General features: G+C 35.2%; 1 pseudogene; it reads right to left on the bottom strand.

The window, feature by feature from the left end:
* Window positions 1-400,283: 400,283 nt before the first annotated feature.
* LOC100012057 (ubiquitin-conjugating enzyme E2 C-like) lies at window positions 400,284-400,859 on the bottom strand (annotated as a pseudogene).
* Window positions 400,860-576,716: the final 175,857 nt, after the last annotated feature.

Here is a 576,716-nt window from a genome sequence, read left to right as displayed (position 1 = left end):
AAAAAGCCCTTTCCAACAGTCTTCAACTTATAAAAACCACACTCAGCCACACACTTCTAACTGTCCAACTACCAAGTGGCACAGCAGGAGATTTCCAACTCCATCCCCTCACCAGCATAGCAGGAGGTCTCCTACTGAAAAAACATATTACTCCCTTTCCTCTTAAATATAAAAAGTAGAAATTAATAAAAAAAAAACTCTCTTACCAAAAGTACATATTGAGCAGTGTAATTACAGAATCAAAGGGTAAGAACACTTTAGTGAGGATAATTCCAAATCAGCTTCCAGAGTGGTTTAATTTTTCACAAAACTCTAAGAGATATTACTTTGGTAGCTAGATTTTCATGACACTGAATAAGTAGATTAATTTAGGTATATTAAATTTTATTAAAATCTCATAAGTAACTAATATTTTTCTGATTATTTTTATCTCTAGGTACACAGAGAATAGGTTGTAATTATAGACAAATGATTCCTATGTCTATGTTGGCAAGTTAATTCTCAACTTTTTACACATTTTGTATTATTTTAAATTTAATTTTATATTTCTACATCTTCAAGCTATGTTTTTGGTAATATAAAATTTTAATGATTCCAGTAAAATAATTTCATATCTTGCTCTTTTCTTTAGTTTCTAATTATTTTAAGAAGAAACATTTATTTGATTTTCTAAGTAAATGCTATGTATAAAAAGTGATAACTTAGTTTCTTTTAAACCATGTTTATAATACATTTATTTTTTCTTGCCTTTTTTCTGTATCTAGAACTTAAAATATTATATCAAATAGATATAATGATGATGGGCATCATTTATCCCTTTGCTGACAAGTGAGGAGAGAGCCCCATTCCTTCAAGTTTACTGCCTTATTTCCCATACTGGGAAAAGGAAGTATTACTACTCCTTCTGCTCTAAGCTCTTGCCCTCTTCTCTTAACTGTCCAAGACTCTGAAAAGACTACTCTTATGTTGTAATATTATAAACTTTGGAAATCTATAATTAAGTTTTTCACTTAATGATAAAGATGCTCCCAATTGATCACATCCCACTGAATCTGAATGCCTTCAGATCATCATTTATAATCAATTCCCAATCTTTCACTAACTTTTTCTTTATTTCTATTCCTCTGAAACTACCCACTTTCAAAATCATATCCAAATGCCTTCTTCTCTACCCTATGAAACAACTGGTCCATGGGCAAAAAGCAAATTAGATACAAAACTCATAAATTTTCTTTCACCTTAAATATTTTCCTTTCTCACACCTTCTATATTCATATTCTCATTGCCAATGATATACACTTTTATTCCTCTCAGTTTACTGGTAAAGTTGGGATAGTTGGATTATCTCCTGCTGCTACTCATTGCTACTCCTGGATTCATCTTCTATTACCATCATTCTATAAACTCTCACATATATACATATTCATGCAATACATATCACTCTCAATTAAAATGCTGGTAGCTATTGTCTACAGACTTCCAGGACTCTCCCCTTTCTTCCTCAATGCATTCAGTACCTGACTCACAAACTTTTTCTTGTCTCCATCTCCTGACCTACCCTTGATATTGCTTCAACTAAAAGAAACTCATAAATGTCCCATCTCCACATTCATGAAATCTGAAATTTCTTATCTGATAAGAACCTGTTGACTGTGACCTCCAATCCCTCCACCCTTCAGTTCTCTTCTAAGCCATAACACTTCCACTGGCCATATTTTCCTTCTTTTCCTATTTTGAGTAGTAAACCAGTTCAACTCTTCAATATCTTCTCTTCAATTCCTCTCTTACCATCCCATTCTTTTGGACCTAACAAACTTTAGCCTTGGCTCACTTGCATCATCCATTTCCTTCACTGCTCCATGGGTCCTGCTGAACAAAGGTAGAGAAAACTATAACGTAACTTTTCCATCTGGGTCCACCAAAAATTTGTGTTATATTTCATCAACTACTTCCTAACTACTGTTAAATAATCTGCGTATATATCCCTAATTAACTCATTTTCCCACTAAAAACTAGAGAAGTCATCTGAGAACATTTTCTCTACAGAAAAATTTAAAAACCATCAGACACATATGAAATAATGTTCTAAATCAATAAAAATAAAACCAAAAGAAACCAAAAGAAAAAAAAACCCTGAGCCAGCAGGTTTTTCTCAAAGCCAGCAAAGTGAAAAATATTACCCAGGAATCTTATTATTAATCATAAACCCCAAGGAGGTCATTAAAAAGGGGAAAAATTCACCTTGTTCACCAAAATATTGATATCTACCCTGTTTTTCCCCCATAGCAAAAAAAACAGTAAATAAATTAGATGCACATCATTGGGGAATGAATAAAGAAAATGTGGTACATAAATATAATAGAATATTATTGTACTTTATAAAATGAGGAATCTCATAAATGTAGAGAAACAGAAAGATTTACTTGAATTGATACAGAATAAATTAAGATGAGTCAAGAAAATAAGATATACAAATAATCACCAGTGAATACTGATAATTTCAAAGACTAAACATGGTCCTCAAAAATATGACAAAATACCTTGATCCACTCCTTTTCCAAATGAGAGGCCCCTTGGTATTTAACATTCCATATCTTTTCAGAATTCTTGATGCATTGATCAGTTTTGTTAGTTTTTTCTCTATAATTCTTTTTTTTTCCCAGAACCAAAAAAAGACAGAGACAGATCATGTTTTCTTTCTATAGTGATAAGTTAATTATCAGGCAAACAAGGCTAGGATTCTTTCTGTACCACAAAACTATTGTCTTGCTAATAATTGAGACAGAACAATTCTATGGAATGGTTTCCTTTGGAGAAGAAATAGCCTAAATAGGACCAGTTGACCCTGGAACTTGAGCCTGGAGGAGCTCCCTCAGACAGCTTCCTTGAAACAGTCATGTGGTGAGTGATAAGACTGACTCCTCTTTCCCTTGGGTTTCTGGGGAAGCCCCCTTGGCCAAGGCCTTTGAACCCCTGCCTGGCTCAGCCAGAGCTAGAGCAGTTTAAATTAACTTTTTTTCCTCTTTCTCTCTCTCATTCTTAATTTCTTCCTACTATTGTAAATAAATCACCATAAAATTCCATTCCAACTTGAATGCTTCATTGGGATTTAGAAATTAAAGTCCTGGCGACCAACTAAATTCATATTCAGGCTCAACCCTAAATTTAACCTTTATAGTAAATTTGACTTAGTTCCTTATATATTTTGTGAAATTAAACCTTTTTCAGAGAGTTTAGTTATAAAATTTTTCCCCAGTTTAAAGCTTTTTTTCTAATTTTGTTTGCATTGGTTTTCTTTGTACAAAACTTTTTAATTTAATGTAATTATAATCATTCACTTTACATTTTGTAATGTTCTCTATCTCTTACTTGGTCTTAAATTCCTTACTTTCCCACACATCTGAAAAGTATACTCTTCTATGTTCTCTTAATTTATTTCTGATTTCATTCTTTATATTTGTTATTTACCCTTTTTAAATTTATCTTGGTATAGGGTGTGAGGTATTGATCTAAACCTGATTTTTCCCATACAGTTTTCCACTTTTCCTTGCAGTTTTAGTTAATTAATGAGTTTTTGTCCCCAAATCTTGGATCTTTGGGTTTATCAAACACTAGTTTTCTGATGTCATTTACCACTAGTCTATTGATTCCATTGATCAACACTTCTGTCTCTTAGCTATGTTAAGGGTAAATTTTTAGGGTTAAGACTGAATATAATGTTAATTGGTTGCCAGGGATTTAAATTCTAAATCCTAATGAAATACTCAAGTCAGAATGGAATTTATTGTGGTTTATTTACAATAGAAGGAAGAAATTAAGAATGAGAGAGAGAGAGAGGGAAAAGGGAATTGAATTGCTCTGGTCTGGACTGAATCCAGGTAGGAGTTCAGAGGCCAAGGGGCCTCTCCAGAAGCCAAGGGAAAAGGGAGCCAACCTTATCACTCACCACATGACTGTCTAAAAGGAAAGCAGTCTGAGGTCTCATGCTGAGCTCCTGCAGGGTTGAGTTCCAAGGCCAAATTCACCAAGGGTCCCTCTCACAGGAAGTGATGCAAAATATAAAGGCAGTTCTTTACATCACTTTCTGTGTCTCATATGTACCAATGGTGGCTTAAGCTTGGTTTAGGACAGCCCAGGGGTTCAGTCAGTTGTTTCTGTTTTGTCACTTGCTAGCACATGCTGGTGATAGACCTTACCCCCCCCCCCTTAATCCTTAAGTAGGGGTATATACATTCCTGGTTGCTAGAATTCTAAAGACTAAGAAGGGTGGAGTAAATCTCATTCACAGCTAGTACCATATTGTTTTGATGACTGCTATTTTATATTACAGTTTAAGATTTGGTACTTCTAGGCACCAATCATTCACATTTTTTCCCATTATTTCCCTTGATATTTTTGATCTTTTGTTCTTCCAAATGAACATTGTTATAGTTTTCTCTAATTCTATAAAAAAGTTTTTTGGTATTTTGATAAGTATGGCACTAAATAAGTAGATTAATTTGGGTAGGATTGTCTTTTTTATTTTTTTAGCTCATGCTACCCAGAAGCAATTAATGTTTTTTCTAATTATTTAAATCTAATTTTGTGTTAAAAGTGTTTTGTGGTTGTGTTCATGTAATTCCTGTGTTTGTCTTGGCAGATAGATTCCTAAATATTTTATATTGTCTAGAGTGATTTTAAATAGGGTTTCTCTTTCTAACTCGTGCTGCTGAGTTTTGTTGGAAATATATAAAAATGCTGATGATTTGTGTCTGTTTTTTTTTATACTCTGAAACTTTACTAAAGTTGTTAATTATTCCCACTAATCTTTAAGTATACCATCATATCATCTGCAAAAAGTGATAGTTAAGTTTCCTTGTTGCACTGTTTAATACTTTCAATTTTTTCTCCTCTAATTGCTACACCTAGAATTTCTATTACAATATTGAATAATAAATGTGATTATGACTATCCTTGCTTCACTCCTGATCCTATTGAAGACTTCTAACTTTTTCAAATTTCAGATGATATCTGCTGATGGTTTTATTGCTGTTTATTTTTTGGAGAATGGACCTTATTCCAACAATGTATTTTCTATTATTTTTAATAGGAATGGATGTATTTTTTCAAAGGCTTTTTCTGCATCTATTGATATAATCATGTGATTTCTGTGGGTTTGTTTATTGTGTGATATGGAAATAACTTTAAAAGACTGATATATATTAATTTAAGGTTGCCAAGGAATTCAGCTATGTAATTCCTAAATGAAAACTTAAGTCAGCAGTCAAACTTTTATGGAGTTTTTAATTACAAACAGGAGGAAGAAAGGTATGAGAAAGAGAGAGAGAGAGAGAGAGAGAGAGAGAGAGAGAGAGAGAGAGAGAGACAGAGACAGAGACAGAGACAGAGACAGAGACAGAGACAGAGACAGAGACAGAGACAGAGACAGAGAGAAAGGGGAGAGAAGGGAATAGGGCTTCAATACCTCCTCTGCTTAGGCTGGGCCAAAGGCCCAAGCCCTTAGATAGCTGAGGCAAAGAAAAGAGATGAGTCCCTATCACTCACATGACCAAAATGGAGAAACAGTCTCAGGGGCCTCCACCTCCAGCCTCCTCTCAGACCTCTCCAGGAGCTCTCCCTCCAGGACCTCTCTCCTCTCAGACTCCTCCAGAGCAAAACCTCTCAGAGCCAAACCTCCTCCTCTTAGTTCTCACATCTACCAATCACTGCCGATGTCTCCCCTGTGCCAATGGTGGCTCTAGCTTAACCCAGGACAGCCCAGAGGTCTGTTTCCTTTGAACATGTCTGTTGAAGGTCATATTTTCAAATAATTAAATCTTGATCTTTGCTGCAGCCCTTCCTAAATCCTGTTAGGCTGAGTAGGGTGGAGATTGTAAGTTCCAAGACCTGGTTCTGTCATTCCAAGTATCTCTATTGTATCAATTCTAAAATCAATCATGACTCAAAGAACTTCCTGTTCTATGCTTAAGCATAGGTCAAAGCCCTTTCCATTGTTTAGCAAAAGGTTTCTGTTCTAAAGTAGTCTTAAGTAGGGAGGAGAAGGATCCTCCCATGCCAAGGTGTTTCACATTCCAATAGAGTTCTTACTATTAGTAGGAAATTTTTCAAGTATGAAATTTCCCAATGGGGAAATTTCCAACATTCATAAGTCTAAGAAATTTTAAGGTTTATAATTGATATGGTTAATTATATAGATGGCTTTCCTAATATTGAACCATCCTTGCATTCCTGGAATAAATACTATCTGTTCATAGTAGTAATCTTTGTGAGAGCTTGCTCTAGTCTTTTTGCTAGTATTTTATTTAAGATTTTGATATCTATGTTCTTTAAGAAGATTGGTCTATAGTTTTCTTTCTCTGTTTTTGGTCTGCCTGGCTTTGGAATCTATGCCATATTTGTGTCATAAAAAGACTCCTTCTTTGCTTATTTTGTCAAATAATTTCTATAATAATGGGATTAGTTGTTCTTTAAATGTTTGATAGGATTCACTTGTGAATTCATCTGGCCCTGAGGATTTTTTCTTAGGGAGTTCCTTGATGGTTTATTCAATTTTTTTCTGAGATGGAATTAGTTTCAATGATTTTCATATATGTTAGTCTAATGGTATGTAGGTTAATCACCTCGTGTTCCATTCTTTCTTTAGCTAGAATGTAGCTCTACTATTTAATGGCCAATAGGTCAAGAATGGGGAAAGGAATGTAACAAGTTTTTTGGCTTTATATTTTAAATTTTCCAATAGTATTCAGGAAATCTTTTCACTGAGTACCATCTGAAAATTTAAAAGGAACTCTGTATATCAGCTAGTTTTCTAGCATCACACCTTAATTATTATCCCAGATTTCAGTTGATAAATAATTTTTCATCCTCTGAAATCTGAAAACTGACCACTTTTAATCCAGAACTGTGCCTGTACCAAGCTACAAAACACTGTGAATGCTGGGTAGCCATGCCAGTTAAAGCACCATTAGGTCTTCTAAAGACAGTGGACACAGGCTAAAACCCACCCATTCTTGGCAGCTGAATTTATAACCTATTCTCCTCTATGTATCATAAATCCAGCCTTACTTTTTGCAATGTATATTAAAACCTCAATATCTTCTATATATTGTATGTATTATTCCAGATATCTGGAAGGTTATCCCTCCTGAACACACTTAGAGTCTCTCTGACTTCCTTCAAAATTCAGTTAAATCTCTACTTTATTCATGAAGTCTTCTTCCTGTTAGCCTAAGTGTGACTGTCTCCCACACTAAAATGATCTTCTATATACATAGGCATTTATGTATGTATGTGTGTAAATGATGTATATATATATGTACATATATATATATATACACATATATATACACACACATATATATATACATAATATAATTTATTTTTAACAGACTTTTAAAAATGAGTTTCAACTACTCTTTCTCCCTCTAACCCCTCCATCTCTCACTGAGAAGAGAAGCAATATATAAATTATATATGAAAATAACACAAAACATTTCCATATTAGCTATACTGAAAAAAGCAAGAAAAATAAAGTAAGAAAAGTATACTTCAGTTAGCATTCAGAGTTCTTCAGTTCTCTCTCTGGTGGTATAATATATAATAATATGTATTATTGATAGTATGATCAGATAATTTCTTTAAAATAAGTCATTTGGAATTGTTTTGGATCATTTTTCTTGTTGCTCAGAGTAATTAAGTCTTTCAGATTTGATAATTACTACAATATGACTTTATCATGTTGAATGATCTGGTGGTTTTACTCACTTCATTTTATCTCAATTCATATAAATTTTCTCAATTTTTTTTTCTGAAACCATCCCCTTCATTATTTCCTTGAGGCCATAAACTCAAAATGGGGCAGGGGGCAAGATGGAGTGTCTTGGCTGCTACCAGGCTGCCCTCTCTGAACTTATTCTCGAACTGCCTCCTTGCTGTCTGTGTTCAACAACCTGAGCCATTGCCTGCCCAGAGATTCCAGAAACCACTGGAGACTCAGAATATTAGGTGAGGGAGAGGTCCTGGGACTTTCCTTCTTCCTTTCCCTTGAACCTGAGAGTTTAAGAATTCAGGCTTTTTTGGCATATCTATTAAGTTGAATGCAGCAGGAGGGTCCAGGTCTGTCCTGTTGTTAGATTTGGTTTTCTGTCCCCTCAAAGCACTTTGTTTTTGATTAATGTAGCAGGGTTTTCAGAGAGGTCTGGACTTTTTCTACATCTAAGTGACCATCTTGACTCCCCATTCAACATTTCTTATAACATAATAGTATTGCATCAGAATGATATACCACAGCCAAACTGGAGGTGGAGTCAAGATGGCGGCCTAGAAGGAGCAGAAGTTTAGACCTCTGAATACCCTTCCTTACTGATCACAAATTGAATACTCCTAGGGGACTGAAAATCAAACCTAACAACAAGACAGAGACAAGGAACCCTCCTGCTGGACTTAATTCAAAAGGTACCCCCCCCAAAAAAACTAGAATAAGAAAACACTTGGGTTAAGGAGAAGGCAGAAGGAAGGTCCCAGGACCCCTCCTCCCTGCCCACCTACAGCGCTGATACTCTAGCAGCAGCGAGAACTTCTGGGCAGGCAAAGATGCTAGTCTGGATGGTGTACCTTGCAGGCAGGGCTGTACCAAGCTCAGAATGTTGAACACAGATGGCAGGGAATGAGCTAGAGAGGGATCATATAGCTGGCAGCCTGTCCAGAGCTGTGGAGATTCTCCATATTTGCTCCAGCCTTGCTGGAAGTGTTGTCCTGTCCTCAGAGCAAAACCAGTCCAACAAAACTGAACTTAATCCCATTAAAAGTCTTCAGAACTCAGGGAAGTCCAGGCTCCACACTCCTGCCTCATTGACTGCTGGAATTTAATCTAATCAAAAGCCTCCAGAGGAGAGGGAAGCTCAAACCCACAACAACCTTCCACCAAAGACTGCACCAAGAGATCTTCTTTCAAAGCTCCAAGAGGGGAGACTAACAGAAGCCCCCAAAACCAAAAAAAATGAGAGGAGCAAGAGAACAAATATGGGGAACAAAGAAGGGGTGAATATGAGCAAACAAAAGAAAGAGAAGAAAGAAATTACAATAAATAGCTTTTATATAGCAAATGGAACAAAGGTGGAGGGATCAGCAAAAGATAAATCAGAAATCCCAGCAAATTAGGTACAGACTTTGGAAGAACTCAAAATGCAATTCAAAACACAATTAAGAGAGGCTGAAGACAACTTTAGCTGCAAGATAAGTCATCTGGAAACAGAAAAGAGTGTCTTGAAAACCAAAATTAATCAGTTGGAAAATGAGGTAAAGGAGATGAAAGATGAGGCAAAGGAGAAGAAAGATGAGGTAAAGAGAATGAAAGATGATCTCCATAGAAAAATCAGACCAGAAAGAGAAGGATGACCAAAAAGCCAGGGATGAAATCCAGTTTTTAAGAACAGAATACAAGTAGAATTAAGTGACCTCACAAGGCAGAAGGACACTATAAAACAAAACCAAAGAATGAAAAAATTGAGAAAAATATGAAGCATCTGATTCACAAAACAGAAGATTTAGAAAACTGTTAGAGGAGAAACAATTTAAGAATCATTGGTCTACCAGAAGACCATGACAAAAGAAAAAGCCTGGACACAATACTACAGGAAATTATTCAAGAAAACTGCCCCAATATTCTAGAACAAGAGGGAAAACTGGAGATTGAAAGAATCCACAGATCACCTCATGTACTTAATCCCCAACTGACAACACCCAGGAATATAATAGCCAAATTCAAGAACTATCAGACCAAAGAAAACATATTACAAGCTGCCAAGAAGAAGTCATTCAGATACCATGGAACCACAGTGAGGATAATGCAGGATATGGCTACATCCACACTGAAGGACCAAAAGATATGGAAAATGATATTCCAGAAAGCAAGGGAAATAGGCCTACAACGATGAATCAATTACACAGCAAACCAGACTATATTCTTACAGGGGAAGGTATGGTCATTAAACAAAACAGAAGAATTTCAAGAATTTTCAAAAAAGAAAAGACTAGACATGAACAGAAAACTTGACGTGCAAGCACAGAACTCAAGAGAATCATCAAAAGGTAATTAAAAAAGAGGGAGAGGGAAAAAAGAAAAACAAAACAAAACAAGCAAAAAATTTAAGAGACTCAATAAATTAAAATGATATGTATCCCTATAAGGAAAGAGGTCATTGGTAACTTAAAAACTATTGTTATCACCTGGGCAGCTGGAAGAATTACACTTAGAGGGAACAATGACAAACTGTATAGGATGAAAGGACAAGACATAAATAGATATATAGATATATGCAGGCATAAATACATATACATGTATATATATATACATATTTATATATATAACTAGAACTTAAAAAGAGAGATTAATACTAAAAAAATGGGAAAAGAAACAAATGGGGTTAAATTCAGAAATTTCAGAATTTCAGAAAGAATTTCTAAATTTCAGAAAGAAGCTCATGGAGGGAGTGGGGAGAACATCAATACACTGGAAGGGTAAAGAGGTTGGAAATAGGAAATACTTAACTCTTATGTGCTTTGAAATTGACCCAAAGAAGGTAGAACAATTGAATCCATTGGGGCAGAGAATATATTTTCACCGTATAGGGGAGTAGAAGGGTAATAAATGGACTGGTGTGGAGGGAAGAAGTACAAGGGAGGGAGGGGGTGTGGGGGTAAATTCAGAAAGGCTACAGGAAAAATAAGGGGGGAATAAGAAGAAAGTAGTGTAGAAAGGGAAGTAAATTAAGGTGGGAAATAGGGGGACTGATTATAAACAAACATTGGTGTAGAAGGAAATAGTGAAAGAAGAAAAGGCAGGACCAGGAGTAGAAATCAAAATGCTGGGAAATACACAGCTAGTAATCATAACTCTGAATGTGAATGGAATGAACTCACGCATAAAATGCAAGCAAATAGCACAGTGGATTAGAATCCCAAACCCTAACATATGCTGTCTACAAGAAACACACATGAGGAAGGTAGATAGGCATAGGGTAAAAGTAAGAGGATGGAGCCAAATCTATTGGGCATCAACTGATAAAAAGAAGGCAGGAGTCACAATCATCCTATCTGACAAAGCCAAAGTAAAAATAAATCTAGTTAAAAGAGATTGGGAAGGTAATTATATCCTGATAAAAGTCAGTATAGACAATGAGGAAATATCCATACTCAACATGTATGCACCAAATGGTATGTAGGATCCAAATTTCTAAAGTAGAAACGAGTGGAGCTCAAGGATGAAATAGATAGAAAAACTATACTAGTGGGAGACCTGAACCTTCCTCTCTCTGAACTAGATAAATCAAAACAAAAAATAAATGAGAAAGAGGTAAGAGAAGTGAATGAAATCTTTGAAAAAATAGAGTTAGTAAACGTCGAGTAATATAAATAGGGAGAAAAAGGAATATATCTTCTTTTCAGAAGCACATGGTACATTCACAAAAATTGACCATGTATTAGGGCATAAAAACACTGCAAAAAAGTGCAAAATAGCAGAAATGATGAATGCAACCTTCTCAGATCACAATGTAATGAAAATAATAATTGGTAATGGTACAAGGAGAGGTAAATTAAATATTAATTGGAAATTATACATTATGATTCTCCAAAACTGGTTAAAGAACAAATCATAGAAACAATTAATAACTTCATTGAAGAAATTGACAATGATGAGACATCCTTTCAAAACCTATGGGATGAAGCCAAAGCAGTACTCTGGGGGGAAATTTATATGCTTGAGTTCATATATTAACAAATTAATAAGAGCAGAGTTCTATGAATTGGGCTTGCAAGTTAAAAAAACTAGAAAGTGAACAAATTAAAAATCCTCAGATGAAGTCTAAATTAGAGATCCAAAAAAAAGGAGAAATTAATAAAATTGATGATCAAATAACTTAATAAATAAGACTAGATGCTGGTACTATGAAAAAACAAATAAAATAGATAAAGTACTGGTCAGTTTAATTAAAAAAAGAAAAGAAGAAAACCAAATTGACAGCATCCATGAGTAAAAGGGAGGCCTCACCTCTAATGAAGAGGAACTTAAGGCAATCATTAAAAACTACTATGCCCAATTATATGGCAACAAATATGGCAATCTAGGTGATATGGATAAATACTTACAAAAATATAAATTGCCTAGACTAATGGAGTAAGAAATAAATTACCTAACCAACCCCATATCACAAAAAAGATATTGAACAAGCCATCAAAGATCTCCTTAAGAAAAAATCCCCAGGTCCAGATGGATTCACAAAAGAATTCTATCAAACATTCAAAGAACAATGAATCCCAATATTATACAAGCTATTTGACAGAATAAGCAAAGAACGAGTTCTACCAAATTCATTTTATAACATAAATGTGGTACTGATCCCAAAGCCAGGCAGGTCAAAAACAGAGAAAGAAAATTATAGACCAATCTCCTTAATGAATATAGATGCGAAAATCTTAAATAGGATACTAGCAAAAAGAGTCCAACAAGTGATCACAAGGATTATCCACTATGACCAGGTAGGATTCATACCAGGAATGCAAGGATGGTTCAATATTAGGAAAACCATCCACATAATTGAGCATATTAACAAACAAACTGACAAAAATCACATGATTTTCTCAATAGATGCAGAAAAAGCCTTTGATAAAACACAACATAGATTCCTATTGAAAACACTAGAAAGGATAGGAATAGAAGGGTCTTTCCTAAAAATAACAAACAGTATATATCTAAAACCATCAGCAAACATCATCTGCAATGGGTATAAACCAGAAGCCTTCCCAATAAGATCAGGAGTGAAACAAGGATGCCTATTTTCAGCGCTATTATTTAACATGGTACTAGTAACACTAGCAGTAGCAATTAGAGAAGAAAAAGAAATTGAAGGTATTAGAATTGCCAATGAGGAGACCAAGCTATCACGTTTTGTGGATGATATGATGGTTTACTTAAAGAATCCTAGAGAATCAATGAAAAAGCTAGTCGAACTAATCAACAATTTTAGCAAAGTTGCAGGATACAAAATAAACACACATAAGTCATCAACATTTCTATATATCTCCAACTCATTTCAGCAGCAAGAATTAGAAAGCGAAATTCCATTTAAAATCACCCTAGACAAAATAACATACTTAGGAATCTATCTGCAGAGACAATCACAGGAACTATATGAACACAACTACAAAACACTCTCCACACAATTAAAACTAGATCTAAACAATTGGAAAAACACTGATTGCTCATGGGTGGGACGTGCTAACATAATAAAAATGACAATCCTACCAGAATGAATCTACTTGTTTAGTGTCATAGTGTGAAATTGAAATCACTTTTAAAGACTGATAGATATTAATTTAAGGTTGCCAAGCAATTCACTTATGAAATTCCTAAATGAAACACTCAAGTCAGAATGGAGTTTTATGGCAGTTTAATCACAACAGGAGTAAGAAAGAAGGAGAGAGAGAGAGAGAAGGAAAGAAGGGGACAAGGAAAGAGGTTAACTCAACCTTCTGGCAGAGCCAGAGAGAGTTTCAGGCCTTAGAAGGCCAAGGCAGAGAAGGGAACCAGTCCTTTGAGTCACATGACTGATCTGAAGGAAAGCTGCCTATGGTTCTCCTCCCTGCTTGAGCGCCTAGAATGAACTGGTGCCTAGCCCTGTCCCCAGGAAGTGAGAGAACTCCAGAGGCTTTTCTCTACCTCACTTCCTGTGCCTCACACATGCCAATGGTGGCTAAAGCTTGGCTTAGGACAGCCCAGGTGGGCAGTTAGTTATTTCAGATTTGCCATTGATTAGCACATGCCTGTGTACTGTGGGTGTGCACAATTTTGGGTGCTAGACCAAGGAAGATGGAGGAGATTTAAAAATCGCAATCCACCCTGATTATGATTGGGGGACTTGTCTCCCCAATTGTTCACTAAATATAAGCATCCTGCACCCCAAAAAATTCTAACTGCAAGTGTATACAAAATTTTACCCTCTAAGAGGAAAACTACAATAGTTGTAGATAAGGGGAAATAGAGGAGAGAGAGAGAGAGAGACAGCAAAACCAATGTTTTGCTTGGTGCATTTTCAAAAGCCAATTAGGGGGCAGTCACCTTTGGCATAAGAGTGTACATTCAAAATAAATGTTTAATCAACTGCACCCCAAGGTTCATTCTGGATCTTCCTGTAGTGAAAGGGTTTAGGTATCTTTCTGCTAACAGTTCATTCTCTGGATTAAGTTACTTAGCAAGCTTCTTCTCTGAATATCTAACTCAAAAAAAAATTTAAATCTTGGATTTTATGAAAATACAATCCCCCCTGAAGAAAGTGTTGTAAAAACACTCAGTCCAGCTGAGGATGCAAGGTTTAGTTATGGAAGTGTGTGAGTTAATTCAAAATAAAAACAAAAATTAAAATGAAAATAAAATAAACAAAAAACAAAAAAAAAACAAAAGTAAAAGGGAAAAAATTAAGGGAAAAAAATTTAAAACCTTTATATATATATATATATATATATATATATATATATATATATATGTGTGTGTGTGTGTGTGTGTGTGTGTGTGTGTGTGTGTGTGTATGTATGTATGTATGTATGTATGTATTCCTATTTATTTTAAAGAAGAATTTAAAATCAGTATCAAAATATGTATAAAAATTTTTGAGAAAGCAAGAACAAATTTCTCACAGGCCCCTGTATTAGGGTCCAGTTATGTAATTTCTAATCCCACAAGTCTGTAGGACAGAATGCAGTAAGTTTCACTTACCCATTTGCAGCCAAGGCTACAGGAAGTTGCCATTCTATTGGAGAGAAAAAAGGACCATATTTTTATTTTAATAGGGAAATATCATTCCCTGGTCTGATTTTACCTTCATTCTCAGGGATAGAGGGAGCCAGGATGATAGCCAACCTTTTGTACTTGTCTGTAAGTATTTTCACTAAGAGTGTGGATACATGGAAGACCTACATCTTAACATATGTCAAGCATCACAACCTCGAGTCTCACGCTTGGTTCAAGTCCTTAATATTGGCTTAGAAGTGCATTAATCCTACCTGGACTGATTTTTGATTCGTTTACCTGTGAGCTCTTTTGACATTATTTAGGTTATCTCTGTGCTCCTTTTTGATCCTGTTTCTTAGAATCAGACACAAACACTAATCACAGTCCCATAATCATTATCAATAAATGGCAGGTCCCCACAGTCTAAAGCTGTTTGGGTATGTATTAATAATATAGCAAATATATATATATATATATATATATATATATATATATATATATTTAAACTAATATTATTGTAGAATAAAAATTAATATTGATTGTATGTATCTAGAGTACATAGAAATGAGAAAAGGGAAAAATAAAATATTGTAAAAAGAAAAAAATAATTAAGTAAAGGAAAAAGAGAAAAGTGAAAAAAAATAATTTAAGGAATTCAATGTGTCAAAAAAAAAAAAAAAAACAGTTCCACTTGTCAATGGGTACTTATCTCCAGTGCATATATAGGATACAGTCAATCAGTCTCAATAGAAGATGCTCTCTTTACAGGTGAGCAATGAATCCAAAAGTCCTTTTCTCCAAACTTTATAGATATTGTAGTAGTCAACAATATTTGGAATGGTCCTTCCCAGGAAGATTGAGTTGCTCCCATGCTCTGGAAGTTCTTTATATATACGTTGTCTCCTGGGTTCAGGTTGTGAAGTGAGAAGTCTAGTGGTTCAGCTTGTACTGCAGCTCTGGATTCATGTAGTTCATGCAGTTTGTGCTGTAATTCCTGTATATAGGAAGCAATAGTAGTATCTCCCCCTAATAGAGATGTATATGCTGGGGAGAAAGGCTTAGCCTGTATAGGCGGATATCCAAAAAGCATCTCAAATGGTGACATGTGTAGGTCTCTTCTAGGCCTGCTTCTAAGATAAAATAGGGCCAGAGGAAGAATTTCAGGCCATTTTAAATGGGTCTCAGTGCATAATTTGCCAATCATAGTTTTATGTTCTTTATTCACTCTTTCAACTTGGCCTGAACTCTGGGGATGATAAGGAACATGGAATTTGGGAGTTATACCCAAGCAATAATATATCTGATTTAGAACAAAATCAGTAAAATGACTTCCCCTATCGGAATCAATACATGCTGGCAGACCAAAGTGAGGAATCATTTCTTTTAAAAGAACCCTAGCAACAAAAGCCACTATGGCTCAGGTTGCAGGAAATGCTTCTGGCCATATGGTCAGTTGGTCTACTATGACCAGATAAAATTTATATTGTGCAGCCTTTGGCATTGTTATAAAATCTATCTGCAGGTCCTCAAAAGGTATGTAAGCCAGAGGACATCCACCAAAGGCTTTTTCACAAAAGGCATGTTGGTTATATGCCTGGCAGGTAGATCAGGCTGAACACACTTTAGAGACTATGGTAATTATACCAGGGTCTATCTACACTCTCTAAACAAAGTCCACAATGCCCTGGGTACCAAAGTGGCCATTATTATGAGCAGATTGCCAAATTTGGTGATTGAAACTTCTAGGGAGTGGGGGTTTTCCTTCAGATGACACCCAAACTTCATTGATCTGTTTTGCTTTGAATTTTTGTTTTCATTCTCCCACTTCCTTTTCACTATAGGAAAGTGATAAATTTAAGTCATCAGTGTTTGTTAATGTTAAAAGTAATTCAGGCCTTTCTAAGGCTGCTAGGTTTGCAGCAGCATCTGCTCGGTCATTTCCCTTAGAGACAGGGTCAGTGCCACCTGTATGGGCAGAACAATGAACTACAGATAGGGCTTCAGGCAGTTGGAGAGCAGAAAGAACTTCATTAATAATTTCTCCATTAGCTATGGATTTTCCAGCTGAGGTTAAAAATCCTCTCTGGAGCCATAGCATCCCGACTGAGTGGCAAATGCCAAAAGCATATCTAGAATTCATATAAATTGTTGCCTTTTTACCCTTGGCAATTATATAGGCATGTTTTAGAGCTATGAGTTCTGCCCCTTGTTCATTTGGAAGAACAAAAGATCAAGGATATCCAGGGAAATCATGAAAAATATGCAAAGGAAGGAGGGCTTGCAGTCCTAGATCTCAAACTATACTATAAAGCAGTGGTTATCAAAGCAAATTGGTACTGGCTAAGAGAGAAAAGAGGATCAGTGGAATTGACTTGGCATAAATGACCTCAGCAAGACAGTCTATGTTCAACCCAAAGATCCCAGTTTTGGGGACCAAAACCCACTTTTGGATAAAAGCGGGGAAAATTGGAAGACAGAAAGGGAGAAATTAAGTTTGGATCAACATCTCACACCCTACAGCAAGATAAACTCAGAATGGGTGAATGACCTGCAAATAAAGAAGAAAGCCATAAGCAAATTAGGTGAACACAGAATAGTATACTTATCAGATCTTTGGGAAAGGAAAGACTTTAAAACCAAGCAAGAGCTAGAAAAAATCACAAAATATAAAATCAGTAATTTTGATTACATCAAATTAAAAAGTTTTTATATAAGCAAAACTAATGTATCCAAAATTAGAAGGGAAGCAACAAATTGGGAAACAATCTTCATTATAAAAACCTCTGACAAAGGTCTAATTACTCAAATTTATAAAGAGCTAAACCAGTTGTACAAAAAAATCAAGCCATTCTCCAATTGAAAAATGGGCAAGGGACATGAATAGGCAATTTTCATTTAAAGAAATCAAAACTATTAATAAGCACATGAAAAAGTGTTCTAAATCTCTTATAATCAGAGCAATGCAAATCAAAACAACTCTGAGGTATCACCTCACACCTAGCAGAGTAATGTGGAGGGAATGTGGCAAAGTTGGGGCATTAATTCATTGCTAGTGGAGTTGTGAATTGATCCAACCATTCTGGAGGGCAATTTGGAACTATGCCCAAAAGGTGATAAAAGACTGTCTGCCCTGTGATCCAGCCATAGCACTGCTTGATTTGTACCCCAAAGAGATAATAAGGAAAAAGACATGTTCAAAAATATTCATAGCTGCGCTCTTTGTGGTGGCAAAAAGTTGGAAAATGAGTGAATGCCCATCAATTGGGGAATGGCTGAAGAAATTGTGGTATATGTTGGTGATGGAATACTATTGTGCTCAAAGGAATAATAAAGTGGACTAATTCCACGGGTACTGGAACAACCTCCAGGAATTATTGCAGAGTGAGAGGAGCAAAGCCAAAAAAACATTATACATAGAGACTGATACACTGTGGTACAACCAAATGTAACAGACTTCTCCATTAGTGGCAATGCAATGACCCTGAACAATTCAGAGGAACCTAAGAGAAAAACCACTATCCATATCCAGAGGAAACATGGTGGGCGTAAAAACACCAAAGAAAAACAACTGCTTGAATACATGGGTCAAAGGGATATGGTTGGGGATATAGATCCTAATGAATATCCTAGAGTAAACCACAACATGGAAATAGGTTCTGATCAAGGACACAAGTAATACCCAATGAAATTGCACATTGGCTGTGGGAAGAATGGTGGAGGGGAGAGAGGGAAATAATGTGATTATTGTAACCAAGGAATAGTGTTCTAAATTGACTAAATAAATTTATTCAAATGGGAAAAAAAGAATGATATACCACAACTTCTTCAACCATTCTATAATGGATGGAATTCTCCTCAATTTCTTTGATTCAAAAATACTTTCCTATCACAAAAAGAGCAGCTATAAATATTTTTGTATAGTTTCTGTTTCCTTTTCTTGGATTTCTGTGGGATACAGACTTAATGGTTGCATTATAGGGTCAAAAGGTATGGACAATTCCAAAGCCCTTAGGGTTGTGTTTTCAAAGGTGTGGCAAGCTTGTCCTGGTGTGCTGGAGGGGACTCTTTGTTCCCCCTCTCCACTGTGCATGAGGCCATTTTCTGCATTCACTGTCCCTCTGTCCAGCAGCCCAATGTGAGCACTTCCTCACTCCACTCTCTGGGGTAATATGGGGGGCTCACAAGTATCTTGAAGGTACAGATTGAGCACATGCTCTCTAAAAGGTTCACCAATGCTGCCTTAGGGCATATTTTCAAATTGTACTGCAGAATGGCTAGACAAGTTCACAACTCTAGCAGAGGATCATTAATGTATTTATTTTCCCCAGGTCTTCACCAGCATTTGTCATTTATGAGAGATGTGAGGTTGTATCTCAGATTTGTTTTAATTTGCATTTCTCTAATCAACTATAATTTACAGTAACTTTCTCTATAAGGCCTCATTTCTCAAATGTATACACAATTCATTCAAATTAATAAAAATGGGAAGTATTCTTCAATTGCCAAATAATCAAAGGATATGTACTGGCATTTATCAAAAGAAGAAATTAAAGTTGTCTTTAGTCATGTGATCCATGGAAATTTCAATTCTGTTTTGTCCTTCAGATCTAAGATATCAAGGCAATTTCCCTTAAAATTTATGGGAATATAATGTATTTGAGCTACCTTGATAGTGAGAAGCTTGAAGATGGATTAACTCTCCCCTGCCCATTTTTAAGATTTAATCACCAGAAGCCTATACATCCATCCCACTTTAGACTTGAGTGGGGGAGGTCTATAACTTTTATGTGCTAAAAGTGAGTGACAAATCAGAAACAACTGACTGTCCCATGGGCAGTCCTAAGAAAATAATTGGTCCAAATAAAGTGGAGAAAGGCACAAGAATTGACACAAAGAAATTTCTTTAAAAGCAGTTGTAACTTCCTCTGTGGGAGTTCTTTGGAGTTCAAGTTCTAGTTGGAGTTCCAGTTGGATGCTGGTGAAGGATTTGCTTCATGGACCTGAGACTCTTACATTGATGAGGCAGGTCTTGGACCTTCCTTTAGGACTACCAGGTGGGTGAGTGACAAGACTAACTCGTTTCCTGGATTTCTGGAGGGACTAGACTCTGGAGAAGCACCTGTCTTGGAAGAGCTTTTGTGGCTAGGCTGAGGGCCCTGTGGTTGAGGACTAATTAGTCCTGTCTGGGTTGAGCCAGGGGCCAGAGCAAAATACTTAATGCGTTAGGTTAGATATCTCACTCTATCCTCTTTCATATTTCCCTTACTCTCACTCTCCTTTTGTAAATAAACTACCATAAAAAGTCATTCTGAATTGAGTAATTAACTTCAGTGACCACATTTCTCATAAATTTATTCCATCCTTTAATTTTTAACCCTTAAAAAATGTGGGGGACTTCCGGTCAAGATGGCAGCTTAGAGAAAGCTAAAGTTCAGATCTCTGGAAAAGCCTTCCCGACTGATCTCAAACTATAAGCTCCTAAGGAGCCGAAATTCAAAATGATCAACAGTATAGACCCTGGGAATCCTCCTCCTGGACCTGGACCTGGATCAAAAGGTATGGCCCCCCTCAAAAGCCAGAACCCGAGATCACTCGGACCTAAGGGGTAGGAACACAGAGTCCAAGGCTCCAGGAAGCTGCGGCCCCACCACACTCAGAGAGCAGGGTCGTCTGAAACAACAGCAACCCTCAGGGCGGGCAAGACAGCCTCACGGGCTGGATCCTGCTATCCAAGTCTCAGTGAAAGTCACTGCCATCTGAGCTCCGGGAAGCCACGACTCCTTCCCCGCAGAGAGCAGGGTCTTCTGAAACAACAGCAACCCTCAGGGCCAACAAAACAGCCTCACGGCCAGCTATTCTGAAGGCAACTTCCAGAAAGCAACCCAACCCAGTCCAGTCGAGGGGGCACCTTAGCAGCAGGGAAGCAGATAGAGCCGGGGGAGAGTGTGGCCCCCTGGTCCGACCCTTCCATTCCAGTTCCAGTGAAAGTCACTGCCTTAAGGCATACTCAGTTTAACCCAGGGAAAGCTCATAGAACCGACAATCTGCCCAGGACTAAAGCCTCTGAACAAAAGACAGAGATAAGAAAAGCTAATCCTCCCCATTCAGAGATGGCAAACTCCCCAGAAGCACAGAAGCCCCAAAATAACAAGAAAAATAAGAAGAAAGGGGCGACTTTGGACACATTCTAAGGAGCCAAACTACAAAATACAGAGTAGATAGAAGACGATGCACAAGAAAATGCCCCTGAAACCTTCCAAAAAAAATGGAAACTCTCCACAAACACATGAAGAATTTGAATCAGAAATGACCAAAAAGATGGAAGCCTTCTGGGAGGAAAAGTGGGAAATAATGGAAAAGAAATTCACGCATCTACAAAACCAGTTTGACCAAAGTGAAAAGGAAAACCAAGCTTTAAAGGCCAGAATCAGGCAGCTGTAAGACAACGATCCTGTAAAAGAGCAAGAATTAATAAAGCAAAGCCAAAATACCAATAAATTAGAAGAGAACATAAAATATCTCACCAACAAGGTGACAGATCAGGAAAATAGAGGGAGAAGAGATAATTTAAGAATAATTAGACTTCCAGAAAAGCCAGAAATAAACACCAAACTGGACATGGTGATACAAGATATAATCAAAGAAAATTGCCCAGAGTTTCTAGAACAAGGGGGTAATACAGCCACTGACAGAGCTCACAGAACACCTTCTACACTAAACCCCCAAAAGACGGCTCCCAGGAATGTAATTGCCAAATTCCAAAGCTATCAAACAAAAGAAAAAATCCTACAGGAAGCCAGAAGAAGACAATTTAGATATAAAGGAATGCCAATCAGGGTCACACAAGACCTTGCAAGATCTACTCTGAATGATCGTAAGGCATGGAACATGATCTTCAGAAAGGCAAGAGAGCTGGGTCTTCAACCAAGAATCAACTACCCAGCAAAACTGACTATATACTTCCAAGGGAAAGTATGGGCATTCAACAAAATAGAAGACTTCCAACTTTTTGCAAAGAAAAGACCAGAGCTCTGTGGAAAGTTTGATACCGAAAAACAAAGAGCAAGGAATACCTGAGAAGGTAAATATTAAGGAAAGGGGAAAAATGTTATCTTCTTCTTCTACTCAAACACTCTTCTATAAGGACTACATCTCTATCAATCTATGTATACTAACATGTGGGGAAAATGTAATGTATAAATAGGGGGTAAAGAAAGACCAAATAGAATAATCTTTCTCACACAAAGATTCACATGGGAAGGGGAGGAAAAGAAAACTCCTATAAGAAGGAGAGGAAGAGAGGGTTTTTTACTTAAACCTTAATCTCAGGGAAATCAACTCTGAGAGGGAAAAACCTCCAGATCCATTGGGATCTTGAATTCTATCTTACCCAACAAGGGTAGGGAGATGAGAAAACCAAGGGGGGGTAGGGGAGAGGGAAAACGAAAAGGGAGGGAAAGAGAGGGGGGAGGGGGAGGGAACAAAAAGGGAGGGACTAAAAAGGGAAACATCAAGGGAGGGGACAAGGGGGACTGATTCAAAGTAAATCACTGGACTAAAAGGTAGAGCCGAAGAAGAAAAGTTTAGAATTAGGGAAGGATATCAAAATGCCAGGGAATCCACAAATGACAATCATAACTTTGAATGTAAATGGGATGAACTCATCCATAAAATGTAGACAAATAGCAGAATGGATTAGAATCGAAAACACTACCATATGTTGTCTTTAAGAAACACACATGAGGTGGGTTGACACCCAGAAGGTCAGAATTAAAGGATGGAGTAAGAACTTCTGGGCCTCGAATGACAGAGAGAAGGCAGGAGTGGTAATCATGATATCTGATAAAGCCAAAGCAAAAATGGACCTGATCAAAAGGGATAGGGAAGGTAATTATATTTTGTTAAAAGGGACTTTAGCCAATGAGGAAATATCATTAATAAACATGTATGCACCAAATAATATAGCACCCAAATTCCTAATGGAGGATTGAAGGAAGAAATAGACAGTAAAACCATATTAGTGGGAGACTTAAACCAACCATTATCAAATTTAGATAAATCAAATCAAAAAATAAATAAGAAAGAGGTAAAAGAAGTGAATGAAATCTTAGAAAAATTAGAATTAATAGACATATGGAGAAAAATAAGTAAGGCTAAAAAGGAATACACCTTCTTCTCAGCACCACATGGCACATTCACAAAAATTGACCATACATTAGGTCACAGAAACATAGCACACAAATGCAGAAAAGCAGAAATAATGAATGCAGCCTTCTCAGATCACAAGGCAATAAAAATAATGATTAGTAATGGTACATGGAAAACCAAATCTAAAACCAATTGGAAATTAAACAATATGATACTCCAAAACCTTTTAGTTAAAGAAGAAATCATAGAAACAATTAATAATTTCATCAAGGAAAATGACAATGGTGAGACATCCTTTCAAACCTTTTGGGATGCAGCCAAAGAGGTAATCAGAGGTAAATTCATATCCCTGAATGCTTATATTAACAAACTAAGGAGAGCAGAGATCAATTAATTGGAAATGCAAATGAAAAAACTTGAAAGCAATCAAATTAAAACCCTCCAGCAGAAAACCAAACTAGAAATCCTAAAAATTAAGAGAGAAATTAATAAAATCGAAAGTGATAGAACTACTGATTTAATAAATAACACAACAGGCTGCTACTTTGAAAAAACAAACAAAATAGACAAAGTACTGGTCAATCTAATTAAAAAAAGGAAGGAAGAAAAGCAAATTAACAGCATCAAAGATGAAAAGGGGGACAGCAGATCCAATGAAGAGGAAATTAAGGCAATCATTAGAAATTACTTTGCCCAATTATATGGCAATAAATACACCAATTTAGGAGAAATGGATGAATATATACAAAAATACAAACCACCTAGTCTAACAGAAGAGGAAATAGAATTCTTAAATAATCCCATATCAGAAAATGAAATCCAACAAGCCATCAAAGAACTTCCTAAGAAAAAATCCCCAGGGCCTGATGGATTCACCAGTGAATTCTATCAAACATTCAGAGAACAGTTAATACCAATACTATACAAACTATTTGACATAATAAGCAAAGAGGGAGTTCTACCAAACTCCTTTTACGACACAAACATGGTACTGATTCCAAAACCAGGCAGGTCAAAAACAGAGAAAGAAAACTATAGACCAATCTCCCTAATGAATATAGATGCAAAAATCTTAATTGGATACTAGCAAAAAGACTCCAGCATGTGATCAGAAGGATCATTCACCATGATCAAGTAGGATTTATACGAGGGATGCAGGGCTGGTTCAACATTAGGAAAACCATCCACATAATTGACCACATCAACAAGCAAACCAGCAAGAACCACATGATTATCTCAATAGACACAGAAAAAGCCTTTGATAAAATACAACACCCATTCCTATTAAAAACACTAGAAAGCATAGGAATAGAAGGGTCATTCCTAAAAATAATAAACAGTATATATCTAAAACCATCAGCTAATATCATCTGCAATGGGGATAAACTAGATGCATTCCCAATAAGATCAGGAGTGAAACAAGGATGCCCATTATCACCTCTACTATTTGACATTGTTCTAGAAACACTAGCAGTAGCAATTAGAGAAGAAAAAGAAATTGAAGGCATCAAAATAGGCAAGGAGGAGACCAAGTTATCACTCTTTGCAGATGACATGATCATGGTCTACTTAAAGAATCCTAGAGATTCAACCAAAAAGCTAATTGAAATAATCAACAACTTTAGCAAAGTTGCAGGATACAAAATAAACCCACGTAAATCATCAGCTTTTCTATATATCTGCAACACAGCTCAGCAGCAAATACTAGAAAGAGAAATCCCATTCAAAATCACCTTAGACAAAATAAAATACCTAGGAATCTACCTCCTGAGACAAACACAGGAACTATATGAATACAACTACAAAACACTCTCCACACAACTAAAACTACGCTTGAGCAATTGGAAAAACATTAACTGCTCATGGATAGGACGAGCAAATATAATAAAAATGACCATCCTACCCAAACTTAATTATCTATTTAGTGCCATACCCATTGAACTACCAAAATACTTCTTCACTGATTTAGAAAAACATTTGGAAGAACAAAAGATCAAGGATATCCAGGGAAATAATGAGAAAAAAAAGCACATATGATGGGGGCCTTGCAGTCCCTGACCTAAAACTATATTACAAAGCAGCAGTCATCAAAACAATTTGGTACTGGCTAAGAAACAGAAAGGAAGATCAGTGGAATAGACTGGGGGAAAGAGACCTCAGCAAGACAGTATACGATAAACCCAAAGATCCCAGCTTTGGGGACAAAAATCCACTATTCGATAAAAACTGCTGGGAAAATTGGAAGACAGTATGGGAGAGACTAGGAATAGATCAACACCTCACACCCTACACCAAGATAAATTCAAAATGGGTTAGTGACTTAAACATAAAGAAGGAAACCATAAGTAAATTGGGTAAACACAGAATAGTATACATGTCAGACCTTTGGGAGGGGAAAGGCTTTAAAACCAAGCAAGACATAGAAAGAATCACAAAATGTAAAATAAATAATTTTGACTATATCAAACTAAAAAGCTTTTGTACAAGCAAAACCAATGTAACCAAAATCAGAAGGAAAGCAACAAATTAGGAAGCAATCTTCATAAAAACCTCTGACAAAGGTTTAATTACTCATATTTATAAAGAGCTAAATCAATTGTACAAAAAATCAAGCCATTCTCCAATTGATAAATGGGCAAGGGACATGAATAGGCAGTTCTCAGATAAAGAAATCAAAACTATTAACAAGCACATGAAGAAGTGTTCTAAATCTCTTATAATCAGAGAGATGCAAATCAAAACAACTCTGAGGTATCACCTCACACCAAGCAGATTGCCTAACATGATAGCAAAGGAAAGTAATTAATGCTGGAGGGGATGTGGCAAAGTAGGGACATTAATTCATTGCTGGTGGAGTTGTGAACTGATTCAACCATTCTGGAGGGCAATTTGGAACTATGCCCAAAGGGTGACAAAAGAATATCTACCCTTTGATCCAGCCATAGCACTGCTGGGTCTGTACCCCAAAGAGATAATGGACAAAATGACTTGTACAAAAATATTCATAGCTGCTCTCTTTGTGGTGGCCAAAAACTGGAAAATGAGGGGATGCCCATCAATTGGGGAATTGCTGAGCAAATTGTGGTATATGTTGGTGATGGAATACTATTGTGCTAAAAGAAATAATAAAGTGGAGGAGTTCCATGGAGACTGGAACAACCTCCAGGAAGTGATGCAGAGCGAGAGGGGCAGAACCAGGAGAACATTGTACACAGAGACTAATACACTGTTGTATAATCGAAGATAATAGACTTCTCCATTAGTGGCGGTGTAATGTCCCTGAACAATTTGCAGGTATCTTGGAGAAAAAAACACTATTCATAAGCAAAGGATAAACTATGGGAGTGGAAACACCGAGGAAAAGCAACTGCCTGAATACAGTGGTTGAGGGGACATGACAGAGGAGAGACTCTAAATGAACACTCTAATGCAAATATTATCAACATAGCAATGGGTTCAAATCAAGAAAACTTGTAATGCCCAGTGGATTTACGCGTCGGCTATGGGGGGTGGGGGGGAGGAAAAGAAAATGATCTATGTCTTTAATGAATAATGCTTGGAAATGATCAAATAAAATATAATTTTTAAAAAAATGTGGGGATTCTATAGGAATGGGTATTGGAAAATCCATAGGCAATGAGATCAACTATTATAAATAAAAATTAAACTTGAGGCTTTTTAATAGATTCCTAGGCATTTTTAATAAAGAGAAAAAATAGGTTCTGGCCTTTCTAAATTTAGGTAAAAATCTGATCTTCCATTTTAGCTAGCACTCTGAACCTCCACTTGTCAGAGTTCAGCAGATAAAACTTCAGATTAGAGGACTCAGGGAGAGAGAACTAGCCCAGAGAGAGTTAGTTCAGACATAGGTCCAAAGAGAGAGAAAGTACAATTCAGCTTCCTTCATTGCCTTTTCAAAACCTCTGTTCCTCCCAGCCTCATATCATAGACCAATGGCTCTCAGAGGTCATGTGACATTACATCTGACTTGAGAGGCTGACCTTGACACTTAGGGATGCTGCTGCTGGCTGCAATGGGTCACAGAATCAGGGAGTCAGACATGTGACTTTGATTCCTATGTTGAATTCCTGGGATGTGTGGTATCAGAGCTGGAATGGAGATCTCCTAGATAATTTACTTCACACACAACTCAGATAGCATCCACCTATTAGGACTTTTTAAAGTCAGCTGGGACAAGTTTTGAGACCTGTAGTTGTTCTGTTGTTTGTAGTAGGGGAAGGAAGTCTTACATTTTTGTGCAAAAACATACCTTGGCATTAGACTCGCTCCTGAACAAAACCAGCCTAAGCTCCAGTGACTGATCTAATAAGGAAGGGATTGGGTGATACCTTCATTTGAACTAGAAGTAGGGAAAGCAAGAAGTACAAGATACCACAAACCAAAAGGAGTAAAGAGGGAGAATGGAGCAGACCAGTGTTAAATAACTCAGGAGGAAACTCATTTTACCCTGGAGGAAGGGCAATGCCTAACCCTGGGCTGCTGTTGCCACCAAATTGCAGCCCATCATCAGAGGAACTCAGGCATGTACACCCCTGGTAAGACCTGGCCAAAGCACTACTAAAGCATATAGCTGAAAAGGACATCCCATTCCCTTCTTTGCCTAATACTTTCAGGGAGATAACCTGCATTTCCAGTCACATCAGGTAAACTTCAGAGAGCCTGAATATGCTGACCTAGACCAATGGACAATTTGGACAATTGTCCTTGAGAACTGGATGATCTTTGATTTCCTGCTAGATGATTAAGGAGGAATCTGTCAAATGTTCAGCTTAATCTGCTGCATGCACAAGGACCAAACTGACCAGGTCATCAAGGTCACAGATGTGATAACAGAATTTTCCCATTCTGTCGGTGAGGTTACACGAGCAATCACAGTCATCTTGTCCATTTGATATAGCTGACATTGGGTCTTGGATGGCATTATGGAACCAGAGAAAGTGGATGCATGCCTTCTTAGAAGGATTTTTGGCTATACTTGTATCTGCTATGTATAATAGACTGCATGGAAACAATTTTGAGATTGGAACTTCTAAAGGATCCCACTGGTGAGAATTCAAGCATAATTTGAAAAGTCTCCCAGCAGGAGCCCCTAGACTACTTATTTTCCCAATAAGCCTTGTAAGAGTATGAAAAACACAGGCACTAACAGAACCTTGACATTCTTCACCCTGATGCCTGATACTTTCAGTGCATGATAAAAAGACTTTTTGTTATTCAGGATGGAGTATTCTCAATTCTCCTAAGTGTAAAATTTAAAATTATATCTCTAATAATAAAAATGTTATATTTATGAGGTTTATTAAGGATTATTAGAAATCAAGGATACCAAATAAAAACCATGTACCTATGGCTGATTAGCCCACTCAAAATCCCCACACTTAGCTTACCACTATACTTGCTAAATCATTGCAAGGAAGTAAGAGAAGAGCCGCCTGGGAGGCATTATTGCCAGTTAAATACCAATTGTGATCTCGCGAATGTGGGGACTCAGGTAAAATTATAGGGAATTCTGGGAAATACCAAGGACTTCTGGGGATTGAAGTCTAGGGTTCAAAATCTCCATTTTTATAATATCCCCCTGAGGCCCTAGGAAGACTAGTCTCTTCAATGGGTCTTGTGAACATAGCAAATTTGAAATTACAATAATTTGAGGATAAGAGGAAAAGAGAACAAAACCAATAATTGCTAGGTGCATTGACAAAAATCCAGTTAGGGAGCAGTCCCCTTTGGCATAAGAGTATATATACAAAACAAATGCATTCCAACCCACACAGTTCAAATCACCACATCCCAAAATTCACTCTGGATCTTCTAGTGCAGCTGTGTGGTCTGTGGAGGCATCTTCATGGTGCCTTCTCTGAACAGTTCACTTTCTGGATTCTGAGAGGTAGCATGGTTCTTAACCTAAAATTACTCTCAAAAGGAATTTCAACTTTGCAATTTAAAATAATGATAATTATACATTAAGCCAAGGGAAAAGGGAGTCACTCACCACATGACTGTCTCAAGGAAGCTGTCTGAGGGAGCTCCTCCAGGCTCCAGTTCCAGGATCAAACTCCTGTCTGGCTCAGCCTGAGCTGGAGCAGTTTAAATTAACTCTTTTTCCTCTTTCCCTCTCTCTCTCTCTTTCTTAATGTCTTCCTCCTATTGTAATTAAATCACCACAAAATTCCATTCTGACTTGAGTGCTTCATTTGGGATTTAAGAAATTAAATCCCTGGCAGTCAATAATTTTTACATTCAGTCTCAACCTTTAATTTATCCTTTACAGGATGTAGACTCCTCTAAATGATCATCCTAGTGCAAACAACAACAACATAGAAATATGTTCTGATCAAGGACACATGTAATACCTAGTGTAATTGTGTGTTGGCTATGGGTAAGGTGGGGGAAGGGAAGGTAGGGAAAGAATATGATTCTTGTAACCAAAGAATGCTGTTCTAAATTGACAAAATAAAATTAAAATAAAAAATAAATAAATAAATAAATTTATGTGGCTGTTAACAAGAGAATTTCTGAAACGTATCCAACATAACTTTAGTTCCTATGCCTCCACCTACAATTTAGACTGATTGTCTCCTAAAATTCCATAATGCAAATGTAGTCAGAATATAATTAGATACTGAATTCTTCTCCTTGAAGTAGTTAGGGGGATATAATTGGGGAAAAAATTGAATTTTAACTTGAACTGTGTTTTTCTGCCAGGTAAGTGTGTGGGAGATAATGGAAAGTGGAGGGAATGATTTTTTACTCTGTGATACAAGTACCTATCATGTTCTAATTCCATGTGGGTTTTAGCTAATTTGATTAGAATTTTGCTTAATCCTGACCTTGAATGATTGAAGTAATAATCTAGATCTAGAAGGAATAGGAAGACTCAGGAGACAGGACTTTAGAATATGAATGACACCCTCTGATGTACAAATAATTTGTGACAGAAGACTGAGGGAAAATCCATATAACTGAAATAAATGATAATGATGATTTTATATACATACAGATAGATAGATAGATAGATAGATAGATAGATAGATAGATAGATAGATAGATATAATCATTCACTATTTGACTCAAAGATCAGTTTTCTTGGTGTCTGAAAGAAGGGAATATTCCAAAGAATCATTTATAGATAGTACATTTGCATACCTTAAAAGCAGTGGTTAGAACATCTCCTTTCTTGTTATATCATCTCCAGTATCTTGTCTGGTATATTTTCAGTCTTTTTCTTATCATTTCCAACTCTTCATGAGCCCATTTGGAGTTTTCTTGACAAAAATACTTGTGCAGATGCCATTTCCCTCTCCATCTCATTTTACAAATGAAAAGCTGAGGTAAACAGGATTAAGTGATTTGCTCAAGATCACACAATAAATATCTGAAGCCATATTTGAACTCAGGAAGATGAGTCTTCCCGACTCCAGGCCTGTCACTCTACCTACTGCACTTCCTAGATACTTATTTAGCCTATCGTAAACACTTCCTAATTCTTTTTAATTCATTCACTAAGAAATCCATTTTTAAGATATTCAAAAGAAGGGAATATTCCAAAAGAATAGAGATAACAAGTAGTATTTTCTCCCTAAGAAACTAAATTATTAAGTACTACTCTTTTAAAATTAGGCTTAGGGTCTTCGAAGCATTCATGTGATTATATAAAATACTTCATCCTAGTTACAAATTGCACATCTGAGAAACCCAATTACAGATGAAGAGAAGATTATTACCTAGATTGTTTCTAGGGTTCAAGTACATTCCAATATAATACTAAAATATCATTCCCTACTTGCTGACTAAAACCTAAAATTCAACTCACAGAGTGGGTAATGCAAATGTACTATCTATAAATGATTCCCTTCTTGCAGACGCAAAGTAGGTAAATACTTTGAGTAAAGCAGTCACATATACTTCAAAATTGAATTTAGGTTCTGAGAACAGGTTTTGACAATAGATATGACAATGGATAAGAGAGAAACCATGAACAAACGTAGATGTAAAAATATATCACTGAGGGAGTAATTTCCTCATAAATTTCTTAGGACCTTAACTCTTACCTGTGAGGTAGTCTAGGAGTCAAACCATCATAGATGTTCTTTTCCCCCATTTTCCTTTTTTTTTCCCTAGCAAAAACCATGTATTCATTCAAAGAATATTATTTATGTCCCCACACAGACTACATATCTAAAGGCCTGGATGTATTCTGTATATAATAACTTTTACTTGTCCTGTTGGTATTGCTTGTGAAATAGTCAATAATTCATTCTTCCTTTATCTTAGTTGGCCTCTGCTAGAGAGACTGAGTAATTTCCTTATTTGTTCATTGGCATTCTATTTCCAGTTATCTTATAATTAACAAAGTTAATTCTTGGGAACCTAGCCAACTGAAGAAATGGCCAAATGATCTTATGTTTATCCCTTAGTCACAATGTACTATTTTTCTATTCTTTCTCAAAGGTCTATTTTGTATAATGAATCCAAAGAAAGGTTAGGCGGTTATGCATATAAAACTGAGAACTGTGCTTAGTGGCAAGGCTTTTTCATTGTTACTTGGAAACCATTAAAATATTGAAATGTCTACAAAAGCAATAAAATGATCACAGGAGTATGTGGTGATATTTAATTTTTGTACAAGTTAAATATCACTGATAATTAACTGTTAGAAGTTTATTTTGAAATGACATTTTGCTGGAATACCAGACCTTTACAATATAATTAAAGGTTTTCTCATTGTAATGGTGCCCTATTGCTGATGTGAAAGCTCTTTAAAATTGTGTCTGCTTTATAAATTACATAGATATAGATATATAGATACATACATACTTTGTCTTTCAAACCGTTTTTGTTGTTCTGTTATAAAATAGAAACTCAAAGACTTGTAGGAGTTACATTTCCCTCTTTCTGAGAGCATAATTTCCAAGTCTAAAAAAAAATAAAAGAATTTATACAGCATTTGAAACAATGTTTGGTGGCTTTAAGCTCAAGCAGATAAATGAACATTTCATTCATTCCTAGGGAGCCTAATTAAGTGTTCTCAATGGTAGCATTTATAAGAAGATAATGCTTTGTCTTATGTACTCAAGTAGGGCTTCCCATTAGGTGAACTTGACTGACACATGAGTAGGTTAGTAGAAGGGGAGAGATTTTCTACCTTTCCAAAATCTTCCCTTACAATGATCTGGTGGCAGAAATTCCTTGAGAAGAGAGAGAAATCCCACACTTTTCATTACACAATTTAATATAAAGCTTATAAAGCAAATATCCTTATTAAAAAGGAGGGTTCATATGAGGATAGTAGGAAACTGAAGTGGGAAAGGCTAGCATACTGAGGAATGTGACAAAAAAAAGAAGTGGGGATCGAGAAAGAAAAATTCCCTTACTTCATGAAAATGTCCATGACCAATCATATGATCAAGATGTTTCTTTTTTCATATCTTTGAGTAAAATTAACATGATAAAATTAATTAAAATTAAATTAAATTAAAATTAAAAAATAAAAATTAAATTAAATCTTCCCTCTAGAAGATTCACCAGGAACCCATATAGTGACTGAGTACATGTTTGGAGCTGTTGGGTAAAAGCAAAAAGAATTACTTTCCAAAGTAGAAGTAATAAACAATTGCTAATATGAAGCAAAGGAGTTATAAAAATGATTATCATAGTCAAATCACTATTTTTTTTATAATTTTAGTGATATTTTTCATGTTTTCATGTATTTTAATTGAGTCCAGATAGAAATCTAGTATGTCTTTATATTATTATTAATTTCTTAAATTTGATTTTCTATTCAATATCATGCAAATTGATGAAATAAGTAGTTTCAATTGAATAAAAATGACATGATGTAAACTAATTTCTTATAATCTGACAAAAACATCTTTAGAACAATCATTGAAGTACATAGGAAGGCTGAAATGATAAGAATGTAATCTTATTTCAACATGATTTTGAACTGTTATTCTCTTTATTTTAAAGCCTTTTTCTTTTTTTTCCTCAAATAGCTTGGAGGTGATATTTAGTATATATGTTTAAAGTGGTAGTGAAGAAAATGTGTAAGGGATTTCCATGGCCTTGGCAAGACAATTAAAAAACTGTAGAGAGGGCCAGAAAGGTCACTCTGCCACAGGCAAATGACTACCAAATAGAGGTTAATTCTAGGTCAGGCTGGTCAGACTGCTTTGTTTTGTGACTTTTCTCAGGATGTGCTATCTATATTACCAATCTGTTATCTCTGGTTGATCTATTAATACTCTGGGATCACTCTTCAATAGACAACTGTAGAGTTTTCCTCCTTAAGTCACTGTTTGGCCTAAGAACTACTAAGTTCTCTTTATCTTGGATGTTACCCTACTCCTTTTAGCTTCAGTGGTACAAAGTTCTTTTTATTTAAGGCACCAAGTCTTCATTTATGATTGATAGAAACTCCTTCAATTTGGATTTCTTTGAGCTTTAGTTTGGGACTGGCTTAGTCATCTGTGGACAGGAGGTAGGAGAACAATAAGCTCACTTATTATGAACAAATTTTTCTGACTCAAAACCCCTTTTCTTTCATAGATAATGCCATGTTCTTTTAGGATGATCAGTATTTTTCACCTCTTGCTCTCTTAATGTAAAATAACACTGAAGAGAGGCTAGCTGACAGTTATGTGAATCTAGTCTTTACAAAGCATGCAGGCTTATTTTCTAAGTTGTCTGTTCATATACAATTAAGATATTTAAGCCCTTTACTGTATATTAACAGTTTGCCATTTCCTTCTCCAGATCATTTCACACATGAAAAAATTAAGGCAAATAGGGTTAAGTTACTTCCTCAGGGTGACACAGCTAGTAAGTATCTAAGGCCAGATTTGAACTCAGGAAGAGAAATCTTCCTGTTTTTCTTAAGAAGACTTTTTCCCTTTACCTTTCAGTCTTATTTTCTAGACTTCATATTTTACTGAAATTTCACTTGTACTACTGTCTTGCATTAGTAGTAATAGTGGTAGTAGAGATAGTGGTGGTGGTGGTAATGGTAGTGGTAGTAGCAAATGTAGTAGTAGTAGACATAGTAATAGTAGAGGTAGTAATAGTGGTAGTAACCATAGCTGATATTTTAAAAGTTCTTTAATGGTTTTAAAAGATTATGTATCTATATATCTCTCTATATCTATCTATCTAATTATTAGAACTTCACAACAACTTGATTAGGTAGGTACAATTAGCCGCATTTTACATATGAAAAAACATGATGAATAGGATTAAATGACTTTCCAAAAGTCACACCACAGATACAATTCTGAGTTGGGTTTTATATTCAGATTTTCAAGACTCCAAATCCAAAGTTCTATCTACTATACCACTGGTCACTGACTTTGGGTTTTTTAAAAGTTAACCCATCTGTAATTTCTGGTAATAATGACCTTAATTAAAATTGTAAAATCCTCTATTTTGATTTTTAATTGCCTTAATTTACCACTTAGTTTGTTCTTCTTGGTTGATATATTTTTACTTTTATTCATTTGCATGCTGCCCATAAAAGGCCTTTTGATTATAATATTGGATATTAGCTATGTCATTGCTATTTTGCAGAGGCAAATAACATGAAATTATATTAAAGAAAGCCAATTGTGAATGCCTATTATTAGGTTGTTTGACTTTTTTTGGCTTGGGGACTTGATGTCTACATGTTCCAAAAGTTTTTTTCTATAAAATTAGAATCTGTATTTCATATGATCTGAGAAAATCTACCATTTGAATGAAAAAATTTTCTGGCCTAAGAAAACTCAAGATTTTGGAGAACTCTGTGACACTGGAATTGAAATCTATTTAGAGCCTACAAAAGCAGCAGGGGCCATAGCTGCCAAAGAAGCAGCAGCAATTTCAGGAGCTCCCAGTACAGAGATTGAAAAGGGTTTAGACACTTGATTTGAAAGACATTATAGGGGACTCTTGGCTATCAATGTATAGAGATGGTGCTGATTGTCAATTCTATTGGTCTGATAGTGTAATGGATCATAGTTCCAGTACTGAGAAAAATGTTGGTCATGAGGGAGTAAGAACCCGGTTTCAGTTTCAAAACAGAACACTAGTGCTTCTGGCTTCAGGTGTTATATTTAAAATAGTTGACTGCCATAAACTGTGGCAGTTAAAAGAGTTAATGCTATAAACTGTAGTGAGTAAAATAGTGGAAGATATAAATTATAGTAGATATAAGAGTGGGTGAGTAAATTGTGACCACAGTAAATATGTTTTCACCACAGTGTCTTGGGGCTTCTCCTGAGTAAAGAGCAATGTGAAAACTAGAAAAGTCATGGCCATACATCTCCCAGAATCACATCACTATGGAAGCAACAGAGCCTTCAAATACACAGAACTAGCTCTGAAAACTGCAAGATATAAAGTTCTGAAACTTGCAGTGCCTCCCCACCCTCAGGTGAAAAGGACCCATCCTTAACATAAAGATGAAAGTCAAGGAATATGATAGAAAAGTAAGCAAATAATAACAAAAGAACTTGACCACAAAAAAGTTCCAATGGTTGTAGAGACCAGTTTTTAAAATTGTTTGTGGGTCACAGAACAGAATAAGAGGAATGAAATTGGGATCACAGACAGACTTACAGACAAACTTAAAGGTCTCTTGATGATCAGTGACAAAGTTTATTGATTTCAGGTTGATGCTTACAGAAGGTTGAATCAAGCAGAGGCATTAGGTCACTCAAAATGGAAGTCAATGATTCACAGGATGGGTATAATAAATTTGCATTAACTCAGTGGCTCCAAATAGAGTTTTCTATAGGTGATAATTCAATATGTCAGTGAGTAAGCATCTAACCAAGCTTCTCACAAAATTCCTGCATCAGTAATTTCTTGGAAGAACATACAGTTTTGGAGGAGGGGAGGGGTTGAATTCTCATGTGAGAAGCAAGCTATGTGTCTAGCTGTTTCAAAGTTATGGCTGTGATTTTGCTGGGGTCCACTCTCACTACTGAGGGCTACATCTGCTCATTTTTATATAAATTTAACAAATGAAAGCAAGCTATGTGGGTGTATGATTTGTATGAATTGTGTATGACTAGAAAACTAAATTCCAATTCCCTTTGCTTAGAAATGGAGCTTTTAAAATTTCATGTTTTACTAGGGCTTTTTTAGAGTGTGTCTCAGGACATGCTATTCATGCTGACCATAGTGATTTTTCCTAGGCAGATGAAGAAAGGTTGTTTTGCAAGTCTCAGAGGCTTCAGTTTGAGAGCTGAAAATGTTTTTAGCTTTTCCCAGGGTATCTAGCCTTAAATCAGGAGTTCCAATCTTAGGGGTACTAAGTTCACCATCCCAATAGGGTCTCTTTCACTGAGCTTTTCAATAGCCTTAGTTGGTCTCTACAAGTGGTGGCAGGGAAAATCAAGATGTAAACAAAGAAGACAATACTATGAAAATAGATACCAAAAAAAATCTCAAACAAAAATACTCATTGGATCAAAACCCAACAATACTTTTTGAAAGAGTTAACAAATGAGATGAGTGATAAGAGAGGAAAAATTGAGAAAATAAATTAGAGTAATAAAAGAAAATTGTGAAAATTAAATTAATAGCTAGACACAACAAACACACACGTACACATACATGCATACACACATACACACACCATGAAAATAACATTTTGAAAAATAGGATTGCCTTAATAATAAAGGGACTCCAAAAACCCACAGAACTAAAATAAAATCAGAATTGGCCAGATGGAAAAGGAAAACAAAATTCACTAATGAAAATAAGTATTTAAAAAGAAGAATTAGACAAATGGGAAACATGATATAGAATCTAATTGAAGATAATTTCTTAAATATTAGAATTGAGCATAGAGAAGGCAATGATACAATAATGCATTAAGAAGGAATAAAACACAGAAACAGCTAGGTGGCTCAATGGATTCAGCACTAGATCTAGAGATAGAAGGTCCAGGGTTCAAATTTGACCTCAGATATTCTAGCTGTATGACCCTGTACAATTCATTTGATCCCTATTGCCTAGATTACTGCTCTTCTGCTTTGCAATTAATACAAAGTATTGACTCTAAGCAGGAAGTTAATGATTTTTTTTAAATAAAAATCAAAAGAAAGCTGAAAGAATGAAAAAAAATAGGAAAAATGTGAACCATCTCATCAATTAAAAAAAAATACTGACTTGGGAAAGAATTTGAGAGGAATTATTGGTCTCCTGGAGGGCCAAGATTAAAAAGCCTAGATATAATATTTCATGAAATTACCAGGAAAAATGCTCTTAATAGTTTAAATCCAGAGTCAAACAGAAAATGAAAGAATCTACCAATCACTAACTATAAGAGCCAAATTCGAGAACTTCCAAGTCAAAGCTAAAAAACTAGTCCAAGTAACCAGTGTGGAGCCAGTCAAAATCACACAAGACTTAGTAGCTTCCACCTTAAAGGAGAAGAGACTTGGAATATGATATTCCCAAAGGCAAAGGAGTGAGTATTATGACCAATAGTAATCTATTCAGCAAAACTAAGGAAAAATGAATATTTAATCAAATAGAGGACTTTTTTAAGGATTTCTGATGAAGAAATAAAAGGGGAATAGAAAATTTGACATTCAAACAGAAGTCACAAGAGAAACATATAAAGGTAAACAAAGAAGGTTAATCATTATTATTATCAGAGGACATGGGCTTGAGTCTATTATATTGGAAAGATGACCACAAAAAAAGGAGTGAAAAAGAGGGATACACTAGAAGAAAAGTTAAGAAAGGAAGAATAGGGAAAGTTTTCTAACATAAAAGAGAAACTCAAGAAAGATCTTTTAAAATGGAGGGGGAAATGATGAGGGGTGGCAGTCAATGCTTGAAGTTTAATCTCATTAGAATTAGTTCAAAGAGGAAATAATATAAATTCTGTTGAATGAAGAAATATAACTTATTCAATAGGAAAATAGAAGGGGAAGGGAATGATAAAAGGGAAAGCAGATTAAGGGAGGCATTGGTTAGAAGCAAGATAAACTTTTGAGAAGGGAGAGGATAAAGAGAAAGAGGAAGAAACAGAGGGAAATGCGTTTTGGGGAAATAAATAGTAATCATTACTCTAAATGTGAGTGGGATGAGCTCAGTCATAAAATGGAAGCAGATATCTACCAGATTCTAACAATGTGTTGCTTAAATGAGACTATGAACACATATGCACACATTAATTTATACTCAGTATAGAACAGGGTCAAATTTATAAAAATAGGAACTATTCCCCAATTGAAAAATAGTCAAAAATAAAAACAGAGAGGAAATTATATTGAGGAGAGATAATTTAAGAAATATTGAGTTAGCTGAATGCCACGACAAAAAATAAAAAAGGTCCTAGCCTGGACTTTCTATATTAGCCAATGCATTTAAATTCTGCAGGGAAGGAAAGACTCCTGGAAAGCTGATTGATTACCTTAAATGTTTATCAGCTTTGCAGGGGAAATTACAGGATTGGGCATGATGGGGCAGGAAACACTTATACCAACAGTAATAGAGGGGAGGGAACTAGATAATAGTCCACTAATGTAAAAATGGAGATTTTGAACCCTAGATTTCAATCCCCAGAAGTCCTTGGCATTTCCCAGAATTCCCTATAATCTCACATGAGTCCCTACGTTTGGGAAATCAAATTGGTATTTAACAGGCAGTAACGCCTCCCAGGAGGGTCTTCTCTTCCTTCCTTACAATGATGTAGTAAGTCTAGTGGTAAGCTAAGTGTGGGGATTTTGAATGGGCTCATCAGCAATGGGCACATGCTTTTTATTTGGTATCCTTGATTTCTAATAATCCTTAATAAACTTCATAAATATGTTTTTATTAATCACATATAATTTTAAATTTTACAATCCCAATCATATCCCCTTCAGCCTATGTAATCAAACAGTTGTTTTTATTCTGTGTTTCTACTACCACAGTTTTTCCTTTGAATGTGGATAGTGTTCTTTCTTATAAATCTCTCAGAGTTGTTCAGGATCACTGCATTGCCACTAATGGAGAAGTCCATTACATTCGATTGTACCACAGTATATAAGTCTCTGTGTATAATGTTCTCCTGGTTCTGATCCTTTCACTCTGGATCAATTCCTGGAGGTAGTTCCATGTCACATGAAATTCCTACAGTTCATTATTCCTTTGAGGACAATAGTATTCCATCACCAACATATACCACAATTTGTTCAGCCATTCTGCAATTGAAGGGCATCCCTTTATTTTCCAATTTTTTTGCCACCACAAAGAGCATAGCTATGAATATTCTTGTACATGTCTTTTTCCTTATTATCTCTTTGGGGTACAAACCCAGCAATGCTATGTGACAGGCACATTAAGCCAAAGAAATAAAGTTTTTCCAGTATCCCCTCCATCTTACACAAGTCTGACTTCTTTATCAATTCATCATTGAATCCTACCCTACCAACTGCAAAATCAGAAAAAAATAAATAAATTTTAATAATTTGCAAAAATTCATATGGCTAGCACTCTTAATAATTACAAGTCTTTTATTTTCAAAAAGCCACTAGACTGATATAGATGCCTTTCACAATGTGGACCCATTTGTATCTCCTTTTCATCTCTTATAACTCTTCATTTGTCTGACATCGGATGCTATGTTCCCAATCCAAACAATCTGGGCCATGGTCAGAATAAAGTCAAAAGAAAATTGACATCACCATGAAATCACTGTGGAAACATTAGCCCCATTAGATGTTCCTGTCAGTTGTTAAAAGTGAGCAAAAGAAAGTTAAGTGCTTCCTATGAATTATACCTGTAGGGATGTATGCATCATTTTGGCATTTATCATTTTTCAGACCTCAATGAAACTGATAAATTCTCCTATTGGAAAATAAGTTTCAACTATCTTGAAAAATGTGTTTTTTTTTTTAAGAGGGTATAAAATATAGCAAATGTTATTTTAGAGATAGTACATTGCATGGACAGAATGTAAAACATGTCTTAAAAATAAAAAAAAAAGGAGAAGGGAATATACCCCCAAAGGAGGTCTGGGCCTTTCGATATGGAGAGAGAGGGGGAGAGAGAGGAGAACCCCCCTTCCACAAAGCGGGGTGCGGTGGAGACAGAAGATGCAACAGGTTGGCTCAGAGAGAGGAGAGGGGGTTTGAAGATTTTCCCCCTTCTGCCTTCCCTCCTTAGCTAAAGCTGCTCTTCCCAATTTGCTCTTGAACCTTTTGTCCCCCCTCCACTACTCGAGACAAAAAGGTCTCCCCTTGATCCACTCACTCAGACTCAGCTTGGGGAACAGATAACTTTTTAATGTTAACTCAAACAGGTAATACAAATGGAATAATGGACAGGGAAGGATGGGAAAAGGAAAGTGTGGAAAGGGAGTCCCTGTCTCTATCTAAGCCCTTTTCCTCCCTCCTCGATTTTGGAGGGAACTCAGGCATTGGCAGCCTGAGCCCCCCTGAGAGAAAGTCAGATTGACTCTCCCCTGGGCAACAGGAGCTGAGGTAAAGTCTGTTCAGGTTTCTCTTCAGAAAGTCCCTTCAATTTGGAAGTGTTGGGGGGAAGAATTTCCAGTCACCAGCAGGAAAAGTGGGTAACCCTCAGGAGAAAGTCTTTATCCACCTTCTCTCTTTGACATCTGAAGACAGAGAGACCCTCACCAGAGTCTTCTTTCCTCAGGAAATTCACTCCTGGGGCCCCTCCCCCACTGAGGTGATCAATTTCATATACTCTTCAGTCTGGCACCTTTTCTCTAGTGCCATCCTCTATCACATACAATATATAATAACATAATATATATTTCAAATAAATACATATACTAAATGCAGTACATTTTAAAATAATCCTCTCTTTACAAAATTAATATAAATTGAATTACTGTACTGAAACTCTTAAATAATCCATTATATTCTTATCTACTTAGAAGTTCCCTCAGACTTGCAACCCATTGCAACTGATTCATTCATGGAGTATTCTGTATATTGATTTGTAAGGTCCTTGAAGACAGGAACTATTTCACTATTTTGTCTTCACATGGCTAATTCTTATAATGGTAGAGACACTTAATAGACATTTATTAATTGATTAGTTGACTGAGTTGTTGTGAAGGAGACTCATGTTGGGTGTGCCAGCTAGAATAGGTAGAAAGTCCCTAACAACACTCTTTTTCTTTCTTTCTTCTACATAGAACAGATCAGGAAGTACTAGGTCAAGAATAATCTCTCCTCATTGCCCACCCCCTACCCTGTCACCTAGGCTAAATATACTCTATGCTTTGGCTTGAAGTATGTACAAGTTTGATTGGATTTTGATGGGCATGAATGAGCACCAAAGAGGGTCCAGATTGGATTTAGAAAAATGTGCATGAGCAAAGAGATGGACAGGATTGGGTGTTAGACTGTGAACCCCTCAGATGCTCAAGGAAACCCCTCCTTGACACTATATTTCAACTTCTGCCTCAATTGCAGCAGATGTCTCCCAACTGATTTACATCTCTGATGCTGACACCCTCTACTTGTAAGAGTAATAAATTGGATGCCTGCTTTGTGATCACAAAGTTTTATTTTATTTCATTTGGAATCAGTGGGACCACATCCCATACACTTGTACTCAACATGACTGTCATGTCTTCTTTCCCAATTATACATTCCCTTGTTGACACATTTTGCTTATATTATTTTTGTATTTATTCATTGGTTCTATATTGCAACCAGTTCAGTCACTATGCACCTTTCTGTAATTGATATTACAATGTAATTTTTTTTCTTTTTGAAAATAGCAGCATTCCAGTTTCCTCTGAAATATAACACTAGTAAAACATGGTATTAAAAAGATGACCCTTTATGGAAAATTGTATCATCAAAGAAGTTTTGCAATTTCCTTAACGCAATCCAGTCCATTCTCTTTTTTATTCAATTATACAATTGATTCATCTTTCAGTCATTTTGTTTGTTCAAAATATAAAACAAGTGAATGGAATATGGTTTTTTCATCCATGTGCTTGACATAAACTTTGGAATAAATATTTTTTTGTCAACCACTTATTCTTATATGGCTGCATGGCTTTCTTTTTTTTTTAAAGGAAATGTTCTAAGCTTTGTTGCCATCAGCACAACTAGTTCATCAAATGACAGCTTCTATTCGACCTCAGTATTCACAAGGAAATACTACTAATGTATAATTATTCTAAAATGCAAAATTTAAATTCTTTTGAGAGTAATTTTAGGTTAAGAAACATGATACCTCTCTGAATTCAGAAAGTGAACTGTTTGGAGAAAGCACCATGAAGAAGCCTTCACATACCACACACTGCACCAGAAGATCCAGAGTGAACTTTGGGATGTGGTGATTTGAACTTTGTGAGGTTGAATGCATTTGTTTTGTATGCATACTCTTATGTTGAAGAGGACTGCCCCCTAACTGGATTTTTGTGAATGTGCCTAGCAGTCATGGGTTTGTTCTTTTCCCTTCTATCCCCAAATTACTTTAATTTAAAAGTTGATTATGTTAAATGATCAAATTGGGGAGACTTAACCCCCCCAATGGATTGTCAGGGGGATTATATAATTGAAAATCTGTTACCCTAAAAGAGAACTACATTTCCCCAGAGCCCACTGACTTCCTGTTTTTCCATACTTCCTGTAGACAGGGGATATTAGGTGGCGATGTGGAGGGTCCTGTCTCTGGGGCTTGAAGGCAAGGATGGTAAGCACTGGGCTTTTCAACTGACTGATCAGCCATGGGCATGTGGTCTTTTTATTTTGCTACTTTGTTATTCCTTTATTTCTAATGACCATTAGTAAATCTAAAATATAATACTTTTATAATTGAGATGTGGGTCCTGGGCACAGCTGTGTGCTACAGCCTCAGCTCCAGAGACCCTGAAAGTCACAAGAAGTGAACAACTCTGAGACAGTAGGAACCAGGCCCTATGTAGAGGAATTTAAGCCTCATTGCTAAAAAATGAAGGACTTTGGGGGCCTAAAAAATAAAATCAGTACATCAACTCTGTGCAGGACTCATGTGGTAGGAGAGGAGGAGTGAGAAAGCAGTATACATCTGTGAGTGTTTTTTTGAGAGACTGGGGTCCACCTGCTGTGGTCACTCCTAGGAATTTGAAGTACCTGGTTGTTACCACAGTAGGAGGCATAATGGATGCTTACAGTTGCAGTAGTAGAAATGCCTGTGAGATCAGCTTGGAGTGCCTGAGAGTCAATCACTTACTAAGGCTTGAGCAAGGACCTGGAGTACATCCAAATCTGGTCTATAAAAATGAATAACTAAAAAGGACCCAGGAAAACACACACACACACACACACACACACACACACACACACACACACACACACACACACTCAAAACCTGAGATAACATACATCAAAAAATAGGAACCTTTGAACTAAAAAAAAGTGCCTATAATTAATGATATTGGTTGGGTCACTAAAATAAGAAACAAATAAATGAATAAGTAGAAATAAGCAAAGGAGAAAGAATTCAACTCCTGACAGGTATTATTGGATCTGAGAGGATCTCAGCTCAAACTCAGAGGACAGTAAAGTAAAAATATATACTTAAAAAATAATAAAGATATTCAATAAATAATCATAAGCTCAAAAAGAGATTTCAGAAGGGCTTTAAAAAAGAACTCAAAACCTAATTGAGGGAAGTGAAGAAAAAACTTAGAAAAAAATAAGATCAATGAAAGAAAATTATGAAAGACCACCCAAATAGAAAAAGAGATCCTGAAATTTACAAAAGAAGATAATGTATTAAGAACTATAATTGGATAAAGAGAAGTTAATAATTTCATAAGTCAATAAGAAATATTAAAACAAAATCAAAAGAAAGAAATAATGGAAAAGAAAATAAAGCACCTCATCATACCCCTCACACACACACACACACACACACACACACACACACACACACACACACACACCTGACCTGGAAATACATCAATGAGAGACAATATAAGAATAGTTGAACTCCTTGTGAGCTTACAACCAAGAATAACATATCCATCAAAGATGAGCATAATTATAAAAAGAAAAAAAGGAATATTTAATGAACTTAAAAAATTTCAATTATTCCTGGAAAAAGACCCAGAACTGAGCTAAACAGTTGCTCTATATGAAACATATAAAGGTAATAAAAGACTGATCATAAGCAACCCAAAAGGTCAAATTGTTTTATTATAGTATGGGAAAATGTCATCTCTGGCCCCTGGGAGTGGCAGTATTGCCTGAGTGTTTGTAAAGGATGGGTATGAATGGACTACTCAAGTTTAGGGCAATGGAATGGAATGAGTTGAAATGGTAGTGAAATAGACCAGGAGGAGGCAGGGTTGAATGGCTATTTCATATGGAAGTGTAATTAATGAAGGAATCGCTATTGAGAAGGAGATAAGGAGTAGAGGGCTGTGAGTACTGAAATAAATTCTCATTAGACATGAGATAAAGATAGGACAATATATGGAATTAGAAAGTTGAACTTTTTCTTAACAAGGATACAGGAGGGAGGGGTAAATGGGTTAAGTGAGGGACCAGGAAGAGAAGGAAGAGAAATGTATTAAAAAAGGTAATATTTATAAGAAACACATTAAAAATGAGACACAAATATAGAGGGAAGAAACTGGAGCAGTATATACTATTCCTCAGATGATCCAGAGAAGGCAGGAATAGCAGTCATGATCTCTGACAGAGTTGGGGCTAAAATGAACAAAACTGAAAGGGATGAATAGGGTAATTATATAAGCTGGCGGTGGGATAGTTACTATGGATCCTGAAGCATGAGATATTGATATGCCAAATGTTATAGCATCCAAAATTTTAAAAGTAAAACTAAATGAAACATAATTTGTTATATTGCTAGATCAGCTGTGTGTTGTTGTTTTAGAAAACAAGATGGAATTATACATTAAGAGCTGTAAAACTATTCAACTCATTGTCCCTGAGATACCATTACTGGGGTTGGCCCTAAGGGCATTACTGAGAGTCAAAAAGCTGTGTTTGTATGAAAATTTTCATGGAATCTTTATTAAGACAAAATTACTGGAAAAAACACAAATGCAATGAATAGTAGAAATTGATGAAAAGACTGTGATATTTTAATATAATGGATTATATTACTTTATTGATATGACAAATTTTAGAATATAAAGAAAATAAGGGAAATTTACAAATAGATGAAAAGAGAAGAAAAAGAATAAGAACAATATAGACTATGATTTACATTTTTAAAAATAGCCACAAAATCAAGAGAAAAAAGTATTCAAGTAAAACAAATCCAAAGGGAACCCAAAAGCAGATGTTTATATTTGCACACATATATAATTTATATACTTTATTTGTTTATTTATTTATAAACCCTTACTTCCTGCCTTAGAATTCAATCTATGTATTGGTTCCAAGGCAGAAGACTGTTAAGGAATGGGCAATGGGAGTTAAGTGAATTTCCCAGGGTGACACAGCTAGGAAGTGTTTGAGGACAGATTTGAACCTAGGACTTCCCATCTCTAGGCATGGCTCTCAATCCACTGAACTACCCAGCCACCCTCTAATTTACATACTTTAAACAAATTGGAAACAACATGGAGTTTGTAGTCTTGCAAGGAAAGAAATAAAATGGAAGATGAAGCACTTTTAGCTGCAACAAGACTCCAACAGTTCCTTTTTAGAGTATGGATAGCATTTTTCATCATGGGTCTCTTATGGTTTAGTCCTTCTAAGCTGATCATAGGATGATGCTTCTGTTACTTTTTTGTATATTGTCCTACTGGTTCTGCTCATTTCACTTTACATCAGTTCATATAACCATTCCAAGTTTTTTGAACTTACACTCTTCATCATTTCTTATGGTGAAATAGTATTCCATTACAAACATATACCATAATTTGTTCATCTATTCCCCAAGTGATGGACAATTCCACAGTATCCAGTTCTTTTCCACTATAAAAATAATTGCTCAAAATGTCTACAGATAGGACCTTTTCCCTTATCTCTTATCTCTTTGGGAAATAGGCTCAGTAATGGTATTGCTGAATCAAAGGATATGCATAATTTTATGGTCCTTTAAGAGTGGTTATAAATGAAGGTCACTCATATAACTCAAGGTTACTCATAAAGCAAAAATGACAGCCAAAATCTAAATCCAAGTCTCCTGATTTATTGTTGTATTGCTTTAACTATAACAGACTGTCTATCAGTTCCTTCTCTGATGAAAATTTTTAAAATACAGGTAGGGTAGATCACATTCCAGGAAGTACAATATAAGTCATTTGTAAAATAACAAACTGGGATACAGAAAACATCAGGATTGGACAGAACAGGACATTAGAATTTTCAGTTTTGAGGGGTTTTCTGCTCCCTACTCAAATATATCCTTTAATAATTAGATTTCCTTGATTTGATATTCCTTCAACATCTTTGGACTCAAACAGGTTCTTGAAACTCTTGTGTGGAGCACAGGAAATGAAGACCAGTCAATAGCAACCATACTCACATCTAGTCCAAGGAAGAGAATGAAGAATCAGAATAGATAAAAAAATGAGCTAGACCAGTACACAAAATGAGGGCAATTTTTTTTTTTATGTTGAAAGCCAATATCCATTTGCTTAGTTAAGTTTTTCTCATATAAGTCAGTCTGAACATTATCATACTTCTCCTCAATAATGAAAAAAATATCTTTCTATAATATGAAACCACTTTAGAACACATTGCAATTTTAATACAAAATTAAAGGCTACTATAATGTACAACCTTGAATAAAAATGTTTCATCTTTATCATATTAGTTATATGAGTTGGTTTCCCTCAGAGCCTGTAATGCAAAATTATTTTTAAATGATTGACTAAAATTTACCCAATCTCTAATATTTTGTTCAAGGTGCAGGTTGATAATGATGATGATGATGATAACTAGCATTAATAATGTTTACAAAAAAACCTTACATATATTATCTCATTAGATTCTAACCTCCCACTCCTAAAGTATGTACTATTACTGTTATCATTTTAAAATAAAACGGAGGCCAAGTGAGCAAGTGATTTGGGTCACACAGGGTTACACAGCTGGTGTCTGAACTAGGACTGAAAATCTAGCTGTTATTTGTTGGTAAGCTTCAGAAGGGAAAGAAGATGACCTTTTGAATTACTAAGTATATGTTTGTGTGATGATACATTTTTCTCTACCAAAGCGGTTAAAGTGAATAAAAATGTGAATATTATTATTGTAGTAAATAATAATACTGGACTATATTGATCATTGATTGATAACTAAAGATCACGCAGTTATCTTCTTTCTTTTGTCTGTTCCCTCCTCCCTCTATACCTCCCTTCCTCCTTCTTCTTCCCTTCAGCTTCCCTTCCCCCATTTCTTCTTCTTCTTCCTAAATCACTCAGGGGTGAGTTTATATTTCACATGAAATGCTCTTTCTCTTCTTTATCTTAAGTCAGGGGTTTACTTGGGGAAGACAGGAAAAGATAGAGAATGGAGGTAAGAGGGTTGGAGATTTCCCTAATACTACAGTGAGCCTTAGGTTGGAGGATATTGGGATGGAGTTCAAATTGAGAGGAATGATTGATAGGTCTGGAAATTCAATCACTATCATCAACAGAGCAAGTCAGAGAGATATCTGGGCTATTGCCCTTCTTTTCTTCTTCCTTCAAATCACCAGAGATAAGAGCCTTCTACCTTCCTTCAAGGCAACAAGGAAATCAGGGTACAGCCAGCAGTTGGCTTTGCCTTCAATTGTTTCTCCCAGTAACATTCCAAATAGAACCTTCCTTTGACTTACAGGTCACCCTCAGTCACTGCTTCTGCTTCTTTGCATGCTTCCCAATTCCTCTCTTCACATTATGTAGACTATAGCAAAATAATGATAGAGAAAAAAGGGAAACTAGAAGGAAATAATTATTCTCTAGTTCCTCAGTTCAGTGCTTAGATCACCCATCTCTCAGATCTTTGAAAGTTATATAACTAACTCAACTCCTTTACTAGTGATATCATTACTTGGTAAAACATTTTTGACATTTTTTTCAATGTCACAGTTTGCATATATAAATATATATATATACATATATATAAATTATGACTATTTTATTTGGCTTACCTTTAAGATTGCTCCTGTAATATTTAAAAGAGATGGTTACCGATTTATTAATAATTAAAACCAAAATCACAAGGCTGCCAGTGGCTTTATCATTTTAATGTAATAAAAATAGAGAGATAATAAAAAGAGGAAAATTCAGAAAGGAAGTAAAGAATTACCTCACCTAATACCCTAAAGTCGGTTTTAAATTAAATCACTAACACCAGAGTCTATCACTGAATCTCAGCCTCTGTCAGCACACATCAGTCTCTCCTTCAGTCTACATCAGATTCCTCAACTTCCTGCTAGGTCTCACATTGTAAGCAGTTTTCTTCACCTACTAGCTCTCCCACATCACCTCCCAGGAACCAATCATAGTCCCTCAATTTATCTGGCACCACCAAGAGAAGAAGTGCCTGTGGGATCAATTTCCTGTCTTTCAAGGTGTGGCTGGTTGATTTAAAAATTAAAAACAAAAAGAGGTGAAATCCAAGTCCCTAATTGATTAAATCAAAAACTAATTCCCTTCTCACACTCCCTAATAGCTTGCAAAGCCACACAATGTCACCAAATGAATGTGGTTGTTGAAAAGATTGTTTTTTTGGTTAGAATTATTGAAGTTGATAATTTCTCAAATGAACTCTTAACAATTCTGGGCGCTGCTCTGTCCTACTTCAGAACCTGGGAGTATATAAAGGAATCATATGTGTATATTATGATTTAAATTAAGGTACTGGCCTTTATTTGAAAAGATTATATTTATTCCTACCCAGATGAAGGCAAAAATAATTATTTTTCAGATGTTCCTGGTTATGACTTCATTAGTTTGGGACTTGTTTCATCTTTGTTTTTGTACACGAGTAAATGGGGCTTATGCATGTATGCATGCCTGTGACATATGCAGAGTTATGTGCATATGTGTTTTGATGAGGATTCAAGTATACCTGGTATCACAGAAAACTATTGATACTAACGATAGATATCAGAAAATTAACACAGTGAGAACAGAAAAACTGGAAAAGAAATGTTAAAAATGAATCTTAGAGATATACAGTCCAATTTCCCACTCAATATAGCAATCTCCTATGTTGTGTCTGTTTGATGTTTTCTAATGCCCACTAATTTTGGGGAAATTTTCCATTAGAAAATTCTTGAAATATTGAGGCGAATTTCATACTTTGTAAATTTCTTGGAATCTACATTAAATACGTATGTGTTTAATGTCTCTTATTATAGGATAATCAAGGCACTGTAGATGTAGAGTTGAAAGAGACATTAAAGACTATGGAGTCCATTTTTCTAATTTTTTAGAAGACCAAAGAGCTTGAGTTCAAATCTTGCCTCTGTTATCTACTTTTGTCAATATTATTTAAAGTGTTATTGGAGAAATAATATCAAATAAAGAATAGAGTACTGAACTTGGATCCTGAAAACCTGCATCTAAGTACCTCCTATTACACCTCCTGGCTGCTTCACTCTGAACAAGTGTCTTTATCTCATTGCCTTCCCTAAGAAACTCCATCAGACTGTTAAATTCCTTATATTCCTTTTTAAGAAAGGATTATCTCACTGAATTTTCCTAGACCAATGAAATAAACAAGTAGGACAGCCAAAAGGTTAAATGATTATTTTTTTGGCAATCAAGTCACATTTTTGGTGCATCTTAAATACACAGTAAATTGAAATAACACACACACACACACACACACACACACACACACACACACACACGCACGCACGCACAGAATTTTCATTATTGAGCTCTATATATTTTAGACCCGTCCACCCTCTTCAAGACCTGCGGTGATGGGGGAGTGACAACGCAACAGGTGGAGGTGACCACTGGCAGTTGTAGTCACAATCCTGCACGTAGGTGGCCCATGGACCAGTGGTCGCTCGACCCTGTGGGCAGCAGGGACATTTGGCAGCATCCTGGGAGACTGAGCAGTCCTCTCTACGACAGCACTACTCACCCTAATTAAGGGAGGGGACTAGAAAAGGTGTCCCAATCATTGCCTGACCTACAAACACCCGGTCAGCACACCGCGGCTGGCGGGTCATCCCCTTTAAGTGGTCGAAATCAAAGAAAAAATACAAAGAAACTCCTACTAGGAGCATGGAACATCAGGACATTACTTGATAGAGAGAATACCCCAAGACCTGAGAGAAGAACAGCTCTAATCGGTAAAGAACTGGCATGATATAACATCGACATTGCAGCCTTAAGTGAAACACGCTTACCAGAAGAGGGATCACTCAGTGAAACCACCACTGGATACACCTTCTGGAAAGGTAGAGCCTCAAATGAAGACAGAATCCATGGTGTTGGCCTGGCCATCAAGACCAGTTTGCTCAAACAGCTGCCAGACTTGCCTGTGGGCATCAGCGAGAGGCTCATGAAGATCCGTTTCCCTCTCAGCAAAGACCTGGTATGCCACAATCATCAGAGCATATGCCCCACCACTGACCAGCACAGAGGAGACCATTGGGCAGTTCTACTCTGACCTGAGTGCCATCCTGCACTAAGTGCCCACAAATGACAAGCTGATACTACTGGGAAACTTCAACGCCCACGTTGGCCAGGACCATGAAAGATAGAAAGGAGTGCTCGGCAAACACAACGTGGGCAAAATGAACAACAACGGCCTACTGCTACTCAGCAAATGCTCAGAGTTCAAACTCACCATCACGAACACTGTGTTCAGAATGGCAAACAAATATAAAACAACGTGGATGCACCCAAGATCAAAACAGTGCCATCTCATTGACTATATCATTGTAAGCCGGCTAGACATCCAAGATGTACAGATCACCAGAGACATGAGAGGAGCTGAATGCTGGACAGACCACCGATTACTTAGAGAGACTCTTCAAATGTGCATTGAGCCTCGCCATCCAAAACGAGCCCAGAGAGTTCGCACATTTTACAATGTGAGTTGTCTTAGAGATCCATCTTATTTGCAAACATTCCAGTCCTGCCTGGACAACAAGCTGTCTTCCAAGGGACCACTAACTGGAAGCTCAACTGAAAAATGGAACCAGTTCAGAGACTCAGTGAAGGAAACATCAAAGGCAGTCCTAGCCCCAAAACAACGCAACCACCAGGACTGGTTCGACGAGAACAACACTGCTATTGAAGACCTATTGAGCAAGAAGGACAAAGCCTTTATGGAATGGCAAAATAACCCAAACTCTGCTCCTATAAAGGACAGATTCAAGTCTCTCCAAGCCATGGCGCAGCATGAGATCAGGAAGATGTAAAACCAATAGTGGGAGAAAAAGGCAGAAGAAATCCAGCGGTTTGCTGACATGAAAAACTACAAACAATTTTTCAGTGCCCTCAAGACTGTCTATGGGCCATCAAAACCCACCACCACTCCCTTGCTATCCTCTGACGGTGACACTCTCATAAAAGATAAAAAAGGCATCAGCAACAGGTGGAAAGAAAACTTCAGTCAGCTTCTCAACCAACCCTCTTCAGTTGACCAAAGCGCCCTTGACCAGATCCCCCAAAACCACACCATTGAACAACTTGACATCCCTCCTTCAATAGAGGAAGTCCAAAAAGCCATTAAACAAATGAGTGCAGGCAAGGCACCCTGTAAAGATGGGATCCCAACCGAGGTGTACAAGGCCTTAAAGGGAAAGGCATTTCAGGCATTCCACATAGTACTGACCAGCATATGGGAAGAGGAAGACATGCCCCCAGAACTCAGAGATGCCTCCATCGTAGCCCTATACAAGAACAAAGGCTCACGAGCAGCCTGTGACAACTACAGAGGCATCTCACTACTGTCCACTGCCGGAAAGATCCTCGCCCGTGTTATACTCAACAGACTCCTGTCATCTGTTTCAGAGCAGAACCTGCCTGAATCACAATGTGGCTTATGACCATCTACATGGTCTTCGTGGTGAGGCAAATGCAGGAAAAATGCCTTGAGCAAAACCTGAGTCTCTAAATTGTCTTCATAGGCCTGAGAAAGGGGTTTGACACAGTGAACAGGGACGCATTGTGGGTGATCCTCAGCAAACTCGGTTGCCCAGAAAATTCATCAAACTGATCCAGCTCTTTCATGTCAACATGACAGGGGAAGTCCTATCTGGTGGAGAGACTTCCAATCGCTTCCACATCTCCAATGGCATGAAACAAGGCTGTGTCCTCAGGCCGGTACTATTCAACCTATTTTTCACCCAAGTATTACGACATGCTGTGATGGATCTAGACCTGGGCGTCTACATCAAATACCAACTGGATGGCTCACTATTTTATCTTTGCTGCCTGACTGCAAAAACAAAGACAACAGAGAGACTGATCCTGGAAGCTCTCTTTGCAGATGACTGCTCTCATGGCCCACTAAGAAAATCATCTCCAAACCATTGTGGACAGGTTCTCCACCGCAACAAAACTGTTTGGCATGACTATCAGCCTCAGCAAAACAGAGGTGCTGTTCCAATCTGCACCAGGAGGCCAACTAACCAGCCGTGCATTACAATCAACAGCATGCAGCTTTCTAACGTCAACACTTTCAAGTACCTGGGCAGCACCATCGCCAACGACGGGTCCCTACACCACGAGATTAATGCCAGGATCCAAAAGGGCAGCCAGGCACTTTTGTGGCTGTGCTGCAAAGTCCTCCAACACAGAGGTGTAAGCACTGGGACGAAGCTCAAAGTGTATAACGCAGTGGTCCTCAGCTCGCTCCTGTATTGTTGAGAGACATGGACGCTGTACCAGAAGCACATGAAACAGCTGGAGCAATTCCACCAATGCTCCCTCTGGTCAATCATGAGGATCCGATGGCAGGTCCGAATCACCAATCAGGAAGTCCTCGACAGAGCCAACTCCACCAGCATTGAAGTAATGATCCTCAAAACCCAGCTACGATGGTCTGGACACATCATCCGCATCGACCCAAAGCGAATACCAAGACAGGTATTCTACAGTGAACTGTCAGCTGGACTCAGGAAACAAGGCCAACCAAAGAAAATATTCAAAGATCAGCTAAAGTCAAACTTGAGGTGGGCTGGCATTACACTAAAGCAACTAGAACTCGCTGCCTCTGACAAAAGCAGCTGGCGAACGCACATTAACCATGCCGCCACCACCTTTGAAGATGCGTGAGGTCGATGTCTTGCTGCTGCGCGTGAACGCCGACACCGGGCCACAACCTCACCTCCCGTAACAACTGGCGTCCCATGCCCCGAGTGCCACAAAATTTGGGCCTCAGCCTTTGGACTCCAAAGCCACATGAGGGTACACCGTAGATGAAACTGCACAAAGATAATAGTCATTCTCGATCACTGAGAGACTACTATATATATATATTTTTTTACTATATATACTATATATATATATATATATATATATATATATATACATATATATATATATATTTTAGAACTTAGTATATTTTCTCTATTGAAATTTCATCTTCTTAGTTTCATCTCATAGTTACCTATTCCTTCAAATTATAAGTTTCCCAGAGAGAAATTCTCAGAAAGGAGAGTTCAATTGGTATTGGTTAGGTGTAATTACTGGAAGTGATCATTCATGAGGGTAGTTTTGTTGTCAGAAGTTGGTTTATTTACCAATTTTTAAGCTGATTGTACTAATTTCATAATTCTTTATTTTTTTCATTGTAAGTTATTTAGTCAATTTAGAACATTATTCCTTGGTTACAAGAAAGATATTCTTTTCCTCCCTTCCCTTTTCCCACCCTTCCTGAAGCTGATACACAGTTCCACTGGGTATTACATGTGACCTTGATCAAAATCTATTTCCATGCTATTGGTGATTGCATTAGGATATTCATTTAGAGTCTACATCCACAATCATTTCCCCTTGATTCATGTATTCAAGCAGTTGTTTTTCCTCAGTGTTTCTACTCCCACAGTTTTTCCTCTAAAAGTCGATAGTGTTCATTCTCTTAGATCCTTCCAAGTTGTTCAGGATCACGGCATTGCCACTAATGGAGAAGTCCATTACCTTCAACTGTAACAGTGTATCACTCTATTTGTACAATGTTCTCCTGGTTCTGCTCCCCTCACTTTGCATCAATTCCTGGAGTTCATTCCAGTTCACATGAAATTCCTCCAGTTTATTATTCCTTTGAATACAGTAGTATTCCATCACCAACATATACCACAATTTGTTCAGCCATTCCCCAATTGAAGAGCTTCCCTTCATTTTCCAATTTTTGGCCACCACAAAGAGTGCAGCTATGAATATTCTTGTACAAGTCTTTTTCCTTATTATCTCTTTGGGCTACAAACCCATCAGTACTATGGCTAGATCATATAGCAGACAGTCTTTAGTGCCCTTTGGGCATAGTTCCAAATTGCCCTCCAGAATGATTGGATCAATTCACAACTCCATCAGCAATGCATTAATGTTCCGACTTTGCCACATTTCCTCCAGCATTCATTACTTTTCATTACTATCACGTTAGCCAATCTGCTAGGTGTGAGGTGATACCTTAGAGTTGTTTATTTATTGAGGGTTTGTTTATTAAATCAATAGTTCTTTGACTTTCAATTTTATTAATTTCTCCTTTGATTTTTAGGATCTCGAATTTAGTCTTCATCTGAGGATTTTTAATTTGTTCACTTTCTAGTTTTTTAATTCGCATACCCAATTCATTGATGTTCTCCCCCCTCATTCCATGTGCTTCTTTATGACATATAATATACCATTTTGTTTATTTTCCTATTTCTTTTAGTATTAACCTCTTTTTTGTCTCTATTTGTATATATATCTATATACATATATATGTCTTGGCATTTCATTCTATATAGTTTGTCACTGTTCCCTCTAAGTATAATTCTCCTATCTACCCAGGTGATAATAATTTTTAAGAGTTACCAATGACCTCTTTTCTTATAGGGATACATATCATTTTAAATTATTGGGACACTTTAAAAAGATTCTTTTTATTTTGTCTTTCTTTTTTCCCTCTTTCTTAGTTACCTTTTGATGATTCTTTTGAGTTCTGTGTTTGGGCCTCAAATTTTCTGTTCAGGTCTGGTCTTTCCTTTACAAATGATTGTAATTCTTCTATTTTGTTAAATGACCATACTTTCCCCTGTAAGAATATAGTCAGTTTTGATGGTAGTTGATTCTTGGTTGTAGACCTAGTTTCCTTGCTTTCCAGAATATCACATTCCATGCCTTTTGGTCCTTCAATGTAGATTCAGGCAGATCCTGTGTTATCCTCACTGTGGTTCCATGGTATCTGAATGGTTTCTTCTTAACAACTTATAATGTTTTTCCTTGGTTTGATAGTTCTTGAATTTGACTATAACATACCTGGGTGTTGTCAGTTGGGTATTAAGTATAGGAGGTGATCTGTGGATTCTTTCTATCTCCAGTTTTCCCTCTTGTTCTAGAATATTGGGGCAGTATCTTGTATAACTTCCTATAATGTTATGTCCAGGCTTTTTCTTTTTTCGTGATCTTCTGGTTGACCCCTGTTTCTTAAGTTGTCTCTCCTAGAACAATTTTCTAAATCTTCTGTTTTGTGAATGAGCTGCTTTATATTTTCCTCAATTTTTTAATTCTTTTGATTTTATTTTAGAGTGTCCTGCTGCCTTGTGAAGTCGCTTTCTTCTAATTGTTGTATTCTGGTTTTAAAAGACTGGATTTCATCTTGGCTTTTTGGTCATCCTTCTCCTTCTGATCTGATTTTCTTAAGAGGTCAACGTTCATCTTCTTTGCCTCATCTTTCATCTCCTTTGCCACATTTTCAAGCTGATTGATTTTGGTTTTCAAGGCCCTGTTTTTTGTTTCCAGATGACTTATCTTGCTTTTAAAGTTCTTTTTGATGAGATTAAGTCAAGCTGTGTTGCAGAGCTGGATGTACCCTGAGGCCAAAACCTCAAGAAAGGGAGGGGCAATATGGAGTGTCTCCATTGCTGCAACTAGGCTCCCCTCTCTGCGCTTCTTCTGCAACTGCTTCCTCACTGTTTTTGTTCAATGTTCTGAGCCTGGCACAGCTTTGCCCACAAGGTACTCCCTCCAGACCAGCACCCTTGCCCACCCAGAGGTTCCAGATCCTGCTGGAGACCCAGGGCTCTAGGTGGGGGAGGGGTCCTTGGACTCCTTCTTTCTTCCCCTTAAACCTGAGTGTTCTATAATTTAGGCTTTTGGGGTGTGTACCTTTTAAGTCAATTCCAGCAGGAGTTTTCCTTGGCTCAGTCCTGTTGTTAGGTTTTCAGTTGCCTAGGAAATTTAGTTTCTAATTGGTAAGAAAAGGTTTTCAGAGGTCTGAACTTTTGCTGCCTCTATGCTGTCATCTTGACTCCACCTCCTCTCATAATTCTTTATTGCTTAGCATTCCAGTTTCTATGTGTAGTAATAAAATGATCTACTTCATGACAAATTCATAATTTTATTCTGGGAATTATAAAATATTCTTTTCCTTCCCTCCCTTTACTAGGAAGAACCCTATAGACTAGAGTCCAAAATTAAAATTTTCCTTAAGAATGAGATGAGCTTTGAGTTTAAGCACTGATAAGCCTGGGGAAAAATTTAAAGGAATGGACAACCCAAAAGAAATCAACTCATGGCAAAACAGGAGAACAGTAAAAAGTCAAGAATTGGTAAAGTTCATTTAGCTCCTTTGGCTTCATCCTAGTGGTACTGGCATAACTTTAGTGTTGGAGAGGAAGGGGAAAATGAGTTTTTGAGATACACCCAAAGAGAGGATTGTGAGAAGATGACAGAATAGAGATTTCCCTAACTTTCCAAATTCCCTCACAATAAAAAAAAATAAAGCCTCAGCATCAACTCTTAAGTTTAGAAATAGTTATGAATTGGGATTGAAATAGTACCACCAGGAACAATTTAGGGAAAAGGTCTCTGACCTCCAAGGTGATAGTCTTACCTGATTTTAAAAAAATATATATTTTAACAATTACATGTAATAATTTTCCACATAAATTTTCTGCAGGTATATGATCCATATTGTCTCCCTCCCTCAATTTCCTCCTCCCTTCCTGAGGTTGGTAAGTAATTTTGATCTGGGTTATACATGTATTGACATGCAAAACATTTCTATATTGTTCAGTTTTATAAGAGAATACCCATATAAAACCAAAATCCCAAAATAAAAACTCAAACTAAAGTGGAAAATTATATGCTTCAGTTCTTTCTCTGCACGGGATCTTATTTTTTGTCACATATTTCCAAATTGTCATAGATCATTGTATTGCTGACAGTAACTAAATTGTACACAGCTGATTATTTCACAATATTGCTGTTACTATATACAATGTTTTCCTGGTTCTGCTTATTTCACTCTCCATCAATTCATGTAGGTCTTTCTAGCTCTTTCTGAAATCATTCTGTTTATCATTTCTTAGAGCACAAGAGTATTTCATCACCATCATATGCCACAATTTTTTCAGCCATTCCCCAATTGATGGACATACACTCAATTTCCAATTCTTTGCTACTACAAAAGGCAGCTGTAAATATTTTTGTAGAAGCAGAATAGGTCCTTTCCCCAATTTTTTCTCCTTCTGATACAGAGCTCATAGTGGTATTACTGAATCAAAGTGTATACCTTGTTTTATGTTCTTTTGTTCCAAATGTCCCCCAGAATGGTTGGATGATTTCACAAGTCCACCAGTAATGCATTAGTGTCCCAGTTTATCCATATCCCTCCCAACATTTATTATTTTCCCTTACTGTTAAATTGGCCAATCTGATAGGTGTGAGGTAGTACCTCAGAGTTGTTTTAATTTTCATTTCTCTTCTCAAGAGTGATTTAGTACCATTTCCCATAAGACTGTTGATAGTTTTTATTTCATCTGAAAACTCCTCATTTATATTTTTTTCACCATTTATCAATTGAGAAAAGTTTTGTATTCTTACAAATATTGAATTAGTTCTCTATATATTTGAGAAATGTTGTTTCACCTGTTTTAAGCATAAATGTTCCCAGGAAATACCATAGAATCAGCCAATAACAAAACTTAAGTAATGTTGTTCAGGTGACAGCCTGAGCTACCTAACATTCCAACCAAACTCTGTGGAGGGTTGGGTAGTTCACCAGAAGAAGACTTCATCAGATACCATTCTGTCCCAAGCTATGCCCTGGCTATGCTCAGAGACAAGGCCTTATTGTCTGTGGTCACTTCCTAGAGAGTGTAGTCCCGGCTTTTAGTCCCAAGAAAGAGACAAGCTAATGCTTTCAACCATGGGGGAACCAAAAGGCATAAAACACCATTTGTTAACAATGACAGTACTGCTGGGGTTGGGTCAGGGAACCAGAAGACACTCACAGACTGGAGAAAAATCAAGTAGAACTCAAGAAATAACAAAGTAAAAAATCCTTAAAATTTGAGAAATCTTCTCTCATACCATGGGAACAGTCTGACCCCAAAAAAGCTAGTAAATAAGCCAATTGGTCACTATTTGTTTTTAATGAATAAGCAAAAAAGAAATAAACTAATTATTTAACACTCCTATGGGGATAGAGGAAATCAAGGCTGAAACTCAGAAGAAAATGAAGTTAAAACACGGATTTCTAAAATATTAAAGAACAATATAAAATATTTACAAGTCCATTAAAATCTTTTGGAAGAAGTCAAAAAAGAAATTAAAAGCTGAAGGAAATAAGTTGAGGAAAAATAGAATAGAAATAAGAACAGTGGAAGAAAATCTTGAAAGAAAGGTCAAAGTGAATTAAAAACCAAAATCTTCTCATATGTTGTTTCTAAGAGACAGCAGAAAGCAGAGTAAAACTAAAGACCTGGAACAGAATCTTTATGCTTCAGATGAAGTATAAAAAAAGAAAGAAAGAAAGAAAGCAGGGGTAGCAATCAATCTCAGACAAAGCAAAAATAGAACTAATTAAGAATGTAACAAAGGAAAATATATACATTTGATAAAAGGCACAATAAATGACGTATTAACAATATTAGACATATAGGCACAAAGTAGTATAACATATAAATTCATAAATTAAGAGTTAAATTAGTTATAGGAGGAAGTTGACAGTAAAATTAAAGTGATATGGCATTCAACTTTTACCTCTCAGAACCAGAAAAATCTGATCAAAATGTTAATATGAAAGAAGTTAAGGATATGAATAGAATTTTGATAGTTAGATATGATATATCTCTGCAGAAAAATGACTGGCAATAGAAAAGCATGTATCTTTTTTGTGGTAGATGGCACTTACACAAAACCTGGCATAAAACCCTCATAATCATATGCAGAAAAGGAAGAATATTAAATGCATTCTTTTCAGACTATGATGCAATTAAAAATAGCATTTACTAAAAGTCCACATAAATATAGATTAAATTAATAAGAAACAAAATTATTTAATCCTAAAATGAGTAGATAAAAGAACAAATCATAAAAACTATAAATAATTTTATTAAATAGGATGACAACAATGAGACAATGTACAAAAATTTTTGAAATGAAGACAAATAAAGTATCTAGAGGGAAAATTATATCTCTAAATGTGTCCATAAAAAAGAGGGAAAGAGGACATCAGTGAATAAAAAGTCTAGAAAAATAACAAATTAAAAATCTCCATTAAATACCAAATTGGAAACTCTGAAAATCAAAGGAGAGATTAATAAAACTTAAAGTAAGAAAACCAATGAAATAATAAATAAAACTAGGTGCTAGTTTAATTAAAATAGTTTAAAATGGCTACTTGGGTATTAAAAAGAAAGAAAAAAATTACTAATATCAAAAATGAAAAAGGCAAATTTGCCACTAATTTAAAGTAAATTAAATCAAGTATTAAGAAGCTATTTAGACCAATTATATTCCAACAAAAATGAGAAACTAAGTGAAATATTTGAATGTTTTAAAAATATATAAATTCCCCAGATTAACAGAAGAGGAAATTGAATATTTAAATAGCCCTATCTTAGAAAAAGAAATTGAAAATGCTAAAAACTAAATCCTAAGGAAAATATATTGTCCAGTACCAGATGTATTTACAAGTGAATTTTAATATTAATTTAAAGAACAATTAACTCCCATACTATATATATATATATATATATACATATATATGTATATATATATATATATATGTAGTATTAGGGGGAAAACAGGCAAAGAAGGAGTCAATTTTGATGAAACAAAAATGGTGTTGATACCTCAGACAAGAAGAACAATAAAAAAGAAAAAGACCAATTTCCCTAATGAATATGACACACAAAAACTTAAAATAGTGCCATTGTATCTGTGTGTGTGTTTTTTTTTCCATTAGAATGTGAATCAATTGAGGACAGAGACTGAGTTTTTTTCTACTTAAAAAAACCCCAACAATATTAGTGCCTACCACAGCACAATATTTTATATTTTGGTATACAAACATTCAAACAATATCTGTTTTCAATATGTTTATATTCTAATAGAGGGAGTCATCAATAAACATCAATACTGTGCTTAATAAGTATATTTAAAAATACTATGGAATCTCGTGCTCAAGGGAAGACAAAGGTTTACATGTGCAATAATAGAATGAAGAGCATCAAGAAAATAAAATAAAGAAGAAAAATGAAGAAATGTCAAAAAAAACCCATATTAGCTGAACTGATAGAAAATCAGTTTTGGAAAGTATGTTCAATAGAATTACATGAATTGTATGAAGCTAGGCTGAGCAGTATCAAGAGAAGCAGTATGTTTATTGAGCAGTTGTACTTGGGATTAGAATTTGGCACTTTGTTTTAACTGTGCACTGATCCCTCCATTAAACTCACTCTCAAAGGTTCATGTGAGCTGTCCTTCAGCACAGTCTAAAAGTGATAAAGTGGTTCAGTGAAGGTAAAAATGTGGAGAGGACATTAAAGCCTTCATAAAGAATGTAGAGCTTAATAAAGCTCTGTGAGTGGGAGCATATATGCTAGAAAGGAATGGAAAAGTTTCATTTAGAATGTAAACTCCCTCAGAGAAGGTATTTTTTTCATTCTCTGTCTTTGTATCCTCAATGATAGCCAGTGTTTGGCACATAATAGATACTTAAATGCTTATCAACTAATTAATCTTAGGTAGAGCGTGAAAGATGATTGAGGTCATGGATAAGAAAATGAATGGTATATATTCATAGGATAATGACTAGAGGATAATCCTTAGGTTCTGGAGTAATAATTCAAAGGGGAAATGGGAAAAGGGACTCTAGAAAATAGAGCTATGGAGCAAGTATATCCCAGGTATATATAGACACTTAAAAGGCAGTATAATGAGAATTGGAGTGTTATTTGTCAAGAATAGAGACAAATCCATTTTTGTATGATTAGTCTAGAAAGAGTTGTGGCCAGGAGAGTGAAAAGAATAAAAAATAATTGAATGGGGCAAAATATTTCCTCTGTATCCTGGGTTTTTCCTCTATAAAAATTTTTGATGGTCAATGCCTTCTTTTTTTTTTTTGGGTGGAGGGAGGTTGTAGCTCCTAGGGACAGTTTGCCATCACTTTGGAGGTTTTTCCTTCCATTTTTAGTCAGAAATCTGAGTGAAATGGGCAGGCTTTCTGTGTATGGAGTTAAGGAGCAAGGATTTTGCCTAAGGCAAGCTCTCAAATCTCTGTAGCTTCTGCTTTTCACTGCCCTTCTCCCCGCCTGCTTCCTGAGAGTGCCCACAGTCTGTCCTCTCCAGCCCACTGGGGTTTTAAGTGTAGCTGCTCTCAGAGGTAGGACATTATTGGTCTTAGTCAGCTCCCAAGGACCTAGAGGTTCCCCTTGCTCATTCCAGAGGTGCCCCTTGCCCTCTCACTGATTCTGCTGCACAGTGACTCTCGCTCTGGCTCTGTAAGTGGGGTGGGGGAGTATAAATCAGCTCACTTTTGCCTTGGAGCTTTTAAACCCCTTTATAGTGTGGAAATGCCTAAATTCCATGTACCTTCAATTCTGTGCCCTACTATAGAGTCCCTTTAGTCTCATGAATTTTTTTCTTTTTTTCCTTTTTTTTTTGGTCTTTTGAAGTAGTCTCTATCAGTGGGTGCTGAGGAGAGGAAGAGTCCCGCGTCTAGACTGCCACCATGCTTCCCCAAAAGTCCTGTCTATTATTTTTAGGAAAGTCCCTTCCAGCCTATACTTTCTACTGTTTTCAATATTAATGAGTGCTGGATTGTGTCAAAGGTTTTTTTTCTGCATCTATTGAGATAATTATAAGGATTTTGTTCATATAGTTATTGATATGGTCAATTACGTGTGTGGTTTTCCTAATATTTAACCATCCTTGCATTCCTGGGATCGATTACACCTGACAATAATGAATAACACTCATGAGCACTTGCTGGAGTCTTTTTCTAGTGTTCGATTTAAAATTTATGCATCTATTTTCATTAAGGAGATTGGTCTGTAGTTATATTTCTCTGTTTTTGGTCTGTCTGGCTTTGGAATGAGTACCATATTTGTGTCATAAAAGGGATTTGGTAGAACATCTTTTCTTATTTTGTCAAATAATTTGTATAATATTGTGATTAATTGTTATCTGAATGTTTAATAGAATTTACTTGTGAATCCATGAGGTCCTGAGGACTTTTTCTTAGGAAGTTCTGTGAGGACCTGTTCAATTTCTTTTTCTGATATGCGATCATTTAAGTTTCTTAATTATTACCTTAATTTCCACTTCATTAGAGGTGAGGCATCACTTTTCATTTTGATACTGTTGATTTTCTTTTCTTTTTTCTTTTTTTATTAGAATAACCAGTACTTTATCTATTTATCTGTTTTTTTTTCAATGTACCACCTTCTAATCTTGTTTATTAATTGAATTATTCTTTCATTTTCAATTTTATTAATTTTTCCTTATTTTTTAGGATTCCTAATTTAGTTTTTATCTTGGGATTTTTATTTTTTTCTCTTTCTAGTTTGTTTGTATTTTTAATTTTTATGTCCAATTCATTGACCTCTTCCCTCCCTAATCTGTTAATATATGCACTCAAGTATATATATATTTCACCCTGAATACTGCTTTGGTTGCATTCCATAAACTTTGATATGATGTCTCCTCATTGTTATTCTCTTCAATGAAATTATTAATTGTTTCTATAATTTGCCCTTTACCTAACTATTTTTGGAGAATCATATTATTTCATTTCCAATTAATTTTTGGTTTGCCTCTCCATGTACATTTGATAATTATGATTTTAATTGCATTATGATCTGAAAATGTTGCACTTATTATTTCTGCTTTTTTGCATTTGTTTGCCATGCTTTTTTGCCCTAGTACATGTTCATTCTGTGAATGTACCATGTGCTACTGAAAAGAAGGTGTATTCCTTTGTGTCTCCATTTATTTTTCTCCATATATTTTTAACTCCAATTTTTCTAAGATTTCATTTATGTCTTTTGATTTATCTACATCTGATAGAGAAATGTTGAGGTTTCCCACTAGTATAGTTTTACTATCTATTTCTTCCTTAAGCTCCTTTAAAATTTTAGATGCCATATCTCTTGGTGCATACATATTGGGTGCTTATATTTCTTCATTGTCTATATTGTCTTTTATCAGGATGTAATTACCTTCCTTATCTCTTTTAATCATATCTATTTTTACTTTGGCTTTGTCAGATAGCATGATTGCAACCCCTGCCTTCTTTTTCTCAGTTGATACCCAATAGATTTCACTCCATCCTTTTACCTTTACCCTGTGTGTCTACCTGCCTCTTGTGTAATTCTTGAAGACAACATATGGTAGGATTTTGGTATCTAATACACTCTGATATTTTTTCCCTTTTTTGGTTGACTTCATCCCATTCACATTCAGAATTATGATTACCACTTGTGTATTCCCCATCATTTTGATTTCCTCTTCTAGTCTTGCCCTTTTTTCTTTCACTAATGTCTTCTTCATCAGTGTTTTGCTTTTAATCAGTTTCATAATCCCTACCCTTGATTTAGTCCTCTTTCCACCTCCTCTTTTCTTTTCCCCCCTTATTATTCTTTAGGACCTATTAAATTCCCTCCTCCATCTCTTTCCTTCCCTTTCTGTACTCCCCACTCCACTCCTCCCCTTGGTTTTTCCTTCCTCACTTTCCCTGTAGGGTAAGATAGATCTTGATACCCTAATGGATCTTGATGCTCTTGCCTCTCAGAATTGATTTCACAGAGAGTAAGGTTTAAATATTATATATTAGCACTCTCTTTTTCTCCTTCTTATAATAGTATTCTTCCCCTCACCCTCCCATGTGCTTCTTTATGTGATATAGATTATCCTATTTTTCTTATTCCTTCAAGTTTCTCTTGGTGTCATCTTCTATTCCCTCGTCCTTTTCTTTTTTTTGAATATTATCTCAAACCACTTAGTACCCCAAACTCTACCTATGAATAATTCTTCTAACTACTCTAATAGTGAATACAGTTTTTGAGAGTTGCAACTAATGTTTTTTTTTTTACCATATAGGAATATAAACAATATGACCTTATTGAAGAACTTTCCCCTCTCTTTTTTATTTGCCTTTTCATGTTTTTCTTGAATTTTTAAATATTTGGACATCAGATTTTCTATTGATTTCTGTTTTTTTTTTTCTTTATAAATACTTGGTACTCTTCTATTTTGTTCAGTGCCCATACTTTACCCTGGAAGTAGATAGTCAATTTTGATGGGTAAGTGATCCTTGGTTGTAGGCCCAATTCTCTTGCCTTTCTGAATATCATAATCCAAGTCTTGTGATCCTTTATTGTGGAAGATTCCAGACCTGTGTAATCTTTATTGGTTCTCTTTAATATCTTTATCATCTCTTTCTGGCTTCTTATAATATTTTCTCCTTACCTTGGAAGATCTTGAATTTGGTGATTATATTCCTGGGGTTTGTCTTTTGAGGATTTAATGTAGAGGGTGTCCTATGGATTCTTTCAATGTCTTTTTTGCCCCTTTGTTGAAGAACATCAGGACAGTTTTCTTGGATAATTTCTTATAGTATGATGTCAAGGTTTCTGCTTACTTCAATGTTTTCAGGTAGACCTATGATTTTCAAATTCTCTCTTCTAGAATGTTTTCTAGGGTTGTGATCTACTCAGTGAGATATTTCATGTTTCCCTCTACTTTTTTCCTTCTTTTAACTTTGCTTTATTAATTCTTGCTGTCTTGTGAGATCATTAGCTTTTACTTTCCCAATTCTAGAGAAAATATGCTGTAAGGGTAAGTGGTACTTCATAGAGGGATACTTAAGGAAGAACAAAAGAAATACCTATTGAAGGAGCTCAGAGGGTGAGTGGTGATGACATAAAGGGATTGAGTACTAATTATAGCTTTTACCAGGTTAAGACTGAAAGGGAGGAGAGATATACATAGGACAATGGCTTAAAGAATAGAAAGATCAAGTTGAAATGTTTTATTTTAATTTGTTTCTTTGAGAATAGAGATTATATCTTCATATTTGGAGCCTATGGGAAAGGGACAATTAAATGAACCAACCAAACAAGTAAATATTACTTTAACACCTAAGTAAATTATTAGGAATGAAGACTAGAAATACAAAAGTAAAACAGTTCCTGTTCTCTAGTAGTTTAAATTCTAATGAGGGAGACACAATGTAGATATATACTGTGAATTTTAAAACTAATCCGCCCTACTCAGACCGTAATTTAGAAGAACTGATTTAGCTATCTTCTGATTAGTAACAATGGAGATACTTGGTTTAACAGAATCAAGTCTTGGGAACTCTACATTTCTCCACCCTACTTAGTTTAACAAGGTCAGGAATGTCTGTACCATACGCAAGGATTAAGCAATTGTGAAAATGGCCTTCAACAGACATTTGCAGAAACAGTAGACAGATCCCTGGACTGTCCTAAGTCAAGCTAAGCTAACATTGGTACAGATGAATGCAGGAAAGTGATGTAAAACATCTATATAGGGCAAGTAACTTGCTCTCTTAGGTCTCTTTTCCCAGAGAGGCATCTCTGGCTGGCAGTGTGCTAAGTGTTCTGACATCTTGGCATGGTGACAGCTACTTGTCTGGGTTTTGGCGGTGATTTTTCCCTTGAGCTAATTCAGGTTCAGACATCTTGACTGAGCCCTCTTGGAGTTCAGGCTGATTCCTTCCTCTTTCACACTCCAAACCCTTACTTTCTAGATCCCCTAATCTTCCCGCCTGTTACAAGCCATGTGGGAGAAAATCCTACACCCTTTCCTTCTCCCTTCTTCTTAATTTCTTTCCATTATATTAGTTAAATCACAATAAAATTTCAGACTGACTTGAGTATTTTTATTTTATTATTTGGGATATCCATGGCTACCATTAATTAATATAATTTAGGTCACAATGCTAAAATTATCCTTTACAATACTTAAATTATATATATATATGTATATATATATATATTTCTTTAAAAGTTACAAGATAATATAGAAAAAGACAGGGCGGCATTAGTAGAAGGGGCATTAGAGAATTTGGGGAGAAAACTCCTGCTTAACATGATGTTTGAGCTCTGTCTTGAAGGAAGTCCAGGATTCTAGGAAGCAGAGATGAGGAGAGAGAATATTCTTGCCTTGAGAGATAGCCAATGAAAAAGTACAGAAATGAATAGACTTTTATTTGTGAGAAACAGGTAGGTAAGTATGAATGGATCATATTCTGGGTGGGAGGGTAATATGTGAAAAGTCTGGAAAGGAAGGTTATGAAGAGATTTTAATGACAAACAAATTTGTATATTATCATAGGAATAATTGTAAGGAAGTAAATTATGTGCAGAAAGTAGAGGATAAAGAGGTTCTATCAGAAGGATGAAGGGCCACTGCAATTATTAAAGGAAAATTAATAAGGGCCTGAGGTAGGGTAGTAACTTTATGAGTGGAAAGGTAGGTATATATGATAGATATTTTAGAGATAGATGTTGTAGAGGCAAAAAATAATTTGCCTACTTATTTTATTTTATTTTAATATTTATTTTAAATTCTACATAGTAATAATTTTTAACATTTGTTTTCTATAATCCTGTTTCAAGTTCTGTCTTTCCTTTTTTCCCCTTTCCTCTCTCCCCCTGGAAAGTAAGCAATTTAATTTATATTATATGTGTGTGATCATGCAAAATAGATTTCCATGTTGGTCATGTGGTGAAAGAACACTTGGAAAACAAAAACTAAAAAATAGTAAAAAAATAAAGTAAAATCTAATATGTTTTTATATGTATCCAGACTCCAACAGTTCTTTTTTTTTTTTTTTTGGAGATGTATAGAATTTTTATTTTTGTCAAAAAAAAGAAAATGTTTTAGCAGTAACTTTGTATAAGAATTTGATCCTTACATTGATACATGAAAGAGGTCATGGGACTTTCAGTCAAGATGGCAGCTTAGAGAAAGCTAAAGTTCAGATCTCCGGAAACCCTTCCCTACCGATCTCAAACTATATGCTCCTAGGGCGCCGAAATTCAAAACAATCAACAGCATAGACCCTGGGAATCCTCCTCCTGGACCTGGACCTGGATCAAAAGGTACGGCCCCCCTCAAAAGCCAGAACTCGAGATCACTCAGACCTAAGGGGTAGGCAGAAGGAAGGTCCTAGGACCCATCCCCCCCAACCCGGAGTGCCAAGTCCAAGGCTACAGAGGTAAATTTAGAGCCGAGATTGTAACCCCCTGGCCGGATCCTTCCATCCTAGTCCCAGTGAAAGTCAGTGCCCTCGGAGCTCCGGGAAGCCGCAGCCCCTCACCCCTCAGAGAGCAGGGTCGTCTGAAACAACAGTAACCCTCAGGGCCGACAAGACAGCCTCAAGGCCAGCTATTCTGAAGGCAACTTCCAGAAAGCAACCTGACCCAGTCGAGGGGGCACCCAGACAGCAGGGAAACAGAGAGAGCCAGGGGAGAGTATAACCCCGGGGGAGATTATTTAATTCTTAAATAATCCCATATGAGAAAATGACATCCAACAAGCCATCAAAGAACTTCCTAAGAAAAAATACCCAGGGCCTGATGGATTCACCAGTGAATTCTATCAAACATTCAGAGAACAGTTAATCCCAATACTATACAAACTATTTGACATAATAAGCCAAGAGGGAGTTCTACCAAACTCCTTTTACGACACAAACATGGTACTGATTCCAAAACCAGGCAGGCCAAAAACAGAGAAAGAAAACTATAGACCAATCTCCCTAATGAATATAGATGCAAAAATCTTAAATAGGATACTAGCAAAAAGACTCCAGCAAGTGATCAAAAGGATCATCCACCATGATCAAGTAGGATTTATACCAGGGATGCAGGGCTTGTTCAATATTAGGAAAACCATCCACATAATTGACCACATCAACAAGCAAACCAACAAGAACCACATGAATATCTCAATAGACACAGAAAAAGCATTTGATGAAATACAACACCCATTCCTATTAAAAACACTAGAAAGCATAGGAATAGAAGGGTTGTTCCTAAAAATAATAAACAGTATATATTTAAAACCATCAGTTAATATCATCTGCAATGGGGATAAACTAGATGCATTCCCAATAAGATCAGGAGTGAAACAAGGATGCCCATTATCACCTCTACTATTTGACATTGTTCTAGAAACACTAGCAGTAGCAATTAGAGAAGAAAAAGAAATTGAAGGCATCAAAATAGGCAAGGAGGAGACCAAGTTATCATTCTTTGCAGATGACATGATCATGGTCTACTTAAAGAATCCTAGAGATTCAACCAAAAAGCTAATTGAAATAATCAACAACTTTAGCAAAGTTGCAGGATACAAAATAAACCCACATAAATCATCAGCTTTTCTATATATCTCCAACACAGCTCAACAGCAAAAACTAGAAAGAGAAATCCCATTCAAAATCATCTTAGACAAAATAAAATACCTAGGAATCTACCTCCTGAGACAAACACAGGAAATATATGAACACAACTACAAAACACTCTCCACACAACTAAAACTAGACTTGAGCAATTGGAAAAACATTAACTGCTCATGGATAGGATGAGCCAATATAATAAAAATGACCATCCTACCCAAACTTATTTATCTATTTAGTGCCATACCCATTGAACTACCAAATACTTCTTCACTGATTTAGAAATAGCCATAACAAAATTCATTTGGAACAACAAAAGATCAAGGATATCCAGGGAAATAATGAAAAAATAACACATATGATGGGGGCCTTGCAGTCCCAGACCTTAAACTATATTACAAAGCAGCAGTCATCAAAACAATTTGTTACTGGCTAAGAAACAGAAAGGAAGATCAGTGGAATAGACTGTGGGAAAGTGACCTCAGCAAGACAGTATACGATAAAACCAACGATCCCAGCTTTTGCAACAAAAATCCACTATTCAATAAAAACTGCTGGGAAAATTGGAAGACAGTATGGGAGAGACTAGGAATAGATCAACACCTCACACCCTACACCAAGATAAATTCAAAATGGGTGAGTGACTTAAACATAAAGAAGGAAACCATAAGTAAATTGGGTAAACACAGAATAGTATACCTGTCAGACCTTTGGGAGGGGAAAGACTTTAAAACCAAGCAAGACATGGAATCACAAAATGTAAAATAAATAATTTTGACTACATCAAATTAAAAAGCTTTTGCACAAACAAAACCAATGTAACTAAAATCAGAAGGAAAACAACAAACTGGGGAAAAATCTTCATAGAAACCTCTGACAAAGGTTTAATTACTCAAATTTATAAAGAGCTAAATCAACTGTACAAAAAATCAAGCCATTCTCCAATTGATAAATGGGCAAGGGACATGTATAGGCAGTTCTCAGATAAAGAAATCAAAACTATTAACAAGCACATGAAGAAGTGTTCTAAATCTCTTATAATCAGAGAGATGCAAATCAAAACAACTCTGAGGTATCACCTCACACCTAGCAGATTGGCTAACATAACAGCAAAGGAAAGTAATGAATGCTGGAGGGGATGTGGCAAAGTAGGGACATTAATTCATTGCTGGTGGAGTTGTAAACTGATCCAACCATTCTGGAGGGCAATTTGGAACTATGCCCAAAGGGCGACAAAAGAATATCTACCCTTTGATCTAGCCATAGCACTGCTGGGTCTGTACTCTAAAGAGATAATGGACAAAAAGACTTGTACAAAAATATTCATAGCTGCGCTCTTTGTGGTGGCCCAAAACTGGAAAACGAGGGGATGCCCATCAATTGGGGAATGGCTGAGCAAATTGTGGTATATGTTGGTGATGGAATACTATTGTGCTAAAAGGAATAATAAAGTGGAGGAGTTCCATGGAGACTGGAACAACCTCCAAGAAGTGATGCAGAGCGAGAGGATCAGAACCAGAAGAACATTGTACACAGAGACTAATACACTGTGGTATAGTCAAACGTGATGGACTTCTCCATTAGTGGCGGTGTAATGTCCCTGAACAATCTGCAGGGATCTAGGAGAAAAGAACACCATTCATAAGCAGAGGATAAACTGTGGGAGTGGAAACACCGAGGAAAAGCAACTTCCTGAATACAGTGGTTGAGGGGACATGACAGAGGAGAGACTCTGAATGAACACTCTAATGCAAATATTATCAACATAGGAATGGGTTCAAATCAGGAAAACCTGTAATGCCCAGTGGATTTACGTGTCGGCTATGGGGTGTGGGGGGAGGAGAGGAGAATGATCTATGTCTTTAATGAATAATGCTTGGAAATGATGAAATAAAATATTAAAAAAAGAAAGAGTTCATAATTTATCTATAACCCTCCAAATAGTATTTGATTTGGTCCTCATAACAACCCTGTATAATTTCATTGAACAGATAAGGAAACAGGATCATTGAGATCATCATGATCTTGTAATCCTCAAGGTTACAAAAGTATAGTCACATGACAATTTCTTCAGAACTTCAATATTGATATAACAGTTTTAGATATGTGTAGGAAGAGTCTTAAATTAATCTTGTGATGATCTAGAGGTTGTCAAGTTCTTCCTGAAATTCAGAGTTCTTTTATTACTTTTTACCTGTCTTCACAAAACATACTAGACTTAGAGACTGTCCTTAACTATTATATCTCATTCATTTGACCTATAAAACTATTATGAGTGATTCTAAGCCTTCTCCTTGAACTGTGAAATCCTTATTATTTATTCCAATGATCCCTCATGGTGATGATATCAGCCTTTTATAAATATCAAGTCTTGTTCTTTTCTTCCTTTTTTTTAAGAACCCTTCCTTACCATCTTCAAATCAATACAATGTATTGGTGCCAAGGTAAAAAAGTGGTAAGGGCCAGGCAATCGGGATTAAGTGACTTGCCCAGAGTCACATAGCTAGGAAGTATCTAAGGTCAAATTTGAACCCAGGAGCTTCCATTTCTAGACTTGACTCTCAATTCCCTGAGCCACCTAACTGCCCCTGTCCCATTCTTTTCAACCTATTTCCTATTATCACAGTTTCTGATCCTCTGCCTTTCCATATTTCAGAAAGGGAAATTTTGGTATCCCTATTGCAAATGTTGATGTGAGTGCTATTTCTTTCTTTCTTTTGTTCTAAACCTCTACCTTCTGTCTTAGAATCAAAACTGTATATTGAGTCCTAGGTAGAAGATTGGTAAGGGCTAGGCAATGGAGGTTGTGACTGTCCCAGGGTCACACATCTAAGAAGTGTCTGAGGCCAAATTTGAACCTATGACCTCCCTTCCTTAGGTATGGCCCTCAATCCATTGGCCACCCAGCTGCCCCCTGAGTGTTATTTCTTGATGATGGAAAGAATGCTAATGAACTAGTAGACAAAACAAAGCTAGCACACATGTTAAGTTACAAAATGAGGTAATATAATAAATCTAAAGGGGGCAGGTGGGAAATTTTACAACTTACAATATAAGAATCTTGATTTTTAAATGATTTCTCTAATATAGGGAAAAATTAGGATTTTCTAAGTAACCATAAACCCACATTTTTGTACTTGAATAAAATGTTAACAGTGGGAAAGTATTCAGTGAAGCCTCTTAATTGACAAAAAACTAACTTGCCATTATTTGGGAGAAAGTGACAACTAAAGTAAAAGTGAAATTATAATGATTTCAACATAGGGAAACCTCAAAATCTTAAAAGACTTTTCTAGCAAATTCAAAAGACCAGTAATAAGGTTATATAGCAGATTTCTAGATATCCCTGGATATAAACCCATGGATTAATTTATTTGGGTATATTGGATTCATTTGAATTGTCACAAATGATATTGAATTCTAAAGTGAATAGAAGGATGTAAACATATCAGTAATCTTTCTGTGGCAGAACTTCCCTTTAATAAACTTAAAAGCTCAGGATCCTCATCCAGGAATTAAGCAGGGAACCACATAGATAATATAGACCTAAATGAGAGAGGCAGAGATAGAGTGAGATAAAAGAGAGACAAACAGAGAAAGAAACGAAGGCAGAAAAGAGGAATGGAGAAAGGGAAATAGATACAGAGAGAAGGAGATGAATAGAACTAGAAAGAAAGAAACAGAATTAGTGGAAGATAGGTTTCTGACTGAGATACAGATCTCAGTAACTAGAAAATATTGCTCAAATATTTTAATACATTCTGAAGCCACTAACAGACTGAGAGGGATTCTATTCTCTATTTCAAAGTATATGTCATCTGACATGAAGAATCTCTTCATAGAAATTACACAATTCAATTAAATTCAATACGCATTTGCTAAGTGTCTATTTTATGATTGGGGCTATATGGCATACTAGTTATACAAAGACAAACATTAAACTATTCTTGCCTTCCAGGAGATTTCATTTCTTTTGGGGAAAAAACAATATATCTACATATTGACATATAAAATATATACACAGAGTGCATTCATAGTCATTTCTTGGGAGCAGCACACAGTTGGAAGTGACATGAGTTAAACTTTACTGAATCTAGGGATTTTATGATATAGAGTTGAGGAAGAAGTAAATTCCAGGCTTTTGGGCATAGCCTGTGAAAAACCTTGGTCACTAAAGATAATAATACCACATAACGGGGACAGGGCAGTAAGCATAGTTTTCTTGGAAAATAGAGGGTGTAAAGGAAAATCACATATAAAATGTTCAGAAAGCTAGGCAGGAAGCAGGCTATGAAGGGCTTTTAAAATAAAAAGAGGAATTTATATTTTATCCTAGAAGCAAGAGTGAGCATTGTGAAAGAATTTATGTGGTCAGACCTATGCTTTGGGAACACTGATTTTGTCAGGTGTATGGAGGATTAATTACAGAGGGGAGAAAGAGGAGCATGGTACAACAATTATTCAAGGTGAGAAGTGAGGAGGGAAGGAAAGTGTGGTACTTGCTTGATAAGTATAAAGTGATGAATGTGAAATGCATATTCATATTGTACAGAGAGAATTGATAAGAATTCAAATCTGATTGGGCAAGAGATGTGAAAAATTAAGAACATTCAAGGAAGATTCTAATTTGCAAATCTTGGGGAGCTGTAATGATGCTGGTGTTCTTAATAGAATAGAGAAGTTAGGGAGGATTCTGGGAGGGGGATGAGTGAGATGATGAGCTCTGTTTTGACTGATTGTGAAAGGAGATATACCACTATATTATGTAGCAGGAAGAGTTCTGGAGTTTGAATCAGAAACCCAAGGTTTTAATCTTAGATAATAGACAAATTAATTAACCTTCTTTGCTCTCCATCCCCTCATCTGCAAATGAGAGAGGTGTTTTAGGAAATCTCTTAGATCAAGCTAATACTAAGCATATTATCTTATGACTTTATTGAGAAAACCTAGGAAGGTCCCTCCCCATCCTTCAAGAAGATTTTTCCCCCATTTAGTGCAAGGATTCTTAACGTCGTGTGCATATTGGATCCCTTTGGCAGTCATGTGAAGTCTATGGATCTCATGTTAGAATAATGGTTTCAAATTATACAGTGTATATGTTACAAAGAAAATAATTATATCAAAATAGTATTAAGAATAACATTTGTCAAAACCAAGTGTATGTTAGGAACTCTTATTCTACTCCATTTTATGTCTGTGTTGTCTTCATCTTCTATAAAGAAGAAAAAAATATCTTTGAGACTTTGAACAGAAAAGACATGGCAAATAACACTTTTCCTTACATGAAGAAGAGAAGATCACAAACTAGAAATTAACTAGCTAGATGAGAATGAAAAGAAAAAGCTAGAAGCAATGATATCCATTTATCACATGACCAATGAAGTCATACATATTATAAACCAGTAGCAACCAGAGAGTCAAAAGAGCAAAATTGAGAATTTGCTATGTGACATTAGTGATAAGCAAAGCTTATAAGATAATAGATACCCAGCAAAGAATATTGATTACAGAAGATGAACTTGGAGCAAATCTCAGGAGAGCCACATGATAACATAACCACATTAGAACTGCTATATTTGAGGTATGAGCTATGCTATCCATACCTGGGTTCTGGCCACATATTTTGGATTTTTAGCCTCTATTCATTTTCACTATGTATATTTATTCTTCTCACTTATGGTGTTTGTATTTATAGGAATTTGGAGGCATCTGGGTGGTAACTATGTACTTTCCTAAGCTCTGGGGAAAGAAGGGTAAAATTGTGGTTCCTGCTCTCAAAAAGCTCACATTCTTGACTCCTCAATTTGGCATTTAAATCTTTATAATCTTGCCCCTTCCTCTATTTTCAGTATTTTTACACAAGTATGTAACACTGTATGTAAAATAGTTAGATGGCTAGCACTTGTGCTTTTCTCCTCCTTCTTCTCATCTTTAAAAAGAATGGAGACAAATCTTACTAGATCACATCCATCTCTTCTCCAGCCAAAGGGAAAAGTTCTGGGTATGATTATCCTTATTTCATTCCTAGATTCTTCCCTTATGTGAAGTATAAAAATCTTGTCTGACACCACTGTAGCTTTCCTTCTCAGTCCTTCCTAATCCCTACTATGTTGAAACACCTCATACCAGCTGGAGAAATCAGTCACATGTTATTTCATGTTAGCTCACTAAAACTAACAAATACACTTCAGGTGCATTTTAAATTCTTCCTGTTCTATCAATGTCTTTGGAATACAACTGATTCTGAAGAATTGAAAATTCACACCACTAAGTGGGCATTCGTACTAGTGGAAATGTATAGGGTATAAAATATAACCAAAAATAACTAAAATAAGAACTGGGATAAAGGATATTATTAAAATATTATTAAAGTAATGCCTTGATGATATTGCAAGAGCAAAGATTAGCCAACATACAACTTGCATTCTCCATTAGTATCAAGATGTGAAAAGCCTGAAGAAGATCTCTGTTATGATGGATGGACTATTTTCTCCCAACCTCCATTACACAAAATTTATGGAAACATAAACAAGAGTTGCACAGGCTATGTAGGTATGGTGGGATGCAAGTTACATAACTGGAAATAATGTCCATATTGATAAGATCACATATACATCTATGTATTTGAGAAGAATCAGGCTGACACTCAAATCACTCTAGATTAGAACATGCCAGAGTTTGTGTTTTGTTGACAGAGCCTCAAGAACCTAAGGTTACCTCTATACCTCTTATCTATTATGAATCATTAAAGGAGAAAATTAGAATATACAAAAAAGATGTGAAATTTTCTATAAGTAATACATAGCAACAATGTCTGTTTCTTCTCACCACCTGGAAAACTTGTAAACAGTATGTTTATAAGCAGCCAAAATACCATCAACATCCTAAAGAGAGGGATATAGCTCTTTGTTTTCCCTTTTGGTCTATAACCCAGATGGGAGGATGAAAACTTCCATGTTGGCATGCCAAACAGTTCTCATTGGTGTTGTATTAGAGTTTCTCCATATTTTCTCTAAGCCATTTCAATATATCCTGGAATTCCACAGCTGTATACACAACAGTCAAAAGCAAAGTTTGGGAGGTGAAACCTCTGGCATTCACTTTCCAAATCCTGGTAATGAGTTTTTCCAATAGGAATTAATTCTAACAAACACAGCTGCAAAACCTTTGCACTTGTACCACATGAACTTGGAAAAATTATACTCATTCCTCCTATTAATTTAAAATCATCGATTCTTTGAATCAAAGATAGATGAAATCTAGTGCTCTCTAGGAAGAAGTATGCATTAAAAATCAAAGCAAAAAATAATAAACCCTTCAAAAGTAATCACTTTTACTTCTCTTCCATCCTTCTAATAGAAGTTTAACTTCCAAATGCTACTGTTAGGTATGTTTTTAAATACTTCTTTATTTAGGACACATTTAAACTGTATCAAAATATACTTTGTCATATAGTGCACTGATAGCAAACCTATTAGAGATGGAGTGCCAGGCCCCTCCCCATCCAGCCCCCAGACCAAGTGCCATGCCCCTGCCCACCATATGCTGGTATACCTCAGCACCTCCCCCTTTACCCCACACAGGGTAGGGAGAAAGCACTCCCTTTGGGCTGTTGAGCAGAGGGGAGAAGGAAATGAGGAATGTCCTCAATGAGTGTAGAGAGGGGGAAGGGAGTGGTGTGGACACTCTGCTCCCCTCTAGTTCTGCCACCTGTAAGTCACCCACCTTACTCCCTATATTCTTTCACTGGGCTACTGGGTAGAGAGGTGGGTGATGTGAAAAAATGTCATCAGGACAAATCCCTCTGCCTTTATAGTAACATGTTGAGGGGGTGAGGGGTGGGGAGGGAGGGTGACCCAAGTGCCCATAGAAAGAGTCCTGTGTGCCACCTTTGGCACCATGCCATAGGTGTGCTACCACTGATATAGTGGATAGAGACTGGATTTATGATTTCATTGATATAGATAACTCCCAGTTATTGAAATGTCTCTTACCAATTCAGGCCAAGTATTTCTCAGTAAATTATTATCTAAAAATATTGTGCCATTAACAGAATTTCTCAGAGTCCCTTAGTAGTTATACAGTCAGAGTGCATTAGAACTCAGGTCACATTGGTTTACTGTTCATTTTGCAAATATTATTACTTCTTATATAATGATAAATTACATGTGAAATTGCATATGTACAGATCATATATCTTTCAGAGCTCTGGATATGCGATGTATTCTTAACTAAACAAAAATGGAGAGAATTTCGAAATGTAAAGTAGATAGCTTCAATTATTTAATACTTAAAAACTTCTACATAGAAAACATTAATGCATCTATGTATTCTAGGAAGGATAAAATGAAGGTAAAAATGAACACATTTGCCAACAATTTTTTCTGATAAGTTTTTCTTTTTTATCCAAGTTATATAAACAATAATGTACATGTGTATATTTGTGTGTGTATATGCATATTATAGTCACTTCAGTCATGCATGCCTCTTTATGACCCTGTGGACCTCTGTACTTGGAGTTTCCTTCTCTAGTAGCAAGCAGAGTATAAATGACTTGCCCATGTTCAGACAGGTAGGGAATTTTTGAATCTGGATTTGAACTCAGGTATTCCTGACTCCAAAGCTGGTGCTAACCACTGATACCTATCTGATATAGAGATATAAATATAAATATGTGCATGTATACATATACACATATGTATTATTAATACATATTTTATAGATTAGGATAAAGATCTGTATAAATATATAATATGTATGTATGTATTTGTATATATATTATATATATATATATATATATACTTAATAGTCATTATCAAATAGCTAAATGGTCAATGGATGTAAATAGTTCTCAAAAGAAAAATCTCCAAATTACTAATGAGAGGAACACATGTCAATCACTTCATACCCTATAAATTGTTTTTAAAAAGACAAAAACAATGTAAACCAAATATTGGACAAGCTATGGACATGCAAGCATATTAATATATTTTTGGTAGAACCATGGAATAGTAAAATTATTTTGTTAAGCAGTTTGGAATTATTCAAATAAAGTAATTTAAAAATTCATATTATTTTTACTGGAGATTCCATTACTAGGCTTTATACAGTAAGGAAATCATCAATAAGCAGCATGTTTCAGATTCTTCAAAATATGTGTAACAGCAATTATTTTGATAACTGAGAAATGGAAAGTAAGTAGATACCTATCAATTAGGTACTGTGGTACATTCATATAAGGGGATATTAATGGATTGTTAGAAATGATGTGTGTCACTAAAATGTTACACAAATAAAAGAAAAAAGAAGAAATTGATGTATTTGGAATGAATGAAAAAGCTATTACTTTTTTGCAGATGATATGATGGTATGCCTAGAGAATCCTAGAGAATTGACTAAAAAAAGAAATTGAAACATTTAACTATAACAAGGTTGCAGAATATAAAATAAGTATCAGTATTTCTGATAATACTGTAAGTGTCCAACAGCAAAAAATAGAAAGAGAACTTCAATTTAAAATAATTTAGTCAATAAAAATGATCTGGGATTCTATTTGCCAAGACAAATCCAGGAACCATTTTATCAAAACTACAAAACTCTATTCATACAAATAAAGGCAGATCTAAAGAATTGTAAAAATATTAATTGCTCATGGGTAGGCCAAGCCAACATAATAAAAATGAGAGTTCTTCCTAAAACACTTTACTTATTCATTGAAATACTAATTATATGACCTGAAAACTATTTTGAGCAAGCTAGAAAAAAATAATAAAGTTAATCTGGAAGAAAAAAAATCTACAATATCAAGTGAATTAAAGGAAAACATGAAGGAAGGTGGCTTGACTGTACTAGATCTCTAATTATATTGTAAAACAACAGCCATCAAATTATACAGTATTGACTAAGAAACAGAGTGAATAACCAGTGAAATAGATGAGGCACTCAATATGCAATGGTAAATGACCATAATAAGCTAATATTTGACAAAACCAAACATTTACAATTTTGGAAGAACTCACTATTTGAAAAAAAAATGCTGAGACAACTGGGGAAAAAACATTATGGCAGAAATTATGCAAAGACTGACACCTCATGCCATATACCAGATAAAAAAATCAAGATGGATATGTGATTTAGAAATAAAGGGTGTCTGATGCTGTTTTAATTGCCTTGCTAGTAGAATAATATATGAAAGCACTGGTATTACTTATATCAGATTATTTCCTGCCACAGAAAGGGGGGAAGGGTGGGAGGGAGAGAGAGAAAATTTGAATTCTAAAATTTCATAAAACAATTGTTGAAAATTGTTTCTACATTTAACTAAAAAAATTAAAAAAAAATAAAGGGTGATACCATAAATAAATTAGCTGAACGCAAAATAGTTTATCTGTTAGACCTAAGGATAAGAGAAGAATGTAGATCAAAGCAAGAAGTAGAGAACATTATTAGATGTAAGATGCATATCATTGACTATATTAAATTTAAAATGTTTTTGCATAAAATTAATGCAACCAGGATTAAAAGACAAACAAACTGGCGTAATATCTTTGTAGGAAGGCTCTCTGATAAAAGCTTCATTTCTCAAATATATAGGGAACTAAACCAAATTTATAAAAATACAAATAATTCCCCAGTTGAAAAATAATAAAATGGTATTGTCAGGCAATTCTCAGATGAATAAATGAAAACTATCTTTAGTCTTATAAAAATGCTCCAAATTACTATTAATTAGTGAAATGTAAATTAATACAATTCTAAGGAACCACCTCACATCCACTGGACTGGTTAACATAAAATAAAATAAGAAGGAAGATGAAAATCCTGGAGAAGGTATAGAAAAATTGGGACATGGATATACTGTTGGTGCAGCTGTTAACCAATGTAACCATCCTGGAGAACAATCTAGAACCATGCCTATCAAACTATCAATACCCTTTGACCCAACAATACCACTAAGAATCCTGTATCCCAATGAGACCAAAGATAGGGGGAAAGAACCTACCGTACAAGCATACTTATAGCAACCCTTTTTTGTGGTGGCAAAGAATTGAAAACTAAAGCAACATCAGTAGAGGAATGAATGAATAACAAACTGGAATATGCTTATAATGAAATATTACTGTGTCCTAAGAAATGACAAACAAAATGATTAACACCCTCCCCCAGAAAGATTTTAAATAAAGTGATGCAAAGTGAAGTAAGCAGAACCAGGGAAATATTGTACATAGGAACAACAGTAGTGCATTATAATAAACTGAATAAATTATCAACTCTATTGACAAGGCAAGGATCTAGGGCAACTTCAAGGGAATCATCAGAATGAAGCATATCTATAACCATAGAAGAAACAGAGGAGTTTGAATGCAGATGAAAACACACCATTCTTCACTTTATTTTTTCCATTTTTTCTCTAGTATGAGTAATAGATATCTTGTTTTACAATATGACAAAAGTGAAAATATGAATTATATGATAAATATGTACAATCTATTTTGTCTCCTTTCTTGAGGAAAGCAGGATGGGTGGGAGACAGGAAGAAAATATGAATTACAGAATGTCAAAAATGAATAGTAAAAATCATATGAACCTATGATCTTAAAAAAAATGTTAAAAAAAAGAAAATTGATTTTACTGATTCACTACTGTGAATTGTCTTTAGTGTTTGTGTGCCTATGTTCCTACAACTCTTTTAACACCAATTCCAGTTATTTATTGATAACCAATCAACCAAGGGGTTGTATGGGGTGCTCAGGGAGGGGTAGTATCTCTGGTATGGAGGGCTTGTCGCGCCCTCCTAGGGCAGCCTCTGACCCTCACCTGAAACCCAGCTCTCACTTGTGGCCCCCAGTAACTGCTAACATGCGGCAGCAGCCACACCCCGGGCAACCGCTTTGACAGGCCGGCTAAACCTTGTGAGGGTAGCCATCGGGTCATCGACCCCTGGTGAACCAGGGCTTTGCTCACCCAGCATGTGAAGCCTGCTTCAGCTGAACAGACGATAGGAACCAATAAGAAGGTTCAATGGCTGAGAGGGCGACACAGCAAAGCACTGTGGAGTGCTTAGGGCGTGTTGGAGTACAAAGGACAACACGGCCATCCAATGCAGCTGAGGAAGTCTCCAGGTGTAACGACTTTTCATGCCAATGGACCCAGGCTTCCAACGCCGAGAGAGTGGGACTATCTCTGTGCATCAGCTTTTCCACTTAAATCTACTTCACACACAAGTATCTTTGTGCACACTCATCTATCCTAACCCCGTCCACCCTCTTCAAGACCTGCAGCGATGGGGGAGTGACGCAACAGGTGGAGGTGACCACTGGCAATTGTAATCATGATCCTGCACGTAGGCGGCCCATGGACCAGTGGTTGCTCGGTCCTGTAGGGCAGCAGGGATGTTCGGCAGCATCCTGGGTGACTGAGCAGCCCTCTCTAGGACAGCACTGCTCACCCTAATCAAGGGAGGGACTAGAAAAGGTGTACCAAACATTGCCTGCCCTACAAACACCTGGTCAGCACACCGCGGCTGGCGGGTCATTCCTTTAAGTGGTCGAAATCAAAGAAAACAAAATACAAAGAAACTCCTACTAGGATCATGGAACATCAGGACATTACTTGACAGAGAGAATACCCCAAGACCTGAGAGAAGAACAGCTCTAATCGGTAAAGAACTGGCGCGATATAACATCGGCATCGCAGCCCTAAGCGAAACATGCTTACCAGAAGAGGGATCACTCAGCGAACCCACCACTGGATACACCTTCTTCTGGAAAGGTAGAGCCTCAAATGAAGACAGAATCCAGGGTGTTGGCCTGGCCATCAAGACCAGTTTGCTCAAACAGCTGCCAGACTTGCCTGTGGGCATCAGCGAGAGGCTCATGAAGATCCTGCATCTCAGCAAAGACCTGGTATGCCACAATCATCAGCTCATATGCCCCACCACTGACCAGCACAGAGGAGACCATCGAGCAGTTCTACTCTGACCTAAGTACCGTCCTGCACTCAGTTCCCACAAAAGCTGATACTACTGGGAGACTTCAATGCCCATGTTGGCCAGGACCATGAAAGATAGAAAAGAGTGCTTGGCAAACACGGCATAGTCAAAATGAACAACAATGGCCTACTGCTACTCAGCAAATGCTCAGAGTTCAAACTCACCATCACAAACACTGTGTTCAGAATGGCGAACAAATATAAAACAACGTGGATGCACCCAAGATCAAAACAGTGGCATCTCATTGACTATATCATTGTAAGCCGGCGAGACATCCAGGACGTACAGATCACCAGAGCCATGAGAGGAGCTGAATGCTGAACAGACCACCGATTGTTTAGAGGGACTCTCCAAATGCTCATTGCACCTCGCCATCCGAAACGAGCCCAGACAGTTCACTCATTTTACAACATGAGTCGTCTTAGAGATCCATCTTATTTGCAAACATTCCAGTCCTGCCTGAACGACAAGCTGTCTGCCAAGGGATCACTCACTGGAAGCTCAACTGAGAAATGGAACCAGTTCAGAGACTCAATGAAGGAAACATCAAATGCAGTCTTAGGCCCCAAACAACGCAACCACCAGGACTGGTTCCAGGAGCACAATACTGCTATTGACGACCTATTGACCAAGAAGAACAAAGCCTTTATGGAGTGGCAAAATAACCCAAAATCTGCTCCTAAAAAGGACAGATTCAAGTCTCTCCAAGCCACGGCGCAGCATGAGATCAGGAAGATGCAAGACCTTTGGTGGGAAAAAAAAGGCAGAAGAAATCCAGCGCTTTGTTGATACAAAAATCTACAAACAATTTTTCAGTGCCTGCAAGACTGTCTATGGGCCATTAAAATACACCACCACTCCCTTGCTATCCTCTGACAGTGAAACTCTCATAAAAGATAAAAAAGGCATCAGCAACAGGTGGAAAGAACTCTTCAGTCAGCTTCTCAACTGACCCTCTGCAGTCGACCAAAGCACCCTTGACCAGATCCCCCAAAACCCCACCATTGAACAACTTGACATCCCTCCTTCAATAGAGGAAGTCCAAAAAGCATTAAACAAATGAGTGCAGGCAAGGCACCCGGTAAAGATGGGATCCCAACTGAGGTGTACAAGGCCTTAAATGGAAAGGCGCTTCAGGCATTCCACATAGTGCTGACCAGCATATGGGAAGAGGAAGACATGCCCCCAGAACTCAGAGATGCCTCCATCATAGCCCTATACAAGAACAAAGGCACATGAGCAGCCTGTGACAACTACAGAGGCATCTCACTATTCTCCACTGCCAGAAAGATCCTCTCCCGTGTTATACTCAACAGACTCCTGTCATTTGTTTCAGAGCAGAACCTGCCTGAATCACAATGTGGCTTATGACCAGATTGCAGCACCATCGACATGGTCTTCATGGTGAGGCAAATGCAGGAAAAATGCCTTGAGGAAAACCTGAGTCTCTACATTGTCTTCATAGGCTTGACAAAGGCATTTGACACAGTGAACAGGGACACATTGTGGGTGATCCTCAGCAAGCTCGATTGCCCAGCAAAATTCATCAAACTGATCCAGCTCTTTCATGTCAACATGACAGGGGAAGTCCTATCTGGTGGAGAGACTTCTGATCGCTTCCACATCTCCAATGTCATGAAACAAGGTTGCATCCTTGCTCCGGTGCTATTCAACCTATCCTTCACCCAGGTATTATGACATGCTGTGATGGATCTAGACCTGGGCATCTACATCAAATACCAACTGGATGGCTCACTATTCAACCTTCGCCACCTGACTACAAAAACAAAGACAACAGAGAGACTGATCCTGGAAGCTCTCTTTGCAGATGACTGTGCTCTCATGGCCCACCAAGAAAATCATCTCCAAACCATTGTGGACAGGTTCTCCACCGCAACAAAACTGTTTGGCCTGACTATCAGCCTCAGCAAAACAGGTGCTGTTCCAATCTGCACCAGGGAGGCCAACTAACCAGCCATGCATTACAATCAATGGCACACAGCTTTCTAATGTCAACACTTTCAAGTACCTGGGCAGCACCATCACCAATGACGGGTCCCTAGATCACAAGATTAATGCCAGGATCCCAAAGGCCAGCCAGGCACTTGTGTGGCTGTGCTGCAAAGTCCTCCAACACAGAGGTGTAAGCACTGCGACAAAGCTCAATGTATATAACACAGTGGTCCTCCTGTATGGTTGTGAGACATGGACACTGTACCAGAAGCACATGAAACAGTTGGAGCAATTCCACCAACGCTGTCTCCGGTCAATCATGAGGATCCGATGGCAGGACCGAATCACCAATCAGGAAGTCCTTGACAGAGCCAACTCCACCAGCATCGAAGTCATGGTCCTCAAAACCCAGCTACGATGGTCTGGACACATCATCCGCATCGACCCACAGCGAATACCAAGACAGGTATTCTATGGTGAACTGTCAGCTGGACTCAGGAAACAAGGCCGACCAAAGAAAAGATTCAAGGATCAGCTAAAGTCAAACTTGAAGTGGGCTGGCATTACACCAAAGTAACTAGAACTTGCTGCCTCTGTCAGAAGCAGGTGGTGAACCCACATTCACCACGCCGCCACCACCTTTGAAGATGAGCGATGTCGACATCTTGCTGCTGCACATGAACGCCGACACCAGGCCACAACCTCACCTCCTGTAACAACAGGCGTCCCATGCCCCATGTGCCAAAAACTCTGAGCCTCAGCCTTTGAACTCCAAAGCCACATGAGGGTACACCGTAGATGAAACTGCACAAAGACAATAGTCATTCTCGGTCACCGAAGACTACCACTAATCAACCAACCAACCAACCTATTTTTATAGTTACGTTTCTAATTTGCTTCCTATGAAGTGAAACCTTATTGTTGTTTAGATTTGCATTTCTCATACAATTAGTAATTTGCACATTCTTTCACATGTATACCAAAAATGAGAAATTATTCTTTTGAAGTCTTCTTGTTTATATCCATTTGCCATGTATCTATTAGAGAATGCTTTTTGGGTATCATACACAATGATAGATGGGTATGTACATGGTGTATACACACATGTATATAAACATGCATGCATATGTTTATATATAAGTAAAAGTTTGTGTGTTATATATGTTATATATTTGTATATGTTATATGTATATGTCATGTGTGCATATTTGTACAGTGAAAACTGTTCAGTCCTTATGCCCAAAATGTAGAGGTTTCTTTGATGTCTTCCCCTCTAAAACATGTTCTCTGTACCTTGGTGTATTGCCCTTATTTGTCTTTCCTCAGTATTGAAAATCTTAGTCAGCTAAACCAGATTTGCAAACCCATCTTCTCCCTCAACCCTAAAAGATATCAATATTAAACATTATATATATGCATTGATTCTCTCTAGATTCCTGAAACATGACTCAATATTGTTTCCTAAACTATCAAAGACTTCCCCTCTATCTACGAAGTCATATTTATCTTTATTCATCAGAAACTGTCTTTTGACCTTTAACCTTAACTAAAATGTTTACCATTTCTCTGGCTCCATAAGTTTTCTCATTTAACAGAATCACTGAAAACAGTTTCAACCTTTTTTTTCCTGACCCAGTGTTATCAATTGCTTTTCCTGAGAAACCTTGGGCACACCTGGAGGTGACAAGGAGAAGAGAAGACCTCTGCAAAATGTTCCCCAAATCTGGAAACTATTACTTACTATAACTCTCAAATATTTTTAAAAGGAATGAATTATACCCATTTCTGACAAAATAGACTAAAAAATAAGAACAGGAAAATTCTGATGCTGAAATCAGTAGAAGAAAACATTCAAAACTTTGATTTGGGTCCTATTGATTTTAAACTCCATGAAGCTAAGGATTCTTATTTTGCTTCATTTTGTATTCTTCCTCCCCTCCCCCCCCAATACATAGCATAGTGTAAACCTTAAAATTTCTAAGACTTATGAATGTTGGAAATTTCACCATTGGGAAATTTCATACTTGAAAAATTTTCTACTGATAGTAAGAACTCTATTGGAATGTGAAACTCCTTGACATAGGAGGATCCTTCTCCTCCCTACTTAAGACTACTTTAGGACAGAAACCTTTTGCTAAACAATGAAAAGGGCTTTGACCTATGCTTAAGCATAGAACAGGAAGTTCTTTGATTCATGATTGCTTTTAGAATTGATACAATAGAGATACTTGGAATGACAGAACCAGGTCTTGGAAAATAAAATCTCCACCCTACTTAGAGTAACAGAATTTAGGAAGGGCTGCAGCAAAGGTCAAGATTTAATTATTTGAGAATATGACCTTCAACAGACATGTGCAAAGCCACAGACCTCTGGGCAGTTCTGGGTTAAACTAGAGCCACCATTGGCACAGGGGAGACATCAACAGTGATTGGTAGATGTGAGAACTGAGGGGAGGGAACTTAGATGGTTTCCTTAAAGATAGCGGGGTCTGAGGAGAGAGGAAAGGGAGTTTTTTGCTCTGGGAGGGTTTTGCTCTGAGCGAGGTGGCTCTGAAGGAGGACTGAGGAGGTTGCTCTGTTGGAGGACCAGGAGAGAAGGCTGGCTCTGAAGGAGGAGAATTCTCTGGAAACATTTCTTGAAAGGAGGCTCTCTTGAAGTTGGAGCCTGAGGTTGGCCTGAGAAGCCTTACCTAGAGAGATCTTGGGTGAGTGATAAAACCAACTGACTGATTTATTCATTCTTATTCCTTTCTTACTTTCTCTCTTTTTCTATTGATTAATCAGTGTATTATAAATTAAATTTCTCTATAAAACCCAGTTGGCTTCGGCATATTCGTAAATTGGGAATATATTCCCTGGCGACCATCTTATATTTATATAAAACCAAGACACAGTAGAAAACATATTTCAGTGGTCATAATTGATATATATATTTCCCTTGCTCCCAAACATTTTAATTATCACAGTTTATGGCTCCCACTCTCTTATCTACAACTATTTAACACTCAAAACTATTTTAAATCTAACAATAGTGCCTGGCACATAGTAAGTGCTTAATAAGTGTTCATGATGAATTGATTAATCAAATCATGATTGAGTTGGTAAATGCAACTATAAGTTATGCTCTTAGGGCAAAGTTTATAGAAGGCCAGCCTCAAAATCATACTATTTTAGTCTTTATGCCCCTGATATTCATGAGCTATAAAATTCAATTAATCTCTAAACATTTCTGAAACTACAAACTTGAAATCAGTTACAGATGTGCATCTGTAAAGGAAGTTTCATGTATAGTTGAAATTACAGGTCCAAAATGATTGTAATAACAACAGGTCTTTACAATACCACCAAAATTTAGAGGTCAGTTTTAACTTCTGATAATATTTCCTGTTTAAATCTTACCTGAAAAGATCACATTGTTCTCTGGTATGTTAGCAGATAGAGAGCTTTCATTTTTCCCATCAATACCTGCTTTCAGAAATCATATGTTTTCTTCAGCACCAGAGTAATTATTATGATTAGCTTATCTCCAAGTACTTTGGAAGCCCCAGGGAAATGTACAGTAGTTGATAGAACATTAGATATAAAAGAACAATAGTAATATAGTGACTTGTCTCCAGACTACTTCTCCATGAACTCAATTGAATAAAAGATAAAAAAAAAGGAAATGGTAATGATGATGATAATGATGACAGTGGAAATTTTGTAACATTTTAAAGCATATCAAGGTGCTTTACAAATATATTCAAAGGTATGTATAATAAATTTGAATAGAATGTGGACTTATTGTTTTTTTATTTATTTTTAAAGCAAAGATTTGCTGAAATTCAAATACTAAAGGATAGTTTTAAAGTCATCCAACCAAAGAAATTAGAATTTGGGAAGATTTGAAAAATATAACTTTATTTTAATAATGAGAAGTCATATACCAATTTGAAATGAAGATGTTACCCAGTATACCTTGACTCATGCCTAAATTTATATCATCTCATTTGATGCTAGAGTACTATACCTCCAGAGTTTAATGTGGGAACATCAATATCTACTCTAATCCAACTACAGAAGCTTTGAAACCCATCTTTCTAATCTCTGGGATGATTCATAAAAATAATTGTGACTTTTTTTTTAAATCTGAGATTTACCTGAAAATAAATCTTTTAAAAATATCCCTGAATGCAAGGGGATGAACTCACATTGACAAAAGGTAATAGGATAGTGAACATTTTAAAAACCAAGATAGCCTATACCCCTTTCCTAGGGTTGTTGTGAGGATCAAATGACAGAATTTCTAAAGTATTTAGCACAGTGTTTGCCACATAGTAGGTACATAAAAAATGTTTGTTAATTTCCCCTTACCTGTAAGGGAAAGAACTAGCTAGTTTTGGCATTATTTGTAAAATTGATTTGTAGAAATGTTGACTAGGCAATGCCATGTTTAATCTCATATTTTTGCCTATTCTTCTGAGTGAAAGCAATGGGCATAGGACCACTAGATTTTTTGGTCTTTTGGGTTCAGTTATTTTTATCCTCATATTTCCTGTGCCCACCATATAATAGGCACCTAACAAATGCCCACTAAACTAAATATTGAATTGTGTAAGAGTTTAAATTCAGGGTTTTTAACTAAAATGAGAATTCCAAAGTAATATTGTGGTTGCTGGTTTTAAAATATTATAGCTTAAATCAAAATGACTTTTCCCAGCTTTATTTGCAAAGAGGTGGAAAGAATGAAAATGAAAATATGTAGATAAAGAGATTCATTATAATAAGACTACCAGCCCTTCTCCTGAGAAGTCAGGTTCACCCCCTGCTGGGGCTTCCCTAAATCCCTTGTCTCCATGTAGGTTTCCCAGTAATCCTCAACCAGAGGTCCCAGTGGTGTCTTCAGCCAGAGTTCCACCAATGCAGGCTTCTCTAAGCCAAGGCAGGAATCTCAGCCACTCAGGCCAAATGCCAGGAAGGAATGAATCTCTGGAACCAATTTCTTTAGAAGTCAGGAAAGGAATGAATCTAGATGATGATGGTCTCTTCTTTTTATTCTCCTTTTTTCCATGTCACTTCCTGTCACTTCCTGTCATTCCCCCTTCTCCATAGAATACAATGGCAATCTTTCAATTTGCTTAGCACTACTAAGGTGTGTGTGTGGGGTAAGTAGCCTTTGGAGGTGTGAGCTTACTCTATTAAGTGACTCTATTAAGTGACTCATGAAGTCTCTTACTTAGTGTTAAGTAGGGGTACTTTATTTTAAGTTCTTGATTTGGTTAGCTAAAAAATAGACAAGGGGGGAGTTAATCCTATCTTTACAATTGAAATATATTCCTCATAAATTCTTGTATTAATGAAACTGATAGAAAAGAAACATTGTTTACTACTGTCCTTTGTTTTGTTTCCAAACTGCCAGCAACCTACTTGGTAAAATTTCTACAGCAGATACTGTATTTATTAAGGAGAGTAAATGCAGCATGGCAACTGCCAAAACTCTGACAGTATAGAAAAAGAATCCACCTCTCTTTGTTGAGGATATTGGACATAATACAGTTTGCTGTCAACACTCTATCAGTGTTCATGCCAACTAAGTCTGACATTGCTGAAGGAAATAAATATAGTGAAAGAGAGAGACAGTATTTTGAAACTTTTGTATACTCATCAAATGGGGTAGAAATGCCCCCTGATAATAAAATTGAGTGAATTGTAAGTAGGCATGAAGTCAATTTCTATCTTTATGATAAAGTGCTAGACAATGGAAAGAAAGAAGGAAGAAAGAAAGAAAAAGGCAAGGGAAAGCAGATCCTTGCAATAATACAGGAAAAGAGATATAATTATTTGCTTTTTATAGTTGAGGAAACTGAGGGAGATAGAGGTTATGACTTACTAGCATCACAAAACTAGTGAATATGTGAGGCATTATTTGATCTTGGATCTTCTTGATTCCAGTCATAGAACTCCACAATGTCCACCTAACTGTCACCAGGAAAAGGTAAGTCTTTAGGAAAAGAAAATTCTGGATTGAGAGAAAGTTACTTAATTGTGTATATGTATACATTACATACATACCTACACATATATGCATATATAATAAACATGTACACAGATCCTAATTCCAATAAAATAGTAGGTTTCCCTCTCAGATTCATATTCATCTGCAAAATCAATAAGTTTACCCTTAAGCATATTTAATGATATAAAAATTTGCCTAAATTTACAGACTTAAGGGGAGATTCTTGGGTTATTCCATTAACAATTTCCTTCAAAACTCACATATTTCCTTTAATAATTGTCTTTTATGTCCAGGGAATGAAACAGTTATTAATTAACCTGATTATGCTATCATTTAAGCCATACTTTTCCTTTTTTCCATATGAGAGTTTATCAAATGCCAACCTGAAATTTGGGTATACTGCATTTATGATATTCTCCTGGCCTACAAGTCTACTAACAATTTTTTTTAAATGGTTAGAAGGGCAGCTCAGTGGCCCAGTGGATTGAGAATCAGGCCTAGAGATTAGAGGTTCTGGTTCAAATCTCACCTCAGACACTTTTTAACTGTTTGACCTTGGGCACATCACATATCCCCCATTGTGTAGATCTTACCACTCATGCCTTGGAATTGACATACAGTTATAATTCTAAGATGGAAGGTTGGAAGGTAAGGTGTTTTTGTTTTTTTTAATGGTCAGCCTAGAATTTCCTGTTCTAGTTTGTGTCAAGTTAATTCTTTGCAATCATTTCCAAATAATTATTTATGATCATTTTAATACATTTATAGAGTCTTGGGAGGAACTAAAATAAAATACCCACATTCCTAGGAAATAATCCCCAATGAGAGTCCCTAGAAATTGAGATGTAATGATTCTCACTGGCTAAGGGAAACAAGGCAATAGAAAAATGTGTAGTAATTGAATATAGCAGCTAGGAAGATCAGTGGACTGAACTTTAGTCTTGTAGTCAAGTGCTGTTACTAAGAATTAATTCAGTGCCTACTATGTTTAAGTACTATACTAAATGCTAGGAGACTTGAATTCAAATGCTGCCTCAGATAAATGTGACTATGAAGAAGTCACTTAATCACTCTTAGTCTCATTTTTTCCCAATTTGTAAATAAGGATAATAATATCTACATAGCATAGTAGAGTCACAGGTCCAAAGTCAGGAAGACCCAAGTTCAAATCTAGCCTGTAGCTCACTAGCTATATGACTCTGTTCACTTAACCCTGTTTGCCTCAGTTCCTCATCTTTATAATGGAATAGAGAAGGAAATGGCAAACTATGGCAGGTTTTTTGACCCAAAAAACCCAATGGAGTCATGAAGAGTGAGGCATGACTGAAAGAAATTAACAACTATAATAGGTTCTGTCTTAAAGGATTGATTTGAGAATCAAGTGGATTAATATATGTAATGTGCCTTATAAAATTTTAAACACTCTGTAAATGCTAGCCATCAACATCATCATCATCATCATCATCATCATCATCATCATCATCATCATCATCATCATCATTACCAGTATAGTCATTTCAGACTCTAAAGTGAAAGTTAAAAAGGACTAAGACTGAAACAAGTGGAATATATGATTGGAATGTCACTAGTAACATTGGAGAGACTTTTCACTGGAATCAGAAACAGATACAGAATCAAGATTATAAAGGATTGTAGTGAAAATAAATAGCTGGGAAATTGAGAAGCAGTGAGTATAAATATTTCCTTTTTATCAAAATTTCAAAAATATCATGCTAATTATAATGACATATTCAACTTAGTTTTATTCAACAAATATTTATTAAGTGCCTTCTAAATGTCAAATGTAATTTAAAGATTAAAAAAAAGTTCTAGACCATGAAAATCTTATGTATATCAAGCTGGTCCAGCCAATAAGTAGAGGTAGTGAGATTGTGAGAACCAGAGATATAGTGATGATGCTTCATGCTGGTGAGAAGAGTGGTGTTGAGAAAGGCTGAGACTGGATGAAATGATATTCAAACTTCCCACAAGAAAGAAAGGAATTTTCAGGCATCCTTGGTGGTCTTATCCTGAAATGGTGTTTTGAAGGTTTTGAATTTGCTTGGGGCTTCATCATTTAGTGGGGTGGAGAAGCTATTGAGGTTTCCTTCTCAACACCATGCCTAATCTATAATGGGGTTAGGGGTGTGGAAGGAGGAGGCATGGGTCTATTCTATGTGGGAGGAAAACCTTAATAGATACTAGTCTTATCAACAACATTCAGTTTGTCCAAAGCCTAGAAGGGGTTATAAGAAATAATGTAAAATCAATATGGAAAGATAGGATCATAGCATCCTTAATTAATAGCTAGATGGGATCTTAGAGGTCATCCTTTCTAATTCCTTAGTTTTACAGATGAGGAAACAATCTCAGAGAGGTGAGAGGAATTTGGTAACTCATAGGAATTAGTAGTAATGGAGTAAGTTGAAGTCATATTTAAGAGTACATTAAATGTCAAAACCAATATCTTATCTTACAAGAAACAGAGCAATTATTAATGTTTGAGTAGAATGATAAGGTCAGATATGTTTTAATAAAATCACTTTGGCAGCTATGTGTTGTATAGAGTAGAGATGGGAGAGAATAAAGGTAAGGAAGATAAGTTACAAGGTTCTTGCTGCAGGCCAGAGTGGTGATAATGGCCTGAATTATGATATGGAGAGAAGTTGATAGATGTAGTGGGATATTGTGAAAATAGAACTGATAATGAAAACATATTGATAATGAAGCAAATTGATAATGAAAAATAAGTTTTACTTATTAAGATCTTAAGTTGATAACTCTATTATCTCTGTCTGGGTCAAGCTGGAAGGTCAAACTTCATGGAATGCCTCAGATCTGACCCTAAGATAAATCAAAATCTGACTGCTTTTTCCTTATGAACAAAAGGGTTTATTTTAAAAGACTGAAGCAGGGAAAGGCAAGGAAGGCAGGGGAAATTTCCCTAACTTTAATTCACCAGATCTCCTCCCCCAAATACTAGGAATCCCTCATGGGACTCCCTTCTGTTCTTGAAGCTGCCTATCTCTACTCTCTATGTCTCTGAACCCAATATTCCTATATAGCTTTCCTGACTACGGCCTCTCCAAACTGGTATTGGAAATATAGTTCAATGTTGCTTGGATAGGTTGGTGATAGAATAGCAAAGTCATCCTCAGGGCTTCCAGCCCAGAGGCTGAAGATCTCCCTTGATACCAGATAGTTCATAACTTCTCAGTTTGACTTTTTCTCAGTACTTCAGTTATAAATTTGTAACTGGAATCAGGAACACAAAAGTTAGGAATCACATATAATCCAGTGAACAAATCTTCATCAGTAGACCAAATAGATAAGTTGAGAGGAACCTCAGAGGCAGGGTTCAATGGCTTCCACAGAAATTTAGTCCCCTGACAGGAAGTAATCTCTCAGCTCCAGAAAGACAGGAAATAAAGAGAGCCTTCCAGTAAACTGGTCTTCCTTTTATAATATTTCCTGACATTGCTTTGGAACATTCTCCTTGTTCCATTGCATGAGCCAACCTGGATTTGCAAAAGCAAGCTTTTTCACTTTGCAAACTTCTCCATTCTTCTCTATATTTTAATAATAAGACTTAATGTCTGATTGGATATATGGGAGTCATAAGAAATAGTTAAGAGGCAATGATGAGAACAGCTGAGTAGAGCCCAGACTCAATACCTTACTGTAGCCTAGTAAACTAGGTTTTAGCAATAATCAGATGACCCTCACAGGGCTCTACCTGGTGAGAAGCAGTTGATCAAAGCTACTACCTCACAGCCCAGAATTCCAGATTGGTGAGAAGGAGGTAAGTATTAAGGGAGGTTAACAAGTTTAGCTTTTAGTTCCCTTTTTTTCCACAAAAAAAGAATGAGTTTTGAAAATTTAGTTCTAATTTCCTGATTCCAAAATCAGGTGTAACCCAAATCTCCAGTTTCTCCCCCTTCAAAGGAGAATATCTTGCTCCTAAGTGTCCATTTTTTCTTTTTCTTTCTTTCTTTCTTTTTTTTTTTGGCCCTTTCTGAGCTCCCATGTGCCTCCAGCATTAGCTTAAGTGGGAGGCAGGGCACTGGAGAGAGCAGCTGGGGAGAGCAGCAGAATGATTTCTTAAAGCTGCTATCTTGACCTGCAAAGCTTTTCAGGGCCTACTAAGGGCAAAATCCCAGCAGGGGACCCTGGCCTCAGCCTGTGCTCTCCACCTAAGCCTTTTGCTCTCCCAGACCAGCTCAGTGAAGCAGATCCCTGACCACTTGGAAGCATGTGGCTTTTGATTTTTTACCCCTGTGGAGAGAGGGGAAGAGAGCAAACTCTTCCCAACCCCTTAACTAAAATTCAGGCTGTACCCTGAGGGTGGTTTTACCTACAAGGAAGCTTATTTTATTTTACCTTAAGCTTACCTTATTTTACCTTTGCTTTTTCTTGTTGTTTTTAGTTCCCTCTTAAACCTTCCTTATCTCTTTGCCTCAGGCTAAGGCTTTTGCTGTCCTTTATAAGGCTAATAAATTGAGGTGTGTCTACACCCACACCATTTTTTTCTTCCTAAGTCTATATTTTTTTTAGTGAATATTTTATGTTATTTATTTTATTTAAAGTTGCATATGGTCAATTTCAAACATTATTACTTGGTTACAAGAATCATATTATATCTCTCCCTCCCCTCCCCCACCCTTCCCATAGCCTTCTCAAAATTCCAATGGGTATTACATGTGACCTTGATTAGAACCTATTTCCATGTTGTTCATGTTTGCATTAGGATGTTCATGTAGAATCTACATCCCCAGCCATATCCTCGACCCATGTAATCAAGCAGTTGTTTTTCTTCTGTTTCTACTCTCACAGTTTTTCCTCTGAATATGGATAGTGTTCTTTCTCTTAGATCCCTCCAAATTGTTTATGATCACAATCCATTGTACCACAGTGTATCAGTCTCTGTGTACATTGTTCTGCTGCTTCTGCCCATTTCATTTTGCATCAATTCTGGGAAGTTATTCCAGTGCCCATAGAATTCCTCCATTTTATTATTTCTTTATGCAAAATAATATTCCATCACCAACATATACCACAATTTGTTCAGCCATTTCCAAATTGAAGGGTATCCCCTTATTTCCCAATTTTTTGCCACCACAGAGTACAGTGAATGAATATTCTTGTATAAGTCTTATTCTTTATTATCTCTTTGGGGAACAAACCCAGCAGTGCTATGGCTGGATCAAAGGGCAGACAGTCTTTTTCCCTTTGGGCATAGTTCCAAATTGCCTTCCACAATGGTTGGATCAACTCACAACTCCATCCAATGCAGTAATGTCCCAACCTTACCACATCCCCTCCAGCATTCATTACTTTCCTTTGCTGTCATGTTAGCCAATCTTCTGGGTGTGAGGTGATACCTCAGAGTTGTTTTGATTTGCATCTCTCTGATTATAAGAGATTTAGAACACTTTTTCATGAGCTTATTAATAGTTTTGATTTCGTTGATGGAAAATTGCCTGTTCATGTTCCTTGCCCATTAATCAATTGGAGAACAGCTTGTTTTTTTGGACAATTGATTTAGCTCTTTGTAAAGTTGAGTGATTAGATTTTTGCCAGAGGTTTTTGTTATGAAGATTGTTTCCCAATTTGTTACTTCCCTTCTAATGTTGGTTACATTGGTTTTATTTGTACAAAAACTTTTTAATTTGATGTAATCAAAATTATTTATTTTACATTTTGTGACTCTTTCTAAGTCTTGCTTGGTTTTAAAATCTTTCCCTTTCCAAAGATCTGACATGTATACTATTCTGTGTTCACCTAATTTCCTTTGAGTTTCCTTCTTTGTGTACAAGTCATTCAACCATTCTGATTTAATCTTGGTGTAGGGTTTAAGATGTTGATTCAAACATAATCTGTCCCATGCTGTCTTCCAATTTTCCCAGCAATTTTTAGCAAATAGTGGATTTTTGTCCCAAAAGATGGGATCTTTGGGCTTATCATAGACTGTCTTGCTGAGGTCATTTACCCCAAGTCTATTCCATCGATCCTCCTTTCTGTCTCTTAGGCAGTACCATATTGTTTTGAGGACCACTGATTTATAGTATAGTTTGAGATCTGGTACTGCAAGGACACATTCCTTCGCATTTTTTTTTTCATTATTTCCCTGGATATCCTTGATCTTTCATTCTTCTTCCATAACTTTGTTATGTTTTTTTCTAATTCAGTTAAAAAGTTTTTTTGGTAGTTTGATGGGTATATCACTAAATAAATAAATAAGTTTGGGAAGGATGGCCATTTTTATTATGTTAGCTTGTCCTATCTATGAGCAATACATGTTTTTCCAGTTGTTTAGATCTAGTTTTAATTGTGTGGAAAGTGAATTGTGTTCATATAGTTCCTTTGTTGGTTTCGGCAGATAGATTCCTAAGTATTTTATATTGTCTAGGGTGATTTTAAATGGAATTTCTCTTTCTAATTCTTGCTGCTGAGATGTATTGGAGAAATATAGAAATGCTGATGACTTATGTGGGTTTATTTTGTACTCTGCTACTTTGCTAAAGTTGTTAATTGTTTCCTCTTCCTTTTTATTTGATTCTATAGGATTCTTTAAGTAGACCATCATATCATCTTCAAAGACTGATACCTTGCTCCTCATTGGCTATTTTAATAACTTCAATTTCTTTTTCTTCTCTAATTGCTACTGCTAGTGTTTCTAGTACAATGTTAGATGATAGAGGTGATAATGGGCATCTTTTTCCACTCCTGATCTTACTCAGAATGAATCTAATTTATTCCCATTGCAGATGATGTTTGCTGATGGTTTTATATAAATACTGTTTATTATTTTTAGGTAAGTCCCTTCTATTCCTATACTTCCTAGTATTTTCAATAGGAATGAGTGTTGTATTTTCTCAAATGCTTTTTTTGCATCTATTGAAATAATCATGTGATTTTTCTTGGTTTGCTTATTGATATGGTCAATTATGTGGATGGCTTTCCTAATATTGAACCATCCTTGCATTCCTGGTATGAATTCACACTGATCATAATGAATAGCACTCATGATGACTTGTTGGAGTCTTTTTGCTAGTATCCTATTTAAGAGTTTTGCATCTATACTCATTAAGGAGATTGTTCTATAGTTTTCTTGCTCTGTTTTTAACCTTCCTGGCTTTGAAATTAGTACCATATTTGTGTCATAAAAGGAATTTGGTAGAAATCCCTCTTTGCTTATTATGCCAAATAGTTTGTATAATATTGGGATTAGTTGTTCTTTGAATGTTTGATAGAATTCACTTGTGAATTCATCAGGCCCTGGGGATTTTTTCTTAGGAAGTTCTTTGATGGCTTGTTCAATTTCTTCTCCTGATATGGGATTTTTAAAGAATTTTATTTCTTCTTCTGTTAATCTAGGCAATTTATATTTTTTTTGTAAATTTCCATCCATATCATCTAGATTGGCCTATTTATTGCCATATAATTTGGCAAAATAGTTTTTAATGATTGCCTTAATTTCCTCTTCTTTGGTGGTAAGATCTCCCTTTTTATCTATGATACTGTTAATTTGGTTTTATTCTTTCCTTTTTTTATTAGATTGACCAGTACTTTGTCTATTTTGTTTATTTTTCTTTCAAAATACCAGTTTCTAGTCTTATTTATTAGTTCAATAGTTCTTTCACTCTTGATTTTATTAATTTCTCCCTTAATTTTTAGGATCTCTAATTTACTTTTGTGAATTTTTAATTTGTTTGCTTTCAAGATTTTTTTTTTTATGTCCAATTTTTTGACCTCTGCACTCCCTAAATTGTTAATATATGAACTCAAGGATATAAATTTCCCCTGAGTACCTTTGGCTGCATCCCATAGGTTTTGAAAGGATGTCTCATCATCATCATTTTCTTCAGTGAAATTATTCATTGTTTCTTTGATTTGTTCTCTAACAGACTAATTTTGGAGAATCATATTATTTAATTTCAAATTAATTTTTGATTTGGCTCTTCATGTACCCTTACTGATTATTATATTAATTGTATTATGATCTGATAAAGTTACATTTATTATTTCTGCTTTTCTGCTTTTGTTTGCCATGTTTTTATGACCTAGTACATGGTCAATCTTTGAGAATGTATCATGTATTGCTGAAAAGGTATATTCATTTTTGTCCATATTTATTTTTCTCCACATATCTATTAACTCTAATTTTTCTAAGATTTTACACATTTTCTTACCTCTTCCTTTATTTATTTATTCATTTTTTTTTGTTTGATTTATCTAGTTTTGATAGAGGAAGTTACAGGTCTCCCACTAGTATAGTTTTTCTATTTCACCCTTGAGCTCCACTAGTTTCTCCTTTAGAAATTTTAATTCTATGTAATATGGTGCATACATGTTGAGTACTTATATTTCTTCATTGTGTATACTGACTTTTATCAGAATGTAATTACCTTCCATATTTCTTTTTAACCAGATCTATTTTTACTCTCACTTTGTCATATATTATGATTGCAACTGATGCCTTTTTTTATCAGTTGAGGCCCAATATGTTTTGCTCCAACCTTTAATTCTAACCTTGTGAGTGTCTAACCTCCTCATGTGTCTTTCTTATAGTCAAAAAAAATGGTAGGATTTTGGTTTCTAATAGACTCTGCTATTTTTGTTTTATGGATGAGTTCATTCCATTCATGTTCAAAGTTATGATTGCCACTTGTGTAGGTCCCAGCATTTTTATATCCACTCCTAGTTCTGTCCTTTCTCCTTTTGCTATATCCTTTTAAACCAGTGGTTTGCTTTTAATCAATCACCCTAATCCCCCCCCCCTTAATATGATTCCCTTTCTGCCCACTCCTTTTTTATTCCCTTCTTATTTTTTAGGGTTTGTTGAGTTCTCTCTCCCCTATCTTTCCCTCCCTTTTTGTACTACCTGACTCTCTGCCCCTCTCCCCCCCCCTTAGTTTTTCCTTCTTATTATCCCTGTAGGGTAAGATAGAATTCAATACCCCAATGGATCTAGATGCTCTTCCCTCTCAGAATGGATTTCATTCTGAGTAACTTTTAAGTATTAACTATTAGCACTCTTTTCCTCTCCTTCTTATAAGAATATTCTTATCCTCCCCTTCCCATGCATATCTTTGTGTTATAAAGATTATCCTATTTATTTTATTTCTTCAAGAATCTCTTGGTGCCATCTTTGATTATCCCCCTCCCTTTTTCTTTTTTTTTTTTGCATATTATCTTATACCACTTATTACAATAAACTCATCTTTTCCTGTGAATGCTTCTTCTAATGATTATAATAGTGAATATAAATTTTGAGAGTTACAAATAACCTTTCCCCCATATATTAATATAAATAGTTTCATCTTATTGAAGCTCTTAAAGAAAGTTTTAATGAAAAAACATTTTCCCCCTTTCCCTCTCTTTCTTATTTACCTTTTCATGTTTCTCTTGTTCTTTGTGTTTGGATATCAAACTTTCCACTTAGTTCTGGTCTTTTCTTTACAAATACTTGTAAATCTTCTATTTTGTTGAATGCCCATACTTTCCCCTGGAAGTATATAGTCAGTTTTGATGGATAGGTGATCCTTGGTTGAAGATCTAATTTTCTTGCCTTTCTGAATATCATGTTCCAAGCCTTGTGGTCCTTCAGCGTGGATGCTGCCAGATCTTGTGTAATCCTGATTGGTGCTCCTTGGTATCTGAATTGTCTCTTTGTGGGTTATTGTAGAAATTTCTTCTTAGATTGGAAGGTCCTGAATTTGACAATTACATTCATAGGAGTTGTCTTTTGAGGATTTAGTGTAGAGGGTGTTCTATGAACTCTTTCAATGTCTATTTTTCCCCCTTGTTCAAGAACATCAGGGTAGTTTTCTTGGATAATTTCTTGTAGTATGATATCAAGATTTTTATTCATTTCTGGTTTTTCAGGTAGACCAATGATTCTCAAATTTTCTCTCTGTGATCTATTATCCTGATCTGTCACCTTGTCAGTGAGATATTTTATGTTTTCTTCTATTTTGTTAGTCTTTTGACTTTACTTTTTTAACTCTTTCTGTTTTGCAAGATCATTGTCTTCCAATTGTCTAACTGTAATCTTTAAAGCCTGGTTTCCCTTTTCAATTTGGTCTATCCTGTTTTCGTGGCTTCCAGATGTTTCTCCAGTTGGGAGTTCCTATCCTTTAAATTGTTTTTTTTTTCCTCTTTGAACTATTTCCCACTTTTCTTGCTAGATGGCTTCCATCTTTTTAATAAGCTCCAATTTAAATTCTTCAAAAACTTATGGGCAATTTCCAATTTTTTGGAAGGTTTTGGAGCATTTATTTGAATTTCCTCTTCTATTTCCTCTGTAGCATGGACTTTTCCTCCATAATAATTATCCAGGGTCAATGCCTTCTTCCTTTTCTTGGTGTTGGGAAGTTGTTTTTCCTGGGCACTATTTTTATCACTGTGGTGGTTTTCCTTCCTTTATCAGTAATAAATCTGGGTGAGATGGGCAGGCTCTCTGTGTATGGAGCTAAGGAGCAAGGATTTTGCCTTAGGCAAGCTCTCAAATTTCTGCAGCTTCTTCTGTTTGCTGCCCTTCTCTGTGCTATTTTCCTTGGTGAGTGCCCAGGTTCTGTGCTCTTCCGCTTGTTGGGGTTTCAGGTGTATCTTCTCTCAGTGATAGGTCTTTGATGGTCTTTTTCTCAACTGTCAAGTACCTAGAGGTGCCCCTCACTTGCTCTAGAGTTGCCCCTACTCACTCACTGGTCTAGCGTGCTCTGGCTCTGACTCTGGCTCTGTAGGTGAGATGGGGGATGGTAGATCAGCTCACATTTTGGTGTGAGCTTTTTCACCCCCCCTATAGTGTGGAAATGCCTAAATCCCACATTCCTTCAATGCTGAGCCCTACTCTAGAATCCCTTTGTTCATATGAATTCGGGGGTTTTTTTGGTCATTTTTTGTAGTCTATATCGGTAGGTGCTGAGGAGAAGAAGAGACCTGCGTCTAGACTGCCACCATGTTTACCCAGAAGTCCTCTTCCTAAGTCTTTAGAACACCTCGCCCTCTAGCCCCCTGAGACACTACTCCTAACCAGTGAACAGGAAAGTAGTACCATCTACAATTGGCAAGTAGAACTGCATGCAATTTAATAATTAAATTCAAAAATAAATAAGTAACCAAGGGTATTGCTGTAAGCATCACCCACTTTGTGAAAGTGCAACTTCCCGCGTATCTCAAATAGCTCCCATTCCCAGCAACCATTCCCAGATTCGCATGGCTCATGGTTTCAGAATGGTTTTCTTTAGTACCATTCCTGGGTGTACTTGTACTGATAGGATATGTTGCAATTTATCCATTCCTTCCAAAGAAAAAACAACAGAAAGGTAGTTTGATTAATCTTAAGATTCAGATGGAATATCCATTTCACTATCCCCTTACCATCTAAACCTATCCAGTTTCTGCCTCACCCTGTTCATTCTTCCTCTTGCCCTGCTCGTGTGTAATTTCCTGTTAATCATTCCAACAGCTATCAAAATTTGAGAAAAGGACTCGAGTTCATTGCTCATATGTAAAACAAGTGCCTTCTATTGACACTGATTCTTTATATATATGTATATATATACATATATATATATATATATATAATTTGCTGATTATTGTATTTGCTGATTATTTGTTTTATGATTCAATCTTGTTTTTAAGTTTACATATCAATTTAATCTAAAATATTCTGTTATACTATGTCACTTTAAATTAATGTACTTTGGCTATTAGCTGTATTTTCTGTTACATTGTCTTTATTTGTATCTTCTTATGACTGGTCTAGAGATAATACCATTATAAAAGTCCATAGACAAGTTGGACAAACTCTATCTTGTCCTGGGCAACAGTTCCAGTCCACAGTAATGAGACGTTACCATGCTTGCAACACAAGTAGGTCACATGTTGCCTAAATGGCCTTTTGCTCCTTTTGCCTTTGTTAATTGTCATATAGATGATGATGGATGGACTCAAACAAAATGGTTACAACCTCTATCAGTAACCTTTGGAGAATTTAATGACCTGAAAATTTAATTATTTTTGATGGGTCTTCAGAAGTGATATTCAAATATCTACGAGTACCAATACCTTTGACTCCTCATTTGCTAACCTTTCACTTGTCGTAACAAGAGGTAATTCCACTTAGTAGTAAATACATGGTTGACAAAGTGAAATGCAAAAGCACTATTGCATTCCCCACCTCCACATGGACATCAGAAGTGATTTTCACTATTGTATTCCCAACCTCCACATGGCAATGAATGGGACATATAAATACATGCCTTTTAAGGCTGTTACGGTCTCATCCTGGAGGAGGGAGGATTTCCCATGGGGCTTGATGATCCCTGCATGGTTTTATATTTGTAACTTTTCAGCTTACTCAATCCTTCCACCAGAATTGTTTTTAGACCCAAAAGGTCTTCATCAGCAGTACAGAGGTTTTTCTGGGCTCTCCTGCCATATTTTGGAATGATGGCAGTAAAAGACTGTTAGAAAAATCTCAACTGAGGTTGAAAGATTGGCTCAATCCAGAGAACTTGTCACAAATATCCATGAGCTCCAAAGATTTTAAATGACACACAACAAGTGGCTATAGATATATGTGTGTGTGTTTTTTTGACAATTGATTTATATGCCCCATAACTCAGCCAGGGTGATCTCGGTATTGGTCAACACCCTCATTAGGAGAGATTGTATAATTATCCTAAAATCTGAGGTTAAAAATCTTTTGGAGAAAGTTCAGGAAAAGAAACTAGCTAACACCCTGAATCAAGAAAACAGATCTTTTGGAGAAGGTACCATAAGGATGCCTGGGGAAACCACACACTGCATCAAAAGATCCAGACTGAACTTTGGGATATAATGCACTGAACTGAAGGGGGTTGAACATATTTATTCTGAATGTAAATTCTTATGCCAAAGGGGAATACCCCATAATTGACTTGTTGTCAATGTGTCTATCAATCATTGTTTTTGCTTTCTTTCACTTTTATTTCCCTCTTATCCCCAAGCTGTTGAAATTTCCTCTTAGAATATGCATTCTATTCACCTCTAGTAAGAGAATTTTTAGAATTATAAGCTGGCTTTTTGAAATGATTCATTAAGGAGATTAGGCATGTTAGGCTAGGCTGCTCTCTAGTTCTTTTCTACATTTCCATCTCATTACTATTCCTACTTTGATATAATAAAGCTAATAAAGCTACTAACAGCCTCATAATTTAATTTTAACTATTATAGACTCAAATTTTGAAAAAAAATATTAAAAATAGTAATTGGAGTAAAATAAAATGCAAAAACAAAAAATGAAGGTGAAGTAACTGAAAAATGGGGCAAATGGGCAATACAATTTTCATTGATAGGAATGAAGGGGGAGGTTGAGAATTTTTGGAAAAAGATGAGTCTGTTTTGAACATGAATTACCTGTAAATGATCATCTTAGATAAAATGTATTTAATAATTGCACTGACAATCTCCATACTTAATTTAGCTATTTATTCATATCAATCACATTTCCTGCCAAATCTTTATCATCATGACTAATATATACTAGTAATCAACTGAACTATTGTTGACTTTTCTTTCCTTTGCATGTAACTCAAAGGCAATCATACTAAGAAAGAAATTTCAGAGCACTGATGAAGAAAAATGAAGAACAGAGGAAAGGTAGATATATCTAAACAAACAAACAAAAAAAGAATATTCTTCAGTAACTAACATGTGTCCAACTCTCTTAGAACTCTAATTTTCAGGTTTGGACTTCAGGTAGGGAGGATAAGGTGAATGGAATGGACAAATCCTTTATTCCTCATAAAATGACCCTGAAGTGTTTGTTGCTCTTGTGGTAAGGAAGTGGTAAAAAGAAGATATGACTTCAGTTATACTCAGTGTATTTCAAAGTACTTGAACTCAATACATTGTCTCTTTTTTCTTGTATCTTTTATGACCTCATATAATCATAGTTCTAGAACTGGAAAGGAATTTAGAGATTATGTTCCCCAAACTTGTCATTTTATAGATACCAAGAAAGATCTAGAGAAATATGAGGGATCTTATCTGTTCCTAAGACTCAGAGCATGCATCAAAATTTCTAATGCAAATACTTTGAAAATCCTTCCCATATATGATTTCAGACAACTCATTTTTTTCTGTTATTTATTTTGTTTTACTACTAGTAAAAGAAGGACTCTGGCACTTGCTTGCCTTATGAGAGAATATAATGTAAGGAGAGGGAAAGGGAAATAATTTCTGATTAACTAAGAAATACATAATACTACACAAATTTTCAGTAATAAGTCTAAACCTTTATCTTCTAAGTGTTAGAAGAAAATGAGAAACCCATCCAAGTGTATGGTTCAGGGAAATAAGGTCTTCATGCCACACCATTTTGCCCAAAGACATAGAATAGTAAGCTTGTATTTTAACACAGAAAACTACACCCATTGGGATTGCTCCTTAATGAATTAGCCTTTTAAAAATATTCAGCTCCAGTATGTGACTCAAAGTTGACTATGAATTGGAAGCAGAGGTAGCCTTGGTAATTTTCTCTAAATTTAACAACCACTAATTGCATTGAAATACCTCCCTTCTTTGTTGATTTCATTTAAGCCCTCCATAAGATAAGGTGCTAATGAGATTAAACACACACACACACACACAGAGAGATCACCTTTATTAATATTGCTGTATTATACAAGATTTACTCCACTAAATCTAGCCCCATTGATATTTCTTTTCAAATGTAGAAGGTGCTTCTGTTTTTTACAGATGAAGGAATAATCCTCAAGAGAAGATGCTTTACTTCTATCATTAATGAATAAATTGCTTTTCCACAAGGACTCCAAAGAGAGTTTGTTTGTTCCTTCTTGTTTTTTTAGGAGGTCCTCTAGTCTTTCATTGGGTATCTCATTACTTTCCTCAGAGTTTCAAAAAGATGGGTGGGGAAATCATGAAACATAAATATAAGGCCAAATGTATTATTCTTCTAAGGAAGTAGTACTAGGAAGGACAAAATTACAGTTATTTCAGTGGAAGGTGAAATTATAAAATATTTTATCTATGTGAAGTCAATGGAATGTTTAAGAATAATATTTTATCTTTTTCCAATTACATGAAAAATTAATTTTAACATTAAAAAATTGAGTCCAAAATTCATTCACTCCCTGACTCCCTTGATATAGATTTTAAAGGTTCAATCTTGTAATTTTGTTTCTATATAAGTCCTTTTGTGCAAGGGGAACAAAAAGAAAAAACAACCACAAAAAGAAATAAAGTATAGTATTCATTGGTTTGGATTCAGAGTCCCCTCAGCTTTCTCTGAAGGCAGATCGTTATTTCTGATCATGAGTCCTTTGGGATTTTCTTGGATCATTGTATTGTTAAGAATAGCTAAGTGCTTCACAATTATTCACTTTACAATAGTCCTATCACTGTGTACAATGTCCTCCTGGTTCTGCTTGCATGCTCTTCATCAGTTAAATAAGGCCATCCAGGTTTTTTTCTAAAATCAGTCAGATCATCCCTTCTTATAGAACAATCATATTTAACTAAAATCATATACCATACTCAGTTATTCCCCAGGGAATAACCCTTTGATGTCTAGTTCTTTGCCAACACAAAAGGAGTTGCTATTAATATTTTTGTCTAAACAGGTTCTTTTTCATTTTTTTGTCTCTTAGAGATGCAAAAGTTGTCCATGGTTATATACCCCTTTGGACATTGATCCAAATTATTCTTGAGAATGACTTAATCAGTTTACAACTCATCCAATAGTTTATTAGTTTCTCAATGTCCCCATATCCTTCCCAACACTTGTCATTTTCCCTTTCTATTATTAATAGCCAATCTGATAGGTGTGAAGTGATATTTCTGAGTTGTTTTGGTTTACATATCTTAAATAAATAATGATTTAATAAGTTTTTCACATGACTATTAATAACTTTGATTACTTTATCTGGAAATTTCATATCCTTTGACCATTTACCAATTGGGAAATGACTGGTTTTCAAGTACATTTGATTAATTTCTCTGTGTAATTGTGAAATGAGACCTTTATTAGAGAAATACACATTTTTTTCATAGTTATTACTGAATATTACCCTTATTCCTCTCTCTCTCTCTCTCTCTCGGTCTCTCTCTGTCTCTGTCTCTCTGTCTCTGTCTCTGTCTCTCTTTGTCTCTGTCTCTGTCTCTGTCTCTCTCTCTCTCTCTGTCTCTCTCTCTCTCCTTCCACCCTGTTTTTTCCTTAAAATTGTTTTGTTTCACTTCTGATTATCACCCCTCCCAAGCACTACTTCTTTCTTTCACTTCCCACCTTCCATCCCGTTTCCCTCCTACTTTTTTGTAGGGTAAGAGAAATTTTTATATCCAACTGAGTGTGCATGTTATCCCCTTTTTGAGCTAGCTCCAAATAAAGAAAAGATCAAACACTCCCCTTCAAACTTTCCCCATCTCCCCCATTATAAATGCTCATTTGCACCACTTTTAAGTGATATTATTTACATCATACTTCCCCCTTGCCCTTCTCCCACCACATTGCTCTTTCTCACTTGTTCATTTATTTTATATTTTAAGCATCATTCATCATATTCAGCTCTCAACCGTTTATTCTATATATAATACTAACTGCCCTATTAATGATAAATTTCTTAGAAATTACAATTATCATCTTTCGATCCAGGAATATAAAAGATTAAATTTATTAAATCATTTTTTTCTTCTCTTTCTTATTTACTTTTTTATCCTTCTCTCGAGTCTTAAATTTGAGAGCTAAATTTTCTATTCAGCACTGGAATTTTCATCAAGAATGCCTTAAATTCTCTATTTCATTCAATATCGTTTTTTCCCCTGAAAGTTTTAAACTCAGATTTTCTGGGTACTTGATTCTTGTTTATGATCTTGAATCCTTTGCCCCTTGGAATATTATATTTTATATCCTCTGACTCTTTAAAGTAAATTACTTTAAAGTAATTTAGAGCAATTCTGCTAAATTTTTTGTCATCCCAATAGTGGTTCGATGGTGTATGAATTCTTTCTTGTTAGCTGATTACAGTATTTTTCCTTCACTTGGGATCTCTTGAAATTGACTAAAATATTCCTAGGGTTTTCATTTTGGCATCTCTTTGTAAAAGTGATGAATAGATTCTTCCAAATTTCATTTTACTTTCTTATTCTAGAATATCAGAGTAGTTTTACTTGATAATTTATTGAATGAATGTATCTATGCTCTTTTAAAAATCATGATGATGAAGTAAAACATGAAGCCCACAATCACCCTCCAAATGACCACAGAAGAATAAAAATAAAGGAGTAATGGAAAGGCAGAATCAATAGAAGAAAGGCTAAAGTAGCATTTAAGTCCAGAACAAGGCTGAGGGAGAGGAAGGAGGATGTATTTGAGCATGAGGATGAAGTGTTGAACAAGTATCAACAGAATTCAAATGCAATATAGCACAAGCAACAGGAGAAAGGGAATTGCTGACTTGGTCCAGCCTCAGAAGGGTCAGAAAGAAAACCAATGCAGTTTAAAACAAGAATCAATGGGAGGAATGTGGACCTATGTAATCCAGTCTGTACAGAGACTGTGTATGACCCAGGACAGTCAGCAGTAGGAGAAACTCAGCCCAATAAAGTCTAGCCTCTATATAATTAGACAGACCCCAACTACAATAAGTTGAACTGCTGTAGACCTCCATATAGTAGGCCAACCAGGCTGTCTCTGCAGAATACTTAATCTGAGACTCAGACAGATGAACCATCAAAAGAAACAGTACAAATGCAAGACCATACTAGCTCCTCCCTAGGAACAGAGGTAAGTTTCAATAAATAGGCAAAATTAATGGAAAAATAAATCCAAAATAAGCAAAAAGAGAAAAAAACATGATGCTAGAAAACTATCCTAACAAAGGAGATGATCAAAATAGAAGCTCAGAAGACAATAGAATACAAAAATTAAAAAGTATGAAGTCCCAGAGGAAAATGTGGAAAGATGTCAAGACCAAAATTAATCCTTGGAAGTGTTTCAGAAAAGAACATTAAAACAAATAATAAGAAACTTAGAGAAAAATTAGAAGAAAATGATACAGCTTAGAATGAAAATTTACTGAAGAAAACAATTTCCTAAAAAAGGAAATACAATATCTGAAATAGAAAAATAACTCTAGGGACTTCCAAATAAACATGGCTGCAATCTAGACATGAATCGCTTCTTCTCCCCGGCACCGAGCGAAATACACTACCTCAAAAGAGCATAAAAATCACCTTTGGAAGAAAGGAGGGACTCTCTAGTACCCCACAGAAATGACGGTACATGGGGTTTGAGCATTTCTACACTATAAGAAGGAGGAAAAGCTTGCACAAAAATGTGAACTGTGCTGCCCTCCCCACCCCCCCCCCCTTCCCCACCAAACCAGAGTAGGGTATCAGAGAGCTCACCAGGACAGCGAAGGAGTGAGGAACCTCTCTGTCAGGGGCGGCACACCAGGGTCCTTTGGATTTAAGGCTGCTAGGAAATGACCTCTCAGGGCGATTTCATGGGAAAACCCTTGGAACTGGAGAGCACACAGACGGCAGGTCCCCTGCATATGGGGAACATTAAGGAGTCTCGAGAGTCTATAAAAACTGCCTAAGGCCAAAGTGTTTCCCCTTACTGTAGTGAGGTAGGGGGGCAAGCCAGGCTCCCTGGAAACTGACAGGGAATACCAGACTTCCACCCCTCAGAGTGGTTTTACAGGAGATTCCTGCACATGGGTGAGACGAGATCACAAAGCACGGGGGTGGGTGCGCTGAACACAGGGGCAGGCTTACTGAGCAAAGGGGTGGGCTCACTAAGAAACCTCAGAGGCTGGGAAGAACTAGTCTGAGGCAACCTAAATTCACAGAAAACCCACTTATATCACCCAGACCTCAGACCAAAAAGGAAAGGGGAATAAAACCACCAAAGAAATGACTCACACAGCCCAAAATCAAGCCTCCAAGAAGAAAGGGAAAAAAGTGACTATTGAAAACTTTTATGGTGGGAGTACCCAAGGAAAAGGAGAGAAAGAGGATGAAATCCAAACAAAATCAAAATATGCCTCCCAAAAGGGAAATTATCCACAAAATATGGAAGAACTCAAATTGGAGCTTATCCAAAAGATAAGCTGGAAAGAAAAATGGGAGAAAGAGATCAGCAGTCTGATAAACAAGACATCACAATGGGAGAAAGAGCTGGAAGCATCTAACAGAAGGGCAGACCAAGCTGAAAAGCAAAACCAATCCCTAAAGATCAGGAATAAGCAACAGGAAGACAGTGAGCTTGCAAAACAGCAAGAATTAATAAAGCAAAGCCAAAAAATTAATGAATTAGAAGAAAACATAAAATATCTCACTGACAAAGTCACAGACCAGGAAAACAGAGGAAGAAGAGACAACTTGAAAATTATTGGTTTGCCCGAAAAACCAGAGATAAACAAAAACCTAGTTGCTATACTACAGGAGATTATAGAAGAACATTGCCCACATGTTCTGGAGAAAGGGGGCAAAATAGAAATAGAAAGGGTTCATAGAACACCCTCTATACTAAATCCCCAAAAGACAACCCCCAGGAATGTAATCACCAAATTCAAGAGCTTCCAAGCAAAGAAGAAAATCCTTCAAGAAGCCAAGAAGAGGAGCTTCAGATATAGAGGGGCCCCAATAAGGATCACACAAAACTTAGCAGCTAACATGCTAAGAGATCACAAAGCATGGAAAAGATATTTAGAAAGGCAAGAGAGCTGGGTCTCCAACCAAGAATCAACTACCCATCAAAACTGACTATGTACTTCCAGGGGAAAGTATGGACATTCAACAAAATAGAAGATTTCCAAGTATTTGCTAAGAAAAGACAAGATCATAGTGGAAAATTTGATATCCAATCACAGAAAGCAAGAGAAACATGAAAAGGTAAATATGAAATAAAGGGAAAAGGAGAAAAATCTTATCTTTTTCTTTAAGTCAAACTCTCTTCTATAAGGACTACATTTACATCAAATTATATATATATATATATATATATATATATATATATATATATATACATATTTATATATATTAATATGTGGGGAAAATGTATTGTGTAACTCTCAAAAATTGTATGCATCATAAGAGTAGTTAGAAAAATCATGCATAGGGAAAGATTGGGGCATCAAGAAGATTTGGTGAAAGGGGGGTCAAAGAAAGAAAAAGGGGGGATCATCAATGATACTAAGATTTATTTCAAGAAATACGGGGGGAAATAAATAGAATAATCTTTCCCATACAAAGATACACATGGGAAGGGGAGGGGAACAACTCTCATATGAGAATGAGAGGAAGAGTGTGCGAAGTGGTATTACTTAAACCTTACTCTCAGTGAAATCAACTCTGAGAGGGAAGAAAATCTAGATCCAGTGGGATCCTGAATTCTATCTTATCCAACAGGGTTAGAGAGAAAGGAAAATTAAGGAGGGGGAGGGGAGAAGGAGCATGAAAAAGGAGGGAAGGAGGGGGGAGGGGAAGGGAGCATTTAAAGGGCGGGGCTAGAAAGGGAAACATATCAAGGGAGGGGACTAGGGGGACTGACCTAAAGTAAATCACTGGTTCAAAAGGATATAGCTAAAGAAGAAAAGTCAGAACTAGGGGAAGATATCAAAATGCCAGGGAACCCACAAGTGACAATCATAACTTTGAAAGTGAATGGGATGAACTCACCCATAAAATGTGGACAAATAGCAGATTGGATTAGAACCCAAATGTTCTCTTCAAGAAACACATATGAGGCTGGTTGATACTCACAAGGTTAGAATTAAAGGATGGATTAAGATATTTTGGGACTCAACTGATAGAAAGAAGGCAGGAGTTGCAATCATGATATCTGACAAAGCCAAAGCAAAAATAGACCTGATCAAAAGGGATTGGGAAGGTAAATATATTCTCTTAAAATGGAGTATAGACAATGAGGAAATATCACTAATCAACATGTATGCACCAAGTGCTATAGCATCCAAATTTTTAATGAAGAAACTATGAGAATTGGAGGAGGAAATAGAGAGTAAAACCATATTAGTGGGAGACTTGAACCAACCATTATCAAATTTAGATAAATCAAACCAAGAAATAAATAAAAAAGAGGTAAAAGAGGTGAATGAAATCTTAGAAAAATTAGAGTTAATAGACATATAAGAAAAATAAATAGGGACAAAAAGGAATACACCATCTTCTCAGCACCACATGGCACATTCACAAAAATAGATCATACACTAGGTCACAGATACATGGCACTCAAATGCAGAAAAGCAGAAATAATAAATGCAACCTTTTCAGATCATAAAGCAATAAAAATATTGATCAGTAAGGGTACATGGAGAGCCAAATGAAAATTAATAGGAAATTAAATAATATGATACTCCAAAATCGGTTAGTTAGAGAAGAAATCATAGAAAGAATTAATAATTTCATTGAGGAAAATGACAATGGTGAGACATCCTTTAGAACCTCATGGAATTCAGCCAAAGCATTACTTAGAGGAAAATTCATATCCTTGACTGCATATATTAACAAATTAGGGAGGGCAGAGATCAAGGAATTCGAAATACAAATCAAAAAACTGGAGAATGAACAAATTAAAAATCCCCAGAAGAAAACCAAATTAGAGATCCTAAAAATTAAGGGAGAAATAAATATATCAACCTAGGTGATATGGATGAATATTTACAAAAATATAAATTGTGTAGACTAACAGAAAAAGAAATAGATTTCTTAAATAATCCCATATCAGAAACAGAAATCCAACAGGCCATCAAAGAATTTCCTAAGAAAATATCCCCAGGGCCTGATGGATTCACAAGTGTATTCTATCAAATATTCAAAGAATAGCTAATCGCAATATTATACAAACTATTTGATATAATAAGCAAAGAGGGAGTTCAACCAAATTCCTTTTACGACACAAAAATGGTACTGATTCCCAAGCCAGGCAGGTCAAAAACAGAGAAAGAAAATTATAGACCAATCTCCCTAATGAATATAGATGCAAAAATCTTAAATAGGATACTAGCAAAAAGACTCCAGCAAGTGATCAGAAGAGTCATTCACCATAATCAAATAGGATTTATACCAGGGATGCAGGGATGGTTCAATATTAGGAAAACCATCCACATAATTGACCATATCAACAAGCAAACCAACAAAAATCACATGAATATTTCAATAGACGCAGAAAAAGCATTTGATAAAATACAACACCCATTCCTATTAAAAACACTAGAAAGCATAGGAATAGAAGGGTCATTTCTAAAAATAATAAATATTATATATCTAAAACCATCAGTTAATATCATCTGCAATGGGGATAAACTAGATGCATTCCCAATAAGATCAGGAGTGAAACAAGGATGCCCATTATCACCTCTACTATTTGACATTATACTAGAAACACTAGCAGTAGCAATTAGAGAAGAAAAAGAAATTAAAGGCATTAAAATAGGCAAGGAGGAGACCAAGTTATCACTCTATGCGGATGACATGATGGTCTACTTAAAGAATCCTGGAGATTCAAACAAAAAGCTAATCGAAATAATCAACAACTTTAGCAGAGTAACAGGACACAAAATAAACCCGCATAAGTCATCAGCATTTCTATATATTTTCAACACAGCTCAGCAGCAAGAACTAGAAAGAGAAATCCCATTCAAAATCATCTTAGGCACAATAAAATACTTAGGAATCTACCTCCCAAGACAAACACAGGAACTTTATGAAAACAACTACAAAACACTCTCCACACAACTAAAACTAGACTTAAACAATTGGAAAAACATTAACTGCTCATGGATAGGACGAGCCAATATAATAAATATAGCCATCCTCCCCAAACTAATTTATCTATTTAGTGCCATATCCATTGAACTTCCAAAAAAATGTTTTTTTACTGATTTAGAAAAATCCATAATAAAGTTCATTTGGAAGAACAAAGGATCAAGGATATCCAGGGAAATAATGAAAAAAAAAAATACAAAGGAATGGGGCCTTGCAGTCCCAGACCTCAGACTATATTATAAAGCAGAGGTCATCAAAACAATTTGGTACTGGCTAAGAGACAGAAAGGTGGATCAGTGGAATAGACTCAGGGTAAGTGACCTCAGTAAGAAAGTCAATGACAAACCCAAAGATACCAGCTTTTGGGACAAAAATCCACTATTTCATAAAAAGTGCTGGGAAAATTGGAGGACAGTGTGAGAAATATTAGGTTTAGATCAACACCTCACAACCTACATCAAGATAAATTTAAAATGGGTGAATGACTTGAACATAAAGAAGGAAACTATAAGAAAATTAGGCGAACACAGAATAGTATACATGTCAGACCTTTGGGAAGGGAAATATTTTAAAACCAAGCAATACTTAGAAAGAGTCACAAAATGCAAAATAAATAATTTGGCCTACATCAAATTAAAAAGCTTTTGTACAAACAAAACCAATGTAACCAAAATCAGAAGGAAAGCAACAAATTAGGAAGCAATCTTCATAAAAACCTCTGACAAAGGTTTAATTACTCAAATTTACAAAGAACTAAGTCAATTGTACAAAAAATCAAACCATTCTCCAATTTATAATTGGGCAAGGGACATGAACAGGCTGTTCTCAGCCAAAGAAATAAAAACTATTAATAAGCACATAAAAAAGTGCTTTACATATCTTATAATCAGAGAGATGCAAATCAAAACAACTCTGAGGTATCACCTCACACCTAGCAGATTGGCTAACATGACAGCAAAGGAAAGTAATGAATGCTGGAGGGGATGTGGCAAAGTAGGGACACTAATTCACTGCTGGTGGGGTTGTGAACTGATCCAACCATTCTGGAGGACAATTTGGCACTATTCCCAAAGGGAGATAAAAGACTGCCTGCCCTATGATCCAGCCATAGAACTTCTGGTTTTGTAACCCAAAGAGTAAATAAGGAAAAAGACGTACAAGAATATTTATAGCAGCCCTCTTTGTGGTGGCCAAAAATTGGAAAATGAGGGGATGCCCTTCAATTGGGGAATGGCTAAACAAATTGTGGTATATGTTGGTGATGGAATACTATTGTGCTAAAAGGAATAATAAAGTGGAGGAATTCCATGGAGACTGGTACAACCTCCAGGGAGTGATGCAGAGTGAAAGGAGCAGAACCAGGAAAACATTGTACACAGAAACTGACACACTGTGGTACAATCGAACATAATGGACTTCTCCATTAGTGTCAATGCAATGTCCCTGAATAATCTGCAGTGATCTAGGAGAAAAAACACCATCCACAATCAGAGGACAAACTGTGGAAGTAGAAACACCGAGGAAAACCAAATGCTAGACTACAGGGGTTGAGGGGATATGACTGAGGAGAGACTCTAAATGAACACTCTGGTGCAAACACCAACAACATGGAAATAGGTTCGAATCAAGAACACTTGTGATATCCAGTGGAATTGCGTGTGGGCTATGGGATAAGTGGGGTTTGGGGGAGGGGGAGAAAATGATCTTTGTCTCCAATGAATAATGCTCTGAAATCACCAAATAAAATAATGTTTAAAATACAAAAAAAAAAAAACAACAGTAAAAAAAGAAAGAAAAAAAGAAAAATAACTCTATAAGAAAGGAAGTAATAAGGGAACAGCTAAGTGGCTCCGTGGATTGAGAGCTAGGCTTAGAAGTGGGGTGTCCTGGGTTCAAACATGGCCTCAGAAACTTCCTAACTGTTTGACCCTGGGCAAGTCTCTTAATCCCCATTGCCTACTGATTCTAAGATGGATGGCAAGGGTTTAAAAGAAAGAAAGAAAAGAAATGAAGTACAATGCCTCAAAGAATAAAATGACTCCCTAAAAATTACAATTAGATAAATGGAAGCTAATGACTTCATGAGAAGCAGAAACAATAAAACAAAATAAAATAATGAAAAAAATTGAATACCTACAACCAAAAATCACTTACCCAGTGAATGTGAAAATAATACTCCACAGAAGAAATGGATATTTAATGAAATAGAGGAATTGTAAGCATTCCTGATGGAATGACCAGATCTAAAAATAAAATTCAATGATCAAATTCAGCACTCTAAAGAAACATAAAAGAGAACTGAATCAAATCTTTACAAATACAAAGCATTTCTTAATCAACAAAGGATATGAACAGGCAGTTCTCTAATGAAGAAGTTAAAAACTATATTTAATCACATGAAAAAATACTCCAAATAACTATTGTTTATAAAAACACCAATTAAAAGAATCTAAGCTATGTTATCATACCTATCAGACTGGATAACATGACAAAAAAATGTAAATGCTTGAGGAGACATAGAAAAATTGAAACACTAATACACTGTTGGTGGAGCTACAAATTAATATAGTCATTCTGGAGAGTGTTAGGAATAAAATATTCTCTGGCCAGAGTAGTTAATGTTCATTAATAAAATGAGATAGTGAGAGATGAGAGAAAAAAATATATATACACACATATATATGCATATGTATATTTCTCTTAAGGAAAGATTAACCTCATCAGGATCAATTCTCCAATTGGTTGACTAGGGCCTATATATTCCTACAACAGCAACAATATGGCTATCTTTATCTCTACTGCAGAAGAGTGAGTGAGAGCACCTAGTATGTTCCCACCTGGGTTTTTCAAACCTTCATCCTAATCCCTTTTACATGCCAACTGCTGGCCTTTCTTCCTTAGATAGGGCTGCCCAGGGGATATTTACTCTGCATGATTGTCCCTCACCTTCATTGCTGTCTTTCCTGCTGACCCCAGGTGACAGCAAACCTTAGATTCTATCTTTGTGATCAAGTTCCCCTAAATAACTTCCTTCACACAATCCCAATCTGAAAGCATATACCAAGGGTCATAGAACTGTGTATAACATTTGACCCTGCAATACCATTGCCAGGTCTATAATTCAAAAAAGACTATAGATAGGGGGAAAGAACTTATCTCTACAAAAGTATTTATAGCAGTTCTTTTTGTGGTGTCAAAGAATTGGAAATAGAAGAAACATTCATCAGTTGGGAAATGGATGACCAGGTTGTGATATATGCTTATAATGGAATATTAATGTAACATAAGAAATGTCAAACAAGACGACCACAAATAACCAAACCTGGAACAGCTATATGAATTGATGCAAAATGAAATGAGAAAAGAATCAGGAAAATGTTGTACACAGTAACAACAATAATGTATAATGATCAACTGTGAATGACTATGTTATCATCAAGGCAAGGATCTAGAAGAAGTCCAAGAGACTCATGACAAAATAAAAATAATTCATAGAAGGAATGGATGGAGTGCAAATGCAAATTGAAACATAGCATTCTTTACTAAATTGGCTTCATGAATTTTTTGTCTAGTTTAAACATCTGTCTTCTTTCAAACCATAATGAATGTGGCGATTTCTATCATATAATAATGTATGCACCACCTATATCCTATTACCTTCCTTCTTGGGGAGGGAGGTGGGATGGGAGAGAAAGAGAAAGAACATTGTTTTCAGAATATCAGAAGCGAATATTAAGAAATTATATTGATGTATAATCTGGAAAAAATAAATTTATTTTCAAAAGGCTGTATCAAGCATTATACTCAGTGCTTTATAATTATTAATTCCTTTCATTTTTCAAATAAGTCTGCAGGGCAGGTACTCTTATTATAATTTGACAAATAAAGAAATTGAGGAAGATAAAATAAAGTGGCCTTCTCAGGGTCACATAGCTAATAAGTGTCAGAAGTCAGTTGGAAGTCAGATCTTCCTGTCTTCAGGACCATTATGGTAGCCACTCTGCCACTTTCACAAGATTATGGAACATAATACTGAAGTTGTTAATGAAAGATCCCTTGGTCATAAATATGGAACTGTGAGTGATCTTAGAAGTCACCTAATCCAAACTCATTTTCCAGGTGAGGAAATGGAAGTCCAGAGAGTTTAAGTTGCTTTTACATGATCTCACAGATGATCTTAAGGGGCAGGATGTGGATTCAAACATATTTCCTATGATTTCAGTTTAACTTTCTTCCTATGAGAGTGACAGAGACACAGGGAGAAAGAAAGACAGGCTGACAGTGAGAACATTAAGTATTTTTGTTTTATAAGTAATACTATAAGTATTTGAAATTATAAACACCATGAAGAAATTCTAGAAAAAGAACTTTAGTCAGATTTAAGGGTCTCATTTTCCATTGGACTGAGTCTTTTTAGGTTGGTCTTTCATCATTCTAATACTATCTCCTTAATTACAAGACCACTTAATCCGGTTTCTCTGAGTATAACTTCTCTTTGAAATGAGGTGAAATAATGAACCAATTTAATAACATATAAGATCATTGACTGATGGAACTGGATGGAGCCACAGAGATTATGTAGTGCAAACACTTCCTGATGCCTATAACTTGATTGAAGGAAAACTAAGTCAAATTCATTTAATGATCTTATGGGTTAAGAATCAACTCATTTAAAATTGATCAAGAAACATTATATTTATTTGAACTTGTAAGGAAAACTAGCTAGTTGGTGCGATGAACAGGTTATTGGACCTGGTGTCAGAAAGACCTGAGTTCAAAGATTGCCTCACACACTTACTAACTGTGTGACCCTGGACAATTCTCTTAAATCTGCTTCAGCTTCCTTATCTGAAAAATGAATGGGAGAAGGATATAGAAAACTACTCCAGCATCTTTAGCACGATAATCCCAAATGGGATCACAAAGAATGGGACACCTGAATAAGAGCAAAATGTTGTAAGCTTCTTGGGGATGGAAAAGTTAGCAAGCTTTTTAGATACCATAGTGCCTTCGTTTCTATGAAAGCTCAATGAGTATTTGTGTAATTTATGAAGTAATAACAAAATTTTATAAAGTTCAGGTCAAAATCAAATATCAGTCTTTTAGGAGAATATAGAATGAATCTGATATATGCACTTCCCACATTTTTCAATGAGTACAGCCATTGTATAAGTTAGAGTAATGTCCATATCTTATCTAAATCACATATTCATGTATTTTAGTAGTCCAATATGATAGATAATTTATAGAAGGATTTGAATCCAATCGGCCTCATTATTAATGCAAGTCTCAGCATCAGATACCACATCCATATTATTAACAAAAGTATCCATCTGGTAAAGTAATTTGGTTCTCTGTGGAGTTTGCTCTAAGTTAAAAGTTAATGAAATATATAGACACTGCAAAGAAATTCTGCTTTTGGTTTATATAAAAATAGAACTTATTTTCTCTAAAAGGTACATTCAGGTTAGCCTTTTAATTTGTAAATTACTTCTAAGCAAATTGAAATAAAGCCAATTTTGTACCATCTGCTTTTTTTAAGGCCTGAAATCCATTATATATATATATATATATATATATATATATATATATATATATATATATATATATATATATCCCCCAAAATGGGTATTTCTGGCAGATGCTTCAGTAATAGACCTCTCACAAACAAGTACACACAAACAAAGACACATTATATCCTAGAGTCATTTCCATGTGATCATCTATCCCAGGGGCAAACCACAGCTTGTAGGCCAAATTGCTACATGGTTTTCACTTAGGCCATTGGCTCCGGTATTTAATGAATGAAAAGTGGCTTCTGAGTAAACGTATAAAAGAACAACTACCCTTGTGTTTCACAGAACAGGGAAAATTCCTAAAGCCATCAATTCCTATCACAACATGCAAATTGGCAAAGCTTGCAACATTACTATTTGTATTGGATCACTTATATGATAGTTCCTTTGCCAAAAACAAATACCCCAAAAGCAAAGAACACTATATTCCAAGTAATGACAGTGTTGAGGGGGAAAAAAAGCAAACAGTTTTGTTGTAAGTATAAAATGGCACTATATGAGTAAAATGCTTTTCAAACTTCAAAGAGTTATATAAATGTTAGCTATTATTAGAAGATTCATAATATCTTGTGTGTTTGAATGTGTGTTTATGTCTGTGTGAGTGTGTATGCACCCATTCTGAATATTTTCAGAAATTGATGTTCACAAATTTGGAGTTATTATTGAATCCTCTCCCCCACAAACACCACCACCTTCAACCTTCATTTTGAATTGGTTGCCATGTCTTAATCCTATTTCTCCAATGTTTCTCATGTTTACTTGTTTTTTTTTTCCTTAGACAAGATCTACCTTGGTTCCATTTCTCATTTATTCTCACCTAAGCTATTTCAGGGCCCTTCAGTGAAACAATGGAGAGGGTGTCAGGCTTGGAGTCAGGAGGAGTAATCTTTCTGTGTTCAAATATGACTCACTATGAAAATAAATATAATAAAAACTCCTATATCTCTTCTACAGTCTCTCTGACTTTATTTTTCTTTCTGCTTTTCTAATTATTTTCCACATAATTGATACATTGATATTCTTAAAAAGCTCTTTTATGCCACCCACTCCCTGTCACAGCTCAAAAATTTTCAATGGTACCCTATTCTCTCTAAGATAAAAAATTATCAATTTGACTCATTCATCCTTTATCTCTCATTTTCCATACCATTCTTATTTCATATGTTTCCCTTTAATTTTATTTGACACATTCCAGCTGGCCTACCAGTTCTTATCTATACATATGATTCCATCTTCATCCTTTGACCCCATGCTGGCAAACCTATGGAATCCATGCCAAAGATGGCAGAGATCATAGAGACTTTATTCATTGACCATAAACAGGCAAACCACTAAATTATTTATAAATTAATATATTCTGATTAAGCCAGAAATCTAACTCATCTCCGTATCAAGTCATTAATTTTTGTATATTAAATCAAGCTTTAGAAAACTAAATACATAAGCATTGGCATTGTATATGTGAGTTTGGAATAGATATAGAGAGGCATATGCCATTAATTCATTCACTGATTATTGAGTATGAACACACTATATACAAGGCACTATAGGAGATAATAATGATACAAAAAAAAAAACAGTCTTTGACTTCAAAGGACTTGTATTTTATCGTGAGCTACATTATGCCCCCAAATAAGTAAATATAAAGTAATGTCAAATAGATAGTGTTAACTTGAAGACATTAGGAAATCACCTGTAGAAAAAGGAAACAGAGGTTGAAGGCAAATCAGAACTATAAGATCTAGAGATTCAATTCTCAGATTCATTGAAGAAATCACATTTTATTACTTTATTTTTTCTGGTGTAAAATACCATTGATACTAGAAAAGTTGATAGTTTCCTTCCTTGACTTCCCCCCTGTGCAAGACTAGTTGGCAGATAACATGTGACAAATGATAAAGGTAAAAAAATAGTATGTGTGTGTGTGTCTGTATGTTTACTCTATTCAAAGTCTATCTTCTGGATTCTCCATCACTGATTATCTTTAATATAACCTCAGTCATGACCAGTCCAAACAATTCCTTCTGTCTCCCTAATCCAGCTCTCAACAAGTCACAGATTCATCATTTGTCATATCACAGATATATCATCACAGATATATCATTTCAGTGGAAGGTATCCCATTATAACAAATGAAAGCAACTTGTGTAAGTTCACAAGTTGCCTCACCTTTATAGGTACTAGCACCCCTTTGTGTTAGTTCTAAAAATAGGCACAGCTTAAGAACTTTTTGCCTTATTGTAAGTATGGGTTTAAGTACTTTACTTACTGTAAACTTAAAGTTTACAACTTTATCTTCCCCTAAGGCATGCTTAAGTATGGTGAAGTAGAGTACTCAAATTCCTGATCTAAGTAGAGTTCTCACATTCCTGATCTAAGTTACTTTCACTGCCCAAATGGAAAATGGTCACAATGGGGAATTTTTAAGGTTTACAATCCTAACCCTATGAAGTAGGGTCTGAGAATTCTTAAGGTTCACAATCCCCTTGAATGATCATTGGGAGATTAGTCTCCCCATTGATAATTTAACATAATCATCTTGTACTTCTAAATGCACTTCTAACTACAGATATATACAATATTCAATTTTCTAAGAGGAAATTAGAATAGTGAGGGAGGAAATGGAAAAGAAAGAAAGCAAGACCAATGTTTTGCTAGGCACATTGACAGAAAGCCAAATTAAGGGCAGTCCCTTTTGGCATAAATGTATACATTTACAATAAATGTTCAATCAAAGTTCAGTTCAATCAACCATATCCAAAGTTCATTCTTTTTTTTTTTTATATTTTTTTTGATCATTTCCAAGCATTATTCATTAAAGACATAGATCATTTTCTTTTCCTCCCCCCCACCCCCCATAGCCGATGCGTAAATCCACTGGGCATTACATGTTTTCTGGATTTGAACCCATTGCTATGTTGATAATATTTGCATTAGAGTGTTCATTTAGAGTCTCTCCTCTGTCAGGTCCCCTCAACCACTGTATTCAGGCAGTTGCTTTTCCTCGGTGTTTCCACTTCCATAGTTTATCCTTTGCTTATGAATAGTGTTTTTTTCTCCTAGATCCCTGCAAATTGTTCAGGGACATTACACCACCAATAATGGAGAAGTCCATTACGTTTGATTATACCACAGTGTATTAGTCTCTGTGTACAATGTTCTCCTGCTTCTGCTCCTCTCACTCTGCATCACTTCCTGGAGGTTGTTCCAGTCTCCATGGAATTCCTCCATTTTATTATTCCTTTTAGCAAAATAGTATTCCATCATCAACATATACCACAATTTGCTCAGCCATTCCCCAATTGATGGGCATCCCCTCGTTTTCCAGTTTTTGGCGACCACAAAGAGAGCAGCTATGAATATTTTTGTACAAGTATTTTTGTCCATTATCTCTTTGGGGTACAGACCCAGCAGTGCTATGGCTGGATCAAAGGGTAGATATTCTTTTGTCGCCCTTTGGGCATAGTTCCAAATTATCCTCCAGAATGGTTGGATTAGTTCACAACTCTACCAGCAATGAATTAATGTCCCTATTTTGCGACATCCCCTCCAGCATTCATTACTTTCCTTTGCTGTTATGTTAGCCAATCTGCTAGGTGTGAGGTGATACCTCAGAGTTGTTTTGATTTGCATCTCTCTGATTATAAGTTAGAACACTTCTTCATGTGCTTATTAATAGTTTTGATTTCTTTATCTGAGAACTGCCTATCCATGTCCCTTGCCCACTTATCAATTGGAGAATGACTTGATTTTTTGTACAGTTGATTTAGCTCTTTATAAATTTGAGTAATTAAACCTTTGTCAGAGGTTTCTATGAAGATTTTTTCCCAGTGTGTTGTTTTCCTTCTGATTTTAGTTACATTGGTTTTATTTGTGCAAAAGCTTTTTAATTTGATGTAGTCAAAATTATTTATTTTACATTTTGTGATTCTTTCTATGTCTTGCTTGGTTTTAAAGTCTTTCCCCTCCCAAAGGTCTGACATGTATACTATTCTGTGTTTACCAAATTAACTTATGGTTTCCTTCTTTATGTTTAAGTCATTCACCCATTTTGAATTTATCTTAGTGTAGGGTGTGAGGCGTTGATCTATTCCTAGTCTCTCCCACACTGTCTTCCAATTTTCCCAGCAGTTTTTATCGAATACTGGATTTTTGTCCCAAAAGCTGGGATCTATGGGTTTATCATATACTGTCTTGCTGAGGTCACTTTCCCCCAGTCTATTCCACTGATCTTCATTTCTGTTTCTTAGTCAGTACCAAATTGTTTTGATAACTGCTGCTTTGTAATATAGTTTAATGTCAGGGACTGCAAGGCCCCCATCATATGTGTTTTTTTTTTCATTATTTCCCTGGATATCCTTGATCTTTTGTTCTTCCAAATGAATTTTGTTATGTTTTTTTCTAAATCAGTGAAGAAATATTTTGGGAGTTCAATGGGTATGGCACTAAATAGATAAATAAGTTTGGGTAGGATGGTCATTTTTATTATATTGGCTCGTCCTATCCATGAGCAGTAAATGTTTTTCCAATTGCTCAAGTCTAGTTTTAGTTGTGTGGAGAGTGTTTTGTAGTTGTGTTCATATAGTTCCTGTGTTTGTCTTGAGAAGTAGATTCCTAGGTATTTTATTTTGTCTAAGGTGATTTTGAATGGGATTTCTCTTTCTAGTTCTTGCTGCTGAGCTGTGTTGGAGATATATAGAAAAGCTGATGATTTATGTGGGTTTATTTTGTATCCTGCAACTTTGCTAAAGTTGTTGATTATTTCAATTAGCTTTTTGGTTGAATCTCTAGGATTCTTTAAGTAGACCATCATATCATCTGCAAAGAGTGATAACTTGGTCTCCTCCTGGCCTATTTTGATGCCTTCAATTTATTTTCTTCTCTAATTGCTACTGCTAGTGTTTCTAGTACAATGTCAAATAGTCAAATAGTAGAGGTGATAATGGGCATCCTTGTTTCATTCCTGATCTTATTGGGAATGCATCTAGTTTATCCCCATTGAAGATGATATTAGCTGATGGGTTTAGATATATACTTTAGGAACAACCCTTCTATTCCTATGCTTTCTAGTGTTTTTAATAGGAATGGGTGTTGTATTTCATCAAATGCTTTTTCTGTGTCTATTGAGATAATCATGTGGTTCTTGCTGGTTTGCTTGTTGCTGTGGTCAATTATGTGGATGGTTTTCCTAATGTTGAACTAGCCCTGCATCCCTGGAATAAATCCTACTTGATTATGGTGAATGATCCTTCTGATCACTTGCTGGAGTCTTTCTGCTAGTATCCTATTTAAGATTTTTGCATCTATATTCATTAGGGAGATTGGTCTATAGTTTTCTTTCTCTGTTTTTGACCTGCCTGGTTTTGGAATCAGTACCATGTTTGTGTCGTAAAAGGAGTTTGGTAGAACTCCCTCTTTGCTTATTATGTCAAATAGTTTGTATAGTATTGGGATTAACTATTCTCTGAATGTTTGATAGAATTCACTGTTGAATCCATCAGGCCCTGGGAATTTTTTCTTAGGAAGTTCTTTGATGGCTTGTTGGATTTCATTTTCTGATATGGGATTATTTAAGAATTCTATTTCCTCTTCTGTTAGTCTAGGCAGTTTGTATTTTTGTATATATTCATCCATATCCCCTAAATTGGTGTATTTATTGCCATATAATTGGGCAAAGTAATTTCTAATGATTGCCTTAATTTCCTTTTCATTGGAGGTGTTGTCCCCCTTTTCATCTTTAATGCTGTGAATTTGCTTTTCTTCCTTCCTTTTTTTAATTAGATTGACCAGTACTTTGTCTATTTTGTTTGTTTTTTCAAAGTACCAGCTTCTTGTCTTATTTATTAAATCAATAGTTCTATCACTTTCGATTTTATTAATTTCTCCCTTAATTTTTAGGATTTCTAGTTTGGTTTTCTGCTGGGCAGTTTTAATTTGAACGCTGTCGAGTTTTTTCATTTGCATTTCCAATTGATTGATCTCTTCTCTACCTAGTTTGTTAATATAAGCATTCAGGGATATGAATTTACCTCTGATTACAGCTTTGGCCACATCCCAAAAGGTTTGAAAAGATGTCTCGCCATTGTCATTTTCCTCGATGAAATTGTTAATTGTTTCTATGATTTCTTCTTTAACTAAACAATTTTGGAGTATCATATTGTTTAATTTCCAATTGGTTTTAGATTTGGTTTTCCATGTACCATTACTAATCATTATTTTTATTGCCTTGTGATCTGAGAAGGCTGTATTCATTATTTCTGCTTTTCTGCATTTGTGTGCTATGTTTCTGTTACCTAATGTATGGTCAATTTTTGTGAATGTGCCATGTGGTGCTGAGAAGAAGGTGTATTCCTTTTCATCCCTATTTATTTTTCTCCATATGTCTATTAATTCCAATTTTTCTAAGATTTCATTCACTTCTTTTACCTCTTTCTTATTTATTTTTTGATTTGATTTATCTAAATTTGATAATGGTTGGTTTAAGTCTCCCACTAATATGGTTTTACTGTCTATTTCTTCCTTCAATTCTCCTAGTTTCTCCATTAGAAATTTGGGTGCTATTTGGTGCATACATGTTGATTAATGATATTTCCTCATTGTCTAGAGTCCCTTTTAGCAAAATATCAATTCCTTCCCTATCCCTTTTGATCAGGTCTATTTTTGGTTTGGCTTTATCAGATATCATGATTACCACTCCTGCCTTCTTTCTATCAGTTGAGGCCCAGAAGGTCTTACTCCATCCTTTAATTCTGACCTTGTGGGTGTCAACCCACCTCATGTGTGTTTCTTGAAGACAACAAATGGTAGGGTTTTGGATTCTAATCCATTCTGCTATTCATCTATGTTTTATGGGTGAGTTCATCCCATTCACATTCAAAGTTATGATTGTCACTTGTGGACTCCCTGGCATTTTGATATCCTTCCCTAATTCTAACCTTTTCTTCTTTGGCTCTACCTTTTAGTCCAGTGATTTAATTTGAATCAGTCCCCCTTGTCCCCTCCCTTGATGTTTCCCTTTTTAGACCCTCCCTTTTTTTCCCTCCACTCCCCCTCTCTTTCCCTCCCTTTTTGTTTTCCCTCTCCCCTTCCCCCCCTTGGTTTTCCTTTCTTCCTACCCTTTGTTGGGTAAGATAGACTTCAAGATCCCAATGGATCAGGATGTTTTTCCCTCTCAGAGTTGATTTCCCTGAGATTAAAGTTTAAGTAAAAAACCCTCTCTTCCTCTCCTTCTTATAGGAGTTTTCTTCCCCTCCCCTTCCCATGTGAATCTTTGTGTGAGAAAGATTATTTATTTGGTCTTTCTTTACCCCCTATTTATACATTACATTTTCCCCACATGTTAGTATACATAGATTGATATAAATGGAGTCCTTATAGAAGAGAGTTTGAGTAAAAGAAGAAGATAACATTTTCCCCCTTTCCTTAATATTTACCTTTTCAGGTATTCCTTGCTCTTTGTTTTTTGGTATCAAACTTTCCACAGAGCTCTGGTCTTTTCTTTCCAAAAAGTTGGAAGTCTTCTATTTTGTTGAATGCCCATACTTTCCCTTGGAAGTATATAGTCAATTTTGCTGGGTAGCTGATTCTTGGTTGAAGACCCAGCTCTCTTGCCTTTCTGAAGATCATGTTCCATGCCTTACGATCATTCAGAGTAGAACTTGCAAGGTCTTGTGTGACCCTGATTGGCATTCCTTTATATCTAAATTGTCTTTTTCTGGCTTCCTGTAGGATTTTTTCTTTTGTTTGATAGCTTTGGAATTTGGCAATTACATTCCTGGGAGTTGTCTTTTGGGGGTTTAGTGTAGAAGGTGTTCTGTGAGCTCTGTCAGTGGCTGTATTGCCCCCTTGTTCTAGAATCTCTGGGCAATTTTCTTTGATTATGTCTTGTATCACGATGTGGAGTTTGGTGTTTATTTCTGGCTTTTCTGGAAGTCCAATTATTCTTTAATTATCTCTTCTCCCTCTATTTTCCAGATCTGTCACCTTGTCGGTGAGATATTTTATGTTCTCTTCTAATTTCTTGGTATTTTGGCTTTGCTTTATTCATTCTTGCTCTTTTACACAATTGTTGTCTTCCAGTTGCCTGATTCTGGCCTTTAAACCTCATTTTCCTTTTCAGTTTGTTCACACCGGTTTTGTAGATGTGTGAATTTCTTTTGCATTATTTCCCAGTTTTCCTCCCAGAAGGCTTCCATCTTTTTGGTCATTTCTGATTCAAATTCTTCATGGGTTTGTGGAGAGTTTCCATTTCCTTTGGAAGGTTTCGGAACATTTTCTTGTGCATCGTCTTCTATCTCCTCTGTATTTTGTATTTTGGCTCTGTAGAATGTGTCCAAAGTTGCCCCTTTCTTCTTATTTTTCTTGGGATTTTGGGGCTTCTGTGATTCTGTGGAGTTTGCCATCTCTGAATGTGGAGGATTATCTTTTCTTATCTCTGTCTGTTGTTCAGAGGCTTTAGTCCTGGGCAGATTGTCGGTTCTATGAGATTTCCCTGGGTCAAACTGAGTATGCCTTAAGGCAATGACATTCACTGGAACTGGAATGGAAGGGTCGGACCACGGGGCCACACTCTCCCCCAGTTCTCTCTGGTTCCCTGCTGCTAAGGTGCCCCCTCGACTGGGTCGGGTTGCTTTCCAGAAGTTGCCTTCAGAATAGCTGGCCGTGAGGCTGATTTGTCGGCCCTGAGGTTTGCTGTTGTTTCAGATGACCCTGCTCTCTGGGGGGGAAGGGGCTGAGGCTTCCCAGAACCTTGGACTCTGAGCTCCTACCCCTTAGTTCCGAGTGGTCTCGTGTTCTGGCTTTTCAGGGGGGCCGTACCTTTTGATCCAGGTCCAGGTCCAGGAGGAGGATTCCCAGGGTCTATGCTGTTGATCGTTTTGAATTTCGGCACCTTAGGAGCTTATAGTTTGAGATCAGTTGGGAAGGGTTTTCCGGAGATCTGAACTTTAGCTTTCTCTAAGCTGCCATCTTGACTGGAAGTCCCAAAGTTCATTCTTGATCTTCTTGATGTAGTGTAGGTTTTTTTGCACCTTTTCTGCAACAATTCATTCTCTGGATTTAGGAGTTTCAAGCTTCTTTTTTGAAGATCTTTTCTTGAACAAAAATCAAAATCTTGGATTTTTATAAAAGTACAATCTTAAACAAAAAATCAAAATTCTTAGATTTTAAATTAAAATATAATTCCCCCCTGAATTAGGTGTTAAAAAAATTCATCTATTTCAGTTCAGAATGCAATGTTAAGTTATGGGGTTGTATGAGTCAATTATTAAAAGAGAAGAAAAATAATCAAAAACATAAGGGAAAAAAATTCAAAATAGGCCCTTGTATAGGTCCAATTTAAAGTAGTTTCTAACAAGTCTGTAGGACAGAATGCAGTAATATTTCATTTAGCCATTTGCAGCCAAGCCTACAGGAAGTTGCCATAATATTAGAAGGAAAAGAATTAGAATTCTTTTTTGATAGGGAAATGTCATTCCCTCGTCTGATTTTTGACATTCTCTGGGATATAGAGAGCCAGCATAATAGTCAAATTTTGTACTTGTATGAGTACTTCACAAAGTGTGTAGATACGAGGAAGTCCTACAACTTAACATATATCAAATGTCGCAACCTCGAATCTCACATTGTTATTTCCTGTGTGCTCTTTTTGGCACTATTCAGGTTTAAGTCTGTGCTCCTTGTTTTTATCACATTTTCTGGAATCAGATACAAACATTAATCACAGTCCTTTAATATTTTATCAATAAATGGCAGGTTCCCATAGTTTAAAGCTTTTGGGTATGCATTGATATTATAGCAAGAATATATATATATATACATATATATATGTGTATATATATATGTATATATATATTAACTTGTATTACTGAAGAAAAATTATTAATATTAATTATGTGTGCCTTTAGTATAAGAAATGAAAAAAAATCTAATATTCTAATCAAAATAAAAGAAAAGCAATAATAAAAATTAAGGAAAAAATAGTAATTCAATGTGTTCTCAAAAAACAGCATCCATTTGTCTATGGATTATTATCTCCAATTCATGTGATAAGATACAGTCAATCAGTCTCAACAGAAGATGCTTTCTTCACATGTGAGCAATGAATCCAAGAGTCCTTTTCTCCAATCTTTATAGATGTTGGAGTAGTTAACAATATTTGGAATGGTCCTTCCCATGAAGGCTGAGTTGCTCCTTATGAAGTAGGGTCTGGGAAATTTTAAGGTTCACACTTGTAATCACATCAAGTTTGGGAAGGGACTCAGTAGGCTCTATATGTAATTTCTTGATGACTCCTGCTATAGATGCATTACTCTTTATATAAAATGTATTTTTTGTTATAGCTATTTTTGTCTTTATGTTAGTTTGAGTATTTTGTTTTTCTTGCCCATTTTGGAGAAGAGTTGTTCCCTTGTGTCAGGATATTCTAGCTAATTTCAGAGAAAGTCCTCTCCAGCTTGAGTATTCATTGATTATATTTTTAGCCATATCAATATTTGAACATTCTCTATTGAATTGTTAATGGGTTATAATTTGTATCAATGCAAGGAATATCAACAGAAATGAAACAAAATCCTGGAATTTTTGAAGCACTGTGGGAGAGAACCTTAACTGATGTAGAAATGTGTTTCAGCATCAGGTCAAAACAAATCATTGCTAAAAATAAGATTCTAAAATTTTGCTGCAGAAAGAAAGAGAAAGATAAAGGATTGTAAAGAAATCAGAAAATATTCAATATCAAATCCATTTTACTAATAATATTCCAATAGACTATTTTAGAAAGGTATAATAGTGATTTATAATGCTTGATTAAGAAAACCTCTTGGCATCCTATGGAGAAAAGTACATAGTTTGAGATTTGTTTCATGTACCAATGATCCAAAGCATTGAGAACTTAAATATCTGGTCCAAATTTGCTTTGGGAATTACATGAAGTTAGTTCCAAATCTCAGCCTTGTGATCTAATCTGAAACCTTCAGTACTCATTAATATCAAAATTCTCTCATGAAATTTGAGTGTGTGGATGCCTCACACTTCATTTTATTCAATTTAGGTAAGCAAGTATTTATTACATGCTGTGAAGATTGGATTTCGCTCTTCCCTGATTGTAACAATGAAGGTACTTAGCTCTTCCCTGATTGTGAAGATTTAAATTGTAATTGGTGTCTCTTTTTAGATTTTAATCCCCATAAGTGTAAACATCTTACTTAAAAGTTAAGTATGGAGACCTGCCTATTTTTAGATTCAATCACCAAAAGTACAAATATCCCACTTAATCATGAAGTGGAAGGTCTGTGACTCACATGTGCAATAGTGGGTAATGAATCAGAATCGGCTAACTGCCTTCTGGGCAGTCCTATAGCACAGTGTCAGCTATGATTGGTAGGCGTGTAATTAGAGAAAGTGATGCAAGAGAAAATGCCTTTTAAAAGAGAGAGTGTGACACAGAGTGGGGATTCTTGGAACAGAATTCAACTTGAACTTCTACTTCTTTTGGATGTGAATTCTTCATGCTTTCGAGTTGAGACTGGTGAAGAGGGGCAGAAGAATCTGCTGACTGGACTGATGCATGGTGAGTGAAAAGGCTGACTCCTTTTCTCTTGGCCTTTCTGGAGGCACCAGCCTCCTTTCCTTGGCAGGGACCTCTGAACTCCTGCCTGACTCAAGAGGATCTCTCTCTTTTCCCTCTCTTTCTCTCTTCTTTAATATCTTACCTCTTTTTTTATAAAATAAACTGCCATAAGATCCATTCTGATTTTAGTAATTCATTTGGAATTTATTAAATTCCTGGTGACTAAGCTCTTAAATAATCAAGTCCAACCCTTTAAAAATTAAACTCCTTTCCCTCCTTAAAATGCCTACTATGCATCAGGTGACCTGCCAGGCATTGGTGATTCAAAGATAAAAAATTAGCCTCTGTCCTCAACATGTTTATACTCATTGTCCTGGGAAGAAAATATCTACATTGATAAGTGAGAGAATCAGGAAAACTTTCTTAGAAGAGGTGTCATGAGTCAGGAAGACCTGAGTTCAAATCCAGTCTCAGACACTTACTAGTTGTGTGACCCTGGAGAAGTTACTGAACTCCTGTTTACATTAAGCCACTGGAGAAACAAATGACAAACCATTCCAGTATCTTTGCAAAGAAAACTCCATTGAAAATAGTTGCTTACTATCGTCCATGTAGTAATGAAGTGTATCAGACATGACTAAATGACTACAATAATTTGATAATGGCATTGGAGACATTGGGGGGAGAGATAGAGAGAGAATTAGGAATGAGGGACAGCCTATAAAATATACAAATATACTCCATGAACATTATTTGAATGCTTACTATGTATGAGACATTGGGGATATAAAAAAGAAGTTAAATATATTTGTTTCCTTCAAGGAGCTCACAATCTAATTAATGAATGAGTCTATAACAAAGGGCATATACTAATAAGCTAAGTACAGAATGAAAAGGAAATACTGAAAAGAAGTAAGTCACTAGAATTAAGAGGGGTTGAGGCATTAGGAGAAGAAAAGTATGAGATGGAATGCCATATTACAAGAACAGCAAGAAGGACAATTTTAGTGCAATATATATTAGGAGGAAATAATGTGAAATTAGCCTGGCAAGTAGTGTAGAATGAGATTTAAAATATAAACATTTTAATTTTTATCAGAGAAATAATACCAACACTGAAATTTCTTGAAATGGGGAGTAACATGCAGTGATTCTGCTATCACAAAATTGATTTGACAGCTGTGTGGAAGATATATTGGAGAGGAGAGAACATGGATAGAGAAGAACAAACAGAAAACTATTATAATAATCCAGAAAAGAATCAATGAATGACAAATATCATTTATTAACTGCTTACTATGTACCAAACACTGAACTGAGTGCTGTTGATAGAAATTGAATTAAGTTTATGGACACATCAGTAGAAAGAGGTGGAAAGGTGATATAAATGGCATAAACATATAATCAAAATTTTGTAATCCATTGGATAAAAATGGGTAATAGTGAAAAATCATAAATGACTCAAAGGTTACATATCTAGGTGACTAGAAAAATGGTAGGGTCCTCAATAAAAAAAGTAAAGTTAGATTTGTTTTAGGGAAATGATTTTCTTTCATTCAAAACAACTCATAAAATAGAATCTACTATAATTTTGATAGCTGCTAGAGAAGGAAATATCTGCCCTGATGGACCATGAACCCTGAAATTTAGAAGCATAGTTATTTTACTGTTCTGCGTAAGGATACTTGGATCCCTTCTCCTGCTACATTTAAATTTCAGGAGAAAATTTTGATTGATTGTGATTGATGAGTGAATAAATAAATTGGTGGATAAAGTCATGTATTACAAGCATTTTTTCATCTGATGTCTCCTCTTTTTTTAACATATTCCAACTGTGCCAAAATTGGATAACATTTGGCTTTGTTATTATTGAAACAGTTAAAAGTACGATGTAACTCCATTGCCTTGTATGTTGGCTATAGAAATGCACTGTCTGTATTGGCCTCTGTGTTTGTTATTGTTGCTGTTCAAAACACACACATACACACATGACACAATACAATTCTATATTCTCTGAGTTTTCCCTTTCTTGCAATTATTATTATGAATTGTTTAGGTAGAATGTGAGACTTTATTTTTGGTTTACCTTTTAAGATCTCTCATGCCAAGAACCAGAACTAAAGAATTTGAAAAAATACTGCAAGATATTACAAGATTACAAATTGAAACATCTTGACTAAATTCATGCCTATAACATGTACTAATTTTTGAAGTGCCATACTATAGCAAAAATTTCCCTATTAAACATTGTTTCTAGAGATCTCTTAGGTCTCAGTTATCCTTGAATATAGTCATCACCAAAAAGGATTCATGTTTCAACTAGTTTTCTGTCCCATAATGCATTCCAAAGATAGCTTTGTTTGCAATTAGATAGCGATAGGAGGTGAAACATACTACAGATGCAAAGGAAAGCAAAATCATTATAGTTCCTCCCTGCCAGAAATATGACCTTCTCTTTGAAAGAGAAAAAGATAAGCATTCTAATTGTATCTTTTAATCACAAACTGTTGAAAAATACATTTCCAAGGATAAAAGGCAATTAAATGTTCCCACTGAACCTGGTGTTTAGATTACAGACTATTTCTTTTAGATTTGGTTTGTTAAGAATAGTATCATTATGGGAAATGAAGATTGAAAAGAAATACTAGGTTATCTAGTCTATCCCTCATATAGAAAAAGACTGCTCCATTCCTTTTCTCTTTCTTACCTTTCTCTGACATTTTTTTTAAACTGAACTTTGGGAAATTTCTATTAGAAACTTTTCCATAATTAAAAATTAATCCACAAGCATTTTTGTGCACATTCTTATGCTAGGCTCTGAGAATACAAATTGAATTCAAAATAGTCCCTGCTCTCAAGAAGCTTATATTCTAAGGAGAAGACATGTCTATAAGTGGGGATATGTAAGATGCATACATAGCAAATGGAAGGTAACATTGATTTGGAAGACACTCATAGATAGGCCAAAAAATGTGTCTTGCAGAAGATGTCAATTTAGATAAAACTTGAAGGAAGTCAGGGCTTATAAAAGGTAAAAGGAAAAAGAGAGTTTTGCAGGAATTGGGTTGTAGACAGCCAATTCAAGGTGTTAGAGATAAGAGAGGAGATGTAATAGGAGAAGAATAAATTTAGGTCAACACAACTGAACTATTGAATGCATGGAGAGTCATCTATAAGACTGGAAATGTAGGAAGGAGCCAGTTTGAGAAGAACTTCTAATACTAGATAAAGGAATTTATATTTGATCAGAGTGGTGATGTGCAGACACTACAACTTTTTTTCTTGTGTGTATGTTTGTGGTTGTTGTGATGAAAACTGTACTTTAGGAAAATCAATTTAGTTAAGTGCAATTTGGAGTGGGGAGATACATGAGGTCAATTAATAAAGTTGGTTACGAGATTTTGATGTAAGGGTCTACATAAAAGGAAAATCTGATGTCTACAATGATTTGAGAATAACTTTTTAGTTGCTAGTTCAGTGGAAACTCCCATGAAAACTACCTTCATTTAATGATTCTTTTCATTTTTTTCATCATGACTCACTGATCTATATGAAGCAACATTTCCAACTATGTGGAGAACAGGAATAACCAAGGCCATCCACAGACTAAACCTTCTGATAAAAAAGTGAAGAAAGCAATATGACATTTTAATAATTGTGTTGAAACAGAGGCCTGTATTTTGTTCACTTTGTAAATATAGCCCTGCTTCCAATATAACAGTCCTTTGAATTATGAATGGCAGATTTAGACATGTACTTTACATACAAATTACATGTAGCCCAATCCTTTCCAGGATTCCAATACAATGTAATGTTACTTCCTTCTCCTTTCCCTTTCTCTACCTCTCCTATTTTACTTCCTTTCCTTCCATTTCACTTTATTATAACTCCAAAAGGGTCAAACTGGAAAATGTTTTACTTAATATTTCTGACTCATCATTCTTTCTTTCTTTATTTTTAAAGACTAGTATGCATTGACCACATCAGTTTCTTCCTTCTATGATGAGTAAGAGCCTTTTAAAAACATTTTTTAAAATTTGTTTTAATTTTTCCCCATGCTTACATGATTCTTGTTGTTTCCTTCCTCTCTTCCCTCCCTGCCTCCTAGAGTTGACAAACAATTTAATTGGGTTATTCATACACAATTACTCAAATTCTATTTCCATATTGTTCATTTTTGTAATAGAGTAATCTTTTAAAATCAAAACCCCAAATCATATACCTATATGAACAAGTGATAAATCATGTGTTTTTTTTTTTCTTTATTTCTACTCTCACAGTTCTTTCTCTAGATGTGGATAGCATTCTTTCTCATAAGTCCTTCAGAGTTGTCCTGGATCATTGCATTGCTTTTAGTAGCAAAGTCAATCACATTTGATCATCCCAGGTACTGTGTATAATGTTCTCCTGGTTCTGCTTATTTCACTGTGCATTAGTTCTTACAGGTCTTTCCAATTCTATAGAAATCAATCAGTTCATCATTCCTTATAGCACAATAGTATTCCATAACCATCATATACCATATTTTCTTGAGTCATTCTCCAATTGCAGAACACCCCATCATTTGTTCATTATTTTTTTTTGCCACCACAAAAAGCATAGCTATAAATATTTTTGTACAAATAGAACCTTTCCCATTTTTTTTCTCTTTGGGATATCAACCCTGTAGGGTTATTGCTGGATCAAAGGACATGCATTTTTTAAAAGCCTTTTGGGCATAATTTCAAATTATCTTCCAGAATGGTTGGATCAATTCCCAACTCCACCAGCAATACATTAGTGTCCCAATTTTGTCACATCCCCTCCAACATTTATTATTTTTCTTTACTGTCATATTGGGCACTCTCCTATTTGTAAAGTAAAATATCAGAGTTGTTTTGATTTGAATTTCTCTAATCAGGAGGAATTTAGAACATTTTTTCATGTGATTATTGATAGTTTTGATTTCTTCATCTGAAAACTTCCTATTCATATCCCTTGACCATTTGTCAATTGGGAAATGATTTAATTTCTTATACATTTGACTTATTTCTTTGTAAATTTGAGAAATTAGACCTTTTTCAGAGAATTTTCTTATAATTTTCCCCCAGTTTGTTGCTTCCCTTCTAATTTGGTTGTATTGGTTTTGTTTGTATAGAAACCTTTTTAATTTAATATAATCCAAATTATTAATTTTGCATTTTGTAATATTCTTTATCTCTTGATTTGTCTTAAATTCTTTCCTTCCCTGTATATCTGATAGGTAAACTACTTCATATCACTCTTGATGTTTAAATAATATACCCATTTTGAACTTGGCATAGAGTCTGAGGTATTGATCTAAATCTAATTTTTGTAATAATATTTTCCAATTTTCCTAGCTGTATTTTGTCAAATAGTGGGTTCTTATTCCCAAAGCTTGGGTCTTTGGATTTATCAAACTTAAGACTCCTAAGGTTATTTACCCCTTAGCCAGTACCAGATTGTTTTGATGATCATTGCTTTATAGTACATTTAAGATCTGGTATTCCTAGGCCACCATCCTTCACATTTCTTTTCATTACTTCCCTTGATATTCTTGATCTTTTGTTCTTTCAGATAAATTTTGTTATCTTTTTTTTAATTTACTAAAATAGTTTTAGGTAGTTTGATGGGTATGGAACTGAATAAGTAAATTAATTTAGGTAGGAATATCATTTTATTATATTTGCTCCTCCTACCCATGAGCAATTAATGTTTTTTCCAGTAGTTTAGATCTGGTTTTATTTTTGTAGAAAGTGTTTTGTAATCATTTTTATATAATTTCTGTTCATCTGGGCAGATAGACTACCAAATATTTTATATTGTCTAGAGTCATTTTTAAATGGATTTTCTCTTTCTAACTCTTGCTGCTGAGATGTGTTAGAAATATATTGAAATGCTGATGATTTATATGGGTTTATTTTGTATCTTGTAACTTTGCTAATGTTATTGATTTTTCTACTAGCTTTTTAATTGATTTTCTAGGATTCTCTAAGTATACCATCATATCATCTGCAAAGAGTGACAGTTTAGTTTCCTCATTCCTTAAGCTAATTCTTTGAATTTCTTTTTCTTCTCTAATTGCTACATCAAGCATTTCTAGTACAATATTAAATAATAGTGGTGACAATGGGCCTCCTTACTTCATTCCTGATCTAATTGGGAAGGCTTCTAATTTATTCCCATTGCAGATGATTCTTGCTGATGGTTTTAAATAAAGACTTAATATTTTAAGGAAAGACTCTTCTATCACCATACTTTCTAGTGTTTTCAATAGGAATGGGTGTTGCATTTTTGTCAAAGGCTTTTTCTGCATCTATTGAGCTAACTATGTAATATCTGTTAGTTTCATGTTGATATGGTCAATTATGTGGACGTTAAACCTAATGTTAAACCAACCTTGCATTCCTCGTATAAATCCCCCCTGATCATAGTGAATAATCCTTGTGATAATTTGCTCTTGTCTCTTTGCTAGTATTTCATTTAAGATTTTTGCATTTATGTTCATTAAGGAGATTGTCTTCAGTTTCCTTTCTCTGTTTTTGGTCTTCCTGGCTTAGTTATCAGTACCAAATTTGTCATAAAAATAATTTGGTAAGACTCCTTCTTTGCTTATTTTGTCAAATATTTTGTATAGTATTGAAATTAGTTTTCTCTAAATGTTTGATAGAATTCACTAGTGAATCTATCTGAACTTTGGGAATTTTTCCTGAGGAGTTAATTGATCACTTGTTCAATTTCTTTTTCTGAGATGGGATTATTTAAGTATTCTATTTCTTCTTTTGTTAATTTAGGCAATTATTATTTCTGCAAATATTTATTCATTTCACCTAGATCAGTAATGATGAACCTATGGCACGGATGCCAAAGATGGCATGCAGAGTGCTCTCTGGGAGTATGGGGATATCCTTTCTCCCAAACCCCCAACCCCTAGAGTTCATTACTAGAAAAGCAGAGGGACTCAGGTAGAGCTGTTCCCTTCCCCCTCTTCACTGTGCCATAAAACATGTTTTTCACATGACATGCCCCTCTGCACAGAAGCGCAATGGGAGAACACAGGGTAGCTCACACACAGCAGAGCTGGAGGGGAGCAAAGTACTTGGGACACTCCCTTTCCCTCTCTAAGATTGTTGAGTTCATTTCTTACTTCATCTGCTCCTCCACCCAGCAGTCCAATGGAAGTGCTTCTTCTCTCCTCCTGGGGACTATATGTACTTGGCATTTGATGAATCCCATGAATTTCTATCTTTCAATAATAGAATAGCTTTAAAATATCAGTTAATAGTTAATAGAGAGAAAATAGAATATGGAAATTTCAAGCTTCTATTTTCATTTACTCTCATGTTGTTTTATGTGCACATCTCTTATCCATCACCTCTGCTCTAGTTAACTACTTCTTTCTAGGCCATCTCAAAATTTTGACGAACCATCTAACTTACTTTGTCATTAACCTACCATTTTCTCACTTGCTTGTCCTGTTGCAGCTTATAATTTGCCATGCCCCAATCCTGAATTACTCCTACTATCTGCCTCCTTTTCTCTTCTACCCTTGTAGAAGAACTGACCTGGAGGAAGTCTCAGAGCTATATTGACCCTGTAATTGACATAGGCTACATTTGAAAGGGTAATGAGCTCTTAGCTACTTTGATACAGATGACCCTATCCCATATAGGTTAAGAAACACTGAATGTACAAGAGGTATCATGAACTTTTCTGTATCCCTGATTATCCTGGTGCTGCTCTACCTCATGATACCCTCTCTATATTGGAAGATCCACTGAATTTCACATATATTGCACATCAGTTTCATATCTCATACATTATTTGGTTTCAGTACTTCAGAAGAGGTGACAAAGCTTGAAATGTCTCATCTTGTATCTCTTATATTTGGTCACTCTTTTGTATGCCATTAATTTTACTTACTATTCTTTTAAATTTAATTTTATTATTTTAAAAATTTAATAAATTTCCACGCAAGTTTTTCAAAGTTGTATGATCCACATTTTCTCCATTCCTTCTTCCCATCTCCCTCCAGACCTGGCAGGCAATTTAATTTGGGTTATACATATATTATCATACAAAATATGTCCATATTATTCATTTTTGTAAGTGAATAAATTTATAAAGCAAAAATCCACAATATATACTTGAATGAACAAGTGATAAATCATATGATTTTTATCTGCTTCCTTACTCCAACAGTTCCTTTTCTGGAAGTAGATAATTTTTTTTTATATAAATCCCTCAGAATTGTTCTGGGTCATTGTATTGCTTTTAGTAGCAAAGTCTATCACATTTGATCATTCCACAATATTGTTGTTACTATGTCCAATGTTGTACTGGTTCTGCTTGTTTCACTCTGTACCACTTCATGTAGGTCTTTCTAGCTCTTTCTGTAATTATCCCACTCATCATTCCTTATAGCATAATAGTATCCCATCACTGGCCATATGCCACAATTTGTTCAGCCCTTGCCCAACTGAGGGACAACACTTTAGTTTCTAATTCTTTGCAACCACAAAATAGGCTGTTATAAATGGTTTTGTACAAGCAGGTACTTTCCCTTTTTTTAACTCTTTGGGACAGATTAGATCAAAGGATGAGGATTCTTTTATAGCCTCTTGGGTGAAATTCTAAATTGCCCTGCAGAATGATTAGATCAATTCACAACTCCACCAGTTACACATTTTATTTTTTGTTGTCACTTGTTTTAACTCCTCTTGTACTACTAATATCACATTCTTTTATAGTCTAGGTCAGTATTTTAAATAGCTTGTTTGTACAGAAAATAAAATGATGGGTCAAGAATGAAGGGTATCTGAGTTCAAATGCAAACTTTCACACTATCTAGTTATATGACCCTTGGTAAAGCACTTAAATTCTGCTTGCTTTACTTTCCTAATCTGTAAAAGGGTATAATAATAACATTTATCTCCTCCAGTTTTAAGGATCAAATGATATAACATTGGTAAAATGCTAAGCACAGTGGCTGGCACATAGTAGTTGCTATTAAATGCTAGTTGTTTTTAGGATTGTCCAGTAACATTCCTAAAATTCTTTAAGTGGTAGATAATCCCCTAGCTGACCATCAATATGCTGCTATTCAGATTGTACTATGGTGATAACAATAACCATAAGGCCACTCTTTCCCTTCTCATGCAAGTTAGGTTAATGTTTTCTTTAAAAGTTTGGAAGATGTCCTCAAGATTTAAGTGATCCAGTAGTCTAAAGCTCATAATTTTGATGTGGCTTTGTCACTTGGATACAAAAAGCTGTGAGGAACTATAGCTTTCCCCTGATGCATGACTGGTAAATCAAGATAGGCAATATGAAAGTAAGAGGGCAATGGTCAGCTGTATGGACATAATATCCTTACTGAATATCCTTTTTAAATACAAGTTTCTTCTTAAACTTTCTTTTGTTAAGATTATTTTATTTTGTTCTGATGAGAGGTAGCACTTTAAACTGGTTGGCAGTGACCCGTTTCAATGTGAATTATATAAGCACTTCCCTCACAACGTCATTTTAAGAATAAAATTATGTATTGCATTTGTAAATCACTTTGCAAACCATTATACTATATATCAGTATGTCAATTATTAAAGTAGAATTAATTATTTTATTCAGAAGGAAATAACTTATTTCCATTTTTCTATAGATATATTATTTTTCTCAGTCTAATATATTGTCTCTTTCCTCTTTTGAGAGTGTTGAATGTATCAACAAGTTTTCATTTATTTTATAGACTTGACGCTAATAACCATTCTTGTGTTCATGTCTGTAATTTCTGCTTTCATGTCCAAAATTCGAGTTTATCTTATATTCATCACAGCCAGATTTATGCCTCCCTGATATAATTTCAGAAGATACTCTCAGATCATCAAGACCACAATGAAAAATCATCTCTTACTGTTTCTTTTATTGTTTTGTAAGATTGACATAAGTGGATAAAGTTATAGTTTTGTTTGACTCTTGGTATTACTTTAAAGGATAACATTTTCTGACCTTGTCCTTAAACACTCATGCTTTTGTATTTCAGTTTCCATATTCTCTCTCTCTCTCTCTCTCTCTCTCTCTCTCTCTCTCTCTCTCTCTCTCTCTCTCTCTCTCTCTCTCTCTCTCTTTCCTTTTCTCCCACTTCCTCTCCCTCTCCTCTCTCAAAGTAATAGGTTTAATTTACATTTGACAAACAGAATTCTTTAGACTTGGAATAAAGACCATTTTTAGGTCCTCTTTGAAAAAAGATGATTAACTTCATTGATGCATGTGAGACATTTATTTATAATAAAACCTTTAAAAAGTTGCCTTAATCAGTGAGCAGTGCAGTAACTTATTTATGGACATATAACTTGTAAGTATCAGAATCAGGATTTGAACTCAAGTCTTCCTGTCTCCAAGGCCATTTCATTTTGAGTTATGTCATAATGTCAATCAACTACTTGTAAAGTAGAGACTTTGTGTGTTTATCTGTGTGCATCAGTTTATCTTCTCTAAAATGTCTAAAATGTTTTTTTTTAAGTAGCCTATAACTCTGTTGATCAAAATCAATGACTGTTCATTAGACTGTTCATTCAGTATATGTATATCTGTTTTATTTTACTTAAGTATTCCATTTGTGCTTTCTTGGGATGCTACCTTCACAGTTATATAATACCACTATCTGTAAGAAGTATTTCTTGATCCTCCTTAATTATAGTTCCTTCTCTCTGAAATTATTTTTGATTTCACATACATCTACCACATATATCATATAGTATATATACAATATGTGTATGTGTGTTATCTTATTGTTGCATAGATATTTAGTATTTTCTGCCCCATTAGACTATGACCTCACTGTGAACAGAAATAGTGGGTTTTTTTTTTTTTTCATTTCTTAATGTCTCCAGCATTTAGCGCAATGCCTAGTATATAGTAGGCTTTTGAAAATGCTTGGTTATTTTATTTAAGTAGAAGGAGAAAACCCATACTTCTTCTTTTACTAAGGCTCCAGAACAGATGATGTACTTATTTACAGATTGTTCCATTATATACACATTCCACCTTCACTAGGTTCTGATTTCTGTCATAGTTGCTGTTGAGATCATCTGTTCAAATGCTAAGACAAGATGAAAAACAACTCACACGCTATTAATATTGTTGTACTAAAAATATTCTTTTTCAACCAAAAGTTTAGTCTCAGAAAGCACTTATTGTATTAGTTAGTCATAATTTTCAACTGTGGGGAGTGGCATGTAGCTTCTGTGGTCCCTGGTTGACAAAACAGATTGAAGGGGGAGAAGAAAAAAAAGTACCCAGATGAGTATATTTTTGTTCTCCTTGGAAACTAAAGCAGACTTGCCAAGAAATACTTGTTTGGCACAGACATTAATCAAAATGCCCAAAGAAACTTTTAAATGTTACCATTTTAATGTTTACAGCTAATCTGCCAGTTTCATGAGGACATTGTGAAAGATGAGAAATTTCTCCTTAGTTTATTAATAATTCTTGATAATATATAAGGACTCAAGTTTACAAAGAAAAGTTGGATGAAGAAGATCATTAATATTTGAATTTTCTAAGTTGCAGGCACAGTAACTGATTCTAAATAGTTTATCCTGGGAAACATACATATATCTTCTCTGTTATCATCATTTTCATTGTTGCTAATATTGGTAGCAATAGTAAAAATAATGATGAAGACAATTCAGCATTCTTTGCCTATAGTATCAATGGAATAATGAATTTTAAAGACTCCATGAGCTTCTTGTGGAATTTGAGCTCTTAATAGCCCTACATTTTTCTCTCTGAAATCTATTTTTCATACCCTCTTCTGATTCTCCTATTCCCTGCTTTAAGGAATATTATTAGGTAAAGCATATTATTTTCAATGCCCTTAATCCCTTACCTCCCATTCATAGTACACAAACCTTCAAACGATTATTTCTTAGTCATCACTCTTACCTGACTTTCAGTGTTCCTAGATGTAGCATAGCAAATTTGGAAGTAAAAATGCCAGGAGTCTAAAAGAAAGGGGAGATGGTAAGAAAATATTATAGTAAATTTACACTTCAAGATTATATGATAGTTTTCCTTTGATACAGAACAACTTTGAACAAGTTTTGCTACCTTCCCTACCTTGCTGTATCTACCATCTCCATTTACCAAAGGTGCATAAATGAACTGATAATTGCAAGATGAATTTATCACAAAAAGGATTTAGCTGTAGAAATTTATCTTTTTTTTAATCACTTTGAGCTACGTGATATCCATGCTCTCCAAAATTTCTATCATTCAGGAAAACTATGCAATTTGAAACTCTCTACATTTAGAATTTAATATAGAATACAGTATGTGCCAAAAATTAGTCATTTGAAGTAAAAAATATTTTGGTATTATTAAGGCTTAAAACTGCACTAAGACTTATGTTGCACCTATAATGCTACATTATAGAAGACATCAATGTTATCCCCATCCTCAATTATTTATCATTATAATAGTAGATGGATGAGGAGACAAGAGTTTGTGACTGCTAATTACCTGATCACTGGGCTAAATAACCTTGATATAGACTTTATAATATCTTGCCAAGAATGGATTCCGTGCACTAAAAGACAGACACACCAATTAGGTACTGTTTCTTTTCCCTTTGATTAAGTGCAATTTTTCATCCAGAGACTTTGAATTAGAGAACATGAAAGAAGCTTGAAAATATTGTTTGGACTTGGATATAGCACAGGAAAAAAAGTGCAAATTTATAAGCGGACTGTGCATTGCCAAAAAAAAAAATTAAACTGAGACTGACTTGTGATCTCTAGAAAGATGAAATAGTCTCTTTTTTTTTCTAAGCTGTTTATTTTCTGTACCTTTTTTTAAAAAAAAAAATCAATCAACAACCCTGTTCCTCACTTTTTAGCCCTGGTTTTTTTTCCCCCCATATTTCTGTGGTTTTTCAGTCATTTCAGTCATGTCTAACTCTTCAACACTCCATTTAGAGTTTTCTTGGCAAAGATCCTGGAATGGTGTGTCATTTGCTTCTCCAGCTTTTACAGATAAGGAACTGAGAGGAACTGAGGTAAAGTGAATTAAGTGACTTACCCAGGGTTATACAGCCAGCAAGTTCTTGAGGCCAGATTTCAAGATAAGTCTTTCTGTTTTTAAGCCTAATCCTCTATTCCTTTTACCACCTCAGTGCCTCTTTCTTATTTCTATTATTATTCAAATTAAATACTGAGATCCTTTTCATATTATTCAAGTTAGTTCTTGGCCTAAACCCACACCCAGCTCTTGGCACACACCTATACCTATTTGGCAACATTTATACTTAAGAAAGTATGCCTTGAAGAGAGAAAGATTGTGAGCCAGTACTGAACTTACTAAGGAAAGAAGGGACATGCTCTAAATTTTGATTGGATGGTAAATATGGATTAAGGGAACCTCAAAGGAAGAGGGGTTACTGAGTGATGACAACAGAGGGGGTAAACTTAGAAGAGTCAAAAAGAATTTAAGGTGTTCTTATTCCCCACTTCATGTGCTTTCTACATTTGTTTATTGTTTTATGACTGCTACATTTTTTAGTGAGTTCTAGGTGTCTCTTGCATGTATGTTTGTTTACACATATAAGTATTGTGGAGTTCTTCAAGAAGTTTATCTTCTCAAACACATAATATACTAGGATATTGAATTTAACAGTTGCAATTATTTTCCTTTATCTGGACTATTCTACTGATATTATGTTCTCTTTTTTGACCAGTTACAAATAGTTTGTGTGAATAACCTTTTATAGTATTATGGGATATTATGGGATAGCCAGTAGTATTATTCTCCCTCATTTCTATTTTTTTTTAAATCCCTTGAAATTCTAGACTTTATTTCTCCAAGTGAATTTTGGTATTTTGGTATTTTTATTAATGCCATACTAAATCAGTAAATTAATTTCAGTAGTGCTGACTTTTATCATATTAGTATGGACCAAACTTCTTTATTATCTACACAAATGTTAAAGAATGTGAAGCTATAGCCTTCATCTTTACTTCCCAGCCATTTTTTCATCAGTCGCTTTGTAGCAAACTCTTTCCCTTCTTGAACGTGGGTGGGGCTATTTCTACTTTCAGTCCACCTCTATCTTTATTGGTAAATGCCTCAAATTGTCACCTGAATTCAATCTACTACTTTTTCATATTTCACTTTAATTGCCCATCATCTTCTTACCAGCTGTACACTTGTGTTCTTACCTCTTCTTTCTCCTTTGCTTTCAAACTTTCCTGAAACCAATCAATACTGTAAGTTCTAACAGAAAAGGTTTGTAAGGCTTCTCTGCACTTACCATGTCAGTTACTTTTGAAACAAAACAACCTACATAGCCAGCATTCTTCTATATGTATTATCTTCAGGGTAATAAAAGAGCAAACGTGTGTGCTATGTAAGCATGTATACCTTGAAAACTGGCAAATCCTAACAATAAGGAATTATTTTATTGTTTTATTGATTGTTTAAACTTAGAAAAATTGTGGAGAACATGCTTATAAAACTTTAAAATTAAAACTTAAAAGTGAGCCATGTGCACATTTTTCAGAGATCTGGCTGTTGTATATTTACCAGAACATTGATGGTTATCTTCCTATTTTAGAATATAAGCACCTTGAAGAAATGGACTATCTTAGCTTTTATATTATATTTACTGTGTTAGCAGAATGCTTGGAACATAATCAATATTTAAAAGATGTCTTTTCATTCATTCATAGTAGTCTATTTGCTATTCTTCATCAAGAGCTCTCCAGAGCAAAATGATCAAGTTTGTGAAAAAGTATTTTTACTGCTTTCCTTGGACATATGAAAGCAAATCTTTTAATCATACTGTTTATAGAGGTCCTGTAATTCATTCTTTGTTTAACTATAATTTTTCCTTTTTAATTTCCTTTTCCCCCTTTTCTTAATATTTTTATTATCATCTATACTAAGAAGGTCAGTAAATATATGCTTCTAGTAGTATCTTAACTTATTCGTATTTAGATAAATATCATCAATCCAGAACTCAAATAGTAGAATATTGTTTATATATCTGTGCTTCCTCATTTATTCATTCTCAGTCCTCTTCTATACCTTACTATCTCTCATTTGCAAGGTAACTGAAAAGTATAAAGGAACCATCAGAACCAGGGGCATTTGGGATTTTTGCCTGTTTCATTTATCAATATAGGGAAAAACAAATATTGATTGCCAGTCAAATTTCTGTTAACAAATCTTTCTCAACTAAGTTAAGCTAGTCCTTCATGATTAGATGCCACTTATCAATGGCAAAAATATGAATCTTTTATCATTTTTCAGAACCTGGGAGATCTTTCCTCTTCTGGCATTGCCTTCAAGAATCCCAAGTTATCTCTCTGTCCTGATAAGGAATCAAACCGTGATTTCTGGGGAAGAGCCTCAATGTTTATGAAATTGAATTATTTCTCCCCCTTCCAACTTTCCTTCTTTCTCTCAAGGTCACTTCTAATCCTCATTTCCCATATTTGTAACCTCAATATAGTTCTCATCTTCTCTATCTTCTATTCATATATAATCATTTGGAAGTATTGACGTTTTTATTTTCATAAAATCTCTCATTGCTAGTCCTTCTCTCTACTCATATAGCTACTAGCATGTTGGTTCAGGTTCTCATTACCATTGCTGAGATTAATGCTGTGCTTTTCTACCAAGTGTTCCTGCATCAAGTCTCTTCTATACTATGTCTTCCACATTGCTGTCAAAGGGATTTTCTTTAAAGTTAATCTGACTATGTCACTCTCTTCTTTAAGCAATTCTGGTGAATCTTTATTGCCTCTAGGATGAAATATAATTTTTTTTTTTGTTTAGCTCTTAAAGATCTCAACTACCTGCTTTTTTTTTTCCAGCCAGGATGTACATTATCCTTTTCCCATGTTCTGTGACCTTGTAAAATTGTCTTTTTTTCTATTCTTCACATATGACACTCCTCCCATTTTAGTCTTTGTCTTTACTGTCTGCCAGGCCTGAAATGTACTCTCTCCTTCCCTCAGCCACATAGAATTCCTTCAAATTGCTTCTTATGAAGTCTCACTTCAGTCCCCTAATTGCTAGTACCCTTTCTTTTGTACTAACTTATTTATACATTTTATACCTGTATATATTTATAAATATACTTGCCTCACCCATTTAAATATCCTTATTCCTGGGTTTTTTTTTTTCATTCTTTATATTTGTATTCCAGACCAAGAACACTAATCAAAACATAGAAATAATTAAACAATTGTTTATTGAATGATAAAGGAATACAACTTGAGTAAGACTTCTTTGGGTAAGCCAGACTTGCCTGTGGGCATCAGTGAGAGGCTCATGAAGATCTGTTTACCTCTCAGTAAAGACCGGTACAACACAATCTTTAGCGCATATTCGCCTACATTGACCAGCACAGAGGAGACCATTGAGCAGTTCTACTCTGATCTGAGTGCAGTTCTGCACTCAGTGCCCACCAATGACAAGCTGATACTACTGGGAGACTTCAACGCCCGCTTTGGCCAGGACCATGAAAGATGGAAAGGAGTGCTTGGCAAACATGGCATGGGCAAAATGAACAACAACGGCCTACTGCTACTCAGCAAATGCTCAGAGTTCAAACTCACAATCACGAACACTGTGTTCAGAATGGTGAACAAATATAAAACAATGTGGATGCACCCACGATCAAAACAGTGGCATCTCATTGACTACATCATTGTATGCCGGCGAGACATCCAGGACGTACAGATCATCAGAGCCATGAGAGGAGCTGAATGCTGGACAGACCACCGATTGTTTAGAGGGACTCTCCAAATGCTCATTGTGCCTCACCATCCAAAACACGCCCAGACAGTTCGCGCATTTTACAACATGAGTCGTCTTAGAGATCCATCTTATTTGCAAACATTCCAGTCCTGCCTGGACAACAAGCTGTCTGCCAAGGGATCACTCACTGGAAGCTCAACTGAGAAATGGAACCAGTTCAGAGACTCAATGAAGGAAACATCAAATGCAGTCTTAGGCCCCAAACAACGCAACCACCAGGACTGGTTCCAGAAGCACAATACTGCTATTGACGACCTATTGACCAAGAAGAACAAAGCCTTTATGGAGTGGCAAAATAACTCAAACTCTGCTCCTAAAAAGGACAGATTCAAGTCTCTCCAAGCCATGGCGCAGTGTGAGATCAGGAAGATGCAGGACCGATGGTGGGGAAAAAAGGCAGAAGAAATCCAGAGCTTTGCTGATACGAAAAACTACAAACAATTTTTCAGTGCCCGCAAGACTGTCTATGGGCCATTAAAACCCACCACCACTCCCTTGCTATCCTCTGATGGTGACACTCTCATAAAAGATAAAAAAGGCATCAGCAACAGGTGGAAAGTACACTTCAGTCAGCTTCTCAACTGACCCTCTTCAGTAGACCAAAGCGCCCTTGACCAGATCCCCCAAAACCACACAACTGAACAACTTTACATCCCTCCTTCAATAGAGGAAGTCCAAAAAGTCATTAAACAAATGAGTGAAGGCAAGGCACCTGGTAAAGATGGGATCTCAACTGAAGTGTACAAGGCCTTAAATGGAAAGGCGCTCCAGGCATTCCACATAGTGCTGACCAGCATATGGGAAGAGGAAGACATGCCCCCAGAACTCAGAGATGCCTCCATTGTAGCTCTATATAAGAACAAAGGCGCATGAGCAGCCTGTGACAACTACAGAGGCATCTCACTACTCTCCACTGCTGGAAAGATCCTTGCCCATGTTATACTCAACAGACTCCTGTCATCTATTTCAGAGCAGAACCTGCCTGAATTACAATGTGGCTTCCGACCAGATCGCAGCACCATCGACCAAAGAAAAGATTCAAGGATAAGCTAAAGTCCAACTTGAAGTGGGCAGGCATTACACCAAAGTAACTAGAACTTGCTGCCTCTGTCAGAAGCAGCTGGCGGACCCACATTAACCATGCCGCCACCACCTTTGAAGATGAACAACGTCAATGTCTTGCCTCTGTGCGTGAACGCCGACACCAGGCCACAACCACACCTCCCATAACAACTGGTGTCCCATGCCCCATATGCCACAAACTCTGCGCCTCAGCCTTTGGACTTCAAAGCCATATGAGGGTACATCAATAGATGATAATGCACAAAGACAATAGTCATTCTCGGTCACCAAGAGACTTCTACTATTTAATGCAGATTTGATATTCTCTTTCTCAATTTTCTTTTTATCTTTCATAAGAATTATTTATCCTATATTGTTTAGCATCTTTATATTCTCTAATAAAAAATCTCTACCTCAATCAGTGAGATCAGCTAATCTTTACAAAACAAAGAAACATAAGAATGACTTAAAAAGGAAAGAAACTATAAATGCCACAGTAAAGGACAAATCAAGGTGATGTGACTCCAAAGAAAAGGAGAGCACATTTTAGGGAAGATCAAATTTTACTGAGGATATTACATTAATATTTTCTTCTTTCCTTTTAATAGATTGAGTTGACAGAAAGCTTCCTAGGGAGAGTGAATATGTGAAACGATGAAGAGCTCAAAAAAGCACAATGAATTTTGGGAGTAAGATATAATATACTCTGGCTTTAGAAGAGTACTAATAGGAAAGCAATGGATATAAGAAATGGTGGTTTATACCAGACCAAAAGATTTTATTTCCAGGATAGGATGTTGGTACTGGGTAAAACCTTTAATATTTGAAGGATTGACACACAAAATAAAAGCATTTTTAATTCATTGAAGAGGGAGCAAGAAAAGGAGTGAGGGATGGATGAAGGGAAAGAGTGAGGAAACAAGTATTTTTAAAGTATCTTTGTGTCAGACATTGCTTTATAAATATTCCCTCATTTTAATCTCACAACAAATGTGGGAGGTAAGTGCTATTATTATCCGCTTTTTGTTGTTGAGAAAACTAAGGCATTTAGAAATTAATTGACTTGTCCAGATTCACACAAATAAGGCAGCAAAGTGGTACAATGGATAGAGTTCAGTACCTGGAGTTATGAAGACTACTTCTTGAGTCCAAATTTGGCCTCAGGCATTTACTAACTCTGTGACAGTGAGCAAGAAACTCAATCATGATTGTCTCAGTTTCCTGATGGGTAAAATGAGCTCAAGAAAAAAAATTAGTAAACCATTCCAGTATCTGCCAAGAAAACCACCTAGGATCACAAAGAGTCAGACAACTGAAACCACTGAACAACAGCAAAAGAATTACAGTGTCTGAGGCCAGATTTGAATTCAGATATTCGTGACAATTCAAAAGGTGTCTTTTAATTCCATTAACTATCTCCCCCTAGCAGTACCAATAACCAACCCCAACCATGGGGGATTATGACCATAAATACTCAGGATAAGTTAGAAAGAAGCATTTTTCTTAATATAAGGAATAAATTATAATAATTACCATTGTTTGAAAATGCAACAAATTACTTTGTGAGGTAGTGAATTCAATTTACTTTTAGATATTCTCAGTCTGAATTTCCATTTGTTTTGGGGGAATTCTTGAATTAGATATAAGATTGAACTAAATCATTGCTAAAATATCTTTCAGTTACAAGAAATCCCTGACAATTTTGAATATGTCACTGATGAAGTTGGAGTGGAATGGTTTGGGTAGATAAAATTGGCAGTGGTACTCAATGGTCTAAGCAAAGATAGTGGAAATTCAAGGGAATAGGAAGACATATATGGGGGGAAAGATTATGTTCATGAAGAATAGTGGAACTTATCCATTAATTGAATGTGAGGATTTTAGAGATAGAGGGAAAAAGTATAATTAAAATAATTAACAATGCTGTTAGATTTTCTTAATCTTTTCATAAAATTTAGAGGGGAAATCATTTGTGATTAGGTTAAGACTTGAGTATAAAGCTAAGTTTTTTACATTGGGAATGAAATTTGAAGTTGACAAAAGTCAAATAAAATGATATCTGTGTGGTAGTGGGGAAACAAGTTCAAGTTGGGGCAAAAAGTCATGAGTTATTATAATAGAAAAAATTATCATGGACTCATTACTTCTACAAGAATATTTGGCAACTATATCTTATGATACATAAAAAAAAATTATGCAGGAGACCCATGCTTGGAAGTAGGAATGGCAGAAAAAGGAGATTATAAGGGAAAGAAAATTCCAGGATACCTATCATAGGTATCATGAAATCCCTGTCCATGGGTACTATTTAGGAAAACACCTTGAATAAAATAAGGAGATTGGTTAGTAAACAGGAAGAAGTAGAGAAACCATATCTCAAGGCCAAAGACTTCTGATTCCTATTCCAAATGTACAATTTTAGAGAATTTTCATTAGATAAAAGGAGTTGTATGATAAAAATGTAATAATCAAACAAGGAAAGAATTGTGTGGTTATGAAAACATGGACTACCCACATTAATTTGGAATACTATTTATAGTGACCTTATTTCTTATTCCAACCCAAAATGCCAAATTAAATTTCCTGAGATGTTTCAACAGTTCAGTTCTCTAAGTTGAATGTATGAATACTATATTACTGGCAATCTTAGAAATTTCAGTAAGGAATAAGCTCAATTGTTTTGCCCTTCAGAAAATAGTTAAGCTTTAGGAAAATAACAAATTAGATATTTATAATTTTTATATTGGAATATTATATCCCTGACTCCCCAGAAGTCTTTATTTCTACCTTTTGGTTGAGTCCTGCTCAAGATTCTATAGCATATCCAGGATTGATAATATACTCCTTGGTACCAAATGTAATATTTATTGGGAAAGGAATGGGGAGAATATGAAAAACCAGGAGATAATGGGAGGTTTGTAGCTAGGTATGGAGTAGTGGAGGGAAGAGAGGCAATATTGCTTGGTGAGTCAAAGAAGAGAGATGCCTCCTGCCGAAAGGAAGCAGCAGGGGTCCAATAAGGACTGTTTGTCTTTGAATGATTAAACTGTTGTTCAGCTACCTCTCTATGCACAGAAAAGATAGTCCACTTATCTGACTGTGAATTCAAATAATATAAAGTTTAATAACCAGTTGGGATTGTAGAGATATCAGGAAAGAGGGAAGTCCCTAAAATAGATTGGAGTCTGTCTCAGCTTTTGGAGCTGAGGCCAGGCCTCACAGGCTGGCAGAGGTTTTCTCCCACTCCTGTCTTCTGTGCCAGTTTTGTCAATTTCAGAATCTTGTCAGAAAACAGAAAGCAAACAAGAACAGTTCTAACTTTCAGAAGCCTGTCTCTTCGGACTGAACCAAGAAGAGGCACACCACACCATACTGGGCTAAATGAGCTCCTCACTCCTCCCACACTAGGAAGGAAGTCCAGCCCAGAAGGAAGGAAGTGCTAGTCACAAGACCCAACTGCCACTCCCAGCAGGAAGAAAGTGCTAGTCATAAGACCCAACTGCCACTCCCAGTTGCCCCTTACCCCACCAACTGTCAGTCTAATTTCCTTTCTACACAAGGGAAATAAAAGCAGGGAAACTGGGGCTATTGAATAATTTAACTTTGAAGTTCTGATCTGCAGGAACAAATTGACTAGCTAAAGCCAGTCTGGTTTCCCCACCAAAAGCATGAGAAGTAAGGGCTACTTGAGCTGTCCAAAAAGGGGTGACCTGGCCTAGTTGGAAACAGAACAAGTCAAAGCAGTGTTGATCAGCATAGTGTTCCAGTAAGATTGAGTTAGGGAGAACAAGTCTAAATAAATAAATATGCATATATGTAAACAAATAAAGGAATGAATAGATAAATGATATACCTTTCCTTCTTTCTTTCTCTCTCTGCCTCTTATTTTGTGAATTTTAAAAGATTTAACTGGCATTTCCATGCAGATGAATGAGACTTTCATATCTAATTCAGGATTTCCCCTGTCATCAACTAACTGTTAGATATTTTAAATACATGTCCAAAAAGTAACTTGTCATCTTTTCCCCAAACTCATTCTCCTTTGAACCTTCTTATTCTTACAACGGGCAGCTTATCCTTCTGGATTTCCAACTGATTCTATACATCAAGTGAGAGAGAGTGAAGAGTGAAGGATATAACTGATTTTTGCTTTGGGGGAATGGGAAGGCACTCACCTTTGTTCAGACCTTTATTACTTTTCACCTAGATTATTGCAAAACCCTCTTAATTGTCCTCTCTTCCTAATGTTTCAGGACTCCAATGATTCTTATATACTATCTCTGACTGATTTTCCTTAAGCACAGTTCCAATCATATCACTACCCTGGTCCGTCAACTTCAGTGTCTCCTTATTGCCTTCAGGTTTAAATGTAGACTTCTATGTTGAACTTTAAAGGTTCTCATAATCTGACCATCTATCTATCTATCTAGTTAAATAATGTATTGCTACCTTCCTACACTCGGATTCCAGCTAAACTGGCCTTTCTTTGTCCATGGTGTTCAATGTCTAAGGCCAGTGCCATTGCATTATATGTATTACCAGGCCCAAAATGCACTGCCTTCTCACTTTAACCGTAAAGATTTTCTTTCTCACTTGAAGACTTATTTTAATGTCCCTCTTCTCTATAAAGCTTTTCCAGAAAACCTCAACTGCTAGTGCCCTACCCCCCATTTAATTTTTTAAAATCAATTTCTTTGTTTATTTGCTTTTACTTCTTTAGTTTGATTCTATATATACCTATCAATGTACTTAACCTTCTCAATTAGAATGTAAGCTCTTTTAGAGCAGGGGTTGATTCATTTTTTAACCTTTTCCTTATACCTTTGAATCAGTAGTGCATATTGGGTCCAAGACAGAGCAGTGGGGATTGAATGAATTGCCCAGGGTCCCACAACTAGGAAGTATCTAAGGCCAGATTTGAACCAAGGACCTCCTGGTCCCTGGACCTGGCTTTCAATCCACTGAGTCACCTACTTATCCCCACAAATATTGTTTTAATCCAGGTATTTGTGTTTCTGTCAGTTAGCATGATGTCTGGCATATATTCTATGCTTAATAAATGTTTTCTGGTTGATTTATTCTTTCTCTTGTAACAAAGGTCTTTTTTTTTTTTACTTGTCTCTTATCTTTTCCTCTAATTTCCTTGAGGATTTGTTTTTCTGCTCATGAACCATATCTATTGTTGCTATAATTTATATATATATACATATATATATTATATATGCTATACTTTTTTACTTTAATTCTACTTGGGCTGACTGCTTGTTCACCTGGGCCTCTAACGATTTTCTAACTCACCCCAGGTTCACTTGGAACTAGGTCTGAGATTTAATGTCTGTAAGAAGGTACAAATATCTTGCCTCTTCCTAAATCAGTTTTGTACTTCCCTCATTGACCTAGGGAGAAACCTACTCATTTTCAAAAGGCATATCTTACTGAAGCTGATTGGATTGCCTTATCCAAATGTTTAAAACTCCAAACATTTTTACTATTAGTTAAATACTGAAAAAAAAAAATGAGACTAAATAACACCTTGAAATATAGCTATTACCTTTCAATGCTATCAAATAACCTTTCACAAAACATAAATGTTCCACAAGTATATTCTAATTATTTTTTATGCTTCCTGGAATATTAAAGGAAAATCTGTCTTTAAAATAAAAATATTCTTCCCTCGATATATATAGATGTATCTGTTGATTTTGAATAAACTGAAATTTGAGGAGAATTCTTTTTTCCCAAAAATGGACCATATTACTAGACCACCCATAGCACCTAATTCTAAGTTTTCTTATCTTTAAAATTGAGAAATTGGAGTAATTGTGTTTTAAATTCCCTTCCAATTCTGGAATTTCTGATCCTTGAGAAAAGCATATCAGTGTTTGACACTGTGAAGAATACATGACTATGAATCTCATGGATTTTATTCTGGTCTCCTACCCATGTACTGAATTCATTTGTATTTCTTCAAGAGAAAGCAACTTATTAGGCATCCAACTTAATCTATAGATCTATTTAAAAATCCACAAAGTATAATAGTATATTAGAAGCAATTTTGTATTATAACAAGGGAAACAAGTTAACAGAGCACAAAGGACCATATAGTAATGAAGCAAAAAGATGGTTTGTCATTTTATTTTTTGATTTAGCACCTTCTAAGGAGTGAAAGAATTTCTTATTTGATAGTGCATTTCTTTAGAGTGATGAACAGGAAAGATTGGCAGTTTTAAATTAGGGGTTAAGTAAAGGGTAGCTAAGAAGAACAAGAATCCAATACTTTTGTTTAAAAATAGAATTAGAATGAAGCTGGCAACCTGAGGGAATTGATATAAGGCCGATTATAAGGAAATTGGTTTTTTTTTTTTTATTAGTTAAAACAAGAGAAGAAATGAAAAAGTACCTGCATTAGAAGATTCAAACTTTGCATGTAGTGAAACTGGAAAGCTCAAAGGTATCAAACCTATTAAAATTAAAATAAAACTGGAAGGCAAAAAGAGATGGTATATATATATATATATATATTTGGTGATCAGATTATCCCCTTAGAATGATCCAAATAATCAACATTTTATTTTAGTCATTGTGCAATTCTTCATTCCAACCTCTCCTAGTCCAACCTTTTAGAGATAATCATGCTACTTGCATTTCACAAAACCCTTTGATGACTCTCATTTGCCTTGGGAAGGTAGAGTACACACACACACACACACACACACACACACACACACACACACACACACACACACTGAAGCCACACTTGACTAGTTTTATTTTTATTCAAAAATAATCCATATTTCCTACCTATTCCTATTATTCTATTCCCAAGGAAAATTGAAGTAATTGTTAAGTCTCTGAATGTTTCCTTGATCCACAAATTAGTAAATATACTCTTAAGAACTATTTCCTCATCTTCAGCTGTGAGAATCTCTGCTCAGGTACTACATTTTCTTCGAAGATTTCTCTGATAACCCTACTTGTTACCTCTCCAATTTTATTCTATATATTTATAGGTCTTGACCAGGGCTACTTTGCCAACTCCCATTTAATTTGGTGGATCATTTCTTCAGGGAAAATTTTTTAACTTCAGGATTTTAGGGCTAATGTAAAAATAAGGACCTGGGAGACTCTTCTGGGCAAAAATCTGCCTTTATTGTGAGCAGATAAATTATAAGGCCAAAGATCTGTAGATTCTCCAATTGAATCTGGGACTATACTATAAACATTACAATTATGATTATAAATATTATAAAATAAATGTTATGAACATAATTTATAATATTTTTATATCTACACTAAACATTAAATTCCTCAAAGGATAAGAACATTCTTATTTATTTTTGTGTTCAATTCAGCCATTAATATAGTAAATTACATGTAAGGATGTGTAGGGTGTTCAGGGAAGACTAGTACTTCTGAGGCTTGTGAGCTTTTTCTAGGGCCATTTTCCTCCTTTAGTGTCCACCTGCTACCCAGCTCTCATCTGTTGCTCAATTAGGCTGAGGGTATCTGATAGTCCTGAGATTCATCAGTGAGGCATCCCACAATGAAATGGGTGGATGAAAATCTGTTTCAATGGCAATGAAGGCAGTAGAAACAGGCATTTTGGAGCACTTAGAGCTTGGTCAGACATGAAAGAAACAAAGATCATCCAATACACCCCAAGTCATCATCAATAGTCCTGGCTTCTGTCTTGTCACTGAATTTCAATAACTTTGGAAGAGTTATACTTGCTTCCTTTACCAGTTTCATGTTGAACAATTCAATTAGATTCTTTAGTTTCATATCAACACAAAATTTTGGAGCTTAAGGAGATGTCAAAGAAAATCTAGCCCAACTTGAATATTTTCCATAATAATCATGCCAACATTTATAAATGAAAAACATGTTTATATATATAAAAATATATATACATACATCCATACATATAAGCAACATAGTGAACAATGAAATGTGCATTCAAGTCCTGACTTTGTCACATATAGGCTGTATGAACTTGTACAAGTCACTTAACTTCTAAGTGATTTAGAAAATTATCTAAAGGAGTTAGCTATGTGGTTCAGTGGATTGAGACCAAGGCCTGGAGACAGGAGGTACTGTGTTTAAATCTGGTCTCAGACATTTCCCTAGCTGTGTTATCCTGGACAAGATACTTAACCCCCATTACCTAACTATTACCACTCTCCTGCCTTGGAATTAATACACTGTGTTGATTCTAAGATGGAAGGTAAGGTTTTAAATAAAAAAAAGAAAATTATCTAAAATTTAAGGTGTAGGGAAGGAACTACCCTGCAATGGTATAGAAAGTTTTCTCACTTGGGCATCCCCAAACTAAGTAAAATCAGAGATCTAATCATTGTTCTATTGAGAACTCTAAGATTTACAAAGTACTTGACATGTATAATTTTATTTGAGCTCCATAAAAATCCTGTGAGGTGGGTGCTATTATTATACTCATTTCACAGATGAGGAAAGTGAAGTTCAAGAGAGGTGAAATAATTTTAGGATTTTAGCTCATCTTCTCTTCTTTAAGGCTTAACCCTCTATTAACTATGCTACCTAGATTCTTCCAAAGAGAACAATGAAAATGTACAGGTGAAATGTCTTGCCCATGTCACAGATGTGATAAACAGCAGAGACAAGTTTCAAATTATTTTCTTCTGACTCCAAATCCAGTGATTATTGCACTATACCATGTTTCCTCATCTATTAAGGGGGCGAATAATTATTCAACTTCTCAAGTTTTTACCGAGAATAAGATAAGATATTTGTAAATAATAAAGTGTTTTGTAATTACATTGTTATCATTATAATCCTGAATTTAAAAAAGATATTAAATAAGTTATTTAGTATAATTAAGGGTCTGGTGATTATACAGCTGAATTTTCTAAGGACCTAACTTTAGTCTCAGGACATGATGCTGAGAATGAAACAAAGGAAAGGATTAGTATTTTAAACAATTTTAAAATATTTTATTGTAATTTGACATGCTTATTCCTGGTAACATCTCCTTCACAATATTCCTTGAATTGCACTTATTTGGATACTTGCTCTAGGTGTTCCAGTCTACTAATTCGATGCTTAAAAATATAAATTTATGAAAGATAGGGACATTTTTTTTTGCCTTTGCCTTCCCATAAGCTAGTAGAGAACAATTCATAAATTAAGTAGCCATTATTGTAAACTGGTGCCAAGTTGTTAGGCATCCATCAGAGTGCTAAGCTAAATTGATTCTGAATTAACTAGTTCATATTTCATGTTTGTCTCAATGTGACCCCATTTGGGGATTTGTTGCCAAAGATATTTTAGTTGTTTGTCATTTCCTTCTCCATATCATTTTGCAGATGAAGAACTGAGACAAATAGAGTTAAGTGACTTGCCCATGGTGATACAGCTATTAAGTCTCTCCGGCCAGATTTAAGTTAGGAAAACAGGTTTTCCTGATTCCAGACCCAGCACTCTATTCACTGTGTCACCTACCTGCCAGCTCATAATTCAAACCTTTTAATTTGAAAGTTGAACCATTCAGTCTTCAGTAATCCTTCACATGCCTTTTACAAAAAGGAGACAAGGAAAAAGGAGAAGAATTGAGAAAATAAGTCTAAAAAGACTGTAGAATTATTCAATTCAATTTAATAAATATTTATTTAATATAAGCATGGGTAATAAGACAGCTCCCATGGAAAATGACATATAATTGTTCATCCCAAGGGATCAAAAGAATACATTTTAAAAAATCAGCTTGAACTCTGACAAATGTCTAATTACTCAAATTTATAAAGAGCTAAATTAATTGTACAAAAAAATAAAGTCATTTTCCAATTGATAAATGGGAAAGGGACATGAATAGCCAATTTTCAGATAAAGAAATCAAAACTATCAATAAACACATGAAAAATGTTCTAAATATCTTATAATCAGAGAGATGCAAATCAAAACAACTCTGAGGTATCACCTCACACCTCGCAGATTGGCTAACATGACAGCTATGGAAAATAATGAATGCTGGAGGAGATGTGGCAAAGTTGGGACATTAATGCATTGCTGGTGGATTTGTGAATGGATCCAACCATTGTGGAAGGCAATTTGGAACTATGTCCAAAGGGCGCTAAAAGACTGTCTGCCCTTTGATCCAGCCATAGCTCTGCTGTGTTTGTACCCCAAAGAGATAATAAGGAAAAAGACTTGTACAAGAATTTTCGTAGCTGCACTCTTTATGGTGGCCAAAAATTGGAAAATGAGGGGATGCCCTTCAATTGGAGAATGGCTGTCAAATTGTGGTATATGTTGGTGATGGAATATTATTGAGCTCAAAGGAATAACGAACTGGAGGACAATCTCCAGGAAGTGATGCAGAGCGAAAGGAACAGAACCAGAACATTGTACACAGAGACTGATACACTGTGGTACAATCGAATGCAATGGACTTCTCTACTAGTAGCAATGCAGTGATCCTGAACAATCCAGAGGGACTTATGAGAAAGAATGCTATCTATATTTAGAAGGAGAACTGTGGGAATAGAAACACATTAGAAAAACAACTGCTTGATCACACAGGTCAATTGGGATATGATTGGGGTTATAAACCCTAAATGATCACCATAGTGCAAATATCAATAATATGCAAATAGGTCTTGACCAATGACACATGTAAAACCCAGTGGAATTGTGTGTTGGCTATGGGAGGGGTGAAGGGAATAAAAGAACATGATTTTTGTAATCCTGGAAAAATAGTCTAAATCAATTAAATAAAATTAAAAAAATAAATTTAAAAAATCAGCTTGATACAAGATAGAGTAAGATACAATGTATAGATCCAAACAATTATTTTAGGAAAGTTACAAGATAATTTTGAACTTAAAAAAAAAGAAAAAAATTACTTCCAATCTATTGAGGTTGCTTTAACTTTTATATAATGGTAACTTCACTTAGCTGCTAAAGCCGGCTCTGTGTTCTCTTCCTCTGAAAGCTACATTATGAACTTCTCCTCCAAAATTATGTGAAGATGCTAGTGTTTCTTGTTCTCTTCACTTAGAGTTGAATGACAGAAAAAATATATATATTTAGTGAAATGAATCCCAGGAAAAGTAATGTCCTGATTGAAAACATAATTACCAGTTGGGGGGGAATAAAAAAAAATCCAGCAAATTAAGTAATATATTTTTATCATTCATATTATCCTGTCTCAATTTATGCCATGGGTTCAAAGTATTAAGGTAAAAAAGACAAAGGAATACTTATATTTTGTTGCCAAATTATAATAATAATGGTGATAGGAGTGTTTATTTTAACTCCATATCTGACTCACCATTGTCCTCCTTGAAAGAGTTAGCCTCGAAATTAGGAAGAAACATGTTCAAGTTTCACATCTAACTCCCTAGAATCTCTGTGCAAACTTTTAAATCTCTCTAGGCGTCAGGCTACTATCTGAGATTCTAACCCCCAAAGAAAGTACATTGGTGAAGGGAATTTTCTCAAATAGCAGTTCCATAGTTAATGTAATAAAATATTCAGTCCTTAACTATTAACTCTGACTCTTTTCTCTAGGTTCAGTGGAAGTGCAGTTTTAGTGTACAGTCCCTAACGTTGTAGTATAGAAGTTGAATATTAATGTAAATATTATAGTCAACATTTTACAAATGAAGACACTGAAGCAGGGTGAATTTCTGAGACATTCCCAGAGTCACTTGGTTATAAATGGTAGCAATTGTTTTTCATCTCTGTTCTAAAATCTTAGCAAATTTACTGGGAAATTAAAAAAAATCACCTTCATTTTGCTGTACTCACCAGTGCATTTTACAGAAGTAAACAAATATCCTGAGTGCTATAAACCTCACTATTTTGGGTTTTCTCCTTCTCATTCCTTAAAAGACAATCAAAAACAAAAGGTTTCTGTGGCTTTTAGTCAGTATCTTATGACATAAAGTGGGAAAAAAATCCTCATTCAATGGCTTTTCTAAAAAATCTAGGGAATATAAAAGGAAGGGATTAGAGCCATTTAATTTGTTTACATAAATAAGCAGTTAGTATATAGTGTATTAAGGACTCTAACCATGTAATCTCATTTTCACCCCACTCATCTATGCTTCTCAAGTAACATTTTTTTTCTGAGAAACCTAGATTTAATTCTCACCTTTCTGCTCAATCTTCCTTATTGCTAATTCCTATTATCTAATTATATTCAATTTACTTATTTGTGGCCAATCTAGCTCCACCTCTACCAAAAAGAATATAAACTCTCAGAAGGCAGCTGCAGCTTTGTTTTTTATTTTATTTCTCCAGGGTCAAGCACTGTGTCTGTTACCAAGTAGCCACAAATACTTCTATGGAACTGACTTTAAAATCACCTTGGATGACATTTAAAGTTTCTTTTCATTGCTGTTTTCATATTTAATTCCATGTAAGAAATAATGATGATACCAAACAACGGAAAGAAGCCTGGAATTCAAAAGAAATTGGTTTTAATTCTAAGGAAATATTGTAAATGTTCTAGACCTTAGTTTCCTCATATGTGTAATAATTAAAATAGTGGAAGACATAAACTGTAGCAATTAAAAGAGTGTTTTGTCTTGAATTGTGACTGCAGAAAATATGGTTTCAAGACAGTGTCTTGTTTTAAATAAAATATAAGGAGGTCGCCAGGGAAAAATTCCCAATTATTAAATATACCCAAGTCAGCTGGGTTTTATAGAGATTTTAATTCATACAAATGAGGAATTAAAGAAAGGGAGAGAGAAAAAAAAGGAAATAATGAGAAAAGAGCTATATCAGCCTAGGACAGCATGAGTCAGCCTAAGCTGAAAACCTTAAGAGAGGGATCAGTCAGTCTTTTATCAACTCTCCACAAGATCTCTGAGACAGTTCACAAGAGTCCCGAGTGAGAGAGAGTCCAGAGGGACAAAGTCTCCTCAGAGGGAGCTCCAGCGAGACAGTCCTTTGCTCTCAGTTTTTCCTCTCCTTTTAAAGGGAATTTTTTCCTATGATACCTCCCCTAAATTCTCACATCTACCAATCACAGTAGACATTTTTCAAAGGACAGACCATTCTTAATTCGCACCCAAGAAGGCTTAAATTTTTGATTAAATTCATACCAGAAAACCTCTGAGTAAGTTTCTCACCTCTTTGCTCCTTGTAAATTCACAAGTTGCCTTACCTTTATAGGTACTTAGCACCCTTTTGTATTAGATCTAAAAATAGGCACAGCTTAAGAACTTTTGCCTTACTATAAGTATGGGTTTAAGTATTTTTCATTGCTCAGCAAGGAATTTCTTCCCCTAAAGCAGACTTAAGTAGGGGTGGAGTAGAGATCTCACATTCCTGATCTAAGTAGAGGTCTCACATTCCTGATCTAAGTTCCTTCATTGTTTAAAATGGGGAATGGTGTTAACCAAACCTTATGAAGTAGGGTCTGAGAACTTTTAAGGTTCACATATGTAAAATTAGGTCATTAGATGAGATCAAGGACTCTTAAATTTCTAGTTGATCATGGACACCTTTGGCAATGCAGTGAACCACTCTGAACCCTTAAATGGAACATTGAAGTAAAGAAACCTACACCAAAGGGCCTCTTAGATTTCTGCCACAATGGACCAGCAGAATCTTCTAACTGGCCATTAATGATAGATCTCAGCAATAGTTTATCCACATATAGTTATTGCTTATACCCGAAAAACCCATGTCCGGAGTTTTAAAAGTTCAGACCAAGTAGGTAATAATCAATCTTTGCCTAAAATTGAACTATTTTGTAAGCATTGAAAGCTTGCATATCCCTAGCCTAGACTGTCAGTGAAAGCCTGAAACAATACTCAATAACTCAAGAAGGCAGCCACAGGACCATCTCAGACCTTCCTTAAGGAATTTTGCAGAATCTGGCTCTACTACCAAGTCTGAATTTAGTAACTGGAAGAATGAGCAAACAAACAAAAAGAACCCCGCCATAAAAAAATAATATTGGGATAATAACACTCAAAACAAATTCAGAAATAGAAAATGCATGTAACATCTAAAAGCAAAGACTTAAAGAAAAAAACTTTGGGCACACATCTAAATACATATTCCAAAAGTGTTTAAGTGAAAGGGTATTTTTATGAAGGTTAAAATTTTATATCAACAAAATAGGGGCTCTAGAAAAAAATACATAGAAAAGAAACTTTGGTTATGGGGAAAAATTTGAAAAGCAATTAAAAGCCTAGCGTAAGAAGTGCAAAATGTTATGCAAAGAAATAGCAAACTTCCTGATAATTAAAATGCATTAAATAGAAGCAAATAATTCAACAAAACAAAAAACTGAAGAAAAGAAGAAAACGTAAATTATCTTATATCAAATTCATCTGATTTTGAAATTAAGAGGGGAAAGAAATTAGATTGAATGGACTTACTGAATGCTATTACCAAAGGAAAAAGATCCAAGAATCATATTGCAAGAAATCTTTTAAAAGAAACCTGCATAGACCTCTTAGAATCATAGGTCATAATGGAAATAGAATCCACCAGTTACCATTGAAAAAAAGTAAAATTCCAGGAATCAAACAATAACTGAAATAAAGAAATTTTTCATAAAAGAAAAAACACTGCAGGAAGCCAGAGAAAAAGGAAATATTGAGAAATCATAATAAGTTTGATATATAACTTAGTGGCTGCTTTTCTGGAAAAAGAGACCTTAAAATTTGATACTCCAGAAGGCAAAATTTGTAGACTTACAGGCAAGAATATTTTACTCTGAAAAACCAAGTGTAATAATGTAGGGAGGAGAAAAAGAATAGTTGAACTTGTAATGGAATAGAAGGCTTTGAAATATTCTTAATGGAAAAAAAAAACAGGTGCATAGAAACTCTGAAGTGGAAAATCAAGGGTAAATGAAGCATAAAAAGCTAAACATTATCAAACAATAATACAGGACAAAATAAGGACAAATTACTTACGTTCCTATATGAGGAGATTATACCTATGCCTCCTTTAAACATAGTCATCATTTTTGTCACAGAGAGAGTTTAATTACCCAAGATTTGGGAGTCATTCAGACATACCTTGATCATTCTAAAAGAATAGAAGTGAAATGGAAGACACTAAGAGAGAAAGGGAAAGAAAGGTTGGAGAAATTATGTTACATAATCAGGGTACACAGACACCTATCTAATCAGTGGAAGAGGTTGGAGGGAGTGACCATCATGCAAGTCTCACTCCCCTCTGAACTGTTCAGTGTAAAAGTTATTGGGAAAGGGAATGGGAGATAAAAGGAGGTTGTATGGGTATGGAGTAGTTGAGGGGAAAGAGGGAACACTGCTTGGTGAGGCAAGGGAGGGAGATGCCCCCTGCTGAGAGGAAACAGTCAGTCTTGTTTCCTTTCCACATCAGTAATATACAAGCATATGTACATTCATCAACATATATATATATATACATATGGAAGGATATAAAAATGCATTTCACTCACCATTGAAATAGAAGGAAAAGTGGTGAGAATAATGGGAGAAAGCAAAGGGGAAAATTGGTTCAATGATGAACAAATCCTAATTAAGGATGTACAAAAATATTTTTACTTCTATTTGAGGTGGCAAACAATGGAAATCTGAGGAGGTGCTCAACAACTGGGGAATGGCTTAACAAATTATGACATTTAAATGTGATGGAATACTATTGTATTGTACGAAATTAAGAAATAGATAATTGAAGAGCCACATAAAAATACTTTCATAAATTGATGCAGACTGAATAGAATCAGGAGAATAATTTCTTTTTTAAGATGTTTAATTTTCTCTTCACTAAATGTAAAAATAATTTTTAACATTTAAAAATTGAGTTCCAAATTTGCTGCCTTCTTCTAACTCTCCTTTCTTGACTCCTTCCCTGCCCTTCCCCCTCACTGAGATGTTAAGTAATCCTATAGATTTTACATGAACAGTCATGTAAACATGATTTTTCCATACTAGTCAATATGTGGAAGTGATCTCAAGTGACAAATAAAAGAAGAAAAAAAATGAAGCATAGTGTTTAAGTCTGATTCAGATTTTATCACTTATTTTACAGAAGGCAGACGACATTTTTCATCATGAGTCTCTGGGATTGTCTTGGATCATTGCATTGCTGAGAATAACTAAGTCATTCACAGTTGTTCATTGAAAAATATTGCTGTCACTATACAATATTTTTCTGGTTCTGCTCTCTTCACCATATATTAGTTCATGTAAGTCTTTCCAGATTTTTCTGAAGTAAGCAGGAGCTTGTCATTTCTTATAGTTCAGTAGTATGACATAATTATCATATATCACAACTTGTTCAACCATTCCCCATTTGAAGGACACTTTCTCAATTTCCAATTTTCTACTACCACAAAAAGAGCTACAATACACATTTTCATAAAATAGGGCATTTTAATTTTTAAAAATCTTTTTAGGATATAGAACTAGTAGGGGTATTGATAGATCAAAGGATATGTACATTTTCAGATTTCAATGAACATAGTTTTCAATTGCTATTCAGAATGACTGTATCAAATCACAATTCTACAACAGTATATGTGTTCTACTTTTCCTGAATCCTGTCCAATATTTATCATTTTCCATTTCTATATTATTAGCCAATCTGAGATGGTACTTCAGAATTGTTTTAATTTGTATTTTCTCCTTAAGAGTGATTTAGGCCATTTCCAATATGACTAGAGATGGCTTTAATTTCTTTACCTGAAACTTCCTGTTTATATATACTTGGACCATTTATCAATTAGAGAATTACTTAAATTTTTATAAATTTGCATAGTTCTCTATAATTTGATGAATTTATTTTTTTTAAGAGTGATACTTGCTACAGAAACATTTCCCAACTTTCTGCTTTCTTTTTAATCTTAGTAGTATTGGTTTTGATTGTATGAAAACTTTCAAACTTAATATTATCAAAACTATTCATTTTATATTTTATCATGCTCTATATATATTGTTTGGTCCTAAATTATTCCTTATCAATAGATCTGATAGGTAGATTATCCTATGCTCCTCTAATGTGTTTACTGTATCACCCTTTATGTTTAGATTGTAGCCAGGTTGATCTTATCTTTTTTTTTTAAACCCTTACCTTCTGTCTTGGAGTCAATACTATGTATTGGCTCCAAGTTAAAGACTAGGCAATGGGGGTCAAGTGACTTGCCCAGGGTCACATGGCTGGGAAGTGTCTGAGGCCAGATTTGAACCTAGGACCTCCCGTCTCTAGGCCTGACTCTCAATCCACTGTGCTACCCAGCTTCCCCCTCAGGTTGATCTTATCTTGATATATAATGTGAAATACTTTTTTGTTCCCAGCTTCGGCCATGCCATTTTACAGTTTTCCAAAAGTTACTGTCAAACAGTAAACTCTTATCCCAAATGGTTGAATCTTTTGATTTATCATACATTAAATTATTATGATCATTTATTATTATTTGTGTACCTATTCTACTGATTGACCACTATATTTCTTGACTAGTATCAGATTGTTTTTTTTTTATGATTAATGCTTTGTAATACAGTTGGAGATCTATCAGTACTCAACCATCTTCCTTCAAAATTCTTTTCATTGATTCTCTTGATATTCTTGATTTTTTCTTCCAGGTGAATGTTGTTATTATTTTTCTAGATCTATCAAATAATTTTTGGGCAGTTTAATTTCTATGACACTTAGTAAGTAAATTAATTTAGGAAAATTGTCTTTTTATGATACGTGCTTGACCTACAGATGAGCAATTGATATTTTCCCAAATAGTTATATCTGCCTTTTTTTTTGTGTGAAAAGTCTTTTGTAATTAAGCTCATACAATTCCTGGGTTTGTTTTGGTTGCCCAGCTCCTATGTTAAAGGGATTTTCTTAATCTCTTCCTCTTTCTCTTAAAGAGGCAGGAGAGAGGGATTTCTAGGTGGAGCAGAGTTGATAGGAGTCTGTGTGCCAGAGCTGAAGATTCCCTTAACAAGGAGATGAGGGAAGAGTTAAGGAAGGAATCAGTTAGCAGTTAGGTCTTTTGTCTCTGGATCTCTTGAGAGCCAGAGGTCTTTCTCTGTCTCTGCAATGAGTAGAGTGGCAGTTGAGGTCTTTTGCCTTTGGATCCAAGAGAGGAGGAGGTCTGTCTCTGAGGCAAGGGGTTACTGGCAAGTTTGACTACTGACAGTTAGAGGACAAAACAGATTTAAGATGGTCATGGGTGGTGACTATTGATTTATTAGAGTAAGATAGGTACTTTGTGAATCAATTTTAGGTAGTATAAGTTAAATAGTCCTGTTCTGGCCAGGTAAGAAGAACCTGTCCCCAGAAAACTGTTAAAAGTAAGATTTTAGAAATTTTAGTTAGTATCGGCAATGTAGGTATAGTCATAGGGTATTAGAATAATAGTCTCTCTTTGTCTTTTCTATTTCTATCCGTACTTCACAAATTAAACTGTTTTATTAAACAGTTCTCCTCACTTTTGTCAAACTCCTAACATTTAATCCTTATACCTAAGTATTTTAAATTTTGTATCTTTAACTTAAATATAATTTCTTTTTCTTTCTCTTGATGTTGGACTTTATTAGAAATATATAGAAATGCTGATGAATTATGTAGATTTATTTTATATCCTGCAATTTAGCTAAAGTTGTAAATTATTTCACTTAATTTTGTAGTTGATTCTCTAGGATTGTCCAAGTTTACCATCATATCATCTGAAAAGAGTGATAATTTTGTTTCTGAATTGCCCATTTTATTTTTTTTTCATCTCTTATTAATATAGCTAGCATTTCTAATACAATACAGTGGCATCTTGATACACAAGCACCTTAAGTTGTGAGCAATTTGAGATAGGAGCAGTCACAATTGGGATTTTTTGCTTTAAGTCATGAGTGGATATTTGAATGGCAAGCTTCCACCACCCTTTGCTATATAGCCTGCCAAACATTCTATTTCACATATTACATGAGGATATCTTATTTAGTTCAGTGTTTATCTGACCATATGAACATCTGTATTAAATTGATTTTGCTTTCCTGTTTACTTTTATCTTTATTATCAGTGTTTTTTTTTAAACTTCTTAACTTATAAACATGGATCCTAACAGAGGAATTTGTAAAAAATAGACTCAAATACAGGACTACAATCCCCACAAGCCTTTGCTCCACTTCCCCAAAATGCTTTGTAATCTCACGGGAATTCTGAGGTGGGCCGAGATCAAGGAAGGATTTAAGCTGGTGGCAAAGGTTTTTGGGGCTCTTTTCTCTCTTTTGGACTTCTGTTTTGGAGCAGATGCGTCTCTTTGGGTTATCTTGCCTAGGCCTCTGGCCTAGGCACATGTTTTTTCTTATTCTGTATTTTCTTTAATCTTTAACCTTTAATAAACCTCTAAAAAATACAATATTCCTTGCAGAGAGAAACTAATTTCTACCTGCCCCAATCTTCCCATATTCCTAAATTTTAACTGTTACAGATGGCGACCACTAGATTGGATGAGAACTTCTCAAATTTTTTAGCCTAGAGAATTTTTTTAAGCCAATTTCTCCAAGATGCCTCTTTAGAAAACCATCTTGATCAGCTCCTGCCTGCTGCCTTCTCCAGCTCCTGCTTCTGCTCCTGGCCTCTCACCTGGTGCCCGAGCGCCTGGCCCTACACACCCCATCGGTCTGTCTCTCACCCATCTGGCCTCTGACCCTAGTCGGCTCATCACCCAGATCCTTAGAGCAGATCGCTCAGGACTCATTGTGACCAGCTGGTAACAGTATTGGCCACGTGGATGGAGGGGAGAGACAAGAGGGAAAGGAGAACAGGTAATTTTCCCTTAGGCTAAGCCTCCACGTGAATGGGTGTATTGACCACAGGGGGTTCAGAGAAAGGGAGAGGAGAAGAAACAGATTTTCCAAACAGAAATTAAAAAGTAATGGGCTGTTTAAAAGGATACCTTTTGACTCTTCTGGTAATTTTATTGACTTCACCTGCCTGTCAGGGAGCAGACTCAGTCCAAAGATTCAACTTTGGAGGGGCAGCTGGGTAGCTCAACAGACTGAGAGCCAGACATAAAGACATGCGGTCCTGCATTAAAATCTGGCCTCAGATACTCCCCAGCTGTGGGACCCCGAGCAGATTGAGCAGATCGCTCAGACCCCATTGCTTAGCCCTTACCACTCTGCCTTCGGACAATAGGTATTTAAATGTATAATTAATAATTAAAAAAAAAAACCCAAGGAACTTTGAAGAGACTAAAGGCTATATTCTAAGGCATTTCAGACTACAATGGTTTATAAAAAATCTCTGTATCTCTATTGCATTTTTCCTGATTGTTTTAAGATATAACTTTGTGATTTTAAGTTCATATATTAGTGGATTGAATGTTATTATGTTACACTGAAGGTTGATTGAATTTATTTTGAATGTACTGAGTTTTGAAATTCTGTTGTTTTTCCCCTATAACTGTGCTGAAAAAATATTAGTGATTAAGCCCATATATGAAAAAAACAGCTTTTCTATTTTTGCCTTTGTAAAATTGTCATAGAGATAGATGGACTTCATCAGAACTGGTTACAATTGTATAACAGCCTTTGGAAAAATTAATGTGCTAAATATCTCAAATGATTTTAAGGGTTTTTTAAATATGATTTTTGTAATTTTTTTTTAACAATCTCTGGTTATTTTGCCTGCTCCTACCACGAGGTAAGGCCCATTCTAGTAGCTGAAATGAAATACATTTTATAACCCCCAACCTTCCCGCATTTCTAAATATGTGAATGGAAGTTGGGCAGTTAATCTCAGGGTATTTGTATCCCTATAAGCCTCCAAGAAAAAGGAGCATCCCTTTATTTATACTCTTCAGCTCACTATTTTACTTGCACCAGAATGATATATAGATTTCTTGATTATGTTCTTAACCCAAGATGAGTTTTACCTTGTTTAAAAAAAAAAAAAAATATATATATATATATATATATATATATATATATATATGCTTATTACCAAGGTTGAAAGATTTGCTACATTTGTAAAAATTGTGACAAATATCCATCAATTCATAGGCTTTTAAATGTCATACAACTTATGTGAAATATGATAGTGTGTTTGTTTGTTTGTAATTAATTGGGCTATTGAGAATTTTGGGGATTTCGATACCTACATATTTGTACTACTGTTCAATTCATTTGCCTTCTACTCACAGTGATCATGGCCAGATATTAAGAGGAAATGGATCTCATTTTTGGTGAGAAAGACTTGTATTTTATATTTTCTTAGCTGACACAGAGTGTCAATGATTATAAACTACATTTTTGAATTTTTAAAGCTCTTTTATTATTATATTTTTCTTGAATGTGCAATATACTATTTCAGTATTTTCTCTCCTTTTTATATTTGAAGCACATGTCACCAGCATTAAGATTTTCTTTAACTTTTTGATTTTTCAGTAATATAAGTTTAAAATACATGTCAGAGCATGCCCAACAAGCTTGTGACTATAAAAACGATGCCACTAATTATTTAAATAAATTATGGGACTTTGCTTAATGATTCTGTCTGATTCCAGGACAAGATATACACACAAGAGCCATTTCACAGAGCCAAAGAAAGGCCAATCCAGGATGGATTGATGCACTTCTAGGCCAATACAAAGGTCTTGAACCTAGTGTGAAGACTCGAGGTTACTATGTTTAACATGTTGTTATGACATAGGCTTTCCTTGTGTCCACACTCCCTCTGAAAATACTCACAGATGAGTATCCCCGAAAACTTGGCTCCTATAATCTGGTCCCTTTCTTTTCTGCCTCTCATAGTGTGGCAACTTTCTGTAGTCCTGGCTACTGACTGGGTAAATGCATCATTGCTTAGATCATTTTGATTGGGCCCTGATTCAAGGACCTGTTATAGATTTATTTTTCTTTTACTTGGAATTTTTACATATAAGACTTTGATAGTCTATATTTTCACTCAGAAATTTTTCTTTTCTTTTGGATTTTTCTGATGTTTTTGTTCATTTCTCTTACCAATTGATTCATATACCTCATAACTCAGCCATGCATCCTTAAGTGATCCTGTATTTGTCAATCACCCTCTTAAAGGGGGGAATGTAAAAAATATCATTATTTAAATTGCAAAGTTTGAATTCCTTTTGAGAAGAATTTTAGGTAAAGAAGATGCTACCTCTCTGAATCCAGAGAACTGTTGGAGAAGCCATCATGAAGAAGCCTCCACACCACAAGTTGCACAAAATTGAACTTTGGGTGTGGTTGATTGAACATTTTATTTGTATGTAAACTTTTATGCCAAAGGGGACTGCCCCCTAACTGGCTTTCTGGCAATGGGTCCAGTAATTATTTTTTTTTTCTTATCCTCAAATTATTGTAATCTTTAAATTGATTATGTTTTTATGATCCTTTGGGGAAGGACTTCTTCCCAGAGGATCAAAAGGGGATTGTAAAAAATAGACTCGAATACAGGACTACAATCCCCACAAGTCTTTGCTCCACTTCCCCAAAATGCTTTGTAATCTCACGGGAATTCTGAGGTGGGCCGAGATCGAGGGAGGATTTAAGCTGGTGGCAAAGGTTTTTGGGGTTCTTTTCTCTCTTTTGGACTTCCGTTTTGGAGCAGATGCGTCTCTTCTGTGATGTGAGGTTATCTTGCCTAGGCCTCTGGCCTAGGCACATGGTTTTCTTATTCTGTATTTTCTTTAATCATTAACCTTTAATAAACCTCTAAAAAATACAATATTCCTTGCAGAGAAAAACTAATTTCTACCTGCCTCAGTCTCCCCATATTCCTAAATTTTAACTGTTACAAATTGAAGGAGTTACAGCAGCAATGGCATATAGCAGCAGCAGCAGCAGCAGCAGCAGCTGAGGTTCTGCAGGAAATTAGTGGGAAGGTGGATGAGGTAAATAGTACAAGTGAGATTAAGGAAATGTGTAGGATTTGCTAAAAAAATTAAACAGTTTGTTGAAAAGCCACACCAAGAAAAAGTTACAAAAGATCATGTGTAGGAACTGTGTAATGACACTTGTTTTATGCATTATCAAAATGTTCTGAAAAGGAGGCAGAGTCAAGAGGGCAGCATAAAGGAAGCAAAAGTTCAGTCCTCTGAAAACCCTTCCTAATCAATTAAAAAGCAAATGCTAGGGGTCTAAAAACCAAACCTAACAACAGGACAGAGCTAAGGAACACTCCAGATGGACTCAACTTACAAGATACACCCCCCAAAAAAAGCCTGAATTTGAGAACACTCAGGTTTAAGGGAAAGGAAGAAGGAAGGTCCCAGGACCCCTCTACCACATACAGTACTGATCCTCCAGCAGTGTCTGGAATCTCTGGGCAAGCAAGGACACTAGTCTGGAGGGAGTACCTTGTGGGCAAAGCTGTGCCAAGCTCAGGGCTTTGAACACAGGTGGTGGGGAGGTAACTGGAGGAGAACCTCAAAGAAGCCAGCCCAATCACAGCTGAGACATTCCATATTGGCTCATCTTTCCCAAAGTTTTAACCTCATGGCACATCCAACAATACAAACTCATCTCCACTGGGCTTAATCTTATCAAGCCTTCAGAGGGCAGGGAAGATCGAGCTCCAACACCCCTCCCTCACAGACTGCTCTGAGAGTCTTGCTAAGATCCAAAGGTGAAGACTGACAGAAAAGCCCAAACTCACAGAAGTAGCACATAATGAGATGAGCAAGAGTGCAGGCAACTATAGAGGAAAAAAGAAGGGCAAATATGAGCAAACAACAGAAAAAGAAAAAAAGAAATTACAATTGACAGCTTCTATCCATGCAATGAACAAGGAGCAAATTATAAATTTATAAATAAAAATTATAAATAAATATAAATTTTCAAGGAGCAAAAATAACAGAGGAAGATCAAGGAACACCCAGCAAATATACAGAAACTCCAGTGAATTGGACACAGGCTTTGGAAGAATTCAAAATACAATTAAAAATACAATTAAGAGAGGCTGAAGACAACTGGGAAAAGAACTTAAAAAGCAAGATAAGTCATCTGGAAACAGAGGCACTTGAACTAAAACAAGAAAATAGTGTCTTGAAGCCAAAATTAATCAGCTTGAAAATGAGGCAAAGGAGATGAAATATGAGGCAAAGAAGATGAAAGATGAGGAAAAGGAGATGAAAAATGAGGAAAAGAAAATAAAAGATGACTTCCAAAGAAAATCAGACCAGAAGGAGAAGGATGACCAAAAAGCCAGGAATGAAATTCAGTCTTTAAAAACCAGAATGCAACAATTAGAAGTGTGAAGATTGGATTTGGCTCTCTCCTGATAAAAGCTCTTCCATTATTGTGAAGATTAAATTGAAATCCCCTGATTGTAACAATGAAGGTACTTAACTCTTAATCTATTGTGAAGATTAAATTGTAATCCAGTCTATTTTTAGATTTTAATATACAAAAAGGTGGTAACTTAGTATTTTAATTATAGCTACCCATTTTAACTACAAAAATGGGTTAACTACAAAAGGTGAACTAACCAAAAAAGGTGTTAAGAAACCAAAAAAGGTATAATCTAACCAAAGTAAACTAAAGTCCTGGAGAGGAGCATTTTCTGTGACTGGTAGACATGAAATTTAGGGGAGGTGACACAAGCGAAAAAGATCTTTCAAAAGAGGACCACAGGTCAAAAGAAGGGATATATTATATTTGATTCAAGTTAGGTCAAAGAATTCACTCGGAGGAGAGACTGGAAGATGGACATTTGGACTTGGCTGTGGTACTGGACCCCTGGAAGAGCTCGTGCAGGAGACCTCAGACTGCTTAATTTTTAGATGGTCACCCTTGGTGAGTTAAAAGCTGACTTAGTAACCCTGCCTTTCTCGGAGAAGTACCTCTGAAAAAGGCCCATCATCTTGAGACTTTTTCCTTGAATAGGGCCTTAGAATTTCTATCTGGTTCAGAGGAAGCCAGAGTTGTCCCTCTCTCACATTCCTCATTATCTTCCCTCTATTGTAAATAAAACTATCAGAAATTACATTTTACTTTAATAATTCATTTTGGGATGTGTTAGTTAAATCCCTGGTGACCACCTATTAAATATCAGTCTCAACCATTAATAAATTTAACGAATTTTTGGATGACCATATCAGTTTTGACAAAATACCCTCAATCTTCTTAACATTCCTAAACTTTTCCTTTAATGTGACTATCCCTAAGTCAGCTTTTAATAGCTTATTTTGTAAGTTTGCTGTTTCTAAATCTCCCTTGCCTTAGGGAACAAAACAACCCAATTAGCTGATCCTCACTAGCAATAATAACTGACTTGAGTGTTACCTACCTGTGAGAAAAACCTGGAAAGTAGCCCTACTAAGTTTTAGCCTTGTCTATGTAAACCTTAAAATTTCTTAGACTTATGAATGTTGGAAATTTCACCATTGGGAAATTTCATACTTTAAAAAAATTTCCTATTGATAGTAAGAACTCTATTGGAATGTGAAAACCCTTGGCATGGGAGGGTCCTTCTCCTCCCTACTTAAGACTACTTTAGGACAGAAACCTTTTGCTAAACAATGGAAAGGGCTTTGAATTATACTTAAGCATAGAACAGGAAGTTCATTGAGTCATGATTGATTTTAGAATTGATACAATAGAGATACTTGGAATGACAGAACCAGGTCTTGGAACTTACAATCTCCACCCTACTCAGTCTAACAGGATTTAGGAAGGGCTGTAGAATAGATCAAGATTTAATTATTTGAGAATATGACCTACAACAGACATGTTCAAAGGAAACAGACTTCTGGGCAGTCCTGGGTTAAGCTAGAGCCACCATTGGCACAGGGGAGACATCGACAGTGATTGGTAGATGTGAGAATTGAGGGGAGGGAATTTAGATGGTTTCCTTAAAGATAGCGGGGTCTGAGGAGACAAGGAGGAGGTTTTGCTCTGAGCGAGGTGGCTCTGAAGAAGGACTGAGGAGGTTGCTCTGTTGTAGGACCAGGAGAGAAGGCAGGCTCTGAAGGAGGAGAATTCTCTGGAAACATTTCTTGAAAGGAGGCTCTCTTGAAGGTGAAGCCTGAGGTTGGCCTGAGAAGCCTTAACTAGAGAGATCTTGGGTGAGTGATAAAACCAACTGACTGATTTATTCATTCTTATTCCTTTCTTCCTTTCTCTCTTTTTCTATTGATTAATCAGTGTATTATAAATTAAATTTCTCTATAAAACCCAGTTGACTTGGGCATATTCATAAATTGGGAATATATTCCCTGGCGACCATCTTATATTTATATAAAACCAAGATACAGTAGAAAACATATTTCACCGGTCATAATTGATATATATATATATTTCCCTTGCTCCCAAACATTTTAATTATCACAGTTTATGGCTCCCACTCTCTTATCTACAGCTATTTAACACTCAAAACTATTTTAAATCTAACATCTCACTGTGATCTTTCACCTAGAAGAATTAATTGGATTGAAACTTTAAAAAAAACCACACCCAAACACTTTTAAAAATGGGGTTACAGCCAGCACACAACTTAATTAACAACTGGCTTTTCAGCAAAATGACCAAAATTGGGCAAACATTGTTCTTTGTCTATTTCATAATATCAGAGAATCTTTGGAAATGGCTATATTACACACTGCTTCTGGTTCAAATTTCAATTTTTGTAGCTATAATATTGTATCTATTTTTCTCTAAGAGAAAATTGGAAAATACCATACATAAGCTAGGGAATCAGATAGGAGAATTATGTCAGTCTCCCCTTTAAAACCTATTTCCCAGTCAAACTGACCAATTGCTCCTTCTACTACTCAACAAAATTTGGTTGTAATGTGATTCAGAGTAAGCTGGAGTTGTCTCTTTCTCTCTCGCATTCCTTAATATCTTCCCTCTATTGTAAATAAAACTACCAGAAATTACGTTTTACTTTAATAATTCATTTTGGGATTTATAAATTAGATCCCTGGCAAACATCAATTAAATATTAGTCTCAACCACATATAAATTTAATAGAAACAAGTGCCTTAACGAGGCAGTAGGAAACTATAAAACAAAACCAAAAGAATGAAAAAATTGAGGAAAATTGGAAAAACCTGATTCACAAAACAGAATATTTAGAAAATTGGTCCAGGAGAGACAACTTAAGAATCATTGGTCAACCAGAAGACCATGACAAAAGAAAAAGCCTGGACATCATTCTACAGGAAATTATCCAAGAAAACTGCCCCAACATTCTAGAACAAGAGGGAAAAGGGGAGATTGAAAGAATCTCCTCCTCTATTTAATTCCCAAGTACAACACCCAGGAATATTATAGCCAAATTCAAGAACTACCAGACCAAGTAAAAAAATATTATAAGCTGCTAAGAAGAAGTTATTCAGATACCATGGAACTATAGTGAAGATAACACAGGATCTCACTGCATCTACACTGAAGGACCAAAAGGCATGGAAAATGATATTCTGGAAAGTAAGGGAACTAGGTCTGCAACCAAGAATCAACTACCCATCAATGCTGTCTACATTCTTACAGGGGAAAGTATGATCATTTAATAAAATAGAAGAATTCCAAGCATTTATGAAGAAAAGATCAGACCTGAACAAAAAATCCGATACCCAAATATTTTCTCCCTAGGTACTTATTCCCCTCTTATTTTCCTTACAGTCTTTTTAAACTACCCCCTACCTTTGCCCTCCCTTTTATTGCTTCCCTCGCCACCAGTCTGTTTGTTATTCTTCTATATCCCTATCGGGCACAAATCAATTCTCTGCCCCAATGTATTTGATTGTGTTTCCCTCTTTGAGTCAATTTCAATGCTCATAAGAATTGAGTATTTCCTATCTCCAACCTCTTTACCTATCCAGTGTATTGATCTTCTCTCCCCCTCCCACCATTTGTTTCTTTGTGACACGTAAATTTACCCCATTTTGTTTCTTTTCCCATTTATTAGTACTAAACACTTTTTTAACTGTAGTTGTATATATATATACCCAAGGGAGGGTAGAAAGGGAAGTAAAATAATGGTGGGAATTAGGAGGACTGATTAAAAAAATTGGTATAGAAGGAAATAGTGAAATAAGAAAGGGCTGCACTAGGAGTGGAAAGCAAAATGCTGGGAAATGCACAGCTGGTAATCATAACTCTGGATGTTAATGGAGTGAACTCAACCATAAAACACAAGCGAATAGCAGAGTGGATTAGAAACCAAAACCCTACCACTTGCTGTCTACAAGAAATACACATGAGGAAGGTAGACACACATAGAGTAACAGTAAGAGGATGAAGCCAAATCTATTAAACATCAACTAATAAAAAGAAGGCAGGAGTCACAATCATGATATCTGTCAAAGCCAAAGTATAATAGATCTAAACAAAAGAAATAAGGAAGGTAATTACATCCTGATTAAAGGCAGTATAGACAATGAGGAAATATCAGTACTCAACATGTATGCACCAAATGGCATATCATCCAATTTTCTAAAGGAGAAACTAGTGGAGCTCAAGGATGCAATAGATAGAAAAAACTATACTAGTAAGAGGCCTGAACCTTCCTCTATCAGAACTAAGGAAAAAAAAAACAAAATAAGAAATAAGAAGGAGATGAGTGAAATGAATGAAATCTTAGAAAAATTAGAGTTAGTAGATATGTGGAGAAAAAGAAAGAACAACAAACAGGAATACACCTTCTTTTCAGAAGCATATGGTACATTCATAAGGACTGACAATGTACTAGGGCAAAAATCCTTTTAAACAGCCCATTGCTATTAAGTTTCTGTTTGAAAAGATCAAAATAACCTCACATCATGGAAGAGACGCCTCTGCTCCAAACGGAAGTCCAAAAAAGCCCTAGCCCTTCAAAAGCCTTTGCTTAAATATCTTCTCGATCTCGGCCCAGGTGAGATTACAAGGCATTCTGGGGAAGTGGAGCAAAGGCTCATGGGGATTGTAGTCCTGTATTCGAGTCTATTTTTTACACAACATATCTCAGCAGCAAGTGTTAGAAAGATAAATTCCATTTCAAATGACCCTAATAAATATAAAATACTTGAGAATCTACCTGCCCAGACAAATACAGGAAATATATGAGCACAACTACAAAACAGTTTCCACACAATTAAAACAAGATCTAAATAATTTGAAAAACATTAATTGCTCATGGATAGGATGAGCTAACATAATACGCAAACTTATTTACTTATTTAGGTCCATGACCATTAAATTTCTAAGAAAGTTTTTTACTGAATTAGAAAAAAAATAAAGTTTATTTGGAAGAACAAAAAATTAAGAATATCGAGGGAAATAATGAAAAAAAAATGTGAAGTAAGGTGGCCGAGAAGTACAAGATCTCAAAATATACTATAAAGCAGTGTTCATCAAAACAATATGGTACTTGCTAAGAGACAGAAAGGAGGATCAGTGGAATAGACTTTGGGTAAGTGACCTCAGCAAGATAGTCTATGATAAACACAAAGATCCCAGCTTTTGGGACAAAAATCCACTATTTGACAAAAACTGCTGGGAAAATTGGAAAACAGTATGGAAGAGATTAGGTTTAGATCAACATCTCACACTCTATACCAATATAAACTCAGAATGGGTAAATGACTTGATTATAAGGAAGAAAAGTATATGTAATTTAGGTGAACGCAAAATAGTATATTTGTCAGATCTCTGGGAAAAGAAAGATTTTAAGACCAATCAAGAGTTAGAAAAAATTAAAAAATATAAAATAAATAATTTTGATTATATTAAGTTAAAAAGTTTTTGTACAAACAAAACTAATGCCACCAAAATTAGAAGGGAAGCAACAAATTGTGGGAAATCTTTATAATAAAAACCTCTGACAAAGGTCTATTTATTCAAATTCATAAGGAGCTAAATCAATTGTACAAAAAAGTCAAGTCATTCCCCAATTGATAAATGGGCAAGGGATATGAATAGGCAATTTTTAGTCAAAGAAATTAAAAAATGTAATAAACACATGAAAAAGTGATCTAAACCTCATATCATCAGAGAAATGAAAATCAAAACAACTCTGAGGTATCACCTCACACCCAGCAGATTGGCTCACATGATAGCAAAGGAAAGTAATGAATGCTAAATGGCATTTGGCAAAGTTGGACATTAATGCACTGCTGGTGGAGTTGTAAATTAATCCAACCATTCTGGAGGACACTTTGGAACTCTGCTCAAAGGGAGCTAAAATACTATCTGCCTTTTGATCTAGCCATAGCACTGCTGGGTTTATACCCCAAAGAGATAATAAGGAATAAGATATGTACACGAATATTCATAGCTACACTCTTTGTTGTGGGGCAAAAAATTGGAAATGAGTGGATGTCCTTCAATTGGGGAATGGCTAAAAAAATTGTTGTATCTGTTGGTGATGGAATACTATTGTGCTCAATGGAATAACAAACTGGAGGGATATCATGTGAATTTTAATGACCTCCAGGAACTGATGCAGAGTGAGAGGAGCAGAACCAGGAGAAAATTATACACAGAGTCTGATACATTGTGGTATAATCGTATGTAAAGGACCTCTCCATTAGTGACAATGCATTGATCCTGAACAACTTGGAGGGATTTAGGACAAAGAACACTATCCATATTCAGTGGAAAATCTGTGGGAGCAGAAACACAGGAGAAAAACTATTGCTTGATTACATGGGTCGAGGGGAATAAGATTGTGGATGTCGACTGAATGATCATCCTAGTGCAAACATCAACAACATGGAAATACATTCTGATCAGGGACATATGTAAAAGACAGTAGAATTGGGTATCAGCTATGGGAGGGGGAGTGAAAGAATATGACTCTTCTAACCAAGGAATAAAATTCTACATTGACTAAATAAAAATTTTCAAAATAAATATTCTGAAAGGGAGGAAGAAACAAGCTTTCATAAGAAGGTTTTTATTGTAATGGCCTCTAAGTGAAATCAAGGAAAGTGTGGCAAAATAGGCAAAATTCAATGAAGAAATGATGATAATTAAGTAAAATTAAAAAACATAAAAATTATGTTACATATGATAAGTAATGTGTAATGTCAATTTTGTATTTAAATGTAGTGTAAAGTATGTAGAGACTATGTTATGTTAAACAATAATCCACATAATGAAATCCTTCTCTGCCATTATCTTCACCTGACCTTGAATATAAATAATATTTCACATGCATTTATTTCTTTACATTCTTTCTCACTATCTCTAAATGTATTTATTTTTAAAGTATATTTTTGTATTTAAAACCATATAAAAGAAAAAAATCAGTCATGTCTTTTTTTGGGGGGCCAGAACAGATTAATTGCAATTCCATTAATTTAAATGGGGGAATTTTATGACACACAAGCAATTTGAGTTAGGAACTTGACCATGGAACAAATTAAGCTCATGTGTCACAGTACCACTGTATATAATAATTATGGTGAAAATGGGCATCCTTGCTTCTCTCCTGATATTATTGGGAAGATTGTCACCTTTTTCCATTATGAATAATGCTTGATTCTAGTTTTAGACAGATAATGTTATCATTTTAAGGAAGCTCTATTTGTTCCTATAAATTTTAATATCTTAAACAGGAGTGAGCATTGTATTTTGTCAAAAGAATTTCAGCATCTATTGAAATAGTCATATGATATATTATTTATATGAGCAGTTATACTCAACCAGCCCTAAATGCCTGGCATAAAATCCACCTGGTCTTGATGAAATATCCTGATGGAACTGTCTTTCCATGACTTTTTATTGAATGTGATTTTAGTTGCATTATGATCTAAAAAATCTAAAAAATTGTAATTTGTTTTATTTAAAATTTCTGCATCAGTATTCATTGAGGAAGACTAGTCTATAGTTTTCTTTCTCTGTTTTTTTCTTTCTGGTTTAAGTATCAGCACAATATTTGAGTCTTAAAAGGAATTCGCCAGGACTTGTTTGCCCATTTTTCCTAATAATTTATATAATATTTGTTTATATTTTATATAATATTGAGAATTTTAAAAATAGCTTGTTTGATTCATTTTTCTGAGCTGGGGATGTTTAATGTTCTATTTCCTTTTCTCCCAACCTGGGAAGTTTACATATTTGTAAATATTCATCCATTTTACTTATATTGTCAAATTTATTTGCACAGAATTGGGTAAAATATTTCCAAATAATTGCTTTAATTTCCTTTTCATTTGTAGTGAATTCACACATTTCATTGCTGATACTGATGATTTGATTTTCTTCTTCCCTTTTTGAAATCAAATTAAACATTGTTTTATCAATTTTATTGAATTTTTCATAAAATCAGCTTTTAACTTTATTATTTCAATGGGTTTTTTTTTTGCTTGCAATTGCTTGCAATAAATTTTCAAGATTTCTGTTTTAATGTTTAAATCAAGGTTTTTAATTTGTTCTTTTTCTAAATTTTCAGTTTAATGACCAATCCATTGATTGATTATTTCTCTAATTTTATTGATGTGAGTGTTTAGGGATACATGTTTTCCTTTAAATACTAATTTGACTGTATCCCATAAATTTTGGTATGTTGTCTCATTGTTATCAATCTCTTCAATGAAATAATTGTTCTTGTGATTTGTTCTCTAACTCACTTAGTCTTTAGAATTAGATTATTTAATTTGCAATTAATTTTTAATCTGTCTTTCCATGGCTTTTTATTGAATGTGATTGTAGTTGCATTATGATCTAATACATTTACTTAATATTTCTGTTTTTTCTGTATTTGTGAGGATTTAGTGCCTTAATAAATGTTCAACTTTTATATAGGTTCTATATCCTGCTGAGAAAAATGTATATTATTTTATTTTATTTTACATTTTTCTCAAAGTATTTTTCATATCTAATTTTTCTAAAACTCTATTCATCTCTTTGATATCTTTGGTTAGTTTTATCTAATTCTGAAAGTGGAAAGTTAAATTACACCACCATTATAGTTTTATTAGCTATTTCCAATAGTAAGCCAATTTGCTCTTTAAAAATTTAAATGATATTCTATCTTGTCTCTATACATTTGGTATTTATATTAATACATTTTCTATGGTATCTCTAGCAAGATACAATTTTATGCTTCATGTCTTGTAACTAAATCTCTTTTTTGTTTTGGTTTTGTCTGAGATAATGACTGTTACTCTAGCATATTTAAAAAATTTCTGTTGAAGCATAATGAATTCTGCTCTAGTCCTTTACCTTTACTCTATGTATATCTCACTGCTTCAAATGTTTTATTTTGTTTTATTTTTGTATAGAACATATTCTGGTTTTTCATCCATTTTCCTGTCTGCTTCTGTTTTGTGGATGAGTTTATCCCATTCACATTTACTACTTTGAAAATTAACTCTATATATCCCTCCATCTTAAATTTATCCTGTTTATTCTTTTCATCTCTTTTTTTCACTCTGTTCCTCCTAACAAATTGATTGCTTTTGAATGTCTTTTCCCCAAATTCATTTTCCCATCTACTTGGTCATATCTCCCTTCTCTTAACATTTTACCTTTTTACTTCACGATGTAATAATTAAAATAGTGGAAGACATAAACTGTGGCAGATAACAGAGTGGTTGGCTTAGTTTATGACCTCAGAAAATATGTCTTCAAGACAATGTCTTGTTTTTAAATCAAATATAAGGTGGTTGCCAGGGAAAAATTCCCAATTATAAAATATACCCAAGTCAGCTGGGTTTTATAGAGATTTTAATGAATCCAAATGAGGAACTAAAGAAAGGGAGAGAGAGAGAAAAGGAAATAATGAGAAAAGATAGGTCGGCCCAGGCCAGTCCAGGCCAGCCCAGGCCCAAGCCCTAAGAGAGAGATCAGTAAGTCCTTTATCCACTCACCACAAGATTTGTCCAAGCAAGGATTCTAGTGTTCAGAGAGACACCAGTTGCCTGCTCTAATTCAGCTTTCCTAGCTGACTCTCCCAAGAGAGACCCGAGAGAGATAGAGTCTCCTCAGAGGGAGTTCTAGCGAGAGACCTCTGAGACCTCAGTTTCTCATCTCCATTTAAAGGGAATTTTCTCCTATGTCACCTCCCCTAAGTTCTCACATCTACCAATCACAGTAGATGTTTTCCAAAGGACAGACCATTCTTAATTCACACCTAAGAAGGCTAAAGTTTTTGAGTAATTCACACCTGAGTAAGTTCTCACCTCTTTGCCTTTTGCAAGTTCACAAGTTGCCTGACCTTTATAGGTTCTTAGAACCCTTTTGTATTAGATCTAAATATAGGCACAGCTTAAGAACTTTTGCCTTACTATAAGTATGGGTTTAAGTATTTTTCATTGTTTATCAAGGAGTTTCTTCCCATAAAGCAGGCTTATGTAGGGATGGAGTAGAGATCTCACATTCCTGATCTAAGTTCCTTCATTGTTTAAAATGGGGAATGGTCTTAACCAAATCTTATGAAGTAGGGTCTGAGAATTTTTAAGATTCACAATGATAGGGTAGGATAGAATTCTTTACCCAACTGAATGCATATATAATTCCCTTTCGGAACCAAATCTAATGAGAGTAAGGTTCAAGCATTGCTATCACCCTTCCCATCCCCTTTCTATTATAATAGTTCTTTGGCACCTATTTTATTGAGTTAATTTATCCCAGAAAATGTCTTCCATGTTCTCACAGTGTTGTTTCTCATCTCTTAATTTTTTCTTGGATAATATTCCATTGTAATTAATTCATATCTCTATCTTCTCTCTGTGTGTATATGCCTTCCAATTGTCCTAATACTGATAATATTCAAAATAATTACAAGTATTATTTTCCCATTCTTATATGTTTTTACTGTTCTGTATTATTGAATATCTTATAATTTCTCTTTTCTGTTTGCCTTCTCATGATTCTCTTGAATCTTCTGTTTGAATATCAAATTTTCTATACAGTTTTGGTCTCAGTAGTATAGTTTGAAGGTTTTCAGTGTCATTAAGTACTTGTTTCCCTGTGAAGAATTATATTCACTTTTGCTGGGCATGTGGTTCTTGGATGAAATCCTATCACTTTTCCCCTCCAGAATACTATATCCTAGCCCTCTGATGCTTTGTAGTAAAAACAACGTGTTCTTGATAATTCTGACTAATACTCCTTGATATTTGAATTGTTTATTTTTTCTGGCAGTTTGTAGTATTTTCTCCTTAATCTGGGATCTCTGGAATTTAGCTATGACATTCTTGGAATTTTCATTTAGGGGTCTCATTATAGAGGTGATCAAAGGATTTTTAAAATTTGTGTTTTATATTTTGATTCTTGGACATTGGGGCAATTTTCCTTTATAATTTCTTAAAATATAATGCCCTGTTTGTTTGTTGTTTTTTTTTTTTTTGATCATGGCTTTAATATAGACCAATAATAATCTTTACTCAATCTATTGTCCAGGACAGTTGATTTGGTTGGTTGGTTGGTAGTAGTCTCTCGGTAACCAAGGATGACGATTGTCTTTGTGCGTTTTCATCTATGGTGTATAGATGAGTGTGCACAAAGACACTTGTGCATGAAGGAGATTTAAGTGGAAAAGTCGATGCACAGAGACAGTCCCACTCTCTGTCTTCCACTCCAACTCCTAGTGACTGAATGATGATCTCTCTTCTGAGTGACTCTTCTTCACTCCAAGCTTGAGTGACTAATTGAACCTAGTCCAACTCTGAGTGACTGAATGTTGAATCTATCAATTGATTTTGTGTGTCCGTGTTTCCTCTTTAAATACCTTTTTCTCTTGTGTCACCTCCCCTGAATTTTACATCTACCAATCACAGCAGACACTCCTTTCCAGGATTGCTCACTCAGTGTATGAAAGGGGTGTTCATACCTTTTGTAATTAATTAACACCTTTTTGTAGTTAGTTAATACCTTTTTGGTTAGTTAACACCTTTTTGTAGTTAAAATTGGTAGATCTACTTTAAATACTGTGTTAACACTTTGGGGATTAAAATCTAAAAATAGACCAGTGATTACAATTTAATCTTTCTAATAAAGAAAGAGCTAAATATCTTCATTGTTACAATCAGGAAGAGCTAAATCCAATCTTCGCAAAGGCCTTAATGGTAGTTTGTGCAGTTTTCATGCTCTTCAGCTGTGAGTGTGGCATCTCATTCCCAATTTGCCCTGGAAGTAAAGCCTGACTGCTAGCTTTCCCTTGGACTGGGTCCTTGTTGCTGGCCTGCACAATGGAAGGCTTTGCTGATGGCTTGTCCTGGGAAGTGGAGTCCTTCTATAGGCCATTACTGATGTTTTCCTACTAACCTCTAATCTTCCCAGCCTGCTTTTGGATTGCTTTGGTTTGAGACTTCCCTGTTGTGAGGGTGAGGTCTTGACTTTTTTCTTATTTGGCTTCTTCCTGTCTTGACTCAGTCTGTTTATTCATGACTGAGCTTCCTTTTCACCCCAGGTAGACAAATTTCCTCCTGCTGATTCTCTGAGCTCTTCTGGGTCAGAGAACTTCACTGCTCAAAAATTCAGTAAGAAAATTTGTTTTAAAGTGGTTTGATGAGACAATTCTCTTCAGGAAAACATCATGTAAAGTTGTACCATGCTTTGATAAATGTGTGGCCATTATTATTATTTCTAATAGTACATATTTAATACACAATTTAAAAAATAATATTATACATCATTTGACCATTGATTATAGTAGATGTGCACATGTTGAAATCCCACTCTGCATTGAGAGTTAGTAGATATAAAACTGACCTGGAAGTCAGAAAAAATTTCTGGGTCCATGTGCTGCCTTAAACTCAAGCTTTTTATTTGAAAAAGGATGACTCACTCAAATTCTTAGTTAGCCAATAGATTTAAAAATTAAGAGTTATAGAACATCTGTTAAACTGCATGGGTACAAGATGTTTCATGATCAGAAATTTCCAAGTACCAATGAAATAAACACATAGCAATGAAGAATGTAGTTATAATGATTGTATTTTTCCTACTGATATTAGAATTCATATATATTTACTGAGCACAGACCATGTTGACAGATATATCTTCTTAATTGTAGATTTCCAAGAAAATAATGCTATGATTGAGAAAGAATGGTACAGAGAGAGCTCACAAAAGAAGTGAAAAGGAGGTACTGCTTTCACCTATTCAGTCAATGGGGAATATTTAATTTTTTTAACTTTTAAAAATGAGCTTTTATAAGAGGAGGAGGGAAAAGGGAAGAGGAAGAATGAGGAAATGGGCTTTAAAAAGGGAGAAGGGATTCAGAAAGTGAGAGGGTGATATGTAAAATTGTATAAAATGAGAATATATTAAGGCAGATGAATTCTTTTTTTGTAAATCATATTGTTTTAAATGTGTAGAAGAAGACTTTTATAAAAGGATCACTTGGTTAATACTTTAATAAAGTAGTGATGCTTATTTCCCCAAAATCAATACCATTCTCTAAAAAAATCTGAGTTATAAATTGAGGTTTTCATATAGAATCACAGAATTTGATAATCAATTTTTGAAGTCTACTGGAAAGAAGAGAACCACTATCTTCATAGGAAACCTTTTCTATGTTTTAAGATTTCTAATTTATAGAAAGTATTTCCTTCCATTGAGCTTACATTTAATACTTTATGACTTCCACCCACCATTCCCACTTTTGCCTTTTTGAGCAGATTATTTATGACCCATTTTTCCATAAGATTGGTTTTTACTGTCTTGAGGAAAATAATGAAGTCCTACTTTGTACTATCAATTGTTACATAGTATGTACTTGAGTTCCTTAATCATTCTTCTTGTCTTCATTTGAAATCTTTTCTGACTACCAATGTCTTCATAAAAGATGATCACTGAAATTGAATTCAGTCCTCTATATGTGGTCTGCCCAAAGGTAGAGGCCAAAAGATGAAACAAAATAGTTTCTTCTTCCTGGGGAATATTATTCTTATAACCCCAAACTCTATTCTTTTTAACTGTTTTATTACTATTAATATGAGTGGAGCTAGCGGAGACCACTAGACTCCACCCTTTTTTTTTTTTTAAGACAAACTATTATATTCCTTCATCTTGATTCATGAAAATCCTTTTCTTGGTAGCCAAGTGAAAGACTTAATTTTTTTCCTAAATTGAATGTCATATGGATATCAGTTTTTCTGAAGAATGATTCATCCTGCTCATTCTCCTTTCTAGACAGTATTAAAACAATTATAGAGGAAGCATTTATAACAGTTTCTGTTATAGGTTCTGACTGGGATGGAGTTATTATCCATTCTTTCTGCCTTCTGGTTACTGGCCATAAAGAAGGAACAAAGAAACATAATCAACTGCTGTGACTGTAACAATAGATTGAATGAGAAGACATCTTAATACTTGTCAGATATAGGAGGTCAATAGGTATGGCATATTGAACACATTTTGATATTTTTTCAATATATCCATCAATCTTACTGATTTTTCCCTCTTCATTTATTTTCCTTTTCCTTAAAAGAACTTTCTTCTAAGGGATGGCTCTCCAGCTGTTAAGGAGAAAAGGACACAGAAATTTAAATATATAAGAAGGTATCCATAAATATTTAAGAAAAAAAGAACTGATCAACTGATGAAAATTCAAAAATGAGATTAGAGATTCTGTATGTTTAAATATTCTTTATCCCTTCAATCAGAGTAAGAAAAAATTTATCCTAGATATGTATTTCAAGGGCTTTCCCCATTTTCAACTCAGGGTAGAGAACTACATGATTTGAGTGTGGATATAGAATGTAGTTACTATGCTCCATTGCTAATTATTTTAAGCCTGATTAGATATCTTCTTCACCTGTCTGAAACATATGATGTTTGCTAATCAGTTAAAAACAGATTCCAAATGATTTATAAAGGATTTATTTGGAATAGAGAATTAGATGAGCAATGTCTATTTCTTAATCTACACAATGATATCAGTCATTCATAGTTACTCTAGAATGGAGTTAAAAGAAACTTATATTTGTGGATGCAAATCTGGAAAGTTTCTGTCATTTCTGTATGCTTATGACTTACACCGGATTGAGATACACATAAAGACACACAAAACAAACATTAATCACAGACTAAGGGAAGCATGGTTTTAAAAATTAAGGTATTTTTCTCAAGATCTTGAGGAAGAAAAAAAGGAAGAAGAAGGAATGAAAAAAAAATCCATCTTGATTTCTCCAAGGTACTGTCTCTTTAAAGCTGTGAGAAGTGAAGAAAAGTTTTTGTTTTCATGAGCCTTAAGTGTAAACATTTGAAGAAGCAAGTGATAAGGAATGAAAGATGTGCTCCTCTCTGCTAGAACCAAGGAGCTGGGGATCATGAAGGTGGAGGAGGAGGAGGGAGATCATATGGAGGAGCCTTCATTCCTGTCCATTTATTCCTCCCTTCTTAGGTAAAGGAAAATTCTTAGGAGGAGGAGGGGTTGTTGGTGACTGCCTAACCCTAATGCGAAAGCCCTAATCAGGGTTATTAAAAGATTTTAAATCAAGGCCAATTCAGTCCCATGTTTCTAAATCTACTGTGCCTTCACCAGGGAACCACAGACTACAGATTTGAATAAAATCCAAGAACTTAGCCAACTGTGGCTTGCTTACTTTTACTCTTTTCTGAAAAGCGTGTTTAATTATTCCAGTAAATAGCTTTCTTTCAAGTCGCTATGTCCCACAGCATCCATTTTAACATATAAGTTCTGATTTACCCACCTCTTGTAACTACACTACTGGCATGGGGGGGCTGAAGCATCTTAGGTGGGATCCTTAGCCACCTGAGTTTGGAGAGAGCTTTCTTATTTCAAGAAGTGGGGGGGGGGGGGCTTACTTAGCCAAGAGTCTACAGCTTCAGGGGTCCTCCACTAGGTGTGGCAGTGAAGGTATAAATGAGTGATGGGAGACAGTCAGGAGTGTCAGCCCAGAGCCAGGCTTTGCAGGGTACTGTTCCATCTGGCCCAGAGCTGCATTTCTTTTTATACCGCTCAATGGTTACATACTTTCTTGGCACACAGCTACATTATTCAACATACATCTTCAAATGCAGATAATTGGATAAGTAATACATTAACTTTTAACAAATCATTTGATTAACATTCTGTGATCATTTTATATACTTATATTGTTACTATTGATTCTGACAACCTACACAAAACTTTTGCAAAAGATAAATGATTTCATCCCAGGAGGCATAGCTAGAGGTCAGTTTTTCATTAAACTGTGAGGTGCTTTGGGCTTGTGAACTTTAAAAGAAAATCCTTTGTTACTGTTGGGAAAAAAAGACCCCTAACCCCTTATACTTGATTGGATTTTAGTGATAGTGATAGGTTTAAGATAATCAGTATAGTGAATTTAAAGTGATTAGTATAAATTCTATTAAAATCTTAATATAATCAGTAGAATTCATGATTTTACAAGAATTCTAACTAAAGCAGAAAAACTGCTTCCAAAGGGATGTCCAACCCCTCCCTAAGTTTGTACTTCCCTTCATCATAAGATACTGAGCATCTGAATCTCATATCCCAATATGGCACAAACATCATGTACCCTTCCCTATTTGAAAATAGCCATCCTTTCTACCAGATCAGATGAGTCTGAGGTAATTGTCATTTCCTGCCCCAATAAGGGTATTGTCTTGTGACTTGACCTTTAGACTAATATGGGCTTTCCAAAATGAACTAACCAACCAGCTTTGTAGTTAGGTAATTGTTTCTAAATAAAGTCTATATGATGTTATGTCTTGCGATATGTCATCAATCTTGTATGGAAATATTCATTTTGTTATATAAACCAGGTCTTGGCCTCTGGGTGTTGTCTCTTGCTGGGGTCCAACAATGTAATACATGCAAGAGAACACTTTTATTGGAGGCCTTGGCCCTCTTCCAATAAAATCTAACTTTCTACCTTGACTTGGAGAAATTTGCCTTTTTTACTTTATTTACCTAAATTGTCTATATTGAGTTGGTGGGTTTCTATTTAACAACATTACTTTTAATAAAATAGATAATGAATCAGTTCTTAGAAAAACAATCAACAAACACTGTAGCCAAGTTTTTAAAAATGAAGTTAATCATTCTTTCTTGTGTTTCATGGGGAGTTTCCATAAAACAAGTCACTGAGGCATGGTGTACCAACCTCTTCCTGAAGGGTAATTAATAAACTTGCTCAGGAGAGCTTGTTCCTGGGCTGTACATTGGGTGGGGAATTTTGAGTATAACTCTGTTAGAAGTTATTCCATAAGAGTCTTTTAGTTTGATTTCATAAGTGTGATCTTTTGGGGATATTCCAGGGGGATGATCTGGGACATTAGTATTAATCCTGCAAGTATTTTGCTCTCATAATATTTTTCCTGGAGCTATAGAGAGAACAATGATCATGGCAATTCAAATAGTAAGGGATGTGAGTGAGAGAAGTCACACAGAGGAGGGCTGAGTGGATGTCTCCATCCTCCCTAGGAGCTACTATATGACCTCCTGATTTCCACGACTGACCATGTCAAAACATCTTGATTTGATGACCTCCAGCAAGAAAAAATTCACAGGGCCAGATGGATACACAAATGAATTCTATCAAAAATTTAAAGAACAACTAATCCCAATACTATAGAAACTAACAAATGACCAATAAGCAATGAACAAGTTCTACAAAATTCCTTTTATGGCACAAATATGGTAATGATTCTAAAGCCAGGCAGATCAAAAACAGAGAAAGGAAACTACAGACCAATTTCCTTAATGAACATAAATGCAAAAATCTTAAATAGAATATTAGCAAAAGGAATACAGCAAGTTATCATGAGAATTATTCACTACAAGTGGGATTTATAGCAGGAATACTAGGATGGTTCAATATTAGGAAAACCATTCACAAATTAATGGACCATATCACTGACCAAACCAACCAAAATCACATGATTATATCAATAGATGCATAAAAAGCCTCTGAAAAAACACAGTATCCATTGATTTTGAAAACACTAGAAAATATAGAAATAGATAGGCCTTTCCTAAAAAGAATAAAGAGTATATATTTAAAACCATTAGCAAGCATCATCTGTAATAGGCATACGTTAGAAGTCTTGTCAATAAGAATAGGAGTGAAGGAAGGCTGTCCATTATCACTTCTATTATTTAAACTTGTACTAGAAACATTAGTGGTAGGGATTAATGAAGAAAAAAAGAAATTGAAGGGATTAAAGAAGGCATTAAGGAGACTAAATTATTACTCCTTGCAGATGATATGATGATCTACTTAAAGAATCCTGGAGCATGAACTAAAAAGTAGTAGAAATAATTAACAATTTTAGTAGTTACAGGATTCAAAATAAACCCACATAAATCAGTATTTCTATATATTTCTGGCACAACTTAGCAGCAAGAATTAGAAAGAGAATCTCCATTTTAAAATCACCATAAACAATATAAAATGTTTAGAAATCTATTTACCAAGACAAATGCAGGAATTATATGAATACAAATAAAAACACTTTCAGCACAATTAAAACTAGATTTAAATAATTGGTAAAACATTAATCACTCATGGATAAGATGAACTAATATAATAAAAATGACACTCCTACCCAAATCAATCTATTTATTCAGTGCCATACCTATCACATTACAAAGAAACTTTTTTATAGAATTAGAAAAAATATAAGAATGTTCATCTGGAAGAATAAAAGATCAAGAATATGAAGGGAACAAATGAAAAATAAATGAAGAATTGGGGCCTAGAAGTACCAGATCTTAAACTATACTATAAAGCAGTGAACATTAAAACATTATGCTACTGGTTAAGAGACAGAAGAGAAGATCACTGGAATAGACTTGGGGTAAATGACCACAGCAAGATAGTATACCATATCCCTAAAGATCTTAGCCTTTGGGATAAGAATCCAATATTTGAAAAAAAAACTGCTGGGAAAATTGGAAAACAATATGGGAGAGATTAGGTTTAGATCAGCATCTCACACCCTTTACCAAGATAAATTCAGGAAGAGGGAAATTATAAATAAATTAGGTGAACATAGAGTAGTATACCTCTCTGATTTATGAAAAATGAAATAACTTAAGTCCAAGCCATAGAAAGAGAATATTACAAATTATAATATAAATAATTTTTATTCCAATAAATTGGAAAGTTTATGTATAAACAAAACTAATGCATCCAAAATTAGAAGGGAATCAACCAATTGGGGAAAAATCTTTATAACTAAAACCTCTAACAAAGCTTTAATTTCTCAAATTTATGAGGAGCTAAGTCAATTGTACAAAAAATTAAGTCATTCCCAAATTGATAAATAAGCAAGGGACATGAATAGTTAATTTTTAGATAAAGAAATCAATTAATTTAGCTACAGGAAAAAAGATACCTAAAATACTTAAGGAAATCAAGAGAAATGATAGGACTAAAATGATTATTCTGTAATGAGAAAGTGATAACTAGGATACTTAAAATATCTATAATAGAAGAAATATTCAGGTTAGATTGATTGCATTACTACACAATAAATGATTAAATAATATGCTTAGGATATCTATGATATCTGAAGTACCTAAGATGTCTAAAATACTTAGGGCACTTAGGATACTTTAGATACTAAAGATAATTAAGAACTTCATCACTGGGCAATGAATAAGAGTATACAAAGACAGAGAACCAAAAATAAATGAAATATGATTGGAGGAAATCCCAAAAAATCTAGAGCTAAAAAAGAATACCTTGGGGGGAAAATGGGAGAAATCACATACACTCACACACGAAATCTCAATGCAAAGGAAAGCAAGGGGATGAGGGGAATATGTCTAACTGGAGTGAGAAGGAAGACTAGCCCAGGAAGTTCAGCATCCATGGGAACTGGCAGGATGAGGAATTGTCCTACATACTGATATGCAGCCAAAGGCAATGAGGCAACATAGTGGATGACCAGACTGGCTAAACCAAGTGACCTAGAGCAACAAAGTAGCAAAGTGAGGAAAAGTACAGCCTACCTTGTTTTGGTCTGAGACAATGAAGCAGCAAAGTGGGGAGCAGCCCAGCTGACAATATAATAGAACCAGCAGCAGGGACAGTAGAATCTACCTGAACAAAAAAAAAAATGATCAACTGTGAGGAACTATATTATCATTAAAGTAAGGTTCCAAGACAACCTCAAGGGATTCATGTAGAAGATGATATCTATAAGCCAAAGAAGGAACTGTTGAGGTCATATTGCATATTAAGGAATGCAATCTTCAACTCCATTTCATTCATGAGTTTTGTGTGTGTGTGTGTGTGTGTGTGTGTTTTATATGTGCTTTTTCTCATATCTTGAGCAATATGGAAACATATATTACACAAAACTACTTTTAAAACCTATATTAGATTATTTACTACCACAAGGAGGCAGGGATGGTACATAAATAGAAAATATGAATTCTAAAATGTCAGAATGTCTATATTGTAAAAAAAAATCTATATATAATTGAAAAAAGTACTGGGCTAAAAAAATAAAGGACAAATAACAATAATAAAAATAAATGCATTTTTGGACCATGATGTAGTGAAAATTACTTTCAATAAAAATCAACAGTAAGAAAGACTGAAATTAATTGAAAACTAAAGTATATAATGTTATGGATGATGAGATGGCATACATAGAAAAGCCAGAGAATTAATCAAAAAAATTACTGAAACAATTTTAGCAATACTGAAATAAAATAAGCTCATAGAAATCATCACAATTTCTAATTATCACCCACAAATTCCAACAAGAAATAGAAAAATTCCATTTAAAAAATATAGGTGTTATAATTACATATATGTACACACTATAAAATAACTAGTTCTACCTACCAAAACAAACTTGGAAATTATATGAACACTATTATAAAACACTTCACACACAAAGCTGGACCTAAACAATTGGGAATAAAAATATATATTTATTGCTCATGAGTAGGTTGAGCCAATGTATCAAAAATAACAGTTCTATCTAAATTAATTTGTTATAATTGTTAATTAATTTGTTCTGTACCACACAATTTTAGAGCTAGAAAAAAATAACAAAATTCATCTGAAAGGAAAAAAAGAGATCAGTAACATGAACTGAATTTTGAGGGAATTAGGTCTAGCAGTAAGAGATTTCAAACTGTATTAGAAAGCAATAATCGTCAAACAATCTGTTACTGGTTAAGAAATAGAGTAGTGGATCAATGGAATAGGTTAGGTAATCAACAGATTGTGTTAAATGACCATAGTTATGCCATTATTCACTAAACCCAAAGATCCAAGCTTTTGGGAGACCTCAGTATTTGACAAAAACTGCTGGGAAAACTAACGAATGAAATGGCAGAAACTAGGTATATACCAACATCTCACACAGTATACCAAGAAAAAAATCAAAATGGAAACTTGATTTGGAAAAAAGGGTGATACCATTAAAAAAAACAAACAAACAAATAAAAAACTAGAGAAACATGAAAAGTTTATCTATCAGACATTAGGATGAAGGAAAACTTTTGACTAAAGAACACATAGAGATTACCAGAACAATTGAAATTAATAATATTGATTACATTAAATTAAGTTTTTATACAAACAAAACCAATATCAAGATTAAAATGGAAACAAAAAACTGGGAAAAAATTTTATCTTATCTCTGACAAATGTGACAAGGAAATCACTTTAAAAGACTGATATATATTAATTTAAGGTCGCCAAGGAATTCAGCTCTGTAATTCCTTAATGAAAACTCAAGTCAGCAGTCAACCTTTTATGGAGTTTAATTACAAACCGGAGGAAGAAAAGTATTAGAGAGAGAGAGAGAGAAGAGAGAGAGAGAGAGAGAGAGAGAGAGAGAGAGAAAGAGAGAGAGAGAGAGAGAGAGAGAGAGAGAGAGAGAGAGAGAGAGAGAGAGAGAGAAGGGAATAGGGCTTAAATACCCCCTCTGTTTAGGCTGGGCCAAAAGGCCCAAGCCCTTAGATAGCTGAGGCAAAGGAAAGAGATCAGTCCCTATCACTCACGTGACCAAAATGGAGAAACAGTCTCAGGGGCCTCCACCTCCAGCTTCCTTCAGAGCAAGCTTCTCAGAGCACAACCTCTCAGAGCAAAAACTCTCCAACCACCCCCCAGTCCTCAGACCCTGCTATCTTTAAGGAAAACATCCAAGTTCCCTCCCCTCAGTTCTCACATCTACCAATCACTGTCCATGTCTTCCCTGTGCCAATGGTGGCTCTAGCTTAACCCAGGACTGCCCAGAGGTCTGTGGCTTTGCACAGGTCTGTTGAAGGTCATATTCTCAAATAATTAAATCTTGATCCTTTGCTACAGCCCTTCCTAAATTCTGTTACCCTGAGTAGGGTGGAGATTGGAATAATTAAATTTTGATCTATGCTGCAGCCCTTTCCATTGTTCAGCAAAAGGTTTCTGTCCTAAAGTAATCTTAAGAAGGGAGAAGGAACCTCCCATGCCAATGGGGTTCACATTCTCATAGACTACCAGTAAGAAATTTTTCAAGTATGAAATTTCCCAATGGTGAAATTCCCAACATTTATAAGTCTAAGAAATTTTAAGGTTTACACAAAGTCCTCATTTCTCTAATACATAGATAAGTGTGTCAAATTTATAATACAGAATTCCACAATTGTTAAATGATCAGAGCATATTGTAAGCATTAAATGTAAGAGTTTGACAAAGAGAGGAGATCAGTTTAATAAAAACTTTGTTTAATTTAGAAAGAAGTACAGATAGAAATATAGAAAAAAGAAAGAGAGATTATTCTTATACCCTATAAATCTATCTAAACTAAGTCTGATTAATAAATAATTCCTAATAACTACCTAAAATTTCCTAATACTACCTTTAACTGTCTTCTCAGGACAGGTTCTTCTGCCTGCTACACCAGGCCTAATCTACTCTATTCTATTTGTAAAATATTCTCTAACTAACTCCCTAAAACAGGGGTCCCCAAACTATGGCCAGGGGGGGGCCACATGTGGCCCACTGAGGCCATTTATCCAGCCCCCTCTACACTTTTGGAAGGGACACCTCTTTTATTGAACATCAGTGAGAGGAGTACTGTATGTGGTGGTGCTACAGAGCACAATGTCTCTCATATATAGTATTTCTTCCAGTGACATAATCCTTTGCATGGTGCCTTGTTCTGAGAGTAAATGAATGTGCAAGGTGTGACAGGCCCATCACAGACAGTGCTGCAGCCTCCGCTATCCCATAGAGTAGTATACAGATTTGTTTATAGTATTTTTTAGAGTCCAGCCCTCTCACAGTCTGAGGGATGTTGAAATGGCCCCCTGTGTAAAAAGTTTTGGGACCCCTGCCCTAAAACAATAGACAGCCAACTGTCACCAGCCAACTGCCAGTATCCCCTTTCTGGAGGCAAAAAGAGGCAAAAAGAACTCTTCTCTTAGTATCTGCTTCCTTTATCATAAGATCCTCAACTATGAAGAAGTAAATTATTATCAGTAATGAAAGATTATAAGATAACCTGTAGTCGACTACTCATGATAAAAAATGTTAATCACACTCAAAGAATTATTGGTATCTGATATCACATTAAAGAATCCCTTTTTTTTTTTCAATGTAATTCCTTCGTGATTTTTTCATTTTATGTTATATGTCTTTTCTCATGGCATAAGAAATATAGAAATATGTATTGCATGGCACCACTGATATAAACCTACATTAAACTATTTACTGATTCAGGCAATGGGAAGGGAAGGAAGGAGAGAGAAAATATGAACTGCAAAATATCAGAAAACAATAATAAAAGGTTCCACCATTTAATTAAGGGATTAAAAAAAATAAAACATATATACGTTCACCAAATGACATAGCAACTGAATTTGTAAAAAAGAAATTTACATCAGTTATAGGAGGAAATAGACAACAAAAATACATTACCAGGGCACTGATCTTTCATATTCAGAATTAGACAAATAAAATGAAACAAAAAAGGTGAATAAAATTTTAGAAAATTAGAATTTGATCAGACATTTCACGAAAACTGAATGAGCATATATAGGACTATACTATTTTCTCAGGAATACATAATGCCTTCATAAAATTTGCTAACAAAATAGGACTCAAAAGCCTCATGACAGAATGAAAGACAGGAATTTTAAATGCATCCTTTTCAGACCATGGAGCTATAAAATTATAATCAGCAAAGGCCTGGAGAAAAAAAAAAGATAAGAATTAATTAGAAAATAAATAGGCTTATCCTAAATGATTAGGAGATCAAAGAATGAAATATGGAAACAATCAACAATTTCATTAAGAAAATGATAAAAATGAAAAAAAATTCAACATTTTTTATATGCAGTCAAAGCAGTACTTTGGGGAATTTTTATAGCTCTAAATACTTTTTATTAATAAAGTAGAGAAAAAACAGATCAATGAATCTTGTATGCAACTAAAAAAACTAGAAAAAGAATAAATATAAAATCAATTAAGAAAAAAATTAGCAATATTTAAAATCAAAGGAGAGATTAATAAAACAGAAAGTAGGAGAAACATTTAACTAATATATAAGAAAAGGAGATGATTTTATTTAAAAATACAATAAAATAGATTGGTTAATTTGATTAAAAAAAAGAAATAAAACCAAACTGCTAGTATCATAAATGAAATGGATGAAATCATAACCAAAGAAGAGAAAATTAAAACAATTATAACTGGAGCTATTTTGTCCTATTATATGCCAACAAATCTGAGAATTTAAGCAAAATACATGATTAAAAAAATAAAATACTAAACCCAAACTCAGAAAAGAAATTGAACCAGCTGTTAGAAAATCTCTAGGGCTGAATGGATTCACAAATGATTTCTACCAGACTTTAAAAACAAAAACAAAAAACATTATTTGCTCATTAGTGTAAGTCAATATAATAAAAATGAAAATTCAATGTAAATCATCTTAACTACTCAGTGTCTTACTAATCACCCAAAAACATTTCACAAATATTAATAATAATAAAATTGATTTGGGAAAACCTTGGCTAAGAACATCAAGGGAAATAATGAAAAAAAACATATGAAGGATGATAGCTTACCTCTCCTATATTTCAAATTGTAGCATAAAATAGCAACTATCAAACAATCTGGTACTGTATAAGAAATCAGTGGAATAGATAAAACACCCAGCATGCAGTATTAAATGACCATAATAACAGCCTTTATCAGAGCCAAAGGTCCAAACTTTTGGGGGAAAAAATCATTATTCAACAATAACTGCTAGGAAAACTGAAAAACAGTATGTTAGAAATTGGGCATGTACCTACATCTCATGTCTTATGCCAAAATAAAGTAAAAATGGAGACATGATTTAAAAATAAAGTGATATCATAAATAAATTGAACACCATAGAATGGTTTACCTCTCAGACCAAGGGTTAAAGAAATAATTAATGTCTAAAGAAGACACGGAGAACCTTATAATATGAAAAACATAAATTACTTTGAATATATTAAATTAATTTTTTCTCTCAAGCCAAACCAATGAAACCAAGATTAAAAGGGAAACAACAAACTGGGGGAAACCATTTTTATAGAAAGTGTCTCTGACAAGGGTGGTATTTCTCAAATGTATGGAGAGCTGAGTCAAACTTACAAAAACCTAAAGGATTTAGGGTTGACAAAGGGTTGACTGGCAATTCTCAAATGAAGAAATTAAAGCTATATTTAATCACATGAAAAAAATCTTCCAAATCACAATTAATTAGAGAAATGCACACAAAGATAATCATAGCCTTGATATTGCCATTACCCATAAATATACCATCTCCATGTTCAAGAATTCTGAAATGCTCTCATGCAGGCATATAATATTGGAATTTTACCTCTCCTATTTCTTTCCTATATATATAACCCTCTTCATTTGCACCATAACCCTTAAGCCTGTGTCTCAATTTGTTCAGATTATCTTCCCTGAACTAGCAACTCTCCTTTCTTCCTCATCTTGACTCCTTGGTGAACCATTTCAATCATATACTGTCCTATTCTCTGGAATTCCTAATTCCCTTGTGTAAGGATGATATTAGAAAATAAGTATTGCTTTATTAGTTTAGAGATAAGAGGTAAAGTGGCTGGCTTGAGAAAGAACTTGAGTTTGAAGTTGAGCTGAGAGCATGTTGATTTCATATATGACAGTTATAACCATCTTTCTATGTCAATTATGGTCTCCGGCAGTTGGGAGTTGGGCTCTGGCAGTTGGCAGAGACACACACTCTCAGAGATTCTCTCTCAGGGTTGGAGGAGATAACATCTTTGCCTCTCTCTCTGTCTGATAGAAAGACCTGAAGGAACTCAGTGTTTTCCTTTCCTAACTTAGGAAACATTATTGAATATCTTTTACAGTTTATATAGATTGATTAAATTCTGAGAAGATCAAAGAAAGATTTAGTCTTTGGTTTGGACTCTGAATCTGTTAAGGCTCAGTGTCCTTTTTGATTCTTGTTGAGACTCAACCAGCTAGTCTTTGCTATTTTATAATTTGAAGGTGGAGTTAAGATTTACAAGGATAATAGAGGTAGTTTTTATTTAGATAGTATAAATTTGGGTTAGTCAGATCAGGGAGGATTAGTGTAGCCTGTGAAATACAGGAGAATCAGTTCCTTGTGGAACCAGCAAGTTTATTTGGGTGGATAGAATCCCTTAGAATTAGAAATCCTTCTTTATCCTTATATATTTCAATAAATATTTTATTTTTATAATGAGAGTCTCTTTAACATCCTTGTGCCTGGCTCTGAAAGGAAGTTCACATTTGAGCTTCACTTCATCACTGAGGATCAAAAGAATCCGAACAGTTTTGAATCTATTTGATCCTCACAACAACCTTATGAGGTAAGTGCTATTATTATTCTCATTCTATTTATGAGGAAAGTGAAGCAAATAGAGGTTAAGTTGACTTTCACAGGGTCACCAGCTAGTCATTGTCTGAGATCAGCTTTGTATTCAGTCATTTCTGACTCTAAGCCTAGGGCATTATTGACTGCACTATCTAGCTAGGTCACTGGGGTCTTTTCATGTGGTGTTCCAGAATAGAAGAAAGAAAGACCATTAGACCTATAATGCTTTTTGTAAGCAAAAGTAAGATGCTAAACATATCAACTATCTCAACTTAGGGATTTGGAATTATGTAGCAATTGCTGACATGAATCATTACAATGAATATCCACATTAATAAAATTATACTTATGGATTGAAGAAAAAGTCTACTGGCAACATTTCTATTTTTCTTTTGGCAGTTTTGTGGAATATTGGGCAAATGTAGAATCAGTCAGAGAAAAATAGTTAGCCATCTACAAATAGCTTGATACCAGAAAGAGTACATTCCACCACAATCATTGTGATGAGATCATTGTGATGTGGTAAACTCTTAGACACAGAGTCAAATTTCCAGCTGGAGAAATTAATTAGGCAAATAATCAGTACAAAACATTCAAAGAGCAATTTGGAATAGTCAACAATTCATTTCCTGTGCATCATGAAATTCAGAGAAATCATCTTTTATCGGGTGATTTTAGAAATAATTTAAACATTGAAAATGTGTTCCCTCACTTTCTTATTTGATAGGGGTAGCCATAATTAGTCATTTATTTTGTTAGACAATTATATGATTGGTTTCTCATGATCATTACCCTTTTAGCCCATCTCCAAAAAAAGGTGAGAATTTCATCAGTTTAATAGTAAATTATATACTTAAAATGAAATACAAAAGCAGACAAAATGACAAAAGTTTGATATATTCCACAGATTCACATTTCTTAATTGCTCCCAGGTATGTATTGTGATGAAATAATAAGTGTTGTTCTGCTTGAAAACTACCATTGCTGTCTATATCTCAGTCAGTTGCTAGAAATCATGGATGAATTTGGATCTATTTGGGAATATATGAGATTTTTTTTTAAAAATAGTCAAAATATTGATGTTCTTAAGGAAAATAAGTTGTGGGTATATAATTTTTCATGCCTTTTTTGTTAGATCAAGATTTTATTTTATTTTTAAAGTTTTATCTTTATTTTAATCCAATAAGAAATTTACACAAGTTTTCCAAAGTTACATAATTCATGTTTTCTCTCTTCCCTATTCCCTCCCTGCTCTCAGAGGTGAAAAGCAATTTAACTGGGTTATACATGTATTATTACTCAAAACATATTTTCATATTATTCATCATAAAATCAATCCCCCAAATAAACAAGTGATAATATGTTTTCATCTGCATTTCTACTCCTACAGTTCCTTCTCTAGAAGAGGATAGCAATCTTTTTCATGAGTTGCTCAATTATCTTGGCTCACTGTATTGTTGTTAGTAGCAAAGCCATCATTTTATGGTTCCCACAATATTGCTGTCCCTTGATATATCACAGTCCACTTATCATAGCTTCACTGTGTCATGGGTTTTTAAAAATATATATCTAAGTTATATTCTTGGTTCAAGAAAATGTGCATAACTGTTCTGGCCAAGGATCAGGAATAAAGGGATATTCAAGTTGATTAGTGAGCTCTAGGTAGTGTGGAAGAGAGGAATTGAGAAGGATTTTGTAGCAGCTGAGTTTGGAGCAGCTGTCAGTCAAATGAGAGGTTCTATTTGGAATGTTACTGGGAATAGCCATTGGAAGGAAAAGAACAGACCAACTGAAGGGTTAAGTCTTTTAACTTTGAAGACAGAAAGGAGGTGGTCTGGTGACTTTGAAGGCAGAAGAAAAGGATTATAGTCCAGATATCTCTCTGACTAGTTCTGTTGATGATATTGACTGAACTTCCAGACCTATCAGAAATTTCTCTCAATTTGAACTATATTCCAAAATCCTCCAATCAAAGGATCACTGTAGTATTAGGGAAATCCCCAACCCTCTTAACTCCATTCTCTATCTTTTCCTGTCTTCCCCAAATAAACCCCTTACTTAAGATAAAGAAGAGAAAGAGTATTTAATTGGAAACATCATAAACTCACCCCTGAGTGATTTAGAAAGAAGAAGAAGGAAGGGGGAGGGGAAGCTGAAGGGAAGAAGAGGGAGAATGGAAGGTATATAGGAAGGAGGGAATAGACAAAAGAAAGAAGATAACTGCCTTATCTTTAGTTATCAATAACCAATCAATATAGTCCCTTATTATTTATTACAGTAGCTAGGAGGAAGATGTGACACCAGCCATGTGGCCATGTGCCTTTTCTTTCTTTCTCTGACCCACTTTTCACTATTTAAATTAATTATAAATTAATATATACTCTTGTAAAGATTAAAATTAATATACAATAATTAAATGTTATATTTTATAAAGTTTTATTAATAATAACTAAAGCAAAAGAACTGCCTGAATTCAGCCTGGTCTCAAGTAAAAAAAATATGGGAGGATCATACATCCACTTAAATACCAATAATGCTATCTTGCCAACATGGAGATGCAGAAGAGATTATAGGGAATTTTGGGAAATATTAAGGAATGAAATCAAAGGTTCAAAATCTCCATTTATTTGCTCTGCAGAGAATTTTAATCTTAACGAAATTTTATGGAGAATAAGGTATAAAAAACCCCAGTGGCAGGAGTGATCAAGTTATTAAGAACCTTGAATGAGAAATAAGATTTTGTATTTTATAATAAAGGTGACAGGGAAAAAGTTGGAATTTTTTGATTGGACTGGGGTGATATCAGGCATGTATTCTAGGAAGACAAAAAAAGAAAGACAAATTATATTTCCTGCCCTTAAGGAGTCCACAGTCAAATGGGGAAAACAAAATGAAAATCATTGTGTACAAATAAGAAACAGAGAGAATAAATTTGAGCGAAGAAATAGAGGGAAGGTCTTAGCCTTAAGGTAGATTGGGAAAGGCTCCTGGCAAAAGTCTGAGTTTTATTTAGTAACTGAAGGAAGCTAAAGAAACCAAGAGGTGGAGGTAAGGAAGGAGAGAACTGTAAGCATAGAGAGAGTATCAAATAAATACTAATATTCATTTAACATCTATCTCAAAAAATCTAGCCTTACATTTGCCAAGAGCATGTATAAAGACAAGTGCAGATAAGAGTCAATGAGAGAGAGAACAGATAACATTCCAAATCATTAATCATTTAGATTTTGATTTAGAGAAGAAAGTCTTCAATAGTCTTCAATCTTGAATCTTTCAATGAAGATTTTATTGTGGTTTTCCACTCATGTTTCAATCATATCTGCCTCTTTATGACCTTTTATTGAGTTTTCTTTTCAAAGATATTGGAATGGTTTACTATTTCCTAATCTAATTCCTCTGACCAGTGAGAAAACTGAGGCAAAGACAGTTTAGAGGCCCTACCTGAGTCACATAACTAGTAAGTATTTGAGGTCAGATTTGAACTAAGAAAGATGAATCTTCCTGACTCCAAGGTCAGCAGTCTATCCAGTGTGCCACCTAACTTCCTTTTAATACAGAGGGTTTCCTCAATTAATCCAATTTCTTTGAAGTATCAAATATGAATTCTTTGTAGAAGAAGTCAGGTATTAGAGAAATTATTTACAGTAACCAGCATGGCATTTATATTTCTGCTGCTGAAAAGTGATATTGAGTTAAAGAATCATCTGATGTATTAAGACTGTTTAGATTTCTAATCTGAGAATTAAATGCCATTAATTTCTCTTTTCCTTCAATGGCAGATATGGTTGCTGTGAGTGATCTAGGGAGCCCTCGATGAACAGATTTCAATATGAGACATGAAGCATATAATGCCATAAAGGAATTATTTTGTGTTCTTTAATTTCTTAGTAATTAACTGTAAGATCATAGGATCATAGATACAGAACTAGAAAGAAACCCTGAGGTCATATGATTAGTGCACCAGCCCCTACTGTTTACAGAAGGAAAAGGAAGCATATGGAGGTCAAGTGATTTCCTTTAGATTATACAATACTTCATTTCAGAGTCAGCATTTATTTAATAATTTTGATGGTGATATTCTCTTGAAAAATAACAACAGAACAAAGATTGAGATTCAGCTGACATTTGTTTTAGCCCTTCATATTTTCTATTTAAATGGACACTTTCTGGTTTATCTCTCTTGAGTTTTAACAGTAAATTTGAAAAAAAAAGTGTGTCTTATTAATTAAAAAAATAAAACAAGATACTTTAAAAAATGTTAGCTTTAAAAATGCAGACTGAACTGAAAGCAATGGAAGCCCATGAGCTTCTGTTTTTTTTGCAAAATGAAGGGGAGAAGGGGGTATAAAATGCATCTAATTTTGAGCAGCTTGTGGTTGTGTTGCTATAGTTACAGAAGGATTGAAATTTTTTTTTCTGTTCTGGCAAAGAAATGAACAGTTTAGAATAGTTGGGCTATTCAATGGTAACATTGCTGGTATTGAACCTTGGGCTTTCAGTTCCTCTGCAGAACTAACACTTGAATGAGAAATTTAAAGGGTAAATTCATTCATAAGTATTAGATTCCTTGTCCAGTGAAAAAAGTAAAGGAAGATGGATTGGGCAGTCCTCAAACATTCTGAAACTACTTCTAGTTGACTGATTTGTTGCCATAAGGGAAAGATCTGAACACTTGGAACAATTGATGTATGAACTCAGGTTTAAATTCTTATTCTGCTGTTACTTAGATTTATGTCCCCGAGTACATTCTCTGGCTCTCAGTTTCTTCATCTATAAACTTTTGTATCTCTATCTTTGCCAGGATGCAAATAAGGCACCAACTGCTTAAAGAGTTGATTCCACTGATAATAATGAAAAGGCCCAGGATATTTTATATGCTCCAAAATTTTTTGACTTAGATCAGTTTTCCACTCCATATCAATACTCATGTTCAGAATATCTGCCAATCTCAACTTTCCATATCCTTGGGATTACAAGTATATACTAATCTGTTTCTCAGCAAAGAGGCTTTTTGGGAAAAGAACAGGATAAAGGAGACAGTTATATCAATGTAGTTAACAGAAAAAGGATTTTCTTTTTTCCAGTTCCAATATGCCATAATGGATATTGTGTGATTGATAGGGGAAAATCACTTCAGCAAGTCTCATTTTTTCACATCTGAAATGGAGTAACTCATAGGTAATGAGTTGCACCTAAGTATAGAAAAAATAGTTTTATATAGAAATATATGGAATATCAGTGCCATGAAATTACTTATTTTCTTCCATTTTGCTAGAGATTCCATTTTCCTTGAATCTAACATCAATACATAATCATTATTATTTTTAGTTCAAGTATTAAAACCTTTAGGTCTCAACCAACACAGTACTTTGATCTAGTTTTACAAACAATAGAATATAGTCAACTGATACAAGGGCTCATAGTTTTTCAAGGTGTTTTTTTTTGTTTGTTTGTTTCAAAATATGCCTAGCTTGAACCACATTTCTTTTTAAAAGATAGCAATACAACCTATACACATAAATATCTTTCTGTTGTCTTAAAATGTACATATATCTATAACAATTCTTTACACATATTATATCTGATATTAACTTATAGAAAACTTAAAGAAAAAATATCACAACTAATTTGGGGTTGTATGAAGTACATTTCTTCATTAGACATGTTCTTATTGCTCTGCTGGGCTGTAATTTCTCATATACAGATTTCTTGCTTCACCAACCTGATAGTTAGTTAAACTATATTATCAGAAAACTTAGATTACTCTGAAATTGCAATGTGAAGAAAATAGGGGAATAAAGAAGCAGAGTATCAATTTGAGTTCTTAAACAATGGATAAGGACATCACAGTACAAAATATTCCATTTTTTTCCTCCAAACCATCAATTAGGAGGGGGAAAAGAATATTTCAGTTAAGGTGAATAAATGAAGAAAGAAATGACACTTCTAGTGTTCTCCCCATTTTAATTTTTGTTTCTACTCAGTGCTGGAATTTACAGTAGGTTAAAAGCATTGAATATGCAAGTTCTTTCTTTCAGAACAATTTGTTCTGTGAGTATTTTTCAATTTCCAGCCTGAAAAGAGAACTTCTCAAAGTTTAGGATTAGACTTGTTTGGGGAAAAAAGCCATAGCTTTTCTGTGTGTTACTTCTTATACCAGCTGACTAGTATGATTTCAATATGGAGGCAGTCAGGGGAGGTGGAGTCAAGATGGCTGCTTAACAAGCTGCAAAAGTTCAGACCTTGAAAAAGACCCTTCCTTACCGATACAGACTGAATGCTCCTAGGGGACCGAAATTCAAACTGAGCAACAGGACAGAGGTGAGGAACCCTCCTTCTGGACTCAAATCAAAAGGTAAGCCCCCCCCCCAAAAAGCCGGAACCCAAGAATACTCAGGTCTAAGGAGAAGGCAGAGGGAAGGTCCCAGGACCCCTCCCCCCAACCCAGAGGGCTGAGCCCCCAGCAGCAGGGGGAACCTCTGAGCGGGCAAAGGTGCTGGTTTGGAGGGTCTAAGCTGTGAGCAGCAGGGCACCGGGCACCGGGCGTCCAGTGTGGACAGTGGGGAGGAAGCCAGAGAGAGACCAGGGAGGTGGCTGGGTCCCTCCAACAGGCTCCAGTCTCATCATTGCCTCGGGGCACATCCAGACCAATCCAGTTGAACATAACCCCATCAGGACTCCTCAGAGCTCAGGGAGGCGAGCAAAGGCACTGGGGAACCTTGCGGACAGTGGAGGAACAGCTGGAGAGAACTGGAGAGAGCCTGGGAGGCCCAGCCTTCCAGGAATCTTTGGCCTCAGAGCACATACAGTCCAACCCAGTTGAACTTAATCTGATCAAAAGCCTCCAGAGGACAGAGAAGCTAACATTCCTCCCCTAGAGACTGTACCAAGAGATCTGACAAAGCTCCAAGAGGGGAGACTGACAGCCCCAAAACAAAAAAAAAAATGAGGAGCAAGAGCACAGACAAATACAGGGAGTAAAGAAGGGGTAAACCCGAGTAAACAACAGAAAAATAAGAAAGAAATTACAATAGACAGTTTCTGCAAAGGTAATGAGCAAAGAGTGAACAAAACAGAGGGGGAGGGATCAGCAAAGAAAAAAATCAGAAATCCCAGCAAATTGGATACAGGCTTTGGAAGAACTCAAAATGCAATTCAAAACACAATTAAGAGAGGCTGAAGACAATTGGGAAAAGAATTTAAAAACTAAGAAAAGTCATCTGGAAACAGAGGCACTTGAACTAAAACAAGAAAATAGTGTCTTGAAAGCCAAAATCAACCAGCTGGAAAATGAGGCAAAGGAGATGAAAGATGAGGTGAAAAAGATGAAAGATGAGGTGAAGAAGATGAAAGATGAGAAAAAGGAGATGAAAGACTAGGTAAAGAGGATGAAAGATAACCTCCAAAGAAAATCAGACCAAAAGGAAAAGGACGACCAAAAAACTAAGGATGAAATCCAGTCTTTAAGAACCAGAATACAACAACTAGAATCAAGTGACCTCACAAGGCAGCAGAACACTATAAAACAAAACCAAAAGAATGAAAAAATTGAGGAAAATATGAAGCATCTCATTCACAAAACAGAGGACTTAGAAAATCGTTCAAGGAGAGACAATTTAAGAATCATTGACCTACCAGAAGACCATGACAAAAGAAAAATCCTGGACATTATTTTACAGGAAATTATTCATGAAAACTGCCCCAATATCCTAGAACAAGAGGGAAAAGTGGAGATTGAAAGAATCCATAAACGACCTCCTGTATTTAATCCCCAACTGACAACACTCAGGAATGTTATAGCCAAATTCAAGAACTATCAGACCAAAGAAAAGATATTACAAGCTGCCAAGAAGAAGTCATTCAGATACCAAGGAACCACAGTGAGGATAACTCAGGATCTGGCTGCATCCACACTGAAAAAAAGAAAGGCATGGAATACAATATTCTGGAAAGCAAGGGAACTAGGTCTACAACCAAGAATCAACTACCCAGCAAAACTGACTATATTCTTACAGGGGAAAGTATGATCATTCAACAATATAGAAGAAGTTCAAGAATTCGTAAAGAAAAGACCAGACCTAAACAGAAAATTTGATGTCCAAGCACAGAACTCAAGAGAATCATCAAAAGGTAATTAAAAAAGAGGGGAAAAAAGAAAACAAAACCAAAAAAAATGTTTAAAAGACTCAATAAGTTAAAATGATATGTATCCCTATAAGAAAAGAGGTCATTGGTAACTCTTAAAAACTGTTGTTATTAGCTGGGCAGCAAAAAGAAGTACACTTAGTGGGAACAGTGACAAACTGTATAGGATGAAAGGACAAGACATAAATAGGTATATAGATATATGCATGCAAAAATACATACACATGAGTATGCATATATATACATATATATATATAACTAGAGCTTAAAAAGAGGTTAATATTAAAAGAAATGGGAAACGAAATAAATGGGGGTAAATGTATATGTCACAAACAAGCTTATGGTGGGAAGGGGGAGAACATCAATATACTGGAAGGGTAAAGAGGTCGGAGACAGGAAACACTCAACTTTTATGTACTTTGAAATTGATTCAAAGAGGGAAAAACAATCCAATCCATTGGGGGCAGAGAATAGATTTGCTCTCAATAGGGGAGTAGAAGGGTAACAAACAGTCTGGTGGGGAGGGAAATAGTACAAGAGAGGGAGGGGTGGGGAAGTTAATTTTAGAAAGACTACAGGGAAAATAAGGGTGGTGTATAAGAATGGAGGGGGGTAGAAAGGATAGTAAAATAAGGGTGGGAACAAGGGCGACTGTTTAAAAGCAAACATTAGTGTAGAAGGAAATAGTGAAAGAAGAAAAGACAGGAACAGGAGCAGAAATCAATATGCTGGGAAATACAGAGCTAGTAATCATAACTCTGAATGTTAATAGAATGAACTCACCCATAAAACCCAAGCGAATAGCAGAGTGGGTTAGAATACAAAACCCTACCATATGCTGTCTACAAGAAATACACATGAGGAAGGTAGATACACATAGGGTGAAAGTAAGAGGATGGAGCCAAATCTATTGGGCACCAACTGACAAAAAGAAGGCAGGAGTTGCAATCATGATATCCAAAAAAGCCAAAGTAAAAATAAATCTAGTTAAAAGAGATAGAGAAGGTAATTACATCCTGATAAAAGGCAGTATAGACAATGAGGAAATATCTGTACTCAACATGTATGCACCAAACTGCATAGCATCCAAATTTCTAAAGGAGAAACTAGAGGAACTCAAGGATGAAATAGATAGAAAAACTATACTAGTGGGAGACCTGAACCTTCTTCTATCTGAACTAGATAAATCAAACCAAAAAATAAATAAGAAAGAGGTAAGAGAAGTGAATGAAATCTTAGAAAAATTAGAGTTAGTAGACATGTGGAGAAAAATAAATAGGGACAAAAAGGAATATGCATTCTTTTCTGCAGCACATGGTACATTCACAAAAATTGACCATGTATTAGGGCATAAAAACATTGCAAACAAGTGCAAAGAAGCAGAAATAATAAATGCAACATTCTCAGATCACAATGCAATGAAAATAATAATTAGTAAGGGAACATGGAGAGGTAAATAAAAAATTAATTGGAAATTAAATGATACAATTCTCCAAAACAAGTTAGTTAAAGAACAAATCATAGAAACAATTAATAACTTCATTGAAGAAAATGACAATGATGAGACATCCTTTCAAAACCTATGGGATGCAGCCAAAGCAGATTCAGGGGGAAATTTATATGCTTGAGTTCATATATTAACAAACTAAAAAGGGAAGAGGTCAATGAATTGGGCATGCAAATGAAAAAATTAGAAAGCAAACAAATTAAAAATCCTCAGATGAAGACTAAATTAGAGATGCTAAAAATCAAAGGAGAAATTAATAAAATTGAAAGTCAAAGAACTATTAATTTAATAAATAAGACTAGAAGGTGGTACTTTGAAAAAACAAATAAAATAGACAAAGTACTAGTAAGTCTAATTAAAAAAAGGAAAGAAATAAACCAAATTGACAATATCCAAGATGAAAAAGGAGACCTCACCTCTAATGAAGAGGAAATTAAGGCAATCATTAAAAACTACTATGCCCAACTATATGGCAACAAATATGGCAATCTAGGTGATATGGATGAATACTTACAAAAATATAAATTGCCTAGACTAACAGAGGAAGAAATAAATTACCTTAACAACCCTATATCAGAAAAAAAAATTAACAAGCCATCAAAGAACTCCTTAAGAAAAAAATCCCCAGGTCCAAATGGATTCACAAATGAATTCTATCAAACATTCAAAGAACAACTAATCCCAATATTATAAAAAAAACTTTTTGACAGAATAAGCCAAGAAGAAGTTCTAGCAAATTCATTTTATGAAACAAATATGGTACTGATCCCAAATCCAGGCAGGTCAAAAACAGAGAAAGAAAATTATAGACCAATCGGCCTAATGAATATAGATGCAAAAATCTTAAATAGGATACTAGCAAAAAGACTCCAGCAAGTCATCACAAGGGTCATCCTCTATGACAAGGCAGGATTCATACCAGGAATGCAAGGATGGTTCAATATTAGCAAAACCATCCACATAATTGACAATTGACATATTAACAAGCAAACTGACAAAAATCACATGATTATCTCAATAGATGCAGAAAAAGCCTTTGATAAAATACAATACCCATTCCTATTGAAAACACTAGAAAGCATAGGAATAGAAGGGCCTTTCCTAAAAATAGTAAACAGTACATATCTAAAACCATCAGCAAACATCATCTGCAATGGTGATAAACTAGAAGCCTTCCCGATAAGATCCAGAGTAAAACAATGATGCCCATTATCACCTCTATTATTTAACATTGTACCAGAAACACTAGCAGTAGCAATTAGAGAAGAAAAAGAATTTGAAGGTATTAAAATTGGCAATGAGGAGACCAAACTATCACTTTTTGCAGATGATATGTTGGTTTACTTAAGGAATCCTGGAGAATCAACCAAAAAGTTACTTGAAATAATCAACAACTTTAGCAAGCTTGCGGGATACAAAATAAACTTGCATAAGTCATCAGCATTTCTATATATCTCTAACCCATTTCAGCAGTAAGAATTAGAAATAGAAATACCATTTAAAATCACCCTAGACAATATAAAATATCTAGGAATCTATCTGCCGAGACAAACACAGGAACTATATGAACACAACTACAAAACACTTACCACACAGTTAAAACTAGGTATAAACAATTGGAAAAACATTGATGGTTCATGGGTGGAATGAGCTAATATAATATAAATGACAATCCTATCCAAATTCATTTACTTATTTAGTGCCATACCCATTGAACTACCAAAAAAACTTCTTTACTGAATTAGAAACAACCATAACTAAGTTCATTTGGAAGAACAAAAGATCAAGGATATCCAGGGAAATCATGAAAAAAATGCAAAGGAAGTAGGACTTGCAGTCCCAGATCTCAAACTATACTATAAAGCAGTGCTTATCAAAATGATTTGGTACTGGCTAAGAGACAGAAAGGAGGATCAGTGGAATAGACTTTGGGTAAATGATCTCAGCAAGACAATTTATGACAAACCCTAAGACCACAGCTTTTGGGACAATAATCCATTATTTGATAAAAACTGCTGGGAAACTTGGAAGACAGTGTGGGAGAGATTAGGTTTGGATCAACACCTCACAACCTACACCAAGATAAATTCAGAATGGGTGAATGCCTTGAACATAAAGAAGGAAACTGTAAGTAAATTAGGTGAACACAGAATAGTATACATGTCAGACCTTTGGGAAGGGAAAGATTTTAAAACCAAGCAAGACTTAGAAAGAGTCACAAAATATAAAATAACTAATTTTGACTACATCAAATTAAAAAGTTTTTGTACAAACAAAACCAATGTAACTAAAATCAGAAGGAAAGCAACAAATTTTGAAATGATCTTCATAAAAACCTCTAACCAAGGTTTAATTACTCAAATTTACAAAGAGCTAAATCAATTGTACCAAAAATCAAGCCATTCTCCAATTGATAAATGGGCAAGGGACATGAACAGGCAATTCTCAGCCAAAGAAATCAAAACTATTAATAAGCACATGAAAAAGTGTTCTACATCTCTTATAATCAGAGAGATCTAAATCAAAAGAACCCTGAGGTATCACCTCACACCAAGCAGATTGGCTAACATGACAGCAAAGGAAAGTAACGAATGTTGGAGGGGATGTGGCAAAGTAGGAACATTAATTCATTGCTGGTGGAGTTGTGATTTGATCCAACCATTCCGGAGGACAATTTGGAACTATGCCCAAAGGGCGATAAAAGAATGTCTGCCCTTTGATCCAGCTATAGCACTGCTGTGGTTGTACCCCAAAGAGATAATAAGGAAAAAGACTTGTACAAGAATATTCATAGCTTCACTCTTTGTGGTGGCCAAAAATTGGAAAAATGAGGGGATGCCCTTCAATCAGAGAATGGCTGAAAAAATTGTTGGTGATGGAATACTATCGCACTAAAAGGAATAACAAAGTAGAGGAATTCCATGGAGACTGGAACAACCTCCAAGAAGTGATGCAGAGTGAAAGGAGCAGAACCAGGAAAGCATTGTACACAGAGACTGATAGATTGTGGTACAATCGGAGGTAATGGACTTCTCCATTGCTGTCAATGCAATGTCCCTGAACAATCTGCAGGGATCTAAAAAACACTATCCACAAGCAGAGGATAAACTGTGGGAGTAAAAACATCGATAAAAAGCAACTGCTTGACTGCAGGGGTGGAGGAGATATGACTGAGGATATGACTGAGGAGAGACTCTAAACGAACACTCTAATGCAGATACCAACAACATGGAAATGAGTTAGAATCAAGAACACATGTGAACCCAGTGAAATTGCAAGTCGGCTATGGGAGAGGTGGGGGGGGGGAGGGAAGAAAAGAAAATGATCTTTGTTTCCAATGAATAATGTTTGGAAATGACCAAATAAAATAATGTTTATTTAAAAGAATATGAATGCAGTCAAAGTTAACTCAAAATCCTGATTATTTAGCAGACTCAAATGCACTAGAAATTAATTAACTTGATATATATATGTAATTGTTTTGTTGGTATAACTTATTCTTTCAGTAGTAATTCCCTTCTCCCACCTCCTAAAGTAACTTTCTATGAGAGTGGGCATCTTCCTTGAAGTACATTAAACAATACGTATTAAATGCCTGTTCTATGTAAAATATTGAATGATGAAAAGGATACAATGATGATTTAGAGTGGTAAAGAGGACCACATTTTATACTTATAGTTAAGTATTGGGATCGGATCTCATTTTTAAAACTACTTAGCTGTATGGCCTAAACACTTGAGAGTCTCTTGACTCAATTTCATTTTCTCTAAAATGGGGATAAAGTAATGGCACCTTCTAGATAGCTTGTTCTGAGAATTAAATGAGGTAATATAGGTAAAGTGCTACCTAACAATTAATAATTTTATTATATAATTTCTGACATTGAGGAGGTTGTAATTTTTACACATTCTATAATTTACTTCTCTTTTCATAATTAATAATCTCTGATTCATCTCTACATTTTTTCTTCTGTAAAATGAGAAGGATAATGAGCCCAAAGGTACTTTTAAAGATCAAAATCCTACAAAATCCAGATACACTATCTATAGGATTTCCTGGATTAGTTTAGTTACTCTATCAAAGAAGGAAAGGAGTTTAGGCTGGCATTATTTTCCATGCAACCACATGTGGTCTTAATGATTCTTTTTCAAAATCCTCACAAATAGTACCTTCCATGAAATTCTCTGAATTTTTTCCTAGAAATCACATTTGAGGTCATACATCTTGTTTTTGGTATACTGTGATTGCATTATCTGTATTCTGAATAAAATAAAATTATAAAATGACCCCTTTTTTTTCAATTGACTCAGAGTTTATGGAGATTGTAAGATGTAATAAAGATAAGTAAACCCAAGATAATTTAAAGAGGGAGAAAATAATAACAACTAACATAATTGGCAAAGATTTCACAGGTAGTAGCTGGTACTTGGTTCATGAAGGAATCCCGTACTGCTAAAAGTGGATATGAAGGAGTATATTCCAAACATGGAGGTGTGTATAAAATAAGGAGAAAAGAGATTTAGTTCTGAGTAGAAAGTCTGAAGTGAGATACTATGAAATAAATCATGAAGGTAAGGTAAAGCCAGATAATAGAAGGTAATCACAACTCAGAAATTAGGGTAATATCTTCTTTTTGAAATTCCATCATTTCTATTTTATCAACCAGTTTCTCTTTGTTGGACAGATACTGTTTAAAATGTGATTTTTGTCACTGTATTTTTAGGAACTAAGTTATGATTAAAAAAAGTTAAAAATCCATAAGAAACTTTTTTTAGAGACATTTATTTTATTTTATTTTTTATTTTTTTAATTTTTATTTGGTCATAGTATTAGTAAACTTCCAGATAGTTGAAGTTTCCCTAAAATAACATATTGTTCCTCCATTAATAGTCCCAATTTTCCAGGGTTTTTGTGAGGATTAAATGAGATTATATTTGTAAAACTCTCAATTCAGTGCCATACACATAGGAGGAATATAAGAAGTCCTTTCTTCCTTCCTTTGATTCATGTTTTATGACCCATTAGCCAAACTCCTTTTCTAATTCTCTTTCATGCTAATCAATAATATAGTATTGTGACAATACCTATTCTCTTCACTAGTTTTATCTTTATCCAAATGTTCTCTCCATCAAGTTTCTGGTTTACTGTGTTCAAGGATATCATTATACATAAGTATATCTTAATTACAATGCATCTTACAATGCATCTCTACAATTCCCATTATCTTTTTGCTTGTTTTTGAAAAAGCTATGCTCCACAATCATATTACAATTATGAGTCTCATCCCACAAAGTCTTAGTGATACTTACATGTTTGGCTTTGTTTCTTGTGTTATTGTCATATTCCTCCATAAACCTTCCAGAACTGTTTGAGATTGCATTGTCCCCTCCCTTTGGTGAACTCCTATATATTTAATTATTTCAACTACACAATTTAACAGCATTAAATATTATCTAGTTCTATAATAATTTTAGACATATGTATCTATCTTGTCTAGCCTATAAAGAAGGTAAACTCCTTAAGGAGATTAACCTGTCATATTCTTCAATTGTCTCTCAGACCTCTGCAGATTTCTAGGACAATAACAATCATGTGGAAGTAAATGAATAAATAATGACCTAAATTATTTCTGTTACTGAGTCTATGGACCTAATCCAACTCTTAGCATCATTACTGGGTAAAATCGAACACAAAATTCATGGATGCACCACATATACAATCACTCACACACACAGACACCACCACCACCACCACCACCACCGCCACCACCACCACCACCAGAGTAAAGATTTTTATTTTCATATATCCTTGGTCCTGTATAACAGTTCTTATTCTTCGATATATGCTTGCTCAAAGGGGATTTTGTTTTAACATTTTAGATGCTAAAAAAGAGAAATTATAATGAGGTTTAAAGGAGAGATATGATCAAACCAAAACAATAAGAGAAATCCAATCTAGGCACAATTGGTAAATTAGAATGCAGTCAAAATGAAGGAATAGAGATTAAAAACTCCTGCTTCAAGTTTTAAGAAAAATAAGTGAATGAAATGGTGCGAGAGTAATCAAAATTTTACCAAGGAAGAAATTTGAAGTCCCTAGAACATAACAGAATTTAGTCTGTGTTAACTAAATGTTGGGAGAAGGGGGTAAAAGCAGTCTCCAAACTGAACATATGGCATCCTCAGCTGGTAGAGATGTAAAAATTTTAATTTAGAAATACAAAGAGTTGGTAACTGTTGAAAAGCGTGACTAAAAGAGTACAGGACTGAGAACAGCCTGGATCCTGTTTGTGAAGCTCACACAGCCTTAGCACACTCAGCTGCTGTGTGATTCCTTCCCTGAACACTTCAGTGAGAAACAAGAAATCCCCTTGATTAAAAAGCAAAATACCAAAGACAATGTGTTTTCCACACCTCTGATGTACCCTAAGGAAATAAGGTTTAAAATATCATCTGGAAAGCTCTTGTCTGCTTTTAAAACCAATGAGAATACCCTGAAAAGGATAGAGTTCCAATCTCAATGCACACTATTTGCCATTCTGACTTTTCCATTTTCTTCTGTCTTTTGAACAATGTCATGGGGAGTATTTGGTTTTATGGACTAAAATGATGCTATTATTACAGCATCATAGATTTAATGCTGGAAGAGACTTCTGGTCCAACTGCCTTAATTTCTGATATGAAAATTAAAACCTAGAGAATTTAGATAACTTGCTCAAGGTCTTACAGGTATTGAATAAAAAAGTGAGGATATGAACTGGTTTTTAATCCACTCCCCAAATATACCTAAATAGCTACCCACGTTGTCCCTTTTTTTCATTTTGTACTCAGTTTTTCAAGATCAAGAGATAATAATCTATTATATATTGTCTTGGGGTTAGTAAAAATAATGAAAGCTAAATCTTTTCACTATTATTGATTTATAACATGCCTCTGTAAAGCACTTTAAAGTTTTCAAAGATCTTTCTGCACAACAACCCTGTTAGTAGGAAGGGCAAACATTGATTTCCCCATTTTATATGATACTGGGGACACTGAACCACCAAAAGGTTAAAAGACTTATCCATCATCGTATAACTATTATGGTCCTGAGTTGACTTCCAACTGAGGTCTCCTGATTCCTCAGTCCAATTTTCCATCCACTATGCAAAGCTGTCTCTGTCTGTAGAGAGTATATAACTTCCTCCTCATTGCTGATCAATAATCCTTCTATTTCACTCCTATTGATTCCTCCTTTCCTTCACAAGCTCCTTTCTCTCTGATGCCACCAATTGTCTCCCTACCTGCACTAGTTTCATTTCACTAAACAGTTTGAGGTCCATTCAATGGAAACTGTTATTCTTCTTTGTACTCCTATTCCTCCAAATCATTCTGTACATCTTTCTTTTATCTTGTCCCAGATGTGTACCTTCTCCTTAATTAAGGCAAACTTTTTTCTACATGATATATATATTCTGTTCCATTTATACCACTTCCCCACTCCCTCCCTCCCTCCCTCCATCCATCCCTCCCTCCCTCCCTTTTCCCTCCATCTCTGGCTCTCTCTCTCTCTCTCTCTCTCTCTCTCTCTCTCTCTCTCTCTCTCTCTCTCTCTCTCTCTCTCTCATCCTCTCCTTCCCATCAGCTTATCTCATCACCAGAATTCTGTTTTTTTTTAATCCTTCTATTTCCTTTTTAACCCAACCAACCACCAATCTGCTTCTTTTCCCCATAACCTAAAAAAAAAGGCTTTGTAGCTTCTATTTCTTCACTATTTACTTTCTTTAAAAACTAGTCATCTGGCTTTCATCCTTACCATTCCAGTAAAACCATTCACTCAAAGAACACCTATGATGTCCTTATGTCTAAAACCATTATGCTTTTTTTCTTTCCTCTTCCTCTATGATATAATAGTCACATGTGACAGCGTTTAACACCTCATCCTAAAAAACACTTTATGCATTTTTGGCTTCAAAGAAGTCACATGTTTCTAATTTTCTTGCTAGATCTCTCCCACCTTAGAAATTCCATGCCATTTTTTCTTCTTCACCAAATTGTAAGAACTGGCTCACAATCTAATATCTTGTGCAAAAAGAAGTTTTGAAATGCAATTGTTCTGTTGCCAATGAATGTTACATAGTTTTCTCTTAGGATGAAAAACACATGCATATATGAGCAACACATATCTTTATTTTTAATATATACATTAAAATATGTGAATATGTTTTTTTTTCTTAGCCTTTTATTCCACAAAAAAGGAACCATAAAGGGATAAAATTGGATAACTTTGGTGTCATTTCCAGGCCACTAACACCTTTGAATTCTATAACAGCACTACTGCCAGAATCAGAATTAGAAGAAACAGTCTTCTGCCTAATTAAATTCTATTACTACATGATATAATGTATGCTCTGTAGGGTCTAACTGTCTAACCTTCCTACCCTTTTTAATTTAATTTAATTTAATTTAATTTAATTTAATTTTAAACCCTTACCTTCCATCTTAGAATCAATACTGCATATTGGTTCTAAGACAGAAGAGCAGTAAGGGCCACTCTATTATTTTTATTTAAATAATCAGATATAATCAATTATGTGATTCAAGTTTTCTAGTAGCATTCAATTTAATTCAATTCAATAAATATTTATTAAGTACCTATTGGGTCTAAGACACTGTTCTTGATATTGCTGGTGTAATATTTAAAGGGATGTAGAGGACAGAAGAGGGACAGAGGGAGAAAGGAATGTTTGCTCCACAGGGAATGGAGGAGTTGAAGGGAGAGAGGGAATATGGCTGCTGGTGAGATAAAAGGAGAGAGATGCCCCCCGCTGAGAGGTTATTTTTGAAAATTGGGGGTCCTGAGAAATGGGCCACTTATGATAACCTGAGGGGATGTCTTCTCTATGGATTGATGTTGAAGATACCCCAGAGCAGGTAAGCACAGACCCTCCTGAGGGACAAGCTTTCCCCCAGATCAAGGTCACCCAGAAGGGGTCCAATAAGGACCATCTATGGTTGAATGACTGTCCTTAGGTTCTGCACCCTCTCTGTCCCTCTGAAATAATAGTCCTATTATCCAAATGAAGGTTATTTAACTGAAGATGATTTTATTAACAAGTTTGGATTGTGGAGGTATCAGGGAAGAAGGAATCAAGATTTCCCAATATTGGGTTTGAGTCTCTCTCAGCTTTCGAGCTTAGGCCTGGCCTCCACCTCACAGGCTGGTGGAGGGTTTCTTTCATTCCTGCCTAAGCTAATCTGTGCTAGTTTTCTTAAATTTAAAGTCTTTAGCAGTAGACAGCATGGGGAAGAAAAGTTCTGACTTTCAGGGGTGGTTTGGCCTGTCTTTTCCGGCTACACCCCTAAAGCCAGCCTTACAGTTCAAATTGCTTCCCTTAATTCCTTTTGTTTGATGACACAATCACATGAATCCAGGTAGGGCACACAGTTGGGAAATTCAGGAATAGAGCCACTTCTATCCAGAGACAGTGAGAGGTTCCTTCTAGTCTGAGGGCCTGGGGGGAGAGAGAGAGAGAGAGAGAGAGAGAGAGAGAGAGAGAGAGAGAGAGAGAGAGAGAGAGAGAGAGAGAGAGAGACCCTCAGCAGACCAACTGTCACTCTCCAAGTTGCCCCTCCCCTCACCAACTGTCATTGCTGTCCATCAGTTTTACTCTAACCTTCCAACTGCTGTTTGTTCCAACTCAGTGGCCAAAAGTTCAGAACTTACTTCAGTTTTCCTTTCCACACTGGGGATACAAAGAAAAATATTAACAAATGACAATTGCAAAGTAGTTCCAGTCCTTAATGAGCTTCAATTTTACTGAGATCTAGAACATGTGAATTAGTAATATAATTATGTTTACTCAGTTACTGAACAAAGGGAAAGCATTAGATAGCCATATTTCTTTTATTGGTAAATGACCAAGGATGTCATGTTATTATATCAATTTTAAATTAATGTAGGTGAATATGGATATATATGAAAAAATGCTGCTATTCATAACACCTTCTGCCCCATTTCTATCTCTAGAGGATTGGAGGGTGATTTACATCTTTTCATTATTTCAAGACTGTCCTAAATTGCCTCCTTCAAAAAAAAGTCACCACTTATTGGCCAATCAACTGGTGTTAAGTTTTTCTGTTCTTAGGCTGGTGCTTGGAAGAAAGATATGGTCAATATCTCCAGCATTATAAAAATACAAAACAAAAACCAAAAACAAAACAAAAAACTAGACTTTGGCTGATTATTTGGATGTTTTCCCCTAAAACAATAACAAATGGGAAGGCTATAATTTCCCTCCACACTATTGAAATCTTAAACTGTGAGTAGCTTTGAAAATTAGGTAAGCCTATTGTTTAAGTACAACCAGAAGGAACTGCTCAGAAAATACACAATAGTTAATAGCCTCACCCAAAAGCTCAGTTCTTTTAGTAACTTCCACACTTGGTGATAGAAGACTTTTTTTCCACCAAAAATTCATTTACATCCTTGTATAAGATTTAAATTTCCTTTTTTTTTCAGAAAGAAAGTTTCCCTTTCTTTAGATAGTTGTCTAAGTGTAAATGTCAAAATGATGTTTAAGATATTCACGGAGATCTAGCACCTCTGGTGTGAAGGCTTAATGAACCCTTTTTAGGGTTGCTCATCTACCTTTAATGGCTATATTTCACCCAACTCTAACTTGTGCATTCAAGAAGCTGTAGCATAGAGAGATAGAGTCAAGATGGCAGCCTAGAAGGAGCAGAAGTTCAGACCTCTGAATACCCTTCCTTAACGATCACAAACTGAATGCTCCTAGGGGACTGAAAAATAAAATTAACAACAAGACAAAGCCAAGGAACCCTCCTGCTGGACTTAATTCAAAAGGTACTCCCCCCCCCCAAAAGCCAGAACCCGAGAACACTCTGGTTTAAGGAGAAGACAGAAGGAAGGTCTCAGGACCCCCCCCCCCCAGAGCACTGAGACTCCAGCAGCAGTGGGAACTTCTAGGCAGGCAAAGGTGTTGGTCTGGAGCGTATACCTTGCAGACAGAGCTGGCTGTGCCAAGTTCAGAGCATCCAACAAAGACAGCGGGAAGAATCTAGACAGGGAGCATAGACCTGGCAGCCTGGTCATAGCTGTGAAGATCCTCTATATTTGCTCCAGCCTTCCAGGTGGTTTTGGACTCAGAGCAAAACCAGCCCAGCTAAGCTAAACTTAATCCCACCAAACGTCTCCAGAACTCAGGGAAGCCCAGGCTCCACACCCATCCTCATTGACTGCTGGACTTTAATCCAATCAAAAGCTTCCAGAAAAAAGGGAAGCTCAAACCCCCAACAACCTTCCCCCAGAGACTACATTGAGAGATCATCTGTTAAAGCACCAAGAGGGAAGACTGACAGAAGCCCCCCAAACCAAAAAAAAATGAGAGGAGCAAAAGCACAGACAAATACAGGGAATAAGGAAGGGGTGAATATTAGAACACAACAGAAAAAGAAGAAGGAAATTACAATAGACAGCTGCTATTCAGCAAATGGAACAGAGGGGGAGAGATCAGCAAACAATAAATCAGAAATCCTAGCTAATTGGATTTAGGCTTTGGAAGAACTCAAAACACAATTAAAAGAGGCTGAAGACAATTGGGAAAAGAACTTAAAAATTAAGATAAGCCATCTGGAAACAGAGGCACTTGAACTAAAATGAGAAAACAGTGTCTTGAAAGCCAAAATCAACCAGCTGGAAAATGAGGCAAAGGAGATGAAAGATGAGGCAAAGAAGATGAAAGATGAGACAAAGGAGATGAAAGATGAGGTAAAGAAGATGAAAGATGACCTTCAAAGAAAATTGGACCAGAAGGAAAAGGATGACCAAAAAGTCAGGGATGAAATCCAGTCATTAAGAACCAGAATACAACAACTGGAATTAAGTGACCTCGCAAGGCATCAGGACACTATAAAACAAAATTAAAAGAATGAAAAAATTGAGGAAAATATGAAGCATCTCATTCACAAAACAGAGGATTTGGAAAATTGTTTGAGAAGAGACAATTTAAGAATCAATGGTTTACCAGAACACTATGACAAAAGAAAAAGCCTGGACATAATACTACAGGAAATTATTCATGAAAACTGCCCCAATATCCTAGAACAAGAGGGAACAGTGGAGATTGAAAGAATCCATAAATCACCTCCTGTATTTAATCCCCAACTGACAACACCCAGGAATGTTATAGCCAAATTCAAGTACTATCAGACCAAAGAAAAGATATTACAAGCTGCCAAGAAGAAGTCATTCAGATATCATGGAACCACAGTAAGGATAATGCAGGATCTGGCTGCATCCACACTGAAGGACCGAAAGGCATGGAAAATTATATTACAGAAAGTAAGGGAACTAGGTTTACAACCAATATTCAACTACACATCAAAACTGACTATATACTTACAGGGGAAAAGTATGGTCATTCAACACAATAGAAGAATTTGTAAAGAGAAGAACAGACCTGAACAGAAAATTTGACGTCCAAGCACAGAACTCAAGAGAATCATCAAAAGGCAATTAAAAAGGGGGAAAAAAGAAAAACAAAACAAAACAACAAAAAAAATTTCAAGAGACTCAATAAGTTAAAATGATATGTATCCCTATAAGAAAAGAGGTCATTGGTAACTCTTAAAAACTGTTGTTATTAGCTGGGCAGCAAAAAGAAGTACACTTAGTGGGAACAGTGACAAACTATATAGGATGAAAGGACAAACATAAATAGTTATATAGATATATGCATGCAAAAAAAATATATATATATGTGTGTGTGGGTGTGTGTGTGTATATATATATATATATATATATTTATGTAGCTAGAGCTAAAAAAAGATTAATGCTAAAAGAAATGGGAAAAGAAACAAATGGGGGTAAATGTATATGTCACAAACAAGCTCATGGTGGGAAGGGAGATAACATCAATACTCTGGAAGCATAAAGAAGTTGGAGATAGGAAATACTCAACTCATGGGCTTTGAAAATGACCCAAAGAGGGAAGAACAATACAATCCATTGGGGGCAGAGAATAGATTTGCTCCCTATAGGGGAGAAGAAGGGTAACAAATGGCCTGGTAGGGAGGGAATCAGTACAAGGGAGGGAGAAGGTGGGGCAATTTTAGAAAGAATACAGGGAAAGTAAGGGGGGAATGAGCAGGGAGGGAGGTAGAAAGGGAAGTAAAATAAGGGTGGGAAATAGGGGGGCTGCTTATAAACAAACATTGGTGTAGAAGGAAATAGTGAAATAAGAAAAAGCAAGGCCAGGAATAGAAATCAAAATGCTGGGAAATTCACAGCTAGTAATCATAACTCTGAATGTGAATGGAATGAACTCACCCAAAAATTGCAAGATAATAACAGAGTGGATTAGAATCCAAAATCCTATCATATGCTGTTTACAAGAAACACACATGAGGAATATAGATATGCATAGGGTGAAAATAAGAGGAGGAAGGAAAATCTACTGGACATCAACTGAAAAAAGAAGGCAGGAATTGTAATCATGATATCTGACAAAGCCAAAGTAAAAATAAATCTAGTTAAAAGAGATAAGGAAGGTAATTACATTCTGATAAAAGGCAGTATAGACAATGAGGAAATATCTGTACTTAACATATATGCACCAAATGGCATGGCATCCAAATTTCAAAAGGAGAAACTAGAGGAACTCAAGGATGAAATAGATAGAAAAACTATACTAGTGGGAGACCTGAATGTTCCTCTATCTGAACTAGATAAATCAAACCAAAAAATAAATAAGGAAGAAGTAAGAGAAGTGAATGAAAGCTTAGAAAAATTAGTTAGGAGACATGTGGAGTAAAATATATAGGGACAAATAGAATTTGCCTTCTTTTCAGCAGCACATGGCACATTCACAAGAATTGACAATGTATTAGGGAATAAAAGCATTGCAAATGAGAGCAAAAGGGCAAAAATAATAAATATAACCTCATGTCATAATGCAATGAAAATAATAATTAGTGAGGGTACAAAGAGAGGTAAATAAAAATTTAATTGGAAATTAAACAATACGATTCTCCAAAACCAGTTAGTTAAAGAACAAATAGTAGAAATAATTTATAACATCATTGAAGAAAATGACAATGATGAGACATCCCTTCAAAACCTATGGGATGCAGCCAAAGCAGTACTCAGGCTTAAATTTATATTCTTGAGTTCATATATTAACAAATTATAAAGGGAAGAGGTCAATTAATTGGGCATGCAAATTAAAAACAAATTGAAAGCAAACAAATTAAAAATTCTCAGATGAAGACTAAATTAGAGATACTAAAAATCAAAGAAGAAATTAATAAAATTTAAAGTTAAAGAACTATTGATTTAATAAAAAAGACTAGAAGCTGCTACTTTGAAAAAAAACAAATAAAATAGACAAAGTACTAGTCAGTTTAATTTAAAAAAGGAAAGAAAAAAACCAAATTGACAGTATCCAAGATGAAAAGGGAGACCTCAGCTCTAATGAAATCCATCTCAGCAGCAAAAATTATTAAGAGAAATTCCATTTAAAGTCCCCCTAGACAATATAAAATACTTAGGAATCTATCTGCCAAGAAACAAGAAAACACAGGAACTATATGAACACAACTACGAAACACTCTCCACACAATTAAAACTAGATCTAAACAAGTGGAAAAACATTGATGGCTCATGGGTGGGATGAGCTAATATAATAAAAATGATAATCCTACCCAAATTAATTTACTTATTTAGTGCCATACCCATTGTACAACCAAAAAACTTCTTTACAGATTTAGAAAAAAACAAAAACATAAAGTTCATTTGGAAGAACAAAGGAGCAAGGATATCCAGGGAAATCATGAAAAAACAATGCAAAGGAAGTAGGACTTGCAGTCCCAGATCTCAAACTATACTATAAAGAAGTGGTTATTAAAACAATTTGGTACTGGATAAGAGAGAGAAAGGAGGATCAGTGGAATAGACTTTGGGTAAATGACTTAAGCAGGACAGTATATGATAAATCCAAAGATCCCAGTTTTGGGGACCAAAACCCACTTTTTGATAAAAAAAAAACTGCTGAGATAATTGAAAGACAGTATGGGAGAGATTAGGTTTGGATGAACATCTCACACGCTACACCAAGATAAACTCAGAATGGGTGAATGACCTGAATATAAAGAAGGATACTATAAGCAAATAAGGTGAACGCAGAATAGTATACTTGTCAGATCTTTGGGAAGGGAAAGACTTTAAAACCAAGGAAGAGCTAGAAAAAAATCACAAAATGTAAAATCAATAATTTTGATTACATCAAATTAAAAAGGTTTTGTACAAACAAAACTAATGCATCCAAAATTAGAAGGGAAGCAACAAATTGGGTAACAATCTTCATTACAGAAACCTCTGACAAAGGTCTAATTATTCATATTTATAAAGAGTTAAACCAGTTGTACAAAAAAGTCTAGCCATTCTCCAATTGAAAAATGGGCAAGGGACATGAATAGGCAATTTTCAGTTAAAGAAATCAAAACTATTAATAAGCACATGAAAAAGTGCTCTAAAGCTCTTATAATCAGAGAAATGCAAATCAAAGCAACTCTGAGGTATCACCTCACACCTAGCAGATTTGTTAACATGACAGCAAAGGAAAGTAACGAATGTTGGAGGGGATGTGGCAAAGTTGGGACATTAATGCATTGTTGGTGGAGTTGGGAATTGATCCAACCATTCTGGAGGGCAATTTGGAACTATGCCCAAAGTGCACTAAAAGACTGTCTGCCCTTTGATCAAGCCATAGTACTGCTGAGTTTGTAACCCAAAGAGATTATTAAGAAAAAGACATGTACAAGAATCTTTATAGCTGTGGTCTTTGTGGTGGCAAAAAATTGGAAAATGAAGAGATGCCCTTCAATTGGGGAATTGCTGAATAAATTGTGGCATATGTTGGTGACAGAATACTATTGTGCTCAAAGGAATAATAAAGTGGAGGAATTTCATGGGGACTGGAACGACCTCCAGGAAGTGATGCAGAGTGAGAGGAGCAGAACCAGGAGAACATTATACACAGAGACTAATATACTGTGGTATAATCGAACATAATGGACTTCTCCATGGTACAGCTTCGTCTTCTTCTTTTTTCCATTTGAATAAGTTTAGTCAATTTAGAATATTATCCCTTGGTTACAATAATTACATTATTTCCCTCCCTCCCTTCCACCCACTCTTCCCGCAGCCAACATGCACTTTCATTGGGTATTACTTGTGTCCTTGATCACAACCCATTTCCATGTTGTTGTTTACACTAGGATGTTCATTTAGAGCAGTGGTTCTCAACCTCTCAATTTGTAGGAATGAGAATACATAATGCATATTAGGTATTTACATTCCTAATCATAACTGTAGCAAAATTACAGTTTTGAAGTAGCCACCAAAATAATTTTTTGTTTTGGGGTCACTGCATCATAAGGAACTGTATTGTGGGGTCACTGCATTAGAAAGGTTGAGAACCACTGATTTATAGTCTACATCCCCAACAATATGCCTTCAACTCATTCATTCAAGCAGTTATTTTTCTTCGGTGTTTTTATTCCCACAGTGTTTCCTCTGGATGTTTGATAGTGGTTTTTCTCGTAGGTTCCTCCTAGTTGTTCAGGGTCATTGCATTGCCAATAATGGAGAAGGCCATTATATTCAATTGTACCACAGTGTATCAGTTTCTGTGTATGTTTTCCTGGTTCTGCTCTTCTTGCTCTTCATCCATTCCTTTGAGCACAATAGTATTCCATCAAAAATACAAACTGCCTAGACTAACAGAAGAAGAAATAGAATTCTTAAATAATCCCATATCAGAAAATGAAATCCAAAAGGCCATCAAAGAACTTCCTAAGAAAAAATCCCCAGGGCCTGATGGATTCACCAGTGAATTCTATCAAACATTCAGAGAACAGTTAATCCCAATACTATACAAACTATTTGACATAATAAGCAAAGAGGGAGTTCTACCAAACTCCTTTTATGACTCAAACATGGTACTGATTCCAAAACCAGGCAGGGCAAAAACAGAGAAAGAAAACTATAGACCAATCTCCCTAATGAATATAGATGCAAAAATCTTAAATAGGATACTAGCAAAAAGACTCCAGCAAGTGATCAGAAGAGTCATTCACCATGATCAAGTAGGATTTATACCAGGGATGCAGGGCTGGTTCAATATTACAAAACCATCCACATAATTGACCACATCAACAAACAAACCAACAAGAATCACATGATTATCTCAATAGACGCAGAAAAAGCATTTGATAAAATACAACACCCATTCCTATTAAAAACACTAGAAAGCATAGGAATAGGAGGGTTGTTCCTAAAAATAATAAACAGTATATATCTAAAACCATCAGCTAATATCATCTGCAATGGGGATAAACTAGAAGCCTTCCCAATAAGATCAGGAGTGAAACGGGGATGCCGATTATCACCTCTATTATTTATTATTGTACTAGAAACACTAGCAGTAGCAATTAGAGAAGAAAAAGAAATGGTCTACTTAAGGAATCCTAGTGATTCAACCAAAAAGCTAATTGAAATAATCAACAACTTTAGCAAAGTTGCAGGATACAAAAAAAAAAACCCACATAAGTCATCAGCATTCCTATAAATCTCCAACACAGTTCAGCAGCAAAAACTAGAAAGAGAAATCCCATTCAAAATCACCTTAGACAAAATAAAATACCTAGGAATCTATCTCCTGAGACAAACACAGGAATTATATGAAAACAACTACAAAACACTCTCCACACAACTAAAACTAGACTTAAGCAATTGGAAAAACATTAACTGCTCATGGATAGGACGAGGCAATATAATAAAAATGACCATCCTACCCAAACTTATTTATCTATTTAATGCTATACCCATGGAACTCCCAAAATATTTCTTTACTGATTTAGAAAAAAACCATAACAAAGTTCATTTGGAAGAACAAAAGATCAAGGATATCCAGGGAAATAATGAAAAAAAAAATACAAAGGAAGGGGGCCTTGCAGTCCCAGACCTTAAACTATATTACAAAGCAGCAGTCATCAAAACAATTTGGTATTGGATAAGAGACAGAAAGGAGGATCAGTGGAATAGACTGGGGGCAAGAGACCTCAGCAAGACAATATATGATAAACCCAAAGATCCCAGCTTTTGGGACAAAAATCCACTATTCCATAAAAACTGCTGGGAGAATTGGAAGACAGTGTGGGAGAGATTAGGAATTGATCAACACCTCACACCCTACACCAAGATAAATTCAAAATGGGTGAATGACTTAAACATAAAAAAGGAAACCATAAGTAAATTGGGTAAACACAGAATAGGATACATGTCAGACCTTTGGGAGGGGAAAGGCTTTAAAACCAAGCAAGACATAGAAAGAGTCACAAAATATAAAATAACTAATTTTGACTACATCAAATTAAAAAGCTTTTGTACAAACAAAACCAATGTAACTAAAATAAGAAGGGAAACAACAAATTGGGAAAAAATCTTCATAAAAACCTCTGACAAAGGTTTAATTACTCAAATTTATAAAGAGCTAAATCTATTGTACAAAAATCCAAGCCATTCTCCAATTGATAAATGGGCAAGGGGCATGGATAGGCAGTTTTCAGATAAAGAAATCAAAACTATTAATAAGCACATGAAGAAGTTTTCTAAATCTCTTATAATCAGAGAGATGCAAATCAAAACAACTCTGAGGTATCATCTCATACCTAGCAGATTGGCTAACATGATAGCAAAGGAAAGTAATGAGGGGATGCCCTTCGATTGGGGAATGGCTGAACAAATTGTGGTATATGTTGGTGATGGAATACTATTGTGCAAAAAGGAATAATAAAATGGAGGAATTCCATGGAGACTGGAACGACCTCTAGGAAGTCATGCAGAGCAAGAGGAGCAGAACCAGGAGAACATTGTACACAGAGACTAATACACTGTGGTATAATTGAACGTAATGGACTTCTCCATTAGTAGCGGTGTAATGTCCCTGAACAATCTGCAGGGATCTAGGAGAAAAAACACTATTCATAAGCAGAGGACAAACTGTGGGAGTAGAAACACTGAGGAAAAGCAACTGCCCAACTATAGCGGTTGAGGGGACATGACAGAGGAGAGACTCTAAACAAACACTCTAATGCAAATACTAACAACATGACAATAGGTTCGAATCAAGAACACATGTGATACCCAGTGGAATCATGTGTCAGCTATGGGGGTTGGGGGGAGGAAAAGAAAATGATCTTTGTCTTTAATGAATAATGCTTGGAAATGATCAAATAAAATATTATTAAAATATATATATGTCAAAGAATCACAGATTTTGAACTAGGGGGAAATGGGATAAATTTATTCAGTTAGTACCTCTAAGCTTTTCTGTATGCTCAACCTATTTATAGTTCAATTGATGGCGCAACATTTAATATTTTCTTAAAAAAAGAATGGACTTCTTTGAGGCACTTCTGTGACTTCCTTCACTTTTCCAATAGTCATAAAATTATAGATTTAGAAACATCCTTTATGACTGAGGAAACCAAGTCTTGCAGAGGATTAGGGACTTACCCAAAGGTCAAAATAATAGCAAATACCAAAGGCAGAATTTGAACTCAAGTCTTCTAACATGTGCTATCAACTGATCCATGGAGTTATTACTTCCATTCTGTCCTACCCCATACTCTGTTTCTCCATCTGCTTAATAAAATGCTTGTTGACAGATGGATTGAAATTGCAAGTGAGGTTCTAAGATTTTCACAACAAAATGTCTAATTTTGATTAAAATGCCTGGTATTTAAAGTATTTGGATTCTTCTTTAATCCACCACAGAAAAGGTAGTTACTGATCAAACAATTCAATCATTAAGTGACTGTGATGCAGTATGTGGCAAATGTAGTTTCAGCTATCTGATGTTTGAAAGAGACAGCCTAATGAACATCTTAAGTTCCAGAAAATTTATCCAGGTTCTTTTTGCCCTATTTTTGTCTTAAGTTAATGGACCAGAAAGCAGTATCCCCAAAGAAATGCCTTAACTGAATTATGATTTATTGCAATGCCTTTTCTTTTAAAGGAAAGTTGAGAATAGAAATGGGCACTTGAAGAATATTTCTGAATACCTTACAAAAATGCAGTTAAAATCATTGTCCAGTTATATTACCTTCTATAAGAATTTTCTTTTTAGAATTCAATGATGGAAAAACATTTAGCAGTCCTCTCACTCAACAAAATTGAAATTAAACAAACATTTATTAAACACCTCATGTGCAAAATGAGACATAACATTTAAATTAGATGCAAACTTCAGATAAGTTAGAAAATATAATATTTGTCAGGGAAAGAAGAAACAATGTTCCCAGGACATGTAGTGCCTTTAATACCAGGGTAAAAATCTTAAAACTAACTCAGTAGATGAAAAAGAGCCATTAAAAGGAGTTTGAGAAAAGGGTGACATTACTATATGCATACCTTGGGTGGGATTATAATTGCTTGCTTTGAAGTGGGATAAGAGTAGAGGTGAGGAGACTAATTAATATATTATTATAATTTTCCATATATTAAATTAACCTCTTTCATGTTCATCAGGGAAATAGAGGGGATTTTAGGGTTTTAGACTTGGATTTGGGTAGGTCCATAGAATTCATCTTGTCCAAATCCCTCATTTTTGAGATGAGTAAACTGAAGCCCAGGAGTGACTATATTGTCTGTCTCAACTCACAGAAGGTCAGGATTTGAATCCAGGCATTCTAACACCAAATTTAGTTCTCTATTGTTTCCAGATAAAACAGCGATCTTTTTTTTTTAATTAGAAAATAAGAACAGTGTAATCCAATGTATTTCCCACTGATTTCATTAACAATGGACTTAGTGCAACACAGAACACGTATTTAAAGTAGAGCCCAGTAACATTTATTTCTCTGCTCTTTTAAAATTGGTTTGAGTATTTTAATTTTTAATTGTTCTGTTCCATATGTGCCTAAACAATAGCACTTAATAAGTATTTGAATTTGTGGATAAAAGGTATTTAAGTACTTATGTCTCCTCAAATCCTTTCTGGAAATAAATGAGGCTATAAATCCTGAATTAATAAGTGATAATATTTTGTTAAATATTTTCATTTAAATACACTAATATTTTTGGTTTGAATGTTTTAGTTTTCATGTATTTGACTTTTTAAAAAGCAAAATCCTCTGAATATTCACTAGATTATCAAGGGCTGGGGGATCACAATAAAATCACCAAACAGAGCAAACATTAATAGCCATAGTTGCATAGCTTGTGTTACACTGCCCTTGTGGCCATGCTGGATTAAATGTCTCTTATTTAATGAATCTTTTTGGAATCTACTTTTTTTCTCATTTTGTCTTCTTCAAAAATAAAATATGGGGAGTCACTATTTCTCACTTTTCTTGCAAAATTATTACAAATAACAGTGTTATAATTTTGTACATATTGAGAAACATTAGTGACATTAAAACCAAAGTTACCAATAAAAATTAAAAAGAAAAAAGAAAAAGAAAAGAACAGTATCTATGCTACCTTAATTACAATAAGACTTAAAATGGAGTTTCTGCATATAGCCTAAGATAACCATCATATGACATGAAACATTTATGAATATTAATGTTATAAGTTGTAATAATTCTATATATACTTGACTGAATTAGCAACACAGATTGATGCTTGTTTTTATTTTAAACATGACATTATTGTACCTTAACCACGATGTTATTTATCCAATAATTATTTCATCACCCATATAAAAGTTTCCTCCAGAATTTTTTTCATGTAAGCCAAATTTTTATATTAACCAGGTTGCAAAAATAAATAAATAAAAAGCAAGAAACATAAAGAAACTGAAAAATTATGCTTCAATGTGCACTCTCTCTCTGGAGGTGGCTGACACCTTTCATAATCTTATATACTTACCATTTTCTTGATCAGAGATTTAAGTCCTTCACTGTCAATCATTGTTATAATATTGATGTTATTGTGAACAATATTCTCCTGGTTCTTCTCATTTATCTCTAAATAGGTTCATGTAAACCTTCCCAGGTTATAATGAAATCCTTCTAAAATCATAATTGTTCCACATAACACAGTAGTATTCTAATACAATCAGATATCACAACTTAAGTCATTCTCCAAATGATTTGTATCTCCTCAATTTCAAATTCTTTCACAACATAAAAAGAAAACTCTCTCTCTTTCTCTTTCACACACACACACACACACACGCACGCACACACATACATACACATACACATTTCTATAGAGTACCTTTCTTTTATTTTCAATCTCTTTAAGATATAAACCTAGTAGTGATGGTGCTGGGTCAAAGGGTATATTCACTTTAATAGCCCTTAAACATATTTACAAATTGTTCTACAAAAAGGTTGGATCATTTCAAAATTCCAACAGCACACTATTTTCCCTATTTTTATCACATTCCCTCCAGCATTTCTCCCTTTCATTTTCTGCTATGTTATCCAAGCTGAAAGGATTGAAGTGCTAGCAGAGAATTTGTTTTAATTTATGTTTCTCTAATCAACAATAAATCTAATAATTTAGAGCATTTTATGTGATTATTAGTAGCTTTCCTTTCTTCTGAAAAACTCTCTATTAATGTCCTTTGAACTTTTACCAATGGGAAGTGGTTCTCATTGTAAGAGAATTTGGCTAACTTCATGAAAGGGAGGGAAGGAAAAGAGGGAGACAATTTGGGTCACGCAATTTTAGAAAACTTATGTGGAAATTTATTATTACATGACATTGGTAAAATAAAATATATCTTTATAAATAAAAATACATTTGGCTTAGTTACTTGTATATTTGAAAAAGGATACTTTTATTTGAGAAATGTATGGTATTTTCCCAGTTTGCTCATTTACTTTGTGATTTGGAAATCACTTTAAAAGACTGATATATATTAATTTAAGGTCGCCAAGGAATTCAGCTATGTAATTCCTAAATGAAAACTCAAGTCCACAGTCAACCTTTTATGGAGTTTTAATTACAAACAGGAAGAAGAAAAGTATTAGAGGGAAAGAGAGAGAGAGGGGGGAAAAGGGGGAGAAGGGAATAGGGCTTAAATGCTCACTCTGCTTAGGCTGGGCCAAAGGCCCAAGGCCTTGGATAGCCGGGGCATAGAAAAGAGATCAGTCCCTATCACTCATGTGACCAAAATGGAGAAACAGTCTGAGGGCCTCCACTCCAAGCACCAGGCTCCAACAACCTCCTCTCCTCCACACAGGAAAAAGGAAGCCCTCCTCAGCTGTCCTCTACCTCACTTCCTGTGTCTCCCCTGTGCCAATGGTTGCTCTAGCTTAACCCAGGACTGCCCAGAGGTCTGTCCCCTTTACACATGTCTGTTGAAGGCCATATTCTCAAATAATTAAATCTTGAGCTTTGTTGCAGCCCTTCCTAAATCTTGTTACCCTGAGTAGGGTGGAGATTGTAGTTTCTAAGACCTGATTCTGTCATTCCAAGTATCTCTATTGTTATTGATCAGGAAATAGCTAAATCCTATCTTCTAAAGAATGGTTTGAACAGGGTTGAGTAGTTTTGAAATTCACACCTTCTAAATTTGACTTATTTTTAAAATTTCCTCTACTCATATTTATTCCTTTAATTTCTCATAATCATCTCCAACTCTTATTTGGTCATAAACTCTTCCCTTTTCCAAGTATTTGATAGGTAAAGTTCTCCATGTTCCCCTAATTTGTTTATATTACCCTTTATACCTAAATCTTCTACCCATTTTGACCTAATTTTCACATACAGTGTGAACTATTGGCCTATTATGAACTTCTTCCAAACTACTTTCCAACTTTCTCAGCAATAATATCACAAGGCAAGATCTTGCCCCCAAAGTCTGGATTTTTTAATTCATCAAAAATTAAATTACTATAGCCATTTACTACATGTATTGTGAATCCTTTCACTAGTTTACTGCTTTATTTCTTAATGAAAGACACAAAGGCCATTTTCTGTCATTTTTTATTGTTTCTATTCATGTCCTTGACCTTGTTCTTCCAGGTGAACTTTGTTATTTTTTCTAGCTCTATAAAATACTTTGATATGGCATTGAATAAGTAAATTAATTCAGGTAGAATGTCATTTTTATTATACTGATTTGGTTTAGACATGAGCAATAAATATTTCTCCAAATATTTACTTGTTTGTTTTTTTTTAATGAAAACTGTTTTGTAATTTTTTTCACACAATCCCTGGGTTTGTCTAGATAGGTATAATCATTAAAATTCCTTGGAGATTCAATATGAACTTAAATTATTTATTAGTAAAAGTTGGAGAAATATAGTGAGAAAGATAACCAGACTCCCCTATCTAAAAACAAACAAACAATACTCTTCCACTCTTCTAGTTTCGAATCAAGGCTCAAGTAGAGTGTCAAACAATCCAGAGAAGAGAACAAGTTTCATTCCCAGTCAAAGAAACTGTCCAGAAGTGAAAGAGAGCCTCTCCTGCTCTGTACCCTTTCTTATTAGGTCGATGACATAACACATTCTGGTTCTCTGATTGGCCAGGCTTAACTTCAGGCTAGATCCTAAGTCCTGACTTCTGAATGTGTCACCTATCATATGGGGACTTCCATCAGCTTCTTCCAAAAGTCAGGACTCCAGATACCCATGTGGTATTTTAGTCACATGACACAGGTAGGGTTCCAAATATTTTATAGTGTCTGTAGTTATCTTAAATTGAATGTATTTTTCTATTTATTCCTACTTAGCATTGTTGTTTATATGTATATAGAAATTATGATGATTTCTCTTTTTTATATCCTGCAAATTTGTCTAAACTTGTTAATTGTTTCAACTATTTTTAGTTGATTTTATAGACTTCTCTGAATATACTTTCACATCATCAATGAAGTGTAATGGTTTTGCTTCCTCATTGCCAATTTTATTCCTAAAATTTAATTTTCTTATCATTAATATAACTATTATTTCTAATGTAATATTGAAAATTAGTGGTAAAATAGGATGTATTTTCTTCACCACTGATATTATTGGGGACATTTCCAGCTTATTTCCATTACAGATAGTAATTTTAGACACACACAAATTGTATCATAAACTCATAGGAACAATCCATGATTCTTTTTGGTTCTCCCTTCCTAAAAGGAAAATACACCCTCACTTTCCACTCCAGAATTTTTAATAGAAATCCAGTCTTATGGCACCACCTTGAGGAATTGGGTTCCTTTAGATAGGAAACATGCTTGGGAGAGATGGAAAGTAATTGCCATCTCTCTAGCCAAGGGGTTATTCCATTGCCTCTCTAAGACTGTGTTTAGGAACTTTCTTTTCAACAACTCCTGATGCTCTAACAACCATTTGGACCAAAAGTCTGTCATTATGATGTGGATAAGGCACTTATCTATTTAGAACACAAGCTAAAAGTGTTCTTAATTATTAACTTAATGATGGACTATACCCATGCTACATAAAGAACCAACCTGTCTAATTTCAGAGAGCCTCATTCAGAAGGTATCAACAGGGGGATGCATTTTCCCACCACAGTGATTTCTGAAGATCTTTTTCTAAGTCTCAAGTGAATTTCTATCAATGTTGGTTAATTAAGCAATGCTATTAATGAAATCATAGACACGAAGTATTTTCTGAGACATACTTTTATGCACAAGGATAAAACTGGGTCAGCTCTTTCATTGGAATTCAAGGAATTCTGGAGTAAGGAGTTTCAATTCTGCAAATGAAAGTTGGTAATATATTTGTGGATAATAATCTTAGAAAGTTAACTTGAGGATTGATAAGTTAAATATCTTGCCTGATGTCAAATTCTTGGTATGTGCCAAGGGTAGAATTTGAACTCAATTCTCCCTGATTTTGAGGTTCTCTCCCTATTTATTTTGTCAAGCAACTGCTTAGGATTTCTACTTATAATAAACATGTAATATTCCAGTTAAATGAATGTTATCAGTCTAAATGACTTCTTTGAGACAGGCTGACATCAAGCAAAAGATCCTAACAAGTTGATAAAGAGCTGAGTATGACGTGAACTTGGGTAAGTCACTTAAGTTCCTTAACTTTTATTTTTCTTATTTGTAGAAAGCAAACAAGTATTTTTTTAAGTAGCTATTATGTGATAAGCTCTATGATAAACTCTGGAAAAAAAGGAAGATAAAAGAGAATAAGTCCCTGCCATCAGAGCCAGTGGAAAGATAGCATGAAAGCAACTATATACAATCAACTATATGTAGAAAAAAGTGGCATAATCCTCAGAGGAAGGACAATAGAGTTCAGTAGAACTGGGAAATGGTTTCTATAAGATAAGATTTTAACTGCAACTTTAAAGAAGCCAAGGAAGGTAGGAGACAGAGAAGAGGATGGAAATGATTCTAGAGTAGAAAGTAAGAGTGTCTTTTTGAGGAATATCCAGGTTTTTTAGACTCATAGAATGTGTGTGTATGCATAAGATATAAGATTAGAAACAGTGTGTGGGAGTGAAGGGTATAAAAGGTTTTGAATATCAAACAAAATTTCCTGTTTAATCACTAGAATCAGACCTTTGCTTAAGGAAGATCATTGTTTTTTGTTTTGTTTTTTTTTTAACAGAGTATAGAGAGATAGAATGGGATAAACTATATAACATAACGAGGCATGAAAAATCATTATAGAGAGTGAAGCTAAATACTGATTAGGATGAATAGAGTGAAACAGAATATTGCAGGACCTAAAGGGGATAATATGATGGAGCGCAATACACAGTTAGTAATAATAATTCTGACTGTGAATGGAATGAACTAATGAATAATATGGAAATAGGTATAAGTGATAACATTTGTATAACCCAGTGGAAGTGTTTATTGGATCCAGGAAGGGAAGTTGGGAGGAAAATAAAATAAAATATATAAATATGGAAAAATATTTTAAAAATTAAAAAAAAAAAACTGCGTATAGGAAGAACTGGAGTGGGCATAGATTAGTATTAGGGAGATCAATCAGCAGGCTATTGTAATAGTCCAAGTAGAAGGTGATAAGGCCTTGTATTAGGGTGATGGCAGTATAAGAGGGGTGTGTAATTAGAATCTGTTACCCTAAAAACTACAATCCCCAGCAAAACTACAATTCTTAGAAAAACTAAGACCCCTAGCAAAACTACAATTCTTAGAACCTCACTCATTTCCTGCCATTACATGCTGATGTAGACAGGATATAAATTGGGTGGAGCTCTGTCTCTGTTTCTTTCCTTCCTGTCTCGGCTTTGGTGGAGTGGCTTTTTGAGCAGGTAGAAAAACTTAGTCACATAGTTCTATTTTATCAGATAATAAACTTTCTAAGTATAATACTTGAAATATTCAACATGAATTTTAAATCCTACATTTATAGTGACCAGAAGTGGGGTTCAGAACCCTTAATTCCCTCTGAGTAGATTAGTTTGGGGAAAAAAAAACCTGTATTTCTCTTGCCATGGCTTTTCATGCCACCCCCTCCAGGGAACTCTATTTGGAGCTGCCTCCTGCTGCTGACTCTCTTGGTGTTCCTTGCAGAGCCATTGTTTCTGCTGCTCCTGCTCCTTCTGCTGCTGTTACTATTGCTGTTGCTGTTGCTGTTGCTGTTGCTGTTGCTGTTGCTGTTGCTGTTGCTGTTGCTGTTGCTGTTGCTGTTGCTGTTGCTGCTGCTGCTGCTGCTGCTGCTGCTGCTGCTGCTGCTGCTGCTGCTGCTGTTGCTGTTGCTGTTGCTGTTGCTGCTGCTGCTGCTGATTGGAACCACTTTTCAGAAGCTTAGAAAGTATAAATCCCTCTTTCCCTTACATTGCCAACAGTTGAATGCTTGCCTTGGAAGCCTGGGTGTGTTTTTAGGCAATAATTAGCCAGTACAGGGTTTTTACCTGAGGAGAGCTTCTACTGAATTAACTCCCTGTCCTTGTGGCAGGGGAAGCAAGCTTCTCACTGGTGTTTTTACCCCTAGGGAGGAGGAGAGGGAAAGTTACTCTTCCAAATTAAAAACAGGAAGTAAAATTGCAAGCTTGGTTTGCTCTATGAAAGGCAGTACCTTACCTATCTCAAACAGCTCCCAGTTTTAGGATATCTTTTCTTCCTATTGTTCCTGGGTGTGCTGATGTTTGTGATTTTGAGGAGAGATTCATCTCCCTATACCTCCTTGCCACCTGCCCAGTCTCTATAACACATCCAATATAGGATTCTCCCTCACTATGGGAGATCCTAGAAGTGTGACCAAGAGGAGCCTGGATGGATGATGGGTAAGGAAATGAACCTTAAAGAGTCTGGAGATGGATTTTTAAACTTTTTCAGACTCTATTGTTTTATGGAATTCTTTGTATTGGAATTGGAAAAAAGGACATGAATTCAGTTCCTGTATCCTGTCACATATATTATATTTGCTGATTGCTCATTTTAACACTTTATTTTGCTTGTTAAGTTCTGTTAAACTATGTCACTTTAAGTTGCTGTTCTGACAATTCGAAACATGTTCTGCTACATTGTTTTTATATATACCTCCAGATATGACTGGACTGGAGAGGATGCCATTGTAAAAGTACCTTTAAGTTGTTTGTAACAAGAGATAAGGGTCTATTTAGTAGTTGAATTGAAGTGTTATAGCACTAATCTCCACCTCCACATTTATAAAAATGTAATAGATAAGACATAAAGACATGCCTTTTACTGCTATTAGAGTGTCATACTAGAGAAGCTGGGAAGGTTTTCCTATAGGGTGTGATACACCTGCATGGCTCCCAAGAGGGAGCATATCCCATGAAGTCTAAGTAGTTTCTGATTGATTTTTAACTCTTCAACTTAATCTACCTCCACCAGAATGATCTAGATTTTTGTTGACATTTTAGACCCAAAAGGTTTTCTTGAATTAGCTGCTATACTACTGTTTTTTATAAAGCAGTTTTTAATTTTAATAAAGCAGTAATTAATACAAATTAATGTATCCTGAGTTGATCTGTGTGTTTGTCAACACCCTCTTCTGGGGGAATTGTATAATAGTCATAAAATTCTAGTTTTATCAAAGTTAAGAAACTTGCTATCTCCCAAAATACAGAAAGTGAACTGCTTGGAGAAGGTGCCATGAAGATGCCTGCAAAAACCTCACACTGCACTGAAAGATCCAGAATAAACTTTGGGTTGTAGTGAAATTGAACTGTGGGGGATTTTATGTATACTCTGATGCTGAAGGGAACTTCATTTTTTTTCAATTTGCCTAGCAATCATTGGTTTTGTTCTCTTTCCCTTTTATCCCCAAATTATTTTAATTTTTAAGTTGATTATGTTTACAAGATCCATCAGGGAGACTAGTCGTCAAAAGAATCTCGGGGGAAATTATGTAATTAGAATCTATTACCCTAAAAACTACAATCCCCAGCAAAACTATGATTCTCATAAAAACTAAGATTCTCAGCAAAACTGATTCCCAGAACCTCACTCACTTCCTGTCACTATGTGCTGACATAGACAGGATATAAATTGGGTGGTGGTCCATCTCTCTGCCTCTTCCTTCCTGTCTTGGCATTAGTGGAGAGGGGTTTTTGGGAAGGTTGAAAAACTTAGTCAAATGGTCGTATTGTGTTAGATAATAAACTTTATAAATATAATACTTCAAGTATTACACATTAATTTAAACCTTACAGGGGAGAATTAGGCATTACAAGATAAATTTGATGGTACTTGGCAAGGGACTGGGAAAGAATGGGAGGAAGATGATGCCTATATTGTAAGCTTGGGTAATAGGGACTTTAATAGTAAAAGGGAAGGTAGGAAGAGAGGAAAGATTATGAGTTTAGTTTTAGAAATGAGGTTAGAATAGATGTTATCCAATGTTTCCATGTTTCACTGTAGATCAATGTTCTACACTTTTATCACTAAAATTTAGAGTTGAATGTAAATGTCAAGATCACATGATTGAAAAAATTATTTTCTAAAGAGAAAACTGAAAAACAATGAAGTAAGGTAATTTCATTAAAATGATACAGGTATTTGGTGACAGAACCCAAGAACCAAAGTTTGTCTTCCTGATTCGCAGAACAGGAAATGTTCCTCTGAATATTTTGCCTCCTTAAAATTCTCCTCATATATTTACAAGATGGGCATGAAATACATGTGACTCGCCTCTCCTCCCAATTTACTCAAGTAACCTCTCCAGGATTTGGCTCAGCAGGAAAATAGGTAGACTATTTAACCCTTGGGAAGGAAACTTTCAGAACATCTCCCTCATTCCATTCTGATTTCAAGATTTGGGAGAAATAAAAAAAATAATTTTTCTCTATAGATGTTTGGGTCTACTATTCGGAAATTATCTTAAACAAAATCCTCCATTTGAAAAAACGAAGCAGGATTGTTATATTAACAATAAACTGTAAACTCCATAGGACACAGGAAGAAACCTACATGAAAATTTTACTTTTAGGTTCCATAGTACCTAACATTTTCTAAACCTTGGTGTGTGTATATATATATATATATATTTTTTTTTACATTGAAATTAATTAGGATTATACTGTTGAGTGAAAAGGGGCTTCAATCTATGGGAAAGGAAAGAATTTAAGACCAAGCAATAAATAGAGAATATTGCAAAATATAAAATGAGTAATTTTGATTACATTCAATTAAAAAGGTTTTGTACAAACAAAACTTCAATGCAACCAAAACTGGAAGGGAATGAACCAATTTGGAAAAAAAAAATCTTCATAACAAAATCCTCTGACAAAGATCTAAAATCTCAAATTTATAAGGAACTAAATCAATTGTACAAAAATTCAAGTCAATACCCCAATTGATATTGGGGACAATGACATGAATAGGCAATTTTCATATAAAGAAATAAAAACTATCGTTAAGCACATGAAGAAGTATTCTAAATCACTTATAATTAGACAAATGCAAATCAACACAACTCTGAGGTACCACCTCATACCTAGCAAATTGGCTAATATGACAGCAAAGAAAAATAATAAATGCTGGAGGGGATGTGGCAAAATTGGGACACTAATGCATTGCTGGTGGATTTGTGAATTGATTCAACCATTCTGGAAGGTAATTTGGAATTATGCCTAAAGGGTCCAGCCCTACCACTGCTGGGTTTGTATCACAAACAGATAATACAGAAAAGACATGCACGAGAATACTCATAGCTGTGCTCTTTGTGGTGGCAAAAAAAAAAAATGAAAAATGAGGTGATGTCTGATTGGGGAATGGCTGAACAGGAATTGATGCAGAGCTAAAGGAGCAGAACCAGGAGAACTTTGTACTCAGAAACTGATACACTGTGGCACAATCAAATGTAATGGATTTCTCTATTAGCAGCAATGCAATGATCTAGGACATATGAGAAAGAACCCCATCCACATCCATAGAAATAACTATTTAATACTTACAAAAACCTTATGAGATATTTCCTATTATTATCATCATGAAGATTTGGAAACAGGCATACAGTGGTTTCGTGATTTCCCCAGGTCTCAGAGCTAAAATGACAGAAATAGGAACAAATCAGCCCCTTTCTTCAAGGAAGGGGCTTACATTTTTGAAGGGTAAATAAAAAGGTTATCTAAAGGTAAATCATAAAATTGAAAACTAGAGAGATTAGGTGAGTTATCTAAGGTCATGTAGATAGTGTGTAACACAGTTTAGATTCCACACCAGATATTTGGTATTCAAATCTACCTCTCCTTCTAATTTTTCAGAAAAGAAACTGAATCCCAGAAAAGCAGAAGACCTTGTTTAGAATTAAAAACAAATTAGGTAAACCTTCTTCTGACTCAGTATATACTATTCTTTCCACATAGTAATGCAGACATGGCCTCAGGTTAGTTTGGAAATGCCTGCCCAGAGTTTTATATTTTCTTTTTTGATTTGAAAATAAATGAAATGCTTTTGAACTAATTCCCTTTTAAAATTTCTCTTACATGTTATTTATTGAATAATGTGTATATTTCCTTCATTGACCTAAGTGCTCTTGCTAATACAAAAGAAATTTCCTGTTCCCAAGTTTATGATTTGAATAAAATCTAGGGGCCAAGTATTTATAAAAATATATCTTTAGTTACAAATGAGAATGTTAACAAAAATAATGAACTATCTTTTGACATTCATAAAATTATTTTAGAGCATATTTTTCCCTATTGATAAAGGCCTAGTACATATCTCTAGTTATGTGATATAAGAAAGCATTTCATAAGTTTAACAAAATGTCCCCTTCTCCCCATTGACTTTGAGGCACATAATTGATTTGTATTATATTGATTAATAAATTTGCATCTTTACCTTCATTGCTTGTTGATTTTATTTTTATAAGAATCTCATTATTGTTGCTCTAAATCTTGAAGAAAAGAAAATCAGGGAAAGAAGAACTAGAATGACAGGTTTCAATCCAATGTGGTCCTTGAAGCATTAGAGAATGAGTCTGAATTCTTAGCAAATGAGTGGTCAAGATGGGTATTTACTTAATATTATCCTTTAAAATCTATTATAAAGGAGTTGACTGATGGTACTGCAAGAAGAAAGTGTACTTTCCAGGCTTATTTCGTTTAGGGAAACTACAGTTTGAGTTACAGATTGATTGACACTAAAATGTTATTGAAATTCAGAAAAATGCATGCTGTTTATGCTCCTATTGATCTTTTGATTATTTTCTCATAACTTAAAGGATGAGTCTTGTCAAACTGCCAGGAAGAGCCATTGTTTTCAAGGCATAGAAAGACTCTCCATAATGAGCTAGGCTGACACTTATCATATCCCTTCCTTGCTGACATGACTGATAATGGTTCTCAATACTCACTGGCACTACAGTGATAAGAAAATCATGCCAGACTATTGATATCAATAAACAGCATGAGACTTTCAGAAGGTCTTCATGCAGTTTGATAATTTAGGCAAAGAACACAGAAGAATTACAGATTATCTTTTTAGGGCCAGTGGGGATAACATAGAAGCTGTCAAATCTGATGGAGTAGCATGTAGAGATGTTTTATTTTTTTAAAGCTCCAAGTACTGAGTTAAAGATAGACCAAATTTCAAGTTATCATAACTACTTAACCAGCCACAATGTAATTTCCCTCTCAAGTCTTCTACATTCACATTGTTATGAATTATCTTAAACTATATGAATTGATTTCAGATAATAACAAAAGCAAATTCATCTCCAACATTAATTCTTATATGAGAAATTAGCTTCTTAATTTTTCCTCATATCATACTAATTGTTAATACCCAAATTATCCATTAACATTTGTTGACTATAAAAGTAGTTTTTACCATTTCAACTATATGAAGTACATTTACCCATAGATATTCCTATTCATACCCATACACATAAATATATACAAAATGCATATATACACATATCTAGGCATATTTAATACACCCATTCATCATTTGTGCTTTATATGTGAAGGGAGAAATGACTTCTAATTGAGAGAATGCAAAGAATAATTCTACATACTTGCTTAAGGAACTTATTTCATTTTGTAGCATAGTCTCTGGAGATAGACTTCAAAGGAAGATTTCATAAACATATCTGAAGAGAGGAAGCTTCAGAAAGATAGGAGAGAATGATTATTTCATGAATGACTAGAACTCTCAAAGTCAAAAAAATGTGTGAAAGCCCCATCATCTTCCTTGTATTAAAGGCTTGTAGTTTTTGCTGGGAAGCTATTAAGGTAGCAAGAATAAAGAATACTTCCTCCTTAAAAGGAATAAGGAAAATCAGGAAAAGTGATCAAGAAACTCACTCCTCTTTGATTCCAGACTCATACTTCTAGACTAGAGATATCTAATGGCTGATTTTTAGATGTCTTTCCCAATATATTTGTAGATACTAGAGGAAAGATAATTCAGTCATAATGGTTCTGTGGTCCTTATCTTTACTTGCCTGTTACAAAAGCTTGTGTGCAGGTGGTCCTTACAAAGGCAGCACCATCCTTCGACCAAAGGTGGGACAAATTTAATATCATATCTCATCATGTAAACAGTAATGCACCTATAAATATTTGTTGTTCCATATCTCTATACATTATATATATACATATATAAACATTATATATTTATGTATTCATTCATGTTGGTGTATAAGTACATATATACAAAACAAATTTATATATTTATATGCCACATATGTAGTGCTTCCAGGTAGCACAGTGAATAGGATACTGGTCCCAGCACTAGAAAGACTCATTCTCTTGAGTTCAAATCTAGTCTTTAATACTTACTTGCTATTTGACTATGATCAAGTCATTTAATTCCATTTCTCCTTGTTCCTTATCTATAAAATGAGCTGGAAAAAGAAATGTCAAATAGTTGGAGGGTCTTTGCTAAGAAACCTGAAATGGAGTCATGAAGAGTCTCCTATGACCCAAAACAATTACAACAATAACAAAAAAGCCACACATACAAATATGTGTACATATATATATATGCATATATAGTAACACATATATTCACTCATTTCATAAATACACAATATATACTATAGAATAATTTTAAATTCCAAGGCTTAGCTAGAGATAAATTTTTGAAATAGAAAATCTTCATCTTTAATATTTCTTTCCCCTTGGGTCTATATACTCACTTGACAAATGCCTCAATTACTCAATCAACAATAATTTTTAAGAAACTTCCAGGTAAACATGGCTGCAATCTAGAAGCAACTCGCTTCCCCTCCCCGGCACTGAACGAAATAGACTACCTCAAAAAAGCATAAAAATAACCTTTGGAAGAATGGAGGGACTCTCCAGTACCCTACAGAAATGAAGGTACATGGTGGTTTGAACATTTCCATACTATAAGGAGGAGGAAAAGCTCACACAAAAACATGAACTGAGCCCCCCTCCTCTCCCACCCCCCACCAAACCAGAATAAGATATCAGAGAGCTCACTGGGACAGCGAGTGAGTGAGGAGAGTCTCTGTCGGGGGGGGGGGGGGCAACCAGGGTCCTTGGGATTTAAAGACTGCAAGGAAATGACCTCTCAGGGCGGTTTCACAGGAGAATCCTGCGCTGATCACAGGGGGCTGCAGAGCTGAACTCTGGGGCGGTTGCGCTGAGCACCTGGGTGGACCTGAATACCTGGGCAAAGCTGAACACCTTGGCGGGTCGCACAGATCCCCTGGGCTGTTGGGCTGAACACAGGGGACCATGATATAAGAAACCTCGGAGGCTGGGAAGAACTAGTCTGAGGCAACCTAAATTCACAGAAAACCCACCCATATCAGCAAGACCCCAGACTAAAAAAGAAAGTGGAATAAAACCACCAAAGGGATGGCTCACACGCCCCAAACTCAAGCCTCCAAAAAGAAAGGGGGGGGGGAGTGACTATTGAAAACTTTTATGGTGGGAGTACCCAAGGAAAAGAATAGAATGAGGATGAAATCCAAACAAAATCAGAACATGCCTCCCAAAATGGAAACTATCCACAAGCTCTGGAAGATCTCAAACTGGAGCTTACCAAAAAGATGGAAACCTTTTGGGAAAAAAATGGGAGAAAGAGATCAGCAGTCTGATAGACAATACTTCACAACTGGAGAAGGAGCTGGAAGCATCTAATAGAAGGGCAGACATAGCTGAAAAGCAAAACCAGTTCCTAAAGACCAGAAATAAGCAAATGGAAGACAGCAAGATTACAAAACAGCAAGAATCAATAAAGTAAAGCCAAAAAATTAATGAATTTGAAGAAAACATGAAATATCTCACAGACAAGGTCACAGACCTTGAAAAAGGAGGAAGAAGAGACAACCTCAGAATTATTGTTCTCCCTGAAAAACCAGAGATAAACAAAAACGTTGATGCTATTCTACAGCAGATTATAGAAGAAAATTGCCCACATGTTCTGGAGCAAGGGGGCAAACTAGAAATAGAAAGGGTTCATAGAACACCCTCTATACTAAATCCCCAAAAGACAACCCCCAGGAATGTAATCGCCAAATTCAAGAGCTTCCAAAGAAAGGAGAAAATCCTAAAAGAAGCCAAAAAGAGGAGCTTCATATATAGGGGGGCTCCCATAAGGATCACACAGGACTTAGCGGCTAACACACTAAGAGACTGCAAAGCATGGAACACGATATTTAGAAAGGCAAGAGAGCTGGGTCTCCAACCAAGAATCAACTACCCAGCAAAACTGACTATATACTTCCAGGGGAAAGTATGGTCATTCAACAAAATAGAAGAATTCCAAGCATTTCCTAAGAAAAGACCAGAACTTAGTGGAAAATTTGATATCCAAGCACAGAAAGTAAGAGAAACATGAAAAGGTAAATATGAAAGAAAGGGAAAAGGAGATAAATTTTATTTTTTCATTAAGTCAAACTCTCTTCTATAAGGACTACATTTATATCAAATTATATATATTAATATGTAGGGAAAATGTATTGTGTAACTCTCAAAAATTGTATCCATCATAAGAGTAGTTAGAAGAATCATGCATAGGGAAAGATTGGGGCATCAAGAAGATTTGGTGAAAGGGGGGGCAAAGAAAGAAAAAGGGAGGTGGGAATCATAGATAATAATATTAACATTTACTTCAAGAAATAGGGGGGGGTGACTAAATAGAATAATCTTTCCCATACAAAGATACACATGGGAAGGTGAGGGGAAGAATTCTCATATGAGAAGGAGAGGAAGAGAGCATGAAGTGGAATTACTTAAACCTTACTCTCAGTGAAATCAAATCTGAGAGGGAAGAACATCTAGATCCAGTGGTATTTTTGATTCTATCTTATCCAACAGGGTAAGAAAGAAAGGAAAATCAAGGAGGGGGAGGGGGAAGGGAGAATAAAAAGGGAGGAAAAGAGAGGGGGAGGGGAAGGGAATCTATAAAGGGAGGGGCTAGAAAGGGAAGCAGATAAAGGTCGGGGTCTAGGGGACTGACCTAAAGTGAATCACTGGTTCAAAAGGATATAGCTAAAAAAGAAAGGTCAGAACTAGGGGAAGATATCAAAATGCCAGGTAATCCACAAGTGACAATCATAACTTTCAATATGAATGGGATGAACTCACCCATAAAACGTAGACAAATAGCAGATTGGATTAGAAACCAAAACCCTACCATTTATTGTCTTCAAAAAACGCATAATAGGCAGGTTGACACTCACAAGGTTAGAATTAAAGTTTGGAATAAGTCAACTGATAGAAAGAAGGCAGGAGTTGCAATCATATCTGAGAAAGCCAAAGAAAAAATAGACGTGATCAAAAGGGATAGGAAAGGTAAATATATTCTGTTAAAAGGGAGTATAGACAATGAGGAAATATCACTAGTCAACATGTATGCACCAAATGGTATAGCATCCAGATTTTTTATGGAGAACCTAGGAGAATTGAAGGAGTAAATAGACAGTAAAACCATATTAGTGGGAGACTTGAAGCAACCACTATCAAATTTAGATAAATCGAACCAAAAAATAAACAAGAAAGAGGTAAAAGAGGTGAATGAAATCTTAGAAAAATTAGAGTTAATAGACATATGGAGAAAAATAAATAGGGACAAAAAGGAATACACCTTCTTCTCGGCACCACATTGCAGATTCACAAAAATAGATCATACACTAGGTCACAGAAACATTGCACTCAAATACAGAAAAACAGAAATAATAAATGCAACCTTTTCAGATCAAAAAGCAATAAAAATATTGATCAGAAAGGGTACATGGAGAGCCAAATCAAAAATTAATTGGAAATTAAATAATATGATACTCCAAAATCTGTTAGTTAGAGAAGAAATCATAGAAACAATTAACAATTTCATTGAGGAAAATGACAATGGTGAGACATCCTTTCAAACCTTATGGGATGCAGCCACAGCAGTACTTAGAGGAAAATTCATATCCATGAGTGCATATATTAACAAATTAGGGAGGGCAGAGATCAATGAATTGGAAATGCAAATCAAAGAACTTGAAAACAAACAAATTAAAAACCCCCAGAAGAAAACCAAACTAGAGATCCTAAAAATTAATGGAGAAATTAATAAAATCGAAACTGATAGAATTATTGACCTAATTAACAAGACTAGAATCTGGTACTTTGAAAAAACAGACAAAATAGACAAAGGACTGGTCAATTTAATTAAAAAAAGGAAAGAAGAAAGGTAAATTAGCAGCATCAAGGATTAAAAGGGGGACCTCACCTCCAACAAAGAGGAAATTAAGGCAATCATTAAAATCTACTTTGCCCAACTATATGGCGATAAATATACCAACCTAGTTGATATGCATGAATATTTACAAAAATATAAATTGCCTAGACTAACAGAAGAAGAAATAGATTTCTTAAATAATCCTATATCAGAAACAGAAATCCAACAGGCCATCAAAGGACTTGCTAAGAAAAAATCCCCAGAGCCTGATGGATTCACCAGTGAATTCTATCAAACATTCAAAGAACAACTAACCCCAGTACTATACAAACTATTTGACATAATAAGCAAAGAGGGAGTTCAACCAAATTTTTTTCATGACACAAACATGGTACAAATTCCAAATCCAGGCAGGCCAAAAACAGAGAAAGCAAATTATAGACCAATCTCCCTAATGAATATATATGTAAAAATCTTAAATAGAATACTAGCAAAAAGACTCCAGCAAGTGATCAGAAGAGTCATTCACCATGATCAAGTAGGATTTATACCAGGGATGAAGGGCTGGTTTAATATTAGGAAAATCATCCACATAATTGACCACATCACCAAGCAAACCAAGAAAAATGACATGTTTTTTTCAATAGATGCAGAAAAAGCCTTTGTTAAAATACGACACCCATTCCTATTAAAATCTCTAGAAAGCATAGGAATAGAAGGGTCATTCCTAAAAAAATAAACAGTATATATCTAAAACCATCAATTAATATCATCTGCAATGGGGATAAACTAGATGCATTCCCAATAAGATCAGGAGTGAAACAAGGATGCCCATTATCACCTCTATTATTTGCCACTGTACTAGAAACACTAGCAGTAGCAATTAGAGAAGAAAAAGAAATTGAATACATTAAAATTGGCAATGAAGAGACCAAGTTATCACTCTTTGCTGATGACATGATGGTCTGCTTAAAGAATCCTAGAGATTCAACCAAAAAGCTAATCGAAATAATCAACAACTTTAGCAAAGTTGCAGGATACAAAATAAACCCACATAAGTCATCAGTATTTCTATATATTTCCAACACAGCTCAGCAGCAAGAACTAGAAAGAGAAATCCCATTCAAAATTACCTTAGACAAAATAAAATACTTAGGAATCTATCTCCTGAGACAAACACAGGAACTTTATGAAAACAGCTACAAAACACTTTCCACAACTAAAACTAGATTTGAACAATTGGAAAAACATTAACTGCTCATGGGTAGGATGAGCCATATAATAAAAATGACCATTCTACCCAAACTCATCTATCTATTCAATTCTATACCCCTGGAACTTCCAAAAAAATTTTTCACTGATCTGGAATAAACCATAACAAAGTTCATTTGGAAGAACAAAGGATCAAAGATATTCAGGGAAATAATGAAAAAAATACAAAGGAGGGGGGCCTTGCAGTCCCAGATCTCAGACTATATTATAAAGCAGCGATCATCAAAATAATTTGGTACTGGCTAAGAGACAGAAAGGAGGATCAATGGAATAGACTAGGGGTAAGTGACCTCAGCAAGACAGTATATGACAAACCCAAAGATCCCAGCTTTTGGGACAAAAATCTACTATTTCATAAAAACTGCTGGAAGAATTGGAGGACAGTGTGGGAAAGATTAGGTTTAGATCAACACCTCACACATTACACCAAGATAAATTCAAAATTGGTGAATGACTTGAACATAAAGAAGGAAACTATAAGAAAATTAGGCGAACACAGAATAGCATACATATCAGACCTTTGGGAAGGGAAAGGCTTTAACACCAAGCAATCCTTAGAAAGAGTCACAAAATGCAAAATAAATAATCTAGAATACATTGAATTAAAAAGTTTTTGAACAAACAAAACCAATGTAACTAAAATCAGAAGAGAAGCAACAAATTGGGAAACAATCTTCATAAAAACCTCTGACAAAATTTAATTACTCAAATTTACAAAGAGCTAAATCAATTGTACAAAAAATCAAGCCATTCTCCAATTGAAAAATGGGCAAGGGGCATGAACAGGCAGTTCTCTGCCAAAGAAATCAAAACTATTAATAAGCACATGAAAAAGTGTTCTACATCTCTTATAATCAGAGAGATGCAAATCAAAAGAACCCTGAGGTATCACCTCACACCAAGCAAATTGGCTAACATGACAGAAAAGGAAAGTAATGAATGCTGGAGGGGATGTGGCAAAGTAGGGACATTAATTCATTGCTGGTGGAGTTGTGAATTGATCCAACCATTCTGGAGGGCAATTTAGAACTATGCCCAAAGGGCGATAAAAGACTGTCTGCCCTTTGATGCAGCTATAGCACTGCTGGGTTTGTACCCCAAAGAGACAATAAGTAAAAAGACTTGTACAAGAATATTCATAGCTGCACTCTTTATGGTTGCCCAAAATTGGAAAATGATGGGATGCCCTTCAATTGGTAAATGGCTGAATAAATTGTGGTATATGTTGGTGATGGAATACTATTGTGCTAAAAGGAATAATAAAATAGAGGATTTCCATGGAGACTGGAACAACTTCCAAGAAGTGATGCAGAGTGAAAGGAGCAGGACCAGGAAAACATTATACACAGAGACTGATACATTGTGGTACAATCAAAGGTAATGGACTTCTCCATTAGTGTCAATGCAATGTCCTTGAACAATCTGCAGGGATCTAAAAAACACTATCCACAAGCAGAGGATAAACTATGGGAGTAAAAACACCGAGGAAAAGAAACTGCTTGACTACAGGGGGGAAGGGGATACAACTGAGGAGAGACTCTAAATGAACACTCTAATGCAAATACCAACAACATGGAAATGGGTTCGAACCAAGAACACATGTGATACCCAGTGGAATCGTGCATCAGCTATGGGAGAGGTGGTGGGAAAGGGGTAGGGAGGAAAAGAAAATGATCTTTGTTTCCAATGAACAATGTTTGGAAATGACCAAATAAAATAATGTTTAAAGTAAAAAAAACAATAATTTCAAGTGACTATTATATGGTAAACTGTATAAGTTAGTTAGGTTAGCTTAGTAGTAGTCTCTCGGTAACCGAGGATGATGATTGTCTTTGTGCATTTTCATCTATGATAGATGGGTGTGCACAAAGATACTTGTGCATGAAGGAGATTTAAGTGGAAAAGTCAGTGCACAGAGATAGTTCCACTCTCTCGGTGTTGGAAGCCTGGGTCCAATGGCATGAAAAGTAGTTAAACCTGAAGAATTCCTCAGCTGCATTGGATGGCCGTGTTGTCTTCTGTGCTCCAACACGCCCTGTATAAATTACTGGGAAGACAAAGACAAAAGTGTAATAATGCCTGGCAATAAAGATCTTATAATTGTTACTGGAAATGGTAACATTACTATAAATCATATAAATCATGGTTATCCAAAAATTTTAAAACAACAAAGAAAAGAAAAATAAGAAAAAATCTACTCGTTAATTTCTAAAAGAAAATCCCCAAGAATAGTCATAATAAAAACAAAAAAGGATAAAGTATCAGAAAGAGAGGGTGGTCAATAATGTCAAATCATTCAGAAGGATGAGGAAAGATACTTAGTGAAAAGAGGTCACTAATTTGGTCAATTAAGATAAGGTGATGACTTTTAGACATAGTGATTTTACTGAAGTTAACTTTAAAATAGGATTACAGGTATTTTCGAAGAGACTTAAAGGAGAGGAATTAGAAGCCTCAAAAGAAAAACCATATTCAAGGAGTTTGACTGATAAAAGGAGAAAGATATAGGAAATGAGTAAGAAGAGATTCAGTGAGATCCAGTGAATATTGTTCAAAGATAGAGAGAAGTGTGTATGTGTGCATGTGTGTGTGTTCTTGCATGTGATAGAAAGGAGAATGTCAAGGAGTCTATTTTTTGAAAGTTTTATTTAATTAGTCAATTTAGAACATTATTCCTTGGTTACAAGAATCATATTATTTCCCTTCCTTCCACTCAACACATCCAGTAGCCAACACTGGGTTTTACATGTGTCCTTGATATAAACCTATTCCCATGTTGTTTATGTTTGCACTACAATGATCATTTAGAGTCTACATCCCCAATCATATCCCCCATGACCCCTGTAATCAACCAGTTTTTTTAAATCTGTGTTCATACTCTCACAGTTTTTCCTCTGAATGTGGATAGTGTTCTTTCTTTTAAATCCCTCCAAGTTGTTCAGGATCACTGCATTGCCATTAGTGGAGAAGTCCATTACATTCTATTGTACCACAGTGTATCAGTCTCTGTGTACAATGTTCTCCTGGTTCGGTTCCTCTCTCTCTCTGTATAAATTCCTGGAGGTCATTCCAGTTCACATTGAATTCCTCCAGGTCATTATTCCATTGAGCAGAATACACAATTTGTTCAGCAATTCCCCAATTGGAGGGAATCCCCTCGTTTTTAATTTTTTTGCCATGAAAAAGAGCGCAGATATGCCTATTCTTTTACAAGTCTCTTTGTGGTACAAACGCAGAAGTGCTATGAATGGATAAAAGGGCAGACAGTCTTTTGGCACCCTTTGGGCATAGTTCCAAATTGCCCTCAAGAATGGTTGGATCAATTCACAACTCTACCAGCAATTCATTAATGTTTCAACTTTGCTACAGGCCCTTCAACATTCATTACTTTCCTTTTGTATCATGATAGCCAATCTGCTAAGTGCAAGGGGATACCTCAAAGTTGTTTTGATTTGTATCTCGCCAATTATAAGAGATTAAGAACAGTTTTTCATGTGCTTATTAATAGTTTTGATTTCTTCTCTGAAAATTGTCTATTGATGTCTCTTGCCCTTTTATGAATTGGGGAATGTCTTAATTTTTTTGTGCAGTTGATTTAGCTCTTTGTAAATTTGAGTAATTAGACCTCTGTCAGAGATTTTTGTTATGAAGATTTTTTTCCTAATTTGTTGCTTCCCTTCTAATTTTGGTTGCATTGTTTATTTTTGTACAAAACCTTTTTAATTTAATGTAATAAAAACTATTTATTTTCCATTTTGTGATTTTTTTCTAACTCTTTTTTGGTCTTAAAATCTTTCCTTTCTCAAAGATCTGGAATGTATACTATTCTATGTTCACCTAATTTACTTATAGTTTTCTTCTTTATATTCAAGTCATTCACCCATTCTGAGTTTAAATTGGTTTATGGTGTGAGATGTTGACCCAAACCTAATCTCTCCCATACTATCTTCCAATTTTCCCAGCAGTTTTTATCAAATAGGAGATTTTGGTCCCAAAAGATGGTATATTTGGGCTTATCATATACTGTCTTGCTGAGGTCACTTAACCCCAAGTCTATTCCACTGATCCTCCTTCTCATTTTTTTTCATGATTTCCCTGCATATCCTTGATCTTTTGCTCTTCCAAATGAACTGTGTTATGTTTTTTTTTTTTTTTTCTAATTTAGTAAAAAAGTTTTTGGCAGTTTGATGGCTATAGCACTAAATAAGTAAAGTCTTCTTTCTTCTCCTTTCCATCCTCCCTCTATTCCTCCCTTCCTCTCTCATCCTTCCTTCCCCTCACTCTCGCCTCCCCACTTTCTGGTGATTCTCCTTCTGATTTCACTAAATCAACTCAGGTGTGAGTTTATGATGTTTCTAATGAAATACTTTTTCTCTTTTCTATCTTAAGTAAAGGGTTTATTGGGATTGACAGGGAAGGATAAGGAAATATAAGAAAAGAGGATTTGGGGGTTTCCCTGTCACTAGAATGAGTCTTAGATTGGAAGGTGGTGTAATATAGTTCAATTGGAGAAATGGGTGATAGGTTTAGAAGTTCAGTCATTATCACAACAGAGCAAGTGAGAGACAGATATTTGGACTCTTGTCCTTCTTTCTTCAGTCCCCCAAACCAAGAGAGAAACACTCCTTCCCTCTTTCAAGGCCAAAAGGTTTAGCCTTCAGTTGGTCTGGCTTGCAACTGCCTTTCCTGGTAACATTCCAAAAATAATACTCTTGTTTGACTGACAGGTCATCTGCTCCAAACTCCTGCTACAAAATAATTCTCAATTTCTCACTTTCACAGTAGTATTGTCATTTTTATTATGTTAGCTCATCCTACCCTTCAGCAATCATTGTTTTTTTCCAATTGTCTAGATTTATTTTTAATTGTGTGGAGAGTGTTGTGTAGTTGTGTTCATATAGTTCCTGTGTTTGTCTTGGCAGTTAGATTCCTAATTATCTTTTTTATATTGTCTAGGTTGATTTTAAATGGAATTTCTCTTTCTATTTCTTGCTGTTGAGATGTGTTGGAAATATACAGAAATGCTGATGACTTATGTGGATTTATTTTGTATCCTGCAACTTTGCTAAAGTTGTGCATTATTTTTACTAGATTTTTAGTTGATTCTCTAGGATTCTTTAAGTAGACCATTATATCATCTGCAAAGAGTTATAGCTTGGTCTTCTCATTGCCTATTTTAAAATTTTCAATTTCATTTTCTTATCTAATTGCTACTGCTAGTGTTTCTAGTACAATGTTAAGTAATAGAGATGATAATGGACATCCGTGCTTCACTCCTGATCCTACTGGGAAGGCTTCTAGTTTATCCCCATTGCAGATAATGTTTGCTAATGGTTTTAGTTATATACTGTATATTATTTTTTAGGAAAGAGAGTTCTATTTCTATGCTTTCCAGTGTTTTCAATAGGAATGAGTGTTGTATATTGTCCAAAGCTTTTTCTGCATCTATTGAGATAATCATGCGATTTTTGTTGGATTGTATGTTAATATGGTAAATTATGTGAATGGTTTTCCTAATTGAACCATCTTTGCATTCCTGGTGTAAATCTCACCTGTTCATAAAGGATAACTCTCATGATCACTTTCTGGAGTCTTTTTGCTAGTATTCTATTTAAGATATTTGCATCTATGTTCATTAAGAAGATTTGTCTGTAGTTTTCTTTCTCTGTTTTTGACCTGCATGGCTTTGGAATCAGTACCATATTTGTGTCATAAAAGGAATTTGATTAAACTCCTGTTTTGCTTATTCTGTTGCATAATTTGTACAATATTGGAATTAGTTGTTCTTTGAATGTTTGAAAGAATTCATTTGTGAATCTATCTGGTCCTGGAGATTTTTTTTTTCTTAGGGAGTTTTTTGATGGCTTGTTCAATTTCTTTTTCTTATATGGAGTTATTTAGGTATTCTATTTCTTCTTCTATTAATCTAGGTAATTTATATTTTTGAAAATATTCATTCATATCACCTAAATTGTCATATTTACTGCCATGTAGTTGGGCATAATAACTTTTAATGATTGCCTTAATTTCCTCTCAATTAGAGGTGAGGCCTCCCTTTACATCTTGGATGCTGTTAATTTGGTTTTCTTCTTTCCTTTTTGTAATTAGATTGATCAGTACTTTGTCTATTTTATTTGTTTTCTTAAGTACTAGTTTCTAGTCTTATTTATTAAATCAATAGTTATTTGACTTTGAATTTTATTAATTTCTCCTTTGATTTTTGTCCCTATTTACTTTTCTCCACATATCTACTAACTCTATTTTTTTAAATATTTCAATCACTTTTCCTATCTCTTTCTAATTCATTTTTTGGTTTAATTTATCTAGTTCTGATAGAGGGAGATTCAGTTCTCCTAGTAGTATAGTTTTTCTATCTATTTCATCCTTGTCCTTCACTAGTTTCTCCTTTAGAAATTTGGATGCTATGCCATTTGGTGCATACATGTTGAGTACTGGTATTTGCTCGTTGTCTATGCTGCCTTTTATCTGGATGTTATTACCTTCCCTTTTTCTTTTAATCAAATCCATTTTTACTTTGGTTTTGCCCAATATCATGATTGAGACTCCTGCCTTCTATTTCCTCAGTTGATGTCCAATAGATTTGTCTCCATCTGCTTACCTTTACACTATGTGTGTCTACCTTCCTCATGTGTGTTTCTTCTAAATAGAATATGGTAGGGTTTTGGATTCTAATCCACTCTGCCATTTGCTTGTATTTTATGGGTGAGTTAATTCCATTCACATTTAGAATTATGATTACCAGCTGTGTATTTCCCAACATTTTGTTTTCTACTCCTAGTACTGCCCTTTCATTTTCACTAATTCCTTCTACTCCAATGTTTTGTTTATTATCAGTCTCCCTAATTCCCACCCTTATTTTTCTTCCTTTTCTAGTCTCCTTCCTTTTTATTTCCCTCTTATTTTCTTTATGTTCTTTTTAAACTACTCCCTCCCTCTCCATCCCTTGTATTGCTTCCTTCCCCACCTGTCCTTTTCTTGCCCTCCTACTTCTCTATAGGGAACAAATTAATTTTCTGCCCCAATGGATTTGATTGTTCTTCCCTCTTTGAGTCAATTTCAATGCGTGTAAGAATTAAGTATTTCCTATCTCCAAATTCTTTACCCTTCCAGTGTATTGGTAATCCCCGCCAATCCTGCCATGAACTTCTTTGTGACATATAAATTTAATCCATTTTGTTTCTTTTCATATTTCTCCTACTATTAACCTCTTTTTTTTACCTCTAGTTATACACACACGCACACACACACACATTTATGTCTTGGAATTTCTTCCTATACAGTTTGTCACTGTTCCCTCTAAGTATAATTATTCTAGCTACCCGGGTGATAATAACAATTTTAAGAGATTTTTTAAACCAATATTCGCTTTTCTTGTAGAGATAGTCCCTTAAATAAAGTTTTTTGTTTTTGTTTTTGTTTTTTCCCCATTCCTAGATACTTTTTGTTGATTCTCTTTAGTTCTTTATTTGGGTATCAAAATTTCTGTTCAGGTCTGGTCTTTTCTTTAAGAATGCTTGGAAGTCTTCTATTTTATTGAATGATCATACTGTCCCCTGCAAGAATGTAGTCAATTTTGCTGGATAGTTGATTCTTGGTTGTAGACCTGGTTCCTTTGCTTTCTGGAATTTCATATTCCATGCCTTTTGTTCTTTCAGTGCAAATGCAGCCAGGTCCTGTGTTATCCTAATTGTAGTTCCATGGTATCTGAATGACTTTTTGTTAGCAGCTTGTAATATATTTTTCTTGTTGGGGTATTTCTTGAATTTGACTATAGCATTCCTGGGTATTGTCAGTTGAGGATTATGTACAGAGGGTGATCTGTGGATTCTTTCAATCTCCACTTTTCCATCTTTCTCTAGAATGTCAGGGAAGTTTTCTTGGATAGCTTCCTATAGAATGATGTCCAAGCTTTTCACTTTTATCACGATCTTCCTGTAGACCAATGATTCGTAAGTTGTCTCTCCTTGACCTGTTTTCTACATCTTATGTTTTGTGGAGGAGGTGTTCATATTATCCTCAATTTTTTTCATTCTTTTGTTTTTTTATTTTATAGTTTCCTGCTGCCTTGTGAAGTTGTTTGCTTCTAGTTGTTGGATTCTAGTTTTTAAAGACTGAATTTCAATCCTGGATTTTTGGTCATCCTTCTCCTTCTGGTCTGATTGTCTTTGAAAGTCCTCTTTCATTTACTTTGCCTCATCTTTCATCTCCTTTACCTCATTTTCAAGCTAATTAATTTTGGCTTTCAAGACACTAATTTTTTGTTTCAAGATGATTTATTTTGCTTTTCAAGTTCTTTTTCCAATATCCTTCTGTCTCTATTAATTGTTTTTTGGATTGTATAAGTTCCTTCAAAGCCTGTGTCGAATTCTCTGGAGTTTCTGTGTTTTGGCTTGGTATTCCTTGATCCTCCTCTGTTTCATTTGCTCTTTGTTCCTTGCCTAGATAGAAACTATTGATTGTAATTTCTTTTTTCTTTTTCTGTTGTTACTCATATTCCCCACATCCCCCCCCCCCACTTCCTGTAGTGGCTGTAGTCTTACTCCTCTCTTTTTGTCCTGGGTCTGTGAGATTGAACTGTTCTATCCTGAAGGGGCTTCTTCTCTGTTCTGCTGTTTGATCAGGTACTCTGATCTTCCGCAGATGACAGCAGAATCCAAAAAGAAACTGGGATTTCTGTCCTGTTGTCAATGTTGTTGCCTGGAGTTTGTTGCAGCCTTTGCCTTTGGAGCTCAGTCAGTGAGGCTCTCAAATCAGTCGGTGTGGGAGGGGTGTTGGAGCTTGAGCTTACCTGTCCTCTGAAGCTTCTTATCTACCTTTATTGATGAGATTGAGCCAGGGTGGTGTTGATCTGATGGAGCTTTTCAGCTGTGACTGGGCTGCCTGCTCTGCACTTCTCCTCCAGCTGCTACTATATTGTCTGTGTTCTATACCATGTATCTGGAGCAGCTTTTTTGGCAATGTTCTCCCTCCAAATTGGATCTTTTGCCCACCCAGGGATTCCATCTACCTCTGTAGGCTCAGTGCTAGGTGGGGAAGGGGTCCTGTGACCTTCCTCTTCCTTCCCCTTAAAGTCCTGTGCTCTAAAGTTCAGGCTTTTTTGGGGGTGTATCTTTTAATTTGGGTCCAGGAGGAATGTTCCCTAGTTCTGTCCTGTTTTTAGATTTAGTTATCAGTCCCCTGGAAGCATTGTGTTTTTGGTCAGTGAGGAAGGGTTTTAGGAGGTCTGAACTTTTGCTGCCTCTAAGCTTCCATACTGACTCCACCTCCCCACCATCTTGACTCCACCTTTTAAGGAATCTGTTGTAAATTAGGATTAAATCTAACAGCCTATCATATTATAAAATAAAATGAATATATTACCTGGAAGTGAAATATTATAACATAAAACAGAGAAGACAGTGTACCTTTTTAAATTACGCATATGGAAAGTGTAATGGAGAAGGTTTGTGGGTGGTAAAAGAAACAGGATCTAGGAGAGATAGCTGATTTTTAGGGTTGACTCAGAGAGAGGAGAAGGGGTTTGAAGAATTTTCCCCTTCAGCCCTCTCTCCTCAGATATGACTGCTCTCATAGATTGGCTCTTTCCTTCTCCACTACTAAAGCCTAAAATGTTTCTTTTTAGGAAGATGTCTCTTCTCCTTAGGCTGTTTCACTCACAGTTGATTCAAAATTGGGACAGATAACCACTTTAATGTAAATTAATTCAATTCTGGTAATACAATGAAATGGCTGGCAGGGAAAATGGGAAAGGAAAATGGGGGAAAGTGGGTCCCTTTTTCTAAATAACCCCTTTCCCACCCTCCTCAAGTTTGGGGGGAAACTCAGGCTTTGGCAGCCTGGTCCTCCTGAGAGATAGTCAGGTTGTCAGACCCTGGATTTGGCCTCTTGGCCACAGTTCAAACCCAGGGCACCAGGAGTTATGAGGTACAGTTTAGACAAAGTCTCAGATGTCTTTCATCAGATCTTCCTTCAGTTGGGAATGGGCGGGGTATGTCTAGTCACCAGGAGATGGAAAAGATGGATCTATCCTAGGAGAAAGGTTTGGCCAGACCTCTCCTCCTAGGCTTCTCATGGTTGAGAGAGCTATCCAACTGAATATCCCAGCCATAATCTTCAGTTTTCTCTCAACATTCCAGACCTCCTGAGACCCCTCCCCTGTTGAAGTGAACAGATCCACAAACTCTTCAGCCTGGCACTTTTTCTTATGTGCAAACCCTCTGTCACAAAAGCTATCCCCAAAAAGGGACAGTGGAATCTACAAAATATAAAAATATCATTTTGACTGCACAAAATTGAAGAGCTTCTGCACAACATTATTATCAATGATAAAGAGAAGTGGAATTGTCATAAAAATGCCTGTATAATATTTCTCAAATTAATTTTGATATATGATATAAGCAACCAACAGACACAAACATTATCAAAAGCCATTCCTCATTAAATAAATGTCAAAGGAGATGGAAAAAAAACTTCTCAAAAATTGCAAACTATTATCAATTATATGAAAGAATACTCAAAGTGATGAATGATGTACTTATAACAGGACTAATAAATGAAAATCAAAATAATAGTTTCCTCTTTTTAATCAGCAAACTAGCAAAGATGAAAAAAGGGAAGAACTTATGTAAAGATAAGCATACTAATGAATAATTTATAGAATAATAAATTCAAATAACCATTTTGGAATTCCTTAAATAAAGTGAGTACAAATGTCTATACCCCTTGACTCAAAGATTCCATTGCTAGTCATTCCAAAGAGGTAATTAATTAAAAGAAAATTCCTATATACACCAAAATATTTATAACAGCATTTGGAATTTTAACAAAGAAACATAAACAAAGAATATATGTATAGAAAAAGGAATAACTAAACAAACTGTCTCATGAATATAAGAAAATACTATTATATTGTAAGAAATGAAAAAATATAATGAATGTAGATGAGAAAAGTCTTAAATGAATTGATGAAAAATGAAGAATAGGCAAGAAGACAGTACACATATTTAATACAAATTTAAATGCAAGTAATGTAATCTTAATTCTTTGTCTTTTGGTCTTATAGCCAGTGACATCAACAAAATTGGGGATGATTAAATTTGATATATTTTCTTATTAAAATTTACCTCTCCTGGTCTCAGAGCAAAATTATTTAATAAGATTATAAGATTATAAATATAAGAATATAAGGTTATAAATCTTTGACATTCTCACTAATACATACAAACCAGATATCTAAGAAATGAAGAAGGGACACTAAACCCAATTGTGTATTTATGTTTTAATGTTGACTTTCTAACAATAAAAACTCTTTCTTGATTTTTTCCATTTTAATTAGTTTATTTAATCAATTTATAACATTATTCCTTGGTTAAAATAACCACATTATTTTCCTCCCTCCCCTCCAACCATGCTTACCACAATGAACACTCAATTTGATTGGGTATTACTTCTGTCCTTGATCAGAACCTATTTCCATGTTGTTGATTTTTGCAATAAGATATTCATTTAGAGTCTACATCCCCAACCATATCACTTAGACCCATGTATTCAAGGACTTGTTTTCCTTCAGTGTGTTTACTCCCACACTGTTACCTCTGAATGTGGATAGTAGTTTTTCATGTAGATTCCACCAAGTTGTTCAGGGTCACTGCATTGAAACAAATGGAGAAGTCCATTACATTTGATTGTTCAACAGTCTCTTTGAACAATGTTTTCCTCATTCTGCTTTTCTCACTCTGCATCAATTCCTGGAGGTTGTTCCAGTTCTCATGGAATTCCTCCACTTTATTATTCCTTTGAGCACAATAGTATTACACCAACAACATATACCACACTTTGTTCAGCCATTCCCCAATTGAAGGGCATCCCCTCATTTTTCAATTTTTTGCAACCACAAAGAGCACAGCTATGAATATTCTTGTACATGTCTTTTTCCTTATTATCTCTTTGGGGTACAAACTCAGCAGTGCTATGGCTGGATCAAATGCAGACAGTCTTTTATCGCCCTTTGGGCATAGTTCCAAATTGCCTTCCAGAATGGTTGGCTCAATTCACAACTCAACCAGCAATGCATTTATGTACCGACTTTACCACATCCCCTCCAACATTCATTACTTTCCTTTTCTCTCATGTTAGCCAATCTGCTAGGTGTGAGGTGATACCTCAGGGTTCTTTTGATTTGCATATCTCTGATTATAAGAGATTTAGAACACTTTTTCATGTACTTATTAATAGTTTTGATTTCTTTATCTGAAAACTGCCTATTCATGTCCCTTGCCCATTTTTCAATTGGAGAATGGCTAGACTTTTTTGTACAATTGATTTAACTCTTTATAAATTTGAGTAATAAGACCTTTGTCAGAGGTTTTTCTTATGAATATAGTTTCTGAATTTGTTGCTTTGCTTCTAATTTTGAATACATTAGCTTTGTTTGTACAAACATTTTTTAATTTGATGTAATCAAATTGTTGATTTTACATTTTGTGATTTTTCTTGCTCTTTCTTGGTTTTAAAGGCTTTCCTTTCCCAAAGATCTGACAATTATACTCTTCTGTGTTTGCCTGATTTGCTTATAGTGTCCTACTTTATATTCAATTCATTCACCAATTCTGAGTTTATCTTGGTGAAAGGTGTGAGATGTTTATCCAAAACTAATCTCTCCTATACTGTCTTCCAATTTTCCCAGAAGTTTTTATCAATTAGTAAATTTTTGCCCCCAAAGATGGGATCTTTGGGCTTATCATAGACTGTCTTGCTGAGGTCATTTACCCCAAGTCTATTCCACTGATCCTCCTTTCTCTCTCTTAGCCAGTACCAAATTGTTTTGATTACCACTGCTTTATAGTATAGTTTGATTTCTGGAACTGGAAGTTCTCCTTCCTTTGCATTTTTTCCATGATTTCCCTGGATATCCTTGATCTTTTGTTCTAACAAATGAACTCTGTTATGTTTTTTTTCTAATTTAGTAAAAAAAATTTTGGTAGTTGAATGGGTATGGCACTAAATGAGTAAATTAATTTGAATAGGATTGTCATTTTTATTATGTTAGCTCTTATCAACCAATAATTTTCCAATTGTTTAGACCTAGTCTTAATTGTGTGGAGGGTGTTTTGAAGTTGTGTTCATATAGTTCCTGTGTTTGTCTTGGCAGATAGATTCCCATGTATTTTATATTGTCTAGGATGATTTTTAAATGGAATTTCTCTTTCTAATTCTTGATGCTAAAATGTGTTGGAGATATAAAGAAATGCTCTGATGACTTAAGTGGGGTTATTTTGTATCCTGCAAATTTGCTAAAGTTGTTGATTATTTTGACTAGTTTTTTGGTTGATTCTCTAGGATTCTTTAAGTAGACCATCATATCATCTGCAAAGAGTGATAGCTTGGTCTACTCACTACCACTTCTAATACCTTCAATTGCTTTTTCTTCTCTAATTGCTACTTCTAGTGTTACTAGTACAATGTTAAATAATAGCACTGAAAATGGGCATCCTTGTTTCACTCCTGATCTTATTGGGAAGGCTTCTGGTTTATACCCATTGCAGATGATGTTGGCTGATGGTTTTAGACATATACGTTTATTATTTTTAGGAAATGCCCTTCTATTCCTATACTTTGTAAGTGTTTTCAACAGGAATGGATATTGTATTTTATCAAAGGATTTTTCTGCATCTATTGATATAATGTGATTTTTGTCAGTTTGCTTGTTAATATGGTCAATTATGTGGATGGTTTTCTTCATATTGAACTATCCTTGCATTCCTGGTATGAATCCTACCTGGTCATATTGAATAACCCTCGTGATGCCTTGATGGAGGCTTTTTGCTATTATCCTATTTAAGATTTTTGCATCTATATTCATTAAGGAGTTTGGTGTGTAGTTTTCTTTATCTGTTTTTGACCTGCCTGGCTTTGGGATCAGTACCATATTTGTGTCATAAAATGAATTTGGTAGAATCCCTTCTTTGCTTATTCTGTCAAATAGTTTGCATAATATTGGGGTTAGTTTTTCTTTGAATGTTTCATAGAATTCACTTTTGCATCCATCAGGCACTGTGTATTTTTTCTTAGGGAGTTTGTTGATGGCTAGTTCAATTTCTTTTTCTGACATGGGGTTGTTTAGGTATTATATTTCTTCCTCTGTTAACCTAGGCAATTTATATTTTTGCAAATATTCATCCATATCAACTAGAATGGAATATTTTTGCCATATAATTGAGCATAATAGTTTTTAATGATTGCCTTAATTTTCTCTTCATTAGAGGTGAGGTTTCCCTTTTCATCTTGGATACTGTCAATTTGGTTTTCTTCTTTCCTTTTTTTAATTAGACTGATCAGTACATTGTCTATTTGATTTGCTTATTCAAATTACAAGCTTCTAGTCTTATTTATTAAATCAATATTTTTTACTTTCAATTTCATTAATTTCTCTTTTGATTTTTAGGACCTCTAATTTAGTTTTCATCTGAAGATTTTTAATTTGTTCGCTTTCTAGTTTTATAATTTGCATGCCCGATTCATTGACCTCTGCCCTACCTAATTTGTTAATATATGAACTCAAGGATATAAATTTCTGCCTGAGTACTTCTATGCCTGCATCCCATAGTGTTTGAAAGGTTGTCTCATCATTGTCATTTTCTTCAATGAAGTTATTGTTTCTATGATTTGTTCATTAACTAACCGGTTTTAGAGAATCATATTATTTAATTTCCAATTAAGTTTTGATGTACCTCTCCATGTGCCTTTACTAATTATTATTTTCATTGCATTGTGATCTGAGAAGCTTCCATTTATTATTTTTGCTCTTTTGCACTAGTTTGCCCTAATTCATGGTCAATTTTTGTGAATGTACCATGTGCTGCTGGAAAGAAGGTGTATTCCTTTTTCCTTATTTATTTTTCTCCACATATTTGCTAACTCTAATTCCTAAGATTTCACTCATTTCTCTTTCCTCTTTCTTATTTCTTTTGTTTGATTTATCTAGTTCGGATAGAGGATGGATCAGGTCTCACACTAGTATAGTTTTTCTATCAATTTCAACCTTGAGCTCCACTATATTCTCCTTTAGATATTTGGATGCTATGCCATTTGGTGCATACATCTTAAGTACTGGTATTTCCTCAATGTCTATACTGTCTTTAATCAGTATATATATATATATATATATATATATATATATATATATATATATATATATATATATAAAATCAGAGCTGGGTAGCTCAGTGGATTGAGAGCCAGGCCTAGAGACGGGAGGTCCTAGGTTCAAATCTGGCTTCAGACATTTCACAGCTGTGTGACCCTGGGCAAGTCACTTGACCCCCATTGCCTAACCCTTACCACTCTTCTGCCTGGGAGCCAATACACAGTATTGATGTAATTACCTTCCCTATCTCTTTTAACTAGTTTTACTTTGACTTTGACTTTGTCAGATATCATGATTGCTACTCCTGCCTTCTTTTTGTCAGTTGATGCCCAATAGATTTGGCTCCACCCTCTTAATTTCACCCTATGCATATCTACCTTCCTCATGTGTGTTTTTTGTAGGCAGCATATGGTAGGGTTTTGGATTCTAATCCACTCTGCTATTTGCTTGTTTTTAAATGGATAATTAAAAACAAACAAACAAAAAAAAAACAAGGAACTTTGAAGAGACTAAAGGCTATATTCTAAGGCATTTCAGACTCCAATGGTTTATAAAAAAATCTCTGTATTCTATTGCATTTTTTGTTTAAGGTTTAACTTTGTGATTTTAAATTCATATATTACTGGATTCAATATTATTCTGCTTGAACTGAAGGTTGATTGAATTTATTTTGAATGTACTGAGTTTTGAAATTCTGTTGTTTTTCCCCTATAACTGTTGAACAAATATTATTGTGAATAAGCCCATATATGAAAAAACAGCTTTTTTCTATTTTGCTGAGGATAGATGGACTTCAGAACTGGTTATAATTGTATTAACAACCTTGGAAAATTTAATGTGCTAAATACTTCAAATGATTTGATTTTAAGGGTTTTTTAAATATGATTGTTGGAATTTTTTTTTTAACAATCTGGTTATTTTGCCTGCCCCTACCACGAGGTAAGGCCCATTCTAGTAGCTGAAGTGAAATGTATTTTATAAACCCCCAACCTTCCCACATGTGAATGGAAGTTGGGCAGTTAATTTCAGGGCATTTGTACCCTTAAAAAGCCTCCAAAAGGAGAACCCCTTTATTTATACTCTTCAGCTCACTACTTTACTTGCATCAGAATGATATCTAGATTTCTTGATTATGTTCTTAACCCTAGATGAGTTTTACTTTGTTTAAAAAAAAATATGTTTATTACCAAGGTTGCAAGATTGCTGTTTGTAAAAATTGTGACAAATATCCATCAATTCATAGGTTTTTAAAATGTCATACAGCAACTTATGTGAAATATGAAAGTGTGTTTGTTTGCTATTGTAATTAATTGGGCTATTGAGAATTTTTGGGGATTTTGATATCTACATATTTATACTACTGTATTTTTAAAGATGAAAAAATTGTTAACCTTGTTCAATTCATTTGCCTTCTACTCACAGTGATCATGGCCAGATACAAAGAGAAAATGGATCTCATTTTTTGGTGAGAAAGCCTTGCATTTTATATTTTCTTAGCTGACACAGAGTGTCAATGATTATAAGCTATATTTTTGAATTGTTTAAAGCTCTTTTATTATTGTATTTTTCTTGCATGTGCAAAGTGTTTTTTTTATTATTTTTCTCTCCTTTTTATATTTGAAGCACATGTCACCAGTATTAAGATTTTCTTTAACCTTTTGATTTTTAAGTTGAAGATACATTTGCTAATGCATGCCCTAAAAGGCTTGTGACTATAAAAACGATGCCACTAATTATTTAAATAAATTATGGGACTTTGCTTAATGATTCTGTCTGATTCCAGGACAAGATATACACAAAAGAGCCATTGCACAGAGCCAAAGAAAAGCCAATCTAGGATGGATTGATGCACTTCTAGGCCAATACAAAGGTCTTGAACCTAGTGTGAAGACTCAAGGTTACTATGTTTAAAATGTGTTAAGACATAGGCTTTCCTTGTATCTACATGTAATTGTGGAAGTTTAGGCTTCTGGGAGAGGTTATAATATTGTAATGGTTAAAATGTGGCTACAGGATTTATGTAATATTGAACAATGGCCGCCAAGGAATTTACTTATGAAATTCCTAAAATGAAACACTCAAGTCAGAATGGAGTTTATGGAGGTTTAATCACACTGGGAGTAGGGAAAGGAGAGGGAGCAAAGGAGAGAAGAGAAAAGGGAAAGGGGCTACTCAACCTCTGACCAAGGCAGAGGGAGTTTTAGGCCCAAAGGGCCAAGGTGGAAAGAATCAGTCCTTAACTCACGTGACCGCTCTGAAGGAAAGCTGTCTGCGGGCGTCCTCCCTGTCCAAGCTCCTAACACCCACTCTCGTCTCGCTCTCTCCACAGGAAGTGAGCGAATTCCAGAGGCTGTTCCCTACCTCACTTCCTGTGTCTCACAAATGCCAATGGTTGGCTCTAGCTTGGCTTAGGACAGCCCAGGTGGGCAGTTAGTTATTTCTGATTTGTCATTGACTAGCACATGCCCGTGTACTGTGGGTGTGCACAATTTTTGGGTGCTAGACCAAGATGGAGACTTTTAAAATTCACACATGGTATTTTAATGACTTCTTCTTGGCAGCTTGTAATATCTTTTCTTTGGTCTGATAGTTCTTTAATTTGCCTATTACATTCCTGTGTGTTGTCAGTTCGGTATTGAGTACAGGAGGTGATCTGTGGATTCTTTCAATCTCCACTTTCCCCTCTTGTTCTAGAATATCAGAGCTGTTTTATTGGATAAATTCCTGTAGTATTATGTCCAGGCTTTTTCTTTTTTCATGGTCTTCTGGTAGACCAATGACTCTTAAGTTGTCTCTCCTCGGACAATTTTCTCAATCCTCTGTTTTGTGAATGTGATGCTTCATATTTTCCTCATTTTTTTTCATTCTTTTGGTTTTGTTTTATAGTGTCCTACTGTCTTGTGAGGTCACCCAATTCTAGTTGTTGTATTCTGGTTCTTAAAGCCTGGATTTCATCCCGGGTTTTTTGTTCATCTTTCTGCTTTTGGTCTGATTTTCTTTGGAGTTCATCTTTCATTCTCTTTACCTCATCTCTCTTCTCCTTTGCCTCATCTTTCATCTTCTTTACCTCATTTTCAAACTGGTTGATTTTGGAGCTACAAATCAGGATTACAAAGGACCTAGTGGCTTCTACATTAAAGGAATTGAAAGGCTTGGAATATGATATTCAGGGAGACAAAAGATTTGGGTTTACAACCCAGAGTCACCTATCCAGGAAAACAGTATATTCTTTTTGGGGGAAATGAACATTCAATAAGATAGAAGATTTCTAAGTATTCCTAAGGAATAAGCCAGACCTAAACAACAACCCTCATAATAACTGGCTCAGAGAGGGTAAAACAAGTATATTCAGAGGGGTATGGAATTCTATCTTAACTTATTCAGTGGGGTATAGAATTTTATCTTACCCTCTAGAGAAGTAGAAGGGAAATAAGACAAAGAAAGAGGAAGGTAATTTGATGGAGGGGAAAGTGGGGAGGTGACAAAAAGCAAAATACTGGTGAGGAGGAACAGAGAGAAAGGGAATAGAGCAGTATTTAAAGTGAATAATAACATAGAGGGCAATACATAGTAATCATAACTCTGAATATGAATGGAATGAACTCACCCATAAAATTGAAGTACATAGCAGAGTGGATTAAAAACCAGAATATGTTGTTTACAAGAAACATATTTGAGACAGGGTGACACACAGATTTATGATAAAAATAGAGCAGAATTCATTGTGTCATCTAAAGTGAAATAAGCAGGAGTAGCACACAAGATACCATAAAAAGTTCATGTAGAAACTGATTTGATTGACAAGATAAGGAAGAAGAATACATTTAATTAAAAAGTACCTTAAACAGTGAAGTAATACCATTACTAAACATTTATGCACCAAATGGCATAGCATCTAGATTTCTAAAGGCTAAATTAAAGGAACTTAAGGAGGAAATAGATGATAAGACAATACTAGTGGGGAATCTCAATCTTCCCCTTGTAATAATTAAAAATAAGTAATATTTCTTTCTACCCAGAGGTATATATTTTATAAAGTTTGTTAGAAACAAAGTAGAATCAAAGGAATGGGAAAAAACAGAGGAAAAACATGAAATATATTATTGATAAAACAACTGACCTAGAAAATATATCTAGAAGAGACATTTTGAGAATTATTGGACTACCTGAAAGCAGTGGTCAATAAAACAGAACAAAAACTTGGACATCATGTAACAAGAAGTTATTGAAGATAACTTCCCAGATATCCTCAAACAATAAAATAAAATTTAAATTTAAAGAATTCATAGATTACCTCCAGAAAGAAACCTTCAAGTGACAAATTCCAGGAATATAAAAGCTAAATGCAAGAGCCACCAAGACAAGGAAACTGAAGTTTTTCATGATTAAAAGGCCAACACATATCCACTATACCAAAATGGATACCTCAAAAGTTTTGTGAGGAAAGAACATTGTAAATGTACATGTGCCATATAATACTTATGTATAATTTGAAGCATTTCTCTTATTTTTTCCAGACTTTTTCATCAAGGGATTAACAAAAACTTCAACTCGTTACTAGTGGGATTTCAGAGAATTCTTTAATATCAGGTAATTATTCCTTAAGCTCTAAGCTTGGGGTTGTTTCTTGTTAGTAGTAGGATCAGACATAAAAAAAAGCACATTTAGAGCTGGCATTCCATCAGGAGCAGGAATTTAGAAATATTAGAATCCTGAAGTACCAAATCTAGAAATCAGAAAAATGTCCATTTTTGATTTAGTTTATTATCTTCATAAGGGACCCCATAATTCCAAGTTTGTATTGACCTTTCCTGTAGTCAAGTGGTTATCAACCATCATTCTTTGAACCAAAAAAGCAAATAACATATATTGAAACTTTGGTGAACAAAGTATGATTTTATCAGAAATTGTGAATATAAATCTTATGTTGAGATGAAACATACTACAATATTTATCATAACTCTTTAAAAATCAAAATTCTTATGTGATAATATATTTCAACCACACTTTTAGCCTAGATAGTCTTCATTCAGAAAGCAGTTAAATGACTTATTGGATAGAGAGCTGATCCTGTAGTCAACAAGGGCTGAGTTTAAATCCAGCCTCAGTCTCTTCCTGTCTAAGTGACTTTAGGCAAATCACTAATGCTCTGACTGCCTGACCAAAGAATCCAATGGAGAAGCAAGTGAGAAATTACTCCAGTATTCTTACTAGGAAAAACCCATAGATAGTTGTGGTTCATGGGATTGTGAAAAGCTGGACCCAAGTGAATTACTGAGCAATAAGAAAATGCATCATTTTTTTAAAGTTTTATTTTAACTTAAAAGAAAACAAACCTTAACCTCTATTCCATTCACACTAACTAAATCTGAAAAGTTTTATATGGTAGAATTTTATTTTTTTAAATTAATAGGCTCAAAGGTTTGTTTTAGTGAGGGGGACGTTTTAATTGTTAGGTGGTTTTTTTCTTTTCTTTCCTTTAAGAGCATCATTAAGCATACAAGCCCGAACTGGCAAAACAAATATGCCAAGGAGCTCCAAATATAGATTACATGCTCAAATTCCCATGAGCAGAACGTGCTTTTTTGTGTTCTAATTCTTTTTCAAATTAAGTGTTCAGATTGCAAGCACATGTTGGGTTATCTGAAATGTGGCATCATTTAATTGTCTTCAATATATTGTGATTAAAGGCATTTAACACTCTCTTGAAAGCTCTGAAAAGTAATTGACTTAAAATATTTAAAATAGCACTGTTTATAAATTAACCATTGGTGTGGAATTTACATCAAAAAAGAAGCAATTGGTGCAAGTCCATTACCTGCTTTGTATAATTTAAAATGTTCTCTCTCATTTCATTAGATTGTAACTTTTTCCTCTCTTAGCAACCAGGCACATTCACTACCCCCTAGGCAACTTAAAGCTGTCTCAGATCTCAGCAGGCTGTCATTTTCTGAGATTCTCCAGCACCATAAACTACTCATATCTATTTGTGGTTGTCCTGCTACAATCACAGTGAAATAGATTGTTTGAAAAACCACCAGAGGAAACACATATAGGGAGTATCTTTTTAGAAGTTACCACATTTCTGGAATTTTGGAGGATATATGTACATTAGTATTTCTGTGTATAACTTATTCAGCATAAGTGTCATGAGAATCATTTCACTAACATATACTGGCATGAAAGAATACCTTGACTATAGTGGAGTGATCTACTTTGTCTACATTAGCAATATGGTACCTATACAAGACTTGAATATACATGACAACAAAGGACTATTAGAAATTTTGCAATAACAATAATCTGTTTCTATTTCCTTCATGAATGAAAAGGAAAGAACTGAGTGCAGTGATATTTTTGAAGACAATATTTGACTGAATTGCTCAAATTGCTGTATGCAAAATATTTGGTTAGATCAAATGATTTCTATGTTCCTTTCCAGTTCTAAATGCTATTATTTGTAAGAGATATAAGGATTATTACTATTGGAAGAATTCAGGTTTATAAAGTAAGTATTATTTTAATTTAATTTAATAATTATTTATAGTGACTCAAATAACCCTCACTTCTTCTAGAATCATTCTTCAGTTCAGTCACTTCACATACTTGATTTGTTAATGTGACAAGGAAATCACTTTAAAAGACTGATATATATTAATTTAAGGTCACCAACGAATTCAGCTATGTAATTCCTAAATGAAAACTCAAGTCAGCAGTCAACCTTTTATGGAGTTTTTAATTACAAACAGGAGGAAGAAAGGTATTGAAGAGAGAGAGAGAGAGAGAGAGAGAGAGAGAGAGAGAGAGAGAGAGAGAGAGAGAGAGAGAGAGAGAGAGAGAGAGAAAGGGGAGAGAAGGGAATAGAGCTTAAATACCCCCTCTGTTTAGCCTGGGCCAAAAGGCCCAAGCCCTTAGATAGCTGAGGCAAAGAAAAGAGATCAGTCCCTATGACTCACGTGACCAAAATGGAGAAACAGTCTCAGGGGCCTCCACCTCCAGCCTCCTTCAGAGCAAGCCCTCCTCTCAGACCTCTCCAGGAGCTCTCCCTCCAGGACCTCTCTCCTCTCAGACTCCTTCAGAGCAAAACTTCTCAGAGCACAACCTCTCAGAGCAAAACCTCTCGAAAAACCCCAGTCCTCAGACCCCGCTATGTTTAAGCAAAGCATCTAAGTTCCCTCCTCTCAGTTCTCACATCTACCAATCACTGTCCATGTCTTCCCTGTGCCAATGGTGGCTCTAGCTTAACCCAGCACCACCCAGAGGTCTGCCCCTTTGCACATGTCTGTTGAAGGTCATATTCTCAAATAATTAAATCTTGATCCTTGCTGCAGCCCTTCTTAAATCCTTTTACTCTGAGTAGGGTAGAGATTGTAGTTTCAAGACCTGGTTCTGTCATTCCAAGTATCTCTATTGTATCAATTCTAAAATCAATCATGACTCAAAGAACTTCCTGTTCTATGCTTAAGCATAGGTCAAAGCCCTTTCCATTGTTTAGCAAAAGGTTTCTATCCTAAAGTAGTCTTAGGTAGGGAGGAGAAGGATCCTCCCATGCCAAGGGGTTTCATATTCCAATAGAGTTCTTACTATCAGTAGGAAATTTTTTTCCAGTATGAGATTTCCCAATAGGGAAATTTCCAACATTCATAAGTCTAAGAAATTTTAAGGTTTACATTAATCATTGCAAAAAAAAAAAAAGCCTTTGTAGAAAAGCTTGTATGTTTGCGTTTTATAGATTACAGGATTACAGATTTAGAGTCAGAAAGCACCTTGGGGATAATCCAACCTAAATCTCAAATATTTTTTATAAGGAAAGGTAGAAACCAGGAGAATAGAGTTGGATTTAGTGTGAGACAGGTGAAGTTTTGTCCCAAAGTACTGAAATTTAGAAGTCAGAAAAAGCCCTTGAACTTCTTCAGCAATATAGAAACAACAGAACATACATGACTACCTGACAAGAATACTTGAGTAAAGATACCAGATGGTGTACCTTTCCCCAGGAACCTCAGGTAAACTTCACCTTCCTGCTTCAATCACCCTTGAAATGAATTTGTCTTTAAAAGTTAATTCTGAAAGTGTATTTTGTGAATTGTCCTCTAAGCATGAACTATGCTGCTTTGATCTTTTCCAGGAACATTAAATGTGACCCCAACTGAGGCACAGGAAGTTTAGGATCTTTCATGTTATCATTAAAATTCTCTGGTGATTATATATTAATTCATAACTATCTATTATGTTGTAAGAGTTGGAGTTAGAGAGATAGTCCCCAAATAACCTGCCTTCATCTAGCTAATCTGAGTTTGCCATGCCTTTTTGGCTTACCAAAAGTGGCAATGCAAAGAAAAGTCAAGAGCTTCACAAGTTATTCCTAGTTAAAATCCACCAAAGAGCTATCCCATTGTGAAAGTCTCCAGACACAATATATCCACAACTTAAAAGCTCAAAAAGACCTCCTTGCTTCCTCAATACTCTCACTTATAAAACCATTAATATCACTCCTTCTGAGTCCCTCTGGTGGGAGAGATGACCTTAGAGACATAGACTAGTTTTCTGGATGTCAGAAGTCACAAGGCACTAGAGGCAACTTCTGGGTAAACATGGTGGCAGTCTAGATGTAATACTCTTCTTCTCCTTAGCACCCACCAATATAGACTACCTCAAAAGACAAAAAAAAAATTCATAGGAATGAAGGGACTCTATAGTAGGGTGCAGCATTGAAGGTATGTGGGATCTAGGGAGTTCCACACAATAAGGGGGTGAAAAAGCTCTCATCAAAATGCAAGCTGATCTACCCTCCCCCACACCACCTATGGAACCAGAAGCAGAGCCAGCACGGTCCAGAATCAGTGAGCAAGGGGGAAACTCTAGAGTGAGTAAGGGGTACTTCTAGGTCCTTGGGAGCTGACTAAGACCACCAATGACCTACTCCTGAGAGCAGCGATACCTGTAACCCCAGCAGGTTGATGAATGCAGTCCTTGGCCTCCTGTGGAAAAATTGCACAAAGAAGGACAGTAAACAGCAGAATCCTCAGGCAAAATCCTTGCAACTTAACTGCATACACAGAGAGCCTGGCCATCTCACTCAGATTTCTGACTAAAAAGGGAAGGAAAAATCTCCAAAATGATGGCAAATTCAGCCAAGAAGCAACAAAATCCCTCCAAAATATACCAGGAAGAAGCGATTGACCCTTGAAAATTATGACAGGAGAAAAACCCAGTATACAGAGGAAATAGAGGAGGAAATTCACTGAAACCCAAAACCTTCCAAAAATGGAAATTTTCCACAAGCTCTTGAAGAATTTAAATTGGAGCTTATCAAAAAGATGGAAATCTTCTGGCAAGAAAAGTGGAAAATAGTTCAAATTAAAAATAACAGTTTAAATGACAAGAACTCCCATTTGGAGAAATAGCTGGAAGCCACAAGAAGCAGGTTAGACCAAACTGAAAAGGAAAACCAGTCCTTAAAGACCGGAATTAGGCAACTGGAAGACAATGATCTTGCAAAACAGAAACAATTAATAAAGCAAAGTTAAAAGACTGACAAAATAGAAGAAAACATAAAGTATTTGGCTGACAAGATGACAGATCAGGAAAACAGAGCAAGGAGATACAATTTGAGAATCATTGGTCTACCTGAAAACCCAGAAATGAACAGAAATCTTATTACATCATACTACAAGAAATCATCTAAGAAAGCTGCCCTGATGTCCTTGAACAAGGGGGGAGGGATAGACATTGAAAGAGTTCATAGAACACCCTCTATACTAAATCCTCAAAATATATTTCCAGGAATGTAATTGCAAGTTTCAGAACATTCAAGCTAAAGAAAAAATTCTACAAGAAGCCAAAAAGAGACAATTCAGATACCAAGGAGCACCAATTAGGATCACAGAAGCCCTGGCAGCTTCTACACTAAAGGACTGCAAGGCCTGGAATATGATTCTCAGAAACGCAATAGAATTGGGTCTTCAACCAAAGATCACCTAACCATTAAAACTGACTATCTACTTCCAGGGGAAAGTATAGGCATTCAACAAAATAGAAGATTTCCAAGTATTTGTAAAGAAAAGACCAGAGCTCAGTGGAAAGTCTGATATCCAAACACAAAGATCAAGAGAAACATGGAAAGGTAAATAAGAAAGAGTGGGAAAGGGGGAAAATATTTTTTATTCAAACATTCTTATTTAAGGGCTTTAATAAGATGAAACAATTTATATTAATATATGTGGGAAAGGTTATTTGTAACTCAAAAATTATATTCACTATTATAGTAATGAGAAGACTTATTCACAGGAAAAGATTGGAGTAATAAGTGGTATAAGATGATAAGCAAAAAAGAAAAAGGGAGAAGGGGAATCGATGGTGGTACCAAGATATATTTGATGAAATAAAATAAATAGGATAATCTTTATCACACAAAAATACACAAGGGATGGGGAGGAGAAGAATACTCTTATAAGAAGGACAGGAAGAGAGTGCTAATAGGTAATACTTAAACCTTACTCTCAGTGAAATCAATTCTGAGAGGGAAGGGCATCTCGATCCATTGGGGTCTAGAATTCTATCTTATCATACAGTGAAAGTGAGAAGAGAAAACTCAATGAGGTATGGGAGAGGGAGTAAAAAAAATAAGGGAAGGGGGAGGGAACTTAAACGCTAAAAAAAAAACAAGAAGGAAACAAAAAAGGAGGGGCCAGAAAGGCAAGTATATTAAGGGACGTGATTAGGGGGATTGATTAAAAGTAAACTACTGGTTCAAAAGAATATAGCAAAAGAAGAAAGGACAGAACTAGAAGAGGATATCAAAATGCTGGGGAATACACAAGTGACAATGATAACTATGAATGTGAATAGGATGAAGTCACCCATAAAATGAAAACAAATAGAAGAGTGGATTTAAATCCAAAATCCTACCATATGATGTCTACAAGAAATATACCTGAGGCTGGTAGATATTCACAAGGATAGAATTAAAGGTTGGAGCAAAACCTATTGGGCCTCAACTAATAACCATAGCAGGAGTGGCTATCATGATATCTGACAAAGCCAAAGTAAAAATAGATCTGATTAAAAGAGATAGGGAAGGTGAATACATCCTGATAAAAGGGAGTATAGACAGTGAGGAAATATCAGTGGTCAACATATATGCACCAAATGGTTTAGCATCCAAAATTCTAAAGAAGAAACTAGTGGAATTGAAGGAGGAAATAGATAGTAAAACTATAAAAGTGGGAGACCTGAACCTACCACTATCAAATTTAGATATATCAAATAAAAAAAATAAATAAGAAAGAGGTAAAAGATGTGAATGACATCTTGGAAGAATTAGAGTTAATAGATATATGGAGAAAATAAATAAGGACAAAAAGGAATACACCTTCTTTTCAGCAATTCATGGAACATTCACAAAGATTGACCATGTACTAGGTCATAAAAACATGGCAAACAAATGCAGAAAAGCAGAAATAAAAAATGCAACATTTTCAGATCCTAACACAATGAAAATAATGATCAGTAAGGGTACATGGAGAACCAAATAAAAATTAATTGGAAATTAAATAATATGATTCTCCAAAATCAGTTAGAGAACAAATCATAGAAACAGTTAATAATTTCATTGAAGAAAATGACAATGATGAGACATCCTTTCAAAATCTATGGGATGCAGCCAAAGGAGTACTCAGGGGGAAATTTATATCCTTGAGTTCATATAGTAATGAATTAGGGAGGGCAGAGGTCAATGATTTGGGCATGCAATAAAAAAACTTGAAAGAGAACAAATTAAAAATCCCCAAAAGAAAACTAAATTAGAGATCCTAAAAATTAAGGGAGAAATTAATAAACTTGAGCAGGACAGAACTAATGAACTAATAAATAAGATTAGAAATTGGTATTTTGAAAAAAAAAACATACAAAATAGTCAAAGTACTGGTCAATGTAATAAAAAAAGGAAAGAAAAAAACAAAATTAACAGTATCATAGATGAAAAGGGAGACCTAATCTCCAATAAAGAGGAAATTAAGGCAATCATTAAAAACTATTCTGCCCAATTCTATAGCAAAAAAACATGCCAATCTGGGTGATTTGGATGAATATTTAAAATATATAAATTGCCTAGATAAACAGAAGAAAAAATAAATTATTAAATAATCCCATATCAGAAAAAGAAATCAAACAGGCCATCAAAGAACTCCCTAAGAAAAAATCCCCAGGGTCTCATGTATTCATAAGTGAATTCTATCAAACATTCAAAGAACATATAATCCCAATACTCTACAAACTATTTGACGTAATAAGCAGAAAAGGAATTCTATCAAATTTCTTTTATGACACAGATATGGTACGGATTCCAAAGCCACGCAGGTCAAAAACGGAGAGAGAAAATTAGACAAATCTTCTTAATGAACATAGATGCAAAAATCTTAAATAGGACATTAGCAAAAAGAATCCAGCAAGTGATCACGAGGGTTATTCATTTTAATTAGGTGACTTTTATACCAGGAATGCAAGGATGGCTCAATATTAGGAAAACCATCCACATAATGGACCATATTAACAAGCAGTAGTGGTAGTCTCTTGGTGACTGAGAATGACTATTGTCTTTGTGCATTATCATCTATTGATGTATCCTCATGTGGCTTTGAAGTCCAAAGACTGAGGCACAAAATTTGTGGCACATGGGGCATGGGACACCAGTTATTACGGGTGGTGCGGTTGTGGCCTAGTGTTGGTGTTCATGCTCTGCAGCAAGATGTCGATGTCGTTCATCTTCAAAGGTGGTGGCGGCATGGTTAATGTGGGTTCGCCAGCTGCTTCTGACAGAGACAGCAAGTTCTAGTTGCTTTGGTATAATGTCTGCCCACTTCAAGTTGGACTTTAGCTTATCCTTGAATCTTTTCTTTGGTCGACCTTGTTTCCTGAGTCCAGCTGACAGTTCACCATAGAATACCTGTCTTGGTATTTGCTGTGGGTCCATGCGGATGATGTGTCCAGACAATGGTAGCTGGGTTTTGAGGACCATTACTTTGATGCTGGTGGAGTTGGCTCTGTCAAGGACTTCCTGATTGGTGATTCGGTCCTGCCATTGGATCCTCATGATTGTGACAACACGGGAGTTTAAAGAATTCTCTCAATAAACTTCTGAATTTCCTTGCCTTTTTACCTTCTCACCACTTAGTCCCTTTTAACAGCAAACTTGGCTTAAAAATACAGCTGCTAGAACATGTGAATATTAAAAAACTTTTTCTCTCTTCTCTTTTCTCCTTAAGTTAAATTGGAATCAGCAGTTTTTCTTTTTCTTCCCTTTAATCTTAAGGGACAGCTGGGTAGCTCAGTGGATTGAGAGCCAGGCCTAGAGACAGAAGGTCCTAGGTTCAAATCGGACCTCAGATACTTCCCAGCTGTATGACTCTGATAGTTAGATAGAAAACAGCTGTTTTAAATCTCAGCAACAGGACCCTAAAGTCCCTGCTGGAATAGCTGTTTCTAAATATCCTTTCCCTTAAGGAACAACTTCCTAGATTAGAAAAAAAAAAACCCTGTGGAAAGTTTGTTGCTTTGCCCTGCTCCCCACGTGTTTTGTGAAGACTGTTAGAGAAATAATTACAATATATATATATATATATATATATATATATATATATATATATATATATATATATATATAAATGAGTACTACATTCTTTGACATTTATATGGCAGCTGAAGAATTAGGGGCATTGAGGAATGCAGGATACCTCCAAATTTTTATATTAATAGGTACTGTCATTTTTGTACTCCTCAATACTACATTTAGAGATGCTAAAAAAAAATATTGAGGATAAAATAGAAAAAATTGAGGATAAAATGCAAGCTGAATTAGAAGATCTAAAATGTTTCTTACAGGATCAATTGGCAAACACCCACTCTACCAGAAACAGACCTGTTTCTGAACCTTTGAATGAGGAAATTTCCTTCCCTGAAATCGAGATGGAAAACACCTTCCCTATAGCCCAGTTAACAGACTGCTTCTCTCGTGTAGTGCAAATCTTTACTGAATTTAATCCCCCAAACCCTTCCCCTGTAATCCCAGTTTCTCATGTTCCCTCTCCTACAGAAAACCAAATTCCAATGCAAAGGAGATCTTGTCATCCTAGAGAAACCTGTCCTTGTCAAACTGACCCACAGGTACAAAATTCAACTAGAGGCCTGTTTCCTCTAAGAGAAGTACCTGAAATAGGATGGAATGGGGATATGGTGTCTTTAAGACATAGGATACCGTTTACTCCCCAAGAAATAAATGAATTTACACGAAATATCCCCACATATGAACAAGATCCTTTTCTAGTAGCAAAAAAGATGGGAGACATATTTTTTCAGTATAATCCATCTTACAAGGACATTAAGAACTTGATACAGGTTTTTTTAACTGAATGTGAAAAAAATAAAATAATTGCTCTTGTCAACAAAACCCGGGGGCTTAATGCAGCACATTGGCCATCTCAGGATCCCAAATGGGACTATAACAATCCTGAGGATTATCTACAACTATACCGTTGTAGAGAGGCCATCCTCACGGCCATGAAGGAATATGCAGACAGTACAGATAATTGGATGGAACTTGAAAAAATTAAGCAAAAGGAGGAAGAAACACCCTCCAGATTCATGGATAGAATAATCGAGTTTGGGGACAGATACTTAGATTGGGACCTAACTAAAGAGAGTAGCTTAAGACAAGTTAGAAGGATCTTTGTAAATAACTCTTGCAAAGCAATTAAGAATTATTTTAGAACACAATGCCCAAGATGGTCAGATATGGACCTTGAACAATTGCAAAAAACAGGTATATATGTTTTAAAGGGAAACAAATAAAAGGAGGAAGAAAATAATGTGGCAAAGTCGGGACATTAATATATTGCTGGTGGAATTGTGAACTGGTCCAACCATTCTGGAGGGCAATTTGGAACTATGCCCAAAGAGCTTTAAAAGATTGTCTGCCCTTCGGCCCAGCCATAGCACTGCTGGTTTTGTACCCCAAAGTGATAATAAGGAAAAAGATGTGTACAAGAATTCATAGCTGTGCTCTTTTTGTTGGTAAAAAATTAGAATTTGAGGGGATGCCCTTCAATTGGGGAATGGATGACCAAATTGTGGTATATGTTGGTGATGGAATACTATTGTACTCAAAGGAACAATAAAGTGGAGGAATTCCATGTGAACTGGAACAACCTCCAGGAAGTGATGCAGAGCAAAAGGAGTAGAACCAGGAGAACATTGTACACAGAGTCTGATAAACTGTGGTACAGTCGAATGTAATGGACTTCTCCATTAGTGGGAATGCAGTGATCATGAACAACCCGGAGGGATCTATGCAAAAGAACACTATCCACCTTCAGAGGAAAAACTGTGGAAGTTGAAATACAGAATTAAATCAATTGCTTCATTACATTGGTCGAGGGGGATATGATTGCAGATATAGACACTAAAGGAACATCCTAGTGCAAAGACCAACAGTATGGAAATAGTTTCTGATCAAGGACACATGCAATACCCAGTGCAATTGCGTGTCAACAATGGGAATGGCAGGGGGAGGGGAAGGAGGAATAGTATATGATTTTTGTCACCAAGGAATAATGTTTGAAATTGACCAAATACAATTTTTTAAAAATTTTAAAAAAGAAACAAGGGACTAGAGGCAAGCATCTTCTGACATTAGGTATCCAAGAGCCTTCTGGTGTACTCCCATAGAATGGGCCCAATCAAAGTGTGGGGCTGAGATCTAGGATCAAAATGGATTGATTTTCAATACTTCCCTTTTAAAGAGGAGAGAGGTTCAATTTCTATTAAATTCACACACATAGCAGAATATAGATTAAAATTATGAGCATATCTGTTTCCAGACCAGTGTTTAACTTTAAGATCTCTAATTAGCTTAAAAATTTTTAACAAAAAATTTAATTCATTAAGAAAATTGCTTGAAATTTGAAGCATAAAATCTATAAGATCTAGCCATAGAAATCAACTTTTACTTTTCCACTACTTCCTTTTTATCACTGTTACTGAGATGTTTCTTTCTATTTCAGTGACATTTTTTTGTCTAGTCAGAAAAAAATTGCTTTTTCAATAGATGCTTCTAAAGGTGTTATTGCTTCTAGTGAAATGCTGACCATTTTACTATTTGGAACCTTATTAATGTGAAGGCAAGATAGTAAAGAGGGAAAATTAAATGTAAACTTTTAAAATTAAATTGTAATTAAGCTTATGATGTACACTTCTACTTTTCAATTCTCTTAAATTATATTCTTTGACTCCAGATAAAAGGTTGGAGTTATGGCTCTCAGAGTTACTCAACAATTCTTGAATTTTGACCCAGTGATCCTACCACTAGACTATAACTGCAAAAGATCAAATGATGAAAAAAATTTTTATATATTAAAATATTCATATTAAATTTTTATATGGCAGTAAAGAACTGGAACTATGAAAGTGTCTGTGAATTGGGAAATAGCTGAATAACTTTTGTTATATGATTACAGTGGAATACCATTGAACTTTTAGAAATACAGATAGAATTAGGAAAGAGAATAAACTGATATAATTAAATGAGTAAAATAAGGAAACCAATTAGTTCTATACCTTCAATATTATTTTTAAATGAGCAAATTCAAAAGATTTAAGAATTCTGATTAATTATTTAATCAACTACAATTGAAGTAGATTTATGAAAAATGTTGTTACCTCAAGACAATTATTTTACAATATGGGAATTAATTTGCTTTGCTTACATATACTTAAATGATCTTTCTTCCTTCCTTCCTTCCTTCCTTCCTTCCTTCCTTCCTTCCTTCCTTCCTTCCTACCTCCCTTCCTTCTTGCCTGCCTGCCTTCCTGCCTTCCTGCCTTCCCTCTCTCTCCCCCTCACTCTCTCCTTCCTTCTTACCTCTTTTTTCTTTATTGCATAGGCTAAAATCCATGAGGGAAGAGTGATTTATTCTGTGTCCACCAGCACCTCATCTATTCCTATAAAATAAAAGTCATCAGTTTTAAATGTAATATTATCATACACATAGATTCCTTTAATACATCACTGATGGATTGTGAAGATATTAAGGGATAAATAGAAGAATCTTAGTTTATTAAATGTGTTTTTGTCGCAAATATATATATATATATATATATATATATTTTAGTGTATATTTTCAATGAAAGTGATCTCTAAAATACATTCATTTCAAAGATTCTCCTTTCCATTTCAGAAAAATTAAACCATCCCTTGCAAAAAAATTTTGTATGTTGTGTATTTGTGTGAGTGTGTGCATGTGTATGTGTGTGTGTGTAAGAGAGAGAGAGAGAGAGATGGGGCAGTACCTTAGTACACTTCCTTCAGTCTTCTAGCTGCCCTATTTCATTTTTGTGTGAAGAGAGCATCTGCCACTCTAGATTATCCATTTGGGAGCACCCTTCTGCAATTGGACCTACGTGTTAATAAGAACCAGCACCAGAAGGAAAACTAAGACCTTTGCCAAGATCTTTTCTACACAGCTGAGAATAATGAAACTAAAAATTAAAAAATAAAAATGTAATTTGTGTTGCAAGTCAAAAGAAATATTAAGAGCTTTTAATTCTGCCTATCAATATATGTTAGGGAAAATTACTTAAGGAACTATAGATTTCCTACTTTTCTTTTCATCTCTGGAAGTAGTTCAGTTTTATAACGATGATGATGAATACTATATCATTATATTTTTGGAAGATTTCAGATATAAATAATTTGCAAATAAGTCACTATCATGTTATTGTTCTTTTATTATTAATGCAATGGGAACCATTATGTAGATAAATAAAACGGCAGGTTTTTATCATTAAATAAGAGTATTGTGATGTAACCTCATGTTCTATAGATTAATGAATCTACAAAGATATACAGTGAATTTACAACAATCTCTTTGAGCCTCAGTTTTATTATCTGTACAATAAACATAATAAAATCACTCAATTCATGGAATTTTTGTGGGCCTTAAATGAATTAAGATGTAAAGTGTTTTGCAAACTGAAGTGCCATATAAATGTTATAATAATATTATTTTAATAATAGCAATTATTATTTCCTATAGTATATAGAACAAAGAAAACTTTTTCTATTTATACATAATCTTACTATCTTCTCTAATATTTCTATATTCCAAAGTTTAAAAATTCAAGATATTTTAGAGATGCCTAGAATTTGACATGGTGACATCTATATTTTTCCTTAAACTTTTAAGAAATAATGGCATTTCCAGGTGATTCCTTATAAGTTTTGTCTCTAATTTTAGTTCCAATAGAGTTTATTTGTTGAATTATTTAAGATATTATGAGGTTTATATTTTATGTGGAATTTTGTCACCTTTTTATTAAAAATAGAAAGTTCCTGATGCCCAATGTTAGTCACCTAATTATTACTTTATTGGTGTTATTTATTAAGTACTATTTTTGCAACTTCCTTTGATATATTGTGCATGTGCATTGAAAAATTGGTTCAGTGAGTATATACTACTTAAATCTAAGTTTCCCATAATTATCAAAACAAAGACTTGGTCTTGTATTTCTATCATAAAATATTACTGTTAAGACTACATAACAATTTTTATGAGGCTATATGTGGATTCCATCAGTATGAATGAAAAAGTAAGAGAAAAAATGACATTAAGGTGTTTATCTAAGCAATTCACAAAAGAACTTGCACTTATATTTAAAGAATTTTCAGAATTGGTGCTCATCCTCATGAGATTTAATTCCCAAATTTGTATCACAAGTTTCACTAGTCATAATAATACATTACACCAAACTATCCCAGTGGTTAATTTCATTTCAAGTCATGCTCTGAAGTTAATACTGACTGATTAAAGGTGTTGAGGCACTTAAAAGGACATGAAACATTAACCACAAATGTAACAGTGAACATTAGAGGGTGGTGCTAGCTATGTAACATGACTCCTTTAGGGTTGAATTTGAATAACCAGTTTCTAAATTACCATAATATTTTTAATCAGGCTGTAAACTATTTTTCATATATCACTCTGATGCTCCTATGCAGGAGAGCTTTTTGAATGATTTGCTGGCTCATTTTAATGTTGAATATTTTAAGAAGGATGGCTCTTTGACATCAGGGAGTCAGTCAGACACTATGGAGTTTGGGTAACAAGCCTCATAAAAATATAGAAAACAGATCATAAATCTGTCTCACATGAGAAGCTAAAATTTAGAATAAGTAAGTATAAAAATACACCACAGCAAGCTTAAAAAGTAAGTGTTGGTAGAAACTGAATAAAACCAAAGCAAGCTAAAGTTAAAACTGAAAATTCATGTTTAAATCAAATTATCAAACATCAGTTCTTATCTTTTGACAGTATTGTCCTTAAAACAAACAATAGTATACGTATGTAAAAATGAGTCTTTTAAATTTGCCACATGTTCTTGGAGAAGCCTGGACACTTGGCTATATACCCTGAAATAATATTGAATAATAAAGCTCTGGCTAACATGGCTACATAGTTACCAATAATATTTCAGTTGTTCAGTCTTTAAATAAATAAACTGAAAGCATATGAATTATTAATGGCTTTGAGATATGAAATTTGGCTTGGCATTTTATTTGTGGGCAAAAAGAGTAAGGGATAGCAGATATTTTAGGGCATTCTAGTTTTGACAATTTCTGAAGCCATTGTTAACTCCAGAATATCATACACTTGATTTGGCCTCTAATTTAATATCAACAAAATAAAATCATATCAAGAATAATAAAGTTATTATTTTAAATGGAACTTAATATTATAAACACATAATAGACAATTTGTCAGTAATCAAACAGAATGCAGTGCATTTACTTTTCATTTTGTTAGAGTATAAAACATTTATTCAAATTCGAAATAACTTTGGAAAAAGATTGTCAAGGGCAGAGCAAAAATTATGGAATAAAGTAATTTAGGGTTAGGGTTATATCATCAACAAAATGTACTATTTTACTTTCCTGGATGTTATGTTTTTTAGGTATCTATTTAAAATTTGTGAGAATTGGCTCAGTGAATCAGTATACCCCTGGGTCCAAGTACACTGAGGTTTTTTCCCCATGTAAAAGAAAAGATCTTTTGAGAATCCTCATGAATCAGTATCGAGAGAAACACTGAGAATAAATGTACCATAGTGAAATATCTTGCCTGACTTGGAATGGAAGAAATTATAGCAGCTGGACTGAGTCTTTATCACATGATAATTTCCAGCTCTTAAATCCTGTATGAATCTGTAGACTACTTTGCCATTTTTATTTAGCTTTTGCTTTTTGATTGGAAATATAGGTATATTAAATTCCAAGAAGCAAGGTATTATGAACTGTTGTTGGATTAGGGATTCAATGATTGGTCTGATACCCTCTATTGTTTCTTTACTTAAGGGATATTGAGGCACACAAGGACCTGATCCTTCCTTAGTCTTCACCCTTACAGGAGCAGCTGATTTTAATAGACCTATATCTGTGGAAGACTTTGACCATAAATCTCCAGAGATATCCTCAGGTATAGGATAGATTGAATCCAAGTCATCCTCTGTACTGACTGAATCTAAGAACAGCAGTCAAAAAGCTTTCAGAGATTCTTCTGGTAGATGTAATGAGAGATCATCAATATCAGTACATTGGATTGTTGCTTTTTATTTACATAATAAATTCCTACCTAGAAGATTCATAGGACAATCTGGCAATCAAATAAATGCATGCTCCACAGATAAAGGACCTAAATTATCATTTTAGGTGGTTATTTTTCTACTCTCCCTGGTTGTACAGTATCTCCTATTAGTTCCATTGTACCCACAGCTCTTCAATTCTTAGGAAGACTTTGCAAAATTGATTTACTGGCTCCAGAATCAACAAAAAGATCATATATCTGATCAGCTAGAGTCATAGATACATATGGCACTATGCTATTTGGAGATTGAAATGTTTCTAATGCTGTGCTAGCACAGTAACATCAGAACAAAGCTCAGTCATTTCCTGTCCATCCAAGTTTACATCTGCTTGAATTACATGATATTCCCAAGATTTACTTCTTTAACTCCATCATCAGCTTTTTCATTATTCACTTTGGTCCTTATATTCTTCATCTTGGTATCATTGTTCCAATTTACAATCTCATCATCATTATCCAGTTTACATTCTTCACTATTTTCCCTTATTTTACATTCATTAGAATTTTCCACTATATTTATATTCCAATTTTCTTTTTCCTTACAATTATTAACACTAATTATTTTGTCACTTTATTCAATCAATTCATGTATATCTTCATTAATCTTATTATATTACACTCATTTTTGTTTACTTTCCATTCTTTATCCCTTGATTTAATTATAGAAGTACACTGGAGATACCTTCATAAAGAACATGACCCTTGCTCTGATTACCCTTAACCACCTGACTATATTTAGGTTTTGCTCCAGACTTAACCCAGTCTTCCATAGTATTGAGGTCTGGTGCTTATTGTCCTTGGCATCAGTATTTCGGCACTCATTCCCATTATTTCTCCTTGCATAATTATTATTCCAACCATTTTTATTGTGATTATAATTATTATTGTTGTTATTCCAATTGTTCCTATTATATTTTCCTTATCTCTTAATTTGTCTTTGAAAATGACCTCTAAATCTGCATTCTTTCTCAAAATGGCCAACCCTATTCCAGAGGAAATAACATTGTGGACCTGATCTCCAATCCCTTGGCTTATAATAATAATTATTATTATTATTAAGTTTTATTGATCTCAATGCTGCCACTGCTTTAACCTCTTTTATTTCATTTTCTTTAGCTTTCAGTTCTGCTTCCTGAAGCTTTCGTTTAATATCTTCCATTTCTGTATCTCTATCTTCATATTTTCCATCATTATCCATGATCAAATATGTTGCTTTTTGTCTAATGTCTTCCAACTCCTTTTCCTCCCAATCAGGATAGTTATTTTAAAAGAATAATTTGATTTTTGGTATGGCATTTTTTACAAAGATCCTTTTTTTATATGGGAAATTGTCCCCTCTTCAAGTATATATCCATATTAAGATATGTCTCAACAGCCTCAGTGATTCAATTGAAAAATGATGGTGTTTCTGTGGGATTTATTCCTTCAAATTTTGACCAAGAATTTGATATTTTGGTAAACCGACCGATGACTTCCAAAATTGCTTGCCTACATTCCTTCATAACATCATATTGAGCTCTATCATTCATGTTCATGTCATATCTTTCTGGCCAGGGTACTAATAGAGGGTTTGATCTTGTCTCCTTAATGAATTCATTACATTCCCTTTTTGTTAACAGTTCCTTCAATAATAGTGCAAAATAATTATAATCGAGGTCAAATATGTTTATAGCCCTCTAAATCCTTTTGAGTACATGATTGGATTCATCTACAAAGTTATTTTCTTTATGGACTCCAAGTCCTCTGGGGTGTATCTTTTGTGTGTCTTGACCTGGAATATTTCATTCTTTGAGATTATAGGAAGATCTCTTAGAGGACATAGAGTAACCATCCCTCTAGCCTCTTCTTGTTGCAACCTGTTTAAATTTTCCTTTGCATCAGTGTTTACATTTTCCCAACACCCATATTCTGTTTAGAAGCTTATTATCTTTTATATATAGTTCCAGTTGATCAAATTGATTTTTCATATGTATCACCATTAGTTTGAACTCTGAATCCTTTATTAATCAGATCATAATCACTTTAAACAATTTACCAGTGAGAAAGAATGCCAGTCTATACTTATACAGGACACAAAGACAGATACAAACTATGGGGACATGAGACAGGACAGTTTGCTTTATGATATCCATAAAAGGTTTCATCCATCTATAGTCCAATCCTACATAACAAACATTAAGGAACAACACAAACACAATGTATGGGATATGCAAAATATATTTCCAAAATACCATCAAAATATCAATTACCATGTCTCTAGACATGTTTACATTTAAGGATAATATTGTTTCATAAGCATTATTATAATCCACTCTGAATATTTTTATAAACAATTACTAAAAGGGAAAAACTTGAAAAAAATTTTCCAATTTGGCCACCAATATGGCCACCTAAAGCATGTGGCAGAAATGTATTTAATTATTAAATTTCTATACCCCTTTAACTGGAATATTACAATTCTACTGGCATCCACCCTTGGCATGTACCACTCTCAGAGTGGGAATGGAATATTCCAACCTTACCTAATTGACTTCCCTATAGAAACTGTTTTTCCTATAAATAAAACTTAATTTTTTAAGATTTCTTAAACCTAGCTGTCTTGGCCAAATTGTTAAAAGGAAATATAATTTAGATAGGGGGAAGGAAAATAATAGAGAGGGATAAACATATAAATATTGAATTTATTAACAGAAAAGGTAAGGTTTGGGGAATGAGGGGAAAATATTAGCATCTGACAATTAATCCAGTTAGTAAACTCACTATCTAAACACTCTAATTTAAATACCTAAATTCCCTCAGGTTAAGTCCAACAGGGAACAAGATTTCTCACACACAGAGAGTCTTTCCTGGTTCAGGTACAGGGATAGAGCTGAGTTCTCAATTGTCCCAGGGAAAAGAGGGTTTCTCCAAGTTTCACTCTATCCACCAGAATATATGTATATATCCTCTCAACCTTGTATGGTGGAAAAGAGGCTGCTTGCTAGCTGTCCAGGGGAGTCCAGGAGAGATCAGATCTTCATCTTCTAGGTTTCACTTTCAGGTCCAGTTGTCAGTTGGGGAACTGTCCAACAGTTTAGAATCCTGACAGCACTGGGAAAATTCTGAGTCTCACACCATGTCAATCATTCCTTGCATAAGTTTTATTTTCCTTTGCTACACTTTCAAATGCTCTCCTACTAGCTACCTCTCAATACATTAAAGAGACAAGGAATATGGTGCCCCAAATTTATGTGAACTCATATAAAACTTAATTTTATCTTAACAATGTTGAAAAAATCAAAAAAGTAAAAAATATGCTTGTTTCTGCATTCATATTTCATCAGTTCTTTCTGGGGAAGTAGATATATTACATCATGACTGGTATGAAATCATCCTGGATCATTGAATTGATCAGAATTACTACATCTTTAATCTTTATTATATTATTGCTATTAGTCTGTGATTCTCCTGTTTTTTCTCACTTTGCTTTTCATCCGTTCATTTAAAAATTCCCATGTTTTTTTTTTTCCTGAAACCATCATACCTGACCTTTATTACAATAAAATAACATTCTATCACAACAATATGCCACAACTTGCTCAGCAATTCCTTAACTGACTGGGATCCATCATCTCAATATCAAATTCTTTGCTACTAAAAAAGATGAAGTTTTAAACACTTTTGTTACATATGGTCCTTCCCCCCCCCCCCTTTGCATTATTCTCTTTGATATAGAGACCACATATCCATACAACTGGGTCTAAGGATACCCACAGTTTGGTAATCCTATGGGCTTAATTCAAAATTTTTCTGCATTTGAAGGACATTCCAATTAATAAGGTCACAAATTTATTTAATCTTGTATTACAGGCATGTGACAAGTACACTACAGCTAATTTTATGAATGACCCCCTCTATCCCCATATATGAAGAGGAATATAAATATCCTGTTAATCCATTCAAAGGACAGTAATGCAGAGATCTAGAGACATCTTCTGTTAAATTAATGGTTGGACTGAATATAATTTAGTTGGTCACAAGGGATTTAATTACTAAATCCCAAATGAATTACTGAAGTCACAATGGAATGTATGGTAGTTTAATTTTACAATAAAGAGGGAAGATATTAAGGAAGAGAGAAAGAGGAAAAAAAGGAGAGAGATAGCTGCTCTGGTCTCCTCTGAGCCAGGTAGGAGATATCAGAGGCCTCATCCAAGGGAAAGGAGACTCAAGATGATTGGCCTCTTCAGAGAGACTGGAACCTCCAGAAAAGCCAAGGGAAAGGGAGTCAGTCTTTACACTCACCAGGTCTCAGTTCCAGGGAACAGGATCACCAGGAAAAACAAATCCAGTCAGCAATCTTCTGAATGAAGAATTATTCTACATTCCAGTAGAACTTCAGGAGAAGTGGAAGTCCAAGTTGAAATTCCAGAAGAACTGAGAGAAGAATTGAGTTCAGGTCCTTGTCTCTTTCTTTTAAAGACATTTTTTCTTGCATCACTTCCCTTAATCTTTACATCTACCAATCATAGTCAATGCTTTGCTCTAGGACTGCCCAAAAGGCAGTCAGTCCATTCTGTTTCATTACCCACTCTTTCATACATGGGTCAAAGACTTCCCACTCAGTGTGTGAGATGGATGTTTGTACCTTTTTTTGGTTAAATCCAAAATGGGTAGATCTCCAAACTTAAATTTTAAGTACTATGTTTACACTTTGGGGATTAGATCTAAAAATAGTCAGGGGATTATAATTTAATCTTCACAATTAAGGAAGAGCAAGGTACCTTCATTGGTACAATGAGGGGAGAGCCAAATCCTATATTGTCACTGAAGACACCACCGAAATTTCCAAAGTCTTCACCTTCCTAACTTTGGAAAGGGGCTTGGATATAGAAGTATCCAGATGGCAAGCAAGGAACAAAAGCCCAGAGAAAAAAAAGCAAATGAGAGAATGCAAGAAAGTAATTGCGGGCTACCCAGAAAATGCCACATGGGGTTGGAGGAGAGACTGGGGAATATAGCATTCAGATTTTTTCCCTAATTATTATTCATTCTTGACACAGAATTAGTACAGAATCCCTTTTCCCCTTACATCTCTTTCCTCTCCCTTTTCTCTGCTGTAGGAAGTTATTTTCCTTGATGTTAATTAAATCTTTCTTTGTCTCTTCCCCATCTTTCTGATAATTGTTTGTTCTATTGTACTTAGTGTTCATGTATCTAGAAAGAAGGTAAAGGATAAATATTTGAATTAATTATTATCCAACTAGCATTCACCTAAGCTATATTCACACACACTTATCCCAACCCAGATTTCTCAGGTGACACTTTAAGTGTCTATAACAGTATATATCTAGCAACATTTTTTTTTATTATCCAGGGAATGCTTATAGGCATTTAACAAATCCCTTATGATGTTGCAACTTTTAATTAGTGAGCAAATATATTTGGATTTTTATTCATTTCTAGATTATCATTTAAAGCTCTTAAACTGACCCCATTATAATTTTCCAGATTAATTACATATTTTTCCTCTGTGTACTCTATCATTCAGCCAAATTAGTCTTTTTGTTATCCCTCACATAAAATAACATCTCCTTTCTCTATGATGTTGCATATTTCCCATAAAAGGAATGCATTCTATCCTCACCTAAACCTCTTGCAATCCAAGGTTTTCTTGTTTTTTTTTAAACCCTTACCTTCCGTCTTGGAGTCAATACTGTGTATTGGCTCCAAGGCAGAAGAGTGGTAAGGGCTAGGCAATGGGGGTCAAGTGACTTGCCCAGGGTCACACAGCTAGGAAGTGGCTGAGGCCAGATTTGAACCTAGGACCTCCGGTCTCTAGGACTGGCTCTTAATCCACTGAGCTACCCAGCTGCCCCCTGTTTTTTTGTTTTGTTTTGTTTTAAGATTCAGTTTAATTGTTCCTTCTATAGGGGCAGCTAGGTAGTACACTGATTAGAGTGATAAGCCTAGAGACCATAGTTCCTGTGTTCAAATCTGGTCCCAGACACTCCCTAGCTTTGTAACCATGAACAAATCACTTAACTCAAGTTGTCTAGTTATTACCACTCTTCTGCTTTGGAACTGATACTTAGTATGGATTGTAAGGCAGAGCACAGGGGGTTATTTATTTTTTAAATAGTACTTTCTATATAATACTTTTCTTCATTCCTCCAGTTGCTAGTGCCTTCCATACCAATGTTATTCTGAATCTTATGTATTTCTGTTCTGAAGATTTGCCTGTTCCTTCCATCATTAGAATGAATGTTCTTCAAGGACATTTCGAGTTTGGTTTGGTATGTCCAGCACCAGTACATATTAGGTATTTGAGAAGTGCTTGTTAGATGATTGATTTATTGATAGATCCCACTCATTAACTGGTGATTTCTACTATTGATATACCTGCAACACCTGGAGGCACACTAGGTGATTTAGTGCAGAGAAACAAGAAGTTGTGAATTTAAGTAATTCAGCATCTGTCTACATCAGTTTCCTTATTTGTAAGTTGGCAATTATAATAGTATCTATCTCCCAGGATTGTTGTGAAGATCAAATGAGGTAAAATACTTGTAATATGATTAACACAGTATCTTGCATATAATAAAAAGTATATAAATGTTGATCATTAATGATAATAATTATTATTGCTGTTGTTGCTATTGTTCTTATTATACACCAGCCTACATAATGAGTTCCTCAGAAAAGGCAACCCTGGGTTCAAAGCAATGTATGGATTGTCATCTAATCAAAATCATTGTCATACCTTTGTATTTCATTGTACTGGTCATTCAGTGGACACAAAGCATTAATGTAAGTCAGTATCACTTAATGAAATATAATATGAAGAAAGATAGTAATGAAATATTTCTACTATAAACTGGGGACATATGTCCCACTATTATATATACCATCAATGAGAAGAGTGAGTACACATAAAGACCCAGAAAGCCATGGTTAATGAATGGCACAAAAAATTGGGAAGGAATATGGCTTCCAATGCTACAGAGTTTCCAATGTTTTAAGGTGATACCATTATTTCATTATTTTATTCTATACAAGTGGTCTCCTTACTGATCTCAGCCAGAAATATTGCCTCTTCCAGGCAGGTAGTGACTTCTCTTGGAAATGCCATTAATTTGAGTATTTAGAATTTGTTTTCTGCTTTCTCTGGTCTTCATCATAGAAAGATGAATGATATCTACCATTGCTCTTTTAATTTTTAAGTAGTTTTTTTTCTGCCACAAATCCTTTAGAAAGGCAAAAATCCTAAAACATCCAATCATAATCCTAGGAGGGAGAAAAAATAAACAAAAACCCTTTTCCCATATCTTACTTTAATAAGTAGATCTATGTGTATCTCTGAACATTGACTAAAATGAGTGTTTCTTTTCTAGAAGTTGTTGTTTTTTAAACAGAGATAAAATCTTTTCAGTTTAGTTAAATGTGGCATTTTTTCTGTTCCCTTAACATTAAGAACTACCTTTCTGTTATGCCCTCAGTCTGAATTAGGGTGCAAAATCTCATGGTTTAATTTCTGCATTATAAATTATTCTTATATAACACCTCTCATGGTGACTCGTGTTATATCTAATTGCCAAAGGATTTAAGTGATTAAATTCCCTTAATTTATTGATTCCAAAATTTTTCTTCTTCTAAAAAAGGAAAAAGGAAAAGATAAACAAACTAAGTCTAGGTGATAAGGTCATTGTGTTTCTCATATACACACATATGCATATGTGTATATGTGTGAAAGCAAAGAACATGAAAGATTAGATCCAAGCAACAATGAATTGCAACATGTCTTAGCACAAGACAAAAGTAACTTAGCAGAAAGGAAAGAGTACTCTTTAGAAACAGAATGTATAAAACCAAATTACATATATACATCTGTAATGTATATCATTTTATACAATACATGTTTATACAAATGTACATGTATACATATCTATATCTATCTATCTATCTATCTATCTATCTATCTATATATATATATATATAGATGAATACATATACATGATCTATGTATGCATGCATAGCCAGAAAGTCTTGTCAGGCTTTGAGACTACTACTCTGAACATTCAATAGCATTTATTTATTTGAAGTAAGGAAAACAATACCGAATGACAGATTCATAATAGATCTAACTCATAGTTCATGAGGTTCAGTCTTTCTATTTATAAACAAACTAAAAGACATTGTCTAAATAAAAGGAGAATAGACTTAGGTAGACAAATTTAATCTAGTCCAATTTAGTCTCTTGTGTGGAAAGAAAAACTAAAACAAGTTCTGGACTTTCTGCCACTGAGTTGGAGTTATGAAGCCAGGTGCATGGGGTAACATCAAAAAGGAAACATGGGAAAGGAAATGGGGAAAATGAAAAAGAAAGGCGACTGAATGTAAATAGAACTTGGGGGTCCAAAAGCACAAAATAAAACTAAAGAGCAGATAGAAGAAATCCAATTAGATAATGATGTAACAAAGATTAAAGAGAAATTTTTTTGAAATAGTGGAACAAGATACAAAGAAAGAGGAAGGAACAGAACTGGCAACAGTCTGTAATATACATACTTTAAACTTATTAGGAAATTATAACTTAAAAAGCAAAGAACATGAAAGATTAGATCCAAGCAACAATGAATTGCAACATGTCTTAGCACAAGACAAAAGTAACTTAGCAGAAAGGAAAGAGTATTCTTTAGAAACAGAATGTATAAAACCAAAAACAGAAGAACCATATGAGATACAAATAGTAGAGGGTTCTAAAGATTCTAAACAAACTGTGAATGAAGTAATTGAAACACATGAACAAACAAAAGAATGGTCCAATGGCGAGGAAAATACAATAATAGAAAACATTCAAATTAGCAGACTTCCTGGAGACAATGACACTGAAAACAGGGATGATATTACAAAAGAACATACCAATGACATAATAGAAAATTCAAACTTAAATCCTTATGCTGAAGAATTCCTACCAATAGCAACTGCACAAGAAAAAGCAAACACAAACATTATCATGCCATATTTAAGTCTTCATGATAATGCAATTCCATTGTAAACTGATGATAGATTGTAAAATGAATGTTCAAAGCAACAATAGACATCTGGCTAAAGAACAAAATTGGGATATGATAGAGATCCACAGGAAGGAACAAAAACACAAGAACGAAATTTATCAACATATAACACAGAGTTACAGCATACTACTAGACAAGAACTTGAAAAAAACTTCGGGAATATAGAAATCACCAAGCAAGAGTAATTTCAAGACACAAATCACACAGAACCACTATAGAAGGTGACATTTGACTCAGAAAGTGAGGAAGACCAAGAACCTTATGAATATATCAAACTTTACCATCAAGATCACAAAGATTTACAAGAGTGAGAGACAGATGATTGCATAAACAACTCAAATCAAGAACAAACTGTCCTGTCAGAAGAGTTATTTCAGTACATATAATACAGAAGCTCATCAAAAGAAATGCTGGAGGCATTGGGAGTCAAGAATTATCAAGAACTTTATGAAAAGTATGAATTTGAGGAAGAAGACACTGAATTAGAAGTAGAACAAAATTATATACCTGATAGAAAACAAACAGAAGAAGAAGCAAACAACATAATGATCCTATCACACCTCCTTTTCTCTGACTTGGAACTTCTCACAAACCAAGAGACATAGTATACTTAAAAAAATTTCAATAGAAAATTAGCTACAGACATAAAATGGACTGGACGACATGAAGTATTGCTTACTACCCCAACAGCTATAAAAATTGCAGGGAAAGACTCATGGTTCCACTATTCCCATGAAAAAACAGAAAATTTCAGCATCACTGTAATAGACAAAGAAGATAATTAGACCAAAAATAGTGCTGAGAAATGAAAATAAAAACTGATTAACATAAAAAAGTACACCACAAAGAAACAATAGTGACACATAATGTTCCAGACAACAAGATCCCAGCAGTCAAGCATGCCACAGTAAGAAGATTACTTTCCAGCCCAGAGGAAAAACATCCCAGAGGAAAAGCATACCAGAGGTAAAGATTTTAAAGCATCCCAGAGGGAAAGCATCAAGAAAAGCTGCTAGAGAGAAGAAACAAAGAGGAAAAGCTGACATGGACAGCTAAGATTTTTAATTTTGTAAATTTGTTTATATAAGAAGAGGACATATGGGAAATGAGACATATGTAAGACTGAATGTGTTAAAATCATAAAAAAATCATTTCACATATTAGGGAAATAGCATGCATCACTATATAACTTGGAAGAATGAAGAGATCCATCAGTCAACATGAGAAGTGGAAATCTGAAGAAACTTGATAAGTATTAATTCAACACAACACTATTAGACACTAAACACAAAATCACAAACTGACATATTGGGAGACCATGCTTAAATACACAAGTGTCTGAAATTGTACTTATGCAAAATGTAAATATGTATATAGCTAGTTCCATAAGGTCTTAGGCAAGTAGAAAGATAAATAGATATTTCTATTTGACTGATATCAAGATTAGGGAACAATGCATATTATTGTATTATATGTAAATAATCTCTGTAAATAGTGTAAATACTATAATGAGGTTAGTAACATAGTGATAGAGTCTGTAAATATTCAGCATATCATGTATATATCTTGTACATAAGATTAGGTTATAGATTAGACTAGAGACTTACATAATAGTTATAATGAGTAGGGAATAGATTAGGAGTAAGTTAAGTTGAACATAGCATAGGCAATTATTTATACATAGGAATAGACTTAAGCTACATTTGCAGATAGTAATGTTTTAATTGTTTATTGTAAAGCTGATGCAGAAATTGTGTTTAATGGAATTTTATATATATATATATATAGATGAAATAGTTTGCAAAAATAATAGATATATAAAATAGGAAAACTGTTTTAGTTTAACTTGGCAAGAGCAAGTAGTATTAGCACTAAGATTCAAAAATCTTTGTAATGATTTTTGTTCAAACATTTATTGTACTGAATTTATTATAAAACCCTAAAACTACCCTTACCCAAATTTTCCTGTATAGAATTCCTTAGAGTATATAACATTAGCATAGAATAGTGATAGAGTAATTGAGGGAGGTTTATTATTTTGGGGGAAGTAGTTAGAAATTAGATTTAGTTAATTGGTAACTATAAAAAAATAAGTGATCTTGGGAAGGTCACAACAAAAAATGGGACGATTGTGAAAAGGAAAACTACAACAAGTTCTGGACTTTCTGCCACTGGGTTGGAGCAAACAGTAGGTGGAGCTTTAAAGAGAAGATATTGAAAATACAGACAGTTGGTGGGGGAAGGGGCAACTGGGAGTGGCAGTTGGTTTTGTGATGGGCACTTCCTTCCTGGCCCTGGAAGTGGAAGGAGCTCTCTCCATGTCTATGGATAGAAGTCCATCTCTTTTCCTGATTTTACCAACTGTGTGCTCTCCCTAGATTCTGTGATTGTGTCATCGACAAAAGGACTTAAGGGAAGCAGTTTGAACTGTAAGGCCAGTCTTTAGGGTCGTCAGCCCAAAGAGATAGGCCCACCAGCTCTGAAGGTCAGAACTTTCTTCCTCTCACTGTCTACTGCTAAGACTTTTGAAATTAAGAAAGCTAGCACAGATTAGCATAGAGAGGAATAACAGAAACCCTCTACCAGCCTGTGAGGCCTTGCCTCAGCTCAAAAGCTGAGAGAGACTCAAACCTCTTCTAGGGAATCCCTTTTCCCTCTTCCCTGATACCCTCCCAATCCAAGTTGTTATTAAAATTTATCTTTATTAGATATTGCAGTCAGATAAGAGGACTAACATTACAGGGGACTTACAGGGAACTGAACCTCAGGACAGCAATTCAACTATAAAAGGTTCTTATTGGACCCTGCTGGGCAACCTTTGTCTGGGGGTAGGCTTGTCCCTCGGGGTCTGTCCTTACCTGCTCTGGGGTATCTGCAACATCAATCTATAGAAAAGACATCCCCTCAAGCTATCATAAGTGGCCCATTTCTCAGGAACCCCATTTCCCCCCATAAAATATTACAGTTTTCTTAGCCTCTCAGCAAGAAGCATCTCTTTCCTTTTACCTCAGTGGCAGCCATATTCCCTCTCTCTCTTCAACTCCTCCATTCCCTGTTATAAAACCTTCAGTATCCCCTGTTCTTCAACCTCACCCATTTTCCTTATAAAATGTTACACTAGGTTCTAATAAAAAAGAAGTTTATTCTCTATCAATTCTCACTTCTTCCTTCTCTCCGGACTAAGTTTTATTTCACTAGCCACCAACCCACGCCAGGCTAACCTTAGGCTTACTAAATGTACCAGGCTTCCTTCTTTAGATATCTGAATTTGATTGTGTTGGAATAAGAGAGAGGAGCCAATAGGGAAACCTTGACCAATAGAAAGAGTTGAATTATATATAAAAAACAAAATAAGTTTATTTTTTGGAGATTCTTCACCTATAGGAACTAGACTGTTGGAAACCTGTTTAATAATAGCACTAATAACAACTAAGACACATGTAGTGCCTACTATGCACCAGAAATTGTGTTAAGCACTTTACAATTAATACTTCATTTCATACTCACAACTCAACAAGGTATATGATATTATTGTACTTAATTTCCATATGAAAAAATTGAGTAAAACAGAGGTCACACTACTATCAAGCATCTGGGGCTAGATTTGGACTTTAGTTCTCCTGAATCCAAGTTTAGACATTTATTCACCAAGCCACCAAGCTACTATGTAATAATAAAATATAATATGGTTTCTTACTTTTTTTTTCAGATTTTAAGTCCATGGGAGGTATCAGCTGAATTCTAAATCTTTTTTGAAATCTCTAAGATTTCACTGTAGTTGATCTTCATCTACATGAAACTTGTGCAAATCAATAATTCTAAATATTTACTGAATGAACAGAAAATAGCCTGCTATCAATAGGGCAAATGGATTATCATAATCATAGATTTTGAGTTGAAAGGAACTTTTAATGTTCATTTCATCCAACTTACTTTCTGATCTCCACCACTTTTTAACAAATGAAATTGCATCTGACATGTGCACAGATCTGCATGACCCAGTCATGGGCTTGCTCAAAAGCTTTGTTTAAATAATTTCTTTAAAAACTACATTCAGTGCTTTTTTTAGACTGCCTCAGCTAAGGGTACCCCCAATTCACCTAACTATAATCTTGTCATCTACTGTTATATTCTGTATATCAATTTTACCACCAGATTCCCTCCTAAGAATTTACATTTCATCCTAACCATATTTTCTGATTTTGTTGAAGAGGTGGTCCTTTATTCTTCCTTCTGCAAAGTATGTATCAGGAACTTCAGTATGAATTGGGGGATAAAGTCTCTTTTTCTCCCACTCTTGGGTGAGACTCCAAGTTATCCAAACTTATGCTTGTTCTACCTCTCTCCCTACTTCCATCCAAACTTTGGACACTTCTTATTGTAACGCCTTCTATCTGCTGTCTCTTTCCAAACTAATTTCATTTTTCAATCACTCAAAATACTTGAATAAAACCTTTTTCTACCCAATTTAAATTCATTGTCAGATATATCATGAGAGATGCAAAATTCTTTGACAAGTCAAATGCTCCTATATTCCGGAAACCTGATGAAACCGATTTTATCCTGATTCCTTGAATTTGTGGCTCTCTTGCCTCATCTCGTATCTGTGATGATTATTTTTTTTTGTCGCAAATGTGATTTCATTCATAGCTATTTAAATTTAATCTTACTATATTGAGTCCAATATTATATTCAGCCAATATTTGTGTTTATTCTGACTTTGTGAACTAATTTGTTAATTTTCCTTCTCAGTTTGGTGTCATCTATGAATTTGTTGTATAATTACTGATTCCCCAATATCATTGGTAAAAATATATGTGTATATATATATATACACACATATATATGCATATATGTATTAATCAACAAAGAGCAAAGCATAGATATGTAGGACAATCCACTAGAATAGTGATGTCAAACTGAGATAGCAATGAAAGTCACTAAGGTCTACAAGGGGATCCTTGTAAACCTCATGCTGATTTTTAAAAAGTTACATACTTATGATAGTATAAAGGTCTGCAAAATTCTATTAAATTACTGTCCAGAAAAAAAATGTTTTGAATATTACCAATTTTATTTTGGGTACTTCATTTTTTGGGCTATTTAGTAGCTACTGTGTTAGGAAAAGTGTACATTATCAGAATTAATGTATTTTCATAAATAATTAGATGCAAATATATTATGTATTTTATTTTGCTTTCATTTATTAGATTAAATAATTCCTGTTTGCATTTTAATCTTTTTTTCTGCCCTTAGCAGGGAATGTTGTGAGCTGCATGTTGTGAGCTGCATGCAATCTGTTAGCTGTGACTGACATTTCTGTTTTAGAAATCTTTTTTGAAAGCAATAATGAACTATTAATGGCTTCCTTTTATGTCTGACAATTTAAATAGTTCTAAATTCATCTACCTGTATAATCAACCAAATCATGTCTCTTATAATAAGTATTGTGTAGTGAATAAAACTGATTTGAGTCAAGAAAATATCTTGGAATCCTTACTCAGACCCTCATTAGCTATTCTGGATGAATAATCTCTCCGGTTCTCTGTTTCCTCATCTGAAAAATAAGGAGGTCAAGTATGATGATCATTTACATCTCTTTCACTTCTAAATCTGTGATCATATGGACATATAAGAATAGCATGAGACTTTATCATATATTTTGATAAATATAGATAATCAGTCAACAAGTATTTTTTTAAATGTCTAATACATGCCAGGCACTACTTTCTTTCATTTATTGTATTATAATCTAAAGACACAAAGGAAAAGTAAGATGACCTCAAGAAAGCTTTTCTTTAACTCATTAAAATACATTTACAAAATTTTTCACAATTGCCAGACTAAGAACTACATCAAAAAAAAAAAGTAAAGTTAGTTTAACATAAACTGTTCTTGATGAAGTAATTTGGGATCTTTGTGACTATTATTCTTTTTGAAGGCATTCTAACCATCTCTTTGATAAAATATATTCTTATAATTGAAGTCATGATCACTGACTTATAATTTTCAGAATCCATTTATAAAATTGGGGGAAGACTGTGTTTTTTCTTTCCTAGGCTCTTGTCCCATTTTTCATCATTTTTAATAAGGTGAATGAAAGTGATTCTGTATACATAATCTTTGTTTTCCCCTCATTAGAATCATTTCCATTATTCTATGAAAAACTTTAAAATGGAGTACTTATTTCTTTTTAAAGTTTCCATTATATCCATCCCATAAATCAGTTCTTTAATGCTGTCGAAAATCAGTTCAAGACTTCTGGGGCTGGCACCAAGAAAGCAGAGTTAACCAGCACTGCTCAAGAATCCTCTCTCACCAAGATTACAATATCAACACAAAATGAATACAGGAGTTCATCTTATTAAATTCATTCATTTTATTAAAAATGATGGAAATGATGGAATATAGGAGTGAAAGAACCAACAAGGAGTCAGAGTGAAACAAATTTCAAGAAACTAAAACTCAAAAGGGAGTCAGAGAACATCTGAGGCATTGCGGTGAGAGGATGTAGCAATGAGGAGAGAGAAAGCCAAGAGCAAGCCTCACCTCACCCCCCAATCCATATCTGCTGTCCTAGTTTTGGAACCAAACCTCAAACCAACATTCAGACCCTAAGAGCTTTCCTGCACAAATAGTGCTACAAGCCAATCCATAGTCCTTAACATTTCAAGGTGAAGGTCAAGGACAGAGTAATCAAGGGTGTGCCAGCTTGGACCAAGAAGACAGTGAGACCAAGTAATTGAGCCTAAGCCTAGGGCTAGAATTTGATCAGCCCCTGAACTGATCAACTTCAGAGTGAGATCAAAAGCTTATGCCCAAGCCTGAGGCAAATCTTTAAGCCATTAATATCTCAAGGGTCTATTGAATCAGCCACAGAAAGGGAATTTCAGAGCTCTCAGCCCTCAGAACATCACAACAGACTCTAAGAATTGAAATAGGTGAAAAACCAGAAAATAAGCTAAAAATAGAATCAAGGAAGGATTGAAGTTTAAGAGGGCACCTCAGTTTCCCAGAAAACAGAGCCTACCTATATATAGGATAAATGAACAAAGAACAAAAATATCACCTAACACTAAAGAATATTTATGGGAGAAAAGAGCAAGGTATAGGCACAGAGGTGTGTGGGGTGTTCAGGGAGGGGTAGTATCTCTGGTATGGAGGGATTATCTTGCCATTCTAGTGCAGCTCTCCAGCCTCTGACCCCCACCTGACACTCAGCTCTCACTTGGGTCCCCTAGTAGCTGCTAGCATGCAGCAGCTTGCTATGGTTTCGACAGGCCAGTTAAACCCTGTGAGAGTAGCCATCAGGTCGTAGACCCCTGGTGAATGTAAAAAATAGACTCGAATCCAGGACTTCAATCCCCAGAAATCCTTGCTCCACTTCCCCAGAATGCCCTCTAATCTCACTGAATTCTCACCTGGGCTGAGAGCGAGATGGGGTATTTAAATCTGGTTGTGAATAGGCTCGGGCTCTTTTTACTTACATTTTGGAGCAGACTCAGCTCTCCACCTAGCAGGCAAGATGTGAGTGGTTGTATCTAGGCCTTTCTCTGGCCTAGACACGTGCTTTTCTTACTTGTATATTCTTAGGTTCTCAATCTTAAATAAACCTCTAAAAAATAATACTCCTTACAGAGAGAAACTAATTTCTACCTGTCTCAGTCTCCCCTAAATTTTAATCTTTAAATGAAACAGGGCCTTGCTCACCTATCATGTGAAGACTGATTTGGCTGAACAGATGGAAGAAACCAATAAGAAGGTTGAAAGGCTGAGATGGTGATGTAGTAAAGCACTGTGGAGTGCTTAGGGCATGTTGGAGCACAAAAGACAACATGGCAATCCAATGCAGCTGAGGAAGTCTCCAGGTATAATGACTTTTCATGCCACTGGACGCAGGCTTCCAAAGCTGAGAGAGTGGGACTTTCTCTGTGCATCCACTTTTCCACTTAAATCTCCTTCATGCACAAGTGTCTTTGTGCACACTCATCTATCCTAACCCCACCCACCCTCTTCAAGACCTGAGGCGATGGGAGAGTGGCGACGCAACAGGTGAAGGTGACTACTGGCAGTTGTAATCACGACTCTGCACATAGGTGGCCTACGGACTAGTGGTTGTTCGGCCCTGTACCCGGAGTAGCAGAGATGTTTGGCAGCATCCTGCTGCACGTGTACGCCGACCCCAGGCCGTAACCGCACCTCCTGTAACAACTGGCTTCCCATGCCCCATGTGCCACAAACTTTGTGCCTCAGTCTTTGGACTTCAAAGTCATATGAGGGTAAACCATAGATGAAAACACACAAAGACAATCGTCATTCTCGGTTACCGAGAGACTACTACTATAGGCACAGAAGGGGACAAAGAAAGCAAAGAAAACTCACACAGAGTTAGTAGTAGTACTCTCTCGGAAACCGTGGATGATGATTGTCTTTGTGCGTTTTCATCTATGATAGATGAGTGTGCACAAAGACACATGTGCATGAAGGAGATTTAAGTGGAAAAGTGGATGCACAGAGATAGTCCCACTCTCTCGGCATTGGAAGCCTGGGTCCAATGGCACGAAAAGTCGTTACGCCTGTAGACTTCCTCAGCTGCATTGGATGGCTGTGTTGTCCTTTGTGCTCCAACACGCACTAAGCACTCCACAGTGCTTTGCTGCATCGCCATCTCAGCCTTTGAACCTTCTTGTTGGTTTCTTCCACCTGTTCCGCCGAAACAGTCTTCACATGCTGGGTGAGCAAATCCCTGGTTCACCAGGGGTTGACTACCCGATGGCTACCCTCACAAGGTTTAGCCGGCCTGTCGAAGCTGTTGCCCGGGGTGTAGCCACTGCCACATGCTAGCAGCTACTGGGAGCCACAAGTGAGAGCTGGGTGTCAGGTAGGGGTCAGAGGCTGGACAGCTGCCCTAGGAGGGCAAGACAAGCCCTCCATACCAGAGATACCAGAGATACTACCCCTCCCCAAACACCCCATACACCCCTCACACAAAGTACAAAAGAAAAATATAGTTTGATCACAGACTCTGGAAGAGTTAAAATACTTCAAAAACCAATTAAGATAAGCAGAGGAAAAGTGAGGAAGAGAAATAAAAGTTAACCCAGAAGAAAGGAAAGTGATGTGAGGAGAAATGTAAGTGATATAAGAAGAAACGGATCAATGTGAAAAGGAGAAACCAAAAACTGACAGAGAAAATGAGGTCTTAAAAATAAGAATTGACTATGTAGAAACTAATGATAAAATGAGAAATCAAGAAACAATAAAGCAGAATCAAAAGAATGAAAAAAAAGGAAAACATGATATATTGTATTGATAAAACAACTGACCTAGAAAATATATCTAGAAGAGACATTTTGAGAATTATTGGACTACCTGAAAGACATGGTCAAAAAAAATAACAACAAACCTTCGATATCATATTACTAGAAGTTTTTAAAGATAACTCCACAGAAATCCTCATACAATAAAATGAAATTTAAATGCAAAGAATTAACAGGTAAACTCCAGGAAGAAATCTTTAAATGATAACTTCCAGGAATATAATAGCTAAATTCAAGAGCCACAAAGTCAAGGAAAAAATACTTTAAGCAGTTCAAAATTAACCATTCAAATACCATGAAGCTATAGTAAGGATCACACAGGACCTACCAGCTTACACATTAAAGAAGAAAAATGAATGGAATATCATATTTAGGAAGGTAAACAATTTGGGTTTACAACCTAGTCACCAATCCAGCAAAACTGAATATATTCTTTCAGAGGAAAAATGGACATTCAATAACACAGAAGATTTCCAAGCATTCCTGAAGAATAAACGAAACCTAAGCAAAAAAATTGAAGTCCAAACAAAAGACACAAGAGAAAACCATAAAGGTGAATGAGAAAGAAAATATAAGGGACTCACTAATGTCAAAATGTTTATATGTCTATATAGAAAAAGGATTTTTATAATTCACAAAAATTACTTTTAATAGTAGAGAAGATAGAAGAAATTTATTCAGAAAGAGAGTGAAGAAGTAAGCTGATTATGATGGTATGGTATATATGATGAAATATGATATGATAGACATGAAAATATGATGGTATGAAATAATATGTGCATATGCTATGATATGTAGGTATATGAATGATATGTAAAAAATCAACTAAGGGCTGAAAGAGAGGATTGCACTCAGAGAAAAGTGAAGGGAGATATAGAATAGGGTAAATTATAAAACATAAAGAGTCATGAAAAATCATTATACAGATGGGAATATAAGGGGGGTTACTTAATGCTTAAACTGTACTCCCATCATAAGGGACTCAGAGAGGGTAAAACAAGTATACTCAGTGGATTATTGAATTCTATTATACTCTATTCAATTGTGTAGAGAATTCTATCTTACCCTGTAGAGAAGTAGAAGGGAAATAAGACAAAGGAAGAGGGAGGTAATTTGAGGGAGGGGGGAGTAGGGGATCCTGAACAACCTGGATGGATATATGAGAATGAACACTATCCACATCCAGAGGAAACACTGTGGGAATAAAAACACCAAAGAAAAAACAACTGCTTGATTGCATGTGTTGAGGGGGATATGATTGGGGATGTAGATTCTGAATGAACATCCTAGTGCAAATACCAACAATATGGAAGTGGATTCTGATCAAGGACACATGCAATACCCAGTGGAATTGTGCATCAGCTGCCAGAGGGAAGGGGACAGAGGAGGGAAGAGAAGAATAGATATTGATTTTTATAATCAGGGAATAATGTTCGATATTGACCAAATCAAAAAATAAATAAATTAATTAAATTATCAGCCAGCATCATCTGCAATGGGGATAAACTAGAAGCCTTCCCAATAAGATCAGGAGTGCAATAAGGTTGCCCATTATTATTTCTATTATTTAACATTGTATTAGAAACACTAGCAGAAGCAGTTAAAGAAGAAAAAGAAATTAAAGATATTAAAATAGGCAATGAGGTGACCAAGATATCACTCTTTGCAGATAATACAATGGTCTTCTTAAAGAATCCTAGAGAATCAACTAAGAAGCTAATAGAAATAATCAATAACTTTAGCAAAGTTGTAGGATATGTTATAGTTTTACTATCTATTTCCTCCTTAAATTCTACTACTTTTTCCTTTATAAATTTGGGTGCTAGATGGTGTATACATGTTGATTAGTGATATTTCCTCATTGTCTATACTACCTTTTATCAGAATTTATTTAACTACCCTATCCTTTTTAATCAGGTCTATTTTTATTTTGGCTTTTTCAGATATAATGATTGCAACTCCTGCCTTCTTTCTATCAGTTGAGGCCTAATAGGTCTTGCTCCAACATTTAATTCTCATCTTCTGAGTATCTACTCACCTCATGTGTGTTTCTTGGAGACAACAAATCTGGTAGGGTTTTTGATTCTAATCTACTCTTCTATTTGTCTATGTTTTATGGATGAGTTAATTCCATTCATGTTCAAAGTTATGATTGTCACTTGTGAATTCTCTAGCATTTTGATATCCTCTCCTAATTCTGTCCTTTCTTCTTTTGCTATATCCTTTTAAACCAATGGTTTACTTTTAATCAATCCCCCTAATCCCCTCCCTTGATATACTTCCCTTTCTGGTCTCTTCCTTTTTGTTCCCTTCTTGTTTTTTTTTTTAGGGTCAGTTAAATTCCCTCCCCCTCTCCTTCCATTCCTTTTTATACTCCTATTCCCCAACCTCCCTTAGTTTTCCCTTCTCCCTTTCTTTGTAGGATAAGATAGAATTCAAGATCCCAATGGATCTAGATGATCTTCCCCCTCAGAGTTGATTTCACTGAAAGTAAGTTTTAAGCATTATCTATTAGCACTCTCTCCCTCTCCTTCTTATGAGAATATTCTTCTCCTCCCCTTCCCATGTGCATCTTTGTGTGAAAAAGATTATTCTATTTAATTTATTTCTTCAAGTATCTCTTGGTCCTCTTCAATTCCCCCACCCTTTTTTTTCTATATCATCTTTTAGCCCTTAATGCCCCAATCTTTTCCTATGAGTGATTCTTCTAATTACTATTATAATGAATACAGTTTTTGAGTTACAAATAACATTTCCCCAATATATTAATACATATAATTTAATCTAATTGTAGCCCTTAAAGAATAGAGTTTGAATACAAAAAAACCAAACATTTTTCTCCTTTCCCCTCCTTTATTTATTTACCTTTTCATCTTTCTCTTGATTTTTGTGTTTGGATATCAAACTTTCCACTTAGTTCTCGTCTTTTCTTTATAAATACTTGGAAATCTTCTATTTTGTTGAATGCCCATACTTTCCCCTGGGTGTATATAGTCAGTTTTGATGGATATGTGATCCTTGATTGAAGACCCATTTCTCTTGCCTTTCTGAGTATCATGTTCTAGGCCTTGTGGTCTTTTAGTGTGGAAGCTGCCAGGTCTTGTGTGATCCTGATTGGTGCTCCTTGGTATCTGAATTGTCTCTTTTTGGCTTCTTGTAGAATATTCTCCTTAGCTTGAAAGCTCAGGAATTTGGCAATTACATTCTTGGGTGTTGTCTTTTGGGGATTTAGTATAGAGGGTGTTCTATGAATTCTTTCATTGTCTATTTTTCCCCCTTGTTCAAGAACATAAGGGCAGTTTTCTTGCATGATTTCTTGTAGTATCATGTCAAGATTTCTCTTTATTTCTGGTCTTCAGGTAGACCAATGATTCTCAAACTGTCTCTCCATCCTCTGTATTCCTGTTCTTTCACCTTGTCAGTGAGATATTTTATGTTTTATTCTATTTTGTCAGTCTTTTGATTTTGCCTTATTAATTCTTGCTATTTTGCAAGATCATTGGTTTTCAGTTGCTCAGTTCTGGTCCTTAAGGCCTGGTTTTATGCTTAAACCTTTTGATTTCTGACTATAATTTTTTTGGTTTTCTGCTATAACTTTTTGGTTTGTGCTATAAGTTTTTGGTTTTCTTTTTGAACCATTTCCCACTTTTCCTGCCAGTAGGCTTACATCTTTTTGATGAGCTCCAATTTAAATTCTTCCAGAGCTTGTGGACACTTTCCACTTTTAGAAGATTTTGTTTTTGCTTGAATTTCCTCCTGTATATGCTCTGTACCCTGGGTTTTTCCTCCTTACAAATTTTTGAGGTTCACTGCCTTTTTTTGGAAGGGGTTTGGGGCTCCTATGCACAATTATTCATCACTGTGGAAGATTTACCTTTCCTTTTTAGTGAGAAATCTGAGTGAGCTGGGCAGGTTCTCTGTGTATGGAATTAAGGAGCAAGGATTTTGTCTGAGGCAAGCTTTCAAATCTCCGTAGCTGCACTACCTTCCCAGGGGTGCCCACGATCTGTACTCCCCTAACTGCTGGGGTTTCGGGTGTAACTTCTCTCAGGGGTAGGTCCTTGGTGGTCTTAGTCAGCTCCCAAGACCTAGAGGTGCCTCTAATTCACTCTAGAGGTACCCTTCACTCACTTGCTGATTCTGGTGTACTCTGGCTCTGACTCTGACTCTGTAGGTGGAATGGGGAAGGGTAGATCAGCTTAGGTTTGGGTGGGAGCTTTTTTAACCCCTTAAAGTGTGGAAATTCCCAAATCCCAGGTACGTTTAATGCTGTGGTCTAGAGTCCCTTCATTTTTTTGAAAAAAATTTTGGGGTCTTTTGAGGTAGTTTATATCAGTGGGTCTGAAGAGAGGAAAAGGCCTGCATCTATACTCCTGCCATGCCTACCTAGAAGTGCCCCCTGGCTGATCATTTTAGATATATACTCTTTATTATTTTTAGGAAAGATTCTTCTATTCCTATACTTCCTAATGTTTTCAGTAGGAATGAGTGTTATATTTTGTCAAAGGCTTTTTCTGCATCTATTGACAATTTCATGTGGCTTTTCTTGATTTGCTTGTTAATATAGTCAATTATATTGATGTTTTTTTCTAATATGAAGCATCCTTGAATTTTTGGTATAAATCTCATCTGATCATAATAAATTCCCACATGTTCACTTGCTGGATTATTTATAGAATTCTTTTTAAGAATTTTGCAACTATGTTCATTAAGGAGTTTGGTCTATAATTTCCTTTCCATGTTTTTAATCTGCCTGGATTTGAAATCTGTACCATCATTTTTGTAATAAAATGAATTTGGTAGAACTTCTTTGCTTATTTTGTCAAATGGTTTGTGTAGTATTGGGATTAGTTGTTCTTTAAATGTTAGATAGAATATACATGTGAATCCACTGGGTGTTGGATATTTTTCTTAGGGAATTCTTTCATGGCTGTTCAATTACTTTTTCTTATATGAGATTATTTAATTATTCTATTTCTTCTTCTGTAAATCTAGGCAATTTATATTTTTGTATATGTTTAGTTATGTCTTCTAGATTGCTATGCTTATTGCCATGTAATTGGGCAAAGTATTTTTTAATGATTGCCTTACTTTCCTCTTCATTAGAGGTGAGGTCTCCCTTTTCATCTATGATACTGTTAATTTAAGTTTTCTTCTTTCCTTTTTTATTAGATTAACCAGTACTTTGCCTATTTTATTTATTTTTTCAAAGTACCAGCTTTAATAATTTTATTTATTAATCCAATAGTTCTTTCATTTTCAATTTTATTAATTTCTGCTTTATCTTTTAGGATTTCTAATTTAGTATTTATCTGGGGATTTTTAATTTGTTCTTTTTCTAGTTTTTTTAAAATTTACATGCCCAATTCATTGACCTCTACCCTCCATAATTTGATAATCTATGCATTCAAGGTGATAAAATTCCCCCATAGTACTTCTTTGGCTGCTTCCCATATATTTTGATATGATGTTTCCTCATTGTCATTCTCTTCATTGATATTAATTGTTTGTATGATTTGTTCTTCCACTAACTGATTTTGGGCAATCATATTATTTAATTTCCAATTAATTTTTCATTTTCCTTTCCATGTGCAGTTACTTATTATTATTTTTATTGTATTATGATCTGAAAAGTTTGCATTTACTAGTTCTGCTCTTTTCCACTTGTTTGTCATATTTTTAGGCCCTAGTACATGGTCAATATTTATGAATGTACCATATGCTGCTGAAATGGAGGTGTATTCCTTTTTATCTTTATTTATTTTGCTCCATGTATCTATTAACTATAATTTTTCTAACATCTCATTCACATATATTACCCCTTTGTTATTTAGTTTTTGGTTTGATTCATCAGAACTGATAGAGGAAGATTCAGGTCTCCCACTAGTATAGTTTTTCTATCTATTTCCTCCTTAAGCTCTGCTAGTTTCTCCTTTAGAAATTTAGATGCTGACTTCCGGTCAAGATGGCGGCTTAGAGAAAGCTAAAGTTCAGATCTCCGGAAAACCCTTCCCGACTGATCTCAAACTATAAGCTCCTAAGGCGCCGAAATTCAAAACGATCAACAGTATAGACCCTGGGAATCCTCCTCCTGGACCTGGACCTGGATCAAAAGGTACGGCCCCCCTCAAAAGCAAGAACCCGAGATCACTCTGACCTAAGGGGTAGGAGCGCAGAGTCCAAGGCTCCGGGAAGCCGCAGCCCCTCCCCTCTCAGAGAGCAGGGTCGAAACAACAGCAACCCTCAGGGCGGGCAAGACAGCCTCACCCTCAGAGCTCTGGGAAGCCACAGCCCATCCCCCTGCAGGCCAACAAAACAGCCTCACGGCCAGCGATTCTGAAGGCAACTTCCAGAAAGGAACCCGACCCAGAGAGCCGGGGGAGAGTGTGGCCTTGTGGTCCAACCCTTCCATTCCAGTTCCAGTGAGGCATATTCAGTTTAACCCAGGGAAAGCTCATAGAACCGACAATCTGCCCAGGACTAAAGCCTCTGAACACCAGACAGAGATAAGAAAAACTAATCCTCCACATTCAGAGATGGCAAACTCCCCAGAAGCACAAAAGCCCCAAAATACCAAGAAAAATAAGAAGAAAGGGGCGACTTTGGACACATTCTATGGAACCAAAATGCAAAATACAGAGCAGATAGAAGATGATATACAAGAAAATGCTCCAAAATCTTCCAAAGGAAATGGAAACACTCCACAAACCTGTGAAGATTTTGAATCAGAAATGACCAAAAAGATGGAAGCCTTCTGGGAGGAAAAGTTTGAAATAATGCAAAAGAAATTCACGCATCTACAAAACCAGAGTGATGAAACTGAAAAGGAAAACGAGGCTTTAAAGGCCAGAATCAGGCAGCTGGAAGACAACAATCATGTAAAAGAGCAAGAATTAATAAAACAAAGCCAATATACCAAGAAATTAGAAGAGAACATAAAATATCTCACTGACAAGATGACAGATCTGGAAAATGGAGGGAGAAGAGATAATTTAAGAATAATTGGACTCCCAGAAAAGCCAGAAATAAACACCAAACTGGACATGGTGATACAAGATATAATCAAAGAAAATTGCCCAGAGATTCTAGAACAAGGGGACAATACAGCCACTGACAGAGCTCACAGAACACCTTCTACACTGAACCCCCAAAAGACAACTCCCAGGAATGTAATTGCCAAATTCCAAAGCTATCAAACAAAAGAAAAAATCCTACATGAAGCCAGAAAAAGAAATTTAGATATAAAGGAATACCAATCAGGGTCACACAAGACCTTGCAAGTTCTACTCTGAATGATCGTAAGGCATGGAACATGATCTTCAGAAAGGCAAGAGAGCTGGGTCTCCAACCAAGAATCAACTACCCAGCAAAACTGACTATATACTTCCAAGGGAAAGTATGGGCATTCAACAAAATAGAAGACTTCCAACTTTTTGCAAAGAAAAGACCAGAGCTCTGTGGAAAGTTTGATACCGAAAATCAAAGAGCAAGGAATACCTGAAAAGGTAAATATTAAGGAAAGGGGGGAAAAATGTTATCTTCTTCTTTTACTCAAACTCTCTTCTATAAGGACTACATTTATATCAATCTATGTATACTAATATGTGGGGAAAATGTAATGTATAAATAGGGGGTAAATAAAGACCAAATAGAATAATCGTTCTCACACAAAGATTCACATGGGATAGGGAGGGGAAGAAAACTCCTATAAGAAGGAGAGGAAGAGAGGGGGTGGGGTTTACTTAAACCTCAATCTCAGGGAAATCAACTCTGAGAGGGAAAAACATCCAGATCCATTGGGATCTTGAATTCTATCTTACCCAACAAGGGTAGGGAGAAGGGAAAAGCAAGGGGGGGAGGGGGAGAGGGAGAACAAAAAGGGAGGGAAAGAGAGGGGGGAGGAGGAGGGAAAAAAAAGGGAGGGACTATAAAGGGAAACATCAAGGGAGGGGACAACTGGGACTGATTCAAAGTAAATCACTGGACTAAAAGGTAGAGCCGAAGAAGAAAAGGTTAGAATTAGGGAAGGCTATCAAAATGCCAGGGAGTCCACAAATGACAATCATAACTTTGAACGTGAATGGGATGAACTCACCCATAAAACGTAGACAAATAGCAGAATGGATTAGAATCCAAAACCCTACCATATGTTGTCTTCAAGAAACACACATGAGGTGGGTTGACACCCACAAGGTCAGAATTAAAGGATGGAGTAAGACCTTCTAGGCCTCAACTGATAGAAAGAAGGCAGGAGTGGTAATCATGATATCTGATAAAGCCAAAGCAAAAATAGACCTGATCTAAAGGGATAGGGAAGGTAAATATATTTTCTTAAAAGGGACTCTAGACAATGAGGAAATATCATTAATCAACATGTATGCACCAAATAATATAGCACCCAAATTTCTAATGGAGAAACTAGGAGAATTGAAGGAAGAAAGAGACAATAAAACCATACTAGTGGGAGACTTAAACCAACCATTATCAAATTTAGATAAATCAAATGAAAAAATAAATAAGAAAGAGGTAAAAGAAGTGAATGAAATCTTAGAAAAAATAGAATTAATAGACATATGGAGAAAAATAAATAGGGATAAAAAGGAATACACCTTCTTCTCAGCACCACATGGCACATTCACAAAAATTGACCATACATTAGGTCACAGAAACATAGCACACAAATGCAGAAAAGCAGAAATAATGAATGCAGCCTTCTCAGATCACAAGGCAATAAAAATAATGATTAGTAATGGTACATGGAAAACCAAATCTAAAACCAATTGGAAATTAAACTATATGATACTCCAAAACCGTTTAGCTAAAGAAGAAATCATAGAAACAATTAATAATTTCATCAAGGAAAATGACAATGGCGAAACATCCTTTCAAACCTTTTGGGATGCAGCCAAAGCTGTAATCAGAGGTAAATTCATATCCCTGAATGCTTATATTAACAAACAAGGGAGAGCAGAGATCAATCAATTGGAAATCCAAATGAAAAAACTCGAAAGTGATCAAATTAACCCCCCCCAGCAGAAAACCAAACTAGAAATCCTAAAAATTAAGGGAGAAATTAATAAAATCTAAAGTGATAGAACTATTGATTTAATAAATAAGACAAGAAGCTGGTACTTTGAAAAAACAAACAAAATAGACAAAGTACTGGTCAATCTAATTAAAAAAAGGAAGGAAGAAAAGCAAATTAACAGCATTAAAGATGAAAAGGGGGACAGCACCTCCGATGAAGAGGAAATTAAGGCAATCATCAGAAATTTGCCCAATTATATGGCAATAAATACACCAATTTAGGAGAAATGGATGAATATATACAAAAACACAAACTGCCTAGACTAACAGAAGAGGAAATAGAATTCTTAAATAATCCCATATCAGAAAATGAAATCCAACAAGCCATCAAAGAACTTCCTAAGAAAAAATCCCCAGGGCCTGATGGATTCACGAGTGAATTCTATCAAACATTCAGAGAACATTTAATCCCAATACTATACAAACTATTTGACATAATAAGCAAAGAGGGAGTTCTACCAAACTCCTTTTACGACACAAACATGGTACTGATTCCAAAACGAGGCAGGTCAAAAACAGAGAAAGAAAACTATAGACCAATCTCCCTAATGAATATAGATGCAAAAATCTTAAATAGGATACTAGCAAAAAGACTCCAGCAAGTGATCAGAAGGATCATTCATCATGATCAAGTAGGATTCATACCAGGGATGAAGGGCTGATTCAACCTTAGGAAAACCATCCACATAATTGACCACATCAACAAGCAAATTAGCAAAAACCACATGATTATCTCAATAGATGCAGAAAAAGACTTTGATAAAATACAACACCCATTCCTATTAAAAACACTAGAAAGCATAGGAATAGAAGGATCATTCCTAAAAATAATAAACAGTATATATCTAAAACCAACAGCTAATATCATCTACAATGGGGATAAACTAGATGCATTCCCAATAAGATCATGAGTGAAACAAGGATGCCCATTATCACCTCTACTATTTGACATTGTACTAGAAACACTAGCAGTAGCAATTAGAGAAGATAAAGGAATTGAAGGCATCAAAATATGCAAGGAAGAGATCAAGTTATCGCTCTTTGCAGATGACATGATGGTCTACTTAAAAAATCCTAGAGATTCAACCAAAAAGCTAATTGAAATAATCAACAACTTTAGCAAAGTTGCAGGATACAAAATAAACCCACATAAATTATCAGCTTTTCTATATATCTCCAACACAGCTCAGCAGCAAGAACTAGAAAGAGAAATCCCATTCAAAATCACGTTAGACAAAATAAAATACCTAGGAATCTACCTCCCAAGACAAACACAGGAACTATATGAACACAACTACAAAACACTCGCCACACAACTAAAACTAGACTTGAGCAAATGGAAAAACATTAACTGCTCATGGATAGGATAAGCCAATATAATAAAAATGACCATCCTACCCAAACTTATTTATCTATTTAGTGCCATACCCATTGAACTACCAAAATACTTCTTCACTGATTTAGAAAAAACCATAACAAAGTTCATTTGGAAGAACAAAAGATCAAGGATATCCAGGGAAATAATGAAAAAAAAAACACATATGATGGGGGCCTTGCAGTCCTTGACCATAAACTATATTACAAAGCAGCAGTCATCAAAACAATTTGGTACTGGCTAAGAAACAGAAAGGAAGATCAGTGGAATAGACTGGGGGAAAGCGACCTCAGCAAGACAGTATACGATAAACCCAAAGATCCCAGCTTTTGGGACAAAAATCCACTATTCGATAAAAACTGTTGGGAAAATTGGAAGACAGTGTGGGAGAGACTAGGAATAGATCAACACCTCACACCCTACAACAAGATAAATTCAAAATGGGTGAGTGACTTAAACATAAAGAAGGAAACCATAAGTAAATTGGGTAAACACAGAATAGTATACATGTCAGACCTTTGGGAGGGGAAAGGCTTTAAAACCAAGCAAGATATAGAAAGAATCACAAAATGTAAAATAAATAATTTTGATTACATCAAACTAAAAAGCTTTTGTACAAACAAAACCAATGTAACTAAAATCAGAAGGGAAACAACAAATTGGGAACAAATCTTCATAGAAACCTCTGACAAAGGTTTAATTACTCATATTTATAAAGAGCTAAATTAATTGTACAAAAAATCAAGCCATTCTCCAATTGATAAATGGGCAAGGGACATGGATAGGCAGTTCTCAGATAAAGAAATCAAAACTATTAACAAGCACATGAAGAAGTGTTCTACATCTCTTATAATCAGAGAGATGCAAATCAAAACAACTCTGAGGTATCACCTCATACCTAGCAGATTGGCTAACATAACAGCCAAGGAAAGTAATGAATGCTGGAGGGGATGTGGCAAAGTAGGGACATTAATTCATTGCTGGTGGAGTTGTGAACTGATCCAACCATTCTGGAGGGCAATTTGGAACTATGCCCAAAGGACGACAAAAGAATATCTACCCTTTGATCCAGCCATTGCACTGCTGGGTCTGTACCCCAAAGAGATAATGGACAAAAAGACTTGTACAAAAATATTCATAGCTGCGCTCTTTGTGGTGGCCCAAAACTGGAAAACGAGGGGATGCCCATCAATTGGGGAATGGCTGAACAAACTGTGGTATATGTTGGTGATGGAATACTATTGTGCTAATAGGAATAATAAAGTGGAGGAGTTCCATGGAGACTGGAACAACCTCCAGGAAGTGATGCAGAGCGAGAGGAGCAGAGCCAGGAGAACATTGTACACAGAGACTAATACACTGTGGTGTAATTGAACGTAATGGACTTCTCCATAAATGGTGGTGTAATGTCCCTAAACAATTTGCAGGGATCCAGGAGAAAAAAACACCATTCATAAGCAAAGGATAAACTATGGGAGTGGAAAAACTGAGGAAAAGCAACTGCCTGAATACAGAGGTTGAGGGGACATGACAGAGGAGAAACTCTAAATGAACACTCTAATGCAAATACTATCAACAAAGCAATGTGTTCAAATCAAGAAAACATCTAATGCCCAGTGGACTTACGCATCGGCTATGGGTGGTGGGGGGGTGGGGGGGAGGAAAAGAAAATGATCTATGTCTTTAAAGAATAATTTTTGGAAATGATCAAATAAAATATATTAAAAAAAAAGAAATTTAGATGCTATACCATTTGATGCATACATGTTGAGTCCTGATATTTCCTCATTATTTATACTGCCTTTTATGAGGATGTAATGACCTTCCCTATCTCTTTTAACTAGATCCATTTTTACTTTAGCTTTTTCATATATCATGATTTCAACTCCTGCCTTCTTTTTCTCATTTGATGTCCAATGGATTTTTGTTTCATCCTTTAACCTTTACCCTGTATGTGTCTACCTGCCTCATGTGTGTTTTTTTCTAGAAAATAGGATTTGGGTCTTTAATCCACTCTGCTATTTGCTTGTGTTTGAGAGTTCATCCCAATCATGTTCAGAATTATAATTACAACCTGGGTATTCCACATAATTTTGATTTCCTCTCCTAATCTTGCCCTTTCTTATTTCACTATTTCTTTCTACCCCAGTGTTTTGCTTTTAATCAGAGGCTCTATACACCACATTCCCTTTGTATTCTCCTCTCATTTTTCTTTAGGGTCTATTAAATTCCCTCCCCCCCTCTTTTTCCCTTCCTTTTTTATATCCCTCCCAACTGCCCCTCTTGTTTTTTTTTCCCTCTCAACTTTCCTGTAAGTTAAAATAAAAGTTTGATACCCCAATGGATCTAGATACTTTTCCCTCTCAGAACAGATTCCACTGAGAGTAAGGTTTAACTATTACCTATTAGCACTCTCTTCCTATCTTATTATGATAATATACTTTCCCCCCACCTCCCATGTGCCTCTTTGTGTGGTATAGATTATCCTAATTTTCTTATTCCTTCATGTTTCACTTGGTGCCATCTTCAATTCCCCACCTTTTTTTTCTTTTGCATATCATCTTAAACCACTTAGTACCCCAATCACTACCTATAAATAATTCTTCTAACTCCTATAATAGTGAATGTAATTTTTGAGTGTTATATTAACATTTTTCCATATAGGTATATAAACAGTTTGACCTTATTAGGATGGGTTGATGTGCTTATCCCTTGGTGGGAGTAATTTCTTCTCCATTTAGCATGGAAATGCCCAAACTTTGCCTATCTTCCATTATGTGCCCTACTGTGGAGCCTCTATGCTCATCTCATTTTGGTTTTGTCCTTGTGAGGCACCCTATCTTGATCCATTGAGAGGAAAAGGAAGAGTCCTGTTTCTACTCTGGGGACATCTTAACCTAGGAGTTGGAAATAGGTTTTGAACAATGATGCATGTATAACCCATTGGAACTGCTTGTTAGCTTTGAGGGGGGGAGGAGAAAGTGGAGAAGGGGATATCATGAATCATGTAACCATGGGAAAATATTCCAAATATTTTTTCTTTAAAAAGTATGTCTTTGCAATGAAATTTGTACACTTGGATAAAGGGAATTTAAACAAGACAGATCTTGACTCTATCCTTCAGAAATACCCATTAGCTTTGCAATAAAAGGAAAATATGTTTAGGGATTTGTTTTGTAACCTAAGGCAAATTATAGGAAAAAACTCTGAGATATTTGACAAATGCAAGACAAGTCTGGGCTCATCAGTCTCTAAAGAACAGTAGATAGCTATTTATAGCGTGTAGAATGACTACAGATCCAGGAAAGTTTTAATCAATATTGAAATGTTAAAGCCAAAATATTGTGAAGATGAACCACAACTACTTTAGCTTATAACCTTAATAAGTGTCCCATTTGATTTAGGAGCCATTAAGTGGATTTTTAATTCCTCTGGAAGGTATATAGTGACCATAGATAGAAAACCTCATTTAGGATCTTTAAAAATGCCTTGTCTTCAAAGCTAGGAACCTTTCTTTTCACAGGAAGCTTCATGTGCCTTCACAATCCAGACATAGGACTGGAATTTATTCTGATGACAACTTGAAAATACAAAAAAAAAGATATTTTGGAAATGAAAATGAGACAGAATATTAGCCCTTTTTATTATGTATGATGGAGGATATTCAAAAGTCTACTTTCTTCTAAATATGTCCCCATATGCCAATTTGTTGTTTTAGTACCTATAACCATGAAATCTTCATTAAAAGTAAATTTACAAGTCAATCAAAATTGATTGAGTCTCAAATATGTACAAGCCATTGCAGATAGAGCAGAAAATGCAAAGAATGAAATATTCAGACCTAAATGAATTGAAATACATCAATGGTAAATACATATGAGGTAAATATTATGAGACAGCAATACGTAATGTTATAAAGATCTCATCTAAGCTCACATGCAAACATCAAATAAATAATACAAAATAAATATTTTGAATTGAGTAGGGGAGACCACTGTGAACTACAGTGGATTAGAAATGCTTCATTGATGAAGATAGAATTAATCTGATTAGGGGGAAGCTGGGTAGCTCAGTGGATTGAGAGCCAGGCCTAGAGATGGGAGGTCCTAGGTTCAAATATGGCCTCAGACACTTACCAGCTCTGTGACCCTGGGCAAGTCAATTAAACCCCAATGCCCTAGCCCTTATCACTCTTCTGCCTTGGATCTAATACACAGTATTGACTCCAAGATGGAAGGTAAGGGTTTATTAAAAAAAAAAAAGGTATCAACCTGATTAGCCCAACCAAATTTCAACAATTCACATGGGAACATCTGAGCTATTGGAAGGACTCTACAAACAGTAGTATTGATTACAATATTCTAGACAAAAAATAAGACTTTATGGCCACAGGTGGTACTTTTTCCATGATTATTAGTTTGACAAGAATGTCCAAAAATAATACATTTTGAAATTAAACAATTAGTTAATCAGTAAAAAAAAATGGTGCATGAAAATGAGTTCTAGATTTCTGAATGAAAATTTAAAATCTATAAGGTGTGTGACTTTTGACATACATAAAATGAAATTGTAGGCTTAATTTAAATTTTGTAATTGGTAATTTTGAACCCTTTTTTCATGTGGATATTGGTAGTTTTGGCTTCATTTTTAAAACTCAAATTGTATTTCGTTTTTCCCTAATTACACTGAAAAACAGTTTCAAATATTTTTCAAAGAATATTGACTCTCACATTCTCTCCCTTCCTCTATCCCTCTCTCCTTTCCCACCTTCTCTGCTGAGATGGTAAGCATTCTCATATAGATTTTACATGTGCAATTATATAAGTATTTTTTCCATATTAATCCTTTTGTTTAAGGACCCCCAAAATTAAGAAAGTGAGAATAGTCCTTTTTTGGTTTGCATTCAAACTCCATCCATTCTTTTTCTCTGGAAGCAGATAGGACTTTTTATTATTAGTCCTATGAGATAGTTTTGGATCATTTTATTGCTGAGAATAGCTATTGCTCATAGTTGTTCATTGTATAGAATTACTGTCAGTGTGTATAGTGTTCTCCTGGTTCTGCTATTTCACTCTACTTCAGTTCATGTGAGCCTATCTGTGTGTGTGTGTGTGTGTGTGTATGTGTGTATTTCTGAGAACTTCTCGCTTGTCACTTCTTAAAGCACAATAGTATTCCATAACAATCATATACTATAACTAACATTCATTTTCCAATTGATGGGTATCTTCTCACTCTTCAATTCTTTGTCCCCTGTAAAAAGCTGCTTTAAATAGTTTGTACTTATAGGTCTTTCCTCTTTTTTATTTTTAATTTCTTTGGGATATAAAACAAGTAATGATATAACTAGATCGAAGAGTATGTGCATTTTTATAACCCTTTAGGTAGAGGTCAACATTGCTCTCCAGAATGATTTAATCTTTTCATAATTCCCTCAATAGTACATTAATTAATGTCTTGACTTTCCAAAATCCCCTCCAAGTTATGTCATTTTACTTCCCTGTCATAATAGCCAATCTGCTAGTTGTGGCATAGTACCTCAGAGTTGTTTTAATGTGCATTTTACCAAATAATAGTGATTTAGTGCATTTTTGCATCACTATAGAGAACCCTAATTATTTTGAGGACTGCCTATTCATATACTTTCACCATTTATCAATTAGGGAATGTCATATTCTTATATTTTAACTCATTTTTCTAAATATTTAAGAAATAATACTTTTATTAGAGACTTGTAAATTATTTTATGCCATTATTTCTATTGTGTATTGCTCTATATCATATTACCTGTTTAATTTCTGATCACTGCCTTCCCCAATTTGCTCTCTTTTCTGTCAGATCCACCCCACTTTTCTAATCACCTTCCCCTCCTACTTTCTTGTTGGATGAGTTGGTTTTCTATACCCAATTGATTATATATCTTCTTCTCTCATTGAACCAATTCCAATGAGAGAGGAAGTTTCACATCTACCCGTCCCTATCTCCCCATCTTCCCTTTCACTCTAAATACTCGTCTATGTTTCTTTTATGTGCAAGAATTTATCCTCATTCTATTTTCCCTTCCACCTCCCCCCAATACATTCTTCTTTCTCATGCCTTAATTTATTTTTTATATGATTCCATCACATTTAACTCACATTCTTGCCCTATGTCTATGTTTATCCCCTCTAATATCCCTAATAATGACAAATTTCTTTGGCAATGCAAGAATCATCTTTCAGCATAGGGAGGTAGACACTTTAATCTTTTTGAATGTTTTTTGATTTTTCTTTCCTGTACCTTTTTATGCTTATTTTTAGTTTTGAATTTGAGTGTTAAATTTTCCATTCAACTCTGGTCTTTTCATCAGCAATGTTTGAAAGTCTTCTATTTCATTGAATATCCATTTCCCCCCAATGGATTATGCTCTCTTTTTCTGGGTAAGTGTTTCTTTGTTGAGGTCCTAGCTCATTTGCCCTCTAGCATATTATATTCCAGAATATTCAATGCTATTAACTAGAGGTTCTTAAATCTTATGTTATCCTGACTGGTTCCACAATATTTTAATATTTCTTTTTGGCTGCTTGCAATATTTCCTCTTTGATCTGTGAGTCCTGAAATTTTGCTATTAGGGATTTCCTTTAGGAGGTGATCAATTTCTATTTTGCCTTCTTGTTCTAGAATATCAGGTCACTTTTCTTTGATTTTTTTCCTTAAATCTTTTTTTGATACATCTTTATTTTTAATTTTTTCTATTATGTGTAGAAACACTTTCTGAAAAATTTCTCAACATTTTAAAATTCATATTTCCTCCCTTGCTACCCTCCCCCACTCCACCAAGGCAGTAAACAGTTTGAAAAAATTTATACTTATACTTTCATGTGACACATTTTTATATTATCCATGTCATGATAAAAGGCATATAACTCATACAATAGAGGAAAAATTGTGGAGTATGGCATGATTTTATTTGCACTAAGATTCTAACAGTCCTTTCTTTGGTTCTGTGTAGCATTTTCATCATGAGTCCCTTGTGGTTGTCTTGGAGACATGGTATTCAGAGATGAGAGAGAGTCACATAGCCCCATATTCCGAATAGTTGATAAGTTCAAACACAAGTGAATTGTGATTACTGTTCAATGGTATGATGGCAACACAACAGAGAAGTCACTACTCAAATCTCTATCCCAGGCAGAAGCAACTTGATTTTTATCTGAGAGACTATACCCAACCATTGTGCAAAACCCTATTAACACCATCTGCTCCACCATGGAAAATGCTGATTATTACAGCTCTGAGTGGAAGAAGTTCTCTCCTGTGATAGCAGAAGGTAAAAAGCTGTGAAATGCACCCTGGGAGTCAGTGCTTATTTTAAGGTTCATGATTCTTCTGTTGACAGTACTGGATGGTGAATTCATCTGTGCTTATTAGCAGAGGCACTGCTAAAGAGCTGAAGCAGTCTTGGAGCAAAGACAAACAAAGAACAAAACTTCCCTGCTCTCCTCCCCTGCCTCCTACACATATCACTTCCAAACAAATGTCTCCAGCAGGAACTAATGTAATCTCCTATGTATACAGCTGCAGCTCTAAGGGATATTTTTATAGTGTTTAGCCCAGCACTATACACATGAGACCATTTAAGTAAATATTATTTCATGATGGTTTAATTTTTTCTCTTTATTCTTTCTCCAGTATCTACTATGCTGGAAGATATTAAGCCTTCCTCTAGGGAAAATGAAATCACATTATTCAATCCTTAAAGTCTGATCACCTAACAGTGGGCTGTTTAAGCTAATGATAACTTATAAAAGGGCAAGAGAAAGTTATGTAATCTAGTTGATAAGGTGCCCTCCTGGAAGGCAAGAGTTTTAATACTGTCTCTGCTAATGACAAACCTAGTCCTGAAAGAATAACTTAATTTCTCTGTACCCCTTTCTCCATCTATAACATATAGAAATGCCTATCCCATTCTCTTCTTCTGAGGCTATTTTGAGGGAATATGAGAAAATATGTCATTGTTGTGAGTCCTTCAGCAAAAAGGGACTATATAAAACTGGAGAAATATGTGCCAAGCTGGATACTTCTATTTAAATCTCAAACATTTTAGGAGAAAGTTATGTCTCACAACCCATATATTTTGAGTGAATGAATTGGAGATATTGTTGTTGTTCAACCTTTATATTCAACAAGGACCCAATAACATTATCAGATGATTCCTTGACATGTGTGAATTGGATTTGAATGAGTCATAATTTCGTAAAGTGTTTAGCCTCCCTTCCTCTTCCAGAGTTATCAAAGTCCGGTGGTAAGAAAAAAGTCAGAATGACTGAAGATGGCCCAGGTTGAAATGGATAATTTTATTGTCTTTGACATCTGGCCAAACTCTAAGCACTCCATAGCATAGGACCTGCTTCACTTTCCTTATTTGATTATGGTATTCTTAATATCAAGCACTGATGATAACAAAACAAGAAAACAATCCCTACCATGAAGGAATTGATATTGAATAGATGGAAGTGTTCCAGAGAGACAGACACAGAAACAGACACAGAGAGACACAAACGCAGGAGACAATCAGAGAGAATGGTTATAATTTAAGAGGGGAATTTTTGTCCATATTATGCCCTTCACACAGTACTCCAGCAAAACTTTCACATCCCCAAAGCATTCAACCAGGCATATTCAATTAGATCTTTTTTTTTTCCTTTTGAAATGGAAGAATTTAAGAAGTACATGATATCCTACAACTCAAAGGATCAGTGTTCTAATACTCTCTGAAATGATATTAAGAAACTAAGATGAATCATCTCATTGAGAAGCAAAGTAATATAATTTAAAGAGAATATGATTTTTGAGTATGGAAGAGATGAGTCCAGTCTCCACCACTTAATTGGTCATGACATTTAACCATTCTTTACTTCAATTTCCTCATTAAAATGGGATAAGAATATTTTCAGTCTTCTTCAAAGTGATAGACTTGAATTCATGGAAAAATTTCATCATTGAATTTAATGCTACCTAACTGAAGGATTTTAGTCTTGTGTAGAACATTGCATGTGTCAAAAAATACTTCCTTGGCTCTAAGTTATTTAGTATCTAATTGGGTACTGGCCAATGAGATTCCATTCCTTAGAATTTACCCATATATGCACTTCTTGTTAAAGTATTTGTGACATTCTCTGTATAGTTTCTTTTCTAAACTATAATTTATTTTCAATTACTTATAGAAACAATTATTGGAAATTATTTTCTAACATTTCCCAATTAATATCCTCTCCGTCGAGGATTTTGGGAAGTTCTACCATCAGCAACAGCTTTGACTGTGACAGCAACAACAACTACAGATAAGACAAAGATGGTGAACTAAGAAACACTTGAAGCCCAGAAACCACAGAAGAACAAAATTTCCTCAAAACAAATACTGGAGCTACAGAATCAACAGAAGGGATAAAGCAGAGGTCTAGACCAGACAAACATATAGAGACAGTAAGGAGGACTCATTTCATTGGGGTACAAGTAAGGAGTATTAAGGTAGCCTGAGTGAAACTGGAACACAATTTAGCACAAGCAGCAGGGCAAGGAGAACAGTGGACTTGGTTCCAGCATCACCAGGGTAAGAGCAAAAACCAAGGCAATCCAGAGCAAGTTGCAGTGAGAGGGAATTAGTTCTGCATGGTCCAGTCAGAAATGAGGCCCAGCATGACTCAGTGCAGGAAGCAACTTAATCCAACAAAGTCCAGCCTCTGTGGGAAAGGGTAGAGCCAAACTCCAACCAGTTGAACTGAAAAGCTATAACAAACCTCTAAACAAGATGTTAACCAGGTAGCCTCTGCATAGTGCACAATTTGAAACTCAGACAGCTGAGTCAATCCTTCACAAAGTACAGAGGTGGGATAGTACTCTCTTTATCCCAGGAATGTAACTAAGCTATAGTATATAGACAAAATCAAAAGAATAACTGTCAAAGGAATGAAAAAGCCTGATGCTCGAAAAAAAGGATCTCAACAAGAGAGATGATCAAAATATAAGTTGAGAAGAGGACAACAACACAAAAGTGAAAACATGTGAAGCCTCAAAGGAAATGTTGGTGTCAACCCCAAAATTCACTTCTGAATGATCTCCAAAAAGGGTAGAAAGACAAATAATGTGAAATTTAGAAGAAAAATTAGAAAAGAAAATGATAGAAAAGATAAAAAGATAAAAGAAAAAAAAACTTTAGTGAAGCAAATGATTCCCTTAAATAGAAAAAAAAATATTCAAATAGGAAAATAACTCCCTAAGAAAGGAACTACAACAACTCAAAAAAGAAAATAGGTACTTAAAATTTAGAATTGGAAAAATGGAAATTGGACTTCATGAGAAAGGAGAAAACAATAAAACTAATTTCAAAAGAATTAAAAAAAATATAAGAAAATTTGAACTCTCTCACTGGAAAAAAAAACTGACCTGGAAAAGAAGATCCAGGAGAGACGATCTAAGAATTATTGGATTGTTTGAAGCAATGATCAAAATAATAATAAAAAAGAACCTGTCTACCATATTGCAATAACTTATTAAAGAAAAGTGAAATGAAATTCTTGAATTAGAAGAGCAAATGAAAACTGGAAAAAATCCAATGATCATCTCCTAAAAGAAATACGAAATTTAAAGATTGCAGGATTATTATAGATAAATTCTAGAACTCCCAAGTCAAGGAGAAAAATACTACAAATAGCCAGAAAAAATTCTACAACAAAAACAATTATAATATTGTGGAATCACCATTAGGACTACATAGAAATATTGTGAAACCAGAAATTGGCTTATAAAGGCACTAACAACTTGTATATTAAATGATTAGAAGGCATGGAATATAATTTTCTTTATTATTATCTTAATTGGTGGAAAATTGTTTTTAAATTCTTTGTGTATTTTTTAATTTTTTAAATATTTTTATTTTTTAACCATTTACATGTAAGAAAATCCCACACAAGTTTTCCTAAGTTATATGATCTAACTTAACTTCATCCCCTTCTTCCCTTTCTTCTCCTGTTGCTGACAAGTTATTAGATCTGTGTTATACATGTATTATCAAGGCATGGAATAGTACATTCCACCAGGCAAAGGATCTGGGCCTACAATCTAAAATCACCATCACAGTATAACTAAGTATAAAACTCCAGGGAAATTAATAAATATTACTGAAAATCAATAACTCTAGGAATTCCTGGCAAAACAGTCAGATATAAAAAGAAAATTCAATGATTCTTTCTTTTCTACTACCCTTCCCCATTCCCAATATAATCTGATAGGTCATACCAATGTTTTCATGTAATACATATTTCCATAGTCCTTATGTAGTGACAGAAGACACATATTTATCATGAGCCTTTGGGGGTTATCTTAAAATCTTCTTTTATTGATTAGATGATCTTTGTAATGATTAGATGATCTATTTCATAGATGATCTTTGTAAAGTATTTCTATAACTGTTTTATTTCTATTCACTTTTTTTTTATTCTGTTCACTTCACTTTGCAGTCGCAAAGGCTCTAAGTTAAAACTCAATTATCTGTACAGAGGAGGAGTTTCTACACTGGAGATTCCTTACACTAATGAAATCACAGGTGCATGAAATCTGGACTCTTCTTCTATCCATCTATGTGACAGTGACTCCATTAGGTACTACAGAAGAATACAATGGAGGAAAAAAAAAACAAGTAAGATTCAAAGTCAAAGGACCTGAGTCCATATTGTGTTTCTCTGAAAATATCATAGAGACCTTTAACAAAATACATGATGTCTCTGGGATTTCTTTATCTGTAAAAGGGAGACATTAGTCTAATTGACTTATAAAATGTTTCTAGTCAAAAAATCTTTGATCCTGTGATGTTCATTGGTAAAGGGAGTTTCCTTACCCGGAAGACAATCATGTCTTCTAATGAAGACATCTTCTAATGAACATCTCATTCAATAGAATAACAACCAAGCTGTTAATGAGGTCCAGCTCTAGATGCTAGGGATATAAAATAATAATAATGATGATGATGATGATGATGATGATGATGATAATGTCCTCTAGGTACTTACATGACTAAATCAAAGATGTAGAAGAGATAGTTTTATTTTCATAAGTCTCTTAAAAATTCTCCACATTACATGTCAATAAAATTTCCAATAATTTATTTTTTCTGACTTTTTGAAATCAATGTTCTCTCCCTGACTCCTATCCTTTCCTTTTATCCAAGACAGTAGGTAATATGATATGGGTTATATGTGTCTTAATACACATTACCCTGTTTATCATATTGTGAAAGAAGACATCTATTGTTTGCACTAGAGAACAATTCATGGGGCAAGAAGAGATAGTTGTAAAACAGATGAGAAGATATGGGAAAGCCCTTGAGAAATTAGAGCAAGGAAAGTTGGAGAAAAAAAGAAAACAATTGATAGAAATATGGATTTTCAAATAAATTAAGAAGAATGAATTATTTCTTTTAAAAATCAAATGAACCTATTAAATCCATTACACACTGCATATGCTAGATAAACATATTAACTGACATGATGTCCACTTTCTATAAACTTAATGAAAGTTCTATTTTCTTTGCTTAGAAGATTCTTCTTATTTCAGGACACAAGGAGTAAAAAGAAATTCAGGAAATGGTTCCTGGCCCCTTTCAAGCAATTTCCCAGCCAACTTAAAAATATTGGACATTCAACACAAGAAAAAAAAAAAACAGAGGAAAAAACTTGCACTTTAGTTATCTATATGGACTGAATAATTGTTTTTAATTCACATTTAAGTGTGTATATGTGTGCCACTGTGAGATGTACATGAGCCCTGGTGCCCAAGGGGACTCTCACAAAACAAGGTAATGAGTCTCAAGAGAACTATTTGAGAGATTAAATTTTAATGTCTTAGGTAAAATGATCATATGCTCATTTCCTCCTCATCCTGAGGTAGCATTCCTATGCTAAACTGTGGGTGTCTTTTTTTTTTTTGCACTGACAACACACTTGGCTCCCTACTCCACAGTTCAGTTGAGAGGACTGTTTATTCAGCAGTAAGAGACCTTTTCCCTTTTTCAAACACTAGTTAAATGTCATGCTTAGGGTCATTTAGAAAATAATCTTCACTATATGAATGTTTGCTACATAAAAGTCCTGTCCTTCTGGTTTTAATAAAGCTGTCATTGTTAGTTTTCTGTGATTTAGATCATGAAGGGCCTTATAGATCATTTAGTCCCAAGTTGCTATTTAATATTTTTAATAGTCCTGAAGAATAAATTTTTATTCATAGACCAGTCCCTTACCATTCAACAGTTATAATTTGGATTTTAACATATTGTTTAAGTGCTTAAACGGGATAGATTATCATTCAATTCCCACTTATGAATAGAATATTATCTCCAAAAAAAGGCATATTTATAATTTTTTTCACTTATAAATTCCTTTTCTTCAGGAACCACATATCATATCACATGCTTTTGTAACCTCTTTGGTATAGCACAATGCTAAGTGTCTTGGAGGTGTTTACCAGGTGATATTTGATTCTCTGGTAAAATTTCTTCTACATAGATTAAAGCAGGATCCCCAAGAGCTTGCAGACATATTTCTGCACATTTTATTTCCAAAGATGTATGCAAATTCAACAAGCAATTTTTAGCTAGGCACATGGAGATTTAAGGCAGTGACATTTAAGTAGGGTCTAAGTGAAAAACTGGTAGAATGTAACTCGGACCATAATTCAGAATGCTGTAGCTTTAGAACAGACTAGAAATCTGTCACTTTGGTATTTTAAACCTCATGTTATCTGGTTTCCTTGTCCCTTTGAAGACTTGCATCACATAATATCCTTTCCCAAAATCTATATTCTAATCAAAGATTTCCTTCTTGAACTCCATATTTCATTCCCTGTGCCCATGTCTTTGAATAGAATGTTTCCTACACCTGGAAAGAACTCTATCAGAATAACTTAATTCAAAGATCTATTCAATTATGACCTCACATTGGAACCCTTTCCTTTACTCCTGCATTATTTGTGCTTGTGAAATCAAATTGCATTGTATTTACCTACTTCATTCAAATTTAGTGCTCTTTTCTCTATAGCACATTGACTTACTGAACAATAAACTCTAAAGAGGGCAGTGTTTATCAGAGACTTTGTATGCATATGTAAATATATATATATATACATATATACATGCATATATATGTTTAACATGCACACACTTTATAGTCCCCTTTCATTGACTATATTAATGCCCTTTTTAATATACCTCAATAAGCATTTATTATTTGAATTTGACTTAGGCCTTGAAATACGCAGGATAAGGAGAAATGAAAAGGACGAAGGGAGACATACCAGGCATCAAAAATTCTAATAATACTTATCCACATTAGGTGAATAGGAACAACCAAGAGTCTGTATAATGAGACCACTTTATAGGATTTTCATTATGGCTAGGAGAAAGTAATATAAAAGAATTAGAGAGCACTTTGAAACTTTAAATGCTTTATTCTAAATTGAAACTTTATGAAGCCTGATTTATTTCTCACTGAAAAAGATTCCTATCTATGGGAATCAACAAGAAATCAACATTTTCAAATTGTGCCAATTGTTCCATGGCTCTTAAAGCAACCAGAAAGGACACCATTGACAGCCTTTCAAATGTATTCTAGACCCAAACAATAAAAAATAAATAGAAGAAAACAAAATAATCTTTCTGACATTTCTCTGAAAATTGAATGCTCTTCTTCTACAAACAGAGAGGAGCAGTTTCATTATTGAATGCCAGGGATCACATCTCCATAAAATACCAAGTGATTCTGCATGTCATTCAATCACACAACTGACAATCCCCAGGAAAAACCACTTTCCAGTGAGGCAATATATTTTTAAATAAAGTAATTAAGTGCAAGTATCAATAGTGAAAAAAGGAAGGTGAATCTCTAGTTCCAATTGTCAAATTGCATAAAGATTGCCATTTTTCTGTCAATGCAATATAATGTATAATATCAATTATTATGTTTACTTAAAAAACTATATTTACTTAATGTGGATGGAAATCCAAAGAAATTTTATGTCAACTATAGACTAACAGATTTTTAAATTTGTATAATAATATTAAATTTTCTTCAGCCTGAAATACATCATCATACTTAGTCACAAATAACTTTAATTTAAGCTCAAAGAGACAAAGGAGAATAAATTTAGGACTTAATGTGATGTCAGAGGACATCAAGACAAACCCTCCCTCATTATGGTACAGGTAAGGAAGATGACTTGCCAAGGGACTCAGCTCAATTTTGGTCATTAGCATCTCCTTCTATGTCCAAAAAATTATACTCACATGTATCTGTGATTTCACAAATTTAGAGGTTCCCTTCAGTAACAAAAAATATATCCTATCCATGTCTATCTATCTTTTGAAATATAATCTACATTCTCCAAAAATATGTGCCACAAGAGGTTCACACAACATGCTGGACTGGAAGAATGGTGTAGGAGATATGCCACAGACCTTGGAGTAAGGAAAAACCTGACTCAAAGACATATCTCGCTGTGGACTCTCTTTGTGGGAATATAGGCAATTCATTTAACCCCTCTTTGCTTCAATTTCCTCATCTTTGGAATACAGAATTAGGCTTAATGGATTCTAATGCCCTTACCAAATTTAAATTTATTAATCTTTGAGTCTCCATTTTTTTCTCAACACTGTGAGAGCCCCAGTGTAGTCCCCCGAGTACACTCTACCCAATGGAAAACTCTGGCTTTTGTCAAATGACCAACCCATTTTATTTTTCTGTTGTTCAATCCCTTGCTGGTATCCATTACTCTTGTTCTTTTCTTCAGAATTATTTGTTAATCATATGTTGTACATACCATCTTGCCTTTTAAGTTCTATTCATCTTTAATTGTTTGGAGGCAGTAATATTTTCACTGTCAAATAGCAACATCAATAAAATGCATTGAAAATCTAGGCCTTTCTTGTTATAAAAAGCTTGGAATCCATAAATTTGTTTTATAATCCCCTCCACTACAAAAAGAAATCTACCTTCTTTTTCTTTTCCTGTTAAACTCTATTCATTGCCCATATGTACCATGTCTCATAGATATGCATAGTCCTAGACAAATTCTATTATATTTCCATTCAGACACTTGTTAAAACTTTGGTAATAGAAATTATTTATGCATTATATCTTTCTTGTGTGGGTGGACAGGCCAAACTTCTTTGATTAATGATTAGGGATCTCCTTGATGAGACCCTATATCTTGGTGGTTTTATGTAATAAAGACAAGGTCATTGGTAAACAGGTCCATCTGGAGAACCACACAATATATAAGATATCTTCCCTTGACCTAAACTTGGCACTAGATCTTCTCTAATATAATAGTGAATAATTGTATCATGAAAAAATTGCCCTATTTTTTTTGTCTTACACTGATATTAATATCAGAAGGTCATTGAATAGTATCATTTCCATTTTTACAACTTCAAAGAATTTCAAAAGAATCTGGATACAGAGATTTCAGACACTTTGTGTATAAGTTTATAAGACTCTTTGTCCCAAAAATCAATTATTTGCAATCAACAAATAAGCAAAAAGGAATATTATTTTCTCTCCATATTTGTCAGTGATGAGATAATATAGATGAGAGCTGATACCTTGTCAATATTGCTTATGAAAGCCTAGTCATTCCATGCTGTAACCCCCATTGAAGATTTTCTCAATTCAAGCAAAGATCTTTATAAAAGTTTCATACAGATGGGAAAATAGGACTAAAGGGTGTATGTTATTGGTAGGCTTAGTGACATATATTCATATGTTCAATATTTTGTCCATGCCTTCAAGATAAATTATATTTCAATTCCTCAATGTCCTCACAATTGTGTCCCTTTCAGCAATGATTCCTCTAAATATATTTAATAAATGATAGTTGCTGTCAGTAATCCTGAATTAACTGATACGGGGTAATATGTAACTGGTGATAGAAAAGCCCAATTAATGATCTACACAAAAAAAGATTAATTTTGTTCCCTTCATCATATACAACAAATATAAATCATCCCAAGCTCAGTACCTATGGAAGATATAAAGTAATACCCTACGTAACATCAATATTAAAAATAAAATGTTTGGGAAGAATTTTTCTTATTTTTGTTTTCTGTGGATTTATAAATCATAAGACTTCTGAATGTATGACTGTAAAATAGAGTCTGAAATATAGCAGATCACATGAGCATAAACAAAGTAAGACATAGATAGTGACTAGGCAACTAGATAGATATGGCCTGATTATTGAAATAAATCTGATTTATAGAGTAATCAGCATAAGGTATGTGTATATAAATATATATATGTGTGTGTGTGTGTGTGTGTGTGTGTGTATGTGTGTGTATGAAATGTTTGTCTCTGTGTTTAGCAAAATGAATGGCAGAGGGATTATATTAATGTGTCTAAGATTGAATGTCACAGTTTTATTATAATAAGCAAATCCTATTCTCATAGCTCAGAATGACTTTGGGTGCTTAGAAGGTAAGCTAGTGAACCTTTAATACTAAGTAATACTACTAAGAAGGAAAAATTCCAAGTAAGGGGACCCTTCAAGGACCCTTCTAGCTTTAAGCTGTTACAGGTGAATTTAGGATTGAGACTGAATTTATATATATATTTTTTTGGTCACCAGGGATTTAAATGGAATTTTATGGTGGTTTATTTACAATAGAAGGAAGAAATTAAGAATGATGGAGAGAGATAAAGAGATGAAGATCTGCTCTGCCCTGTCTGAGCCAGGGGGAGTTCAGAGGTCTCAGCCAAGGGGCCTTCCCAGAAGATTAAATCTAGCTCAGCTTCCAGCCACAAGGCATCCTCCAACATAAAGGGTCTCCTTGGAGGCTAGTACCTCCAGAAAGAGCCAAGGAAAAGGGGAGTCATCCTGAACATTTACGACATGGTCATCTAAAGGAAGCAGTCTGAGATCCCATGCTTGAACTCCTCCAAGTCAAGTTCCACCACCAAAGTTCCTCTCACAGGAAGTGAAGTAAAATATAAAGGCAGTTCTTTGCATCACTTCCTGTGTCTTACATGTACTAATGGTGGCTTAAACATGGCTTTGAACAGACAAGGGTTTCTGGTTTGTTGCTAGCTAGCACACATGGGTCATAGACATTCTTCCCCCACACTTAATCCTTAAGTGGGGGTGAATACACTCCCTGTTGCTATAATTCAAGACTAAGCATGGTGGAGTAATCTAAAATTCACAAAGTCTATGATCCTATATGCCTGCAATGATGGAACATCTGTTGTTTTGTTTTGTTTTGTTTTATTTTGTTTTATTTTGTTTTGTCCAAGCACCAGTCTAACTGAGTTGAAAAAGGTCTGTCATTACTTTGGCAACAGACACTCTTGAAGATTACTTACTGAATCACAGAAGGATAATTATCTGCACACAAAGAGGAAAAACTGACATATTTTGAAATTAAAATATTGTATCAGTTTTATTAAGAAGGAAAACAAATTTATTTCTATTATCAATATAAATTCTAGATGTTCGATTTCTAGGTCCCAAGAAATATACAAAAATCAATGAATCCACAAACTGTAGAGGATGAAATGACAAGACATAAATATGTATATAGATATATGTATGCATAAATATATATACATGTGTGTATATATTTGTATACACATATGTATATAACTAGAGCTAAAAAAGAAGTTAATACAAAAAGATATGAGAAAAGAAAAAAAGGGGTAAATATATATGTCACAAAGAAGCTCATGGCAGGAGGGGGGAGAACATCAATACACTAGAAGGGTAAAGAGGGTGGAGATAGGAAATATCCAACTCTTTCTTGCATTTAAATTGACCCAAAGAAGGAAGAACAATCCAAAGGGGCAGAAAATAGATTTGCACCCTATAGGGAAGTAGAAGGGTACCAAAAGGAGGGAAGCAGTACAAGGGAGGGAGAGGGTGGTGGGTAGTTTTAAAAAGACTGCAAAGAAAATGAGGGGGGGGATGAGAAGGAAGGGGTAGAAAGGGAAATAAAATAAGGGTGGGAACTAGGGAGACTGATTAAAAACAAACATTGGTATACAAGGAAATAGTGAAAGAAGAAAAGGCAGGACTAGGAGTAGAAATCAAAATGCTGGGAAATACAGAGCTAGTAATCATAACTCTGAATGTAAATGGAATGAACTCACCCATAAGATGCAAGAGAATAGCAGAGTGGATTAGAAACCAAAACCCTACCATATTCTGTCTACATGAAACACCTATGAGGAAGGTAGCTATGCATAGGGTGAAAGTAAGAGGATGGAGCCAAATCTATTGGTCATCAACTGATAAAAAGAAGGCAGGAGTCACAATCATGATATCTGACAAAGCCAAAGTAAAAATAAATCTAGTCAAAAGAGATAGGGAAGGCAATTACATCCTGATAAAAGGCAGTATAGACAATGAGGCAATATCAGTACTCAACATGTATGCACCAAATGACATAGCATCCAAATTTCTAAAGGAGAAACTAGTGGTGCTCAAGGATGAAATAGATAAAAAAAAATTATACTAGGGGGAGACCTGAACATTCCTCTATCCGAACAAGATAAATCAAACTATAAAATAAATAGGAAAGAGATAGGAGAAGTGAATGAAATCTTAGAAAAATTAGAGTTAGTAGCTATGTGGAGAAAAATAAATAGGGACAAAAAGGAATACACTTTCTTTTCAGTAGCATATGGTACATTCACAAAAATTGACCATGTATTAGGGCATAAAAACTTTGCAAACAAGTGCAAAAGAGGAGAAATAGTAAATGCAACCTTCTAAGATCACAATGCAATGAAAATAATAATTGGTAAGGGTACATGGAGAGGTAAAAAAATAATTGGAAATTAAACAATATGATTCTTCAAAACAAGTTAGTTAAAGAACAAATCATAGAAACAATTACTAACTTCATTGAAGAAAATTACAATGATGAGACATCCTTTCAAAACCTTTGGGATACAGCCAAAGCAGTGCTCAGGTGAAATTCTATGTCCTTTAGTTCATATATTAACAAACTAGAGAGGGAAGAGGTCAATGAATTGGGCATGCAAATTAAAAAAAAACTAGAAAATGAACAAATTAAAAATCCTCAGATGAATATTAAATTAGAAATCCTAAAAATAATGGAGAAATTAATAAAATTGAAAATCAAAGAATTATTGATTTAATAAATAAGACCAGAAGCTGGTACATTGAAAAAACAAATCAAATAGATGAAGTACTGGTCAAACTAATTTAAAAAAGGGGAAAAAAACAAAAACCAAATTGACAGTATCCAAGATGAAAAGGCAGACCTTACCTCTAATAAAGAGGAAATTAAGGAAATCATTAAAAATTATTATGCCCAATTATATTGCAACAAATATGGAAATCTAGGTGATATGGATGAATAATTACAAAAATATAAATTGCCTAGGCAAAAAGAGAAACAAATACATTACCTAAACAACTCCATATCAGAACAAGAAATTGAACAAGCCATCAAAGAACTCCTTAAGAAAAAATCCCTAAGTGCAGATGGATTCACAAACAAATTCTATCAAACATTCAAAGGACCACTAATCCCAATATTTTACAAACTATTTGACAGAATAAACAAAGAAGGAGTTCTACCAAATTTCTTTTACAGTGAAAAAATGGTACTAATTCCAATGCCAGGCAAGACAAAAAGACAAAAAAACTATAGACCAACCTCTTTAATAAATATAGATGCAAAAAATTTAAATAGGATACTAGCAAAAAGACTCCACCAAGTCATCACAAGGGTTATTCACTATAACCTGGTAGGATTCATACCAGGAATGCAAGGATGGTTCAATATTAGGAAAACCATTCTCATCCTCATAATTGACCATAATAACAAGCAAACTGACAAGAATCACATGATTATCTCAATAGATGCAGAAAAAGCATTTGACAAAATACAACACCCATTCCTATTGAATATACTACAAAGTATAAGAATAGAATGGCCTTTCCTAAAAATAATATATATATATATAAACCATCAGCCAACATCATCTGCCATGGGTATAAACTAGAAGCCTTCCCAATAAGATCAGGAGTGAAACAAGGAAGCCCATTTTCACCTCTATTATTTAACATTATACCAGAAACAGTAGCTGTAGCAATTAGAGAAGAAAAATCAATTGAAGGTATTAAAATAGGCAATGAGGAGACCAAGCTATCTCTCTTTGCAGATGATATTATGGTCTACTTAAAGTGTCCTGGAGAATCCAACAAAAAGCTACTTGAAATAATCAACATCTTTAGCAAAGTTGCAGGATACAAAATAAACCCACATAAGCCATCAGCATTTCTATATATCTTCAACACATCTCAGCAGCAAGAATTAGAAAGAGAAATTCCTTTTAAAATCACCCTAGACAATTTAAAATACTTAGAAATATATCTGCCGAGATAAACACAGGAATTATATGAACACAACTACAAAACACTCTCCACACAATTAAAACTAGATCTAAAGAATTGGAAAAACATTGATTGCTCATGTGTAGGTTGAGCTAACATAATAAAAATGACAATCTTACCCAAATTAATTAACTTATTTAGTGCCATACCCATTGAACTACCAAAAAACTTTTTTACTAAATTAGGAAAAAAAAAACATAACAACGTTCATTTGGAAGAACAAAAAATCAAGGATATCCAGGGAAATCATGAAAAAAAATGTGTAGGAAGGAGGACTTGCAGTCCCAGAACTCTAACTATACTATAAAGCAGTGATCATCAAAAAAAAATTGGTACTGGATAAGAGACAGAAAGGAGGATGAGTAGAATAGACTTGGGGTAAATGACTTAAGCAAGACAGTCTATGATAAGTTCAAAGGTCTCAGGTTTTGGGACTAAGACCCACTCTTTGACAAAAACTGCTGTGATAATTGGAAGAAAGTATGGGAGAGATCAGGTTTGGCCCAACACCTCACACCCTACACCAAGATAAACTCAAAATGGGTGAATGACCTGAATATAAAGAAGGAAACTATATGTAAATTAGGTGAACACAGAATAGTATACATGTCAGATCTTTGGGAAAGGAAAGTCTTTAAAACCAAGCAAGAACTAGAAAAAAATCCCAAAATGTAAAATCAATAATTCTGATTCCATCAAATTAAAAAGTTTTTGTACAAACAAAACTAATGCCTCCAAAATTAAAAGGGAAGCAACAAATTGGGAGACAATCTTTATAACAAAAACCTCTGACAAAAGTCTTATTACTCAGTTTTATAAAGAACTAAACCAATTGTACAAAAAATCAACATTCTCCAATTGATAAATTTGCAAGGGACACTAATAGGCAATTTTCAGTTAAAGAAATCAAAACTATTAATAATCACATGAAAAAGTGTTCTAAAGCTCTTATAAGCAGAGAAATGCAAATCAAATAACTCTAAGCTATCACTTCCGACCTAGCAGATTGGCTAACATGACAGCAAAGGGAATTAATGAATGCTGGAGTGTATGTGGTAAAGTTCGGACATTAATGCATTGCTCCTGGAGTTGTGAATTGATCCAATCATTCTGGAGGGTAATTTGGAACTATGCTCAAAGGGCACTAAAAGATTGTCTGCCCTTTGATCCAGCCATAGCACTGCTGGATTTGTACTCCAAAGAGATAATAAGGAAAAAGACATGTACAAAAATATTCATAGCTGCAGTCTTTGTGGTAGCCAAAAATTGGAAAATGAGGGGATGCCCTTCAATTGGGGAATGACTGAACAAATTGTGTTATATGTTAGTTATGGAATACTATTGTGCTCAAAGGAATAATAAAGTGGAGGAATTCCATGTGAACTGGGAAAACCTCCAGGAATTGATGCAGAGTGAGAGGAGCCGAACTAGGAGAACATTGTACACAGAGAATGATACACTGTGGTACAATCGAATATAATGGACTTCTCCATTAGTGACAATGCAGTGATCTTGAACAACTTGTATGAATCTATGAGAAAAACCACTATCCATATTCAGAGGAAAAATCGGAATAGAAAGACAGAAGAAAAACAACTGCTTGAATACATGGATCGAAGGCATATGGCTGGGGAGGTACACTCTAAATTAACAACAAATGCAAACACCAACAACATGGAAATAGGTTCTGATCAAGGACACATGTAATACCAAATGAAATTGCCTGTTGGCTGCAGGAAGGGTGGATGGAGGGGAGTGAGGGAAATAATGTGGATATTTTAACCAAGGAATAATATTCTAAATTGACTAAATAAATTAATTTTAAAAATCAATGAATCCCTTATATACATTCTGTGAGATTATTGTATATGTTTACAATAAATGTTAGAATAGAAATAGAAAAAAAAAGAATATATTGGCTTTGAGGTCACAGACCTGAATTTAAAACCTTTCTCTATAATGAGGTGTGTGACCTCATTCGCTTAATCTTTCTAGACCTTGGTTTTTAATTTTTATCATGAGAAAATCTCTAAGCTTTCTTCCAGCTTTATACTGATGGCATTATGAAGTATATATCAATAGATCACTTACAGATACATAAAATATATACTATCTAAAATATACAGTAGCAGAAAGTATTATTATAGAGTATTCATATGATATATGGCATAATTTCATACATAAATTGATCAATGAAAAATAATGCTAGGTATTCTGCTTGCCATTGGAATGTATATATGAACCATTACATAGTTCTTCCCCTCAGGAAACTTAACAAATAATATTTAAAAACAATAAAATACATATAGTAGAGTAGTGACCAGGTGATGCTTTGTCAGAAGAGTCAAATAGGAAGGTCATTCTGTAAGTAGTAGAACAATTTATTTGATTATTGCAGAAAGAGTAAGAGTTGAATTATTCAAGTATTGGCAGGCAAGATGGCAAGATCATGCCGTTGGAGTATTAGATGATTGGATAGTATGTGAATACAACCATCATCTGAGAACCGGATAACTATGAAGGTCTATTAAGCTTTCATTCACTTAGTCCCCACTTAAGGAAGAAGACTCTAGGGTGCGAGTTAAAATGGAATATTTTTACTTCTCCAGATAATGGAGGAAAGATTCTAGATATCTGATATCATAGTGTAAGAAGGGTAATATGAATTGGATAGATTTCTGGACAATAAGATATATATATGTGTATATATACATATATATATATGTATATATATATATATATACATGCATTATTTATGTTAGATGCTAGGCATGCATATTATCAATCACAGAAAAGTATCCCTTACTTAGAGATTTTGATTTTCAGGCCTACCTGTATTTTCAAAGTATTTATAATCATGATTTCTTTGTTCTATTTATTTAAAAACAGAAGTCACATTGCAATTACTATGTTATCGATGAAAAATGTATGGCTTTCTAGTGGTTTTCAATTTTTCTAAATAAAAACTTCTAGAAGATTGGCTGGAATCAATCTGCAAAACTGGGTATTAAGCCCCCAATGACAAATGATCTGCTTCTTAAAAAGTTTGCATTTAACATAATTTCATAATCTCAAAATGCTTTCAAATATATTAAAATGGTTATAACAAATGGTAAAATTACATTCAATTTACTTTGAAACAGCATTATTTTATTACTATAACTGATTTTTATCAATAATTCTCTATGAGATTCAAATGACAACTTTCAAGTAAATATGGCCCCAGTAATTTTCTTTTAGTTACTATATATATCATGATATATGTTTATATTTCCTAAAGACCATTGCACATTTTAAAATCTATTTAATGTTCTACTTAATTGAGGATTCTATGGTAATACTGATCAGTTAGAAAAAAAAGCAGTTTCACTCTGAAACATAAATCAATAGTAGAGTACAAACTCTCTCAAGACAGAGACTATGTTTTTCTTTTTGTTTTTTAAAAACATTTATATACATCCCAATTTCCGATGAAGCCATGTTGAATTATGGATAGGAAATGTGTAGGACAAAGGAGGTAATTCACAGCTTCTGGGTACCAGAAGTCCTATCCTAATTCTACAGAATCCTCAAGCAATTCTTTCTTCTGATCTCCAGGGGTTGGTGTCTTTGTAAAGTCCATAATCAGCACTTTTCTCCACGTTGAGAGGTAAGGTTTCCTTTCTTTGTTCTCAGGGGAATGTGTTATATTTTACTGATCTGGTATCTCCAATAACTTTGTCAATGGTGGGTGTGGAAGGGAGACTATCATATTCTCTCTGTGTTCATTGCACACCACTCTTCTCCTAGTACAAGAACAAAATTCTGCTTTCTCAGGGTGCCCTGTATCTTAGAATTCTCCATTATTTGATTGCTTCTTTGCTGAGTTGAGCCAAGAACTTTAATATCTGTACTTTTTAAAGGTACTAAAGTTTTATTTAGTGTTGTTTTGTTAGTCAAATGCACTAGTAAATTATTGGTCAAATTTAAGAGAAACATGTCTTATTGCAGGATGAGATTACAGAAGGTAACATTATATTCACAAATTCTAAACTCCATTGATATGACCACTATTATGCTTAACATATGTAAGTCCATTCATTTGGATGGAGATGGAACCTCACCTTTATGTAAGTGGTAATTATGATTCAGCTTTCAGAATTTTCTAAATAAATGTGAATATGTTACCTGAATCCTATAGAATAATGCCTCCATTTAAAAAAAAAATTAGTTGAAGAAATGTGATGCCTTTACTCATCAGATTATAATTTTGGAGTTTCTAAACTAAGACTAGGTATTTATTAGGACTTGGGAATATGATTCAGAAATAACCATTCTTTTTTCTAAATCTACAACCTTGTGATACTTTATTTTACAAATGAGAAAATTAATGCTCATTGAAATGAAATTGCTTATTCAAGATTACATAGCTAATACAACTATTGCTACCAATGTTACCAATGTTGCCATTATTACTACTTATAGCATATAACTTAAAGATTTGCAAAGTAATTTTGTTTTGTTGATATTGAGTAGTTTCACTTGTCTTCAAACTTCATGATTTCTTCTGGTGTTTTCTTGGCAAATACTTGATTGTTTTGCCATTTCCCCTCTAGCTCATTTGATACAGGAGGAAACTGAAGCAAATAGGGCTCACTCACTTGCCTCAATTCACACAGTTTTGAAGACCAGACTTGAATTCATACCTTCTTGACACTACATCTGTACTATCTTGCTGCCCCTGTCACCAGAATTTATCATTGCAACTATCTCACAAAGTAGTCTATTTTTATGCTAATTTCATGCATGAAGAAACCTAGATGGAGAGAGGAGGGAGGTTAAATAAGTTGCCTATCTATTTGATCTAGGATAAGCAGCTCAGAAAGAATTTGAACTAAAATTACCTTTACTGTGTAAGATTTAAAATTAATATCCAATATTTCAAGTATCATTTTTATAAAGTTTATTATCTGACAAAACAAAACCACATTACTTGAGTTTTCTACCTGTTCAAAATCCCCACTCCACCAAAGCAGTGACAGGAAGGGAAGAGATGAGAGACAGACCTCCATTCAATTTATATCCTGTACATCAGCACATAATGACAAGAAGTGAGTGGGATTCTGGGAATCATAGCTTTGCTGGGCATCATAGTTTTTTTTTGTTTTTTTTTTAATATATTTTATTTGATCATTTCCAAGCATTATTCGTTAAAGACATAGATCATTTTCTTTTCCTCCCCCCACCCCCATAGCCGACGCGTAAGTCCACTGAGCATTAGATGTTTTCTTGATTTGAACCCATTGCTTTGTTGATAGTATTTGCATTAGAGTCTTCATTCAGAGTCTCTCCTCTGTCATGTCCCCTCAACCTCTGTATTCAGGCAGTTGCTTTTCCTCGGTGTTTCCACTCCCATAGTTTATCCTTTGCTTATGAATGGTGTTTTTTTTCTCCTGGATCCCTGCAAATTGTTCAGGGACATTACACCACCATTTATGGAGAATTCCATTACGTTCGATTATACCACAGTGTATTAGTCTCCCTGTACAATGTTCTCCTGGTTCTGCTCCTCTCGCTCTGCATCACTTCCTGGAGGTTGTTCCAGTCTCCATGGAACTCCTCCACTTTATTATTCCTTTTAGCACAATAGTATTCCATCACCAACATATACCACAGTTTGTTCAGCCATTCCCCAATTGATGGGCATCCCCTCGTTTTCCAGTTTTTGGCCACCACAAAGAGCGCAGCTATGAATATTTTTGTACAAGTCTTTGTGTCCATTATCTCTTTGGGGTACAGACCCAGCAGTGCTATGGCTGGGTCAAAGGGTAGATATTCTTTTGTCGCCCTTTGGGCATAGTTCCAAATTGCCCTCCAGAATGGTTGGATCAGTTCACAACTCCACCAGCAATGAATTAATGTCCCTACTTTGCCACATCCCCTCCAGCATTCATTACTTTCCTTGGCTGTTATGTTAGCCAATCTGCTAGGTGTGAGGTGATACCTCAGAGTTGTTTTGATTTGCATCTCTCTGATTATAAGAGATGTAGAACATTTCTTCATGTGCTTGTTAATAGTTTTGATTTCTTTATCTGAGAACTGCCTATCCATTTCCCTTGCCCATTTATCAATTGGAGAATGGCTTGATTTTTTGTACAATTGATTTAGCTCATTATAAATATGAGTAATTAAACCTTTGTCAGAGGTTTCTATGAAGATTTTTTCCCAATTTGTTGTTTCCCTTCTGATTTTAGTTACATTGGTTTTGTTTGTACAAAAGCTTTTTAGTTTGATGTAGTCAAAATTATTTATTTTACATTTTGTGATTCTTTCTATATCTTGCTTGGTTTTAAAGCCTTTCCCCTCCCAAAGGTCTGACATGTATACTATTCTGTGTTTGCCCAATTTACTTATGGTTTCCTTCTTTATGTTTAAGTCACTCACCCATTTTGAATTTACGTTGGTGTAGGGTGTGAGGTGTTGATCTATTCCTAGTCTCTACCACACTGTCTTCCAATTTTCCCAGCAGTTTTTATCGAATAGTGGATTTTTGTCCCAAAAGCTGGGATCTTTGGGTTTATCGTATACTGTCTTGCTGAGGTCGCTTTCCCCCAGTCTATTCCACTGATCTTCCTTTCTGTTTCTTAGCCAGTACCAAATTGTTTTGATGACTGCTGCTTTGTAATATAGTTTTAGGTCAGGGACTGCGAGGCCCCCATCATATGTGGTTTTTTTTCATTATTTCCCTGGATATCCTTGATCTTTTCTTCTTCCAAATGAACTTTGTTATAGTTTTTTCTAAATCAGTGAAGAAGTATTTTTGTAGTTCAATGGGTATGGCACTAAATAGATAAATAAGTTTGGGTAGGATGGTCATTTTTATTATATTGACTCATCCTATCCATGAGCAGTTAATGTTTTTCCATTTGTTCAAGTCTAGTTTTAGTTGTGTGGCGAGTGTTTTGTAGTTGTGTTCATATAGTTCCTGTGATTGTCTTGGGAGGTAGATTCCTAGGTATTTTATTTTGTCTAACGTGATTTTGAATGTGATTTCTCTTTCTAGTTCATACTGCTGAGCTGTGTTGGAGATATATAGAAAAGCTGGATTTATGTGGGTTTATTTTGTATTCTGCAACTATGCTAAAGTTGTTGATTATTTCAATTAGCTTTTTGGTTGAATCTCTAGGATTCTTTAAGTAGACCATCATGTCATCTGCAAAGAGCGATAACTTGATCTCTTCCTTGCATATTTTGATGCCTTCAATTCCTTTATCTTCTCTATTTGCTACTGCTAGTGTTTCTAGTACAATGTCAAATAGTAGAGGTGATAATGGGCATCCTTGTTTCACTCCTGATCTTATTGGGAATGGATTTAGTTTATCCCTATTGCAGATGATATTAGCTGATGGTTTTAGATATATACTGTTTATTGTGTTTAGGAATGATACTTCTATTCCTATGCTTTCTAGTGTTTTTAATAGGAATGGGTGTTGTATTTCATCAAAGGCTTTTTCTGCATCTATTGAGATAATGATGTGGTTCTTGCTAGTTTGCTTGTTGATGTGGTCAATTATGTGGATGGTTTTCCTAATGTTGAACCAGCCCTGCATCCCTGGTATGAATCCTACTTGATCATGGTGAATGATCCTTCTGATCACTTGCTGGAGTCTTTTTGCTAGTATCCTATTTAAGATTTTTGCATCTATATTCATTAGGGAGATTGGCCTATAGTTTTCTTTCTCTGTTTTTGACTTGCCTGGTTTTGGAATGAGTACCATGTTTGTGTCGTAAAAGGAGTTTGGTAGAACTCCCTCTTTGCTTATTATGTCAAATAGTTTGTATAGTATTGGGATTAACTCTTCTCTGAATGTTTGATAGAATTCACAGGTGAATCCATCAGGCTCTGGGGATTATTTCTTAGGAAGTTCTTTGATGGCTTGTTGGATTTCCATTTCTGATATGGGATTATTTAAGAATTCTATTTCCTCTTCTGTTAGTCTAGGCAGTTTGTATTTTTGTATATATTCATCCATTTCTCCTAAATTGGTGTATTTATTGCCATATAATTGAGCAAAGTAATTTCTAATGATTGCCTTAATTTCCTCCTCATTGGAGGTGCTGTCCCCCTTTTCATCTTTAATGCTGTTAATTTGCTTTTCTTCCTCCATTTTTTAAATTAGATTGACCAGTACTTTGTCTATTTTGTTTGTTTTTTCAATGTACCAACTTCTTGTCTTATTTATTAAATCAATAGTTCTATCACTTTCGATTTTATTAATTTCTCCCTTAATTTTTAGGATTTCTAGTTTGGTTTTCTGCTGGGCGGTTTTAATTTGATCTGAGTTTTTTCATTTGGATTTCCAATTGATTGATCTCTGCTCTCCCTTCTTTGTTAATATAAGCATTCAGGGATAAGAATTTACCTCTGATTACCACTTTGGCTCAATCCCAAAAGGTTTGAAAGGATGTTTCACCATTGTCATTTTCCTCAATGAAATTATTAATTGTTTCTATGATTTCTTCTTTAACTAAAAGGTTTTGGAGTATCATATAGTTTAATTTCCAATTGGTTTTAGATTTGGTTTTCCATGTACCATTACTAATCATTATTTTTATTGCCTTGTGATCTGAGAAGGCTGCATTCATTATTTCTGCTTTTCTGCATTTGTGTGCCATGTTTCTGTGACCTAATGTATGGTCAATTTTTGTGAATGTGCCATGTGGTGCTGAGAAGAAGGTGTATTCCTTTTTATCCCTATTTATTTTTCTCCATATGTCTATTAATTCTATTTTTTCTAAGATTTCATTCACTTCTTTTACCTCTTTCTTATTTATTTTTTGATTTGATTTATCTAAATTTGATAATGGTTTGTTTAAGTCTCCCACTAGTATGGTTTTATTGTCTATTTCTTCCTTCAATTCACCTAGTTTCTCCATTAGAAATTTGGGTGCTATATTATTTGGTGCATACATGTTGATTAATGATATTTCCTCATTGTCTAGAGTCCCTTTTAAAAAAATATAATTACCTTCCCTCTCCCTTTTGTTCAGGTCTATTTTTGCTTTGGCTTTATCAGATATCATGATTACAACTCCTGCCTTCTTTCTATCAGTTGAGGCCCACAAGGTCTTACTCCATCCTTTAATTCTGACCTTGTGGGTGTCAACTTGCCTCATGTGTGTTTCTTGAAGACAACATATGGTAGGGTTTTGGATTGTAATCCATTCTGCTATTCGTCTACGTTTTATGGGTGAGTTCATCCCATTCACGTTCAAAGTTATGATTGTCATTTGTGGACTCCCTGGCATTTTGATTGCCTTCCCTAATTCTAACCTTTTCTTCTTCGGCTCTACCTTTTAGTCCAGTGATTTACTTTGAATCAGTCCCCTTTGTCCCCTCCCTTGGTGTTTCCCTTTTTAGTCCCTCCCTTTTTGTTCCCTCCTCCTCCCCCCTCTCTTTCCCTCCCTTTTTGTTCTCCCTCTCCCCCTCCCCCCCTTGGTTTTCCCTTCTCCCTACCCTTGTTGGGTAAGATAGAATTCCAGATCCCAATGGATCTGGATGTTTTTCCCTCTCAGAGTTGATTTCCCTGAGATTGAGGTTTAAGTAAAAAGCCCCCCCCCCCTCTCTTCCTCTCCTTCTTATAGGAGTTTTCTTCCCCTCCCCTTCCCATTTGAATCTTTGTGTGAGAAAGATTATTCTATTTGGTCTGTATTTACCCCCTATTTATACATTACATTTTCCCCACATATTAGTATACATAGATTGATATAAATGTAGTCCTTATAGAAGAGAGTTTGAGTAAAAGAAGAAGATAACATTTTTCCCCTTTCCTTAATATTTACCTTTTCAGGTATTCCTTGCTCTTTGATTTTCGGTATCAAACTTTCCACAGAGCTCTGGTCTTTTCTTTGCAAAAAGTTGGAAGTCTTCTATTTTGTTGAATGCCCATACTTTCCCTTGGAAGTATATAGTCAGTTTTGCTGGGTAGTTGATTCTTGGTTGGAGACGCAGCTCTCTTGCCTTTCTGAAGATCATGTTCCATGCCTTACCATCATTCAGAGTAGAACTTGCAAGGTCTTGTGTGACCCTGATTGGCATTCCTTTATATCTAAATTTCTTTTTCTGGCTTCATGTAGGATTTTTTCTTTTGTTTGATAGCTTTGGAATTTGGCAATTACATTCCTGGGAGTTGTCTTTTGGGGGTTTAGTGTAGAAGGTGTTCTGTGAGCTCTGTCAGTGGCTGTATTGCCCCCTTGCTCTAGAATCTCTGGGCAATTTTCTTTGATTATATTTTGTATCACCATGTCCAGTTTGGTGTTTATTTCTGGCTTTTCTGGGAGTCCAATTATTCTTAAATTATCTCTTCTCCCTCTATTTTCCAGATCTGTCGTCTTGTTGGTGAGATATTTTATGTTCTCTTCTAATTTCTTGGTATATTGGCTTTGCTTTATTAATTCTTGCTCTTTTACATGATCGTTGTCTTCCAGCTGCCTGATTCTGGCCTTTAAAGCCTGGTTTTCCTTTTCAGTTTCATCATACCAGTTTTGTAGATGCGTGAATTTCTTTTGCATTATTTCCCACTTTTCCTCCCAGAAGGCTTCCATCTTTTTGGTCATTTCTGATTCAAATTCTTCACGGGTTTGTGGAGTGTTTCCATTTCCTTTGGAAAGTTTTGGAGCATTTTCTTGTATATCATCTTCTATCTGCTCTGTATTTTGTATTTTGGCTCCATAGAATGTGTCCAAAGACACATCTTTCTTCTTTCTTCTTATTTTTCTTGGGATTTTGGGGCTTCAGTGCTTCTGTGGAGTTTGCCATCTCTGAATGTGGAGGATTAGTTTTTCTTATCTCTTTCTGGTGTTCAGAGGCTTTAGTCCTGGGCAGATTGTTGGTTCTATGAGCTTTCCCTGGGTGAAACTGAATATGCCTCACTGGAACTGGAATGGAAGGGTTGGACCACGAGGCCACACTCTCCCCCAGGCTCTCTGGGTCGGGTTGCTTTCAGGAAGTTGCCTTCAGAATCGCTGGCCGTGAGGCTGTTTTGTTGGCCTGTGGGGGGATGGGCTGCAGTTTCCCCAAGCTCCGAGGGCAAGGACTTTCACTGAGACTTGGATAGCAGGATCCAGCCCGTGAGGCTGTCTTGCCCGCCCTGAGGGTTGCTGTTGTTTCGACCCTGCTCTCTGCCGGGGAACTCAGAGGGCAGTGACTTTCACTGGGACTTGGATAGAAGGCCCTGAGGGTTGTTGTTGTTTCTAATGACCCTGCTCTCTGAGCTGGGCGGGGCTGCGGCTTCCCGGAGCCTTGGACTCTGCGCTCCTAACGCTTAGGTCAGAGTGATCTCGGGTTCTGGCTTTTGAGTGGGGCTGTACCTTTTGATCCGGGTCCAGGTCCAGGAGGAGGGTTCCCAGGGTCTATGCTGTTGATCATCTTGAATTTCGGCGCCTTAGGAGCTTATAGTTTGAGATCGGTCGGGAAGGGTTTTCCGGAGATCTGAACTTTAGCTTTCTCTAAGCCGCCATCTTGACTGGAAGTCCCTGGGCATCATAGGTTTTTTTTTCTTTTTAAATATATTTTATTTGATCATTTCCAAGCATTATTTGTTAAAGACATAGATCATTTTCTTTTCCTCCCCCCCACCCTCCATAGCCGACGCGTAAGTCCACTGGGCATTAGATGTTTTCTTGATTTGAACCCATTGCTTTGTTGATAGTATTTGCATTAGAGTGTTCATTTAGAGTCTATCCTCTGTCATGTCCCCTCAACCTCTGTATTCAGGCAGTTGCTTTTTCTCGGTGTTTCCACTCCCATAGTTTATCCTTTGCTTATGAATGGTGTTTTTTTTCTCCTGGATCCCTGCAAATTGTTCAGGGACATTACACCGCCACTAATGGAGAAGTCCATTACGTTCGATTATACCACAGTGTATTAGTCTCCCTGTACAATGTTCTCCTGGTTCTGCTCCTCTCGCTCTGCATCACTTCCTGGAGGTTGTTCCTGTCTCCATGGAACTTCTCCACTTTATTATTCCTTTTAGCACAATAGTACTCCATCGCCAACATATACCACAGTTTGTTCAGCCATTCCCCAATTGATGGGCATCCCCTCGTTTTCCAGTTTTTGGCCACCACAAAGAGCGCAGCTATGAATATTTTTGTACAAGACTTTGTGTCCATTATCTCTTTGGGGTACAGACCCAGCAGTGCTATGGCTGGGTCAAAGGGTAGATATTCTTTTGTCGCCCTTTGGGCATAGTTCCAAATTGCCCTCCAGAATGGTTGGATCAGTTCACAACTCCACCAGCAATGAATTAATGTCCCTACTTTGCCACATCCCCTCCAGCATTCATTACTTTCCTTGGCTGTTATGTTAGCCAATCTGCTAGGTGTGAGGTGATACCTCAGAGTTGTTTTGATTTGCATCTCTCTGATTATAAGAGATGTAGAACACTTCTTCATGTGCTTGTTAATAGTTTTGATTTCTTTATCTGAGAACTGCCTATCCATTTCCCTTGCCCATTTATCAATTGGAGAATGGCTTGATTTTTTGTACAATTGATTTAGCTCATTATAAATATGAGTAATTAAACCTTTGTCAGAGGTTTCTATGAAGATTTTTTCCCAATTTGTTGTTTCCCTTCTGATTTTAGTTATATTGGTTTTGTTTGTACAAAAGCTTTTTAGTTTGATGTAGTCAAAATTATTTATTTTACATTTTGTGATTCTTTCTATATCTTGCTTAGTTTTAAAGCCTTTCCCCTCCCAAAGGTCTGACATGTATACTATTCTGTGTTTACCCAATTTACTTATGGTTTCCTTCTTTATCTTTAAGTCACTCACCCATTTTGAATTTATCTTGGTGTAGGGTGTGAGGTGTTGATCTATTCCTAGTCTCTCCCACAATGTCTTCCAATTTTCCCAGCAGTTTTTATCGAATAGTGGATTTTTGTCCCAAATGCTGGGATCTTTGGGTTTATCGTATACTGTCTTGCTGAGGTCTCATTCACCAGTCTATTCCACTGATCTTCCTTTCTGTTTCTTAGCCAGTACCAAATTGTTTTGATGACTGCTGCTTTGTAATATAGTTTTAGGTCAGGGACTGCAAGGCCCCCATCGTATGTGTTTTTTTTCATTATTTCCCTGGATATCCTTGATCTTTTCTTCTTCCAAATGAACTTTGTTATGGTTTTTTCTAAATCAGTGAAGAAGTATTTTCGTAGTTCAATGGGTATGGCACTAAATAGATAAATAAGTTTGGGTAGGATGGTCATTTTTATTATATTGGCTCGTCCTATCCATGAGCAGTTAATGTTTTTCCATTTGTTCAGGTCTAGTTTTAGTTGTGTGGCGAGTGTTTTGTAGTTGTGTTCATATAGTTCCTGTGTTTGTCTTGGGAGATAGATTCCTAGGTATTTTATTTTGTCTAAGGTGATTTTGAATGGGATTTCTCTTTCTAGTTCTTGCTGCTGAGCTGTGTTGGAGATATATAGAAAAGCTGATGATTTATGTGGGTTTATTTTGTATCCTGCAACTTTGCTAAAGTTGTTGATTATTTCAATTAGCTTTTTGGTTGAATCTCTAGGATTCTTTAAGTAGACCATCATGTCATCTGCAAAGAGTGATAACTTGGTCTCCTCCTTGCCTATTTTGATGCCTTCAATTCCTTTATCTTCTCTAATTGCTACTGCTAGTGTTTCTAGTACAATGTCAAATAGTAGAGGTGATAATGGGCATCCTTGTTTCTCTCCTGATCTTATTGGGAATGCATCTAGTTTATCCCCATTGCAGATGATATTAATTGTTGGTTTTAAATATATATTGTTTATTATTTTTAGGAATGACCCTTCTATTCCTATGCTTTCTAGTGTTTTTAATAGGAATGGGTGTTGTATTTCATCAAAGGCTTTTTCTGCATCTATTGAGATAATGATGTGGTTCTTGCTAGTTTGCTTGTTCATGTGGTCAATTATGTGGATGGTTTTCCTAATGTTAAACCAGCCCTGCATCCCTGGTATGAATCCTACTTGATCATGGTGAATGATCCTTCTGATCACTTGCTGGAGTCTTTTTGCTAGTATCCTATTTAAGATTTTTGCATCTATATTCATTAGGGAGATTGGCCTATAGTTTTCTTTCTCTGTTTTTGACCTGCCTGGTTTTGGAATCAGTACCATGTTTGTGTCGTAAAAGGAGTTTGGTAGAACTCCCTCTTTGCTTATTATGTCAAATAGTTTGTATAGTATTGGGATTAACTGTTCTCTGAATGTTTGATAGAATTCACAGGTGAATCCATCAGGCCCTGGGGATTTTTTCTTAGGAAGTTCTTTGATGGCTTGATGGATTTCCATTTCTGATATGGGATTATTTAAGAATTCTATTTCCTCTTCTGTTAGTCTAGGCAGTTTGTATTTTTGTATATATTCATCCATTTCTCCTAAATTGGTGTATTTATTGCCATATAATTGAGCAAAGTAATTTCTAATGATTGCCTTAATTTCCTCCTCATTGGAGGTACTGTCCCCCTTTTCATCTTTAATGCTGTGAATTTGCTTTTCTTCCTTCCTTTTTTTAATTAGATTGAAGAGTACTTTGTCTATTTTGTTTGTTTTTTCAAAGTACCAGCTTCTTGTCTTATTTATTAAATCAATAGTTCTATCACTTTCGATTTTATTAATTTCTCCCTTAATTTTTAGGATTTCTAATTTGGTTTTCTGCTGGGGGTTTTTAATTTGATCGCTTTCGAGTTTTTTCAACTGCATTTCCAATTGATTGATCTCTGCTCTCCCTTGTTTGTTAATATAAGCTTTCAGGAATATGAATTTGCCTCTGATTACTGCTTTGGCTGCATCCCAAAAGGTTTGAAAGGTTGTTTCGCCATTGTCATTTTCCTTGATGAAATTATTAATTGTTTCTATGATTTCTTCTTTGACTAAAAGGTTTTGGAGTATCATATTGTTTAATTTCCAATTGGTTTTAGATTTGGTTTTCCATGTACCATTACTAATCATTATTTTTATTGCCTTGTGATCTGAGAAGGCTGCATTCATTATTTCTGCTTTTCTGCATTTGTGTGCTATGTTTCTGTGACCTAATATATGGTCAATTTTTGTGAATGTGCCATGTGGTGCTGAGAAGAAGGTGTATTCCTTTTTATCCCTATTTATTTTTCTCCATATATCTATTAATTCTATTTTTTCTAAGATTTCATTCACTTCTTTTACCTCTTTCTTATTTATTTTTTGATTTGATTTATCTAAATTTGATAATGGTTGGTTTAAGTCTCCCACTAGTATGGTTTTATTGTCTATTTCTTCCTTCAATTCACCTAGTTTCTCCATTAGAAATTTGGGTGCTATATTATTTGGTGCATACATGTTGATTAATGATATTTCCTCGTTGTCTAGAGTCCCTTTTAACAAAATATAATTACCTTCCCTATCCCTTTTGATCAGGTCTATTTTTGCATTGGCTTTATCAGATATCATGATTACCACTCCTGCCTTCTTTCTATCAGTTGAGGCCCAGAAGGTCTTACTCCATCCTTTAATTCTGACCTTGTGGGTGTCAACCCGCCTCATGTGTGTTTCTTGAAGACAACATATGGTAGGGTTTTGGATTGTAATCCATTCTGCTATTCGTCTACGTTTTATGGGTGAGTTCATCCCATTCACGTTCAAAGTTATGATTGTCATTTGTGGACTCCCTGGCATTTTGATTGCCTTCCCTAATTCTAACCTTTTCTTCTTCGGCTCTACCTTTTAGTCCAGTGATTTACTTTGAATCAGTGCCCTTTGTCCCCTCCCTTGATGTTTCCCTTTTTAGTCCCTCCCTTTTTCTTCCCTCCCCCTCCCCCCCCTTGCTTTTCCCTTCTCCTTACCCTTGTTGGGTAAGATAGAATTCAAGATCCCAATGGATCTGGATGTTTTTTCCCTCTCAGAGTTGATTTCCCTGAGATTGAGGTTTAAGTAAACGCCCCCCCCCCTCTTCCTCTCCTTCTTATAGGAGTTTTCTTCCCCTCCCCTTCCCATGTGAATCTTTGTGTGAGAACCATTATTCTATTTGGTCTTTCTTTACCCCCTATTTATACATTACATTTTCCCCACATGTTAGTATACATAGATTGATATAAATGTAGTCCTTATAGAAGAGAGTTTGAGTAAAAGAAGAAGATAACATTTTTCCCCTTTCCTTAATATTTACCTTTTCAGGTATTCCTTGCTCTTTGATTTTCGGTATCAAACTTTCCACAGAGCTCTGGTCTTTTCTTTGCAAAAAGTTGGAAGTCTTCTATTTTGTTGAATGCCCATACTTTCCCTTGGAAGTATATAGTCAGTTTTGCTGGGTAGCTGATTCTTGGTTGGAGACCCAGCTCTCTTGCCTTTCTGAAGATCATGGTCCATGCCTTACCATCATTCAGAGTAGAACTTGCAAGGTCTTGTGTGACCCTGATTGGCATTCCTTTATATCTAAATTGTCTTTTTCTGGCTTCCTGTAGGATTTTTTCTTTTGTTTGATAGCTTTGGAATTTGGCAATTACATTCCTGGGAGTTGTCTTTTGGGGGTTTAGTGTAGAAGGTGTTCTGTGAGCTCTGTCAGTGGCTGTATTGCCCCCTTGTTCTAGAATCTCTGGGCAGTTTTCTTTGATTATATCTTGTATCACCATGTCCAGTTTGGTGTTTATTTCTGGCTTTTCTGGGAGTCCAATTATTCTTAAATTTTCTCTTCTCCCTCTATTTTCCAGATCTATCACCTTGTCGGTGAGATATTGTATGTTCTCTTCTAATTTCTTGGTGTTTTGGCTTTGCTTTATTAGTTCTTGCTTTAAAGCCTGGTTTTCTTTTACAGTTTGGTCAAACTGGTTTTGTAGATGCCTGAATTTCTTTTGCATTATTTCCCACTTTTCCTCCCAGAGGGCTTCCATCTTTTTGGTCATTTCTGATTCAAATTCTTCATTGGTTTGTGGAGAGTTTCTATTTCCTTTGGATGATTTTGGAGAATTTTCTTGTATATCTTCTTCTATCTGCTCTGTATTTTGTATTTTGGCTCCATAGAATGTGTCCAAAGTCGCCCCTTTCTTCTTATTTTTCTTGGTATTTTGGGGCTTCTGTGCTTCTGTGGAGTTTGTCATCTCTGAATGTGGAGGATTAGCTTTTCTTATCTCTGTCTGGTGATCAGAGGCTTTAGTCCTGGGCAGATGTTGGTTCTATGAGCTTTCCCTGGGTGAAACTGAATATGCCTCACTGGAACTGGAATGGAAGGGTTGGACCACGAGGCCACACTCTCCCCCGGCTCACTTTCCGGAAGTTGCCTTCAGAATCGCTGGCCGTGAGGCTGTTTCGTCGGCCTGCGGGGGGGATGGGCTGTAGCTTCCCCAAGCTCCGAGGGTGAGGACTTTCACTGAGACTTGGATAGCAGGATCCAGCCCGTGAGGCTGTCTTGCCCGCCCTGAGGGTTGCTGTTGTTTCGACCAGCTCTCTGCAGTGGAAGCCCAAGGCAGTAACTTTCACTGGGACTCGGGTAGAAAGCCCTGAGGGTTGTTGTTCCAGGACCCTGCTCTCTGAGCCCGGCTGGGCTGCGGCTTCCGGGAGCCTTGGACTCTGCGCTCCTACCCCTGAGGTCAGAGTGATCTCGGGTTCTGGCTTTTGAGGGGAGCCGTACCTTTTGAACCGGGTCCAGGTCCAGGAGGAGGGTTCCCAGGGTCTGTGCTGTTGATCGTTTTGAATTTCGGCGCCTTAGAAGCTTATAGTTTGAGATCGGTCGGGAAGGATTTTCCGGAGATCTGAGCTTTAGCTTTCTCTAAGCCGCCATCTTAACCGGAAGTCCCATGATAGTTTTTAAGGTAACAGATTCTAATTACACAACCATATGTCTAGGATTCTATCCATTATGTTACCTAGTAGGGGCTAGGCTTATAAAAGAGAGTTTCTGATTTTAAATCAATTCAGTGTTCTTTAGATACTATTGTATTCATGATACCTTCTTCTTAACTAAGACATATTTCAGACACCTATTTATTGTACAGTCATACCTTGGTCCCCAATGGTTTCAAAACTTGTTGAATTTGTTATTCAATGCATTTTGATGAGAAACAATTGTTGTAGCATTTGATATTTGCTTGGCACTCAATGGAAAGTATATACAAAGCTAAAAGAAAGCATCATATGTTTGTTAGCTCAACACTGAGGAGCTGCAGGGATATCAAAAGGAGTAACAGCCAATGACAGGAGAGTTACCTTCAGATGAGGAGACAGAGGAGGGTGTCTCCATTTCATTAATCAAAGAAATGTGTGTAAAATGGGTGAAATTGCAAAGCTTTGTTGAAAAATATCACCCTGTTAAAGCTTTAACAAATAGAATTGTTAATTTGTTAAATGAAGTGATCATTTCTCACTTTAGATGAATTTTGAAATACAGACAAAAACAAACAACATTGTACAGATTTCTTGGGAAGCTTAGACCTGGTGAATCTCAAGCAAGGTAAGATGGTGGTATGGAGCAGAAAAGAGAAAGGGAAAAACCTTCAGAAGCACAGCTGACCTCAAATATTTTGGAAATGAACTCCTCTTCCAACCAATAATATTTCTCCTCCCCACTATTCTCTTAGTACTTGGACTCTTCTCAACACAGATAAAGTTAAGCTAAAATTATTTATTTTATGTAATTATTGTTTTTATTCATGTCTATGGATTATTAATGTTTTTTTAGTAAATTGCAACTCCACTAATGCATATGATATTTTATAAAATCTGGGTATTCTGGCTGTTTTGAATGAATTAATTCAATTTATATTATTCCTTATAGGAAAAATTCATTTGGTGTTAGGCTTTTTTGCTACCTGACCTGGCTTCTGGAATGAAATAATGATATATACCAAGGTACAACTTGTATATATTTATTTAATATTAAACTATTAGTTCTACCTAAGAGGGCCATTTGCACATCACAGAATATTCTCAGTGCCTAACTATATACTTCTGTATGTATATAGACACACTTTCCAGATAGTTATCTATATTTTTTAATAAGTAAACTGAGGTGAAACATCTTTGAAATGTTACGTGACTGTCCAATAATTTCCCAAAGATGATAACATTCTGAAGTGTGATAATATGTGATGGCTTTCTAGTACTATATTATTTATATTCCCATTGAAAATGCCTTCCTGTTTTATCTGTGATTCAAGTTATCCTACCGTCAGTGAAGCAGCATTTTTCTACAAGAAATTCAAAAGACAAGATAAAATATTCAGTCTCCACACCCAAAAGTCATGATTATCTGAAGCCTTGATAGGTTCCATACCACTATAAAAATATGGATGCATATATTGAAATAGACTAAATTTGTGGTTTCTGTAGCACTGGGTTTATGATAGCTAGTAATTGTTTAAATTTTAGATTTCCAAAGTGGAGAGGTTGATAAATATGTTTAATTAAGAATATTTAAATTGCCCCCCTGATATTACCATATCTCAGTTCAAGACCAAGCAAATATTTTGTTAAAAAAAGAAATATCCTTAATGACTCTATACTGACCCAAGGTCTGTCTTGCTATTTGTCTGTCTGTCTGCCTGTCTTTCTCCCTCTCTCATGCACATACACACAATTAATATGGAATTCTAAGTTTTATCTTTAAATCTGTAACTTTACCAAAGGAGAATTATGATAAGCTTAAGTTGCTTAATATGTCTATTTTTGTTTCTTATCTGTAAAATAATGCTCATAGAACTTTTTTCCATAACAGTTTTGAAATGTTATTTAAAAGTGTGACTAATGCTGTCAGCTCAACTGAACAGCCTCCAAATTCCTTCTGTCTTTTTCTTTTTTTTATTTCTTTTCATTTTCCTTTTCCTTTTCTTTTCTTTCTTTTTTTTTTTTTTTTGCTAAGCAGGTGCTTTGCTTGGCTATTTCTGTGATTATGGCAGCAGTGTTAAGTATTTCTAAGCTTTCTAGAAAAAAAATTTTTCCATTTAAAATAGAAAAAATCCTCATAGACTATCATGTATGAGTGATTAATAAGCAGTTTTAAGAAAGGAATAACTTTTTAATTCCTGAGAAGTCTGGAAATTCCATTCCAATTTTCAAACTCTTTTTATATGGTACTTTTCCTATAGTACCTTATGGGAATTCAGTATGCATAAAACAGGCAGGAATATATTTTAATTCTCCCATATGACAAGTTATATTTTAAGAGCAAGACATTCTGAATATACCACACACACATGCACAGAGAAACATGCAGATGCAGCTCCCTTCTGTCTAAAACTCAATAATTTCCCCAAATCAGAAATGGAACACAAAGAGCTATATTTTGTTCAGTTCAATTTATCCAACATTTTAAGGTTCCTACTAATTGCCAATTACTGTGTTCCACTTGGAAAACAAATTTTAAAAAATGGGGTCTGTACTAAAGTACTTTATGTACACTTTGATGGGGGGATAGAAACTTAGGGTGAATTAGATACAATAAAAGTCAATACAACATAATTTGAAACCAGAAAGAGCATTGATAACTTTGGGGAAGGGAACTAGGAAAATCATCATACAGGAGGTTGCTTTCACAGTAAGCCTTGCAGGAAGATAAGGATTTTAATTAATGGAGAAGGAAAAAACATTAACCTGCTAGTTCTTCCTCACTGCCTTTTAGTAAATATCACCAAGTTATACTGATTGTCTCTGGGATAGCAGAGCATATAAAGTTTTAACTTTGTTTTTTGATAATTAGGCATATCCTTGTTTCTTTTTCAGAGATTTTAAAAGAATCACTATATTATCTATGCTTTTATCTATCTGGCAAACTTTCTGTGTGGAAGCATCATTTATTTTCAGAGAATAGCAACATGTCTATACAGTATTTTCATATGAAGATGAGGCTGACTTTCTCATAATCTTGGGGTTTTCTAGGGATATACATCATGCAACTGAGTCATGACATGCTTAAATAGCTCAGTTTTAAATATTTTCACCTGCTATTTGGAAATAATAATTTATTATAACATATTGTTATTTGTGATCAAGGCAACATTTGGATACAAGTTACGCTGAGTATAAGACTTGCAAACTTTTCATTACATCCTGATGCTTTTTTTTTTACTAAAGACTGAAACACTCCATGTTTATCCATGGTTTGTAAAAGTAAAACTTTCCCCTTCAAGTGTCCTTCTAATTTTTCATAATTTGTGTAGAACTATTGATTCCTTAAAGGCTATAGTAGAGGAGATCAAATTCTGGTTGATACAACTGAAATATAAACCTTGCAATGAGCTGGAGGTTTATAGTCCAAACATAGCTAAGTTAAAAATAAGTCAATAACAGAAAATTAACAAGTAGGTGATGAGTTCCTCCTGGACACCATATTCTATTTAGCAAGAATGAACATTGAAAAAATCATAGATTCTTGAAGTATTGAAATAATAAGATGTGAAATAATAATTTAGTTAGGTATCTAAGTGGTGCATTGTATAGCTCTGGGTAGGAATCAGGAGACTTGAGTGAAAACATTGCCTCATATGACTAATAGATGTGGGTAAGTCATTTAAACTCCATTTAACTGAGTTTCATAATCTGTAAAAGGATAATAGTAGCATCTAAATTCCAAGGTCACTGTGATAATCTTATAAAATGATAATTGAAAAGCACTTACAGCAATATATAGTACATAGTGATATTTAAATGTTAATTATTATTTTTTATTATTAATTCATTATATCTTAGAACTAGGATTTTCAGTAGAGGCAATCCTCACTCACAGAAGATTATAAATCTATTCTTTACTACATGGTTTCAATTTGCTGTAAAAATTCATGACCAAGCAACTAAACTTTTGGTGTGGAGTTTATCTCAATATAACTAGGCCAAAGTTAACAGCAGTGAGACAGAAGTCCATTTTCCTTATCTGAAACCTTTTAAGTACAAAATCATAAGTAAATGTATATCCTATTTTACAATACAAGACCAACTCCTATAATAAGGAATCAGAATGGGACTTCACAAGAAATTATGGTTTAAAAATACATATAAACAACACAATGTCAAATAAAGAAAAGAACAATAAATTAATTCAAAAGCCAAGGTAAACTCACTATTTTTATAATAATGAAAAAAAATCCACATTGAACCATTTTGTTGTTTCGTCTTACAAATTAATAGTTTTAGCTAAGGTTTTTTATGTTCTATCCCTAGCACTAGACTCTACTACTTTGTACCTTTAACATTTATATCTTTTTTGTGTGTAAGTCTCACACTGCAATTATACTAGTGAGTTCTTCACTCCTATGAATTTGACACCTGAGGCTATTCATAGTCTCCTCAGTTATATCATGAGTACTTGAGATTCAGATTGCCCTCTCTATTTAAGCCTTACAAATTTGTATGCTTGGTTGGTGATCTTGGGCATATCATTTAACTGCTCTTAGGCCCAGTTTCTACCTCTATTAAAAAGAGAATAATAATAATAGCACCTACCTCACAGGGTTTTTGCATGTATCATATAAGATAAAGCACTACAAAAACCTTAAAAGAGTATGTAAATGTTAACTACAGCTAATGTTATGAAGATTAAATTGCTTTTATAATTATGCTTTACTTTATTATTTTTAAGATGTGAGTTTCAATTTTTATTACTTCACTCCCCAACCTAATGAAAAAGTAAGCAATATATCATATGTATATATATATATATATACAGATATATATATATATATACACATATATACTCATATAGATATGAAGTCATGAAAAACACCTTTTCATGTTAGCCATGTTGGAAAAACAAGCAAAAGAAATGTGAAATGATGAAAGTAGCCTTCATTTAAGACCAAGTAAGAGATAGAGAATGTTAAAAAATATAAAATGAATGACTTTATATCAAATTTAAAAGTTTTTGTACAAGCAAAAGTAATGTAACCAAATTAGAAGGAAAGCAATAAACTGGGAGAATATTATTATAACAAAACTCTTTGACAATGGATTAATTTCCCAAATGTATGAGGAACTAATTCAAATTTACAAAAAAATCCAGCTATTTACCAGTCAACCTTGGTCATAGGCCATGAATGGGCAGTTTTCACACGGGGAAATACAAACTAACAATAAGCACATTGAAAAGTATTATAAATCCCTCCTGATTAGATTAATCCAAATTAAAACAACTCTGAGGTACTACCTTATACCTAGCAGACTGGTCAATATGGCAGCAAAGGAAAGTGATAAATGTTGGAAGCGATGTGGCAAAATTGGGATACTAACACACTGCTGGTGGATTTGTAAATTGGTCCAACCATTATGGAGGGCAATTTGGAACTATGTATAAAGGGTTTTAAAAGAATGCCTGCTCTTTGATCCAGCAATAACACTTCTGGGTTTGTACCCCAAAGAGATAATAAGGAAAAAGACTTGAATACAATATTTGTAGCCACTCTTTTTGTGGTAGCAAAAAAATTGGGAAATGAGGGGGTGTCCTTAGATTGGGGAATGGATCAATAAATTGTGGTATATGTTGGTGATGGAATATTATTGTGCTTAGAGGAATAACAAACTAGAGGAATTCCATGTAAACTGCAATGACCTCCAGAAATTGATGCAGAGTGAAAGGAGCAGAACCAGAAGAACATTGTACACAGAGACTAATACATTATGGCACAATTGATTGTAATAAACTCCTCTACTAGCAGCAATGCAATGATACAGGACAATCCAGAGGAACTTAAAAGAAAGAATGCTGTCCACATCCAGAGAAAGAACTGTGGGATGCATTAGAAAAATATGTGATCAATAATGTAGTGCTTATATCTTTACCTTTTCTGTCCTTTTTCTGTTGACCCTATTTCTAGTACCTCCTCTCTTCTAACACTTTCAATAATTAAAAGAACCAAAACTAAAATCTGTGAGAGAAATATCAAATAAAACAAAACAATATACCACACTGACCATGACCAAAAATATACCTCATTTACTACCTGATTTCCATTATCATTCTGTTAAAAAATAGGTATCATGATTTATTTCTGGTCTGGATTTTCATGTTTGGTTGTGCACAGTTCTTGTCTCTCAAGATTGTTTTGCATTACCATATTGTTGCTATTTTGTTCATTGTCCTCCAGGTTCTTTTTATTTCACTTAATATAAGTTGATACAATTCCTATTTGACAAAGGTCCTCGGACCTGCTGTAATTGGAAAACTATGAGCTACTGAAGCCCTCTGAGTGGGGAAGGGCTATAGATCCTTTTTTACCCAAAGATGTAATAATTCTGAGATATGTGGTCCTACTTTTGCTCCTTTTTTGCATCCTTCATTCCCTATTTTTCAGTGACCTTGAAATAATGTTAAGGAGAAGAAGGTATGTAGTGTTTTGTGACAAATCAGTTAGCTCAGAAATGTTTCGGTAGTTGTATTGCTTTGATATTGATTAATTAAAGCTCTTTAAGTTATATTGTAAGCTTTATTATATCAGCTTATCCCACATATGAACAATTAACATTGTTCCTATTATGCATCTGTCTCTTTGTTCACAATGAATATTTTGTATTTTTTTGGAAATTTTTTGTGTTTTGGTATGTGGACTCTAAAATGTTATGTAATTCATGGTTATTTTGAATGTCTGGGATACTAATGCATTGTTGGTGGAGTCATAAATTGATCCAACTATTCTGGAGGGAATTCACAACTATGCCCAAATGGCTATAAAACTGTGCATAAGCTTTGATCTTGTCATATTAATACTTGGTCTGTATACCAAAAAGATCACAAAAGGTTGAAAAGTACTTGTACAAAAATATCTATAGCAGCTCTTTTTGTGGTGATAAAGAATTGGAAGTTAAGGGGATGGCCATCAATTGGGGAATGGCTAAACAAATTGTGACATATGTTGGTGATGGAATACTATTGTGCTATAAGAAATAATGAGCAGAATGATTTCAGAAAAAAACTGGAAAGATGTACATAAACTGATGCAGAGTTTGAAATAGGCAGAATTGGGAGAGCATTGCATAGTAACAGCAAAATTAAAGAGAGATCAACTGAAGATTTAGTTACTCTCAGTAATACAGTGTCCAATACATGTCTGAAAAATTTATGACAAAGAATACTCTCTATCTTTATAGAAAGAATTGTTGGAGTTGGGTGCAGATCAAAGTGTACTATTTTTGATAGTATTTTATTTATGGTTGCATTTGGGGGTTTTAATTTTATATGAATATTCTTTTTTGATAATGACTAATATGGAAGCATGTTTGTGTGATAATATAGGTATAATTGAGATTTAATAACTTATCATATCTTAGAGGGGGGAGGGAAGGGAGAAAGGGAGAAAATTTGGATCTTACAAGTTTTGAAATCATTGTGAAAATTATTATTGCATGTAATTGAGGAAATAAAATATCTTTAAATATAGATGAATGACATTTAAAAGTCTCTTCCTACTTTATTTTGTTGATAATAGATGGAGAAATTGATGATCTTTATATGCTTATTTTATATCATGGTACTTTGCTGAAGTGCTGAAGTAATTATTTATTTCAATTCCTTTTTACTTGCTTCTCCAGGATTCTATAAATGAAACATTATATCATCTGCAAAAGCGTGATTTTTTTTCTAATTTTATGTTAATTTCTTCAATTTCTTTGTTCTCATAATTTTTAAATGTTAAAATTGGTATTTCTAACACTATATCAAACACTATTTATGAAAATAACCATAGTTGTTTTATTCATATTTGTTGAAAAAATTTCTAATTTTTCTTTATCACATATAATGGTATCATTTAGTTTAAAAAATTATTTGCCTTAAGGGAAGTTTGATTTGCACCTTTGCTTTATGGTGTTATTTTAAAAAAGAAATGAGTATTATATTTTGTTAAAATCTATTTTCTTATTACCTCTTTGAAATCAAGTGATTTTGATAATTTTTATTAAAAGTTAGTTTAAAGCTTATCTCATATTGAATTACCCAGCTTTTCTGACAGAAATACAGTTGTTTAAGGAGCATACAGTTTTTTAGTATGATAATATAGCAAATTTGCTAATATTTTTGTTGCATATTTTCTTTCTATAAGTAGTTTCTTCATGTAATTGAGACCAAATATGCATGTTTGAAAAATTAGATAGAATTCTTTAGTTTCCTTTTTTTTGCAAATAATTTGTAAAATATTATAGTAATTTTTGTTGTGATAAAAATCTCTTAGAAATTCATTTTGTCCTGGAAGTTTATTTCCCCCATCCCCATGAGTTAATTGATGACTTTTTAAATTAATATTTTTTTTCTGAAATTTCTTGTCTAAATCATCTATTCAGCTAACCTAGGAATTTTATATATTCACAAATATACATATTGTTTTGATATATACTTGTATAAATGTTCATTTTTATGTTTTTTTAGCATTTCTTTAATTGTCCATTTGATTTTGATACTAAAAATCTGATTTCCTTTTCCTGTTTAAAAAAAAAAGTAATGTAACTAGTACTTTGCCTTTTATATTTTGTTTATTTATTTATTTGTAAATTCTTACCTTCAATCTTAGAATTAATACTAGGTATTGGTTCCAAGGCAGAAGAGTTGTAAGGGCTAGGCAATGGAGTTCAAACAAATAGCCAAGGGTCACATAACTAGGAAGTGTCTGAGGCAAGATTTGAACCCAGGACCTCCATTCTCTGAGCCTGGCTCTCAATCCAGTGAGCCACCCAGCAGTGACCACTTTGCCTTTTTTTATTGATTTTGGAAATAAGATTCTAATTTTATTTATTAACTTGAAATGTATCTATATTTCATATTTTCATTGTTTTTCAGGATTTTTAATTTGATGTTTAGTATGTTTTTTTAATTATTGATTATCTGGTGTGGCTTTTTCTAAATTTTAGTTCAATTCTAAGGAATTGGTGTTCTATTTCTCTTTGATCAATTAAAGTTAAAATACATATTTACTTATCCAATCTGGTATATATATATATATACCACACCCACATATACATATATATATCATATATACTATATAAAGATTGCTTTGACTATAAATAGAATTTTTATTTATATTAACTTATAGAGCAGCTCAGTGGACCTAGTGCCTGACTTGAAGTCAGGAAGACTCTTCTTCATGAATTCCCATCTGGCCTCAAACATTTATTAATTGTATGACCCTAAGCACATCATTTAATTCTGTTTGTCTCAGTTCCTCATCTGTAAAACGAACTGGAGAAGACAATGGCAAACTTCTTTAGTGTCTTTGCCAAGAAAACTCCAAATGAGGTCATGAAGGGTCACAGACTAGAATGATAGAACAACAAAAAAGTCTCATTTTTTTCATTTTTTATGAAACTATTTTGTTATATAATTTGTTCTTTGAAATACCATTCCTCTAGGAATGAGTTATTTTGTCTCCAAGTAAGTATCACCCTTATTGAGTCCATTATTCAGTGTATTTTATTGTAATGTTTTCAGTTAAGAATGCCTAATTTTTTCTAAATTTCATTGTTTTTGAAATTTTAGCACTCTAATATATGTCAATATTGTTAAAAGAGCAATGAAAATCTGATTAATGTTTGTCTTTTCTCTTGAACTCTCCTTCAGTAGATATTTCTCATATCTAACTTTTCTCAAATTTTATTCAATCCTTTAATTTTTCCTTATATTTTCATTCGATTTTTCCAGATCTTAAATAAACAAATTGTGATCTGGGCTTATTTGAAGGAGATGAAAATCAACCAAAATGAATGTAAAATCTTAGACCTGAGAACATAAAAATTAAATTTCACATATAATTTAAGTGACATTTAAATAGACATCATTTGTTTAAAAAATAATGTGATGGTATTAGTAAACAACTGGCTCACTCAAGTTAAGAGTGTAATGTAGCATAAACAGAGTAATTTATGAAGATTGATAGAAAGAATGAGGCATATTTAGATTAGGAAAAAGATAATACCGGGACACATTGTAGGTAGACATTGTAGGTATTTTCAAATATTCAAAGAATTATCATGTTGAAGAAAGATAAGAATCCTTTTGATTGGTCCTACAGCAGAAAATGTACAAATTATTGAAGCTTCAAAGAGATAATTGAAACTCAAAGTCTTGGGAAAACAAAGCTTCCAAATAATCAGAACTTTTTTGAAGTGTGATGCCTTGGCATTAAGTACTAGTATTAATCTCCATATTGGATTTTTTTAAAACAGAAACTGATTAATCACTTATTCTTATGTTATAGTGGGGATAATTTTTGTGTATACTTTGGACTTCATTGGTACTGATTTTCAAATTCTGTGATTATATGGAGTGCTTACTATGTGTTAGGCATTATGCTAGGGTACTAGGTATTTTGTAAATAACAACAGAGTTCAGAAATTAGCCATCTATTATTCCATGAGTATATTTCCTCTACAATGAGTGAACCCCTTTGATGAAATTACTTATTTTACTTCTGGTATGTATTTTATGATGGTAGTAAGCTATATTCTATTTATATACCCACCACCTATCTCTACATTATTTGACACAAATTTATGGAAATAAGTATTCATTGCATTATTCAGGAAGAAACTTAGAGTAATTAAAAACAGTATTCCATTTTCTAAATGCAATCTAACTTCTTACTCCTATTAATTCCTGGGTCCATTTACTTCTCTTTTTGCAAGTACTGATGTGTACTAATGTGCTAGCTCTGAGGTTTATTCATCTAACCATATATTGTGAAGATTGTATTTAGCAATCTCCTGATTGTAACAATGAAGTTATTTAGCTCTTCCTTTATAGTGAAACTAGAATTGTAAGCTACAATCTATTTTTAGATTTGAACTACAAAAAGGTGTTAAGTAACTACAAAATGTGAATTAATCAAAAAAAGGTGTTAAGTAACTATGAAAGGTGAACTTAACAAAAGAGGATTGATGTAACCGAAAAGATAAAATCTAACCCAAGATGGTGAGAACTAAAAATGGGCAGTCCTGGAGAAAAGCCTCTGCTCTGATTGGTAGATGTGAAAATTTAGAGGAGGTGACACAAGAGGAAAAGGTCTTTAAATAGAGAAAAAAAAAGACTGATGCAAGACAGTCAGTCACTGGGGCTTGGAGTGAAGGATCAGTCACTCAGAGCTAAAGGGAAGACAGACATTTGGACATTTGGGCTTGCGGTGATTTAGGCATTGACTAGGAGGAGCAACTGGAAGACAGACTCAGAGGAGCTACTGGAATACCAACACCCAGACTTCTTTTAGACTGCTCCTGTTGGTGAGTAAAAAACTGACTCAGTGACCCTGCCTTTGTAGAGGCGTGAAGCCTCCAGGTAAGACTCTCTTTCCTCTCTCTCTCTCTCTCTCTCTCTCTCTCTCTCTCTCTCTCTCTCTCTCTCTCTCTCTCTCTCTCTCTAACTCTCTCTCACTCTCTCTCACTCTCTCTCACTCTCTCTCACTCTCTCTCTTTCTTTAATATCTTCCTTCTATTGTAAATATTGTAAATAAATTACTATAAATTCTATTTATTTTAGTAATTCATTTTGGGATTTAGAATTAAATCACTGGCGACCAACTAGTTAATACAATATTATCAGTCCAATCACAATTTAATTTTAACAATATCATGTCCTGAACAATATGAATTTTTTTTGATAGCTGATTTTTCTTTTGATGTTTAGAAGAAGCTAGGAGGTTAAGGGGATAATGTTGCATCAGGGCTCAGAAAAACCCTAGTTTGAATCCTTCCCCAAAAAACTTAAAACATCTGTGAATCTTGGGAAAATCATCTAAATTATATCAGCCCCCATTTCTTGATATGTAAAATGGGGATAATAATAGCACATAGCTTGCAACCTAGGGATGTTGATAGAATCAAATGACATTATTATATAAAAAACATTTTGCCAACCTTAAATACAAAATTCAAGGAAGCTATTATTTTTTGTTGTTGTTATTGTCTCCAGGTCATAATTGCTTTTTTATAAATGTTAACTCTTTTATTAGATAATTATTATTTATCATGTTATAGTAAATTATGTCTTAAAATAGAATGAATTGGGAAATTAGCACCTAGACACAATTTGCTATATTCAATATTAATCTTTTAAAGATTATCAAACATTTTAAAATTATTGCCATTCTCATAAATTGAGTAGATTTTTTTGTTGAATTTAGTCTGCTGCATTTGTTTTTGTTTGTTTTGCTTTGTTTTTATTTTTATAAAAAAGCAAGTCAAAACTCTCCTGGGGTTTACACGTCTCTAGGATTTTAAATTCATTGTAGCTACTCTCTCTAAAGGCCTAGTGAAAGGTATTCCCAAAACATTTATAGTATCATTGTTTTTGAGAGCTAGAAGGGACATTCTTGTCATTGTTCTAATTTGTAACTTCTAAGGTCATTCTGTACAGATTTCCATTTCTTCTTTTCTCTCTTCTCTTCAAAAAAGCCCAAGGGGAAAAAGTAAGAAAAATGAGAACTTATCTAACAAACTAGCAAACATTTATTAAGTACCTTTTATGTCAGGCACTATCTTATGAAGTCAGAGATACAAAAATCAGAGCATAGTCAAATAGCCTCTGCCTTTAAGGAACTTATTTTCTAAAATGAGAGGAGGTATACAATGAGAACAACATTAACAACACTTACAAAGGCGGTAGAGGACAACCTTGAATGGGATAGTACTAATATTTAGGTGGACCATGAAAGGTTTCATGTAAAAACTGAGGTTTGAAGGAAGCCAGGAATTAAAAAAATGTGAAGGAGAGGAGGGAAAAATTTCTAGGCATGTAGAATAGTCAGTGTCATGTCAACCAAATCAATCAATCAATAGTCCTTGATTATATGCCCATTATAATTCAGGTAATATGTTTGGCATAGAAATGTAAAGAATATAGAAATTATTTATCTTGATGAATTTGTATATGAATAAAGGAGAAAGCAGGTACATAAATATATAGAGTGAATGAGAAAAGAATGAAATAAATAAATACAAAGTACTTTATATGATGAATACTTACAATGAGTAACAGGGGTTTGAGGCAGAATTTTAATAAAAATAATGATTAGCAATCATATATCAATTTTAAGTTTGCAAAACTTTCTACAAATAATCTCATTTCAACTCCACAATTCAGGGTGTGTATGTAGTCATTTAATTCATGTCTCACTCTTCATGACCCCATCTAGGGTTTTCTTGCAGTTACTAGAGTTGTTTGCCATTTCCTTCTCCTGAAACTCATTTTAGAGATGTTGTGAGATTTAAAATAGTGAAGCCCATAAACTGTAGTGAGTTAAAATGGTGGAAGATATAAATTGTGATAGATATAAGAGAGAGTGAGTAAATTTGACCGCAGAAAATGTTTCACTACAGTGTCTTGGTTTTAAATCAAATATAAGGTGATCTCCAGGGAAATATTCCCAATTATTCAAATACCCAAGTCAACTGGGTTTTATAGAGATTTTAATTAATACAAATGTGGAATTAAAGAAAAGAGAGAAAGAGAGAAAAAAAGGAAATAAGTATGAAGGGCCTTAAGCCAACATGGCCTAGACCTAAGTCTTAAGAGAGAGAGATATCAGTCAGTCAGTCTTTTAACACTCACCACAAGGTCTGCCTAAGCAAGGATTCCAGTGACACCAGGCCAGCATCATCTCAGCTGCTTTCACCAGCTCCCTTCTCCATCTGAATGTTTCAGAATGAGTCCTCCTCAATCTGAATGTTTCAGAATGACTTCTCCTCAATCTGAATGTTTCAGAATGAACTCCAGCTCTTCTCTGAGCTGTTATTTTTAAGGGCAAAATCTCCTATGTCATCTCCCCTAAGTTCTTCCATCTACCAATCACTGTAGATGTTTTCTAAAAGACAGCCCATTTTGAATTCACAGCTGAGTAGATTAATCTCTTTAGTAAGTAAAAAAAATGCTGCTGTGTCGACTAATTTCATTAAGAGAAAACCTCTGAGTAAGTTTTCACCTTTTAGGTCTAAGTAGTTTACAAGTTGCCCCACCTTTATAGGCACTTAGCATCCCATTGTATCAATTCCAAAAATAGGCATGGCTCAAAGAACTCCTTTCCTTTATAAGTATGGTTTTCAAGTACTTTATTTAGCAAGGAGTTTTCTGCCCTAAAGCATTCTTAAGTACGGGTGGAATAGAGGTCCTCCCATAGCAAGGAGTTTTCTCCCCTAAAGCAGTCCCAAGTAGGGATGGGGTAGAGATCCTCCCATAGCAAGGAGTTTTCACATTCAAGTAGAGTTCTCATTATATGGTAGGGAATTATTTCAATTGGGAATTGGAGGATTCCTCAATGTGGAGTAAAATTTTTAACATTCATAAGTCTGTGAAATTTTAAGTTTTACAATGTGAAACTGAAGGAAAAAGATTTGTCCAGAATCATATAATGAGTTATTGTCTAAGGCCATAGTTGAACTCAGGATTTTTTCTCATTCTTCTTCTAGACCTCTATCAATCTAGATCTTAGAGACAAAGTCAAGTTTTATGAAGTGTGGCTATTAGGGAGTGAATACATTCCGAGTATCAAAAAATCCCTCAGAGATGGGATATGTTGTATTGGATAAGGAATAATTAGTAGGAAAGGTTGACAATATGACAGTACAGGAGAATGAGCCTGAAAAATCAGGTCGGAGTCAGATTATGGACTTTTAAAATGGACTTTTAAAAGTAAGGAGAGGCATTTGCATTTAATCACAGAAACCAAATAGAGATATTGAGATGATTTGGGTAAGAGAGTGACACAGACATATATGCTCTTAAGGACAATTTCTTTGACAGAACTTTTTTGGATGGATTGGTATAGAAAAGGTCTTGAAATTATGGAGATCAATTTGGAGATAATTGTAATTGTATGGATGGGGGAGGTGAAAATTGTCTGACCTAAGGTGGAGATTGTATGAATACAGTCACAGGTAGGAGATGTAAAGGTAGAAATGGGAACATTTTATGAAGAACTGGATATTTGGAATGAAGAAGATTGAGAAGCCAAGGATGATGTCAAAATTGTAAACCTGAGTGACATGTTGAGAATAAGATATTTCTGGGATCTCCTGTTTAAAATTTCTTAATGGGTAATTGGTAATGTAATCATGAAGCTAAGTTGAGAGACTGGAATTACTTATATAAAACTTTGAGGCACATTCATGGACATGATAATTAAAATTATGGAAATGAAAGAAGTCATCTAGAGTCAAAGAATGAGAGAAAAGGGAAGAGGGACTAAAACAGAGCCTTGGAAAACAATTGTAGTTAAGAGTACATAATTTGGATGGTGACTATAAAATGGTTGCCAACTTCGCCATTAGTGGCAATGCAGTGATCCTGAACAACTAGGAGGAATCTTCGAGAAAAACCACTATCCACATCCAGAAGAAACACCATGGGAGTAAAAACACTGAAGAAAAACAACTGCTTGACTACAGGGGTCAAAGGGATATGGTTGGGGATGTAGACTCTAAATGAAACTCCTAGTATAAACAAGAGAAATAAACAAGAAATAGGTTCTGATCAAGGACACAAGTAATACCCAATGAAAGTGCATGTTGGCTGCAGGAAGAGTGAGAGGAAGGGAGGGAGGGAAATAATGTGTTTATTGTAACCAAGGAATAATGTTCTAAATTGACTAAATAAACTTATTCAATTACAAAAAAATGGTTGCTGAAAAGTGGTTAGATGGATAAGATGAGAAACAAGAGAGAGACACTTCCATGTAGAACATTCTTCCACCTTTTCTTTCTCTGAATTTTATTAAATGCCATGGGCATTTCTGTTTCCTACACAAGTTCCACAGATTTTCCATGATTTTATAGGTCCTCTGATTCCTTATAGCATATATAGTCTGTATCAACTAAGTTAGTTAGTTATATTGTGTTTTCTATTCACTGTTGAAACATTTTTTTTCTCCTCAAGTGGTTTGTCCTTGAGGGCATGGGCAGTCTGTATTCACCATAGTGTTAGTGTTGAGACTGTAGTAGATGCCCCATAATTACTTGTCTTTTGGTATTGATACTTCATAAAAGGCAGTCTAAGAAACAAAATAAAAACAGGAATCTATTTGTATTTCTAGCATAAAATTGTAATAGAATGTATTAAATTGGTGCCCACTCAACCCTACTGACTCCTTCTGTGATTGCTTAGTGTTTTAAAGAAGTCCAAATAGAGGTGACAGGTAAACAATTATCTAAATCACATATTCTTGATATCAAATGACTTGATATTTCTATGGGACTGATGCCTAGTGTGAATTCCTGGTTGGGGCAATCACCTCCATTCAGTTCTAAAACATAAAGGCAAAATATAGGTAATGTCCTTCTGTGTTTTGGGGCCTTGTCACCTGATAGCCTATTAGTTGTTATTGATTATTGTATTATCTCTTGGTTCCACTTTCCCTTCTTAATAAATTGTGCTTGTTCATTAACTCTTTCCACATGTGAATATTCAATTACATGACTTCTACAGTTTTTTTATCTTTGGGGTGATATCTTAATGATACTTAGAAATGAGAATATTTTGATTTCGTTATCCCCAGTGCTATCTTTTTTAGCAATAACTCAAGGAGAGAGGCAGGAGATTGTCACGTGCTTAAAGAAAAATGAACTTGAGCCATGCATCACAGAACTGAGATACACTAAAATATTAAACCATAATGTCTTCTTGAAGGTGAAATGGGTGGGACTTTCTGCTTGATTCATTTTTATCAGGCCAATAAACTTTGTCCTTATTTCTTTGATTTTCCTTCCTTTTCAAAGTTTTCATTGATATTCTTTTTATACCATTTTTATCTCTTTTGATAGATAAAAGATAAATGGATAGATAAATAAAGAGATTGGGAAAGAGAGAGAGAGCAATCATTAAATCAATGACTGTTAGACAGATAGGTATAGTAGATAGAGATAGATGATTGATAGATAGATAGATAGATAGATAGATAGATAGATAGATAGATAGATAGATGGATGGATGGATGGATGGATAGACAGGCAGACAAACATTTATTTAGATAGACAGACATTTGTTGAAAATGAGAATGGCTTCAAAATCCACCTCTGATATTTACTTCCTCTTTGACATTGGAGAAATCCCATAACCTCCCCACGTCTGTTTACTCAAATTAAAAAAGAGGATGTTGTATTAGACATGTACAATTCCTTCGCTACATCTATATTATCTAATTACTATGGATCCATGAGTCTACAGCTTAATTTTCCTTGACTTACTCTCCTCACACTTGAATTAGCCAAAATTGCATCAAATAGTAATTGAGAGCCTCCACTCACATAGTGATATGAATTCAGTTATGAGTGCTCCCAGGCTACTGGAAGGGTTCCAGTCATATTTTTCTTATGTCAGGTAATGGGTGATTTACCAGGGAAAGAGGCCAGCCAATAAGAACTTATTAAGTGCTTACTACATGTAATAAACTATGTTAACATAGTTAACATAGGAAAACAAATAAAAGCAAATAGAAATATAATTACTTCCCTCAATGAGCTTATATTCTACTGTCACTAGATAACATTTTTAAATGAGCTGAAAAGAGAGAGAGAGAGAGAGAGAGAGAGAGAGAGAGAGAGAGAGAGAGAGAGAGAGAGAGAGAGAGAGTATATGGGTATGTGTGTGCACATGTGCATGTATGCATGCAAGCCTGTTTGTATAGTCAGGGAGAAAAATGTTGGTGAATTCTGAGACAAAAGAAATCAGCCCAGATTAAAAAGAAGCATGAATCAACCACCCAAATTTAGATCAATGGAACAAAATGGGAAAAGAAGCAAGAATGGTAGAGAATTATCCCTAGCTAAGAAAGCAATAAAACTGTTTCTGGTATCTAAGCCCAGGGTGTCAAAACCCAGCTAGTAAGGAAACAAGAAGGAATTGTTCATCATTAATAAATGTGAATATTACTAGAAAAGTTATTTGGTCTGTTTTTCACCAAGCCTCTTCATGAAGTGTTGTTATTATCCTAATTGCAAGATCATGGTCCAGAATTTCTTTGCTTTCTGAATTTAAGATCTCTCACTAGGCTAGCTCAGAGAAAATGAGGAACAATTTTAGGGCAATTTTGTTTGTACAGTTATTTTGAAATGTTAGCTTTCCTTAAAAGGATATTCTATGTATTTTCATCACAGGTGTGACCCACATTAATGACTTGCCTATATCCTGGTGCACTCAATCATGGGGATTTGATAAACTAGAATTAAAATCAGATATCACATCACTGAAACTTTGGAAAAATTAGAAGTTTGGGTCTAGTTCTCAGTAAAACATATTGACTAATTTCATGGACAAGAGTTCATAGTATTAAAATTAACTTCTTTTAAAGAATTGAAATTGGACACATGTGATAACCAGTGGAATCATGTGTCAGCTATGGGAGAGGGAAAGGTGGTGGGCGGGGCAGGGGAGAGGAAAAGAAAATGATCTTTGTTTCCAGTGAATAATGTTTGGAAATGACCAAATAAAATAATGTTAAAAAAAGAATTGAAAATGGATTGTTTCCATTTATAATTCATTAAAATCAATTTATTTTCTTCAACAAAGGAAAGGGTTCTTTTTTCCATTAAAATTGGTAATAGATCAGAATTTCAGCACAGTAAGGCAGGTACCAGATTCTATATGAAAACAGATTTAGTTCCAAATGTTAAAGATTTTCTATAAGAAAGGGGAAAAAAGTAAAACTCTTATAAATAGCCATTAAAAAATTCATGCTTTTTATATTCTTGTACCTACCATTTGGCACTCTGAAATAGGCAATTTCACTTTTATGGATGAAAAGTGGACTCTAAAAGATATGTACTTTACTTGGCTTGCTCTCAAGAGAAACTTCAGATTCACAGAAGTTTGGTAATTTTTTAATGTTTCCAAATGTCTTTGAAAATCTCCATTTTTTTGCATTAGACTGAAAAAGAGAGAAAAAATATTATCTAAAGGGCACTTCTGACAAATGCTATGGTAATGCCATATATATATATATGCATATATATATATATAGTACTCAATCTGAAATTGGTTTAGAAATTAGATACATCTCCTAAATTAGAAGGAAGGGAGGGAAGAAGGAAGGAAGGGAAGAAGAGAAGGAAAAAGGGTGAGAGGAAGGAAGGAAGGAAGGATGGAAGGAAGGAAGGAAGGAAGGAAGGAAGGAAGGAAGGAAGGAAGGAAGGAAGGAACAAATGAACAAACAAATGAAGGAAAGAAGCAAAATCTTGGTTTGTTTCAAATTTGCAATTGGAATATGTGTTTGAAAATGTAGGAGATTCAGAGACATTTAGGTGCCTCAGGGGATAGATAGCCAGGCCTAGAAATGGGAGGTTGTGAGCTAAAATTTAGACTCAGACACTTCCAAACTTTGTGACTCTGGACAAGTCTCAATCTCTATGTCCAAGGCTTTATAGCATATCTGTCTTGGAACCAATGAAATAAGCGTTTTAAAATGAAAATGTTGGACTCTAGTATCTCTGTGATATTTAAAAACCTTACATAATCTTGGAAATATGAGAAAAGACATAGGACTCTTCCTTCTAGTTAGTAAAATTAAATAAGGGTTATGAGAGTCAGATTTCAAGGAATTATGGAGAGCAGCAGAAACTTAGGAACAAATAGTATAGAGTGTGCAACAATCATACATCTGCCATATTTAATGAATATTCAAAGTACAAAATATTGTACATTTATTGAAGAAATGGAAAAATAGTTTGAAAAATACAGTGTCCTGCTTAAAATTATCTCATTAAAATGAAAAAAGCATATTTTTAAAAAGTATTACTGAGAAACATATGTCAATTAACATGAAAAGTAGGAAAGGGGTTCCTGGTATTCATCAAAAGACTGAGAACTACTAAAATATCTGATTGACAAAAGAAATAAAATAAAAGTGTGCACTTGAAGTTAAGAAACAAAAGTTTTCTCATGAAGAAGCAATGTCTGTACAATCCAGAATAATGATCTGTATTCACAAGTTCTCTGAAGTGAAATATCATGTGAAATATCTGAAGTGAAATACATAGGAAGAAGGCAAGGGAAGTGATGATGAGTGATTCTCTTCTAAGGAAAACTAGAAAAGCTATTTGTCAACTTGATAACAAAAATGGAGAGGTCCACTGCATTCTCTGGGATGTAAAAAATGTGAAACAGGATTTCCCATGAGTTTTCAAACCATATGCCCACTGACCCAGTATGGCTCATGTGAGGAAAATGGTCATACAAAAAGGAAGCTATAAGAATTATGTCTTGGGCAAGAAAGGGAGTACCTTAGAGCAAAAGTTGTTAAAGTTTTATTTGTATGACAGAATCCTAAGACAACCTGGTAAAGCTTATGAAGCCCTTCTAAGAATATTTTTTGGCATTCATAAAATATAGGATTATAAAAGAAATGAGTTTAATATGTAATATATAATAAACATTGTTAATTTATTTTTAACATTCATTTTTTAATTGGTCCCTAAATCTATCTCTCACTCCTGTTTCTTCTCTACCCAATGAGAAGGCAAACAGTGTGACAATATTAAAATACTAGAAGAAAAAAGTTTCATGGATCTCAAATTAAAAACCTTTGACTTCAAAATATATACTTTTTTCAATGCAAAGGCCTCCTACAAATAATTTATGAAATTTAGAATATTTTGCTTATTAAAAAGATGGTATCTGACAAATGAAAATTTTATTTCTTCTGCATTGTTTAAATTATAGGAATCACATGCATCTGAATAGCTATGGAGTATATATTAAATGATATTAAGAAGAGATTATCAGAGGCATCTAGGTGGGTACATGAATAGAGTTCCAGGTCTGAAGAGAAGTTCTGGATTCAAATTTGGCATCAGACACTTCCAAGCTGTATGACTCTGGGAAAATCACTTAAACCCCATTGCCTAGCCCTTACTAATCTACCTTACAATTAATATACAGTATAGATTCTAAGACATAAGGTGAGGTTTTATATATATATATATATATATATATATATATATATATATATATATATATGTTAACCTATAACCTTATAATAATTCAAGGCCCTTAAAACAGAAAAAGAAATGAAGAAAAAAGGAAGAAAGAAAAGGAAAAATGCCAACACAAACCAGTTAAGCTAGACACCTTAAGGAATAGTTGTATTATAGGGAGAGGGATAGAAGATGATCAGAAGTTCAGAGCATTGATTTATAAAATAAAATAATCATATAACTAAAGTGCACCAGGTATGGAAAATTTTTAAAAAGTTGAACTAGATATCCAAATACAAGAAAATTGATTTTATGAGATGAGATGCATGACTAGAATATGTCTCTTGGGATATATATCTCATTCAAAAGAAACTATAGAGAAAGACAAGGGAGTAAGAATGATTAATGTTTATTATAAAGGAAAAATATTGACAAGCATGGTGGAAAGAAGTGTCATGAAGATTATCAGAGGCAAAAACAGAAATAATATAAAAATGGAATATATTATTAATCAACTATAAAGAAATAAGTAATTGATAAGGATATCAGGAAAAAACAATAATGAAATTAATACAGAAGCAGGGCATAATAATGATGGAGCACTCCAACTAGCTTTATATTTTCTGAATTCCTGTTTCTGAAAAAAGCAGAATAACTAGCAGTCAATAGTCATTATTCAACTATTATTTTGCTCTTCACAATGCAACTGAAAAGGAGAAGTAATCTTGGTAAAAATAGTACAAACAAGAAGATTTTTATGGGACAGGAATTATGAAAACTTTGGAAATAATTGCCCATTAAATTTATGGCAGAGAATGATGAAAATATTGTGCATAGTATTATAGACCTTAGTTTTTAGTAGAGTACAATCAGGTTTGGATTTCTAGAATACTGATTAAAATAGAGGAATCACAGTTATCAGGGAGGGGAGATGAGAGAGTCAAGTGAGCATGAATTGGAAAACATCAGAAAACAATTATTAAAAATTGTATCTATGTGTAATCTGGGCAAGAAAACCATATTAATTTTATTTAAAAACATCAAAGAGAACCCATCTGCAATCATACAAATTGAATTTGGAATAGACTCAATTGACTTCCTCCAAATGTATTCAGTATTACACAGATGAAAACAGAGAAGGCAAAAGGTGGGGACATTTCAGGGTTTGGGCTTGAAAAGGTGCCATGAAATACAAGTCCATGGTGCAAGTGATTTAAGTGAAAAACTGAATCAATGTGTTGAAAATATTCTTGAAAGTTATACAAATATGTATTTTGGAGTTGGAGTTCCCATGGGCTTCTTTTGACATCTTTGTAATCACTTTACACTGATGACCTCTTAAGAATAGTGTATATATGCGTATTTGTATGTATACAGTCTATAAATATCTGATGGTTCTAAGAGTAGTAAGATGTAAATGATGCTAAATTCTCATGACAATTTTATCAGAGAAAGGCCAGTTATGATTTTAGACTAGAGAAAAATGTGAAAGATCTTTTTAACAGATTAATATATGGAGATACTCGAGAACTTTACACAAACTACTTCATATAATTATTATAATATATGTAATAATGCCTAGAGCATTTGTCTATGTAAATGATTAAAGTATTTCCTAATTTGTCTCATTATAACTCACCACAACCTTAGAACCCAAGAGTTTCTATAAAATACATATAAAAAGAAATAATTCTAAATTGAGCAAACACCAAAAGGAACTACACAATTTTTCTAGTCATTACAAATTGACTTAGTTTAATTTAAGTCACATTAATTTGAAATAATTTACTATACAACTTTGCAGAGAGGGCTAAGTGCATTAGTGCTAACTTATGACAATTAACACAAATTTGAAATAAATTATTGGATAGCACCAAGGTGCATTGTTTGCAAACAAAATGAGCTGCAATAAAGGGTGGTGAATAAAACAAATAGCTTTGTAGGCATTAGAACAAGGTATAATAATTCAGAAACATAGTTATTGGTACATTAAGAAGTCAAAATAACTTTATTACAATACTAGAGGCTATTAGGCATGTATGTTTATGTAAATTTCATTTTCACTTTATGAAGAGTTTAATTGTTATTATTTCAAAGTTTGATTTAGTATTCCTTGTAAATACAAGAAATATGAACCTCTTGGTAAAGACATGAATTTTAACTAATGGTAAACTAAATATATATAGCAGATATTTAAAGTAAAACAATTGGTTCCTTTTACTATATCTTTAACCTCATGCAACTGACCATTAATATTTGGTGTTCCAATTCTAAAGATCATCTAATTCTAATAACATATTGCAAGCCAGTGTTGACACAGAGGACATGAATGAGAATTATTGCAGCATCAATACTGTTTTCCATATTTGATCAGCAACACATTAGTGCAAATGTGCTATTTCTATTAGCAGTTAGGTCTTTTGCAATAGGAGAAAAAAACTTATTTAGACATTTAATCAAGTTAACAAGTTAGCCTTGGTCATCAACAAATTGTGATTAATATACTAAAAATCACATTTTTGAAATAAGGTTTTTACTGGTCACTTAACCTACAGGGATTCACACATACTCATATGGTCGGTGATCTGAACAGTCTAAATATTCTTCCTAATGATGCAACTTAGAATCTATCTATATTTATTTATTCTATGCTAATATTTTCCACTTTCTCCCCTTGGTTTCTGACTGGGGTCTATCCTAGGTGTTAGAAGTCTTCCTCCCTCCCTTTTTTTTACATTAATGGATATCATCAAAGTATATAGGCATGACATTAGTTAATCTTGTGCTCTCCTCTTGGCCATTCAATCTTCTTTATCATTTATACTGCCTTTTCTGACTTTCTTTGCCCAAGTTCTTGATAATTTCTAGATTATACTGCATTTCAGATTGTTCATACCCTTCAAGTGCCTCTTCACTGACCTCTGAATAATGTTAATTTCTAATTTTTCAAAGAATATAATGTGCCATAAGTCTGAGTCATACCATAGTATTTGCAGAATATTGTATTTTAAAAAATCAGGCCTTTGATTCCAAAATAATTTTGGATTTTTTTTATAAACTCGGTTGGATATTGTAAGCTTTAAAACTTTCAATTATGTGATAATGTTGTAGTCTGCCATAGATTATTATTTATGAAAGCCTTCCTGTTATCTGTTTTTATTTTTATCAAAGATAATCTTGCATCATTTGTAGTTTTTATTAAATAGAATTAGATTAGAAAGAAATAACATAACACAGAAATTGTGGATGTCTTTATATTAACAAATTCTAAGATTTTCCCCACATTTTGGGGGAATATCTTCTTCAGATAGTCTAAAAATAATTCCTTCTATGTCCTCAAAAGAACCTCACTTTGAGTACCAAGTTCTTCTGTATATACTATGTCTTTTTTCCCCTATATTCAGTCTCCTCAATACCATTTTACTTTCTATTTAAATATATTTGGGATTGTGATGTAATAATCCAATTATTGTCTTTGATAATGAAAAGACTTGAAGACATTTTTCCAGGTCTTTTCTGACTTTCTTCTCTTGGTTTTCCTCCAATTATAATCCTTAAGTGCCAACCGGATACATTAATTGAGTCTCTCAATAAGTTTTCCTACAACATCACATCCTCATTGCTTGGCTCTCTCTTTTGTGGCTAGAATCTTTCACTATCTTTCTTTATTAGTTTTTTTTTTTTACCATCAAGTGTCATTTTAGATTGATTTTGTCCCAGACTACTATATCTCTTTCCATTTCACAAGTGAGTCAAATATTTGCTAATTAACATATGTAGAGTGTCTTTTTCTTCTCCTAATTAAAGCATATGATTTACATTTGTTAAACTTGTAAATGAAATCATCGAAATCCATGTTTATGCCCTTTCTTCTGACTATTTCTCATTTTTCATCATCCATATTTTTAAAAAAATAAATCAGATTATAGTTGTTTTACTTGCTCATCTTATTTGACACTTCAAACATCCTCCTCAGCCTCCTCCCAAGTGAATCTAAACACTGACCTTTGAATCTTGGGTTCTGACAGGTAGTATTTCACCACATGTTCAAGTACATCTTATTGTCACTTTCTAGATTTTTCCAGACTATGCTGTTATATATGTACCATATCATATTTCTATTAAGATGTATGTGTTGTTTTCCCCTTACATTATCTTACTTACAAATGCTTATGACAGCACCTGGCCTACAATCAGTCATTAAGAAATATCATTTATTTTGGCTTTGTTTTGATTTTGTCACCAACAAGTCAGTTCAGCAAGATTACTGAACACAAACATTTCAGGAATGATTCTCATATCAGTAATACATTTTCTAACATAGAACTTATTTAGTTTCATTTTTAATGTATTCATTCACTCTCTTTAGCATCTTCTGATATCAAAAGATATCTCAAGGCCCCAGAAAAGGCAAACATTATAGAGAAATGCTGTCCTAGTCTACTTAGAGTCCATTTCTCCACATATCAACATATTCCTGAGGCTGAGTCAGAAAAGGCTTTAGGGGGTCCTTCCCTTCTTTTAGTTAATTAGGGGCTATCAGGCACTATGGCCTGATAGAAACTTGAACTTGAGGCTTTCCTCATCTTCCCTTTGAAAGAATCCCAGATCTCCATTCTACTCTGATTCTCAAGTCCATTATTCTTTACCAACATTCTTTAGTTGGGAATATGGTTGCTTTGAATCTTCTAGGTTAAGCCATGGGCCTTGCATCTTTCCTTTATTCACATTGGATGAAATACCATTACTATTAAATAGTTTGATAAATTATCCCCTCTTTTCAATTGCATTGGATTAATTAAATATCTAATAATGACCTACTATGTGTAAAGGATTTTAAAGTGGTAGGGAAAAAAGGAAAAAAATGTTTATAAAGAGTTTTAAATGTAGTAATTCATGAAAATGTATACTTGATCTTGAAGCAAGGAGTCTTCATTGTGTAGTACGAATGTATGAAAACCTTTCTTGCTCACTTATATTTCCCCCTTTCTGTAACCCTATCTTTCATTATAAAAATGAAACATTGTTTTAATCAAGTGAAGGCAAGTGCTGCTAGTTTACCTTATTTACCTTAGGGTCTTGTGAGATAGCACATTCAATATCTCTGTTTGGGCAACCCTTAACAACTAAGATAAAATTTATCAGTCATTCTATTCTATCTCTTGTCTTTCTTCAAAATGACTCAAATTCCACTTTCTGCAAAAGACTTTTCTCAGGCCCCTAGCATTTCAAATCCCTACCCACTGCTTGTGCCTTGCTTATAAGATAGCCTCACTTATAAGATTCATTAACACTGCATATGTTGTTGCATATAACGTGTTCCTGTGATTTACTTTCCTCTTATTACTTTTTTAAATAATTATCAAGGTGTTTTGATGATTACTACTTTGAAATTAACTTCATGGTTTGAAGTCCACAAATACAATCTCTTTGTATTACTAATTTTATTTTCATTGTTTTCTTTATAAGAAAATGGGTTTCCATTCCTCCAAATGAATTTTGTCACTATTTTATATCTATAAACATCTCTTTAGTAGTTTCATTGGCATATCACTAAATCTTTAAATTAACTTTGGAAATATCATCATAGTCATATGTGATCCCTGAGTAACACCCCTATTATTTAATATTTTATTTCCTTAAAGAACATGGCAGGATTACATCTAAACAGGCAAGGACTATGTTTTAGTAGTAGATTGACTCATATATTTTATACATTTTGTAGTTATTGGGAATGAGACTTGTATTTCAGGGAAGATAGGTGGTACAATAGATTCAGTAGTAGTTCTGGAGTCAAAAGGGACATGAATTCAAATTACTTGCTTTGTGACCCTGGGAAAATCACTTAAGGAAGGGTCTGGAATATAGTAGAAGCTATATACATATGCTACAGGCAACTAGATGACTTAATATATACAACACTGGGGCTAAAGTCAGAAAAATCTGAGTTGATATTTGTCCTTAGACACTAGCCATGCAACCCTGATGAAGTCATTTAACTTTTGTTTGTATAATCTTAGGCAAATTAATTAAGCTCTCTTTACTTTAATATACTTGAAAAGGAAATGGTAGACGAATTTAGTATCTTTGCTAAGAAAATTCTAATGTTCCATGGAATCATGAAGAATTGATCAGGAAAGAACAATAGGTATAAATGCTAGTTACAATTATTATTATTTCTATTATGTCTTCTGGGATTTTCTGAATTGATATTTATTAATGCCAAAAATTCCTCTCTGCTACTTCACTTGGTGACCTCATCAGCTTCCATGGATTTAATTGCCATCTACTGACAATTCTCAAATCTACCTACCTCACCCAAATATTTCTGCTGCCCTTCAAGCTCAGATCTCCAACTTTTGAATATCTCAAATTAAATATCTCCTAGACATCTTAAACTCAATATATTTATATGTCTCATCCCATATCTAATCTTTTGACAAGCGCTATTAATTTCACATTTGCAATATCTCTTAATATGCCCCTATCTATCATTTCACACTGCCACCAGTCTGGCTCAGACCCTATTTCTTCACACTTATATTTATGTATTGTAATAACCTGTTGCTTGGTCTACCTACCTTAAGTCTCTCCTCACTCCAATCCATCCTCCATTCATTGACTAGAAAGATTTTCCTAAAGGGCAGCTCTGACTATGTTATCCCCAATAAACTCCAAATACTCAATAAACTCCAAAACCTTGGTTTGGTATTCATAACCTAGATTTATACTGCTTTTTCAGTTTCTCTTACCTTACCATGTGCCAGATACTCTTCAAATAATAGTCCTATACACAAAAACTATCTAGAAACAAAAAAGTTGGAGTTTCCATTTCTCAGTTCTGTCAATTTTCTCTGAATGTCAACTATATTTCTTCATCTCTGTTCTGGCTTTCTTCCATCAAGTCCCAACTAAAATCCAATTATTTATTTAGAAATCCTTTCCCAACTCTTTAATTCTAGTACCCTTTCTTTCTTATTGCCTATTTCTCCTGTATGTAACTTGCTGGTACACTTATTTATTTATTTTTTTTTTGGTGGCTTGCTTCTCATATTATAATGTGAACTCCTTGAGGGAAGTTCCTTTGCCTTATTTGTATCTCCATTACATAACAAAGTAGCTAGAACATAGACCATATTTCTCACATAAACTAAGCTAAATGTGGTTCTTTACTTCTCAAATTGAAATAATAATTTATGTATTATTGGTACAGATTTTTCTTTACAAATTGAATAAAAATATCCTGTAAGTGTAACTAGATGGGGTTTTATTCTTTGTCAGTTCTTATATCTAATTGAATTTGCTTTTCTTAAAAATTAGTTTATTTAGAATCTGTTTCTTAATCTGTTGATTTATATATTTTAATTTTGTACAAAAGTATTCATATTTATCAGCATATGGTTATGCACAAGAAGTTTTATAAACTTTTTAATTGATTTCTGGTCTTATGTTGATTTTCATTTATTCATTTTCAAATTATATTCATCTGATTTTCTCTCTTTTCTCTTTATTAAATTATCCATTTCAGATAAGTGATTTAAAAATTATTTATAATTTCTATAATCATTTTGTTTACAGTTGATCTATTTATCTTCTAGTCTTCCAAATTTTTACTTTCACACTTATGTTCAATGAGTTTAAATTTGATGTTTTCATAATTTTGAAATTACATGTTTTATTTGTTTATTCTTTGTGTGTATATAAAAATATTATTACATATATAATTATACATAACATATAGATATGTTAAATTTCTATTTAAATCATTATCTCCTATTTTAGTACAGTTCTAAGACAGAAGCATGGCAACAGATTGGCCACTGGGGTTAGTTGACTTGCTGAGGGTCACATAACAAAGGAGTGTATGAAACCAGAATCAAACTCAGGGCCTCTTTACTTCAGGCCTAGCAATCTATCTAGTATGCTATGTATCTTCCCTCATAGCCAATTAATGTATGTATTTAGGAATATTACTTTTAATCTCAAGATTTATTTAGCTAAATCTGCAATTTGGGCATATTTTCTTCTGATTGTCTTCCATATCATCATTATTTCCCCTTGTTCTATCTTTTCAGTATCTCATTATTAAGCTTCTATTTGATGTTTTTTTTTTTCCCTAAAGCCACAAGGGATCAGAAAGAGAGGGAGGGCACTTCATAAACTTCCCCCCTCCCACATGATATCAGAGTGCTGAGACAACAGAGTCCAGAGCAAGGGATCTGCCCTGTCCAAGCCATCTGGTAGGGATAGGGAAGAAGCAGAGTGATGATCAGTCTAGCCAATGGGGGGGCAGGGTATCAGGGCAAGTGGTAATATAGTTTGTTGAATATAGTTGGATAAAGAGCAGCAAACCTCTCTAGAGCAAGTCAACCAAGACACCTCCTTAATAGACACATCATGAAAAACATGGGTAGCTGGGCCTAACCCAAATAATAGAGAAAAGTACTCTGTGATTTTGGAGCATTGTGCCCTCTGAACCCAGGAACAGACAAAAGTCCTAACAGGTAGATAAGTAAATTAACAATTGTGAAAAAATCCCTGAAGAAACCAACTACCTAAAAAATAGAACAGGCCAAAAAGAAAGGGAAGAACAAAAATACACAAAAGATAGCAAATACCTAAGGAATAGAATGGGCTAAATGGAAATAGAGGCAAAAAACTGAAGAGGATTGATGAAATGGAAAATAAAACACAAAAACTCAAAGAAGAAAAGCAAGTCCCCCTATATATTAGAATCAAACAAAATAGTAGCTAATGAAAAAAATACATTAAGAAACAACATGAAGAAATCAAAAAATAAAATTTAAAAATAGCAGAAAATATAAAATATAACATTTGAAAAACAACTATCCTGGAAAATAGATTCAGGAATCGTAACCTAAAAATCATCAGAATATCTGAAAATCACAAAGAAAGAGAAGAAAACAAACCAAAAAAAGAGACTGGACAACTTATAACAAGAAATCACTAGGGAAAAATGAACTATCCTTGAACAAAATGGAAAAATACAAAATGAGGAAATCCATCAATTGCCACCTGAAAGAGATCTCATAATAAAATATTCCAGGACTATAATAACTAGATTCCAAAACTTTCATGTCAAGTTGAAAAGTACTACTAGTGTCCAGAAAAAAACAATTCAGATATCATGTAGTAAAAGTCAAGATTACACAGAACCTAGCAGATGCTTCATTAGAGGACCAAAAAGGATATAATATGATATTCCATAAACCTTATTATGTCAAATAGTTTGTATAATATTGGGATTAGTTGATCTTTGAATGTTTGATAGAATTCACTTGTGAATCCATCTGGTCCTGATGATATTTTCTTAGGGAGTTCTTTGATGACTTGTTCACTTTCTTTTTCTGATATGAGATTATTTAATTATTATGTTTCTTCTTCTGTTAAGCTAGGCAATTTTCTTTCTGTAAATATTCATCTCTATCACCTATATTCCCATATTTATTGCCATATAATTTGGCAAAATAATTTTTAATGATTGCCCTAATTGCCTCAGATCTCCCTTTTCATCTTGGAGACTGTTAATTTGGTTTTCTTCTTTTCTTCTTTTAAATTACATTAACTAGTACTTTGTTGTTTCAAAGTAGCAGATTCTAGTCTTATTGATTGATTCAACAGTTCTTTCACTTTCAATTTTATACATTTCTCCTTTAATTTTTAGGATTTCTAATTTAGTTTTTAACTGGGAGGTTTTAATTAGTTCTTCTTTCTAGCTTTTTAATTTGCATGCCCAATTTATTGACCTCTGCCCTCACTAATTTTTTAATGTATGCACTCAAAGATATAATTTTCCCCTGAGTACTGCTTTGGCTGCATCCCATAGATTTTGACATGATGTCTTCTCATTGTCATTCTCTTCAATGAAATTATTAATTGTTTCTATGATTTGTTCTTTAGCTAACTGATTTTGGAGACTCATGTTTTTTAATTTCCAATTAATTTTTGGTTTTCCTTTCCATGTACCTTTGTTAATTACTATTTTATTGCATTATGAGCTGAAAAAGTTGTAGTTATTATTTCTGCTATTTTGCATTTCTTTGCCATGCTTTTATGCCCTGGTACAGAGTTACCAAAGTTTTTACCCTGGGGGGCAATTCACTGTCCCTCAGACCATTGGAATGCCAGACTATTAAAATAAAAACTATGAACAAATCCCTATACACTGCACATAACTTAATTTGAAGTAAAAAGAAAAAAATGGGAGGAAATACAATATTTAAAATAAACAAGTAAATTTAAATCAACAAACTGACCAGTATTCAAATGGGAACTATGGGCCTGCTTTTGACTAATGAGATGATCAATACCAGTTCCTTATTTGTCACTGCTAGTCATAACAAACCATGCAAGCTCTTGTTAGAGATTTCAGATATTACATTCTGGAAAAAATCTGTTCACAGACATAAGTGCTGCCAAAGATGGTTGCCATTTTGAGTTCATGGTTCCTGAGATTAGGATATGTCTCAGAGGGGAGAGATGCATAGAAATTAGGCAAACTGCTTGACTTGAATGAGTCTTTCAGAGAGTCACAATTCTGCAGTTCAGTCAGTTCCATTTGGTAGATTGTATCCACATTTTCAATTTCAATAGATATTGGGTTGCAGAAAAGCTGTATGTCCTGTTCATGTAGATGAAGCTCTTTAAATCTGAATTTGAACTCCTTTTGCAAATTTTCCAGTGAATCCACACATATTTCTTTTGGGAATGTAGTCAAGAGTTTTTTTCCACTAACAGATTTTGAGTTAAGGTGAGATGGCAGAAATTTTCCTCCTTCACTTGTTTGATAAGGAGGCTTAATTTTACTTCAAATGCTTTCACATTTGATTGCATATCACAGATGAGCTTCCCTTTTCCTTGAAGTTGCACATTGAAACTGTTGAGTAGCTCTGTTACATCTGTCAGAAAGATGAGGTTCCATTTCCATTCTGCATCATTGAGCTCTGGTACTTCTTTGTTTTTTGAAAGCATAAAAGCTGTAACCTGTGGAAGTAAGTCATAGAAATGTCTCAAAACTCTCCCATGAGTCAGCCAATGGACTTCTGTGTGGTACAGAACATCTTCATAGGCAACATTTAGCTCAGACAGAAATTCCTGAAGTTGTCTGTGATTTAGTATATTAGCTCTACTGAGGTTAACACAAGATACCACAATTTTCATAACAGAGTCCTACTTCAGTGATTTACTACATAGCAGTACTTGTTGGTGGATGAGGCAGTGTATGGTTATTGGATGAAAATGGTTACATTGGTCCATCTCTTGGTTAATGTGAACAATTACTCCTTTCTTAGACCCCATTATGCTAGGAGCACCATCAGTTGTCACACTGGCTAGTTTAGCCCAGTCCAGCTCCAAATTCTTCACAGTTTGGGACATCTTTTCATAGATATACTCTCCTGTAGTTGTTCCTTTGATGCTTTGCAGTGCATCAAACTCTTCTGTGACTTCAAAATTATCTTTCATCCCACAAATAAAAATAAGAAGTTGTGCAGAATCCCCAACATCATTGCTCTCATCAAGTGCCAAGGAAAAATAGGGAAATTTTCTTGTGGAGTTTTGCAAATGCTGATGCAGTATACACAGTGTGGAATCCCCTACCCCAGATCACCGCTCACCATGCTGATGTCTTCCATCATGTAGCCACATAATCCTCTGTGATGCACCTTGTCCTTGTTAAGTTACTCTCAGGAAAAGGCACCATGCAAAGGACTATGCCTCTGGAAGTAGTACTGTACATGAGCAATGCCACACTTTGCAACGCCTCCACATAGAGTACTCTAGGAGCACAGGATGCACCTGTATCCTGTGCTCCTCTCACTGACCACTAATGAAAGAAGTGCCCCTTCCAGAAGTGTGATGAGGGCTCAATACATGGCCTTAGGGGGCCACATGTGACCCATGGGCCTTAGTTTGGGGACCCCTGCCCCATTACATGGTCAATCTATGTGAATGCACCATGTTCTGCTGAAACTAAGTTGTATTCCTTTGTGTCTTTATTTATTTTTCTCCACATATCTGTTAATTCAATTTTTTTTCCTAAGATTTCATTAAAATCTCTTATCACTTTCTTATTTATTTTTTGGTTTGATTTATCTAGATCTGATAGAGGAAGGTTCAGGTCTTCCACTAGTAGTTTTGCTATCTCTTCTTTCCTGTTTCAGCTTCAATAGTTTCTCCTTTAAAAATATGGAAGCTATTCCATTTGGCACATACATGTTTAGTACTGATATTTTCTCATTGTCTATACTGCCTTTTATCAGCATGTAATTATCTTCCCTATCTATTTTATTCAGATATATTTTAACTGTGACTTTGGCAGGTAGCATGATTAAAAGTCCTGCCTTCTTTTTCTCAGTTGATGCCCAACAGATTTTGCTCCAGTGTTTTACCTTTATCTTGTGGGTGTCTACCCACCTCATGTGTGTTTCTAATAGACAACATATGGTGGGGTTTTTGTTTGTAATCCACTCTGCTATTTGGTTCCATTTTATGGTTGAGTTCATTTCATTCACTTTCAGAATTATAATTACCTTCTCTATATTCCCCATCATTTTATTTCCTCTCCTAGTCCTATCCTTTCTTCTTTAACTATTTTCTTCTTCAATGTTTTGCTTTTTATCAGTCTCCCAATCCATACCCTTGATTTTCTTCCCTTTACAACTCCTCCCATCTTATTACCCTCTTATTTTTTTAGAGTTTATTAGATTGTCCCCCCTCCTTTCCTCCCTTTTTGCACTCCCTGCCCCACTGCCCAACTTGGCTTTTTCCCCCTCAGCTTTTTGGTAGGGTAAGATAGGATTCTATACCCCAATGTATGTAAATGCTCTTCCTCTCAGAATTTATTCCACTGAGTAAGTTTTAAGCATTACCAATTAGTACTTTCTTCCTCTCCTTCTTATAATAATATTCTTCCCCCTCCCCCTGCCATGAACATCTTTAAGTGATATAGATTATCCTATTTTTCTTATTTCTCCAAATTTCTCTTGGTGCCATCTTCTATTCCTCCCATTCTCTCTTTTTGCATATCATCTTCAACCACTTAGTACTGCAACCTCTACCTGTGAATAATTCTTTTAGATACTATAATAGTGAATACAATTTTTGACAGTTACAAATAATATTTTTTCATATAGGAATGTAAACAATTTGACTTTATTGAAACCCTTTAAAAAGGGAAAAAACATGTCTCTCTCTTTCTTATTTAACTTTTCAAGTTTCTCTTTTTTTTGTATTTGGACATCAAATTTCCTTTTAGTTCTGGACTTTCCTTTACAAATACTTAGAAATATTCCATTTTGTTAATTGCCCACACTTTCCCCTGGAAGTATGTAGTCAATTTTTATGGGTCAGTGATCCTTGGTTATAGATACAATTCTCTTCCCTTTTTGAATATCATAGTCCAAGCCTTGTAGTCCTTTGGTGTGGAGGCTGCCAGATCCTATGCAATCATGATTGGTATTCCTCGATATCTGAATTGTCTCTTTCTAGCTTCTTGCAATATTTTCTCCTTAGCTTGGAAGCTCTTGAATTTGGTGATTGCATTCCTGTGGTTTGTCTTTTGAGAATTTGCTGCAGAGGGTAATGTATGGGTTCTTTCAATGTCTATTTTGTGCTCTTGTTCAAGAACATCAGGGCAGTTTTCTTGGATAATTTCTTATATAATGATATCAAGGTTCTCTTTGTTTCTAGGTTTCAAGGTAGACCTATGATTCTCAAACTGTCTCTTCTAGACTAGTTTTCCAGGTCAATCATCTTCTCAGTGATATATTTCATGTTTCCTTCTATTTTGTCATTCTTTTTACTTTGCTTTATTAATGTTTTGCTGTCTTGTGACATAATTAGCTTCTACTTGCCCAATTCTGATCTTTAAAGACTTGTTTTTGGCTATGATCTTTTGATTTTCTTTTACAGTTTGATTTATCTTGCTTTTCATGGCTTCCAGCTGTTTAATTCGGGTCTCTCATTAGCTTAATGTTTCATTTAATTTCTGGGTTTCTGTTTCCAAGTGGAGGTTTCTGTCTATTAAACTATTTTCTTTTTTAACTATTTCCCACTTTTCTTGCCAAGTTTCTTCTATATTTATAATTGGGTTAATAATCTCAAATCTGAGATTGTTAAGAGCTTCTGACCAAATTCCATTTTTTTTTTGGAGATTTGTATATGTTTACTTGTTTGTTGTCTTCTGCTGTCTCTTCTGTATCTGGGGTTTTTCTGCATTAAAATTTATATATGGTCAAATTTTTTCTTTGTTTGTTTGCATGTTTATTTGGTTTTTTTGGTAGTTGTGGATTGTAGTTCTTGGTGGCCATTTTTTTTCTTCCCAGTCAGAAGTCTGAGTGAGGAAAGTTATTGATCTTTGTATTGAGCTCCAGAGAGGTTTTTGCCCTGAGGGTATTTTTGAGTCTTTTCAGCAGTGTCTACTATATGCAGCCCTACCCTGTCTCTGTGCCCAATCTCTGTGTTCCTCATCTTCCTGGGGTCCCAAGGCTCTCTTCTTTCTAGGATAAGTCTGTGGTGTCCTTAGCTAGCCCCCAGAAAACCTAGAGGTTGCACTGTGCTTGCTCTGACTCTGGAGCCATAGGTGGATTGGGGGAGGGATGATGAACTCAAGCTTTTGTAGGAGCTATTTTGTTCCCATTTAGCATGGAAATGGACAAATTCTTTCCACCCTCAACGCTGCACCCTACAATGGAGGGCCTTCACTCATCTGATTTTGGTTTTGTATTTTTGAGGAGGCACTTTATATTGGTCAGTGGAGATGAGATGAAGAATTACTCTGGGGCCATTTTAACCTGGAAGTCTAAAATGTCCATTCTTGAATATGGAAATAGGTTTTGGGTAATCATACATGTATAACCCAGTGGAATTGCTTGTCTGCTTTTGGAGGTGAGAGGGATATAGGGATGAATAGGATATGAATCATGTAACCATGGAAAAATATTCTAAACAAATTAATTAATTTTTTAAAATGAATAATATGTTCATTCATAATATGAATTTTTATTCATCTTTTGTATGAAAGCATAATTGCAACTGAATTTTTTACTTCAGCTGATGCATGATGAGCTTTAACATCTCATTAAAATTGCTTGATTCTTTTAAATCTATTTCCTGCAAAAAAATCAAAGAATTTTTTTTTCATCATCAGTTCTGAGACCTTCTTTCCTTTACTTGTATTGTTTAGTTAATTCATATTTAAGGTTAGGAGTTATTTTTTCCACCATTATGTCTTTAATATTTTTATTATTTTAAATTTTCTTCTTTATTTAAGTTAAGACTTTTTAACTGCAATTAGTTTTGTTCACAACACTTTAATACAATTATATTGCCACATACTTTTTGACCTCCAAGATTCTAACTTCCATTTGTCTGTCCTTTCTTTCCTTTGTAATTTTTACTTTTTTTCTTTATTTTATGTATATGGTAGCTATTTCTTCACCATTTTATATCCTTTTACTTTCTCCTTTCCATTAAGTTGTCATTTCAAAATTTCTCTACTTTTCTCTCCTAACTTCTTAGTCTTGTTAGCTTTATTTTTCTGTAAACTTCTCAATGACATTGATTTTTTTCATTTGTTCTTTTCATTAGTTTTATTTCCAGACTCTTCTGTGATTTTATTCTTTATTTAAGACTATGCTTGCATTCATTCATTTGTTAATTTATCTCGGTTCCATATGGCATTAAAGCTTGAAAAAAAGAGGTCCTAGCTCCCCATTTGAAAAATAAATTACTTGTTATTACTTTTATAGACTTTGTCTCATTTTTCTTCCATTGTATCTCAATTTTAGAAATACAAATTCTGAACAAAAGAGTGTTAATATTATATGATAGAAATTACCTTTTCTTTGGAATAGTGGAGTCCATTTCTATTTCCTGTTCTTCCTATAATTGCACTCCTTCCTTCCCAATTGCTATGACACCAAATTCTCATTTCTTTTTCCATTTTCTTCCCCCACACTTATAGATACAAAGTGTTTCTAAAAGTTCACATATATGATCTTAGTATAATAAAAATAAGCACTCCAACCTAGGCTTCCATGACAAAAACATAGAATTGGAAACCACTATAGAGATGATCCAATTTAATATTCACTTTTTTACACATTAAGAAAATAATTTACAGAGAAGTTTAGTGTCTCAAAGAATATCTCAACCTAGGTTTCCTCACCTGAACTACAGTGTTCTTTCTAATATGCCATATGCATCTGTTTCCCTGGGTCAGAATAAACACAATCTCAGAGAAGGTAGTTTTCAATTGAAACATTTCTTTTGACCTCTCACCCCATGATGAAACATAGGATGAGCTTTTAAAACTACTGTTTCAATTGACAATCTTTTATTAACTATCAATCTTTTTACATTAATTGTTAAACTCAAGTTTGAAGGGAATTTGCTGTGCTTTTAAACCTCATTATATTTTGCTTTTCAAATATATTATTCCATTCCCTACTGTCATTCTCACAGATTTAGGAAATATTTTTTTTTGCATTTTCTCTTCCTTCTATTCAAGAACCATTATCCTGAATATTTTCAAAATTTGCTTTATATTGTAATTTTAAAAGTTAACCACTGTCAGTTTTTGCATTCAAAGAGCAGTTCTTTATAACAATAATATTTGTTCTGGTTCTCTGTTTATGTTCTGGAGGTTATCTATGGTCCTGAGTTTGGAAAAAATATTTTCTGGAGGATATCTATGGATTCTCTCCATTTGTTATTTTGACTTCTTCAATTCCTGCATTGTGGTTTTTATGCAACTTAATTTCTTATTCTTCTATAAAAGGCTTATGATCTTTACTTTATCACTTTGAATCCCATCGTCAAAGCTAATTGTTTTGACTGGTGCAGTAATGTTCCTTTGATATTTTTTCCCTTTTCCTTTCCTTCAGTAAAATATTACTTCAATTCATTATCTGTGTGTTCCAAATCTATTACTTTCACTTTCACATCTTTAGAAAGACTTTCTACTGGGGAAGACTGCTATTTTTTAACCTGCTAACAGTATATTTTAAAAAATAAGTTTGGCTGAGAGCCCTCTATGTTCTGTTAAATGTTTTGTGGTTGGACTTTGAATATTTATATACGTGGTTGCCAGGGATTTAATTCCTAATCCCAAAATAAATTACTAAAGTAAATGAATTAAGGAATGAGAGAGAGAGAGAAAACTCTGGCTTCTTCTGATACCAGCTAGAATTTCTAAGCCCCAGTTGCCCAGAGTCTCAAGATGTTGGGCCTTACCTGGAGGCTTTATGCCTCCAATATGGTGGGGTCACTAAGTCAGCCTTTTACTCACAAATGGTGACAGTCTAAATGAAACCATTCTGAGTGTCTGTCTTCTGTTCCCTCCTCCAAGTCTGTCTTCCAGTCAATCCTTCAATCCAGTACCAGAATGTCCAAACAAATCACCTAATATCTGAATGTCCATCTTCCCTCCACCTCCAAGTGACTGATCCTTCACTCCAAGACCTGGTGACTGACTGTTCTCTTTAGTCTTTTTTCTCCTATTTAAAGACCTTTTTCTCTTGTGGGACCTCCTCAAAATTTTCATGTCTACCAATCACAACAGACGCTTTTCTCCAGGACTGTCCATTCTTTAGTTCTCCCCTTATCTGGTTAGATTATATCTTTTTTTATTTACTTAACACCTCTTTTGGTAAGTTCAGCTTTTGTTGTTACTTAACACCTTTTGGGGGCTAATTCATCTTTTCTAGTTACTTAACACCTTTTTGTACTTAAAATCTAAAAATAGATTGTAGTTTACAATTCTAGATTCACTATAAAGAAAGAGCTAAGTACCTTCATCATTAAAATCAGGAGATTACAATGTTATCTTCACAATAAAAAAGAGCTACCTATCTTCATTGTTACAATCAGGAGATAGCTAAATTCAATCTTCACAGTTTCAACCTCAATTTGTTCTTAAAGTTCTTCTTAAATAAATTGCATTTCTCATGCAAATAAAAACTCTGTTGTGCCACCTCACAACTCTCAAACTGTCCAATATGAAAATAAAAGAAAGTGACAAATTTTGGAAGGGATATGGCAAAACTGGAATACTATTTTTCTGTGGCATTGTAAACTGATCTAACCATTTTGGAGGACAATTTAAAACTATGTCCACAGATTTAACAAACAATAATTCTGATCCTATAATACTATTACTGGGTTTGTATTCCAAAGAGATCATAAAAAGGGGGGAACTATTTATTAAAAAATATTAATAGCATTCCTTTTTTTAGTGGAAAAAATTGAAAATGGAATCAATACTCATCAACTAGAGAATGGAAGAATGAAGTGTGTTATATGTTGTTTATAGGATCCTATTGTGGCAAAAGATGAGTAGGACAATTTCAGAAAAAGCTGGAAAGAACTACATGAATTGATTTAGAGCAAAATAAGCACAACTGGGAGAATATTATAAACAGTAAAAGAGATATTATACAATGATCACCTGTGAAAAATTGCTACTCTCAGCTATACAATGATCCAAGACAATTCTAAAAGACTTAGGACAAAGACTGCTATTCACCTCCAGATAAAGAACTATTGGAGTCAAATGCTGATCAAAATATAATATGTTTCACATTAGTTAATTTATGGTTTTATTTGGAATTTTGGTTTTATATGCATATTCTATTTTATAACATTAGCCAAAATGGAAGTATGTTTTATAAGATAATACATGTATAATCCAGAACAAATTGTTTACCATCTCCAAAATTGGGAAGGGAAGAAAGGGAGAGAGACAATTTGGATCATATACTTTGGAAAAATATGAGTTGAAAATTATTATTACATGTATTGGGAAATTAAAATAATCTTTGAATAAAAGATAAATTGCTGAGGTGGAGTCAAGATGGCAGCTTGGAATCAGCAAAAGTTAAGCCTCCTGCTAAAACCCTTCCATGCCAATAAAAAATAAGGCACTTTAAGAGAGACACAAAACCAATTACAACAGGACAGAGCCAGGGGACGTTCCTGCTCAATTCACCTTAAAAGGCACACATAGGAGCTTGAATTCATGGAGGAAAGGAAAGGAAAGGAAAGGAAAGGAAAGGAAAGGAAAGGAAAGGAAAGGAAAGGAAAGGAAAGGAAAGGAAAGGAAAGGAAAGGAAAGGAAAGGAAAGGAAAGGAAAGGAAAGGAAAGGAAAGGAAAGGAAAGGAAAGGAAAGGAAAGGAAAGGAAAGGAAAGGAAAGGAAAGGAAAGGAAAGGAAAGGAAAGGAAAGGAAAGGAAAGGAAAGGAAAGGAAAGGAAAGGAAAGGAAAGGAAAGGAAAGGAAAGGAAAGGAAAGGAAAGGAAAGGAAAGGAAAGGAAAGGAAAGGAAAGGAAAGGAAAGGAAAGGAAAGGAAAGGAAAGGAAAGGAAAGGAAAGGAAAGGAAAGGAAAGGAAAGGAAAGGAAAGGAAAGGAAAGGAAAGGAAAGGAAAGGAAAGGAAAGGAAAGGAAAGGAAAGGAAAGGAAAGGAAAGGAAAGGAAAGGAAAGGAAAGGAAAGGAAAGGAAAGGAAAGGAAAGGAAAGGAAAGGAAAGGAAAGGAAAGGAAAGGAAAGGAAAGGAAAGGAAAGGAAAGGAAAGGAAAGTGCCAGGACCCTTCCTCCACCTACTCTGCTGAGGCTCAGATGGTTGCTGAGATCTTGGAGTGAGGGCCTATCCCAGAGAGAGTGCCTCACTAAAAGAGCTATGTGAGTCTCAGGGCTCTGACCACAATTGCCTTTGAGGCAGATAGATGAAAGGGACAGAGAAGAGTGCTGCCTAATTGCAGCCTTTGGGCACCACTCCTCTATTTTAGGCCTTTGCCTCTGGAGGATTTGGCCTCAGGGCAAACCCAGGTTTGCAGATAAGTTTGGCTGGCTTAATCCAGTCTAGAATTAGTGCCTTCAGAAGTCAGAGAAACTCAATCTCCAAAACTCCTCCCCCACCTACTGTACTGAGACTGAAGAAAATTTGAAAAGGAACCTAAAAAGCAAAATAATTAATCTGGAAATTGTGATTTTTAGATTCTCTCCATCTTGCTTGGTCTAGCACCCAAGAGTGTGCACACCTACATTACACAGGCATGCACTAACAAATGAGAAATCAGCAACAGTGGACAGACCCATGGGCTATCCTAAGTCAAGCTAAGCTATCATTGGTACAGATGAGATGCAGGAAAGTGGCATAAAGCCATCTATATAAAGCACATCACTTCCTCTCTCTGCCTCTTTCCCCAGAGAGGCGACTCTGGCTGGCAGCATGCTAAGTGTTCTGACATCTTTGTATGGTGGCAGCTATCTGTCTGGGTTTGGTGGTGAGTTTGCCCCTGAGCTGATTCAAGCTCACACATCCTGGCTGAGCCCTTTTGGAGTTCAGGCTGGTTCCTTCCTCCTTACTTTCTAGAGCCTCTGGTCTTCTTTCTGGCACTAGCCAGGCAGGAGAAATCCTACTTCCTTTCCTTCTTCCTTCTTCTTAATCTCTTTCCACTATATCAATTAAATCACCATAAATTTGCAGCTGACTTGGGTATTTTATTATTTGGGATTTTCCCTGGCAACCAATTAAATTTTGATATTAACTCACAATGCTAAAATTATCTTTACAGTTTTAGCTGACCAACTTGGTTGTGATGAAATACCTTCAATCTTCTTAACTTTCCTAAATCTTTTCTCTACTATGACTAAGTTCAGCTTTTAATAGCGTATTTTGATCAGCTGTAGAGGTAAGTAAATTTGGAATTTTTTCCCTCTCTCCTTAAAAAAGATAGAATACAGTTGATTTTCCTTTTTTTTTTATCCAAAGTGGCAGGACTGGGAAAGCTGTTTAGTTACAAATCCACTTTCCCTCAGGGAATAACTGCCCAGATTACTCTCAATTAGGAGTGAAGGGATTCTAAAGAGAGTATTTGGTCTTGCACTGCTCTCCACATGGTTTGTGAAGACCTCTAGGGAAAAAAAAATTGCTATATATATATATATATATATATATATATATATATATCAACTGCCATATGAATGTCAAAGAATGTAGTTTTCATATATAAAACTACATTCTTTGACATTTATATGGCGGTTGAAGAATTAGGGACATTGAGGAATTCAGCATAACTCTAATTTTTTATATTACTAAATAATGTCATTTTTGTAATCCTCAATACTGTGTTTAGAGATGATAACAAAAAATATTTGAAGCTGAAATTCAGAAAAACATGCAAAATTATGAAGCTAAAATATAAGAAATTATGCAAGAATCTGAAGATAAAAAACAGAAAATTATGCAAAAATCTGAAGATTAAACATAGGAAAACAAAAAACATTCAATATAAAACACAGGAAAATATTTAAAAATTTGAAGCTGAAATGTAGGAGAATATACAAGTTTAATTGGATGATCTAAAAGGTTTCTTATAGGATCAATTAGCAAACATCCTCCCCACCAGAAACAGGTCTGGACATGACAGACCTGTTTCTGAACCTCTAAATGAGGAAATTTCCTTCCCTGAAAAAGAGATGGTAAAAACCTTCCCTATAGTTCAGTTAACAGACTTGTTCTCTCATGGTCTGCAAATTTTGGCTGAACCTAATCCCCAAGACACTTCCCCTGCCATTCCAGTTTCTCATGTTCCTCCTCCTATACAAAACCAAATTCCAGCCCAAAGGAGATATCCTCCTAAAGAAACTCCTCTTAGTCAAACTGACCCACAGGTACCAAATTCAATCTGAGGCCTGTTCCCTCTAAGAGAAGTACCTGAAATAGGACAAAAAGGGGATACGGTGACTTTAAGGCACAATATACCATTTACTCCCCCAAGAAAAAAATGAATTTACATGAAATATCCCCACATATGAACAAGATACCTTTCTAGTAACAAAAAAGATGACAGACATATTTTTTAGTATAATCAGTCTAATAAGGATGTTGAAAACTTGCTACAGGCTTTTTTAACAGAAAGTGAGAAAAATAAAATAATTTCTCATGTTAGCAAAACACAGGGGGCACAATGCAGCACATTGGCCATCTCTGGATCCCAAATGGGACTATAACAACTCTGAGGATAATTTACTACTATAACATTGGAGAGAGGCCATCCTAAAAGCAATGAGAGAGTGTGCAGACAGTACAGATAAATGGACAGAATTTGAAAAGATTAAGCAAAATGAGGAAGAGACACCCTCCAGATTCATGGACAGAATAATCTTGTTTGGGGGTAGATACTTGGATTTTGACCTATCTAAAGAAAATTGTATAAAACAAGTTAGAAGTCTCTTTGTCAATAACTCTTGCAAAGTGATTAGGGATTATTTTAGAACACATTGCTCAAGATGGCCAGAGATGGACCTTTAAGAATTGCAGAAAACAGTTCTACATGTTTCAAAAGGAAACAAAGAAAAGGAAGAAGAAAATAATGATACCATAGAGGAAATAAAGAAAGAATTGGGATATTTAAAAGATAAGATGGCTAAAACAGAAAGTGGGCATGATAATCAACCATTGACACTTGCCCCTCTCCAGGAATCTAATTATCAATCCATCACCTGCCAATTCTGTGAGAAGAAGGACCACAAAATGATAGTATGGAACTTTAGTCAAGATTATCAGAAGGAATATTCAGTTGAATAACAACTACAGAAGTGATAATTATAGAAATAACTATAATAATGATAATGGAAAACACAATTTTAAGAATAATAATTATAGGAATAGATATTGGGAAAATTATAACTCAAACCAAATGACTCCACAGCAATATAACTTTAGTGGTGCTCATCCAAAAAATACTTGAAGTGCTAATGCCCCTCAGGGGGGGTGCCCAAGGAACTTCCCAAATACAATAAAGGTGTCGGGGGGGGGGGGTGTCACAGGAATCAGAGGATACAACCTTTGATTTTCTAGACCCTGCTGTCCTACTACCCATAGTCTCTATCCACTTCCCCCTATACTAATGAACACCATGTTACCTTAAAGGTGGGTAACACCTATTATGGTTGTCTTTTAGACACTGGATCCTCCAGGTCTGTATTAAAGAGTACATCTGATTTACATTGCTATTCTGTTGGCTCAGAGAATGTAATGGGAGTGTCAGGAATACCCCAAAGGATTAAAAAACTTTCCCCTACAATGCTGTCAGTAGGACCCCTAGAGGTACAACATTCCTTCCTTTTGATGCCTGAATCCCCTTTAAATTTGCTGGGGAGGGACCTTCTATGCAAACTCAGAGCCACAATAACTTCATCCCAGATGGCTCCTTATTACTGGAAGTACATGAGGAATCTTTAAATTTACTCCCTGCAATTCTCTCAGAGAGTCAGGAGGGGAAAGAGCATCCCACCTTTGTAATATCTGAAGATATACTGGAGTCTCTTTGGGCCACATCTTCTTCCAATGTAGGCTTACTTAAAGTCAGCTTTTAATATAGCCCACCTTCTTCCATTCCTCTGTATCCCCTCTCAAAAGAGGCAATAGAGGGTATTGCCCAGAAATAACCTCATTAATTGCACAGGGAATAATAATCCCTTGTAAAGCTGAATACAACACACCCATCCTGCCCATTAAAGAAACAAAAAAGGGGCCTGATGGCAAGCACCTCAATTGATTCATACAGGATTTGAGGGTTGTGAACACTCATGTTATAAAGAGAAACTCCATAGTTTCCAACATCAATACTATTATTTTCTCTATCCGTAGCACAGCTACATACTGTACAGTAGGGGACTTGTGCTCAGCCGTCTTTTCCATAACCATACATGAGAACTCCAGGCATATCTTTGCTTTCACCTGGCAGGGCTGCAAGTAATTCTGTAGTCATTTGACACAGGGTTTTGTAGATATCCTGAGCTTATTTGCACAAATTTTGAGCCAAGATACAGCTAATATAAAATTTAAAAACAGCAAATAAATCAAACAAATAGATGATCTATTCTTGCCTTCAACAGATGCAGAAGCATGCCAGGAAGATAGCAAACACCTTCTTTTGGAATTTCACAAAAGAGGGCATAAGGTCTCATAGGAAAAGGTTCAGTGCTGTCAAGCCAAAGTAGAATATTTGGGGTTCATTCTGACAGCTGGTGCCCATTCTGTTTCTCCCAAATGAATTGAAAATATTCAAAATTTATGCACTCCTACCACTAAGAAACAGTTGAGAGCAATTTGGGGAGCAACAGGGTTTTGTAGACAACGGATTCCTTGCTATGGGGTAATGACTAAACCCCTTATAGCACAAACAAGGGATTCGATCCCTGAACCCCTTAAATTAGAGCCAGAACACCTGTTAGCTTTATCAGAACTAAAACAGGCTATCCTGTCTGCCCCCACTCTAGGCATCCCAGATTACAATAAGCCATTTACTTTGTATGTACATGATTGAAGAAGTGTAGCTTTAGGTGTTTTAACTCAGACTTTGGGGCCTTCTCAGTGCCCACTTGCTTATTATTCTGCCCAACTGAATCCAGTAGCATCAGGAGCACCACCATGTCTTAGAGGATTAACTGCTATAGCCTTACTAATGACAAAAACTGTTGATCTCATGCTGGGATGCCCATTAACAATTATGTGTCCAAATGAGGTAGAAGCATTGTTGCTAAGACATAGAACACAGGAATTTTCTGATCAGCCAATTATAAGGTATGGAATAACCTTGATAAACAATGAAAATATTACTCTAAAATGCTGTACAACCCTTAAACCTGCCACCTTGCTTCCAGATTTACCAACTTCGGGAGAACTATTACAGAGTTGTAAAACACTAGTGTCCATGGCAGAAAAACCTCTAGATAATCTCTTGGACACTCCCTTAGAAAATCCAGATCTAGTCTTATTTACTGATGGTTCTTCTTTTATGAGGGTTGGCATACACTACACTGGAGCTGCTGTAGTCACAGAATTTGTCACTGAGTGGTCAACTTCACTGCCCTCTAACATTAGCACTCAAGGGGTGGAACTTATAGCTCTGAAACAGGCTTGTATAATTGCCAAGGATAAAAGGCAACAATTTATACAGATTCTAGATATGCTTTTGGCATTTGTCACTCAGTAGGGATGCTATGGCTCCAGAAAGGATTTTTAACCTCAGCTGGAAATCCATAGCTAATGCAGAAATTATTAATGAAATTCTTTTTGCTCTCAAACTGCCTGAAGCCCTAGCTGTAGTTCATTGCTCTGCCCATACAGGTGGCACTGATCCTGTCTCTAGGGGAAATGATAGAGCAGATACTGCTGCCAAGCTAGCAGCCATAGAAGGGCCTGAATTAATTTTAACATTAAAAACCATTGATGACTTAAATTTAACACTTTCCTATAATGCAAAAGAAGTGGAAAAATGGAATCAAAAATTCAAAACAAAACACATTAATGTAGTATGGGTGTCATCTGAAGGAAAAACCCTGCTTGCTAGAAGTTTCTATCACCAAATTTACCAATCTGTTCATAAAAATGGTCACTTTGGTACCCAGGGTATTGTTGACTCTATTAAAAGAGAATTAATAGCTCCTGGTATAACTACCATAGCCTCTAAAGTGTGTTCATCCTACTCTACCTGCCAGGCATATAACCAACATGCCTTTCATGGCAAAGCTTTTGGTGGGCGTCATCTGGCTTACACACCTTTTGAGCACCTACAGATAGATTTCATGACAATACCAAATGCCAGACATTATATATGTTGTCTATTCATAGTAGATCAACTGCCCAGATGTCCAAAAGCATTTCCTGTGACCCAAGCCACAGGAGCTTTTGTTGCTAAGGTTCTTTTAAAAGAAATTATTCCTTTCTTTGGCCTGCCAGCATGTATTGATTCCAATAGAGGAAGTAATGTTTCTGATTTTGTCTTAAATCAAATATACACTTGCTTGGGGATAACTCCCAAATTCCATGTTCCATATCATCCACAGAGCTCAGGCCAAGTTGAAAGGATGAATAAAGAACTTAAAACTATGATTGGCAAATTATGCACTGAGACCCATTTAAAATGGCCTGAAATCCTCCCTCTGGCCCTATTTTATCTTAGAAGCAGGCCTAGAGGAGACCTACATATCTCACTATTTGAGATGCTTTTTGGATATCCACCTGTACAGGCTAAGCCTTTCTCCCCCTCATATACATCACTATTAGGGGGATATATTACTATTGTTTCCTATATACAGGAATTACAGCACAAACTATGTGAACTTCATGAATCTGGAGCTGCAGTATAAGCCAGACCACTAGACTTTTCACTTCATGACCTGAAGCCAGGAGACAAGGTGTATATTAAGAATTTCCAGTATTCTGGAGCAACTCAGCCTTCCAGGGAGAGATCATTGAAATATTGTGAACTACTCCAACATCTATAAAGATTGGAGAGAAGGACTCTTGGATTCATTGCTCAAATGTAAAGAGAGCATCTTCTGTTGAGACTGATTGATTCTACCCTATCACATGAATTGGAGATAATAATTCATTAACAAGTGGATACTGTTTTTTTCAAGAACACATTAAATTCCTGATTTTTCCCTTATTTTTATTATTACTTTTCTTTTATTTTGATTAGAATATTGATTTTTCCCCTTTACCTCATTTATTGTAATAAATGTATATAAAATTAATGTTTTCCTCTTTCTGAAGTAATATAAGTCTAAATATATATATATATATATATATATATATATATATGTTATAATATTAATACATACCCAAACAGCTTTAGACTATGGGAACCTGCCATTTGTTGATCATTGTTATGGGGCTGTGATTAGTGTTTGTGTCTTATTCTAGGAAACAAACAAACAAAAAAGGAGCACAGACTGAACCTGAAATAGTGCCAAAAGAGCACACAGGTCAAAAGAAGAAGAAGAAGAAGGAGGAGGAGGAGGAGGAGGAGGAGGAGGAGGACCCTAATAATTAATTGAACCCTAATAAAAGGGCCTGTGAAAAGTTTATTCTTGCTTACTCAAAATTTTGCATACATAGATTTTTGATATTTTGATACTGATTTTGAATTCTTTAAATATATATATATATATATATATATATATATATATATATATATATAAAAGGGTTTAATTTATCTTTCAATATTTTTCTTTTGATTTTTTGTTTTTGTTTTTGCTTTTGCTTATTTTAAAAATTGATTCATACACACCCATAAGTAAACCTTGCATCCTGAGCTGAACTGGGTGTTTCGACATCTTCTTCAGGGGGGATTGTATTTTCATAAAATCTAAGATTTAAATTTTTGTTCAAGAAAGATCTTCAGAGAAGAAGCTTGGTAACTCCTAAATCCAGATAATGAACTGTTTGCAGAAAGATACCTAAACCCTTACACTACAGGAAGATCCAGAATGAACCTTGGGGTGTGGTTGATTGAACTGAAGGTTGATTGAACATTTATTTTGAATGTACACTCTTATTCCAAAGGGGACTGCCCCCTAATTAGGTTTTGTCAATGCACCCAGCAAAACATTTGTTTTGCTATCTCTCTCTCTTCTATTTCCCACTTATCTCTAACTATTGTAGCTTTTTCTCTTAAAGGTTAAAATTTTGTATACACCTGTAGTTAGAAATTTTTGGGGTGCAGGTCACTTATATTTAGTGATCAATAGGGGAGACTAGTCACCCAATCATCATCAGGGGGGACTGTGGTTTTTAGAGTCTTTCCATCTTGCTTGTTTTAGCACCCAGGAATGTGCACACCCACATTACATGGGCATGTGCTAACAAATGATGAATCAGAAACAGTGGACAGACCTCTGAGCTGTCGTAAGTCAAGCTAAGCTATAATTGGTACATATGAGATGCTGGAAAGTGGCGTAAAACCATCTATATAAGCATGTCACTTCCTCCCTCTGTCTCTTTCTCCAGAGAGGCGACTCTGGCTGGCAGCGTGCTAAGTGTTCCAACATCTTGGTGAGGTGGCAGCTATTTGTCTGGGTTTGGCAATGAGTTTGCCCTTGAGCCGATTCAGGCTTTTTTTTTAGCTTTTAAAAAACAAAAACAAAATTTATTTATACATTAATCTTGAGGGCTGGACTAGAGTTGAACAAAGAAAGAAAAACATCAGAAGAAAAGGAAAACAGTCTGTGATAAAGAATTAGACAGAAGAGAGAAGATAGGCCTTGAGGAAAGAAAAGGCTACATGCACATACATACACACACACACACATACACACACACAAATACACACACAAGGTGAAGGCGAGGGAAGCTGGGCAGTCAGAGTCAGGACTCTTGGCTGGTCACCTGCTTCATGTAGGTTTCCAGCAGGTACTTTTTAAAGGCTTTAGGGTTTGTCCAAAGCTTAGCAGCATGTGTGTTCAATGGGCTATCAATATTGGGTTCTCCCAGCAGGTTCTGGATAGAGAGTAGGATGGTCCTGACATCATACAGAGTTGACCACTTGTCTTTGAGGATGTCCAAACAGATATTGCCTTGGTGTCCACATTAGGATGGTAGCAGGGTGTGACAAATTTCACTGTGAGAGCATTATATGGATAGCTGCTGGAGAACTCCAGAGAAAGCTTGTACCTCAGATCTTCATATACTGTCCCAGATGCACCATGGATGGTCCCAATCCATTTGAAGAGATTGTCTGACTCTGGGAAGGCAGAAATTCCTTTATCTCCAGACATCATTAGGGTCATCAATTCTTGTTGTAATCTCTTGCCCATGGACCCTCAGGCCACGCCTACCCCTGCTCAGCCCCCTTAAGGGAGGCAGGGGTGGTGCTGGCAGCAGCCAGGTCACGATTCTGTGAGGCCATCAGGGACAGGAGATAAAAGAAGAGACATCATTCTACAGGAAATAATCCAAGAAAATTGCCCTGTCATTATGGAACAAGATGGTAAAGTAGAAATTGAAAGAATTCACTAATCACCTCTTGCATTAAATCCCTGATTGGCAATATGCAGGAATGGTATAGCCAAGTTCAAGAATTACCAAAACAAGTAAAAGATACTATAAGATGCTAAAAAGAAAAAAAAGATATAATTCATATATCATGGAGTCACAGTTAGGATAACACAGGACCTGGCTACAACTACACTGAAGAACTAAAAGGGAAGGTATATAATATTCCCAGACAGCACAGGAATTGAGCCTACAACCAAGAATCAACTACTCAGAAAAGTTGACTGTATTCTTGCAGGAGAAAATATGGTCATTTAATAAAAAAGAAGACTTCCAAGTATTCCTAAAGAAATGATCTAACTTAAACAGGAAATTTGATATCCAAAAACATAACTCAAGGTAATTACCAAAAGGTAATTAAGTGGACTAATGAGAAAAAATGTGAAGGAAGGTGTCCTAGCAGTACCAGATCTTAAACTGTACTATAAAGCATTGATCATCAAAACAATGCGGTTCTAGCTAAGAGGCAGAAGGGAGGATCAATGGAAAAGCTTGAAGTAAATAACCTCAGCAAGAAACTGTATGATAAAGCAAAAGATGCCAGCTTTTGAGACAAGAACCAACTATATGACAAAAACTGTTGGGAAAATAGGAAAACAATATGGGAGAGAATAAGTTTAGGTCAATTTTTCACACCCTATACCAAGATAAATTCAAAATGGGTAAATAATTTTAAAAAAAGAAGGAAATTATAAGAAACTTAGTTGAATATAGAACAGTATACCTGTCAGATCTATAAGAAAGGCAAGTATTTAAGCCAAGTAAGAGACAGAGAATTTTATAAAATATGAAATGAATAATTCTTATTACATTAAATTAAAAATGTTTTGTACAAACAAAACCAATGTGACCAAAATTAGAAGGGAAGGAACAATTTGGTGAAAAAATCTTTATAACAAAAACCTCTGACAAAGGTCTAATTTCTCAAATTTATGAGGCATTAAGCCAATTGTATTAAAAAATCAAGGCATTCCCCAATTGATAAATGGGCAAGGGACATGATTAGGTAGTTTTCAAAAAAAAATCAAAACTATCAATAAGAACTTGAAAATATGTTCTAAATATCTCATAATTAGAGAAATTCAAATAAAAACAACTCTGAAGTATGTGAATCTTAAAACTGCTCAGACTCTACTTCAGAACATTTGATTAAACGATTCCCTATTTTTAACAATGGAGGTACTTGATCAGGAATGTATTGAGAACTTTTAAAATTACTCCACCTTACTCAGACAGTGTCTTAGGGGAAGATAAAGTTGAAAACTCCTGATTGAACAATGAAAAGTCCCTAAAATACTTATAGTGAAGCTAAAACCTAGGTCTATTTTTAGATCTAATAGAAAAAGGTGCTAAAAGGTCAAGCAACTTACAAAAGGCAAGCTTAACAAAAGAGGTTTGAAGTACTCAGAAGATATAATCTACCCAGAGAAGGTGAGAACTAAAGAGTGCTGAGAATTAAGAATGGGCAGTCCTGGGAAAAAGAGTCTACTATGATTGGTAGATGTGAAAATTTAGGGGAGGTAACAAGAGAAAATTCTCTTTAAAAGGTCAATTGAATTCAGTTGAGACTCTGAACTCAGTTTAAAGGGTCAGGAGTTCAGTGGAGGACTGGAGCTTGCTTGAGATGATCTTGTGGTGAGTGATAAAGACAGAGATTCACTCCCTTAGACTCAGGCCTAGGACATTTGGCCTAGGCCCTTTCTACTATTTTCTCTTTCTCTCTCTTTTTCACTCTCTCCCCTTCCCTTAATTCCTTCATTTGTATTAATTAAAATCTCCATAAAACCCAGCTGACTTGGGTATTTTCATATTTGGGAATTTTCCCATGATGACCACTTAATTTTTAGATTTTAAATCAAGACACTAAAAATTACCTGGACAGTTTGGCCAAAACCTTTACAGTTTTGGCAATTCACAGTCTTGTCAAACCACATTTTCACTGTCACAAGTACCACCTCAACCCTAACAGATTGGCTAACATGACAGCAAAGGAAAGTAATGAATGTTGGAGGGGGTGTGGCAAAGTAGGGACATTAATGAATTGCTAGTGGAGCTGTGAATTGATCCAATCATTCTGGAAGGCAATTTGGAATTATGCCCAAAAGGTTTTAAAAGACTGCCTACCCTTTGATCTAGCCATACCACTACTGGATTTGTACCTCAAAAAGATAATAGGGAAAAATACATGCACAAAAATATTCATAGCTGTTCTCATTGTGGTGGCAACAAATTGGAAATTGAGGATGTGTCCAGCAATTCAGGAATGGCTGAATACATTGTGGTATCTGATGATAATGGAATACTTTTGTGCTGAATGGAATAATGAATTTGGGCAATTGCATGTTAACTGGAAATATCTCCATGAATTAATACAGGGTGAACGGAGCACAACCAGGAGTACATTGTGCACAGTAACTGATACACTGTGGCAAATCAAATGTAATGGACTTCTCTCCTAGCAGCAATGCAATGATCGAGAACAATTCTGAGGGACTTAAGAGAAAGAACACTATTCACATTTAGAGAAAGAACTGTGGGAGTAGAAACGCAAAAGAAAAACATAGGATTGATCACATGATTTAATGGGCATATGATTGGGGTTGTTGACTTCAAATGATCTCTCTTTTGCAAATATTAATAATAGAGAAATTGGTTTGAACAATGATACATGTAAACCCTAGTGGAATTGCTTTTCAGCTCCAAAAGAGAGAGGGAAGAGGGGATGGAAAGAACATGAATCATGTAAGCATGGGGAAATAATCTAAGTTAATTAATTAAATTTAGAAAAAACTAAAAAAATATAAATTTCATTTTTGATCCTTGTTGACATTTTTTCTTGTTCTATATTTTTGTAAAATTTCATGTGTTTCCACATTGTACAAGGTACAGGTCCCTATCTTTTGTAATCCATAAGTTTAGAACATTCTAAGCTCATTAGGAATTTGTATTATTATTCTCAATACTTATTTAACCATTTGTATTCAATATATTTATTGAGTTTGTCTCTTAAAATGTTTGGTATTTCAGAATTTTATTTATATTCTTCCTTAATAACTTTTTTATTCCTCTTCTTTTGCTAATGGGTAGTGTCCTTAAACTGGGCTGCAAAAATGACTGGGACTTCATCATTAGAATTATAATTTACCATCCTGGGCCTCTGTCCTAAGTACTCTCAAGTACTCTCTGAGGGTAGAGGGAAAATGTTATTGTCAGCTGGATTTCAGGCATTTTACCTTCAGATCTACTATAGTCACTCCCACCCTCACTAACCACTTTGGATAATATTATAGATGTCTTTTTATTCTCTTCAGGAATTGGACAAATCATTTTTTTTAAGCATTTGGGGTATACAACAGTCAAAAATGTGTTGGAGTAGTTATGCTGGAGCAGAGTCTACATCCTTAGAGGCAATAGTTTCCTAAAGTCACAGTGTGAAGCTAGCACACTGTCAGCCTTCCATTCTTGCCTTCTTTCCTATTGAGTTGGGCACAATTTGAACTTAGTTCTTTTTGAAGGGTTGTGAGTAGAAAGGGAGTGGCATTTACTAGCAAATTTTCTGCATCAAAGCAATCGTAAAATATAGTCAAGATTCAAATCAGCTTATATCCCTGTTAGGACTTAGTAAACTAGTGTTGGAGTGGTTCTATGTGAATAATTTTAGGATTAAAAATTCTCCTATAAAAATTGAAAAAATTGATAAGATTATTTCTTTGTCCTAGAGATTTAGTAGTCATTGTTCAATATTTGGCATATAATTCATGTTTTGGAGGGCTGGAGAATTAAAAGAGTCTACTTATTTGTTTTTTAAAACCCTTACCTTCCATCTTGGAATCAATATTGTGTATTGGTTCCAAGGCAGAAGAGTGGTAAGGGCTAGGCTATGGGGGTTAAGTGACTTGCCCAGGGTCACACAGCTGGGAAGGGTCTGAGGTAAAATTTGAACCCAGGACCTCCCATCTCTAGGTCTGTCTCTCAATTCACTGAGCTACCCAGCTGCTTCCAAAAGAGTTTATTTAGAAAGAAAAATCTGCTATATTTCTAATCACATAACCCTGAAATCTCCCTAATCAGATATTTTTTCAATTATGAGAGTTCTGTATTTTTCTGCTCCTACTCTCATTATACTAAATAATACTTCTGTTATAGCATAATATGTCGAATCCTAACCCTGTCAAATCCTAACCACCCAAATGGAAGCCTAGAAGATTCACCATCAGAGGAAGGATAGCAGAATGGGCACAAGGTCAAAGTCCAAGTCAGTAATATCTGGATTAATATCCTTCTTTTGACACATAGTATCTGTATGATCTTTGTTCCCTTACTTTTACTTCTAATAACAATAATAGCTAAATTTTGTTTAGTACTTACAATGTGTCTGGAACTGTCCTAAGTGCTTTACAATTATTTTCTCATTTGATTCTTACAACATTGGAACTTAGGTGCTATTATCATCCTCATTTTATAGATGAGGAAACTGAGGAAAATAAAGTTTAAGTTTAATTGCTTAGAATCACAAATAGTATGTATCTGAGATTATATTTGAACTCATCCTAACTCAGACCAGACTCTCAATCCACAGGATCACCAACTTATTGACCAAGGAAAATTCCTGGAAGTATTACAGAAAAATTCACAACATTAATAAGCAAAGTAATTCCCTACCTTAGAAGATTCCCATAATGATAACATCATAGGTACTAACAAAATGAACCAGCATCATTTCATAAACCATAGAATGATATTAAAATAGATCTCAAAAATATTGTTCTACTTTTCATTTTATGGAAATGGAAACTGAGATTCAGAGAGAATAGGTAAATTCAATAAAATCAATTTATGTTAGAAGTGGAACTAGAACTCAGTCTTTTTTACTTCAAATCCATGGTTCCTTTATCACCACCATAACTGCCTCTCAATCCAATTGAGGTCATCTTAATTCAAAAAACATTTAGTATGTGTCTATTGAGTGAAAGGCACTATATTTGTGGCTGGACACATAGAGATGAAATGATCTAACACTTTCCCTTGTAAATTTTATAATTTTAAAGGATATCAAGATTGTTCATGAATATCTAGCGAGAATATGATGAATCCCAAAGAAAGCTCCAAATAACCTGCTCTTTGACATTCAATAAGAAAGAATGCTCTTTCCAGACCAAGAGATCAGACAACTTCTTGGATGAGGTGAAACTTAAGAGGGATCTTGAAGGGTAAAAGAAAAAAAAACTGAAATATTCTTAAGATATGATTTGAATATAATTTTCTTTTTAGCTTAATTTCATAGATCTAAAGCAGCTTTTTTTCTCTGGAAGTTATATTTTTAACTTTATTCTCTTGTATTCTTTTCACACATCCTTTGGGTTATTATACAGACCAAGCCTCTTTTTTAGTGATGACAGATGACAAAACTTTATAGGAACTAATTCCACTTAAATTAAGGTGCCAAGTATGGTCATGAAAACAGGTTTTCATCCTCTATGAAATTTTCTTAGTTTTGGTGTGTTCAGCTATATTTTCTAGGATACATACAAGAGTGCCACCTAATGCCATCTTTACATAATGCTAGATCGGGCTATAATTTTACATAAAATTGTTATTCCTCTCTGATTATAAAATATGATAAGACTTATGAACAGAATTCAACTTAAAATAGAAATAGTTGAATGTTCTATTTTGTCATAACCTTTTCCCATCCATATTATCATAAAATGAATATCTTATTATTTTTCCAAAGTTGTTAGTTTTTAGAACATTAAGTTAAGTCATGAAGGACTGCATTTAAAATCTTACTTTTAGATCTTTTGAAATGATATTTATTCATCCATTCAACTGTTTGCCTTTAAATAGAAAAGTGAGCTAATTTTTTTTTAATAAACCCTTACCTTCCATCTTGGAGTCATTACTGTGTATTGGCTCCAAGGCAGAAGAGTGGTAAGGGCTAGACAATGGGGGTCAAGTGACTTGCCCAGGGTGACACAGCTGGGAAGTGTCTGAGGCCAAATTTGAACCTAGAATCTCCCGTCTCTAGGCCTGGCTCTCAATCCACTGAGCTACCCAGCTTCCCCCTGAGCTAATTTTTAAAGACTTAGCTTTTGCCAATTTAGTGTATTGGTCCCAAACTAGAAGATTGTTAAGGACCAGGCAATGGGGGTTAAGTGACTTACCCAGGGTCACACAGGTAAGAATTATTTGAGGAGAGATTTGATCCCAAGACCTTTTATTTCTAGACCTGGTTCTTAAGGTTCTTAATCCACTGAGTTATCCAGCTGCCCTCATTAATTAAATTTTTGAACAATTTTCATTGAAAAATATAATCAGAAATGATCTTCACAAAATGTAGTTTTTGACATTTTTGTCTCATTTTAGTCCTCATGGTTACAAAATAAAACTATCCCTGAGTTTTTTCAAAATGCTTATTCAGTCAACACTCATTTGGAAAAAATAAATAGCTAAAAGCATCTGTTTTTCTAAAGTTTTTATATATTCCTATATTACAAAACAAAAGTGAAATGTTTTTTAAAGGCAACTTATTTCTCTGACCTATGGTAACACTACTAAAATTATAGCATTTTATGTAGAGGGAAAAACATACTAAGCCTTTGTTTAGGATTTGACAAAAATTTCTTTGGAGGATGTAGTTATGTGAGTGGGTGACCTTGAAGTGAATTGGGGACATTTTCTGGGGCATGTCCTTAAGAACAAATAAAAAATAATAGATTTTTTAGTTTCATTTATCTGTCATGAAGTGGATGTCTACAACAGTGGTATATTACTTCTGTTTAGTCTTTAAAGATTTTTCCTTTAGAATTAAGAATTTTTTTGTCTTTTACTATAATCTGAGCATATAGGAAAAGACCTAAGAGTAGAAATTAGTCTCTGGCAGAAGGATCAACAAGGGGAGGCATGAAAATATTGCCACAGTTCTTCTTGATCCAACTGACAATAAGTACCTCTTAATTGCCCATAATTTAAAAAAATCAGCAATTTCCAAGGCATTCATTGAGTGTTCCTTGATTCTATGTCACTGAATGTGGGCAGAGTCCCTGCCCTAAAGAGTCACTGTGAGATGGCAACCTATTCTCAACCACAAAACAACCTTGGAGAGAAAAATCATGTAGTCTGAATGTTGGAAGTTCTTGGACTTCAACTTTCTGGACAAATGAAGGATGTAGTTCTTGGGCAGCTTGATATTTGGTCTCCTACAGAGAAGGGGGAAATTTAAAAATATCCCAGCCCAGAGTTTATCAGAAAATTATAATTTTCAAGCTGGAAATTAGGCTAGCTATTGCAAACTTCTCATTTTACATATGAGGAAATTAAGGCTAAATGGCTAAGTGACTGATTTAGGATTGTTACAAATAGTATTTTCTGAGATTTCCACTTGTGTCCCTATGGCATGTTGCTTTTCTAGAAACCCAAAGCCCAGAGTTTTGGCACTTAGTCTTCCAAAAGAGAAGGGGAACTCCTGAGCCACATCAATCATTTTGTGAGAGAAAAAATATTGAGTATATACCCTCAGAGTAATCTAGTCAATCATTCAAAAAACAAGTAGTTAGTTAGCACCCAAAATGTTCAGACACTTCTTATATGATGGAGATATATAGGCAAAAAATAAAATAATCTTTAATATCAATCAAAGGAAATAACATCTATACATATGAATGAATATAAATTATATTTAAGGTGAATATAACAAAATTTAAAGGAGGCTATTAGTAGTTGGACGTGGAGATGGATAATGTCTTTCTGTACAAAATAATGATTTAGATGACTTTTAAAGGAAGCCAGAGATTTTGAAAGTCAAATGTAAGGTACAAAGGTAGAATTGACAGTACTTGGCAACCAATTAGATATCCATATGGGGAGTGGATATAAAGTCAAAGTGGCACAGTAAGATTGACTCTAAGGTTGCAAACCTAAAAAATAAAATGGTGATACTCTCAGTAGAAAAAGAAACATTGGGGAGAGAGGTGGAGTTAAGAGGAAACCATAGGGGGCAGCTGGGTAGCTCAGTGGATTGAGAGCCAGGCCTAGAGACAGGAGGTCCTCGGTTCGAATCTGGCCTCAGTCACTTTCTAGCTGTGTGACCCTGGGCAAGTCACTTGACCCCCATTGTCTAGCCCTTACCACTCTTCTGACTTGGAGCAAATACACAGTATTGACTCCAAGACAGAAGGTAAGGGTTTAAAAAAAAGAACAAACCATAATGAGGACCTAGAGGTCAATGGGGTCAGTCATTTTGAGGCCAAGAGAAGGAGAAGGGGCAAAAGAATGAGTGACAAGAGAAAAGTCTTGGACTATAATGACAGTTAAAAGAAAAGGACATGTGTGATAATTTAGAAAAGGAGATTGAGAAGTGATCAGGCAGGTACTAGAAAAAAGAGAAAAAAAGGCTTATAACTCATCTTAAAATTTATAAGATTTAATCTGAAATTAATTATTAAAATGTTAGAAAGTGTGTTAATTGCTAAGAATTGAGATATATAAGACACTGAAATGTGTATATTTTTTACTGATAAAAGGTAAAATGAAAAATAAAATCAGTTTTGTCATTTTGAGGGAAAAGAGACTATTCAAAATTTCAAAGTATTTATGATCTCATTTGTATGGTCATTTATATGCTACTTTTATCCATTCCCAATTCTTTCTACTTTTTCGTATTCTTTTGACAAAGTCTATACATGAAAAGAATTAGCAATTATTATTATTTATTCTTATTTGATGACCAGGACATTTGTAGGCATGCATGACTGCATGCATATATACATATACACATGCACACATTCATGCAAATGCAAGCATAAATATGTATGTGTACAGATGCATGCATATATGTGTGGATATATAAATATATATTTATTGGTAAGTCATTTTAATTATATATTTTATATTGCTTCTCCTGTAAAATTGCTTGGTTGTAATGGGATCCATCCAGCACATGCTAAATATGTGCTTCTCTTTCTTCTATTATCTCTTCTCTTCTTTGTTGTCTATATAACCAGTTAATTTTTTTATTCAAAAGGTCCTAAATAATGTGTAGTATTGTTCCATTTCTGTAGTGACATTGTTAGAGGTCTGAAAAAGATGAATAGAGAACAATATAAAGCATATTAGCTCAGACTATCTATATTAATAGGTTATTAATTAATCCTTGACAATGATTATGAGTATAAGGCTTATTATCAGCTAATCTTTCAAGCAGTCAATAAGTATTTATTAAATTGCTATTATATGTGTCTATGGCACCATGTTTGGCACTGAGGAGAAAGGATTCAAATTTGGAAGTGACAATAAACTATTTAATTTCATTGAATAGGATGAATTTAGCAAGAAAATCCAAGGAAATATAAGTGAAAAAATATAACATTCAATGTAGAGATGTAAAAGTTGCAGTCCAAAAGTTGCAGAGAAAAAAAAATTAAACCCTTCATTCATACTGACAAGTTCTGGATTAATTGTAAACACTGAGGTAACAACATAAACAAATCAATGAAGACATTTTCTCAGTGTGCATCAAATTTCAAATCTCATCTCAATCTCAAACTTCCTTTGAAGTTCTGAAATTTCCTTGTTTGTTTGTTTTTGCTATTGGCTTAAAGAGTGAATTGTCTCTAGTGCATTCCTTTTTTTCTATTATTAGACTACTCTGAGATATGGGAAATCCTTTGTATTGACCCCAACCATTCTATAAGAATAAATTTCCAATTTTTTAAATCTAATATTTTATCAGTTTTGCTATATGGTACCAAGACATGGAAGACCACTGTTCTCCCTCAAAACTCTGATTATTACTTAGCTGGCAATGCAAAGGAACATAGTGGGTGTAAATAAACTACAACATGTAATCAAGTGAGTACTCAAAAGAAGAAAAGGAAGAAAGGACATCATCAAGGAATATTAGAACCAAGTGCAAGGATTGACATGGACAACTAGTCACCTATACTGTTAACTTTAAGACACTAAGTGAAGGTGAGGAAGGTTCTAATATGTAAGGCAGATATCTTGGTGTGAATTTTTGGAAGAACATGAATGAAAGGGGCATAAGGTCATTACATTTTCAATTGCTATTGAGATCTCCTGAACTTATGAGATCACAGGTCTTTCTACTTTATTTTTGTATTTGAGTTGGTAACACCTCAGTTATCTGAAAATACATTTTCTATGAATAGTATCTGTGCCCCAGAATACAAAAGAATAAAAAAGAAATGGTCCAAAAGAAATGTCATAAGGTTTCTGACATAAAATAATCCATTAATTCAGATTATTATAGTCAAAACTTATACTCATTTAACTTAGTTATTTTTTTAAACCCTTACCTTCCATCTTGGAGTCAATACTGTGTATTGGCTCCAAGGCAGAAGAGTGGTAAGGGCTAGGGAATGGGGGGTCAAATGACTTGCCCAGGGTCACACAGTTGGGAAGTGTGTGAGGCCAGATTTGAACCTAGGACCTCCTGTCTCTAGGCCTGGCTCTCAGTCCACTGAGCTACCCAGCTGCCCCCTAACTTAGTTATTAAACCAAATGAAAAGATAAATCTTGCAATGGTAGATGAAGAAATAACTAGATTTAATGTAGAAGGTGATCTATGGACTCTTTCGATGTCTATTTTGCCCTTTTGTTCAAGAATATCAGAGCAGTTTCCTTAGATAATTTCTTGTAATATGACTTCAAGACTCCCCCCCCCCCCCCCCCGCCCCAGGCTTTCAGGTAGACCAATGATTCCCAAATTGTCCCTCCTAGATCTGTTTTCTAGGTCAGTTGTCTTTTCAATGAGCTATTTCATGTTTCTTCCTATTTTGTTCTTCTTTTGACTTTGCTTTGTTAATTTTTGTTCTTGTGAAATCATTAACTTCTACTTGCCCAATTCCAGGCTTTAAAAACTGGTTTTTGACTATGATATTTTGATTTCCCTTTTCAATTTGGTCTATTCTGATTTTCATGGCTTCTAACAGTTCAATCCCTATCTCTAATTATTGCTTCATTTGATTCCTATGCTTCTTTTACCATGTGGGAAAATTTTTAATTGTTATTTTCTTTTTGAATTACTTTAATTTCTTTTCCCCAATTTTCTTCTATCTTTCTTACTTGGTTCTTTAACTTCTGTTTGAGTTCCTTGAGATTGTGTGACCAATTTTTTTGAAAGTTTGGATGTATTTATTTGTCACTCTTTTTTGTTATTTCTATATTTTACTCTTTTTCTCCATAAAAATTATCCAGGGTCAAAAGCTTTTTCTACTGTTGCTTATTTCTTTTGGTATTTGTGGATTGTGGATCCTGCGTGTTGGTGGACATTGCTATCTTAGCTCCTTTCTTTGTATTATCTTCCCTTCCAAGTAAGAGGCCCAAGTGAGGAATGCAGCCAGTGAATGTGTGGTGAGCTTGAAAGCATTTTGGTCTGAAACTACTTTTCCACTCCCTGCTGCCTCTGCTGTGGCTAGCCTGCTTCTGCCTAATCTCCACACTCCACATCCTAAGCTCTATGTTCTTTTGCTTCAGGTCCCACGTCTCACTGCCAAGGACTTGCACCACACTCAGAGGTAAGTCTCAGCTGTTCCCCAAGAATTTAAAGATTACCCTGGCCCTTGCTCTGATTTGTGGCAGGTGGTATGGGGGAGGTGTTATCAGCTCATGTTTTGATAAGTATAGTTTTGCCCCCTATAGTGTGGGAATCCCCAAACACTGCCTACTTTTAAGACTGCATCCAGTTGGAGAGCCCCTTTCCTCATCTGATTTTAATTTCTGTCCTTTTGAGATGATTTGTATTGTTTGATTGAAAGGAGATTCCAACAGTTCCTACTATTCCTCAGCCATCTTATCTCTGCCCCCAGCATTTAAGAGATAACTAGAAAGGATGTTCCATATAGCTTATATTTAGATTATATGTTGATTATTAATTATATAGATTTAGGGACCACAAAGTATATAGACCTTTAATAGTTTGATATCTAGATAAGATGCAAAAAAATGCAGGTACAAAATTGCATTATAGCAGTTTACTAATTAATAATTCTACTAATTAATCAAAATTATAGGTAACAAAAAGGGCAACAATGACAACAGAAAATATTGCCCTTATATAGGCAATGTTTATTACAAATGAACAATGACTTTTACAAAAATTTTGTCATAACATCATTAAGGACTTAAATGCTAAATAAAGGAGTGATAGTCAAGTCATGTAATGAACATTTGAAAAAATCTTTCAAATAAATTTGCAATAATCTGGGCTGCAATTGCTATCAAAATATTATTTTACAACCAGGTAGAAAACTATATTTAAACATATTTACATATGTAATGGAAGAAAATAATAATGTAGTTCTTTTTTGACACTTAGATTAAATTAAGCAAGTGAAATGGAATATGGACAATTAATTTGATAATCATGGACAGCAACTATGAATAATTATGACAATTATTATATGCTACTACTCCATACCTTTAAGAATAGTTGATATCATCAGTGTGAGCACTACTTCACTCACTCAACACAATCACCCTGCAATTAAATAATTCAAATTATATTAATAAACATGCATTAAACATGAAACACATTAAGGTGCCTTATTGATGACTGGGTATAGAAAGATGAAAAATATGCAGTCCCTCAAGTTGTTTACATTCTACTAAGGGGATACAACATTTACTATCCAAAGCAATACAACAGAAACAATTAATGACAGGGAAAATAAAGAAACCATAAAAGGTGGAACTTGAGCCATTTTTTTTCTTAACCCTTACCTTCCATCTTGGAATCAATACTGTGTAATGGTTCCAAGGCAGAAGAGTGGTAAGGGCTAGGCAATGGGGGTTAAGGGATTTGCCCAAGGTCACACAACTGGGAGTGTCTAAGGCCAGATTTGAACCTAGGACCTCCTGTCTCTAGGCCTGGCTCTCCATCCATGGAGCTATTCAACTGCCCCTTGAGCCATTTCTTAAAGAAAGCTAAATTTATTAAGAAAAGGTGAGTAGAATATTCCTTTCAGGAATGAGAAATAGCCTATATAAAATAATTGAGGTGAGAAAAAGAATTCTAAAATCAGGGGGAATCATTTCCACTGGAATATAGATGACATTAAGATAGTACAATGAAAAATTAAAGGTCTAGAAAAATACACTGAAACTAGAGTATTATGGCTTTGAATGCCAAGGTAAAACTTTGAATTTCATCATTTAGACAATCAGAAGCCACTGCATGAGAATGGGAAGAATGATGTGGTGATTGTTTTATCTATATTTTATGAAAATGTATTTGGTAATTGGGTGATGGATTAAAGAGATGAATTATTAAAAATAAATCTAATTATATAACTGTTTCAATAATCTAGGTAAGAGGTAATGGTTTCCTAAACTAGATATATGACCACATGTGTAGACAGAAGGATACAGAGTCAAGATATACTTTGAATGGACTATGACTTCACAACTGTTTGGTGTGATATATAATGGGAAAGAAAGAGCCAGTTATGACTGTGAGGTTGTGAATCTTGAATCACCAACCTAGAAGTTGGTAATTATTCTCTGCATCAGTTAAGTCACTTTTTTCTCCTTGAGCATTCATCTATTCATTTATTCATTCATTCATTCATTCATTCATTCATTAAATGTATTTTATTTCTTTTAGTCACATAGCAGCATAGTCATGAGTACTAAAGACCTGACAGAGGAACAGGCTATGAGATATTGCTTCAAAGAAATAAGCTGAAGGTCACCAGGTGTTTGAGCCTTTCTCATCCATCCTTGTCCCCACCATTCACAAAAAACAGAGGAGTATGGAGCTTATATAAAAAGTCTTTCTACCTAAATTCAGTATCCAAAAGAGTAGCTCCTTTTCAGTTAGAATCTCAAGGATACTGTTTACACAGAGGTTATAAGATCAAAGATGTAAAATGGATTGTTTCACATAATTTAGGTGACAGTTAAACTGAAAGATGCAAAGAAGTCAGTAAGAAAGAAAACAGTTTACTGATTCCAGAGAAGAATCTAACTGAAGAAATAAAAGGGAAAAATAGCAAGTATCATCTTACTGTGGAACTGAATGAGGAGATCTAAATGGAATTATAACCTTTTTCATGGGAGAGACTTTTTTGATCATAGTAGCTCCAGGAGAGGAAAGAAGACATATATTACCTCAATTAATGAATCACTTAAGTGAAACAAGTATTTTTGGAGTCTGGAAGAATTCATCTCAGCCTTCAAACATTCACTAGCTAAAGGATCCTAGGCAAGACACTTAACCCCTTTTTGCCTCAGTTTTCACAACTATAAAATGGGGTTAATCAAAACACCTACACTAAAAGGTTTTTGTGAGGATCAAATGAAATAATATTTGTTAAACCTTGAACAGAGAGTCTGGCATACATAGTAAAGATTCTTATTCCCTTCTCTGTCCTCAAGATAAGGAAATTGCCCACAGCAAAATTGAAGGCTGAAAGAAGAGTTTGAAACAACTACAAAAAGTAATGATCTCCCTAATGGAGAAAAGTTTACTATCTACAACATTCTCAAGGGATGTTAGATAGTACTGAATAATTATAAAGATGACTAAAGGTCAGCTGGAGGGGAATTTATTTTTTTTTGCAATTCACTGGGAGTCAGGGCAAAGTAATAAGAAGATGAGAAACAACCTCTGATTGGAAGCAAATTCAGCAAAAACAATGAGATGATATTAATAACAGAAATGAGTATATATGGAATGTCAGAGGCATGATTTATCTCTTGAAAGAATGAATGAAAAGGGGAGAAAAGTGTCGGCTATATATTATCCTAAAGACCAGAGATGTAAGTACCAGCAGGAAAGTCCATCCCTACACCCAGACAGATTACTTTCTAATAAGAAAAGATAACCCATAAATTTGGAAAGCTTAGGGAAATGGAAAGAGTAAGTCATTTAGAAATGAACACATGTGCTGGCTGCATTGCAAGGCAAATTAAGGCAAAAGAGTTTTGTTTTAATTCAATAATGTGTGCCATCTAAATAAAAAAAAATCATTCCCTTCATTTGTGAAAGAAATCTGTAAAGAACATTAAACTTTCAATGTATCTTCAGTAATGAAATATCTTATAATGATTTTGAATAATGTTATAACGTCATTGTAACATTATATATTGCTAGAATAACCTGACTCTCTAAGTTGAAATAAATGCAATCTATCCCAACATGTACACAGTATCTACTATAAGGCAGTTAGGTGGTTCAGTGGAAAGTGTGATTGCAAGGCTCTGGGACATTTACTCAACCTCTGTGCCTCAATTTCCTCATCTGTAAAATGTAGATAATATCTCTTATTTCACTGTTGTTTTGATGACAAGCTTAGATAGTTGTAAAACATTTGTAAACCTTCAAAGTACTATGAAAATGCAAGTATTATTATTAATGTGCACAAAGCAGTGTGCCATCAAGAACTGAAGACAAGTTTTGGAATAAAAAAGACCTGGACTTGTCACACTTCTTATACACACTGGCTTAATGACCTTGGGAAAGCATTGAGACTCTTGACACATGAAGGAATTCTCTAAGACATCAAGATACAAATCACTGCTTGGTATTGTATTATTCCAACACAGCAAGTTCTCTATTGTAGTATCTTCACTAATGAAATCATTCATTTGGACCAAGAAACAAATATTAATAACAAAGACATGCATTCAAATACAACTGAATATGAAAGTAATAGTATATCTATAGCCATCTATGCATAGTTTCTTCCATAATGCTGTGAGTTGTGTATAATTTATATTATTTAACACATATAAAGTGCTTTGAGAAGATATGATTGAAATGAAATGTAGACCATCTGAGTCATAACTAAATGAGCTCAGTTTCTTTTTTTTCTTTTTTGGAAAATTTTATTTAATTATTTAACTTAGAATATTTTTCCATGGTTACAAGTTTCATGTTCTTTCTCTCCCCTCCTCCCACATGCTCTCATAAGTGATGCTCAATTCCACAGGGTTTTAGATGTGTCATTGATTAAGACCTATTTCCATATTATTGATATTTGCACTAGGATGATCATTTAGAGTCTACATCCCCAATCATATCCCCATTGACCCATGTGATCAAGCAGTTGTTTTTCTTCTTTGTTTCTAGTCCCACAGTTCTTCCTCTGGATATGGATAGTGTTCTTTCTCATAAGTCCCTCAAAATTGTCCTGGATCACTGCATTGCTGCTGGTAGAGAAATACATTACATTCTATTGTACCACAGTGTATCAGTCACTGTGTATAATGTTCTCCTGTTTCTGCTCCTTTCACTCTGCATCAATTCCTTGAGGTCGTTCCAGTTCACATGGAATTCCTCCAGTTCATTATTCCTTTGAGCACAATAGTGTTCCATCACCAACATATACCATAATTTATTAAGCCATTCCCCAATTGAAGGGTATCCCCTCATTTTCCAATTTTTTGCCACCACAAAGAGCCCAGCTATGAATATTCTTGTACAAGTCTTTCCCCTATTATCTCTTTGGGGTATAAATCCAATAGTTATGACTGGATCAAAGAGCAGTCAGTCTTTTACCAAAGCTCAGTTTCTAAAAGGGATCAAATATTTAATTAAGAAAATCCTTTATTTAGTATAAGAGTAACATTTGAACTGCTGCTTAGTATTCAGTAGTAGAAGGAGATAAATATCTATAAGTTTTTTACCACTGTGTAACAAAATTACCAGCTTAATATGAAAGATTGCAGAAAAGAATGGCTGTGGAATAAATCTGTGACTCATTTTAAATATATATGTTAGATGAATTTACTTTATCTTACACTTATTCAAATGTTTCTATAATAACAAATATTTGACCTTGGGTTCATGCATCAACTGACACCTCTTAGTCTACCAGTTGATGGATAATATGACTTATGGTGTGCATTTACTGATCAATGGTTATGTAAAATATAGAATATTAATGTATCACTTAGCAAAACTATAACTTTACCTGGAGGTCAAACTTTCATTGAGGGATTACAAATAGTAAAGTAACCATAACAAAAATTCTATACTTTATTATCTACTATTCTAAAAGCCAAAGGCCTCAGCCCCCCCCCCATCTTTGTCACCAAACAACAAGCAAGAAAACAGAAAATGAAATGTCACTCTAAAAATAATTTTCTATAACCATAAAGTTGTATTTTTTCCTAAGTATACCTGGCATGTTTGTTTTCTACTTTATTTGTTATAACCAATCAAACAATAACTTGGCAAATAACAATTTGGCAAAAATACAATGATGTTTTGAGGAATATAAATAGTTCCTGAGTCCACAGTATTTCCACAGGTTAGGAAAGTTAAAAATGTATAACCTAACAGTAAGGCTAGCTATAGCTATGGTGTAATTTGTGCAAAAGACCTTTTATGCAGGAGGGAAAGTAGGTTTATCCTTCTTAGGCATATGCTTAGAATACCTGCCACATTTCCATTTTCATTTTTTTCACTGAACCTGCAAATGCAAAAAAAACCTCATTTCACAGCAGCTCACATGATCCTTTAAAAAATAAATTCACCTCCATGTTCATTGCAGCAGGTATAGTAAGTCTTCCAACTGGGCATAATCTAATTCAAATACCCATTAGAAAATCACCCTTTAGAAAAGAGCAGTGACTTCCATTATCTGCACTCCATTTGCAATTGCAAAGCACACTCTCAGCTACAGAAATTTCTGCAGGAATGATGGTTGTTATAGATGTCGATGAGTAAATCCAGGTTTTGTGTTAAAGCTAAGGCAGGCTAGCATGAGTGGGGGCCAGCAAGGATGAAATGTTGACATAACCTTGGAGCCTTTATTTATATGTAAGCATTAAAAAAGAGCTATGAAAACATTGAATTCTCGTGTCAAGGGCTTTCAGTTTCCATTCTTGCAAAGCAATACAGAACAACAGATACTGAAGCTTAGATGGGCTACAATGTACTCATGGTCACTACTGCCACCATGCCCATAATTTAAAAAAATATTTAGTGATTAAGTGTCTCATGGGTAAACAATCTTTTACTGGATGAACCTTCAAATGTGTTCATCTGAAAGGAACTTCTTTTACTACCAAGGAATATGATATAGTTTACATTCCACTCTAGAATTCTCTCTAATTTATTTCATCCATGTTTGTACTGTCATCCAAACAATTTTCCCAAGCACTATGTTGTATGAGATGGAAAATGGGAACCAGCATGTATCTCCATGTCTATTTCCAAATAAGTTGCATTCAGCTATTCACTCTGGATATATTTTTTCTCCCCTTTATCTCCATCTTAAACTGTACTCTATGCAATAGATTTCAGGGAAAATGACCTTTTTTGAGGAAATTAATCCATTTCATCTTGAGGAATTATACCATGAGGAAGAGATGCCTTGGTTGATAAGTGAATACAAACTCACCTAACATAATAGATTAAGCAGACTCTTTTACTCCCATTAACCCCTATTATCACTTGTTCTTCATCTGATATAATGAAAAAATCTGAAGTAAATTCCTTTCTCATGGACATTTATCTTTGTAAATGTCTCAGGATAGGTCTTTCCATTTTTCTTTTTGGGGATCAAGTTTGCTATTATTTTATAAACTTCTGTTTCAATTATTATTCTTTACATTTGCATTTTTATCATCTTTGTAATTTTTTTCTGATTTGGATAACATTACTTTAAATCATTCAATTCTAATAACATATAATCTGTTTTCAGATATGTAAAAAGTTGGATTTTGCCTTGTTTGGGTAATAATTTATTTCCAATTATGTACAAAGGGGTTGAAACGATGCATATCTGTTGAAAGAACAAAATCACTACTAGGAGACCAAAGAAAAGGGGAAAAACATCATAGAACAAAAAAATCTATAGAAGTTCCTATTGCTGTGAAAAAGAATTGGTCATTGAGGAATGCCCATAAATTGGGGAATATTTCAAAATGTGTGGTATATTATTGTGTTATAAAACTATTATATTATAAGAAATTATATATGGGGTGGTTATTTCAGAAAAATCTGAGAAGCCTAATATTAACTGATGTAAAGTGAAGTAGCAGAACCAGGAGAACATTAGATGTCAAACATAAATATTTTAATATAATAAATTATGAAAGACAACTACACTAATCAATATAGTGATCCAAGACAGTTCCAAATAACTCATGAATATGTTTTCCACCTTCAGAGAAAAGACTGAGTGAAGACTGAAAATTTTTTCACTTTTTAAAATTTTATTTTTGCAACATGGTTAGTATGTTATACTATTTTATATATATACATAATATCATAAAGTAACAAATATAATGTTTATATAACTTCATATATAAAATTGATTTGTTTATTTTCTGAAGGGTTGGGGATGGAGATGGAAACTCGAGCTCAAATTTTAAAAAATGTAATAAGTAAATACATAATAAAAAAATCAGTTTCATCTTCTACTTAAGCCAGTGACAGGTATATAAGATACTGATCTTATATTTTAATGATAAGATTTTTATTATTTAGGTGCTATAGCCCTTTTGGATATATTGTGAACTATGGTATAAGAAATCAGTCTAAGTCTAATTTCTAGTAATTCTTATCAGAGATCTTTTTCCTAGATAATTTATATTTAGGGAGTTATCAAATATATTTAGGCTGACTGATTTCCACAGGATTCATTGATTATCCATTAAAAAGTTGTTACCACTAATTCCCTTTCTAAATGAATAATTAGAAAATATATATTATTTTAATAATATAAATGAAAATAAAGAAGTTATATTACCATTTATCTTGAAACTCTACTATAAGCACTATCTTGTCTTTCAATCTTACTTGCCGATGAACCTATATTTTCCTATAGTCTCTCCATATCAGAATGTGAATTTCTTGAGAACAGAGAATGTCTTACTATTTTCTTTTTATCTACAGTGCTTATCACAGTGCTTTCTACAAAGTAATCACTTAATGACTTTTAAATCATGAATATCTCTTTTCATTCATCCATTAAAATTTTATTTCTCATTCTTACTTTCTAGGCTGCTCCATTGAGCATTTTTTAATCAATACCAAATGATTAGGATGTTTATTTCTGTATAGTTTGTTTTAAAGTAAGGAGATTAATCTCTTTTTTATTTTTTCATTATTTCTTTTGAAATTCTTTATGTATATTTTGTTAATCTAAATGAAATTTGTTATTAGTTTCATTGGTATGCCATTAAATCTTTAAATACATGTTGATATTATCATCATTTTGCTAGATTGTTTTGGCTTTTCCATGAACATTAAATATTTTTCATCTGTTTTAGTTATGATATATGTTATAATTGAATAATGTTTATTAAATGTATTTGAATGATTTACATATATTTTATTCATTCTATAATTATTTTAGTGAAATTTACATTTATGTATTGTTATTACATAAAAATGGAATTGATCTTACAAGTATATTTTATAGACTGCAACTTTGATTAAGTTGTTCATTATAAAATTAGTTTTTGATATAGATTTTCCATTTCATCCCTTCCATAATTAGCAAATAGGGATAGTTTTATCTCCTCTGTATCTCATTATAATTTAAATATTTTTTTCATCCTTTGCTTATTGGTAGAATTACTAGTACCATATAAACAGTAGTAGAGAAAGGTGACATACTTGCTTTATGCCTTTGTTGGGAAAGTTTTCCTTAAGTTCCTACTGTACATAATGCATCCTTAAAAATAATATATATGTGTATGTCTTCATATATATATATATATATATATATATATATATATATATCTTATGTTAAAATAATGTTCTTTATCAATATTTCATATAGATTTTAGACTAAACAAATGTACTTTTTCAAAAACATTTCCTTATATTTGTTGAGATAATAGAAATAAATGTTAAATAATTAATTATGTTCTTTGTTTTCCTAATTTTAAAACTATAATTGTCTCTCTGGCATAAACCCAATTATAAGATAATGAATTCTTTTTAAAATAAATTTCTCTAGCATTTTTATTCAATCAATATTCATTAATAGTATTAGTGAATTGTTCTTATTGCCTTCTTAAAATTTTATGCCATCTTTTTTTATTGTCATTAAATTTATTCCCAGTGTACATTCTTTAAGTCCACTAGAGAGCCATCAGAAATACAAAATAATTTTAGAAACAGAAAAAGAAATAAATATTACTAAAAAATCATTATATTGAAAAAGTTTGAAAATATATGCAGTGTTCCATACTCATGGACCTCTCAGCTCTTCAAAGGAGTGACATAAGAATATCTTTTCATATCTTTCCTTCAGAATATATTTGTTCTTTGCAACTTATCAATATTTTCTTATTTTGTGACAATTTCCAATTTATATTAATATATGTATATATGATGTATAATTTCATTCTTCCCTGTATTAAGACGTATTATTTTTGATGAATTTCACCACTAGGAAGAAATCCAAAAGTGAAAAATCTCAGGTAGAACATAGCCAAATTCTGGTATTCTTTGGTCAAAAAAGAAAATACTTCAAACAGCCAGAAAGAAAAGATTCAAATACTATGTAGTCATAGTCAGGATCACAAGAGATTTAACAGCTTTCTTACTGAAATCCCAAAGGACTGAAAATATAATATTCCAGTAGGCAAAATAAAAGCATTTATAACCAATAATAAGCTACCAAGATAAGCTGAGTATAATACTTCAAGGGGAAAAATGAATATTAATTGAAATGGAGGACTTTCAATTCTTCCTGATGAAAATACTCAAAATGAATTGAAAATTTGATTTAAAAAAAGAATGAAAAAATAGAGTAAGGCAAAAATGAAAGTGAAATTTTAGGGAACTCAATACATTTAAATAAACTATACTCAGGAAGATGTTATTTGTATTAGCTCAGTTAGAAAGGTTCTTCATAGAAAGCAGCTGCAGCTCTAAGTCATTTATGTTAGGATTATATAAAAATGGATGAGTGAGAGAGGAATAGAAAGAATGAAAAAGAAGAATGTAGAAAATTATCTTATTTAAAAGAAGTGTAAAAGAGGAGTTTTTAAAGAAAAAAGAATGTAGATATAGATAATGCTTAATTGTATCTCAATTGATTAAAAAGGGGAATATATATGTATATGAATATGCATATATAAATTTATATATATAGACATCCATATGTTTATACATATATGTATTCTTATATTTATGTATGTATATGTAATGTGTGTGAATGTGTGTATGTGCACTCAGTTACTAATATAAATTTCTTACTCAACAGAAAAGTAAAAGGGGAAGTTCAGGATGATTAAAGAGAGGGAATAAAAGGAGGCAATGATTAGAAGCAAAGCAACCATTAGAAGAAGAACAGGATAAAAAGAAGTAAAAACAGAAGAAAATAAGACATAGGGAAATACACAGTGAGTATTCATGACTGTGAATATAAATAGGATAAGCTCATCAATAAAAAAGTAGATAGTGGAATCGATTATAAACAAGAAAGCAATATATTGTTTATAAGAAACACTCTTGAAACAGAAAGGATACTTTTAAAATGAAGAGAGGTAACAGAAACTATTACTTTCAGTTGACATACCCAAAAGCAGAGTTTGAAATCATGATCTTGGACAAAATAAAAGCAAAAGAAGATCTAATTAAAAGAGACTAGAAAGGAAACTCCATCTTTAAAAAAAAGTGTCATACACTATCAGTACCAAATATATATTTGCACTAGATGGTATAACAACTAAATTTTTGAAAAAGCATTAAATGAATTTCAGTAGAAAATAGACAATAAAACAATACTAATGGGAGACCTCAACTTTATTCTATCACAGCTAGATTAACCTAACAATAAAAAATGGAAAAAAAGTTGAAGAGATTAATAGAATTTTCAAAAATCTAGATGTGTAGACCTTTGGAGAAAAAGTAATAGAATAAACTATATATAATAATAATAGAGTAGGAAAACTAGAGGAGAGAATAAAATAGATTAGTGTTTTTTTTAACTTTTTTCTTAGTTACACTTGTGATTTTCACAAAAATTAACCACTCATTAGGATACAGAAAATTTACAACCAACTGCAAAAGAAGCAGAAATATGAAGTTTTATCCTTTTCAGACCATAATACAACAATGTGTACTTAATAAAAGGGCTCTGATAGCAGAGATTAAAAATTAGTTGGAAATTTAAAAATTCTAATCTTGGTGATTGAGTGACTCAAAGAACAAACCAAAGGAATAATAATTTACTTAAAGAGAGAGAAAGACAACAATAAGAAAACATTTCAAAATGTTTGGGATTCAACCAAAGCAGTATTAAGGGAAAATTTTATATCTCTAAGAATGTACATCAATATAAGAGAGAAAGAGCAGATCAATAAATTGGATATGAACCTAAAAACAATAGGAAAAATTAAATTATACATAACAAATTAAATGCCAAAATAGAATTCCTATAAACCAAAAGAAAGCCTAATATGTTCAAAAGTTGAAAAGAATGAACTATAATTAAACTAGGAGTTGATTTTATGAAAAATATAAAATCGGTTAATAAAAAAGAAGAAAACCAATTTAGTAGCAATAATGAAAGGAGTGAGAGGACTTCTGGGTAAACATGGCTGCAATCTAGATGCGAATTGCTTCCTCTCCCCGGCACTGAACAAAATAGACTACCTGAAAAGAGCATAAAAATCACCTTTGGAAGAACGGAGGGACTCTCCAGTATCCCACATAAACGAAGTTAAGCGGGGTTTTAACATTTCCACACTATAAGAAGGAGGAAAAGCTTGCACAAAAATGTGAACTGAGCAGCCCTTCCCCCCTCCAACTCCCCCACCATACCAGAGTAAGGTATCAGAGCTCTCACTGTGACAGCGAGTGAGTGAGGAATGTGTCTGTCTGGGGGGGAACACCAGGTGTCCCTGGGATCTAAAGACTGCTAGGAAACGAACTCTCAGGGCTGTTTCATGGGAGAATCCTGTGCTGAGCACGGGGGCTGCGGAGCTGAACTCTGGGACAGTTGTGCTGAGCACAGCGGCAGTGGTGCTGATCACAGGGTCAGCCATTCAGAACACAGGGGCTGTTGCGCTGAGCAGAGGGGCCTTTGCCCTAAGAAACCTCAGAGGTTGGGAAGAACTAGTCTGAGTCAACCTAAATTCACAGAAAACCCGCCCATATCACCCAGACCCCAGACCATAAAGGAAAGAGGAATAAAGCCACCAAAGTGATGGTTCACATGGCCCAAAATCAAGCCTCCAAGAAGAAAGGGAAAAAAGGTGAATATTGAAAACCTTTATGGAGGGAGTACCCAAGGAAATGAAGAGAAAGAGAATGAAATCCAAACAAAATCAAAACATGCCTCCCAAAATGGAAATTACCCACAAGCTCTAGATGAACTCAAATTGGAGCTTATCCAAAAGATGGAAACCTTCTGGAAAGAAAAATGGGAGAAAGAGATCAGCAGTCTGATAGACAAGACTTCACAATTGGAGAAAGAGCTGGAAGCATCTAATAGAAGGGCAGACAAAGCTGAAAAGCAAAACCAGTCCCTAACGACCAGAATTAAGCAACTGGAAGACAGTGAGCTTGCAAGACAGCAAGAATTAAGAAAGCAAAGCCAAAAAATTAATGAATTAGAAGAAAACATAAAAATCTCACTGAAAAGGTCACAGACCAGGAAAACAGAGGAAGAAGAGACAATGTGAGAATTATTGGTATGCCCTAAAACCAGAGATAAACAAAAACCTTGATGCTATACAAGAGGAAATTATAGAAGAAAATTACCCACATGTTCTGCAGCAAGGGGGCAAAATAGAAATAGAAAGGGTTCATAGAACACCCTCTATACTAAATCCCCAAAAGACAACCCCCAGGAATGTAATCACCAAATTCAAGAGCTTCCAAGAAAAGGAGAAAATCCTACAAGCCAAGAAGAGGGGCTTCAGATATAGGGGGGCTCCCATAAGTATCACACATGACTTAGCCGCTAACACACTAAGAGACTGCAAAGCATGGAACACGATATTTAGAAAGTCAAGAGAGCTGGGGCTCCAACCAAGAATCAACTACCAAGCAAAACTGACTATATACTTCCAGGGGAAAGTATGGGCATTCAAGAAAATAGAAGATTTCCAAGAATTTGCTAAGAAAAGACCGGAACTTAGTGGAAAATTTGATATTGATTCATAAAAAGCAAGAGAAACATGAAAATGTAAATATGAAAGAAATATGTTGGGAAAATGTATTGTGTAACTCTCAAAAATTGTATGCATTATGAGAGTAGTTAGAAGAATCATGCATAGGAAAGATTGGGGCATTAAGAAGATTTGGTGAAAGGGGGGGCAAACAAGGAAAAGGGAGGAGGGGAATCATCTATCATACTAAGATTTACTTCAAGAAATGGGGGGGTGACTAAATAGAATAATCATTCCCATACAAAGATATACATGGGAAGGGGAGGGGAAGAACACTTATATGAGAAGGAGAGGAAGAGAGTGTGAAGTGGTAATACTTAAACCTTACTCTCAGTGAAATCAACTCTGAGAGGGAAGAACATTTAGATCCAGTGGGATGCTGAATTCTATCTTATCCAACAGGGTAAGAAAGAAAGGAAAATTAAGGAGGGGGATAGGGAAGGTAGTATAAAAAGGGAGGGAAGGAGAGGGGGGTGGGGAAGGGAGCATAAAAAAGGAGGGGCTAGAAAGAGAAGTATATCAAGGGAGGGGAGAAGGGGGACTGACCTAAAGTAAATCACTGGTTCAAAAAGAGATAGCTAAAGAAGAAAGGTCAGAACTAGGGAAAGATATCAAAATGCCAGGGAATCCACAAATGACAAACATAACTTCGAACGTAATTGGGATGAACTCACACATAAAACGTAGACAAATAGCAGATTGGATTAGAACCCAAAACCTTTCCATATGTTGTCTTCAAGAACAACATATTAGGTGGGTTGATACTCACAACATTAGAATTAAAGGTTGGAGTAAGACCTTTTGGGCCTCAACTGATAGAAAGAAGGCAAGAGTTGCAATCATGATATCTGACAAAGCCAAAGCAAAAATAGATCTGATCAAAAGGGATAGGGAAGGTAAATATTTTTTAAGTTATATTTTATTTGATCATTTCCAAGCATTATTCATTAAAGACAAAGATCATTTTCTTTTCCTCCCCCCTAACCACCCACCCCGCCACCCATACCGACATGCAAATCCACTGGGCATTACATGTTTTCTTGATTTGAACCCATTGCCATGTTGATAATATTTGCATTAGAGTGTTCATTTAGAGTCTCTCCTCTGTCATGTCCCCTCAACCACTGTATTCAGGCAATTGCTTTTCCTCGGTGTTTCCACTCCCATAGTTTAACCTTTGCTTATGAATAGTGTTTTTTTCTCCTAGATCCCTGCAAATTGTTCAGGGACATTACACTGCCACTAATGGAGAAGTCCATTATGTTTGATTATACCACAGTGTATTAGTCTCTGTGTACAATGTTCTCCTGGTTCTGCTCCTCTTGCTCTGCATCACTTCCTGGAGGTTGTTCCAGTCTCCATGGAACTCCTCCACTTTATTATTCCTTTTAGCACAATAGTATTCCATCACCAACATATACCACAATTTGCTCAGCCATTCCCCAATTGATGGGCATCACCTCGTTTTCCAGTTTTGGGCCACCACAAAGAGAGCAGCCATGAATATTTTTGTACAAGTCTTTTTGTCCATTATCTCTTTGGGGTACAGACCCTGCAGTGCTATGGCTGGATCAAAGGGTAGATATTCTTTTGTCGCCCTTTGGGCATAGTTCCAAATTGCCCTCTAGAATGGTTGGAGCAGTTCACAACTCCACCAGCAATGAATTAATGTACGTAGTTTGCCACATCCCCTCCAGCATTCATTACTTTCCTTTGCTGTTATGTTAGCCAATCTGCTAGGTGTGAGGTGATACCTCAGAGTTGTTTTTATTTGCATCTCTCTGATTATAAGAGATTTAGAATACTTCTTCATGGGCTTATTAATACTTTTGTTTTCTTTATCTGAGAACTGCCTATCCATTTCCCTTGCCCATTTATCAATTGTAGAATGGCTTGATTTTTTGTACAATTGATTTAGCTCTTTATAAATATGAGTAATTAAACCTTTGTCAGAGGTTTCTATGAAGATATTTTTCCCAATTTGTTGTTTCCCTTCTGATTTTAGTTACATTGGTTTTCTTTGTACAAAAGCTTTTTAGTTTGATGTAGTCAAAATTATTTATTTTACATTTTGTGATTCCTTCTATGTCTTGCTTGGTTTTAAAGCCTTTCTTCTCCCAAAGGTCTGACATGTATACTATTCTGTGTTTACCCAATTTACTTACGGTTTCCTTCTTTATGTTTAAGTTACTCACCCATTTTGAATTTATCTTGGTGTAGGGTGTGAGGTGTTGATCTATTCCTAGTCTCTCCCACACTGTCTTCCAATTTTCCCAGCAGTTTTTATCAAATAGTGGAATTTTGTCCCAAAAGCTGGGATCTTTTTGTTTATTGTATACTGTCTTGCTGAGGTCTCTTTCCCCCAGTCTATTCCACTGATCTTCCTTTCTGTTTCTTAGCCAGTACCAAATTGTTTTGATGACTGTTGCTTTGTAATATAGTTTAAGGTCAGGGACTGCAAGGCCCCCATCATATGTGTTTTTTTCATTATTTCCCTGGATATCCTTGATCTTCTGTTCTTCCAAATGAACTTTGTTATGGTTTTTTCTAAATCAGTGAAGAAGTATTTTGGTAGTTCAATGGGTATGGCACTAAATAGATAAATAAGTTTGGGTAGGATGGTCATTTTTATTATATTGGCTTGTCCTATCGATGAGCAGTTAATGTTTTTCCAATTGCTCAAGTCTAGTTTTAGTTGTGTGGAGAGTGTTTTGTAGTTGTGTTCATATAGTTCCTGTGTTTGTCTCTGGAGGTAGATTCCTAGGTATTTTATTTTGTCTAAGGTGGTTTTGAAAGGGATTTCTTTTTCTAGTTCTTGCTGCTGAGCTGTGTTGGAGATATATAGAAAAGCTGAGGATTTATGTGGGTTTATTTTGTATCCTGCAACTTTGCTAAAGTTGTTGATTATTTCAATTAGCTTTTTGGTTGAATCTCTAGGATTCTTTAAGTAGACCATCATGTCATCTGCAAAGAGTGATAACTTGGTCTAATCCTTGCCTATTTTGATGCCTTCAATTTCTTTTTCTTCTCTAATTGCTACTGATAGTGTTTCTAGTACAATGTCAAATAGTAGAGGTGATAATGGGCATCCTTGTTTCACTCCTGATCTTATTGGGAATGCATCTAGTTTATCCCCATTGCAGATGATATTAGTTGATGGTTTTATATATAAACTGTTTATTATTTTTAGGAATGACCCTTCTATTCCTATGCTTTCTAGTGTTTTTAATAGGAATGGGTGTTGTATTTTATCAAATGCTTTTTCTGCTTCTATTGAGATAATCATGTGGTTCTTGCTGGTTTGCTTGTTGATGTGGTCAATTATGTGGATGGTTTTCCTTATGTAGAACCAGCCCTGCATCCCTGGTATAAATCCTACTTGATCATGGTGAATGATCCTTCTGATCACTTGCTGGAGTCTTTTTGCTAGTATCCTATTTAAGATTTTTGCATCTATATTCATTGGGGAGATTGGTCTATAGTTTTCTTTCTCTGTTTTTGACCTGCCTGGTTTTGGAATCAGTACCATGTTTGTGTCGTAAAAGGAGTTTGGTAGAACTCCCTCTTTGCTTATTATGTCAAATAGTTTGTATAGTATTGGGATTAACTGTTCTCTGAATGTTTGATAGAATACACTGGTGAATCCATCAGGCCCTGGGGATTTTTTCTTAGGAAGTTCTTTGATGGCTTGTTGGATTTCATTTTCTGATATGGGATTATTTAAGAATTCTATTTCCTCTTCTGTTAGTCTAGGCAGTTTGTATTTTTGTATATATTCATCCATATCTCCTAAATTGGTGTATTTATTGCCATATAATTGGGCAAAGTAATTTCTAATGATTGCCTTAATTTCCTCTTCATTGGAGGTGCTGTCCCCCTTTTCATCTTTAATGCTGTGAATTTGCTTTTCTTCCTTCCTTTTTTTAATCGATTGACCAACACTTTGTCTATTTTGTTTTTTTTTTCAAAGTACCAGCTTCTTGTCTTATTTATTAAATCAATAGTTCTATCACTTTCGATTTTATTAATTTCTCCCTTAATTTTTAGGATTTCTAGTTTGGTTTTCTGCTGGGGGGTTTTAATTTGAACACTTTCAAGTTTTTTCATTTGCATTTCCAATTGATTGATCTCTGCTCTCCCTAGTTTGTTAATATAAGCATTCAGGGATATGAATTTACCTCTGATTACAGCTTTGTCTGCATCCTAAAAGGTTTGGAAGGATGTCTCGCCATTGTCATTTTCCTTGATGAAATTATTAATTGTTTCTATGATTTCTTCTTTAACTAAAAGGTTTTGGAGTATCATATAGTTTAATTTCCAATTGGTTTTAGATTTGGTTTTCCATGTACCATTACTAATCATTATTTTTATTGCCTTGTGATCTGAGAAGGCTGCATTCATTATTTCTGCTTTTCTGCATTTGTGTGCTTTGTTTCTGTGACCTAATGTATAGTCAATTTTTGTGAATGTGCCATGTGGTGCTAAGAAGGTGTATTCCTTTTTATCCCCATTTATTTTTCTCCATATGTCTAGTAATTCTAATTTTTCTAAGATTTCATTCACTTCTTTTACCTCTTTCTTATTTATTTTTTGATTTGATTTATCTAAATTTGATAGTGGTTGGTTCAAGTCTCCCACTAATATGGCTTTACTGTCTATTTCTTACTTCAATTCTCCTAGTTTCTCCATTAGAAATTTGGGTGCTATATTATTTGGTGCATACATGTTGATTAATTATATTACCTCATTGTCTAAAGTCCCTTTTAACAATATATAATTACCTTCCCTATCTCTTTTGATCAGGTCTATTTTTGCTTTGGCTTTATCAGATATCATGATTACCACTCCTGCCTTCTTTCTGTCAGTTGAGGCCCAGAAGGTCTTACTCCATCCTTTAATTCTGACCTTGTGGGTGTCAACCCGCCTCATGTGTGTTTCCTGAAGACAACATATGGTAGGGATTTGGATTCTAATCCATTTTGCTATTCCTCTACGTTTTATGGGTGAGTTCATCCCATTCACGTTCAAAGTTATGATTGTCATTTGTGGACTCCCTGGCATTTTGATATCCTTCCCTAATTCTAACCTTTTCTTCTTCTGCTCTACCTTTTAGTCCAGTGATTTACTTTTAATCAGTCCCCCCTGTCCCCTCCCTTGATGTTTCCCTTTTTAGTCCCTCCTTTTTTGTTCCCTCCCCCTCCCCCCTCTCTTTCCCTCCCTTTTTGTTTTCCCTCTCCCCCTCACTCCCCTTGGTTTTCCCTTCTCCCTACCCTTGTTGGGTAAGATAGAATTCAAGATCCCAATGGATCTGGATGTTTTTCCCTCTCAGAGTTGATTTCCCTAAAATTAAGGGTTAAGTAAAAAACCCTCTCTTCCTCTCCTTCTTATAGGAGTTTTCTTCCCCTCCCCTTCCCATGTGAACCTTTGTGTGAGAAAGATTATTCTATTTGGTCTTTCTTTACCCCCTATTTATACATTACATTTCCCCACATGTTAGTATACATAGATTGATATAAATATTGTACTTATAGAAGAGAGTTTGAGTAAAAGAAGAAGATAACATTTTCCCCCTTTCCTTAATATTTACCTTTTCAGGTATTCCTTGCTCTTTGTTTTTTGGTATCAAACTTTCCATAGATCTCTGGTCTTTTCTTTGCAAAAAGTTGGAAGTCTTCTATTTTGTTGAATGCCCATACTTTCCCTTGGAAGTATATAGTCAGTTTTTCTGGGTAGCTGATTCTTGGTTGGAGACCCAGCTCTCTTGCCTTTCTGAAGATCATGTTCCATGCCTTACGATCATTCAGAGTAGAACTTGCAAGGTCTTGTGTGACCCTGATTGGCATTCCTTTATATCTAAATTGTCTTTTTCTGGCTTCCTGTAGGATTTTTTCTTTTGTTTGATAGCTTTGTAAGTTGGCAATTGCATTCCTGGGAGTTGTCTTTTGGGGGTTTAGTGTAGAAGGTGTTCTGTGAGCTCTGTCAGTGGCTGTATTACCCCCTTGTTCTAGAATCTCTGGGCAATTTTCTTTGATTATATCTTGTATCACAATGTCGAGTTTGGTGTTTATTTCTGGCTTTTCTGGAAGTCCAATTATTCTTAAATTATCTCTTCTCCCTCTATTTTCCAGATCTGTCACCTTGTCGGTGAGATATTTTATGTTCTCTTCTAATTTCTTGGTATTTTGGCTTTGCTTTATTAATTCTTGCTCTTTTACATGATCGTTGTCTTCCAGCTGCCTGATTCTGGCCTTTAAAGCCTGGTTTTCCTTTTCAGTTTGGTCACACCAGTTTTGTAGATGCTTGAATTTCTTTTGCATTATTTCCCACTTTTCCTCCCAGAAGGCTTCCATCTTTTTGGTGATTCCTGATTCAAATCATTCATGGGTTTGCTGAGAGTTTCCATTTCCTTTGGAGGGTTTCGGAGTATTTTCTTGTATATCATATTCTATCTCCTCTGTATTTTGTATTTTGGTTCCATAGAATGTGTCCATAGTTGCCTCTTTCTTCTTATTTTTCTTGGTATTTTGGGGCTTCTGTGCTTCTGTGGAGTTTGCCATCTCTGAATGTGGAGGATTAGCTTTTCTTATCTCTGTCTGGTGTTCAGAGGCTTTAGTCCTGGGCAGATTGTTGGTTCTATGAGCTTTCCCTGTGTTAAATTGAGTATGGGCAATGACTTTCACTGGAACTGGAATGAAAGGGTCTGACCAGGGGGCCACACTCTCCCCAGGCTCTATCTGCTTCCCTGCAGGGGTCAGGTTGCTTTCAGGAAGTTGCCTTCAGAATAGCTGGCCGTGAGGCTGTTTTGTTGGCCCTGAGGGTTGCTGTTCTTTCAGAGGGCCCTGCTCTCTGCCCAGGTATGGGCTACGGCTTCCCGGAGCTACGAGGGTAGTGACTTTCACTGGGACTTGGATAGAAGGCCCTGAGTGTTGCTGTTGTTTCAGACGACCCTGCTCTCTGAGCGGGGAGGGGCTGAGGCTTCCAGGAGCCTTGGACTCTGCGCTTCTACCCCTTAGGTCCAAGTGATCTCGGATTCTGGCTTTTGGGGGGGGGGTCGTACCTTTTGATCCAGGTCCAGGTCCAGGAGGAGGATTCCCAGGATCTATGCTGTTGTTCATTTTGAATTTCGGCGCCTTAGGAGCTTATAGTTTGAGATCGGTCTGGAAGGGTTTTCCGGAGATCTGAACTTCAGCTTTCTCTAAGCCGCCATCTTGACCCGAAGTCTAGGGAAGGTAAATATATTCTATTAAAAGGGAGTATAAAGAATGAGGAAATATCACTAATCAACATGTATGCACCAAATAGCATCCAAATTTCTAATAGAGTAAGTACGAGATTTGAAGGAGGAAATAGACAGTAAAGCCATATTAGTGGGAGATTTGAACCAACCACTATCAAATTTAGATAAATCAAATCAAAAAATAAATAAGAAAGAGGTAAAAGAAGTGAATGAACTCTTAGAAAAATTAGAGTTAATAGACATATGGAGAAAAATAAATAGGGACAAAAAGGAATACACCTTCTTCTCAGCACCACATGGCACATTCACAGAAATATAGCATACACTAGGTCACAGAAACATGGCATTCAAATTCAGAAAAGCAGAAATAATAAATGCAACCTTTTCAGATCATAAAGCACTAAAAATATTGATCAGTAAGGGTACATGGAGAGCCAAATCAAAAATTAATTGGAAACTAAATAATATGATTCTCCACAATTGGTTACATAGAGAAGAAATCATAGAAAAAATTTTAGATGAAAAAATGACAATGGTGAGTCATCCTTTCAAACCTAATGGGATGCAGCCAAAGCAGTACTTAGAGGAAAATTCATATCCTTGACTGCATATATTAACAAATTAGGGAGGGCAGAGATCAATGAATTAGAAATGCAAATCAAAAAACTTGAGAACAAACAAATTAAAAACCCCAAGAAGAAAACCAAACTAGAGATCCTATAATTTAAGGGAGAAATCAATAAAATTGAAAGTGATAGAACTATTGAACTAATAAACACAACTGGAAGGTGGTACTTTGAAAAAAACAGACAAAATAGACAAAGTACTGGTCAATTTAATTAAAAAAAGGAAAGAAGAAAGGCAAATTAACAGCATCAAGGATGAAAAGAGTGGCCTCACCTCCAATGAGGAGTAAATTAAGAAAATCATTAAAAACTACTTTGCCCAACTATATGGCAATAAATATACCACCTAGGTGATATGGATGAATATTTACAAAAATATAAATTGCCTAGATTAACCAAAGAAGAAATAGATTTCTTAAATAATCTCATATCAGAAACAGAAATTCAACAAGCCATCAAAGAACTTCCTAAGAAAAAATCCCCAGGACCCAATGGATTCACCATGGAATTCTATCAAACATTCAAAGAACATCTAACCCCAATATATACAAACTATTTGACACAATAAGCAAAGAGGGAGTTTTACCAAATTCCTTTTATGACACAAACATGGTACTGATTCCAAAGCCAGGCAGGCCAAAAATACAGAAAGAAAATTATATACCAATCTCCCTAATGAATATAGATACAAAAATTTTAAATAGGATACTAGCAAAAAGACTCCAGAAATGATCAGAATAATCATTCACCATAATCAAGTAGGATTTATACCAGGGATGCAGGGCTGGTTCAATATTAGGAAAACCATCCACATAATTGACCACATCAACAAGCACACCAACAAAAAGTCATGTGATTATTTCAATAGATGCAGAAAAAAGCCTTTGATAAAATACAACACCCATTCCTATTAAAAACACTAGAAAGCATAGAAATAGAATGTTCGTTCCTAAAAATAATAAACAGTTTATATCTAAAACCATCAACTAGTATCATCTGCAATGGGGATAAACTAGATGCATTCTCAATAAGATCAGGAGTGAAACAAGGATGCCCATTATCACTTCTACTATTTGACATTGTACTAGAAACACTAGCAGTAGCAATTAGAGAAGAAAAAGAAATTGAAGGCATCAAAAATAGGCATGGAGGAGACCAAGTTATCACTCTTTGGGGATGACATGATGATCTACTTAAAGAATCCTAGAGATTCAACCAAAAAGCTAATTGAAATAATCAACAACTTTAACAAACTTGCAGGATATAAAATAAACCCACATAAGTCATCAGCATTTCTATATATTTCCAACACAGCTCAGCAGCAAGAACCAGAAAGTGAAATCCCATTCAAAATCACCTTAGACAAAATAAAATACTTAGAAATCTATCTCCTGAGAAAAACACAGGAACTATATGAACAGAACTACAAATCACTCTCCACACAACTAAAACTAGACTTAAAAATTGGAAAAACATTAACTGCTCATGGGTAGGATGAGCCAATATAAAAAAATGACTATCCTACCCAACCTCATTTATGTATTTAGTGGCATACCCATTGAACTACCAAAAAAATTTTTTACTGATTAGGAAAAACCACAACAAAGTTCATTTGGAAGAACAAAGGATCAAGGATATCCAGGGAAATAATGAAAAAAAAATACAAAGGAAGGTGGCCTTGCAGTCCCAGATCTCAGACTGTATTATAAAGCAGAGGTCATCAAAATAATTTGGTACTGGATAAGAGACAGAAAGAAGGATAAGTGGAATAGACGCAGGGTAAGTGACCTCAGCAGGACACTATATGACAAACCCAGAGAATCCAGATTTTGGGACAAAAGTACACTATTTCATAAAAACTGCTCAGAAAATTGGAGGACAGTGTGGGAATGATTAGGTTTAGATCAACACCTCACACTGTACACCAATATTAATTCAAAATGGGTGAATGACTTGAACATAAAGAAAGAAGGTATAAGAAAATTAGGCAAACACAGAATAGTATATATGTCAGACCTTTGGGAAGGGAAAGATTTTAAAACCAAGCAAGACTTAGAAAGAGTCACAAAATGCAAAATAAATAATTTTGAATACATCAAATTAAAAGTTTTTGTATAAACAAAACCAATGTAACTAAAATCAGAAGGAAAGCAACAAATTGGGAAACAATCTTTATAAAAACCTCTGACAAAGGTTTAATTACTCAAATTTACAAAGAGCTAAATCAATTGTAAAAAATCAAGCCATTCTCCAATTGATAAATGGGCAAGGGACATGAACAGGCAGTTCTCAGCCAAAGAAATCAAAACTATTAATAAGCACATGAAAAAGGGCTCTACATCTCTTAAAATCAGAGAGATGCAAATCAAAACAACTCTGAGGTATCACCTCACACCTAGCAGATTGGCCAACATGACAGCAAAGGAAAGTAATGAATGCTGGAGGGGATGTAGCAAAGTAGGGACACTAATTCATTGCTGGTGGAGTTGTGAATTGATCCAACCATTCTGGAGGGCAATTTGGAACTATTCACAAAGGGCGATAAAAGACTGTCTGCCCTTTGATTCCGCCATAGCACTGCTGTGTTTATACCCCAAAGAGATAATAAGGAAAAAGACCTGTACATGAATATTCATAGCTGCACTCTTTGTGGTGGCCAAAAATTGGAAAATGATGGGATGCCCTTCAATTGGGGAATGGTTGAACTAATTGTGGTATATGTTGATGATGGAATACTATTGTGCAAAAAGGAATAATAAAGTGGAGGAATTCCATGGAGTCTGGAACAACCTCCAGGAAGTGATGCAGAGCGAAAGGAGCAGAACCAGGAAAACATTGTACACAGAGACTGATACACTGTGGTACAATCGAAAGTAATGGACTTCTCCATTAGTGTCAATGCAATGTCCCTGACCAATCTGCAGGGATCTAAAAAACCCTATCCACAAGCAGAGGATAAACTCTGGGAGTAAAAACACTGAGGAAAAGGAACTGCTTGACTACAGGGGTGGAGCGGATATGACTGAGGAGAGACTCTAAATGAATGAACACTCTAATTCAAATACCAACAAGATGGAAATAGTTTCGAATCAAGAACACATGTGATACCCAGTGGAATCATGCATCAGCTATGGGAGAGGTGGGGGTGGAGGAAAAGAAAATGATCTTTGTTTCCAATGAATAATGTTTTGAAATGACCAAATAAAATAATGTTTAAAAAAATCATATGAGTAATTTACTATTATATTAATAAACTGTTAAGTTGCAAAAAAAAAAAAGAAAGGAGTGAATGCTTCACAAATGTAGGTGAAATTAAAATAATTAGAGTTATTTATCACAATTATGACAGTAAAATTGACTATCAAAATAAAATTAATAAAAATTTCAAAAATTAAAAATTACTCAGATTAAGAGATGTGACAGATACAGTATTCTTTTAAAAACAAGGTATACATCAACTCAGAAAGGAATGGATTTATGATTTTATTATTCCAAACATTTACAGAACAATTAATCCCAATATTTCAAAAATATTTGAAAATATAGGGAAATATAAATTTGAAAACAATCTTTTTTGACACCAAAATAGTTTTGGTGCTTATACCAAGGAGAAGATAGAAGAACACAACTCTAGACCATTTTTCTCCATTAATTTATACTGGGAATTAAGTGCTGGTTCTCAGGTAAGAAAACCCTCATAAAACATATAGACACTTGGAGCCAAGATGTCAGATTAAGGAAGGAAAATGTAAAGTGGCATCAGGCAAAAATAGAATTAGAAAAGTTTAAGAAGTATTTAAATATTAAATATGAGAGTTAGAGGATAAACTGTGAAAACATATGAAATTGATAAAAGAGAATCCTGAAAAAATATAGTGAACAGAAACATATTCAAACATTCACTAACGAAAACAACTCCCTGAAAAAAAATATTCTGCAAAATGAAAAGGGAGCAACAAAAATTCATCAAAAAAAAAAAACTCCTTAAAAAAGTAAAATTTGCTAAACAGAAAAGCATATTTAAAAGGTCAATTAAGATAATAATTGCCTAAAAGTAAAATTGGGTAAATGAAAGGTAGGCTATATAAAAAAGAAATGTGGATGAAATCAATAGAATAAGAACAATGGTATGAAATAGGAATATGTCTCACTGTGAAATTTGGACAAAGAAGGAGAGGGTGAAGGAAATTGTGAGGACATATAAAAGTGAGAAGAAGAGTTTATTTTGGTCTTTCCTTTTTTATTTTAACATCCTTTTTAATTTATATTTAGAATATCTTTCCATGGTTACATGATTTATGATTTTTCCTACCCATCTTCTCTACCCCCTCCTTGAGCTGACTAGCAATTCCACTTGGTTATACATGTATCGTTGTTAAAAACCTATTTCTAAGTTATTTATGTTTGCAATAGAGTGATATTTTAACATCAAAACACTAATCATATTTCCATAACCACATGATTGATCATATGTTTTTCTTCTGTTTTTCTGTTCCCACAGTTCTTTCTCCAGTTATGGATAGCATTCTTTCTCATAAGTTCCTCTGGAGTGTCCTTGATCATTGCATTGCTGCTAGTAGAAGTCTATTGCATTAAATTGTGCCACAATGTCAGTCTCTGTACACAGTGTTCTCCTGGTTTTGTTCCTTTCCCTCTGCATCAATTCTTAGAGATATTTCCAGTTTATATGGAATTCCATCAGATATCACAATTTGTTCAGCCATTTCCCAGTTGATGGACACACCCTAATTTTCCAATTTGTTGTCACCACAAAGAGAGTGGCTATAAATATTTTTGTATAAATATTTTTCCTTATTATTTCTTTGGAGTATAAACCCAACAGTGGTATGGCTGGATCTAATGGCAGGAATTCATTTAAAGACCTTTGTGCATGGTTTCAAATTGCCCTCCAAAATGCTTGGACCAATTCACAACTCCACTAACAGTGTATTAGTGTCCCATTTTTGCCACATTACCTACAATATTTATCACTTTCCTTTGTTGCCAAATTGGCAAGTCTGCTAGGTGTTTTGGTGGTTCCTCAGAGTTATTTTTATTTCTGTTTCTCTAATTAGGGGGATTTAGAACACCTTTTTATGTGATTATAGTTAGTTTTGATTTCTTCATTTGAAAACTACCTAACCATGTCCCTTGTCCATTCATTGATTAGGGAATGTTTTCTTTTTTTTCATAAATTTGATTTGGTTCCTCATATATTTGTGAAATTAAACCTTTTTCAATTATACCTTTCCCAATTTGTAGCTTTCCTTCTAATTTTGCATTGTACAAAACTTTTTCAATTTGATATAATTAAAGTCATTCATTTTACATTTTGTAATGTTCTCCATCTCTTGGTTAGTCTTAAAATCATTCCTTTTCCACATATCTGACAGGTATACTATATTTAAATGTTTTACCCATTTTTAATTTATCTTGGTATAGGGTGTAAGATGTTGATTTAAACATAATTTTTCCCATAATCTCTTCCAGTTTTCCCAACAGACTTTGTCAAATAGTGAGTTCTTGTTTCAAAACCTGGGATTTGGGAGTTTATCAAACACTAGCTTTCTGCGGTCATTTACCCCTAGTCTATTCCATTGATCCACCTTTCTGTCTCTACCAGAACCATATTGTTTTGATGACCACTGCTTTATAGTACAATGTAAGTTCTGGTACTGCTAAGAAGAAGAATTTCTTAAAGAAATACCTCAATATTCTCAGTATAAAAAAGCTAAAATATTGTAATGACAGACATAAAAAAAAGGGATTAGGAGGAGAAGAAAGAGTTACAAACAGGCATTGGGAAATGTGATAGTATATGCAAGAGAAGAATAAAATGATCATACATCAGATAGCACAATTAATAATTGATAGAATTAACTTACAAAAGAATTCATTTTTCTTTAGAATCAATTTTGACAATTTTTTTGATATGTTATGATTCTTATTTTCTTCTTCCCTCTATTACTCCCATACCAGGAGGAATGAATAGACTTTTATGGGTTAAACAGGTGCTTTCATGCAATACATATTTACATTTCAATTCTGTCACGATAAAAGCTACATATCACACACACACACACATAAACAATTCATGAAGGAAATAAAGTTGAAGATGGCATGCTTTGATCTGAAATCAGACTCCAATAGCCTTCTTTGACTATGATTAAGATATTTTCATCATGAGTCTCATGTCCCAATTTCCCAATTCTACTCCAACATTTATTATTTTCCTTTTTGATTATGTTAGAGAGGTCTAATCTGTACTTCTATAACTAATAGAAATTTGGAACAATTTTTCATATTTTTCATAGCTTTAATTTCTTCCTCTGAGAACTGCCTATTTATATCCTTTGACCATTTCAACTAGGAAATTCTTTGTATTCTCAGAAATTTAACTCAGTTCTCTATATTTATTTGAGAAATGAGGTTGGATGGTTTTTTTTGGTCAGAGATATTGTATTTTGTCTCAAATTTGCCCTTTCCCTTATGATTTAGCTTGCATTGGGTTTTGTTTGTACAAAAATCTTTTTGGTTTAATGCAATCAAAATTATCTATTTTATTTTTCATAATGTTCACTGTGTCCTGTTTGGTCATAAATTCTCCCCTTATTCATAAAGTTGGCAGGTAAACTTTTCCATTCTTTTCTAGTTTGTTTATGGTGTTACCCTTTATTTTTTGGAATAAGTATCAATTTTAATTTCATCTTAATGTATGATGTGAGAAGTTGGTCTGGGCCTGAGTTTTGTAATATTTTTCAGTTTTCTTTACATTTTTTTGTCCAAGAATGAATTCTTCCCCACAAAGCTGGAATTTTGGAGTTTATTAAACACTAATTTGATGTCGACATTAACCGCCATGTATTAATTACCTAATCTATCATATTAACTCACTACTCTACATTTTAGCCATTGTCAGATTGTTTTGATAATTACCACTTTATAGTACAGTCTGAAATATGGTACAGTAATATCTCATTATTTCATATTTGGTTTTTTATTGATTCATTTGATATTCCTGGATTTTATATTTCCAGATGAATTTTGTTACTTTTCTAGTTCCATTCAATATTTTTTGGATAGTTTGGTTGGTATGAAATTGAATAGACAAATCAATTTAGGCAGGATTGTCTTTTCTATTATGTTGGCTCAGTCTATCCATGAGTAATTAATGTTTTTTTTTTCTAATAGCTTAGGTCTGATATTATTTGCATGGAATGTTTTGTAATTGTGCTGAAGTAATTGTTTTTTTTGTTGTTGTTGTTGTTTTGGTTTTTTTGTAGACATGTGCCCAGGTATATTGTATTGGATATTTTGAATGGAATTTCATTTTCTACCTCTGAATGTTGGACTTTATTGATGATAAATAGAAATTCTGATGATGTATGTGGTTTTATTTTCTATCCTGTGTCTTTGCTAAAGTTGTTAATAAATTCAATTTGGACTTCCGGTCAAGATGAGGGCTTAGATAAAGCTAAAGATCAGATCTCCGGAAACCCTTCCTTACCAAACTCAAACTATATGCTCCTAAGGCACCAAAATTCAAAACAAATAACAGCATAGACCCCTGGAATCCTCCTTCTGGGCGTGGACCTGGATCAAAAGGTATGGAGCCCCCAAAAGCCAGAACCAGAGATCACTCAGACCTAAGGGGCAGGCAGAAGGAAGGCCCGGACCCATCCCCCAAACCCAGAGCGCTGAGTCTGAGGCAGCAGAGGGAACCTCAGAGCCTCAGGGCTGCCTCTACTGAAGGCTGCTTCCTGAAAACAACCTGACCCAGTCAAGGGGGCACCCAGACAGAAGGGAAACAGAGAGAGACTGGGGAGGCTGTAACCCCTTGAACAGATCATTCAATCTCAGTCTCCCAGGAGGTCCCTGCCTCAGGGCATAGTAAGTCCAAGGTTAATCCTATCAGGAGCCTTTGGAGCTCCAGGAAGCCACGCCCCCCTCAAAGAGCAGGGTCCTCTAAAACAACAGTAACCCTCAGGGATGGTAAAAGGGCCTCAGAAGCCAACTATTCTGATGGCCACATCCTGAAAACAACCTGACCCAGTTGGGGGGCCCCCAGACAGCAGGGAAACAGAAAGAGATGGGGGGAGCCTAAAGCCCGCTGGCTGGATCCTTCCATCTGAGTCTCAAGGTCCCTGCCTCAAAGCATACTCAGTTCAACCCAGAGAAAGTTAATCTTATCAGGAGCCTTCAGAGCTCCAGAAAGCCTAGACCCCTCACCCCTCAGAGTGCTGGCTCTCCTAGCCAGCTAAGACACAGAAACAAACACCCCGAGGAAAGGGCCGAGCCAGGCTTACAGCATGGAAGTAAGGCAAAGGAGAAGCATGGGGAGGGAAATGAGGAGAGCAGTAACACGGAAATACCAGCAATTCCTGGCTTCCCCGGGAAGAGAGAACAACTGCATAGAACGGACAATCTACCTAGGGCTAAAGCCTCTGAATACCAGACAGATAAAAGAAAAGCTAGTCTTCCCCACTCAGATAGAGATGGCAAACTCCAAAGAAGCACAAAAGCCCCAAAATTCCAAGAAAAACAAGAATAAGGAGGCGACTTTGGACACATTTTATGGAGCAAAAATACAAAATACAGAGGAGATAGAAGAGGAAACACAAGCAAATGCTCCGAAACCTCCAAAGGAAATGGAAACTCTCCACAAACCCATGAAGAATTTGAATCGGAAAGGATCAAAAAGATGGAAACCTTCTGGGAGGAAAAGTGGGAAATAATGCAAAAGAAATTCATGCATCTACAAAACCAATTTGACAAAACTGAAAAGGAAAACCAGGCTTTAAAGGTCAGAATTAGGCAACTCGAATACAACGAGCAGGTAAAAGACCAAGAATCAATAAAGCAAAGCCAAAAAATCAAGAAATTGGAAGAGAACTTAAAATATCTCACTGACAAGGTGACAGACTTGGAAAATGGAGGAAGAAGAGATAATTGAAGAATAATTGGACTTCCAGAAAAGCCAGAAATAAACACCACACTCGACATAGTGATACAAGATATAATCAAAGAAAATTGCCCAGAGATTCTAGAACAAGGGGGCAATACAGCCACTGAAAGAGCTCACAGAACACCTTCTACACTAAACCCCCAAAAGACAACTCCCAGGAATGTAATTGCCAAATTCCAAAGCTATCAAACAAAAGAAAAAATCCTACAGGAAGCCAGAAAAAGACAATTTAGATATAAAGAAATGCCAATCAGGGTCACACAAGACCTTGCAAGTTCCACTCTGAATGACCTTAAAGCATGGAACATGATTTTCAGAAAGGCAAGAGAGCTGGGCCTTCAACCAAGAATCAGCTATCCAGAAAAACTGACTATATACTTCCAAGGGAAAGTATGGGCATTCAACAAAATAGAAGACTTCCAACTTTTTGCAAAGAATAGACCAGAGCTCTGTGGAAAGTTGGATATTGAAAAACAAAGAGCATGGAATACCTGAAAAGGTAAATATGAAGGAATGGGAAAAGGAGACAAATGTTATCTTTTTCTTTTACCCAAACTCTCTTCTATAAGGATTACATTTATATCAATCTATGTATACTAACATGTGGGGAAAATTTAATGTGTAAATAGAGTGAAAAGAAAGACCAAATAGAATAATCTTTCTCACACAAAGATTGGCACAGGAAGGGGAGGGGAAGAAAACTCGTATAAGAAGGAGAGGAAGAGAGTTTTTACTTAAACCTTACTCTCAGGGAAATCAACTCTGAGAGGGAAAAACATCCAGATCCATTGGGATCATGAATTCTATCTTACCCAACAAGGGAAGGAAGGAGGGAAAACCAAGGGGGAAGGGGGAAGGAACACAAAACATGGAGGGAGGAAGAGCGGAGAGGGGGAGAGAACAAAAAGGGAGGGACTAGAAAGTGAAACATCAAGGGAGGGCACAAGGGGGACTAATTTAAAGTAAATCACTGGATTAAATGTAGAGCTGAAGAAGAAAGGTTAGAATTAGGAAAGGATATCAAAATGCCAGGGAGTCCAAAAGTGACAGTCATAACTTTGAACGTGAATGGGATGAACTCACCCATAAAACCTAGACGAATAGCAGAATGGATTAGAATCCAAAACCCTACCATATGTTGTCTACAAGAAACACACATGAGGCGGGTTGACACCCACAAGGTCAGAATTAAAGGATGGAGTAAGCCCTTCTGGGCCTCAACTGACAGAAAGAAGGCAGGAGTGGTAATCATGATATCTGATAAAGCCAAAGCAAAAATAGACCTGATCAAAAGGGATAGGGAAGGTAATTATATTTTGTTAAAAGGGACTTTAGATAATGAGGAAATATCAGTAATAAACATGCATGCACCAAATAATACAGGATCATTCACCATGATCAAGTAGGATTTATACCAGGGATGCAGGGCTGGTTCAACATAAGGAAAACCATCTACATAATTTACCACATCAACAAGCAAACCAACAAGAACCACGTCATTATCTCAATAGATGCAGAAAAAACCTTTGATAAAATACAACACCCATTCCTGTTAAAAACACTAGAAAGCATAGGAATACAAGGGTCATTCCTAAAAATAATAAACAGTATATATAAAACCATCAGCTATTATCATCTGCAATGGGGATAAACTAGATGCATTCCCAATAAGATCAGGAGTGAAACAATGATGCCCATTATCACCTCTACTATTTGACTTTGTACTAGAAACACTAGCAATAGCAATTAGAGAAGATAAAGGAATTGAAGGCATCAAAATAGGCAAGGAGGAGACCAAGTTATCACTCTTTGCGGATGACATGATGGTCTACTTAAAGAATCCTAGAGATTCAACCAAAAAGCTAATTGAAATAATCAACAACTTTAGCAAAGTTGCAGGATACAAAATAAACCCACATAAATCATCAGCATTTCTATATATCTCCAACACAACTCAGCAGCAAAAACTAGAAAGAGAAATCCCATTTCCTTTGGAATGTTTTGGAGCATTTGCTTGTGTTTCCTCTTCTATCTCCTCTGTATTTTGTATTTTTACTCCATAAAATGTGTCCAAAGTCTCCCCTTTCTTCTTATTTTTCTTGGTATTTTGGGGCTTCTGTGCTTCTGTGGAGTTTGCCATCTCTGAATGGGGAGGACTAGCTTTTCTTATCTCTGTCTGGTGTTCAGAGGCTTTAGTCCTGGGCAGATTGTCGGTTCTATGAGCTTTCCCTGGGTTAAATTGAGTATGCCTTCCGGCAATGACTTTCACTGGAACTGGAATGGAAGGGTCGGACCAGGAGGCCACACTCTCCCCCAGCTCTCTGGGTTGGGTTGCTTTCCTGGAAGTTGCCTTCAGAATAGCTGGCCATGAGGCTGTTTCGTTGGCCCTGAGGGTTGCTGTTGTTTCAGAGGACCCTGCTCTCTGCGGGGGGAGGGGCTGCAGCTTCCCGGAGTTCCTAGGGCAGTGACTTTCACTGAGACTTGGATAGCAGGATCCAGCTGGTGAGGCTGTCTTGCCCACCCTGAGGGTTGCTGTTGTTTCAGACCCTGCTTTCTACTGGGGGAGCTCCGAGGGCAGTGACTTTCACTGGGACTCAGATAGAAGGCTTTGAGGGTTGTTGTTGTTTCAGAGGGTGGGGCTGCAGCTTCCCAGAGCCTTGGACTCTGCGCTCCTACCCCTTAGGTCCAAGTGATCTTGGGTTCTGGCTTTTGAGGGGGGCCATACCTTTTGATCCAGGTCCACGTCCAGGAGGAGGATTCCCAGGGTCTATGCTGTTGATCATTTTGAATTTCGGCGCCTTAGGAGCTTATAGTTTGAGATTGGTCGGGAAGGGTTTTCCGGAGATCTGAACTTTAGCTTTCTCTAAGCCGCCATCTTGACCGGAAGTTCTCCATTTCCTTTTCTTACAGGATTATTAGATTGGTTTCCACAGCCAAAAAAGGAGGAGAGTATTTTTTATTGCCTTTGGAAACCTGCAAACCTCATTAATGATCCCAAGGTTTTTGAAAAAAAGTAAAGGCCAGTTATATAACAATATATATTCTATAACAATAGAATTCTCTTGTTGTTGGCATATGAGTGCAATGTGTCCCAAATGAATTAAAAATTAATTTTATGGAAGGAATGAATTTTCTGTAATGCATAAGTAATTAGTAACTTTAAAGAACAAGAATAAAATATATTAAAAATTTTATGGAATGAAGACAAAGTAGGTCACATGGTAAGAAAAAGGGTAAAAGGGGCAGCCACAGTGATGTTACATGTATATACAGTAAGAGGTTACCTCATACTATAAGGAGAATTTGAGGAAATTTTCCCTGCCAGATGAATATACTATCATGAATTTAGAGGATAAAATGAGCAGAAGTTGCACAAGATGGGTGAATAGTGTGAATTTTAAAACTAATCCACCATACTCAGGCCATACTTTAGAAGATATGATTTATATATTTCCTGATTAGTAACAAGGGAGATACTTGGTTTAACAGAATCAAGTCTTGGGAACTATATATATTTCTCCACCCTACTCAGTTTAACAAGGTCAGGATACCTGCTCCCTAAACAAAGATTTAATTATCTGAGGAAATGGACTTCACAGACATGTGCAGAAAAAGTGGACAGACCCTGGGCTGTCCTAAGCCAAGCTAAGCTACCATTGGTACAGATGAGATGCAGGAAAGTGACGTAAAACCATCTATATAAGGCATGACACTCTCTCTCACTCTTTCTCTGAAGAGGTGACTCTGGCTGGCAGTGTGCCATCTTGGTGTGGTGTCAGCTATTTGTTTGGGTTTGCCAGTGAGTTTGCCCTTGAGCTGATTCAGGCTCAGACATCTTGGCTGAGCCCTTTCGGAGTTCAGGCTGGTTCCTTCCTCCTTAATTTCTAGAGCCTCTGGTCTTCTTTCTGGCACTAGCCACGTAGGAGAAATCCTACTCTCTTTCCTTCTTCCTTTATCTTAATCTCTTTCCACTATATCAATTAAATCACCATAAATTTGCAGCTGACTTGAGTATTTAATTATCCCTGGTGACCAATTAAATTTTGATTTTAAGTCACAATGCTAAAATTATCTTTACACTAGGTTTCCCAGTAGATAGAGTGCAGGGCCCAAAGTCAAGACTCATCTTCCTGAATTCAAATCTGGCATTAGACACTTAGCAGCTATGTGACCCTGCCTAAATTTGCCTTTCTTCTGCAAAATGAGCTCTGAAGACACAGTAAATGATGCCATCAACTCCAAAAAAGTTAGATATCACTGAAACAGTACAATGGATTAGTAGGTAGGAATAGATGAGTGGCAATTTGTATCATTCAAAATGATTTTTGATCTGATGAAATTATATATTCATATGAGTTTTTTTTATTTGAGACTAGAAGAATGAGATTAATGAAAATGTAGTTGCCTTAGATTTCAGTAAAGCATTTGATAAAATTTCTTATTTTGTTGTTTTAAATACTCTATGGTGATGAAAGCTAGACTATAGCATTGTGACATAGGTTTGGAACTGATCAAATAACTGGAACCAAGGAATAGTGATTAACCAATGTCAATTTAGAAGGAAGCTAAGTAAAGTTTAATGTTTTCATCAATGTTGGGCAAATTTGAATATGACAGAAAGCAGAGATGAGTAGCTGATACTTTGATGAGAGACTAAGTATCTCAAAAGATAGAACTTTTCTAAATGATAAATGATCTCTAATTTGTGCAAAATAGTTCTTACATATGTGCTCATAAAGGAATTCACAAATGCAAGTTAGACTAGTCAGCAGTTGGTCTGAAAAAGAAGTGGTAAACTTGTTGGACTGCAAGTTTCCCATAAGTTAAATATGATATATGATGGCTAGAAAAAAGTTAATGCAGCTATAATCTTCATCGAATGCCATCACATTCAGAACAAGGTAAGGAATAGCTATATTCCATATATTCCATAAGGAATGCTTATACTCCACTCAGATCTGTCCCCTTTGAGGATTTTATATTCAGTTTTCAAAGTTACATTACATGAAGGACAAAGACAGTTAATTTACTTTGTACCAACTTAAGGAATGCAAAGCATTTTATATGGTAAAATCATGTGATCATCATGATGTCTGTATAACTATTTTAAGCATAAATCATAAACTTAAATGTAGCCAAAATTTCCAAGTGAAACAGTCATTGTGCTTGCTGTTGTTTACTATAGATGAGAGGAAATAATGTTAATATAAGACTGCATGCCTGTAGAAGTATGTAGAATGTGTGGATTCAGAGCAAAAGTTTTTGAAAAAGGATGTCATTTTCTTAAATAGATTGAAGTAAAAATTTGAGGAAGTGAATTTCCCAGATTATCATTAGTGTCAACCCTATGTTATTTTATTTTTATATTTAAGTTGACTTGTATTTAATAACAAATTTTCCACATAAGTTTTCTGAAGTTTTATGATCCATATTGTCTCCTTCCCTTCTGTCTCCTCTCCTGGACCTGACAAGCAATTAAATCTGGGCTATAGATATATTATCATGTAAAATATATTTCCATATAATTCATTTTTGCAAGTGAATAATTTTATATAATCACTCCCCCAAATACCCAAATAAGCAGGTAATAAATTATATATTTTCATCTGCATTTCTATTTCAACAGTTCTTTCTCTAGACCTGAAGAGCATTCTTTATTATAAGTCCCTTAGAACCGTTTTAGATCAGTGATAGCAAATATTTTAGAACTTTTTAGAGACCTTGTGCCATACCTCCCCCCAGACTGCATGCAGTGCTCCACTCCCCCAGCATTTGGGAGTGAGGTCTGTCTACAAGCTCTGCTGAACTCCACCATAGGGAGAGTAGAGGGAGGCTCAAATGCTTCACACCACCAATCCCTCCCACATTCAGGGGAGGGACTGGGCTGGTGGCTAGCCAAGCTTCACCACATTGGTGGAGAGAGGCTCAAGTGTCTGTGTTCAGGGGCAGAGCTGGGTTGCCAGCCTTGGTCTGGCCACTCTCCACAGCCACGACAGTGGAAGAAGGCTATAGTGACAAATTCCCTGCATTTGGGGGTGGGACTGAGCTCACAGGGGTGAAGCCAGGGCTGAGTTCCACATGGAAGGTGGAGAGAGGCAGGAATGCCCCATCCTCTGCATTCAGGGACTGGGCTAGGTTCCCAGCAGACCAAGCCTGGGTCCTGTGCATGGCCACAGAGAGGTTTCTGTGTGCCATATTTGTAATCAAAGTCCTATATGGTTGAATTACTGTTAGTAGCAAAGTATATCACATTTATTGCTCCACAATACTTCAATTATATATAATGTTCTCATGGTTCTGTTTATTTCACTGTGCATCAGTTTACACAGATCTTTCCAACTCTTTCTGAAATCATCCTTTTCATCATTCCTTATAGCACAATAGTATCCATCACCAACATAAATGGCAATTTGTTTAGTCATTCGCCAAGCCCTTTAGTTTTTAATTCTTTTCCACTACAAAAAGAGCAGCTATAAGTATTTTTGAACAAACAGTTTCTTTCCCATTTTTAAAAATCTCTTTAGAATAGAGAACTAGTAGTGGTATTACTGGATCAAAAGTTATGAATTATTTTGAAGTCATTTGGGCATTATTCCAAATTTCCTAACAGAATATTTGGATCAATTCACAACACTAACAACAATGCATTATGTCCCAATTTTGCCATATTCCTTCCAACATGTATCATTCTCCTTTACTACTGGCCACTATGATTAGTGTGAGGTAGTACCTCAGAATTGTTTTAATTGGCATTTCTCTAATCAAGAGGGATTTAGAACATTTTTTCATTGTGATTATTGATGGCTTTGATTTCTTCATCTGAAAACTGCTTTGACCACTTATCAATTGAGGAATGACTTAGATGCTAATAAATTTAATTTGATTATTTACATATTTCATAAATTGAATTTTTTTCAGAGAAATTTGTTATGAAAAATTTCCCCAGTTTATTGTTTCCTACCTCTTCTATGAGCTGACAAGCAATTCCATTGGATTATAAATGTATCATTGTTCAAAACCTATTTCCATATTATTCATATTTACCATAGAGTGATCTTTTAACACCAATCCCCATAAACCATGTGATCTATCATATGTTTTTCTTCAGTATTTCTCCTCCCACAGTTCTTTCTCTAGATGTAGATAGCATCCTTTTTTTAAATATTAATTTTATTTTATTTATTAAGAAAAAATTTCCCTGGTTACATGATTCATATTCTTTCCCTCTACTCTTCCCATCCCTTTCCCATAGGCAACATGCAATTCCACTGGGTTTTACATGTGTCATTGATCAAGACCTATTTCCATATTATCTATATTTGCACTAGGATGATCATTTAGAGTCTACATCCCAAATTATATCCCCATTGACCCATTTGATCAAGCAGTTCTTTTTCTTCTGTGTTTCTGCTCCCATAGTTCTTTCTCTGAATGTAGATAGTGTTCTTTCTCCAAGTCCTTCAGAAATTCTTTATATCATTGCATTGCTGCTAGTAGAGAAGTCTATCACAATCAATTGTTCCACAGTGTATCCCTCTATCTGTATAATGTTCTCTTGGTTCTGCTCCTTTCACTCTGCTTCAATTCCTGGATGTCGTTCCAATTTGAATGGAATTCCTCCAGTTCATTATTCCATTGAGCACAATGGTCATCACCACAATTTGTTTAGCCATTTCCCAATTAAAGGGCATTCGTTCAATTTTCCTATTTTTTTGCCACCACAAAGAGCATGGCTATAAATATTTTTGCACAAGTCTTTTCCCTTATTCTCTCTTTGGGGTATAAACTATTAGGGTGAAAAGAGCCCTGGTTAAGATGGTATAAATGGGTGACCAGGATTTTACAGAACCTGGTCAGACAAGATAGTTTCTTCAAAGCCAGAGAGAAAAAATGGCTGCCCTCTCTGGTCTCAGGTCAATGAGTAACCAATCTGCTTCTCAGAAAAAAGAAGGTTTAATGATGTTGATAACTGGTTATGGGATAAGGGAAGTGGGTTAAGGATTAGTCCCTATTTCTAATATAAACTAGCTTGATTTCCCACCAACTAACTTTGATGTCAAGTCTCTTCAATCCTCAAACTAAGTTAAAGCTATCCTGACTATACTCTCTGTCTGATAAATCCCTTCTCTTCTTGGCTAAATCTAGGTTAAATCCACTTAGGAATAAGTCTCTAGGTTGGAGCTTGAATAGAAATGAGACAGGATTCAGGGGTGATCCAATCTCCCTCTGGGGATGACCCCCAAAGGCCAACCAAGGAATCCAATCAGCTCCCTTTCAGATCTTGTTCTTCACAGAGTCACTGGAGTGTTATAAGTCTTGGCAGGTTTCAGGCTCTTTTAAAATTCTCATACAGGAATGGTTTCCATTTTCCAAAGGGTTGGCAGAGAGGTGTGGGAGATGGTTGCTCTTCCAGAATCATGAAACAACTCTCCTGGGCTGGCATTGCAATCCCAGCATCCTCTCCTCATTCAAAGATTCAAACATGCTTAACCCCTGTCAATCTGACTTCACAGCATTCTAAGACACTCCTTGAAATCCATTTGCCTTATATAATCTCTTATTACAAGTCATCCCCTTTCATGATGTTGAACTTGCTGAGTTCAAAGTTTTGAACTTTAATACTTACCTTTCACTTCTATTCTCTTAACTAATTTCCCTAAAATAATAAACCCCTTCTACTCTATTCTATGCTAATTGCTAACTTGCTAATCTTAATCTTGGATTTTCCCCAGGAAAGAAATAGGGTAAGGGTTGGGTTTACAGTGTGATTACAAAGTTTCTATCAGTATTACAAATAACAATTTCTTAGAAGACTTAGAACACTAGTACAACTATGCCTAATACACTTGCTAACTATTTCTATAACACTAAACTAATACATGGATTTTCCTTTCTATGACTCTTAATATCCTAGAACCATATTTAAACTGTAAAAACTTCTAACACACACAATTTTAGCCTTAGCTTTCACAAGAAACTCATCAAAGGAAAACTTTCTGCAACTGTCTAATTGCATTATCTAGTTTCTATACTAAATCTTGACCCTATAGCTAAAGTGTTACAATAACTTCATAACCAATTTCCTTAGCCTATTTTGTACATGGTCCTTCTACAAATATGATACATACAAGAAATATATGCACAATTACAAGAAATCTATGTTACAAATCTATGTATAATATTTACAAAATACATGTTCAACCTGTCTATGCCCTGATATTAATCAAATAGAGAATCTAGAGATCCTTCTATTCAATTAACACCATATGGATCTATTCTATCTATGTATATATATATATATATATATATATATATATATATATACATACATATACATTATTATGTTTTCCATCATATAGACACCCTTTTACCTACATGGGATAATCAAAATATATTATTTTGTGTATTGTGTACTCTATGTATTGTTGGATGTGATACTTACAGATGGTCTTCAGAAATCCACTTCTTACAGTTGCCAGGTATAAATCTCTTCTTTCTTCCCATTTATGTCCTGTTGCATGTCTTAACATGTGAAATTGTGTTTATGTATGTGTTTTCAGTTCACTGTATCTTACATATGTCTTGTTTCTCATCTGTCCTCTTGATTTATATATATAGATAGTGGTAATTGTCTTTTGCTGTCCTTTTCAGCTCCCAAAGTTTCTGTATCTTTTCTGCTCTTGTAGATTTCCTTCACACTTTTCACCTGGGCTGATATGTCTTTATCTTCCCCTCCATATGTCCCCTTATGCTCTTTCTGACTGTTGTGTACACTTTATGGTTGTCTACATTTGACAGATGAATCTCAGATTTTGTATGCTTCTGGAAAACTTTCAGGAACTTCCACCATCCTATCTTCTTACTATTTTTTCTGTTTGATTTCTATTGTCATTTTCATTGTCCTCATCTATATTTTCACTTTGATATTTCTTATCTCTGTGAACTTTTTGAAGTTTCACAATGGAATAATGAACCTATGCCTCTTTCCCTAGAACTTTTATTGAAGATGGAGTTGTGAATAGCACTTTGTAAAGTCCTACCCATTTTTCACCAGAAGCCATTTTTCTATTAAAATTCTTTACATATACTTTGTCACCCTGTGTTATATCATGCAGTGAATAATCCAGAGGTGTTGTTTGTTGGATTACACCCATTTCATGGATCTATTTAAGTCTAGTTTGTAATGCTTTTATGTAAGTTGGCAGGTTGTAATCTCCTAACATTGAAATAAAGCTAGGTTTGAACATTTGGGCTTATGATGGAGGATGTCTGTTCAGCATTTCAAATGGTGAAAGATATACATCCCCACTTGGTCAAGTTTAAATTTAGAAAAGCACTAAATGTAGGATTTCAGTTCATTTTAAATGAGCCTTTGAACATATTTTTCCAATTAAGGTCTTGACTTCTCTGTTTAATCTTTCAACTTGTCTAGAGCTCTATAGATGGTATGATGGTATGGTATATGAAAACTTGCACATTTGCACAAACTTGTTTTAAAATGGATTGAGAGAAGTGTTATCCCCAGTATGAATCTATACAGCTATGATTCCAAATCTAAGGATGATCTCCTTTAATAGCACTTTTACTACAAATGCTGCATTATTTTTTTAGCAGGAAAGATATATGACCATCTGGTTAGTTTGTCAACTATCACTAGGCAATATTTAAACCCTTTATTTCTTGTCATTATGATAATATCAATTTGTGTCCTTTCAAATGGAGTAAAAGCTAATGGTCAACCACCAAAATCTTTCTTTTTAAACACTCCTTTAATGTATTTCATACAAATGATGCATCTACCAAAGACTTTTATTGCATTTGAAGAAATTCTGGGTGCTAGCCAAAATATCCAGACTGTATCAATCATATCCTGGGTTCCAAAGTGTCTCTTGTTATGTATTTAGTTGCATCCTTGATAGAAATACTTTTTGGGTAAGATGGATTTTCCTATGTCTGCAAACCAAATTCCTCCTATCTCCTTGGCTCCAAAGTTCTTAATCCATGCCTAGACTTCCAAGTCATTGTAAGAATTAGTTAGATCAGTTTCCTCAATGATTTAAAGATTTATAACATGCATTGTACCTTTCCTGGCTAAAAATTTCATGCTAATGTCAGCCCCTTGGTTTCTTTACACACAGAATTTTCCCAAAACTATGAGCTCAACAGTGGATTACTGCCACTTCCTTAGGCAGTTGTATCACTTCTAGAAGTTCAGTAATGATTTTGGCATGGGCTATTTCTTTGCCTGCACTGGTTAAAAATCCCTGATTTTCCCATATCTCTCCAGTTGCATCTATTACTGAGAAAGCATATTTGGAATCTGTGTAGATGTTTACTCTTTTGCCTTCCTTTATTGTACATGTGTGGATGAGAGTAATTAGCTGTGCCCCTTGAGCACTTATGTCACTGGGCAATGATCTAAACTCTAAAGGGTGAAATTATGGCTGAGACTGAATGTATAATTAATTTAGGCCACCAAGGATTATATTTAAAAAACCCTAATGAAAAACCCAAGTCAGGTGGAAATTTTATGTTGATTTTAATTGATAGTAGAAGAGATTAAGGCAGAGGAAGGAAAGGAGTAGGTTTTCTTCCCCCCCCCCACTAGATTAGGAGATTAGGAGATAAGGGTATAGAGTATGAAGGAGGAAGGAGTCAGACTTGAACTCCCAAAAAGGAAAAGGTTAAACCAAGATGCTGGAACCTGAAACCAGCTCTAGGGCAAACTCATCACCAACCTAAACAATAGCTGCCACCATGCCAAGATGTTGGGACACTTAGCACACTGCTAGCCAGAGTCATCTCTCTGGGGAAAGAGAAGGAGAGAGGAAGTGATGTACCTTGTGCCTTATATAGACAGTTTTAGATCACTTTTCTGAGTCTCATCTGTACCAATGATGGCTTAGCTTGACTTAGGACAGCCCAGAGGTCTGTCCTTTTTTCTGCACATGTCTGTTGAAGGCCATTTCCTTAGATAATTAAATCTTGAGTTTGATATGGACCTTCCAAATCTTGTTAAACTAAGAAGGGAGGAGAAATGTAGAATTTCCAACACCTGATTCTGTTATTCGAAGTATCCCCATTGTTACTGATCAGGAAATAGCTAAATCAGATCTTCTAAAGAATGGTCTGGTTAGGGTGGAATAGTTTTAAAATTCACAAAACTACAATGTTTCTGTTCCTGTCACCACTGCTACCCCTGTAAATCTCCTCCCTTGATGCATATAACTGTTCCCATCCACATATATATTTCTAAGTCTGGATTTGTTATTAGAGTATCTTTCAAATCCACCCTAGTTTTTGCTACTACTGATATCACATCTTCACTGTTATGGATTGGGTCTCCTTGGAGTGGTAAATTGGAAGGATAGTTGCAGGGTTTAGGATGTTACATTGCTTTAGGATTATGTTTTTGTTACTTAGCAATTTCATATTGGGAGATCCTATGCTGAGTAAAAGCTTGCAGATTGCATATTTTTAAGATTGTTTCAACCTGGTGAGGAGAATAGACATTCAGTTTGAATCCTAGCACTAGATCAGTTGACACTTGAATCAACAGTGCTACCACAGTGACTGCTCTTAGACAAGGAATTATGCCTTTGGCTACGCTATCTGATTGAGCACTGTAATAAGCCATTGTTCTAAAATTTGGTCCTAAAGTTTGTGACAAGATGCCTGAAGCTCTCCCCTGGGCTTCATGGACAAACAAATGGAATTCTTTATCATAGTCAGGGATACCTAAGGCTGGGGCTATTAAGATTGATTCCTTGAGTTTTGTGAGGGCATGCAAATTTTCTTTATTTTTTTTCAATGATTCTGTGACATGGTCTTTTGTAAAATCTGTTTGACATTTAGTTATGCAACTATATTCTGGAATACATTGGGTAAAAACCCCATGACCCACCAAAACACTCTCAGCTGCCTTTTGATCTTTGGCACATTGAGTTTTTTAATATTATTGTTTTTCTTTTTATACCTGCCTTGTCCCCTTCTCCAGTATAAAACTAAATATCTCACTTTGGGTAAACACCATTGTAACTTTGACTTTGAAACTTTGTGGCTTCCTTTATATAGTTCACATAGGAATCAAGTGCTATTCCTGTGACAAACCTTTGATGTGGGGATTACTAAAAGGATGTCATCAATGAAATAGACTATGGTACTTTCTTTTAACACAATTGACTTTAGATCTTACTTTAAAATTTAGTAAAACAAACTTGCTGACTCAGACCAAGTTTGTGGAAGATGACTCCAGGTCATCTGCATTCCTTCCCAAGTAAATGCAAAGACTTTTTCATTGTCTTCATGGATAGAGATTGAAAAAGAGGCTGAACAGAGATTTACCACTGTATAAAACTGTGGTTTACTAGGAATTTCAGCTAATATGGTTGCAAGGCCTGGCATGATGGGATGTGATTTTTTATTAAATCGTTTACTGCTTGTAGATATTGTATAAATCTCTATGATGTTTTGCCTTGGCTGTCTGACTTTGTTTTCTTGATAGGCATAATGGGTTTGTTGTACTCAGATATTGTTGGCACTATTATATTTTGGCTTATGCAACTTTCAATGATTGGTTTTATGCCCTTGATGACTTCTTTACTAAGTTTGTACTGAGGTATTTGTGATGGTATTCCTAACTTAGTTCTGACTATCACTGGTGTTGCAGATTTTAATTACCAAATGTCTGTTGAATGTTTAGCCCATAGTGCATCTGGAATGTCACCAGGAATTGGAAAATTTTAATTCACTTCCTCTTCACCTACCATTGTATCTAAAAATAGCAATGGATAGGCTGGGAAAATGAAGCATTATCTTCTCTGAAGGATTACAGTGAATTGTGGCCCCAAGTTTACAAAGAAGGTCTCATCCCAAAAGATTGAACAAACATTCAGGGATTAGTAGGAATGTGTGGTCCACTGTCAGTGGCCCTAGGGTAACCATTTTGGATTGTAATTTTGGAACCCTTTGAGCCCTTCCAGGAGCCCCCATAACCTACACTGGTTCTAGTTTTCTACTATTCTCAGGAGATGTTTTTAAAACTGATTTTGAAGTTCAGGTGTCAACTAGTACTCAGTATATTTCATTGTCTACTTTGATTCCCATATGAAGTTCACTTGAATTTGGTAGCTCAAAGACTTCCACCATTGGTGCTTTGATTTCAATTTTTCCCAAATCCCATTCCTTTGCTATTTGAGTATTAATATCAGCTACTTTACTTTCCTCTAGAGATTTAGTTTGCATCCCCAATATTGTTTGCAGTGGGAATGAATTAACTACGTGGGTTTGGGGACCTGGGGAATTTAGGTTGCTGGTTGACTTGTTCACTGACAATAGAGACTTTGAAGGAATGAACTTCTTGACATTAGGGTTAAGTGTAGATTTTTGTACTTTATTAGTGACAAGTCTCTCTTCCTTGTCATTCCCCTTGCTTATGTCCCCAGGACATCTGCTCATTTGGTTCTCTAGAGCTATTTGTGACTATTTTGGTACTTCAGTCCCTACTACTGTTGGAAAAGACAATTTTTCCTCCTTATCAGGTAGAGATTATGGTTTGGAGGAACTAGAGGACATCCAGGACTTTAAACAATTTGCATTTGCTTCTACACTTTCTGCTAGAGATTCCATTCCTAGCCCACAGTGTTCTTCAGTTGTGTTATTGCACTGGATCTATTTATAAAGACAAAAATATGACAAAACAAGATATAAGGAACATTATGTGAAATGGATTATTTTGAATATATTAAATTTAAAAGTTTTTCCATGAACAAAACGAATATAATCAAGATTAGAAATAAGGTAGAATAATGAGGAAAATGTTTAAATAAATATCTAGAATAAAGGTCTCTTTTCTCAATATATAGATAATTGAGTCAAATTTATAAGAATAAGAGTCATTCTGCAACTGATAAATGGTCAAAAGATATAAATAAGCAGTTTTCAGTTGAAGAAATCAAAGCTATCTTTAGTCATAAAAAATATGCTCCAAATGACTATTGACTAGATAAAAATGCAAATTAGAGGAATCAATTTATGTCTATCAGATTGACATGTGACAGAAGATGAAAATGATATATGTGGGACAATTGGGATAGTAATGTAGTTTTGGGAGTTGTAAACTAATCTAAACATTCTCAGAAGCAATTTGGCACTTAGCCCTTTAGGCACACTTTTTGCAATACCATTAGTAGGTTTATATCACAAAGGGAACAAAAAACAAAGTAAAATGATGCATTTGTACAAGGATATATTAGCAATGTTGTGTCAAAGAATTGGAAATAAAAGGGATTTTTATCAGTTGGGTAATGACTGAACAATATTGTGGTATATTATACACGAATACTATTGTGCTATCAGAAATGATTAGCAGAAGGATTTCATAAAAAAAAACCTGGAAAGATATACATCAGCATAATCAGATCATTGTAGACAGTAATTGAGATATTGTATAATAATGAAATGTGAATGGCTTAATTATTCTCATCTATAGAATCATACAAGATTCCAATTCCAAATCCCAAACTTATAATTACAAAGTGCTTTTGATAAAAATACCTCCAGAAAACAGTTGAAATGTGACTAAAAATTGAATCCTGCTATTTATATTTCATTTTCCTTGTGGGATTTATTTTGTTTTACTTTTTAAGTATGTCTTCTTCCACAGTATGACCTGTATGAAAACATGTCTCACATGATCACTTACATGTTATCTCTAGCATATTGCTTAGCAACTTAGGGATGAGAAGAATAGGGAATCAGTGATGTAATTTGAAACTCAAAATTTTAGAAAATATATTTTAAGCAATATCACTTGTGAGCAATATATTTCTTATTTGACAATATGATGAACACAGAAATATGTATTGTAGGATAATATGTGTACATTCTCCATCATATTACATGCCTTTGGGGAAGTGGTAAGGTGTGGGTAGGAGGGAGAAAAGTATAAGACAAATTTGGGTAGAAATTTTTGGAAATTTTGAATTTTGAGACATTTTTTTAAAATATAGCTAAGGTAAGAATTAGTTTCTCTTGGATAAGTATATTTAATATAATTTATTGCATATTTATAACAAATCATATACCTTATAGTATTTCTATGTTGTATATCATATTGTCATATAAAAATAAATTATAACTCACAAAAAGGCCCAAAAGTCAACATTATACATCATTTTATATGTAATCATGAAAAATACAATTTTATTTTAAAACTGTGACAGATGTTAAATGGTTTAAGTAGGAAGTTTTTAGGGTCAGACTTTAATTCTGGTCATAATGTTTTATCTACTCCATAATAATACCTGCAATCAATCATAGGGAATTAATAAAAATAATAACTATCCTGCATGAGGTAGCATAGATGGAGCCTCTTAGGAGAATAAAACAAGTAAGCAATAGTGATTATTGGTTAACCAATATAGAATTGAATAAAATAGGTTCTAGTTTTCAATCCAATAATTTATACTACTTCTCCACCTGGGAGTATTGTATACATTTTACAGGTACCCACTCATATATTGTGAATAGTGACTGGGTATTCATAAACACATTGTTGTGTGATATTTAATCTGGGTTATATTTTTGTGGCTCATGATATATCATAATCCCAATGAAATAATGTCTTTAAATTAGAAGTTTCCTAGTAAAAGAATTAAGAGAAATATGTAGCTATAGATTTAAAATATGTAGGTAATATAATGATCATATGTTCTGAGCTGAAAACAATCAGATAGATGACCTAATCCAACAGTCTTGTTTTATAGATGATGCTACCAAAATCCGGAAGACAAAGGTGACTTAACTGAAGTCATGCCAATACTACATGGAGAAACCTGAAGATAAATAAAGTCCTCCATTATTTAAACCTCTGATGTTCTCAAGAAATATTATTGCACTAATAGTAACTTAAAATTTCTTATATGAACAGACATTCTCATTTATATCAGAAACTTTCACTTAGAACCATGCGTTTTTCTTTCTTGATCAAGACTAATAAAGGCAACTACTCTTTCCCTTATATAATCATGGCTTGTCGATGGTATTTGACTGTTTAATAACCTGACAAGAAATCATAGGTATATAATTCTTAGCCCACTGTCCAGTGGGCCCAGACACAACTATGACTTGGAAGAAAATGGAGCAAGGCAGAATAAATATTTCCCACTTGAGCAGTGATATGTTTACTCCATTTAGTTCAAATTAGAGCTAATAATACTAATGTTTCAATGGTCTCAAATGGAATTTGGACTGGGCCCATCTGCCCAAGAGCAGATTTCCCCAAATGAGCTTTAACAGAAACACACACAGGGTGCTGAGAATTGTGTCAGTGATATATGCTGTTTATGGCAACAGCTGTCAGCTGCAGGCTGATTTTTGCATCTGCTGGTAGATCCAAAGCCAGAGTCAACTCCTATGGGACCATCACCACCACTAGAGGACCATCATGTGTGATTTAAAAACAAATTCTACTTAAAGACAGTTGTAGATGAGTTCCCATAGGAAAAATAAATGGCTCCCTATTGTCTTCAGGATGAAGTAAAAGTTACTTTATTTGGCATTCAGGTCTATAATTTGACCCAACCTAATATTCAAAATATCCATTTTACTTCACTTCTATATAAACCATTGTTTTAAATCAAAATTGAAAAGTTAATTTCATTGGCTATTTGGAATACTTTGTTTTACTGTGTTCTATTTCAATTATAGGAACTCTATAATAAGTGACCCACTTAAATAACACCTGAGGTAGAATAAATTAAATTATATTTGAGGAAACTAGGTAAAAAAAATAGGATTTGGAATTTTTGGAAGATGGGAGTCCTGCACAATGATCAGCCAGAAAATAAACAAGAAAGAGGTAAGAGATGTGAATGAAATATTAGAAAAATTGGAGTTAATAGATATATGGAGAAAAATAAATAGGGACCACTTTCTTGTTTATTTTCTGGTTTGATTTATCTAAATCTGATAGAGGTAGGTTCAGACCAGTAGAGTTTTACTACCTATTTCCTCCTTAAGCTCTAATAGTTTCCCCTTTAAAAATGTGATTGCTATACCTTTTGGTGCATACATGTAAAGTACGTTCTTCCCTCCCAGCTCACTCTGACTCTGGCATGCTCTCTCTGATTCTGGCAGGCTAGCTGTAGTGGAGGATGGTTGATCATTATGCAAATGCAAAAAAGCAGAAATAACAAGTGCAACCTTTTCAGATCATAAGGCAAAAAAATAATAATTAGCAAGGGGACATAGAGAGTCAAACCAAAAATTAATTGGAACATAAATAATATGATTATCCAAAAATTGGTTATTTAAAGAACAAATCATAGAAACAATTAATAATTTCATTGAAGAGAATTAAAATTATGAGATATCCCATCAAAACCTATGGGATGCAGCCAAAGAAATACTCAGGGGGAATTTTATAACCTTAAATGCATATATTAACAAATTATGGAGAGTAGAGGTCAATGAAATGGACATGTAAATTTAAAAAGCTAGAAAGAGAAAAAATTAAAAATCCCCAGATAAAAACTAAATTAGAAATCCTAAAAATAAGGAGAAATTAATAAAATTGAAAGTGAAAGAACTATTGAATTACTAAATAAGACTAAAATCTAGTACATTGAAAGAACAAATTAAATAGATAAGGTACTGGTTAATCAAATAAAAGAAAAGAAGAAAACCAAATTTACACTATCAAAGATGAAAACAGAGACCTCACCTCTAATGAAGAGGAAAGTAAGGTAATCATTAAAAACTATTTTGCCCCATTATATGACAATAAATATGGCATCTATGTGATATAGATGACTATTTACAAAAATAAAATTGCCTAGCTTAAAAGAAGAAATAGAATTTTTAAATAATCCAATATCAGTAAAAAAAAATGAACAAGCCATCAAAGAACTCCCTAAGAAAAAATCTCCACGACCTGAGGGATTCAAAAGTGAATTCCAGCATATATTTAAAGAAAAACTAATTCCAATACTACACAAAGTATTTGACAAAATAAGCAAAGAAGGATTTCTACCAAATTCCTTTTATGACAAAAATATAGTGCTAATTCCAAAACCAGGCAGATTAAAAACAGAGAAAGAAACCTGTAGCCCAATCTCCTTAATGAACAAAGATGCAAAAATCTTAAATAGAGTTCTAGCAAAAAGACTCCATCAAGTGAACATAAGGGTTATTCATTATGATCAGATGGGATCTATACCAGGAAAGCAAGGATGGTTCAGTATTAAGAAAATCATCCATATAATTGACCATATTAATAAGCAAACCAAAAAAAATCACATGATTATTTCAATAGATGCAGAAAATGCCTTTGACAAAAAACAACATCTATTCCTACTGAAAACACTAGAAAGTAAAGGAATAGAAGAACCTTTCCTAAAAATCACAAACAATGTATATTAAAAACCATCAGCAAGCATCATCTGCAATGGAGATAAAGATCAATAAGATCAGGAGTGAAACAAGGATGCCCATTATAATTTCTTTTATATACCATGGTATTAGAAACACTAGCAGTAGTAATTAGAGAAGAAAAAGAAATTGAAGATGTTAAAATAGGCAATGAGGAGATCAAACTATCACTCTTTGCAGATGAAATGATGATCTAGTCAAAGAATCCTAGAAAATCAACTAAAAAGCTAGTGGAAATCAACAACTTTAGCAAAGTTGCAGGATACAAAATAAACACACGTAAATCATCAGTATTTCAATATATTTCTAACACATCCTGACAGCAAGATTTAGAAAGAAAAATTCCATTTAAAATCACCCTAGACAATATAGATAATTAGGAATCTATCTGCCAAGACAAAACAGGAATTATGTGAACACAAACTATAAAACCCTTTCCAAACAATTAAAACTAAATCCAAACAATTGGGAAAATATTAATTGCTCATGGGTAGGACAAGCTAACATAATAAAAATGACAATTTTACCCAAACTAACTTACTTTATTTAGTGCCATAACTATCAAACTACCAAGAAATTTTTTTACTGATTTAGGAAAAAAAACTATAACAAAGTTTATCTGGAAGAACAAAAGATCAAGGATATCCAGGAAATAATGAAAAAACATGTTGAGGGTGGGGTCCTAGTAGTGCCAGGTCTTAAACTGTACTATAAAGCAGTGATCATCAAAACAATATGGTACTGGTTAAGAGACAGAATGGAGGGTCAGTGGAACAGATTTGGGGTAAATGACCTCAGCAAGACTGTATGATAACCAAAAACCACTTAACAAAAACTGCTGGGAGAATTAGAAATTAGTTTGGGAGAGATTAGGTTTAGATCAACATCTCACACCCTACACCAAAATAAATTCAGAATGTGTAAATGACTTGAATATAAAGAAGGAAACTATAAGTAAATTAGAGAAACATAGAATAGTATATCTGTCAGATCTATGGGAAAGGAAAGATTTTAAGACCAAGCAAGAGTTAGAACGTATTACAAAAGGCAAAATAAATAATTTCATTACATTAAATTAAAAGAGGTTTTATACAAATTAAAACAATGCAATTAAAATTAGAAGGGAAGCAAAAAATTGGGATAAAAATCTTTATAACAAAAAACTCTGACAAAGGTCTAATTATTGAAAGTTATAAGAAGCTAAATCAATTGTTTAGAAAATCAAGACATTCCCCAATTGTTAAATGATGGAGGGACATGAATAGGCAATTTTCAGATAAGGGAATCAAAACAATCAATAAGCACATGAAAAATATTTCTAAAACCCTTATAATTAGAGAAATGCAAATCAAAATAACGCTGTGGTACCTTTCAGATTGGCTAACCTAAAAACAAAGGAAAGTAATAAATGTTGGGGGGATGAGACAAAATTGGGACATTAATGAATTGCTTGTCAAGTTGTGAATTGATCCAATCATTCTGGATGGCAGTTTGGAACTATGCCCAAAGGACACTAAAAAAAGACCTCCTGCCCTTTGATCCAGTCATATTACTGTAGGGGTGGGGGGTATGCTCCAATGAGATAATAAGGAAAATACTTACAAAAATATTCATAGCTGCGCTGTTTGTGGTGGCAAAAAGTTGGAAAATGAGGGTATGCCCTTCAATTGGGGAATGGCTGAACAAATTGTGGTATATGTTGGTGATGGAATACTATTATGCTAAAAGAATTAATGAACTGGAGTAATTCGATGTGAACTTGAATGACCTCCAGGAATTGATGCAGAGTGAATGGAGCAGAACCAGGAGAACCTTATATACAGAGATGGGTACACTGTGGTACAGTCGAAAGTAATGGACTTCTCTATTAGCAGCAATGAAATGATCCAGGACAATTCTGAGGGACTTACAAGAAGGAACACTATCCATATTCAGAGGAAGAACTGTGGAAATAGAAACACAGAAGAAAAACAACTGATTGTTCACATATATTGGTGGGAATAAGTTTGGGGATGTAGACTATAAATGATCACCCTAGTGCACATATTAATAATATAGAAATAGGTCTTTATCAGTGACACATGTAAAACCCAGTGGAATTTTTCATTGTCTACAGGAGGGGGTTGGGAGTAGGGGAGGGAAAGAATCATGTAACCATGGAAAAATATTCTAAATCAATTAATTAAATATTTTTTTCAAATCAGAAAAAAAACAAAAGAAAAGAAGATAGAAGGAAAAGAATAGATGAAGAGATAAATACTTTTAGAACTGGAAAAAATCCTGAAAGTCAATTGATTAATTTTAAACTTTTCTTTTTTGCAAATGGGGAAATTGTGGTCCATAGCTGTGAAACAACTTCTCTAAGGTCACATAGATATGGAGTGACAAAGTCTGAAGTTGGTTCATTTTCTAAATCCACTTATTTTTCCAATACACCAAACAAAGCAACATTTTAAGAGAGTATAAAAAAAAGGAGGTTGTAGGAGTATGTTAATTTAGAACACCTAGATTCTATGTAAGTGGCAGTAATTGCAGTCTATAAAGCCAATAGCCTCTTTTTTGAATGTTTTAAATGCATAAAATAAAATGAATAGTCTTTCCAAGAAGAAAAATTTCATACAAATAGTTATCAAAATATTGTTCAGAGGTCAAAGGCTCCAGATATGGAAATATATGACAAGGATATATATGTTCATTTTTGAAGGTTCTTTGCCTGTATAGAACATTATCTCTAGAACTGGGTAATTTTTCTGAACTGTTTTTCAAAAGATGTTCTGTATGGCTGGGGAAAAAAAGCATAATCTGTGATCAACTTGATGTCAAACCTTTGTGAAATAATCTGGGTTGGTCTTAGATCAATACTCCATCAGTTAAACTCCAGGTTTATACTTAAAGCCCTTCTAGATTTAAAAAAAAATTCCTATTAGGCTTTGCATATCGGTGATATGGACTTTAAGAATACTTTTCTAATATCATAATGCATGAAAGGAGAATTATTTTTGAAGTATGAAGTCTAAAGTTTTGGGGGTTTTTGTGGTTAATAAATTGTTAAATTGACTATGACAACATTCACAGAACAAAATACTTTGACCAGTACTGAAGTTGGTTCTTAACCAGACTCAGGCAAAATACTGAAAGAATAGATATGAATGTTACTGTTAATTCAACTTAAAATATTCACGTTTATGTATTGAGCATCATTTCCACCCAGTAAAAGTGTCAGAAGACATTATTGGGACAATATGACTGCCACAGCCTTTTTTTGTAGTAAGCAGTTACAATGGGAATAGATTTGAACTTCATTATTTTCCTTGATTTTATTTGTCTTCACCATGTTGCTTGAATATATTTTAGATTTGTGTTTTTTTTTTAAATGATGCACAATGGAGAAAAAACTGACCTAAAACATCAGTGAACTAGTCAGTCAAATATATGACTAACTTCTAGTTCATATTTGAATTGGATTTAAAGGAAGGTGCCACCCTAAAGGTTTAAGAATTGGTAATTTTCTGTGTGGTATATGTTGGTGATGGAATAATATTATGCTCAAAGGAATAATGAACTGAAGGAATTCCATGCAAATTGGAATGACCTCCAGGAATGGATGCAGAATGAAAGGAGCAGAACCAGGAGAACATAATACATAGAGACTGATACACTGTGGTACAATCGAATATAATGGACTTCTCTACTAGCAGCAATGAAATTATCCAGGACAATTCTGAGGGACTTACAAGAAAGAATGCTATCCATATTCAGAGGAAGGACTGTGGAAATAGAAACACAGAAGAAAAACAACTGCTTGATCTCATGAGTTGATGGAGATATGATTGGGGATATAGACTCTAAATGATCACCATAGTGCAATTATCAATAATATGGAAATAGGTCTTGATCAGTGACAGTAAAACCCAGTGGAATTGAGTGTCGGCTACAGGAGGAGGGGAAGGAGAGGGGAGGGAAAGAACATGAATCTTGTAACCATGGCAAAATATTCTTAATTAATTAATTAAATAAAATTTTCCAAATTAAAAAAAATTAGGAATTTTCTGGAAGAAAGTGTAGAAAGAAAGTTAAATGTTCTTATTTTTTAGTTAGACATAAATAATATTTCTATACTACTCAATAACTATGTCAGTTCATATAAACTTTTATCAGGGATAATCCTGGTCCAAATTGGAGACAGATTTCCTCAAAAATATCTCCTTTCTGAACCTCTCAAAAGTATTATATTCAATTATTCTTATACAATAACCAAAACACTTTGACTTGAGTGTCTCAGAAATCATTAAGGGAGAAATTAACAGAGAAGAGAGACAAAATAGAATGAAGAGAGAACTGAATTGGACATTAGAACACCTGGGTTCAAATTCAGGCTCTACCCATTACTACTCTTTCCTCAACTGTAAAATGAACATGTTCGGCTAAATGACTTCTAAGTTTCCTTCTAGTTCTACATCTATGATTCTATGCCATGGAAAATGCTTTGAAAAATGTATTGCATTTCCATGCTTTTGTAATTAAAAAATAAGTAGTATCATAGTTTTCAGATCTAGAAAGGTATCATGTAATTGTTTCATGAATCCTAAGACCTTTATTTTATATATTAGGACCCCAAGTTCTTGGAAGATTAAATAACTTGTCTAATGTAACAAAGGTGATAAGTAATAGAGTTGGTATTAAAATTCATCTTAATTCCAAATGCCATTCTTATTCTGTACCAATACAACCTTGTTCCTTGTACATCAAGTATACACTGAGATTCTGGGTTGGTTAGCCTGGCAGGATACATAGCTGCCAAAACCATCTAAATACCAGGGAGAACAAAATGTTCTTGGACAGTAAATGGTGTAAATGAATCTGCTCTGTTAGGGACTTCTGTTGTTTATCAGCTCACCGCTGGCTTTAAAACTCCCAAGTGTACTTCCTTGAATCACACAAATTTAGATTTCCTTTGGGTAACTGCAGTCTAATTTAGGAGACTTCAATTTTTAAAGCAATGGAAAGATTTTGTTATAATGTTATCCCTGCAAAAAATAGGGGAGGAAATCTTAAAAGAAAAAAAATTCCCTCCTCATCCCTTAACATTAATGACATTCTTTCCAAGTTTTTTAGCAGCCAGCAGGAACACAGCCCAAGACAGTGTGAAAATTAACAGAAGCACATTAGGCAATTTGCACACACCCACACATTGAAAGTGTAATAACGTTAATTTTATAAAATATAAAAAAGCCAAGTGAGACTGAACATAAAAACAAGTGTTTGTTTGAAAAAATAAAATAACAGATTGTGTTCTTAGCAAAAATCTGATGACCCATTCTCCAAGTATATTTTGGTTTTTTTTTTTAATTATTGGAGGAAAGAGTAGCTGACTTTGTGCATCTGTGTGTGTGTGTGTGTGTGTGTATGTATGTATGTGTGTTTAATAGAGGAGATAGGAATAACTCAGTCAAATTGATTTTTGTTGTCAGAGAAACAGTGGAACATGTGATTTTAGATCTGGACTCAGTTTTGTCATCCAAGTGACAGAATGTTGTGAAAAAGGTATAAGTGATATTTGGAATTTAATTATTGTTTTTGTCCCCTTTTTGGATGATCAAGAAATTGAGATGCAGCCAATGTATTTATGTTAAGATACAGAATCTTACAGAATTGAATTATAAACAAAAATGTCTCCTCTATTTAAGAGACTAAACATTTAGAATGTTAGGAAATAGAAGAATCCTGAAACTGTCAATATAAACTTGGATACATACCTTTTTCTTGAGAGTAAATATGCAAAGATCTATATATTTATTTATTCATTCTGTAATGATGGGGAGTAGGAGAAAAGAATGGTTTTGCTAAATTAGAATGTAGGAATGACAGTTGGAAACTGAACAAGGACTTCTGGGAAATTCTCCTGAGGAGCAAGGTCTTGAAGACAGAGACACAGAAGGGAGTGGAAGGAGAGAGAAGTTGTTTCTCTTGGTTATTTGAGTCACCTTTGGGGATTTCTAACACGAAAGAAATCTAACATCACTGGTTCCTATCAAAAAACCTAATTTCTTCAAAGACTTTCCTTTCATTCCATGAACTATTGATATACTGGACTCAAATTGGTGATCAGTGTTTTCTCTCTTTTTCCTACCTCTCCCCTACCTATGAGAAAGACTTGTACTTCAGTAATTAGTTTTATTTTGAATGAGATTTAAGGCAACCCAGAATCCTTCTAACCTTTTGCCTCTGCCTCAATCAACAATTAAATCAAATAAGCAATCAGATAGTGAATTCAATCTCGTTTATTTACATCTAGAGAGTAAGCCCATTGGCAGACTCAGTCTTGATGCCAATTTTCAAGAAGACATGAGGGAGAGACTTGTAAGTGCCCCAAAGCAGTGCATATCTGGATTGAGGTCCCATATTTCTTTCCTTGTAGAAAAGATTTCCCTGCTTCCCTTGAGGGCTGGCACTGCTTCCAAGAGGGGAGAACTCCATTTTGTCTCCCTCAAATAATTCAGGGACTCTGGGAGGGGTAGTGAGGAAACCATTTCATCAACCCTTTCCTCACTGCCTTCCACCTCATTTCTCCATTTAAGGATTGTGAGTCCCTCAAAAATTATAATTCAAAAATAAATGCCTCGTAAAAGAAAGAGGACAAAGGACAAGGTACTTTAAAATTATTAATAACGTAAATATATATCCATTAACAATTAGAATATGAATGGAATGAAATGTGTAAGAAAAAATTTAAAAAGTGAAATTTATAGAGATATAATTTAGAGTTGGGATAAGAAAAGTGTTTGTGGGAAGGCAATATTAAAGGATGGGTTAAAATTGAATAGGAAAACCCTTGGTTTGGGACTAAAAGTTAATAGAGAGGGAGATTCAAAGGCAGAAGGAATATTGATCTATGATTTTAAAAAGGCTACTTTGAAACATGTTCAGGGCAAATAATCTCCAAAGAAAGAGTCTGGGAAGGGATTGGTAAAAGATTAGAATATCATAGCCTTAGACCTCTGGTGCTGAAAAGGCCATGAGATTAGTCTCAGGGTGGGTGTTTTGTTGATACTTATAAGTGCAACAATGTGGAATGACCAAATGTGGTGCAATATTTCTTGATCTTTATCTGTTACATTATGAACTAACATAGTTTGAGTCTCTATTGTGATTGAATCCAATTCATGAATCTCTTTTGGTTTATTTTTTCCACATTGAATGATTTACTCTATTCCCACTACTATTTCACTTCACAGTATTTAACAGGTAAAGAGACTGAGGCCAGAAAAACTGTGACTTACTCAAATTGAGAAAACTGAAAGAGAAATTAAACAATTTCCCTGTTTCTAAAAATGTGATTGGTGTCTAAATCAGAAAAAAAATTGTACAAAAACAGTAATATGCCTCCTGTCTGGGATCTCTCCTAAAAGGATTAATAAGTATATTTCTAGAAAAAAATGATCATTTTATAAAGAAGATAGGCAATGGATGCTAATTCATTTCCTCTACCACAAAAGAAATGCTTAAAATATGAAAGGCTTATAAAAATATGAGGATGAGAGAGAGGGAAATAAGTCCTTTCTTCTTTGATTTATAGGCTATTAAATGGTCACCTGTCTCTTCCTGGATCTGCACGCAATCAGTAATCCAGAGTCATTTTGTATTACAATGGATGTGCTACAGTCAAGTATATAATGGAAGTTTCCTATCACATTAAAGAAATAGAGGGCTTTGAATATGATATTCTAGAATGTAAGAGAGCTGGAATTAGAACTCAGAATTACTCTGCAAACCTGAGCATAAATCTTCAAGAGAAAAATGAATATTACATAAATTGAAGAACTTGCAAGGATTCCTGATGAGAATGATTACATTGAATAGTGTTATATTTTAAAATTAATATATCTACCAGTTATTAATTTCCATAAAGTTTATTAATAATCACTCAAGATAAAAAAGGTAGATAAGCATAGATTTAAAGTATTTTCCTTATGTTAAGATCAGATTACGGGTTGCCTAACATGCAAGAATCTCTCTCTCCCTCACCTCTTTCCTCCAGCCCAGTTTCCAAGCCAAAGACCCAGGTGGGCTTTGCCCACTCTCTTTTATTGATGTTCATGGACAGACACTGACGCAACTATGGTATGTGAAGAATGTTGATCAATCTGGTCAACCTTCCTGGAGGGGAAGGGGATAAACTTCCCTCAACACAAGAGGATATGTATAGTTCAAATATAAAACTCAAAATAATCCTAAAAAGGTAAATGTGAAAAAATTATAGGGGAATCAATAATGTTAAACAGTTTATTCTTTTATATGGGAAGATTTTCCATATAATTTCTAATAACTTTGTTATTATTAAGGCAGTTAGAAGGATTCCACATAGAAGATAGTATGGGAATGAGTCCATTCTGTTGGGATGATTAAAAAAATGGATACATGAGGAAGATAAGTGTCCTGGGAGAAAGGAGAGGGGAGAGGATGAATAGGAAAAATCATGTCACATAAAAGAGGTTTACAAGGAATAAAAATACTGTACATATGATAATGTTTGAATTTCATTTTTGTAAATTCATTCAGAGAAATATATATGTAATACACATAGGTACACATTATATATGTATACATATATAAAATGCATGTATATGAATATATGATATTAATTTGTATGCATATATAATTTACATATATACTCAATTGGTAATATAAATATACTTTACTTACCAGGGAAGTAGGAAGGTAAAAGGATAAGATTAAGGGATTAGGGAGTGATGAAAGGGAGGCCACTTTATAAAAAAGGAGAGCTCAAGCAAAACAGACTTTAGAATGGAGGAGAATGAAGAGTTAGCAATCATAAGTATTAATGGGAATGGATCAACCCACCCATAAAACAAACAAATAAAAAATGGATAGTTGATTAGAAACCAAAATCCCAAAATAGAATGCTTATGTAAATGTTAAATTCAATGGTTGGACACTATTTATTTACCAAAATAGAGGGGAAAAATAAAGTAGATAAATGTGAAAGAGGTTGGAGAAAATACCTATCCTAGTCTTCAGCCAGTAGTGAATAATCACATGACCTCCTTGAAGATGGAAGCTAGTTTCTTAGGAAACTAGGAAGCGAGTCAGCCTTTTCACTCACCCAACCAAGTAGTCCAGGAGTCAGAGTCTAAGTTGAAGTCAGGATCCACACTGCAGTCTTCAATGAGGTTCCCTCAAAGACACTCTCCAAGAGACTCAACTTCACCAGCCTGCCAGATGAAAGGATTTTGTGTGTTTTATGGTGGTTTTTTATCTCTGACCCTTTTGCAGGAGCCAATCACAGTTTCAAAAATTGTCATACCTCTCATCCTCTGAAGGTAGCAACTCTCTTCCTAGGATTCACACATTTCTGAGTTGTCAGTTTCAAATTCACATGTTTCTGAGTGTGTGAACTCTTAAAAGTTTCTGACTGTTTGAGTTAGAAAAAAGGGTGGAGCTCTTCCAAGTATCTTGCTGGCTTCTCACCTCTAGAGGTGTTAACTTTCCTCCTAGCAGTAAGAGTTTGTGGACTTCCCTTACTTTAGGGTTAATTATGGGAGTATTTTCTTGTGTTTGTTAATTCAAAAGTATACAAAAGAGAATTAATCCTGACTTCAGTCTAGTGAGGTACTAAGTAAGAGTACTTAAGCTATTGTTATTCCAAAGTGTTAACTTCAACTAGGCAAAGAGAGCAAAGAATTCCCTTTTCACAAGTGCAAACTCAGAATAGACAAAGATAAACAAGAATTTCCTTTCACAATTCCCCCTGTGATTCTTTGGCAGACTAGTCTCCACAATGAATCATTTTACATCACTATCTTGTATCTCTAAAGCTATTCTAGGTAAAGTTACATACAATATCCAATAGTTAGAGAAAAGATGGAAATAAAAGAGACAGAGACAGACAGACAGACAGAGAGAGAGAGAGAGAGAGAGAGAGAGAGGGGGGGGGGGAACCAAAGTTTGCTAGGCTCATTGACAATAAGTGTAACATTTAAAAGAGTGTTGGTCATAAACTGTTACAGATAAAAAAGTGGAGGTCTTAAACTGTGACCATGTAAATATGGTTTCAAATCAAAACTATAGTGGTCGCCAGGGAAAATTTCCCAAATATGAAATATACCCAAGTCAGCTGGGTTATATAGAGATTTTAATTAATAGAAGTAAGGAATTAATGAAAGAGAGAGAGTAAGAGGAAACAATGAGAAAAGAGGTAGGCCAGCCTAGGTCGACTTAGGCTTTTAAGCCTTAAGAGAGAGATCAATCAGTCTTTTATCAACTCACCACAAAATTTGTCCAAGCAAGACTCTAGTGTTCAGAGACCCACCAGTTCAGCTTTGGCAAGCTGAAATAAGTTCAGCCACCAAGCTCTTCAAGGCAACTCTGGCAAGCTGTCTCTCTCCAATTCAGCTTTGGCCAGATGAATCTCCCAGCTGAATCTTTCCAGCTGAAATGATCCCCCAGAGCCCTTTCTGAGCTCCTTTTTAAAGAGAATTTTCTCCTATGTCACCTCCCCTAAGTTCTTACATCTACCAATCACAGTAGACATTTTCCAAAGGACAGACCATTCTTAATTCACACCTGAGTAGACTAAACTTTTGAGTAATTCACACCTGAGTAAACTAAAACTTCTGATTAAGTTCTCACCTCTTTGCTCCTTGCAAGTTTACAAGTTGCCTGACCTTTATAGGTACTTAGCACCTTTTTGTATTAGATCTAAAAATTGGCACAGCTTAAGGGTTTTTGCCTTACTATAAGTATGGGTTAAGTACTTTTCATTGTTCAGCAAGGAGTTTACAACTTTATCTTCCCCTAAAGTTTGCCTAAGTAGGGTGGAGTAGAGTTCTCACATTCCTGATCTAAGTACCTTCATTGTTTAAAATGGGGAATGGTCTTAACCAAGTGTTCTGAAGTAGGATCTGAGAATTTTAAAGTTTCACATAAGCCAGTAATGGGGGCAATCCCCTGTGGCATACAAGTTTACATTGAAAATACTTGTATTCAACCCCACAAAGTTCAATCAGTTCTACTCCAAAGTTGGTACTGGATCTTCTGATGCTGTGGAGGTTTTCATCAGGCATCTTCATGGTGTCTTTTTCAAACAATTCATCTTCTAAATTCAAATAGTTGTCAAGCTCTCTTTTCTAAATGTTTCTTTCTCAAAATAATATTTTTAGTTTTATTTATACAATCTCTGTGGTAATTATACAATCCTCCCTGAGATCCCCCCTGAGGAGGGTGTTGACCAACATTCAAATCAACTTGGGATACATGGTTGAGTTATCAGTTTCAATAGAAGCTGTTTTCTTTACATGTGAGCAATGAATCCAAGAGTCCTTTTCTGCAATTTTTATAGCTGTTGGAGTGTTTAACAGTACTTTAATGGGACCTTCCCAGGAAGGCTGAGTTGCTCCAGTAGGCTGGAAGTTAGGCCATAAACTGAAAAGTCTAAAGGTCCTGCTTGTACTGCAGCTCCAGATTCATGGAATTCATGAAATTTGTTCTGTAATTCTTGTAAATATGAAGCAATAGAAGTATCTACCCCTAATACTGAAGTACATATAGGAGAAACAGGTTTAGCTTGTACAGGAGGATGTACAAAAAGCATCCCAAAAGGTGAGATGTGTAGATCACTTCTAGGCTTGCTTCAGAGACAAAATAAAGCTAGGGGGAGAGCTTAAGGTGATTTTAGATGTGTTTCAGTGCATAGTTTGCCAATCATAGTTTTTCTCACTATTCATTCTTTCAACTTGGCCTGAGCTCTGGGGATGATATAGTACATGGAATTTGGGAGTGTTTCCCAAAAAGGAGTAAACCTGAGATAAAACTGAATTGGTAATGTGGCTTCCCCATCTGAATCAATACACTAAGGAAGGCCAAATCAAGGAATAATCTCTTTTAAGAGTACCTTGGCAACAAAAGTTGTTGTGACTCAGGAAGTAGGAAATATTTCTAGACAACTGGTCAGCTCATCTACTATGACAACAAAATTTATAATACCCAGCTTTTGTCATTGTAATAAAATCTATTTGCATATGTTTAAAAGGTGTGCAAGCCAAAGGGAACCCACCAAATGCCTTGCCACAAAAGGGGTGTTGATTATATACTTGGCAGGTGGGGAAGGCTGTACACACTTTAGAGAATATAGTTATAACAGAGACTATCCATACACTTTTAACAGAGTCTAAAATGCCTTAGGTGCCAAAGTGACTGTTTTTAAGCATGGATTGGCATATATGATGATAAAATTCCTAGAGCAGTTGGGTGACTCTGTGGATTGAGAGCCAGGCCTATAGATGTGAGGTCCTAGGTTCAAATCTGGTCTCAGACACTTCCCAGTGTAAAGATTAAAATTTAGGGGAGACTGAGGCAAGATAGAAATTAGTTTCTCTCTGCAAGGAGTATTATATTTTTAGAGGCTTATTAAAGGTTATGGATTAAAGAAAATACAAAATAAGAAAAACACGGACCTAGGCCAGAGCCCTATACAAGATAACCTCACATCATGAAAGAGACACATCTGCTCCAAAAAGGAAGTTAAAAAAGAAGAAACAAAAGCCTTTGCAATCAGGTTAAATACCTTCTCAATCTCTGCCCATGTGAGAATTCAGTGAGATTACAAAGCATTTTGGGGAAGTGGAGCAAGGAATTGTGGGAATTGAAGTCCTGGATTCGAGTCTATTTTTACATTACCTCATTTGATCGTTATTGGGGAAAGATGTTTCCCCAAAAAGGATCATGAAAGCAATCAACTTAAATATTACAATAATTTGAGGATGAGGGGAAAGAAAAAAAAATAAAACCCCAAACCAATAATTACTGAACGCATTGACAAAAAGCCAGTTAGGGGGAAGTCCCTTTGGCATGAAAGTATACATACAAATAAATATTCAATCAACTACACCCAAAGTTCATTTTTGTGCAGCTCGTGGTCCTGAGGCTTCTTCATGGTGTCTTCTCCAACAGTTCAATTTCTGGATTCAGGGAAGCAGCATCTTTCTTTACCTAAAATTCTTTGAAAAGGAATTTAAACTTTGCAATTTAAATAATGATATTTTTACATTCCCCTGTTAAGAGGGTGATTGAAAAATACAGGATCACTGAGGGATGCATGGCTGAGGTATGAGGTATATGAATCATTTGGTAAGAGAAATTAAAAAGATATCAGAAAAATCCAAAAGAAAAGAAAAATTTCTGGATGAAAATAGACTATCAAAGTCTTATGTGTAAAAATTCCAAGTAAAAAGAAAAATAAATCTATAACAGGTCTTTGAATTGGGGCCCAATCAAAATGATCTAAGCAATGATGCATTTACCCAGTCAATATCCAGGACTACAGAAAGGTACCACACTATGAAAGACAGAAAAGGGGGATCTCAAATTACAAGCTCCTAAGGCACCGAAATTCAAAACAATCAACAGCACAGACCCTGGGAACCCTCCTCCTGGACCTGGACCCGGATCAAAAGGTACGGCTCCCCTTAAAAGCCAGAACCCGAGATCCCTCGGACCTCAGGGGTAGGAGTGCAGAGTCCAAGGCTCCCGGAAGCCACAGCCCGGCCTGGCTCAGAGAGCAGGGTCCTCGGAACAACAACCCTCAGGGCCTTCTATCTGAGTCCCAGTGAAAGTCACTGCCTGGAGCAAGACAGCCTCTCGGGCTGGATCCTGCTATCCAAGTCTCAGTGAAAGTCCCTGCCCTCGGAGCTTGGGTTAGCTGCAGCCCATCCCCCCGCAGGCCGACGAAACAGCCTCACGGCCAGCGATTCTGAAGGCAACTTCCGGAAAGCAACGTGGTCCGACCCTTCCATTCCAGTTCCAGTGAGGCATATTCAGTTTAACCCAGGGAAAGCTCATAGAACCATCTGCCCAGGACTAAAGCCTCTGAACACCAGACAGAGACAAGAAAAGCTAATCCTCCACATTCAGAGATGGCAAACTCCACAGAACCACAGAAGCCCCAAAATACCAAGAAAAATAAGAAGAAAGGGGCGACTTTGGACACATTCTATGGAGCCAAAATACAAAATACAGAGCAGATAGAAGATAATATAAAAGAAAATGCTCCAAAACCTTCCAAAGGAAATGGAAACCCTCCACAAACCTATGAAGAATTTGAATCAGAAATGACCAAAAAGATGGAAGCCTTCTGGGAGGAAAAGTTGGAAATAATGCAAAAGAAATTCACGTATCTACAAAACCGGTATGATGAAACTGAAAAGGAAAACCAGGCTTTAAAGGCCAGAATCAGGCAGCTGGAAGACAACGATTGTGTAAAAGAGCAAGAATTAATAAAGCAAAGACAAAATACCAAGAAATTAGAAGAGAACATAAAATATCTCACCGACAAGGTGATAGATCTGGAAAATAGAGGGAGAAGGGATAATTTAAGAATAATTGGACTCCCAGAAAAGCCAGAAATAAACACCAAACTGGACATGGTGATACAAGATATAATCAAAGAAAATTGCCCAGAGATTCTAGAACAAGGGGGCAATACAGCCACTGACAGAGCTCACAGAACACCTTCGACACTAAACCCCCAAAAGACACTCCCAGGAATGTAATTGCCAAATTCCAATGCTATCAAACAAAAGAAAAAATCCTACAGGAAGCCAGAAAAAGACAATTTAGATATAAAGGAATGCCAATCAGGGTCACACAAGACCTTGCAAGTTCTACGCTGAATGATCGTAAGGCATGGAACATGATCTTCAGAAAGGCAAGAGAGCTGGGTCTCCAACCAAGAATCAGCTACCCAGCAAAACTGACTATATACTTCCAAGGGAAAGTATGGGCATTCAACAAAATAGAAGACTTCCAACTTTTTGCAAAGAAAAGACCAGAGCTCTGTGGAAAGTTTGATACCGAAAATCAAAGAGCAAGGAATACCTGAAAAGGTAAATATTAAGAAAAGGGGAAAAATGTTATCTTCTTCTTTTACTCAAACTCTCTTCTATAAGGACTACATTTATATCAATCTATGTATACTAACATGTGGGGAAAATATAATGTATAAATAGGGGGTAAAGAAAGACCAAATAGAATAATCTTTCTCACACAAAGATTCACATGGGAAGGGGAGGGGAAGAAAACTCCTATAAGAAGGAGAGGAAGAGAGGGGGGGGGGTTACTTAAACCTCAATCTCAGGGAAATCAACTCTGAGAGGGAAAAACATCCAGATCCATTGGGATCTTGAATTCTATCTTACCCAACAAGGGTAAGGAGAAGGGAAAACCAAGGGGGGGAGGGGGAGAGGGAGAACAAAAAGGGAGGGAAAGGGAGGGGGGAAGGGGAGGGAACAAAAAGGGAGGGACTAAAAAGGGAAACATCAAGGGAGGGTACAAGGGGGACTGTTTCAAAGTAAATCACTGGACTAAAAGGTAGAGCCGAAGAAGAAAAGGTTAGAATTAGGGAAGGCAATCAAAATGCCAGGGAGTCCACAAATGACAAACATAACTTTAAACGTGAATGGGATGAACTCACCCATAAAACGTAGACGAATAGCAGAATGGATTAGAATCCAAAACCCTACCATATGTTGTCTTCAAGAAACACACATGAGGCGGGTTGACACCCACAAGGTCAGAATTAAAGGATGGAGTAAGACCTTCTGGGCCTCAACTGATAGAAAGAAGGCAGGAGTGGTAATCATGATATCTGATAAAGCCAATGCAAAAATAGACCTGATCAAAAGGGATAGGGAAGGTAATTATATTTTGTTAAAAGGGACTATAGACAATGAGGAAATATCATTAATCAATATGTATGCACCAAATAATATAGCACCCAAATTTCTAATGGAGAAACTAGGAGAATTGAAGGAAGAAATAGACAATAAAACCATACTAGTGGGAGACTTAAACCAACCATTATCAAATTTAGATAAATCAAATCAAAAAATAAATAAGAAAGAGGTAAAAGAAGTGAATGAAATCTTAGAAAAATTAGAATTAATAGACATATGGAGAAAAATAAATAGGGATAAAAAGGAATACACCTTCTTCTCAGCACCACATGGCACATTCACAAAAATTGACCATACATTAAGTCACAGAAACATAGCACACAAATGCAGAAAAGCAGAAATAATGAATGCAGCCTTCTCAGATCACAAGGCAATAAAAATAATGATTAGTAATGGTACATGGAAAACCAAATCTAAAACCAATTGGAAATTAAACAATATGATACTCCAAAACCGTTTAGTTAAAGATGAAATCATAGAAACAATTAATAATTTCATCGAGGAAAATGACAATGGCGAAACATCCTTTCAAACATTTTGGGATACAGCCAAAGCGGTAATCAAAGGTAAATTCATATCCCTGAGTACATATATTAACAAACAAGGGAGAGCAGAGATCAATCAATTGGAAATGCAAATGAAAAAACTGGAAAGCGATCAAATTAAAAACCCCCAGCAGAAAACCAAATTAGAAATCCTAAAAATTAAGGGAGAAATTAATAAAATTGAAAGTGATAGAACTATTGATTTAATAAATGAGACAAGAAGCTGGTACTTTGAAAAAACAAACAAAATAGACAAGGTACTGGTCAATCTAATTAAAAAAAGGAAGGAAGAAAAGCAAATTCACAGCATTAAAGATGAAAAGGGGGACAGCACCTCCGATGAAGAGGAAATTAAGGCAATAATCAGAAATTTGCCCAATTATATGGCAATAAATACACCAATTTAGGAGAAATGGATGAATATATACAAAAACACAAACTGCCTAGACTAACAGAAGAGGAAATAGAATTCTTAAATAATCCCATATCAGAAAATGAAATCCAACAAGCCATCAAAGAACTTCCTAAGAAAAAATCCCCAGGGCCTGATGGATTCACCAGTGAATTCTATCAAACATTCAGAGAACATTTAATCCCAATACTATACAAACTATTTGACATAATAAGCAAAGAGGGAGTTCTACCAAACTCCTTTTACGACACAAACATGGTACTGATTCCAAAACCAGGCAGGTCAAAAACAGAGAAAGAAAACTATAGGCCAATCTCCCTAATGAATATAGATGCAAAAATCTTAAATAGGATACTAGCAAAAAGACTCCAGCAAGTGATCAGAAGGATCATTCACCATGATCAAGTAGGATTCATACCAGGGATGCAGGGCTGGTTCAACATTAGGAAAACCATCCACATAATTGACCACATCAACAAGCAAACTAGCAAGAACCACATGATTATTTCAATAGATGCAGAAAAAGCCTTTGATAAAATACAACACCCATTCCTATTAAAAACACTAGAAAGCATAGGAATAGAAGGGTCATTCCTAAAAATAATAAACAGTATATATCTAAAACCATCAGCTAATATCATCTGCAATGGGGATAAACTAGATGCATTCCCAATAAGATCAGGAATGAAACAAGGATGCCCATTATCACCTCTACTATTTGACATTGTACTAGAAACACTAGCAGTAGCAATTAGAGAAGAAAATAAATTCAAGGCATCAAAATAGGCAAGGTGGAGACCAAGTTATCACTCTTTGCAGATGACATGATGGTCTACTTAAAGAATCCTAGAGATTCAACCAAAAAGCTAATTGAAATAATCAACAACTTTAGCAAAGTTGCAGGATACAAAATAAACCCACATAAATCATCAGCTTTTCTATATATCTCCAACACAGCTCAGCAGGAAGAACTAGAAAGAGAAATCCCATTCAAAATCACCTTAGACAAAATTAAATACCTAGGAATCTACCTCCCAAGACAAACACAGGAACTATATGAACACAACTACAAAACACTCGCCACACAACTAAAACTAGACTTGAACAAATGGAAAAACATTAACTGCTCATGTATAGGACGAGCCAATATAATAAAAATGACCATCCTACCCAAACTTATTTATCTATTTAGTGCCATACCCATTGAACTACCAAAATACTTCTTCACTGATTTAGAAAAAACCATAACAAAGTTCATTTGGAAGAACAAAAGATCAAGGATATCCAGGGAAATAATGAAAAAAAAAAACACATATGATGGGGGCCTTGCAGTCCCTGACCTAAAACTATATTACAAAGCAGCAGTCATCAAAACAATTTGGTACTGGCTAAGAAACAGAAAGGAAGATCAGTGGAATAGTCTGGGGGAAAGCAACCTCAGCAAGACAGTATACGATAAACCCAAAGATCCCAGCTTTTGGGACAAAAATCCACTATTCGATAAAAACTGCTGGGAAAATTGGAAGACGGTGTGGGAGAGACTAGGAATAGATCAACACCTCACACCCTATGCCAAGATAAATTCAAAATGGGTGAGTGACTTAAACATAAAGAAGGAAACCATAAGTAAATTGGGTAAACACAGAATAGTATACATGTCAGACCTTTGGGAGGGGAAAGGCTTTAAAACCAAGCAAGATATAGAAAGAATCACAAAATGTAAAATAAATAATTTTGACTACATCAAACTAAAAAGCTTTTGTACAAAGAAAACCAATGTAACTAAAATCAGAAGGGAAACAACAAATTGGGAAAAAATTTTCATAGAAACTCTGACAAAGGTTTAATTACTCATATTTATAATGAGCTAAATCAATTGTACAAAAAATCAAGCCATTCTCCAATTGATAAATGGGCAAGGGAAATGGATAGGCAGTTCTCAGATAAAGAAATCAAAACTATTAACAAGCACATGAAGAAGTGTTCAAAATCTCTTATAATCAGAGAGATGCAAATCAAAACAACTCTGAGGTATCACCTCACACCTAGCAGATTGGCTAACATAACAGCAAAGGAAAGTAATGAATGCTGGAGGGGATGTGGCAAAATAGGGACATTAATTCATTGCTGGTGGAGCTGTGAACTGATCCAACCATTCTGGAGGGCAATTTGGAACTATGCCCAAAGGGCGACAAAAGAATATCTACCCTTTGACCCAGCCATAGCACTGCTGGGTCTGTACCCCAAAGAGATAATGGACACAAAGACTTGTACAAAAATATTCATAGCTGCGCTCTTTGTGGTGGCCCAAACCTGGAAAACGAGGGGATGCCCATCAATTGGGGAATGGCTGAACAAACTGTGGTATATGTTGGTGATGGAATACTATTGTGCTATAAGGAATAATAAAGTGGAGAAGTTCCATGGAGACTGGAACAACCTCCAGGAAGTGATGCAGAGCGAGAGGAGCAGAACCAGGAGAACATTGTACACAGAGACTAATACACTGTGTTATAATCGAACATAATGGACTTCTCCATTAGTGGCGGTGTAATGTCCCTGAACAACTTGCAGGGATCCAGGAGAAAAAAACACCATTCATAAGCAAAGGATAAACTATGGGAGCGGAAACACCAAGAAAAAGCAACTGCCTGAATACAGAGGTTGAGGGGACATGACAGAGGATAGACTCTAAATGAACACTCTAATGCAAATACTATCAACAAGGCAATGGGTTCAAATCAAGAAAACATCTAATGCCCAGTGGACTTATGCGTCGGCTATGGGGGGTGGGGGGGGGGAGGAAAAGAAAATGATCTATGTCTTTAACGAATAATGCTTGGAAATGATCAAATAAAATATATTAAAAAAAAGAAAGAAAAGGGGACCAGATTATATAAGCCAAGGTTGAGATACTTAACCTTGTGACATAACCAGTCTGTGAGTATTTTCAGAGTGAGTGTGGACACAAGGAAAGCCTATGTCATAACAACATGTTAAACACAGTAACCTCAAGTCTTCACACTAGGTTCAAGACCTTTGTATTGGCCTAGAAGTGCATCAATCCATCCTGGATTGGGTTTTCTTTGGCTCTGCACAATGGCTCATGTGTGTATATTTTGTCCTGGAATCAGACAGAATCATTAAGCAAAGTCCCATAATTTTTAAAATAACTAGTGGCCTCTTTTTTATAGTCACAAGCTTTTTGGGGTATGAATTGGCAAATGTATCTTAAACTTACAGTACTGAAAAATAAAAAAGGTTAAAGAAAATCTTAATACTGGGGACATGTGCTTCAAATATAAAAAAGAGATAAAACACACTGAAATGATATATTGCACATGCAAGAAAATATAATAATAAAAAAGCTTTAAAAATTAAAAAAATATAGCTTATATTCATTGACACACTGTGTCAGCTAAGAAAATATAGCATACAAGGTTTTCTCACCAAAAATGAGATCCATTTCCTCTTTGTATCTGGCTATGATCACTGTGAGTATAAGGCAAATGAACTGAGCAAGGTAACATTTTTCATTTTTAAAGAAAAGTAGTACAAATATGTAGTATAAATATCCCCCAAATTCTGAATAGCCCAATTAATTACAATAGCAAACAAACACACTATCATATTTACAGGAGTTGCTGTATGGCATTTAAAAACCTATGAATTGATGGATATTTGTCACAAATTTTTACAATCATAGCAATCTTTCAACCTTGGTGTGTAAACATATTTTTCAACAAAGTATAACCCATGTTGGGTTAAGAACATAATCAAGAAATCTATATATCATTCTGGTGGAAGTAAAATAGTGAGCTGAAGAGTATAAATGAAGGGTGCTCCTTTTTGGATGTTTTTTAGGGGTACAAATGCCCTGAGATTAACTGCCCCAACTTCCATTCACATATTTAGAAATGTGGGAAGGTTGGGTGTTATAAAATGTATTTCACTTCAGATAGAATTGGCCTTACACCTCATGGTAGGGGCAGGCAAAAATAACCAGAGATTGTCAAAAAAAAACTCCAAAAATCATATTTAAAAAACCCTTAAAATCATTTGAGATATTTAGCACATTAACTTTTCCAAAGGTTGTTATAGCAATTGTAACCAGTTCTGAAGTCCATCTATCCTCTATGTGACAATTTACAAAGGCAAAAATAGAAAAACTGTTTTTTTCATATATGGGCTTATTCAATAATATTTGTTCAATAGTTATAGGGGAAAAGCAACAGAATTTTAAAACTCAGTACATTAAATGAACTGTGTAACAGAATAATATTGAATCCAGTAACACAAAGTTATATCTTAAACCAAGCAAACAGAAAAATGCAATAGAATACAGAGATTTTTTACAAACCATTGGAGTCTGAAATGCCTTTGAACCTCCAGTCTTTAAGTTCCTTGGGTTTTATCCATTTAAATGTCTATTGTCGGAAGGCAGAGTGATAAGGGCTAGGCAATGGGGGTTAAGGGACCCATCTAGGGCTCCACATCTGGGGAGTGTTCTGAGGCCAGATTTTAACCCAGGACTGCATGTCTTTAGGCCTGGCTCTCAGTTCGCTGAGCCACCCATTTGCAAATTCAAAGTTAGTCCAAGAGTTGTAGGGAGCTGAGTCTCCTCTGTGACACACAGGTGAAGTCAATAAAATCACCAGAACAGTCAAAAGGTATCCTTTTAAATAGCCTATTGCTTTTAAGCTCCTGTTTGGAAAAGTCTATTTCTTCTCTCTCCCTTTTCTCTCTCTCCTCCTATGATCTGCCGAGGTGGTCAATACCCCCATCCATGTGGAGGCTTAGCCTAAGGGAAAATTATCCATCCTCCTTTCCCTCTTGTGTCTCCCCTCAGCCCACGTGGCCAATACCCCCATTTTTGCCAGCACCAGAGTAGGCTAGGAACTCAGACAAGCAGGGCCAGGAGCTGGAGCAGGCAGCTGGGGTGGGCAGGTAAGCTGCAATCTGCAAACAGATCTGGATCAGGGGCTGTAGACAAGGACGCACACAGGCAGGGAGAAGCGGGCGTCCAAAGAAATGGTTGCAGGCAGGCAGGCAGGCAGGCAGGAAGGAAGGCAGAACTATGCAGCCAGGGGCCAGGGGGGAGGCAATGCAACAGGTTCAGAGCGAGCCTGTGAGCTATCTAATGGCTGGAACAAGTAGCAGCTTTGTAAGGGTAAAAAACCTCAGCTAGAGAAAAGTGGATCAAAAAAATTTCTAGGCACTAGCTATTAAAAGCTGAACTTAAGACCTGAAAAGAATCAGAAGACTGAGAGTATTTCATTTTCCCAAAGTGGTAAGCCAACTATAAAGATTAAAATTTAGGGGAGACTGAGGCAAGATAGAAATTAGTTTCTCTCTGCCAGGAATATTATATATTTTTAGAGGTTTATTAAAAGTTAAGGATTAAAGAAAATACAGAATAAGAAAGACATGTGCCCAGGCCAGAGGCCTAGACAAGATAACCTTACATGATGAAAGAGGTGTGTCTGCTCCAAAACGGAAGTCCAAAAAGAAGAGACAAAAGCCTTTGCAATCAGGTTCAATACCTTCTTGATCTCAGCCCGCGTGAGAATTCAATGAGATTATAAAGCATTTTGGGGAAGTGGAGCAAGGAATTGTGGGGATTGAAGTCCTGGATTCGAGTCTATTTTTACAACAGCTGTGTGACCCTGAGCAAGTCACTTAACCCCCATTGCCTAGCCCTTACCACTCTTCTGATTTGGAGTCAATATGACTCCAAGATGGAAGGTAAGCATTTTATTTAAAAAAAAAAAACCTTCTAGGAAGCAGGAATTTTCCTTCACATGACAACCATACTCCAATAATCTGTTTAGGCTTAAATTTTTGCTTCAATTTTTCCCCTTCCTTTTCATTATAGGAAAGATATAAATCTGATCCATTATTTGTTGTTAAAATTAATGCAGGTCCTTCTACAGCTGCGAGCTTCACAGCAGTATTTGCTCAGTTGTTTCCCCTAGTGGCAGGGTCAGTTCCACATGTATGGGCAGAGCAATAAACTATGGCTAGGGCTTTGGGTAGCTGGAGAGCAGAAAGAACTTCATTAATAATTTTTGCATTGCTTTTATTTTTTTCAACCAAGTTAAAACTTCTCTCTGAAGCCATAATATACCCATTGCATGGCAAATTCCAAATTCATATATAGAGACTCTGTAAATTGTTGACCTTTTTTCTCTAGCAATTATACAGGCATGTTTTAAAGCTATAAGTCCTATACCCTGAGCACTTATATTTGAGGGAAATGAAGCTGACCATACTGTGCATGTGGAAAATTTGCCACACCTGTGCTACATTCCCAGCATCCTTTTAAGTTACATCCTCATTTTACATAAGGGGGCTTGGGAGATAAATTTGGCTGAGTTCCATGCTGCGGGGCTCTGTTTTTCAGAGCTTGTGCTTTTGATAAAGTGCTATAGGTGTGAGTCTCTGATTATCTTTGCTCTGCTCACTCGACTGAATTTTTTTTCTTTTTTTTCTCTTGGGACATTATTTAAAAATCCCATATTTTTAAATATTAGGAGTATTTATTCACTTTTACTCTTACAAATTATTGGAGACCATAAAAGTATTTTAGATCTTGAGGAATCAGATTTCTTCTCTTGTCATGCTTTTCTCTCTTCTCTCTCCCCTTTTCCTACTCCTTCTGCCTCTAGGATACCTTTCAAAGCTTTCTCAGGCTCATTGCATACACCTGTCCACCAGGATATCCAGGTAGCCAGGTCTCTCCTTCACAGAGACTGTTCCTGTTACTCCTTCTGCTGTTACTGCTGTTTGTTATTGCTGCTACTGGTAAACTTTAAAATCCCTGCCACAAATCCCAGCCCTGTGGAGGGGGATACATTTTTCCTTTTCAGGGGGGTACTGGTCCTCCCTCCTAACTAAGTGCTTTTCTAAAACACCCCTTCCAGCATCCTATACTTCTTCTTAGCTAAAAATCAATCAAAAATAACCAAACTCTTCCCACTCCAGCTAAAAGGAGTCCTCACCCCTAAAACCAGCCCATAATCCTTGACTTAAACTTCACCCCTGCCACTAGAGGCTAGTATTGAGTATTCAGTATTTTTCCCTTTTCTTCTGACCTGTAGTGCTGTCTTTCTGCCACCTGAAGACAGCACAAATAAGAAAAATTTATATACATATAGCAGCTAAAAAGCTACCAATACAGCCATGCTATATCATTGTAGAGAATAAAACTCTCACAATATGATCGCTTCTCTTCAAGAAAACTTTTTGGCTTTTGCCAAATTGGAAACATTAAAGGTTTCCAAATGACTCCTTTTCCTAATGCTACTAGTAAATATTTTTTTCCTAATTATTAATATAAAATGCAAAAGACTGCAAATCAGGAAAATGTAAGCAAAAATACCAGCAGAGGTACAAATTCAATTGGCAAATTTCAAACACTCTTTACATGATCCAGTGGAAAAGGAGGATCCCATTCAAATATCTAATTGAAATTTTTGAGAACCTGTTCCCAATCTAGTTAGAGAGGAAAATCCTATTTCTCCTGAAATTGTGAACCTTAAAAATTCTCAGACCCTACTGCATATGGTTTGGTTAAGACCACTGCCCACTTTAAACAATGAAGGAACTTAGATCAGGAATGTGAAGACCTCTACTCCACCCCTACTTAAGCCTGCTTTAGGCGAAGAAACTCCTTGCTGAACAATGAAAAATACTTAAACCCATACTTATAGTAAGACAAAAGTTCTTAAGCTGTGCCTATTTTTAGATCTAATACAAAAGGGTGCTAAGTACCTATAAAGTTCAGGCAACTTGTGAATTTACAAGGAGCAAAGAGGTGAGAACTTACTCAGAGCTTTCTCGTGTGAACTTAATAAAAAAATTAAGCCTTCTTAGGTATGAATTAAGAATGGTCTGTCCTTTGGAAAACATCTACTGTGATTGGTAGATGTGAGAACTTAGGGGAGGTGTCATGGGAGAAAATTCCCTTTAAAAGGAAAGGCTCAAGACAGTCTCAGGACTGTCAGAAGAATCTCTCTCTGGAGATGGAGCTGGCTGAACTGGTGTCTCTCTATGAACACTAGAATGCTTTTTTGAACAAATCTTGTGGTGAGTGGATAAAGTGGATAAAGGATTGACTGATCTTTCTCTTAGGGCTTGGGCCTGGGTTGGTCAGGGTGGCCTGGGCCAGCCTATCCTTTTCTCATTATTTCCTTTCTCTCTCTCTCTCTCTCTCTCTCTCTCTCTCTCTCTCTCTCTCTCTCTCTCTCTCTCTCTCTCTCTCTCTCTCTCTCTCTCTCTCTCTCTCCCTCCCTCTCTCTCTCTCTCTCTCTCTCTCTCTCTCTCTCTCTCTCTCTCTCTCTCACACACACACATTAATTCTTCATTTATATTAATTAAAATCTCTATAAAACCCAGATGACTTGGGTATATTTTAATAATTGGGAATTTTTCCCTGGCGACCACCTTATATTTGATTTAAAAACAAGACACTGTCTTGAAACCATATTTTCTGCAGTCACAATTTTAACAATCACTTATATCTACTACAGTTTATGTCTTCCACTATTTTAATCACTACAGAAATAGAGATGGACCCTTCTCATATGTCCCAAATGGAAAACCTCCCCTCTTGTATTGAGCAACTCCTGGCTAAACCTCCTTCCCCTACTCCTTCTCCCAATGCTCAGTCCTGTCCTGTTCGTTCTCCCACCCTATGACCAAGCCCAGCTCCAAGAAACTCTTGTCCTCCTACCATATAGTAAAGGTAGGAACCTTTACTTCAAAACTACAACCACTGACCAATTCCTATGAAGGCCTTTTCTCCTTAAAGGAAGTGCCCAATCAGCACCAAAAGGGGATATCGTAACATGAAGACAACATAGAACATCCACACCCCAGGATATCATGGAATTTAAATGAGATATTCCCAGTTATGAAGATGAATGTAACCTGGTAACACAAAAGACAGCTGATATATTCCTTCATTTTGATCCTTCTTACAAGGATGGTGAACAATTGCTCCAGGACTTTTTGACAGAATATGAGAGGGGTAAGGTCATCTCTCATGTTAATTAGGCCCTAGGGTACAGTGCACCACACTGGCCACATGTAGATCCTCATTGGGACTATAACAATCATGATGAACATATGTAACTACAATGTGCAAGGGATGCCATTCTAAAAGCAATGCGAGAATGCTCCAAAAGACCAGATGCTTGGATTAAATTTGAATGCCTTAAACAATCTGATGATGAGACTTCTCCCAATTTATGGTTAGGCTCATTGAACAAGGTACCTAGACCTTGATATGTCTACAGAAAGAGATATTAGACATATAAAACAACATTTTATAAACAACTATTCCAGAGTAGTCCAGGATTATTTTAAAACACATTGCCCAAAGTAGCCTGAAATAAATATTGATGAGTGAAGGCACTTGCCCCTCTTCAAGAACCGAACTATTAATCCCTTACCTGGAACTTCTGTGGAGAAAGGGGCCACATAATGATAAATTATAGGAATTTCTTCCAAGCAATTAGCAACAATATTCAATGAAAAAATAGATACAGAAACAGTTATATAAATAATAATTACAAAAATGATTTCAGGAATCAAAATTTAGAATTGATAATAATCCTAGAAATTTAAATCAAATAACTGATTACTCAAGCCAAATGATCCCTCAACAGTATATTTTAAGTGGAGTTCAACCCTAAACTAATCAGGGTACTAATGTCCTATATTGGAGATCCCAAGTAACTATCCAAAGATTATGAAGGTGTACTGGGGTGAGGGTTGGTACACAGGAATAAAAAAATATAACCTTTGATTTTCCAGACCCTGATGCCTTACTACCTGTTATCCATATCCACTTGCCCCCATAGTGATGAACCTCACTTGACTTTAAAGGTTGGTAACACTTATTATGATTGTCTTCAGAACACAGGGGCCTCCAGGTCTGTATTGATGAGCACACCTGATTCAGATTGCAATTCCATTGGATCAATAAATGTAGTGGCGTTATCGGGTACACCCCTGAATATTCCAAATCTTTCCACTTGGATGGTGTCTGTGGGACCCATATCAGTGGAGCATTATTCCCTCTTGATGCCTGGCTCCCCTATAAATCTCCTGGGGAGAGATTTATTATGTAAACTGAGAGCCACAATATATTGCTCTCCTAATGGCTTTATCTCATTAGAGTTGCCAAAGGAAACCTTAATTTTGCTCCAGTCCCTTCTTTTAGACACTCTGAACATACAGGAACCTCTTACTTTTCAAATACCAAATGATATACCTGAGTCTCTCTAGGCCACATCATCTTCTGGTGTTGGCCGATTTAAATCAGTGGTCACTGTCCGAATTAAAACAAAATCTAGTCTACCTCCTTCGATTCCTTAGTAACCTTTCTCAAAGGAGGCAATTGAGGGCATTACTCTGGTAATAAATTCACTAATTGACCAAGACATCATAATTCCCTGTAAATCTCTATACAATACACCCATCCTCCCTGTTAAGAAACCAAAATTGATGCCCAATGGAATGAATCTCCATTGATTTTTCCGGGATTTGAGAGTCATTTACATAACAATTACATTATAAAGAGACACCCTGTAGCTTCCAACATAAACACTCTTATTTCTTCTATTCATAGCACAGCTACATACTTTACTGTAGTAGACTTGTTTTCTTCTTTTTTGTCTATACCCATACTTGAAAATTTCAGGCATATCTTTGTTTTCACATGGATGGATTCTAAGTGGACCTGGACCCATTTTCCCCAAGATTTCATGGACAGTCCTACATTGTTAACACAATGCTTATCTGCTGATACTGATGTTAATAAATTTAAAAGTAGCCATTTAGTCCAATATATGGATGATTTATTCTTGGCAGCACCTAATACTGAAGAATGCCAAGAGGACAACAAACACCCCCTTTTTGAGCTACATAAGTGAGGCCACAATGTCTCCAAAGACAAAGTTGAGTGGTGTCTCCCCAAAGTACAATATTTAGGTTTTATTTTAAATGCAGGGTCCCATCTTTTTTTCCCTAAAATTATTGAAATTATCCAAAAATTAATTGCAAAAAAAAGCAATTGAAGGCAATTCTTAGAGCAATGAGATTTTTTTTTCAGCAGTGGATCCCTTCCTACGGGGAAATTACAAAGCCCCTTGTATCACTCACAAAAAAATGTGGTGCCTGAATGACTAAAATTTGAAAAGGAACTTCTGACAGCTCTTTCAAATCTAAAACAGGCTATTATAAACCTTAAAATTTCTTAGACTTATAAATGTTGGAAATTTCACCATTGGGAAATTTCATACTTGGAAAATTTCTTAGTGATAGTCTATTGGAATGTGAACCCCATTGGCATGGGAGGTTCCTCCTCCTCCCTTCTTAAGATTACTTTAGGACAGAAACCTTTTGCTGAACAATGGAAAGGACTTTGACCTATGCTTAAGCATAGAACAGGAATTTCTTTGAGTCATGATTGATTTTAGAATTGATACAATGGAGATACTTGGAATGACAGAACCAAGTCTTGGAAGTTGCAATCTCCACCCTACTCAGTCCTAACAGGATTTAGGAAGGGCTGCAGCATAGATCAAAATTTAATTATTCCAATCTCTACCCTATTCAGGGTAACAGGATTTAGGAAGGGCTGTAGAAAAAGATCAAGATTTAATTATTTGAGAATATGACCTCCAACAGACATGTGCAAAGCCACAGACCTCTGGGCAGTCCTGGGTTAAGCTAGAGCCACCATTGGCACAGGGAAAATGATGGACAGTGATTGGTAGATGTGGGAACTGAGGGGAGGGAACTTGGATGGTTTCCTGAAAGAGAGAGGGGTCTGAGGACTGGGGGTGGTTGGAGAGTTTTGGCTCTGAGTGGTTGGAGAGGTGCTCTGAGAAGCTTGCTCTGAAGGAAGCTGGAGGTGGAGGTCCCGGAGACTGTTTCTCCATTTTGGTCAAGTGAGTAATAGGGTCTGATCTCCTTTCTTTGCCCCAGCTATCTAAGGGCTTGGGCCTTTTGGCCCAGCTTAAACAGAGGGGGTATTTAAGCCCTATTCCCTTCTCTCCCCTTTCTCTCTCTCTCTCTCTCTCTCTCTCTCTCTCTCTCTCTAATTCCTTTCTTCCTCCTGTTTGTAATTAAACTCTATAAAAGGCTGATGGCTAACTTGAATTTTCATTTAGGAATTACATAGCTGAATTCCTTGGCGACCTTAAATTAATATATATCAGTCTTTTAAAGAGATTTCCTTGTCACACTATCCTGACTTCCCCTACTCTAGGCATCCAAGATTACAACAGATCATTTACCTTATTTCTCCATGAACAGAGAGGGGTAGCTTCGGGTGTTCTAACTCAACTTTTGGGATCTACACAACACCCAGTAGCCTACTATTCTGCGCAGTTGGACCCAGCAGCTTCAAGATCACCATCATGTCTTAGGGTAGTAGCTGCCACAGCTTTATTAGTAATCAAATCTGCCTATCTAGTATGCCCTCTGACAATAATGTGCCCACATGTGGTTGAGGCATTATTATTAAGCCATAGGACTCAGGCATTTACCAATCAAAGAAACATGAGATACAAAAAAAATCCTATTGAATAATGAACAAATCACTTAAACATGTGGGATTTTTAATCCTGCAACCTTGCTCCCCAATTTACCAATTTCTGGAGAACCTTTATATGATTTTACATCTTTAGTGTCCATTTCTGAGAAACCTTGTAATGATTTATTGGACACCCCTTTGAATAATTCAGATTTAATATTATTTATAGATGGTTCTTCCTTTATGAGGATGGCATGAGCTATAGAGGAGCTGCAGTAGTTACCGAATTTTCCACTCTCTGGTCAGCTTTCTTATCCTCAAATATAAGCTCACAAGGTGCAGAACTCACAGTTTTAAAACATGCATGTGTCACTGCAACGGGTAAGAGAGTCACGATTTACATGTACTCCCGTTACACATTTGGCATATGTCATACCATTGACATGCTATGGCTTAACATCAGCTGGGGAATGTATTGCCAATGCAGACCTTATTACTGACATTCTCTGAAGCCATATCTTTTGTTTACTGCTCTTTCCATGTGGTACTGAACCAGTTTCCAAGGGAAATGAATGAACTGATGCTGCTGAGAAGCTAGTGGCCTTTAAAGGGCCTGAGTTAATTTTGACTCTAACAATTACTGATAAATTGGGGCAATCCCTTTCCAACAATGACAAGGAAGTGAGAAAATGGAAGAAAAAAATTAAAGCCAAACAAATTAATGGAGTATGAGTATCATTAGAAGGCAAATGACTGCTCCATAGAAATTTATATAACGAAATTTGTCACTCCATCCATAAACATGGTCATTTTGGCACCCAAGGCATTGTACACTGTGTTAAAAAAACTATGGATTGTATAAATAACACCTGGAATAACTACAATTATCTTCAAAATATGTACATCTTGTCCTACCTGCCAGGCCTTTAATCAGCATGTTTTTTTGTGCAAAAGCTTTTGGTGGATGTTGTCTTACTTACACACTATTTGAACACTTACAAATTGATTTTATCTCTATGCCAAAATCTGGAGAGTATAAATTTTGATTGGTCATAGTTGATCAGTTGACCAGGTGGCTTGAAGTATTTACTACTGTTCAGGTCACATCTGCTTTTCTTACCAAAATTCTTTTGAAAGAAAGTATTCCTCATTTTGGCCTACCAGAACAAATTGATTCAGACAGAGGAACTCATTTTACAGGTTCAGTCTTATAACAAATTTATTCATGTTTGGGAATAACTCCCAAATTTCATATGGCATATAATTCCCAGAGCTCAGGCAAAGTTGAAAGAATGAATAAAGAACTTAATACTATGATTGAAAAATTGTGCATAGAGTCTCATTTAAAATGGCCAGAAATTCTATCTCTGGTCCTATTTTATCTCAGAAGTAGACCCAGAGGTAATTTATACATCTCACTATTTGAGATGCTATTTGGACATCCATCTATTCAGGCACAACCATTTACTCCTGCCTATACCTCTTTGTTAGGAAAGGATAAAACCATTGCTATATATATATCAGACAATTACAAACAAAATTGTGAGAACTCCACAACTCTGGAGCTTCTATTCAAGAAGGCCCCATAGAGAAATAGGATGAGTACTTCCGGTCAAGATGGCAGCTTAGAGAAAGCTAAAGTTCAGATCTCCAGAAACCCTTCCCTACCAAACTCAAACTATATGATCCTTAGGCACCAAAATTCAAAACGAAGAACAGCATAGACCCCGGGTATCCTCCTCCTGGGCCTGGACCTGGATCAAAAGGTACACCCCTCCCCCCAAAACCCAGAACCTGAGATCACTCAGGAGAAAAATGTTATTTTTTTCTTTTATTCAAACTCTCTTCTATAAGGACTATATGTGTATATACTAACATGTAGGGAAAATGTAATGTGTAAATAGAGGGGAAAAGAAAAACCAAATAGAATAATCTTTCTCACACAAAGATTCACACAGGAAGGGGAGGAGAAGAAAACTCCTTTAAGAAGGAGAGGAAGAGAGTTTTTACTTAAACCTTACTCTCAGGGAAATCAAATCTGAAAGGGAAGAACCTCCAGATCCATTTGGATCTTGAATTCTTTCTTACCCAACAAGGGAAGGGAGAAGGGAAAACTAAAAGGGGAAGGGGGGAACACAAAAAATATAGGGAAGAAGAGGGGCGAGGGCGAGGGCGAGGGAACAAAAAGGGAGGGACTAGAAAAGGAAACATATCAAGGGAGGGGACAAGGGGGACTGATTTAAAGTAAATAATTGGACTAAAAGGTAGAGCTAAAGAAGAAAGGTTAGAATTAGGGAAGGATATCAAATTGCCAGGAAGTCCACAAGTGACAGTCATAACTTTGAACATGAATGGGATGAACTCACCCATAAAACATTGACGAATAGCAGAATGGATTAGAATCCAAAACCCTACCATATGTTGTCTTCAAGAAACACACATGAGGCTGGTAGACACCCACAAGGTCAGAATTAAAGGATGGAGTAAGCCCTTCTGGGTCTCAACTGACAGAAAGAAGTCAGGAGTGGTAATCATGATATCTGATAAAGCCAAAGCAAAAATAGACCTGATCAAAAGGGATAGGGAAGGTAATTATATTTTGTTAAAAGGGACTTTAGATAATGAGGAAATATCACTAATCAACATGTATGCACCAAATAATATAGTACCCAAATTTCTAATGGAGAAACTAGGAGAATTGAAGGAAGAAATAGACAGTAAAACCATATTAGTGGGAAACTTAAACCAACCATTATCAAATTTAGATAAATCAAATAAAAAAAATAAATAAGAAAGAGGTAAAAGAAGTGAATGAAATCTTAGAAAAATTAGAATTAATAGACATATGGAAAAAATAAATATGGATAAAAAGGAATAAATCTTCATCTCAGCACCACATGGCACATTCCCAAATATTGACCATACACTGGGTCACAGAAATATGGCACACAAATGCAGAAAAGCAGAAATAATAAATGCAGCCTTTTCAGATCACAAGGCAATAAAAATAATGATCAGTAATGGTACATGGAAAACCAAATCAAAAACTAATTGGAAATTAAACAATATGATACTCCAAAATTGTTTAGTTAGAGAAGAAATCATAGAAACAATTAATAATTTCACCGAGAAAAAATGACAAAGGAGAGACATCCTTTCAAACCCTGTGGGATGCAGCCAAAGAGGTAATCAGAGGTAAATTCATATCCCTGAGTACATATATTAACAAACTAGGGAGAGCAGAGAGCAATCAATTGGAAATGCAAATAAAAAAACTCAAAAGTGATCAAATTAAAAACCCCCAACAGAAAACCAAACTAGAAATCCTAAAAATTAAGGGAGAAATTAATAAAATCACAAGTGATAGAACTATTGATTTAATAAATAAGACAAGAAGCTGGTACTTTGAAAAAACAAACAAAATAGACAAAATACTGGTCAAAGTAATTAAAAAAAGAAAAGAAGAAAAGCAAATTAACAGCATCGAAGATGAAAATGGGGACAGCACATCCGATGAAGAGGAAATTAAGGCAATCATTAAAAATTACTTTGCCAAATTATGGGGCAATTAATACACCAATTTAGGTGATATGGATGAATATATACAAAAATACAAACTGCCTAGACTAACAGAAGAAGAAATAGAATTCTTAAATAATCCCATATAAGAAAATGAAATCCAAGAACTTCCTAAGAAAAAATCCCCAGGGCCTGATGAATTCACCAGTGAATTCTATCAAACATTCAGAGAACAGTTAACCCCAATACCATACAAACTATTTGACATAATAAGAAAACTGGGAGTTCTACCAAACTCCTTTTATGACCCAAACATGGTAATGATTCCAAAACCAGTCAGGTCAAAAACAGAGAAAGAAAACTACAGACCAATGTCCCTAATGAATATAGATGCAAAAATCTTAAATAGGATACTAGCAAAAAGATTCCAGCAAGTGATCAGAAGGGTCATCCACCATGATCAAGCAGGATTTATACCAGGGATGCAGGGCTGGTTCAATATTAGGAAAACCATCCACATAATTGACCACATCAACAATCAAACCAACAAGAACCACATGATTATCTCAATAGATGCAGAAATAGCCTTTGATAAAATACAACACCCATTCCTATTAAAAACTAGAAAGCATAGGAATAGAAGGGTCTTTCCTAAAAATAATAAACAGTATATATCTAAAACCATCAGCTAATATCATCTGCAATGGGGATAAACTAGATGCATTCCCAATAAGATCAGGAGTGAAACAAGGATGCCCATTATCACCTCTACTATTTGACATTGTACTAGAAACACTAGCAGTAGCAATTAGAGAAGAAAAAGAAATAGAAGGCATCAAAATAGGCATGGAGGAGACCAAGTTATCACTCTTTGCAGATGACATGATGGTCTACTTAAAGAATCCTAGAGATTCAACCAAAAAGCTAATTGAAATAATCAACAACTTTAGCAAAGTTGCAGGATACAAAATAAACCCACATAAGTCATCAGCTTTTCTATATATCTCCAACACAGCTCAGCAGCAAAAACTAGAAAGAGAAATCCCATTCAAAATCACCTTAGACAAAATAAAATACCTAGGAATCTATCATAGGAAATATATGAACACAACTACAAAACACTCTCCACACAACTAAAACTGGACTTGAACAATTGGAAAAACATTAACTCCTCATGGATAGGATGAGCCAATATAATAAAAATGACCATCCTACCCGAACTTATTTATCTATTTAGTGCCATACCCATTGAACTCCCAAAATACTTCTTTACTGATTTAGAACAAATCATAACAAAGTTCATTTGGAATAACAGAAAATCAAGGATATCCAGGGAAATAATGAAAAAAAAAAACAGAAATGATGGGGGCCTTGCAGTCCCAGACCTTAAACTATATTACAAAGCAGCAGTCATCAAAACAATTTGGTACTGGCTAAGACACAGAAAGGAGGATCAGTGGAATAGACTTAGGGCAAGGGACCTCAGCAATACAGTATACGATAAACCAAAAAATCCCAGGTTTTGGGACAAAAATCCACTATTCGATAAAAATTGCTGGGAAAATTGGAAGACAGTGTAGGAGAGATTAGGAATTGATCAACACCTCACAAGATACACCAAGATAAATTCAAAATGGGTGAATGACTTAAACATAAAGAAGGAAACTATAAGTAAATTGGGTAAACACAGAATAGTATACATGTCAGACCTTTGGGAGGGTAAAGACTTTAAAACCAAGCAAGACATAGAAAGAGTCACAAAATGTAAAATAAATAATTTTGACTACATTAAATTAAAAGCATTTGTACAAACAAAACCAATGTAACTAAAATCAGAAGGGAAACAACAAATTGGGAAAAAAATTTTCATAGAAACTTCTGACTAATGTTTAATTACTCAAATTTATAAAGAGCTAAATCAATTGTACAAAAATCCAAGCCATTCACTAATTGTTAAATGGGCAAGGGACATAGATAAGCAGTTTTCAGATAAAGAAATCAAAACTATTAATAAGCACATGAAGAAGTGTTCTAAGTCTCTTATAATCAGAGCAAATCAAAACAACTCTGAGTTATCACCTCACACCTAGCAGATTGGCTAACATAATAGCAAAGGAAAGTAATGAATGCTGGAGGGGATGTGGCAAATTAGGGACATTAATTCATTGCTGGTGGAGTTGTGAACTGATCCAACCATTCTGGAGGGCAATTTGGAACTATGCCCAAAGGGTGACAAAAGAATGTCTACCCTTTGATACAGCCATAGTACTGCTGGGTCTGTACCCCAAAGAGATAATGGAGAAAAAAACTTGTACAAGAATATTCATAGCTGTGCTCTTTGTGGTGGCCAAAAATTGGAAAAAGGGGGGATACCCATCAATTGGGGAATGGCTGAAGAAATTGTGGTATATGTTGGTGATGGAATACTATTGTGCTCAAAGGAACAATAAAGTGGAGGAATTCCATGGAGACTGGAATGACCTCCAGGAAGCAGAGCGAGAGGAGCAAAACCAGGAGAACATTGTACACAGAGACTAATACACTGTGGTATAATCGAATGTAATGTACTTCTCCATTAGTAGCGGTGTATTGTCCCTGAACAATCTGCAGGGATCTAGGAGAAAAAACAATATTCATAAGCAGAGGACAAACTATGGGAGTAGAAACACCGAGGAAAAGCAACTGCCTGACTACAGCTGTTGAGGGGACATGACAGAGGAGAGACTCTAAATGAATACTCTAATGCAAATACTAACAACATGATAATGGGTTCAAATCAAGAACACATGTGATACCCAGTGGAATCATGCATACGCTATGGGGGTGGGGGGTGGAGGAAAAGAAAATTATCTTTGTCTTTAATGAGTAATGCTTGGAAATGATCAAATAAAATATTATAAAATTAAAAAAAAAGAAGGCCCCAAAGACTTCTTGCTTCATGATTTAAACCCAGGTGATAGTGTGTATATAAAGAATTTCAAATGTACTGGGTCAATTGAACCTGCTTTTGATGGCCCATTTCAAATCCTGTTAACTATACCAACAGCTATTAAAATGGAGGAGAGGGACTCATGGATTCATTGTAGCCATATGTACTTTGTTGTATCAATGGGGAGTGCCCCCTAATTGATTTTTCTATTGATTCTTTTTTGTTTCCTTATCTCCAAATTTTTGTACTTTCTCTGTGTAAAATTTTATGTACCTTGGTTAATTATGTTAAAAATGATCCATTGGGAAGTCTGGTCTCCCAGAGGATCACAATGTGGAATGTGTAGGTACAAAATGTGTTACACCTAAGCTAGATTCCCAGCATCCTTTTAAGTTACATCCTCATTTTATGTAAGGGGGTTTGGGAGATGAATGGGCTGAGACCCAGGCTGTGGGTTTTTTTTTCAGAGCTTATGCTTTTGGTAAAGTGCTGCAGGTATGAGTCTCTGGCTCTTCTCTTCTCAATTGACTGAAAGAACACTTTATTTTTTTTCTTTTTTCTTCTTATGTGACATTATTAAAATTATATATATATGTATATATATATATATATATATATATTTAAATACTAGAAGTATTTATTCATTTTTACTCCTATAATACAGAGGTAAATTCTGTGAATACTGTGTCTCCAGTGTAAAGAATACCATCCCTTATAAAAGAAGAACCATCAGTGAATAAGAATAGATCTGGGTTGTCTAAAGTAGTGTACAGTAGATTATTTCAAGGCTTTTCAACCATGGACACTAAAGATTCACAGATATATAATGGTTCTCCTGAAACTGACAAATCAAGAAACAAAATGTCAGGGAAGAGTCGTACAATGTTTTAAAGTGATATTTTCTTTGTTTAATAAAGTTATTCCATATCTTGTGAGTCTTTGATCCAAGAATGCTTGTGTTCAGTGTCTAAGTAACAATACTTCTACTTTGTATAGTTGCATAATTGTTAATGGGCATCTCAATACCAATTCAGGTTGCCTTAGTTATTAATAAATCTATGGAAGCTATGCCTCTAAGGCATGGTGGTGCTCTTGAAGTTACTGGGTCTAGCTGGGCCAAAGAATAAGCCACTGGGTGCTGAACAGGTCCCAAAGTTTGGATTAAAACACCTGAAACCACTCCTTGTTGTTCATGTACGTATAAAGTGAATGGTTTATTATAATCTGGGATACCTAGAGCAGGGGCAAACAAGATAGCCTATTTCTAATCTGACAGAAATGACAGGTGTTCTGATTCTAAGCTAAGAGGTTCAGTGACTGAATCTTTTGTTAGTGCTAGAAGGGGTTTACTAATTTCCTCATAGCAAGTGATCCACTATCTACAAAAACATTTTGCTCCTAAGATTGCTTTTAACTTTTTCATAGTAATGAGAGTGCTTAATTTTTTAATATCTTCAATATGCTTAGGAGAAATATAATTGGAAGCAGAAGTTAAAATGAATCCTAAATATTCCACTTTTGGGAGACACCATTGAACTTTTGCCTTTGAGATCTTGTGACCTCTATTATGTAATTCTAACAGAAGATATTTGCAACCTTTTTGACATGCTGATGCATTTGATGAAGCTAAGAGCAAATCATCTACATATTTAATCAAGTGACTATTTAAATTGAATATTACCTTTATCTTGGGCCAAAATGTGTGCAAATAGGATAGGGATTTCCACTTACCCTTATGGTAGTCAACACCATGTTTACTGGGAGCCTTTCCAAGCAAAAGCAAATATATTTCTGGAATCTTCATAAATTGATATTAAGAAAAATGTTGAGCATAAATCCACTACAGTGAAGTATGTGGCTGCGCTGAGAATAGAGGAAATTGTTGTGTTTGGGTTTGAAACCACAGGATATCTTTTTATGACATGATTATTTACAGCCCTTCAATCTTGAACAAATTGATATATGACTTTTCCATATGGGCCTAATTTTGGATTTTTCACAGGTAACATAGGTATATTATATTCTTTTTTAAAATGGAACTATTATTCTTTGTTCAATTAATTTATTTATTACCAGAATAATTCCCTCAATTGCCTCTTTTCATAGGGGGTACTGAGAAATGGAAGGAGTTTGCCGATTTTTCATCTTAACCTGAATGGTTTCAGTTGATTTAAGTATGCCTAACGAAGAAGATGATGAGGCCCAAAGAGACTCAGGTATATCAGCTGGTATTTCAAAGGTGGGAGGCTCTTTCACATCATGACTTTCTGAGAGAAATGCAGGGAGAAAATTTAAAGATCCCTTGGGTAATTCCAGTGACATAGTCATCTGGAGTGCATGTTATTGTTGTTTTTAGTTTAAATAATAGGTCTCTTCCCAAAAGATTTCTGGGATACCCAGGCACTAGTAGAAAAGAATTTTCTACAGATAATAGTCCCATAGATACCATTTAAGTAGAAAGTGTTGGGAACTTTTGAGATGTTCCTGATACACCTACTACATTTATGGATCCAATGGGATCACAATTTGCATCTAGTTTACTCACCAGAACTCATCTAGATGCTCCAGTGTCTAAAAGGCAGTCATAGTATGAGTTCCCTACTTTTAGGGTTACATGAGATTCATTATTATTTGGGGAGGAATAGCTAGGAATAATTGGCATTAAAGCATCAAGTTTTGAAAGACTAAAGATTTCATTTTCTAATTGCAAAGTCCTTGGACCCCCCCTCCTAACCTCCCACACACACAATTGGGCATTTCTCTGGGGTCCTCCACACTGAGGGAGATTTTCACTTTGTGCATTACATGGATAATAATAATAATAATAATAATCCACTTTAGATTTATTGTTGTTGGGTATTTTGTTGTGTATCTTATTCCTCATTTGGAATATAATTCCAATAATTATTTCTATTATAACTTTGATAATTGTTACATCTGTTATTTCTGAAATTACCATTGCTAATATTCATGTCATTGAATACCTAACTCTAGTTTTTGCTATTTAACATTAAGTAACCTTTTCTTCCACATACACAACATTTTGGTGATTTCCTTTCCCCATTCCTTTTCACAGGGGCCAATGACAGCTTTCAAAATTATCACACCTTTAATCCTCTGAAGGTGGAAACTTTGGAAGAATGTAGGTACTCTACAGTAGGGTGCAGCACTGAAGGCACGTGGGGGTTGAATATTTCCAAACTATAAGAAGGAGAAAAAGTTCACACCAAACCGTGAACTGAGCTACCCTTCCCCACCTCACTTACAGAACCAGAGTTGGGAGCAGGGGGCCATTAGCTAGATGCATTCCCAATAAGATCAGTAGTGAAAGAAGGATGCCCATTGTTACCTCTATTATTTAAAATTTTACTAGAAACACTAGCTATAGCAATTAGAGAAGAAAAGGAATTGAAAGTGTTAAAATTGGCAATGACGAAACCAAGCTATAACTTTTTGTGGATGATATGACGGTCTACTTTAAAAATCCTAGAGAATCAACTAAAAAGCTAGTGGAAATAATCAACAACTTTAGCAAAGAAGCAGGATACAAAATAAACCCACATAAGTCATCAGCTTTTCTATATATCTCCAACACAGAGCAGTGCAGCAGCAGGAATTAGAAAGAGAAATCCCATTCAAAATCACCTTAGACAATATAAAATACTTAGGAATCTATCTCTGGAGACAAACACAGGAACTATATGAACACAACTACAAAACACTTTCCACACAACTAAAACTAGATCTGAACAATTGGAAAAACATTAACTGCTCATGGGTAGGATGAGCTAATGTAATAAAAATGACCATCCTACCCAAATTTATCTATTTATTTTGTGCCATATCCATCAAACTTCCAAAAAAAAACTTTTTTTTAATGTAATTAGAAAAAAACATAACAAAGTCCATTTGGAAGAACAAAAGATCAAAGATATTCAGGGAAATAATGAAAAAATACAAAGGATGGTGGCCTTTCAGTCCCAGATCTCAAACTATATTACAAAGCAGTGGTCATCAAAACAATTTGGTACTGGCTAAGACACAGAAAGGAGGATCAGTGGAATGGACTTGGCATAAATGACCTCAGCAAAACAGTCTATGAAAAACCCAAAGACACTAGCTTTTGGGACAAAAATCCACTATTTTATAAAAACTGCTGGGAAAATTGGAAGACAGTGTGGGAGAGATTAAGCTTGGACCAACTCCTCACACCCTACACCAAGATAAACTCACAATAGGTGAATCACCTGAACATATAGAAGGAAACTATAAGTAAATTAGGTGAACACAGAATAGTATACATGTCAGATCTCTGGGAAGGAAAAGATTTAAAAACCAAGCAAGACTTAGAAAGAGTCACAAAATATAAAATAAATAATTTTGACTACATCAGATTAAAAAGTTTCTGTACAATCAAAACAATGTAACCAAAATCAGAAGGGAAATAACAAACTGGGAAACAATCTTCATAACAAAAAACTCTGACAAATTTCTAATTCCTCAAATTTACCAATTGTACAAAAAATCAAGCCATTCCTCAATTGATAAATGGGCAAGGGACATTGTAAATTTCAAAACTACTCAACACTGTTCAAACCATTCTTTAGAGGATGGGATTTGGCTATATCCTGATCAATAATAATAGAGATACCTGGAATGACAGAATCAGGTCTTGGAAACTACAATCACCACCTTACTCAAGGTAACAGGATTTAGAAAGGGCTGCAGCAAAGCTCAAGATTTAATTATTTGAGAATATGGCCTTCAACAGACATGTGCAAAAGGGACAGACCTCTGGGCAATCCTGGATTAAGCTAAAGCCACCATTGGCACAGGGGAGACACAGGAAGTGAGGTAGAGGAGAGCTCAGGAGTGCTGGAACTTCCTGGGTGGAGGAGAGTGTGGTTGTTGGAGCCTGGTGCTTGGAGTGGAGGCCCTCAGACTGTTTCTCCATTTTGGTCACGTGAGTGATAGGGACTGATCTCTTTTCTTTGCCTCAGCTATCCAAGGCCTTGGGCCTTTGGCCCAGCCTAAGCAGAGTGGGTATTTAAGCCCTATTCCCTTCTCTCCCCTTTCTCTCTCCTTCCTTCCTTCCTTCCTTCCTTCCTTCCTTCCTTCCTTCCTTCCTTCCTTCCTTCCTTCCTTCCTTCCTTCCTTCCTTCTTTCCTTCCTTCCTTCCTTCCTTTCTTCCTTTCTTCCTTCCTTCCTTCCTTCCTTCCTTCCTTCCTTCCTTCCTTCCTTCCTTCCTTCCTTCCTTCCTTCCTTCCTTCCTTCCTTCCTTCCTTCCTCTCTCTCTATCAAAACAACTCTGAGGTATCACCTCACACCTAGCAGATTGGCTAAAATGACAGCTATGGAAAGTAATGAATGCTGGAGGGGATGTGGCAAAGTGGAGACATTAATTCATTGGTGGTGGAGTTGTGAATTGATCCAACCATTCTGGAGGGCAATCTGGAACTATACCAAAGGGTGATAAAAGACTGCCTGCCCTTTGACCCAGCCATAGCACTGCTGGGTTTATACCCCAAAGAAATAATAAGGAAAAAGATCTGTACAAGAATATTCATAGCTGTGCTCTTTGTGGTGGCAAAAACTTGGAAAATGAGGGGCTGCCCTTCAGTTGGGGAATGGTTGAACAAATTGTGGTATATGTTGGTGATGGAATACTCTTGTGCTCAAAGAAACAATGAACTGGAGGGATTCCATATGAACTGGAACAACCTCTAGGAAGTGATGCAGAGTGAAAGGAGCAGAACCAGGAGAACCTTATACACAGATACTGATACACTGTGGTACAATCTATAATGGACTTCTACATTAGTGGCAATGCTGTGATTATGAACAACCTGAAGGGATCTATGAGAAAGAACACTATCCACATTCAGCGGAATAACTGTGGGAGTAGAAACACAGAAGAAAAACTACTGCTTAATGACATGGGTTGAAGGGTATATTAATGGGGAAATAGACTCCAAATGATCATCCTATTGCAAATACCAACAACATGGAAAGAGGTTCTGATTAAGAACACATGCAATACCCGGTCAAACTGTGCGTCAGCTATGGGAGGGTTGGGTGAAGGAGAGGGAGGAAAAGAAAATGATTTTTGTAACCAAGGAACAATGTTTGAAATTAAAAATAATAATTAAAAAAGAATACAATAAAATAAGCATAATAACAAGACTATTATTTTTTGAAAATATAATAATAGTAATAAGGTTATGTATTGCTTTAGAATTACATAGAATAGTAAATATACAAGAGAGATTGTTTATCTCTCCATATGCTTGAAGGGGGAAATTATAAGGATATTAGAAATTAAGTCTTTTTATATTAGTTTATAGATAAGAAGTAGAGAATCTGGCTTGAGAAAGAATTGGAGTTTCAAGCAGAGCTGAGACTGTCATTTTCAAGTTTAATGTTTTTTTTTTTTGATAGTTGGTCTCTGACAGTTGGCAGAGTTAGATTCTGAGGGCTTGGAGAAGGTAACATTTTCCTCTCTCTCTTCTGTCTGAGGTAGAAGGAAAGGAGGGATAGATTTTTAAGAGCTAACTTGGGAAACGCTAGTGACTATCTTTTGTTGTTTTTGTAGATTGTTTTAACTCTGAGAAAACAAAAAAAAAATAAAAGAACTGGTCTTTGATTTGAACTCTCTGTCTGCTAAGGCTCAGAGTCCTAACTTGGTTCTTGCTGAGACTCAGCCAGCTAGCCTTTGTTATTTTTGTAACTTGATGAAGTTAAGGATTATAAGTATAATAGTATTAATTTCTTTAGAATAGTAAAAATTTGAGTTAGTCAGGTCAGGAAGAATGAGTGTAGCCTGTGGAAACAGGAGAAACTGTTCCTTGTGGAACCAGGAGTTTTATTTGGGTGGAATTAGAATCCCTTAGAGCTAGAAATCTTTTTTTATCCTTATATTTTAAATAAATATTTTATTTCATAACAAGAGTCTCATTAGCATCCTTGCACCTGGCCCTGAAGAGTTCACTTATGAGTTTCATTTCACTGATATAATTTGATATAATAACTATAAATTGAAGATACTTTGTAAGCACAACCAACAGAGTATCCAAATCAGTTTATAAATCCATAATCAATTCAGTTGCCTATTATATTTTTACAGGCATAAAATCAATATGTAACATTTAATATTTAATATGAGATTTTCTATACAATTGAAATCAATTTATCAACTTGACTTCAACAATTGAATTGCTGGTTAGCTTACTTGATATGAATTTGCAGATAACCTAGTCATAAATCATTTTATTACTCAACCCTCAAAGACACTGTTCTAATTTGTCCCCTTTCAGTAGGCTAGATCATGAATCACCTAAAATGCCTATAATTTCTTTACCTATAAGTCCTTAATTCACTAAAGGGCATTTAAAATATAAAAATTAATTATTTGGTAATAGAGTAGTTTACACACTGGAAGGCAATTTGTAGCTAATCTTAGGTATAGAGAACAAATAGAGTGAGTATACACAATTTGCACATTTTTAAGAATAAAAAGGCAGCTATTTAATATAAGAAAGATTATGGCAAACCCATTTTACATTAATACTACCTTCAAACAGGTAAGATAAATTTTAATATATTTTCTCTTGATCCTTTATTAGTGAGTTGATCCAGTTGTGTCCAATTCTTTGTGAGTTAATTTGGAATTTCCTGGCAAAAATATTGCAAAGGTCTTTCATTTCTTCTCCATAGCATTTTACAGATAAGGAAACTGAGACAAACATAGTTGTGACTTTCCCAGGGTTACACAGGTAGTAAATATCTGAAGCTAGATTTGAAGTGAGGAAGATGTCTTCCTGACTCCAGGCCTAGTATTCTATCTATTGAACAACCTATTGCTGTGGGTGTAGAGTGGAAGGAAAGGCAATGTAAAAAGTTATTCTGAGGTAGGAAATCCAGAAGAATTAGAGAAAGATTGAGCTTCAAAAATTGGTCATTTTAGAAGAAAATAGGTTTAAGGTTGAGGGGGAGATAATTTATGTTTTGAACAAGTTGCAATTGAAATCGTAGGATGTTACCAAGGGATAGTTGGTAATAAAGAAGTACTGTTTAAGGGAAAGATATTGGATAAATAATGCATTTGAGCTTTTGATTGGATGAGGAAACACTGGAAAGTATTCAAAGTCCTAGTCAGTCAGTGCTATTCTTTGTGTCTAGCTTTTTTTTTTTTTTTTTTTGCTTCAGCAAAACAGACAATACAGTCAGGGAATAGACCTGCACCACTCACATCCAAGATCATTACATGTCTATTTATATAGGGATCTCAGTACCTTTGTTTCTTTGTGTTTGTTCTTTCCTTTTTAAGGAGAGGAGAATGACTATAGCTACAACCTTGAGAGTTTTCAAATGAGAAAAAAAAGCCATAGTATGAAAATGAAGTATATACTAGTAGTTGCCAGAAGCTATATGATGAGAAGGGAAATCTATAATGACTATCCAAGTCCAATAGCAATAATGATTTAAACTCATTCATTCATCCATTAGGCATGATATATTTGGAAGTGGACACAGTGATGGTATAAAGCTATGTAGATACTGCATTAAATGTGAGGTCACTCTGTTCTGAAACCAAGGTGAATACTTTCCCAGGTGTTCATGGGCAGTATTTGTACTTTTTTCTTACTCTATCTTTGAAGTAATATTCCTTTACAAAGATAATTGATACCATTTTGTTAAGTGGAACTGAAGACCTAATAACTGGTGACTAACAGTGTGTTTGTGTGTGTGTGGGGGGGGGTGAGGTAAGTGCTCTTATGCACATTTTATAATTAAGGAAACTGAAGTATACAGTGGTAAAATGAATCACTTAGGGCTACACAGACATTAAGTATCTGAGGCCAAATTGGAATTTAGGGCTTCTTGACAGTAAGTTCAAAACTCTATTCATTGTATTACCTAGCCTTCCCTTACTCTTGGAGAAGCAGTCCACAATACAGCTGCAATTAGTTCTAAGTGCTATGGCTTCCAAGAATGGATGGGAAATGAACTCTGCTTTTAAGGATCTCACATTCTAATTTGGGAGACATAATGTTATAATTTCATAGAGAAAGCACTGGGGGGTGGAAGAAAAGGGAAATATCTTGTACTAGATGGAATTTGAGCTGCATTTTAAAAGAAGCTATAAAAATTGAGAGACAGAAAGGAAAACCAAGAAATAGTAGATCATAAAAGTCAAGAGAGAAGAAAAGGAAGGTGTAACATCAAAATTTCTAGAAGTTAAATAGGATAAGTACTGGAAAAGTATCATATGACTCAGCAATTAAGCAGTCTTTGTAAACTTGTTCAAGAATTTCATTTTATTGGTAGAATCAGAAGCTCTATTTTCAGGAGTTGTGAAAATGAGTGATAGGTGAAGAAATGGATGAAATAAGTCTTGAAAATGTGCTTAATCTCCTTTGTCTGCTTGGTTTGGGCCCAAGCCTTAGCTTTTATCCAGGACACAGTCTCAGCATTTTATGAAAAGCAGATGTCCTTCAAAGGACAAGTGTTAATTACTTCATTAGCTCTTTACTGTATGTCTTTAATTTCCTGGGATGAAACAGCAGCCCATGAAAGAAAGCCTAAAATGGACCTACTTTATTTTGTCCAAAGCCCTTACTCAGTCTTTTTTCCTCATAAGATCTTTGCTTGGTATAAATTGCACATCGAATTCAGGCACAACCTTTTCCTCTATTTATAATTTTTAAATTTACCATAACCATTTTTCTCTGACCAGTGCTTCCAGAATTAACTTGGTAATCCTAGACTTTCAATGGAGAAAGAGAAATGAAAAGGATGGGAGGAAAAAGTATAAATAGTAGATCTTTGATTAGAAGAATAAAAAAAACAGATGAAGGAGATGGAAAGTATAAGAGAAGGATAATGGATAAGACCAAAGTAGAGAATACCCAGAGATTCAAAAGAAGCCCTTGAGCTAACCCCTGGTGAACTCCAATTAACTTTTGTTTTTAACCTGTCTTACTTTTCTATTCTACTCTATTAAGCTTCCTCTTCTTGCATGTCCTAGGAATCTTTAGGAAAGGAGTCATAATTTTCCACTTTCTACATGTACATTTTTATTACTATACACAAAGCATGATCTGAAAAATATAAGATTCATACCCATGTGAGGTAGCAAATTGTAGCATGAAAGTTATCCAAAATGCTACTTCTGACTGTGAAAATGTGCAATATGACACTGTGTCAATTAAAATTTAATAAATCCAGTTATTTCTTCCCTCTTGAAAACACTGAGTATACTTAGGTCAGGAAAGGAAGAACCACCCAAAATATAGTACCACAGGGTATGGAAAGGAAACACTGTGAATACAAGTTTTGCATTTCTTCCCACTGAGATGGAGCAAACATTGGTTGAAATATGATGGAGGGAGAATGAAAGTTGGAGTGAAAGAAGAAGATTGTGGGAGAAACTGTTAACTGAAGAGTCTTTTGCCCTCTGAACTCTGTCAAGTGTGGAGCAAATACCTAGAGCTCAAGATCCCAACCTGTAGAAAAACCTTGCCTCCATTTCCCTTACCCAGAAGAAAAAGAAGGTTCCTTTATGTTTGAGAGCATGCATTAGAAGAAGAACAAATAACAACAGCTGCTGAGAAGAAGATGATCCCTTAACTTCAGGGGGTCAAACTGAAGATCCTTTTCATCCCTTGACCTTCCCAAGAAGGACAATTGCCATTTGTTAAGGTAGGAGAGAGACATTGGTTGGCTAAGAAGAAGATAGATAAGTTGAATCTGAGCCGTCTTGGCTCAGCTGAAGAAACTAGAAACCCAGTAGGGTTATTAAAGTACTTGAGAAATAGAAAATCACAATCAGATTCATATTGAAGCGAGAACAAACAACGAGAGACTGGTGACTAAGCTTTTCATTAGCCTAGACAAAGCAATAAGAGCCAACAGTAGTATTCTGCCAGACAAGGAGAACCCCTGGGTTTCAACTACTAGTCAAGCCTTGTTAAGTAATCTCCACTAATCCACAGAAATTCTCTCAAGGACACTGGTCCTGTCATCCTTAACCTAACCTTACCCAGGGTACCTCTCTTGTGGGTTGAGTGTGAGGGAATTTCAAAGACAGCCTCTCAATGACAAAGGGTATTCCTCCATTTTACCTCTCCAGCCATCCATAGTCTCTTTGTCCTTTCACATTCTCCATTCCCTGTTACCAACCCTTCATTATCCCCAGTACACCTTCAATCCTTTAAAATACCTTTTCATTTATGAAAAGGGGCATAGAACTTTCATTCTGTCTCTGTCCTACATATTTATCTATACCGTCAAGGATTCATCTTGGGAGGAAAGGAATCTAAATACTCTTGCTCCATTTCTTCTCCTGCAGAGTAAACATAGCAGATTGCAGACATTAGAGGATAGTGGAATGCTATAATGTTTTTTATTCATCAAAATGGAGGGGGTTTTCTCTTAAGTATTAAGTCTTTCTAATAGCATTGGGCTTATGTGCGTGTGTGTGGGGGTAGCCTAGCTCTCATCTGTCTGCTCTTCAAGAAGCAGCATTCAGAGACTGAACTGTTGGACTTCATATTGGACAGATAGATATAACACTTTGTTCTGAACTCCTGGCTAACACAGGAGTTCCTTGTAATCCCTTTCTTACCTGTTGCCAGATCTACTCAGCATCTCTAGACTGAGAGCTCCTAAAACTGCTGCTTTCAGTGTCTCCACAGACCAACAATTGCTGGTATCATTATATTTGACCTGAGCTAGTACCCACCTCAAGGGCCACAGACCTCTCCTTCCAACCTTCTAAGCTGCCTCTCAAGATTTGTATCTTAGATAGAATTAGAAGACTTAATGATTTCTTCAGGATACTGGTGGCAGCTACCAATTCCTTCTAATTCTTGTACAACCTCTGCATAGATGACTGTAATTATCCCCCTTCATCTAAAATCAATTTACTCTTCTCTGGAGTATTAAACTTGAAAGTCCAATTTTTTTACTCCAACCTTTAGTTGGCTCTGCTCTTCAAGAATTAGATTTGAGGTCTTATTTTAAAGTTGTTTGAAAGAAACTGTTAGGAGACCCTGGTGTCTTCTTTTAAAATGCCATCTTTGTTTTGTCCTCAGAATTGGATAATATTTAACCTTTAATATTAATCAACATTAATTGAATATTAATAAGTTAGTATTAGTGAAAATATGTTTAACATAAATTTTAATGGGGTTTCATTTTGTGACATTAGAAATACAAATCATAATTTCCAAATACTGCAGTAGTCAGATCTAAAAGATAATCATATGTTGTGTTTAAGAATTTTTTAAAATGTCTTTCAAATATTTTAGAAAAAATCAAATAAAATATTTTAGAAACTTTAGAACAACTTGAGAAAAATGAAATAAAAACAGTTATTTTTATCATACAAAAATTGACATATACCCACATCTAAGTGAAATTAAAGTTGGCCCAAATAAAGCTAGATAATGGACATAAAGGAAAATAAATATCTCTTCTTATTAAATTTTGGGAAATTTTGCATCATGATATGTGTCCTATTAGATCTTCCATGGGGGAAGAAGGAAACTTGGATATAATTAAAGAGAAAAGTCTTAGAGAAGATGGATTGCAAGAATGAGTTGAAGTTACTGGGGATATTTAGGCTGAAGAGGAGATTTAAGTGAGATACACCAGCTGTCTTCTAGTATTTGAAAAATATGTGGAGACTGAAAAGAGATTAGATTTGTTCAGGTGGACTGAAAAGGGCAAATCTAGCAGCAAGTTGTAGATAAGCCAAGCTCTATGCCATGTCTCTAAAATTTTTCTGACAAACTTAACTCTCTAAAAGTGAAAAGTATTATCTCAGAACAAATAGATTGACATCCCTAGAGGTTTTCACTTCCAGACTGAACAAAAAATAGGGTGGTTATAGAGAGAATTATTAGACAAAGTATTCATTGGAATCATTGATTCCAAGGTCCTGCAAGACATATTGAAGTGGCCAGTGCAAATTTAATGATATGTTTTTAATATTTGAATGTGAATATTTTAGTATTCTGGATTTTTGTACCTATTAGTATATATTATAAGACACAGGAGACTGAAAAATCATTTAGTTTATCCCTTCAAGCAAAAGGTCCAAAAAAGTATAGCAAATTATCCCATTTTCAAAACCTTCCAGAGAAGGATGTCACACCCTCAGCTCTGCAACCAATCTGTTTGTCTAATATCATTCAACATCAGGGAAGTTCCTTTTCCTGGGAACTTCCAGGGAAGTTCCACACTATTTTGTGAATTTCCCTATCCCTTAGCCCAGTGTTTAGCAAATAATAATTTCCTAAGAAATGACTATTGAATTGAATATGTTCAATACTTAAAAGAATTAGAACTCACTCTATGTTACAGATTGCAACCTATCACTACCTTTCTGTCTTGTACAAGTTATAGCCCTTTCTATCTAAAAGTTCACTACTATGGGTCTACTCAACATTATGGAAGCTTTTCTTTCAATATTTCAAATATATAGTGAAGTCCCTAATATCTTTAATTATCAATTTCTTTCTTGCCATATAAACTTATGATTTCATATTTCTTTATTGAATTATTTTTTCATGTTTTTTCTTTGGAGTTTCTGGGGATTATATATCGCATCCTGCTTGCAATCATTATGTGCTGCTCCATTTCCCTGAGGAATCCTCATTTTTATTTTTCCTTTCATAAAATTTTGTTCTAATATCTTATTGAAGTAAAGAGATGATCCAAGGTTTTTAAAGTAAAAGCACTGAAAAAAGATCTGACAAGCCTTGCAATGTTGGAGACACTTTAAGTTACTCATATAATAAAATAAAATCAGATGTTTATTTAAAAAATAAACAAAATCTTGAAAGTAATCCAAATTATATTTAGCAAATCAAGTTATTCACTAAAGTGCCAGCAATAGACCTAGCTTGTTTTCAAATGACATGTCTCTAATGACAGAGTACATCACAAATATGCCAATCAATTGGTATGTTTGTGGTTAGTTTTGTGCTTTGGCAATGGAAAGCCATGGGTTTAATATATGATACCAAACTCAAGCTCTCTATAGCATCTTTGTCATTGCTTCTAGGTCTGTGCCCTGGAGCTAAGTAGAACAGATCTCTCCTCATGACATGTATTAAAATTTTTGAAAACTGTGTCACAAAATATTAAAGATGTTTATCATGTCTTCATCTCGTATTCCTCAGACTAAATATCAAAGTCCTTCAATTTATCCCAGTATAGTTTAATCTTCAATCATTCCCCTTAAGTGAACTCGGAAAACCTAGGTCCTATCTTGTATAAAGTTTTTTTTTAATAATTCAGTGTGTGTATGTTATATTTGTGTTTATGTGTCTGAGAATAATTTGTGCTTATTGACTCAAATTCCCATTTACTGTTGATTTGGTCTTCTTTAGATAGCTACATAGAACTCCTTTAAATAATTTCATTAAAAAGCATTAGAAGTTCCTCAAGAAGGATTGTTAGATATTTCTTTTATGTTTTTAGTGAAAGTAAATATCTATTTCTAGCAATCTTCACTAGGCAAGTGTCTCCTTTCTTTTGTTGTTCTGGACTGATAACCAAAGCCACAAACTTGACTATTGATCTGGCCAAGACCATCAAAGAGAAGTATCTTCAGTGTAATGACTTGCCCTTTAAAAGGTAATTTTTTAAAATTCAAATATATTTTATTTTTCCAATTACATGTAATAAAAATTCTCCACATACATTTTCCAAAATTATAAAATTCAAACTGTCTCTCTCCATTCCTTCCTTTTCTCCACTCACAGATGGTAAGCAATTTGATCTGTGATATACATGTATTATGAAAAACACAGTTCCATATCAGTCATTATCTTAAGAACACACTGATACAAAAACAAACTCCCAAAATAAAACTGTAAATTCATTTATGTGAAAGATAGTATGCTTTGCTTTGTATTCATTTGACTCCAATGGTTCTTTATCTGGAGGTGGATAGCATTCACTATCAGAAGTGCTACAAATTCTATCTCAGATCGTTGCATTGCTGAGTAGCCAAGTATTCATAGTTGATCATTTAGAAATTAATATTGATCCTTTGCAAGTTCATGAATCCCAGGTACAGTCACAAAAATTTCCCCTAAGGCTAATGAAAATCTTGACAAGACTATTTGTGGATGAAGATGAAAACTTCTTGAATAATTACTTCTTCTGGTTATAGGATGCATTTTCAATTTGTCTTTGTGACTTCACAGAAGATCATGATGACTCATGATATATAGAAAGAAGTATAGAAAAAAGGTCCCTGCATTTGAATCCTAGTTTTGCTTCTAGAGTTTTAAGGAGAATCACTTCACCTTGCTGGGATCACTTCATCTTTCAGTTTGTCCCCCTACATGCTGAGGTGAAAATAGATAGCCTAAGTTTCTTTCAGTTCTAATGGTGTGTTATAGCACCCTATATGAGCATAAAGTCAATAAACATTTGTTCAAAGCTTACCATAAATGTGCCCTACAGGTATTGTTCTTAGAATTAGGATAGAATTAAGGGTTGAACGATTGGCTAAAATAAAACAGTAGCTTATAAAGGGCTTTCAGTGTCAAACAGAGAATTTTAGATTTAATCCTGAAGCAATAGAGTCATTGGAGTTTAAATAATGGTAATAATCATGTATAAGGCATCTAAGTGACTCATTAGAAAAGAATGCTAGGCATGGAATCAGGATGATCTGACTTCAAAACTAGCCTCAGATATTTCATAACTGTGTGATCCTGGACAAATCATTTAACCTCTGATTTCCTGACTAAAGGACAGACTGGATCTACTAGAGAAGGAAATGGCAAACCATTTCAATATCCTTGCCAAGAAAACCCAATAGATAGCTATCATCCATGGAGTCATGAAGAGCTGGACACAACGGAATGACTGAATCACCAGAAGTGATAATAATGTTATCATTTATATAATGCTTCAAAGTTCTCAAAGCACTTTATGAATATTATCTTTTTATCCTCCCAACAACCCTGTAAGGATGGTACTATTATTATCTGTTTTACAAATGAGGAAACTAAGAACATATTTGGAGACTTGCCTACAGTTGGCATGGCTAAGAAGTATCCAAGGACAATTTGGTCAGACCTGTACTTTAGGGATATCACTTAGAGAGGGAAATCAATCTAACAATTATAAATATATTCACATCTATTTATTGCTAAATTTTAGAACACAAAGAAAGCAAAGATTTTCTAATCTACCCTGTCATTTTATAGTTAAGGAAGCTAAAGCATTGTGTATTTAAGTGATGTACCCAGGATTACTGGCCCAATTAAAAATATAATCCAAGTCTCCTAAATAACTAAACACTGTCCATAAACTTAAAACCTGCTTTTTGGGGAATACTATTTTAAAAAAGCATAAGTGATCAACATATGGAATTTTCAGTTTTCCCTTTTATTATGAACTTGATATAAGTATTTAAACAAACACACATGTATAGAGGAAAATAGTTTTTTAAATATAGTTCTAATAAGATTTATTACAATATCAGCACTATGATCATTCTGAAATTCTGTCTACTTTCTTCTCTTTTGTTATTATTGTTTTCATCATTATGTTATTTTGTGGGTTTTTTTTGTTATTTTCTTTTTCTTCCCCCCCCCCCTATTTTAAAGGGTCAGCAATATGACTATTGTTATGGTTGGATTATAAAAGGGGAAGAGACAAGAAGGAAACATAAATATTTTAAGTTTATTGATGGGAAAGGGAGAGGAAGGAGGGTAGCAAGGGAGAAGGAAAAGTACTTAATCTTATCCCCAAACTTAAATTCCCTTATTAATATCCTAATGGCTAACTTATCTAGGCTAAATAAGTTGTTTCCCCCCAAACAGAACCTCACCACCGAGTCCAATAAATGAGCCAAAATCCCAGAGGTAAAGTCCAGAAGAGAAGCAATGATTCTTCTTTGGTCTTCTGTCCAGCTGCCAGCAGCCAGTAAAAACAGTTTTCCTCCTCTCAAGCTGGTATCTCACAAATGACCAGATAGATAACTTGTAGAAAAGATGTATCACAGCTAACTCCCAAAGCTTCCCCCAGGAGTCTGGATTTTTCAGTTGTGTAAAGATTAAAATTTAGGGGGAACTGAGGCAGGTAAAAATTAGTTTCTCTCTGCAAGGAGTATTATATTTTAGAGGTTTATTAAACATTAAGGATTAAAGAAAATACAAGCAAGAGAAGTATGTGCTAGGTCGGCCATGAGGCCCACCCAAATTTCACTCACAGCATGAGCTGCATCTGTTTGCCAGAGGAGACAGAAAGAGAAGACCAAAAACCCTTTCCAATCAGGTTAAATACCTCATCTCGATCTCAGCCCAGGTGAGAATTCAGTGATATTACAAAGCATTCTGGGGAGTGATCAAGGACTCCTGGGGATTGAAGTTCTGGATTCAAGTCTCCATTTTTTACAGTTGGGACCTTAGAATCTTGACTCAGGCTCCCATGTGATTGTCAAATGCAGTTTATTTTGCAGAATCATTTTCAATCTTCCTTTGCTTACTATACTATCAAAGGTTGATCTCATTGCTAATTGGTACAGAAGTTTTAATCTAGTCCATTTTTTGATGAGGGAGAAGGATTGTCATAGCCTGGTGGCTTTATAACTCCTGGTGGACTCTCAACACATTGGTGCTAGGTTTATTAAGAACACCTGATCAGCAATCACATAGTTCAGTGGGTTTGATATTAAAAGATCACTCTATTACAAATATGAATAACATGGAAATAGGTTTTGAATAATGATACATGTATAACCCAGTGGAACTACTCATCAGCCCTGGGAGGGGGAGGGAAGAGAAATGAGAAAAATCATGAATCATGGAACTATGGGAAAATATTTTAAATAAATAAATGAAAAAGAGGGGGAAAAAAGAACACCAGATCAGCTTTAACCTTAATGTCACTCAGAATCCCTAAAATCTAATTATCTACCAGTTCTAACCAACAACAGTGGCAAGGATTAAAAGCCTGTAACTTGTTCTTAAATGAATTTTAAAGCTTTGTATTGATAATATTAACTATTATTATATTATAATTATTATCAACTGTGTGACCCTAAGCAAATCACTCTAATCTTCCTCAGTTTTCCCCAACTGTAAAATGAAACTCATAATAGCATCTACTTCACAAGGTTGCTGTGAAGATCAAATAATATTATCTTCATAAAGTGCTTTGACAGTACAAGGCACATAGTAGGCACTTATTAAATGCTTATTCTCTTCCTCTTCTTCATGGGAACAACTACCTACATAAACACACACACATATACTTAGCAACTAAGTATAATCTGGAAAAATTTAATTAATAATTTTGTTATGCCTAAAAATATCTCATTCTGTACCTACAATCTCTCACTTCTTTGCCAGAATGCCACATGCATGCTAATAGTGGACTTTGGGTAGTAAAGTAGAAGATTTTGGAACTAGGATTCCATTAATGTACTGAACTCCAAGTAGAGAAAATCTCTCCACTAATTCAAACATTGTCAACTCACTTGTAATATAATGGTTTAGATACTTGCCTGAGGACATTGAGAGGTTATATAACTTTTCTCTGCAGCTAGTATGGGAAAAAAGCAGGATTATACCAAGGTCTTTATGACTCTTCTTCTCCTCTTCCATGCTTCTCTTTATACATAATAATATTGAAAAAAAATCAATTATCTATTCTTCTTTACCTGGCATGTTGGTGACTACAGCTTTTATCATTCTTTAAAAATACTAAAGCTTTCATCAATAATACAAAATAGAATTTTCAAAGACTGAGAACTTAAATAGGTTACTTCAAACAACTTAGAAAACAAAACTGATTATACCTTTACATTTTTAATAGTGTTTAACACTTATGAATGTGACACCTTCTCAACACTTAATGTAATAAATGCACTGGAAAGCACTCTAGTAATAATAGATGAATTGAAATAGCAGGGGGGAAATGTAGAAAGGAAAGAGAAGAAATGAAAATATTCCAATTAAAAGGTATATAAAATCTGAAGTGTTCCAATTGAACATGGGGGTTGCTCTAAAGGCAAAAACAATCAATTTTAAGAATTTGATAGAGCCCTGAGTAGTGAAAAAGACAACTTCCTGTGTCTCTTTTGAAATTTTGAATTATTTTCTCAGTGTAATATTTTTCTCATTCTAAGACAATGACAATTATTCAATTTTTTAATTTTCAAAATGGATTTTCAAATTAGTGGTATTTAAATCTGCCACAATGACACAAATAACTTTTTTTTTAGCTGTGACATAAAATCATACAAAAATACGAGGCATTAGGGCCAGTTTTGAAAGAGGTTTTATTGAAAAAAAATTTGCATCCAAAATGCACAAAGTAAATCAGGTTCTTAAGTTCACTCTACACAAGTAAATTGATGTGCAGAAAGTAGCATTTAAATGATTTATCCGCCTGGTCTAGATTGTATTAAACAGACAAAAATAAGATAATTCATCTAATTTGCTCCTCTATTCTCAACACTAAGGTTTCTACAGAAGAGGAGGATATTATCTAATCCTGCACAGAGTACAAAAGAATGCCTTTTAGGTCTCACTTCTGAAAATTTCTTCATGGATCAAATATCATGAATTTTGCTTTCTCCCTCTACTTATTTCAAATATCATAAGCCCTTAATGAATCTTCCAAAGAAAATAAGTTCCAGAGTAAATTATGAAATGCCACTTACCCTTTCTGTCCTCTTTCCCTTCACTATGCCTTCTCCCTGAACTTAAGATGAAATTTATTAGCAATATTATAAAATCTTATGCCTGATTTTAAAGAATATTGTTCAGAAGGATAAAATAAGGAAGATTGGCCTCCACAGAACTTAAGCCCCAAATTATGAGAGATTTTATCAACCTCAATTTTCTATTGTAGCCAAAAAATGAGTTCCTCTATATTGAGAGACATAGTGTCTAAGCCTAAAGATATGTTAGATTTATTTTCTTCATTTTCCATGTCATATCTAGAGTTCAGTTCTCTATTCTAGAAATCATATTTTAGAAAGTACACAGCTGTAAAGTTTCCATAGAAAGATGATCAGTGTGGTAGAAAGTATCAAGATTATGGCTTATTAGGAATGGTTGTTGAAACAAGGAAGATTTACTGTGGAAAAGAGTAGATGGGGTAAATGATAGCTATCGAAGTACTTTAAAGATTTATTGTACTAAATAAAGGAATAAAGGTGGTTCAAGAGGAAAGAATTCTAAGTTAATTGTGAACTCTACAAAGGAAAATTTCAGTTAAATGAAAGCAATTCAAAAGTAAACTTGATACTAATGTGTAATGAGTTTTCTCTCTGTAACTGTTGAGATGTTCATGCAAAAGTGGGATGTCCATTTATAGACAAGAGACAATATAGTCTAGATATATAGTTGTTATACTAAAAAGGATATTAAAACTTTCTGGTTTAATCCTGTTTTTTTAAAATAAATGAGAAATAAAAGAGACATTAAATGATTTAGTAAAATGTTTACACAAATATGTTTCAGATATGGAATTCAAATTCAGTATCTCTAGGTTTTCCATTCTACCATTTCTCCAACAGATTAGAATAGAGAGCTTCTGTAGCTTCCTCTGAATCAGGAATTCTTTGACTCTTTCATTTTCCTGATATTTCAGTTTCTTTTTTTCTATCTTCCCCAATCCTAACTTCCCCTGTTTCCAGCCACCCAGTTTGCCGGTGACAAATGCAATTAACCTTGATTTAGAATGAGCCTGATTAAATTTCCCAAAACATTTAGGCTTCAGGCCAATATTTTCTCAGGAGCATAGACCGAGCTACACTGCTTTTTCTAGAATTTAAACAGTTCCTGACATATCTACCCACCTATTTCTACTAGATGTGCAACTTAACTTTTAAATGTTCCTTACCTAAAATTTCATAGGCAGTTTATCTGACATTGGAGTTGGAAGGGAGTGTAGACATTGCCTAGTCCAATATGCTAATTTTTTAGAGGAAGAAAAGTTGTTACATTGGAATAACTACCCTGTGCATAGATAATTCCTTTGCCTTTCCTGAAATCACTACTTAGAATTGAGAATTTCCTTCCATTTTTAACTAGTTCAGTTACTGTTTAGGAATCACACACACACACACACACACACACATATGCACAAACACACACACTATCTTGATTCTCCTCTTAGCCTTGGGTGCTATTAATGCAGGGACTGAAATAGCAGAACTGGAAATAGCAAAAAAGAGGGAAGAGAAGAGGATAAATTACCAAGATGTTCTTCCATTCTACAACTAACTTCCTCGATTCCAGATATCACATAGTTAGGGCTTCATATCCTATATTTTAATCCTAGTGCCAGAAACCTATTTATTTTCCATACCAGGAATTCCCAAAATAACAAATTATCATAGCAAAATGCTTGAGACAGAATGAACATAAGTAATGTTTAAACTTCTTTGAGCAAAAAGGAAGATAGGAAGGAAGGAAAGAAGGAAGGAAAGAAGGAAGGAAGGAAGGAAGGAAGGAAGGAAGGAAGGAAGGAAGGAAGGAAGGAAGGAAGGAAGGAAATGAGGGAGGAAGGGATGGAGGGAAAGAAGATGGAATAGATGTAGGAGGAAACTTAAATTCTTGTAAATTTCTTTTTATTTTTACCATTTTAAAGACCTGGAAAATCTCTGAAAGCCTATGGGCTTCCACTAGGCAAAGTGAAGGAAGAAAAATGCTAATGTTGACTTCTCTTTATCAGCCAGCAAAAGAGAATAACCAATGTTAGAATATGTAGGTAGGTGACTGTGCAAAAGTCAGTGTCTGGGGATATGTAGCTGAATGTCACAAAAGAAAAACTCAAGGAGGTAGGGAAAGGTTTCACTACATTTTAATTATAAAATCTTCCACCACCACCAGAAACTCAATCTCACCACAATTGCAATTCTCCTCCCTGTTTTCATACCCTCTATCTTAATCCTTTCTTCTTTAGCAGGCCAAGGAGCCTGTAGCTCCAGCAAACTTCATTGTCCCCATTTGAGTTTAGGTACACCTAAAATAATTAATCCATAGTATTTGGCATTTCTTAGTATTTATTCCTTATTTATTCAGGAAAATATTTTTACTGGTTTAGTAACATTGTAGTTCTGAAATCTACAGTTGGAAGTATTTTTGTTATGTGCAAAGGTGACAGAAAACTCCTTTTTTGGTCCCTTTCATATTTAGCATCAAAAAACCTGTGCAAGATGATACATAGTTGAAATATGGTGCAGAATTTGAGAGAGAGAAAAAAATGCCACCCACATTGCTGGATTCTTAAGAGATGTTGCCATAAGTGATACAATTTATTTCACTCTAAAAGTTTCATATAGAGTCATAAGAAATGTTTTGTAGCAAAACAAGTACTGGGACCTAAGTTTGATTTCCTGTAAAATGTCTCCAGATTGCTTAGAAAGCTATCCATTAACATGCCTGCATTTTGAAACAAAATGTTCTTTCTGTGGAGCACAAAAATATTCAGCACTGACATATTCTCCTGAGATATATGCTAAAGATACCAGAACCCAGTGGGCAGAATAAAAGTGACTCTATTTAACAAAAGCTGTTTCCATTGAGCAGATTTTCCCACCTTACTTCTTCCTCCTTACCTCTTTCTGCCATTCAGATTTGTAATGTGCCCATAGTGAAATACTTATCAAATTTGACACTGCAGGGTACTTTTGGTCACCTGGATATATTTCTTTTTTTCTTTTTTAATTTTAAACATTATTTTATTTGGTCAATTCCAAACATTATTCACTGGAAACAAAGATCATTTTCTTTTCCTCCCTGCCCCCACTCCCACCACTTTTCCCTCTCCCATAGCCTACGCACGATTCCACTGGTTATCAAATGTGTTCTTGACTCGAACCCATTTCCCTGTTGTTGGTATTTGCATTAGAGTGTTCATTTAGTCTCTCCTCAGTCATATCCCCTCAACCCCTGTAGTCTAGCAGTTGCTTTTCATCAATGTTTTTACTCCCACAGTTTATCCTCTGCTTGTGGATAGTATCTTTTCAGATCCCTGCAGATTGTTCAGGGACATTGCATTGCCACTAATGGAGAAGTCCATCACCTTCGATTGTACCACAATGTATCAGACTCTGTGTACAATGTTTTCCTGGTTCTGCTCCTTTCGCTCTGCATCACTTCCTGGAGGTTGTTCCAGTTCCCATGGAATTCCTCTACTTTATTATTCCTTTTAGCACAATAGTATTCCATCACCAACATATGCCACAATTTCTTCAGCCATTCCCCAATTGATGAGCATCACCTTGTTTTCCAATTTTTGGCCACCATAAAGAGTGCAGGTATGAATATTCTTTTACAAGCCTTATTCCTTATTATCTCTTTGGGGTACAAACCCAGCAGTGCTATAGCTGGATCAAAGGGCAGAAAGTCTTTTATCACCCTTTGGGCATAGTTCCAAATTGCCCTGTAGAATGGCTGGATCAATTCACAATGCCACCAGCAATGAATTAGTGTCCCCACTTTACCACATCCCCTCCAGCATTCTTACTTTCCATAGTTGTCATGTTAGCCAATCTGCTAGGTGTGAGGTGATACCTCAGATTTGTTTTGATTTGCATCTCTCTGATTATAAGAGATTTAGAACAATTTTTCATGTGCATATTAATAGTTTTGATTTCTTTCTCTGAGAACTGCCTATCCATGTCCCTTGCCCATTTATCAATTGGAGAATGGCTTGATTTTTTTGTACAATTGATTTAGTTCTTTGTAAATTTGAGTAATTAAACCTGTCAGAGGTTTTTATGAAGATTGTTTCCCAATTTCTTGCTACCCTTCTGATTTTGGTTACATTGGTTTTGCAAAAACTTTTTAATTTGATGTATTCCAGATTATTTATTTTGCATTTTGTAACTCTTTCTAATTCTTGCTTGGTTTTGAAGTCTTTCCCTTCCCAAAGGTCTGACATGTATGCTATTCTGTGTTCGCCTAATTTTCTTATAGTTTCCTTCTTTATGTTCAAATCATTCACCCATTTTGAATTTATCTTGGTGTAGGGTGTGAGGTGTTGATCTAAACCTAATCTTTCCCACACTGTCCTCCAATTTTCTGAGCAGTTTTTATGAAATAGTGGATTTTTGTCCCAAAAGCTGGGATCTTTGGGTTTGTCATATACGGTCTTGCTGAGGTCACTTGCCCCCAGTCTATTCCACTGATCCTCCTTTCTGTCTCTTAGCCCATACCAGATTGTTTTTGTGACCGCTGCTTTATAATATAGTCTGAGATTTGGGACTGCAAGGCCCCCTTCCTTTGTATTTTTTTTTCATTATTTCCCTGGATATGCTTGATCTTTTTATCTTTCAAATGAACTTTGTTATGGTTTATTCTAAATTAGTAAAAAAAATTTTTGGAAGTTCCATGGGTATGGCACTAAATAGATAGATGAGTTTGGGTAGGATGGTCATTTTTATTATATTGGCTCATCCTACCCATAAGCAGTTAATATTCTTCCAATTTTTCAAGTCTAGTTTAGTTGTGTGGAAAGTGTTTTGTAGTTGTGTTCATATATTTCCTGTGTTTGTCTCGGGAGATAGATTCCTAAGTATTTTACTTTGTCTAAGGTAATTTTGAATGGGATTTCTCTTTCTAGTTCTTGCTGCTGAGCTGTGTTGGAATTATATAGAAATGCTGATGACTTATGTGGGTTTATTTTGTATCCTGCAACTTTGCTAAAGTTGTTGATTATTTCGATTAGCTTTTTGGCTGAATCTCTAGGATTCTTTAAGTAGACCATCATGTCATCTGCAAAGAGCGATAATTTGGTCTCCTACTTGCCTATTTTAATGCCTTCAATTTCTTTTTCTTCTCTAATTGCTACTGCTAGTGTTTCTAATACAATGTCAAATAATAGAGGTGATAATGGGCATCCTTCTTTCACTACTGATCTTAATGGGAATGGATTTAGTTTATCCCCATTGCAGATGATATTAGCTGATGGTTTTAGATATATACTGTTTTATTATTTTTAGGAACGACCCTTATATTCCTATACTTTCTAGTGTTTTTAGTAGGAATGGGTGTTGTATTTTATCAAAGGCTATTTCTGCATCTATTGAGATAATCATGTGGTTCTTGTTGGTTTGCTTGTTGTTGTGGTCAATTATGTGGATGGTTTTCCTAATATTGAACCAGCCCTGCATCCCTGGTATGAATCCTACTTGATCATGGTGGATGACCATTCTGATCACTTGCTGGAGTCTTTTTGCTAGTATCTTATTTAAGATTTTTGCATCTATATTCATTAGGGAGATTGGTCTATAATTTGCTTTCTCTGTTTTTGGCCTGCCTGGATTTGGAATTTGTACCATGTTTGTGTCATAAAAGGAGTTTGGTAGAACTCCCTCTTTGCTTATTATGTCAAATAGTTGGTATAATATTGGAGTTAGTTGTTCTTTGAATGTTTGCTAGAATTCATTGGTGAATCCCTCAGGCCCTGTGGATTTTTTCTTAGGAAGTTCTTTGATGGCCTGTTTGATTTCTTTTTCTGAAATGGGATTATTTAAGAAATCTATTTCTTCTTCTGTTAGTCTAAGCAATTTATATTTTTGTAAATATTCATCCATATCACCTAGGTTGGTATATTTATTGCCATATAGTTGGGCAAAGTAGTTTTTAATGATTGCCTTAATTTTCTCTTGATTGGAGGTGAGGTCCCCCTTTTCATCCTTGATGCTGTTAATTTACCTTTCTTCTTTCCTTTTTTTAATTAGATTGACTAGTACTTTGTCTATTTTGTCTGTTTTTTTTTCAAAGTACCAGCTTCTAGACTTGTTTATTAGCTCAATAGTTCTGTCACTTTTGATTTTATTAATTTCTCCATTAATTTTTAGGATCTCTAGTTTGGTTTTCTTCTGGGGGTTTTTAATTTGTTTGTTTTCAATTTTTTTGATTTGCATTTCCAATTCCTTGATCTCTGTCCTCCCTAATTTGTTAATATATGCACTCAGGTATATGAATTTTCCTCTAAGTACTTACTTGGCTGCATCCCAATAAGTTTGAAAGGATGTCTCACCATTGTCATTTTCCTCAATGAAATTATTAATTGTTTCTATGATTTCTTCTCTAACTAACTGATTTTGGAGTATCATATTATTTAATTTCCAATTAATTTTTGATTTGGCTCTCCATGTACCCTTACCGATCAATATTTTTATTGCCTTGTGATCTAAAAAGGCTGCATATATTATTTCTGCTTTTCTGCATTTTAGTGCCATGTTTCTGTGACCTAGTGTATTATCTATTTTTGTGAATGTGCCATATGTTGCTGAAAAGAAGGTGTATTCCTTTTTGTCCCTATTTATTTTTCTCCATATGTCTATTAACTCTAATTTCCTAAGATTTCATTCACCTCTGTTACCTCTTTCTTGTTTATTTTTTGGTTTGATTTATCTAAATTTGATAGTGGTTGGTTCAAGTCTCCCACTAATATGGTTTTACTGTCTATTTCCTCCTTCAATTCTCCTAGTTTCTCTATTAAAAATTTGGATGATATACCATTTGGTACGTATATGTTGATTAGTGATATTTCCTCATTGTCTATATTCCCTTTTAGCAGAATATGTTTACCTTCCCTATCCCTTTTGATCAGGTCTATTTTTGCTTTGGCTTTGTCAGATATCATGATTGCAACTCCTGCCTTCTTTCTATCAGTTGAGGCCCAAAAGGTCTTACTCCAACCTTTAATTCTAACCTTGTGAGCGTCAACCTGCCTCATATGTGTTTCTTGAAGACAACAAATGGTAGGGTTTGGGGTTCTAATCCAATCTGCTATTTGTCTACAATTTATGGGTGAGTTCATCCTATTCACGTTCAACGTTATGATTGTCATTTGTGGATTCTCTGGCATTTTGATATCTTCCCCTAGTTCTGACCTTTCTTCTTTAGCTATCTCCTTTTGAACCAGTGATTTACTTTAGGTCAGTCCTTCTAGTCCTCTCCCTTGAGATGCTTCCCTTTCTAGCCCTTCCCTTTTTATGCTCCCTTCTCCTCCCCTCTCTCCTTCTCTCCCTTATTATACTCCCTCCCCCTCCCCCTTCCTTAATTTTCTTTTCTTTCTTGACCTAGTGGATAAGATAGAATTCAGGATCCCACTGGATATCGATGTTCTTCCCTCTCAGATTTGATTTCACTGAGAGTAAGGTTTAAGTAATACCACTTCACGCTCTCTTCCTCTCCTTCTCATATAAGATTTCTTCCCCTCCCCTTCCCATGTATATCTTTGTATGGGAATGATTATTCTATTTAGTCACCCCCCCCCCCATTTCTTGAAGTAAGTCTTAGTGTTATCGATGGTTCCACACCTCCCTTTTCCTTTCTTTGCTCCCAATTTCCCCAAATCTTCTTAATGCCCCAATCTTTCCCTATGCCTGTTTCTTCTATCTACTCTTATGATACATACAATTTTTGAGAGTTACACAAAACATTTTCCCCACATATTAATATATATAATTTGATGTAAATGTAGTCCTTATAGAAGAGGGTTTGACTTAAATAAAAAGATAAAATTTATCTCCTTTTCACTTTGTTTCATATTTACCTTTTCATGTTTCTCTTGCTTTCTGTGCTTGGATATCTAATTTTCCACTAAGTTCTGGTCTTTTCTTAGCAGATGCTTGGAAATCTTCTATTTTGTTGAATGCCCATATTTTCCCCTGCAAGTATATAGTCAGTTTTGCTGGGTAGTTGATTCTTGGTTGGAGACCCAGCTCTCTTGCCTTTCTAAATATCGTGTTCCATGCTTTGAGGTCTCTTAGTGTGTTAGCCGCTAAGTCCTGTGTGAACCTTATGGGAGACCCCTTATATCTGAAGCTCCTCTTCTTGGCTTCTTGTAGAATTTTCTCCTTTTCTTGGAAGCTCTTGAATTTGGCAATTACATTCCTAGGGGTTGTCTTTTGGGGATTTAGTATAGAGGGTTTTCTATGAACCCTTTCTATTTCTATTTTGCCCCCTTGCTCCAGAACGTGGGGGCAATTTTCTTTTATAATCTCCTGTAGAATAACACTGATATTATTGTTTATCTCTGGTTTTTCTGGGAGACCTATAATTCTTCCTCTGTTTTCCAAGTCTGTGACCTTCTCAGTGAGATATTTTATGTCTTCTTCTAATTCATTAATTTTTTTTTACTTTTTTTTATTGATTCTTGCTGTTTTATGATCTCACTTTCTTTGAGTTGCTTAATTTTGGTAGTTAGGGACTGGTTTTGCTTTTCAGTTTTGTCTGCCCTTCTATTGGAAGCTTTGAGCTCTTTTTCCAATTGAGTAGTCTTATCTGTCAGACTGCTGATCTCTTTCTCCCATTTTTCTCTCTAGGTTTCCATCTTTTGGGTAAGTTCCAGTTTGAGATCTTCCAGAGCTTGTTGATAGTTTCCATTTTGGGAGGCATGTTCTGATTTTATTTTTATTTCATCCTCATTCTCTTCCTTTCCTTGGGTACTTTCACCATAAAAGTTTTCAATAGTCACCTTTTTTCCTTTCTCCCTGGAGGCTTGATTTTGGGCCATGTGAGCCATCCCTTTGGTGGTTTTATTCCCCTTTCCTTTTTGGTCTAGGGTCTGGGTGTTATGGGCGGGTTTTCTGTCAATTTCGGTTGCCTCAGACTAGTTCTTCCCAGCCTAGGAGGTTTCTAAGAGTGCTGGGCCCCTGATCACATCCAAACTGCCCAGGTGTTCAGCTGCGCCCAGATAATCAGCACGTGGTCAGCCCCTGGTGTTTAGCTCCGCCCAGATGCTCAGTGCAACTGCCCCAGTACAGCTCACTTGTCCCCCTTTTTTCAGGGCAGGATTCTCCTGTGTTTTTTCCTGGCAGTATCCAGATCCCAAGGACCCTGGAGTGCCCCCCCCCCCAGACAGAGAAGTTCTCCACTCACTTGCTGTCCCAGTGAGTGCTCCGGTAGCTCACTCTAGTTTGGTGGGGGAGGTGGGGCGGGAAGGGCAGCTCAGTTCACATTTCTGTGCAAGCTTTTCCTCTTTCTTATTATAGTGTGGAAATGTTCAAACCCCACGTACCTTCGCCTCTGTGGGATACTGGGAAGTACTGGGGAGTCCTTCTGTTCCTGCAAAGGTGATTTTTATGATCCTTTGATGTAGTCTATTTCGTTTGGTGCCAGGGAGAGGAAGCGTGTGGCATCTAGATTGCAGCCATGATTACCCAGAAGTCTGGATATATTTCTTAAATCACATTAATTTCTTATAGTAATGTAATCAATTCTCCAGACTGATTTGGTCTTTACCTTACCTTACCACTGAGTATTGAACAAAATCTATGGTAGAGTCAGATTTACAATGAGCTTTTGTTTACATCCAAACAATACTTAAAATACATGTTTCAGCAGCAACTCACATAACATATTTCAAAAAAATTTCATAAAGCATTTAGTATTACAGGATCTATTTTAAATTTAGAGATCTGTAACCTTTTAAGGGCAGTAAACCTTAAAGCAAATCTTTTGACAAGCAGGCTGATTATCTATTTTCAAGACCAAGAAGTGAAATGTAATAATAAAATTAGTCCAACTTTTATACATTGGGATGAAAACCATTGAGAAGAAAACCATTTGATAATTTTAAACAAAAATCCATTTTTGGTAAGTTTAAACACTTAAACCCATTTTTTCCTTTAAAACTCTTATGGTAGAAAGGTAGATAAGGATGGAATGCCCTCTCCTTGAGACCACACTGCTAAAACCTATTTTACAAAACTGATCCATGGCTTTTCTATACAAACTGAAATTTCGCTGTCTGACAAAATTAACATTAGTATGTTATTTTCTAAACCCACCTATATACATGATCACAATTTTGAAATAAAATACCAATAAATACCTCTAATAGACAGATTTAAGCATTACTTCTTTCTGGCTAGTCAACAGGGAAAGGAGATTTACCAGGTCTTCTTATCTCTCCCTGTTTACCTCAAAACAGAAGATAATTAATAGGTTGTTCTACAAGTAAAAAAAAAAAACCTTAGTTTTAAAAGTGTAAGACATTTAAAAATCCCCAAAATAGGGGTGTCTCACCAGTTGTCTCTCTGTTTAGAATCAACCCTCTTCCTCTCTGCAGTAGAGGAGGAAGGGAGACCTGATCAGTGACCTGATAGCTTCCCAGTTTCCTTTTCCCCATCTCCACGTGGATCTCTTGGCGGGCCCTTGCCTTAAAATCCAAGTAAAGTGTAGAGTTTGGAGAACTGGGAGCCTAGTGAGGGAATAAATCTAAAAAGTAAGGAGCTTCTATCCATAAAATATGTCCAATTGCCACCTGATGTTAGAATTTAGGATAACAAAAAGCCAATTTCCTCATTATTTTTTCTCTTGATGTTGCTCAGCTATTTAACATGAGAGAAAACAAACAAACAGAAAATCCAACTGAATTTTCTCTCAGGCTGCTTAGACTTGATCTCTTCCCAACAGGAGAGGCCTGACAGGATGCTTCTCCCTTTGTCTTAATTGGTTTGGCTAGTCCCTATCTGGCTTGATCTCAGGCTGAAACAAATTTCAATTGTAAGTAGATGATGGTATTACAATTTTAGGGTGCCATGGATAGGCGATGCTTCTTGCTTATCAAGGATATAACATGGCTGTTCAACATTACAAAAAGAAATGATTTGTTTTTTTCTTTAAGCTGTTTAGTGCCAATTTTTTCCAATTTTTAAGTATATACCCCAAAGGGGAATCTCAGTGTACTCTCTGTCTCTGTCCCATTTAGATGCAGAATGACCAATTCCACACCAGAGGGTCAACAACTGCATGTCCACAGAGGTTGCCCGACCAAGAGCACTCATTTTAACCCTGAAGCGAGCACTCAGTTTAACACTGAGGTGAGACTTCCCACACACCAGAACATCTTCCAGTATAGAAGGGGAAGCTGACAGACAGACCCCAAAATCCAGCGGCCAGACTGATCTGGGGCTGATGGGAGAGAGAGCACAAAAGAATTTCCACAAAGATATTACCCAAAAGATGGGGGTTTCAGGAGTCAAAAAAGGCTCCTTCCTACCTGAGAAGCTGTGTCCTCATGGATGATCCAGGGTACAAGAGTAGCTTTCAGGAGAGCCAAAAATGTTGGGAGTCAAAATGTTATGGGGGTTCAGATGTGTACCCCTGTGGTTCAGGAAGGATACCTTTTGCAAGAATGCAAAACTCCAAAACTTAGCTTAAAAACAAAAAGAGAAATTTATTAATTTAGGGAGTAAGTTTGAGAATGGCCAGGAGGATAGCAACATGGAGCAGCAAGAAGGGGAGCAGTTCCTGGGAGGACAGCATGAATGGAAAGACTATTCCCCATGAGGACAGCATGGATGGAAAAGCTGTTCTTCAGATGACATCAGTTCTGGGAATTGTTATACTCTTTACAACAGATGCTATGTCATGGTGTGGACGTGACTTGGAGTGTTAGTCCCTCCAGCATTTGGTGGGGTGAGGTGGTCATCTGACTGGGGTCTGCCTGGAGGCATAAAAATTCATCTCTTTGTCCATCCTAAATCTAGAGGATGATCAAAGAGGATAAACATCTCAGAACCCTAGGGGGGGTCATTGGGTGTTTCTAGGTTCAGAGTCATAAGGATGCAAGGGAGAGAGGGAGTTTCCCTGATAATAGTTCATCACCTGGGTTTCTGGGGGTACAGTGCCCATGTCAATAGGACAATTTTAAAAAGAAGTCATTTCTAAATATTATTATAATTTTTAATTCCTAATTATCTTTGATATAGCTCAGGTAACTGGTATTACCTTATCATGATTCTTTTGGGTATTGATATTTTTAATAGTTAATCACCAAAGTGGCCTAATTTTCAAACAATCCAAAAATAGTTCATGAAAGATGATCTAAGAATAATGAAGGATACCACTTGAGATGATTTTTAAACTCTATCTAGTACAATGACTTTTTAATAAGTATCACCACTTAATTTTTTTTTTCTAATCTCGAATATGTCTCCCGAATACAAATCTTAAGCTTCATCCATCTCAGAACCTTTATCTGAATTAAACACTATCAAATCAACATCGCATTTTAATCAAGTGTTCAAACAATTCAATTAGTAGAGCCTCAGAGAAATGCTTAGAATTTAGTATTCCTATTTCAAAGAATAGCCTTTAATTTCACTGTCTTACTTAATTTATCAATCTTTCTGAAACTAACCATAGTTTTTCCCCTTTAAATACATATTTATGTATATTTTTTTGTAATTTACTTTTTGATTACCTTTCCTTAACAACTAGAAAACAAGCTTAAAAATATAATGCATGTTTTTATAATGAGAAAGAGTAAAGGACAAGTCTAAATTGAACCCACATGAGGGGAAAAAAATAAGACACATCAGAGAATGTAAAATTGATTGATTTTTAAACCAGAGAAGAGACATGGTCTAACTACATGCAGGATATACATTGTTCATCACTAGATTAGAGATGATGAAAGATGATTAAAAAAAGAATTCAAATCATATTATGAGGGATAAAATGGCCTTTAAAGCTCTATAAACCTATCTTTGAAGACTCATAAGCTTATCTGCCTAGAGCTAGCAACAGGGTCAGCCCTAGGCAACATGTGCAATGAGACAACTTTGTCATTGACTTTCCAGGGTTCAGAGGGACCCTACAGCCCCTACAAAACTATCCACTTTGATGTATGTTCATCATTAATCTATATTTTTGTGTTAATAGAGCTAAGGAGTAAAAGTTTAATCATTCACAGGTAATATACTTTCATTTTAATGTGAATTTTGGCAAAGAATGCCTTACCCTAAGAGTTGATTTGATTTTAGGGGTTTCAAGATACAATGGAAAAGTTGATAAGTAGATAATCATGTTGACAGCTGTCTTTTGGTATATACCAAGTCAGCCAATTCACAGAACTTGTCATATCTGGCAGCACTTCATACTGGACAAGTCAGCAGGATCTAGAGGAAGTAGCTCTGCTACTGAGTTACTCTATGAACTTGGGAAAGTTATTCCTCCTTTAAAGACCTCATTTCCCTTCACTTCATTGATTAAATGATAATTTTTAAAAAATTCACAGTATCTCATATTGTAATGAGAGAAGCTATTTTCAAATAGTCCTTGTATGTATAATATTTCTGTATCTGTAGATATGGAAGGAAAGAGACAGAAGGAGAATGAAAAACTGTAAAATATAACCCAAAAGAAATTCTAAAAGACCTCATCAAATAATTTTCTAACTGGATGTGACAAGGAAATCACTTTAAAAGACTGATATATATTAATTTAAGGTCACCAAGGAATTCAGCTATGTAATTCCTAAATGAAAACTCAAGTCAGCCGTCAACCTTTTATAGAGGTTAATTACAAACAGAAGGAAGAAAGGAATTAGAGATAGAGAGAGAGAGGGAGAGAGAAAGGGGAGAGAAGGGAATAGGGCTTAAATACCCCTTCTGTTTAGGCTGGGCCAAAAGGCCCAAGCCCTTAGATATCTGGGGCAAAGAAAGGAGATCAGTCCCTATTACTCACGTGACCAAAATGGAGAAACAGTCTCAGGGGCCTCCACCTCCAGCTTCCTTCAGAGCAGCACAACCTCTCAGAGCCAAAAAAGCTCTCCAACCAACCACCCTTCAGTCCTCAGACCCCCCTCACTTTAATCAAACCATCCAAGTTCCCTCCCCTCAGTTCTCACTTCTACCAATCACTGTCCATGTCTTCCCTGTGCCAATGGTGGCTCTACCTTAACCCAGGACTGCCCAGAGGTCTGTGGCTTTGCACATGTCTGTTGAAGGTCATATTCTCAAATAATTAAATTTTGATCTATGCTGCAGCCCTTCCTTAATCCTGTTACCCTGAGTAGGGTAGAGATTGGAATAATTAAATTTTGATCTATGCTGCAGCCCTTCCTAAATCCTGTTAGGACTGAGTAGGGTGGAGATTGCAATTTCCAAGACCTGGTTCTGTCATTCCAAGTATCTCCATTGTATCAATTCTAAAATCAATCATGACTCAAAGAAATTCCTGTTCTATGCTTAAGCATAGGTCAAAGCCCTTTCCATTGTTCAGCAAAAGGTTTCTGTCCTAAAGTAATCTTAAGAAGGGAGGAGGAGGAACCTCCCATGCCAATGGGGTTCACATTATCAATAGGGAATTTTTCAAGTATGAAATTTCCCAATGGTGAAATTTTCAACATTTATAAGTCTAAGAAATTTTAAGGCTTACAATCCCCCCTGATGATCATTGGGAGACTAGTCTCCCCATTGATCATTTAACATAATCATTTTGTAGTTCTAAATTCACTTCTAACTAAAGATATACACAATATTCAATTTTCTAAGAGAAATTAGAATAGTGAGAGAGGAAATAGAAAAGAAAAGAAAGCAAAACCAATGTTTTGCTAGGCACATTGACAGAAAGCCAAATTAGGGGAGGTCCCTTTTGGCATAAATGTGTACAGTTACAATAAATATTCAGTCAAAAGTTCAGTCCAATCAATCACATCCAAAGTTCATTCTTGATCTTCTTGGTGAAGTGTCGGTTTTCGGCATCTTTCTGCAACAGTTCATTATCTGGATATAAAAGTTTCAAGCTTCTTTCTTGAAGATCTTTTCTCAAACAGAATCAAAATCTTTGAATTTTTTTTATAAAAGTAAAATCTTAAACAAAATTCTTGGATTTTTATAAAAATACAATCTCAAACAACAAAAAATTCAAAAAAAATTTTTAGATTTTAAATTAAAATACAACCCCCCCTGAAGTAAGTATTTAAAAAAATATCAAGTTTAGCTCAGAATGCAATGTTCAGTTATGGGGGTGTATGTGTCAATTATCAAAAGAATAGAAAAATAATCAAAAACATAAGAAAAATTCAAAATAGGCCTTGTATAGGTCCAATTTAAAGTAATTTCTATCCCACAAGTATGTAGGACAAAATGCAATAATATTTCACTTAGCCATTTGTAGCCAAGACTACAGGAATTTGCCATAATATAAGAAGAAAAGAATTAGAATTCTATTTTGATGGGGAAATGTCATTCCCTTGTCTGATTTTTTTTTCCTCAGGGATATAGGGAGCCAGAATGATAGTCAAGCTTTGTACTTGTTTGAGTACTTCGAAAAGAGTGTAGATACAAGGAAGTCCTACGACTTAAACATAAGTTAAGCGTCGCAACCTCGAGTCTCACTTTAATATTTCTTGTGTGCTCTATTGGCACTATTCAGGTTTAGTCTGTGCTCCTTGTTTTTATCCCTTTTCCTGGAATCAGACACAAGCATTAATCACAGTCCTATAATATTTTATCAATAAATGGCAGGTTCCCATAGTTTAAAGCTTTTAGGCATATATTGATATTATAGCAAGAGTATATATATTAATTTGTATTACTGTAGGGAAAAATAATATTAATATTAATTATGTGTACCTTCAGTACAAAAAATGAGAAAAAAATCAAATATTCTGATCAAAAAATAAAAGAAATAAGAAAAATAAGGGAAAAAACAGTAATTCAATATTTTCTTGAAAAAAAACAGCATCCATTTGCCTACGGATTATTATCTCCAATGCATATGATAAGATATAGTCACAATTCATATGATAGGATAGAGTCAATCAGTCTCAGCAGATGCTTTCTTCACATGTGAGCAGTGAATCCAAGAGTCTCTTTCTCCAATCTTTATAGATGTTAGAGTAGTTAATAATATTTGGAATGGTCCTTCCCATGAAGGTTGAGTTGCTCCAGTTCGCTTGAAATTCTTGATATAAACTTTATCTCCTGGGTTCAGGTCATGCAGAGAAAAGTCTAATGGTCCGGCTTGTACTGCAGCTCCGGATTCATGAAGTTCACGTAGTTTGTGCTGTAACTCCTGTATATAGGAAGCAATACTAATATCTCCCCCTAATAGCGATGTATAAGCCGGGGAGAAAGGCTTAGCCTGTATAGGAGGATGTCCAAAAAGCATCTCAAATGGTGAAATATGTAAGTCTCCTCTAGGCCTGCTTCTAAGATAAAATAGGGCCAGAGGGAGAATTTCAGGCCATTTTAAATGGGTCTCAATGCATAATTTGCCAATCATAGTCTTAAGTTCTTTATTCATCCTCTCCACTTGGCCTGAACTCTGGGAGTGATATGGAACATGGGATTTTGGAGTTATCCCCAAGCAAGAATATATTTGGTTTAAGACAGAATCGGTAAAATGACTCCCTCTATCGGAGTCAATACGTTCTGGCAGGCCAAAACTAGGAATAATTTCTTTTAAAAGTATCTTTGCAACAAAATCTACTGTGGCTCGGGTTGTAGGAAATGCTTCCGGCCATCTGGTTAGTTGATCTACAATTACTTGACAAAATTTATAACGTCCAGCCTTTGACATCGTTATGAAATCTATCTGTAGATGTTCAAAAGGTGTGTAAGCCAGAGGACGTCCCCCAAAGGCTTTTCCACGATATGCATGTTGGTTATAGGCCTGGCAGATAGGGCAGGCTGAACATACTTTAGAGGCTATAGTAGTTATACCAGGGGCTATCCATATTCTCTTGACAGAGTCCACGATGCCCTGGGTACCAAAATGACCATTTTTATGAATAGATTGGCAAATTTGGTTATAGAAACTTCTAGGGAGCAGGGGTTTTCCTTCAGATGACACCCATACTCCATTAATTTGTTTTGCTTTAAATTTTTGTTTCCATTTTTCCACTTCCTTTTCATTATAGGAAAGTGATAAATTTAAATTATCAGTGGTTATTAATGTTAAAATTAATCCAAGTCCTTCTATGGCTGCTAGTTTTGCAGCTGCATCTGCTCGGTCATTTCCTCTAGAGACAGGGTCAGAGCCACCTGTATGGGCAGAGCAATGAACTACAGCTAGGGCTTTAGGCAGTTTGAGAGCAGAAAGAACTTCATTAATAATTTCTGCATTAGCTATGGATTTTCCAGCTGAGGTTAAAAATCCTCTTTGGAGCTATAGCATCCCGATTGAGTGAAGACCTGGTTCTGTCATTCCAAGTATCTCCATTGTATCAATTCTAAAATCAATCATGACTCAAAGAAATTCCTGTTCTATGCTTAAGCATAGGTCAAAGCCCTTTCCATTGTTCAGCAAAAGGTTTCTGTCCTAAAGTAATCTTAAGAAGGGAGGAGGAAGAACCTCCCATGCCAATGGGGTTCACATTATCAATAGGGAATTTTTCAAGTATGAAATTTCCCAATGGTGAAATTTTCAACATTTATAAGTCTAAGAAATTTTAAGGTTTACATGGAAGAGAATATACGCTTGTCATAGGGCAAGAGTGAAAGATGAGAGGAAGTCAGAATAAGTCACTATCTCTACAATATCTGGAGATTGTGCTAAACTTTGAGTAAAAATATGGATGAAATGTCATATAGTACTGTCCAATATAAGTGGATTGAAATCTGCACTGTTGGAGAGAACTCCAGAATTCATAAGATCACTGATTGACTTGAGTAGTCATATTTTGTAGACATGTGTGTGCAATTGTAAATACACACAATAATCTGTATATGCATATATATTTATCAAAGAGTTTCAGTTATATTGAATCATATAGATATTAAAGATGTATTAAAATGCTGACTCTAATAAGCAAAGTATTCATGCACCAGGCTTATGGGTATATTTCCAATATTTCACATGATTGATTTCTGAATCCTTAAATTGTATTGGGTGAAAATTTTGTTGAACTTAAAAATTAAGGCTCTATTTTATCTTCAGTCTGAAAGCTGGCAAAAAACTTGCAAAAGGTCTTTTGAAATGTAAAAGACTTACACTTAACATCTGAAAAAGTGGTCAAACTCTGAATAGGGCTGAACCAGGGTTCCAGGTAGACAGAAATTTTTTCACTAGACAGGAGGGACTTGCAAAATACTCTTCCTGAACCCCTGGCTATACAATTGTGTTACTCCCCTTTCCTTTATATTAGTTATGGGGTGCTAATATTATGTTAAAAACTTTGCTCTTTCCCTTATTTGATTGACATCTCAAAATCCCCCCAACGCTGAAAACTTATAATAAACAGTGCAATGGGCACAGTCTCTCTATGAGCTGCCTGGCTGACAGAACTCTGAAAACACTCTGTGTTTCTTGTGTGCTTGTTTAACCCAGGTCCTTTCTTCCCTAGTTCTTAAACCCCTCACCCATTGCTTTTGCAGTCTTTAGCTTCCCTCCATAGGTGATTAAAACCCACACAAAACAACATTTATTTGTATGAATATACATTCACATATATAAGGCATATGTTATTATGGCTCCACATTGAGATCAAATGACCAAGAAAAACATTCACAATTTATGGATGGGGAAATTTAGGTCTTCTAATTGAACTGACTTACTTGGGCTTACACAGCAAGTATGGATCAAAATAGGATTTGAAACAATAATTTTCTGAATCTGAATCAATTTTTTTACTTACTAAATTAATTATCTCTTTCTAATGAGCTCAGTACCATAGCAGTTAATCAGTCAAATTCCATCATTATAATTTGAATTCTGGATTTTTGAATTTTTTTCCATGAAGATTACCCATCTTGGAATAAGAAATTTTCATACTATTTTGGGAGACAGGGGAAGGGTGAATAATGACATTGATAATCTCATGGATTCTTGGAATATTGAAGTAGGTGTTAGAAACCATTACAAATTAAAATAGCAATCACTTGGTCACCAATCCTCCTAGGTGCTGAATCTTGATTATTGCACTGAGAAAAAGATTGGTTAAAGTGGGAGCAGACTTGGAACTACCTAGTAAACAAAAGATAAAATTATTTTTCCCCAGAAAATACTTAAAGGTTTGGAATATCATATAGAGTTGAAGCTGGATACCTGTAGGGATAAAGAAGGAAGCCTATATTTTTTTTTTTTGGAAATTATAACAAATATCTTTATTGTAGTAATCATTAGAGTCACTACTTTATTTTAAGGCACCATTTTTCAAAGAAACACTTATTAGCTACAACTATCAGCATAATTGACTGTAGCAATAACAAAATGAACAGAAATCATATGATTATCTAAATAGACACTGAAAAAAGTTTCTGATAAAATATGGCATTCCTATTGAAAAACAAGGCAAATATTGGAATAAATAGAAGAATCCTCAAAATAATAAATATTATATATCTAAAGGCATAAGCAAGTATATCTGTAAGGAAGATAATCTAGAAGTCTTTCCAATAAGATCACTAACATTGATTCTACATACCTTTTGAATAGTGGTGGTAAGACAATGACTTCTATCTGTTCTGACTTATTTTTTTTTCAACAATAGTAAAAATATGAGTATTCAAAATTTATTTCTGTGTAAGAGGGACAGATAGTGTGGATAAGGAACAGGAGGTCAATGACTTCTGATGTTGAGGTGTGAAAATGATTACTTGATGAAAAACAGGGAAAGAAAATATTATAATGAACTTCAGATTTTTATCAGCTAAGTCAAGCCAATTGTCAGAAACTAACAGGCACATATAGAACAATAGTTAATAAAAATATAAATAAAAGTTAGCTTGGCAGAAGCAATGATAGCATAAGGAGAGTCAGACTATATGTAGCATGGAAAAGGTTGAAAATCTAGTAATTTACTCTAACAGGGCTTAATATTAAGATTTGGTCTATAGAATCTGCTGAGGAATTTTCAGTGGAAAGAGAGGTCCTCCAGGTCTTCCTTTTTGCAGAAGACATTTTGGTTATTCCCCTAATCCCTGGAAATATTGAAGATACTTCTAAATTATATATACATAATACATAACATGTAATCATTCATGATGATTTAGTCCTGTCCATTTACATAAGAAAAAAAAAACAAGTGGACAGTGAATATCTATTGTCTTGATTAAGATATGTAATTGAATTGAAAGCTGATAGATGTAGCCATATTCACATAGAACTAGAACCACCACTGAAAATGGATAATGGACTGGACTCAGGATAGAAGAGGATGAAGAGAATGGACTAGTTTAAATTTGGAAATATTTATAGCATTTTCCATGACCTCAGGTTTTCTCCTAAAAAACAATTTTTTAAAGTCACTATTATTTTATTAATGTTTGTCTTTGATTCATGAAATAGCATAATCTCTAAGCAATAAAAATTTGAGTCCTCTCAGTGTTAGAAAATAGGAAGATGCATGATGGATGTTAAAAGGTTATAATACATATATGAGTATGTAGATGTACACAAACATACATATAAATATATATATACACACACATGAATTTATACAGTATTTCCTATATCACTGTACATTGATAACTCAGAGATATCTAGGTCAAATGATGAATGGAAAGTTTTAGATCTCATAGTCAGTATTTGTAAGAGGCAGGAATTTAATCCATATCATACTTTTTTTTAATTTAATTTATTTTTTTTAATTTTATTTAATTAGTCAGTTTAGAACATTATTCCTTGGTTACAAGAATCATATTTTCTCCCTTCCCTCCCCTAACCCCTTCCTCTAGCCTATGCACAATTCCACTGGGTTTTACATGTGTCCTTGATCAAATTCTATTTTCATGCTGTTGATGTTTGCACTAGGATGATCATTTGGAGTCTATATCCCCAATCGTATCCCCCTCGACACATATAAGCAAGCACTAGTTTTTCTTCTGTGTTTCTGCTCCCATAGTTTTTCCTCTGATAGTATTATTTCTCGCAAATCCCTCTGAGTTGTTCAGGATCATTGCATTGCCACTAATGGAGAAGTCCATTACATCTGATTGTACCACAGTGTATCAGTCCCTGTGTATAATGTTCTGCTTCTCTCATTCTGCATTAATTCCTGGAGGTCGTTCCAGTTCACATGGGATTCCTCCAGTTCATTATTCCTTTGAGCACAATAATATTCCATCAGCAACATATACCACAAATGGTTCAGCTATTCCCTAACTGGAGGGCATCCTGTCATTTTCTAATTTTTTGCAACCACAAAGAGCCCAGCTATGAATAATCTTGCACAAGTCTTTCCCCTTATTATCTCTTTGGGGTACAAACCCATCAGTAATATGGCTGGATCAAAGGGCAGACATTAGTGATCTTTGGACATAGTTCCAAATTGCCCTCCAGAATGGTTGGAATAATTCACACCCTCACTAGCAATTCATTAATGTCCCTACTTTGCCACATTCCCTCCAACATTCATGATATTCCTATGCTGTCATATTAGACAATCTGCTAAGTATGAGGTAACACAGCAGACCTGTTTGGATTTGCATGTCTCTTATTATAAGAGACTTAGGAGAGTGCTGGCTCTTCTGGCGGGCTAAGGCACAGAAACAAACACCCCATGGAAAAGGCCAAGCCAGGCTCAGAGCGTGGAAGTAAGGCAAAGGACAAGCATTGGGAGGGAACTGAGGAGGGCAGTAACATGGAAACACCAGAAATTCCTGGCTTCCCCTCGAAGACAGAACAACAACTGCATAGAACAGACAATCTGTCTAGGGCTAAAACCTCTGAACACCAGACAGAGATAAGACAAGCTAGTCCTCCCCACTCAGATAGAGATGGAAAATTCCACGGAAGCACAAAAGCCCCAAAATTCCAAGAAAAACAAGAAGAAGGGGGCAAGTTTGGACACATTTTATGGAGCAAAAATACAAAATTCAGAGGAGATAGAAGAGGAAACACAAACAAATGCTCCGAAACCTTCCAAAGGAAATGGAAACTCTCCACAAACCCATGAAGAAGAATTTGAATCAGAAAGGATCAAAAAGATGGAAGCCCTCTGGGAGGAAAAGTGGGAAATAATGGAAAAGAAATTCATGCATCTACAAAACCAGTTTGACCAAACTGAAAAGGAAAACCAGGCTTTAAAGGCCAGAATCAGGCAGCTGGAAGACAACAATCGTGTAAAAGAGCAAGAATTAATAAAGCAAAGCCAAAATACCAAGAAATTAGAAGAGAACATAAAATATCTCACCAACAAGGTGAGAGATCTGGAAAATAGAAGGAGAAGAGATAATTTAAGAATAATTGGACTCCCAGAAAAGCCAGAAATAAACACCAAACTCGACATCGAAATACAAGATATAATCAAAGAAAATTGCCCAGAGATTCTAGAACAAGGGGGCAATACAGCCACTGACAGAGTTCACAGAACACCCTCTACACTAAATCCCCAAAAGACAACTCCCAGGAATGTAATTGCCAAATTCCAAAGCTTTCAAACAAAAGAAAAAATCCTACAAGAAGCCAGAAAAAGACAATTTAGATATAAAGGAATGCCAATCAGGGTCACACAAGACCTTGCAATTTCTACTCTGAATGATCGTAAGGCATGGAACATGATTTTCAGAAAGGCAAGAGAGCTGGGTCTTCAACCAAGAATCAGCTATCCAGCAAAACTTACTATATACTTCCAAGGGAAAGTATGGACATTCAACAAAATAGAAGATTCCCAAGTTTTTGCAAAGAAAAGACCAGAGCTCTGTGGAAAGTTAGGTATCAAACAACAAAGAGCATGGAATACCTGAAAAGGCATTAAAGCAAATAGATGAGGTTGGGGATCTGTTGCAGCTGAAGTATTCCTGTCACCGGTTGGTACCTCTATTGGACCGGCCCTTCGATGAAACTACATATGAAGAACCCAAAGATTGAGCCCTTCTGGTGGCCTTTAAAGGACACCCTCCCTTACCCAGGACACTCTGTGGCCTTTCTGAGCCCAGTCTAGGAACCACACTTCTGTGGCTTCTTCACGTAAAAGACATTTTCTCACAATTCTGAAGATGACCACGTCCAATCTAAATGGCATTTTGTAAATAGTGAAAGTTGCTTCTCATTCTTTCTCTGCTGCATTTCCTTCAAAGAAAGGTGTCTTATCCTTTACCCTCCTACCACCCCTGTCTCTGCACACATTTTTGGAAGGAAAAAAAAAGACATTGTTTTATAGTCCTTGTCCTGGTGAAATCACGATATCCCATAACCCTCCCCCTGCCTCCATCTTCCCTACTGCTCTGGACCCAGGTAACCCTTCTCTGCATAGCTGTTGTTGCTGTTGGCTACAGAGTGGTACCTGCAAAGAGAATTCACTGCGCTCTGGAAGCAAGTGCATTCCACTTTTCTCCTATCCAGTCCTTGAAAGTTATTAATGTTTAAACCCCAATTTAACCAGAAAAATAATCAACCAAAGCTCTTTCTTTAGTTCTGTCTCAAGTTTAAACACTTTAAATCTTAGCTTTAATTTTTTTAAGATAAAAAATGTTGCTGATAGGACCATTATGTAACTCCTCCTGGCCATGGCCCTCCAAGACTTTGTCCAGCATCCATTTTCATCCTGGCTACCAGAGGTTTTCTTACTTTGCCATCTTGTTTCCTCATGATATTCACAAACCTAGAGTATGTTCAAGCAGGAGAGAATTTTTCTTTCCTTTAAGCATGTTTAATATTTATGAGATAGCCATGTCCCATTCCTATTTAATCTCCTTCTGCCAGTGAGACCTTTATTAGTGAAAGCAAGTTCCCTGTTCTGGCATTTCACATACAAAACTGCTCTACTTAGTCAGGTGGTTGGCCATGAGACAAAGTTTTGTAAAGGGAGCATTGCCAGTAGCATCACAGAGAAGAATAGTGTTCATGTAATTGACCCCAGTTCATGAATCTCTTTCTTACTGCTTCCTATATCTCAGAACTGTGGCTGTCCACAAGAAAAGTCATTTCCAGTCGGGACTTAGAATGATTGAGTAAAATGGGCATAAGTTCTCTGCCTGGAACCAGTCAGTATATTTCTATGAAAGGATTAACATTGTTACACTAGCCCATTTTTTAAAAGTCTATTTCCTTCTCCATCCTCCTACATCATGAACACTGTTTTCCTTGGTTGTTTTTTCATCAAAACATCTACCATATGAATGAGATACATGGTGCATTGGTTATTTTCACCTGCTTCTGTCTGTAATAGCCATTGCCCTTTTTTTTCTGAGAGGCTCAGAATGCATCCTTCTCCTGCCCTGGGGACTGTGCTAAGGGGCCTGCTTTGATCTTCTGCTTGCACTTCATATCCAGAACAAATCTGGACACCACCATTCCAAAGCTATTCATTCCTCTTCTTTTAACCAAAGCCTAAGGGAGTCATGTTCTTGGCTTTATTATGCCCAAAGTTAGCTTGTCTTTCTAAAAGATAAAAGACTATCAAGCATCTGAGGAGAAGGTTGGGATAGGAATGAAAAAAAGTATTTTGTGTATGGACTTGTGCATATATCTGTATTTTGAAACTATTTGTTTTACTGGCAAAGGATCTCATTTCAAATTCTATCCGGGCAGTTTGTGATAGCTGTAAGTAAGTTTGTGAAGATATGCTAAGTTGTAAGTAGAAGGCACAAAAAATACTGTTTATGGGGCGGTTTTGTTATTTACTTTTAATGTTTTAAATATGTTGGATTCACTGATACCCAAACAAAAAGCCCTTGGGTAAAGTCTATGGTTTTATGCCCTTTTTTTGAGGGGTGGGCGGTGGAGAGAATGTTCAATAGCATTGGAGAAGACTATATATAAGGTATTGCAGTGAAAAAATGAAGAATGACAGGAAAAGAAATAAAATAGGCCTTTGGTTAAAAATCAAGCAAATAGCTAGCTATTCTTAAATGAAAGCTTCTCCACCATAGTACCAAAATGCCAAGCAGCAACTTCTGCCTTTCAGCTGAAGAAAATCTCCAAATCTCAAATATAGACTTTCATATCAGTGCATTTTTCTACCCTGTCTTTTACCTTGGGATAAATGAGGTGATAGCAAATGAAAATGTACAACATTTTATGGCCAGTTTTAAAAATTGATATAATTACATTATGACAGTGTAGAATAAACTTCTTAAAACAAGTGTAATTACAACTATGATTTTATTTATAAAGGATAAAACCCATGTGTTATCTATACTTCCATAATTTCTAAAAAATTAACTGCTATTTTACTTTAACCTTTGGAAAAAATGAATTACATATAACGATTGATTGTCTCTCTTCTTGATACTGTGATACCTAAGGTATAGTCAGACTTTGTAGTATCTAACTGTTTTGAAACCATTAAGTCTACCTGTTGATTAATGAGGTAGAATATGGTACACCAGGCATGATGGAACACCCTGGGATGTGTTGGAGAATGGGAATCTGATGAGACTCTAAGATCAATCTATTAATTATTACCAAAGGCTGGGATCCAAAGTACTAATTAAGCACTGTAGAATAGGCCATTTCTTCTTTTCTCATCTTCACCTCCCAATCTTACCTCTCACTTTCCCTTCAGGTTTTGATGAATGACTTAAGCTGTTTTGAAGCTTATACTTTTTGGAGAACAAATCAAATCAGTCCTTCCCTCCAAAAAATAACATTGATTTCAAATCCAGTAGCTATTTCTCCCTGCACACTGAGCAATGTGAAATAAGGCATAATAAACAGAAAGGGTAGAGGTTTCAAAAAAAATAAGAGACTTAGAATATTTTTCCATGTGCTTATTAATAATTTTGATTTCTTTATCTGAAAATTGACTACTCATGTCCCTTGCCCATTTATCAATTGGAGAATGGCTTGATTTTTTTGTACAATTGATTTAGTTCTTTGTAAATTTGAGTAATTAAACCTGTCAGAGGTTTTTATGAAGATTGTTTCCCAATTTGTTGCTACCCTTCTGATTTTGGTTACATTGGTTTTGTTTGTGCAAAAACTTTTTAATTTAATGTATTCCAGATTATTTATTTTGCATTTTGTAACTCTTTCTAATTCTTGCTTGGTTTTGAAGTCTTCCCCTTCCCAAAGGTCGGACATGTATGCTATTCTGTGTTTGCCTAATTTTCTTATTGTTTCCTTCTTTATGTTCAAGTCATTCACCCATTTTGAATTTATCTTGGTGTAGGGTGTGAGGTGTTGATCTAAACCTAATGTTTCGCACACTGTCCTCTAATTTTCCCAGCAGTTTTTATGAAACAGAGGATTTTTGTCCCAAAAGCTGGGATCTTTGGGTTTGTCATATACTGTCTTGCTGAGGTCGCTTGCCCCCAGTCTATTCCACTGATCCTCCTTTCTGTCTCTTAGCCAGTACCAGATTGTTTTTGTGACTGCTGCTTTATAATATAGTCTGAGATCTGGGACTGCAAGGCCCCCTTCCTTTGTATTTTTTTTTTCATTATTTCCCTGGATATCCTTGATCTTTTGTTCTTCCAAATGAACTTTGTTAAGGTTTTTTCTAAATTAGTAAAAAAAAAATTTTGGAAGTTGCATGGGTATGGCACTAAATAGATAGATGAGTTTGGGTAGGAAGGTCATTTTTATTATATTGGCTCGTCCTACCCATGAGCAGTTAATGTTCTTCCAATTTTTCAAGTCTAGTTTTAGTTGTGTGGAAAGTGTTTTGTAATATAGTTTAAGGTCAGGGACTGCAAGGCCCCCATCATATGTGTTTTTTTTTTCATTATTTCCCTGGATATCCTTGATCTTTTGTTCTTCCAAATGAACTTTGTTATGGTTTTTTCTAAATCAGTGAAGAAGTATTTTGGTAGTTCAATGGGTATGGCACTAAATAGATAAATAAGTTTGGGTAGGATGGTCATTTTTATTATATTGGCTTGTCCTATCCATGAGCAGTTAATGTTTTTCCATTTGTTCAAGTCTAGTTTTAGTTGTGTGGCGAGTGTTTTGTAGTTGTGTTCATATAGTTCCTGTGTTTGTCTTGGGAGGTAGATTCCTAGGTATTTAATTTTGTCTAAGGTGATTTTGAATGGGATTTCTCTTTCTAGTTCTTGCTGCTGAGCTGTGTTGGAGATATATAGAAAAGCTGATGATTTATGTGGGTTTATTTTGTATCCTGCAACTTTGCTAAAGTTGTTGATTATTTCAATTAGCTTTTTGGTTGAATCTCTAGGATTCTTTAAGTAGACCATCATGTCATCTGCAAAGAGTGATAACTTGGTCTCCACCTTGCCTATTTTGATGCCTTCAATTTATTTTCTTCTCTAATTGCTACTGCTAGTGTTTCTAGTACAATGTCAAATAGTAGAGGTGATAATGGGCATCCTTGTTTCATTCCTGATCTTATTGGGAATGCATCTAGTTTATCCCCATTGCAGATGATATTAGCTGATGGTTTTAGATATATACTGTTTATTATTTTTAGGAATGACACTTCTATTCCTATGCTTTCTAGTGTTTTTAATAGGAATGGGTGTTGTATTTTATCAAAGGCTTTTTCTGCATCTATTGAAATAATCATGTGGTTCTTGCTAGTTTGCTTGTTGATGTGGTCAATTATGTGGATGGTTTTCCTAATGTTGAACCAGCCCTGCATCCCTGGTATGAATCCTACTTGATCATGGTGAATGATCCTTCTGATCACTTGCTGGAGTCTTTTTGCTAGTATCCTATTTAAGATTTTTACAATTAATACAATTTAATACAATTGATTGAGCTCTTTAGAAATTCGAGTAATTAGACTATTGTCAGATATTTTTGTTATGAATATTTTCCCCCAATTTGTTGCTTCCCTTCTAATTTTGGTTGCATTGGTTTTGTTTGTACAGAAATCTTTTAATTTGCTGTACACAAAATTATTTATTTAAATTTTGTGATTTTTTTTCTAACTCTTTCTTGATTTTAAAATCTTTCCTTTCCCAAAGATTGGATATGTATACTATTTTGTGTTCATGTAATTTTCTGATAGTTTCCTTCTTTATATTCAAGTCATTCACACATTCTGAGTTTATCTTGGTCTAGGGTGTGAGATGTTGATCCAAACCCAATCTCTCCCATACTGTCTTCCAAATTTCCCTGTAGTTTTTACCAAATAGTGGGTTTTGGTCCCAAAAGCTGGGATCTTTGGGCTTATCATAGACTGTCTTGCTGAGGTCAATTACCTTAAGTCTATTCCACTGATCTTCCTTTCTGTCTCTTAACCAGTACCAAATTGTTTTGTTGAGTACTGCTTTATAGTATAGTTTGAGATCTGGGACTGCAAGGCCACCTTCTTTTACATTTTTTAAAATATTTCCCTGAATATCCTTGATCTTTTGTTCTTCCGAATGAACTTTGTTAATTTTTTTCTAATTTAGTAAAAAAGTTTTTTGACAGTTCTATGGGTATGGCACTAAATAAGTAAATTAGATTGGGTAGGATTGTCATTTTTATTATGTTAGCTCATCCTATCCAAGGTCAATCAATCTTTTTCCAGTTTTTTAGATCTAGTTTTAATTGTGTGGAGAGTGTTTTGTAGTTGTTTTCATATATTTCCTGTGTTTGTCTTGACAGATAGATTCCTAAGTATTTTATATTAAATAGAGTGATTTTAAATGGAATTTCTCTTTCTGATTCTTACTGCTGAGATGTGTTGGAAATATATAGTAATTTGGATGACTTCTGTGGGTTTATTTTGTATCCTGCAAATTTGCTAAATTTGTTGATCATTTCTATTATCTTTTTAGTTCTTTCTCTAGGATTCTTTAAGTAGACCATCATATTGTCTGCAAAGAGTGAGAGCTTTGTCTCCTCATTGCCTATTTTAATACATTCAATTCTTTTTTCTTCTCTAATTGCTACTGCTAGTGTTTCTAGTACAATGTTAAATAATAGAGGTGATAATGGGCATCCTTGTTTTACTCCTGATCTTATTGGGAAGGCTTCTAGTTCATCCCCAATGCAGATGATTTTTGCTGATAGTTTTAGAAAAATACTGTTTATTATTTTTAGGAATGGCCCTTCTATTTCTATGCTTTCTTGTGTTTTCTATAGAAATGAATGTTGTATTTTGTTAGAGGCTTTTTCTGAATCTATTGCGATAATTATGTGGTTTTTGTTGGTTTACTTGTTAATATTGTCAATTATGTGGATCAGTTTCCCAATATTGCACCATCCTTGCATTTCAGGTATGAATCCTACCTAGTCATAGTGAATAACCCTCGTGATCACTTGCTGGAGTCTTTTTTGCTAGTATCCTATTTAAGATTTTTGCATTTATATTCATTAAGGAGATTAGTCTATAGTTTTGTTTCTCTGTTTTTGACCTGCCTAGCTTTGGAATCAATACCATATTTGTGTAATGAAAAGAATTTGGTAGAACTCCTTCTTTACTTATTCTGTCAAATAGTTTATATAATATAGGGATTAGTTGTTCTTTGAATGTTTGATAGAATTCATTTGTGAATCCATCTGGATCTGGGGATTTTTTTCTTAGGGAGTTCTTTGTTTTCCAGCTGTGTATTTCCCAACATTTTGATTTCCATTCCTAGCCCTGACCTTTCTTCTTTCCTTCTCACCTTCTACACCAGTATTTTTTAATCAGTCTCCCTAATTCCCACTCTTATTTTACTTCCCTTTCTACCCCCCTTCTTATTCCCCTCTTATTTTCTTTATGGTCTTTTTAAACTACACCTTACAATCTCCCTTCCTTATATTGCTTCCCTCCCCCTCCCAGTCTGTTTGTTACCTTTCTATATCTCTAAAGGGCACTAATCAATTTTCTGCCCCAATGAATTTGATTATTCTTCCCTCTGAATCAATTTCAATGCACTTGCCAATTAAGTATTTCCTATCTCCAAGCTCTTTACCCTTCCAGTGTATTGGTGTTCTTCCTTATTCCCGCCATGCATTTCTTTATGGTATATAAATTTACCCTATTTTGTTTCTTTTCCCATTTATCTTAGTATTAACCTCTTTTTTACTTCTAGTTATATATCTATATATATATATATATATATATATATCTGTATACATTTATCTATATACATGTTAATGTCTTGGCATTTCATCCTATACAGTTTGCCACTGTTCTCTCTAAGTATAATTCTTATAGCTATCCAGGTAATAATAAAACATTTTTAAGAATTACCAATAACATCTTTTCTTGTAGGGATACCAATCATTTCAACTTATTGGGTCCCATAAAAAAAGGTGATTTTTTTCTTTATTTGTTCATTTCCCCTCCCTTTCTTAAGTACCTTTTCATGATTCTCTTGACTTCTAAGTGTTTGGGCATCTAATTTTCTGTTTAGGTCTTGTCTTTTCTTTACAAGTGCTTGGATGTCTTCTATTTTATTAAATGACCATACTTTCCCAGGCAAGAATATAATCAGTTTTGCTGGGTAGTTGATTCTTGGTTGTAGACATGGTTCCATTGCTTTCCAGAATACCATATTCCATGCCTTTTGATCCTTTAATGTAGATGAAGTCAGATCCCCTTTTATCCTAAATGTAGTTCCATGGTATCTGAATGACTTTTTAGCAGATTGTAATATTTTTCCTTGGTCTGGTCAGTTTTGAATTTGGCTATAACATTCCTAAATGTTGTCATTTGAGGATAAAGTACAGGAGGTAATCTGTGGATTCTTTCAATCTCCACTTTTCCCTCTTGCTCTAGAACATTGAGGAAGTTTTCTTGGAAATTTCTTGTAGAATGATGTCCAGGCTATTTCCTTTGTCATGTTCATCTGATAGACCAGTGATTCTTAAATTGTCTCTTATAGACCTGTTTCTAAATCTTCTGTTTTGTGGATAAGGTGTTTCATATTTTCCTCAATTTTTTCATTTTCTTTTGATTTTGTTTTTTACTTTCCTGCTGCCTTATGGATTTGTTTGCTTCTAGTTTTTGTATTCTAATTTTTAAAAACTAATTTCATACCTGGATTTTTGGTAATCCTTCTCCTTCTGGTTTGATTTTTCTTTGGAGGTCATCTTTCATCTTCTTTGCATCGTCTTTCATCTCTTTTGCCTCATTTTCAAGCTGATTAATTTTGGCTTTCAAGACACTATTTTCTGTTTCCAGCTGATTTACTTTCCTTTTGAAATTATTTTCCAGTTGTCTTTAGCCTCTCTTAATTGTTTTTTTTAAATTGTATTTTGAGTTCTTCCAAAGCCTGTGTCCAATTCTCTGGAGTTTCTGTGTTTTTGCTTGGTGTTCCTTGACTCTCCTCTGTTTCATTTGCTCTTTGTTCATTGCCTTGATAGAAGCTGTCAATTGTAATTCCTTTTTTCTTTTTCTATTGCTTACTCATATTTCCCCCCTTTTTCCCCCTGTAGTTGCGTGTAGTCTTGCTCCCCTCATTTTGGGCTGGATCTGTGAATTTGGACTACTGGGGCTTCTTCTCTGTTCTGCTGTTTGAAAAGGTACTATGATCTTCCCTAGCTGACAGAAGAAGCTGAGAAAGAGCTGATCTTCCTGTCCTGTGGTCAAGGGTGTTGCCTGCAGTTTCTTGCAATCTTTGCCCCTTGGAGTTCAGTCAATGAGGTTCTCAGATCAGTCTGTGGGGGAGGTGTTTTGAGCTTGAGTTTCTCTGCCCTCTGAAGGCTTCTTCCCTGCCTTTACTGATGAAATTGATCCACTATGGAGTTGATTTGTAAAGCTGACTGTACCCTGAGGCCAAAACCTCCAGAAAGGGAAAGGGGAAAGATGGAGCATTTCAGCTCTGACTGGGCTTACTGCTCTATGTTTCTCTTCCAGCTGCCTCTACATCAACTGTGTTCTAAGCCCTGAAACTGGCACAGCTTTGCAGGCAAGGTTCTCCCTCTGACATAGCTCCCTTGCCCGAACAGAGATTCTATCCAGCCCTGAAGGCTCAGAGCTATAGGTTGGGGAGGGGTCCTTGGACCTTCCTTCTTCCTTCCTCTTAAACCCACATGTTCTAGAGTTCATGCTTTTTTGGGGGTACCTTTTAAGTTGGGTACAGGAGGAAGGTTTTCTAGCTCTGTCCTGTTAGATTTGGTTTTAAGTCCCCTGGAAGCATTGGTTTTTTTTGTTGTTTTTTTTATCATTGAGGAAGGATTTTCAGAGATCTGAATTTTTACTGCCTCTAAGCCACCATTTTGAACCATTATTTTTTTAATGTATTTATAATATTTTTCCATGGTTACATTCATGATTGTTCCCTCCACTCCTCCCTAACCCCTCTTGGAGCTGAAAGCAATTCCACTGAATTATATATCTATCATTGTTCAAAACCTATTTATATGTTATTCATATTTGCAATAGATTATCTTTTAACATAGAAACCCCAATTATATCCCCATTGAACCACATATGCTTTTCTTCTATATTTCTGTTCCCACAGTTCTTTCTCTGAATATACATAGTGTTCTTTCTCATAAGTCCCTCAGAATTGTTCTGGATCATTGCATTGCTACTAGTAGAGAAGTCTATTACATTGGATTGTACCACAGTGTAGTAGCTTTTGTGTACTATGTTCTCCTGGTTCTACTCCATTCACTCTGCATCAATTCCTAGAGGTCTTCCCAGTTAACATAGAAAATCCATATCATTCTAACTCTTGGGTTAGTTTTTAATTTATTTTTTTTAATTTTATAATATTTTATTTGATCATTTCCTAGTATTATTCAATAAAGACAAATATCATTTTCTTTTCCTCCACCCACTCCCCATATTCAACAAGTGATTGCATTGGGTATTACATGTGTTCTTGATTCGAACCCATTGCTATGTTGTTAAAATTTGCATAAGGGTTTCCTTTAGAGTCTCTCCTCTGTCATGTCCCCTCAACCGCTGTAGTCAGGCAGTTGCTTTACCTCCATGTTTCTACCCCCACAGTTTATCCTCTGCTTATGAATGGTGTTTTTTCTGCTGGATCCCTTCAGATTGTTCAGGGACATTATACCGCCACTAATGGAGAAGTCCATTACATTCAATTATACCACAGTGTATTAGTTTCTGTGTATAATGTTCTCCTGGTTCTGCTCCTCTTGCTCAGCATCACTTCCTGGAGGTTGTTCCAGTCTCCATGGAATTCCTCCACTTTATTATTCCTTTTAGTACAATAGTATTCCATCACCAACATATACCACAATTTGCTCAGCCATTCCCCAATTGATGGGCATCCCCTCATTTTCCAGTTTCTGGCCACCACAAAGAGCGCAGCTATGAATATTTTTGTACAAGTCTTTTTCTCCATTATCTCTTTGGGGTAGAGACCCAGCAGTGCTATGGCTGGATCAAAGGGTAGATATTCTTTTGTCGCCCTTTGGGCATAGTTCCAAATTGTCCTCCAGAAAGGTTGGATCAGTTCACAACTCCACCAGCAATGAATTAATGTCCCTACTTTGCCACATCCCCTCCAGCATTCATTACTTTCCTTTCCTGTTATGTTAGCCAATCTGCTTGGTGTGAAGTGATACCTCAGAGTTGTTTTGATTTGCATCTCTCTGATTATAAGAGATTTAGAACACTTCTTCATGTGCTTATTAATAGTTTTGATTTCTTTATCTGAGAACTGCCGATCTATGTCCCTTTCCCATTTATCAATTCGAGAATGGCTTGATTTTTTGTACAATTGATTCAGCACATTATAAATTTGAGTAATTAAATCTTTGTCAGAGGTTTCTATGAAGATTTTTTCCCAATTTGTTGTTTTCCTTCTGATTTTAGTTACATTGCTTTTGTTTGTACAAAAGCTTTTTAATTTGATGTAGTCAAAATTATTTATTGTACATTTTGTGATTCTTTCTATGTCTTGCTTGGTTTTAAAGTCTTTGCCCTCCCAAAGGTCTGACATGAATACTATTCTGTGTTAATCCAATTTACTTATGGTTTCCTCCTTTATGTTTAAGTCACTCACCCATTTTGAATTTATCTTGGTGTAGGGTGTGTGACAAGGAAATCACTTTAAAAGACTGATATATATTAATTTAAGGTTGCCAAGGAATTCAGCTATGTAATTCCTAAATGAAATCCCAAGTCAGCAGTCAACTTTTTATAAAGTTTAATTACAAACAGGAGGAAGAAAGGAATTAGAGATAGAGAGAGAGAGAGGGAGAGAGAAAGGGTAGAGAAGGGAATAGGGCTTAAATACCCCTTCTGTTTAGGCTGTGCCAAAAGGCCCAAGCCCTTAGATAGCTGAGGCAAAGAAAGGAGATCAATACCTATTACTCACATGACCAAAATGGAGAAACAGTCTCAGGGGCCTCCACCTCCAGCTTCCTTCAGAGCCAACCCTCAAAGCACCACCTCTCAGACCAAAAACCTCTCCAACCAACCACCTCTAGTCCTCAGACCCCCCTATCTTTAAGGAAACCATCCAAGTTCCCTCCCCTCAGTTCTCACATCTACCAATCACTGTCCAAGTCTTCCCTGTGCCAATGGTGGCTCTACCTTAACCCAGGACTGCCCAGAGGTCTGTGGCTTTGCACATGTCTGTTGGAGGTCATATTCTCAAATAATTAAATCTTCATCAATGCTGCAGCCCTTCCTAAATCCTGTTAGGACTGAGTAGGGTGGAAATTGTATTTTCCAAGACCTGGTTCTGTCATTCAAAGTATCTCTATTGTATCAATTCTAAAATCAATCATGACTCAAAGAAATTCCTGTTCTATGCTTAAGCATAGGTCAAAGCCCTTTCCATTGTTCAGCAAAAGGTTTCTGTCCTAAAGTAATCTTAAGTATGGAGGAGAAGGAACCACCCATGCCAATGGGGTTCACATTCCAATAGACTATCAGTAAGAAATTTTCCAAGTATGAAATTTCCCAATGGTGAAATTTCCAAAATTTATAAGTCTAAGAAATTTTAAGGTTTACAGGTGTGAGGTGTTGATCCAAACCTAATCTCTCCCACACTGTCTTCCAGTTTTCCCAGAAGTTTATATAGAATAGTGGATTTTTGTCCAAAAAGCTGGGATTTTTGGGTTTATCGTATACTGTCTTGCTGAGCTCGCTTTCTCCCAATCTATTCCACTGATCTTCCTTTCTGTCTCTTAGCCACTACCAAATTGTTTTGATGACTGCTGCTTTGTAATATAATAGTTTAAGGTCAGGGACTGCAAGGCCCCATCATATGTGTTTTTTTTTTCATTATTTCCCTGGATATCCTTGATCTTTTGTTATTCAAGGTGAATTTTATTATGTTTTTTTTCTAAATCAGTAAAGAAATATTTTGGGAGTTCAATGGGTATGACACTAAATAGATAAATAAGTTTGGATATGATGTTCATTTTTATTATATTGGCTCTTCCTATCCATGAGCAGTTAATGTTTTTCCAATTGCTCAAGTGTAGTTTTAGTTGTGTGGAGTGTTTTGTAGTTGTGTTCATATAGTTCCTGTGTTTGTCTCAGGAGATAGATTCCTAAATATTTTATTTTGTCTAAGGTGATTTTCAATGGGATTTCTCTTTCTTGTTTTTGCTGCTGAGCTGTGTTGGAGATATATAGAAAAGCTGATGACTTATGTGGGTTTATTTTGTATCCTGCAACATTGCTAAAGTTGTTGATTATTTCAGTTAGCTTTTTGGTTGAATCTCTAGGATTTTTTATGTAGACCATCATGTCATCTGCAAAGAGTGATAACTTGGTCTCCTCCTTGCCTATTTTGATGCCTTCAATTTCTTTTTCTTCTTTAATTGCTACTGCTAGTGTTTCTAGTACAATGTCAAATAGTAGAGGTGATAATGGGCATCCTTGTTTCACTCCTGAACTTATTGTGAATGTGTCTCGTTTATCCCCATTGCAGATGATATTAGCTCAATGGTTTTAGATATATACAGTTTATTATTTTTAGGAAAGACCCTTCTATTCCTATGCTTTCTAGTGTTTTAATAGGAATGGGTGTTGTATTTTATCAAAGGTTTTTTCTGAGTCTATTGAGATAATAATGTGGTTCTTGTTTGTTTGCTTGTTGATGTGGTCAATTATGTGGATGATTTTCCTAATATTGAACCATCCCTGCTTTCCTGGTATAAATCCTACTTGATCATGGTGGATGACCCTTTTGATCACTTGCTGGAGTCTTTTTGCTAGTATCCTATTTAAGATTTTTACATCTATATTCATTCTGGAGATTGGTCTATAGTTTTTTTTCTCTGTTTTTGACCTGCCTGGTTTTGGAATCAGTACCATGTTGGTGTCGTAAAAGGAGTTTGGTATAACTCTCTCTTTGCTTATTATGTCAAATAGTTTGTATAGTATTGGGATTAACTGTTCTCTGAATGTTTGATAGAATTCACTGGTGAATTCATCAGGCCCTGGGGATTTTTTCTTAGGAAGTTCTTTGATGGATTGTTGGATTTCATTTTATGATATGGGATTATTTAAGAATTCTATTTCTTCTTCTGTTAGTCTAGGCAGTTTGTATTTGTGTATATGTTCATCCATATCACCCAAATTGGTGTATTTATGCCATATAATTGGGCAAAGTAATTTCTAATGATTGCCTTAATTTCCTCTTCATCAGAGGTGATGTCCCCCTTTTCATCTTTGATGCTGTTAATTTGCTTTTCTTCCTTCTTTTTTTTAATTAGATTGACCAGTACTTTGTCTATTTTGTTTGTTTTTTCAAAGTACCAGCTTCTTGTCTTATTTATTAAATCAATAGTTCTATCACTTGTGATTTTATTAATTTCTCCCTTAATTTTTAGGATTTCTAGTTTGGTTTTCTGCTGGGGGTTTTTAATTTGATCATTTTCAACTTTTTATTTGCATTTCCAATTGATTGATCTCTGCTCTCTCTAGTTTGTTGATATATGCACTCAGGGATATGAATTTACCTTTGATTACCTCTTTGGCTCCATCCCAAAAGGTTTGAAAGGATGTCTCGCCATTGTCATTTTCCTCGATGAAATTATTAATTGTTTCTCTGATTTCTTCTTTAACTAAATGATTTTGGAGTATCATATTGTTTAATTTCTAATTAGTTTTTGATTTGGTTTTCCATGTACCATTACTAATCATTATTTTTATTGCCTTGTTGTCTGAAAAGGCTGCATTTATTATTTCTGCTTTTCTGCATTTGTGTGCCATATTTCTGTGACCTAATGTATAGTCAATCTTTGTGAATGTGCCATGTGGTGCTGAGAAGAAGGTGTATTCCTTTTTATCCCTATTTATTTTTCTCCATATGACTATTAATTCTAATTTTTCTAAGATTTCATTCACTTCTTTTACCTCTTTCTTATTTATTTTTTTATTTGATTTATCTAAATTTGTTATTGGTTGGTTTAAGTCTCCCACTAATATGGTTTTACTGTCTATTTCTTCCTTCAATTCTCCTAGTTTCTCCATTAGAAATTTGGGTGCTATATTATTTGGTGCATACATGTTTATTCCTGATATTTCCTCATTATCTAAAGTCCCTTTTAACAAAATATAATTACCTTCCCTATCCCTTTTGATCAGGTCTATTTTTGCTTTGGCTTTATCAGATATCATGATTACTACTCCTGCCTTCTTTCTGTCAGTTGAGGCCCAGAAGGGTTTTCTCCATCCTTTAATTCTGACCTTGTGGGTGTCTACTCACCTCATGTGTGTTTCTTGAAGGCAACATATGGTAGGGTTTTGGATTCTAATACCTTCTGCTATTTGTCTACATTTTATGGGTGAGTTCATCCCATTTACGTTCAAAGTTATGACTGTCACTTGTGGATTACCTGGCATTATAATATCCTTCCCTAATTCTACCTTTTTCTTCTTCAGCTCTACCTTTTATTCCAGGGATTTACTTTAAATCAGTCCCCTTGTCCCCTCCCTTGATATGTTTCCCTTTATAGTCACTCCCTTTTTGTTCCCTCTCCATCCCCCTTTCTTTCCCTCCCCTTTTGTTTTCCCTCTCCTTCTCCCCCCTTGGTTTTCCCTTCTCCATACCCTTGTTGGGTAAGATAGAATTCAGGATCCCAATGGATCTGGGTGTTTTTCCCTCTCAGAGTTGATTTCCCTGAGATTAAGGTTTAAGTAAAAATTCTCTTCCTCTCCTTCTTATAGGAGTTTCCTTCCCCTCCCCTTCCCATGTGAATCTTTGTGTGAGAAAGGTTATTCTATTTGGTCTTTTTTTTCCCCTTATTTACACATTACATTTTCCCCACATGTTAGTGTACATAGATTGATATAAATGTAGTCCTTATAGAAGAGAGCTTGAGTAAAAGAAGATAACATTTTTCTCCTTTTCCCTTTCCTCCATATTTACCTTTTCAGGTTTTCCATGCTCTTTTTTTTTCAGTGTCGAACTTTCCACAGAGCTCTGGTCTTTTCTTTGCAAAAAGTTGGAAATCTTCTATTTGGTTGAATGCCCATACTTTCCCTTTGAAGTATATAGTCAGTTTTGCTGGATAGCTGATTCTTGGTTGAAGACCCATCTCTCTTGCCTTTCTGAAAATCATGTTCCATGCCTTATGATCATTCAGAGTAGAAATTGCAAGGTCTTGTGTGACCCTGATTGGCATTCCTTTTATCTAAATTGTCTTTTTCTGGTTTCTTATACGATTTTTTCTTTTGTTTGAGAGCTTTGGAATTTGGCAATTACATTCCTGGTAGTTGTCTTTTGGGGGTTTAGTGTAGAGGGTGTTCTTTGAGCTCTGTCAGTGGCTGTATTGCCCCCTTGTTCTAGAATCTCTGGGCAATTTTCTTTGATTATATCTTGTATATCGATGTCGAGTTTGGAGTTTATTTCTGGCTTTTCTGGAAGTCCAATTATTCTTAAATTATCTCTTCTCCCTGTATTTTCCAAATCTGTAACCTTGTCAGTGAGATATTTTATGTTCTCTTCTAATTTCTTGGTCTTTTGTCTTTGCTTTATTAGTTCTTGCTTTAAAGCCTGGTTTTCCTTTTCAGTTTGGTCAAACTGGTTTTGTAGATGTGTGAATTTCTTTTCCATTATTTCCCACTTTTCCTCCCAGAGGGCTTCCATCTTTTTGATCATTTCTGATTCATATTCTTCATCTGTTTGTGGAGAGTTTCCATTTCCTTTGGAAGGTTTCAGAGCATTTGCTTGTGTTTCTTCTTCTATCTCCTCTGTGTTTTGTATTTTTGCTCCATAAAATGTGTCCAAAGTCGCCCCCTTCTTATTGTTTTTGGGTTTTTTTTTTTTTTGGAATTTTGGGATTTTTGTGCTTCTGTGGAGTTTGCCATCTCTATCTGAGTGGGAAGGATTAGCTTTTCTTATCTCTGTCTGCTGTTCAGAGGTTTTAGCCCTAGGTAGTTTGTCTGTTCTATGGCTTGGCCCTTGTTTCTGTGCCTTCATACTCTGTGGGGCGAGGGGCTGAGGCTTCCAGGAGCTCTGAGGGCTCGTGATAATTTTAACCTCAGACTGAGTATGCCCTCAGGCAAGAACCTTCAGTGAGACTCAGATGGAAGGATCTGGTCAGGGGGCCACAGGCTCCTCCTGTCTCTCTCTGTTTCCCTGCTGTCTGAGTGCCCCCTCGACTGGGTCAGGTTGTTTTCAGGATTTGGCCTTCAGCTCTGAGGCCCTTTTGCCAGCCCTGAGGGTTACTGTTGTTTCAGAGGACCCTGCACTCTGAGGGGGGAGGGGCTGAGGCTTCCTGGAGCTCTGTGGGCTGGTGATAGGATTAACCTCAGACTGAGTATACCCTCAGGCATTGACCTTCAGGGAGACCCAGATGGAAGGTTCTGGTCAGGGGGCTACAGGCTTCCCCCATCTCTCTCTGCTTCCCTGCTGTCTGGGTGCCCCCACTACTGGCTCAGGTCTTTTTCAGGGGGTAGCCCCTAGAACAGCTGGCTCCCAAGGCCCCCCTGCCTGCCCTGAGGTTCCTGCTGCTGCCTCAGACTCAGCATTCTGGGTTGGGGTAATGGGTCCTGGGACCTTCCCTTTGCCTTCCCCTTAGATCCTAGTGATCTCGGGCTCCGATTCTTGTGGGGCCATACCTTTTGATCCAGGTCCAGGAGGAGTGTTTCCGGGGTCTATTCTGCTGTTTGTTTTGAATTTTCGATGCCCTGGGAGCATTCTGTTTTAGATCGGTAAGGAAGGGTTTCTGGAGCTCCGAACTTTAGATTTCTCTAAGCTGCCATCTTAACTGGAAGTCCTAGTTTTTTATTTATTATGCCTCATTGCCTCATTGCCACAATGCCTCATTATGGCATATCATCAAATATATAAAACACAAAGCAGCATAAAACTATTTTCCAAGAGATGTTAAGTCTAAAAAATAAAATAGCCTAATCATGTACAAAAAGCAAGGGACAACATATGGACAATCTATGGGCTCTAAAGGAAATCTCATACAAAGACATATTGAGAAAAGATTCTTGGTGTTTAGTGGAACCTCTAAAGAGTATAAAAAATGAACATAGAGAAAAGTTATACAGGATGTGGATCATTCATGGACGGTTTTTGACAATTATTAAAGGAAGTACCCACATTGAAGAGATCATATAACTGATAAAATATTAAATTATAATTAAAAGATATAATATAGCTTATTTTAGTTTTGTAATTATCATATTATTCTGCTTATAATTATTATTCAACCTTTTTATAAAATTTCATAGTTTACAAACTTCCTTCATAACAACATGTCAAGTTTAGATAGTAGTAAAACAGTGTTTATTGTCCTTTATGTTCCATCTAAGTGAATAAGGTCATGAGGAATGATATGTGCTAGCAATTAGAACATTTAACAGAAAGAACAGAAATTTTCTTAGAAAAATAAATACTTCTGTGGTTTTAGGGAGACATTTTATTTAAGCAATGATATGAAAGAATAAACAGAACTTATTCATTGCTATAATTGAGAAAAATTCAAAAAGATCTTTGAGTGCAATATTCTAATAGTTCATTTCTAACTATAAGCGTGCCCTCCTTTGTCAAGAAACCCACATTAAGATTATTTTAAAAATTTGCTTGTACACATGGTGACCTCTACCCTTCAATTTTAGAAAACTTTGTTATGTCAGAGGCAATTACAAAATGAAAATCCTCATCTGAAAGTTTCTCTCCCTATTATATAAGAAATATATGAATATTATCTGGTAAAATGCTTCAGTAAGGATTTTTTTTGCTTGAAAATTTATATAAACCATCCATGATCTATAAAGTAAGATACTTTTTCAAGGTATGTTGGCCAAGTCTTTGTTATTGGTGATCTGAGAAAGAAAGTATTAATTGATTTAAAGGCCTTAAATACTTAAATATTTTTTAAGCAAAAAGCAAAATGCTACATCATCTATTAAATTAAGATGTCAACAATCACAAAGTGGACATCAAAAAGTGGAGACCATTTTTAGAAGAAAATATGAAGGAATAGAGATGAGACTGACAATTTTCACATTATCGATTCATAGATGTTCCAAGCTTTATAGCTAAATATGACTATACAAGCCCAGGATAAAGAAAATTATAAATCTAGAGCTAGAAATGGCATTGGAAATCATCTACTTTAACTTCCACATAGTACAGATTAAAAATAAAAACAGGCAAAGGGAGACTAAATCATTTGACTAACATAAAAAAACAGTAAATAATATGTTTTAAACTCTGAGTTTAGCACTTCTAGATCAAGATTCTTTGTCATGTAACACAACTCCAGGGAAATGCAGACTTGCATTCATAATGGACAAAAGACAGCCACTTCCTCATTTCATATTCACTTCAACAAGTATTTATTTAGGTGATATGTTAGTACATCAAAAATGAAGGCAAATCCTCTTTTCAAAGAAATAACACTGTATTTATCAATTTCTATTCTTTTATTCATTTCCATTTTAAGTACCTTTTGAAGGATCATAATTCTATTTAACAACTTTTTGTATTATTCTGTGACTTCATGACGTCATGTAAATGTCAATTAAAAACCATTTCTGTAGACCCTTAATATCTATACAGAGTCCCATTTCCATATGAACTCAGAACTACACCTCCTCTATTATTTTGACAAACAACATTGATGAACTTATTTTTTAGGCCCTGTTTTATATTTATAATCAGAACATTTCCAAGCAATCTCTTACTACATTTTTATGCCCATTTTTCCTCTCCCTTTCATATCCAAGTCCATTTAAAAACAAAAGTTAAACCTCTCTAATTTTTACATATCTAGCAGGGGATTTAAATGATTTAATATGTATATGAGTCACACTTTTGAAAGACATATAGAGGCTGTTTTTTTCTCTAAAAAATAAAATTATCTTTATTCCCAATGTACAATAGTCATAGTATGACTTTGCATTATTTATTCGTTTCAATGGATTTTGTGTACATTGGCCTTGTAGGCTATGTGCATGTCTACATGAATTTGTCTCAATATATATGTGATGAATGAAAATTTTAGAGGATATATTTTATGTTTTATAGTATTATTTTATTTAAAAGACAATTCAAGATTTTTAAACTAGCCAGTAGATTCCCTACATTGTCCAAACAGATGCTAAAAAAATCTGAGTGGGACCCACATGACTGAGAGCAGCTGAGCCACCATGCTTGGGAAGAAAAAAGAGGAGACAATCCTCACTTACTATCCCCCCAAAAATATATATGTTCCTTGTGATATAATCATCCTGTCCTCCCCTGGCAAGGGATAGAAGGTTTCTTACTGGACAGTGGTCACACAGGAAATGAACTCGAGACTTTCTTCACAGAAGTGATAGGTTTGAAGGATTCCAAGCCACTCTGGTATGTTGCCATGGCTTCCAACATATCTGCCTAGTTGATGAGTTACTACACACCCATGAGAGTTCTTGTTTACAGATAAATGAAGAACAGGTCTCTACCCTGCCAGTTTTAACATCTAGCCAAAAGAAGGGAAAAACTAACATAGACTCAGGGAGAGGTAGCTTGAGCTTCAGTTTGAGCTTTTAAATAGAAAATCAATGAGGGTTGTCAAAAGGGGTCCATATTAATATGAACTTTCCACATGTGGTTCAAGTTAAATTTGGATATATACTCTTAGAACCTTACATGCTCCTCTTCAGGAAACAAGTTTCAGGTATTTTTTCTTTTTCACATTTTTTTTTTTGTAGATGGTTAACTAGTCCTACTGTCTCTCTTTTTTTAAAATATTTTATTTGATCATTTCCAAGCATTATTCATTAAAGACATAGATCATTTTCTTTTACTCCCCCCCACCCCCATAGCCAACGTGTAAATCCACTAGGCATTACATGTTTTCTTGATTTGAACCCATTGCTATATTGTTAATATTTGCATTAGAGTGTTCATTTAGAGTCTCTCCTCTGTCATGTCCCCTCAACCTCTGTATTCAGGCAGTTGCTATTCCTCAGTGTTTCTACTCCCACAGTTTATCCTCTGCTTATGAATGGTGTTTTTTCTGCTGGATCCCTGCAGATTGTTCAGGGACATTACACCACCACTAATGGAGAAGTCCATTACATTCGATTAAACCACAGTGAATCAGTCTCTGTGTACAATGTTTTCCTGGTTCTGCTCCTTTCGCTCTGCATCACTTCCTGGAGATTGTTCCAGTATCCATGGAATTCCTCTACTTTATTATCCCTTTTTGCACAATAGTATTCCATCACCAACATATACCACAATTTGTTCAACCATTCCCGAATTGAAGGGCATCCCCTCATTTTCCAATCTTTAGCCACCACAAAGAGCGCATCTATGAATATTCTTGTACAAGTCTTTTTGTCCATTATCTCTTTGGGGTACAGACCCAGCAGTGCTATGGCTAGATCAAAGGGTAGACATTATTTTATCATCTTTTGGGCATAGTTCCAAATTACCCTCCAGAGTGGTTGGATCAGTTCACAAATCCACCAGCAATGAATTAATGTCCCTACTTTGCCACATCCCCTCCAGCATTCATTACTTTCCTTTCCTGTTATGTTAGCCAATCTGCTAGGTGTGAAGTGATACCTCAGAGTTGTTTTGATTTGCATCTCTCTGATTATAAGAGATTTAGAACACTTCTTCATATGCTTATTAATAGTTTTGATTTCTTTATCTGAGAACTGCCTATCCATGTCCCTTGCCCATTTATCAATTCGAGAATGGCTTGATTTTTTGTACAGTTGATTTAGGTCTTTATAAATTTGAGTAATTAAACCTTTGTCAGAGGTTTCTATGAAGATTTTTTCCCAGTTTGTTGTTTCCCTTCTAATTTTAGTTATATTGGTTTTGTTTGTACAAAAGCTTTTTAGTTTGATGTAGTCAAAATTATTTATTTTACATTTTGTGATTCTTTCTAAGTCTTGCTTGGTTTTAAAGCCTTTCCCCTCCCAAAGGTTTGACATGTATACTATTCTGTGTTTACCCAATTTACTTATGGTTTCCTTCTTTATGTTTAAGTCACTCACCCATTTTGAATTTATCTTGGCATAGGGTGTGAGGTGTTGATCTATTCCTAGTCTCTCCCACATTGTCTTCCAATTTTCCCAGCAGTTTTTGTCTAATAGTGGATTTTTGTCACAAAAGCTGGGATCTTTGGATTTATCATATACTGTCTTGCTGAGCTCGCTTTCCCCCAGACTATTCCACTGATCTTCCTTTCTGTTTTTTAGCCAGTATTAAATTGTTTTGATGACTGCTGCTTTGTAATATAGTTTAAGGTCAGGGACTGCAAGGCCCCCATCATATGTGTTTTTTTTTTCATTATTTCCCTGGATATCCTTGATCTTTTGTTCTTCCAAATGAACTTTGTTATGTTTTTTTCTTAATCAGTGAAGAAGTATTTTGGTAGTTCAATGGGTATGGCACTAAATAGATAAATAAGTTTGGGTAGGATGGTAATTTTTATTATATTGGCTCGTCCTACCCATGAGCAGTTAATGTTCTTCCATTTGCTCAAGTCTAGTTTTAGTTGTGTGGTGAGTGTTTTGTAGTTGTGTTCATATAGTTCCTGTGTTTGTCTTGGGAGGTAGATTCCTAGGTATTTTATTTTGTCTAAGGTGATTTTGAATGGGATTTCTCTTTCTAGTTCTTGCTGCTGAGCTGTGTTGGAGATATATAGAAAAGCTGATGATTTATGTGGGTTTATTTTGTATCCTGCAACTTTGCTAAAATTGTTGATTATTTCAATTAGCTTTTTGGTTGAATCTCTAGGATTCTTTAAGTAGACCATCATGTCATCCGCAAAGAGTGATAACTTGGTCTCCTCCTTGCATATTTTGATGCCTTCAATTCCTTTATCTTCTCTAATTGCTACTGATAGTGTTTCTAGTACATCCATGTCACCTAAATTGGTGTTATATTATTTGGTGCATACATGTTGATTAGTGATATTTCCTCATTATCAAAAGTCCCTATTAACAAAATATAATTACCTTCCCTATACCTTTTGATCAGGTCTATTTTTGCTTTGGCTTCATCAGATATCATGATTACCACTCCTGCCTTCTTTCTGTCAGTTGAGACCCAGAAGGGCTTACTCCATCCTTTAATTCTGAACTTGTGGGTGTCAACCCTCCTAAAGTGTTTTTCTTGAAGACAACATATGGTAGGGTTTGGGATTCTAATCCATTCTGCTGTTCGTCTATGTTTTATTGGTGAGTTCATCCCATTCACATTCAAAGTTATGATTGTCATTTGTGGACTCCCTGGCATTTTGATATTCTTCTGTAATTCTAACCTTTTCTTCTTTGGCTCTCCCTTTTAGTCCAGTGATTTACTTTGAATTGGTCCCCCTTGTCCCCTCTCTTGATGTTTCCCTTTTTAGTCCCTCCATTTTTGTTCCCTCCCCCTCCCCCTCTCTTTCCCTCCCCTTTATTTTCCCTCTTCCCCTACCCCCCTTGGTTTTCTCTTCTCCCTACTCTTGTTGGGTAATATAGAATTCAAGATTCCAATGGATCTGGATGTTTTTCCCTCTCAGAGTTGATTTCCCTGAGATTAAGGTTTAAGTAAAAAACCCTCTCTTCCTCTCCTTCTTATAGGAGTTTTCTTCCCCTCCCCTTCCCATGTGAATCTTTGTGTGAGAACCATTATTCTATTTGGTCTTTCTTTACCCCCTATTTATACATTACATTTTCCCTACATGTTAGTATACATAGATTGATATAAATGTTGTCCTTATAGAAGAGAGTTTGAGTAAAAGAAGAAGATAACATTTTCCCCCCTTTCCTTAATATTTACCTTTTCAGGTATTCCTTGCTCTGTGTTTTTCGGTATCAAACTTTCCACAGAGCTCTGGTCTTTTCTTTGCAAAAAGTTGGAAGTCTTCTATTTAGTTGAATGCCCATACTTTCCCTTGGAAGTATATAGTCAGTTTTGCTGGGTAGCTGATTCTTGGTTGAAGACCCAGCTCTCTTGCCTTTCTGAAGATCATGTTCCATGCCTTACGATCATTCAGAGTAGAACTTGCAAGGTCTTGTGTGACCCTGATTGGCATTCCTTCATATATAAATTGTCTTTTTCTGGCTTCCTGTAGGATTTTTTCTTTTGTTTGAGAGCTTTCAAATTTGGCAAGTACATGCCTGGGAGTTGTCTTTTGGGGGTTTAATGTAGAAGGTGTTCTGTGAGCTCTGTCAGTGGCTGTATTAACCCCTTGTTCTAGAATCTCTGGGCAATTTTCTTTGATTATATCTTGTATCACGATGTTGAGTTTGGTGTTTAGTTCTGGCTTTTCTGGAAGTCCAATTATTCTTAAATTATCTCTTTTTCCTTTATTTTCCAGATCTGTCACCTTGTTGGTGAGATATTTTATGTTGTGTTTTAATTTCTTGGTTTTTTGGCTTTGCTTTATTAATTCTTGCTCTTTTACATGATCTTTGTTTTCCAGTTGCCTGATTCTGACTTTTAAAGCCTGGTTTTCCTTTTCACTTTGGTCACACTGGTTTTGTAGATGTTTGAATTTCTTTTACATTATTTCCCACTTTTCCTCCAAGAAGGCTTCCATCTTTTTGGTCATTTCTGATTCAAATTCTTCATGGGTTTGTGGAGAGTTTCCATTTCCTTTGGAAGGTTTTGGGGCATTTTCTTGTGTATCATCTTCTATCTCCTCTGGTTTTTGTATGTTGGCTTCTTAGAATGTGTCCAAGTCGCCCCTTTCTTCTTATTTTTCTTGGGATTTTGGGGCTTCTGTGCTTCTGTGGAGTTTGCCATCTCTGAATGGGGAGGATTAGCTTTTCTTATCTCTGTCTGGTGTTCAGAGGTTTTAGTCCTGGGCAGATTGTCCGTTCTATGAGCTTTCCCTGAGTTGAACTGAGTATGCCTTAAGGCAGTGATTTTCAGTGGAACTGGAATGGAGGGATCTGGCCACGGGGTTACACTCGCCCAGGCTCTCTCAGTTTCCCTGCTGTTTGGGTGCCCCCTCGACTGGGTCGGGTTGCTTTCCGGAAGTTGCCTTCAGAATAGCTGACATTGAGGCTGTCTTGTTGCCACTGAGGGTTACTGTTGTTTCAGAGGACCCTGCTCTCTGAGGGGGGAGGGCCACAGATTCCCTGAGCCTTGGACTCTGAGCTCCTACCCCTTAGGTCCCAGTGATCTCAGGTTCTGGCTTTTGAGGGGGACCGTAACTTTTGGTCCAGGTCCAGGTCCAGGAGGAGGATTCCCAGGGTCTATGCTGTTGATCACTTTGAATTTCAGCTCCCTAGGAGCATATAGTTTGAGATCGGTAGGGAAGGATTTCCGGAGATCTGAACTTTAGCTTTCTCTAAGCCGCCATCTTGACCAGAAGTCCTGTTTTTCACATTTTTAATGTCATTAGCCCCTTTGGAAATCTAATGAAATCTATACTCGTTTAGATTAATATTTATTTCTTTAATCCATGCTTGAAGGAAATGCTAGGTTTCAGTTAAAAGTAAGTAAAAGAAAAGATAAATATTTTTTCTCATCCAAGTTTATTGACCCACTGAAATATATTCACAAATCTATTGGCAATCTACAGACTGTGAGTTTAAAATCTTTGATTTAATCTAAGCCAATAATTTCATAAATGAAGAAAAAGATGTGAAATTGTTTACCTAATGTCTCAAAGTAATAAATAACATAAACAGGATTTACTTTTCATACTCCAAATCCAGTATTTTTTCCATCAATCAAGCATATATTTTTTAAATGAGGTGATTCAATCAATTCTCTTTATTACTCTGGTAGTCTAGGGAATCTTTCTATTTCTTAGCATTGAAGAGAGAATTTAAACAACTTAAACAACATGATCACAATGTCAGAGTGTCAGTAAGGAATGTAGCCAGGCAACTAGATGGCACAGAAGATAAGATATTAGGCCTAGAGTCAGGAAGATCTCAATTCAAATCCAACCTAAGACACTTACTAGCTATGTGTCCTTGGGGAAATCACTTAACAACCTTTTGCTTCAGTTTCTTCAACTGAAAAATGGACATAATAATTATTACCTCACAGTACCACTGTCAGTATCAAATGAAAAGCAAATTGATTTTTTTCTAGATGTTCTCAAGCAAAAAGCTAAAGTTGTAATAGAGGAGATTCCTAATCTACATTTCCTAGATTAGGCTTGGGCAACTCTAGGATTTGATTCAATTCTGAGACTGATTATTGCAAGCTAGGAAAACAAATTTAATAGTATTGCTAAAGATGCCAGGGACTTCCCTATATTCTTCACTTCCTAATAGGAAATTCAGATAATCCCATCATTTAAATGGTTCCAATTATCATATCTTTTTCTATTAATGATGGGCTTTGGGTACAAAACTGGAATTAGAATGTCATTACATTGTTGCATTATGAAAACAGTTCATTGTGTGCTACCCATGGCTTAAGGACAATGGAGTCTGCACATGGAAGAGCTTATTTTGCATCAGCATTTGTTCTATTCCTCCCTCTGACATGCCTGTATGGCCCCTGATGCTCTTCATCTTAATTACTCTCTCCTCCTTTACACAAAAATGCTTGCTACCTGTTTAACTTTGGGTAAGTCACTTAACCTGACTTCAGTTTATTCATCTGTTAAATGAAGGCCCTTAGCTAGATTAACTTTGAAGTTCCAGATATGTGATCCTCTGAACTATTTCATAACAAATATAATGGACTTTTACAAAGTGAAGTGAGCAGAACCACAAGAACACTGTACCCAATAATAGCAATATTCTACAATGAACAACAGCAATATAATGATCCAAGGTAATTCCAAATGATTCATAATGAAAAATGGCATCTGCCTGTGGGGGGGAAAAAAAACCTGATGAAGTCTAAATGAACAATGAAGGATATATTTCATTTTCCCCTTAATTTTTGAGTTTCTGGGTTTTTTGTTCCAATTTTCTTCCACAGGGTGACAAATATGGAAAAAATATTTTACATGATTGCACATGAAAAATCTATATTAAATTGTATACTGCTTTACCGAAAGGGTAGAGGAAAGAGAGAGAAAAATAATTTAGAACTCAAAACTTAAAAAATGTTAAAATTGTTTTCACATATAACAGAAAAATTAAAATGTTAAAAACAAACAAACAAGACAAAAACAAATATTAAAATATGTATAAGTCCTACTTTATGGCCAATATTAACTGGGATTTCTCTGTTATATTTCCTGGGTAGAATGTATGCTGTTCCTACTTTTTAAAATTTTATTTAGTCAATTTAGAACATTATTCCTTGGTCACAAGAATCATATTCTTTCCCTCCCTCCCCTCTCTCAACCCTTCCCTTAGCTGACACAAAATCCCACTGGGTGTTACATGTGTCCTTGATCAGAACCTATTTCCATGTTTTGGTGTTTGCACTAGGATGTTCATTTAGAGTCTACATCCCCAACCATAACCCTTTGACCCATGTATTCATGCTGTTGTTTTCCTTAAGTGTTTCTACTCCCATAGTTTTTCCTCTGACTGTGGATAGTGGTTTTTCTCATAGATTCCTCCAAGCACTTCAGGATCATTGCATTGCCACTAAAGGAGCAGTCCATTACATTCAATTGTACCACAGTGTATTAGGCTCTGTGTACAATGTTCTCTTGGTTCTGCTCCTCTCACTCTGCATCAATTCCTGGAGGTTGTTCCAGTTCCCATGGAATTCTTCCACTTTATTATTCCTTTGAGCACAATAGTATTCCATCACCAACATATACCACAATTTGTTCAGCCATTCCCCAATTGAAGGGCATCCCCTCATTTTCTAATTTTTTGGCACCACAAAGAGTGCAGCTAGGAATATTTTTGTATATGTCTTTTTCCTTATTATCTCTTTGGGGAACAAACCCAGAAGTGCTATAGCTGGTTAAAGGGCAAACAGTCTTTTAGTGCCCTTTGGGCATACTTCCAAATTACCCTCCAGAATGGTTGTATCAATTCACAGCTCCACCAGAAATGAATTAATGTCCTGGTAGGGTGATTTTAAATGGAATTTCTCTTTCTAATTCTTACTACTGAGATATGTTGGAAATATATAGAGATACTGATGACTTATGTGGGTTTATTTTGTATCCTGCAACTTTGCTAGAGTTGTTGATTATTTCCAGGAGCTTTTTGGTTGAATCTCTAGGATTCTTTAAGTAGACCATCATATCATCTGCAAAGAGTGATAACTTGGTCTCCTCATTGCCGATTTTAATACCTTCAATTTCTTTTTTTCTTCTCTAATTGCTACTGCTAGTGTTTCTGGTACAATGTTAAATAATAGAGGTGATGATGGGCATCCTTGTTTCACTCCTGAACTAACTGGGAATGCATCTAGTTTATCCCCATTACAGATGATATTAGCTGATGGTTTTAGATAAATACTGTTTATTATTTTTAGGAAAGACCCTTCTATTCCTATACTTTCTAGTGTTTTCAATAAGAATGAGTATTGTATTTCATCAAAGGCTTTTTCTGTGTCTATTGAGATAATCATGTGGTGTTTTTTTGTTTGTTTGTTTGTTTGTTTGTTTTTTGGTTGCTTGTTGATATGGTCAATTATGTGGAAGATTTTCCTAATATTGAACCATCCTTCGCATTCCTGGTATAAATCCCACCTGATCATGATGAATAACCCTCATGATCTCTTGCTGGAATCTTTTTGCAAGTATTCTATTTAAGATTTTTGCATTTATGTTCATTAAGGAGATTGATCATAGTTTTACTTTTCTGTTTTTGAACTGCCTGGTTTTGGAATCAGTACCATATTTGTGTCATAAAAGGAATTTGGTAGAACTCCCTCTTTGCTTATTATGTCAAATAGTTTAGCATAATATTAGGATTAGTTGTTCTTTGAATGTTTGATAGAATTCACTTCTGAATCCATCAGGCTATTGGGATTTTTTTTAGGGAGTTCTGTGATGACTTGTACAATTTCTTTTTCTGATATTGGTTTATTTAGGTATTCTATTTCTTCTTCCATCAATCTAGGCAATTTAAATGTCTGTAACTATTTATCCATATCACTTAGATTGCCATATTTGTTGCCATGTCACTGGGCACAATAGTTTTTAATGATTGCCTTTAAATTTTCTTCATTAGAGGTGTGGTCTCCCTTTTTCATCTATGATACTGTTAATTTGGTTTTCTTCTTTACTTTTTTATTAGCCTGGCCAGTACTTTGTCTATTTTGTTTCTTTTTTTCAAAGTACCAGCTTTTAGTCTTATTTATTAGTTCAATAGTTGTTTCACTTTTGATTTTATTAATTTCTCCTTTGATTTTTAGGATCTCAAATTTAGTTTTCACCTGAAGATTTCTAATTTTTTCGAGTTCAAGTTTTTTGATTTGCATGTCCAATTTATTGACCTCTACCGTCCTTAATTTGTTAATATATGAATTCAAGGATATGAATTTCCCCCCTTAGTATTGCTTTGGATACCTCCCATAGATTTTGAAAGTATTTCTCATCATTGTCATTTTATTCAATGAAATTATTGTTTCTCTGATTTGTTATTTAACTAACTGATTTTGTAGAATCTTATTATTTAGTTTCCAATAAATTTTTGATTTGGCTCTCCATATACCCTTATTGATTATTATTTTTATTGTACTATGAACTGAAAAGGTTGCATTTATTATTTCTTGTTTTCTGCATTTGTTTGCCATGTTTTTATGCCCTAGTATATGGTCAATCTTTGTGAATGTACCATGTGTTGCTGAAAAGAAGGTGTACTCCTTTTTGTCACTATTTATTTTTCTCCACACATTTATTAACTAATTTGTCTAAGATTTCATTCACATCTCTTACCTCTTTCTTATTTATTTTTTTTATTTGATGCATCTAAATTGATAGTGGTAAGTTCAGGTGTCCCACTTGTATAGTTTTTCTATCTATTTCCTCCTTCAACTCCACTAGATTTTTTTAGAAATGTGGATGCTATACCATTTGGTGCATATTTCTTCATTGTCTATACTCCCTTTAATCAGAATGTAATTACCTTCCCTATCCTTTTTAATCAGATCTATTTGTACTTTGACTTTGTCAGATATCATGATTGAAACCCCTACCTTCTTTCTCTCAGTTGAGGCCCAATAGGTTTTGCTCCAACCTTTAATTCTAACCTTGTGAGTGTCTCCCCCGACTAATGTGTGTTTCTTGAAGACAACATGTGGTAGGATTTGGGTTTCTAATCCACTCTGATACTTGTTTTCTTTTTATGGGTAAGTTCATCCCATTCAGGTTCAAAGTTATGATTGCCACTTGTGTATTACCCAGCATTTTGATATTCTCTCCTAGTTCTGTCCTTTCTTCTTTTGCTATATTCCTTTAAACCACTGGTTTGCTTTTAATCAATCCTCCTAATCCCCAACCTTCGTATGCTTCCTTTTATGCCTCCTCCCTTTTTGCTCCCTGCTTCTTATTTTCTTAGGGTTTGTTAAATTCTCCCCCCCCTCTCTTTCTCTCCCTTTTTGTACTCACCCCCCCACCTTCCTTATTTTTCCCTTCTTATTTTCTCTGTATGGTAAGATAGAATTCAATTCTCCAATGTATCTAGATGCCCTTCCCTCTCAGAATTGATTTCACTGAGAGTAAGATTAAAATATTACTGATTAGAACTCTCTTCCTCTCATTCTTATGAGTATTCTTCCCTTCCCCTTCCCATGTGTTTCTTTGTATGATAAATAATATCCTATTTATCTTATTTCTTCAAGAATCTCTTGTGCCATCTTCGATTCCTCCCTTTTTCTTTTTCTTTTTTTGTATATCATCTTATACCACTTATTACCCTGATCTCTTCCTGTGAATGATTCTTCTAAATACTATAATAGTGAATATAGTTTTTGAGAGTTAAAAATAATATTTCCTCATATATTAATATAAACAACTTGATCTTATTAAAGCCCTTAAAGAAGAAACTTTGAATAAAAACATTTTTGCCCTTTTCCCTCTCTTTCTTATTTAGCTTTCCATGTTTCTCTTGATCTTTGTGTTTGGATATCAGACTTTCCACTTAGATCTGGTCTTTCCATTACAAATACTTGGAAATCTTCTATTTTGTTGAATTCCCATACTTTCCCCTGGAAATATATAGTCAGTTTTGATGGGTAGGTGATTCTTGGTTGAAGACCCAATTCTCTTGCCTTTCTGAATATCATATCCCAAGCCTTGCGGTCCTTTAGTGTAGAAGGTGCCAGATCTTGTGTAATCCTCATTGGTGCTCCTTGGTATCTGAATTGTCTCTCTTTGGCTTCTTGTAGAATATTCTCCTTAGTTTGAAAGCTCAGGAATTTGGCAATTACATTCTTGGGAGTTGTCTTTTGGGGATTTAGTGTAAAGGGTGTTCTATGACCTCTTTCAATGTCTATTTTGTCCCTTTATTCAAGAACATCAGGGCAGTTTTCTTTGATAATTTCTTGTAGTATGGTGTCAAGATTTCTGGTCATTTCTGAGTTTTCAGGTAGACCAATAATTCTCAAATTGTCTCTTTGTGCTTTGCTCTGTTTTCCTGATAAATTATCTCGTCAGTGAGATATTTTATGTTTTCTTCTATTTTGTCAGTCTTTTGACCTTCTTTTATTAATTCTTGCTGTTTTGCAATATCATTGACTACCAAGTGCCCAATTCTGGTCTTTAAGGCCTGATTTTCTGCTATAATCTTTTAGTTTTCCTTTTAGGTTCAGCCTATTCTGCTTTTTGTGGCTTCCAGCTATTTCTCCAATTGAAAGTTCTTGTACTTTAAGCTGTTATTTTCTTTTTGAAATATTTCCAACTTCTTTCTTACCAGAAGCCTTCCATCTTTTTTATAAGCTCCAATTTAAATTCTTCGAGTGCTTGTGGCCAATTTCCATTTTTTGGAAGGTTTTGGTGCATTTATTTGTATTTCCTCTGTAGCCTGGGTTTTTCCCCCATAAAAATTATCCAGGATCAAACACTTCTTCTTGTTTTTCTTGGGAAGTTGTTCCAAGGCACTGTTTGCCATCACTATGGTGGTTCTTCCTTCCCTTTCCAGTCAAAAATCTGAGTGAGGATGGCAGGTTCTCTGTGTATGGAGTTAAGGAGCAAGGATTTTGCCTGAGGCCAGCTCTCTAATCTCTGCAGCTTCTACTGTTTGCTGCCCTTCTCTGTGCTATCTTTCTGCAGGAGCCAACTGTCTGTGCTCTTCAACCTTCAGGTTGAGCTACTCTCAGAGGTAAGTCTTTTGTGGTCTGAGTCAGCTGTCAAGGACCTAGAGGTGCCCCTCCCTTACACTAGAGTCACCCCTCACTCACTCACTGATTCTATTATGCGCTGGCTGATTCTAGCTCCTGAGGTGGGGTGGGGGAGGGTAGATCTGTTCGTGTTTTGGTGGTAGCGTTTTCACCCTCTTATAGTGTGGAAATGCCTACATCCCATGTACCTTCAATGCTGCGCCCTACTGTAGAGTTTCTTAGTTCATATGAATTTTTTTTTTTGGCTTTTTGAGGTAGTCTATATTGGTAGGTGCTGAGGAGAAGAAAAGTCCTGAATCAAAACTGCTGCCATTTTCATCTGGAAGTCCCCCTAGAATGTATGTTGTTGAAGGGATATGCTACTTTTTTAAAAAATGTCTTTGGCTCTTAATATTTAACACAGTACTTTCAAAGAATAGGCACTTAATGTTTGTTGCATTTGGGCTGGGTTTGAGAATAGCCTTCACTTTTGTCACATTTTCCCACTCATGAACCTCTTCAGGTAGGTTTCCCATTCTGTTTCACAAATTAAAAAACAAGTCTTTGAATATCAATCATCAAATTCACATTTAAATTATTATTATTATGTTCCAGGCACTGAAAAGTATTGGGAAACCAAGAAAAAGTAAAAATAGTCCCTATCCTCAAGGAGCTTACATTTCAATGGGGGTAAAAGCACACAACTAATATAGTACATGGCAGATAAATACAAAGTAGATGAAAGGTAGATTTAGAGAGGAATAATCAATTGAAGAAAATGCAAGGGATGAATGACTCTGTGGATAGAGAGCCAGGCCTGGAGAAAGGAGGCCCTGGTTTCAAATCAGGCCTCTGATATTACCTGTATGACCCTGGGCAAGTCATTTAACCCCTCAATCCTCCGTTGTCTAGCCATAACAAACCAATAAAGTATATTGTTTCTAAGGTAAGGGTTTAAGAAAAGAAGCATATACCAGTAAAAGTCACCTATTAGAGGTGGCATTTGTGCTGAGTTCCAGGTTATACAGGAATTGTATGAAGCTAAGATTCAAAGGGAGAGCACTTAAGGCATGAGAACAGCCAGTTTAGAGATACAAAGATGGAAGATGGGAGTTTGTGTGGGAGACAGCAAGCAGGCAAACTTTACATAATCATAGAGTGAAATTGTGGGGGGTAGCATTTTAAAAGACAAAATATGAAAGGAGTCAGACTAAAAGAAGTTTTAAATGTAAAACAAAATAGTTAATATTTTGTTCTAGAAGTAATAGGAAGCCTTTGGAATTTATTGTTTGTGATTCATGGCCAGGCCTTAGCTTCAGCAGTGCCAGGTGTTGCGATATAGTCAGACCTTACTTTGAAAGGCCTGTAAAGGATGGATTGGATTTGGGAGAAAACTTGCATTGAGGTGTCCACTGGGAAAACTATTTCATGGATTCTGGGAATAGATGATGAGAGTATGAGTGAAAAGAAGGGGAAGTAAATGTAGATGTTATAAAGGAAAGACAAATGAAAATAGTTAGCAAATGACTGGCTAACTGGAAACAGTATGAGAGAAGAATCAAGGACGCTAGTAAGGTTGTGAATTTTGGTGATTGGAAGGATGGATGTACAATAGACAGTTAAACCATCAGGCCTTCAGTCTTATTTAGGTACGAAAGGACAAGGTGGTGGGTCTGGGGTGGTGACATTGAAAGCTTTGGAGTTGAGCAAATAGGTGCAGTGGGAAGATGCAAGAGAGAGATATAAATTTCTTCTTGCCCTAAAAATCCTGCACACGTTCCAAGTTACCATAGGAACCTTAATCTGATGCTGTACTTCCTACTGCACTGTTAATTAGTTATCTAATATTAATTATAGTAATTACATACACACCTAGCAGTAGCACTATTAAATAGCTGACTTTAAAAAAATGAATCAAGATGTTTTTGATGTGGTACCACTAATCAGCTAACAGCTGTTGATGGCCACAAAGCCACTGGTTAACACTTGAAATACTCTGCAAGGGAAAGGGTTTAAAATTCAAGCTAATGACAGTGCCTCATAAAATGAATATTAAGTGATTTCTGTGTTTGTTCTTCTTTCTTTAATCGGTGAACAGAATGACATGACCCAGTAGAAAAACTCAGAGAGTATTTTGTACCAGAAGTTAAAATAGGAATAAGGAGAAATCTATTTACCCCAAGTTAATGAAAAGAATATATATGTACTCCATATTACCTGGGTGCCCCCAAATAATGATAGTAGCTAACACTTCCATAATAATATTTTAAGGTTTGCAAGATTTTTTTAAAAAACAGTATCTTAGTTATTTCTAACAATAGCTCTTCAAGGTAAGTGGTATTATTATCATCTTCATTTTATGGTAGAGGAAACTGAAGCAGACACAGGTTAAGTGATATGCCCAGTGTCACATAGTTAGTCAGCATCTATGATCAGATTTGAATTCAGGTCTCCCTGACATTAGGTCTAGTTCAGGTCTCCCTGACATTAGGTCCAGCACTCTATCTACTGCGACACCTCAACAACAAATATAACTCAAGGGTAATTCACTCTTGTTAGTCTAATTAGTAAGTTCCCATGTTTTAACCGTTAAAGATCAATAAGTCATCCTAGTTTTATGTTCTCTACTGAGAGGACTACTAGTTCCTTCAATACCAGCATTATTTCATTTATATTCTTATTCTCCTTATTGATGACTTTATGGTAGACATGTTAAAAACTTTCTGACTGATTCATTGATTCATTGATAAGCAAAGAATCCATAATTTAGTGAGTAACTCAGTGTGTAAATGACCTTAGAAAGGAAGAGAGAGATGTCCGAAGCACAGAGAGGTTAAATAACTTCCTGAAGGTCATGAAGTAAATAGAAGAGACAAAATATGTATCCATGTCTTGTTGGTTCAGAACCATTTGGATTTCTGTCCACCAGCGTATGAATTCATATTTAGTGCTCATAAAGTTTGCTAAATGTGTTAAAATAAATAGACATCTGTGTCAGAATATTTCAGAAAATATAGTTTCAGGGTTCTTTGTAGAGAGACTTGATTGGAATTCATGCTCATTTCTAAAATGAAATGAACTCTCAGATGATTGTGAAGCTTATTGAATATTTCAAAGACATTATCTGATTCCAGATTCTGTTGCTTCTAAAAAGAAGTCTATTATATTCCTTTCTTCACCTTAGAATAATACATGTGTTTCTAAGTGTAGTCCAGGACAAATGCAAGTGTTGCCACCCATAGACAGACAATTTGTTACCTCTTTTTTGACACAGATGAAAATATTATAAAAAGACAATTAGTACTTTTCAAGTCATAGAAAGGACATCAGAGAATATTTAGTCTATCTACTCACTTTATAGGTGAGAAATATGAGGTCCAGAGAATAAGTAACTTGGCCAAGGGAATGCAATTTAGTATCATAAAGATATCTAATATCCAAGTCTCTAAAAAGAATCACTTCTAATTTTAAGCAGGTATTTAATTGTAAAAAAACAAACTACCATAAAATATATTGTTGATTTCTTTTTGTTTTTGTATCAATTTATTTTCTTAATATATCTATTTTCCTCTCACCTTCTTGGTAAATTATCTCTTCTAACCAAAAGGGTGGGGAAGAAAAGAGGACAGTGGAAAACAATTAGGAAGAATAATGAAAACATCTATCTAACATTTTTGAAGTATGTATATAATATTTTATACTGGTAGTTCTTCAGTTTTGTGGAGGTGATAACATTTACTCAAATATTCTCCCTGAAAAAGACTGGGCAATGTATATAAAGCATTTTATTCATCTTTCTTCCTTTCCTTTTTTCATTCCCTTCCTTCCTTCCTTCCTTCCTTCCTTCCTTCCTTCCTTCCTTCCTTCCTTCCTTCCTTCCTTCCTTCCTTCCTTCCTTCCTTCCTTCTTTTCTCTCTCTCTCTCTCTCTCTCTCTCTCTCTCTCTCTCTCTCTCTCTCTCTCTCTCTCTCTCTCTTTTCCTTCCTTCCTTTTTTCAACTTTGTTTTCACAGAATCTAGGTCCCTGGATTTATTAGAAAGTGCTTAATAAATGCCTATTCTTGTTTTTACTTCATTTGTTTGACTGTGTTACAAGTGTCTGAGGTGCAGCTTTAAAACTAGCACTGTCTTAATTCAGTTTCAGTGTTGGGATGTGATGAGGCACTCACAAAACACTGAACAGTTAACACACTTCCTCTCCTTTCAAAAATAACTTCCATCCTTGACACATTCAGTTACAGTTTAGCATCTCATCAAAAGTCTCCCTTTTTTACAAGTAGGCAGACAAGAAACATTACTTCAACACACTCAAGTTCATATGGGGATTTCATCAGCAGATGACCCTTATCATATTCATAAGAACTGGATGTTTTCCTCTTCCCCTCTATAAAATTTTGCCATAATTAACTCAGAAGTTTTGATATCTTTCTCCATATTTATTTCTTTGCAGATTTTGGTGGGACAATCAAGTTATTCATGTAGTATTTGGGGCTCTAAGAATATAACTAGCCCTACTACTTTTTTGGTCATACAAATATTTGATGTTCTTTCTTGTGCATTATACATATCAGGTAAAATTTATAGGACCTG

Source organism: Monodelphis domestica, chromosome 5 (genome assembly GCF_027887165.1).
Source record: "Monodelphis domestica isolate mMonDom1 chromosome 5, mMonDom1.pri, whole genome shotgun sequence".
NCBI lineage: Eukaryota > Metazoa > Chordata > Mammalia > Didelphimorphia > Didelphidae > Monodelphis > Monodelphis domestica.
The sequence above is the reverse complement of the archived record's forward strand: the minus strand, read 5'-3'. Positions and strand labels throughout refer to the sequence as shown.